The sequence below is a fragment of the Salmo salar genome, chromosome 04 (assembly GCF_965601325.2).
Source record: "Salmo salar chromosome 04, fSalSal1, whole genome shotgun sequence".
In the NCBI taxonomy this organism is placed as follows: Eukaryota; Metazoa; Chordata; class Actinopteri; order Salmoniformes; family Salmonidae; genus Salmo; species Salmo salar.
The window spans coordinates 71,004,755-71,531,606 of record NC_138294.1 but is presented as its reverse complement, the minus strand read 5'-3'; the positions used below and the strand labels follow the sequence as shown (position 1 = coordinate 71,531,606).

Genomic DNA, 526,852 nt, shown 5'->3' with positions numbered 1-526,852 from the left:
AGTGACATCTGATGAAGAGAATCAAAGGTAATGGATTATTTACATAGTATTTTCGATTTTAGATCTCCCCAACATGACGTCTAGTCTGTATCGCAACGCGTATTTTTCTGGGCGCAGTGCTCAGATTATTGCAAAGTGTGATTTCCCAGTAAGGTTATTTTTAAATCTGGCAAGTTGATTGCGTTCAAGAGATGTAAATCTATAATTCTTTAAATGACAATATAATATTTTACCAATGTTTTCTAATTTTAATTATTTAATTTCTGACGCTGACTTGACTGCCGGTTATTGGAGGGAAACGATTTCCTCAACATCAATGCCATAGTAAAACGCTGTTTTTGTATATAAATATGAACTTGATAGAACTAAAAATGCATGCATTGTCTAACATAATGTCCTAGGAGTGTCATCTGATGGAGATTGTAAAAGGTTAGTGCATCATTTTAGCTGGTTTTATGGTTTTGGTGACCCTGTCTTTGACTTGACAAAACATTACACACAACTCTTGTAAATGTACTGTCCTAACATACTCTAAATTTATGCTTTCGCCGTAAAACCTTTTTGAAATCGTAAAACGTGGTTAGATTAAGGAGATGTTTATCTTTCAAATGGTGTAACATAGTTGTATTTTTGAAAAATTTGAATTTTGACATTTATTTGGATTCAAATTTGCCGCTCTTGAAATGCACCTGCTGTTGATGGAGTGCACCACGGGTGGCACGCTAGCGTCCCACCTAGCCCCAAGAGGTTTTTAAGGACTATAATTTCCTTCTCATATTGTAAAATATGTGTCTCCACATCCCTGGGCCTAGGCTATTGATGGATTCAAGATTAGGTCATTTTTATTGATCTCAGTTTATTAGTGTCAAAGTAGCCTGTATTTTGATAATTTATGCGGTATTAAAAAATATTCTCCCAAAGTCTCCAGTCATATAAAATTATGTAGAATTGCATGAAATTTGTTTGTAAAATGGCAAAAACAAATCAGACCCTAGGCTACTAAAAATGGTCCCATGTGTGCAACTTCTGTAAGTGCCTATATTATACTGTTCTATGCCACTAAACAAATGTGATGATATGCATGCAATGCTTCATTAAAACGTTTTTCTTTTCTTAATCTCATGTGTTCCGGTACCCAAGAGCTCCCAATTTCACCTCTCACTCTCACTCACTTTTGGTTGGCATCTCCCAATTTACAAATGAAGCACTGAACACAGAAATACAGTAGTCTAGACCCCTCAAACTCAACTCTGGACCTCATAGCCAGTTCCACTGCGTTTTTTGTTTATTGTTCCCCTCTAATCAGGGACTTATTTAGCCGTGGGACACCAGGTGGGATCAATTAATTATCAGGTAGAACAGAAAACCAGCAGGCTCCAGACCTCGTAGGGTAGGAGGTGAATACCACTGGTCTAGACTCTAGCTAACCGCCATAATACGAAAATATCCACACAAGCCACTAGCCAGCCATATGAGTTGGAAGATTATGAATATTAGGCTATATTATGAAGTTATTATTAAAGAGCATTGAAGATGAACCACATTCAGTAAAAAAATATACAGTATATATTGAGCTAGCCAACTAGTAGATTTACATCAATAATCAGCTGATAGCCTACCCTCTTTTCCCGATGTCATGCATGTCTTTAGGGGCTTTTTTCATTTTGAGCACCTGCCCCTTGAAAGGTCTGTGCACAGCCCTGGTTGGCACTAAGGTGAACTTTGCCCCTGTAGTTTCAGAGGCAGATAAGGGAAAAACGCAAAGTAAAATATTGCCAATGGCACAATACTTTGAAGTCACACTCTGTGAAGCTCACGTATATACCCCAAGGAAGTGTATGTCTGCACATGCCTTTGTAGCCTAGTCCCATATTATATGTACTGTAGCCAACTCTTCCATGGTTGTCAACCCTTACGTATGTTAAATATAGAAGAGATGGCAACAGCACACACATGGGTCTGAGTTAATTATTATGCACTTATGAACCTGTCTTTTCATTTCAAGATACAATATTTGAATAATTTAGAAGATACTCTCATTGGGATCCAATGAAAAGAAAGTGTGCAGTGGCTCAATGACAAACGACCAAACAGACGGAAATTACTGCGGATATGTTAAGTAGGTTACTGAAGGACAGAAATACCCGCCCGCACTAAACAATACCAGACAAAAACAGATTGTGCTTATTACAAGATAATTAAACCAAATCACGTGATGCCAGTTTACGCAAATCAATTTCCATTCCAAATTGATATTTACCGCATTAAAAGTTTACGGGGGTGATCATGACGTGTGCATTTATTTTTCAAATGGTTAAATAATTAGGGCGATTGAATAGGTCCACAGCTGGATGTTGAAAACCTGTCTCCTATTTACATGTGGGGAGTTTGGCATTCCAGCTGGGAATAGAAGAAGATAACATTCTCGCTAATTAGGAAAAGCTGCTTATTCAGTTATTCTCTTGAACAGTCCAATCACTAGCCTATGAAAGCAACAGAGGGAGTATTATGTTTATAACAAGAACATACTGTATTCTGCATTAAAATCCCATTCAGTATGAGCTGGAGCAGCTCTCAAACAAGTGCGTCCATTGCTGGAGAATGTCATTAATGGAGTGTGCCGATGGTTGGACTCCTCAGCTGAGCTAACTTTGTAATTGAATGTTAGAGAGAGCTCCTTGGAGTCTTCTGCTAGATTACGCCCTCATTTGCCAAGCTCAGGACTTTTATAGATTCAATTCGTCAAAATTGCCTATACGAGGGGAATCAGTTTTAAATGTTTTTGTGTGTGTGTGTGTGTGTGCTGATTCATGTAAAATATCTTCAAGCAGTTGCATAATGGGGAATTATGACTGAAAACACTATATATAATGTATACTGTATGTGTTTAAGTACTATCTATCCAGATGTAATGTACAGTGTATTCGGAAAGTATTCAGACCTCTTGACTTTTTCCACATTTTGTTACGTTACTGCCTTATTCTAAAATGTATAAAATTCGTTTTTTTCCCTCATCAATCTACACACGATACCCCACAATGACAAAGCAAAAGCAGGTTTGTAGAAATTATTGCAAATGTATTAAAAATAAAAAAAAAACAATATTACATTTACATAAGTATTCAGACCCTTTACTCAGTACTTTCTTGAAGCACCTTTGGCAGCGATTACAGCCTCGATTCTTTTTGCGTATGACTAGGGCTGTGGTGGTCACGAAATGTTGTCAACTGGTGATCGTCAGACAAATAACTGTCGGTCTCGCGGTAGTTGACCGTTAATTAACATAAACACATTTAGCATCTCCTGGCTTCCACATTAATTAAAAAGTATAATAAATCCATGTAATATAGCCTACACCTTCACAATAAATCAATTTATTTTAGACAGGTCTGAAGAAACTGGATATGAAGAAAATGTAGTCTATTTAAGAAGAAAAGAATAGCATACTCTGAGTTGTCCTGATGTGGCTCTGCCAAATGGCTGTGGGTAACATTAGTTCATTTAGCAGACAAGATTTGCTTATAATTCCATGGCATTATTTTGTTGTATGAAGAATACAATTGCTCAAAGCTGAATAAAATATTATTTTCTCCAAACAATTTGAGGGAGTGCGCACGTGTTGAGCAGTTAACAAAGAAATAAGGATTCCTATATGCTTAATTTAGAGTTATTTGTGTAACTTCAGTTGTTCTATAAATGTTGGGCTATATGTTTTGATTTTTAATACATTGTAAGGCTGCATGACGAGACTAATGATTTTGAAAAAAGTTGCTTGAAAGACATGAGCTCTGCTTTGTTTTTTTTGCGCTGTACACACTCCAATAATCTCTCATTTACAATTTGACAAGCACTTGATAATGCCTCGAATTTCACGGCCGCATCCCCTTTGTGGCCGTAATGCACCCTTTAAAAAAGCCATGCCTTTTGCCGCCTAGAGTGCTGCGTTGTGCCCTTCTCCCTGAGTGTGCTGCTCAATCCGAAGCGTCTTTCACTCACACGGCACTCCGTCACATGATCAGATGTTTCTCACAGGCTACAAGTTAAGACCGACATCGCATCCTTATCCAATTCCGAGGTGCATATTGATGATATTGACGATATTGGATGAACTGTCCACATTTACTTTTCGTCAGCCAACAATATGAGTAGGCCTAACGAACAGCAAAAGCCTTAGGCTATGTCAATCTACTATCTGCCATAGTAAAAAAGTTAACCTATTCTGTTCTATAAATAAATATTCCAAACAGTCTGTGACAGTTGTGGCATGCGATAGATCCCAAATTAATACAATCACTAGCATAAAAAAACTGCAATGTGGCTGACGCAACAGATCAGCTTAGTGTTGATAAACTATTAGGCTATTTCTTCACATTATAAGTGCAGCTATGCACGCATGGTAATAGGCTATAAGCGCAAATGTTCCATAAGCGGAAAACACCATTATCAAAAGTGAGCGCAAATGCAATCATGCATGTAATGCTTTTATTATAAAGGTGCATTTTTATGGTGAAAAGGATCTTCCCCAAACTTGAAACTCACCCGCTGCTTATATATGCCAGTTAGGCATATAGCTATTTTCAGGTCTCCAGAGATGTTCAATTGGGTTCGAGTCCAGGCTCTGGCTGGGTCACTGAAGGACATTCAGAGACTGGTCCCGAAGCCACTCCTGCATTGTCTTGGTCGTGTACTTAGGGTCGTTGTCCTGTTGGAAGGTGAACCTTTGCCCCAGTCTGACGTCCTGAGCGCTCTGGAGCAGGTTTTCATCAAGGATCTCTCTGTACTTTGCTCTGTTCATCTTTCCCTCGATCCTGACTAGTCTCCCAGTCTCTGCCGCTGAAAAACATCCCCACAGCATGATGCTGCCACCACCATGCTTCACCGTAGGGATGGTGTCAGGTTTCCTCCAGATGTGACACTTGGAATTCAGGCCAAAGAGTTCAGTCTTGGTTTCATCAGACCAGAGAATCTTGTTTCTCATGGTCTTAGAGTCTTTAGGTGCATTTTGGCAAACTCTAAGCGGTTTATGTGCCTTTTATTGAGGAGTGGCTTCTGTCTGGGCACTCTACCATAAAGGCCTGATTGGTCTACGGAGCAATTCCTTGGTTTTTGCTCTGACATGCACTATCAACTGTGGGACCTTATATCGACAGGTATGTGTCTTTCCAAATCACGTCCAATCAATTGAATTTACCACAGGTAAACTCCAATCAAGTTGTAGAAACATCTGAAGGATGGTTAATGGAAACAGGATGCACCTGAGCTCAATTTCGAGTCTGATGAAACTAAGATTCAACTATTTGTCCTGAATGCCAAGCCTCACGTCTGGAGGAAACCTGGCACCATCCCTACGGTAAAGCATGGTGTTGGCAGCATCATGCTGTAGCGAAGGTTCACCTTCCAACAGGACAACGACCCTAAGCACACAGCCAAGACAACGCAGGAGTGGCTTCGGGACAAGTCTCTGAATATCCTTGAGTGGCCCAGCCAGAACCCGATCAAACATCTCTGAACGCTCCCCATCCACTCCGACAGAGCTTGAGAGGTTCTGCAGAGAAGAATGGGAGAAATAGGGAGAAATACAGGTGTGCCAAGCTTGTAGCGTCATACCCAAGAAAACTCAAGGCTGTAATTGCTGACAAAGGTGATTCAACAAAGTTCAACAGAGTAAAGGGTCTGAATACTTATATAAATGTGATATTTTAGTTTATTTTACATTTTTAATTAGCAACAATTTCTAAAAAAAAAAGAGCTTTTGCTTTGCCATTATGGGGTATTGCATGTAGATTGATGAAGGGGAAAAAAACTATTTAATCAATTTTACAATAAAGCTGTAACGTAACAAAATGTGCAATGTACACAAAAAAAGAAAGAGCTGTAAAAACAAAGTAATTTTTGTCCTCCGAAAATGCAGTTAAAGCAATAACCCAATGTCATCCCTGCCACTGTTTTGATAAAAAGCTGGGGGATAGGGCTGGAGAAATGTAACCACCGCCAAATTCATAGACAGAGCTATGGATGAAAGAAATGACCATCCATGACATCAAAACTATAGTATTAACCATGTTTTGATGATATGAAGTGTTTGTTTACATTAATATTGTTTACAAACATTGGGTTAAAATAAGCTTTTATTTTGGGCTCTGACGACAGTTCAACTAAGCTTATGAGGCAAGTTATATTCTTCATGTATCATTGGATATATATAATTAATTTACAAGTCCAGAAATTGATGTACTAGTCACAGATTGCCCCTTTACTAAAACATAAAAAGAGTTATTAAAGTATATCAGGATGAACTGGCCATTAATATATGCCATTTAGCAGATGTTTTTATCCAAAACGACTTACTGTCATGCATGCATACATTTTCCATACAGGTGGTCCTGGGAATGAGGACTTTGCTTTGCAAGCGCCATGCTCAAATCTTTGCTTTGCAAGCGCCATGGGTTAGTTAAGAATGGTGTTATACCTTATTAATTAGTGGTAGGGTTGCACATTTTTGGTAACTTTCCCAAAATTCCCCAGTTTTACAGAAATACTGGTTGGAAAAGACCTGGAATTACGAGGGAATAAGCAGGATTTTCAGGAATACTCCAACCAGGGTTGCTGGAAAAACAGGGAATTTTGGGAAAGTTACCGGAATTGTGCAACCCTAATTAGTATACCCTTATGTACAGTTGTGGCCAAAAGTTTTGAGAATGACACAAATATTAATTTTCACAGTCTGCTACTTCAGTGTCTTTAGATATTTTTGTCAGATGTTACTATGGAATACTGAAGTATAATTACAAGCATTTCAGAAGTGTCAAAGGCATTTATTGACAATTACATGAAGTTGATGCAAAGAGTCAATATTTGCAGTGTTGACCCTTCTTTTTCAAGACCTCTGCAATCTGCCCTGGCATGCTGTCAATTAACTTCTGGGCCATATGCTGACTGATGGCAGCCCATTCTTGCATAATCAATGCTTGGAGTTTGTCAGAATTTGTGGGTTTTTGTTTGTGTACCCACCTCTTGAGGATTGACCACAAGTTCGCAATGGGATTAAGGTCTGGGGAGTTTCCTTGCCATGGGCCCAAAATGTTGATGTTTTGTTCCCCAAGCCACTTAGTTATCACTTTTGCCTTATGGCAAGGTGCTCCATCATGCTAGAAAGGGCATTGTTCATCACCAAACTGTTCCTGGATGGTTGGGAGAAGTTGCTCTTGGAGGATGTGTTGGTACCATTCTTTATTCATGGCTGTATTCTTAGGCAAAATTGTGAGTGAGCCCACTCCCTTGGTTGAGAAGCAACCCCACACATGAATGGTCTCGGGATGCTTTACTGTTGGCATGACACAGGACTGATGGTAGCGCTCACCTTGTCTTCTCCGGACAAGCTTTTTTCCGGATGACCCAAACAATCGGAAAGGGGATTCATCAGAGAAAATGATTTTACCCCAGTCCTCAGCAGTCCAATCCCTGTACCTTCTGCAGAATATCAGTCTGTCCCTGATGTTTTTCCTGGAGAGTTGTGGCTTCTTTGCTGCCCTTCTTGACACCAGACCATCCTCCAAAAGTCGTTGCCTCACTGTGCGTGCAGATGCACTCACACCTGCCTGCAGATGCACTCACTCCTGCTCCTGAGCAAGCTCTGTACTGGTGGTGCCCCGATCCCGCAGCTGAATCAACTTTAGGAGACGTCCTGGCGCTTGCTGGACTTTCTTGGGCGCCCTGAAGCCTTCACAACAATTGAACCGCTCTCCTTGAAGTTCTCGATGATCCGATAAATGGTTGATTTAGGCGCAATCTTACTGGCAGCAATATCCTTGCCTGTGAAGCCCTTTTTGTGCAAAGCAATGATGACGGCACATGTTTCCTTCCAGGTAACCATGGTTGACAGAGGAAGAACAATGATTCCAAGCACCACCCTCCTTTTGAAGCTTCCAGTCTGTTATTCGAACTCAATCAGCATGACAGAGTGATCTCCAGCCTTGTCCTCGTCAACACTCACACCTGTGTTAACGAGAGAATCACTGACATGATGTCAGCTGGTCCTTTTGTGGCAGGGCTGAAATGCAGTGGAAATGTTTTTGGGGGGATGGAGTTCATTTGCATGGCAAAGAGGGACTTTGCAATTAATTGCAATTCATCAGATCACTCTTTATAACATTCTGGAGTATATGCAAATTGCCATCATACAAACTGAGGCAGCAGACTTTGTGAAAATTAATATTTGTGTCATTCTCAAAACTTTTGGCCACGACTGTACAACCTACTACTAAATACTGTGTACTATATATTGTATTACGCTTTAGTTGGAATTTGTTGGCTTGCTAATTGAAACAGATCGTAACTGTCATGAATCCCTCCGGAACTTTCATTATGCACACCTGGCCCCTATTCCCACTGATTGTATTTGTGTTTATGTGCCCTTTGGTTTCCATTGGGCTGTCGATTATTGTTACAATGTCCATTGGTGCGTGTCAGTACCTGTGCTGTGTGTTTTGGCCTTTCGTGCCCTTGTGGATTGGGCAGATGATTACGGGTCTTGTCCCGTGTGTTAATCATTGTGCACTTGTGTTATTTATTCGAGGTACTCCTCGCTCTTTTGTTTAGGTTTCTGCCCTGTGTTTTTTTTGTGTTTGTTTGGTCTTCATCCCTGTGCCTTTTACACGGCACGCCGTAATTTTGAGTATAATAAAAATAAATGATTACGCATTCCTGCGTCTGTCTCCCGATCCTTTATGCCAATGTGACATTAACAGAATCTGTCATGGAACAGAGAATGAATACTATTAGAACCACATTTTGCTTTAGTATGATAGGGAGTTTGACCCAATATTGGATTCAGGATATTATCTCACTGCAGAACATACAGAATACAGAAGTCCACCAAAACTTGTTTAATTTGAAACTGCAATAAGCTTGGGAAATAAAATGTATTAAATTGTTTGTTTTTGTTTTCATTCAGTTGAAATCAATGGTCATTATTTGAGATGTGCTATGCCCAGAAGGTTAGCACAGAAAGTTAATGCATTGTTATTAATTGTTAGCAGTTTGTGTACTGTCAATACTTACAGTATCTACTTTTAATTCCTGAGAAATGCAAGAACAAGGGATGCTAGTGCAATACAAACGTCCTAATAGAGACCAATCTCCAGATGAAACAAGCCATAAAATGTTGTGTCCCTTGGACATCACAAGGACGCCAGGGTTACTGGCTCTTGGCAAGTGTTTTTGGCACTATTTGAGTTTGTGGTACTATATTGTAACAGTTTTCATCCTAAATTGGTGTTATCCAAAGTATTTTGCTATCCAGGTGGGAGTGTTTACTGTAGTTCAATGGCAACGCCAAAATTTGAGCAATTGAATGATACAGGAGAATTTAGACTATTCCAATACTCCGATATGATCATTTAACCGCTCGCTGTTAGACAGACAGTATGCAGACAGTATACACTACTGGACTGTTGCTGCTGCAGCCGAACACAGCCAAGCGGAGAAAGTAAAGCCAATGCTCATTCTCATTGCAGTCGCAGCGCGAGGTTCAATCTCTCAGCCCCACAATCACCATCACACACTGTTCCAGTGCACTGCGCTATCCTCTTGCCTCGGGACATTCAGTGTGGGCCCAGTTATTACAAGGCTTTTCCAGGGTGACAGAAATAAAGAATTAAATAGGTATCCATCAACAAGGGGGGAGGATGGAGGAGGGGAGGGAGGGAGGACTGAGGAGGAGAGGGGAGGGAGGACGGACGAGGGGAGGGAGGACGGTGGATTGATGATATTCTGGCCCTGTCTGGAGCTCTCGTTGTAGTCCTGACATCGCTCTGCAGCCACCCGCCGCTTTGCAGAGCTTCATGATAGATAGATGAATCAGGGGCTTCTGCCGGATAAGGAGGGATCCCTGGTATCTCACACCACCACAGTAACTGACTGGCAATGTTTGTTCACTCGACCAGAGCTGTATCCCAAATGGCACCCTTTACCTATTTAGTGCACTACTTTGGACCAGGACCCATAGAGAATAGGGAGCCATTTGGGACGCTGACCAGGAACTAACGGTAGCTGCCCCGGATGCATTAATACAATTTGGATTGTTGGGAATCAACGCAGTAACCAAGAATGAAGTCTGTTTCGAAATTGCTTTGTACTAGAGCTACATGGAAGTGTATTGATTTTTCTGGAGGTTTATTTGCATGTCTTGGTACTTAGACTGCTGTTGCCTTGATGCTGTTGCCTGGCAGGAAAGGAGTAAAAAAAAGGGTGTTTGACAGCTTGATGATTTAAGACGGTACAATTCAGCAGATATAACAATGAATTCCTCTCCAATGAAGTAGAGACTAAGGGGAAATTTCTGATCAGCATCCCATTGACAGCCCGACTAGCACAAATCTATAACTGACCCTGACCTTAACCCTCAACTTAACCACACCCCTAACCATCAAATGTTATTTGTCACAAGCACCGAAAATACAACAGGTGTAGACCTTACAGTGAAATGCTTACTTACAAGCTCTTAACCAACAATAGTTTTAAGAAAATACCACAAAAAAAGAGATAAGAATAACAAATAATTTAAGAGCAGCAGTAAATAACAACAGCGGGGCTATATACAGGGCTACCGGTACAGAGTCAATGTACGTGGGCACCGGTGTCGAGGTAATTTAGGTAATATGTACATGTAGGTAGAGTTATTAAAGTGACTATGCATAGATAATAACAGAGTAGCAGCAGAGTAGAAGAGGGGGGCGGGGGGCAATGCAAATAGTCTGGGTAGCCATTTGATTCGCTGTTAAGGAGTCTTATGGTTTGGGGGTAGAAGCTGTTTGAAAGCCACTTGGACCTAGACTTGGAGCTCCAATACCGCTTGCCGTGCGTTAGCAGAGAGAACAGTCTATGACTAGGGTGGCTGGAATCTTTGACAATTTTTAGGACCTTCCTCTGACACCGCCTAGTATAGAGGTCCTGGATGGCAGGAAGCTTGGCCCCGGTGATGTACTGCACCGTACGCACTACCCTCTGTAGTACCTTATGGTCGGAGGCCGTGCAGTTGCCATACCAGGCAGTGATGCAACCCGTCAGGATGCTCTCGATGTTGCAGCTGTAGAACCTTTTGAGGATCTGAGGACCCATGCCAAATCTTTTCAGTGTCCTGAGTGGGAATAGGTTTTGTCGTGCCCTCTTCGACTGTCTTGGTGTGCTTGGACCATGTTATTGTTGGTGATGTGGACGCCAAGGAACTTGAAGCTCTCAACCTGCTCCACTACAGCCCCATTGATGAGAATGGGGGCATGTTCAGTCCTCCTTTTCCTGTAGTCCACAATCATCTCCTTTGTCTTGATCACGTTGAGGGAGAGGTTCTTGTCCTTGCACCACACGGTCAGGTCTCTGACCTCCCTATGGGCTGTCTCCTAACCTTAACCGTAAGCTAAGTTTAACCAATTCTAAAATGTTATATTGTTTTGCATGTCAGACATGTACCCTTAGTTTTCCCCCTAAAAAGACTCACTTCAACATTGTGCCTTGGTGTACGTTATTTTGTTATGGACGTATATTTTGTTTTAATTGTATTCAGCTAATCAAATCTCCCAAATCAAAAATAATTTTACTCAGTGGTGTTTTAAAATACTTTTTACTCCCAAACGTGCTTTTGCCAAATTGCCACGCTGCCATGGATTCATTGAAATAAAATAATGTCAACATCAATATTCACCCCTGTTAAATCTTTGAAAGCTTAAACCCAATACGTTAATCTCAAAATGCTCATTGTTCATGGCATCTATGATAATGCTTAAAGGCAAAGGGACACATGCTCCGGCATTAGTGCCTGGTGTGGTTTTCATAGCTCATTGTGAGTTCAAACGAAAGCCGATTCTGATGGGTTGAATCAAAGTGAGACTGTCAAAATGCATTATCTTCGCTGCTAAGTCTTTTAATAGAAGTAAGGCAGTGTCATGGTATCTAATAGAACCCCCAGCTATACGTAAGGTTTATCCCTCTCTTGTGTTTGTTTTTCATCAAAGAGGATAATACATCAAAGCTGGCACATATGATACATTCTATATTTTGGTTTGGAGTCAGTGAAAAATCTAATACAGGGAAAAGTGAGTGCTCCTGACGTGCAACAGTTATACTGTACACTCCCACTGAAAGCAAATACATCCATTTGTCCTTTACCTGTGCTCCCCTCTCTCTCGTAATAATAAGGTAAGTAACCGTACCACAACACTGTCACCTTGGAGAAATTGGATTCAGAGGGTGGCCGCTCAATCTCATACTGTATGAACTGACATTGGCTGCAACCCAACTTGGATTGATACACATCCTTCCCACTTCCTTCCTACCCTTTCTATCTCCCTCTCTCTCCCTTGCCCTCTATCTTGAGTTTTTTCTCTCTCTTTCTCTCTTTCTGTCTCCCTCCCCTCTCTCTCTTGCTCGATCAGTCTCTCCCCCCTCTCCCTCTGTATTGAGTTCTCTCCTCTCTCTCTTTATCTACAACCAGAATCTGCCTGCGGCATAAGTGTGGTGCTCCTTCGGTTTTCAAAGACACTGTGAGTGTATGGGAGCCTCGGGAACAGGCCCCTCCTGAGATATGCCAGCCCCCTCCCACCCCCACCTCTGTGCTCTGTGTGGTCTCCTGAGGGTCCTCTATTTCTATGTCTGTGTCAGTGACTGGGGATACGGTGTGCAGGCGGCTGTTATCTTTGTGGCATCTCGTCTCTCACTTACAGCTTGTCCTCTGCTCCTTCAGTATCAAGTACTTGAGTACTGCAGTATTGAGTATTCAGGATTTTCAAGCAGCGGATTGCATTTGAACACAGTGTTTATTTGTTTGATTTCCCCGAAGGTACAATCTATGTTATATTTGATACAAACACAGTTCATTTCAGTATTTCTGACACAAGCTTTCTGTGTTCATAGTTGCACAGTAACACCTGCAGTCGATAGGCAACTCTGCCTCAGCTGAGCCAACATGTCCCTCACGGCTTTCCTTTCATTTTTCTCCACACAGGAAGCAGAAGTCCTGCTGGTGCCCTCTGCCGTACGTCGCTGTGTTTTCACTGGCTTTACCGACGCAGTGGGTGACAGGCACACAGGCCCGTATCGGTAATGAGTGAGGCCACGGCCTAGGGCCCCCAGCCGAGGTGGGATTTGCTAGCTACTTTCCCCCAACGACACACATATTTTACGGCAGCCATAAAATGAGCTGGGAACTATTGATTTTATATAAACACCTCCATCTTGGCAATCATGGGTCCTACAAACGGCCTGGGTTGTACTGTAAAAAGCCATACTTAACCTAGACACTTTAAAGCGTGTTAGATTTACTCACGCTAGTCTTTTCTCTGCAAATCGCTTTGTTGGTTATGGTAACTCCTTGTTGACCCTTTTTATATATAGAGACTATATAGAGACTGTTGCAGTTTGTGTATTTAGTGTTGCCTGTACAGTGTGTACAAGAGTTGAACACCAGGTCAGTTGGTCGATTTGTGTCCTCTCCGACCCCTCAGTTAAAGGTCAGCCAGGTGCACCGTCTTGATAATCTGCCATAACTCTGTTGACAGATACCCAGACTGCTAGAGGGCATATTGTGTATGGTATGGATTCAGATTGCTTTATAAACAGCGTGGTACACATATACAGACATGCAAGTTAGTTTGACATTTCTGAACAGAAAGATAAAAGGGAAAGCCGCAGTCAAGACTTAAACCGCTAATTGCTAGGCAGGCTACATAATATTCCTAAGAACATTTGTTGAGTTTTAGCGTCAATAAAACAATCAACTTTTTTCAAACGACTGCACATATGAGCTCTAGTGCTCCAAATGCGTTTTTTTTTTTTTTTATGAAACAGATACTTAGTTCCCTGATGCAGTCTGAATTTGACGTTGCAGTAGTGGTGAAAGAGTTAACAGAGCGAGAGGCTAACGAGAATGACGAAAGGCAGCGAGAGAAAGCGGACGAGGTAGAGAGACACTAGAGAGTGAGCGGGGCACAAGAGAAACAAGAAAGACTAGAAAAAAGGGAGAGAAGGACGAGGCTTTCTGGGCACCTGTGCGTTGTGGGGTCTGTCTGACACCTGTGCGTTCCGAGGGTTCTCCTGACACCCTCGTCAGGTGATCCGAGATCATCCATGACTGCTTTTGTTAATGGCTTCTACCAGGTGGGAGTCACATGTCTGTTCAAACTCAGCAAAGTGAATACATGTGCATGCCATTACTGTCACCCACAATACCTGGGGAGATTTTTCTTGGTGTTATTTTTTTTTGAAGATCCATTTCGAAATCAAGTACATCCTTTGTACTTGACGTTAAGTTCTGTGCATGAAGGAATAAGCATTCTCCCTCAAGCTTAACTGAAACATTGTATGATTTGCTTTATTGATGTGACAGTGAGGTGAACAGAAACGTGAATACTGAGAGCAGAGCAGTGATGGCTAAAGTGGAACTACAAAGGCAGCTACGCTAATCAATTAGTCATGTTTTCCACGACAAAATGTCAGTTTACAGAATGGTGACGAGTGTGGAGGCAGTTTTAAGATTTGGGTCAATGTGTTTAAGGAAAGGATAGAGTGAGAAATACAACAGAAATATTCACTCCTTGACTTTTTCCACATTTTGTTACAGCCTTATGCTAAAATGTATTCAATTGTTGTTTTTTCTCATTAATCTACACACAATATCACATAATGACAAAGCAAAAACAGGTTTTTAGAATTATTTTTTACATTTTATAAAATAAAAATAAAAACTGAAATATAACAAGTATTCGGACCCTTTACTCAGCAATTACAGCCTATAGTCTTCTTGGCTATGACGCTACAAGCTTAGCACAACTGTATTTGTGGAGTGTCTCCCTTTCTTCTCTGCATATCCTCTCAAGCTTTGTCAGGTTGGATGGGGAGCGTTGCTGCACAGCTATTTTCAGGCCTCTCCAAAGATGTTCGATCGGGCTCTGGCTGGGCCACTCAAGGACATTCAGAGACTTGTCTGGAACCACTCCTGCATTGTCTTGGCTGTGTGCTTAGGGTCGTTGTCTTGTTGGAAGGTAAACCTTTGCCCCAGTCTGAGATCCTAAATACTCTGGAGTAGGTTTTCATCCAGGATCTCTCTGTACATTGCTTCGTTTATCTTTCCCTCGATCCTGACTAGTCTCCCAGTCCATGCCGCTGAAAAACATCCCCACAGCATGATGTTGCCACCACCATGTATGGATGGTGCCAGGTTTCCTCCAGATGTGACACTTGGCATTCAGGCCAAAGAGTCTTGTTTCTCATGGTCAGAGTCCTTTAGGTGCCTTTTGGCAAACCAAGCAGGCTGTCATGTGACTTTTACTGAGGAGTGGCTTCTGTCTGGCCACTCTACCATAAAGGCCTGATTGGTGGAGTGCTGCAGAGATGGTTGTCCTTCTGGAAGGTTCTCCCATCTCCACAGAGGAATTCTAGAGCTCTGTCAGAGTGACCATCGGGTTCTTGGTCACATCCCTGACCAAGACCCTTCTCCCCCGATTGCTCAGTTTGGTCGGGTGGCCAGCTCTAGGAAGAGTCTTGGTGGTTCGAAACTTCTTCCATTTAAGAATGATGGAGGCCATTGTGTTCTTGGGGACCTTCAATGCTGTAGAAACTTTTTGGTAACCTTCCCCAGATCAGTACCTCTACACAATCGTGTTTCGGAGCTCTACGGACGATTCCTTCGACCACATGGCTTTGTTTTTGCTCAGACATGCACTGTCAATGTTTATATAGACAGGTGTGTTCCTTTCCAAATCAAGTCCAATCAATTGGACTCCAATTGTTGTAGACACATCTCAAGGATGTAAAACATCTCAAGGATGATCTGTAAGGATTGACGCCGGGGAGGAGAAGCAGGTATGGGGAGTTGAACATTTAATGAGGAACAGACAGGTAACAGGACAGGAACAGCGTCAGCACACGGGTTAACAAGGACAATCAATGCAGAAGCAGGGAACGGAGCGGGAAACCAGACGGATATAGGGAAGGTAATGACAGAGGTGATTGAGTCCAGGTGAGTCCAATAATCACTGATGCGTGTGATGGGGGAAGGCAGGTGTGCGTAATGATGATAGCAGGAGTGCGCAATGCTGGGGAGCCTGGCGCCCTTGAGCGTCAGGGGGGAAGAGCGGGAGCAGGCGTGACATGATCAATGGAAACAGGATGCACCTGAGCTCAATTTCAAGTCTCATACCAAAGGGTCTGAATACTTATGTAAATAAGGTATTTCATTTTTTTTTATACATTTGCAAAACAACAGTTTTTGCATCGTTATTATGGGGTATTGTATGTAGATGTTTTATTTAATCCATTTTAGAATAAGGCTGTAACGTAACAATGTGGAAAAAGTCAAGGGGTCTGAATACTTTCCAAAGACACTGTATATATAATATATGATTTTTTTATTTATACATTTTCAGTTTTCCAAAAGAAAGTATTTATTGTTTCTAACATATGATGTACTTATGACCCAAGCATGTCAGTTTATTAAATGATTGATCTTGATTTTTTTTTAAATCTTTGCTGTACACTGCTGATTTGTGCATGTTCTGGGTTCGTCTCCAATTGATTCAGACTTAAACCTTTCCTTCGGTCAGAATCCCGAAACAAAAGGTTTTATTGGCAGCTGGCTAGTAAATCAGTTCATCATTGTTGAATCATTGTTGCTTGCAGTTGAGCTTGACTTAGAATAACATCACTTCTTTCTGATGTAGCCAATACCTAGGTTTCCATCCAATTGGCGACAGATTTTCATGCAAATATTCTAAAATCCGCATAAAGTAAATATGTAAATGTTCCCACCAGTGGTGTTTCCATTAAACTGACTTGTTACAGATAGAAATCAGTGTGATGACGTAGTGTACACAAAATTTTGCTTAAGTTATTATGTACCGAATAAAAATAAAAAGTTCAATGTGTTTCCATCGCATTTTCAACAAAACTGTTGCGTTAAATGTGCCTACTCTGGTCTTGGCACGGGCACTCTAGGCAACAGCTTGCAGATACAGTGCAGATAGGTTGTGTGGGTAGGCAAGTCTACATTATGAAATTATTATGGACAAGATCAACAATATTTTTATTTGTCAAATTCCAGCCAAGGATCAATCATCATGTCACCAGAATAAGACCCTCAATATTTATTGGATAGGAGCATCAAGATCACCATGCACTTTCACCGCCCTGTGAAGTTCATTATAACTTATTTAGTCTGTAGCCTAATAAACTGCATGATTTCCCAAGTCGTAGTTGGAGGACCACACACCATGTCATCGTGTGACTCCCAAGTTTACTTCAATTTGATGGTTGTTAAAGTGTATCAATATTTGCGCATAAAGTGTTTCCACCGCTATTTCTCGCATAATACATTTTACCGACACAAAAAGATCTCACCATGTCGAACGAACAAATGATCTGTCGGCATTTATAAAATTGTACCAAAACTTAGTTTTTATCACAGCTGTTGTGATTTCTTTTTTATGGTATGACTTTACTCTCATAAAACCTGTGGATGGAAACGTGGTTAATTAGGCAATTATATTTCTGAGTGTAGTTACAGATGTAGGATCTTAATTTGATTACCCTTTTGTTGCAGGAAATGCAAACTTTAAGTGTTTAAGGTTTAAAAAGGCTTCTAAAGTTTGGAATTTCCACTTTAAAATGTCAGACTTGATTTTTCCTAACTAAAAATGTATCAACCCCTAAAAAATGTCCATTCATTATTATCCACATAATAATTCACATTCTCCAAACAATATTAATACTGAACCATTTAGCATTTTACATATTTCATCCCCACCTGGATCAGAAACTCACACAATCTGAATTATTTCATTCCTGCTTCATGTGAAGGTGAGGCTGCAGTGTCCTTGAGCTTGACATGACTACAGTTGTACTTTGACCATTTCAACCATCCTGCCTCTTGATAAGTTGGTCGATAAGGTCGGTCTAAAAATCGGTGGCTGACCCGTTTTTCCAATGTGAAAACATGTACGATAAGTCTTGTTGAGACCAGTGGAGTGAGGAATTATTCCATAATTTGATACAGGATAGCTGTGGCGCTCACCTCACCTCTTTGTTGTTATTGTATACCTCACATGTTGTGGCTGTTGTTATTGCTTAACTCACTTATAATTGTTGTTATTGTTGTTTACCTGACACATTGTTGTTGACCTCACCTTTTGTTGTTTCCAAGATGGTGTAGCAGTCAGACGACTTTGTCCTTCGTCTTGTCGTGTCCCATGTATATATATTTTTATATATTTTTCTTCGCATATCATTTTAAAATATTTTTCTAAACCTCAACTTCAAAATACTCCCCTGCAACCCGCCTCACCCAATGTGGTGTGGATCTGTTTTTTTGTAAAGTATTTTTATTTACCTCGGAACCGGAATCCCCCAACAGAAGCTAGCCAGCTCACTAGCTACGAGCTAGTAGTCAGCTAACCATTGCTAGTGGTCATCAGCTAACCGTTAGCTCGGAAAGCTTTTGCCAGATTGTACAAAGCGATTCAAACCAGAGCATACCGGACCTATTTTCTCTCCATATCCTTGGATTCCTACCGCAAGCTCTGAACCTTTTCACCTGGATCATCGCAGCTAGCTAACTGCAATCCGAGTGACTACTCCTGGCTAACGTCTCTGCCCCGAAGCAAGCACCAATTAGCCTGGAGCTAGCCCATGCTAGGCCCATCTCCTGGCTAGCTGAAGAGGCCCATCAGCCACTCCTGGGCTACATTACCCGGACCCCTTCTACTGCCGGTACGGGGCACGGAACCCCGCCGATCCTTCACGACTGGACGACCGACGTAATCTGCTCGAGGGGGTACTCAACTGGCTCCTACGTCGCGACGTCCCCTGAATGCCCATCTGCTAGCCGCGGCCCGCTTGCTGTCTAGAGCATATCGGACTGTTAGCTAATAGGCCCAACAGCCAATTTCTTGCGCCACTATACCTATTTTGCCAATTGGCCTGGGCCCCTTTTACTCAACGAAGCCCTGCTTATCCATCACGACTGGACTACCGACGTAATCTGCCCGAGGGTTTTTTTCCAACAGGCACTTCCGTCGCAACGTCCCCTGAATGCCCATATGCTAGCCTGCTAGCCGCGGCCCGCTAGCTGTCTAGAGCATATTGGATTGCTAGCTGAATAGATCCATCTGCCAATTTCTTGGGCCACTTATTTTTATTTTGCCAATTGGACTTGGACCCCTCTGCTACTCGGAACCCTACTAATCCATCACGACTGGTCTATCGACGTCACCGCACAAGGAGGCTAAAACAGACTTTCCTCCGTTGCTACGTCCCTCTAAGGCCCTTCTGCTAGCTTGCTAGCCCCGGCCTGCTAGCTGTCTGAATCGCCGTGTCTCCAGCCAGCCCAACCCCTCACTGGACCCCTATGATCACTCGGCTACGCATGCCTCTCCCTAATATCAATATGCCTTGTCCATTACTGTTCTAGTTAGTGATTATTGTCTTATTTCACAGTAGAGCCTCTAGCCCTGCTCAATATGCCTTAACCAACCATTTAGTTCCACGTCCCACAGATGCGGTGACATCACCTGGTTTAAACGTCTCTAGAGACAATATCTCTCATTACTCAATGCCTAGGTTTGTAATTGAGAATTTCAATAAGCATTTTTCTACGGCTGGCCATGCTTTCCACCTGGCTACCCCTACCCCGGTCAACAGCTCCGCACCCCCCACAGCAACTTGCCCAAGCCTCCCCATTTCTCCTTCACCCAAATCCAGATAGCTTATGTTCTGAAAGAGCTGCAAAATATGGACCTCTACAAATCAGCCGGGCTAGACAATCTGGACCCTCTCTTTCTAAAATGATCTGCCGAAATTGTTGCAACCCCTATTACTAGCCTGTTCAACCTCTCTTTCGTATCGTCTGAGATTCCCAAAGATTAGAAAGCTGCCGCGGTCATCCCCCTCTTCAAAGGGGGAGACAATCTAGACCCGAACTGCTACAGACCTATTTCTATCCTACCCTGCCTTTCTAAGGTCTTCGAAAGCCAAGTTAACAAACCGATTACCGACCATTTCGAAACCCACCGTACCTTCTCCGCTGTGCAGTCTGGTGTGGTTCAATTGGTAGAGCATGGTGTTTGCAACGCCAGGGTTGTGGGTTCGATTCCCATGAGGGACCAGTATGGGAAAAAATGTATGAAATGTATGCATTCACTACTGTAAGTCCCTCTGGATAAGAGTGTCTGCTAAATGACTAAAATGTAAATGTAATAAAATGGTTTCAGAGCTGGTCATGGGTGTACCTCAGCCATGCTCAAGGTCCTAAACGATATCATAACTGCCATCGATAAGAGACATTACTGTGCAGCCGTATTCATCGACCTGACCAAGGCTTTCGACTGTCAATTACCAGATTCTTATCAGCAGACTCAACAGCCTTGGTTTCTCAAATGATTGCCTTGCCTGGTTCAACAACTACTTCTCTGATAGAGTTCAGTGTGTCAAATCGGAGAGCCTCTTGTCCAGACCTCTGGCAGTCTCTATGGGGGTGCCACAGGGTTCAATTCTCGGGCCGACTCTCTTCTCTGTATATATCAATGATGTCGCTCTTGCTGCTGGTGATTCTCTGATCCGCCTTTACGCAGACGACACCATTCTGTATTCTTCTGGCCCTTCTTTGGACACTGTGTTAACTAACCTCCAGACGAGATTCAATGCCATACAACTTTCCTTCCGTGGCCTCCAACTGCTCTTAAATGCAAGTAAAACTAAATGCATGCTCTTCAACCGATCGCTGCCCGCACCTTCATGCCCGTCCAGCATCACTACTCTGGACAGTTCTGACTTAGAATATGTGGACAACTACAAATATCTAGGTGTCTGGTTAGACTGTAAACTCTCCTTCCAGACTCACATTAAGCATCTCCAATCCAAAATTAAATCTAGAATCGGCTTCCTATTTCGCAACAAAGCATCCTTCACTCATGCTGCCAAACATACCCTGGTAAAACTGACCATCCTACCGATCCTCGACTTCGGCGACGTCATTTACAAAATAGCCTCCAACACTCTACTCAAAAAATTGGATGTAGTCTATCACAGTGCCATCCATTTTGTCACCAAAACCCCATATACTACCCACCACTGCGACCTGTACACTCTCGTTGGCTGGCCCTCGCTTCATACTCGTCACCAAACCCACTGGCTCCAGGTCATCTACAAGTCTCTGCTAGGTAAAGGCCCCGCCTTATATCAGCTCACTGGTCACCATAGCAGCACCCACCCGTAGTACGCGCTCCAGCAGGTATATCTCACTGGTCATCCCCCAAAGCCAATTCTGCCTTTGGCCGCCTTTCCTTCCAGTTCTCTGCTGCCAATGACTGGAACCATCTGCAAAAATCACTGAAGCTGGAGACTCATATCTCCCTCACTAGCTTTAAGCACCAGCTGTCAGAGCAGCTCACAGATCACTGCACCTATACATAGCCCATCTGTAAATTGCCCATCCAACTACCTCATCCCCATACTGTATTTATTTATTTATCTTGCTCCTTTGCACCCCAGTATCTCTACTTGCACACTCATCTTCTGCACATCTTCCATTCCATTGTTTAATTGCTATATTGTAATTACTTTGCCACCATGGCCTATTTATTGCCTTACCTCCCTTATCCTACCTCATTTGCACACACTGTATATAGACTTTTTCTACTGTATTATTGACTGTATGTTTGTTTATTCCATGTGTAACTCTGTGTTGTTGTATGTGTCAAACTGCTTTGCTTTATCCTGGCCAGGTCGCAGTTGTAAATAAGAATTTGTTCTCAACTAGCCTACCTGGTTAAATAAAGGTGAAATAAAAAAAATAAAAAATGAAACCTCCACAGGTGACCTGGCATCGGAGGACGAGTACCTGGACATCCCCAGTATCTCCAGACAGAGAGCGGGGACCTACGAGTGCACCGCCGTCAACGACATCGCCACAGACGTCCAGACCGTGGAGATCACAGTCAACTGTGAGTTCAATGTCAACCCAGTCCTGGCGTGTATTTTACTAGGAACGAAACGGAAGCAAATGGGACAAATTGGGGAGGGACTAGCAGTCGACCTTGTCCAATAAGAGTGACTTGTTTTTTGTTGCAAAACGTTTTCCGTTTGCTACAGTGTGAAATAGGCATTCCATTCCCTTGCAGACAGTTTCACTGAGTCAATGGTCTCATGACCAAGAATTTAATATAGATGAATGGATGAAGCTCAGTTTAGGTTAATCTTAACTTTGTTCCAGTTCTCCAGAAAAACTTGTAGGGTTCCATTCACGTGAAATCAGTTTTGATTTGGGTTTAGCTTTATTGTTGTTACACTTCACCAGAAAAACAGTTGCAAAATAATTTGTGCATGCTATACATCATGCCTTATTGGCTGTCTATGGGTAAAGGAAATTTTGATGCATGTTGCCATAAATTGGGCATTTTAATGTATTTTTAAAAGACAGGTATTGTTGATCTTATTCTACTCCCCTTGTAATCATTACAACATTAACTGCGCTCTGAAGTACCAGTTCAATTAAACCCCTCTGCATTTACAAATTGGTTCTCCAAAGAAGAATGGCTTTAAACTAGATTACAGCTGTTCAGATAGAGGAACGTCCTCTATGGATGGACCAAATCCTCACTCTGCTATTTACACGTGACCCCTGCGTGATACTTTGACCCTGTCTCTGGCACACTGATCCCATGAGTGCCCTTGTGTGCCCGTAGATGCCCCCAGTGTGTCAGAGGGCAGAGACGTTGGCGTGACCCTTGGCCAGAGAGGGCTGCTGGAGTGCGAGGCAGATGCAGTACCCGAGGCAGACTTCGAGTGGTACCGAGATGACAGAAGGTAACCCGTTGTGCATGTTTGCAAACATGTTGAATTGCTGCTTTTTCCAGGCTTTTTGATTTTTCTGGAAGTAGATTTTCAAGGAAGGTCATTAGATCATCAGCATTTTCAAAGGTGAGAGAGCGAGAGAGTACAATTGTAGAGTGTCCCTATGGTTAGAGACCCAAAGCCTAACGGCCGTATCGTTTTGTGTAAAACATCTTACCATTGCACATGGTCAAGACACTGTCATTTCCCCTGCCTTTGAACCTGCTTGGAAATTGCAATACATTAAAACATATATTTAAGATAACAATAACAGGCGTCATGGCGGTCATCTCAGACTTCCCTGAACTTCAGGCTGCAGTAAGTTTCCCTACAAGGAGGTTGTGAGTAACACAAGAGTTGTGTGCATTGTTGTACTCACATGGCTGAAGCAGCTCTACACTGAGTGTACAAAACATTAGGAACACCTTCCTAACATTGAGTTGTACCCCTTTTGCCCTCAGAACAGCCTCAATTCATCAGGGCATTGAGTCAACAAGGTGTCAAAAGTGTTCCACAGGGATGCTGGCCCATGTTGACTGCAATGCTTCCCACAGTTTTGTCAAGTTGGCTAGATGTTGTTTGTGTAGTGGACCATTCTTGATACACTTGGGAAACTTTTGAGCATGAAAAACCCAGCAGCATTGCAGTTCTTGACACTCCCGGCACCTACTATCATACACCGTTCAAAGGCACTGTCATGCCCATTCAACGTCTTACTGCCACACATACACAATCCATGTCTCAATTGTTTCAAGGCTTAAAAATCCTTCATTAACCTGTCTCTTTGCCTTCATCTACGCTGATTGAAGTAGGTATAACAAGTGACATCTATAAGCGATTATAGCTTTCACCTGGATTCACCTGGTCAGTCTATTTCATGGAAAGAGCAGGTGTTCCAAATGTTTTGTAGACTCAGTGTATACAGTGCCTTCAAAGTATTCAGACTGGTTAATTTTTCCCACATTTTGTTACGTTACAGCCTTATTCTAAAATGGATTAAATGAAACAAAATCATCAGCAAACTACGCACAATACCCCATAATGACAAAGCAAAAACAGGTTTAAAAAAACAAAACAAAACCCTAAGTATTCAGACCCTTTGATATGAGACTCGAAATTGAGACTTTCCATTGATCATCCTTGAGATGTTTATCCAACTTGATTGGAGTCCACCTGTGGTAAATTCAATTGAATTGATATGATTTGGAAAGGCACACACCTGTCTATATAACGTCCCACAGTTGACAGTGCGTATCAGAGAAAAAACCAAGCCATGAGGTCGAAGCAATTGTCAGTAGAGCCCTGAGACAGAATTGTGTCGACATACAGATCTGGGGAAGGGTACCAACAAAATTCTGCAATATTGAATGTCCCCAAGAACACAGTGGCCTCCATCATTCTTAAATGGAAGAAGTTTTGAACCACCAAGACTCTTCCTAGAGCTGGCAGCCCAACCAAACTGAGCAATCGGGGGAGAAGGGCCTTGGTCAGGACCAGGACCAAGAACCCGATGGTTACTCAGACTGAGCTATAGAGTTCCTCTGCGGAGATAGAAGAACCTTCCAGAAGGACAACCATCTCTGCAGCACTGCACTAATCAGGCGTTTATGGTAGAGTGGCCAGACGGAAGCCACTCAGTAAAAAGGACATGACAGCCCGCTTGGAGTTTGCCAAAAGGCACCTCAAGACTCTCAGACCATGAGAAACCAGATTCTCTGGTCTCATGAAACCAAGATTGAACTCTTTGACCTGAATGCCAAGCGTCACGTCTGGAGGAAACCTGGGACCATCCCTACGGTGAAGCATAGTGGTGGCAGCATCATGATGTAGGGATGTTTATCAGCAGCAGGGACTGGGAGACTAGTCAGGATCGAGGCAAAGATGAACAGAGCAAAGTACAGAGAGATCCTTGATGAAAACCTGCGCTAGAGCGCTCAGAACCTCAGACTGGGGAGAAGGTTCACCTACCAACAGGACAACGATCCTAAGCTCACAGCTAAGACAACGCAGGAGTGGCTTTGGGACAAGTCTCTGAATGTCCTTGAGTGGCCCAGCCAGAGCCCGGACTTGAACCTGATTGAACATCTCTGGAGAGACCTGAAAATAACTGCGCAGCAACGCTCCCCATCCAACCTGACAGAGCTTGAGAGGATCTGCAGAGAAGAATGGGAGAAACTCCCCAAATACAGGTGTGCCAAGCTTGTAGCGGCATATCCAAGAAGAACCGAAGCTGTAATCGCTGCCAAAGGTGCTTCAACAAAGTACTGAGTAAAAGGTCTGAATATTTATGTAAATTTGACATTTTATAAATTAGCAAAAATTCTAATAACCTGTTTTCGCTTTGTCATTATGGGGTACTGTGTCTAGATCGAGGACATTTAAAAATATATATATATTTTAGAATAAGGCTGTAACCTAACAAAATGTGGTTAAAGTCAAGGGGTCTGAATACTTTCCGAAGACACTATGTATTTTACATTCTTAAATAAATTCCTTTATTCATTCATTGACTACAAAGGTGTCCATTCTCTCTTTTCAAGGATCTTCAATGGTTTTGACGGCATGGAGATCGAAGATGCCGGGCAGCTCTCCAAGTTGACCTTCTTCAATGTCTCTGAGGCCGACTACGGCAACTACACTTGCATCGCCATTAACAAACTGGGCAGCTCCAACACAAGCTTTGTCCTGTATGGTGAGTACATAATTACCATGTCTTCCAGGTGCAACAAAATGAACATGTTGTGTGTTGGTAACACTTTATAATAACTTTCAGGAAAAAGCCACTATATGTCCCTAAATGCTTCAAAGTATTTTACCTGTTGTAAAGGCTTACTATGAATGTTTACAAATAATGAAATACTTATTTATTAATAGTTTAGAAATACTGTATTAATGCCTGTTATCATAAAGTGTACTGAAAATGTTGTGTTATTTCGACATGATTCTCATTTCACATTGAATGGACTTTTACTCCTCTTTATGTGATTTATTTGATATAAATAACTGAGGACATTTCCATGCTTATCAGAGTCTCAAGCTGATTTAATGTAAGAATAACTGCATATACTCAATCTGTGCCTTAATCTAATGCAACATCATAATGAATTACGTTAACAGCAACATCTTCCACCTCACTCTATGCCTTTTAACACTGCACCCACGAAGCTAAAAAGTCATTCACCAGCTTTACTTTCACGTTGTTCACATTAAGGCAGCATTGTCTATGATTGTTTGCTTTTGTTGGTTTTTCTATATTTTGCTATGTTCCGTTTTTCTGGTGTAGAGGTTATTGAACCCACTAGCTCAACACTACTGCAAGGTTAGTACCGGTATTCGGCATGAGCATGCGTTTCCACCCACTCTCTGATGGCTAACAGCATTCTAACAATGCATGATAAACATTGCCATTTTCACATCGACAACAAACTGATTATATGCCAATATCACTGGAGTATCATACAATGCTAATACTGAGGTGACAGAAGGACTATGTTTCTGCCACTGAAAGGGGCCATATAGTGTTTAAGGTCAGCCTGATGAAATGAGATTGTCACATAGTTACTGGGCTGTTCTGACTTCTTATGATAACGTTATTAGCTTTCAATTCCATTTATTAATATTGATAAGAAGTTAAAAGGTATATCTGACAGGTGACATTTCCTGGGAGAATTCTCCCAGGCTGATAAGGAGAAAGTATGTCACTGGAATCGTTGTGGAAATGGTAAATGAAGAGCTCTGAGCTTTTAAACGTTTTGCTAACCGTTTTTTGTTCTTCTTTTTTCAACCACCTAACCGGCTCGCCATGTGGCATGGCTTCATTTTGATTTTGCATGTGCTTCATCTGCTGTGTAAGTATCTATCTGTCCTACAACTATCATTTGTGATGGATAATGTGTGTGTTTTAACGGTTGTGACAATTTGTTATGCAATTTGTCCATCTAGTTGTTGATTTGTGTCTATATAGGAGTCTCTAATGTCTAATTCTTCCTTCCCTCTAGTTTGTTATTCATGAATACTTGTAATAAAGGTTACTACTATAGTGTAGCGCTATGACTGACCTCTTAGCAATGTGTTAGCAATGAATATTGACATTATTGATTTGATGTGTGCTCAGCGTCATCCTTGTTTGTATTAATTAGACATGATTGGAATGTAAGTGAAACGGGATCCATTAACTGTGGGGCTCCTCTTCAGAGATGTATTAATTGCTTTGATTTGGATTGTGGGGGGAAAGCAGAACTATTATTGTAATTATCCACATGCAGGTTTAGGAATAATCTACAGTGGCAGCATAATTGGATAGATGTCCCAAAAGAAAGCCTGGTGAACTCCAAGAAAATCCAAGGGAAATTAGAAGTCATTGTATTAACGGTACTCGGCTTCAAAGTAAAAAAATATATAATATCGTCCCTCTCTCTCGCTCAATAATGCCCCTTGTGGTCCAATATTTATTTACAGTAGGGTGAGGAATTATTGGATCCTTTGATAAAAATGAGCAAAGAAGACTATAAAATAAGTAATACAAATACTGAGCTATTTTTTTTGTTATTATATGATTTTATACTAATACAGTTGCTCAGATAGAGGTTTTGTTTATTAACAAGTAGTAAAAAAAATATCTAAAGAAGAAAGGTGTCTTGCTGGAAGATCTACTTGCAGCCAAGTTTCAGCCTCCTAGCAGAGGCAACCAATTTTCAGCCTCCTAGCAGAGGCAACCAAGTTTCAGCCTCCTAGCAGAGGCAACCAAGTTGTTGGCTAAAATATACTTGTAATGGTAAAGTTAATGATGCTGTTGACCTTAACAAGGGTCCCAGGACAAGTGGAAGCAAAATGGCCCCATAAGATCAAAGATCCACCACCATGTTTTACAGTAAAGATGAGGTATTTTCTGCATATGTGTTGTTCTTTTGAAAGCCAAATCATTGGTGTGCATGGCCAAACAGCTCTATTTTCATGTCGTCTGGGCATAGCACCGCCTAATCTTTGCTAAACGGCATTGGCGCTTGGATTGGAACCGGTGCTACGGTCATATGACATGAACATTGATCTCCTTGGCCACGCTCACTAGTGGTGGGTTTGGCCTTCAAAAGAGCAATGCATATGTAGAAATACATCATCCCTACAGTAAAATATGGTGGTGGATCTAATACCGCCATCACAACCATTTTTGAACTGCTATTGTGGTAAACATGTACTGTAATTAGCAGGAATACATTATATGCTATAGGATATTTTGAAACTCACAAGATTGTCTTAGTGAGTAAGTAAGTGGTTTGACATTTTAATTGGACCAGCCTACTGGTATTCCTGCTTATTGCTCCAGGCCCCACACCGTTAGCCCAGCCTCTGCCATTATGCTTTAATTTAGATTAAAAACTCACAGACCTCCTACCAACCAAGATAAAAAAGGCCCGGGTCCTGCTCTTTCCTCCACTGTCTATCAATGGTTATTGCTTGTCTCCCTTCCCTCAGTTGATTAGCTTGTTTACAACCAGCCGCAATTAAGGCTGAACCGGGCAGCCGGCTTGGCTGGTCAAGGTTTCATAATATCATACAGTAAGATGATAACGGCAGTGAGAAGGGGGGCTCAAGTCAACAGGGCTTGCTGGTGATGAGAGGAAGAGAACAGATGCTTTAGCAATGCTTATATGGCCACCAAAGTGCCCCCACTTAAATGTTCCATCAGCAGAAATCGGAGTATTCTGTAGTCTGGGAATGACCTGATTAGCATAGCTAGCTTAGGTACCCTAGCTGTGCCAGGGATAACTTGGACATCTCTATGCTGAATAATAAGTAAACAGAACTGGGATGAATAACAATGTTCTCTTTTGAGGTGGGTACCTAATGGCACTAGCAGGCGTTTGGCCCGGGGCGTAGTTGATTATGTGCCTCGTGTCAATTACTGCAATCCATTTGTTGCTTTTCTGTGGAGTGCCGGGGAGAAGGTATTAGAGCAGTGAATCACTTGTTATCTGCAGATCAGAAGGTTCAAATCAGCAAAACCAATCTTGAAGACCACACTCATCCAAATGTTTTGTTCCCTCTCCTCTGCCATCCCCCTTTGCCACAAAGAACCCGGAGCAGTGCAGGACGGGAACAGCGGCTCGATGGGGACGCATGTACACACCTACACCTGTCTACTTCTGGCCATCCTTCAGTTTCTGCTCAGGTTTTGATGCAGTAGGCTTTCTGGCTTCCGAGGGGCAAGGTTGCGTGGTTTGTGTGTTTTCTCTCACCCGGAACCACAAACGTGATGCACATGAGTGCATGGGCTACCCTATTACATAATGTCAAACCGCTAAAAAGTATTATGTAACATACACATTTTTCTTTGTTAATTTTAGGAGTTTTAAGGACATAACAGCATTGTCGATTTTTGGGATTTGATTTGTTTTCGTTTCCCCTCCCATTATGGTATGATTCTCAAATGTTTATTTTTGGGTGTGGTTTGTCTGTTATTTACATTTTATTTATTTCAGTTTCTACCGAGTGACATAGTCATCTTAGCCCCAAGAGTCTTAAGCGTAAATCATAGTCCATTGACGTTAAGACGCGATAGTCCGGCATCCCATTGTGACATAGCTACGCGGCTCTGAGACCACCATCCGTGGGGGACGCACAGCCCGAAAGCACACCTCCCAACAATTCCCAACCAATGCAGCTCCGGTACGCGTCCTTTATTCATTTGAATGTGGTGACGGTTGGAGAAAAAGCTTGAGAATTTGAAAAGTATGAATGCCAATATTCCAGAACACTGCTGTGCGTATGCGTACACATTTTGGACTATGATAGATGCTTTAGCGCCAAGATTCTTATCCTCAAGAGTTAAGTTTATGAGGTGAATGAAACAAACATCTCAAACAGGCAGTGAAGCAGACGGACTGAAATCACTCTAGGACCTAAAAACATGTTATCATGTTTTTTTGTTTGGTTATAATTATTTCAATTATAATTTAAACCTATTTCTGATTCTGACACATTGACAAACCACAACAATGGTTAAGAAGAAATTGTATTTTCTCAGCATTGTCAATTGTGATATTTTCAGTTGTTTGTGCTATTCTATCTATTTTTGGGATTTTAACACATATTTTGAAAGGGGTAAATACAATATCAAAGCTGTAATTGTGATTATTTAGGCAAAGAGCTTGTTTTTCCTCCGTTTTAGCTGGCACAAGTCTACACAAGGTGGTGTAAAGAATTACTTAACTAGTTATGAATGGAAAGGAAGAATTTCCATTTGTGTGGACATCTAACTTCAAGTAATGTAATCTCTCTCAAATGTTATTAATGTCACTACAACTGGTTTTACCTTAAGGTACTTTAAGTTATAATGTATTTACATGGGTCATTTGCACACTAGGGTCAATTCTGAAGTATTCCCGTCTCAACAGTGTTGGTAACAAAGAGGCTAAGGAATAAGACTGTGTCCAATAGCAACTCTATGGATCACTCTAAGGGCAAATCCTAACTTGCACTTGAAAGGATACTTCGGGATTTTGGCAATGAAACCCATTATCTACTTGAGATGAACTCACGGATACCATTTTTATGTATCTGCATCCAGTATGAAGGAAGTTAGAGGTAGTTTCACGATCCAACGCTAACTAGCTTAGCTCAATGACTAGAAGTGTATGGGATCTACTAGCATGCTAGCAGTTACCATGGACTTCCAGTCCATGCACTAACACTAGTTAGCAATTGTGCTAACTATAGTTAACAACTTCCTTTAAACTGCTCACAGAGAAAATGGTATCCACAAGTTTATCTGACTCTGGGGAAGTAGATAAAGGGCTTCATTGCCAAAATCCTGCAGTATCCCTTTAAGTAACATTTTCACTTTGTGATGCATTGATGTCAATGGGAGACTAAGTGGAAATTGGACTGAAGTGGAGGTTAGGATTTGCCCGTAAAAGAGCCCAAAGTCTTCTCAGCCATTAGTTTCAGTAATTTTTTTTGTTACTACAAAATACTCTATCATAACCAATAAGTATTAATTGTTTGGTTGTGTTGAACTGGTACATGCAAATGTACTGGAATGTACATGCAAATGTACTGGAATGTACATGCAAATGTACTGGAATGTACATGCAAATGTACTTTGACTGGAAATGCAATTGTTTTACATATTGTCTCCCAATAGAGCACATACACATACAGTCCATTAATATATTATAATTTAGTGTTGTATACCTAGTCAAATAATCAGGGCTGAGTTTGGATTGATTTGAAATCAGGCATATATTTGTCTCCTATATTTGTCTCCTTGTCACCAAGGACACACTCAGGAGCTACAACAATACTTCCTGTAACCATTCTATGTAACACAACATCCACCTAATCTGACTCTATAGAGAAAACATCTACTACAGACGTTTGCTCAATGCTCAATTTGTTTTTGTATAACAGGAAAGCACACAATGCTCTGTTAAATCAATATGCAAGAATTTTGCAGCTTTCTTCTGTGCAATGCATCAACCCTTTGGCCCAGTTTATAAACTGCACAGCAGTTGCTCTTCCTTGTGATCATTTTTTAAACTTTATTAAAATATCTGGACCCATATTCACAAAGCGTCTCAGAGTAGGAGTGCTGATCTGGGATAGTTTTTGTATTTTAGATCATAATGAATACAATGGCATGGACAGGGGGGGTCTGATCCGAAATGATTCATTTCTGTGTTGGTTTTAACATTACCTATATCAGGCAGTGCACTTGTGGAGCTCATGAACAACAAATCATTTACGATGAGAAACCCCAGTCGAGTGGTTCACTGTGGTTAAAGGGATGATTGTAAGGGACTGATGTATAAAAAAAATCCTAATTTAGAGGTCTTAAAGGTAGACTCAACGTTGTGAAATCATCATACACAGCGGGACAATTTATTGCTTGCTCCCAGAAATCAACATCTAATCTGCCAGGACTGTGACTATTGGTTCTTCCTGAAGTGGGCATGCCTCAGGGGAGGGCACAGATTAAGAGTCAGTTTTGGCAGTTTTCTGTTGTTGATGTCTGGAAGCAGGAGGTCACCATGCCATGTACGATGATATCATATAGTGAAGTCTGCCTTCAATATTTTATTCGCAAATGGGGAGAAAGGGACACATTTTGATGTTAAGAAATATTTCACATGTTAATGGTTCAAACCTGTGGTGCTGCCATCAGAATAGGCCATATTACAGCAGATAATTGGGTGCATTTATCACACATTTCAAATGGGTTATGTCTGTGTGAGGATTTTAGGAATATCACTTTAATGCATGTCATGCATGGTGCAAAATTCATCAGCGTAATGGTTTGCACCCCAAAACCATTTTGAAATAAATACCACATAATTAATACCCTTGTAAAATAGGTCTTCAGACCTCCATGGGAAAAATAAAGGTTAAGTAAGTTTTCTACTGTGGTGATGGCATCACACATTTTTACTGACAAAACGGATCCCAATGCCTGTTGAAAGATATGGAAATCTGGGGTTAACCTCGGTCTAGTGACGGAAACTATATCATTATGTGGACTCAATGAATTAAAGGCCATGCTAAGGGTAGATTCAATAAAAGTTTTACATTTTCTTTTTGTTGCAGTTGTTTCAAAACATATGTACAGAAAGCAACAGCTGGGGCTTCTGAGAAGTCCACGGTATAACCATCACAGAAACCTATTTCCAACTATTATTTTTGACTGAGCTTATATTGCACCTACCCTTTAGTATAGTGCTCTTTGTGACGTGACGTGACATTTGTTGAGTATACATTGCAGTTTGGAATAATTCGTTTTGGAATAGGGACTTTGGAAATAGCAGTGACAAAGTTGTAGACATTGGCGGCATACGGATGTGCTTGTCTCAGTTATAAAAGGACATTTCTGTGTTGGTGCATGACCAAATCTCATTATCAAATGAATTTGAATTTCTGATGACACACACATTCCCTCTACTCCAACACAGTACAGTCAAGTCATTCACACGGCATAGGTCACAGTGATCCCTTAATTCTGGTTGATTCCAAAGTGAAGACAATATGACATTCTATTTGACTCCCTGTAATGTAAGATTGTTGATTCATATGTATTTTCTTTATGAAGATTGTGTGTTCATATTTAAGACTGACAATAATAAAAAAAAGTATTGTAAATGCCCCATGATTTGACCATCTTTGTTTGAGTATGCTCAATGCCATGGTTTGGAATTGCAAGTCAGCTTATTCGTGTGTTTGCTTCATTGGGTAATTTAACTCACATGGTGTCCCAGGCTCTGTGTCCCACCACCTTGTCAGCCATACCTCTCTAGGACTCACATGACAGACCTGCCTATTGGATTTTTCCATGTGGGAGACATTTCCAATCTGCTAAACTGTGTTAAGCGAATCAAATCCCCATATCATACCAGTGGTCTGCCATAAGGTGGAGAGAGTAAGTGCACTCTGTGGAGTGGTGAGTGTGGTGACTGTCACAATGACCGGAGAGCGCCATTGATTTTTCACTGACCCTGGCCTTGACTGACTGTGGCCCTTTCCAAACACTGTGCCAGCTCCCGCTAATGGCCATGTCCCAATGACTAGACTCTTACTTCTGAGTGCATACTGTAGTACAAGTGCTCTCCTCTCACCTATCAATTATGTACCACTTCAGCATGGGGGCTTCCTTAATAGGTTAAATCTTGTTTCTCTGCCCTGCTATACCAACACGACACTGGATGTTAATTGCACGGCGCACAGAGTGAAACTTTCTAATTCTCATTCCCATAGATCATACATGCAACAAGAGGTGCTGAGTCTTCTACAAAACATCACCTAGAGAATAGGTGAGGGGTAGATGACCCTGGTCCTGGAGTGCTGCAGGTACTGGAGGATTCTGTTCCAACCAGGCAGCACACTGAGCTAATTGATCAGTTCAGTGATTTGCCTAAATTCAACACACCTGGTCTTCCAGGTCTGTTAAACCAAAAACATTCAGTTCCTGTGCACTCCAGGACCAGGGTTACCTACCCATGCAATAGGTCATTACCAGAGGATTGCTTTGCAGACAAATTATTATATAAAACTGTGTACTGTTAAGTGTGTAGTGCATCTTCAGGTTGTCGTTGTTTATTGCCGTTTTTCCCCCAAAAAAATGATTCCAAATTGGGCTCCTCTGCTGCGCTGCACTCGCTACCATGCTGTTCTACTTCATCCTCAACAATATTTAATTCATGCAAACATCTGCTCCCTGCAATTAACAGAAAGTACAGAATGGGACTGTTAAAAAGAAAACGGCCCTGTCGATAAGATGACATCTTTACCTGTACTGTATTTTGATCACATTTCTTTAACAGGCACTTTCCTAAGAAATGTACAAATGGGGATACATTGGGGAGAAGTTCAGTTAATACAATAGAAGCGGATGCATGTTTGTCTGCAACCTTGTTGACTGATAATACAAGGAGTCTCCGCTGTTACTTACTTCATGATCAATGCAAACCGTCTATCCTCAGTTGGCAGTCGGCACAGCTGGTGGCCATCAATAGCAGCTAGCTAGGCAGCCACTCCCCAGCTTTTAAAGGCATTGAAGCACTTGTTGGTTCTACATTTAAGGAGTACATAAATAAGTCCACATTCTGAAAGCCTAATGACTGAATGTTTGTTGTTAATTTGACCAGTTTTTGAAAGATAAATGTACATCATGTCAAATTTGTAACTTAACATGCTAACTTCAAAAGGGCTCTACCTAATTCCGAATATTTTTCCTTGTCCATAATATGTTAGTGTAATTGCATACATACTGCATACTGGCAAGCTAAAATCAAGTGGCGTGATATTCAGGCTAACATGTTTAATGTGCATTGGGTCTTGTAAATAACAACACATGTATAGTCAAGTGTTTAACACTACATTTAGCTGGAAATGGGTTTTCTTACAGCTTTCGTCAGTAGTTGGCTCTTCAGAAGCAGAGTATAGATTTTAATAGTAAGAGACTGGACAGGCAGATTGGTTGTGCTTGACCTAGAACCCAAGTCCATGATAGACATTTAAACATGGGAGACAAGTCATAGCTGTCTGTCTTGCCACGTAAACCATATCTCCCCTCACTTTCTCAGTGTTATATCCCCTTCTAATTAGTGTCAAAATTGAGTCACAAAGTTAATGATCCTTCCTCACCAATTGTTTATTTCTCCCACCACCAATTTTATCACTCATCAAGGCAGCAGTTGATCTTAATGGCGGGTAAATACTTTTGATTGGCACAATAAATATATCCTCACAGGCCCGTGCGGAGCTGACTGAAGAACATAGGATTGTTTGTGGTGCTTATGAGAACCAAAGTGAATACCATCTGTTCTGAAAGGAACCAGGGTCGGCTCGTTCCACGTAATTACAAGAGTGGGAACTCAATCCGGAAACAGGATTTTTTTATACTCGCACTTTCATGTTTCTTTCTCTGATCATTTTCTTATTTTTTCTCACAAAAAAAGGCCTGTTAGCCTGCTTGACTGTGAAGCAGTAATGATGGTTGGAAATCTTGGAGAGCTCCCTCCATGTGTTGCAACATGAAAAAAGGCCCTTTTCAAAGACCCGTCTGGACTAGAATGCATTGGTCAAATCAATGCTATGTTTAACTAGGTTAGCCCTGTGAAATGTCTTATTTTGTCTGCATGCTGAATGCTCATTCGTACAACTAATTTACTGGCATGCAGCAAATCTCGTTAGTGAGTCTCGTCCATTCAAATTATTTGATTGTTCATTGTGTGGCCTTAATACATTCAATACACACTTATTTTATTAATGCCCTCACATTATGAATTATGAGGGTTATGGATTAATGTATGCTATTAAGATAACTCCTGTCTATCTGTATGGCCTTTATTAGAGCACGTGTGGAGTTCCCTTGAGGCCATACACCATCTGGGATGACACACACACATGCAACAACACTGAATAAGCCATGATTTACATGTTGGAGTCATCTATGTAGGTGCAATATTCAGCCCTGAAATGTGCATGTTCAACCGGACCTTTCATGTCTACAAATATTTATCTTCAATAGGTCTGGATCTAAAACCAGCTGTGGGGAATTTCCTGACCTCTATTGTCCATGGTGCAGCCATTTGTTTGTACAATTCCACTCGTTTGATTGTCTACTAATATATATCCACAATATTTAATAGCTATCTGGAATAGGATTCAATAACTCATAAGCCACATTTTGGAAAGCCTCCTATCTGCATGGAGTGCAGATCTAAAAAACAACTGTGGTGAGTTCCCTGACCACTCTTGTCCATGCTACAGCAATTTGTTTTTCAAATGTTCAATTGTTTGATTGTCTACGTGAACCATGTGTACATACCAAAGGAATAACTACTCAAACGTCTGAATAACTTCTACTATTCTCTAGCCAGGATTTAACTGTTCAAACGTCTGAATCACTTCTACTATTACCTAGCCAGGATTTAACTGTTCAAACATCTGAATAACTTCTACTATTACCTAGCCATGATTTAACTGCTCAAACGTCTGAATAACGTCTACTATTACCTAGCCAGGATTTAACTACTCAAAAGTCTGAATCACTTCTACTATTCCCTAGCCAGGATTTAACTACTCAAACGTCTGAATAACTTCTACTATTACCTAGCCAGGATTTAACTGTTCAAACATCTGAATAACTTCTACTATTACCTAGCCAGGATTTAACTACTCAAACGTCTGAATAACGTCTACTATTACCTAGCCAGGATTTAACTACTCAAAAGTCTGAATCACTTCTACTATTCCCTAGCCAGGATTTAACTACTCAAACGTCTGAATAACTTCTACTATTACCAAGCCAGGATTTAACTACTCAAAAGTCTGAATCACTTCTATTATTACCTAGCCAGGATTTAACTACTCAAACGTCTGAATAACTTCTACTATTACCAAGCCAGGATTTAACTACTCAAAAGTCTGAATCACTTCTACTATTACCTAGCCAGGATTTAACTACACAAACGTCTGAATAACTTCTACTATTCCCTAGCCAGGATTTAACTACTCAAAAGTCTGAATCACTTCTACTATTACCTAGCCAGGATTGACACTTTACTACTGCCATAGACATATACCCACCTACCATCACAGTAGATAAGGCACATCCATTTCTATATTTAATCTATTTCAGGAGTAAAATGGGCATACTGTGTAGGTGGTGTATTGGACTTGTGAAGTTCTCTTGATATTTTGTGTGATTCAGGAGTGTTGTCAAACGGTAACATAATTAGCAGGCATGGCTAGGAATAATTAACTAGAACAGATCAAATGACAACTCATACAGACAAGAAAATACATTTTGTAGAGGTGAATTCATTATTAACTCTTTCAATCAAGATAAATTGTACAAATGAACATTGAAATTATACAGATGACTAGATTGTAAGAAAATCCCTTTGCTGTTCATGCGCTCATACAAATAACATGAAAGAAAATGTTTTTATTGAACGAGTTAGACTAATATTATGAATATATGAATCTATCACATCAAAAAAGGATGGATACTGAACATACTGATACTAAATTAAAATAGATATCAAGTTAATTAAATGATCAAGCTACTTAAACGGCTATGGGAAGACATTCATTGTGTTCTCATACTCGTTTATTTCTACAGTACTACCAAGTCATGGTAATCAAGTATCAATACAATTAAAACTCATTCAAGGTGATTTGTTGCGAGGGTGTTTTGTGGTTGGAGTAGCAGAAGTGGTTAATGTACTTTGGTGTTCATCCTTGGGCTTGAAATATGGCACATCTTCTGTGTTGCAAGTCAAGGAGCAAATGCATTACAGTGAAGGCTGGGCTTAATTTGGTTTTGCACGATTCATTGGCTACATAGGCCAACACTGTTTCAAAACTAAAGGTGGTATCAGCAAAGAAATACATCAGTGCCGAGGCATCCGGAAAACATTACCTCTTTGGGGAGTAAACCAAAACGTGATTAATGAGGTGACAGTCATCTACCTTCATCCGCATCCTCATCCCTTTTGTCTAGGGCCAATGAATGTGCTGTCTGACCACAAAAGATGGAATCCAGGGAATGATCACCCTTTGTCCTCCCTATGTATTCCACATTTTAACTGTCTGTTTTACCTACACTTCCCGGACGATATTCCATATGGAGTTCTTTATCTACAAATGCCTGGTGGTGAGATAGACAAAGCCAAATGCATGCAGAAATCCAGATAAACAAACAAGCATTTAATGATCTGTATAGTACATGACATTTATTTGTTTGGTGGTGGCGCATTCTGAATACCATTTACTTGCTTGCTGATTATTGGCATTGGTTTCATATGATAATTGTAAGTGGCCAGAGAAGTCATAAATACTGTGGACAAAAAAACAAAACAGTGTTGCAGTGTATTTAATGTTTTTATGTTATTTGACAGTCAATTCAACCTTTTTATTTGATCAACAAGTTCCTACAAATGTATGTATTTTTGAAGTCTGTGTTGATCCATGATAATCTCATTAGTTGTATTGTAGAATGTTTGTTCTGTTGGATGTAGGCATGATGTTTTAGTTACACTTTATTTCAACATTAACACTTAGTACTTAATGCCAACCGGTACAGAATAAGGCTGTTTTATTTACTTGTTATAAGCATGTATGAACCCTTATAATGGCTTATACTATGTTATATTGTTCCTAGGCCGTCATTGAAAATAAGAATTTGTTCTTAACTGACTTGCCTAGTTAAATAAAGGTAAAATAAAGAAAAATATTTATATGCAACAATAATTCAACAACCCAAAAAATTGCTGTTAGACTTTACACAATAAGATGTATCAACAACTAACATCTGATTAATTGAATATACAACTAATTGAATTGATTATTTCAACACAGCCATTGCTTTTTGTTAGTTGGCTAGATTCATTTAACATATCCCTATAACGTGTACACATTCTTTCTCATGTAAGGAGTTGGATGAAAAACATTGTTTACATCTGTCCATTTAATTAGGCTTCTGCTTGTTGCTGTAAATACACAACGGGTCTGTCTTTGATGACATTGCCGTTTGAGATGTTCTGCTTTGTGACAGCTGTCATCAGGCCCGTGGTGGATGGAGACGGTGCTGTGATACCATTGTCTTCTAAAAGTTCTTAATTAAAATACTCTAGAGTCATTTGAGTGTTTACAAAGGAAGCACATCGAAAATGACAAACAAGGTTCAATATTATGTTGAAGTCAGTTCCCTAACTCGGAAGCCAGTTTCTATTTGATGAATGCAATAAACACATTTAGATGGAAACCTGATAGATGGGCCCAACAGATGGATTATCAAACATGTTTGACAGGTATCTTGCAACAGACTATCTACAGTACAATGTACATTTTAGAACACCCTCATACCTAACTATCAGCCAACACTGAAGGTTAGCGGTGAAGAATAGCATCTGTTCATTCTTCATTTCTTAGTAAAAGCCCAAAGCAAGTTCCTATAAGAGTGCACATTCCTATATATATATTCATATATATATATATAATTGTGCCAAGGGATAAAACACATTTAGAGGAAAATATCATGAAGCTTTATTACACTACACAGATACAACCATCTCTTACTCTTTCTCAAATAGAAAAGACAACTATGCCTTAACATGCACAATAGTTCAATACTGGTAAGTTCATTTAGTTTCTTGACAAAAGTCATTGACATAGTTTTTGTTAATACTTTTGACAGAATAGAAAGGAAACCAAAAGCTGAAAAAAAGAAAATCTACAATACCATTTCATTTACAGATAGTGAATACCTTGACAAGTTGCACTGAAAAACAAATGTGCAGCATAGTATATCCTGTAGTCAATAAACAAGGCAACAAGGCAACAGTATCTGCACATTTGAATGCCAATAAAGTCGCTTACTAATAAATTCCTGTTTCCAGTTTGATTGAATGGGATGAAGATCATCATTTAGGGTGGAACACTATATTGAGATTACTGCACATGCCTCATACTTTGGTGCAAATCTTTCGTTGACGTCATTGCATGGTTTACGTAAAAGTTTGAGTAATGTGCATATCTCAAGCTATGATTTGTCCTATGTGTTTCTGCCAAATAGCTATTTGAATTCTGCTCCAAAACCCCTCACTCTCGTCATTGGTTTGGGGCAGTTACAATACAAATGAAATGACTATATGGCAGTTACAATACAAATGAAATGACTATATGGCAGTTACAATACAAATGAAATGACTATATGGCAGTTACAATACAAATGAAATGACTATATGGCAGTTACAATACAAATGAAATGACTATATGGCAGTTACAATACAAATGAAATGACTATATGGCAGGTACGTTTGCCAAGACCCACACATGTTTACAAACAGACGTTAGGGGCTCACTGTGGGTGGAAACTGAGTTTGAGTAGTGCTCCTTTTAAAGTGCATGTACAGTAATAATGTGTCAGATGTTTTCTTGTTCTAGCATGACATTTGCACGTGGTTGAGTTACTGTATGTCATTCAGATGTGTAATGATTGGAGCAGAATGTATGTACAGTATGTATACATGTATTACGCCCTGAAGCTGGTTAACGTTGTATTTTATTTATCCTAGAGTGCCAGTGCCAGCGATGCAGTCAAGGGCATCATGTGCGGACACTGATAGCATATAGTTCTTCTTTACAGATTGATACATTGCTGTACTTTATATTTTGTGAGGCTACAAACGTATGAACCCCCTTAATTTGTAATTTGCCATTAAGTGCAATTGACATTAGTTGTTTTCTACGAATTGTAAAATAATTGTGGAAGTTGCCATGTTTATCGTAAGGCTATTGTAACCTGAAATTGAAAAAGAGACTTCGAGACAATTCATATTGGAATTAAATTGAAACATTCACAATATGCATATCTGATGGAATTGCATTGCTGTTTCCAGATAATACTGTTGCTGTTGAGTGTGATATACTTGACCTGGACTACAGTGTGGTACCAACTACATAAATATATATACTTTTTTTAAAGCACACAAGGCACACTGCTCGCATGATATAGGTAGTTGTATAGTCTATATACCCTCTCTTTCAGTTATACTGCATACCTCACAACGTACTGGGATTGTTCCCAGATTTCATCATGTTTTATGATAAACTACCTTGAAAGTTTCACTTCCATGTGTTGAGACACTGCAACCCATTATTTTTATCTTTATTTAGCTAGAGAACAAATTGCTTTTGGGACTTTGCTGAATTATCCGTTTATAATAATGGTGCAGGAAAAAAACAGTGGACTTTTTCAGATTGCGTATTAGTTGTGTTATATTATGTTGGTTTTGATTGGCGTTATGTTCATACCGTTAGCTAGCTGGACATAATTTTTTGCACCCAGACATACTACTTGGTAACACTTCCTTTCTGTGTGCTATTTGCTAAAGGAAATCATAATTAACAAACATGAACGAAGTAATGTAAAACAATGACAAAACATACGTATTACTTGCCAAACACAGGGCCTTGTTACAAAGGGCTTATCATTTGACAATAATAATTAGTGAAAGGTTTCCTATGCAATTTCTGTCTGTTTATAGTTTTGTAGAGAATAAATAAACAAAATAATGAATATGGTTCATTAATTATTAATAGACAATTACAAGCTGTTATTGACAGCATATGTACAGTGTTACCCAGTACACAGTATGGTTAATGCTTTGACTGATTTTACTGTATAGTGGATGGGGTTTGATCCAAGAGAGAAACAACAACAGCTCTCTATCTATGAGCTTAGTCTAGTCATGTATGTTGACTCCAGGCATGGAACATTTAAAGTAGATATTGTTTCCCCAGGATCGAAATCTATCTTTTGATCCTCTCTTTGTCACAACTGCAAGATTACAGTTATGACTAATACGCTGTTCATGATGATTTATACACAGATTCACATTGAACTTTGTTTATGACGGCGTGACTGCACTTGTGTAGGCTACAAAAGCTTTCCTTTCACTTTCAATTGATCATTTTTTCGTGGATGAGTTACAACAGTCAGCAGTTCTTCATAAATAAAAGTGCAGACATTGGAAAACTTTGAAGAAATACTAATTTCTGTTTTTAACTGTGGATCAAAGGTTTCAAGCCACTTTGCCGCTTAGGGCCACTGTACATGGGTGGGGGAGTGGAAAGAAAAACAAAAGTGTTTAGCCTTCTGACCTAGGGGACAACAGTCTTTATAATAGTCACTTTTTACATATAAACAGCACGTTCAAAACCACACCGCAGACTGATGTTTGTGTATTGACAACATTTCATTTGATCTGTATTCATCCAGTAACAGTCAATCATTGAATATTCTCTTTTTTCAAATGCAATGCACTACATAACCTTGGTTTGTCTTCTCTTAATTTGTATGGTTATTGTGGGGATAACACTGACTATTTACATTTAGAGCAAAGTGCCTTTAAGTCAACCACGTTTTGCTATGATATTAGCATTGTGATTTCCTGATTTATTGAGCTTTAACAGCCTAACCCAGTTCACCAGTCTTCACTATGGGCCCGATTCCGACCTGAGTTAAGCAAGTGTAAATGGAATGTAATTCCCTTTTTATGCACTTCTCTCTATGCGTACTCTGACGAACTTAAGCATGAGAATAAAGTGCTATTTACCTGCTATTTGTTTTGGTTGGAGTTGGAATAAATGAAGGTGTGGTGGAGCTGTGTCTACAGATACTCCGTATTCTGACCTTGCCTTAATTCCACCACCTTTACCTACAGGTTCCAAGTGGAAAAAGCATCTACTTTATTTTTTTGATAGAAATACCACCATTCTCCATGCACTGTAATCACTTGACAAGAGCTATGTAAATGAGTAATCCTTTTGGATAAGGGAAATAACATTTGTTTTAGATCTATTTTACCTTACAATCACAAATGTGAAACCAGACAAATGTGAAACCAGTAATATGGCAGCAAACCGAAGAATATCAACATAGTAACACAGTAAAGTTTAAGAAATGCCGTGCCATTATGCAGAATTTTAATTGTAAGGCCTTTTAGTAGGGATGGGCACTCTCAAATGTCTTAATTATAGGCTACCCTGACATTCTCTGTTTCCATTTCTATCATGTTAAATATTAGCCATTATCAGTATTGACCGTCAGTAGGTCTAATAACCACACATATTTAACTGCCAATTTACTGTTAGATCCCTTCAGTTGGTATAGCCTACATTATCATTCCATTTAGTTCCAATGTTTCATTTACCTTCATTTGCTTCCTCTGTAAACGCCATCACGGCCATGTGGTTGTTGCTGAGGATCATTAGTAACAGTTAATAGTATAAAAAAAGACATATAGGCTAATTAAATCGTTATGGAGCAGAGTGCTGACCAAGCCATAACAGTTTGAACCCGACGCATGGCTCAATACTTGGCAGTGTCATCACATAGTTCCATGGTTAGTACAGGCAATAGACGAGGGTATAGACTACTATTGTACACTATTCTCCCTATTATAATGATATGTACACTATTCTTCCAACATTACCAGATCTTAAAGAACTGAATGTGGCAATTTTTCAGAATGAATCAAACCACGGTTTTCTTTCTTCCGTGCAGATATTTAGATGGCTTTCTTTCATTGATCTAACTAAAAGCTACACCGTATTTAAAAGGGATGGCTTAAGATAAATGTACTGAAAACTCCACCCCAAAAAATCTGTTGGACAGCAAGTAGGAGGGTTTTCAACGATTGAATTACATTTATTCAGCGCGCGCAAGGGAACCACGCCTGCAAAGCCCGTTATGCACCTTCATAAAGTGCGTAGGAAAGGCGTAATTTCCTAAGTCGGAATTTGGCCCTAGAAAGGGGGCCTAACTTTAGCCATTATGGTCTCCAAAATGGTGTGTGTGTGTGTGTGTGTGTGTACACACACACACTCCTCTCTGCTGCTGCCTGATAACCATGCAGTTTTGGGACGAACCCAACATGCAACAAACCAGGTGTTGATGGCATTGTGGGGCAGCTGTGCGAAGGCTGATCAGAAGTGACAGCTGTGACATTGAATGGTTCTTATTCATCTGAAAGAAAAGGGGAAGATGTAACAGCTTGAGCCTCCCCATATAGATAGTTGATAGAGATACAGGGGACAGAGATATCCTCAGCCTTTATTATTCCACCCTCTGATTGAGAGAACACTGGGGGCAGGGCTTCTGTCAAAGATTAAAAGGTGAGGCATTCAAAATGACTCTCTTTGTAGCACAATGAATACTTAATTTTACATTGTAGTGCTATATGGCGTTTTAACAGCTTTTACAGTGTAGTGCTATATGGTGTTTTAACAGGTTTTACAGTGTAGTGCTATATGGTGTTTTAACAGCTTTTACAGTGTAGTGCTATATGGTGTTTTAACAGGTTTTACAGTGTAGTGCTATATGGTGTTTTAACAGCTTTTACAGTGTAGTGCTATATGGTGTTTTAACAGGTTTTACAGTGTAGTGCTATATGGTGTTTTAACAGCTTTTACAGTGTAGTGCTATATGGTGTTTTAACAGGTTTTACAGTGTAGTGCTATATGGCGATTTAACAGCTTTTACAGTGTAGTGCTATATGGTGTTTTAACAGCTTTTACAGTGTAGTGCTATATGGTGTTTTAACAGCTTTTACAGTGTAGTGCTATATGGTGTTTTAACAGGTTTTACAGTGTAGTGCTATATGGCGATTTAACAGCTTTTACAGTGTAGTGCTATATGGTGTGTTAACAGATGTGTGTGTCAATTTGTGGCGTTAGATGTGTTACCATGTAACAATACATTCAATAATTGCGCAGTCTTATCTGTTCCAGTTCAGGTTATTTTGATAAAATTCACTTACAGTAGCTTTCTCAATGATATTTACTTGGGGGTGGGGGCAACTCTAGTGAGATCAAATGGCAAGCTATGTTTGTTAAAACAAATTCATAGTTTTTCACTGGACATTTTATAATGAAAACTTCAGAGCCTTAATTGGATACAAAGCATATTCCTACACTTCACTGCATACAGCCTCAATCTAGACATGACTTGCGTTGTTTCATTTTGTGTGTACCATGCTATCATGGTATTGATACCACATACTCAAAAGGACTGAGGACTTCTTTGTTTTAACAGTTCATAATTTATGGACAATGTAAAACCTTATCTCCAGCTGACATGTTGATTACTCACCATAACGGGAATATCATTGCGATTCATGGACTCACTTGATCAAAACAATTGCTCAAAACAAATTGTTGGCACTATATGTTATGACATTGGGGATCGGCAATGCTATAGCAAACAGTAAACCATGCAGGTAAAGTACATGAGAAACACACATTCTAAACTGGAGGAGACACATAATGTGGTTCTGTGAATCTCTGCTAGGCCCTTTGCAGAATTATAATTGATTGTGACGGTAATTTAGGTAATCAGGCAACGTAATTAGGAAACCTTTGTCTGTTCAAAAGATATGCAGCTATGAACATCCAATATACACACCAGCATCATTGTTTATTTGAAAATGTCCTGAAACAGTGAAAAGACACAAACCTACTGACATTGACAGCGGTTCAATCCATCTCTGGTCAATGCAGAGGGCTGACTTCTGGGTTTATAGTCTCTCATGTCTTACCATTTAAAGAGAGAGATCACTCATTTCTCTTCACTTCATGTAGTGGGGAGTGCAGTACACATTTCTACATAAACTCAGCAAAAAAAGAAATGTCCCTTTTTCAGGACCCTGTCTTTCAAAGATAATTCGTAAAAATCCAAATAATTTCACAGATCTTCATTGTAAAGGGTTTAAACACTGTTTCCCATGCTTGTTCAATGAACCATAAACACTTAATGAACATGCACCTGTGGAACGGTTGTTAAGACACAACAGCATACAGACGGTAGGCAATTAAGGTCACAGTTATGAAAACTTAGGACAGTAAAGAGGCCTTTACTGACTTTGAAAAACATCAAAAGAAAGATGCCCAGGGTCCCTGCTCATCTGCGTGAACGTGCCTTAGGCATGCTGCAAGGAGGCATGAGGACTGCAGATGTGGCCAGGGCAATAAATTGCAATGTCCGTACTGTGAGACGCCTAAGACAGCGCTACAGGGAGACAGGACGGACAGCTGATCGTCCTCGCAATGGCAGACCACGTAACAACACCTGCACAGGATCGGTACATCCGAACATCACACCTGCAGGACAGGTACAGGATGGCAACAACAACTGCCTGAGTTACAACAGGAATGCACAATCCCTCCATCAGTGCTCAGACTGTCCGCAATAGGCTAAGACAGGCTGGACTGAGGGTTTGTAGGCCTGTTGTAAGGCAGGTCCTCACCAGACATCACCGGCAACAACGTGGGCACAAACCCACCATCGCTGGACCAGACAGGACTGGCAAAAAGTGCTGTTTTGTCACGGTTTTGTCTCACCAGGAGTGATGGTCGGATTCGTGTTTATCATCAAAGGAATGAGCATTACACCGAGGCCTGTACTCTGGAGTGGGATCGATTTGGAGGTGGAGGGTCCGTCATGGCCTGGGGCGGTGTGTCACAGCATCATCAGACTGAGCTTGTTGTCATTGCAGGCAATCTCAACGCTGTGCGTTACAGGGAAGACATCCTCCTCGCTCATGTGGTACCCTTCCTGCAGGCTCATCCTGACATGACCCTCCAGCATGACAATGCCACCAGACATACTGCTTGTTCTGTGCGTGATTTCCTGCAAGACAGGAATGTCAGTGTTCTGCCATGGCCAGCGAAGAGCCCGGATCTCAATCCCAATGAGCACGTCTGGGACCTGTTGGATCGTAGGGTGAGGGCTAGGTGCCATTCTCCCCAGAAATATCTGGGAACTTGCAGGTGCCTTGGTGGAAGAGTGGGGTAACATCTCACAGCAAGAACTGGCAAATTTGGTGCAGTCCATGAGGAGGAGATGCACTGCAGTACTTAATGCAGCTGGTGGCCACACCAGATACTGACTGTTACTTTTGATTTTGACCCCTCCTTTGTTCAGGGACAAATTATTCAATTTCTGTTTGTCACGTCTGTGGAACTTGTTCAGTTCATGTCACAGTTTTTGAATCTTGTTATGTTCATATACATATTTACACATGTTAAGTTTGCTAAAAATAAACGTAGTTGACAGTGAGATGACATTTCTTTTTTTGCTGAGTTTATATCCTGTTGGCATCATGTTGTTTTTATTTATCCACTTGTGTTTTGTTTGTAGACACCAACATGAGCTAAATTGTATATTGTGGGATGACACTACAGTATATAGCCAGCGGGAGATCGAATTGTTTGTGCAATGAATAGCCTGTTTTCATTGGACATTTCTGCCTGTGTATATCAGCCTTGTCGGTCTCAACTTCCTTTCAAAAAGGTGTAAGCCAATTTCAGACAACGTACAGTCATAATCTGTGTTGGACTATGCAGTTCTTCTTAATGACCCCCCCCCCAAAAAAAAATGTCAGTACTGTTTATGTTTTAACCATGTTTGTTTTGTGGTGCATGGACATCATTTGTGACAAACATTCCTTAAATATTTGATATTGTATGGTTCTGCCTCAGAAATGATAGCACACTATGTTACACTGAAGTTGACATTGTTTATATTGAATGGTCTGTTTTTGTTATTATTCTGTTGCATACAACTGTAAAAATACAGTAAATTCAACAATCACAATGTATGTTTTAATTTTTTTGTTGTTTACTTAAGAAAAGCTTATGTTATTGTACATAGATCAAACAGGACATGACACACCAGTAATCTGAATGTACACCTCAATATTTGGGTAAAACCAGTCAACTATCAACACATACATGAACTTTTTGTTTCCCTTTTTTACATATAAAAGTTTAGATTGACACAACTGTAGTACTACCATCACCTCAGATCAGCATCCATGTCGACCCTCTCCCTCCCCACCACCCTAGACGTGTCCCGTCTTCTGGTTTTTGTCCAAATGAAGACATACCGCCAATGCACACCAAAAAAAAAGAAGAGTGAACCAACGATGTTATTGGTAGTTCCTTTTGTTCCTTTTCTTCTTCTGGGACCAAGAGTCTTGTTGTTGTTCAGTGCTAGGTAAAGCTGAGGATGAACCGTGTTGCATCAAAACTTGAGCAGGAACAACAAGAAAACAGTCAGCAGGAGGCAGAAGGAGCAGTGGGGCGACAGGGCAGCCCTGTTCACATCATGCATCATAGTCCCGGGGCCTGTTGGGAAAAATAGTTTGATATTAACGTCACTAAGGCATCTCAAGAGGCAGTGCTTCCTCTTACCTATCTTCCCCTCCACAACTAAACCATTGCGGGTTCTATTGGCTTTAACTGACAACTTTAGATGCCTTATCAAAAAAAGTGATTGTTGGCTTTAGAGCCCTCTCCTGAAATGTAATTTAGGGGATGGACTGCAAAGAGGTCATCATCAGCAGTAACGCTAGGCATAGAACCAACAAGATGGATTCCTCCTGCACATTGAATAGGACGGGTTCCTTTGAAAACTGAACACAGGCTCCATCAGACACTGGTCATCTTAACAAAGCATACCAAGGATCTCAAATAGCTTTTTCCACGCAAACACATCATTCATATCAGAGATGACATGGCATTCTATCCCCTTTGATGATCAAAAGAAAACAAGCAGTACAAAACAAACATTCCCCCAAATCCCTTGGCATGTGAACTGAGGAGCACGACTGAGGCTAGATTTTAGTTTTCAGGATTGGGCCTTTATAACGTTGAGAATAGAATAGTGTAGGATGACTAAAATGGCTTCTTAATGTGTTTTTCTGGCAGTTTGTTAGTCTTTGTAAACTGCTGGAACTGCAGTCAGAGAAAAAGTTGACCAAACATTGTGGATGACCTGTAATGCTACCCTAAGACTCAACAAATTTGTATACTGAGCTATTGTATTCGCTCAATAGCTATTGTATCCAACGAGGCTCAGCTCTTTCACATTATATGCCCCTAGAGATAATCAAAATAAGTTGCTGCTTTTTGTCCTATTCATAGTAACAATGTTAATTTATTTAAATGTATAGCTTTACTCTACATTACATTACTGCAAGTTTGGTTCACTGTGGAGTATTCTCCCACAGATGAATAAGCACTGACAAACAAATGTATCTATTTGCATTACACCCCACCCCACAGATAGACACATCTACATTTAGGCCAGGATTGAGTCAGATCAGCGTTAATCCGCAGTTACCGACAACTGCACAGCATATCATTGCTTTTGTTTAGGCGATGTTGGAGGTTTAACTGCAGCCGCAGCTGCTCTTGTGGTCATTGTCACAAAACCACACTATACAGTTGAAGTCGGAAGTTTACATACACTTAGGTTGGAGTCATTAAAACTCATTTTTCAACCACTCCACAAATGTCTTGTTAACAAACTATAGTTTTGACAAGTCAGTTAGGACATCTACTTTGTGCATGACACACGTAATTTTTCCAACAATTGTTTACAGATTATTTCACTTATAATTTACTGTATCACAATTCCAGTGGGTCAGAAGTTTACATACACTAAGTTAACTGTGCCTTTAAACAGCTTGGAAAACTACAGAAAATGTCATGGCTTTAGAAGCTTCTGATAGGCTAATTGACATCATTTGAGTCAATTGGAGGTGTACCTGTGGATGTATTTCAAGGCCTACCTTCAAACTTAGTGCCTCTTTGCATGACATTATGGGAAAATTAGAAGAAATCAGCCAAGACCTCAGAAAAAATTTGTTGTAGACCTCCACAAGTCTGGTTCATCCTTGGGAGCAATTTCCAAATGCCTGAAGGTACCACGTTCATCTGTACAAACAATAGTACGCAAGTATAAACATCATGGGACCACACAGCTGTCATACTGCTCAGGAAGGAGACACGTTCAGTCTCCTAGAGAAAAGTGCAAATCAATCCCAGAACAACAGCAAAGGACCTTGTGAAGATGTTGGAGGAAACAGGTACAAGAGTAACTATATCCACAGTAAAACGAGTCCTATATCACATTACCTGAAAGGCCGCTCAGCAAGGAAGAAGCCACTGCTCCAAAACCGCCATAAAAAAGCCAGACTATGGTTTGCAACTGCACATGGGGACAAAGATCGTACTTTTTGGAGAAATGTCCTCTGTTCTGATGAAACAAAAATATAACGTTTTGGCCATAATGACCATCGTTATGTTTGGAGGAAAAAGGGGGAAGCTTGCAAGCCGAAGAACACCATCCCAACCGTGAAGCACGGGGTGGCAGCATCATGTTGTGGGGGTGCTTTGTGGCAGGAGGGACTGGTGCACTTCACAAAATAGATGGCATCATGAGGCAGGAAAATGATGTGGATATATTGAAGCAAAATCTCAAGACATCAGTCAGGAAGTTAAAGCTTGATCACTAATGGGTATTCCAAAGGAAAAGTGACCCCAAAAATACTTCCAAAGTTGTGGAAAAATGGCTTAAGGACAACAAAGTCAAGGTATTGGAATGGCCATCACAAAGCTCTGACCTCAATCCTATAGAAAATTTGTGAGCAGAACTGAAAAAGCATGTGCGAGCAAGGAGGCCTAAAAACCTGACTCAGTTACACCAGCTCTGTCAGGAGGAATGGGCCAAAATTCACCCAACTTATTGTGGGAAGCTTGTGGAAGGCTACCCAAAACGTTTGACCCAAGTTAAACAATTTAAAGGCAATGCTACCAAATACTAATTGCATATATGTAAACTTCTGACCCACTGGGAATGTGATGAAAGAAATAAAAGCGGAAATAAATCATACTATTATTCTGACATTTCACATTCTTACAATAAAGTGGTGATCCTAACTGACCTAAGACAGGGCATTTTTACATGGATTAAATGTCAGGAATTGTGAATAACTGAGTTCAAATGTATTTGGCTAAGGTGTATGTAAACTTCTGACTTCAACTGTATATATAGATATTTTTAACTAGGGAAGTCAGCTAAGAACAAATTCTTATTTACAATGACGGCCTACCGCCAGTAACCGAAAGGCTACCTGCTGCCCCAATAATATATGTATATTATTGCATCTATAATTGCATCCCAGTGCACACAATAACGTATATTATAGCGATATTGTACTACAACTGTAACAGTAGGCAATCTTACCGTAGAGGATTATGCTTGCATTGGTGATCCCCATGGTGTTCATGGCCACACACGTGTAGTTTCCGTAGTCCTCTTCAGAAACATTCAAAAACATAAGCATGGATTGTTTACCTTGGTTCTCTATCTTAACCCCATTCAGTCCATTTAGGAGTCTGTAAAGAAGAAAATACATTCTTAAAATATTAATTCTGGAATCCCATATCTAAAAGGTTATCAATAATAAATCCCCATACCCATGAAATTGAAGGGTATATCTTATATCAATCATATTTGGCCCGTTAGGCCAGCGAATCTCAACTGATGGGGGAGGTTTTGAATGGGTTGTGAGTGTCTGAGTAAAAGAAAAGAGAAATAATAATAAAAAAAGTGAATGAAAAATACTCCTGTCTGAACTTAAATGACTAAAACCAGTTAGAAAGTGTTTAGAAATGATAATGAACCAATATATTTTTTTATAATTTTACCTCTGAACTATTTTTCTTCAATCACAATATTTTCTATATACTGTACAGTTGTTAGCAGCTCTATTTAGAGGATTTGTTAGATTTTATGGTCTCAAGCCAGTGATCTTAACATTCATATGGGCAAAATGGAATTATTGAAAATGAAAACGGTGGGACCGTTGTTCCCTTGTCATATAATTCTGACATGTTCTATCAATATACCATAACAAATAGTTTTCCAGATTGCATTTTGGCCGCAGAAAATGGGATGCGAATATTGGATCGCGACTGAGACAAACTGGTTACATTTTGGTCATGAGGCCAAACCAGTTGAGAACCACTGCATTAGGGGATACGATTTGAAGGTGTAGTCTGTAAACAATGTCAGTATAATCCAGTCAAGTTTGACTGAACAAGCCCCATTGAGGTCATTGCTGTGTTGGCATTTGTAGATGTCCTTGAAGGGTTCAGCACAAGTATGAATGCTACAGTTGGTAAAGACTATTAGTCTCGGGAACTTATGGACAAAAATACTTTTCAAATAAGTCTCTAGAGCCCTAATACCGAACACAGCTCATTAGGTCGTGCTGAGACGACTGCTCTGCATCGCTGTACAACAACCTGCGTTGTGTAACATTTTCTCTTTGGCTGCACTGCTAATATTCCCCACGCTTCACTGGCTTGTGCCAGTTCTTTGGGAAACAAGATTTATTTGAAGCGTAGTCATTCATTATAAAACCCCCTGTACTTTCTCAGAGGTTGTCCAAGCAACGCAGCCCATTGACAGAAACGAATTATGCAAAGAAATACAACTCGCCTTTGGTGGCCATGATGGTTTAGATTAGAAATTGTTCTCCAAAGAAATGTTCTTAATGTGACAAAATTACATTTTGCCAGTGGAGAATAAAAACAACTGGGGGATTTACATCTCCTTATAACCAACAAAGGCCAAAACTGAGACCCTTAAAACCTAGACTCTTTTCTAAAAGATCTATTAGGACTTACCTGCGGTCCTCTTTGTACCACTCAAAATCTGCACCAGGAACAGCAGAGGCCTCACATTGGAGCACCCCTTTTTGGCCCACTGGGGTACCTGTACTCCCGGCCTTCGAAATGAAGGGAGCATCTGTAAGATGTATGAAATTGAGGTTATTTAATGAATTTTATAGCAGTGCATATACATTTATTAAAAGTAGACTCAGCAACATGACATCATCACATGCAGCGGGGCAACTTCCTGCTTACAGAAATCAACAACAACAAAAATCTGCCACTATTGGGTCTTCCTTAATGTGGGTATTCCTCACAGGAGGGCGCACATTGGAAATAGCCTGTTTTGGCAGTCTTGACAGATTGAAATTATGCTTTTGATTTCTGCAGGCAAGAATTCTTCCTGCTGTGTATGATGTCATATTGCTGTGTCTACCTACCTGATAACCATTACTTTGATGTCCTTTAAAGTGAACTGTTTCAAACAGGTGAAGTATCTACTATCCTGAATAATCTGTAAGGTATATTTTCTGTTGATAACAATGTACACTCGAGCTAGTATGCTAAACTAACAAGAGGCTTCTAAAATGATCTTAATAACCATAATTTAAAAAATGGGCTCCTGAGTGGTGCAGAGGTCTAAGGCACTGCATCTCAGTGCAAGAGGTGTCACTACAGTCCCTGGTTCGAATCCAGGCTGTATCACATCCGGCCGTGATTGGAAGTCCCATAGGGCGGCGCTTGTCGGCCCGGTGTTGTCTGGGTTTGGCTGGGGTAGGCAGTCATTGTAAATAAGAATTTGTTTTTAACTGACTTGCCTAGTTAAATATTTGTTTTTATTATAAGCTCTTAAAACAAGCTTGTATCAACAACAGCCTGGGAAAACCATGTGGCTGATAAAATAGCAACAAATAAGATGACCATTTAGCTTTGTTTGAGTGTTGTGGTGTTTGGCGTCATTGTTGGTTTTCATGCTTACAATTGACTGTGACTTTCACTGTCTTCACATCTGGGGCTGAGATGTCATTGGAGGAGATGCATTCGTACGATCCCGACTGTTCTTTAGTGATTGCTGTCATATCAACATATTCCCCTTCAGTGACAAATTTGTGTCCTGAAAAATAACACAATAACATCTGTTTTTAAAACTAGAAAGCATACAGCGGTGCATAAAGTATTACCAAACCCCCCATGATTGAAGTGCTGTTTCTATATTTTTTATCTAAAATATCTCCCAAAAAGCCACATAACAACTCAAACGTTTATTTCATAAAAATACACAGTTAGAAAGAAGTGGAGGGCGCTCAACTAACGTGAGTCGAGGTGCAACTCAAAAATATAATCATAATTGAAAAGGAAAAGGCGCAACACTCGCTCACCATTAAACATTATTTGTTTTATTTAACGTTTCGCCTTCCTTCTGATGAAGGCCGAAATGTTCATCTTTTAACCTTGCCTAAATAAAACAAAGAATTTGTAATGGTGAGCGAGTGTTGTGCTTTTTATATTTAAAAAAAGAACCATAATAAATTCATAGCAGCAGCAGCCCTTGAACACATATGCAAACATACTTCTGTTTTCGAATGGTCTAGCGAGCATGAAACATTACTTGTAACCAGGTTAAACAGGTGTGAGATCCAAGATGCATAGAAATCACCCTTTCAAATGGTCTGCAGCATTGATCAAGGTAGCGTGTAGGCTATACATCAGACACTACAACGTGACATTTCTACACCTGTTGGTTGAACATTTGAAAGCAGGAGCCACTCAAGGTGGAAATTCTCAAGAGTTACAGTAGCTGTGTCTTGTACACAACAGCAGCAGGTAGCACATTACAGAAACACTGGCCCTCAATATGTTATCAAATGTCAACACACATCACATAAAATAACATTTCCTCAGACATCAGCAGTACTGTGGTATAATCTCTACCCACTGCTTCCGCGACGGACATCATAAAGTCTCTAAGGTCTTGCTATTCAAAGAAATGTGCCGGTATCAGTTATTTCTCCGTGTGTGTGTGTGTGTGTGTGTGTGTGTGTGTGTGTGTGTGTGTGTGTGTGTGTGTGTGTGTGTGTGTGTGTGTGTGTGTGTGTGTGTGTGTGTGTGTGTGTGTGTGTGTGTGTGTGTGTGTGTGTGTGTGTGTGTGTGAGCAGGAGGCAATGGGGCTGAGACTGAAATGGAGCGGCACCTTTACTTGGAGATAACCCATTCCCAATCAGCTGAAATGTCACATACAGCAATATCTCGACATTAGCATGATCTCATTACTTTCCCCAAGCCCTGGTCCCACCAACAGCTACTGCTGCTTCTGCTGCAACTGACAAGGGACTGACTGGAAAGGTTGTCCTGGCTGGGTTGTTGCTTTTAACTTTAATGTGCTGGGCCATGGGAAATGGAAGTACAGATAATTTAACATTTTATAATGTGTTTCTATCTACATTATGCAGATTGAGGCGAAGAAGTGGAAATTGAGTTATTGGCCATTACTGTGTTATTTTATGGTTGCAGGCGGTGATCGGGTGAGTGATGGCAAGGTTAACCTATGATAATTCAGGCTTCAGCGACTCCATGTGCAAAAGATGGCAGAATCGGTTATGCCTGTATCTTCAGTCAAGTCGCTAAAATAATTATGCTAGGTTTTTAACTAAAGTGAAAAAGTTTGGGTAATGTCTTAAGATTCGTGATTCAGTCACTCCTTTGTATCTGCAAACCCAAGGGAACATGGCACCATATACATGGTGCAGTGCCTTCAGAAATTATTCACACCCCTTAACTTTTCCAAATAGTGTTGTGTTACAGCCTGAACTGCGCAACTTAATAACACATTTAAAGCTGAAATGTCTTAAGTAAATAAGTATTCAACCCCTTTGCTACGTCAAGCCTAAGTATGTTCAGGAGTAAAATGTGCTTAACAAGTCACATAATGAGTAGCATGGACTCATTCTGTGTGCATTAATAGTGGTTAATATGATTTTAGAATGATTATCCCATCTCTGTACCACACACATACAATTATCTGTAAGGTCCCTCAGTCGTGTAGTGAATTTCAAGCACAGATTCAACCACGAAGACCAGAGAGGTTTTCCAATGCCTCGCAAAGAAGGACAAAGATGGCGCCAGAGGAGATGGATGACGTTTTACGGACTCCTAACCAATTGTGCTATTGTGTGTTTTTTCGCGTTATTTATAACTTATTTTGTACATAATGTTTCTGCCACCATCTCTTATGACTGAAAAGAGCTTCTGGATATCAGGACAGTGTTTACTCACCTTGTACTAGACAACAATTTTTTCTTTAAAGAGTCGGACACGAAGGATTTACTTCAGACACCCGACAAGGCCGAAATCCCCATGATTCGCATGAAGAAGAGACAGAGATATTGGGGATGTAGGTCGGGGTGCCTTGTAAGGATCCGACGGCGAGTGAGTAATCCCCCTCTACCATCAGTCCTATTAGCCAATGTGCAATCATTGGATAACAAAATGGATGAGCTCCAATCATGACTATCCTACCAAGGAGACATTAAAAACTGTAATATCATGTGTTTCACAGAGTTGTGGCTGAACAATGACAAGGATAACATACAGCTGGCGGGTTTTTCGGTCCATCAGCAAGATAGAACAGCTGCCTCCGGTAAGACAAGCGGTGGTGGTCTGTGTCTATTTGTAAATAACAGGTGGTGCACGAAATCTAATATTAAGGAAGTCTCAAGGTTTTGCTCACCTGAGGTAGAGTATCTCATGATAATCTGTAGACCACACTATTTACCAAGAGAGTTTTCATATATATTTTTCAGAGCTCTCTATTTACCTCCACAAACCGATGCTGGCATTAAGACGGCACTCAACAAGCTGTATAAGGCCATAAGCAAACAAGAAAATGCTCATCCAGAGGCGGCGCTCCTATTGGCCGGGACCTTTAACCTAATTTCTACCAGCATGCTAAATGTGAAACCAGAGGAGAAAAAAACTCTAGACCACCTTTACTCCACACACAGAGACGCGTACAAAGCTCTCCCTCGCCCTCCATTTGGCAAATCTGACCATAACTCTATCCTCCTTACAAGCAAAAACAAAGCAGGAAGAACCAGTGACTCACTCGATAAGGAAGTGGTCAGATGATGCAGATGCTAAGCTACAGGACTGTTTTGATAGAACAGACTGGAATATGTTCTGGGATTCTTCCAATGACATTGAGGAGTACACCACATCAGTCACTGGCTTCATCAATCAATGACGTAGTTCCCACAGTCACCGAACGTACAGTACATACCCCAACCAGAAGCTAAAGCTAAAAGCTAGAGCTGCCGCTTTCAAGAAGCGGGACTCTAACCCGGACGCTTATAAGAAATTGCGCTAAGCTTTCCGACAAACCATCAAACAGGCAAAGCGTCAATACAGGACTAAGATTGAATCGTACTACACCGGCTCCAACGCTCGGATGTGGCCGGGCTTGCAAACTAGTATGGACTACAAAGGGAAGCACAGCCACGAGCAGTGACACAAGCCTACCATATGTGACACAAGCCTACCATATGAATGAAATAACTTCTATGCTCGCTTCAAGGCAAGCAACAGCGAAGCATGAACGAGAGGATCAACTGTTCCAGATGACTGTGTGATCACGCTCTCAGTAGCCGATGTGAGTAAGACCTTTAAACAGGTCAACATTCACAAGTCCGCAGGGCCAGACGGATTACCAGGACGTGTATTCCGAGCATGCACTGACCAACTGGCAAGTGTCTTCACTGACATTTTCAAAACGTCTGTAATACCAACATGTTTCAAGCAGACCACCAGAGTCCCTGTGCCTAAGAACATCAAGGTAATCTGCCTAAATGACTACCGACCCGTAGGACTCACATCTGTAGCCATGAAGTGCTTTAAAGGTTGGTCATGGCTCACATCAACACCATTATCCCAGAAACCCTAGACCCACTCCAATTTGCATATCGCCCCAACAGATCCACAAATGATGCAATCTCTATTGCACTCCACAATGCCCTTTCCCACCTGGACAAAAGGAACACCTATGTGAGAATGCTATTCATTGACTACAGCTCAGCGTTTAACACGATAGTGCCCTCAAAGCTCATCACTAAGTTAATTACCCTGAGACTAAACACCTCCCTCTGCAACTGGAACCTGGACTTCCTGGCGGGCCTCCCCAGGTTGTAAGGGTACGCAACAACACATCTGTCACACTGATCCTCAACACAGGGGCCCCTCAGGAGTGCGTGCTCAGTCCCCTCCTGTACTCCCTGTTCACCCATGACTGAATGACCAAGCACAACTCCAACCCCATCAAGTTTGCAGACGACAACAGTGGTAAACCTGATCATGACAACGATGAGACAGCCTATAGGGAGGAGGTCAGAGACCCGGCCATGTGGTGCCAGGATAACAACCTCTCCCTCAACGTGATCAAGACAGAGGAGATGATTGTGGACTACAGAAAAAGGAGGACCGAGCACGCCCCCATTCTCATCGACGGGCCTGTAGTGGAGAAGGTTGAGAGCTTCAAGTTCCTTGGTGTCCACATCACCAACAAACTATCATGGTCCAAACACACCAAGACAGTCGTGAAGAGGGCACGACAACGCCTATTCCCCCCCACGACACTGAAAAGATTTGGCAAAAGATCCTCAAAAAGTTATACAGCTGCACCTTTGAGAGCATCCTGACTGGTTGCATAACCACATGGTATATGGCAACGTGGCAACGGCTCGGCCTCCGACCACAAGGCAATACAGAGGGTCGTGCGTACAGCGGTACCGGAGTGCCAAGTCTAGGTCAAAAAGGCTTCTTAACAGCTTCTACCCCCAAGCCATCAGACTCCTGAACAGCTAATCAAATGGCTACACATACTATTTGCATTGTCCCCACCCCCCATTTTTACACTACTGCTACTCTCTATATATTATCCATGCATAGTCACTTTACCTCTACCTACATGTACAGTACTAGTCAAAAGTAAACAAGAGGCAGAGAGAAAGGAATTATGATCCTGACCACAATTGTACTGTCTCCTTTTCGTTCCCATCTCTTTCGCTCTCTCTCTCCCTCTGTTACTCTGTTCGTCTAGATCATTGAAAGCAAGGAAAGTAATGTGGAGAGTCAGGGCTCAGCAGCAAAAGGCAGGGAGGAAGAGGAGTTAGAGACGATTGGCGGAATAGAGATGTGGAGGGAGGAGTGGAGCAAGAGGAGAGTGGAGGGAGATAGTGAAGAGGAGAGGAACATGGAGGGGAAGAGGAACATGGAGAGGAGGAGGAAGAGGGAGAGGAGGAGGAAGAGGGAGAGCACGCCAAAGCGGGGAGCCTACGTTTCCATGGAGTGCGTCTCTGTATCTGTCTGCATTTACTGAATAGCTGTCAAAGTAGGCTAATATTTCTACATTTTGTGTCAGGCCTAGTCTGCACTAAATCTTATTGAGAGACGTTATCACATTTTTGTAATAGTTTCTGAATAGTTGTTTTGCATTTTTACTGATGTAAGAATCTTTGACAATCCAACAGCCTACTTTGTGTGGGTGCATTTGGCAGCTTATGTTATATTTTTCTGAAATCATAAGTTTTGTTGTCTGCTGTTTTTGGTTGGAAAATCTAGCACTAGCAGTTAAGATCAGTGCATTAGGCTCCATCACATTAGTACAGTTAGCTAACAACTTACAGTACTGACAGTACCAGTAGCTAGCTGTGTGTGTTGACAGGTTGTGAAAATAGTTTGTCTAGAGGCACTAGAACAGTTTAAGAACATTTTGAAGATTGTTCCACTAATAAGGTGCAAGAACATTTTAACTGATTTACCTAACTCAGTATAGACCAAAGGAATTTCCAGAGTTAGCCATCCCTGAGACTGGGTGTGGTAACATAATAACCCCTTATTTCCACAGCAGACATGGAGTGACCAATCTTCAAAAAGTTGCCAGATGGGAGCCTTGTCCTGAAAGACACCAGCATCTACAGTGCATCCTGTCTGGCTTGAAAAGGCAGCTGCACTGTCCCCTGGAAGATCACCAAGGACTTCAGCCAAAGCATGTTCTCTCTGCTTCCGTCTGGCAGACGGTACCTGAGCATCCACCACAAGGCTATTACTGTTGAAAAGCCTAGCTGTCCACTTGCACAACCTGCTGTTCACCTGCACCTGAAACTACTATTTCCACTGACTCTCTGTAACAGTATTGATTCTGTCCCTCTCCTTGCCCCAACCTGGGCTCAAACCAGGGACACTCTCAACACATCGACAACTTGTCACCCACAAACCGCCGTTATATATCACTCCACAAAAGCCATGGCTCTTCCACACACACACACTATCACTGACAAAACACATTTCATAGTACATACCGTTACTACTAGTTTTACTACTACTTTTATAAATTGTAATATTTGTTTACTAATTGCCTTATTGTGGTAGTTACTTTTATTTAGGATATGTTGATATTTCACTGCACTGTTGAAAGGTCGCTTGCAAGTAAGCATTTAATTGCACCATTTACAACCCGCTGTATCCTGTGTATACGACAAATAAAGTTGTATTTTATATATATTTTTTTTTAAGGATGCATGCCATTTCAGGAGACATAGTTCTAAAATAAAGTGCACCAGAGCTATGTCTCCAGATACATTCAGCCAGGAGGGCTATACTGCTCAGAGGTGGCAACCCAACAATAAGGCCCACTTGCTGGGTCAACACAAGATGCAGTTCAGCCTGTGGTATGCTGGGTATTTGGTGGCATCGATTCAGAGAGAATCTGCTGCCAATCAGATCACCTTCATAGTGTACCTGGAGATGCCAGCATCAGTGCACTGCTATGTGCACTGATTTCAAACAATTAAGAGTATATTTGTCATTCTCACGTCTTCCTCCAATTCTGTCTTTAATTACAATCAGAACAACTTACCTAACATTAAGTTTTCAATTCAAACATGATCTTACATGTATAGATCAAGCCCTTTCTCTCCTGTGGTGTTTAGGCTTAACACTTTTACCTTTTGAATCCTGAAGCGGTTGAGTGGTTTGACAATATTAAAAAGTTATGGATGATAATGACACATTTACGGGATAAGAGAAGCAAGTATTGTCAGAAGAAGCCTAATGGTTTTCTACTGTCAGATTTTCACAGTAAGGAAAAGAAAGCCTAAAAAACAAAGATTCTATGCTAAATACAACAGCCGTGCCGGGATTTGATATAAGGTCGCCGTCTGCGATTATGTTCATATTTTGTTACGACTGATGAGTGATATCCAGGGGCTTGCAAACTATTACGGACTACAAAGGGGAACCCAGCCGCGAGCTTCCCAGTTACGCGAGCCTACCAGACGGGCTAAATGCCTTTTATGCTCGCTTTGAGACAAGCAACACTGAAGCATGCATGAGAACACCAGCTGTTCCGGACGACTGTCTGATCACACTCTCTGTAGCTGATGTGAGTAAAACCTTTAAACAAGTCAACATTCACAAGGCCACGGTGCCAGACGGATTACCATGACGTGTACTCAGAGCATGCTCGGACCAACTGGCAAGTGTCTTCACTGACATTTTCAACCTCTCCCTGACTGAGTCTGTAATACCTACAAATTTCAAGCAGACCACCATAGTCCCTGTGCCCAAGAACGCCAAGGTAATCTGCCTAAATGACTACCGCCCCGTAGCACTCACGTCTGTAGCCATGAAGTGCTTTGAAAGGCTGGTTTTGGCTGACATCAACACCATCATCCCTAGAAAATGCAGAAACTCCTTCACGAGAAACCTTCATGTGAAATATTCACATGGGTTTGTGTAGCGGCTCAAAACACTTCTTTTTTTTCTTCGCCAGCCGTCTTAATAAGGGGGAATGATTTGTTATCTTGTATTTATCCAAGAAGTTTGTTTTTCCTTGTCGCTGTTCAAACAAGTATTCCTGAAGTGAGACAGTACTGGAGCAATCAAAATTGTTCACATCTGTGCAGCTGAACAGATATCCTCTGCGATAAAACTGTTTGCTAGGGATCAGAAAAACCTCTGATACAGGCAAAATTACATACACAGCAGCTTTCTCAAAGGATAACTGAGAGGGCAACTTGTGCCTGTTTGCTGACACATAGTACCATGGCTAACTATACATGTGAAGAAGGCTATTTAAGTGGCTACATGTAGGTTATCTAGCCCTTCACGTTACTCCTAAAATGATATGATGGAATAGAAATCCTAGCCAATACTACAAAAATATATTAAACATCTTATAACATATTTCACCAAAAATGTATCACTGAATCATATATCAGTGATTGATATCAACACATTCATACACTATATTTAAAAGTATGTGGACACCCCTTCAAATGAATGGATTTGGCTATTTCAGCCACACCCGTTGCTGACCAGTGTATAAAATCAAGCACACAGCCATGCAATCTACAGAGACAAACAATGGCAGTAGAATGGCCTTACTGAAGAGCTCAATGTCTTTCAACGTGGCACTGTCATAGGATGCCACCTTTCCACCATTCGCCAAATTTCTGCCCTGCTAGAGCTGCCTGGGTCAACTGTAAGTGATGTTTTTGTGAAGTAGAAATGTCTAGGAGCAACAACGGCTCAGCCGTAAAGATCACAATGCGCAATGCCAAGCACCGGCTGGAGTGATATAAAGCTCGCCGCCATTGGAATCTGGAGCAGTGGAAACGTATTCTCTGGAGTGACAAATCAGGCTTCATCATCTGGCAGTCCGACGGACAAATCTGGGTTTGGCGGATGCCAGGCAACGCTACCTGCCCGAATGCATAGTACCAACTGTAAAGTTTGGTAGAGGAGGAATAATGGCCTGGGGCTGTTTTTCATGGTTCAGGCAAGGCTCCTTAGTTCCAGTGAAGGGAAATCTTAACACTACAGAATACAATGAGATTCTAGACTCTTCTGTGCTTCCAACTTTGTGGCAACAGTTTTGGGAAGGCCCTTTCCTGTTTCAGCATGACAATGCCCCTTTGCACAAAGCGAGGTCCGTACAGAAATGGTTTGTCGAGATCAGTGTGGAAGAACTTGACTGGCCTACACAGAGCCATGACCTTAACCCCACCGAACACCTTTGGGATGAATTGGAACACAGACTGCGAGCCAGGCCTATTCGCCCAACATCAGTGGCTGACCTCACTAATGCTCTTGTGGCTGAATGGAAGCAAGTCCCCGCAGCAATGTTCCAACATCTATTGGAAAACCTCCATATTAATGCCCATGATTTTGGAATGAGATGTTCGACGAGAAGGTGTCCACATACTTTTTGTCATGTAGTGTAGCATACACACAATATTCAACCAGAATGTAAAATTGCTAAATTAATCACACAAATAAAATAATCCCACTGGGGGTTGATAAGCATACATATTTAATCAAGTTTAATTTCAGTAACACATTCTTGATTTACTTCAGAAGACAGCACTAAAACAGCATTGTGACTCAAACAATGACAACATTTCTTAAATGAAAAACAGATTTGCCTTGAATTCTCCGTCAACAATAGAACTGGAAATGACTGGAAATTGTCAACAGCTGCACAATTTCTTTAAAGTCCCTGCAAAAATGCACGACAACAAAACAAAACCACAAAGCCGCAATCTGTATAGATCAAATCTACTATTTTCACTTCAACATACATTGATAATCCTTCCTATTCTAATGTGCATGGTTCTATGTAGAACAAACTGATTGCATTAACAGGGGAGATAGATCATCTGTACATTGTAAAAGTAAACAAAAAACCTATAAATAAACACCTAACAGGATAATGCAGCTTTTCATTGACTCCGATGCGTGACCGATCGCTGATTTGAGTTTGGGAGATGGAAGTGCAAACAAAGCCGGAGGCCCATTGCAATTACAGCCAACAGCCTCCCTTATAATCCTGAGGCCATTATGGAACTGTCTGTCCACAGTGAGAGAAGGCTTATTAGATTGTTAAAGAGGGGGAGCGACTAGGAGAGCATGGGGAAAAATTAATAATAGAGCCATCTCATCCCTCCCCCCTCTGGTTTAAAGCCCCAGAGATAAGCTAGGCCCTAGCAACATTATTGAGATTAGCATCGACAACAAAAGGCTCTCCACATTACACTTCACATGGACTTCTTTGCATCAATCAACGAGTTCTCAGAGGGGGATGGAATAGGTTGACGAGAGTGGAGAGTGAGTGCACGTTTGCTGTTGTAACAAAGCACACCTTGGGGGAAAACATCAACACCCACCCACCCAGAGATAGCATCAACATACACAGAAACTGATCTGTGGCAATTTCACTGGGGCTGGGACAATACCAGTATCGCAATATTTTTCCATGACAAAAAAAGAAAACATGAAGCAGACCATACTCGTTGGTAATTTAAAAACAAGCTGTATGTAAAATATTGTGTGATATAGCTTGGAAAATAAACAAATGTGACTGGATGACAACATAATGATGTTTGTTTCCAACATTAGGACTGTTTTCCTAAAGAAGTTAAGTTGTCAAGAAATATGTTTTGTTTCCTTGTCATGATAATAATGAGCAGTGGCATAAAGTACTTATGTAAAAACAACTTTTAAGTACTACTTAAGTAGTTTTTTTTGGTATCTGTACTTGACTTTACTATTGATATTTTTACAACTTTTACTCCACTACATTCCTAAAGAAAATAATGTACATTTTACTCCTTACATTTTACCTGGCACCCAAAAGTACTCATTACATTTTGAATGCTTAGCAGGACAGGAAAATGATCTAATTCACGCACTTATCAAGAGAACATCCTTGGACATCCCTACTGACTCTGATCTGGCAGACTCACTAAACACAAATGCTTTGTTTCTAAATTGTGTCTGAGTGTTGAACTGTGCCCCTGACTATCCGTACATTTAAAAAACAAGGAAATTGTGTCGTCTGGTTTGCTAAAAATAAGACATTTTAAATGATTTATACTTTTTCCATTTGATACTTAAGTACATTTAAAACCAAATACTTTTAGACTTTTACTCAAGTAGTAATTTACTGGGTGACTTTCACTTTTACTTGAGTCATTTTCTTTTAAGGTATCTTTACTTTTACTCAAGCATGAAAATTGGGTACTTTTTCCACCACTGCTAATGAGTATCGTGATACTGGTATTGTCCCGGCCCCAAATTTAACCCCTTCTTCAACCAAATAACCATATACAGTGGGGTCTGAAATTATTGGATCCCTTGATAAAGATTAAGCAAAAAAGACTGTATAAAATAAATACAAATACTGAGCTTTTTAAAATTGCTCAGCGAAAGAGATTTTGTTTAACAAGTAATGATATTAATTTTTTTAGATAGGGTTAAAAAATTATTGAATCCCCTGTTTTCAATACTCCAGCACACTCCCCTTGCAAGGATAACAACACTGAGCCTTTTTCTAAAATGTTTTATGAGATTAGAAAACACATTGGGAGGGATCTTAGACCATTCCTCCATACAGAATCTTTCCAGATCCTTGATATGGTCAGATGACATGAAAATAGAGCTTTTTGGCCACACCCTCCAATGGTGGGTTTGGCCTTTCAAAGAACAATGCATATGCAAAATATGCATAATTAACTTTTTAGCTTTAAACCTGGTTGCCTCTAGCAGGAGGTTGAAACGTGGACGCAAGTGGATCTTCCAGCAAGACAATAACTTCAAGCACGCCAAGCAATAACCCCCGACCACAAAAGCAACATTTTGCAATAGCCATCTCAGTCTCCGGTCTTGAACCCTATGGAAACCCTGTGGTTTGAATTGAAGAGGGCAGTTCACAAGTGCTGACAAAGGATATCAAGGATCTGGAAAGATTCTGTATGGAGGAATGGTCTAAGATCCCTCCCAATGTGTTCTCCAATCTTATTTTTCTTTTTAAAGGTACAGTGTAGTTATTCTCGCGAGGGGAGGATGCTGGTGTATTAAAAACGGGATCCAATAATTTTGAACAATATGTTTTTAACTGATATAACAATTCCATATGCTATTTGAATTCTCGGTGGAAATGGAACACCACTCTATTTAAGCATTTAAAGTCAATTACTCTCAATTCATCCAATTTCTGCCAGTATTCATTTCCAAAGATAACAGATCCACCTATGTGAATAACTGCAGTTGATTTGAACTTAATAGACAAGCCTCAAAGAACGCTAATCCTTTATCATACAATATATCAGGGATGGACATCATTTGGTTTTGCACCAGCAGTTTTTCTCTTGTTATGCCACTCACTGATAGTTAGTCAATTAGCCCATGTCAGCAAAAAATGTTTTTGATTGGTAAGTTAGTTTTGCGGTCAGCTCTCTAAACTTTTATCATGGTCGAATTACCGGCTGGGAGGCCTCCATTGATTCTGTTTGTCAGTCTCACTTTTCTCACTTAGTCATTCTCACTCATATTAAAAACGGCAAACATTTCTCTCCTCCCTATTGCAAATGTGTAGAATTGTTTGTGGCCACCACCCCCATCAAAGTTGCCCTACCTGTCATATATTATATACAGTAAATCACAACACTTAACAATGTTTTATTGTTACACTTTTTAAGCTATACTGTTTAATGAGTACTTGACATTCTACTGTATGTGTTTTAATGAGTTGGTGTGAATTCAAAACAGCAAGCATCACTTCATCTTCTGCTCCATCTTGAATCAACAGTCAAAGCAGTTCCCATATGACCAAAAAAATAAATCACCCAAAAACGACATAATATCCTCAAGTCAGTCTTGAACGGCCATCTATTATGCAAGGGTGTCTGTTTTATCAAGCTAAAAGTTGAGGTGGACATTGCCCTTCTGTTCCAAACTGCCATTGAATTCCTATATGAGTTCTGCCATATGCCCTTTAAAGCTCAAGTGGCCGTTTATTATGCACCCTAAATATTAACAACCATAGCCTCACCCAATTACCATCTGTCCCCAGAATTAAAGTGACAGAACACACTTTCACTTCAGTTTTTGGGAAACAGAGAGGTTGTCTTTGATGTCTTATAGACGTGCCCTTTTCTCTAGAAACACATTATGAGAAATATCTCAACAATTTATGTCAATAGATCACTAGCTAAAGCTACAATGCAGATTCCACCCTTCTCTCCGTATAGGGGCATCATAGCTTTGTTTGTGCTGACAATGTCAAGTTCAGTGTTTTCTTTTGTTATGTCCTTGCAAAGCAACTACAGTATGTCATTTTAAATCAGATAGACTGTACTGTACTCTGTCCTTAATAATGACCACAAGGTTGCCATGGAAATCTCTGAAGATAAACAGAGCAAGTAGAGTGTAGAAATGGAAATGCACACATAGTATAAAATAACAGCGATGAGGAGGCTTGTTCAGGCATGGAAGCTGTCCAAGGATGTGTCTCAAATGACTATTGCCTGTATAGTGCACTACATTTGTTATCTATGTGGCTCTGATGAAAAATTGTGAACTTTAAAGGGAATAGTAGTGTTTCTTTATAATACATCATCCCTTAGCAATGGGGTGAAATAAAGTATGGCTAGCTGTATGTATAAGACATGATGAATAATAGATCACTAAAGTGAAAGCATAATATGTTTATGATATTCCTAAACCAAACATGGTCCTGCTAAACGCTAAACTGCGTCAACAATATCTTAGTCAGTTGAAATGGTCCTTCAGATACTATTACACAAATCTGATCTGAAGTCTGTCCTATGATTAATGCCATAGTTTGCCTTGTTGTATGCTCTGTATTTCCCTAGTCCATTCTGCTTGAGCTGGCTAAGGGGAACTGGGTTGTCTGTAGCTTTAGCTCATTTCTGGCCCTGTGGTTCGCAGTAAATTAATATCAACGCATTATAGGATGACATTCCACTTATAATGAGATTTCCGAGTGCTAATGATTTCATAATAAACCATTGACCATTATTCATGTTTGTCAACACATCTAATTGTGATATGCAATCATTGCCAGATGGAATGGCCCCTAATAGGTTTCAAAGCGTTGATTATGACTTTTGTCTGCATAAACCAATTAGGAGCCTGCTGACACACTTGATAAGGAGTGGTTATATTGAAAATAATGAGAGTGCACTGGGGACTTAGCTACTACTGTATAGCAGAGAGAAGAAGACAAAACATTATCCTAGCAGGATAGAGGCACATTCACACACAGGCACACAGTAAACTCACTTCAAGTGATTTATACCCTGGTTCTTTCATAACCTCACTATTTAGATGTCATATTTTTGCAGGGCAGACTAGGACACTGGAAAATTGTGCAGTTAAGAGTTAGGTACAACATTACCTGGAAATGAAACCAGTAACTCTGAAGCAGTTTGACATTTATTGATATGACTCATATACTGGAGGTAGCTCTGCACTAGTGGTCACTAGCTGGTCATAAAATCTGATTTTAAACCTAACCTTAACCAAACTGCTAACCCTAATGCCTACACCTAACCTTAAATAAAAACCAAAAAGCACAATTTCTTTTCATACATTTTTACGATAATAGACCATTTTTACTTTGCAGCTAGCCCATCTAGCGGAAACCGCTCAATTCTTCCCCCAGGGCAAGACTCATGACAATAAACGTCAGCTTGTAACTCTGAATCCACTTTGTAGCACTATTACATCACAAGTTGCTGTTTCACATAACCTCTGATGAACCATGTCAAAAATGTGAGCCAAACAGTTTAGTTATTTAATAACCAATGTACGTACAATAAAATCCAAAGTTTCCTCTCATTGAGAAGTCTGGCCTCGACTCAATGCTCTGGGCATCAAAAACAATAGCACATGCAAGTGTACAGAAAATGTGATTCCTAGACAAGAAATCAACTGTCTGCAAGGGAGCCTTGTTAATCATACTGTACATCTCACCATGTTAATTGGAAACGTACACACGCAGCTGTATGCTGTCAAAGCCTGTCAACGCAGTTATCAATATTTGTTGGCTTAATATTGGCTAATATAAGGCTTAATGATGTAAGTACTGTGTGTAGTATAGATTAAGATAATCATGAATTGTGAATCAATTATGTCTATCACAGCTTTTCATCAAGAGCTATTGTATGGATCTCTGTTGTCATTCTATTGTATGGATCTCTGTTGTCATTCTATTGTATGGATCTCTGTTGTCATTCTATTGTATGGATCACTGTTGTCATTGGTAGAAGCATTCCCAATTATTATACCTCACTACGCACTATTCTGTCACTCCATTACCATGCCATGACTAAACAAGTCAAATCTGGGATCTGTTGTCATAAATAAAAATCCTAAGACTTTTTTCAAATGACAGAAAAATACCTACAAGCTATATATTTGTCAGCTCTTGTTTAATGAATTTTACTACACTCATCCTAATGCATTAGATTGACTTGTAATTTCCCCACCTGTCCAATTTGTGTGATATTTTCAAAAGCCTTGTAAAGCGAAATTGCTCTCTCAATTATCCTCCTCCTTATTTCATTAATAATAGGCCTACATTATGAGAACTGGTCACCAGTTCAATGACTTTTATTATATCCTAATGGACAAACCTTTTCCATAGAGGTCAGAGGCACATATTGTGAGGGAAATGATATTGTTACAGCTAGTGGATAATTGGAGACCTGAGTTGTATTCAGTAGGCACTAGACAGGAGAAAACATTTTGAAACGGGGAGTGAAATGGGGATATATTACCTGAACGTGTCCAGTAACAAAACAGGCATTGGATAGTGCACATAAATGGTGAGCCCTACTGAACACCAGATGGTTACTGAATTGGTTTAGCTACACACTTTAGCCTACTACTTCACTGTATCTGTGAAGCTGTGCCAGTTGATAACCGAACCAATTAAAACAATCTCGGAGCAGAAACCAATCTGTACCACGTCATACAATAAGACTGCAGTAAAAACAGTGTAATTGGTCAATGATTTCAGGGGTCATATGGTTCGGTACCACTTACTAATTGAGCTTCCCTCTTGAATATTACAGTATATTGAATTATGAATGAGGCAATAAAGCTTAATACTATTTTTTTGAACTACCAATGCATTAAGTAGGCCATTACTCTTCAAAATATTTCTTCCTAGCAGCGTTAACTACGGAATCAGAGCATATTCTGATACATCTTTGAACAGCGATATGACAGGGAAATTCACAGAACATTGTTTTTGCCTTTCAGAAGAAGGAAATTATTTATCAAGAGCCAATTTAGGGAATGACATCCGGATATTAAGGGACATTACTGCGCATAGAGAGAAAACTGAATGATTTTGATTGTGTATCGAGCAACCATTATAAAATGCCAATATAAAGCAGCTATGCTCTAGTCTTGCTCGCTCAATGTCATCTCGCACTGGGATGGGGGGGAATCCACCCCAATCAGCTTGCGGATAAGTAACGGGTCACCATGGTTACGCGGTTCTGCCTGACTTATCATCACATGCCTCCCTGAACTGCCTTCTGCATCCTGATCTTTAACAAGGATCTGGGAGATGAATCGCCTCAGCTCTTTACAGTACAAATATATCTTCATTAGGACAGTCATCGCCCAGACAGGGTCTAATTACTGAGAGGTTTTGATTACTGACTGCCAATCAATTACTCTGATATAATTCCTCACCCCTGAGATGGGCTGGAGTGATTACTGCTTCATTGGGTATCGGTCTTTCTGTCTGTCTGAAGTTGTTGTCTAGGGGTTTTGAGACAAAGATACATACCTGTCAGAGCTAAAGACTAGTGGCAGAGCCGATCCATTCCCTGGCTGGCTTTTCGTTCTCTTCCATATCTGATCAGAGCATTTGAAATCATCCTTTGTACCAGAACTAAGAGACGTCGATAAAATTTACACACATTTACACAGAGAGTGGCTGGCTTGACTTTGTGAATTGTGGGCAGTTAGTTAAGCATGGAGTGTCAGCACTGAGGAATAATGCCTCTGAGGTATATTGCTATACCTGGCACAAGCAATAGCTACATATAATAGGTAATATTACTTGAACAGCTTGTTCAATTTAAAAGTTGTTGATTACAATCAATAGGTCTCCAGGCAATGTCTTTTCATATGCATTATCAAATCACACAACTGCCAAACATTTAGAATAATCTGATAATAAAGCCATTAGCCTATAGAAAAAGAAATGCATGAAAAAACCTACCTCTATAAAAACCGATAACTATTGTGCATATCATTGTGAATATCAAGATGTATTATTTCACTACAGTCTACCTTTCCTAAAATCAAGGTGGAAAACCCTTTTTGAATTGACCTAGTTTTGGCACCCATCACGTAACAAGGCACACTCGATTTCATCACTTGTGGCAATAGCATGTTATTCTTGTCAAGAACATGCCCACCCTTATCAACTATAGAGTTGAGCCACAGACATCATAGACGAGAGCTACACGGCAGGATGTGAAATTCCTGGGGTGGTGTTGCATCAGCCCGCTAATTGTACCTGATGATAATTAATAATGATCCTACCGGGAAGGCGTTCCTCAGCTCCCTCTCGACAGGAACGGTCGTGGAGTGTGACAATGCTCCATGTTGAGATAAGAAATCACACATCCAAGTTTGGAAATGAGAAGATGAGAGGGAACAGGGAAGTGATACAAACTGGGAATACATGTCCCGTTCAGGCTTCATCAGGTATGCGACTGGTTTAATAATGTGAGGATAGAGTGATTGTGCATGAAACACAGTGTAGCATGGCTAGTGTAGCATGGCTCGCTAATGATGTGGGAGGCTGATGTGAGATGGGAGAGGTAGGTAATGTGGGAGAAGTTTGGCGGGTATAGTGCTCTGGAGAGAGACACAAGCCATTAGCCGTGGCATAGGGGACCAAAGAGAGACAGTGTATTGAACTGTTCATTAGTGTTTTTTTCTCAGGAAACATACAGGGTTGGCGCCCCCCCCCCCTTGGGTTGTGCCATGGCGGAGATCGTTGTGGGCTATACTCGGCCTTATCTTAGGACAGTAAGTTGGTGGTTGGAGACATCCCTCTAGTGGTGTGGGGGCTGTGCTTTGGCAAAGTGGGTGGGGTTATATCCTGCCTGTTTGGCCCTGTCCGGGGGTATCATCGGATGGGGCCACAGTGTCTTCTGATCCCTCCTGTCTCAGCCTCCAGTATTTATGCTGCAGTAGTTTATGTGTCGGGGGGCTAGGGTCAGTCTGTTACATCTGGAGTATTTCTCTTGTCTTATCCGGTGTCCTGTGTGTATTTAAATATGCTCTCTCTAATTCTCTCTTTCTCTCTTTCTGTCTTTCTCTCGGAGGACCTGAGCCCTAGGACCATGCCTCAGGACTACCTGGTATGATGACTCCTTGCTGTCCCCAGTCCACCTGGCCGTGCTGCTGCTCCAGTTTCAACTGTTCTGCCTGCGGCTATGGAACCCTGACCTGTTCACCGGACGTGCTTGTTGCACCCTCGACAACTACTATGATTATTATTATTTGACCATGCTGGTCATTTATGAACATTTTAACATTTTAACATCTTGACTATGTTCTGTTATAATATCCACCCTGCACAGCCAGACTGGCCACCCCTCATAGCCTGGTTCCTCTCTAGGTTTCTTCCTAGGTTTTTGGCCTTTCTAGGGAGTTTTTCCTAGGGAGTTTTTCCTAGCCACCGTGCTTCTTTCACATGCTTTGCTTGCTGTTTGGGGTTTTAGGCTGGGTTTCTGTACAGCACTTTGAGAATATCAGCTGATGTACGAAGGGCTATATAAAAATAAATTTGATTTGAAATTTGATTTGATACAGGAATAGGATCTTTCGACTCTCCTGAGGGTGGCTAACAGCCAAGTAACGCAGGACACTTATTTTTATTGTATTTTTATTTAACCTTTATTTTATCACAGAGTCGTACTGAGACCAAGGTCTCTTTTACAGATGAGCCCTGAATATTGAACAAAACTACAGTGAGGGAGTCAGGTTGATGGTGAAAACACAGTACTTGCTTCCATTACAAAAGGTGTAAAACCCACGCACAAATATTTAGGCCTACTCTTCCAACGACTGATTCACATTGTAGGGCTGACCTGAACCGTTCTGCATGGCACAGATATTTTCTTTTCACATTGTTCTTTATAGCAGCCAATACAGCTCTGCTTGGCTTGGCTCGATTTGGCCTTAGAGTGAATCGGACATACATCATAGTCATTTAGCAGACACTCTTATCCAGAGCGACTTACAGTAGTGAATGCATACATTTCATAATTTTTTTTTTTCTTTTTTCGTACTGGTCCCCCGTGGGAGTCGAACCCACAACCCTGGCGTTGCAAACACCATGCTCTACCAACTGAGCCACACGGGACATAATAGTGATGTTCTCAAAACATGTCAGTATGATGTTTACTCTAAGTGAGAGATTAAGCCAAACAGATCATTGATGTCAGGATCTATAACGGATGCTAGATGACTAAATCTTTTTAAAGCTAATATCTCAATGACACATTTGGGGCACTTGATTTGCCTGGTGCTTAAATGCACTGGTACACTCAAACACATGATTGAAGTGAGGATCCCTGAAAAAACTAATAGGCATAACAAAAAGAGACATATGATATTTCTGAAGCCAGCTGACAGACGAAATTTATCGACGTCCTGATTTGCTGCTTTGAATCACAATTTCCCTATTTAGCGCCAGCCTTGACGGAATGAAACATTTAAACATTCAACTGGCAGCAATTCCCCCAGCGTGGTAGACTGCAGCATCCCACCTAAGTGACTGTATCCTTGGCATTTTACAAAAGTATGACAACCACTCAGCGTGTTCCCTTTTCACCTGTCTCTCTGGCGGCCTTGGGAAGCCCTGTCATCCACAGAGGGGTACGAGGACACCTGTCAGAAGGGCCACAGCCATAAAGAAAGCCTTTACTTAGCGGGGACATGGCAAAATGTAAATACCACGGTGGCTGACGAACACCTCCACCTGACGCCACCCAACGCGGCACATCACACCGTCCTATCTGTAATCACAGCATGTTGTCGCCACTGAAATACTGAAATTCACAGGCCTATCAAGTCCAAGGGTGTAAATCAACAGACTTGTTGCTAAAAGTAGTGGAGGAGTGCATTTTCCACTTCCCTGTAGCCTAATCTATGGTGATAGGGAACATCTTATGAATGTCGACAGGAATATGTGTTAGTTTCATCACTTGTGAGGTTGGATGAAGTTTGAAACCGGCAGCCCCACCACTGCCAATGCTGGGGAAGGGGACGCAACACGTGATCAAACCTCTTATCTATTTCCTCCTATTCCTCAAAAACAGAACCTTTTCAATAAAAGGGTTGTTTTAAATGTAATTGAATACTTTAAAAACCCTTCTTCCCTCCGCCGTTCCTTGTGGTAATTACTCATCTGTATGTAAGTGGATAACTGAAAACAAAACATCCATCATATTACTTTCACTAATCAAACCTTGTCAGATCTGTAACATTCAAAGAGAGAAGGCTTCCTTCATACTGAGCCCCACATCTTCAACTACCGTGCTACAGCTGTTCCTGTAGCCTATGAGTTTTTGCTATTTATAGATAAAGGCCCAGCCATCATTGTTAAACACATTCTGAGCAGGAAACTATTGCGGATGACCGGAGGCTACACGTTTCACAGTGGCAGTGCTCTTAGTCATGAGCTGGAGGATTAATCATTGTCTGCTGACAACCCTGCATTGAGCTCTACAACCCATCTGACACAGTTCTGACACACAGACTTCCCTTAACTCTCTGGGTCACTCTGCTACATAGATAGGGTTAGTGAACACACAAAGACACGCAAGCATGCGCACACACACAAAATCAGGCACACACGTATGCACGCATACAAACACACATACACATGATAAGACACACACTCTACACACACGTACACATGGGTTTTGTATTGTAAATATGTGATAGTGGAGTAGTGGCCTGAGGAAACACAATGTATTGGGTAAAGTGTTTTGAAATGTAATGTCCTGTAATATTTTGAACTGTATATAACTTTCTTAATGTTGCTGGACCCCAGGAGGAGTAGCTGCTGCCTTGGCAGCATCTAATGGGGATCCTTGATAAATACAAATACACACACAAACACACACACTCAACAGCCCCCCACTGTGCGATTACATCTCTAAAGATACATAGGCAGTGTTCACTGTAGATAACACAGACAGTAACATGAAGATCATATATTTTTGACATACAGTACCAGTCAGAAGTTAGAACACACCTACTCTTTACTTTGACTATTTTCTACATTGTAGAATAATAGTGAAGACATCAAAACTATGAAATAACACATATGGAATCATGTAGTAACCAAAAAAGTGTTAAATAAATCAAAATATATTTAATATTTGAGATTCAAGTAGCCACCCTTTGCCTTGATGACAGCTCTGCACACTCTTGGCATTATCTCAACCAGCTTCACCTGGAATGCTTTTCCAACAGTCTTGAAGGAGTTCCCACACATGATGAGCAATTGTTGGCTGCTTTTCCTTCACTCTGCGGTTGAACTCATCCCAATCTATCTCAGTTGGGTTGAGTTCGGGTGATTGTGGAGGCCAGGTCATCTGATGCAGCACTCCATCAATCTCCTTCTTGGTCAAATAGCCCTTACACAGCTTGAGGGTGGGTTTTGGGTCATTGTCCTGTTGAAAAACAAATTATAGTCCTACTAAGCGCAAACCAGATGGGATGGTGTATCACTGTAGAATGCTGTGGTAGCCATGCTGGTCAAGTGTGCCTTGAATTCTAAATAAATTACAGACAGTGTCACCAGCAAAGCACCCCCACACATCCTTCTCCATTCTTCACAGTGGGAACCACACATTCGGAGATCATCCGTTCACCTAGTCTGCATCTCACAAAGACACAGCGGTTGGAAACAAAAATCTCAAATTTGGACTCATCAGACCAAATGACAGATTTTCAATGGTCTAATTTCCATTGCTCGTGTTTCTTGGTCCAAGCAAGTATATTCTTCTTATTTGTGCCCTTTACTAGTGGTTTCTGTACAGCAATTTTACCATGAAGGCCTGATTCACGCAGTCTCCTCTGAAAAGTTGATGTTGAGATGTGTCTGTTACTTGAACTCTGTGAAGCATTTATTTGGGCTGAAATTTCTGAGGCTGGTAACTCTAATGAACTTATCCTCTGCAGCAGAGGTAACTCTGGGTCTTCCATTCCTGTGGCAGTCCTCATGAGAGCCAGTTTCACCATAGTGCTTTATGGTTTTTGTAACTACACTTGAAGAAATGTTCAAGTTCTTGAAATTTTCCAGATTTACTGACCTTCATGTCTTAAAGTAATGATGGACTGTTGTTTCTCTTTGCTTATTTGAGCTGTTCTTGCCATAACATGGACTTGGTATTTTACCAAATAGGGCTATCTTCTGTATACCACCCCAACCTTGTCACAACACAACTGATTGGCTCAAACATGATAAGAAGGAAAGGTATTCCACAAATTCACTTTTAACAAGGCACACCTGTTAAAAAAAATGCATTCCAGGTGACTACCACATGAAGCTGGTTGAGAGAATGCCAAGACTGTGCAAAGCTGTCATCAAGGTAAAGGGTGGCTACTTTGAAGAATCTCAAAAATAAAATATATTTTGATTTGTTTAACACTTTTTTGGTTGATTCCATGTGTTATTTCATAGTTTTGATATCTTCACTATTATTCTACAATGTAGGTGTGTCCAAACTTTTGACTGGTACTGTATGTGCATAATGTTGATCTACATGAACCTGCTCCCTAGTATTAAATATCTTTGCAGGAAGAGATAGTGTGTGCTAAGTCCTAGCGGTGGTTATTGGATAGGAACAACTTAATAAAACTACATTTTACAAGCTAAGCATTTCTTCACAAAGGAATGTATGTGTGAATATTTGTTATTGTACAGTCCTGGCCAAAAGTTTGGAGAATGACACAAATATTAATTTCCACAATGTTTGCTGCTTCGGTGTGTTTAGATATTTTCGTCAGATGTTACTATGGCATACTGAGGTATAATTACAAGCATTTCATAAGTGTCAAAGGCTTTTATTGACAATTACATGAAGTTGATGCAAAGAGTCAATATTTGCAGTGTTGACCCTTCTTTTTCAAGACCTCTGCAATCCGCCCTGGCATGCTGTCAATTAACTTCTGGGCCACATCCTGACTGATGGCAGCACATTCTTGCATAATCAATGCTTGGAGTTTGTCAGAATTTGTGGGTTTATGTTTGTTCACCTGCCTCTTGAGGATTGACCACAAGTTCTCAATTGGATTAAGGTCTGGGGAGTTTCCTGGCCATGGACCCAAAATATCGATGTTTTGTTCCCCGAGTTACTTAGTTATCACTTTTGCCTTATGGCAAGGTGCTCCATCATGATGGAAAAGGCATTGTTCGTCACCAAACTGTTCCTGGATGGTTGGGAGAAGTTGCTCTCGGAGGATGTGTTGGTACCATTCTTTATTCATGGCTGTGTTCTTAGGCAAAATTGTAAGTGAGCCCAGTCCCTTGGCTGAGAAGCAACCCCAAACATGAATGGCCTCGGGATGCTTTACTGTTGGCATGACACAGGACTGATGGTAGCGCTCACCTTGTCTTCTCTGGACAAGCTTTTTTCTGGATGCCCCAAACAATCGGAAAGGGGATTCATCAGAGAAAATGACTTTACCCCAGTCCTCAGCAGTCCAATCCCTGTACCTTTTGCAGAATATCAGTTTGTCCCTGATGTTTTTTCCTGGAGAGTTGTGGCTTCTTTGCTGTCCTTCTTGACACCAGGCCATCCTCCAAAAGTCTTTGCCTCACTGTGCATGTAGATGCCCTCACACCTGCCTGCTGCCATTCCTGTGCAAGGTCTGTCCTGGTGGTGCCCCGATCCCGCAGCTGAATCAACTTTAGGAGACCTGGCACCCTGAAGCCTTCTTCACAACAATTGAACCGCTCTCTTTGAAGTTCTTGATGATCCGATAAATGGTTGATTTAGGTGCAATCTTACTGGCAACAATATCCTTGCCTGTGAAGACCTTTTTGTACAAAGCAATGATGACGGCACGTGTTTCCTTCCAGGTAACCATGGTTGACAGAGGAAGAACAATGATTCCAAGCACCACCCTCCTTTTGAATCTTCCAGTCTGTTATTTGAACTCAATCAGCATGACAGAGTGATCTCCAGCCTTGTCGTCGTCAACACTCACGCTTGTGTTAACGAGAGAATCACTGACATGATGTCAGCTGGTCCTTTTGTGGCAGGGCTGAAATTCAGTGGAAATGTTTTTTTGGGGATTCAGTTTATTTGCATGGCAAAGAGGGACTTATCAATAAATTGCAATTCATCTGATCACTCTTCATAACATTCTGGAGTATATGCAAATTGCCATCATACAAACTGAGGCAGCAGACTTTGTGAAAATTAATATTTGTGTCATTCTCAAAACTTTTGGCCACGACTGTACATACAGTTGAAGTCGTAAGTTTACATACACTTAGGTTGGAGTCATTAAAACTCGTTTTTCAACCACTCCACAAATTTCTTGTTAACAAACTATAGTTTTGGCAAGTCAATTAGGACATCTACTTTGTGCATGACACAAGTAATTTTTCCAACGATTGTTTACAGACAGATTATTTCACTAATAATTCACTGTATCACATTTCCAGCGGGTCAGAAGATTACATACACTAAGTTGACTGTGCCTTAAACAGCTTGGAAAATTCCAGAAAATGATGTCATGGCTTTAGAGGCTTCTGATAGGCTAATTGACATCATTTGAGTCAATTAGAAGTGTACCTGTGGATGTATGTCAAGGCCTACATTCGAACTCAGTGCCTCTTTGCTTGACATAATGGGAAAATCAGAAGAAATCAGCCAAGACCTCAGAAATAAATTGTAGACCTCCACAAGTCTGGTTCATAGAATTTCCAAATGCCTGAAGGTAACACGTTCATCTGGAAAAACAATAGTTTGTAAGTATAAACACCATTGGACCACGCAGCCATCATACCGCTCAGGAAGGAGACGCGTTCTGTCTCCTAGAGATGAACGTACTTTGGTGCAAAAAGTGCAAATCAATCCCAGAACAACAGCACAGGACCTTGTGAAGATGCTGGAGGAAACAGGTACAAAAGTATCTATATCCACAGTAAAACGAGTCCTCTATCGAAATAACCTGACAGGCCGCTCAGCAAGGAAGATGCCACTGCTCCAAAACCGCCATAAAAAAGAGAGACTATGGTTTGCAACTGCGCATGGGGACAAAGATCATACTTTTTGGAGAAATGTCTTCTGGTCTGATGAAACAAAAATAGAACTGTTTGGCCATAATGACCATCGTTATGTTTGGAGGAAAAAGGGGGAGGCTTGCAAGCCGAACAACACCATCCAAACCGTGAAGCACGGGGGTGGCAGCATCATGTTGTGGGGGTGCTTTGCTGTAGGAGGGACTGGTGCACTTCACAAAATAGATGACATCATGAGGCAGGAAAATGATGTGGATATATTGAAGCAACATCTCAAGACATCAGTCAGGAAGTTAAAGCTTGGTCGCAAATGGGTCTTCCAAATGGACAATACCTCAAGCATGCTTCCAAAGTTGTGGCAAAATGGCTTAAGGACAACAAAGTCAAGGTATTGGAGTGGCCATCACAAAGCCCTGACCTCAATCCTATAGAAGATTTTCTGGCAGAACTGAAAAAGCATGTGCGAGCAAGGAGGCCTACAAACTTGACTCAATTACACCAGCTCTGTCAGGACGAACGGGCCAAAGTTCACCCAACTTATTGTGGGAAGCTTGTGGAAGGGTACCCGAAACGTTTGACCCAAGTTAAACAATTAAAAGGCAATGCTACCAAATACTAATTGAGTGTATGTAAACTTCTGACCCACTGGGAATGTGATGAAAGAAATAAAAGCTGAAATAAATCATTCTCTCTACTATTATTCTGACATTTCACATTCTTAAAATAAACTGGTGATCCTAACTGACCTAAAACAGGGATTTTTACTAGGATTAAATGTCAGAAATTGTGAAAAACTGAGTTTAAATGTATTTGGCTAAGGTGTATGTAAACTTCTGACTTCAACTGTATTTAGGCTTCATCAGTAGGCAATATTCCATGTCATGTTATGGTTAGTTTACATACCAGAGCAAACTACAGACAGTGCATCACTTGATTCAATGTTTTGTAAACTGCTTGGTAAAGAAATGGAACTGGATGAATATTCCGATGTTCTCGGACTAATTCCACAACTAATGCTAATATGGATTTCCATAACAGACATACTTGCCAGAGCAAGTATCAGCATCCAGGCATTGAGGCATAAAGAATTGAAACAACCTCAGTACTCTTGTATAAAGTATCTACACTGAAAACAAAAATACTGCAAATGCTTTTTATGGCTGGTCTCCTTAATGACAACATTTAACAGAATGTCTCCTGAAGGGGAGAAATGCAGACGTATAAAGAACGTAGATTAAGCCATTTATTCGGTGGTTATATAATAATCCCAAGGTGATATATTTATTAATTATAAACTGGCAGTAAGGCACCTCAGGTGTTTGTGGTATATGGCCAATATACCACGGTTAAATCCAGGCACTCCGCGTGGCGTCGTGCTTAGAAGAGCCCTTAGCTCTGGTATATTGGCCATATACCACACCCCCTCGTGCCTTATTGCTTAATTAGGCAATAGGAACAATAAAGACCAAAAAAACTGTCATACTGAACACAACTTAAACCTTCTCAGAAGAAAATGATTTCCACCTCCCGATATACACACACAACCCCCAAAAAACAACCTCCTTGCAGACACAGAAAAAGGTAGAGGAAGGAGAAAGAGAGATAAACAAATATTGTCTGTTCTTTTGGATGCGTCTAGTTTAAAGAGTACATCTGCTTGGTCCTGCACTTGCTTTTGACCCACATCCTCCCTGAGAAAAAAAAAGCAAAGAAAAATAAATTTGCAGCCAAGAAAGTACTTCTTGGCTTGGCTTTCAAAGACATTGACAGAATGGGGACAGTTTAAATGTGATATATGGTGATAAAAATCTTGCCTTGTCAGCAGAGCATAACTAAATGATATAAAGAAATGGTCACACTTCTATTTCCACAATGCCCTAATTACAGGGAAATAAAAGCACAATTAGGTGGAAACCATGTGTCACTTTGCAGCTAAGTAGGTTGCTTTAACGTTTGATGAATAACACAAGGATAAACAAAAGCAGTCAGAAGGTGGCAAGTCGTGGATGCCCCAGAAAACAGTCTTGTAAAGCAAAAAATGAAGAAGAAAAAGCTTTTACTTTCCTATTTGCTTTCTGAGAGAGCTGAATACACTATAACCATCACCTTGTAGAACAGGAGGACAGAAAAAAAAGATTTTCACACCTGACTCAGCAAAACTATTTGGTTCCGCAGAATTTTTGTGACTAAAATACACATACAGTCGAAGAGATGATAAATTGAGATACCGCAGTCTCACTCCTGTGCACATTGTAAAAGCAATATCATCATCGTATAACTTTCTGATTGCTCCTGATGTGTACAAAGACAAAAAATCACGTCCCTCCCCTATAAGTCTCCCTCTCGAGAACATGAGTTACAAGGCGGATTTACATTCACAAACATCATCACTAATACCATTTGAATGATCTACTCATTCTACTGTACCTGAGAATCAATACCGGCCTCGCATAATGCCACTTTATAAGTACTGAGAATACCATATTCATGAGTGACCACAGACGACTTCTAATAAAACAGTAAATGTCACATTTCAATAAAGATCCGTCTGGCAATCAGAACCATTGGTGAACAGACTCTGATACCATTAAGAGATTCTCTATAAGCAAAATGAATAAAATGTGTATAGGAAGCTCACATTTTGGTTCTAGGCTGCTATAATGTCTGCCACAATCTAACATATTCTCATCTCACCGCTCCTCAAAATTTGACTTACCTGACACTTCCAATATAAGCTGGCTTTAGAATTCTCAGTGCACACACACTGGCCACACAACACAATACGCATTGTATAAGGCAGACCAGGCATATATCTTTTCACATCTTCAATTCAGGGCTAGATTATAATCTGGACCGCGGAAGATCTGTGTTGAAATGTGCCTATGTGGCTTCGATATTGGTCGTAAACAATTGCACTAGTTGCAAAATTGACTAAGACGTGTAAGTGGTAGAAATTTAGTCAAATAGTATCTTCCAAAAAGGAGATTTGCAAGATTTATGGAATCTAAGGTATGAAACTATTTTCCTTGGGATGTGTTAAGATTTCAATCCTGTCCACATGCCCACTTCTGGAAGTACCCAAACAATAATTGATTCGGAGCACAGCTGCAGAATCAACCTACAGCCAGCCCTTTTCTGGACAGAACGCGGAGCTAACCAATTGGGGCATTAGTACACAGCATCTTGGGACTACTTTGATTGACATAACATGAGACAACGCACGAAACATACATTGGCACCAATGTTATGTTGAAAGAACGAGAACTGTTACTTATAAACAGCTTCTTTTTTTGTCTAAGACCCTCGTGGTCTTATCATATAGCCGTAATTTACCCCTTACTGACTAGTGGTGTAAGCCTGGAGATGGCGAGATACAACAGCTGTGAGTTCGAAACCCACAAGGTTTTTTTTTTAGGAAAAAGGCTCCACTGCTTTGATTATCAGAACGTGCCGTTGGATGCCTTCATGGAAACGTTTTGGATGACGTCCAACTACGTCAATGATTTTAATTGGCTTATATGGAATTTGTTACCGGACATAAACATAATCATGCTTCTCACCTGGTCGTGTTAGCACAGACAGACACACAGACAGACAGACAGACAGACAGACAGACAGACAGACAGACAGACAGACAGACAGACAGACAGACAGACAGACAGACAGACAGACAGACAGACAGACAGACAGACAGACAGACAGACAGACAGACAGACAGACAGACAGACAGACAGACAGGGGATCCTCTAAGGAGAGATGCATTAATAATCAGCGACGTTAAAAACACAGCTGTGTCTGCACCTGGGCCCAGTTGAGAAGATTCCTAGAGGTCTGTAGATAGTGCCACCTTGCCTTCTGTGTCTGCGGATGAGGCATCTGCAAGCTGCACCACAGGTAAAGCTTTATCACTGCAGTGCTATCTGGGAGACTCATAAGGAAGAAGGATTGTTTTCTTTTATAAAGTTTCCAATCTTCATGACACCATATTCCACTTATTTTGTGTCACTCTTTCATCCGTAGCACTCAAGTTTGCATGAAAATTGTTAATATTCCTTATTGGAGGAAACAGGGTGGTTTTTGGTTTACTATTAAATCATAATTTAAGTCTGAAAATATTGATGGGTATTGGGTGGGGTAATTGGACCATGTAGTACTGTATCTTCGCCCTAACAATTTTAAAGAAGAAATTAGTATGATCTGTGCAGCAAGCCTCATTCCTAACCATTCAACTAGTGCAATACTTTTAACAAACAGCTGTTATTGTGGAATGTCTCACCTCTCAATCCAGAAAAGCTATTGCTATAACCTATTCATTGAAAGTGATATTATCTTACAAATGCATTATCTTAAAAAGTATTTCCTTACTGCTCAAGGTTAAACAATATATATAAAATGAATAGCGTCGCCATTCAATTTGTTCACAGGAAATGTTTCCCCATGTTCTTTACTGGTTCTGTTCCCATAAAAATTCAGCTGTGAAGTGTTTAGGGCTGAAGTACTTGACTGATGTAATATTGCCAGAACAACAAGAGCCTCATAGGGTTAAAACCTCAGAACAATTCCGTAACCCAACACAAAATGCAACAAAAGCAACTACGTGAAATAAAGCCAAACAACGCAGACATACGCCATGAAAAGAAAATCATTCTTGATTTGTTTACGCTTCTCTGTAAAAAGTCAAAGCCTTCACACAAAACATTGATGCTTTAGGAGTGAGACGGCAGGAGAGAAATTCAAGACTACCTGTTGAATCCTAATGATAGAACAGCTATTTCCATGTTAAAATGTTATGGGATGTATGTTCTCCATTGTTTTTAATGGTAGGCCACTCGGGTAGGCCTACATTATGATCAATTAGCCACAGTAGCCTACTTGGCCACTGTTAAAACTGTAACTAAAAGTGGGTACAGCCTCAGAGCTCACAGTAAATGCACGCTGGAAGTTGCACAGAATTTGCGCTCAGCAGAGGGAACATTGGATGGGAACTAGAGGGAACATTGGATGTGATGCTTGTAAGGGAAGTGAACTGTACAGACAAAACTACAGCACTTGTGGCTTCTGTAGGTAAACCATCACACATTGTTTTGAGGTCGGGCCTACGTAAGGCTGCAATCCATCCTACATCTCCCATGGTCCCCGGAGTGAGCTGAGTAACACGGTCTATGCTCTAACGTGGGGTGTGAATCCATTAAGGCTTCCCTTTATCTAGTTGCATGTCGATATTTTAATCCAACACTGGCCATTTTCCCAGCACTGAGAACCACTGAAGGTTCGAACGACTGGATATACTCCCTCACACCCTACCGTTAGGTTGTGGGTGTCTCTCAGAAGGCGCTTGCTCTGAAAGATTAGAAATAACTTAGGTGAGAAAAGACATTTAAAATGAAACCTAAACCTGATACAATGTTGCCCGTGGTATAAAGGCTTGTTACTCGGTGTACACAGATGATTAGAGTTCTGTTTAAGCCTACAGTAGCAGCCAATGTGTGGTGTTCAATGTAGACCAAAATACTTTTTTTTAAAACATGCAGGGCTTGACATTAACCTGTTTATCCAACTGTCCTTCAGACAAGGAAGTGACTGAAAATGGTGTTGTGTTGTTTGATGCAAGAAAGCACTTTACAAAATATACTGCTCAAAAAATAAAGGGAACACTAAAATAACACATCCTAGATCTGAATGAATGAAATAATCTTATTAAATACTTTTTTCTTTACATAGTTGAATGTGCTGACAACAAAATCACACAAAAATAATCAATGGAAATCCAATTTATCAACCCATGGAGGTCTAGATTTGGAGTCACACTCAAAATTAAAGTGGAAAACCACACTACAGGCTGATCCAACTTTGATGTAATGTCCTTAAAACAAGTCAAAATGAGGCTCAGTAGTGTGTGTGTGGCCTCCACGTGCCTGTATGACCTCCCTACAACGCCTGGGCATGCTCCTGATGAGGTGGCGGATGGTCTCCTGAGGGATCTCCTCCCAGACCTGGACTAAAGCATCCGCCAACTCCTGGACAGTCTGTGGTGCAACGTGGCGTTGGTGGATGGAACGAGACATGATGTCCCAGATGTGCTCAATTGGATTCAGGTCTGGGGAACGGGCGGGCCAGTCCATAGCATCAATGCCTTCCTCTTGCAGGAACTGCTGACACACTCCAGCCACATGAGGTCTAGCATTGTCTTGCATTAGGAGGAACCCAGGGCCAACCGCACCAGCATATGGTCTCACAAGGGGTCTGAGGATCTCATCTCGGTACCTAATGGCAGTCAGACTACCTCTGGCGAGCACATGGAGGGCTGTGCGGCCCCCCAAAGAAATGCCACCCCACACTATGACTGACCCACCGCCAAACCGGTCATGCTGGAGGATATTGCAGGCAGCAGAACATTCTCCATGGCATCTCCAGACTCTGTCACATGTGCTCAGTGTGAACCTGCTTTCATCTGTGAAGAGTACAGGGCGCCAGTGCCGATTTTGCTAATCTTGGTGTTCTCTGGCAAATGCCAAACGTCCTGCACGGTGTTGGGCTGTAAGCACAAACCCCACCTGTGGACGCCGGGCCCTCATACCACCCTCATGGAGTCTGTTTCTGACCGTTTGAGCAGACACATGCACATTTGTGGCCTGCTGGAGGTCATTTTGCAGGGCTCTGGCAGTGCTCCTCCTCCTCCTCGTTGCACAGTCCTGCTGCTGGGTTGTTGCCCTCCTACGGCCTCCTCCACGTCTCCTGATGTACTGGCCTGTCTCCTGGTAGCACCTCCATGCTCTGGACACTACGCTGACAGACACAGCAAACCTTCTTGCCACAGCTCGCATTGATGTGCCATCCTGGATGAGCTGCACTACCTGAGCCACTTGCGTGGGTTGTAGACTCCGTCTCATGCTACCACTAGAGTGAAAGCACCGCCAGCATTCAAAAGTGACCAAAACATCAGCCAGGAAGCATAGGAACTGAGAAGTGGTCTGTGGTCCACCTGCAGAACCACTCCTTTATTGGGGGTGTCTTGCTAATTGCCTATAATTTCCACCTGTTGGCTATTCCATTTGCACAACAGCATGTGAAATGTATTGTCAATCAGTGTTGCTTCCTAAGTGGACAGTTTGATGTCACAGAAGTGTGATTGACTTGGAGTTACATTGTGTTGTTTAAGTGTTCCCTTTATTTTTTGGAGCAGTATAATGCATTATACATTTCCATACCATTATTACAGAGAATCAAACAAATTATGCTACCCTCTGCCTATTGGCTAATTAGCTTATTCAACATTGATAGTGTTAACTAACAGGGAAAACTCTGGAAAGTTGAGTGATCTTTTCTCTGTGGGCTGATATAGTATTTATTCTACATGGCAGTCTACGTAGTTAGTATTGTTTCTCTTCCATGGTGTTATGACCATTATGAGTCTAGGGTGTTCATATCCGTGATTCTTACAAGTAGAGTGCACTAAATAAAGGTGTGTTTAAGACAAAGGACTTTACTTTTCCTACAAAAATGTCTTCCTCATTCCCCACATATCTAATAACAGTGGAAGTAACTTAATTGATTTTAAAGTAATTGAGAAATAAAATGAAATAAAAATGTTTCAAAATGTATCCTTATCTAAGACACAAAGAACAGTTCTTCAGATGTATAACGTGTGCATCTTATCTTCCTCAAGGAACTCCTTAATTGTATTTCAGTGTCTTTAAAATCAAAGGGGGGTTGGCTGGCCTGGCTCTGAGCGCTGTCGAGGACGGACACACAGTGATGAATTAGCCACGTTTAAAGATTAGCTTGAGCTTCACTCGGAGGAATAACGTTAGATGACATGTTATTAAGCTGTAATGAAGAGCCTCTTGAAGCCTTGAGATGCCTGGGTGCTCTGGGGGGAGGGGGTTTTGCCTACACAGTGGATGGGAGGGTGGGTGTGGTTGGAGTGGTGGGGGGAGGTGGGGGTAGCTACCACCGCCACATGGAAACCCCCCAGTGAACTAATCATGTCAAGAGATGAAATGATGAACCCCATCTCCTCATCCCCCCACCCTCACCTCCCTCCCTCGCTCCTCGAACGAAAGAGAGGAAAAAAACGAACAGATGCAGACTGCGGTCTCCTCTTGTCCTCTCTCCATTATTAATGATTAAAGTTCATATAGAATTAGCCGAGTTTGTCGATGATTTACAGTACCAGTCAAAAGTTTGGACACACCTACTCATTCAAGGGTTTTTCTTTATTTTGGCTATTTTCTACATTGTAGAATAATAGTGAAGACATCAAAACTATTAAATATAAAATAACACATATGGAATAATGTAGTAACCAAAAAAGTGGTAAACAAATCAAAATATATTTTATATTTGAGATTCTTCAAAGTAGCCACCCTTTGCCTTGATGACAGCTTTGCACACTCTTGGCATTCTCTCAACCAGCTTCATGAGTCACCTGGAAGTTTCTTCAAGTGAGGTCGCAAAAACCATCAAGCGCTATGATGAAACTGGCTCTTATGAGGACCGCCACAGGAAAGGAAGGCCCAGAGTTACCTCTGCTGCAGAGGATATGTTCATTAGAGTTACCAGCCTCAGAAATTGCAGGCTAAATAAATGCTTCACAGAGTTGAAGTTAACGACACATCTCAACATCAACTGTTCAGAGGAGACTACGTGAATCAGGCCTTCATGGTTGAATTGCTGCAAAGAAACCACTACTAAAGGACCAATAAGAAGAGACTTGCTTGGGCCAAGAAACACGAGCAATGGACATTAGAGCGGTGGAAACCTGTACTTTGGTCTGATGAGTCCAAATTTGAGATTTTTGGTTCCAACCATCGTGTCTTTGTGAGACGCAGAGTAGGTGAACGGATGATCTCTGCATGTGTGGTTCCCACCGTGAAGCATGGAGGAGGAGGTGTGATGGTGTGGGGGTGCTTTGCTGGTGACACTGTCAGTGATTTATTTAGAATTCATGGCACACTTAACCTCTCTTGGGTAGGGGGCAGTATTTTGACGTCTGGATGAAAAGCGTGCCCGTAGTAAACTGCCTGCTACTCAGGCCCAGAAGGTAGGATATGCATATTATTAGTAGATTTGTATAGAAAACACTGAAGTTTCTAAAACTGTTTGGATGATGTCTGTGAGTATACCAGAACTCATATGGCAGGCAAAAACCTGAGAAAAAATCCAACCAGGAAGTGTGGAAATCTGAGGTTTGTAGTTTTTCAAGTGATTCCCTATCCAATATAGAGTGTCTGTGGGGTCATTTTGCACTTCCTAAGGCTTCCACTAGATGTCAACAGTCTTTAGAATGTTGTTTCATGCTTCTACTGTGAATGGGGAGAGAATAAGAGCGCTTGGAATCAGATGACTGAGAAAATGACATGAGCTCAATCGCGCGCACTCACGTGAGAGTTAGGTGTGTTCCTTTTCATTTCTGAAGACAAAGGAAACATCCGGTTGGAATATTATGGAAGATTTATGATAAAAACATCCTAAAGATTGATTCTATACATTGTTTGACATGTTTCTACGAACTGTAATATACATTTTGGACTTTCCGTCTGAACTTACTGCGCGAGCACAGTGCATTTGGATTACTCGACTGAACGCGCGAACAAAATGGAGGTATTTGGACATAAAGATGAAGTTTACCGAACAAAACTAACATTTATTGTGGAACTGGGATTCCTGGGAGTGCATTCCGATGAAGATCATCAAAGGTAAGTGAATATTTATAATGTTATTTGTGACTTCTGTTGACTCCAAAATGGTGGGTATCTGTATGGCTTGTTTTGATGTCTGAGCGCTGTACTCAGATTATTGCAATGTTTGCTTTCGCCGTAAAGCTTTTCTGAAATCTGACACAGTGGTTGCATTAAGGAGAAGTGTATCTATAATTCTTTGAATAACAGTTGTATATTTTATCAACGTTTATGATGAGTATTTCTGTAAATTGATGTGCTCATTCACCGGAAGTCTTGGCAGGCAAAACATTTTTGAACATTACACGCCAATGTAAAATGGGGTTTTTGGATATAAATATGAACTTTATCGAGCAAAACATACATGTATTGTGTAACATGAAGTCCTATGAGTGCCATCTGATGAAGATCATCAAAGGTTGGTGATTCATTTTAGCTGTATTTCTGTTTTTTGTGACTCCTCTCCTTGCTTGGAAAATGGCTGTGTGGTTTTTCTTGTCTAGCCGCTGTCCTAACATAATCTACTGTTATGCTTTCGCCGTAAAGCCTTTCTGAAATCGGACACTGTGGTTGGATTAACGAGAAGTGTATCTTTAAAATGGGATATAATAGTTGTATGTTTGAGAAATTTGAATTATGAGATTTTTGTTGTTTTGAATTTGGCGCCATGCTATTTCACTGGCTGTTGGCAAGTGTGTCCCGCAGGTGGGATACTTCATCACATCTGGTTTGCGCTTAGTGTGGGACTATCATTTGTTTTTCAACAGGACAATGACCCAACACTCCTTCAAGACTGTTGGAAAAGCATTCCAGGTGAAGCTGGTTGAGAGCATGCCAAGAGTGTGCAAAGCTGTCATCAAGGCAAAGCGTGGCTCCTTTGAAGAATCTCAAATATATTTTGATTTGTTTAACACTTTTTTGGTTACTACATGATTCCATATGTGTTATTTCATAGTTTTGTGTAGAAAATAGTAAAAATAAAGAAAAATGCTTGAATGAGAAGGTGTGTCCACACTGACGGGTACTGTATGTCGAGGAGTGCGAAACTCGTCCAGTAGAACACTGGTTGCACCTGTCTTCCTGCTTTGCACTCCTCACCTGAAGAAGGGTTTGCCGTCGACACTGTTGAAAGGGAACGCCAGTTCTACTAGTACGCTAATTTCTCCTTTTAACCCCCACAAAACCTTACCCATAGGTGTGTTCCCTCTCTCAGAGTCCAATTTCTCACTGCCTTAAGGTGCATGCTTCAGTTCGGCAGGAGGCTAGCCGAAGTCGGCTAGGCGAGCCAAACGAGTGTGCTCACATACTCCCTTAAAAGACCTTTGCTCGAAAAATGAAAAACAAAAGGCGGCAATAGTAATGTTTGTTCATTTTGAGACACCCGTAGCCAGTATACACTTTCTCACTCAAATAGTGTGAATTAATCTAAGATAACTCAAGAAATCTGTCATATATTTTTTTTAAGATCTTAGTCGCACAATTTTATATCTAACTAAGATGTTTGGTGCAGATTTCTCAAAGAAAACGAGACTACTACTAAAGAATCCCTACTGTTGACCAATCACTGACAAAGGGGCGTAGACTTTGGCTACCGACATTGGCTTGCCTCAAGAAAGAATGTTGTGTGCCCAAACAACCGAAAAACCCTTTCCAAAGTCCAAAACTAACAAACACGTCACAAAATGTCATCAAAATATATACACAAACTCAATGTCACTCCAGTAGACCATTCACAACTACTGTCACAACATTCCCTCTGAAAATTATTCAGGAAATAATGTGTAAGCTATTGTACCAGCACCATTCTACTATACTGAACAGCTACTACTAAAAGTTAGCTAGTAGACTTTATAGGCAATTGATTTATCTTGTTTCTTCAAGATCAAAGTTCTAAGTTTTAGAGGCATTTGCAAGAATATGTTTTGGATAGTGCCCAAAGAAACTTCACATTTATTAAACTTTTCAAGGCAGAAGGTTTTCTCCAATCCCCTTGGCTTTTTTTAAGGCACGGTCAAGCAGATATTAATGCTTGGGATATTGTCCGCCACAAAGCCACTCTTTTCAAACCATAATTGAAAAAGGTTCTGTCTGAAGCAGCTTTCACTGGCCTTTCCAATAGCAAGCTAATAATTTCTTACCTTGTGTGTGTGTGTAGTGGAAGAATGAGATAAGGTGATATTCGCAACTGGTGAAACTAGCAACTGGCGACACTCGCAACTGGGGACTGGCTGGCATGGGAGCACAGCATGATGGCATTTTCGGTAGCCTAGCGGTTAAGGGTGTTAGGCCAGTAATCGAAAGATTGCTGGTTCGAGTCCATGAGCCGACAAGGTGAAAAATCTGTTGATGTGCCCTTGAGAAAGGCCCTAGTTGAACCCTAGTTGAACTGGATAAGAGCATCAGATAAAAAAAATTATAATCAAGATTTATGACCTTGTTTTGATGACTGACCATTTGTGGGCTTTCACAAGGGTCAAACACATCTTATCTGTGGTTTTCTCAGTTAAGGGACGTTCCCGCAGAACCTTGGGAGCATGGACAGCGTTGGAGATGTGAAATCTACGAAATGAATGTTACTGTTTGATTTAAATTGTCAGGTTTCAAGAGTTCATAAAGAGCTACAGTATGAATTTGGATACATTTTATTGTACTGTAAGTGCTATGGATTTATTGTTACAGGGAAATTGTGTTTTTTGTTGGTTGGACGGAGGATAGTTCAAAGAGGAGTGACACTGGTGTGCTCCCATCATTTAAATTGAGTTGATTAGGTTAGAATCTGTGTGGGTTGTTCTTGCCTTTTGTTTTTACTAGTAAAGTGCAAAGAAATGTTAATTCAGATTGGGGGTGAGTTCTTGCTTGAATTTGGTTAAAAGGACAGTGAATTCATTTATACTTTCAGGACTTGTTACCAAGCTCTTGTGTGTATCACACAGATCGTTTTTTATGTTTGAGATGATTCTGAACTGAAGACACATGTAACCACGTTAAGTCTTAGCCTATTGGTGATAGTAATTTACTTGGAGTAGTCTGTAATGTATCATGTATTTCATGTACACTGTAGTTGTTTGAGTGTTAATTATTTTGTGACTAATAAATTATATTAGTTGAAGTGGGTAAATGCATTCCTCGTTTTACAGAGTAATTATTTGATTGACTATAGGCTTATAATTGATTAAGTCTATTTCTATAGTTGTTATATAAACTATACATAGCACATGCTTGGGTACAACCTTGACATCTTTGATCCGTTTGCCTCAATAAATTAATGCTAGAATATTGGTCGCCAGATTAGCTATTTGTAACTAGTCTCTTAATAATTGCATAACAGTGCAAGTAAGATACATGTTCATTATAGTCATACTGAGAGGTGATGTAAGGCGCGCTACCTTGACTAGATTCCTCCAGAGATGTACAAGGCTTGTTGCATTTATTCACATAATATTGGAGTCAGATTGATTAATGTAGTTAATTATTATATTCAACATAATTTCTACATAATGGTTGTATAATTTCCATCCACTACATGTGACCACCTAATCCGATAACAGTAGTTGATATTTGTGCTAAAGGGTTGGAACACATATTCTGATTCCATTGGAGAGCAAAATATAGATTGTGTATGGTGTCCATATTAGGATGCATGTCAATGGAAGTTGGAATTGGATGTGTGACTGTCCTAACATGGAAACTGTATAGGTGTCCTAGATTGATGACATCATACCTGTCCTGATGTCAGCCTCTGACGAAAACCGTGAACAAGTTTACATGAAGAAATAGAGATGGTGTCACAACTGGGTGAGGTTGTCACAAGTTGTAATAATGGCATAAAATGTCTGTCACAGACATTGAAAATAGTTGGAGAGAATGGTTATGACTGTATATACTTACTTACTTCGAGCAATATGCAAATCTCATTTTGAGAATGAACAAATACACACTCTTATTTCCTCCCAGCATAGTTCAAAATCATTAGAGGGAAATTTGAAACTGGGGAAGGATTCTCTATATTTAGCACATAAACAGTATAATTGATACATGGTAATCCTATGAACACTTCCTGATTACAACACAGTCACACTACTGTGATTTTCATTGAAAACTGTGCTTCGTAGACCTATGGTTATACTGCCAATAACAACCAGAAAATGAGATTAAGGAGGAATATTGTCAATGAAGGATTTACTGAAATACTAGAAATAAAACCTTTTTTTGATGGCTGTTACCTATCTTATCATTTGATCTTGATATTTCAGTGTATTCTATTTTTCCCTTCTCAGAGTGTTGCCAATATTCATATTTCATTTTACAATGGATAACATTACTGCAGAGAGAACAAGCAGAGAGGACCCAGTAAATTAAATCCTACAACAGCATGAGCTCCAGAATATGATTTCACGCAGCACTGCAAGTTCAATTCATCAGAGATGAATATGTCGCTCTGCTTATGTATCCTGTGGGCAATCACAAATTGCATATGAATTGTTGAGTGCCATTTTGTAAAGTGCCAAATGCTTCAATGTCAAAGGAAAAGGGACAAATCACATCCTGAGCCATATGCTGTGAATGAGGAGGTCTGCAAACAAATTACAACAGCTGGTTTCTTGAAAAATTGGGTTTTCACTGAGGCTTTGGATAACTTTGGCTCTGCCTAATTCAATGGTCATTACGGAATATGAGCTTACTTTAATGCCTATGAACAAATACACACGCACATGGGCACAGGCACATACGGACACACGCATGCACCTAGAGGACACCGATTTGGCCGATTGTGTATTTTGATTTTTTTTTACCTTTATTTAACTAGGCAAGTCAGTTAAGAACACATTCTTATTTTCAATGACGGCCTAGGAACGGTGGGTTAACTGCCTTGTTCAGGGGCAGAACGACAGATTTTTACCTTGTCAGCTCGGGGATTCAATCTTGCAACCTTACGGTTAACTAGTCCAACGCTCTAACCACCTGCTTTACATTGCACTCCACGAGGAGCCTGCCTGTTACGCGAATGCAGTAAGAAGCCAAGGTAAGTTGCTAGCTAGCATTAAACTTATCTTATAAAAAACAATCAATCAATCATAATCACTAGATAACTAAACATGGTTGATGATATTACTAGTTTATCTAGCCTGTTCTGCACTGCATATAATCGCTTAGGTACACGTTACTCCAACCATAAACATCAATGCCTTTCTTAAAATCAATACACAAGTATATATTTTTAAACCTGCACATTTAGTTAATATTGCCTGCTAACATGAATTTCTTTTAACTAGGGAAAATGTGCCACTTCTCTTGCAACAGAGTCAGGGTACATGCAGCAGTTTGGGCCGCCTGGCTCGTTGCGAACTGTGAAGACTATTTCTTCCTAACAAAGACAGGTGACTTCGCCAAACCGGGGATGATTTAACAAAAGCGCATTTGCGAAAAAAGCACAATCGTTGTACGACTGTACCTAACCATAAACATCAATGCCTTTCTTAAAATCAATACACAGAAGTCTATATTTTTAAACCTGCATATTTAGCTAAAAGAAATCCAGGTTAGCAGGCAATATTATTAACCAGGTGAAATTGTGTCATTTTGTGTTCATTGCACGCAGTCAGGGTATATGCAACAGTTTGGGCCGCCTGGCTTGTTGCGAACTAATTTGCCAGAATCTTACGTAATTATGACATAACATTGAAGGCTGTGCAATGTAACAGGAATATTTAGACTTAGGGATGCCACCCGTTAGATAAAATACGTAACGGTTCCGTATTTCACTGACAGGAAAAACGTTTTGTTTTCGAGATGATAGTTTCCGGATTCGACCATATTAATGACCTAAGGTTCATATTTCTGTGTGTTATTATGTTATAATTAAGTCTATGATTTGACAGAGCAGTCTGACTGAGCGATGGTAGGCAGCAGCAGGCTCGTAAGCGTTCATTCAAACAGCACTTTCGTGCGTTTGCCAGCAGCCCTTCGCAATGCATTGCGCTGGTTATGACTTCAAGCCTGTCAACTCCCAAGATTAGGCTGGTGTAACCGATGTGAAATGGCTAGCTAGTTAGCGGGTGCACGCTAATAGCGTTTCAAACGTCACTCGCTCTTAGACTTGGAGTAGTTTTCCCCCTTGCTCTACATGGGTAACGCTGCTTCGAGGGTGGCTGTTGTCGATGTGTTCCTGGTTCGAGCCCAGGTAGGAGCGAGGAGAGGGACGGAAGCTATACTGTTACACTGGCAATGCTAAAGTGCCTATAAGAACATACAATAGTCAAAGGTATATGAAATACAAATCGAATAGAGAGAAATAGTCCTATAATTCCTATAATAACTACAACCTAAATCTTCTTACCTGGGAATATTGAAGACTCATGTTAAAAGGAACCACGAGCTTTCATATGTTCTCATGTTCTGAGCAAGGAACTTAAACGTTAGCTTTTTTACATGGCACATATTGCACTTTTACTTTCTTCTCCAACACTTTGTTTTTGCATTATTTAAACCAAATTGAACATGTTTCATTATTTATTTGAGGCTAAATTGATTTTATTTATGTATTATATTAAGTTAAAATAAGTGTTCATTCAGTATTGTTGTAATTGTCATTATTACAAATAAATAAATAAATAAAAATTGGCCGATTAATCGGTAGCGGCTTTTTTGGTCCTCCAATAATTGGCATCGGCGTTGAAAAATCATAATCGGTCGACCTCTAATGCACACACACGCACACACACACACACACACACACACACACACACACACACACACACACACACACACACACACACACACACACACACACACACACACACACACCCACACACACACACACACACACACACACACAGTGTTAGTAAGTGTTGGACAAATATATCAAAAGCCTTTTCTGTGATTCTGGCAAGCAACTGTATCAACATGGACAATATTGCTTTTCAATTCTTGTTTGCAAAGGAGAACGAGGCCATATGAAACATTGGTGTCATCTCTGACCAAATGACCTTTAGCAGAGAGAATTGATTGAATTGTTTCACAACAAACAGAGTTACAGGAAAGTGATCATAAAGAAAGCGACCAGTGGGACTGCATGGAAGCAAAGGCACCTTGCTTGCCAACCTCATTTGTCTTTTCAGAGAGATCAGATTTCAATGTTAGATGCTCTTGAACAAACCCCCAGATACATTGAGGGTATTCGATTAAACTGGTCCGGGTTGCACCGGGTAAAGCCCTGCTCAAATGGAACAGTAATCTGCACTGCTCGGTCATATTGTCAACAATGCAGCATGATGCATCGTTCAGAAACGTACATCATCCTTTTTCTATAAAATACTGTATATGTTTGAATTTTCAAACTAGTTTTTATTGGGAAGGCAGATAATGCATTTGTATGAAAATCAATGAATTTGTGAAAACACAGAATCCTACTCATTCCTCCATGTGCTTAACCTTCGCAGAGATAAAGAGGCAAAGCGAGAGGATTACTTCTGCCCAAAATCTGTCCAGGTGAGATAAGCAGACCAAGTTATTTTTTGTACGGAGGTCTATGGGAGTGTTAAATACGTCAGGCTTATTTGATCTTATAGAAGTTACGTAATGTTTAGGCTGTTACAAATGTACTGATGTAAGTGGATGCACGTGGCAACTGAGAAAAACAACTTAGTAGTGCCTGTTGTTCACACGTGTATCTGCCCTCTCATATCATGCCTGCCTACCATTTTTGCGGACATGTATTTCCATTGTTGGAGCAGTCACTCGACTCTCTTGTCAATATATTTGATCATATTTGGCCTTGCTTTCCACCTGCCAACCCCTACCGCGGTCAACAGCACTGCACCCCCCACAGCTACTCGCCCAAGCCTCCCCATTTCTCCTTCTCCCAAATCCAGTCAGCTGATGTTCTGAAAGAGCTGCAAAATCTGGACCCCTACAAATCAGCCGGGCTAGACAATCTGGACCCTTTCTTTCTAAAACTATCTGCCGAAATTGTTGCAACCCCTATTACTAGCCTGTTCAACCTCTCTTTCGTGTCATCTGAGATTCCCAAAGATTAGAAAGCAGCTGCAGTCATCCCCCTCTTCAAAGGGGGGACACTCTTGACCTAAACTGCTACAGACCTATATCTATCCTACCCTGCCTTTCTAAGGTCTTCGAAAGCCAAGTCAACAAACAGATTACCGACCATTTCGAATCCCACCGCACCTTCTCCGCTATGCAATCTGGTTTCAGAGCTGGTCATGGGTGCACCTCAGCCACGCTCAAGGTCCCAAACGATATCGTAATCGCCATCGATAAGAAACAATACTGTGCTGCCGTATTCATTGACCTGGCCAAGGCTTTTGACTCTGTTAATCACCACATTCTCATCGGCAGACTCAATAGCCTTGGTTTCTCAAATGATTGCCTCGCCTGGTTCACCAACTACTTCTCTGACAGAGTTCAATGTGTCAAATTGGATGGCCTGTTGTCCGGGCCTCTGGCAGTCTCTATGGGGGTGCCACAGGGTTCAATTCTTGGGCCAACTCTTTTCTCTGTATACATTAATGATGTCGCTCTTGCTGCTGGTGATCCACTTCTACGCAGACGACACCATTCTGTATACCTCTGGCCCTTCTTTGGACACTGTGTTAACAACCCTCCAGACGAGCTACAATGCCATACAACTCTCCTTCCGTGGCCTCCAACTGGTCATGCTCATCCAAGACAGCACCAATAACTACACCAGGTCAAACCGTTTAGCCAGTGGCAGACAGGACGTTGGCCAAACATCTTAACCCAAACCTTACAAGAAACCAATGCCCATCCCTACATGTACGCTTTGAACTGTATACAATCCAGTGCTGTTTCCAGAACTTTCCTACACCACTGGGTAAGGTCTCCAGTGATTTTGCCATCACTCCACTGACAGTGCTAACAGAACATTATTCCCATTGATAGACGTATCACAGCAAATGGCATGCCATACGTTTCCCCTGTATAATAGTCTGATTGCCACTCATCACGAGAGCTGCCACCAGTCTACAACATCAGTCCACAATGCCATAGAGCTGTCAATCATCTGCTGACACTGCCAAATTAGAGTGCACAGACCTTCAAGTCTCCAACAGGAACTTTCCTAACTAGCAATTTTTCTCCCCCAAGACACAAATTACAACGCAATTTGAAAACAAAAGTGGATCGGCTCAACTGAGCTAGACAGCATGATTGATGGCCGCTGTCACATCTGTGTTGTCCGTGATGTTTTGCCGTGTAAGAGTAAGAATCTTACAACAACATTGGATGGGAGAGTGGATGAGAGGGCAAAAAAAGTATAATTTCAAGACAGAAGGGAGCAAAAAAATTATCACGCTGTTGATAAGATTGTGACAGTGCTGCAAGCACGGTGTAGGCCGCACATTCATTTACAAACTGCAAAGTCTTTATTATTTACCATCGTTTTAAATGAGAAATACCCAGTATGATGTTTCTGACAGTTCGACAAATGGACACTCGTAACATCCTCCATATAATGTGTCTTTAATGGTCCACATTGATCCATTTGGCCCGGCAGTGCATTGTCCTCGCCATGCACTGTTTTCTTCATGCATACTTCTTCTAATCCTTTTAGAGAGCCTGGCAGCCAAGAATGAAGTGGAAAGCGTTGAATAATTCATTCACAGTTGTCCCCAAATGAATTGAATTGGAGACAGGCTTTTGGTGCACTAAATCAAGCTGAATCTTCAATTGATTGCATCCATATATTAAGGTAACCAGTGATGTAGTAGTAAAGAAATAGGTGGGTACACTTCCTATACTTTCAATGCTTTTTTTTGCAAAACATTTCCTCATGTTCCTGCCTGACACTGAGTGTGAAACACTAGATAGAATAATACCCATCTGATGCCTTGGCGGTTTTCTCATAGATTTTTAGCTCAGTTCGTAATGTATAATTTGGTTTATTGGATTTATTTTCAAATATGTTGTCTAAATATAGCCCAATCCCTTAGCAGTCACTTTAATACAATTCTTACAGGCATAAATGCTTCATTTTTGGGAGTGGTTCATAATCAGGAGCGACAGAGATGGAGACAAACTGTGGGAAAACAGTGAAGAAATGTCACTCCAGAACACATTTAAGTTTTTACACACTCCGGTGAGAATGTCTTTCCGAGCAGCCAAACATCCCTCACATCTTCCTCCTTTCTTCCTTTCATTAGAGCTTGCACATAAATGCCAAGTAAGATAACCCGCCATCTTCGCATCTCCCTGACATTAACAGACACTCTCAGCCACAGACATCGCTTATTGCTTTTCACAGAAGTGATTTCATCCCTTCATATTGGCTGCTTTTGTTGCCGTTTAATGTCAGTCTATGGTGTCTGTTATGACAACTAAATGAATATACATTTCCTTTCTCTGTTATTCCCCGATTCAATAGAGTAGAGTTGGTAGATCAACATTGCCATCATAATGCATGCATTGCATTAGAATAGAGTGTGGTTTTAATTACACTCAATTCCAATCATGGATAATGACACCATCTGGTTTATGCATACAGGCATTTCATTAAACAGTTACCCTTTGACTATAATTGTAACGTGCACTTCATATAAAAGTTAGCAGGAAACAGATGATATTCAATGTAAATATTGGAAAATCAGGGCAGTTGTTTTAGGGCGGTTGTTAAAGAGTGGCTCCAGTACTTTGGTATACTTTTTAACCAGTAGTTCTGAAAGTTTTATTTTATTTTTAAAATAGTGCTCACGGTCCCCGAAAATTGCATACTACGTCACATATGTGCAGATATGTGCACCACATCATTGCTCACCCTCTCACTCTGTGTGTGCATGATGTGCCTCATGCTAACTGTCACTCACATGGCAAGGGGCTGAAGCTCATTGGTTGAACTCGAATTGCTAGGGTAGGCTGGTCCACGTGGGGGAACATGTAGGGAAAATGGCACAGCACAGCTTCCAGAAAAACAGTTACTTTCAAACTAAGGATTTCGTGGCTAATTGAGGTAATATAGTAATTCTGCTCATAGATTATGCATGTATGAACTACACATTGACACATCCAGCCCCAAGCGCAAGGTTTAAAAAATACTTAGTAGTCGCCAAAGTTCCAGAGCATGTCTTAAAAAGGGGATATTGAAAATCCTGTACTGTGAAGAAGAATTGGCTCAGCCGATTACATGTAAATGAGAGACAAACATCTGGACTGCATGCATTCATGTTGAGTGTTCCAGGCAGAACGTGTGTGATCGTATTGAAGCAAGCAGCCCATGACTCTTGGAGCATGTTCACTGGAAACCGAAGGGCTGCTTCTACACGTAATTAGAAGACAAAACACGTTTACACACACACACACACACACACACACACACACACACACACACACACACACACACACACACACACACACGGCTATCTCGTGGCTTGTGGTTGTCAGCACAAACAGAAAAATAACAAAACTTATCCAACATTGAATGGCCTATGGCCAAGCTATTAGTATATTTGGCTGCAGGTTGGACCTACCAGCATTGAGGTTGTAGGTTTGTCTCCCGTGGGCATCATATTCAAAATGCACTGTCTATACAATGCTTTCGATCTACTAAATTGGGACCTACTAAATTGAGTAAAATCAAGCGTTGTATCACTCAAACTCCAGTTTGATGTTAAAATACTAGGTACAGATGGGACAACCATTTCAAAACATCAATAAATTGCCCTTTTAATGTAAATTCATCAATATGGCTGACAGTACAACTGTTCTGCTAGCCTGAAACACCTAGTTAGCCTATATACTGCAGGCAATATTCATGTGAATCAAGTGATGTAGGTGTTCTTTTAGAAGGAAGGTTGACACAAGACACTACATTTTAGATGGATAAATTAGGTCAGGCTGTTCGTCAGCTTTGTTCGTCAGCCAAGGACTCCATACTTATTACACGGTCATGGAGCATTACATACAGTATGGGCGGGTGGGTCAATAACCGAAAGGTGGCTGGTTTGACTACCCGAGCCGACAAAGTGGAAATCTGTCGATGTGCCCTTGAGCAAGGCACTTAACTCTAATTTGTTATACACCAACCTCTTAAAACATCAGCAACACAGCTAATTAGAATTTTGATGACTAGAGACGATACGCTTTTAGAATAGATACACTGCTCTATTATACTCATTGATTGATTCTATGTTTTGACCTCAAAGGTTTGCAGAGTTTTACCTTTTGCAGAGCGATGTTTCCATATGATGTTAGGCTCTGGTCGTCCAATGGCCAGACACATGAGAGTTACATTACTGCCCTCATTCACTGTGATGTCCGTCGATATGTTTGTGATCTTCGCAGGTACTAAGAAAAGAGGAAACATAAACAAAGCACATTTAAGCAATAAGGCCCGATAGGGTGTGTTATATGGCAAATATACGTTGTATAAGTTTTAATGTCACATTCACAAGTACAGTGAAATTCCTTTCTTGCTAGCTCTAACCACAACAATGCAGTAATCAATAACAATGTAATACTAAAAATAACAAGGTAGAACAAAAAAAGTAAAAAAAGTACTTGATCCCCTGCTGATTTTGTACGTTTGCCCACTGACAAAGAAATTATCAGGCTATAATTTTAATACAAGGTTTATTTGAACAGTGAGAGACAGAATAACAACAAAAATATCCAGAAAAACGCATGTCAAAAATGTTATAAATTGATTTGCATTTTAATGAGGGAAATAAGTACTTGACCCCCTCTCAATCAGAAAGATTTCTGGCTCCCAGGTGTCTTTTATACAGGTAACGAGCTGAGATTAGGAGCACACTCTTAAAGGGAGTGCTCCTAACCGCAGCTTGTTACCTGTAAAAAAGACACCTGTCCACAGAAGCAATCAATCAATCAGATTCCAAACTCTCCACCATGGCCAAGACCAAAGAGCTCTCCAAGGATGTCAGGGACAAGATTGTAGACCTACACAAGGCTGGAATGGGCTACAAGACCATCGCCAAGCAGCTTGGTGAGAAGGTGATGACATTTGGTGCGATTATTCGCAAAGAAACACAAAAGACCTGTCAATATCCCTCGGCCTGGGGCTCCATGCAAGATCTCACCTCGTGGAGTTGCAATGATCATGAGAACGGTGAGGATCAGCCCAGAACTACACGGGAGGATCTTGTCAATGATCTCAAGGCAGCTGGGACCATAGTCACCAAGAAAACAATTGATAACATCTGAATGACTCAGAGGACAACTGGTGAAAGTGTTGTGGTCAGATGAGACCAAAATGGAGCTCTTTGACATCAACTCAACTCGCCGTGTTTGGAGGAGGAGGAATGCTGCCTATGACCACAAGAACACCATCTCCACCGTCAAACGTGGAGGTGGAAACATTATGCTTTGGGGGTGTTTTTCTGCTAAGGGGACAGGACAACTTCACCGCCTCAAAGGGACGATGGACGGGTACCGTCAAATCTTAGGTGAGAACCTCCTTCCCTCAGCCAAGGCTTTGAAAATGGGTCGTGGATGGGTATTCCAGCATGACAATGACCCAAAACACACAGCCAAGGCAACAAAGGAGTGGCTCAAGAAGAAGCACATTAAGGTCCTAGAGTGGCCTAGCTAGTCTCCAGACCTTAATCCCATAGAAAATCTGTGGAGGGAGCTGAAGGTTCGAGTTGCCAAACGTCAGCCTCGAAACCTTAATGACTTGGAGAAAATCTGCAAAGAGGAGTGGGACAAAATCCCTCCTGAGATGTGTGCAAACCTGGTGGCCAACTACAACAAACGTCTGACCTCTGTGATTGCCAACAAGGGTTTTGCCACCAAGTACCAAGTCATGTTTTGCAGAGGGATCAAATACTTATTTCCCTCATTAAAATGCAAATCATTTTATAACATTTTTGACATGCGTTTTTCTGGATTTCTTGTTGTTGTTATTCTGTCTCTCACTGTTCAAATAAACCTACCATTAAAATTATAGACTGATAATTTCTTTGTAAGTGGGCAAACGTACAAAATCAGCAGGGGATCAAATACTTCCCCCCCCCACTGTATAGGGGTAAGGTGACTAGGAATCAGGATATATGATAAACAGAGTAGTACCAGCGTATATGATGATTGTATGTGAGTGGGTGTGTAGAGACAGTATAAATGTATGTGCATATTATGCGTGTGTGAGTGTAACAGTTTAGCTTCCGTCCCTCTCTTCGCCCCTACCTGGGCTCGAACCAGGGACCCTCTGCACACATAGACAACAGCCACCATCGAAGCATCGTTACCCATCGCTCCATAAAAGCCGCGGCCCTTGCAGAGCAAGGGAAACAAGTACTTCAAGATCTCAGAGTGAGTGACGTCACCGATTGAAATGCTATTAGCGCGCACCCCGCTAACTAGCTAGCCATTTCACATCGGTTACATGAGCAAATGGTGGAGTGAGTGTTTGCATGTGTGTTGGAGTATCAGTGTGCTTAGTGTGTAGGGCCTTGTTCTTAGCCCTTAGTCGTGTTATATTGTGCATATAGCACATATCCTGTGGGACCTTATTGCTTTTACAAAGCAGTTACCAACATATTAAAACAATAAATTACATTGTTCGCCTAAATACTCACTACTGATTTTTCAGAGGGTGTTGATTATTTCTCAGCAAATGCAGAGCAAAACAATTTATTTAACGGGTAAAAAGTAGTTCTAACATAAAATTGTAAAAATCTAAAAAAAGATTTGCCCACCTAGGAAAAGAAAGGATGCGAATTTAGCTTGTGAGCCAGTATTCATTTAGCAAACTTTTATCCAGCGTTGTTGCATGTCATTTCCGGCACATTTAGTGACCACTAGCTAGTAAAATGTTCCCAAGAGGCGAAACCAAAACTGTTGTAAAACAGTGTTACATCTTTGAAGTGATCTTTCAAAAGTCAAATTTATTTGATTGTCATAAGTAGTTAGCTAACATTTAATAGCGATGCTTAGCTAGCTAGTATTTTCCCAAGAAAATGTGTTACCAAGGCAACAAGCTAGAGCTATGTGAATTTTTGTTTATACGTTAGACTGCTATGTGAATTTGAACTTACATGTAACAATTGTCACATCCATTATTATAGCTAATCATGATTATTAGAATGGATAGGGCAGACAGATACAGTGACTTCAGAAAGTGTTCACACCCCTTTTTCCACATTTTAATGTGTTACGTCCAAAATAATCCATCGTTATATCCGAATAGCGGCGTTTTGTTCGTGCGTCCCAGACACTATCCGAATGGTAAAGAAGGGTCGTGCGCATGGCGCAATTCGTGACAAAAAAAATCTAAATATTCCATTACCGTACTTCGAAGCATGTCAACCGCTGTTTAAAATCCATTTTTATGCAATTTTTCTCGTAAAAAAGCGATAATATTCCGACCGGGAATGTCCATTTAGCTAAACAGAGGAATGAAAACAAACCTTTCGGACGACGCGGGCACGAGCCTGAGTCTCACAGTACTGTAACCAGCCACTACCCAAACGCGCTACTTTGTTTCAGCCAGAGCCTGCAAAGCCACGATTCCGCTTTTTGCCGCCTTCTGAGAACCTATGGCAGCCGTAGGAAGTGTCACGGGACAGCTAAGATCCTCACTCTTCAATAAACAGAGACAAGAAGAACGACACCTTGTCAGACAGGCCACTTCCTGAATGAAACCTTCTCAGATTTTGGCCTGCCATATGAGTTCTGTTATACTCACAGACACTATTCAAACAGTTTTAGAAACTTTAGGGTGTTTTCTATCCAAAGCCAATAATTATATGCATATTCTAGTTACTGGGCAGGAGTAGTAACCAGATTAAATCGGGTACGTTTTTTTATCCAGCCGTGAAAATACTGCCCCCTAGCCATAGGGACAGGTAAAGAAGGAAAGATATTCCACAAATTAACTTTTAACAAGGCATAACTGTTAATTGAAATGCATTCCAGGTGACTACCTCTTGAAGCTGGTTGACAAAATGCCAAGAGTGTGAAAAGATGTCATCAAGGCAAAGGGTGGCTCCTTAGAAGAACCTCAAATATATTTTGATTGTTTAACACTTTTTTGGTTACTACATGATTCCATGTGTAATACCTGTTTGATGTCTTCACTATTATTCTACAATGCAGAAAATAGTCAAAATTAAGAAAAACCCTTGAATGAGTAGGTGGGTCGAACTTTCGACTGGTACTGTATATATACACTACCTTACAAAAGTTTGGGGTCACTTAGAAATAACCTTATTTTTGAAAGAAAAACACATTTCATTTCCATTAAAATAACATCAAATTGATCAGAAATACAGTGTAGACATTGTTAATGTTGTAAATGACTATTGTAGCTGGAAACTGCAGATTTTTTAAGCCCATTATCAGCAACCATCACTCCTGTGTTCCAATGGCACGTTGTGCTAGCAAATCCAAGTTTATCATTTTAAAAGGCTAATTGATCATTAGAAAACCATTTTGCAATTATTTCAGCACAGCTGAAAACTGTTGTTCTGATTAAAGAAGCAATAAAACTGGCCTTCTTTAGACTAGTTAAGTATCTGGAGCATCAGCATTTGTGGGTTCGATTACAGGCTCAAAATGGCCAGAAACAAAGATCTTTCTTCTGAAACTTGTCAGTCTATTCTTGTTCTGAGAAATGAAGGCTATTCAATGTGAGAAATTGCCAAGAAACTGAAGATCTCGTACAACACTGCTCACGATGGTGCAGCTGAATAACTTGTTGAGGATCTGGGGACCCATGCCCCATACAACTCTCCTTCCGTGGCCTCCAACTGCTCTTAAATACAAGTAAAACTAAATGCATGCTCTTCAACCGATCGCTGCCTGCACCTGCCCGCCTGTCCAACATCACTACTCTGGACGGTTCTGACTTAGAATATGTGGACAGCTACAAATACCTAGGTGTCTGGTTAGACTGTAAACTCTCCTTCCAGACTCATATCAAACATCTCCAATCCAAAGTTAAATCTAGAATTGGCTTCCTATTTCGCAACAAAGCATCCTTCACTCATGCTGCCAAACATACCCTTGTAAAACTGACCATCCTACCGATCCTCGACTTCGGCGATGTCATTTACAAAATAGCCTCCAATACCCTACTCAACAAACTGGATGCAGTCTATCACAGTGCCATCCGTTTTGTCACCAAAGCCCCATATACGACCCACCACTGCGACCTGTACGCTCTCGTTGGCTGGCCCTCGCTTCATACTCGTCGCCAAACCCACTGGCTCCAGGTCATCTACAAGACCCTGCTAGGTAAAGTCCCCCCTTATCTTCGCTCACTGGTCACCATAGCAGCACCCACCTGTAGCACACGCTCCAGCAGGTATATCTCTCTGGTCATCCCCAAAGCCAATTCCTCCTTTGGCCGTCTCTCCTTCCAGTTCTCTGCTGCCAATGACTGGAACGAACTACAAAAATCTCTGAAACTGGAAACACTTATCTCCCTCACTAGCTTTAAGCACCAGCTGTCAGAGCAGCTCACAGATCACTGCACCTGTATGTAGCCCATCTATAATTTAGCCCAAACAACTACCTCTTCCCCTACTGTATTTATTTATTTATTTTGCTCCTTTGCACCCCATTATTTCTATTTCTACTTTGCACTTTCTTCTACTACAAATCTACCATTCCAGTGTTTTACTTGCTATATTGTATTTACTTTGCCACCATGGCCTTTTTGCCTTTACCTCCCTTATCTCACCTCATTTGCTCACATTGTATATAGACTTATTTTTCTACTGTATTATTGACTGTATGTTTGTTTTTACTCCATGTGTAACTCTGTGTTGTTGTATGTTGTCGAACTGCTTTGCTTTATCTTGGCCAGGTCGCAATTGTAAATGAGAACTTGTTCTCAACTTGCCTACCTGGTTAAATAAAGGTGAAATAAAAAATAAATAAAAAATGCCAAATCTTTTCAGTCTTCTGAGGTGGAAAAGGTGTTGTTGGGCCCTCTTCATGGCTGTCTTAGTGTGTTTAGACCATGATAGTTTGTAAGTGAAGTGGACACCAAGGAACTTGAAGTTTTTGACCTGCTCCACTACAGCTGCGTCGATGCTAATGGGGGCCTGTTTGGCCCTGCTTTTCCTGTAGACAACGATCAGCTCCTTTGTCTTGCTCACATTGGTGGAGAGGTTGTTGTCCTGGCACCACACTGCCTTAATGATGGTGTTGGAGTCGTGCTTGGCCACGCAGTCGTGGGTGAAAAGGGAGTACAGGAGGAGACTAATCACGAACCCGAGGGGCCCCAGAGTTGAGGATCAGCGAGGCAGATGTGTTGTTGCCTACCCTTACCACCTGGGGCGGCCTGTCAGGAAGTCCATGATCCATTTGCAGAGGGAGGTGTTTATAAAATAGAAACATTTCCTCATCAATCACACACAATGCCACATAATGACAAAGCAAAAACAGGTTTTTAGAAATGTTTGCAATATATATATATATATATATATATATATGAAATACCTTATTTACATAAGTATACAGACCCTTTGCTATGAGACTCAAAATTGAGCAAGTTCTACAACTTGATTGGAGTCCACCTGTGGTAAATTCAATTTATTGGACATGATTTGCTTTGTCATTATGGGGTATTGTGTGTAGATTGATGAGGAAAAAACAAAATGTTTATTGATTTTAGAACAAGGCTGTAACGAATCAAATTGTAGAAAAAGTCAAGGGGCCCGAATGCACTGTATATATTTGATGGGATGTATAGACAATATAAACAGTATATGGATAGAATATGTAGCATGTACTGTATATAGGGGAAAGGGGAAACGGGGATACCTAGTCAGTTGTACAACTGAATGCATTCAACTGAAATGTGTCTTCTGCATTTAACCCAACCCCTCTGAATCAGAGAGGTGCGGGGGACTGCAATAATCGACATCCATGTCTTCGGCTTTACGGTGAAAGCATAAAGTTAGATTATGTTAGGACAGGTACAACACAAGAAAAACCACACAGCCATTTTCCAAGCAGGAGAGGGGTCACAAATACCAGAAATTCAGCTAAAGTTAAGCACTAACCTTTGACGATCTTCATCAGATGACACTCCTAGGACTCAATGTTAGACAATACATGTATGTTTTGTTCGATAAAGTTCATATTTATATCCAAAAACAGCATTTTACATTGGCGCGTGATGTTCAGAAAATATTTTGCCTCCAATACTCCGGTGAATCAGCACAACAATTTACAAAAAATACTCATCATAAACGTTGATAAAATATTAAACTGTTATTCAAAGAATTTTAGATAACCATCTCCTTAATGCAACCACTGTGACAGATTTCAAAAAAGCTTCACGGGGAAAGCACACTTTGCAATAATCTGAGTACGGCGCTCAGAAACATACACTAGGCAATACAGATACCCGCCATTTTGGAGTCATCTAAAATCATAAATAGCATTATAAATATTCACTTACCTTTGATGATCTTCATCAGAAGGCACTTCCAGCAATCCCAGGTCCACAATAAATGTTGTTTTGTTCGATAAAGTCCATAATTTATGTCCAAATACCTCCTTGTTGTTTGCGCGTTCAGTAAGCTACTCCAAATGTAGGAAGCGCGCCCAAAATTTCACGACGAAAAGTTTTTAAAAAAAAGTTATATTTACGTTCATTGAAACATATCAAACATTGTATAGCATCAATCTTTAGGGCCTTTTTAACATAGAACTTCAATAATATTCCAACCGGACGATTCCAATGTCTTGAAAAACGTTTTGGAACACAGCTACCTCATCACGTGAACGTGGGCCAATGAACTCATGTCCTTCCCTGAGTCACCAACTCCCCGGCCTTCATGTTCGCTCTCTGTTCACTGCAAAAGCCTGAAACTAGGTTCTAAAGACTGTTGACATCTAGTGGAAGCCTTAGGAAGTGCAAAATGAACCCTAAGTCACTGTGTGTTGGATAGGCAATGACTTAAAAAGACTACAAGCTCCAGATTTCCCACTTCCTGGTTAGATTTTTCTCAGGTTTTTGCCTGCCGTATGAGTTCTGTTATACTCACAGATATCATTCAAACAGTTTTAAAACTTCAGAGTGTTTTCTATTCAAATCTACTAATAATATGCATATTCTAGTTCCTGGGCCCGAGTAGTAGGCCGTTTAATTTGGGTACGTTTTTCATCCGGCCGTGAAAATACTGCCCCCTACCCAAGAGAGGTTAATGCCAAGATAATGGAATTCATTGCCCTTGACAATCAACCGTTCTCTGTCATGGGTGATGTTGGCTTTCGCCGACTGGTCGAGCACCGGTTAACATTACCATTAACATTAAGTGCGCTATTTTTCGATGTTGCCCTACCGGAGTTACACAGTAATAGCTTCACGACATACATACTATGGAACGCCATTTGAGTCTTTGCGTGTCAAAAAAGATACAGTAGCACTGTCAAAGCTGTACAAAAAAGCCAGCAAACAAGCAAACACCGGCCACAAACGATGTGTTTACAATACCGCATTGGTAATAAAGCATCATTTGTTCGACCGCAACTTCTGGGGTACCTACAGTAGCAAGCACCAATACAACCAGCCTGAAAACAATGACCAGTAAAAACTGCAGTCATTTTCATTATTCTTAGCAATGATTTAGGAATCCTTGTGAGTAAGTATTAGCTAGGTTGACACTTGTTGTTTGCCTATTGAAATTTAACTTCAGTTCATGAAAATAAATAGCTAGCCAGCTACTTAACCCTGTTGCCCAAAGCTAACGTTATAAGCAGCCAGCTGGCTTCATCTGGCTAGTGACGCTCGACAGGACCGGATTATGTGTTGTGAAGCTAGCCACAATAAGGATTAGGCACAATAGTGGAATTTGCGGTTTGCCTTCAAAATAAAAATGTAATTGACAGTGATGCAAATGAATACAAATAGTAGAATTATGCCATACTTTTATTTTGAAGGCTAACCCCAAAGTCCACTATTGTGGCTAATCCTTATTGTGGCTAGCTTCACATAGATAGGTCCCGACCACCATTAATCAAATAAGAACTGTTTTATAAATTAGTTTTTTTAGATGATGACAGCTAGCTATATAGTTAGCTAGCTAACTATAGCTACTGAAACAGATTATGTCGTGTTATTTGACACGTCAAATAGTGTTATTTGACTTGTATCGTTTTTGACACGCAAAGACCCAAACGGCGTTCCATAGAAATCCTGGTTGAGAATGAAACGACTGAACAAATGAACAACAAAACAGCACAGAAAGTAAGTGAAAGAAATATGTTTCGATTATGTTTTATTGGTAATGGGGACATATGTAAATGCCAACAAAATAACTTTTTGGTCAGTGTGGTGCGTGTGTAACCTTTAGTTAACTAGGCAAGTCAGTTCAAATTCTTATTTACAATGACGGCTCGGACAACGCTGGGCCATTTGTGCACCGCCCTATGGGACTCACGGCCGGATGTGATACAGCCTGGATTCGAACCAGGGTCTGTAGTGACGCCACTTACACTGAGATGCAGTGCTTTACACCGCTGCGTCCATGTGTGTGTGTTAAGTATTTAACTGTACTAGAATACTTAAAAGGCTGCTAAAACTTTTAATATCGGTTATCGGTATCGTTTTTTTGACAAGGAAAATATTGGATATTGGTATCGGCCAAAAATGTAATATCGGTGCATCACTAGTAAAAATAAAAAAAGCAGACACTGAATATCCCTTTGAGCATGGTGAAGTTATTAATTGCACTTTGGATGATGTATCAATAGACTCTGTCACTACAAAGATACAGGCGTCTTTCCTAACTCAGTTGCCAGAGAGGAAAGAAACCGCTCAGGGATTTCACGATGGAGCCAATGGTGACTTTAAAACAGTTAGAGTTTGATGGCTGTGATAGGAGAAAACTGAGGATGGATCAATAACATTTTAGTTACTCCACAATACTAACCTAATTGACAGAAGGAAAATAATAAAACTATTCCAAAACATGCATCCTGTTTGCAATAATACTGCAAAACATTTTTTGTCCTGAATACAAAGTGTAATATTTGAGGCAAATCCAATACAACACATTACTGAGTACCACTCATCATATTTTCAAGCATAGTGGTGGCTGCATCGTGTTATGTGCATGCTTGTAATCGTTAAGGACTGGAGAGTTTTTCAGGATAAAATAGAAACTGAATGGAGCTAAGCACAGGCAAAATCCTAGAGGAAAACCTGGTTCAGTCTGCTTTCCACCAGACATTGGGATATGAATTCACCTTTCAGCAAGACAATAACCTGCAAATCTACATTGGAATTGCTTACCAAGAAGACTATGAATTACTTAAATCTACTTGACAATCTATGGCAAGGCTTAAAAATGGTTGTCTAGCAATGACCAACAACCAATTTGACAGGAGCTTGAAGAATTTTGAAAAGAATAATGGGCAAATGCTGCAAATCAAGGTGTGTAAAGCTCTTAGAGACTTACATAGAAAGACATAGCTGTAATCTCTGCCAAATGTGTTTCTACAAAGTACTGACTCAGGGGTGTGAATACTTATGCAAATTAGATATTTCTGTATTTAATTTTCAATAAATGTGAAAACATTTTTAAAAACTGTTATTATGGGTTATTTTGTGAAAAATCTATTTAATCCATTTTTAATTCAGGCTGTAACACAACAAAATGTGGAATAAGTAAAGGGTTATGAATACTTTTTGAAGGCACTGTAAGCACTGTAGGTGGCCAGTGGCCAGTGACTGGTAACCTTACTGCTCTAATTATTAAGCATTTCTCGTGCCCATTTCTGTTTAATGCAGGGGAAAATGTCCAACCTACTTTTAAATGCCACAGCATAACTTTCTCCAAACTTCACTTATGATATACCATTACAAATCAAATGAAATGTTATTTGTCACATACACATGGTTAGCAGATGTTAATGCGAGTGTAGCGAAATGCTTGTGCTTCTAGTTCCAACAGTGCAGTAATATCTAACAATAATATCTAACAGTAATATCTAACAAGTAATCTAACAATTCCCCAACAACTACCTAATACACACAAATCTAAAGGGGTGAATGAGAATATGTACATGTAAGTATATGGATGAGCGATGGCGAAGGTGCAATAGATGGTATAAAATGCAGTATATACATGTGATATGAGTAATATAAGATATGCAAATATTAAAGTGGCATTATTTAGAGTGCATTGTATGAAGTGACTAGGGATCCATTTATTAAGGTGGCCAGTGATTGGGTCTCAATGCAGGCAGCAGCCTTTCTGAGTTAGTGAGTTTTAAGTTCCTCGGCTTACACATCACTGACAATCTGAAATGATCCACCCACACAGACAGTGTTGTGAAGAAGGCACAATAGCACCTCTTCAACTTCAGGAGGCTGAAGAAATTTGGCATGGCCCCTAAGACCCTCACAAACTTTTACAGATGCACAACTGAGAGCACCCTGTTGGGCTGTATCACCGCCTGGTATGGCAACTGCACCGCCCGCAAACACAGGGCTCTCCAGAGGGTGGTGCGTTCTGCCCAACACATCACCTGGGGCACACTGCCTGCCCTCCAGGACACCTACAGCACCCGATGTCACAGGAAGTCCAAAAAGATCATCAAGGACATTAACCACCCAAGCCACGGCCTGTTCACCCCGCTATCATCCAGAAGGCAAGGTCAGTACAGGTGCATCAAAGCTGGGACCGAGGGACAGAAAAACAGCTTCTATCTCAAGGCCATCAGACTGTTCAATAGACATCATTAGCCGACTATCACCCGGTTACTCAACCCTGCACCTTAGAGGCTGCTGCCTTATATACATGGAATCACTGGCCACTTTAATAACGGAACACTAGTCACTTTAATAAATGTTTACATACTGCTTTACTCATCTCATATGTATATACTGTATTCTATTCTACTGTATTTTAGTCAATTCCACTCTGACATTGCTCGTCCTAATATTTTTATATTTCTGAATTCCATTCTGTTACTTTTAGATTTGTGTGTATTGTGAATTGTTAGATACTACTGCACTGTTGGAGCTAGGAGCACAAGCATTTTGCTACACCTGCAATAACATCTTCTAAAAACGTGTATGTGACCAATACAATCTGATTTCATAAGTAGTTTCATTGTAACGTTACATCTTTGAAAACTGATCTGCAACCTGCAACCTGCCGTGCCTTTAGCAACTATGTGCTTTTAGTAGGACTAGAGGTTGTAACTGTTTGAACAGTAACAATGGTTACTTGCTTGCTGTTGAGGGACAACTTCATATTTATCCTTAGCCTAGTTAGCTAGCTAGCTACTTGCTGTAACCAGGGCTTGTGTTCAAAATGTTTCAGGGTCTGATAACAATACCAGACATTTAATTCAGTGTCGAACAATTCAGTGCAGTAAAAAAAGGTTTTGAATACTGCTTTATTTTCAGAATCTATGTGAAGGAGTGAGAGCCGGAGGGGCAGCTGCCACCTGCATGGCTGAAGAAGAAAATACACGCTATGCTACTATATGTTGTTCAGCCGTCTCTCCTTCCAGTTCTCTGCTGCCAATGACTGGAACGAACTACAAAAATCTCTAAAACTGGAAACACTTATCTCCCTCACTAGCTTTAAGCACCAGCTGTCAGAGCAGCTCACAGATTACTGCACCTGTACATAGCCCATCTATAATTTAGGCCAAACAACTACCTCTTCCCATACTGTATTTATTTATTTTGCTCCTTTGCACCCCATTATTTCTATTTCTACTTTCCACTGCAAATCTACCATTCCAGTGTTTTACTTGCTATATTGTATTTACCTCGCCACCATGGCCTTTTTTGCCTTTACCTCACCTCATTTGCTCACTTTGTATATAGACTTATTTTTCTACTATATTATGTTTGTTTTACTCCATGTGTAACTCTGTGTTGTTGTATGCGTCAAACTGTTTTGCTTTATCTTGGCCAGTTCGCAATTGTAAATGAGAACTTGTTCTCAACCTGCCTACCTGGTTAAATAAAGGTGAAATAAATAAAATAAATAAAAAATGTTATCTTGACATTTATTTCTGTGCTGTACTTAGCTAATAAAGTTTCCCCTTTCTCTGAGTTCACCAACACTTTCCCATCTATTTCCTATGCTTCACCAGCAAATGCATGTAAGTGTGAAGATATACTGTACATGTTAGAAAGGAGCAAGTATTCCAGAGAAATGTACTGCAATTGGCATAATACCTATTAATAATTAATAATACATATTGATGTTGAAAGCTATCCTATACAAGGAGTACCGGTACCGAGTCAATGTGCAGGGGTACGAGGTAGTTAAGGTAATTTAGGTAATATGTAGGTAGTGGTAAAAGTGACTAGGCAATCAGGTTAGATAATAAACAGAGTAGCAACAGCAGCATATGTAAAGAGTGTGAACATGTCTATGTGTGAGTGTTTGTGTGTGTGTGGCATCAATATGCATGTTTGTGTTTTTTTGTTATTGTGTGTGAGAGTACTGTATGTATTGTGTGTGTGTGTGTGTGTAGAGCCCAGTGAGTGTGCATAGAGCCGGTGCAGGAGAGTCAGTGCAAATAAAAAGGTGGTCAATGGAAATAGTCAGGGAAGCCATTTGATTAACTGTTCAGCAGTATTATGGCTTGGGGGTAGAAGCTGTTCAGGAGCCTTTTGGTCCCAGACTTGGCGATCCGGTGCCGCTTGCCATGAGGTAGCAGAGAGTACAGTCGATGACTTGGGTGTCTGGAGTCTGACAATTTTTAGGGCCTTTCTCTGACAGTGCCTGGTATAGAGGTCCTAGATGGCAGAGAGCTTGGCCCAAGTTACTACCCCCTGTAGCGCCTTACGGTTGGATGCCAAGCAGTTGCAATACCAAGCGGTAATGCAGCCAGTCAAGATGCTCTCAATGGTGCAGCTATATCACTTTTTGAGGATCTGAGGGCCCATGCCAAATCTTTTCAGCCCCCTAAGGGGGAAGAGGCATTGTTGTGCCCTCTTCGCGACTGTGTTGGTGTGTTTGGACCATGATAGGTCCTTAGTGACGTGGACACCGTGGAACATGAAGCTCTCGCTGGTTCCAAACTTATTCCATTTAAGAATGATGGAGGCCACTGTGTTGTTGGGGGCCTTCAATGCTGCAGAATTTTTTTGGTACCCATCCCCAGATCTGTACCTCGACACAATCCTGTCTCGGAGCTCTTAGGACAATTTCTTCAACCTTATGGCTTGGTTTTTGCTCTGACATGCACACATTCATTCCAATTAGACTGGTTTGGATTTCTCCCTGACCTATTTGGCTGCCATATTCACCCCATTCTGGAACTTTGAGGTTCTATGACAACCCCTCTAGTAATTGAATATGATTTCCATGGTCTATCTATACCCTGATGTGAAAGTGTATTTCTTTCTCATAAAACACATCTCTAATTTAGTTGTGCGTAAAATCATTTAATTAGGATTGTGTTTTTTATATCAAATTGCCATGGAAACGTGAAAAAGCAGGGAGCTATTGAAGTAGTGATCGACAGCATCCACTTGAAAGCAAACAATTCTCTGAGACGCAAGCTAGTGAATTTCACTTCAATCCCTGTCTGCCCCTGAGAGATGCCACCAGAAACCCAGAGAATGAAAACTAACTAGACCCCTCAACATTGATATTAAATCTGCGCATAGGCGATAGATGTATTTGTGGACTTTATTATAATTACTTGCCTATTACTACCTCCGGGGGATCATGGAAGCTAAGCTGTTTGTGCAGAACATGCTGAGTGAACATAACATTGGGTTTGTGTGGCAATTGCCACTTCCCTTACACTCTTATACTGTTATTAATGGGGCTGCGTTTATGGCAGTGGAATGGGCTGCTGCTTCATCACCCCCGTTAAAGTGGGTCATTTGGGCTGCTCTCACTTTATTAGAGGTTCAGGGAAAAGCCATCAGCATGGACTAGTTAATTGCATTTGCTGTCTTTGCTGTTGTAAACAGCACGTCACCAGTCTGTTGTAGATGTGCAGGCATTTGTCTGTAAAAAAATGCAGACATTTTACAGAAATTTATGATTTGTCGAAGTCAACACAAAAACTGTTTTAATCTGTGCTAGACTTCTTTGAGTTGATTTTGCTTGGGGAAAATCTTTGGCTGTGTGACATCCATATGTATACGTGCAAGGTACAATCCCCTTGGATTTCTTCACATTTTATTGTTACAAATTTGAATTAAAATTGAATGTCATTTATTCATGTCAACCAGGAAGAAAAATTGGAAATATTTATTTTTAAAGATTAACAAAAATGTAATAACAAAAAAATAGTCATTGAATAACTATGCAGTTCCCTGAGTCAATAGATGTTAGAAACACCTTTGGGATCAATTATAGCTGTGAGTCTTTGGAAAGTCTATAAGAGATTTGCACACATGGATTGTGCAACATTTGCCCATTATTCTTTTCAAAATTCTTGAAACTCTGTCAAGATGTTGGGGATCATGGCTAGACTGCCAAGTCTTGCCATAGATCTTCAAGTGGGTTTATGTCCAAAAAGTAACTTGGCCACTCAGGAACATTCACTGTCTTCTTGGTAAGCAACTCCAGTGTAGATTTGGCCTTGTAGGTGTTGTAGGTTATCCTGTGGAAAGGTGAATTCCTTTCCCAGTTTCCGGTGTAAAGGAGACTTTTCCTATAGGATTGTGCCTGTGCTTAGCGCCTCCCGTTAATTTTTATCCTGAAAAACTCCTCAGTATTTGCCGATGTCAAGCATACCCATACCATGATGCAGCCACCACTATGCTTGAAAATAAGGAGGCAGTTGTGTCGGATTTGCCCCAAACATAAGGCTTTGCATTTAGGCCAAAAAGTGTATTCCTTTCCATTTTTATTGCAGTATTACTTTAGGGCCTTGTTGCATACAAGAATATTTGGAATATTTCTGTATATTGTCCTCATAGTAACATCCCTGAACAGTTGTATTCCTGTCCTGCAGCTCAGTTCAGAAGGACGAATGTATCTTTGATGTGTCTGGGTGCTTTAATATATAATAAAAAGCATCTGCCAATCAGTGACCTTCTTAGTGAGGATTTTTAAAATCTCCCTGGTCTTTGTAGTTGAATCTGTGCTTGAAATTCAATACTTGACTGAGGGACCTTACAGATTTACGTGTGGGGGACAGAGGAAGGGTCAGTCATTAGAAAATAATGTCAAGCCTTATTATTTCACACAAAATATAATGTAATTTGTAAAGCCACATTTTACTCCTGAACTAATTTATGCTTGCCTAAACAAAGGGGCTGAATACTTACACAACAACTACATTTTAGTTATATTATTTTTGATCTTCTGTGAATGAAATTCGAAGCAATGCTAGATAAAAAGCTCTTAGGTTTTTAAAAAGTGTATTATCTTAATTTAAAATGTTTCCAACACGCAATGTAATTGTTCTGAACAGCAAGCCGACCCACGGGTTGAAAGAATGTTTTCATTCAGACCACCAGCTGATTTTTATGCAGCTCACCAGCTGGGAACCATTGGTATTCTACCCCAAGCAGGACCCTACTAATGATTAGCAGATAGGCAATCCCATGCTTCAGCCTATTTACAGTGCATTCAGAAAGTATACACACCCCTTGACTTTTTCCACATTTTGTTGTGTTACAGCATGAATTGCAAATGGTTTACATTTAGATTTTGTGTCACTGATCTACACAATACCCCATTATTTCAAAGTGGAATTATGTTTTTAGAAATGTTCACAAATTAATAAAAAAGGAAAAGCTGAAATGTCTTAAGTATTCAACCCCTTTGTTATGGCAAGCTTAAACTTCAGGACTAAATTGTGCTTAACAATACGTTTCATGGACTAACTATGTTCAATAATGGTGTTTAACATGATTTTTTAATGACTATCCCATCTCTGCACCCCACACATACAATTACAGTGCATTCAGAAACTATTCATACCTGTCACGTTGGCATGACGGATCAGGAGACAGACGCAGGAATGTGTAATAAGGGTTTTTATTAAGCCCAAATTACGGCGTGCCGTGTAAAGGCACAGGGACGAAGACCAAACAAACACGCAACAAAACACAGGGTTGAACCCCAAACAAAAGAGCGAGGAGTGTAATGAATACTCAGGGAGAAAAATGTGTAGATTCACACGTAGAGCGCGGCAGATGTTTATTAAGCCTTCGCAGAAGGCAGGAATTGTGGTCACAGGCAGGGGACAGGTGTGCGTAATGAATGTTCCGGAGGGATCCGGAATTCTTTGCAATATTACTTTAGTGCCATGTTGCCAACAGGATGCATGCTTTGGAATATTTTTATTCTGTACAGTTGTCCTTCTTTTCACTGTCAATTAGGTTAGTATTGTGGAGAAACTACAATATTGTTGATCCATCCTCAGTTTCCACCTATCACAGCCATTCAATTCTGCAACTGTTTTAAAGACGCCATTGACCTCATGGTTAAATCCCTGAGCGGTTTCCTGCCTCTCCGGGCAACTGAGTTAGGAAGGATGCCTGTATCTTTGTATTGACTGGGTGTATTGATAAACCATCCAAAGTGTAGTTAATAATTTCACCCTGTTCAAAGGGATTTTTACCCATCTACGAATAGGGGCCTTTCTTTGCGAGGCATTGGAAAACTTCCCTGGTCCTTGAGGTGGAATCTGTGTTGGAAATGTACTGCTCGACTGAGGGACCTTACAGATAATTGTGTGGGGTACAGAGTTGAGGTAGTCATTCAAAAATCATGTTAAACACTATTATGTTTAACATTGCACACAGAGTAAGTCCATGCAACTGATTATTCGAATTGTTAAGCACATTTTTATTGTTGAACTTATTTAGGCTTGCTATAACAAAGGGGTTGAATACTAAATGTAATACATTTTAAATTCAGGCTGTAAAACAACAAAATGTGGAAAAAGTTCAGGGTTGTGAATACTTTCTGAATGTACTGTATCAGTAAGGTCCCTCAGTCAAGCAGTGAATTTCAAGCACAGATTCAATGACAAAGATCAGGGAGGTTTTCCGATGCCTCGCAAAGAAGGGCACCTATTGTTAGATGGGTGAAAAAAAAGCAGATATTGAATATCCCTTTGAGCACGGTGAAGTTATTATTCACACTTTGGATGGTGTATCAATACACCCAGTCACTACAAAGATACAGGCACCCTTCCTAACTTAGTTGACCTGAGAGGAAGCAAACCGCTCAGGGATTTCACCAGGATGCCAATGGTGATTTTAAACCAGTTACAGAGTTTAAATGGTTGTAATAGGATAAAACTGAGGATGGATCAACAACATTGTAGTTACTCCACAATACTAACCTAAAACACAGAGTGAAAAAAAGGAAGCTTGTATAGACTAAAAATGTTCCAAAACATGCAATAAGGCACTAAAGTGATATTGCAAAAAAATGTGGCAACATCCAACATAGAGTATCACATCACCACTCTTCATATTTTCAAGCATGGTGGTGGCTGCATCATGTTATGGATATGCTTGTCATCGGCAAGGACTTTTTTGTAGGATAAAAAGAAAAGGAATAGAGCTAATCACTGGCAATGTCCTAGAGGAAAATCTGGTTCAGTCTGCTGGGAGACAAATCCACTTTTCAGCAGGACAATAACCTAAAACAGAAGGCCAATTATATATTGGAATTACTTACCAAGACAATATTGAATGTTCCTGAGTGGCTTAGTTACAGTTTTGACTTAAATCGGCTTAAAAATCTATGGCAAGACTTGAAAATGGCTGTCTAGCAATTATCAACAACCAACTTGACAGAGCTTGAAGAAAGACTCAGTTGTAATATATATATATATATAAAAAATAAAATAAATCACTAATATATTTTGATCAAATAAGTATTCAACCTTAGGTTAGTATTGTGAAGTAACTACAATGTCGTTGATCCATCCTCAGTTTTATCCTATTACAGCCATTGGTTTGGTAACCAGTTACAGCCATTGGTAACTGGTTTAAAATCCCCATTGGCATCATTGTGAAATCCCTGAGCGGTTTCCTTCCTCTCCGTCAACTAAGTTAGGAAGGGCGCCTGTATCTTTGTAGTGACTGGGTGTATTGATACACCATCCAAAGTGTAAATAATAACTTCTCCATGCTCAAAGGGATATTCAATGTCTGCTCCCCCCCCCCCCCCCCCCCAATCTAACAATAGGTGCCCTTCTTTGCGAGAGACAGTCATGTCATATCTTTGCGAGAAACAGTCATATCAAACCACACTCCGAAAGCAACTCACATTTAAATTCTGTCAAGGCCGCTACCATTTCTTAATGAACCAAATCTAAAACGAGGCCAAATCAGGAAGTGCAGTCGCCCTTTAACCTTTACATAGGTGCTTTGCCTTCGGAAAAAAGCCAAAAAGAAAGCTTGGCAAAATAGCCTTGAATGTGCTCCTGGTGCACGCCCACTCTAATACAGTCTTACTATGTAAATGTTAACGGGAAAGCAGTGAAAAGCAGACCATATAGCCGTAGAACTCAGTAGGTGAGAAATTGATGAAGAGAGCACCTCTTAATGTGTTACACAAGCAAAAGCTTAGAAGCTGGCTCCAATTTCTATTCTCCTAATGTTGCCTGAATATTTCGAATGCCTCATTACTTGCTTTGATGGACTAGAGAAGAGGCTCCTCTCCATCCAATAATGAGTCCTAAAGCTTATTACGCCAATGTGCATTAAATTGAGAGGCCAATCCTTTTTCTTTTAGACACCCCTTATGCTAGAGAGGACTCAAGACTAATCTAAAAACACAGTCACATCATTACATTTGAGGAAACCATAGAGGATCCAGTAGTCTGTTTAGAGGGCTTTAACATTGAATTGATTTACACCTGCCCTTTGACACATCATATTGTGCGTGACATTTTTCTCTGGAGAAAGCATACGTTTCGAGGCCACCCCGGAATGGCCATCAGAATTAAAGGCCTCTTCACTATGTCTAATATGAGTGGCCAGTGCCATACCAAGCACCCCACGATCAGGGTCCATGCACATTCGCCACGTGGGCCACCACTGTTGGGAAGGCTTAACGGATTAGCGTTGTCTCGAAGCACTCACCGAATCCCATTTACAGGCAATTGAATCCACATGTAATTTCTGTCAGATACGACCCATCCTTATGCTACATACTCTTATCTAAGTTATAAATCTACTAAAATGTAAAATTAGAGAACAAAGCGGTAGTTGGTGCCAGTTACATGGTTTTAACTAGACAGCACATGTTAATATAGTATCTATGAAAAAATTATTTGAGATCAAACAACAACCTCATAGATAAACATTCCAAAATGCACTTGCTCTGTATCACTTATTAATAACTCATATTTAACAAAACAACGTAAATCATTCACGTTAAACCAACAGATTTAAATGGCAGTCCCATTTGATTTGTATGGATTGTAGGGGTGTAACGGTTCCCCAAACCCATTTGAGTTCAGGGTTTGGTTTCAGTACAGCAGGAAAATTAAATGCCATTCACAATGTTCAGCATTCACAATGTTCCTGGAATTGTCTGTTGTGACCAGATTGTTATGTTGGGCCTCTCAAGTTTCCACTCTGATGCTGCCTTTGTAACCATGTGGGAGGTTGGAATTTACCAGTTGTTAAGTTGCAAATATCAGTTGGATGCAGTCATGTGATTTGAACTTGTTGAGAAATGGCAATTTGCTAATGGCCAACAAGCTGTGTCAACCATAAACTAAAAGTATAGCTGTCATGCTTGCATACAAATTATAGAAACAACTTTTGTAGATTGCGATTTATAATTATACATTTTTTTGCATTCAATTGCCGAAAATGCTGTTATAGAGTCCATTTCCTTAGTAGGTGATGTCAGAGGTCACCATGTGGGAGAAGTGGGTGCTCAGGTTGATAGACAAGTTTCCCATTAGTAATTACCAGTTTGAGGGCCGTTTAAGGGGATTTTTCCCAGTCGTATGTGGTAAATCCCTATATCCCACTTGGTTACGAACACACCATGACACTGCCTCCTTCAGTGCCAGATGTACACTTATGACTCTCATAAAGGAGTTGTGACTCTCATAAAGGAGTCGTGTCTCTCCCACTGCGGGGTAATGTGATGGGCACTGTTAAGTAAGCGAAACACAGGGTGCATTGGCCAGTTCATTGAAAACTTGGTTTGCTTGCATTATATACGGGTACTACCTGTTTGCTGAAATAAGTGCAAGAGGGAAGTTTGTAACGTGGCCCGAGCACTTTCACGAGGTGCTGAAACCCCATATTTGCAGCTATAAACTAAAGACTGTAAAAAATATAAACATAGCCTATCTATCGCTCGTGTAATTTCTTTGGCCCGGTCAGAGTCAGCTACCAAGGGCTGCTTGAATACAGAGGGGAGACATGTTGTGATGCTCCAGTATACTGGGGTGATGTCAACGTAAATGTGTCGACATATTTGAGGTGTTGGCAGTTGCATAGGCTATTCCCGTTGAGCATGACATACCGTTAACGTTTTATCCACAACTCTCTGTCCATCGCCGTTGTAATCTACTGGGGAGCCAACATTTTCCAAACTGGAGTTAAACGAAGATGCAGGATCCTCCAATTCTGGATTATCAACCCCACCACTCACCATCGTACAGAACTAGTTCCGGCTGCGTCTTACAAAATGACAGTTTGCTGCGTCAATTCATTTTATATATTTTTGTTATGTATTCATTCGGGTTCACAGCATGGACCAAACCGAGGTTCCCATACACCCCTAATGGATTGTGATGTCAAGTAGATTTTGAGATGTGGTGTAAATATGCCTTTCTCTCGTAGCGTAGATGCTTTAAAAAGCAAAAATGACAGGTATTCCAGTGTGTTAGAGGAGGCTATGCTGGTGTAATCTATTAGTTGTGTGACCCATTCTAAATGATTCGATGTGTGACCCATTCTAAATGATTCCCATGGGCACTGTATTGAGTATAGTATTGAGTATATGATCAGCAAACCTAATTCCCTTTTACTTCTGAGTCACTGTCTGCACTGGTGTGATGGCAGTACATCCCATGGTACCAAAAGGGAGTTAAACATTGCAAAACACACCTGGCCCATCTCTGCACCACAACTCAGCCTCATTTTCTAGCTGCTATTACCATGAGTTTAACAAATCTGAGAATCAGAATGCACTCAAATTTATAGGGGTATCGGTTGAGCTCTTTTCCACTCCTCACATCCCCGCTCTTTTCCACTTCCATCAACTCTAGTACTGGAAGTAAACTTAATAAGGTATGCAGCAAAGAGCTTTACTTTAGATAACATATTCCTTTTGGTAGTGTGTCTTGAATGCAGTTGGCTCAGGTTTAGCTTCTCCGTACAGTCACCATGGAAGCAGGTGCCTTATTCCTGGTGGTATCAGTGGACAAGGTCACTTGGCTGATTGACGTTTCCCTCTGGACTGGAGGCCTTCCCTCTGTGCAGGTTAACATGGAACTCCATTTCAGTGGCGGTGGTAGACGGGAAGGCCTGCGGGGGCCAGAAGGACCACTAAGGCAGTACTGTCCTTATAGACTTCCCAATCTCTCTCTCTCCTGCCGTAAAGCTGGGTTCCTACTTGGTTGGCTGACTACAGTTTTTATTACTACTAATCCTATTACGCTGGCTCTGACGCTTGACTGATGTGGCAGGGCTTGCAAACTAAGGGAAACCCAGCTGCCCAGCTGCAAGCATACCAGACGAGCTAAATGCCTTCTATGCTCGCTTCGAGGCAAGCAACACTGGACGATGCATGACGGCACCAGCTGTTCCGGACGACTGTCTGAGCTTGCTCTCCATAGCCGATGTGAGTAAGACCTTTAAACAGGTTAACATTCCCAATGCCGTGGGGCCAGACGGAATACCAAGTGTCTTCAATGACATTTTCAACCTATCCGTGACCTGGTCTGTAATACCAACTTGTTTCAAGCAGACCACCATAGTCCCTGTGCCCAAGAATGCCAAAGTAACCTGCCTAAATGACTAATCGCACCGTAGCACTCACATCTATAGCCATGCAATGCTTTGAAAGGCTGGTCATAGCTGACATCAACACCATCATCCCAGTCACCCTGGACCCATTCCAATTCGTATATCACTTTAACAGATCCACAGATGACGCAATTTCTATTGCGCTCCATACTGCCCTCGCCCACCTGGACAAAAGGAATATCTTTGTAAGAATGCTGTTTATTGACAACAGCTCAGCATCTAACACCATAGTGTTACCAAGCTCATCACCAAGATCAGGACCCTGGGACTGAACACTTCCCTCTGCAAATGTGTCTGGGACTTCCTGACGGGCCGCCCCTAGGTGGTGAGGGTAGGCAACAACCCATCCGCCAAGCTGACCATCAACGCGTGGCCTCCTCACGGGTGTGTGCTTAGTCCCCTTTTGTACTACCTGTTTACCCATGACTGCGCCGCCACACACGACTCCAACAACATCATCAAGTTTGCTGACGACACGACGGTGGTTAGACTGATCTACGGCGACGATGAGGCAGCCTATAGGGAGCAAGTCAGAGACTTGGCAGTGTGGTACCAGGACAACAACCTCTCCCTCACGGCTCATTCCATCTAATTTCAGCAAGCCATGTCAACCAACATTTCAGATCGTTCTGAAAGCGTTTCTGTAATTAGAAACAGATAAGATTAGCATTCCTGAAACATTATTTTGTTGAATTTATAATTTGATCTCTGAGAAATTAAGCTAAATTAATTGCACCCAAAATTACAATTTTAATTTATAGGATTCATATAATCTTCAATAAATATAGTACATAACATCTTATTTGGACCATCATTCGTCCTAACGATGAGTAAGACATGAGGAATCCAATAAAATTATCAATAGCCACCCACAGACCCCCCACGCCAATTCCACCCCAACAACCAGTATAAAGTATCAGTTCTCTATGTCTGACAAGTACTATGAAGCTGCTGCTTGGAGTATTGCCTATTCAAACTTTGTAATGTATTGCTGGTGATGTTTTATTCCCCTGTTCAGAGAAATCAGCCATTGAAGTCACTTGCATTCTTTACCATAAATTAGTGTGAAAGTACCAAGCTTTGCCTACTAGATGCTGCAGTTCTGTCTATTCCCTTATATCCATTTTGCTGGTCTCTTTATGTTTATTAAATAGATCACAACATTTTCTTTGCAACTTTGGGTAGAAAACCAATTGCTTTTGCTCATGATGAAAATAAATTGTGTGGTCAAGCCAGTTGTTGGGGTGGGAATGGTGTGGGGGTCTTTGGGTGGCTGATAATAATTTATTGGATTCCTCGTGTCTTACTCATTGTTAGAAAGAATGATAGTCCAAATCGAATGTTAGGTACTATTTTTATTGAAGATTATATGAATCTTATAAATTAAAATGGCCAATTTGGGTGCAATCAATTATCTTAATTTCCAGTGCTGTAGTGGAGCGGGTCGAGAGCTTCAAGTTTCTCGGTGTCCACATGGTCCACACAAACCATCACAGTTGTGAAGAGAGCATGACAGCGCCTCTTCCCCCTTAGGAGGCTAAAAAGATTTGTCATGGGCCCTCAGATCCTCAAGAAATGTGTGGTACGTCACTGGGACCCTAGCTCCCTGCCATCCGAGGACCTCTATACAATGCGGTGACAGAGGAAGGCCCAAAAAATTGGCTCCATCCTCTCAAGCCATAGACTGTTCTCTCTGCTACCGCACGTCAAGCAGTACCAGCGCACCAAGTCTGGAACCAATAGATGGCTACCCGGACTACCTGCATACTTACCATGACACCCCAACACACACGCACACACACGAATACACTACATACGCCCACAAACATATAACATGTGCACCCATACATAATTATGCCACACACACACACACACACGCTGCTGCTCCACTTACGCTGCTGCTACAGCTCAGTCTATTATCTATCCCTGTTGCCTAGTCACTTTACTCCTACCTACAGTATATTTACATGGCTACCTCAATTACCTCATACCCCTGCACATTAACTAGGTACTGGTACTCTTGTTATATACCCATTTTTATTTTTACTCGTTATTGGTTATTTACTGTGTATTTATTCCTCGGGTCACTATTTATATATATATTTTTACTTTATCTTTAACTCTGTATTGTTGGAAAGGAACACGTAAGTAAGCATTTCACTGTTAGTCTACACCTGTTGTTACGAAGAATTTGACAAATACAATTGATTTAGAAGTGTTTAGTTAGGTAAGGGAGATGATGGACTTTTGGCTTTTAAGTGAAATAGACCATGTTGGTATAGCCCTCCATCTATTGTTTTTCTTCATGTAATTAATTAGACTACATTTTCACATTTCTGAAACATCTAGAAGCACACTTTCACTTGTTAGTAAGAGTTCATTGGGTTTTCTTATAAAGAGACTTACAGACAAGTTGATCAGGTATGGAGTGTATCTCAGTATGAAATGCCAATGAAATAGGTTCAGCATCTTTCAATGTAAGGGTCACATGAAAGACCTTTTAATGTTATAAAATGTCTATACAATACAATGCTTATTGTAGTAGAGATAAATGCCTTTGTAGAATGGCTTTTTGTTGATGATATTCCAGAGGTGAGCTATTTGGTAATCGTTCTATTCTGCCTTCTGTGGTTTTATGTTAAAAATCCATATCAATGTTATAACTCACAATAGATACACATGGTGAGGCTTAACATGACCACGCCGCCGAGCAGTGTACAGCCGCAGGGTACTCCCGTTTCTCCTATGTTAAATTGCCTACTTTACTCATAACCCGACAATGGCTGTATTCTTTTTTTTTTATCATTCTATAAACATTTTGTATATGCTTGGTTGGTCGTTTTTAACATACTTCCATGTCGTCTTAACCTGTTATGGCTAGGGGGCAGTATTTTCACGGCCGGATAAAAAACGTACCCGATTTAATCTGATTATTACTCCTGCCCAGAAACTAGAATATTCATATAATTATTAGCTTTGGATAGAAAACACTCCAAAGTTTCTAAAACTGTTTGAATGGTGTCTGTGAGTATAACAGAACTCATTTGGCAGGCCAAAACCTGAGAAGATTCTGTACAGGAAGTACCCTGTCTGACCATTTCTTGGCCTTCTTGATTATCTCTATCCAAAACAGGGGATCTCTGCTGTTACGTGACACTTCCTACGGCTCCCATGGGCTCTCAGAAGGCGGCAAAAAGCTGAATGATATCGAGGCAGCCCCTGGCTGAAAAACATTAGCGTGTTTGGATAGTGGCCGGTCACAGTACTATGAGACTCAGGCTCGTGCACGAGGGGATCCCATGCTTTTATTTTCTTTCTCTTTGTATGTAAACACGCTTTCCCGGTCGGAATATTATCGCTTTTATACGAGAAAAATGGCATAAAAATGTATTTTAAACAGCGGTTGACATGCTTCGAAGTACAAGTACGGTAATGGAATATTTAGATTTTTTTGGTCACAAAATGCGTCGTGCTCGTGACCCTTATTTACACTTCGGATAGTGTCTTGAACGCACGAACAAAACACCGCTATTTGGATATAACTGGATTATTTTGAACCAAACCAACATTTTTTATTGAAGTAGCAGTCCTGGGAGTGCATTCTGACGAAGAACACCTGACCAAACTCTAGTAAATCGGAGTTTGGTCAGGGCTAAACTTGGTGGGTGTCAAAATAGCTAGCCGTGATGGCTGGGCTATCTACTGAGAATATTGCAAAATGTGCTTTCACCGAAAAGCTATTTTAAAATCGGACATATCGAGTGCATAGAGGAGTTCTGTATCTATAATTCTTAAAATAATTGTTATGTTTTTTGTGAACGTTTATCATGAGTAATTTAGTAAATTCACGGGAAGTTTGCGGGGGGTATGCTAGTTCTGAACGTCACATGCTAATGTAAAAAGCTGGTTTTTGATATAAATATGAACTTGATTGAACAAAACATGCATGTATTGTATAACATAATGTCCTAGGCGTGTCATCTGATGAAGATCATCAAAGGTTAGTGCTGCATTTAGCTGTGGTTTTGTTTTTTGTGACATTATATGCTAGCTTGAAAAATGGGTGTCTGATTATTTCTGTCTGGGTACTCTGCTGACATAATCTAATGTTTTGCTTTCGCTGTAAAGCCTTTTTGAAATCGGACAGTGTGGTTAGATAAAGGAGAGTCTTGTCTTTAAAATGCTGTAAAATAGTAATATGTTTGAAAAATGGAAGTTTTTGTATTTTTGAGGAATTTGTAATTTGCGCCACGCCTATCATTGGATATTGGAGCAGGTGTTCCGCTAGCGGAACGTCTAGATGTAAGAGGTTTTAACACACTACATCATGCTTAAAAACACTTTGAACAGATATACCTTTGCATGGAATATAGGCCACAATTACCAGCCAAAGAGCAGATTCTGACTGACTTACTTCAACGAGCTAGCTAACCCTGCCTTTAAGATGCCGAAAAGCTATTGCGTACCATTTTGTCTGAACAATACTGGGAGAAAACACCACCAAATTAAGTTTAATCAACTGCCCAAGGACCAGGTTAGACGAACCTCATGGTTTCCGCAATGATGATGATGATGATGGGCTGTGGGCTCCGGTTACTCGATACATTTATGTGTGTTCGAAGCACTTCATCACCGGTAAGTCGCTAACACTTGTTTGTATCTAACTAGCTATGTGTATTGCATAAAGTTTGCTAGTTAGCTTGTGAAAGATTATTGGAATCTGTGTGGGTAGATGTACAGGTTGGATGACTGACAATAGTGAAGGTGAACAGGTGGTCACGGGTCAGGTGACAGAGGAATGGATGAGACTGAGGCAGGAATTCCTTTAACCACAAAGTGGTATATTTACTTGGTAGTTTGTGTTGATTCATGGACGCACAGAATGTGTGGGTTAGACGGAGTTGAGGAAGAGAAGGCAGCGTGGTCGGGCGGTGGTGATTTCCTCCATTTAATGAGTTGAGATCTGTCCGACATTTCCACCTGACCTAATTAAAGCACCCCTGGCCCAGCTGAGCAAGTGGCCATGAATTAAAGGATGATTCCACCAACTCCATGGGCCTTTCTACAGCTTGTATAAAGGACTAGTGAGATGAATTTGTCCAAATAACAGCTATAATATTCTTCAACACTTGTATATTTATGCAAACCTGGAGATTCCACCAAATAGGTATAGATATTTCCTTAGTCTACTTTGGGCCATTTGGTAGGGTTGTCTCCCCAGCTGGTCTCCGGCAAGTTGAATGGACATATAGACAAGCCAACAAGAATCAACTTTTCTAAATACCTTGTCTGTTCAAGGGCAGGCAAAGACCGGAAGTAGTTACGCAACATTTCTAAGACTAGCAAATTAGATTGAGATTAACGTCAGCTAACCGGTGAAACAGCCGGTTGGTGTTGGTGTGACAGCCAAGTATGTTAATAAAAGACGTGCCTCTGCTGAAAACGTTTATAGAAACGACAAAAAAGTGTCCGTTTGCTTAGGATGGGCGTAACGGGAGTACCCTACGGCTGTACCCTACTTGGGGGCGTGTTCACGTTATGCCACAACTCGCCTTGTGTATCTATGTGAGATCAGGTTTGAGAAACAAGTTAGAATGACTAAGAATTTTTCATGACATAATAACTAATAGAGATTCCAGGTTGAGAAGCATGGATGAAGGTTACAGCTATAAAATCTTACTAAGAAACAGAAGTGAATGTTATGAATTTCTGACAAAACATGGCTTCCAATAAAGTCTGGCTTTTCTGTGAAAGTGGCATTGATGTCTTGTGAATACAAACTGTGATTCACTCACTTATCTCAGTTTTAAATAGTTGAGAGATAATTGTAGTCAAATGCTGCTTCTGCAACAATCAAATGACCTTTGTCCCCTTATAAAGCCCTATTACAATGCTTCTTTGTGTTCTCTACAAAATGAAAAGCTCAAAGTTTGAGGCAAAATCCAAGTTTAAGGTTTCTGTCTGGCGCTCCTGTACATTCTCCTTCGTTACTTGTCCCCTATTGAATTACTTCTAATCAATATCACAGATTGATGTTTTGGAAGTGCATGCAGTTTTCGCAAAGATATGGTTTTCCAGTTGGCTTCATTCTAAACCAAAATAGACGCAGTTTTGACATTACAGCAATATCCAAGCAGATCATAATCCAAAACATCCATTTGCAGAAATACATGTGTTTTACTGTAACTCTGCATAAGGTATACTGTAATTGTAGAGAGACAAGAACAATTCTACTCCTACCTCTTCCTTGTGTTGTATAAATAGGCAGGAAGGCCGAGAAAGCAGTGCGGTACCGTTTAGAGCTTGCAGGAGAGAAATGTGATAGCATTTTTTTGTGAAGCATTTCATGGCTAAACACAGCATGAAATATTAAAAGCTGAGGTGCAGTGAAGGGCTGCCGTGCTGTGTTGGTTTCCGTGAACCAACGGCCTGGCGCCCATGAGTCACCTTCACTCTCACACAGCAATTCTCAAGAGTGCTGCTCTCCAGGAGAAGTCTCTTTGGATCTAACAATAAAAGCACCCGACAAGTTCAGCCATGTTGTACACACCAACTTAAGAGTTGTGCAGTATCTTAGAGGGTAACATTTAGGAAAATTAAAAGTAAAGGAAAAAGTCTGCCATCATAAAACATGAAGTATTGTTTTTTTTTAATCTGATTTCTTGTGTGAGTTTTTTTTCTATATCCTAGACCAAACACCTTTACAATCTAATAGTGAAGTGTGCGAAAATATTATGAGGTAGAATTAAAATCAATCCGTGCCAAAAGCTTCCACTACTAAACCACAATAAATCTAATCAAATTTGATTTGTCACATGCGCCAAATACAACAGGTGTAGAATTAACCGTGAAATGCTTCCTTACGAGCCTTTCACAACGATGCAGAGTAAAAAATATATATACGCTACCGTTCAAATGTTGGGGTCACTAAGAAATCTCCTTGTTTTTGAAAGAAAGAAATACAGTATAGACATTGATAATGTTATAAATGACTACTGTAGCTGGAAATGGCAGATTTTTATGGAATATTTACATAGGCGTACAGAGGCCCACTATCAGCAATCATGACTCCTGTGTTCCAATGGCACGTTGTGTTAGCTAATCCAAGTTTGTCATTTTAAATGGCTAATTGATCATTAGAAAACCCTTTGGCAATTATGTTAGCACAGCTGAACACTGTTGTCCTGATAAAAGAAGCAATAAAACTGGCCTTCTTTAGACAGTGAAGAGGCGACTCCGGGATGCTGGCCTTCTAGGCAGAGTTGCAAAGAAAAAGCCATATCTCAGACTGGCCAATAAAAATAAAAGATTGGCCCCAGTGATGTACTGGGCCGTACACACTACCCTCTGCAGCGCCTTATGGTCGGATGCCGAGCAGTTGCCAAAAAAAAGAAGAACACAGACACTGGACAGAGGACCTCTGCCTAGAAGGCCAGCATCCCAGAGTCACCTCTTCACTGTTGACGTTGAGACTGGTGTTTTGCGGGTACTATTTAATGAAGCTGCCAGTTGAGGACTTGTGAGAAGTCTGTTTCTCAAACTAGACACTCAAATGTACTTGACCTCTTGCTCAGTTGTGCACCGGGGCCTCCCACTCCTCTTCTGGTTAGAGACAGTTTTTGCTGTTCTGTGAAGGGAGTAGTACCCAGTGTTGTACGAGATCTTCAGTTTCTTGGCAATTTCTCGCAAGGAATAGCCTGCATTTCTCAGAAAAAGAATAGACTGACGAGTTTCAGAAGAAAGTCTTTGTTTCTGGCCATTTTGAGCCTGTAATCAAACCCACAAATGCTGATTCTCCAGATACTCAACTAGTCTAAAGAAGGCCAGTTGTATTGCTTCTTTAATCAGAACAACAGTTTCCAGCTGTGCTAACATAATTGCAAACGGGTTTTCTAACGGGTTTTCAATTACCCATTTAAAATGATAAACTTGGATTAGCTAACACAACGTGGCTTTGGAACACACGAGTGATGGTTGCTGATAATGGGCCTCTGTACGCCTATGTAGATATTCCATTAAATATCAGCCATTTCCAGCTACAATAGTCATTTACAACATTAACAATGTCTACACTGTATTTCTGATCAATTTGATGTTATTTTAATGGACAAAACAAACCTTTGAACAGTAGTGTATATATTAACACAAGGAATAAAATACACAAGAATGAAGCTATATACAAGGAGTACCCGATCAATGTGCAGGGGTATAAGGTATTTGAGGTAGATATGCACATGAAGGCAAGGTAAAGTGACTAGGCATCAGGATAGATAATAATAAGAGTAAAATGAAGTACAGAGTAGCAGCAGCATATAATAAATTCATAACATATTATGAAGAGTAATTATACAGAGTAGCCGGAATTCCTTCCAATGATCTGTTAATTACAGTTTGGAATAATGATTTAAGTACAGTCATTTGTTCTGTGTTCAAGCCGCTGCTAATCTTTTAAGTAAATAACTGGCAATTATTTTATTTATTTTCCCAGTAATTAGTGTCAGGGCTAAATTCAATAGGTTAATGAGTAACAGATAATACATTGTTTTCTTAGAAAAAAGTTGCATTTTCAAATATGACAATAAAGAACCCTTGGGGACTCTGTTGAGCAAGAAATAGACATTGCCAAATAATGTCTAATGTCAATTATTTTATGATTCCATGCATACTGTTGTTTGTTGTGGCATTAGTCCCTTTCTAAATGCAAAGATCTTACATGTTTTAATAAAACGTCAAATGAGTGTGTCTACATGATCTGTACCACTAAAGCCGACAAAGGGCAGTGGTGCTAATTGTTTTTGGAAACTGAGTGAGAAGAAAATTGAGTTCACTGTAAATGATAACAAAAGTCCAGGTATCGACAGCTGATTTAGTAAGCCCTTGCACTGAAACGGGGCCACGGTATTCTCCAACTTGCTGTGTCCACCAAATCAATATCTATCAACGATCTGAAATTAAACCTAGATTAAATCCCAATTTCATCTCAGGGAGTCACGTTTGGCAAGTTTCAGATAATTAGATCATCCTGGCGAAGGCGACTAAGAAGTTTTCCTTCTCTTTATCTCTCATGCCTTCCCACCGGTTAAGTCAAAACAATCACAGTCCCGAGTTTGAAATATAGCATCTGCAAACTTAACACTAAAGTCAGTCAGACTACCAAGCAAAGACAGTGATATCTATTCAGCCCTATGCGTCTAGAAGGAAAATTGACAAAACTCTCATCACAAACCACAAGTGAACTATGTAAACGGACAGAATCTGAGAGAAGAAGAAGTGCAGTACCTTGAACGATGAGATGCACTTTGGATGATTTGGGTTTGTTGCTTGTGAGGATGGAGCACACGTAGGGCCCCTCGTCGTGTACATTCACATTCTGGATCTTTATGCTGTACTCTGTCACGGGTGTGTTGTCCATTCGGACCACTCGAGGGTCCAGAGACCACTTGTCAGCCCCCGCGTAGAGAATGGTGGTGCGGTTGAGCCAAGCCACCCGCGATACCTTGCTATCCACAGTACATCTGTGAGGAAAACAGAGAAAACAGAGAGAGGATGAGTGTTATGCATTCCAGCATATTTTTACAGTGTTCTATTGTGTCCATTCTGTTGTGAAGCACAATCGAGTGGTGTTCATCGAGTGATGTCTGACTGACCAAATCAAATCAAATGTTATTTGTCACATGCGCCGAATACAACACCTTACAGTGAAATGCTTACTTACAAGCCCTTAACCAACAATGCAGTTTTAAGAAAATACCTAAAAAAAGTAAGAGATAAGAATAACAAATAATTAAAGAGCAGGAGTAAATAACAATAGTGGGGCTTTATACAGGGGGTACTGGTACAGAGTCAATGTGTCAATGTGCGGGGCCCCTGGTGGAGAGGTAATTTAGGTAATTATGTACATGTAGGTAGAGTTATTAAAGTGGCTATGCATAGATAATAACAGAGAGTAGCAGCAGTGTGGGGGGGACAAAGCAAATAGTCTGGGTGGACATTTGATTAATTGTTCAGCAGTCTTATAGCTTGGGGGTAGAAGCTTTTAATTCTTATGGCTTGAATCTCGACAGCCAGTGAAAGTGCACGGCGGCAAATTCAAAACAACAAAAATCTCATAATTAAAATTTCTCAAACATACAAGTATTATACACCATTTTAAAGATAAGATTCTCCTTAATCCAACCACAGTGTCCGATTTCAAAAAGGCTTTACGGCGAAAGCAAAACATTTGATTATGTTAGGACAGCACCTAAACATGAAAAACCACACAGCCATTTTCCAAGCAAGGAGAGGTGTCACAAAAAACAGAAATACAGCTAAAATAAATCACTAACCTTTGATGATCTTCATCAAATGACACTCTCAGGACTCAATGTTACAAAATACATGTATGTTTTGTTTGATAAAGTTCATATTTATATCCATAACCCCATTTTACATTGGCGCGTGATGGTCAAGAAAATGTATTCCAACCTAAACATCCGGTGAATGAGCACATCAATTTACAAAAATACTCATCATAAACGTTGATAAAATTTACAACAGTTATTGAAAGAATTATAAATACACTTCTCCTTAATGCAACCGCTGTGTCAGATTTTAAAATAGCTTTACGGCGAAAGCACATTTTTCAATATTCTGAGTACAGAGCTCAGCCATCAAAGCAAGCTATACAGTTATCCGCCAAGTTCTGGAGTCAACTACAATCAGAATTAGTATTATAAATCTTCCCTTACCTTTGCTGATCTTCGTCGGAATGCACTCCCAGCACCCCCACTTCCACAAGAAATTTTATTTTTGTTCGAAATACTCCGTTTTGTTCGCGCGTTCAGATCACTATCCAAAGGCATAACGCGTGAGCGTAGAACCAGAGCCAAAAAGTCAAATAGTTCCATTACCGTTCGTAGAAACATGTCAAACGATGTTTACAATCAATCCTTAGGGTCTTTTTAACATAAAACTTCGATAATATTCCAACCGGACAATATCGTATTCATTACAGAAGAAAAAGAAGGAGCGACGAGCAAGCGTGCCCGCAGAGTAAACAACTCACTGCTCTCAGGCAGTCCACTGATTGACTGAGCTCCTATTCTCTGCCCAGTAACAGTTGACGGATGAAACAAGTTTCTAAAGGCTGTTGACAGCCAATGGAAGCCTTAGGAAGTGCAAAATGACCCCACAGACACTGTAGTTTGAACAGGGATTAGATAGAAAAACTACAAGTCACTTCCTGGTTGGATTTATTCTCAGGTTTTTGCCTGCCATATGAGTTCTGTTATACTCACAGACATCATTCAAACAGTTTTAGAAACGACAGAGTGTTTTCTATCCAAATCTACTAATAATATGCATATCTTAGTTTCTGGGAGTGAGTAGCAGGCAGTTTACTCTGGGCACGTCAGTCATCCAAGCGACTCAATACTGCCACCATCCATAAGAAGTTAAGGAGCCTTTTGGACCTAGACTTGGAGCTCCGGTACTGCTTACCGTGTGGTAGCAGAGAGAACAGAGATGCACTTTGGATGATTTGGGTTTGTTGCTTGTGAGGATGGAGCACACGTAGGACCCCTCATCGTGTACATTCACATTCTGGATCTTTATGCTGTACTCTGTCACGGGTGTGTTGTCCAAATATGTATAGATGTTTATATAAATATATATATATTTACCCCAAAAATATATGGTGGATTGGAAATGATGCAGACAATTAAATTGATGGAATCAACAATTTATCCGTAATATTAACCTGTTATGGCTAGGGGGCAGTATTTTCACGGTTGGATAAAAAACGTACCCGATTTAATCTGGTTACTACTCCTGCCCAGTAACTAGAATATGCATATAATTATTGGCTTTGGACAGAAAACACTCCAAAGTTTCTAAAACTGTTTGAATGGTGTCTGTGAGTATAACAGAACTCAAATGGCAGGTCAAAACCTGAGCGATTCCTTTACAGGAAGTGGCCTGTCTGACCATTTCTTGAACTTCTTTGCCATCTCTATCTTTTACAAAGGATCTCTGCTCTAACGTGACACTTCCTACGTCTTCCATGGGCGCTCAGAGCCCGGGAAAAACCTGAATGTCGTCATCCCAGCCCCAGGCTGAAACACATTATCGCCTTTCTCAAGTGGCCGATCAAGGGACTGTGGGCTTAGGCGCGTGCCCTGGCCGCCCCCGTCTTTGTGATTTTTCTGTTTGCCGAAAAGGAGATACCCGGTCGGAATATTATCGCTTTTTTACGAGATAAATTGCATAAAAATTGATTTTAAACAGCGGTTGACATGCTTCGAAGTACGGTAATGGAATATTTAGAAATGTTTTGTCACGAATTGCGCCATGCGCGCGACCCTGATTTACCATTTCGGATAGTGTCTGGGACGCACGAACAAAACGCCGCTATTCGGATATAACGATGGATTATTTTGGACCAAACCAACATTTGTTATTGAAGTAGCAGTCCTGGGAGTGCATTCTGATGAAGACAACAAAAGGTAATCAAACTTTTATAATAGTAAATCTGATTTTGGTGAAGGCTAAACTTGCCGGGTGTTTAAATAGCTAGCCCGTGATGGCTGGGGTTTGTACTTAGAATATTGCAAAATGTGCTTTCACCAAAAAGCTATTTTAAAATCGGACATATCGAGTGCATAGAGGAGTTCTGTATCTATAATTCTTAAAATAATTGTTATGCTTTTTGTGAACGTTTATCGTGAGTAATTTAGTAAATTGTTAGCAAATTCCCCGGAAGTTTGCTAGTTCTGAACGTCACATGCTAATGTAAAAAGCTGTTTTTTGATATAAATATGAACTTGATTGAACAAAACATGCATGTATTGTATAACATAATGTCCTAGGTGTGTCATCTGATGAAGATCATCAAAGGTTAGTGCTGCATTTAGCTGTCTTCTGGGTTTTTGTGACATTATATGCTAGCTTGAAAAATGGGTGTCTGATTATTTCTGGCTTGGTACTCTGCTGACATAATCTAATGTTTTGCTTTCGCTGTAAAGCCTTTTTGAAATTGGACAGTGTGGTTAGATAAAGGAGAGTCTTGTCTTTAAAATGCTGTGAAATAGTCATATGTTTGAAAAATTGAAGTTTTTGTATTTTTGAGGAATTTGTAATTCGCGCCACGCCTATCATTGGATATTGGAGCAGGTGTTCCGCTAGCGGAACGTCTAGATGTAAGAGGTTTTAACACACTACATCATGCTTAAAAACACTTTGAACAGATATACCTTTGCATGGTATATCTGATGTAAGAGGTTAAAGCTGATCCACTCCCTAATATTTTTTTTTTAACTATCATGGTCCAAACACTCCAAGACAGTCAAGAAGAGGGCACGATAACAACTTTTCCCCCTCAGGAGACTGAAAAGATTTGGCCAAATCTTTTCAGTCTCCTGAGGGGGAAAAGGTGTTATCGTGCCCTCTTATATATGTATTATACATATATATGCATGTATTATACATATATATATATATATATATACACATATATATATATATATATATATGTGTATATATATATGTGTATATATATATGTGTATATATATATGTGTATATATATATATACACACATATATATATATATATACATATATACATAATATATATATATATACACACACACACACACACACACACACACACACACACACACTACATACATACATACATGATAGTTTGTTGGTGATATGGACACCAAGGAACTTGACACTCTTGACACGCTCCACTACAGCCCCGTCGATGTTAATGGGGGCCTGTTCGGCTCTCCTTTTCCTGTAGTCCACGATCATGTCATTTGTCTTGCTCACATTGAGGTAGAGGTTGTTGTCCTGGCACCACACTGCAAGGTCTCTGACCTCCTCCTTATAGGCTGTCTCATCGTTGTCAGTGATCAGGCCTACCAATGTTGTGTCGTCAGCAAACTTAATGATGGTGTTGGAGTCGTTTTTGGCAATGCAGTCGTGGGTGAACACGGAGTACAGGAAAGGACTAAGCACACACCCCTGAGGTGCCCCAGTGTTGACAATCAGCGTGGCAGATGTGTTATTGCCTACCATTACCACCTGGGGGCGGCCCGTCAGGAAGTCCAGGATCCAGTTGCAGAGGGAGGTGTTTAGTCCCAGGGTCCTTAGCTTAGTGTTGAACTTTGTGGGCACTATGGTGTTGAACGCTAGGCTGTAGTCAATGAATAGCATTCTCACATAGAATGTGTCCAGGTGGGAAAGGGCAGTGTGGAGTGCGATTGAGGTTGCGTCATTTGTGGATCTCTTGGGGCGGTATGAGAATTGGAGTGGGTCTAGTTTTCTTGCTCTATCATACTGGGCACATAGCATGCGAGATACACAGATTAAATAAAAACACTAGCACTGCAAACACTCAGAACAAAGATAGCATTAGTGCCTGGACTTTTCAGTCTCCCTCTTCAAGTTCCCCTTCCGAGACTGGCTGCCTGTTGAGAACAAGTGACAGGCTGAACCTCCCACCCACACAGCAACCACATCCTCAATATTCCACACACCAGAATTCAGTATTTTAGTCTATGATTGCCATGTGAGTGTACAAAAAAATCTGTGAAAATAAAATAATGATTAACTGGACCAAAAAAACATAAACGTTTATGTTTTAAAAATCTTAAATATTGCCAGGTTGGTTTTCACAGCTGTTTCACAAGGTGTTCATTAATGTACATTTTAAGGTATCCTTTGATTGTATTTATTTGTTCCACATTATTCATTGTTGTATCCTAGGACCTACAATAGATACATATATATTCAACCACAAGGGTGTACTAATAAGCTATGCGAGATAGAATAAAATGAATCATAATAGAGGACTACTGAAATTATATGATTATTCTTTTCACTCTGTCAATTAGGTTAGTATTGTGGAGTAACTACAATGTTGATACATCCTCAGTTTTCTCCTATCACAGCCATTAAACTCTAACTGTTTTAAAGTCACCATTGGCCTCATAGGGAAATCCCTGAGTGGTTTCCTTCCTCCCCGGCAACTAAGTTAGGAAGGACGCCTGTATCTTTGTAGTGACTGCATGTATTGATACACCATCCAAAATGTAATTAGTAACATCACCATGCTCAAAGGGATATTCAATGACCCCTTTTCGTTTTACCCATCAACCAATAGGTGCCCTTCTTTGCCAGGCATTGGAAAACCTCCCTGGTCTTTGTGGTTGAATCTGTGTTTGAAATTCACTGTTCGACTGAGGGACCATACAGATAATTGTATATGTGGAGTACAGAGATGAGGTAGTCATTGAAAAATTATGCTAAACACTATTATTGCAAACAGAGTGAGTCTATGCAACTTATTATGTGTCTTGTTTAGCACATTTTTACTCCTGAACTTATTTAGGCTTGCCATAACAAAGAGTTAAATACTTATTGACTCAAGACATTTCAGCTTTTAGTTTTTAATTAATTTGTAAACATTTAGAAAACATAATTCCACTTTGATATTATGAGGTATTGTATGTAGGCCAGCGACAATACATCTCAATTTAATCAATTTCAAATTCAGGCTGTAACACAACAAAATGTTGAGGTGTGTGAATACTTTCTGAAGGCACTGTACATTAGCGTCTATTTTCATACATCCAGTGTGTCTATTGATTGGTGGTAATTTTTGGCTCATAAATTGTTTTTATGCACACTCAACACCAAATTACATACATGAGGCTCATTAGAAATGATTCAAACATTCTATGGAAACAAAACGTATGCTTAGTATTTTGCAAATTAATTCTGTCACAATTATCATGATACATTGATTTAAATGTCAGCACCTGTGCTAAATTTCAATTTACAATGAGAACGTACGCCAAGTCCGATTTGCATATCCTTGGCATTCTCCAGTAGGCATGCTTTGTGGAAAAGCCCAGTCGAACCATTTATTTGAATAAGAGAGAAGCCTAAACTGATTTCTCTCTGAGTCCCCAAGAGAACTGGTGGTAACAAACAACATGTGATTTATATTCAGGACAGATTATTGGATCCTAACCTCTTTGCCTAACCTTCAATCCAATGAACTTCAGTGGAGGAATATCATAATGCTCATAATACCAATTCGACTTCCAGCGCATACCAAACGGGGACAAGGAAGAGCGAGTCTCCGTGGGCATATATCAAAACTATTAGAGAACTGTACAATTTGTGATGCAAATCTAAGGCTAAAGGTTAACGACTGATTTCTTCAAAAAGTATTACCTAAGGAAAAGTGAAATAACAATATTCAACAGTAAAACAAAAAAAGTTATATTCATGACAAAAGGCCAATAACCTTTGCTCTGTCCAGCAATACAGCCTATTGGAGTGTTTTAGTTCAGTGACCCTTTGTTCGCTTTGCAACAAAGAGGAAAGATTGCCTTAAAGGTTGTTTTGAAAGATTGGTTGTGCTTTTATTTATCTGACATGATAAATAACTTACTATGGATTGCCTTATGATCTCTAAATGGTCATACCATCCACACTACCAACTACATTCAATTAGTCATCTGCCTCTCCTTGGCATGCAGTTACTAAGTTGTCTTAGTAATCAATGTTCACATGTATTACATTAAGTTAAAGAAGACCGATTAGATGGACAGAGAGAACAGTATAAATCCTCCCGCTTCCCTTAAACCAGTTACTACTACGCTTGCTGTAAAAGTTTGTTTCATGTTGCAGTTGACAACAAATGAAACTGGCAGTAAGTTGAATATCTACAGAGCAGAGATGTCCAACACTGGTCCTGGAGAGCTTCTGACACCTTCAGTCTGGACCATGGACCATGATGAGTTTAATCCCTCTTCTTGTAATTGAAATACTATAACCACTAATAAAATGTTTTGACTGAAATACTTACAGGAACATCACATATTTGTTCTTAATCTAAATAACGTAAATAATGTTAAATCACATACAGCACTGTGACCACTTTTGTCATGAAAATAGTGCTCTATTAATATTCATCATTGTTCCATGAGAAGGTCACGCGTGGTTGTGGCATGTGTATTACTTTTACTCCAAAAACAAGGCAGAAAAATAATACAACAAATAATGATGATGAATTATTCATTAGGTATTCATTTATTCAAGAGAAAGGTCAGCAGTGTTGAACGTGTACACAGTCTCGCTGCATGTTACTGTATTATCACAATTAATGATAGGGAATCTATGATAGTTGTCAGAGCCACTTGTAACCCGGTGTCAAGGCTTTTGCTTCACAGTACAATGGTGGGTGTCAATGTGAATCGCTGATAGCACAAACCGTCAGTTTAACTGTGTTCACCACATTCAATCATTATTCCAAGAGGATTAAATGGCTGTTACCAGGGTAAAACATGGAGATGTGAAAAGTGTATGGAATGTTTGAAACACAACAAATAACCCATAGTTTGGGAGTATTCTGAGCTTTAAACACAGAAATAAATGTTGCAAAAATATGCAAATATCACTTAGTTCAGATCACATGATTCCAGTATAGGCCAGGTAGTACAATGCCTAGTTGAATTATGTTTCTGATGAACTACAGTATGAGGGCACACCCAAGCAAACCCCTCCTTCACAGAAAAATTCAGACACATCACAAGGTCAAAAGAGGAAAGCTTGCCTTAAAAGAGTAGTTCACTATTTTACAACTTGATGTTAGATGGTTCCTCACCCTGAAAGTAGTCTATGGGCCTGGAGAAACTGTAATCCATGGTTCGGTTTTCTTTGAACAGCCACTACCAACTTCAGCTAACTTTAGCCACCACAACCTAACAATCAATGGAAGTGATGGGGGCATGTGAGCATTAGAATTAGAAACAGTTTGACAACAACACAGCTAGTGAGGACAATGTTTCCTCGGGACATTCTCTAAAGAAGCAGCTAATTCACCACCACCAGTTAGTAATCTGGTCTGAGTGGTAATGTGCAGCAGAAGTGTAGGCAATGTATTGGAACCATTGACAACCACAAGATTAAGCAGTTCTCAATGATACCAAACACTCTGATGTCGCTTGGCAATGACTGCATTCACAAACAAAAGTCTTCCCTCCCTTTTTCCCTCTGCTTTCCTCAGCTCACACTCTCTTGTTTCTAAAATAATTATGTCATTTTGAGATTGTGTTTCGACTGCTGCAGGGAGGACAGCCATGTCTGTACGCCATCCAGTGTTGCTGCCTCTCCATTCGTCCCTAATGACTACAGTATGAGCTCTTACACCATAAATCCTTTTAACTGGAGCGGACATCCAGCAGGTTTTTACTGAACCTATCAATTCTGTATCCAGAGGCCTCCATCAAAAATATGGTGGTGAACTCGAGCATACCTCCATGTGTCCCTTGATAATAAGTGTTACTTATTGTGCCCTCAACTCTTCATTCAGGAATCAGGGCTGAGACAGATACTTATACAGAGCAACGCCTTCCGCCAGAGACCAAGCCGAACTTGGACACACACAGTTAAATAAACAGCCAACAAAATCATCTGTTCCAGGGGGACATTGAAAGGCGATAGATACCGCAGAATAACGAGTTGATAAAAAGTATGGGAGTGATGTCTGTGCTTCAAGGGTGTTTGCAGAAACCAGAAGGCCACTGTTTTGCACCCCAAGCAACATTCTCATTATTGACTACGTGGGCTGGGCTCTTGCCTTGGCCTCTAATTGTGAGGCCACATTGCCATCGTATACCTTGAGCTAACAAAGTGTCAGCCACCTGAGTGGAGGGATATTTAATAGAATAACAACTATTCTGCTCGAGATTCCATATCACCATCCAACAGACAGACGCCATATTTACAGTATACAAAATCATCCTTAACTCTTCTGTTCACCTAATAATCATATAAGTTATATTAGACACCATATAGTATTTACTTGAATTCATACGTTATGCATTAAACAGTAAAACCCAGTAAGTTATGCAGTAGAGAACATTAAACTACAATTGAGCAAAGCTCCATGGGAGTACTTTGGTCTTGTACATCACTTAATGATGTCTTTCATGGTTTAATGATAGCGAGTTGAATTAAATACAATAACATTCATGTACTGTGTTTTTCCTTGAGAGAGCTGCAGGGAGAGAAATATTTAGAAATATTAACAATTAACATTCTATGAACCAGGATATGTAAATGTACTGTTTGTTGGCATGGCCACTCATTGATTCAACAGACAACAAATAGCCTAAATTGACACCCTTATTCATTACGGGAACACAGCTTGTGGTCTTGAGTTGCCAGTTGCTACAATAGTAGAAGCAATTGTTCAAAAATGCATGTCTTACTTGTATAAATATTACAAGCAAATACTATCCAAATTGGTTTTGTGCTGCAATCACCTAAGTCTTAAAATGACCTAAATTGAACTCCAATGGCAATATATGGCAATAGAACTCCAATAGAAATAGTTAGTTAAATAGTTAACCAATTTCTGTATTTAACCTTTATGCACTAATCTCTTTTGACATATCACATACAGTGCCTTCAGAATGTATTCATACCCCTTGACTTTTGTCGAGTTATAGCCTGAATAGAAAGCAACTCAAGTGTAGATTTGGCCTTGTGTTTTAGGTTATTGTCCTGCTGAAAGGTGAATTTATCTCCCAGTGTCTAGTCGAAAGCAGACTGAACCAGTTATTCCTCTAGGATTTTGCCTGGGCTTAGCTCCATTTCATGAATTCTTTATCCTGAAAAAGTCCCCAGTCCTTATCGATATACTCATAACGTGATGCAGCCACATGCTTGAAAATATGGAGAGTGGTAATCAGTAATATTTGTATTGGATTTGCCTCAAATATAACACTTTGTATTCAGGTCAAAAAGTAAATTGCTTTGCCATATTTTTTGCATTATTACTTCAATGCCTTGTTGCAAACAGGATGCATGTTTTGGAATATGTTTTATTCTGTACAGGCTTCCTTCTTTTCACTCTGTCAATTAGGTTAGTATTGTGGAGTAACTACAATGTTGCTGAGCCATCCTCAGTTTCTCCTATCATAGCCATTAAAATCGGTAACTGTTTTAAAGTCACCACACCCTCGGTGAAATCCCTGAGCGGTTTCCTTCCTCTCTGGCAACTGAGTTAGGAAGGACGCCTGTATCTTCTGTAATGACTGGGTGTACTGATCCAAAGTGTAATCAGTACCCGCAAAACACCAGTCTCAACGTCAACAGTGAAGAGGCGACTCCGGGATGCTGGCCTTCTAAGCAGAGTTGCGAAGAAAAAGCATATCTCAGACTGGCTTCATTAAATAGTACCCGCAAAACACCAGTCTCAATGTCAACAGTGAAGAGGTGACTCCGGGATGCTGGCCTTCTAGGCAGAGTTGCAAAGAAAAAGCGATATCTCAGACTGGCCAAAAAAATAAAAGATTAAGATGGGCAAAAGAACACAGACACTGGACAGAGGAACTCTGCCTAGAAGGCCAGCATCCCAGAGTCATCTCTTCACTGTTGATGTTGAGACTGGTGTTTTGCGGGTACTATTTAATGAAGCTGCCAGTTGAGGACTTGTGAGAAGTCTGTTTCTCAAACTAGACACTCTAATGTACTTGTCCACTTGCTCAGTTGTGCACCAGGGTCTCCCACTCCTCTTCTATTCTGGTTCGAGCCAGTTTTTGCTGTTCTGTGAAGGGAGTAGTACACGGTGGTGTACGAGATCTTTAGTTTCTTGGCAATTTTTCGCAACGAATAGCCATATACTGCGTTCCTCACTGAGTTCCCTGAATTCCTATCGGACATTGTAGTCACAGCAGATAATACTCTAATTTTTGGTGACTTTAATATTCACATGGAAAAGTCCACAGATCCACTCCAAAAGGCTTTCGGAGCCATCATCGACTCAGTGGGTTTTGTCCAACATGTCTCTGGACCTACTCACTGCCACAGTCATACTCTGGACCTAGTTTTGTTCCGTGGAATAAATGTTGTGGATTTTAATGTTTTTCCTCATAATCCTGGACTATCGGACCACCATTTTATTACGTTTGCAATCGCAACATCTGCTCAGACTCCAACCAAGGAGCATCAAAAGTCGTGCTATAAATTCTCAGACAACCCAAAGATTCCTTGATGCCCTTCCAGACTCCCTCTGCCTACCCAAGGACATCAGAGGACAAAAATCAGTTAACCACCTAACTGAGAAACTCAATTTAACTTTGCGCAATACCCTAGATGCAGTTGCACCCCTAAAAACTAAAAACATTTGTCATAAGAAACTAGCTCCCTGGTATACAGAAAATACACAAGCTCTGAAGCAAGCTTCCAGAAAATTGGAACGGAAATGGCGCCACACCAAACTGGAAGTCTTCCGACTAGCTTGGAAAGACAGTACCGTGCAGTATCGAAGAGCCCTCACTGCTGCTCGATCATCCTATTTTTCCAACTTAATTGAGGAAAATAAGAACAATCCTAAATTTATTTTTGATACTGTCGCAAAGCTAACTAAAAAGCAGCATTCCCCAAGAGAGGATGGCTTTCACTTCAGCAGTAATAAATTCATGAACTTCTTTGAGGAAATGATCATGATCATTAGAAAGCAAATTACGGACTCCTCTTTAAATCTGCATATTCCACCAAAGCGTCGTTGTCCTGAGTCTGCACAACTCTGCCAGGACCTAGGATCAAGGGAGACACTAAAGTGTTTTAGTACTATATCTCTTGACACAATGATGAAAATAATCATGGCCTCTAAACCTTCAAGCTGCATACTGGACCCTATTCCAACTAGAGGTCGACCAATTAATCGGAATGGCCAATTAATTGGGCCGATTTCAAGTTTTCATAACAATCGGTAATCGGTATTTTTGGCCACCGATTTGGCCGATTTTTTGTTTGTTTGTTTTTTTAACCTTTATTTCACTGACTTGCCAGTTAAAGGACACATTCTTATTTTCAATGACGGCCTAGGAACGGTGGGTTAACTGCCTTGTTCAGGGGCAGAACGACCGATTGTTACCTTGTCAGCTTGGGGATGCAACCTTACGTTAACTAGCCCAACACTCTAACCACCTGCTTTACATTGCCAAGGTAAGTTGCTAGCTAGCATTAAACTTATCTTATAAAAAAACAATCAATCAGTCATAAACACTAGTTAACTACACATGGTTGATGATATTACTAGTTTATCTAGCCTGTCCTGCTTTGCATATAATCGATGTGGTGCGCATTCGCGAAAAAGGACTGTCTTTGCTCCGATGTGTACCTAACCATAAACATCAATGTGTTTCTTAAAACCAATACACAAGTATATATTTTGAAACCTGCATATTTAGTTAATATTGCCTGCTAACATGAATTTCTTTTAACTAGGGAAAATGTGTCACTTCTCTTGCAAACAGAGTTAGGGTATATGCTGCAGTTTGGGCCGCCTGGCTTGTTGCGAACTGTGAAGACTATTTCTTCCTAACAAAGACAGCAGACTTCGCCAAACGGGGATGATTTAACAAAAGCGCATTTGCGAAAAAAAGCACAATCGTTGCACGACTGTACCTAACCATAAACATCAATGCCTTTCTTAAAATCAATACACAGAAGTGTATATATTTTTAAACCTGCATATTTAGCTAAAAGAAATCCAGGTTAGCAGGCAATATTATTAACCAGGTGAAATTGTGTCAGTTCTCTTGCGTTCGTTGCACGCAGAATCAGGGTATACAGAATCTGGCTCGTTGCGAACTAATTTGCCTGAATTTTACGGAACTATGAAATAACATTGTAGGTTGTGCGATGTAACAAGAATATTTAGACTTATGGATGCCACCTGTTAGATAAAATACGGAACGGTTCCGTATGTCACTGAAAGAATAATGTTTTCGAGATGATAGTTTCTGGATTTGACCATATTAATGACCTAAGTTTTATTATATTACAGTTAAGTCTATGATTTGATTTTTGATAGAGCAGTCTGACTGAGCGGTGGTAGGCAGAAGCAGGCTCGTAATAGTCAAAGGTATATGGTTTAGAGAGAAATAGTCGACGCATCATAATTCCTGTAATAGCTTGCGGCTGAACTTGAAAGGGGTTCCTTCGTTATTTTACCGTTCATGTCTTCCATAGAGAATGTCTTGATCTACTTCAAATAAGGTCTGTGTTTTGTGCTTAAACCGCCTCGGCGTTTTGATACCCGTGTAAATCTCACTAGGTAACGTTTGTCAACATATTTTCATAAATCCACTCTACAAAAAAATGTATCTTCGCTATTGATCAGAGTTATATCCTATGGATATCTACACAGTTATAAAATTGGCAAGATGGTGTAAGCCTAAACCAAACACAGACCTTATTTTAAGTTAATCTAAAAATATCCTATGGAATAAATGAAGGAACCGCTTTTCAGATTTTGCTAGAAGGTGTCATGGGAATTATGACTCGCACTTTGGTAGTCAATTCTTACCATGCCCATTATTAAAATACGATTTCCTGCATATAGAAATGACAGTTTTTGTTTTCAGCATTCATCACAGGTAACTTAAACTCTATTTGTATTATTCAAACAGTTGAGAGTATTTGTCTCCTAAGCAGACTCTTCAGTATCGTTGTCACTTCAGAGCTGTGTGTGTGTGTGTGTATATATATAAAATAATCGCAATAATAATCGGCCGATTAATCGGTATCGCCCTTTTTGGCCATCCAACAACCGGTATCGGTATCGGTGTTGAAAAAGCATAATCGGTCGACCTCTAATTCCAACTAAACTATTGAACGAGCTGCTTCCTGTGCTTGGCCTTCCTATGTTGAATATAATAAACGGCTCTCTATCCACCGGATGTGTACCAAACTCACTAAAAGTGGCAGTAATAAAGCCTCTCTTGAAAAAGCCAAACCTTGACCCAGAAAATATAAAAAACAAATCGGCCTATATATCGAATCTTCCATTCCTCTCAAAAAAAAATGAAAAAGCTGTTGCGCAGCAACTCACTGCCTTCCTGAAGACAAACAATGTATATGAAACACTTCAGTCTGGTTTTAGACCCCATCATAGCACTGAGACTGCACTTGTGAAGGTGGTAAATTACCTTTTAATGGTGCCAGACCGAGGCTCTGCATCTGTCCTCGTGCTCCTAGATCTTAGTGCTGCTTTTGATACCATCGATCATCACATTCTTTTGGAGAGATTGGAAACCCAAATTGGTCTACACGGACAAGTTCTGGCCTGGTTTAGATATTATCTGTCGGAAAGATATCAGTTTGTCTCTGTGAATGGTTTGTCCTCTGACAAATCAACTGTACATTTCGGTGTTCCTCAAGGTTCCGTTTTAGGACCACTATTGTTTTCACTATATATTTTACCTCTTGGGGATGTCATTCGAAAACATAATGTTAAATTTCACTGCTATGCGGATGACACACAGCTGTACATTTCAATGAAACATGGTGAAGCCCCAAAATTGCCATCGCTAGAAGCCTGTGTTTCAGACATAAGGAAGTGGATGGCTGCAAACTTTCTACTTTTAAACTCGGACAAAACAGAGATGCTTGTTCTAGGTCCCAAGAAACAAAGAGATCTTCTGTTAAATCTGACAATTAATCTTGATGGTTGTACCAGGGGCGAAAATCTGATATCAACTTTACATTTTCTCAAGAGCAATTCCTGAGGGGGACACCAAAAGTAGTGCTGTAACACATAGCCTACATTGTAATATGGTAAATGTATATTGAGGAACCAAAGAAATAAGGTGTTTGCCGTACTCCTAACTACCGGTACCCAAAACTACACAACGAATCACAACAGCAATACCATTGCCTTTAACAAATCTTAGTTCAGTCACCAGTTTAAGTTGAGAGTGGGGGTATCCATGGCATTTTCCAATTATGTTCCTATTTTACAAGTAAAAAAAATTGAGAACCTTTCATAATGTTGCCAAACAAAGACTCAACAAACTTACCTGAGACTCCCTGTCTCTGCCAGTCTGTCCCTGCATATCTGTCCCCAACTCTGCTGTCTGTGTGCCATCTGTTGCCTGCTCTGCCTAATGACATCATTGTGAAACATTTCCATTAGAATTTCATTTCTTTCTTATGAACATTTTATCAACTAGTCTTTGAGATATTAGGCTACTAGGGTTCTTACTTTGCGTTTTGGTGTACTGAAAAATACTCTGATGTCCGTCTTTTATTTTTCTGCCATTTTTCTACCTGGCTGGCTGGCTGGCTACACACACACACACAGTGTGTAGGTTATTTACAGTAGGAGATGGGCTTCTATCATCTTATCTTTTATCATTCTATTTGGGCTTCGATCTAAAAGGTAGCTAGCAAATGTGAAACGGATTAAAATGACAAGAGTTGACAGCTGTATGAGTTCACCATTTACACAACATATGCTGCAACCTTTTGTAATTTTAATAGTTTGTTTCATATTGGCTGGCTTCCAACAATAGCTGAATTTGCAAAGCTAGCGAGCACCAATTCCGTTTCAGTGGTGTTTGCTATAATCTTTGCTAGCCGGGTTAAATAAAGGTGAAATAAAATAAATAAATAAAAGTTCCCTTGCGACAATTTAGCTTTTGCAACGAGACCATTAAATATATTTAAGACAATGGTAGAAGAGAGTGTAGTTCTGTTCAGTTTGGACTTCAGTTTATCGCTAACCTTATCACAGGGACTTTGAAGCACTAACTTACATCATCTGCATGCTGATCTTGGAATAAATTGACGATAGAAAAGATTCCATCTTTGACGAGGCCACATAAATGGAATAGGTACTAGCTAGCTTAATAGTTAATATTTGCGTGCTAGCTCTGCATATTCATCTAGTGTGTGTGTGCGATTGACTGGATTAACCTCACTTCAGTTACGTTCATTGAGTGCCTTTCAGACAGTAGATACGACCCCTCTGTTACCTTGCCAACTAAGGAACTGGCAGTGGATCAAAACATTGTGAGGCAAAGGGTGGGGGGGTCGCAATCTTTTGAAACTTAAAAACGCGCAATTAAGTGTCTATAATCAGCACAATTGCTTTCATTGCGTATTATTAATATTATTTAAATTACATAGTTATGTTTCAGTGATATATTGGGGGGGACAAATCATATTTTTCCAAGGATGGAGGGGTCCTGTCCCCCCCGTCCCCCCCGGGATTTCCGCCCCTGGGTTGTACAGTCGTCTCAAATAAAACTGTGAAGGACCTCGGCGTTACTCTGGACCCTGATCTCTCTTTTGAAGAACATATCAAGACTGTTTCAAGGACAGCTTTTTTCCATCTATGTAACATTGCAAAAATCAGAAACTTTCTGTCCAAAAATGATGCAGAAAAATGTTTCCATGCTTTTGTTACTTCTAAGTTGGACTACTGCAATGCTCTACTTTCCGGCTACCCAGATAAAGCACTAAATAAACTTAAATTAGTGATAAATACGGCTGCTAGAATCCTGACTAGAACCAAAAAATTTGATCATATTACTCCAGTGCTAGCCTCCCTACACTGGCTTCCTGTTAAGGCAAGGGCTGATTTCAAGGTTTTACTGCTAACCTACAAAGCATTACATGGGCTTGCTCGTACCTATCTTTCCGATTTGGTCCTGCCGTACCTACCTACACGTACGCTACGGTCACAAGACACAGGCCTCCTAATTGTCCCTAGAATTTCTAAGCAAACAGCTGGAGGCATGGCTTTCTCCTATAGAGCTCAATTTTTATGGAATGGTCTGCCTACCCATGTAAGAGATGCAGACTCGGTCTCAACCTTTAAGTCTTTACTGAAGACTCATCTCTTCAGTGGGTCCTATGATTGAGCGTAGTCTGGCCCAGGAGTGTGAAGGTAAACGGAAAGGCTCTGGAGCAACGAACCGCCCTTGCTGTCTCTGCCTGGCCGGTTCCCCTCTCTCCACTGGGATTCTCTGCCTCTAACCCTATTACAGGGGCTGAGTCACTGGCTTATTGGTGTTCTTCCATGCCGTCCCTAGGAGGGGTGCGTCACTAGAGTGGGTTGAGTCACTGACGTGGTCTTCCTGTCTGGGTTGGCGCCCCCCCTTTGGTTGTGCCGTGGCGGAGATCTTTGTGGGCTATACTCAGCCTTGTCTCAGGATAGTAAGTTAGTGGTTGAAATTATCCCTCTAGTGGTGTGGGGGCTGTGCTTTGGCAAAGTGGGTGGGGTTATATCCTTCCTGTTTGGCCCTGTCCGGGGGTATCCTCGGATGGGGCCACAGTGTCTCCTGACCCCTCCTGTCTCAGCCTCCAGTATTTATGCTGCAGTAGTTTATGTGTCGGGGGGCTAGGGTCAGTCTGTTATATCTGGAGTATTTCTCCTGTCTTATCCGGTGTCCTGTGTGAATTTAAGTATGCTCACTCTAATTCTCAATTTCTCTCTTTCTTTCTTTCTCTCTTTCGGAGGACCTGAGCCCTAGGACCATAACTCAGGACTACCTGACATGATGACTCCTTGCTGTCCCCAGTCCACCTGGCCGTGCTGCTGCTCCAGTTTCGACTGTTCTGCCTGCCACTATGGAACCCTGACCTGTTCACCGGATGTGCTACCTGTCCCAGACCTGCTGTTTTCAACTCTCTAGAGACAGCAGGAGCGGTAGAGATACTCTCAATGATCAGCTATGAAAAGCCAACTGACATTTACTCTTGAGGTGCTGACTTGTTGCACCCTCGACAACTACTGTGATTATTATTATTTGACCATGCTGGTCATTTATGAACATTTGAACATCTTGGCCATGTTCTGTTATAATCTCCACCCGGCACAGCCAGAAGAGGACTGGCCACCCCTCATAGCCTGGTTCCTCTCTAGGTTTCTTCCTAGGTTTTGGCATTTCTAGGGAGGTTTTCCTAGCCACCGTGCTTCTACATCTGCATTGCTTGCTGTTTGGGGTTTTAGGCTGGGTTTCTGTACAGCACTTTGAGATATCAGCTGATGTAAGAAGGGCTATATAAATACATTTGAATTTGATTTGATTTGATTCATTTCTCAGAACAAGAATAGACTGATGAGTTTTTAGAAGGTCTTTGTTTCTGGCCATTTTGAGCCTGTAATCGAACCCACAAATGCTGATGCTCCAGATACTCAACTAGTCTAAAGAAGGCCAGTTTTATTGCTTCTTTAATCAGAACAACAGTTCTCAGTTGTGCTAACATAATTGCAAAAGGGTTTTCTAATGATCAATTAGCCTTTTAAAATTATAAACTTGGATTAGCTAACACAACGTGCCATTGGAACACAGGAGTGATGGTTGCTGATAATGGGCCTCTGTTTGCCTATGTAGATATTCCATTAAATATCAGCCATTTCCAGCTACAATAGTAATTTACAACATTAACAATGTCTACACTGTATTTCTGATCAATTTTATGTTATTTTAATGGACAAAAAAAAAATGCTTTTCGTTCAAAAACAAGGACATTTATATATACACTGCTCAAAAAAATAAAGGGAACACTTAAACAACACAATGTAACTCCAAGTCAATCACACTTCTGTGAAATCAAACTGTCCACTTAGGAAGCAACACTGATTGACAATACATTTCACATGCTGTTGTGCAAATGGAATAGACAACAGGTGGAAATAATAGGCAATTAGCAAGACACCCCCAATATAGGAGTGGTTCTGCAGGTTTGGACCACAGACCACTTCTCAGTTCCTATGCTTCCTGGCTGATGTTTTGGTCACTTTTGAATGCTGGCGGTGCTTTCACTCTAGTGGTAGCATGAGACGGAGTCTACAACCCACACAAGTGGCTCAGGTAGTGCAGCTCATCCAGGATGGCACATCAATGCGAGCTGTGGATAGAAGGTTTGCTGTGTCTGTCAGCGTAGTGTCCAGAGCATGGAGGCGCTACCAGGAGACAGGCCAGTACATCAGGAGATGTGGAGGAGGCCGTAGGAGGGCAACAACCCAGCAGCAGGACCGCTACCTCCGCCTTTGTGCAAGGAGGAGCAGGAGAAGCACTGCCAGAGCCCTGCAAAATGACCTCCAGCAGGCCACAAATGTGCATGTGTCTGCTCAAACGGTCAGAAACAGACTCCATGAGGGTGGTATGAGGGCCCGACGTCCACAGGTGGGGGTTGTGCTTACAGCCCAACACCGTGCAGGACGTTTGGCATTTGCCAGAGAACACCAAGATTGGCAAATTCGCCACTGGCGCCCTGTGCTCTTCACAGATGAAAGCAGGTTCACACTGAGCACGTGACAGACGTGACAGAGTCTGGAGACGCCGTGGAGAACGTCCTGCTGCCTGCAACATCGTCCAGCATGACCGGTTTGGAGGTGGGTCAGTCATGGTGTGGGGTGGCATTTCCTTGGGGGGCCGCACAGCCCTCCATGGGCTCACCAGAGGTAGCCTGACTGCCATTAGGTACCGAGATGAGATCCTCAGACCCCTTGTGAGACCATATGCTGGTGCGGTTGGCCCTGGGTTCCTCCTAATGCAAGACAATGCTAGACCTCATGTGGCTGGAGTGTGTCAGCAGTTCCTGCAAGAGGAAGGCATTGATGCTATGGACTGGCCCGCCCGTTCCCCAGACCTGAATCCAATTGAGCACATCTGGGACATCATGTCTTGCTCCATCCACCAACGCCACGTTGCACCACAGACTGTCCAGGAGTTGGCGGATGCTTTAGTCCAGGTCTGGGAGGAGATCCCTCAGGAGACCATCCGCCACCTCATCAGGAGCATGCCCAGGCGTTGTAGGGAGGTCATACAGGCACGTGGAGGCCACACACACTACTGAGCCTCATTTTGACTTGTTTTAAGGACATTACATCAAAGTTGGATCAGCCTGTAGTGTGGTTTTCCACTTTAATTTTGAGTGTGACTCCAAATCCAGACCTCCATGGGTTGATAAATTGGATTTCCATTGATTATTTTTGTGTTATTTTGTTGTCAGCACATTCAACTATGTAAAGAAAAAAGTATTTAATAAGATTATTTCTTTCATTCAGATCTAGGATGTGTTGTTTAAGTGTTCCCTTTATTTTTTTGAGCAGTATATATATAACAAAAAAAAAAAAAAAAAAATAAATAAATATATATATATATATATATCACCTTTGTCATATATATCTTTGAAATGCTGTATATACAAGTACCATGTATGTAGTACGCAAAATGTAATATTTAAAATGTATGTATGTATACGTAACAAAAAATACTTTTTTTTCTCTGCATCGTTGGGAAGTAAGCATTTCACTGTTAGTCTACACCAGTTGTTTATGAAGCATGTGACAAAAACTTTTGATTCGATTTGAAATAGAACTCCAATGGCAACCCAACACTGTAGTGTAAAAAGACCTGTCAAACTGTCCATTTACATTTCCTTATGTTACATGGTTTTAGTACGTTATAAAGTCATATTACACTTCAATGTTGTTTACTATGGAATTCTAAGCTGTAATTCAGTGTCTCTCACTCCAGAATATTGTTCCATCCTGATTTGAAAATCCGACTAGACAGCAGCATCAATTTGTGGTAATTTGCTTGCTAATAGACAGCATAAACTGATTTTCACAAAATGTTTAGACTGATTTCGGTGTCCTCACATTTTCATTTCCCTTGTGCCACTTTAATGTCAGGTTGCGGAACCTCCTTGCAGTTAAACTTCCCAAACTGATTGACTTCAGCATGCTTCAGTAGGTTAATAGCACTACTGGGAAATCTAAATTGTTGAACATTATTAATGGCCAAATGCAGATCCAATTTGGAGAGGTCTTGAATAGATAACAAATAAAATAGAGAACCAACCTGGCACAGCAGTGGCATAAAATGTTAGGGTGCAAGCAAACATATTTGGTTGATAAAGATAGAAATACCTTGTTGTTAGAATTATTATTATTTTTGATGGGATATTGCGTCATAGCAACATCTTATGTGAAACCCAATGTAAAGAAGAGATATCTGGTCATTGAGAGTTACACATCTAGAAAACAACTCCAGACCTTAACATTTAAAAATAACAACATCACTATCAGGGATAATAACGAGAGTTATCCCAATGATATGTATCTGCAGGACATGGATACTGACAGCTGGAAATATGGTAATATTAGGAACAGGATGCATTAGAAAGATCTCCATTTACCTGCAAAAAAAGACGCAGTCAGACAAACAATGTCTTCCAGAGCCTCAGATCCTCTCTCACTAAATATCCTTGTACAACAAATGTTTTCACTCCTGTACAATGAGTGTCCCTTTAATTGTTAATCATTAACATGACGTTGGAGAAATCTTTAAGCATAAGTCTCCGTCCCTCTGTCGGGCATGTTAAAAAGCTCCATGTTTTCTCAAAATGATGTGTACTAGCCTTCTTCTTATTTATATGTGGACTACGGCTCTAAGATATGGATAGGTCACCAAGTCGCAGCAGAAGACTTTTAGTGATTGCAGATCATTGTCAGGAGCCCGGGCTGCTCCCAGAGCCCCAGCAAAGAGATAAATGATAGCCTGGCTCTAGTTCCTAGGTGGATTGATGACCGTCATTACATTGGCTGCAACGTACGGTAGCAACTTTGTTGGGCTCCCTCAGACAAGAGAGACATATAAATGATCTCACAACTATCTGGCGAGACAAACATGATGGAGCCTGGGCTGTGTCTGAAAACATTACTAACCATCAAATCCTTTCTTCCTACATCCTTGTTTCCTTAAGTCCTCTCAAAAGTCATTGGAGGAAAGTATCGAAAGTCCCTCCCTGGGACCCCCTCTTCCAATGAGCTTTGAGAGGAATTAAGGAAACAAGGACAGAGGAAACAAGGATAATGTTTTCAGACACAGCCTGTCGGTCTACGTGAGGGGAAGTTATAACATAGCCAGACAAAACAATGACAAAATACAATCAGGTTAAATTAAATAGCAGTTTGCTAATCGAGAGCCTTGAATTCTGTTTAAAATAATTAGCTAATGTCAGAGTGGCTAATTACCAGCCCTGTCTATTGTAATATGTATTGAGGAGGAGGCCATGACAAGAGGTGCTTTAAACATCAATACTCATTGTGAGCTTGATTTGGGCATTAGTTTGAACAGTAATTATAGTGTACCTGTGATTATCTCTGAACTCCCTGTGTTGGTCTATAGCAGGTATTCCCAAACTGGGGGGTACGCGCAATGCCGTCGGGGGTACGCCAAATCAAAATGTTATTCACATTTATAAAAATAAATAAATATAATAATCTTCACATTTTCAAACAATCCATTTATATTTTCCAACGGGGCTATACATTTGGGATAGGTTTTTTCCTTGTCTGAGCAGCCTCGTTTCACTGCCAAAAATAAAATTAAACCATCTAGCGTTCAGCGAAATAACAACACAATGTCAAATACAGGTAGCCTAGTCAAATAATTAACATCCAATCACATTAACCGTTACTCTCTCATGGGATTTCCACTAACGGTCCGTTTGTAGTAGAGGTCGACCGATTATGATTTTTCAACACCGATACCGATTATTGGAGGGCCAAAACCCCGATACCGATTAATCGGACAATTTTTATTTCTTTATTTGTAATTGTCACGGGCGTCGTAAGGATTGGACCAAAATGCAGCGGGAATGTGAATGCTCATTTTCTCTTTATTAAATAAAATGAACACTGAACAAAAAGAACGACGAAAACAGTCTTGTCAGGTGCAACAAACACTAAACAGGAAACAACTACCCACTAAAACCCATAGGAAAAACACCCCTACTAAATAGGACCTTCAATTAGAGGCAACGAGGAACAGCTGCCTCCAATTGAAGGTCAAAACAATAAACTAGACATAGAAATATATATTTTTTTAAATAGAACATAGAAATACAAAACATAGAACACAACCAAAAAAACACCGACAACACAAAACAAACACACCCCTGCCACGTCCTGACCAAACTACAATAACAAATAACCCCTTATACTGGTCAGGACGTGACAGTAATAATGGCAATTACAACAATACTGAATGAACACTTATCTTAACTTAATATAATACATCAATAAAATCAATTTAGCCTCAAATAAATAATGAAACATGTTCAATTTTGTTTAAATAATGCAAAACAAAGTGTTGGAGAAGAAAGTAAAAGTGCAATATGTGCCATGTAAGAAAGCTAACATTTAAGTGTCTTGCTCAGAACATGGTAACATATGAAAGTTGGTGGTTCCAACATGAGTCTTCAATATTCCCAAGTAAGAAGTTTTAGGTTGTAGTTATTATAGGAATTATAGGACTATTTCTCTCTATACGATTTGTATTTCATATACCTTTGACTATTGGATGTTCTTGTAGACACTTGAGCATTGCCAGTGTAACAGTATAGCTTCCATCCCTCTCCTCGCTCCTACCTGGGCTTGAACCAGGAACATATTGACAACAACCACCCTCGAAGCAGGGTTACCCATGCAGAGCAAGGGGAACAACTACTCCAAGTCTCAGAGCGAGTGACGTTTGAAACGCTATTAGCGCGCACCCCGCTAACTAGCTAGCCATTTCACATCGGTTACACCAGCCTAATCTTGGGAGTTGATAAGCTTGAAGGGGTGGGTATAATTTATACCCACCCGGCTTGAAGTCATAAACAGCTTGAAGCACAGCGAAGCGCTGCTGGCAAACGCACGAAAGTGCTGTTTGAATGAATGCTTACGAGCCTGCTGGTGCCTACCATCGCTCAGTCAGACTGCTCTATCAAATCATAGACTTAATTATAATATAATAAACACACAGAAATACGAGCCTTAGGTCATTAATATGGTCGAATCTGTATACTATCATCTCGAAAAAAGAAAAAAAAATATTTCAGTGAAATACGGAACCGTTCCGTATTTTATGTAACGGGTGGCATCCCTAAGTCTAAATACTGTTACATTGCACAACCTTCAATGTTATGTCATAATTACGTAAAATTCTGGCAAATTAGTTCGCAACGAGCAAGGCGGACAAAACTGTTGCATATACCCTGACTCTGCATGCAATGAACGCTAGAGATGTGACACAATTTCATGTTAGCAGGCAATATTAACTAAATATGCAGGTTTAAAAATATATACTTTTGTATTGATTTTAAAGAAAGGCATTGATGTTTATGGTTAGGTACATTGGTGCAACGACAGTGCTTTTTTCGCAAATGCGCTTGTTAAATCAACACCCGTTTGTCGAAGTAGGCTGTGATTCAATGATAAATTAACAGGCACCGCTTCGATTATATGCAACACAGGACACGTTAGATAAACTAGTAATATCATCAACCATGTGTAGTTAACTAGTGATTATGTTAAGATTGATAGTTTTTTATAATATAAGTTTAATGCTAGCTAGCAACTTACCTTGGCTTCTTGCTGCCCTCGCGTAACAGGTAGTCAGCCTGCCATGCAGGCTCCTCATGGAGTGCAATGTAAGGCAGGTGGTTAGAGCGTTGGACTAGTAACCGGAAGGTTGCAAAAACGAATCCCCCCTGAACAAGGCAGTTAACCCCCGTTCCTAGGCCGTCATTGAAAATAAGAATGTGTTCTTAATCTGACTTGCCTAGGTAAATAAAGGTGTAAAAAAAATATATATACAAATAAATACAAATATATACAAATAAAAGATATCGGCAAATTGGTGGCCAAAAATACCGATTACCGATTGTTATGAAAACTTGAAATCGGTCCTAATTAATCGGCCATTCTGATTAATCGGTCGACCTCTAGTATGTAGCCAAACGTAGCTGCAGCTCATGTTGGTATCTGTACTGATGGCGCAAAAGCCATGATAGGGAGACATTGTGGAGTGGTAACGTTTGTGCAAGCAGTTGCTCCCGACGCCACTTGGGTACACTGCAGCATCCACCGAGAGGTTCTTGCTGCCAAGGGAAAGCCTGATAGCTTGAAAGATGTTTTGGTCACTACAGTGAAAATGGTTAACTTTGTTAAAACAAGGCCCCTGAACTCTCGTGTATTTTCTGCACTATGCAATGATATGGGCAGCGTCCATGTAACGCTTTACAACATACAGAACTGTGCTGGTTATCAAAGGGCAAAGTATTGACACGTTTTTTTTTTTAAATTGAGAGACGATCTTAAAGTGTTATTTACTGACCATAATTTTCAGTTGTCTGACCGCTTGCATGATGACGACTTTCTCACACAACTGGCCTATCTGGGTGATGTTTTTTCTCGCCTGAATGACCTGAATCTAGGATTACAGGGACTCTCCGCAACTATATCCAATGTGCGGGACAAACACACAGGTCTTTCCATCATTGTATGATTTTTTGTGTGCAAATGAACTCAAGCTTACGGACAATGTCAAATGTGATATAGCGAAGCACCTGAGTGAGTTAGGTGCGCAATTATGCAGGTACTTTCCCAAAACAGAAGACACAAACAACTGGATTCGTTATCCCTTTCATGCCTTGCCTCCAGTCCACTTACAGATATCTGAACAAGAGAGCCTCATCGAAATTGTAACAAGCGGTTCTGTGAAAATTGAATTCAATCAGAAGCCACTAGCAGATTTCTGGATTGGGCTGCGCTCAGAGTATCCTGCCTTGGCAAATCTTGCTGTTAAAACACTGATGCCCTTTGCAACCACGTACCTATGGGAAAGTGGATTCTCGGCCCTCACTAGCATGAAAACTAAATACAGGCACAGACTGTGTGTGGAAAATGATTTAAGACTGAGACTCAGTTATGTGCATCCTTTCAAGCACACCCTTCTCATTAACCCGTGGTGAGTTATTCACAATTTCGATGAACAAATAAGGTTTTATATGTAAGATGGTTAAATAAAGAGCAAAATGATTGATTATTATTATATTATTATTTGTGCCCTGGTCCTATAAGAGCTCTTTGTCACTTCCCACGAGCCGGATTGTGATAAAAACTCACACTCATTCTTATGTTTAATAAATGTATCATATGTGTGGCAGGCTTACAATTATGGCAACAACAAAAAAAACATTTGAGAGTGTGCTGACCCTGGTGCTAGAGGGGGTACGCAGCTGGAGGTTGAATGTTTGAAGGGGTACGGACTATAAAAAGTTTGGGAACCACTGTTTTAGAGCATGACCCCAGAGTGTAGGGAACAGTGATTCTGTTTTCCATTACCAAACACAAGACAACACACTAGACGAAAGCACACTGTTTCAATATTAAACAGCCACTTTAGTTTAAGGGTGGTCAAACCATCCATTACTGCTTCAGGGCAAATGCCTTCTGAAGGTGAAGGTAACTGGCTTGTGGACTCTGAAAACAGGGCATTGTTTTTAGTCCAAAGCAATGGTTCATTTTAAAAGGTCTGTTTATAACTTCATCTGTGTACTATTTATGACAGAAGTAGGATTATTATATTCACTATACTGTATTTTCTATAATAATAAAATATTAAGTTGAAATTAAACAGAGTTGTGATTTTATTACAGAACCCTTCTTTCTCAAGGATGAATTATGGAGTGCCCTTTCCTATTTATGTAGAGTGAACACAGGACACTGAGCATAACGACAGTGTCATTTGTCAAGTCCCGGACAAATCTAGTCCAATGGAAAATACTAGATATGTGCTCCACTGGTGGGCTGTCTGTAGGGAATACAGCTAAATGAGGAATTTTACAAGTGAAGCAAGAAAACCATCAAATCTTCAATACCCCTTTACACAGAATGATTGGCTTTTCTTGAAATGTGAAAATGGCAGTTCAATCCTAGTTCCCTCTAGATCTGTCAACAAAAGAACGGGGTTTGAATTATCTTGTAATATATATCAAGCTATGAGGCCTTGTGGGGGCTTTGCGTCTGTTTTGCTATACATGATGGCTAACTAAAACCTATTTATGTTGAAGTGCTGGTCGAAGAAGTAGAATAAATATTTGTATATGTTATAATATTTATATAGGTCAGGATTCAAACCTGCTACTTCACTATGGACAAAATCCTTAATTAGGATTTGGCTCTTATATGTGCACCCTCTAGTTCAGGGGTATTCAACTCTTACACTGAAAAGTCTGGAGCCTGCTGTTTTTCTGTTCTATCTGATAATTCATTGCACACACCTGGTGTCAAAGGTCTAAATCAGTCCCTGTTTAGAGGGGAACAATGAAAAAAATGCAGTGGAACTGGCTTTGAGGTCCAGAGTTGAGTGTAAGGGCTCTAGTTGCTAGCTTAGTGGCTTGCTAGCCTAGGTACTTGCTAGCTCTGTTACTTACTAGTTGCGATCTGATTTACTTGCTAGTTCCTAGCTTAAAGGCTAGCAGATGGACCAGCCAGCTAACATCTGTTTTCAGGGTTCAGCTAGTTCAGCTATTGCATTATCATCACAATAGACCAATGACAATCAAACCTCACAACCTTCACTTCTGCTGCTCCTATTCTTTAGCATTCTTCTGAACTCCTTTCTGTATTCTTACATAATGTGACAATCCATATATCTTGTCCTCAAACAGATGAAAATGTATTCAGGTATTTGTTAGGATAGGAATTTGACAAAGAGAGATTAATTTTGTCACAAACATCTATAAACAGTCTATATTGGGTTTTGAAATTAGCCATCCTGGCAAAGCATGGAACACAATGGCTCTCCAGAATAAGCAGATAGTAAGTAGCTTTGGGATTTTCATGGCTCATGTGCATAATGGCTGCGTTCACACAGGCAGCCCAATTCTGATCTTTTTTTCCCAAATTGGTATTTTGACCAATCAGATCAGCTCTGAAAAAGATCTGAAGTGATTGGTCAAAAGACCAATTAGGGAAAAAATATCAGAATTGGGCTGCCTGTGCAAACGCAGCCATAGGGGCTCACAATATCCCAGTCTTTGAGCATCATAAGAATATGCTTTGATGCACGCCTGAAAAAGCAGCAGAAAAAAAGCATCTTAAGCATCCAAAAATGATTAGCTACATGTAATGATAAAACATCTATTCAGCTGTGCCTTAAATTCAATTTAATTGCTTTTCACTGTTCAGCTATTGTAATTAACCAATTCCAGTTACATTGTGTACTGGAATCCCCCACACTGCTCCAAAGCAAACTGTGAGTTTCAAGTGTAACCATTTTGTTTTTCCTTTCTCGCTGCTAGAAAATGGGGTCTCTGTTGTGTTTCACCAACATTGCTTAATGATTCTTAACTAATTCAGAAAGTTACAATGTCTGGAATTAAGGAGAAGCCGAACCAAGATTCAATGTGATTTAGATTATACATACACTGCTGGTGCTTGATTCTAATCTGCTTACATGTCATTGGCTGTCTGGGAGTACTGATGCAGTAAATCTTCAAATAGCCTTGAAGAGTCATTGAATGTGTACTTAAACAAACCAATTGTATTTTTAGTTCCATGTGTACAGTTTTCAAGTCAAAATCTGTACCTAGTGTCAAGGTATAAGAATAAACTTTAAGGCTCATATCAATGCAGGCTTTCTATCTAATAGAGCAAAAGCGGGATGTCTACTAGTAATTCTAACCCATGCTATTGTGACTGCAATGTTGTGCAAAACATGTAATCCAACTTGCTCTTCATGTGACCTTAGGACCCATAGGTTCCTCCTTCAGAACCACTAATTGCATTGCTGTTACACCGCCAACAGTATACAGTGCATTTGGAAAGTATTCAGACCCCTTCCCTTTTTCCACATTTTGTTACGTTACAGCCTTATTCTAAAATGGATTAATTAAAAATAAAAAATCCTCTACACATGAATCTACACATGATATCCCATAATGACAAAGCGAAAAACAGAAATACCATATTTACATAAGTTGGTTAAATATTTTTTTTCCCTCATCAATCTACACATAATGCCCAATAATGACAAAGCAAAAACAGCTTTTTAGAAATGTTTGCAAATGTATTAAAAATAAAACAAACTGAAAAAGATTATTTACATAAGTATTCAGGCTCTTTGCTATGAGACTCAAAATTGAGCTCAGATGCATCCTGTTTCCATTGAAACTTGATTGGAGTTCACCTGTGGTAAATTCAATGAATTGGACATGAATGGAAAGACACACACCTGTAAATATAAGGTACCACAGTTGACAGTGCATGTCAGAGCAAAATCCAAGACATGAGGTCAAAGGAATTGTCCTTAGCGCTCCAAGATAGGATTGTGTCGATGCACAGATCTGGGAAAAGGTACCAAAACATTTCTACAGCATTGAAGGTCCCCAAGAACACAGTGGCCTCAATCATTCTTAAATGGAAGAAGTTTGGAACCACCAAGACTCTTCCTATTGCTGGCAGCCTGGCCAAACTGAGCAATCGGGGGAAAAGGGCCTTGGTCAGGGACGTGACCAAGAACCCGTTTGGTCACTCTGACAGACCTCAAGAGATCCTCTGTGGAGATAGGAGAACCTTTCAGAAGGACAACCAAATCTTGTTGCACTCCACCAATCAGGCCTTTATGGTAGAGTGGCCAGACGGAAGCCGCTCCTCAGTTAATCGCACATGACTGCTTGCTTTGAGTTTGCCAAAAGGCACCAAAAGGACTCTCAGACCATGAGAAACAAGATTCGGTATACCTCTGGCCCTTCTTTGGACACTGTGTTAACGAACCTCCAGACAAGCCTTAGTGCCATACAACTCACCTTGCGTGGCCTCCAACTGCTCTTAAATGCAAGTAAAACTAAATGCATGCTCTTCAACTGATCGCTGCCCGCACCCGCCCGGCCGTCCAGGATCACTACTCTGGACGGTTCTGACTTTGAATATTATATCCGTTTTGTCACCAAAGCCCCATATACTACCCACCACTGCGACCTGTACACTCTCGTTGGCTGGCCCTCGCTTCATACTCGTCGCCAAACCCACTGGCTTCAGATCATCTACAAGTCTCTGCTAGGTAAAGCCCCGCATTATCTCAGCTCACTGTTCACCATAGCAGCACCCACCCGTAGCACGCGCTCCAGCAGGTATATCTCACTGGTCACCCCCAAAGCCAATTCTTCCTTTGGCCGCCTTTCCTTCCAGTCGTCTGCTGCCAATGACTAGAACGAACTGCAAAAATCACTGAAGCTGGAGACTCATATCTCCCTCACTAGCTTTAAGCACCAGCTGTCAGAGCAGCTCACAGATCACTGCACCTGTACATAGCCCATCTGTGAATAGCCCATCCAACTACCTCATCCCCATACTGTATTTATCTTTCTCCTTTGCATCCCAGTATCTCTACTTGCACATTCATCTTCTGCACATCTACCATTCCAATGTTTAATTGCTATAATGTAATGGCCGATATCCTTTTTATAATAATAATCCATTGGATTTGATTAGCATTTTTTCTTGGTGCTCCAAGTACTTTAAATTGAACGGCGAAAATCACCTCATCCACTAACAATATGTAACACCCACCAGCCATGGCATCCATTTTGAGCAATCACATTGGAGGTGCAAAACAGTGTGGTTACTGCTGCCACTGATAGTTAAAATGAGATACATAATTGGCAACCACAATGGTATAACAGTTCACAAAACAAAGCTGTCAAAGCTGTGGCATTGCTGTCAAAACAGCTGGGATGGTGGACACAGAGCTATGACTTTCTACTGAGTCAATATTTTGCTGGCTTGCCACCATTGCTGAATGCTGCCTATTGTTTGTTATTGCTCTGGGGTCTCATCTGTGCTTCATTCAGATTGGTATCATGCAACTGCATGGCCACACCAATATATGCACAATACATTTGCATACTGTATACAGTATCTAATCCTGACTGTAAAACAGTAGAAGCATAATTATTATTATATATACACAGTACCGTTCAAAAGTTTGGGGTCACAGGGAAATGTCCTTGTTTTTTAAAGGAAATCAATTTTTTGTCCATTAAAATAAAATTGATCAGATATACAGTTTAGACATTGTTAATGTTGTAAATGACTATTGTAGCTGGAAACGGCTGATATTTTATGGAATATCTACATAGGCGTACAGAGGCCCATTATCAGCAACCATCACTCCTGTGTTCCAATGGCACATTGTTGTTAGCTAATCCAAGTTGATGTTCTATCTCCAGTATGCAACAATAAAAAAATGCACCACAACATGAAATGTCATGTACCCAGTACTTCCAATTGCAACGTCATTACTTTGTTTTTACCACACAACCAGTGATCTAAAGTTTAAATATTTTACACATTGTATTCAAAATTATATTAACGATGTCACAATATTCTCCTTCGTCTGAAGATATCTCAAAATCACTGTCAGAAAATGTGGACCAATACGCAGCGGATTGCGTGCTCAACCTCATTTTTATTAACTATGATGTACACGGAAAACAATAAACACGAAATGACAGCGTGACAGTTTCACAGGCTATACCAATACTTACAGCAGTGCGAAATAAAACAACCCACAACCAAGAGAAAAACACACACCTAATATATGACTCCCAATCAGGAACAACGATATCCAGCTGTTCCTGACCGGGAGTCACAAGACTAACACAGAAACAGAACAACTAGAAACTACATACAACACACAACTTATGCCACGTCCTGACCAAATACTAAACAACTACTCCCTCTGCTGGTCAGGATGTGACAAATGAGATAGCAACAAAAAGCAAGCTGTAGTTTAAGTTAAAAAGTCCACTTACCATTATGATTATCCTTTAAAAACGAAGTCCATTCTATTGTCCTTCTTTATGAAATGGGCAATGGCAGGTTCATATAGCTTGTCTTTTGATTTTAAATCCAAAATAAAGCCAAAGCCATGGCTGACAGTTGGGCCTGTCCAGTGGTGTTCCTGGAATATGTCTTGATCCTTTTTAGTGGAGAAAATGTTCTTTCTACTGATGTAGTGGACACTGGAATGGTAAAAACTAGACAGGTAAGCAGATACAATTGGTGCATACTATCAATTAGTCTCTTCTGCTGGAGAAAGTGGAGCAGATCAGCCGGGCTCTTACCCTCGAAGTCAGACATTGAGTACATAACGTGAGTTTGATCTGCCGAGGCAAATCAAAATTAGGGCCATAGATTTCCTCGAGACCTGAGAATGCAGCGTTTGGAAAGTTTGGCGTTTCCCTATATATTGGGAACTTTTGTGGGTCAAGGAAGGCAAGGAACATAAGCCTTTCATGGTCATTGAACCTGTTTCTTAGCTGAGTGACAATGTTGTCGATGATCGCACTGTGTAGTTGTTGGTACTGCCCGCGAACGTCTCCTTGCATATGTGTTCTGCGCCCCCTTGGAACTCCGGTCTCACTCACAGTGTCCTCGTAGATGGAATCGAATGTTCCTTTTTTCCCCCTCTCTGTGGTGTTGCAGAAGTTGTCCACCATGGACAAGCAGAACTGTATGTCAAACTCCCTGTTCTGCAATATTCCAAACAGAGCATTGGTGTATGCAAATATGGAGTAGAATGTGGATAGCAGGAAGCAGAACTCGAAGCTTGTCAGTTGCATCATGTATCCATCTGTGCTGTGAACGGTGTCTTCATCAGTCATCGTGATGGCCCATTATGTATTCAAAGAGTTCAATGAGTTCCGCCTTTTTTTCATACACAGTGCAAACTAAGCGTGAGGAGAAGTTCCATCGTGGTGGCGCCACTCTGGGTAGTCTTTGCTGGCATATTTCATCCAGTAGTTTTGTTCGTTTGACAGATCTTGACAAAAACGCTGCTAGGCCACAAAGATGAGAAAAAAAATCTTGCATTCTTTTAGTTTACCAGTACCTTGTGACATCACCAGATTAAGAATGTGCGCATAGCAATGAATGAACAGAGTTTGCGGGATAGTTTTTTTTCACCTTGGCTATTACTCTGTTTATACCAGAGGCCATGACTGCGGCCCAATCATAACACTGTGCCACAACTTTGGCCGTGCATTCACACTCCTCTAAAAAGCTGATAATTCGGCCAGCAAACGCTTCTGCCCGTTTATCCTCAGTTACATCCTCACATTTGAAAAAAACTTTCCTTCACACCACCATCGGTAACATTAGTGTAACGCAACACATAAGACATTTGGGCTACATTGCTGATGTCTGTGCTCTCGTCAACCATGATGGTTACAAAGGGTGTTTTCTTCAATTCTTCCTTCATGACATCTGCCATTACATTCGCAACTGCGTGTATCAGGTCATTTTGGATTTTGCTGGAAGTGCCTGTGAACACGGTAGCCGTAGCTAAATGGCAGTTTAACGTGCTGTCATACTCAGCCAAGAAATTCAGTGTTTCCAAGTAGTTTCCCTTATTAGCTGATTTTTTACCCTCATCATGTCCTCTGAATGCAAATGATTGCTTTCCTAAAAACACAACTGTATGAATAAGGCGCTTTAGAATCTCCCTGTTGTTCCTGACTTTATTATTGTGAGCAAGTGTCTCATTGCGCCGCTGCTCGTTAAGGAGGTCTACTCTTGTTTCCCCAAATGTTTTTAAACTCACTGTAGGTCGCAGGTGTGAAGTTGAGTTTTGGTGTCAAAGTGCTGACTTTGTCAAACAGGCAAAATCTTTGAAACCAGTTGTCCAGGTTGAGCTATTATCGGTGCTGAAGAGTAGGCAATTCCAACAGTAAAGCTTTTTTTGTCAGCTCACAGCCGGTTATCCACGGACAGTGCTCATAATTATTAACTTGAAAATGCCTTTCAAAACACATTCCTCGTTGCACCAAATCAGTCAGTTCAGGAGTTGGTCTCCCGGTCTGTACAAGATTTAACCTTTCATTAAAAGTTAGTCTTGAAAAGGGTGATGCTAACAATTTAGCCACCACACCGTCCTCGATTACTCTCTTTACAGTTGCCATCGTTACATACACTCACTCATGTTACACTGAGCGTTGAGCCCAGCTAGATTATTTCTACCAAGAGACGACCAAAGAAAAATTCTGATTAGATATTTTTTCTCTTGGATATTAACCCTACTTTTTCTAAAATAAACTGATGAAATTCAATAGGAAGATCATTACAAGCCCCTGACTGTAGTGTGCAGTTCATGGCCGGGCTCAATGTTGGCGGAGTCAAACACGTTTAACCCAAACCCTTCCCTTCTCCATCAAGGTCACCCAAGTTGAGGTAAACATTGAAGGTATCAACGTCAACGAAAGCAAATCTTTATCAAACCTAATCTACATGGATAAAAATATAAACCATGGAAGTAAGTGAGACTGTCATTATACATAATGTACTTTGTAATACTCATGTTATACTAGTGCAGTGGTATATTTTTATGACCAACTACCGCACCGATGTTAGCATAACGTTAATTAGCACCCATTTGCACGTGAGCGAGCTAATTGCTCACAATAGGGAATCTTATTTGGACAAAGTTTTCTACTTGAGCAGTAAGCCTAGGTTTACATGTACAGTTATGTAATCGATTTGATCGTTGATTTTCTGCGTTTCTTCAATGTATGCCTTGTTGTGTTTGGCTGGCTCTAAATGTGTATCGTTGATGCCATTCCCTTAGTTATACATAGCGAGTCTACACAACCTACACATATTATATACAATAATGAAATCACCTGGTCCCAACATACATGGCAAGTCAAGAAAAGTCATTGTAACTTGTCCACACTGCAAACTGTTAAATAAGAAAAACTTCAAAACACATTTACGAAGAAAGCATACACATTGCTTTGAAACAGTGTCCAAGGAAAGATATATGGCATGTGAGTGCATTGATGTGAGAAATGGTGTGTTTGCAGTCGAAAATACATTTTCTGGTCCAGCAAAACCCATACATGTTGTGAAAAATACTTGGGCTAATTCAGTTCCAACTGTGTTCAAAACTGTTATTGCTCATACTTTTTCTTGTTTATTATTCTTGACACTTTTTGGGACCTATTTCCTACAGTTTTTACACTACATACACAATTCATAGATCAGACTCCTGCAGAGCTGGATGCTGATGTGACATGCTGTGACTTCTATTGGTGTTATTTACTATTATTATTGTTGTTATCATAACTATCAAACTTAACAACCTAATCTTTCTTAACTTACAGTACGCTCTGTACATTGCAACGGAAGCACATTGTGTAGAAGACGCCCCCCCTCCCCCAAGAAGTCACAGCATGTCACATCAGCTTCCAGCTCTGCAGGATCAGGTACTGTATAGGCTATTAGCTAAAGTAAGGTGCATTCAGGTACACACATCCCTAGAGGTTCCCTTACATCACTTAATGACCACAATCTGTTTTCTTTCTAGGCGATACGGAAACAAAATGCACGGCCAACTGGGAGCTGTGAACTGGGTATGTAGTCTACTGTGTGTAATACTGAAGGCTTGATGCATGGCAAGATATAATAGTTGTGATTACTTGTTGAGTAATTATAGATATCACTGAAAACCCCTTTAGTAATGCTGGCTTTTGTTTGCATGGTGGTATTGTGAAAGTAGGGTGTAATTTGACTTGATCACCCAATGAGGCACTACTCTTAATATTTATTATTCTTTTTTCTTCAAGGAAGCAGATGTTCTTCTAAGGGACACCCGAGAGGCAGCAAGGTGATGTGAACTCTAAGCAGATGTTCTTCTAAGGGACACCCGAGAGGCAGCAAGGTGGTGTGAACTTCAAACATTTAAAAGCACTGTTTCCCTCCCTAGTGTAATTGGAATGGACGGGAAAGACCGCATTACAACCCTTAAAGAACTACAGTTGTATGATGGCCTGGATGAAGAGGAAAATATTCTCCTCAAGGAACCATTCATGTTCCAGTTACAGAGAGATTATGAGATGTTCTATGTGGAGGCAGTTGACAACAAGAAAATTACTGTCTTTGCCTCTTCTGAGGAGCAGGTGTGAAGCCATTTTTGAGTAGTGGTCAAAACTTGTTTTTGTCTACTGTGTTAATTGTTTCAAGTGTTAATTGTATTATGTTGTTTAGTAAAGATGACGTAAAGATGACGTAGAAGTCACCCGAGGATAGGTACTAACTGTGTGTGTGTGACTCTTATTTCCCTCACCAACTTTAAACATCAGCTACCTGAGCTGCTAACTGATCACTGCAGCTGTACATAGTCCATCTGTAATTTGTCCACCCAATCTCCAATCCCACCTCATCCCCATACTGTTTTTATTTTATTTACTTTTCTGCTCTTTTGCACACCAGTATTTCTACTTGCACATCATCATATGCTCATTTATCACTCCAGTGTTGATCTGCTAAATTGTAATTATTCGCTCCTATGGCCTATTTATTGCCTACCTCTTCATGCCTTTTGCACACACTGTATATAGACTTTCTTTTTTTCTACTGTGTCATTGACTTGTTTATTGTGTTATTGGCTTGTTTATTGTTTACTCCATGTGTAACTCTGTGTTGTTGTCTGTGTCACACTGCTTTGCTTTATCTTGGCCAGGTCGCAGTTGTAAATGAGAACTTGTTCTCAACTAGACTACCTGGATAAATAAAGGTGAAATAAAAATGTTAAAAAATATATATATATATAGATATGCTCAATGAAATAATATAATTAAAGTTATAACATTTATCAACACAATTTTAAGAGTACATGACATACATAACAAGTCTGTTGTTCACTGCAACAATATCAGTAGCTTGTCTCAAAAATAGCATGAAGCAAAAAGTGTCACAACACATCTGCTGGTACTTTATATAATATTTCTTACAATCTTAAAAATAAAATACGTTTGTATTCAACGTGTGCCTTGCGCAAACGTGTGTTTGTATTCAGTGTGTGACTGTCAACCCTCAGATGGACAAAAAAAAAGGTGGGTGGGGTCAAATGTGGGCAGATTCAAAAGGTTGACTCCGCCCACATTGAGCCCTGCCCCGAATTGCACACTGCAGTCAGGATTTCTTGTTACAATTAAGACCAAAAAAATATTAAATCAATAAAAACAAAATTACAAATTATATTAATATACAAAAATATATACAGATTGGTATCTATCCTTAGGCCCTCTCTGAGGGCGTAGAGGGCCCTGATTGTTCCCCACTGATGGTTAGCTGTTCCCTCACACACATTAAATATGGTAAAGAGGATTTCAAAATGGGTTGAGCATGGCTTTTACCGATAGGGTAACAGTTAGGGAGGTACATTACATCTGGAGTGTATTTGTATAATTACAGATAGAGTGATCACACTTTATGCTAAATGTCTCTAATACCTATAATGTGTTGTATTAAAACTGGCTATCTACTATAGTGTTATCTATAACACAAATCCCCCCCAAAAACAATAAGAAATGTTGCATTGAACTGCAATGTTAAAAAGGCATCTGACAACTGTCTCTGTGCCTCATCATTTGGCAGCTTTGTACAAATTAGACAAATGATTAACAAAATATCTGTAATTACGCCTTAATGACAGAATGATAAGGTCAAAACTGTATTCTCGAAAAATTTGCTCTAACCCAGCAGCTTTCATTGCTGGAACGCATTCTTCATGAAGTTAACAATTATCTTTTTCTCAGGCAGGTGATAGAAGCCAGATGGCTTGCTTTGGCTCTGATGCATATTTAATAAGTTGCATCTTTCCTGAATTCCTTCAAAGCTCTATTGTATTCTCTGGGACCTATTTTCCCACCCAGCAGGAAAAAAATCTTTAACACAAAATTCAGAACTATATATTGAGAAATAGAATGGAAACAAAACAATGGTAATTCATGCCTCAAGAAGTGGTTTACACTACAAATATGTGCACAGATGGACCAGAAGATCTCCTTTGCAAACAAACGTATACCAGAGTTATATCTTGGAGTCTGGGTTTTACAATTCTTGGATCCCTTTTCTATCTACCTGCCCAATGATTATTGGCACTATGACATATTGTTATGGACAAAAAAAGTTGACGTAAAATAATATTATAACTACGGTAGCCTAAAATGAGATAAAGGTATAATTCTGATTGGGAGTTTACCACGACAATGTTTTTGATGTTTGTTTTGTATAAACATGTCAAACAAAGGACATTTGCTTTTCAGAACAAAGCCAAAAACCACAATGAACAGAGGAACTAATTAGAGCTAATTAATCTATCTGATAAAGAAACAAATAATAATATGACGGTGTATAATACCACAAAGGTTTAGTTTGTCCTTGGACTTGATAAGGAAGTCTGATTGGTGCACATTTGCATAGCAAAATGACCCAAAAAGTGTTTAGCAGACCATGAAATGGCAACGGTCTCAGATTACAAATAGAGGTATAACTACCACGGCAGATGGACATGATTATAGATAGCTAAACAATATTCTGCAAAGTTCAATATCCCCCATAACTGCCAACGGTGACATTTAAAAAGATTGTCAGTTATGTCAGTGCTTTCATATCATTGTTAGGTGCTTTACACAAATTGTAATCATCCAATCATCCACTCGTCCGAATATCATCATAATAAGGAACAAATGCTGACAGACGAGCAATATCATCTGTGGTTTGTCTGTTTGCAAATATGCATCCATGAGTCGTCACATCTGCTATTCCCATTGTGAATCTCTCAGCAACGCGTCCATTTATCAGTCCATTGCCATAGCAAATCAAATCAATCAGCCAGGAGAAGGCCTTCACTTCAAAAAATACATTTACATAATTGGAATGGTGAAGCCCTTAAATTCAGCCCGACCAAATGTTTCCCTCAGATATATAGTATGAATATAAAGGCCATGGAAAAAGACTAAAAAGCCATAAAATGACCTCAATTAGTTAAATATTCTATGATTGAATATTGATTATTTAGATTTGTCATAATGTAGATGATTATATCCATTAGTGCCAGTTGATTGACATTTGGTTCCCATTGACATGTTTTTGCATTGACATGTTTTTGCATTGACATGTTTTGCCATGACATGACACACATGATTGCAAACCGATGTCACTTCCGTCCATATGGAACAGAATATTAGCATGATTGAAGTCATGCATATGGCCATCTTTCATTGAAGTGCATTGGATACAGCAAGTAGTCGTTACCATTATGAACTACAAAGACCACCGTAAGTGAAGTGTGCCATTATAGCCCCAAAGGCAATTTGTCACGATACACACTTATCTCTAGTTCCTGGTTCAGTAAAATATTTTTAACTGCTCAACCTAATATCCATACTTGCATATTATATTTGAGCACAAGTCCATACGAATACAGCACAAACATTTGCTCTTCAGCACAGTTTCTTGGGTATTTTTCTCACATTTTGGCACCGATGAGCCCTAACCCTACATATTGTAGCACGTACACTACTTTCTGTAGTGAATAACGATGCATAATAAGAGGGGATGCATTCTCCCTTTCAAAAAACATGCATAGCACCAGACAATCAGTATGAATCACCAGAGCTTTTCACAAACGGTTTTATGTTGATCAGCCCCTTTAATTTGCCTTACACACAATTAGCCATTATAAACTTTTTTCACCATTCATTTTCTTACCATGAACTCACGGTTTTTCCCCTCTCAAAGTAGCAATAGTAATTTGGGAGTAACAAGCTCCACACTGTGCACATCAGGACAAAATCCAACTGGAATTCAGATTCTGAGCTATTATTCGAACAGAACTAACCGCACAGCATACACAACATGACCAAAAGTATGTGGAGACCTGCTGGTTGAAAATCTCATTCCAAAATCATGGACATTAATATGGAGTTGGTCCCCCCTTTGCTGCTATAATAGCCTCAACTCTTCTGGGAAGGCTTTCCACTAGATGTTGGAACATTGCTGCAGGGACTTGTTTCCATTCAGCCACAAGAGCATTAGTGAGGTCGTGCAGTGATGTTGAGCGATAAGGCCTGGCTCGCAGTTGGCGTTCCAATTTATCCCAAAGGTGTTCGATGGGGTTGAGGTCAGGGCTCTGTGCAGGCCAGTCAAGTCCTTCTCGACAAACCATTTCTATATGGACCTCACTTTGCGCACGGGGGCATCGTCATAATGAAACAGGAAAGGGTCTTCCCCAAACTGTTGCCACAAAATCGTCTAGAATGTCATTGTATGCTGTATCGTTAAAATGTCCCATCACTGGAACTAAGGGGCTACTCGGCCATGGAAACTCATTTCATGAAGCTCCCAACGAACAGTTATTGTGCTGACGTTGCTTCCAGAGGCAATTTGGAACTCGGTAGTGAGTTTGTGTGCTTGGCGATCCCGTTTTGCGAGCTTGTGTGGCCTACCACTTCGCGGCTGAGCCGTTGTTGCTCCTAGACATTTCTGCTTCACAATAACAGCACTTACAGTTGACCGGGGCAACTCTAGCTGGGCAGAAATTTGACAAACTGACGTGTTGGAAAGGTGGCATCCTATGACAGTGCCTCGTTGAAAGTCACAGAGCTATTCTGTAAGGCCATTCTACTGGCAATGTTTTTCTATGGAGATTGCATGGCTGTGTGCTCAATTTTATACACCTGTCAGCAACGGTGTGGCTGAAATAGCCGAATCCACTAATTTGAAGGGGTGTCCACATACTTTTGTATATATAGTATACATTGGTGTGCCTGAGCATTTCTCTGCTGCATTTTTGGTGTCAACACAGTCAGGCTGAGTTCAACAGCATTCTATTTGTGTCAGCCTACAAAAGATGATGGCTACCTCGTCAAGTGGATGATTGACCCGCAAGAGAATGTGGCGATACGCCCCTCTTCTTCTGAAGCCAGTCCGTCAATTATAACAAGGAATGGGAAATGGCCTGCCAATGAATGGGTATGTGTCCACAAACTCTAAACCACTCTGCTCACCAAATGGGGATGTTTCATCGCACCATAGACCAAAAGCATTCTTGGCAATAGAGCTTGATGCTGTACAGCTATCACCACACAAAATGGGTTGATAATATTCCTTTACAATAACCTAACAATCAGAACCTAACAATATGCAATGTTAAAACACTGCTATAGCACAGATTGGAAATAACACTCAATAACCCTATTGCTGGTTGTGCAGATTGGAAATAACCCTTAAATAGCTTAAGTCTGATTCCATTCTACAAAGGTACAGTTGATTACAGTTGGTGAAGGATTGTAAGGATGGGAACATCGTGTCTCCACTTCATGACCTCAAAATAGCAGCTTGATATGCAGATGACAGTGATACAGATTCCTACACAGTGTTCTATGGGATTACATTGCATTTGAGAAACACATTCCAAAACATCCAGAAAGAGTGACTTAACTGTGCACAGAATAGTATGTTATATGCCAGATTTTAATTGAATGCATACACATAGAGTTGAAGTCGGAAGTTTACATACACCTTAGCCAAATACATTTAAACTCAGTTTTTCACAATTCCTGACATTTGATCTGAGTAAAAATTCCCTGTCTTAGGTCAGTTAGGATCACCACTTTATTTTAAGAATGTGAAATGTCAGAATAATAGTAGAGAGAATTATTTCTTTCAGCTTTTATTTCTTTCATCACATTCCCAATGGGTCAGAAGTTTACATACACTCAATTAGTATTTGGTAGCTTTGCCTTTAAATTGTTTAACTTGGGTCAAACGTTTTGGGTAGCCTTCCACAAGCTTCCCACAATAAGGTGGGTGAATTTTGGCCCATTCCTCCTGACAGAGCTGGTGTAACTGAGTCAGGTTTGTAGGCCTCCTTGCTCACACACGCTTTTTTTAGTTCTGCCCACACATTTTCTATAGAATTGAGGATATGTCTTTGTGATGGCGACTCCAATACCTTGACTTTGTTGTCCTTAAGCCATTTTGCCAAAACTTGGGAAGTATGCTTGGGGTAATTATCCATTTGCGAATAAGCTTTAACTTACATTTTTAGTCATTTAGCAGCTACTCTTATCCAGAGCAACTTACAGTAGTGAATGCATTCATTTCATAGATTTTTTCTCCATACCGGTCCCCCGTGGGAATCGAACCCACAACGCTGGCATTGCAAACACCATGCTCTACCAACTGAGCCACACGGGACCTTCCTGACTGATGTCTAGAGATGCTGCTTCAATATATCCACATAATTTTCCTCCTCATGATGCCATCTATTTTGAGAAGTGCACCAGTCCCTCCTGCAGCAAAGCACCCCCACAACATGATGCTGCCACACCCGTGCTTCACGGTTGGGTTGGTGTTCTTCGGCTAGCAAGCCTCCCCCTTTTTCCTCCAAACATAACGATGGTCATTACGGCCAAACAGTTCTATTTTTGTTTCATCAGACCAGAGGATATTTCTCCAAAAAGTACAATCTTTGTCCCCATGTGCAGTTGCAAACCGTAGTCTGGCATTTTTATGGCGGTTTTGGAGCAGTGGCTTCTTCCTTGTTGAGCGGCCTTTCAGGTTATGACGATATAGGACTCATTTTACTGTGGATATAGATACTTTTGTACCTGTTTCCTCCAGCATCTTCACAATGTCCTTTTCTGTTGTTCTGGGATTGATTTGCACTTTTCGCACCAAAGTACATTCATCTCTAGGAGACAGAACGTGTCTCCTTCCTGAGCGTTATGATGGCTGCGTGGTCCCATGGTGTTTATACTTGTGTACTATTGTTTGTACAGATGAACTTGGTACCTTCAGGCGTTTGGAAATTGCTCCCAAGGATGAACCAGACATGTGGAGGTCTATAATTTTTTTTCTGAGATCTTGGCTGATTTCTTTAGATTTTCCCATGATGTCAAGCAAAGAGGCACTGAGTTTGACATAATTTGACCCAAATGATGTCAATTAGCCTATCAGAAGCTTCTAAAGCCATGACATCAAATTCTGGTATTTTCCAAGCTGTTTAAAGGCACTGTCAACTTAGTGTATGTAAACTTCTGACCCACTGGAATTGTGATACAGTGAATTATAAGTGAAATAATCTGTCTGTAAACAATTGTTGGAAAAATGACTTGTGTCATGCACAAAGTAGATGTCCTAACTGACTTGCCAAAACTATAGTTTGTCAACAAGAAATTTGTGGAGTGGTTGAAAAACGAGTTTTAATGACTCCAACCTAAGTGTATGTAAACTTCCGTCTTCAACTGTACACTATAAACTTTACAATCAGTAAGTGGGGATTGACGGCACTTGCTCTGTGCATCAAGGCAGCGTGTTTGAATATGCAAATGTATACATTCTTGTTTTGAACTTTGTTGAATATAATAACCCAAACGTACTACCATAAATACTCCCTCAGTTGACCCCCTCTGTGTACAACAGGTTTTTAAGTAGTAGCTTAACATAAAATAATTCTTTATCAACAGTCTACTATGACACAAAGGGTTGACAACTTAAAGGAAAAATCCACCCAAAACCTTTAATTCCTATCATTTATAGTGTTAAATATCACTAATATGTGAGAACAATATTCTGTCAACAAATGTTTCATTTTGTCGTTAAAATATTGTTGCAACATGTGAAAATCGTTGTGGAAATCTATATGTGCTCAAGTCGACTACAAAACCCACAGCTAGGTAGCTAGCTAGCAAACGTAGCTTCACACAATAATACCAAAGTCAATATCAGCATGTGTAGTAGCTAGTTAGCTATAAAATCTAAAGAAACTGCACTGTCATTTTAGTCTACAATCTCACCATTTTCAACCTGCAGATCGATTCTGACATTCGCATCGGCGATGCAATGGGACAATGCAATGCACCCTGGACCAAAGAGGCAGACAAATAGGAGAAATATGGTGGCCCTCTGTTAAAATGACAAATTTCTTGCAAAAATATGATCAATGGTTCATTTGAGAAAAGACATCCTCCTGCGTTATGACATTGACCAGTATTGAAATCTGACATGTATGTAAACGTTTTCACGATCGAAAAGTCGTATTCCTAATAACTTCAAGTGTAGTGCGAGCGGCTTATCACAATGCTCCGTCACACCAGACGAAATTTCTGCCTGCTTGAACGGCAATAGCTGAAATACATATGAAAACATGACATAAACCCTGGAATCGATAGAAAATTGCTCAGATGCACAAAAACAATATGGGTGAATCTTTCCTTTAAGATCTGACGGTGTCCAAATAAAAGCAAACAATAAATTCAAAGCACACATGCAGTTAGTAATACAGTGGCGTTCAGAATCATGCCCTGAGCAAGTATCACTCGGTTATTGGAAATCCTTGTCATTGGAATTGAACTACTATCAGTCCATTCCGATATGGGAGCATTGAGGTGGAAAACAGCCTTCCTTATCCTGGTTGCGGTAAAGTTGATGTTTTGGGGATTTCCAATACAGATAAAATAGGATGTAGTGTCTCCTGCATATATGGTGCAGCTAAATACAGTGCCTTGCAAAAGTATTCAGACCCCTTGGATTTCTTCTCATTTTATTGTGTTACAAATTGGGATTCAAATGGATTTAATTGTAAATTTTTTGTTAACAATTATGTAATTTATATATTTTTTAAGATACATTAAAAATGCATAACTGAAATATAATTTTTGCGTAAGTATTCAGCCCCTTTGTTTAGGCAAGCATAAAATGTGGCTTACCAAATCACTCACTTTGTGTGAAATAATTTGTTGAATGACTAACCTTTCTTCTGTCCCCCATACAAACAACATCTGTAAGGTTCCTCAGTCAAGTGTTGAATTTCAAGCAGAGATTCACCTACAATGTCCAGGGAGCTTTTCGAAAGCCTCATAAAGAAGGGCAGTGATTGGTAGATGGGTAATAATAACAAATCAGACATTATATATCTCTTTATGCATGGTCCAGTTAATAATGATGCAGTGGATTATATATTAAACCACCCAGGCACATCAAAGATACAGTTGTCCTTCTGAACTGAGCTGCAGGACAGGAATATAACTGCTCAGGGATGGTACCATGATGCCATTGCTGATTTTAAAACAGTTACAGAGTTCAATGCCTGTGATCGTAGAAAACTGAGGATGGATCAAAAACATTGTACTGACTCCACAATAATGACCTAAATGAGTGAAAAGAAGAATACAAATATATAGAAAAAAAAATATTCCCAAACACGAAAGAAATACTGCAAAAAAACACAGCAAAGGAATACACTTTTGGGAATAAATGCAAAGCCTTATGTTTAGGGCATATCCAACACAACACATATTTTCAAGCATGGTGGTGGCTGCATTATGGTAAGGGTATGCTTGACATCGTCAAACACTGGGGAGTTTACAGGATAAAAAGAAACAGGATGGAGCTAAGCACAGGCAAAATCCTAGTGGAAAAACTGGGAGAGGAATGCACCTTTCAGCAAGACTATAACGTACAACCAAAATATACACTGGAGTTGCTTAGCAAGAAGACAGTGAATGTTCCTGAGTGGCAAAGTTTTTACTTAAATCTGTTTGAAAATGTATGGCAAGACTTGAAAATTGCTGTCTAGCCATTATCACCAACATCTTGACAGAGCTTGAAGAATTTTGAAAAGAATAATGACCAAGAAGACACAGCTGTAATCGATGCCAAATGTGTTTCTAACATGTATTGACTCAGGGAGCTGAATACTTATGCAACTAATATATTATAGTTATTTAATTTATATGAATCTTTAAAAAAATGGCAAACATTTTCACTCTAATTATGTTACGTTTAGTTTGGTTACTTAATAAGACAGATGGTTGTTGATGGCAAAAATGAAAGTAAGGTTGGCCGAAAGTAAGGTTGGCCGTATAACGCAAACGTCTAGCAACCCAAAGGTTGCGTGTTCAAATCTCTTTACAGACAACATTAGCATTTTGCCTAATTAGCAACTTTGCAACTGCTTTGTGGCTACTTAGCATGCTAGCTAACCCTTCCCCTAAACTTAATCATAACTTTAACCCTAACCTTAACACCTAACCCCTAGCCTAGCCTCTTGACGTTACCCTAGGATAGGGGGCGCCACAGCGCATTTTGGGAAAAATTCGTGCCCATTTTCAACGGCCCACTAATCAAACTCAGAAGCTAGGATATGCATATAATTAATACCTGTGGATAGAAAACACCCTAAAGTTTCTAAAACTGTTTGAATGGTGTCTGTGAGTATAACAGAACTCATATGGCAGTCAAAACCCCGAGACCGATTGAAACAGGAAGTGGAATTCTGCATTGTGGACTCAACTTCACGTCGTTGCCTATTATTCACACCGTGAGCTATCGTTATTTGAGCACTTCCTATTGCTTCCACAAGATGTCCCCAGTCTTTACAAAGTGTTTTGAGCCTTCTACTGTCGAAACTCAGTGAATGAGACGCGTTGGAAATTGGTCACAGTGGGAGGGCCATCACCATTATGACGCCGGCGGCCCTGTCTACCCCCACCTTTGGAAACGTTTTGAAACACAATACAATCGTCCCCCTCGATTCTTATTGGCTCTCTTGTTGAAACAGGCCCTGAAGATTTATGTTATACAACGTTAGACATGTTTGAACGAACCTAAATGGGAAAAAAAAGAAATATTTCGAAACGGCTGTGCGCGCCCGGCAGAGTATTTGGATACAGCATTCAGACGCGCTAACAACAGAAAGCTAATGGAACATAAAGGATGGACTTTTTCGAACGAAAATACATCTGTTGTGGACCTGGGATTCCTGGAAGTGCTTTCTGATGAAGACAACTAAAGGTAAGGGATTATTGACAATATTATACAACATTAGATGTGATATGCGATTGTTCCAAGATGGCGCCGAGCTGTATTTATTAGCTCATTTTCTGAGTATCGCATCCCCTTTTATCGCTAAGTGTGATTACCCAGTAAAGTTATTTTTAAATCTGGTATGACAGGTGCTTTCAAGAGATATTCATCTATAAATCTTAGAATGACAATATTACATTTTAAAAATGTTTTCGAATAGTAATTCAGTAAATTGTAGCACTGTTTCCCTGGATGCATTTGACGGGAAAATAGTTAGTCAACGTCAGACGCCGATGTAAAATGCTGTTTTCATATATAAATATGAACTTTATTGAACAAAAGAATGCATGCATTGTGTAACATGATGTCCTAGGTGTGTCATCTGATGAAGTTTGTAAAAGGTTAGTGCTGCATTTAGCTGTTTTTTGGTTATTTGTGATGCATGTGGTTGGTCGGAAAATGGCTATGTTGCTGCTTTTACGATGGACTCCTCTAACATAATCTAATGATTTGCTTTTCCTGTAAAACCTTTTTGAAATCGGACGACGTGGGTCGATTCAGGAGAGGTGAATCTATAAAACGATATGAGACAGTCCTATATTTGAATTTTTTTTTAAATAAAATTACGTTATGCTAATGTCGCTAGGAGTTTTCCCTGGATTTTGATCCCGCATACGGGACGAGACGCTGAAGAGGCTAACGTTAGTCACCTAGCTAACTTTAGCCACAACAAATTGGAATTGGTGACATATCATACATTTTGCAAATTCGTAACATATCATTCAAATTCTAATTCGTAACATATCATACGAAATGGATGATGACATTCACGAATTAACGCATATTTTACGAAACGTAACATATACATACTAATTGGAGTGTCCCGGCTTTACATTTACTGTCACGTCTACCCCTGAATCCAGGTTGCAATACAATGCAGCAATGCTGCTCTTGTGTTATTCATGCTAAATATACTAGATGACATCACAGGCGGTGGCTACTGTGTGAGAGAAAGCGGACAGCTGTTTGTTGTGGAAGTTTCTTGTATTACAAGTCACAGTGTAATTTGCATACACATGCTCTAGATTAATTCCATTCCATTGATACAAACATGCATTACAAATGACAAAAAGTCCAATAGCAATAGCATAACCACGCAAATTCATTTGGCAATAACAGCACCTCACATTCTGTGTATGGATGCCATATCAGATTGCTTAATAATGACTGTTTATAGGGCCTCCTGAGTGACGCAGTGGTCTAAGGCACTGCATCGCAGTGCTAAAGGCATTACTACAGACCCAGGTTTGATCCCAGGCTGTGTCGCAGCTGGCCACGACTGTGAGACACATGAGGCTGTGTGTAATTGGCCCAGCGTCATCTGGGTTAGGGGAGCGTTTGGCTGGTCGGGATGTCCTTTTCCCATTGCGCTCTAGCAACTCCTTTTGGTGGGCCGAGCGCATGCACGCTGACTCGTGTTGTATGGTGCTTCCTCCGACACATTGGTGTGGCTGGCTTCGGGGTAGGCGGGCAGGTGTTAAGGAGTGTGAGTCATGTTTTGGAGAACGCATGACTCAACCATTGTTGGGGAGTTGCAACGATGAGACGAGATTGCAATAGAATATCACAAAATTGGGGAGAAAAGAGGTAAAAAAATATATATATACATAAAAATAATGACTGTTTATTGCAGTGATACAGTATACATCACAGGAAATCGGTATCGACTCTGTACATTGATTATACAGTGCATTCAGAAAGTATTCAGACCCCTGCTTTTTTCACATTTTTCTACGTTACAACCTTATTCTAAAATTGATTCAATATTTTTTTTCCCTCATCAATCTACACACAATACACCATAATGACAAAGCAAAAACAGCTTTTTAGAAATGTTTGCAAATGTATTAAAAAATAAAACAAACTGAAAAAGATGATTTACATAAGTATTCAGACCCTTTGCAATGAGACTCGTATTTAACACCAAATTGAGCTCAGGTGCATCCTGTTTCCATTGATCATCCTTGAGACGTTTCTACAACTTGATTGGAGTCCACCTGTGGCAAATTCAATTGATTGGAGATGATTTGGTCTCACAGTTGACAGTGCATGTCAGTGCAAAACCCAAGCCATGAGGTCTGTAGAGCTCCAAGACAGGATTGTGTCGAGGCACAGATCTGGGGATGGGAACCAATACAATTCTGCAGCATTGAAGGTCCAAGAACACAGTGGCCTCCATCATTCTTAAATTGAAGTTTGGAACCACCGAGACTCTTCCTAGAGCTGACCACCCGGCCAAACCGAGCAATCGGGGAGAAGGGCCCAGGTCAAGGAGGTGACCAAGAACCCAATGGTCACTCTGACAGAGCTCCAGAGTGTCTCTGTGGAGATAGGAGAAACTTCCAGAAGGACAACCATCTCTGCAGCACTCCACCAATCAGGCCTTTATGGTAGAGTGGCCAGACGGAAGCCACTCCTCAGTAAAAGGGACATGCCAGCCCGCTTGGAGTTTACCAAAAGGCACCTGAAGGACTCTCAGACCATGAGAAACAAGATTCTCTGGTCTGATGAATCCAGGATGAATCTTTTTGGCCTGAATGCCAAGCGTCACGACCGGAGGAAACCTGGCACCATCCCTACGGTGAAGCATGGTGGTGGCAGGGAGACTAGTCAGGATTGAGGGAAAGATGAACAGAGCAAAGTACAGAGAGATCCTTGATGAAAACCTACTCCAAAGCGCTCAGCACCTCAGACTTGGGCGAAGGTTCACCTCCTAACAGGACAACAACCACACAGCTAAGACAACACAGGAGTGGCTTCGGGATAAATCTCTGAATGTCCTTGAGTGGCCCAGCCAGAGCCCGGACTTGAACCCGATTGAACATCTCTGGAAAGACCTGAAAATAGCTGTGCACCGACACTCCCCATTAAACCTGACAGAGCTTGAGAGGCTCTGCAGAGAAGAATGGGAGAAACTCCCCAAGCTTGTAGTTTCATTCCCAAGAAGACTCGAGGCTGTAATCGCTGCCAAAGGTGCTTCAACAAAGCACTGAGTAAAGGGTCTGAATACTTATATAAATGTCATATTTCAATTTTGTATTTTTAATACATTTTCAAAAACTTCTACAAACCTGTTTTTTCTTCATCATTATGAGGTATTGTGTGTAGATTGATGAGGGGAAAAAACAATTTAATACATTTTAGAATAAGGCTGTAACGTATCAAAATGTGGAAAAAGTCATGGGGTCTGAATACTTTCCGAATGCACTGTATTCCATCACACCCAACAACAATTCCATATCCAAGGGTTAATCAAATATACAAATAGATACAGTAAAGAAAGACTAAATTAGGGTAAATACCAGAAGAAATAAACTGAATAAATCCAGTGATTTCAAATGAAATTAAACTGTATTACATCATAACACACTTTTACATACAGAACAGTGCATTAACACTGTATACACATGTGGTGACCTGCATAGCCTTTACCCCTTAGGTATGCTTATACATTTAATTTGCTTTTCCATAGGCCTTGAAACCTTTGTTGTTCTCGGTTTCAAGAATTTACATTATTTAACACGCATTCCGCCGGAGCGCGGGGACTTTGCTGCTTTCAATCAAGTACAGAAAACATGTCGCTAACATGCGTAACGAGGCAGTATTTTTTGCAGCGTCTGCCTTGAATAGAAACTAATAGAAGCCAGACGGTGTCCCTGTGGTGAATGTGTGGCCCATTGGAGATAACCTGATCGACTTCTGATTCATAGCTGTCCATCATCCAGATGATACCATCGCCTTTTCTTTATCTTTAATAAATCTGAATTAATACGGATGGAGAGAAGGGCTGATAACTAGCAGCCAAGCCTAGCCTCAGGACATTGAGGCTATGGCCTCTCATTCCATGAGGGTTCTCATTTCCACAATGGATGTAGTTAAAACTGATTTCTAGTCTGATAAGTGTCAAAATGAGAGCTTTATTAACCGGACCACCTATCATCAATCATGTGATTCTAAATGACTTATGGAATCTAAATGTATAATGTTTTATCAAAAATCTAAATGTATAATCCACACTTGTCAAGAAATGTTATCTATGGATCATCTACATACCATGGGCCACCATGCAACTAAACATTATTTCATAACCATATAGTCCTAAACAGGAGTTTATCCTCTGAGGTTATATCTGAAGAAGAGGGCAAGCGAATACCAAAATGTTTTGTACACACACAACACAACATTGTTGTCATTCTTTAATTAATCAAATTCACCCACTGCTGAACTATAATCATATCTCAATCACACCAGACACTCACAGGTACTCTGCGAAGAACACCCTGAACACGTGATAATGAGTTATGAGGTAGACAATTAGCTCTAGATACATAGCACAATGACTGGTGAGGGAGCAAATGAGGATGCAGACTGTACATAGCAATATACAGTGATAAACTGTCTGAGACATCTTCAAAATGGTGAGAGACAGAAAGTGTCTGCACATCTCTGGCAGCCTCCCTCTTCCATCTAAGCTGTATGATACTTGTTAGTATTGCTGATTAATCTTCATTCTTTCCAATGTCATCTCCCACTTTCATCGGAAGCCAGTTGCTCTAAGAAACACTGTCTGTGAAGCATCTGTGAAGCAAATCATGAACAAAGCAGCAGCGAAACAACCAAACTATTACTGTCAGAGCACATGAGTTGGAGCTGAGGAAACAGAAGACATCACAGTAACTGGACAGCCTCCTTCCTGATGAGAGAATACCAAGTGGCCTCCCTTTAAAATAAAATCAATCGTTGCGCGACTCAAAACCCACAGCACAAGCAATTAACTTCACCATTCACCCCAACACAGATAGATGAATGACAAGCTAACAAACAAAGTGGAACAAGCTAAATCATCGGTACGGCCTGACAGTGTAGCTTATTGTGAAGGTGTATTATCATGTTTAGAATATGTACAACCTTCAAACATATGTATTACTTCCCATTCAATATTAATTCATTAAACCTGAATTAATTTCAATTCAAAGTTTGTCTAGTCATGATCATTAATTCAATTTCTAGAGATAACTATTTAATGGAGCAGGACAGAAACAAACAAACAAGTAATATACCTTTTCATGTGATTAACTACTTCTACTCCCACTACTAACATATCAGCATCTATTACTTCAACGATCATTATGAACTTCAAGGCAAGTCAAAGCAATATAGTGGAGAGTTCCGACAACCTTCCTTTCAACATCACTTAAAACATAACAAACATGCTTCTTTCTCTGAGTCACAGGGATCTTTTGTGCAACTCCTAAAAGTCCTTTTAGCTATCAAAGTGCTATAGGGTTTGAAGGGGAATTTCATTGAAGCAGTGTCAATATGTTACCTCAATTGCTGAAGAAATTCTATAGAGAGTGATTGCTGATGTAGGAGTGAAAACAGAGAAAGAGAGCACTGTAGGGTTACGAAAGTGCAAGATGAAATGTTGACTTCAAAGAGAAAGAAGGTCATAATTTTCTATGACATACTGTACCTGAGCATGAAAAGCTTTCATTTTGACTTCCTTAATTAGGTTGTGAATCGTGCCGCATAGAGAACCTTGACAGCAGCATTCACATTCAATGCCGATTCCTGATTGCTTGGTTACAAAAATATTTCATTTATATTTTCTCCTAAATAATGTAAGAGACTTTCTTAGCAATGCTTTTGCTGTGGGGTCCAATTCATTGGAAGACACTGTGGTACTGTAGGTCAAATAACACTTTTCAAAAAATTGTTCTCATGTTTGTTTGGTCTTTATTCATGTATTTAACACCAGTTAGAAAATGGGAAAACTGCTTGCGACTTTCAGACATTAAAATGCAATTAACCTACAAATGACCAATGTTTGATGATTTTGGCTTTTTTCAATAGGTACAAAATTAATGTTTTCCAGTATCAAACAAAATTAACTAATTAATTTAAATAATATTATCTCGTTGGGCAGGAGAAACAAGGTAATTTTTTTTCTCATATCCCGGAAAAACTAGTTGTGTTTGAATAAGGCCCCCAGACTCAAGTACAGTGCATTCGAAAAGTATTCAGACCACTTGACTTTTTCCACATTTTGTTACGTTATAGCCTTATTCTAAAATTGATTAAATAGTTTTTTTTCTCATCAATCTACACACAATAGCCCATAATGACAAGCAAAAACTGTTTTTTAGAAATGTTTGCAAATGTATATAAAAAAAACTGAAATATTACATTTACAGAAGTATTCAGGGGGCGGCAGGTAGCCTAGTGGTCTCAGAACCCCTGAGCTGACAAGGTAAAAATCTGTCGTTCTGCCCCTGAACAAGGCAGTTAACCCACTGTTCCCTGGTAGGCCATCATTGTAAATAAGAATTTGTTCTTAACTGACTTGTCTAGTTAAATAAAGATAAAATAAATTCAGACCCTTTACTCAGTACTTTGCTGAAGTACCTTTGGCAGTGATTACAGCCTCAGGTCTTCTTGGGTATGACGCTACAAGCTTGGCACACCTGTATTTGGAGAGTTTCTCCCATTCTTCTCTGAAGATACTCTCAAGCTCTGTCAGGTTGGATGTGGAGCGTCGCTGCACAACTATTTTCAGGTCTCTCCAGAGATGTTTGATTGGGTTCAAATCCAGGCTCTGGTTGGGCCACTCAAGGACATTCAGAGACTTGTCCCGAAGCCACTCCAGTGTTGTCTTGGCTGTGTGCTTAGGGTCATTGTCCTGTTGAAACCTTCACCCCAGTCTGAGGTCCTGAGTGCTCTGGAGCAGGTTTTCATCAAGGATCTCTCTGTACTTTACTCCGTTCATCTTTCCCTCGATCCTGACTAGTCTCCCAATCCCTGCCGCTGAAAAACATCCCCACAGCACGATGCTGACACCACCATGCTTCACCATAGGGATGGTGCCAGGTTTCCTCCAGACGTGACGGTTAGCATTCAGGCCAAAGATTTCAATCTTGGTTTCATCAGACCAGAGAATCTTGTTTCTCATGGTCTGAGAGTCCTTTAGGTGCCTTTTTGGCAAACTCCAAGCAGACTGTCATGTGCCTTTTTTACTGAGGAGTGGCTTCCGTCTTGCCAGTCTACCATAAAGGCCTGATTGTAGAGTTCTGCAGAGATGGTTGTCCTTCTGGAAGGTTCCCCCATCTCCACAGAGGAACTTCGGAGCTCTGTCAGTGTGTGACCATTAGGTTCTTGGTCACCTCCCTAAACAAGGCCCTTCTCCCCCAATTGCTCGGTTTGGCCAGGTGGTCAGCTCTAGGAAGAGCCTAGGTGGTACCAAACTTCTTCCATTTAAGAACGATGGAGGCCACTAAATTCTTGGGGATCTTCAGTGCTGCAGAAATGTTTTGGTACCCTTCCCAAGATCTGTTCCTCAACACAATCCTGTCTCGGAGCTCTACGGACAATTCCTTCGACCTCATGGCATGGTTTTTCTCTGACATGCACTGTCAACTGTGGGACCTTTATATAGACAGGTGTGTGCCTTTCCAAATCATGTCCAATCAATTGAATTTACCACAGATGGACTCCAATGACGTTGTAGATGCATCTTTAGGATGATCAATGGAAACAGGATGCACCTGAGCTCAATTTCGGCCGCTCGGGATAAATACTGATGTAAATAAGGTGTTTTTTTTTATAAATTTGCAAACATTTCTAAAAACCTGTTTTCTCTTTGTCATTATGGGGTATTGTGTATAGATTGATGAGGAAAATGTATTTAATACATTTTAGAATAAGGGTGTAACGTAACAAACTGTGAAAAAAGGGAAGGGGTCTGAATACACTGTACATGCCCAAATACAGCAAATCTCTCGCTCACAAACAGACACACACACATGCATACACCTGCAAGTAATCATGAGTCCGTTTTTAAATGCCTGTGGACTTGCTGTCAGTCAAACCAATCCTTGATTGGGGACAATGGTGTGCCAACCAGGCCCTTTCAAGCAGTGAAACAGCAAGTGTGACTCCCGGAAAACAAGCCCACACTGATAAGAATCAACAATGCCTGGCCTTCTTCCCTACACCAGGTCCGATTTGCATGTTAATGTGGGGAGTCGGTCTTCTGTAGACAAAAAAAGCTTCCACGGCTCAGCAACCATCCTCCCAAACAACTGGTTAAATGGACCTATTTTTTTTTCTTAATGCCCCATTCTGCAAAATGGGAAGCCAGCGATACTGTAATTCAAGCTTAATCAACGCAGCATCATACACAGCCCTTCTAACACACAGGTGTAAGAGGATCGCTGGCGCCCTGCTGTGCTGCGAATCATATTGAAATAATACCGCCTTCCCTTCCCAGGGACCCCCTGGCTTCACAAGCTGCCAATTTTTTTCTGAGATGTTTCACATGAAATCCGCAGGTAAATCTCTTGTAAGTTATTGTAAGGAGGGGGAATTTGTAACAGCGCTCCCTGTCCACTCAACCGCCATAACCCAGAATGTTGAACACGGAGTGAAATCCTTTCTAGTGTAATGAACACGATGGGAGACAGAGAGCTGGTTTCAAGCGCAGGGTGCAGCAGGTGTTTATTTGTAAAGGACCACAGGAGGAGGCAGGTAGCTGGGTCCAGGGGCAGGCAGAAGGTCATACACAGGGGTTACAAAAGGCAACAGTACAGGCAGGGGAAAGGCTAGTAACGTCGTCTGGGAGATCAGGCAATAGGTTGATAACAGAAAATCTGATAGGCTAAAGTACAGGCAGGGAATAGGTAAAAGGCGCCGTTAGTGAGGCAGGCCAAAACTATCATACACGGGAGGATTCAATCACAGAAAAAACAGAGCTCCGAATAGAAGTGTGTCACAAAACAAACAATACCTCACAATGATGGGGGGCAAAGAACTGAACTAAATAGTGTGTGATAATGACATACAGGATTGTGAACAGGTGATCAGAATTCAAGTGATTGGGATCTGGAGAGTGAGCTGCGTTCAGGGGATCTATGTGTTTGAGAGTGTGAGCTGGAAAGTGGGCTGGAAAGTGAGCTGCGTTCAGGGATTTACGTGTTTGAGAGTGTGAGTTGCAAGCAGATGTTACAGTACCCCCCCCCCCCCACCCACCGGCAGCTCTTGATGGCCTAGGAAGCTGAGCAGCTCACCGTTCTTTGGGTCCGTACCCCTCCCAATCCACCAGGTAGTGGATTCAACCACCCAGGCGCTTGGAGTCAAGGAGGGCTTGGACGGAATAAGCCGGTGCACCGCCGTCGTCAAACGGAGGGGGTGCACCGAGGTGCGCTACTGGAGGATGGAGAGGGCTGTACCTCACAAGCTTGAGAAGGGACACATGGAAGGATGAGGAGATCCGTTAATGGCGGGGTAACTGGAGACGGTAGGTGACATGATTGATGCGGTGTGTTATTTTGAAGGGACCAATGAACCGGGGACTGAACTTTTTGCAGGGGTCACGAAGCCGGATGTCCCGGGTAGACAGCCAAACACGTTGCCCAGGGTGGAAGAGTGGAGTAGGTCGGCGATGCCGGTCAGCAAGCCGTTTCTGGGTCAGGGAAGCTTGATGTAGGTGCCGATGTGCGGTCTCCCAAACCTGCTCACTTCGTTGAAACCACTCATTGGCGGCAGGCACAGTTCCGGGCTCTGTCTCCCATGGTAACATGGGTGGATGGTATCCGAGGACACACTGTAAAGGAGTGAGATGGAGTGAGGAATGCACCAGGGAGTTCTGTGTTTATTTGGCCCAGGCTAGATAGCGACTCCACTCATGAGGTTGGTGGGTGCAGTGTTGGCGAAGGTACTTCCCTATTTCCTGATTCAGGTGTACTGTCTGCCCGTTGATTTGGGGATGGTCTCAGGAGGATAGGCTGATGGAGACCCCCAGTCGGTCGAGAAGGCTCACCACACCCTGGAGACAAACTAGGGTCCCTGATCCGAAACGATGTCTTCCGGGATCCCATACAGACGAAACACCTGTTGGAACATGCACTCGGCCATTTCCATGGCATTAGGTAGATGCGGAAAGGGCATGAGTCGGCACATTACATTTACATTTACGTCATTTAGCAGACGCTCTTATCCAGAGCGACTTACAAATTGGACATCTTGGAGAACCGGTCCACTACAACTAAAATTGTAGTGAAACCTGAAGTGTCTGGCAGATCAGTGAGGAATTCCATGGCGATGTGGGACCATGGTCTGTGTGGCATAGGTAAAGGCTCGAGCTTTCCGGTAGGTAGTTGCCGAGGGCTCTTTGCCCATGCACAGACGGGAGAGGAAATAACGTAATCTCGGACGTCTGCTGCTAGGGATGACCACCAGAACTTGCGTGTCAGTAGCTCCGTGGTTTGGGTGATCCCGGGATGGCAAGAACTCAGCGAGGTATGGCACCACTGCATTAGTTGGGGTCTGACAGACGCCGGAACGTAGGTCTTGCCTGCAGGGGTGTCGGGAGGTGCTTGGTCGTTGCGTAGGGCCTCTTGGACGGCTGATTTGATTTTCCACTGTATGGGTCCCACGACACAAGACAGAGGCAGGATGGGCTCGGGAGCTGGGTTAGAGGAAGGGGAGTCAAATAGACGGGATAAGGTACCAGCCTTCACATTTTTTCTTGCCAGGCCGATAGGTGACGGTGAAGTTGAAGTTGAATCGGGTGAAGAAGAGTGCCCAGCGAGCATGTCTGGGGTTGAGCCTCTTAGCACTTCTTAAGTACTCCAAATTGCGGTGGTCGGTAAGGACAAGGAATGGGTGATGAGCTCCCTCTAACCAGTGGTGCCACTCTTCAATAGCCAGCTTAATGGCGAGGAGCTCTTGGTTCCCGACATCATAGTTCCTCTCAGCGGGTGACAGTTTCTTGGAAAAGAAGCCACATGGGTGTAATTTGGGAGGTGTCCCTACCCGCTGAGAGAGAACATCTCCTACGCCGACCTCGGATACATCAACCTCCAGAACAAAAGGAAGGGTAGGATCTGGCTGCCTAAGGATGGATGCAGAGGTGAAGAGGCGTTTCAAGGTCACAAATGCAGTAAGGACAGTGTCGGTCCATTGGAGGGTACGGGTTTTTTGAGTGGTGAGAGCTGAGAGGAGAGCGGTTGAGCTCCTGCAGTTTCGGATGAACCGGAGGTAGTAGTTGGAGAATCCTAGGAAACATTGTATTTCCTTTACAGTGGTAGATTTGGGCCAGTTAAGCACGGCCGTGACTTTGCCTTTGTCCATGTTGACCCCTCCTGGTGTCAACACGAAACCTAGGAAGGTTACCGTAGTAACGTGAAAGGCGCTCTTCTCAGCCTTGACATAAAGATGGTGGTCCTGTAGCCGTTGGAGGACATGTTGCACATTCTGTACGTGTTCTGCAATGGAGTGAGAGTAGATCAAGATATCGTCAACATACACGATGAGGAACTGGTTGATCATGTCCTGAAAAACGTAATTCATGAAGGACTGGAAGACTGCAGGAGCATTAGTGAGACCGTAGGGCATAACCAGGTATTCCTAGTGACCCCTAGCTGTGATCAATGCCGTCTTCCATTCATCCCCACTTCAGAGACGGACCAGGTTGTAAGCACTACGTGGGTCCAGTTTGGAGTAGATGGTAGATTGTCCAACTTGTTCTAGTGCGGCCGGAATTGTCACGCCGTGACCATAGAGAGCCCTTGGTTCTCTATGGTGTAGTAGGTCAGGGCGTGACTAGGGGGTGTTGTAGTTCAATATTTCTATGTTGGTGTTTTGTATGGTTCCCAATTAGAGGCAGCTGGTAATCGTTGCCTCTAATTGGGGATCATATTTATGTAGCCATTTTTCCCACCTGTGTTTGTGGGATATTGTTTGTGTTGGTGCTTGTGTCACCACGTAGTCACGTTGTGTTGCTTGTTTATTGTTTTGGTTAAAGAAGTTTCACTTTAAATAAATATGTGGAACTCAACAAACGCTGCGCCTTGGTCCGTCTCTTACAACAAACGTGACAGAATATCCCACCAAAAGAGGACCAAGCAGCATGTTCATGAGGTGAAGGGGTTTTAGACATTACATTTACATTTTAGTAATTTAGCAGATGCTCTTATCCAGAGCGACTTACAGTAGTGAGTGCATACATTTCATACATTTTTTTCCATACTGGTCCCCCGTGGGAATCAACCCACAACCCTGGTGTTGCAAACACCATGCTCTACCAACTGAGCCACACGGGACATGGGAGGAGGTCTTGAGTGGACACAAAACCCTTTCTTGGCGGGAGTCGCAGAGGACGCAGGAAGGACAGCGATGACGCCGGGGACCGCGGCCACAGAAACCCCAAGATTATTTTTTGGGGGGCACGAGGGGTGGTCGACTGAGCAGCGGGGAGTGCCAGAGCCCGCCTGGGAGTCGATGGAACAGTGTGAGGAAGGATACCGGAGAGAGGGGTTAGCTAGGAGTATGAGGCAACGCAGGCGTTTGGAGGTGCGTGTCATCAGTACGGTGAAACCTGTGCCGGCTCCACGCACCAGGCCTCCAGTGCGCCTCCCCAGTCCGTTACATCCTGTGCCAGATCCCCACACTCGTCCTGAAGAGCCAGAGACTGTCAGGGAGGCAATGGAGAAGTTGGGAGAGAGAGAGATGAGAGAGATGTTGGTCAGGTGTGTTCTGCACAACATTCGACCTGAAGATCCTATCAGCAGTCTGGTGCGTCATGGGCCAGCTTCCCGCACCCTCCCGGAAGTGCGTGTCACCAGTCCGGTGACACCTGTGCCGGATCCACACACCAGGCCTCCAGTGCGCCTCCCCAGTCCGGTACGTCCTGTGCCAGCTCCCCGCACCCTTCCTGAAGTGCGTGTCAACAGTCCGGTGCCACCTGTGCTGGCCCCACGCACCAGGCCTCCAGTGCGCCACCCCAGTCCGGTACATCCTGTGCCAGCTCCCCGCACCCTTCCTGAAGTGCGTGTCAACAGTCCGGTGCCACCTGTGCCGGCTCCACACACTAGGCCTCCAGTGCGCCTTCACAACCCAGAACTTCCAGCGACGGTTCACAGTCCGGAGCTTCCAGCGACGGTTCACAGTCCGGAGCTTCCAGTGACGGTCAACGGTCCGGAGCTTTAAATGACGGTCAACGGCCCGGAGCCTCCAGTGACGGTCAACAGCCCAGAGCTTCCAGTGATGGTCAACGGCCCGGAGCTTCAAGTGACGGTCAACGGTCCGGAGAGTCCAGGCACGGTGTCCAGTCCCGCTCCAAGGTCGGAGCCTTCCTCTGCGCCGGTGCCCAGTCCGAGCACGGCGCCCAGTCCAGCTCCATGGCAGGAGCTCCGGTGCAGGCTACGACCTCCACCGACACTAGTCACCCCCCCAGTTGGTTTCAGGTTTTGCGGCCGGAGTCCGCACCTTTGGGGGGGGGGGGGGGGTACTGCCACGCCCTGACCATAGAGAGCCCTTGGTTCTCTATGGTGTAGTAGGTCAGGGTGTGACTAGGGGGTGTTCTAGTTCAATATTTCTATGTTGGTGTTTTGTATGGTTCCCAATTAGAGGCAGCTGGTAATCATTGCCTCTAATTGGGGATCATATTTAGGTAGCTATTTTACCCACCTGTGTTTGTGGGATATTGTTTGTGTTGGTGCTTGTGTCACCACGTAGTCACGTTGTCTTGCTTGTTTATTGTTTTGTTAAAGAAGTTTCACTTTAAATAAATATGTGGAACTCAACAAACGCTGCGCCTTGGTCCGTCTCTTACAACAAACGTGACAGGAATCAGAGGAAGAGGGAAGCGATTCTTGATGGTAAGGTCATTGAGAGGTCGGTAATCTATGTAGGAACAGAGACTACCATCCTTATTTTTCACAAAAAAGAAACTGGATACAGCCAGAGATGTGGATGGACGGATGAATCCCATGTTGAGGGCCTTCTATATAGGTGTCCATAGCCTCATTCTCTGGGATGGACAAGGGGTAGATCCGACCCTTAGGGGGCGATGCCCCAGGAAGGAGGTCGATCGTGCAGTCCCCCGGGCAATGAGGGAGCAGAATGGACGCCTTTTTATTGCTGAAGACACTCTGGAACTGGGCATATACAGGTGGGATATGGGTTGGAATGGCCGACTCCGATCCTTCTGTAGAGGTGGCTCGACAGGATAAATTGAAGCAGTTCTTAAAACAGGCGGTCACCCCTTCGTGTGGGGCGGATCGGACAGCTATTGAGTAGGTGGTCACTCTCTTCACAATAGAGGCGCAGGTTTTCACGTAACTTCCGATGTCTCTCGGCAGGCGTGAGAGGGGCGTGGCCGAGTTGCAAGGATTCGGGCTATTAGACCATGGTGGACGAGAGAAGGGCGTGGAAGATTCGCACGCCATGGGCAACTATATAGGTCTGCAGTCCACCAGTAGGTTGCCAATGGATATGGACATCCGGATGTATTGGTTTAGGTCCGTTAAATCTCCTCTGCAGGCCAGTTCGGTCTGTAACTCCCGATTAAGACACCTCCTGTAGACTGTAAGGAGAGCTGGTTCACTCCATCCACTGCCGGCAGCCATGGTGCGGAAGTCAAGGGCATACTCAGTGGTGGAGCGACGGCCCTGTCGCAGCTCACATAACAGGTCCCCGGTGTGACGACCTGAAACTGAATGGTCGAACACCTCCTTGAACAGGGCGTGGAAACGTGATTCAGAGGACAGATCAGAACTTTGAGCGGCCAACAGGGCTTTGACCCAATCCAGAGCTTTCCCTGTGAGTGGGGAGATGACGAAGTCCATCCTGTCTTTGTCAGAAGTGAAGTCAGCGGTGTGATGTTTTATGTACAGGTTACATTGCATGAGAAATCCTTGACATTTCCCTGGGGAGCCGTTGTATTTATTAGGCATGGATATGGGGGACATGAACAAGAAGAGGCTGTGGCACCTGATATCGGTGAAGCAGGAATGGACTGGCGAAGGAGGTCGCAGAGTTCATCAATTCGTTCCTCCTGTCAGGCTAGACGTAGCTGCAGCTCCGCTGAATCCATCTGTCGTTTTAGGTGACGTATTCTGTAATGAACACGGTGGGAGACAGAGAGCTGGTTTCATGCGCAGGGCGCAGCAGGTGTTTATTTGTAAAGGGCCACAGGAGGAAGCAGGTAGCTGGGTCCAGGGGCAGGCAGAAGGTCATACACAGGGGGTACAAAAGGCAACAGTACAGGCAGGGAAAAGGCTAGTAACGTCATCCGGGAGATCAGGCAATAGGTTGATAACAGGAAATCCGATAGGCTAAAGTACAGACAGGGAATAGGCAAAAGGTGTCGTTAGTGAGGCAGACCAAAACTATCATACACGGAAGGATTCAATCACAGGAAAAACAGAGCTCCGAATAGAAGTGTGTCACAAAACAAACAATACCTCACAATGATGGGGGCAAAGAACTGAACTAAATAGTGTGTGATAATGACATACAGGTGTGTGAACAGGTGATCCGAATTGAGGTGGGATCTGGAGAGTGAGCTGCGTTTAGGGGATCTATGTGTTTGAGAGTGGGAGTTTGAAAGTGGGCTGGAAAGTGAGCTGCGTTCAGGGATCTATGTGTTTGAGAGTGTGAGTTGGAAACAGACGTTACATCGAGCGCATTGTGGTGACATTATGAAAAAAAAAATATTACTTGTGATTATGGGAAGTGCAACGCCAAACTTATGTACAGTCTCCATGCAAATGTGATGTAAAACTACAACAGTAAGAATAGTGACAGAGAGGAGTTATCACTGTAATTGTTTTAATCAGTCAATCAATCAATCAAATATATTTTCTAAGGCCCTTTTTACATCAGCAGTTATCACAAAGTGCTTTACAGATACCCAGCCTAAAACCCCAAACAGCAAGCAATTCAGAGGCAGAAGCATAGCGGCTAGGAAAAACTCCCTACAAGGCAGGAACCTACGAAGAAACCTAAAGAGGAACAAGGCTCCGAGGGGTGGCCCGTCCTCTTCCGGCTGTACCGGTTGGAGATTTAAAAGTACATGTGGCCATGTACTCTTACATGGTCACAGACTGACTGCAAGCATCTTCACTTGTCAAATAACTATTAAGAGTGTCTGTTGTGAAAGAAAGGGTTTAATTCAAGTCATTCCAACTTTATTTATTAATTCCCTCAGGGGCAATCAGATCATAAATAATCACATGTAATCATATCCTCCACATGTAATACAAGTACTTCAGACATCTCATTACCCGAATACATACATGTATATATATTGATAATCCTAAATGGATGCTACACATCCTGGTGACATAACAGATTGAAAGGGATACCTGCCAAAAATTATCTTAACAAAGATAACCACCTCAGTATTCAAAATCAGATATCATAATTTATGCATATCCTGATAAACATTCTGCACCATTCCCCTGTATCTACATCTGTTACCTGCCCAGATGTCAGACTCAGAGAGATTACCAGGTTAGTTCTCCGATTCATTTTGATGTTGTGACCTCATAGCTACCTGTCCAATAAAATGTTTATATGTTATTGCTTTCCATGATATACTAAGGTCTTGGAAAAAATATGTAGTAATCTCAACATGACCTCCTAAATAAAATAATAATAATAACTACAGTATAACTTTTGAAAACAGGTAGTGCTGTGAATTCAGCCCAAAAACATTGATTTATATTCAATGCTCGTTTGACAGTTTTCTATTCAACACTTCATATAAAGGCAAAAATGTCCAATATCGTTCAGAAAAACATTGTGTGAAAAGGTGTGTATGTTCTTGTGATGCTTTCTGACAACAGAAAAGGTCTCTCCCTCAGAAGGCTGTAATAATAAAACTGGCTACTTCTCTGCTCTCTCAAAAATGAATGCATTGGGTTTCTACTAGAATTCTTTCCAAAGCAGAATGAGTATGTGATTGTCATCCGTATAGACAGCCCAAAACATAATCAACTTTTGAACACAATTTCTCCTTCCACCTCGCTCTTTTTTCTTTCACACACACACACACACACACACACACACACACACACACACACACACACACACACACACACACACACACACACACACACACTTTTCTTAATTAAAGGCCATGCCATTGTCGGGGACAGAACAACAGCTTTTCCTGTACCCTGCAGACAACCTGGGAGGCTCAAATGTAAGATGATTTTACACTGAGCTAGGATTCCTCTAGCAGTCAAATGTCTGGTGCCCCAGTAATAGCTTGTCATTGTGCAATAATAATGTCAGAGAAAATAGAGCACCTGAAGACTTTATTGCAACCATCTTATGGAGCCTTATTGTTTATCATTGTGTTGAGCTCTATCGGGAGAAAACGCAGGCAATCGGATATGAATCTGTATGATATGAACCTCAAATTACAAAGCCTATTGCGTTTACAGAGACGTTGCAATTTGGTTTCTAGCTAACAGCTCTATGGCATATTGAGCTGTAGCAGTACGACACGTTACAGGTCAAGAAAGCCAGCCTTGATCACTCTCATACAGTCAGCAACTTATGAGGGTTAGCGGCTTATCAGCAGTGTCTAAGACAGTGGTCTCCAATTCCGGTCCTGGAGAGCTAGTTGTGCAGGCTTTTGTTCCAGCCCAGGACCGATACACTTGATTCACTTAACCAAAGTCCACAATGAATTGCTTGAACCAGAGTTGGAGAAACATAGTTTAAAGATTGGAGTCAGAAAATTACCAGTTACCAGGTAGATACTAGTGACTGTAAAATACAATACTATTTTACCATTCCTGTCTATCACCAAAATTGTGTGTGATGGTCAGTGTGACACAATATGATGGTATGTGATGTACTGTATGTTGGCTAATTGAATGAGTCTGGTTGTGCGGATAGTCCTTGAACACACCCTCCTACTTATCATTGGCCCAGGCAGATGGCTCAACTGGCTGGTGAAGGGGCCCCAGCTGCACCCAATAGACTAATCAAGGCAGATTGAATTAGGAGAATTAGCCACTACATCTTGAACTAAAAGGTGCTGCTTCTAGTCACTGAGGGGAGGATGGCTCATAATAATTAGAGGTCGACCGATTAATTAGGGCCGATTTCAAGTTTTCATAACAATCGGTAATCGGCCTTTTTGGACTCCGATTATATTGCAATCCATGAGGAAACTGCGTGGCAGGCTGACCACCTGTTACACGAGTGAAGCGTCAAAATGACCTTGTGGCTGCAATGAGCCAAGGTAAGTTGCTAGCTAGCATTAAACGTATCTTATAAAAAACAATCAATCTTCACATAATCACTAGTTAACTACACATGGTTGATGGTATTTCTAGGTTAACTAGCTTGTCCTGCATTGCATATAATCAAGGCAGGGCCTGTTCATTTATCATCGAATCACAGCCTACTTCAACTTTGCCAAACCAATGATTATTTAACAAAAGCACATCGCGAAAAAAGCACATTCGTTGAACAAATGTACCTAACCATAAAGATCAATGCCTTTCTCGAAATCAATACACAGAAGTGTGTTTTTTTTTTTTTATCTGCATATTTAGTTAAAATAAATGCATGTTAGCAGGCAATGTTAACTAGGGAAATTGTGTCACTTCTCTTGCGTTCAGTGCAAGCAGAGTCAGGGTATATGCAACAGTTTGGGCCTTCTGGCTCGTTTCTTCGTAACAAAGACTAATTAATTTGCCAGAATTTTACATAATTATGACATAACATTGAAGGTTGTACAGTGCAACAGCAATATTTAGACTTAGGGTTGCCACCCGTTCGACAATGGTTCCGTATTTCACTAAAAGAATAAACGTTTTGTTTTCAAAATGATAGTTTCCGGATTTGACCACATTAATGACCAAAGGCTCATATTTCTGTGTGTTTATTATAATTAAGTCTATAATTTTATATTTGATAGAGCAGTCTGACTGAGCGGTGGTAGGCAGCAGCACGCTCGTAAGCATTCATTCAAACAGCGTTTGCGAGCAGCTCTTAGCAATGCTTGAAGCACAGCGCTGTTTATGACTTCAAGCCTATCAACTCTCAAGATTAGGCTGGCAATACTAAAGTGCCTATAAGAACATCCAATAGTCAAAGGTATATGAAATACAAATGGTATAGAGAAATAGTCGATGCGTCATAATTCCTATAATAACTACAACTTAAAACTTCTTAACTGGGAATATTGAAGAACTGGGAATATTGAACCACCAGCCTTCATGTTCTAAGCAAGGAACTTTAATGTAAGCTTTTTTACATGTCACATATTCCACTTTTACTTTCTTCTCCAATACTGTGTTTTTGCATTATTTAAACTAAATTGAAAATGTTTAATTATTTATTTGAGACTAATTAGATTTTATTGATGTATTATATTAAGTTAAAATAAAAGTATTCATTCATTATTGTTGTAATTGTCATTATTACAAATATATATACAGTTGAAGTCGGAAGTTTACATACACCTTGGCCAAATACATTTAAACTCAGTTTTTCACAATTCCTGACATTTAATCCCTAGTAACAATTCCCTGTTTTAAGATCAGTTAGGATCACCACTTTATTTTAAGAATGTGAAATGTCAGAATAATAGTAGAGAGAATGATTTATTTCAGCTTTTATTTCTTTCATCACATTCCCAGTGGGTCAGAAGTTTACATACACTCAATAAGTATTTGGTTGCATTGCCGTTAAATTGTTTAACTTGGGTCAAACGTTTAGGGTAGCCTTCCACAAGCTTCCTACAATAAGTTGAGTGAATTTTGGCCCATTCCTCCTGACAGAGCTGGTGTAACTGAGTCAGGTTTGTAGGGCTTCTTGCTAGCACAAGCTTTTTCAGTTCTGCTCACAAATGTTCTATAGGATTGAGGTCAGGGCTTTGTGATGGACACTCCAATACCTTGACTTTGTTGTCCTTAAGCCATTTTGCCACAACTTGGGAAGTATGCTTGGGGTCATTGTCTATTTGGAAGACCCATTTGCGACCAAGTTTTAACTTCCTGACTGATGTCTTGAGATGTTGCTTCAATATATTCACACCATTTCCCGCCTCATGATGTCATCTATTATGTGAAGTGCACCAGTCACTCCTGCAGCAAAGCACCCTCACAACATGATGCTGCCACCCCCTTGCTTCACGGTTGGGATGGTGTTCTTCGGCTTGCAAGCCTCCCCCTTTTTCCTCCAAACATAACGATGGTCATTACAGCCAAACAATTCAATTTTTTTTCAGACCAGAGGACATTTCTCCAAAAAGTACGATCTTTGTCCCCAAGTGCAGTTGTAAACCGTAGTCTGGCTTTTTTATGGTGGTTTTGGAGAAGTCGCTTCTTCCTTGCTGAGCGGCATTTGAGGTTATATTGATGTAGGACTCATTTTACTGTGGATATAGATACTTTTGTACCTGTTTCCTCCAGCATCTTCACAAGGTCCTTTGCTGTTCTGGGATTGATTTGCACTTTTCGCACCAAAGTACGTTCATCTCTAGGAGACAGAACACGTCTCCTTCCTGAGCGGTATGAATGGTGTTTATACTTGCATACTATTGTTTATACAGATGAACGTGATACCTTCAGGCGTTTGGAATTTGCTCCGAAGGATGAACCAGACTTGTGGAGGTCTACAATTTTTTTCTGAGGTCTTGGCTGATTTCTTCTGATTTTCACATGATGTCAAGCAAAGAGACACTGAGTTTGAAGGTAGGCCTTGAAATACATCCACAGGTACACCTGCAATTGACTCAAATTATGTCAATTAGCCTATCAGAAGCTTCTAAAGCCATGCCATCATTTTCTGGAATTTTCCTAGCTGTTTAAAGGCACTGTCAATTTAGTGTATGTAAACTTCTGACCCACTGGAATTGTGATACAGTGAATTATATGTGAAATAATCTGTCTGTAAGCAATTGTTGGAAAAATAACTTGTGTCACGCACAAAGTAGATGTCCTAACCGTCTTGCCAAAACTTTAGTCTGTTTACAAGAAATGTGTGGAGTGGTTGAAAAACGAGTTTTAATGACTCCAACCTAAGTGGATGTAAACTTCCGACTTCAACTGTGTATATATATATATATATATATATATATATATATATATATATATATATATATATATATATATAAAATGTCAGATTAATCGATATCGGCTTTTTTTGGTCCTCCAATTATAGATATCAGCGTTGAAAAATCATAATCGGTCGACCTTTAATAATAATGGCTGGAATGGAGTCCAATAGAATAGTATCAACCAAATGGAAACCTTGTCTTTGATGTGTTTAATAACATTCCATTGACTCCATTCCAGCCATTATTATGAGCTGTTCTCCCCTCAGCAGCCACCACTGCTACGTACCATACATAAGGTATCTGCTTGTCTGGTGTTTCATTTTTGGCTGAAACAAATAGCTGGTTCCTAAAAGTCAGCACTACTCCAGACCTCTATCGGATCTCACTCTTTGCCTACTGAGGCTCCATACCTCAAGACCCTTCCTAGCTCTGGTCCATGTCAATGGCCCTCACAAGAAGATCCATGGGCATCCAAGCAGGACCAAATGTCTCCAAATGTGATCGTTCTAAAATCTATCAACAAACCCCACAAAATGTATCTTTCTTTCTCTCTGCAAAAAAAGCTGAAAAAACTCCAACAAGCAACCCAGTGAGGCCGAGGTAAAAGGCTGCCACTCAACGGGTTGCCTCTCCGAGAACTTCTTCTGTGGTCAATCAGAGATCCGCTCAACCTTAGAGTATAAGTTAATACCATGCCCGGCACTTCTGTTGTGCGGCTTCAGGTAAGACTGACAGGGGTCCCTTCAATGAGCCTGTACACCCCCCCCCCCCAAACATTCTCTCGCTGAGTGACCATCATGCTCTCTGCCTCTATTTAAGCTGTCAGCGTTGACAGTACAAAATGGCCCCAAAGGATTCGCACAACATTTGCATAGCAAGATTGATGACGGCGAGCACGGCCAATGGAGTGAAAAGGTATGCAGCGTGGGCCTTTGTGTATGTCTGTGTGTACACATAATTTTCGTCAATTCCACTGGAGGCTTTACGACGGCAGATTAAATGACAGAATTAATTTGCCGTCAACCCCGGTGGTGGGTACAAGTTAAAATTGAATTTGTTCATGTGGATTTGTCAAATTATTCAATATTCCCTAGTACTAATCATGCACGCTTTTATTGGTGAAATATAGTGGCATTCAGGTAGACAAGAAAATATAACTGACATCTTCATACAGACACAGCGGTATTGTCAGGGGTGGATTTAGAGGATAGCTTGAAGGATATTTTCCAACCTCACTCAGTTTTAGTCCCTCCCTGTTCCATGACCAGAGGGGTTGCCTTGAGAGTTAGACTACCTAAGTTTCATACATTATTCTATCAAATAAACTTTCCAGTTCCCATCACTACCAACCTGATGTTGTGATGACAGGTGGTTAGCATTAGCTACAGCAGTCCCTTCTCACTAATCTAGTCTACATTAATCCAAACAGACTTTTCTGTCGTTTCAGTTTAGAGTACAAATACAATGCTGGCAAAATGTCCACTGAAGTCATCTATTGACGCTATAAAACAAAACATGACTACCACTCCTTAGCAATCCCTTTTCATGACTCAGAGAGAGAGGTGCTATAGCCATTTGAATCATCCTCATTGCACTTCAGAATAGTTTTCAGAGTGGAGAGCCATGTAAAAAATACATAATTTCCTTTCCACTGTAATGCTAGACATGGCACACTGGGAAAAGTGCTCTTACTTGTACGAGTGGGCCATTGAATAGAGCTAACTGCTGTCATAGTCTCATTGAGATTCTTTCTCCTCACTCTGAGATGACGATGAACCGATTAAGGACAAGAAAATCCCTTGGCGATGGGAATACAGTTAAATCTCTCTCTGCTCAGAACTTTTCCCATCATGCTTAATTATCCGCTTCCTAATGCTTGCAGTCCATTAGACTGGCTCACATATTCTGAAGGGGATGCCAGGGAAACATTAATAGTTACATTGATAGTCTGAATGGAGTCACACGTGCGCATGCAAAAGCAAAGCACTCATACAGCATGCAGAACACCCATCGTAACAGGCTTCGTTTAGGCGGGGGAAAGGGAGAGTTGCACAGAGAGTGGACTGCGTTGTGAACATCTACACAAACACTTATTTGAGAAATGTTCTAAACTTCATTGTACCTGGCTGCACTTACTGTACACTCTTAGAAAAAAGGGTGACAAAAAGGTTATTTGGCTGTCCCCATAGGAGAACCCCTTTTGGTTCCAGGTAGAACCCTTATGGTGGGCTCCATGAAGAACCTCCTGTGGAAAGGCTGTGGTGGCTAATATCTGCATTACCAAATGAGGAGAGATACAAACTTCACACACCAGTCAGAGTTATACTTAAAACTACATCTTTAATAATTAAGATGCTTTTGCAAAAGCACTTGACCTTCAGTGATGTGCTATCTCTAATGAACCATTGAAAAGTGATTACACAAAAGTACAAAGATCTGTTATACCCAAGATCCACCCCTCTCAACGTACATGACAAACAACAGATCTTAGGAACAGTTCACAAAGGTTAAGTTTTGTATGAAAGATATCTATAAAACATAGCAGACAGCAACTGCTGTATCAACAGTGTTCATTGTATAGACCAGTATCTGGTCCTCCTACCCCAAACTGGAACCGTCTCTCCCTGGTACGGTATAGAACAGAACCATTAGCTCATCCAATGGCATAAATCAATTGACAACTCTAGATACTCTCATCTCAAGTAAACCCCCTCTTGACTCCACTCCTGGACAAGCTCACTGAGGGGAGTGACTTGCGCACAGACATTGTGGAGACAAATAATTGGTTCCCCATTAATCACACCATCCCTTCACATGGTTTAACAGATACATTCACAAATGAAGACAATGTTCAATTTTGTCCTCCCTGTCTGATATTCTGCATAGCAACAGAGCTATGTCAAAGACAAGTCTGACCTCTCCCCTCTCTGGGCCCCAAGTGACTGAGCCCCAGCTAAGGGAAAAGTGCAACTAAAAGACACCTGAGTACAAAGGGATACTTTCTAATGACAAGTATCTCACATAAACATATTATGCTAATAAAACATCTTAATTATCTATGTTACCCAACTAATTCTGATTCATCCGCCACAAGGGTTCTACATGTAACCCAAAATGTTTTTTACCTGGAACCAAAAGGGTTCTACCTGGCACCACTAACGGTTCTTCAAAGGGTTCTCCTATGGGGTCAACCGAATAACCTTTTTTAGGTTCTACACTGAACAAAAATATAAACGCAACATGTAAAGTGTTGATCCCATGTTTCATGAGCTGAAAGAAAATATCCCAGAAATGTTCCATTTGCACAAAAAGCTTATTACTCTCAAATTTTGTACACAAATTAGTTTACATCCCTGTTAGTGAGCATTTCTCCTTTTCCAAGATAATCCATCTACCTGACAGGTGGGGCATATCAAGAAGCTGATTAAACAGTATGATCATTACATAGGTGCACCTTGTGCGGGGGACAATAAAAGACACCCTAAAATGTGCAGTTTTATCACACAACATATTGCCACAGATGTCTTAAGTTTTGAGGGAGCGTGCAATTGGCATGCTGAATGCAGGAATATCCACCAAAACTGCTGCCAGAGAATTTTGTTAATTTCTCTACCATAACCCACCTCCAACGTCGTTTTGGAGAATTTGGCAGTACGTCCAACCAGCCTCACAACCGCAGACCATGTGTATGGCGTTGTGTGGGCGAGTGGTTTGCTGAAGCCAATGTTGTGAACCGAGCGCCCCATGGTGGCGGTGGGGTTACGGGATGGGCAGGCATAAGCTACAACTAACGAACACTCATTGCATTTTATTGCGATACTATAACGAGATCCTGAGGCCCATTGGCGTGCCAGTCATCTGCCGCCATCACCTCATGTTTTAGCATGATAATGCATGGCCCCATGTCGCAAGCACCTGTACACAATTCCTGGAAGCTGAAAATGTCCCTGTCCCAGAAAATGGTCACACCAGATACTGACTGGTTTTCTGATTCACGCCCCTACCTTTTTTTAAGGTATCTGTGACCAACAAATACAGTTGAAGTCAGAAGTTTACATACACCTTAGCCAAATAAATTTAAAATCAGTTTTTCACCATTTCTGACATTCAATCCTTGTAAAAATTCCCTGTCTTAGGTCAGTTAGGATCACCAGTTTATTTTAAGAACGTGAAATGTCAGAATAATAGTATAGAAAATGATTTATTTCAGCTTTTATTTCTTTCATCACATTCCCAGTGGGCCAGAAGTTTACATACACTCAGTTAGTATTTGGTAGCATTGCCGTTAAATTGTTTAACTTCGGTCAAACGTTTTGGATAGCCTTCCACAAGCTTCCCACAATAAGTTGAGTGAATTTTGGCCCATTCCTCCTGACAGAGCTGGTGTAACTGAGTCAGGTTTGTAGGCCTCCTTGCTCGCACACGCTTTTTCAGTTCTGCCCACAAATGTTCTATAGGATTGAGGTCAGGGCTTTGTGATGGACACTTCAATACCTTGACTTTGTTGTCCTTAAGCCATTTTGCCACAACTTTGGAAGTATGCTTGGGGTCATTGTCCATTTGAAAGATCCATTTGTGACCAAGCTTTAACTTCCTGACTGATGTCTTGAGATGTTGCTTCAATATATCCACGTAATTTTCCTGCCTCATGATGCCATCTATTTTGTGAAGTGCACCAGTCCTTCCTGCAGAAAAGCACCCCAACAACATGATGCTGCCACCCCCGTGCTTCACGGTTGGGATGGTGTTCTTCAGCTTGCAAGCCTCCCCCTTTTTCCTCCAAACACAACGATGGTCATTATGGCCAAACAGTGGTATTTTTGTTTCATCAGACCACAGGACATTTCTCCAAAAAGTACGATCTTTGTCCCCATGTGCAGTTGCAAACCGTGGTCTGGCTTTTTATTGTGGTTTTGGAGCAGTGGCTTCTTCCATGCTGAGCGGCCTTTCAGGTTAGGTCGATATAGGACTCGGTTTACTGTGGATATAGATACTTTTGTACCTGTTTCCTCCAGCATCTTCACAAGGTCTTTTGCTGTTGTTCTGGAATTGATTTTGCACCATAGTACGTTCATCTCTAGGAGACAGAACGTGTCTCCTTCCTGAGCGGTATGACAGCTGCGTGGTCCCATGGTGTTTATACTTGCGTACTATTGTTTGTACAGATGAACGTGGTACCTTCAGGCATTTGGAAATTGCTCCCAAGGATGAACCAGACTTGTGGAGGTCTACAATTTATTTCTGAGGTCTTGCCTGATTTCTTTAGATTTTCCCATGATGTCAAGCAAAGAGGCACTGTGTTTGAAGGTAGGCCTTGAAATACATCCACAGGTATACCTCCAATTGACTCAAATTATGTCAATTAGCCTATCAGAAGCTTCTAAAGCCGTGACATAATTTTCAGGAATTTTCCTAGCTGTTTAAAGGCACAGTCAACTTAGTGTATGTAAACTTCTGACCCACTGGAATTGTGATAAGTGAAATAATCTGTCTGTAAACAATTGTTGGAAAAATGACTTCTGTCATGCATAAAGTAGATGTCCTAAGCAACTTGCCAAATATATAGTTTGTTAACAAGAAATATGTGGAGTGGTTGATAAACGAGTTTTAATGACTCCAACCTAAGTGTATGTAAACCTCCGACTTCAACTGTACATATCTGTATTCCCAGTCATGTGAAATCCCTAGATTAGAGCCGAATGAATTTATTTCAATTGACTGATTTCCTTATATGAACTGTAACTCAGTAAAATCTTTGAAATTGTTACATGTTGAATTATATATTTTTGTTCAGTATAGATAGTACCTTTTTTCTAAGTGTAGTAACCTTCACAGTTTTGGGCACAAAAACAAAAAAGCCATTAACTAAAAGTGTAAAAGTATATACATATCAAGGGAGTGAGTGGGTGTTTTTGAAGCACTGTTAAAAGTCTCTGGGGGTCAGAATGAGCAGATGAGCACCTTTTTGTGAATAACTGATGATAATGTAGGCTGATATTTGGCCAGACCCATCCAGCCGAGTGGAGAGTGATGGTGGTTTGCGATGTGGGGAGGTGTTGAGGATAGATTAGACAGACCTCTCTCCATGAAACAGGTCCTTCCAATCGATAAGACAACTTTAACACAGCCCCAACAGATATTTTATTTACAAAGTAAGAGCTCCTCTATACAAGCTGTAGGAAGGACTTTCCAGACTTAATGTAATGACCGCGAGATGTGCCAAGCAATGAGAACTTGGGCCAATACCATCTCTTATGTCCTCCATCTGTTCACATTAAGTTTGCAGATGCTAAGCAATGTACATCTGCATTTTTATGTTGCCCACTTTCCAAAACGCTGTAGCCAATTTGGCTAACCACTCAACAGCACAAGAGTTTTTACCTGGAATCTGACCTTTAAGTGCCATATTTTACTTTGTAAACCGTTAATAATATAGTTTATTATAGGCTGGATAACACTTCTGTGATTTTTATCCTCCATTTTTTCAAGTTGTAAAGTAAGCACATTTCTCACTGATGACATTGTTACTGCAAAGCATTACTGCATGAGAGACAGCAGATGTTGATGAGATTTGTAGACACCTGCTTGTCGAACATCTCATTCCAAAATCATGAGCATTAATATGGAGTTGGTCACCCCTTTGCAGCTAAAACAGCCTCCACTCTTCTGGGAAGGCTTTCCACTAGATGTTGAAACATTGGTGTGGGGACTTGCTTCCAATCAGCCACAAGAGCATTAGTGAGGTCGAGCACTGATGTTGGGCGATAAGGCCTGGATCGCAGTCGGCTTTACAATTAATCCCAAAGGTGTTCGTGGGGTTGAGGTCAGGGCTCTGTGCAGGCCAGTCAAGCACTTCCACACCGATCTCGCCAAACCATTTCTGTATGGACTTCGCTTTGTGCACGAGGGCTGAAACAGGAAAGGGCCTTCCCCAAACTGTTGCCACAAAGTTGGAAGCACAGAATCGTCTAGAATGTCATTGTATGCTGTAGCGTTAAGATTTTCCTTCACTGGATCTAAGGGGGCTAGCCCGAACAATGAAAAACAGCCCCAGACCATTATTTCTCCCCCACCAAACTTTACAGTTGGCACTATGCATTTGGGCAGGTAATGTTCTACTGGCATCCGTCAAACCCAGATTAGTCCGTCGGACTGCCAGATGGTGAAGCATGATTCATCACACCAGAGAAGGCGTTTCCACTGCTCCAGAGTCCAATAGCGGCGAGCTTTACACCCCTCCAGCCGACGCTTGGCATTGTGCATGGTGATCTTAGGCTTGTGTGTGGCACTTGGCCATGGAAAGCCATTTCATGAAGCTCCTGACGAATAGTTCTTGTGCTGACGTTGCTTTCAGAGGCAGTGAGTGTTGCAACAGAGGACAGACGATTTTTACACAGTACGTGCTTCAGCACTCACCGGTCCCATTTTGTGAGCTTGTGTGGCCTACCACTTCGCAGCTGAGCCGTTGTTGCTCCTAGATGTTTCCACTTCACAATAATGGCACTTACAGTTGAACGGGCAGATCTAGCAGGGCAGAAATGTGATGAACTGACTTGTTGGAAAGGTGGCATCCTATGACGGTGCCACGTTGAAATTCACTACGGGCCATTCTACTGCTAATGTAAGTCTATGAAGATCGCAAGGCTGTGTGCTCAATGTTATACACCTGTCAGCAATGGGTGTGGCTGAAATAGACAAATCCACTAATTTGAAGGTGTGTCCACATACTTATGGCCAGGTAGTATACCTAATGAGAACATTTCAATATCCTCAAAATGTAGCTACTTCAGTTACCACAACTTTACCGTTTTTAAATAACCATTGAGAATTATTCTTACATACACTCCATTTTGACATTGACATCCTTGATAAGATCTCAAGTTAATACATGAGAGCCACATTTATTTTGTCTGCTCTGTTTTACTCTCACTGTGGGTCAAATGGACTAAATGGTGCTCCCGAACAGCAATACAATCCAGAACCATTTCAATCTGAGTCTAGTATTAACAAAATGTAATTCGCCATATAATTGCATTAGCAGAACCAATTCAACCACTTATTCTCTTTCGAGAGTTTTGAGATTAAAAAAAGGATATATGATGATTTGAAAGTTTCCACTTGTCTAAAAAGACACTCCAGGAATATTCCGTGAAGCGTTACCTGTCGAGGCTCCAAAAATAAACCCACATTTGAACACATTTCATCCCACTACTGACACCAATTGACTACTAAAAGATGAGGTGATTCGGTGATTATGGGGGGGTTCATCTTTCAGTTTAAGACTTTCTGCTGCTGAACAATTTCTTGTTAAGTTGAAAAAATGCCCTTCTACTGAAGCCAATGTCCTCATGACCCACTTACTCATGCAAGTTTTTAATTTACAAACGGTTCCAAGAGGCTTAACCATTGAGGCATCCTCATAAATTAGTGACACCGAGCAATGACAACTGCATTTGAACAGCACTGCAAGGTGTGGTCATAAACGGAAGCATAAAATTAAAGTGTCAGACTCTACCATCGAGCATCAGTCACCGAAGCACCGATTCAATAGCCGTGGAGTTCATATTTCAAATGGCAGCGCATAATGTTTATACTGAAATTCAGAGCAGGTTGAAGTAGTATAATTTCAGATTTTTATTTTTTTACAAGCATGAAGTATAACTTGAGATTTACAGTTGCGTATGACCGATCTAGGTAGGACCATGTTGGTAGGACCAGGTTGGTACTTGGATGGGAGACCACTCTGTAAAATCTGGTTATTAATGGATCTAGTGTTGATGAGCAACTAGGGCAATCTTCCCTGTGCTTGAAGGAGACACAAATCCCCTCAGGCAGGGATGGAAACACAACTCTGTAATGCAGTAGTGGTGTTCCAGATCGCCTATGTTCAGTCGTGCTGCACATCTCAGAAGATGTCCATAGCAATTTAATGTGGCGAATGAGACGTTCCACACTGATAATCTGTACAACATGACCACCAAAAAGACAACCTGGAACACCATCAGTGTCTACCTATCCATTCCTGGGGAACCACAAGGGGTGCACTTTTCTGTTATCGTGCAGATTCAACTACTCAACTAATCACCACACCGTTGAACTTGGAGTTAGAGAAAAACACTACTATGCCTACTAAAGACTCAGGGGAAGTGACGTCACTTGCATGATGGTGTTTCCATAGCAGCTGCACACACCCTGTGGATCTCCCCACTAATGTAATGGTGTCATCCTTAGGATGAGGTATTAAACCAGTCCTGACTCTGTAGTCCCGAGTAGGAGTCTTATCCCAGATCGATTATAGCTGAATTCCCAAACCTTCCCCTCTAACTAGCATGTCTTTCCATATAATTCGCCAGCTTAAAAAATTAACACAATAACACCAACTCTCCACTGAAACAGCTGCTGTGTAGCAGCCAGCCAGCTAGCCATTCTGGGGGCAAATGACAGCAGCAGTGGGTGAGGTGAGTCACCATTGAACAGTGTGAGATACAGCGAATAAGCTCTATGCAAATGCAATCTGTTAAAGATTGAAATCTGGAACTAAAACATAAAAATCCAAGTGGCTAAACGCGCCAACGTATGTTTAATTCGACCTTCTTGGGTACTGCTCGTTGATGTGGAATATAAATGGGCATGTGTGACAATGTATTTCCCTGATTTGGGGTTTCGCTCTCATACCACATTCAACTAAGTTTAAAGTCTCCCTAAACAGCAGGAGAAATGTGGCTTGCCACTTAGAGTTACTGTCCCCGGAAGATAAGGGGCACAAATTAGGCTCTGCACATGAGACTCGCATGTCAAGAGCCTGGCTTGTGCACTTTACAAAGTGTTTTATTAATAATCAAATATTTATGATTATTATGTAAATGTGTAAAAGATGATCGCACACGTAGGTTATTATAAAAACAGCATGGGAAATGAATACAAAGCTTTAAAGCATGCACAAGTCATGTAATGAACAATCTACTCATTTGGTTTTCTTTCCCTCACAGTATGAGATGTAAGTGTTCTGTATGATTTTATGGATATGCATAACATTTTCTAAAACTATCAATTAGCATACCAAAAAGGCAGTAATTACTCATTTGGTCTAAAATGAGTTAATGTAATTTTTGCGACATTAAATACATGCTTAATCATGTGGACAAGTATCCTGCCTCTACTGTATTGTGTTTTGGAGAAAATGAGGGTCATGTTAGCAGTAACTGCATAAAGTTACTGTGAAACCAAGATAAATAAAAGCAATTTTTCTCAGTTCCACACTATGAGCAATTACTGCCTTTTTGCTTGGTGGGGCAGTATAGTACATGCAACTTTGGGCAATTCTTTCTAGTGAAAGTCTTAAGTCTTAACTTCCTAATACAACATTATTTAGTATATATTTGAATCTTACCAGGTAATACAAAAATTGTAATGTGCAGTTCAAAGTAATTGAAGAGTTTCTTTCCAAAACGCTATATCCACCAATCTTTCACATGTTTTTTCACCAGAAATTATTGCTTATGGGTACCTTCATGTGTGTGTAAAATACTACTTTTCTGAGATTCGTAGATTTTAAGTGTGTATTAAAATATTTTGAGGGGGGGCAAAATTCTCTAATATCCACTGTTTAGCTGGAATGTAATGTTTGTATACAGTATATTTGACTGTTATATGTGGTTGTCTCACCTAACTATCTTCAAAGGATACTTTTGGATAAAAGCATCTGCTAAATAACTAAAATGTAAATGTTTTACATACAGATCTCATAATTGTATTGATAACTGTATCAATGTCACAAACGTATCATTTGAATAGTTCTTTATTAAAAATGTAGTTATTTTTTTTTTACATTTGCCTGTGCAAAACATAGCAGTACTACTTATTTCTCTGATAGTGAAGTGGATATGTAGTGTTTTGCAAAAAAACTATAATTTGTCTCTCTGAAATTAAACCATCAAGTGATAGATTTCAAACAAATACATGTCTGTCATTAAAGAAGCACATGCCATGATCACACACATCCCTTTCATAAGTTCTTTAAATTAAAAATTAAAGCTAATTTACCAACATTTCTGCAAATGCTTATATAGCGGTTTGGAAAGAAACTCTTCAATTGCAGATTTAGTTCAGTCCAATCATCACGTACCTTTAACCTAAAAACACTATAATTCTGTAGTACTATGTTTTGTAATACAAGAGAACCACTACCACTTGCTATATCTGAAATTATTTAAAGTCGAAGGGGTCTGGAAAATGTTTCTGTAATATGTTTTATACATTGAAGTGGATTACTGAGATGACATGAGATCAAAACAATCACGTACTAATGTCAATATTTCTAAAGCTATGTTTTATTACATGAGGGGTAGAACTAGCACATCAAGGAAGGAATAGGACGTTTTGCATCTTAGGCTACTACTACAAAGACTAATAAAATAATTAATTCTACAGTATGTTTTAAGATGCCAATGAACCTTCTGCCAGTTGCCAACTAATGTATTTATAAGGCCACATTAGACTAAACTTCACTTCAATGAAAGTGTTTCCATAATAACAATAATAATGTATTCTGTTGATAAATCTAATCCAAGGACCACAGCTGAACTTTGGCTGTGTTGACAACAATATTTGCATAGCTTGCTCACCACATATCATAACATAATGTGTGATAATGATTTGGCATATATGGTCAAACATTAGTCATTGTTAACCACAATCCACAAAAAATCCCTGATCTGAAAACATTTGCCAGACTGTATATGTCACGCCCTGACCAGGTGAACTCTTCTATTTTGGTCAGGGTGTGGCATTTCTATAGTTTATTTTCTATGTTTTTGGTATAGCCTTGCTTTGGGGCGTATTTCTATGTTGGGTGCTGTCGATTCCCAATCAGAGACAGCTGTCGCTAGTTGCCTCTGATTGGGGAATCATATTTAAGTTCCTTTCCCCCCCACGCTGTTTGTGGGTTGTTGTCTCTTTCGTTGGAGCAGTAGCGATACGTGTATTCTCTGTTTTGACCGTGTTATTTCAATCTGTAATAAATAACATGTGTTCGCTCCCAGCTGCGCCTTGGTCCACTTCTTCCTTCCTGCACGACGATCGTTACAGAACAACCCACCAAACCAGGACCAAGCAGCGGGAGGAAAAGGAGAGCGAGAGATGGGCTCGCGAGGGAAAGGAGTTCTGGACCTGGGAGGAGATCATGTCGGGGAAAGGACCCTGGCGGAAGGATTCCCAGGTCGAGGAGGTGAGGCCAGCCGGTGGAAGGAGTCGCAGGCGGCGGTCGAGGAGGCCCGGAAGACACAGCGTGGAGGAAGAGCCTTGGGTAGCAGAGGTGCGCACGGTATCGCCAGTGCGCCTGCACAGCCCAGTGCGCTCTGTGCCAGCGCCCCACATTTGCCGGGCTAGGGGGAGTGTTCAGCGAGGACGTGTTGTGCCGGCTCAGCGCTCCTGGCCTCCGGTGCCCCTTCTCGGTCCGATGTATCCTGCGCCGAGGACGCGCACTGTGTCTCCGGTACGGCTGCACAGCCCAGTGCGTTCTGTGCCAGCGCTCCACACTTGCCAGGCTAAGGTGGGTGTTGAGCCAGAACGGGTGATGTCAGCTGTGCACTCCAGACCTCCAGTGCGCCTCCTCGGTCCAGGATATCCGGCGCCGCTTATGCGCACTGTGTCGCCGGTGTGCGGTCACAGTCCAGTCCGGCCCGTCCCTGCTCCCTGCACCAGGTTAGTGGTGCGTGTCCCCAGTCCTGTCCGGCCCATCCCTGCTCCCCGCACCAGGTTAGTGGTGCGCGTCCCCAGTCCAGTCCGGCCCGTCCCTGCTCCCCGCACCAGGTTAGTGGTGCGTGTCCCCAGTCCTGTCCGGCCCATCCCTGCTCCCCGCACCAAGCCAGTGGTGTGTGCCCCCAGTCCAGTCCGGCCCGTCCCTGCTCCCCGCACCAGGTTAGTGGTGCGTGTCCCCAGTCCTGTCCGGCCCGTCCCTGCTCCCCGCACCAGGTTAGTGGTGCGTGTCCCCAGTCCTGTCCGGCCCATCCCTGCTCCCCGCACCAAGCCAGTGGTGCGTGTCCCCAGTCCTGTCCGGCCCATCCCTGCTCCCCGCACCAGGTTAGTGGTGCGCGTCCCCAGTCCAGTCCGGCCCGTCCCTGCTCCCCGCACCAAGCCAGTGGTGTGTGCCCCCAGTCCTGTCCGGCCCATCCCTGCTCCCCGCACCAGGTTAGTGGTGCGCGTCCCCAGTCCAGTCCGGCCCGTCCCTGCTCCCCGCACCAGGTTGGTGGTGCGTGTCCCCGGTCCTGGCCGGCCCGTCCCTGTTCCCCGCACCAGGCCCACGGCGCGTGTCCACAGTCCGGCACGGCCTGTGTCCGGTCCACCGGTGACCAGTCCTGTTCCGGTCGGCGGCTCCGCTCCGGAGCCTGAGCATGCCGCTCCACCGTGGTCCAGTCCGGGCCAGAGGGGTAGGGCTAGGGTGGAGGCAGGGGGAGAAACACGCCCGGGGCCAGAGCCTCCACCGAGGGTGAGGCGCCCACCCGGGTCCCCCCCCTAATAGACTTTAGGTTGGTGCGCCGGGAGTACGCACCGTTGGAGGGGGGGTACTGTCACGCCCTGACCAGGTGAACTCTTCTATTTTGGTCAGGGTGTGGCATTTCTATAGTTTATTTTCTATGTTTTTGGTATAGCCTTGCTTTGGGGCGTATTTCTATGTTGGGTGCTGTCGATTCCCAATCAGAGACGGCTGTCGCTAGTTGCCTCTGATTGGGGAATCATATTTAAGTTCCTTTTCCCCCCCGCGATGTTTGTGGGTTGTTGTCTCTTTTTGTTGGAGCAGTAGCGATACGTGTATTCTCTGTTTTGACCGTGTTATTTCAATCTGTAATAAATAACATGTGTTCGCTCCCAGCTGCGCCTTGGTCCACTTCTTCCTTCCTGCACGACGATCGTTACAGTATAGTATCAGTGCTCCCATCACATCTGGCCAAATGGACTGTTTGTTCACTATTGTTTGCGCTATTTATGATCCCAACATCTGACGGTATTAATTATTAACGGATATTTGAGATACATCTCTGGACATGACATTGGCTTGTTTGTGCAGACTACATAAGGTCACCTTAAAGGGACAATCCGCATTTGAAACAATAACAAAGTGACACACCGCCACTCTTTCAGTAAAAAACTGTGGGACGGGGCAACAGAAATGTAAACATTCTCAAATTCATAGACACAGCCATGGATGAAAGGACTGACCATTCATGATACAGTATCAACATTATAGTTTTAACCATTTTCTTTGGGCATTTTTTTGTTTACATTTACGTTTTTTACAAACATTGAAGTAAAACAAGCTTATATTTTGGGTGCCGATGGGGTACGACAGTTGAACTAAGGTTATGAGGCATTTATAAGTTATATTCTTCAAGAATCAATGGGTACATATAATTAATTTAAGTTAAAAAAAAATTATTTAGCAACTGCAGATTGACTTTAAGCAAACCTATACATTAGATTTTTCCCTTAGATACCATCACAACCCAAACCCTTATATTTAGCTTGCACCTGCTGTAGCCAATATTTCATCAAAAACGAACTACTCCAACAGTCCATTGCATGGGTTGGCTATTGACAAACGCACAAACTACAGTTTTTTTTTTTTTTTATCTACCCAGGATGTCTGTGAAGATTACCTGGGCTAGGGATGCAACCTACTAACTTGAAGTTTTAATCCAAAACTATGGATATCAGCACGCAGTTACACATGACATTTATTTGATGTGACATCAGAGCTCCAGTCCGCCCACACTAGTCGCCACTCAACTGCATCGTAAATCGTGGAGTTGAGTTGTTGGCTAGGCATGATGCAGAGCATATATGAGTTAGCGTCTATTTTTGACAAATGACATTACAATCATTTAAATATTTCGATCGGCTAAAAGACTAATTTGATTATGTTAATAGTTGGTATTTACACTAAATCAAATCAGATGAGAAAGGTCTACAAAGGACACTTAAGTCTGCACATTAGTCCCTAAATGCAATGAATACCATTATACATGGTATTTCGGACATCGAATCTGAATTGATTCAAGGCTAGGGAACATCTACCACCTTTTGAATGCTGTACAAAGAGATTGATGATGTTTATCATGAATCCTATAAAGCTCCAGAGGTGCCTTCACAGCTTATTCATACTGGCCCTCTAAATCGATAGCTGTAAGACAGACTAGTCAAAGCTGATAGAAGCATAATTTGAGTCCAATGTGTTCGCTTTTTATACATCTGGAATTGAAGCATCTGGTATGCCCTCCGCATCTATCCTGTGTGGAAATGAGTTTGAAACAAACCAATAGGTTGGCTGTAAATGGACTAGCCAAACCGTAGCTGGATGCATTTGTACTGTTATCTCCGTTATAGCTCGAAGAGAAAAAAGGGATGTGAAATCATTCTGTGGATTTGGACCCGGGGCCCCATCTGGCCCTGTGTTTCCCATCTCAAATAAAAATGGGAGAGAAAAAAATACACAACAAGGAAATACAGAATATACCACACCAGGAGTGTAGCCTATATTCAAATAATAAGAACCTACCTACCTTCAATTGATCTGACACGCTCACAAATCCCATTTCCTCCTGGAGAATGATGGGGCCGTGACACATATGTTGTCGGGTAAACATAGCCTGGGTGTTTACATGCTTTTTGAGATAGAGAGCATGAACCTTAAATGAAGATTCCACTTAAAAACGATATTTGGTATTTGTTTCATTAGTCAACTGTTGATACAGTCCCAAAATGTTTTGCATGTCAGCAATCAAGTTTTCAAGATCTATAACTTTTAAAATACAGAAAATGTCACAGTATAATGTGTTTTTCATCATATGATATGTTTATGAAACAAATTCTTTAGCAAAATCAATAATTCTCCGCATATTATGCACAGACTTGAAATTTGACCAGTCACCCACAATTTCCCATAAAACAGTCAAATCATCACAAAATGATCAGGTAACACTGACCCATCACCGCAGAACAAAAAGAGGCTAGCATTTTCAACCAACTACCGCACAATTACAGCATAATATGGTGATTCTTCCCTCGTCCGTGCATTTCTTCAACACATTTGACAAAATCATTGCATAATGCCATACAAAATGATTGAATTGCCTCAGCAAAATCAACTATTTTTGCCTGCAAATGTCACCAAAAATCCCCCCAAAATCATAGAGGGACTGATATTTACTGAGTGTGAGTCTGTACATGAACAGTAACAACTGCCAGGAAAAGCATGGTGCCCCAGTAATATGCATCAGGTCATGTAGATGAAGATAAGGTTGACTCATTCCTTAAATGTCATATTTACTGCACTTCATGGTTGTTTACTGTAAATCTAGCCTACTTCAGATAAGAGCCACTTATTGTTTTGGAATCTAAGTAGATTTGATCCTTAACATGGCTTTCATATAATTGTTCGGCATTAATATACATTTTCCGTGCCGCTTTAAAGCTGAGAAAAAAATGACAAAGCCTGGAGATACAGACTGCTGACGACAGTGAAACCGAGCAGACTATTGACAGCATGGTTATCTTTACCCCATCGCCGATGGTATCTTGAAGGATTTTGATATGCATCACTCTTCAAGAAACCTTGGAGGCCTCCCTGCCTTTAGAAAGAATGACCTTTACAACTTCAGACGAGTACAGTTTGAAGTCATTTGCAAGGGATAATAAATGTCATTTTGCACTTCTCCTTACCCCTTGTGCCTCCCAGTCTGTCACAGAGCGTGGGAAGTAAGATAAGGCTCTTCAGTGATGGATCTAAATGAACACTCATTCGCACATTCATTTCCCAAGTGCTGTATGGCAATGGAAGAAAAGGGCACTATCTTCAAATTGCAATCTGTACATAATGTGTGTACGTTTGGACCTCTAGAGAGCAAAGCTTCACTGGAACATAAGTTTCCTGCGTAAATAAGGCAAGGCTTTGCTTTCTGACTCTCCAGTTTGTAATGTGTGGAAAATACACAGCCTAGAACTTAGGAAGAATTCTAGGCAACATGGATAGAGTTTCAAATATCAGGGAAAGTACTGTACATTTTATTTTTGCTATTCTTTAAATGCAATATTGTGTAGCTCTGGTAAAGTAGTTCTTTCAAATGAAACACATTGACTTGCTCTTTGCGAAGCCTTAGTGTGCAGTAAAGATTAAAGTGTATAGTAAAGTAGAAAGCCCAGTTGTTTTTCCCCTTTTGACAAAACGCCTGCGAGAGGCACTGACATGCTCTATTTCACCAGAGACCGGGCTGTGGGATTGAGAGAGGGTGGGAGAGTTGGGGAAAAGTTAAAAGTGCATCTGTAAGACAGTACGCTACTGAGGTTTATGAAGGTGGAATTGCTCGCCCTTGCTCCTGAGCTAATTTTATCAGATGTACCGACACGGTCTGGAAGCATTCTATTATTTGCAGGACAAATGTGCCACCCCCTAGGCAGACAAATGAGTGCAACACACTCTACTGAGAACAACACCATTGACCCATGCACCCTCGCAGCCATAGATTCTCCTCCAATGCGAGCTCTTACATCCAACAGGCCACAAACACCAGCCCATCCAAACGATTAATTAAACTGCTATCAGTGCTTATTCAGATATTAATCTATCGGAGGGCACCTTCCCAAAGCATTTCACATGTCAGCAAATTACCATGTTATTTATCGCGTTATCCTTCCAAAATGAGACGCTTATCATTTATTATTTTATATCTTCCCTGCGCCACGGTGTCCAAAAAGTTGAGTACTGAAATATTTCCCTTTTTGTTCTTTCTTCTTGAACATCTGCAAGATAGGAACACCATCCAGGGGAGAAGTAAAAGCTCTGTCACACGGCTGTTGATGTAGAGAGATCACACTTGTGGGGAGGCTTTGGCAATCCTTCACACTGACACACAGGGCAGGGGTGGCCACTTAAAAGTACATCATCCTGGCTGGCTGCTGCAAAAAAAGGACCTTGAGTTGTTCCTGTTATTTTTCCGCCTTCACGAAACTGGTTCTGAAACGGACATCATAGGCTACAGTAGAGATACTCAAGTACTTTTTGAGAAGGTCCGGTCACACAAATTTAATAGGTGGCAAATTGCCCAGATGGATAATGTAATTTATCGGCGTAGTAACAAACCCCCACCTCGCAACCCATGCAACCCCAAACTGTTCACACCCCTCTTGTTGACAGAGAGAAAATGTATGTATCCATGCAAGGTAAAATCATTTACATTAGAGAATGACTTCTGCAAGAAGGAATCAATATGAAATCGTTAGAGTGTAAAGTAACACAGACAAAAAAAATCATTAAATAAACGCTTTGTTTATAAATTAAGAATCTGCTCACAGAAAGCACAAAAAGTGCATGATAGGACAGCACATACTTGTTGGTAGTCCATAGCCTGCCCTGCAAACAGGCAATGTAATTTACGTCCAGACAAATCCTTCCACCACTCTGTGTATAACATCCCTCAAAGAGAGAGAATATGTTGAGGATGTTATGATTTATCTTGTGGGTAAATTAACAGAATCACTTGGCTTCTTCTTCTGGCTAGCAACTCACTTAACGGCACTGCCCTTGTCCATACAACACTCGCTTTCCCTCCCAATTATACCCCATTCATGTTTATTTTAAAACATAAAACAGATATTAAAAATAACCAGATGGGCTTGACTGTAGATTTCGGGTGATCATTTTGGTGTGCCGTCGCTATCGCGGACTAAACAGACACCTCCGGGCTAATTAAACAGTGATGGACACAGTTCCTTCGACCTCAGAGGAAGGTCACGTCTCACCTCCGTGTGAGTGCTGTAAATGTAATATAGGAGTCGGAGGTGTCGCTGTAAACAACCTGCCTTTTATTGCTCTCATTATTTCCAATGGCAAGTGAGGGACAATGGATTCTACAGTCGAGGAGGTAGACTAGAGGAGAGAGCAAAAACAAAGTCAATATTTGTACGTTATGCTATATGCGCATATTGCTATTGCCAAATGACTCTCCTATGGGCTGCGTTGTTGTTAGGTTGTCACAGTTACAGTGTCGTCTCTTCAATTTAGAGGGAACAGTTTGCATGTACAAGTGTGGATTCATTAAAGGGTGCAATACAATGCGGTCTCGGATAAGATTCGCAGTGTGTCATAATTATGCACTACTCCCAGTCAATATGTTGATGAAAAGGCATATGCACTCTTTTTCGTCCCCCCAAGACCAAAGTGAAGGCAAATGTATAATAATGATATTGAAGTTCAATGGCTTAATTTCCTCCGATAGTCTTTAGTGCTATTAATTGTCCTTTATTTTGAGATAAGAGGTTTGGGTGTGTGGTAGATTCTGATAAAAGAGGTTAAAAGCGAGGCCGGCTCGGGTTTGTTTATACTTTTGTTATGTAGCTTGTCCAAGACACCCTTTTCATTTAATGTATTCATTTCTTGTGAAAAGATGATGTTTTCTCACCTCTGAAAGGGTGATATGACAGATGGAAATGGCTAATTACTTTCATTGGTAGCTCTGTTGTACTATATTTCAAAAGCCTTTGAAAACGACTGCACACACACACGCACCAATTGGAGTTGTCCAACAAACATTAAGTATCTAGCAATTCATCACACTCCCAGGAAGACTCTTCATCGACTCCCAATGCTTTAGCACTCTCACAATGACACTGTGAGGGCTCTTGCGCTTCGTCAAGGCTCTGTAAATGCAGCCAGCACTGTTGTCAGAAAGAAACCTCTTATGTTGAACAAGTCAAGCACACAAAGTCATACAGCTTTTAATTAATTTTAATCACGCACAAAAACATTATCACAATTTTTCTATTTCTATCTGGAATTTTCCATCCAGCCAATGACTCATGACAATATAGCAGCTAGCAGAGAATTAAAGTCATAATTCTATTGGATTTGATTTAAGGTTCTACTATGACAACCATATTGGAAGATGGGGATGAAAAATACAATATTTAGTTTGTCTTGAAACCTCTTGCTATTTCGAGCAGAACAAGTGGCTTGGCGAAAATCTGCTACACCTCATTTGCTTTGACAGGATTGAAATGGCTTTTCTTCAGGGAATGTATAAATCACAACAGCATCTCCAGGTCTACAAACGTACCAGTGAAAATGACATACTCATGCTGCTGATTGAACTCACCATTGCTCATGAATGAATGTATGCATCTGCCTCTATTCACCTCATATGTTCTACACTGAAGCACATATACACTGTAGTGGTTCAGCTAGGCTAAAATATAGAGCATTTCTATGAATTATTGAATCCATACATGGTTATCAAATAGTGTACACCCTGGTTAAACTGATTTTAAAATGGAATACAGAGATGGGTCCAATTTTGGAATAGATGCATCTGATTTATTTTCTCATTCTATATCATAAACTCTGGCTGTAGCTCATAGCATGACTAAGCATAATCAATTCAAAAAATGGATGTTAACAGCCACTGGGTCAAAACGTGTCTTAATGCTTCGTAAAAAGGGGTTAGCAAAATAGATCAAAGAACCTGTAAAATAAGGCAAAACATGGTGCAGTGGTTAGTCGGATTGGAAAATACAAGGGAAAATACATGTGTAATTTCATTATCTTTAACAGCAATGGTTTGACCAACTTTAGTGTATTAGATCTAGTCTAAATGCTATTCAAAATTTGCGGGATATTCAGGATTTATTTTTTTTAACACGATTTCCAAATGAGAGCGGTGATAAAAAAAAATGTTGATTCATAAAAGGCAAATAAATTAAATTTAACCGTTGGCTCAGTCACTTACTTGTCCGACGTGGCTTGAAATCCTTCCCAGATAATTGACTTCCACATCCATTTCTATACATATTATTGAGCAACATCAGCTGATACTTGTTTGAAATAATTTGCAAAGGCAACACATCAGTTCAATGCGCCCATGCCAGTAATGCCTAACTACGTGTATTCGCATGTGGTATTTATTATACAAAGTGAGTTTCTAAAGGCAGTGGTGACGCCTCATTCAAGGCTGGTGCCCCACCTGTTTTGAGACCGCATTTGTGTCACATATTAATTTGTGAACAATGTTTTTTCCTTGTGTTAATAAAGCCGCAAACAAACACGGTCACTTTCTTGAGTAAAGCAGTTCCAAAATACAGGTGTTTCAGTCTAGCTCGGTGCTTTTGTGGTGGAGGGGCAGCCAGAGCGTAGGCGTTGGTGATCATCTCTATTTGCACCATGATTGGATCTGTGTTCTGTCACTCATGGGGACACTACATTACTGCAGAATGTACAGTTCAAGCCCCCATGCTGCCATAGATTTACAGTAGATTTACAGTAGAAGTGCCCGTCCAAAAAGGCTGAAGGTCATTGGCTACAGATAAAAATCACATTATATCTACCTTAGCTTTGATTGGACTGTTCCTGTCAACATCATACTTTCAAAATCTTAGCTACCAAGCTAGCTAGCTAGACAAGCAGTCATCATCATGAATCACGTCGACAATCTACTGGCAAATCCTTTTCAATCCTTGTCATATGAAGATAAATTCGAAATAAAATGTTTCTGTCCTCATTGGCAATTGGACATAAACATTACACAGCAAGTCGTACTAAGTGTATGTTATGTAGTAAGCTGTTAGAAGCCCATGTCTCGACCCTCAGAATTTAGCTTACTGTTCTGACTTGCACATGTAGCCTAAAGCCTGTTTTAGAGAAATGTCATCATCAAATATTGTAAGAGCTTTCATTGTCTGCTTATATGCCCCCGTTATTTATCCTACGGTGTACAGGGAGAACACTGCAAGAACGGCCCATCACTCGCTGTCCATTTCAAAAGTGCTGAACAAATAGGAATATCGACTTCATCCGTCTTAGCTCACTCAATGTCTTAATCGAAATGATGACTTGCCTCTTATCCGCTAATTGTTCCCTAATGCCATAGTTTGTACATCTCAATTGTTATATTGCTTATATAGGTGTATCTTATTAGTATCTTATTCATCAATTTAACCAATGTTATAATGATGCATGTCATTGTTTTGCATACTGTGTATTATAATTATCTCATGTGCTTTTCTCCACAAGGAGGGGATACTATATAATGTTGTTGGCTCTGTAACCATGTTTGCCAGTCACAGTCTCTTCCCATTTAAAAAATAAATTCAACAAAAGGTTCAGTATGCTAATAGACCCACGTAGAGTAATTTCAGTTGATATTGCGTGGGTCTGTGCATCAGTATATTGTCTATAAAAGCAGATCCTTGTGATTGTATTTTCCTTCCTTTTTAGACCACATAGGCCTAATAAAATACTTCAAATGGTAGTCTCTCTATCTCTCTGAACGAATAGGCCTACCTCGTCGCAGCTCGTTTGTTTGCAGTGTTAATGATATAACAAATATTATGAATTTACTGAACATAAATGTAATATGGTTCAATAGTTGAATATGGTTCAATAGTCAAAAATCATAAGCATTGGTTATTATTGAAGGAGAATGTGGTTCTCATCGAGTTAATCAAATCCACAAGGAGTCAGTAGAAACCATATTTATTGAAGCAAGTCAGCCATATCACCTATGGTTTTTAAAAAGGCAGTAACTGAGGCTGAATGAACTGTTTGGCTGCCAGACAAGGCTCCGCTGATAGCCAGGTGTAACAGTGGTAAGGTGTAGGGACTGCTGTTGGGACACTTTATGTAGGTCCTAACAATTTGTGGGCACCTTTTGTCACCGTTATAGTGCAGTTAATGTATTGTTTACTGTTGGGTTGTGTCTTTGCTGGCAAGCATCTAAAACTTTTTGGGAGTTTGCACCACCAAGATTTACATGCTAAAATAGCCACTGTACTGGGATATTATATTCTTATATTTGGATGACATGCCACCTTGGACTATTTCCAACAAAAACAGTCAGGTGTCCCAGTGTTCATTTTACAGTGTCAGAGACTGTTAAAGGCGCCAACAGAGAGCTATGATGTGACAGTTCAAATGTTTTCTTTAGTTGAAGATTTGTCTTTTCCATAGTGTAATTTTTCCTATTGTTTTTATTTTTTTCATTTTAGGATGGCAAGCTTTTTTGACATTCAAACACTTATTCTCTTGACATACTCTCTTTTTCATAAAGTCCTTGGCTTTAGAAATAGTTCTTATTTGTTGAAGTAGACTATGTAGTCTTTCTAGTTAGGCAACCAATGGAAAATAACTGATTGTATCCACAACAAAAATGTCAATTTTACTTACATTATTTAGAATTGTTGGCAGTCTACAAGTTTTGGGTGTGTCAGAGAATCTACACTATGTGCAGTGAGACACTCAACAAAGACAAATGTATGCTAAATGAGGACATTCCGATACTGATTGGAGAACCAGATACTGTAACATACAGTATCTAGCATACAAAAGTTCCTCTGTTGCATTGTTTTGAAATGACAGCTGCACCACCAGTGATGGGTAAAATGGGTAATTCACATATCCCATGGGGGAATACTTGTCAGTTCTCTTATGTTTGATTGAGTGTCTATTTCATCCAGTATCAATATGATTGTGCTCCTTGTTGTATCATATCACAATTACGTGTTGCTAATAAAGCATAAGGTTATCTGTGGATGACATGACACATTTAATTGGATAATATGTATGTCTATGTTTAGCTACTCATTTGTCAAACTAATACTTGGCTATATAAAATATTAGAGGAATAGAAGTTTGCTGTAAATTGCTTCACATATGAAACATTCTCAGAACATCTGAATTTAATTGAATACATGCTGTTGATGCATGTGACAGCTAAGAGTAAATGAGGATGGTGTGAGATAGACAGTGTGCATCCAGATTCTTATTAGCACACCTGACTTTTGAAATAAAAAAAATCTCTCTGCATTCTCACACACAGCTAGGCCTAATGTACATAATGCGTGACCAAATTTTTTACTTGCTGGTTAGCAAAATGCATAGAATATAATAGAACATTTTTGTAATTAGCAACAGAAGTGTAATTTGTAATTTCCCTCATCGAACACATACAGTAACATCATACCAATAAATGTACAGTAAAGGAAACAGAAGTGAAATAATGCACAGGAACGGTTAGAAGATCAATAGATTCATTACTGCGGAGGGAGTTAATTGCAATCATGATTAATGATCCCATTGTCTTGACTTCCTGATTCTAACTACATGTACTAATTGTTATCATTACACGGCATGATAGGGGACTGAATTAAATGTGCCTGTAATCATTCCTCTGGTAAGTCAACATCCTCCCTCCATCCTGTCTCTCGGTCTATAAGTGAACACAGGACCGAAGTGTAACTGTATAAGGTAAAAATGTTTTATCTTTGGGCCTTTGGTCAATACATTTGCTGAGGGTATGTGTCATTATCATATAACCTTCTAATATAGTTTTTTGGTCCTTTGGTCAATAAGTTAAATTTGCTGTGGATACAGTATGTGTCAATGTCATAACTGTCTAATATTGCAGTTTTGGCCTTTGGTCACTATGTTTGCTGTGGATGTGTCAATGTCATGTGCAGGGTTTAGGTGTCACGTGTGCTCCCTCTCCGGCCTCTAGGTCACCAGGCTGCTCGTTATGGCGCACACCTGTCACCATTGTTACGCGCGTTATGACACTCAGCTGGACTCCATCACCTCCTTGATTACCTGCCCTTAATATGTCACTCCTTTTGGTTCCTTCCCCAGGTGTTATTATTTCTGTTTCATGTCTGTGCGTTGTTCGTGTTTCTTATTTTGTAGTATGTTCTGTTTATTTATTAAAAACACTCACTCCCTGAACTTGCTTCCTGACTCTCAGCGCACATTGTTACAGAATAACGCCTCACCAAAGGGAAGCATCAGGGAGTGTTTTTTTTTGTTTTGGAGTTGATGTCGGGTCCGGGTGTCAGAACCGGAACTACCTGGGAGGCCTCAGCCGGTTTGTCGAATTCCCACGCCTTGGCGGGTTCAACGGGTTTCCATACCTCAGCGGGCTCGACAGGCTCCCGTGCCTCAGCTGGCTCGTCAGGCTCCCGTGCCTCAGCTGGCTCGTCAGGCTCCCGTGCCTCAGCTGGCTCGACAGGCTCCCATGCCTCAGCTGGGTGAACAGGTTCCCGTGCCTCAGCTGGGTGAACAGGTTCCCGTGCCTCAGCTGGGTGAACAGGTTCCCGTGCCTCAGCTGGGTGAACAGGTTCCCGTGCCTCAGCTGGGTGAACAGGCTCCCGTGCCTCAGCGGGCTCGACAGGCTCCCGTGCCTCAGCGGGCTCGACAGGCTCCCGTGCCTCAGCGGGCTCGACAGGCTCCCGTGCCTCAGCGGGCTCGACAGGCTCCCGTGCCTCAGCGGGCTCGACAGGCTCCCGTGCCTCAGCGGGCTCGACAGGCTCCCGTGCCTCAGCTGGGTGAATAGGTTCCCGTGCCTCAGCTGGGTGAACAGGTTCCCGTGCCTCAGCTGGGTGAACAGGTTCCCGTGCCTCGACTTAGGCAACCGGGGAGGTCTCAGCCAGCTCATCAGGCTCTCACGCCCCAGCCGGTTCATCAGGTTTCTGCGCCTCAGCGGAGGCGACCGGTCCGCTCCTGATCCCCGGGATCGTCCCTGTGGTTGGCGTCCTGCGGCTGGAGCCGAACACGCCCAGGGAGGGGGTACTGTCACGTATGCTCTCTCTTCAGCGCTCTAGGTCGCCATGCTCCCGCGCCTCAGCTGGATCGACAGGTTCCTGCGCCTTAGCAGAGGTGACCAGTCTGCTCCTGATCCCCGGGATCATCATCTTGGTCAGCGTCCTGTGGCTGGAGCCATGTGTCGGGGAGGGGGGTACTGTCACGTGTGCTCCCTCTCCGGCCTCTAGGTCACCAGGCTGCTCGTTATGGCGCACACCTGTCACTATCGTTATACGCATTATGACACTCACCTGGACTCCATCACCTCCTTGATTACCTGCCCTATATATGTCACTCCCTTTGGTTCCTTCCCCAGGTGTCATTGTTTCTTGTTTTGTATTATGTTTCATTTATTTATTACAACACTCACTCCCTGAAAATGCTTCCTAACTCTCAGCGCACATCGTTAAATTAGGAGTGTATTTTGATTGTTTCCGGATAATTAATTCATGAAAAGACATTCAAAGCATTGTTTCAATAAAGTTATTATGGTAATTTGATAACAGGGTTATATACTGCCCATGATTAAATAAATTATGATTCAATAAAATACTATTGATTGAAAACACAAATATACTGTACGGTGAAAAGGTATTTTTCTGGGTGAATCTAACAAATAAAACATGCTTTAGAGTTTTTGGCGGATCACGGCAAAGGAGGGGGTTGTACAGCGCAAAGGTGTAATGGTGTTACATTGGATTCTTACTGACACCTACTCAAACTTAAATTCCCCCTCACTTCAACTCGCCCAGGGCCATATCTCTATCGAACTCATCTGAGTTGCAAAGATATGGTTAAACATTTTGCATTGTACTGTACCTATTGAATTGAGGTTATCACATATAATGAATTCAGTCAACAGCCAGTATTTGGTAACACTGCCGCTGCACAGATAACAAGTTGTATACTGTTAGCAGACATCCTTGTTTAACCACAATAGGCCTCTGTTCGACCATGAAAATTGGTCTCGGTACGTATAAAAGGTCAATAAAAGTCAGAAGAAAAAAAGTTGGGCAGAAAGTAAGTAAAAAAGTGCAGTGAGCCAACTAGGAGGAGAGTGCAGGTGGCGAAGAGAGACAATTAGCCGGGGGAAAGTGACATGAAGGTGTTGCCACTAATGAGAATTAATTATGTTGGAAAGGTGCAACTAAACATGCAGTAGGAATGGGAAGCGAGGACAGGACATAATGGATGCGGGCTGGCATCAGAAGAGGAGCAGCTAGGATTGCATTGTAGTGCATAGGTGGCCTGATATAAAAAATGTATGACTCGATCTCCGTGATTTACGACAACACGAAAAAGCTGAAACCTAACTTGTGTAAGATGGATGTCACAGTAGGCACCAACAGAAGACTGATGTGTGCTCAGATTACTTGATGCTCTTTCAGAGATGTAAACCCCATAAAAAAAGGCACTCATGGATAATATCTAATAACTGCTTGTACAGCATCTCCCTATAAAGTTGATTTACCTTCCTTTGAACAAAACAGTTGAAGGTTGTTGGTTTCATTGATGCAAAACCCTTCCAAAATGCAAAGAATGACGAAGGTAAGATATCACCACCACTTTATTAACTTGGTGATGCTGAGGCACCAGTAATGCACCATCAGTTCTGAGTACCTTACAAACTGCTGCAAAACACTGACTCCAACATATTTAGATGCAACTTTGGGTCCTACTATTTCACTATAATTGAAATATTTTGGTCCAGATAATGTCAAATAAGACTTAGAGCCAAAAACACTATTGTCACTCTTCGTCAATGTAGAATTTAGCTTGATCGTGACATGATTTTGCCTAACAACATTTATGGGTAAGATAAATGGTGACTCAAAGCTCTGTATAATATCTTTACAAATGTTTAATGCGCATTTTCCATTCAATGTTCCTCACATATTTTCAACTTTTTGTTTATTATGGTGCAAATGTTATCCTTAAAAAACGGTTTGATTGCTGACTGCTCGGCAACCAACATTAAAATCAAGCCTTTAGAGCCCAGCAGCTTAAGCTAATGACACCCTCATTTAAGCATCAGGGGGTGTGTGGCGCCTCTGCATGTTCAACACTTTATTTTTTTTAATACTCTGAGTAATTTGGCCTCATAAAAATGATAACTCATATCCAGCCAAGCTAATAATGGCAACCGGAGCCCGGTGACCATCTGCTCGTTCCTTGGATCCAATGGACAGTGTGACCAAATTGAAGAGGATGTACCTGGCCTGCATGTGTAAATGCCTCCAGCTGCCAATTCTCATTGGTCGATATTATCAAAAGGGACATTTTCTATTTTGTGCTCTGACATTCACAACACACAGACAGAGATAATAAGGGAATTCAGTAAGATATGTGATTCTACAAATATAGTGTAATCTGGGTAGTGTAATTTATTTCACCTAATTGTAACATTGTCACAAAAAAACTGTTTTCCCATCTTAAGAGGTTAAATTAAGAAAAGTGACTATAAACGTAACTATTAAAGTGACAGGGTTGACTGTAACAGGGTTGACAATTTCAAGCCATAACTCCCCTTGTGACAGCCTACAAGACCAACTAATCAGACATTGAGAATGCTAATGAATCTGATCAGCCTGCCAGGAATAGAGCTCTCCCACTGGATCATATGCATCAGCCTATAAGGCACTTTAACAGCTAATATGCCTGCAAGGAGCTTTGTTAATGAAACATCCTACAAGGCAGCATCCTGATTTATCCGTCTCTGAATTTGCTATTGAATCTCATCAAGCTCTGAGGCTGAAAGGGAATATGATCAGCCTGTAAGGAGTGGAGCTCACCCCTCTTTAAATGTAAATATTGTCCACAAAACATGAAGTCTCCCTTATAAATATACTCTATACACATATAAATTATGCAGGCTAACAACCAGCATTGATAACTCACAAGACTACCTAGCTAGATCACAAGACTAGATAGCCGAGTTAGCATGCTAAGCAGCCCTGCTGTGATTGGCTCAGGTCTTGGGGGCGGCACGGAGCCTGGCAGACCAACTGTCTGTCAGGCGTTGTTCAGGGCTTAAATGCCCCGCTAGTCAAAAGCCTGGCTTTGGCAATGGCTGCTGCCACATGTTGTTGGGCAGCCATTTTGATTCTTCACACATTGGTAGTTCTCGTTTGGGCAAAAGTCCATCCTCTCTCCTCTGTCCTCTCTCCTCCGTGACCCGGAAACCGATAAGTGCTCGCGGATTGTGTCAATTCGTTAATAGGCAAATGGAAGATGGTCCTCCCCTCCTTGATAGCCTCCATTTGGCAAAGATGCACGAGCGTATCCTACTGCAGAAGTTTTGATATAATATGTTTAAAAACAATATGCTACTTATTGCTTTATCTATAAAATGTATTGCACAACTAACTTAATTTATTTTTGTTACTTTACACATTTATTTTGTGATCCACCTCTGTAAACATCATTGTCCTGATGACACGTGAGTAGAGGACCATGTCATTTCAAACAAGCACATTTCCGTCCATGATCCTTCTCCTCGTCACCACTCCTCAATTACCTTTTACCTCTTTCAAAAGGAGGCAAGAAGAGGACGGCGGATGGTGGACTTTGAGAAAAGGTAATTGAGAAAAGGTCATTGTCTGCTGCTGGTCTGACTGGAATGCTTTTTCAAACTATTGCTTTTGTGGGATTGTAAAGGAGCAAGAGTCAGTTAGGTTGAAATTATTATTTTCTGTCTTAACAATTGTACCAACCCAACCAGGTGAACTTGTGAGTACCAAACACTGCAGAATGAAAATGCTAGGAGGCCATATTGTTACATGTGATTTATCTTTCTGGAGAGGGAAATTCAAAGTTTATTGTAAAGTTTTTTTTTTTTATTCCTTCAAAACAATTTAAAAAGTAATTCCCTACAGTTTATATTGAAATCCCTATGCTGGTTGTAAAAACAACAAAATGTCTAATGTTCCACTTGATGTAATTTCTGGGATCGTCTCTAATGAGTGTCGTATTAATCTTGCACAATACAACAGGCCCCTCTTGGTAATTCCCTCGTATTTCTTCCAAAGGTTAATAGATTTCTTTATATCATGAATATGAAGGCATAATGTTGGATTCTGCCATGGGCTTTACACCTCTGCAGGGAATTGGGCATCGGTGTTCCAGATGCATGTTTGTGTGAGGGCATACTTGTCGTACGAGGCCTTCAATGTATGTCCGTTACCTAACAAGTTTGACATGATGATCTGTACCAATTGTTTTAATCTGACTCCAATGCTGATTAACTTTTCTTACGGTTACAAGTCAATTATGGCCCAAAGTTAGGCCTGTGATATTGATTCTCACTCTTGGCCTTGAACAATTATTTAATGTACTAAGGGTGTACTAAGGGTGTACCCCCCCCCCCCCCCCCCATTGCAATGTTGAGGCTCAAAGGGTTTCAAAGCATAGAATGGTTGTTCATTTGGGTGAATTATATTCATAATACTGATTTCCAGTAACCTTTCTATCCTGTGTTCTCAACAGCAAGCATAACCCACTTACCCAGAATATGATTCCATAATACAGCCTATGTGTTGTGATAATTTTGTTGTTTGCTCTTTAACCTGTTGCCAATGTGATATATAGACCTAAGGCTCAGACAATAAGAAGACACAGTGGAAGAATAAATTCAACCACACCTTTGTTTCATCACAACACCAAAGAGCAGTCCACAAAGCATATTGCATGTAACAAACAGTTAGATGACTTACATCATGGTTAAGCAAGTACATTTTTCACACATTTTCGGACTACTAAACAACTATTGATTTAGAACCTGTAACGCCCTGGCCATAGAGAGGTTTTTTTTTTGTTATCTATTTTGGTTAGGCCAGGGTGTTACATGGGTGGGCATTCTATGTTTATTTTTCTATGTTGGTTTGTTTCTTTGGTTGGCCGTGTGTGGCTCCCAATCAGGAACATCTGTAGTTCGTTGTTGCTGATTGGGAGTCATACATAGGCAGCCTGTTTTTCCTTTGGGGTTTGTGGGTGATTGTTTTCTGTTTAGAGTTTATTCCTGACAGGACTGTTTGGCTGTCGTCTTTTGTTTATTTTTGTAAAGTGTTCTCTTTTTACATTACATTTCAAAGATGAATACACATCCTCCGCTGCACCTTGGTCTCATTCTGAAGACGGCCATTACAGAACCACTGAGAGTTAACGCAAGTCGCAAAGAAAATAGGAGCTGCCTTCACTATTCCTGCACCATTTCAACATCATAAAATCACCAATGCTTTGTCTAATACAGTGACACCTATCAACGTAAGCTAAATATGATGTGGCTGTCCATGGTTCTGATTTGTGTATGCGTGCGTGCAAGTAGAAAAAACATGTTGACTCACCCTACTTGTAGAGAAACGCTAATGCCATCCTCCTCTCTTTCATGTTGTCATACAGTACAGGTTTTTCATTTATGTTGTCCTAGGCTACATGGCTAAAATGCTTGCTCGCTAGCCTAACTTCTGTGAAGGAAAATGTTATGTTTGTGCTTTTCTAATAACCAATTCGACTGGGTTCATGCAAGTGACTGACTGTACTTGGGAGGAATCCTCACCATCAGTATAAGAAATTTGGCAGTTTGCCCAGAACCTTGCTTTGAGAATGGAAAGGGATATCTCAGTTTCAATGTCTCAGCTTGGAGAGCAGAAGCCTCGTGAGCTATTGGTCGGTTACATACATGAACCAAACATTAATTATGAATTAATTATCAATAATGCAAATCATGCAAATATAACTTGTCTGTGTAAGCAGCATATAAGGGAATTAACGGGACTGCCCCGACGGAGCTCCTGACAGACGTGTACGGCTTGGTGCATTAAGTTTGTTGGAACCTCTCCAGCTTGCTGATAATAAAGAATTATTAATTTAAGATTGACCTCCGGTGTCCCTGGTGGTAATTTCCTCAACACTTCCTTTCATGGGCAACGATGAGCCAGCTAGTTAACATTAGCCTACTAAATCTAGCTACATATTGAACTTCCATCCTGTTAGGCCAGGGTCACAATATATGAATTTATGGTAGAATCCGAATCGCCGTTTATAATCATTGGCCAGTATGGAAAATGAAGAAAAACCAGAAGTACAAATCCCTATCTTCATCCATGGTTAATTTAGGAGGGCCAATTTTAGCTAGATAGCCACTAGAGAACAATGACACAACAAGATGCAACAATTTAAATTTTTTATGTCAATTGCGTTTTGCTTTAGATGTGATGTGATCAAGGGAGGCCAAATGATCGCTGGCTTCCCTTGCATTCAATGCTACGGGCGGCAACAATGTCATAGTCTTTTTTACCAGACAACATCAGATAGATGGGCAAGACATAGAGACAGAGGGGCGCTGTTTTGCTCACTCGTATGCTTTCTCCGGTGAGATACATTTAGCCTCTTTGAATTGAAGAAAAATTATTTAACACAGAGACGAAATACACATTGTTTTTATATATTTTTTTGTACATTTTTTTGGGCTTCCCTTGGCACCCATGAATACACGCCACTAATCATTGCATATTGCAGGAGTCTAGGATAATATGGTTATTGTCCCACACAGTGTTCACATCCATCTCAAAGGGTTTTCTCATCCATTGAATTGCTATGCATTTGGTTCATAATCGATTTTCTGCTGTGCTTCCAGTTGTCTTATTGAATGGTCCTTTCCAATTCCCAATGTCTTGTTGAATGTTTGATATAACAAAGCATTGATTCTCTGGTTGTCTTTTTGTTCTTCGAGGAATGGTCGAATGAATGGTCCTTTGTTTCTAAACCATGACGAGATCATCAATGTCATGTGGAGAAAAAATTTTCCGATGTGATTGAAATGTGAGCTTTTAATTTCTGAATTGTGCAAGATGAATTCTACTGACCATTTGATTCCATTTTATTACTATCTAAGATTTCAACTACTGGTATATATTATTGCCGCTGGACAGTGATTACAATTACCTGCAGCAGTTGCCTACTTTACTTTTTGCTGCAGCAATATCCTGGTTAGCCCAGAATACAGACCTAGAATAAAACATAAGTCTGAACCTGTGCATGTACCAGTTAAGCAACACTTTTTCCACGCCAGAAGGTATGTCTAATCGGTAGACAGTTCTTACTAAATCGCCATCCTTTTACACCAAGCAGTGCAAAAGAAAGTAATGAATCCAGTTAGATGCTACCCGCCTCCCCAGAACAAAATCAGACAAGGATTACAAACACCTGTTTGTCCTAGCTAATCAGCCTCGCAATACGGGCGCCATGCTGCCACAGACAGGAAGTCGAACAAGGCGTATTAGCACAAACATTGAAATCAAATACTATTTTCTTGTGCACTCCTTGGTTTTGTTGGTAATTCCAATACATGTATCACCGATACCGCAGGAGGTTGGTGGCACCTTAATTGGGAGAATGGTATCAAATACATCAAACACATGGTTTCCATGTGTTTGATGCCATACCATTTACTCCGTTCCAGATATTATTATTAGCCGTCCTCCCCTCAGCAGCCTCCACTGATTGATACTTGTGATTTTTCTGTGCAGTTTAGCTAAAAATAAAACTTTTTTTGTGTGTCTCTTTGCTTTTGTGTTCATGCAGGTCTTTGCCACTGGTTATGGGTGACAGAGGACACCAGCAACAGCAAAGACACTTGTTGTGAGTATGGCTGACAAATTTCTAAAAGGCCACATTTCCTCAAGGTTGCAATTTTCTTTGCTGGTGACAGTGGTTAAAGTGCACTCTTATCGGAAGCTGAGCCTCTGTACTATTTCCTGAAACATGTGGTAGCCAAAGTTAGAATATACATATATTGCTAGCATTACTTTGCCCTTTTCCTAGGCAGACACATTTGACTTCATGTCTTCAGCCTTTTCAAATGGCTATTATGTTTTAGATCTTTAAGTAATGGCAATCTGAGTATGACTCTAGGGCAGTGGTCACCAACCTTTTCAAGCATAAGATCACATCTCAAGTCCAAATGTAAACCAAGATCTACCACTTGCAAAAATTGACAAAAAAACAAGGCCACAATATAGTTCCACTTTGACATTCTTTATTTTGTTACCTGTCAGTCACACGATAAGTATTAATTTAATCTTACAAATAGTATAATCAGAAGTGCAACTATCATTCAACATTTTATAACAGTCATATTACATTTCTCAATATTTCCACAGGCCTATTAGTCATTCACCATTTATATATTACCTCAAATCAGTCAATTACAGGCCTAAGCCAATCATGTACAGAACTGATTCACTTTCCCTTTTTGAACAACATAAACTCAGCAAAAAAAGAAAAGTCCTCTCACTGTCAACTGCGTTTATTTTCAGAAAACTCAACATGTGCAAATATTTGTATGAACATAACAAGATTCAACAACTGAGACATAAACTGAACAAGTTCCACAGACATGTGACTAACATAAATGGAATAACGTGTCCCTGAACAAAGGTGGTTAAAATCAAAAGTAACAATCAGTATCTGGCGTGGCCACCAGCTGCATTAAGTACTACACTGCATCTCCACCTCACGGACTGCACCAGATTTGCCAGTTCTTGCTGTGAGATGTTACCCCACTTTTCCACCAAGGCACCTGCAAGTTCCCGGACATTTCTGGGGTGAATGGCCCTAGCCCTCACCCTCCGATCCAACAGGTCCCAGACGTGCTCAATGGGATTGAGATCTGGGCTCTTCGCTGGCCATGGCAGAACACTGACATTCCTGTCTTGCAGGAAATCACGCACAGAACGACCAGTATGGCTGGTGGCATTGTCATGCTGGAGCGTCATGTCAGGATGAGCCTGCAGGAATGGTACCACATGAGGCAGGAGGATGTCTTCCCTGTAATGCACAGCGTTGAGATTGCCTGCAATGACAACAAGCTCAGTCCGATGATGCTGTAACACATCGCCCCAGACCATGATAGACCCTCAATCTCCGAAGTATAGGCCTCGGTGTAACGCTCATTCCTTTGACGATAAACGCAAATCCGACCATCACCCCTGGTGAGACAAAACCGTGACTCGTCAGTGAAGAGCACTTTTTGCCAGTCCTGTCTGGTCCAGCGACGGTGGGTTTGTGCCCATAGGCGACGTTGTTGCCGGTGATGTCTGGTGAGTACCTGCATTACAACAGGCCTACAAGCCCCCAGTCCAGCCTCTCTCAGCCTATTGTGGACAGTCTGAGCACTGATGGAGGGATTGTGCATTCCTGGTGTAACTCGGGCAGTTGTTGTTGCCATCCTGTACCTGTCCCGCAGGTGTGATATTCGGATGTACCAATCCTGTGCAGGTGTTGTTACACGTGGTCTGCCACTGCGAGGACGATCAGCTGTCCGTTGTGTCTCCCTGTAGCGCTGTCTTAGGTGTATCACAGTACTGACATTGCAATTTATTGCCCTGGCCACATCTGCAGTCCTCATGCTTCCTTGCAGCATGCCTAAGGCACGTTCACGCAGATGAGCAGGGACCCTGGGCATCTTTCTTTTGGTGTTTTTCAGAGTCAGTAGAAAGGCCTCTTTAGTGTCCTAAGTTTTCACAACTGTGACCTTAATTGCCTACCGTCTGTAAGCTGTTAGTGTCTTAACAACCATTCCACTGGTGCATGTTCATTAATTATTTAAGGTTCATTGAACAAGCATAGGAAACAGTATTAAAACCCTTTACAATGAAGATCTGTGAAGTTATTTGGATTTTTACGAATTATCTTTAAAAGACAGGGTCCTGAAAAAGGGACGTTTCTTTTTTTGCTGAGTTTACAACACATATCATATCCTTTTGTAAACAATGAAGCCTACAACAGATTTCAAACTGGCAATACTCACTCACTCTGAGGATGAGATGAGATCCCCTCCCCACACACATTCAATGTGACGGCTGTGATTGCACACCATCAGCAAGCGCTCTGTAGTCTGGCTCATAGTTTGATACAGCAAGTCTGACACTGTCTGTGAGATGTCTTGTCTAACTAATAGACTTGTTCTTTGACTTGATTATTTTCATCTGTGAAAAGGCAATCTCACAGAGATATGTTGATCCAAAGTAGGCCTTCACCTTAAGTGCGCAGGATGAAAGGAGGGGAAACTTTTCAGTGCTTACCCCAAAAGTCACTTTCTCTTGATCTTGCTTTCAACTCGATGTCATTTTGCATTTCAATTATGTCCATGTCAACTCTGATTGGTAAAGCAAATACTTGCTGGAATCTGGCGGACACATCAATCTCAATGGGGAGGAAAGGGTTTGAGATAAATGCAACAACCTCCCCTATGTCATTTAACTCCTGAAAGCGCCTGTTGAATTTGGATGCCAGTTTCTCCAGGTGGGCACAGAATTCTTGTGGGAGAAAAGCATCTTTGTTTCCAATGTTTTGCGACATTTTCTCCAGGTTTGGAAAGTACACCAGCCTTCCATTCCTCAGCTGAGGCCCACACATCCACCTTGGCCTTAAAGGCATTGACAGCGCTGGTCATGTGTGCCACGTCTTTGTCTTTTCCCTGAAGCTCATAGTTGAGCTCGTTCAGTTTTGCTGTTATGTCCGTGAGGAAACCTGCAGTTGAAGTCGGAAGTTCACATACACTTAGGTTGGAGTCATTAAAACTCATTTTTCAACCACTCCACAAATTTCTTGTTAACAAACTATAGTTTTGGCAAGTCGGTTAGGACATCTACTTTGTGCATGACAGAAGTAATTTTTACAACGATTGTTTACAGAATGATTATTTCACTGATAATTCACTGTATCACAATTCCAGTGGGTCAGAAGATTACATACACTAAGTTGACAGTGCCTTAAACAGCTTGGAAAAGTCCTGAAAATTATGTCATGGCTTTAGAAGCTTCTGATAGTCTAATTGACATAGTTTGAGTCAATTGGAGGAGTACCCGTGGATGTACATAAAGGCCTACCTTCAAACTCAGTGCCTCTTTGCTTGACATCATGCGAAAATCAAAAGAAATCAGGCAAGACCTCAACTAAAAAAAATTGTAGACCTCCACAAGTCTGGTTCATCCTTGGGAAAAATTTACAAACGCCTGAAGGTACCACATTCATCTGTACAAACAATAGTACGCAAGTATAAACACCATGGGACCACGCAGCTCTCATACCGCTCAGGAAGGAGACGTGTTCTGTCTCCTAGAGATGAATGTACTTTGGTGCGAAAAGTGCAAATCAATCCCACAACAACAGCAAAGGACCTTGTGAAGATGCTGGAGGAAACAGGTATAAAAATATCTATATCCACAGTAAAACGAGTCCTATTTCCAAATAACTTGAAAGGCCTCTCAGCAAGGAAGAAGCCACTGCTCCAAAACCGCCATAAAAAAGACAGACTACGGTTTGCAACTGCACATGGGGACAAAGATTGTACTTTCTGGAGAAATGGCCTCTGGTCTGATGAAACAAAAATAGAACTGCTTGGCCATAATGACCATTGTTATGTTTGGAGGGAGAAAGGGGGAGGCTTGCAAGCCGAAGAACACCATCCCAACGGTGAAGCACGGGGGTGGCAGCATCATGTTGTGGGGGTGCTTTGCTGCAGGAGGGACTGGTGCACTTCACAAAATAGATAGCATCATGAGGTAGGAAAATTATGTGGATATATTGAAGCAACATCTCAAGACATCAGTCAGGAAGTTAAAGCTTGGTCATTAAAATGGGTCTTTCAAATAGACAATGACCCCAAGCATACTTCCAAATTTGTGGCAAAATGGCTTAAGGACAACAAAGTCAAGGTATTGGAGTGGCCATCACAAAACCCTGACCTCAATCCTATAGAAAATGTGTGGGTAGAACTGAAAAAGCGTGTGCGAGCAAGTAGACATATACAAACCTGACTCAGTTACACCAGCTCTGTCAGGAGGAATGGGCCAAAATTCACCCAACTTATTGTGGGAAGCTTGTGGAAGGCTACCAGAAACGTTTGACCCAAATTAAACAATTTAAAGGCAGTGCTACCAAGTACTAATTGAGTGTATGTAAAATTCTGACCCACTGGGAATGTGATGAAAGAAATAAAAGCTGAAATAAATCGTTCTCTCTTCTATTATTCTGACAATTCACATTCTTAAAATAAAGTGGTGATCCTAACTGACCTACCACAGGGAATTTTTACTAGGATTAAAAGTCAGGAATTGTGAAATTTAGTTTAAATGTATTTGGCTAAGGTGTATGTTAACTTCCGACTTCAACTGTGTGTGTGTGTGTGTGTGTGTGTGTGTATATACACACACACACAGTATATACACTGAACAAAAATATACACGCAACATGCAACAATTTCAACGATTTTATTCAGTTACAGTTCATATAAGGAAATCAGTCAATTGAAATACATTAACTAGGCCCTAATCTATGGATTTCACATGACTGGGAATACAGATATGCTTCTGTTGGTCACAGATATCTTAAAAAAAGAAAGTAGCTGTGTGGATCAGAAATCCATTCAGTCCCTGGTGTGACCACCATTTTCCCCATGCAGCACGACACATCTCCTTCACATAGAGTTGATCAGGCTGTTGATTGTGGCCTGTGGAATGTTGTTCCATTCCTCTTCAATGGCTGAGCGAAGTTGCTGGATATTGGTAGGAACTTGAACACGCTGTCGTACACGTCGATCCAGAGCATCCCAAAAAAGCTCAACGGGTGACATGTCTGGTGAGTATGCAGGCCACGGAAGAACGAACATTTTCAGCTCCAGGAATTGTGTAAAGATCCTTGCTACATGGGGCCATGCATTATTATGCTGAAACATGAGGTGATGGTGGCGGATGAATGGCACGACAATGGGCCTCAAGATCTCATCACTGTATCTCTGTGCATTCAAAGTGCAATCGATAAAATGCAATTGTGTTAGTTGTCCGTAGCTTATGCCTGCCCATACCATAACCCTACCACCACCATGGGGCACTCTGTTCACAACATTGACATCAGAAAACTGCTCGCCCACACAATGCCATACAGTACAGTTGAAATCGGATTCATCCGTGAAGAGCACAATTCTCCAGCATGCCAATGGCCATTGAAGGTGAGCATTTGCCCACTGAAGTCGGTTACGACACCCAACTGTGGTCAGGTCAAGACCCTGGTGAGGATGACGAGCATGCAGATGAGCTTCCCTGAGACGGTTTCTGACAGTTTGTGCAGATATTCTTCGGGTCTCAGACGATCCTGCAGGTGCAGAAGCCGGATGTGGATATCCTGGGCAGGCATGGTTACATGTGGTCTGCGGTTGTGAGGCCGGTTGGACGTAGTGCCAAATTCTCTAAAACGATGTTTGAGACGGCTTATGGTAGAGAAATTAACATTAAATTCTCTGATAATAGCTCTGGTGGACTTTCCTGCAGTCAGCATGCCAACTGCACATCTGTGGCATTGTGTTGTGTGACAAAACTGAACATTTTAGAGTGGCATTTCATTGTCCCCAGCACAAGGTGCACCTGCGCAATGATCATGTTGTTTAATCATCTTCTTGATATGTCACACCTGTCAGGTAGATGGATTGTCTTGGAAAAGGAGAAATGCTCACTAACAGGGATGTAAACAAATTTGTGCACAACATTTTACAGAAATAAGATTTTTGTGTGTATTGAAAATATCTGGGATGTTTTATTTCAGCTCATGAAACATGGGACTAACACTGTCCATGTTGCGTTTAGATTTTTGTTCAGTGTATATCATAGCCGACAGTAGGGTACTAAATACAATTTCCAGTGGCACACTGACTCATTTAATGAAGAAGTTGAAGCCATAGTTTACTCACGGTGATGACCGGTGCGCTCGTCATGGGAATAGATAAGTTACTTTGAAATACAGTGCTGCTGTTAGCAAAAAATGTTGGTTCTACAGACAGATTAGTCTTCTCCTTTCAGCAGAAGACATTTGCTTTCCAAAACGTTCGTTTTTCCAGCAATTATATTTTGAAATCTGCAAAAGGCAAAACGACAGCCGCAACCAAACATAGAAATATAATCCATAGATGGCACTTCCCATTCAGATCAGGACTGACATCCATTGCTAGTGTACCCATGAGTACAACAGTCAATTTGCCAGCCGTGTAGCCACCGCTCCACGCTGTCTGGTCTAATGTACATTTCGTTAGGAGTCCTTTTATAAACACTCTGGGAAAAAGTGGTGTTTCATCCTTTTGGCATAATGTCTGTGCTCACGTGGGCGTGGTTACTGACTGGGTAAAACTTTACATGAAAAACAATTGCATTTAGAATGCTAAAATCACATTTAATCTTCTCACAAATAGTTGTATATTTAATCATATACATTTTACAACACTTAGATGTAACTGACAAATATTGTGAAAGCTCTTAAAGTTCCAATGTTTCCGTTATGTCTTTAATGATATTTTTTCATTTTAACATTTATTTAACTTGGCAAGTCAGTTAAGAACAAATTATAACTTACAATAACGGCCTACCAGGGAGCAGTGGGTTAACTGCCTTGTTCAGGGGCAGAATTACATATTTTTACCTTGTCAGCTCGGGGATTCAATCCAGCAACCTTTCGGTTACTGGCCCAATGCACTAGGCTACCTGCCGCCCCCTAGGCTACCTGCCGATATCACCAAACAATAAATTATCTGACATAATAGTTCTTTAAGTCCCTCCCGACCATTTCCCACATTCTTTGTGTTGGAAATATTGTTCCATTATCCTTTTTAGGATGTTGTAGTTTTGGCAGGAGGAATCTCCTTGTAACAAAAGGGTTCTTTCCCCTCAATACTGCATGGTCAAGGAGAGATAGTTCCTGCAAGGTATTTACGACCGTCATAAAACTGGCCAACTCCCCCAGGAGAGGGCGTCTTGAAACCTTTGGTTAGCCGGCACCTTTGATCTCCATCCAGGATGGCAAGTCATGACAATTGTATGTTGTGGTGTGGGTGCATTTTCCTGGCATGGTTTGGGTACACTTGTAGAATCTATGCCAAGGTGCATTGAAGCTGATCTTGCAGCTCATGGTGGCCCAACACCTTTTTAAAATACTTTATGTTGGTGTTTCCTTTATTTTGGCAGATACCTGTATATGCTTGTGATAAAACCTAATCCACAGTTATTTTTTTATATTGATTCTCTGTGGCTAAATTATGCTGCCTGGTGTATTTTGAACATTGAGAGCCTGCTCCTGTGATTGGATAAAAAATTATAATAATACAAATATGTATATAATTTCTATATTTATGTTTTTTGCCTCATGGGCCCTCTACGGGCTTGGGGCCAGCCCCTGACTCACATAGTTGACCAGTCACATGTATTTATTATGCAATTTATTTTATTAACCAGCTACCCAATTAAGCCAGGGCCCCTCAGTTACTTCCTCTCCTCATCTGATGATTAGCAGAGTGGCAACAGGCAGCAGCAGGCTGTCTACACTCATTGAGAGCAGGCTCCTGAGTCCTACTGTGGTTGGCGGTTGCAGTAAAGAATATTTAAAATATATACTCTACATACTCTACATGACCAAAAGTATGTGGACATCTGCTCTTGAAACATCTCCTTCCAAAATCATTTGTTCCATGTTATTGATTCAGTTAATGTAATTGTAATCTTTTTAAGAATGCTGTGGGCTTAGATACTGATATCGATGTGTGGGTAGGGGGTGGGATGGGGTCGTCATCTGATCATAATGCAATATTATATTAACTGTTGTGGTATTGTGGTGCAAACATTTTCATTATCCAGTAACAGAATAGAAGACATTAGATTATTCCATTATTTGTAACCAATCATGTCTGGAACCCATACAAAATGTATACAGCTCTCTCTGTCAGTGAGTGAGAGCAATAGAGATGTGATCAAATCCTATCTGAATCTCCCAATTCATGAAAGACATAAGCGAAGGGGGCAGAGCTGACAAAGTGTGTATTCATGCCTTGGGTGACTGAAGGAAAAGTGGATCTTATGTCACATTCCAGCCTGGTTTTGCTAAGAGCCTGGCACCATACAAAGTAGGAGCCATTCTGGAGAAAGAGAGCGTTGCCTGTGGTGGCCACTCCTGGACACATACTGGAGTCTTGGAGAGCCATCCTTGAGAGAACTTCATTTTGACCATAAAACAAAGCTGGCAACCTAAAATGATTGGCACCCTTGATAAAGACTGTATAACATAAATAATACAAATACTGCGCTAGCTATATTGAATGCTTCAAAAATGGGAAAATTATATTTTTGTATAGGCGACTAATACAATTGCTCAGAAAAATATTTTGGTCAACAATAATAATCTAAAAAAGATAGTGGTGAACATGATTGGCACCCCTGTTTTCAATACTCACCCCTTGTGAGGATAACATCACTTAACTAACCTCTTGTGAGGATAACAGCACTTAGCCTTTTTCAATAATATTTTCTCATAAAACATTTTCTATAATGTTTTATGAGATTGGAAAACACATTGGGAGGGATCTGATATTCTTGATATCCTTAGGTATGTGCTTATGTACTGCCTTCTTCAATTCAAACCACAGGTTTTCAATGGGGTCCGGGGACTGAGATGGCCATCACAAAATGTTGATTTTGCTGCTAATTAACCATTTATTTGTGGATTTTGTTGTATGCTTGGGGTCATTGTCTTGCTGGAAGATCCACTTGTGGCCAAGTTTCAGCCTCCTGGCAGAGGCAACCAGGTTTTTAGCTAAAATATCCTGGTACTTGGTAGAGTTCATGATGATGTTGACCTTAACAAGGGCCCCAGGATAAGTGGAAGCAAAACAGCCCCATAACATCAAAGATCCACCACCACCATATTTTACAGTAGGTATGAGGTTCTTTTCTGCATATGCATCCTTCTTTCAAGGCCGAACACATCACTGGTGTGCGTGGCCAAAGAGCTCTATTTTCATCTCATCTGACCATATCACCCGGTTCCAATACAAGTGTCAATGGCATTTAACAAACTCAAAGAGTAGCATTTTAATGCAGATGTAATCAATCTGTGGTTACTCATGGTACCTCTCAAGAGTACAGGTCTTAACCCCAGTTCCCAACCTGGCCCTCATACCCTACTGGCCAGCTAATCATCCCTGGCCTGCCGATTAACACCATTTAAGGTTGCCAGCTTTGTTTTATGGTCAAAATGAAGTTCTCTCAAGGATGGCTCTCCAAGACTCCAGTATGTGTCCAGGAGTGGCCACCACAGGCAACGCTCTCTTTCTCCAGAATGGCTCCTACTTTGTATGGTGCCAGGCTCTTAGCAAAACCAGGCTGGAATGTGACATAAGATCCACTTTTCCTTCAGTCACCCAAGGCATGAATACACACTTTGTCAGCTCTGCCCCCTTCGCTTATGTCTTTCATGAATTGGGAGATTCAGATAGGATTTGATCACATCTCTATCGCTCTCACTCACTGACAGAGAGAGCTGTATACATTTTGTATGGGTTGCAGACATGATTGGTTACAAATAATGGAATAATCTAATGTCTTCTATTCTGTTACTGGATAATCAAAATGTTTGCACAACAATTCCACAACAGTTAATATATTATAATATTGCATTATGATCAGCTGACGACCCCATCCCACCCCCTACCCACACATCGATATCAGTATCTATGCCCACAGCACAGCATCCTTAAAAATATTAAAATGACATTAACCTTATCTATAACATGGAACGACAAAAATAGAGGTAAATCCGCGTGTTGCATGCTATAGTGCTTGCTTGAGATTATGAAAGAATGACGCAGTTAGAGTTAATTATATATTATAAATAATAACATATTGCACATCATGCTTGCGAAGGATATTTGTGGATATTAAGAACACATGTAATGAATTCCCCCCCAAAATTGGCACGTGTTTTCGACTATTATAGTCCTCCAGCACGCAATATGGCATGATTCGCCGAACCAATGACTTTGAAAGCATTGAAATAAGGTACAAATTAAATGACTTACTTTAAGACGGCACTGTCCCCTTGTCTGACAGTGATGTTGTCCTTAGAAAAAGAATCCCCGCTCCTCGCTGGCACTCCTGCAGGTACAAGGAATAACAGTCTTACACCGATGACAACAAGGCATTTCCAAGGCGCCACAAAATAACCACAAATGCCCATTTTTCCGTCAGTGCGCAACTTCCACGGAAACTTGAATGTCAAATACTCCTTGCTCCGTGCGAAATTGTGATGCCCACAGAAATTCAACTCCACTCGAAATGCTGTTGTGGTTGGAGGTCGACCTCTATTTGCTTGTCTCAACTATAAGGTGAGAATATCAAAAAGTAAGCTATATCTGTGCCTCTAGTAGCCTATCTCCAAGAGATTTCCAGCTACAACAAGCTTCAGAGGAAAAAAGCGATGTGTGTTTTCTGAAAGCTGATGTAGACCGTATCCCCAGCTTTGTGTATGTTATTTGTAATCGCCAAGAGATGGATGCTCGCACAAAGATGCATCAGCAAAGTCTCCACTTGGGTAGTTCTCCCGATACAGCACAACACTGCAGTGACTCTAGAAACAAGTATGCTCTGAAATCAGTTTTGTATCCTTATTTATCAAGTACATAAACTAAATCCACCAACCAGCCAGCACCGCGGAATCAGGTGAAATCACTCCTTGATTCGAGTGTGTGCCTCGCGTACAGCCAAGTCTGCAGTTCTCCCCTGCGCAGGTTATTAAACCATGTGAGCCATCCGCGCAGCATCCCTACTCCCGCTATTTTTAATACCCCAGTGGATGATCAAGCAAGTGATTTGTAGAGATACATCTATAGGCTAGGCTGTATATGTCCTTTAAACTATATCTTAGTCTGCGTTATAATGACAATAACCACCACAATGAATAGGTCAATCGGGTTGCCTAAGGGAGTAAACGTTATTTATTGTAAGGTTTACATGGAGAAAATCGGACCTCTCAGAAATGAAAATGGATTACACTACCTCCAGCAAAATATATTTTTGCTAAACTCTCCATGAAAGCTTGAAAAAAAGTGACCCTCCTATATACCCCAAATAACAATTTAAACAAAGTGGATAGCAGAGAACATGTCTACCATTTACTCTCACGTCTTGGACCGACAAGAGCCTTCTGCAGTGTTAGAAACGATTCCTGGTGTTGGAAGCATGACATGGTAATGCGGGTAATTTGATAGCGCACAGGGCTGCGGGCCAGAAGGTTGTGGGTTCGCAGACCACCTTGAACAAGAGTAGGAGTGGAAAGATTTCCTTTATAGTGAAAGCATTACATTAATCTATCACATTTTCAGATTCGAGTAAATAAAAAGCATTTTATAAACATTTCATGCCATTCTACGTCATTTTACATATAAGCTGGAATCTTTTTTAAATTCCACACAAATGCCCGACATTTCAGGCTAAGAATGGACAGAGAGATGTGTTCATCTTTGCAACTAAACTGTCCCCTTTGCATATAATAGGAATCTGAGCATAGTACTTTCAAAAGTTATGCCTACCATTCTACACCAGACAAAGTACCAATGCAGAAAGAAATTAAGCTTTAACTGCTGGCTACACTTCTTCCGTGGGTTAACCCAACGAGAGGTCACAGGTGTTTCCCTAAAAGCTGTCTGGGTTTAAACATTTTTAAATATATACACTACCGTTCAAAAGTTTGGGGTCACTTAGAAATGTCCTTGTTTTTGAAGAAAATAACATTTTTTGTCCATTAAAATAACTTCAAATTGATCAGAAATACAGTGAAGGGAGTAGTACACAGCATTGTACGTGATCTTTGGTTCCTTGGCAATTTCTCGCATGGAATAGCCATCATTAGCTGTGCTAACATAATTGAAAAAGGGTTTTCTAATGATCAATTAGCCTTTTAAAATTATAAACTTGGATTAGCTAACACAACGTCCCATTAGAACACAGGAGTGATGGTTGCTGATAATGGGCCTCTGTAGCCAGGGGCGAAAATCTGATATCAACTTTGGAGGGGACAATTACATTAAATTTTCTCAAGAGCAATTCCTGAGGGGGACACCAAAAGTAGTGCTGTAACACATAGCCTACGTTTAATAGGGTAAATATATATGCCGTACTCCTAACTACCGGTACCCAAAACTACACAACGAATCACAACAGCAATACCATTGCCTTTAACAAATCTTAGTTCAGTCACCAGTTTAAGTTGAGAGTGGGGGTATCCATGGCATTTTCCAATTCTGTTCCTATTTTACAAGTAAAAAAAATTGAGAACCTTTCATAATGTTGCCAAACAAAGACTCAACAAACTTACCTGAGACTCCCTGTCTCTGCCAGTCTGTCCCTGCATATCTGTCCCCAACTCTGCTGTCTGTGTGCCATCTGTTGCCTGCTCTGCCTAATGACATCATTGTGAAACATTTCCATTAGAATTTCATTTCTTTCTTATGAACATTTTATCAACTAGTCTTTGAGATATTAGGCTACTAGGGTTCTTACTTTGCGTTTTGGTGTACTGAAAAATACTCTGATGTCCGTCTTTTTTCTGCCATTTTTCTGCCATTTTTCTACCTAGTTGGCTACACACACACAGTATGTAGGTTATTTACAGTAGGAGATGGGCTTCTATCATCTTATCTTCTATCATTCTATATGGGCTTCGATCTAAAAGGTAGCTAGCAAATGTGAAACGGATTGCAGTGACAAGAGTTGACAGCTGTATGAGTTCACCATTTACACAACATATGCTGCAACCTTTTGTAATTTTAATCGTTTGTTTCATATTGGCTGGCTTCTAACAATAGCTGAATTTGCAAAGCTTGCGAGCACCAATTCAGTGGTGTTTGCTATAATCTTTGCTACCCGGGTTAAATAAAGGTGAAATAAAATATATAAATAAAAGTTCCCTTGCGACAATTTAGCTTTTGCAACGAGACCATTAAATATATTTAAGACAATGGTAGAAGAGAGTGTAGTTCTGTTCAGTTTATCGCTAACCTTATCACAGGGACTTTGAAGCACTAACTTACATGCATGCTGATCTTGGAATAAATTGACGATAGCAAAGATTCCATCTTTGACGACGCCACATAAATGGAATAGGTACTAGCTAGCTTAATAGTTAATATTTGCGCGCTAGCTCTGCATATTCAGCTAGCGTGTGTGCGCGATTGACTGGATTAACCTCACGTCAGTTACGTGCATTGAGTGCCTTTCAGACAGTAGATACGACCTCTACGTTACCTAGCAAGCTAAGGAACTGGCAGTGGATCAAACCATTGTGAGGCAAAGGGTGGGGGGGTCGCAATCTTTTGAAACTTAAAAACGCACTATTAAGTGTCTATAATCAGCACAATTGCTTTCATTGCGTATTATTGATATTATTTAAATTACATAGTTATGTTTCAGTGATATATTGGGGGGGACAAATCATATTTTTCCCAGGATGGGGGGGTCGTGTCCCCCCCGTCCTCCCCGGGATTTCCGCCCCTGTCTGTAGCCAATGTAGATATTCCATCAAAAATCATAAATTTCCAGCTACAATAGTAATTTACAACATTAACAATGTCTACACTGCATTTCTGATCAATTTGATGTTATTTTAATGGACAAAAAATGTGCTTTTCTTTCATAAACAAGGAAGTCTCTAAGTGACCCCAAACTTTTGAACGGTAGTGTGTACAGTTGAAGTCGGAAGTTTACATACACATTAGCCAAATACATTTAAACTCAGTTTTTCACAATTCCTGACATTTAATCCCAGTAAAAATTTCCTGTCTTTGGTCTGTTAGGATCACCACTTTATTTTAAGAATGTGAAATGTCAGAATAATAGTAGAGAGAACGATTTATTTCAGCTTTTATTTTTTTCATCACATTCCCAGTGAGTCAGAGGTTTACATACACTCAATTAGTATTTGGTAGCATTGCCTTTAAATTGTTTAACTTGGGTCAAACGTTTAGGGTAGCCTTCCACAAGCTTCCCACAAGAAGTTGGGTGAATTTTGGCCCATTCCTCCTGACAGAGCTGGTGTAACTGAGTCAGGTTTGTAAGCCTCCTTGCTCGCACACACTTTTTCAGTTCTGCCCACACATTTTCTATAGGATTGAGGTCAGGGCTTTGTGATGGACACTCCAATACCTTGACTTTGTTGTCCTTAAGCTATTTCCCCACAACTTTGGAAGTATACTTGGGGTCATTGTCCATTTGGAAGACCCATTTGCGACCAAGCTTTAACTTCCTGACTGATGTCTTGAGATGTTTCTTCAGTATATCCACATCATATTCTTGCCTCATGATGCCATCTATTTTGTGAAGTGCACCAGTCCCTCCTGCAGCAAAACACCCCTACAACATGATGCTGCCACCCCATGTGCTTCACGGTTGGGATGGTGTTCTTCGGCTTGCAAGACTCCCCCTTTTTTCTCCAAACATAATGATGGTCATTATGGCCAAGCAGTTCTATTTTTGTTTCATCAGACCAGACATTTCTCCAAAAAGTACGATCTTTGTCCCCATGTGTAGTCTGTCTTTTTTATGGTGGTTTTGGAGCAGTGGCTTCCTTGCTGAGCGGCCTTTCAGGTTATGTCGATATAGGACTCGTTTTACTGTGGATATAGATACTTTTGTACCTGTTTCCTCCAGCATCTTCACAAGGTCCTTTGCTGTTGTTGTGGGACTGATTTGCACTTTTCGCACCAAAGTACGTTCATCTCTAGGAGTCAGAACACGTCTCCTTCCTGAGCAGTATGATGGCTGCGTGGTCCCATGCTGTTTAAACAGACCACGTGTAACCACCCAGCCCACGACCTCCACATCCGGCTTCTTCACCTGCGGGCTTCTTCACCTGAGACCAGCCACCCATTTATTCTGATTGGCTGGGCCTGGCTCCCCAGTGGGTGGGCCTATGGCCTCCCAGGCCCACGCATGGCTGCGCCCCTGCCCACTCATGTGAAATCCATTGATTAGGGCCTAATTCATTTATTTTAATTGACTGATTTCCTTATATGAACTGTAACTCTGTAAAACCGTTGGAATTGTTGGATGTTGCATTTATATTATTGTTCAGTATATTTATATATATATATTTTTAAAATATATATTAAACATCTTCTATTGTGCAGAAAGTGAATAGCTTAATCAATTGATTGTGACAGAATTAGATTAGTTCCCAAGCAAAGTCAGCCTCTGAATGTCAAGGAAACAAAACAAGGATATCCCCATATGCATCAGAGTCACGTCTTTCCTGGGTACTTGACAGCTTGTTTCTAGCATAAAGCATTGTGGACCAAAGCGCTGTTATAGATCACTTAATATAATCAGATCCATTTTATTTTCTTCAAAATCTTAAGATAAAAGGGGTAGGCCTCTCCTTTTTGCTATTTTCTTAAATAAAACGTAGGCCTATGGCATAGCCTCTCATACCCCCTCAATTCGATTATTGGCTTTAACAGCTCTTCACTGACACAGAGGTAGTCTATTTAAAGAGTGCATGTTGGGTGGAGGAATTGACCATCAAATAGCCAAATTTTGTCTGTCAAACAGGTAGGCCTACCTCTTATTGTATTTCTTAAATAGCAAGAAATAGGCTCCAACACAAAGCCCTCTTTGTTGTTAGTAAAGTCTAATTAAAATGAAAATGATTGAATTATGCCTACTCGAATTTGCCTACTTTCAGCACCATGAGCTGTCCGTTTCCAATGGATTGTGCCGCGGCTGCTGTTTCAAGTTTCAGCACCACAATGTAAGTAACTACAATCTGGCTTATTGTGAGGTCAATAAACCTTTGACTCTCCGCCTGTTTTGCCACCGTAGAGCAGAGCAGGTTAGTGCTCAGTGTTGGAATTTTCATTGCAGTGTGTAGTTTAGCTAATCATCTGAAACGTACGTTCCTGAACATATCAAGGTGGATCTATGCTCTGCTCAATAGTATAAGTGGTAGGCTATACTATTGTATATCAGAACTGTAGCCTAGTGTGTGTGTGTGTGTGTGCATGTGAGAGAGATGTTTTTTAATTGACCCCCCATAAACGTAACGGACATATACCGGGAGCTGTGCCAGGCTCGCCACGTCTGTTGGCTCATCCAGCTGTAACGCATAGAATTCACTGACTTGTATGTGAAGCAGTAAATGTTTCAAAACATCTCCTGCCATGTCACTGATGTGTTGTGAAACAGTGTTGTTTGATGAAGTCATTGTCTGTATAGTTTTTTTGGCCTTTTCCCCCAGCATTGTCCCAGCCATATCCGCAGCAGCAGGAAGAATTAAGTCCTCCACAATAGTATGGGGCTTGCTGTCCTAGCCACTCGGTAGATCACCATATATGGGTTGGCGCCCCCCCCCTTGGGTTGTGCCATGGCGGAGATCGTTGTGGGCTATACTCGGCCTTATCTTAGGATGGTAAGTTGGTGGTTGGAGACATCCCTCTAGTGGTGTGGGGGCTGTGCTTTGGCAAAGTGGGTGGGGTTATATCCTGCCTGTTTGGCCCTGTCCGGGGGTATCATCGGATGGGGCCACAGTGTCTTCTGATCCCTCCTGTCTCAGCCTCCAGTATTTATGCTGCAGTAGTTTATGTGTCGGGGGGCTAGGGTCAGTCTGTTACATCTGGAGTATTTCTCTTGTCTTATCCGGTGTCCTGTGTGTATTTAAATATGCTCTCTCTAATTCTCTCTTTCTCTCTTTCTGTCTTTCTCTCGGAGGACCTGAGCCCTAGGACAATGCCTCAGGACTACCTGGTATGATGACTCCTTGCTGTCCCCAGTCCACCTGGCCGTGCTGCTGCTCCAGTTTCAACTGTTCTGCCTGCGGCTATGGAACCCTGACCTGTTCACCGGACGTGCTTGTTGCACCCTCGACAACTACTATGATTATTATTATTTGACCATGCTGGTCATTTATGAACATTTTAACATTTTAACATCTTGACTATGTTCTGTTATAATATCCACCCTGCACAGCCAGACTGGCCACCCCTCATAGCCTGGTTCCTCTCTAGGTTTCTTCCTAGGTTTTTGGCCTTTCTATGGAGTTTTTCCTAGGGAGTTTTTCCTAGCCACCGTGCTTCTTTCACATGCTTTGCTTGCTGTTTGGGGTTTTAGGCTGGGTTTCTGTACAGCACTTTGAGAATATCAGCTGATGTACGAAGGGCTATATAAAAATAAATTTGATTTGATTTGATATAAGACGCTTCTAGCCCCTTCTTATTAATGGTATCTATTGCTTGACGAAAGTCATCTTAATTCTCGCTCAAAAAACTCCCGTGGTTTATTTTTCAAATTGCCATGTTTTGTTTCTAAATGTCTGCACAAGAGTGAAGGTTTCATTGAGTTGTGAGAGAACTTTTGCACATATAACACACTGTGGCTGAAGAAAGGCACTACTCCCAATATAAGTGAACCCCAAATCTCATCAAATTTGCACCTCTTCGATGGTCCAACATCCCTGTCTGTTGTTCGGTGCTTTCCCGGGTAAGGGGGCAGTAGCTCTTCGGCTGCATCAGATTCACAACTGTCATTGTCCATGCTAGCTGGGCTAACAACAATTGTAGAATTACTGATGCTAGCATTGGATGTGCTCGTGGAAGCAGAACAACTTGTGTCGTCAGCAGGTGCAGGTGCAATACTGCTGGTAGTAGCAGTACTGCCAGTAGAGCTGGTGTCTCTATGGAAGCGGGCCTTGCTTTTTTTAACCAATGAGCAGCAGCTATACGTTTGGATACATACGGACCGTTAGTGGAATTCCCGTAAGAGAGCAACAGTTAATATGATTGGATGTTAATTATTTGACTAGGCTACATGTATTTGACATTGTGTTGTTATTTCGCTGAACACTAGATGGTTGAATTTTATTTTTGGCAGTGAAATGAGGCTAGTCAGGCGAAAAAAAAACCTCACCCAAATGTATAGCCCCGCAGGAAAATATATATGGACTGTTTGAAAAGGTGAAGATTTTTATATATATATATATATATATATATATATATATATATATATATATATATTTAAAAAATACATATTTTTTAAATGTGAATCACATTTTTATTTGGCGTACCGCCGACGGCATTGCGCGTACCCCTGGGTGTATGCGTACCCCAGTTTGGGAATACCTGGTCTAAAGGATCAAATACTGATTCTAGTGTAGACCTGATAAAATGCTAAATGAGTGTAATTCGGGAAAACATTACCAAGTACTGAGAAACAATCTAGCAGTCCAGCCTCAGTACTTAATTTCAATTGACTCAATGTATTTTGATGTTTCCCTTAGATACTGTACATGTCCAAATGCACTTCTAAAGACATCATCCAAATCATTCCACGACATAATGGCAAATGCGGAAAAACAACACTTACTGTTGCACTAATAAGAACCGTTTGCAGGCCCTTTCAGGGTGAGAGAACACCACCATTATCGCTGTCCCCGGATTTCTTAGGAATAAAGGGATACTTTGATTTACCATAGTGCCCACCAGGCCGTGTACCACTGGGGTGCTTGCTGATGTATTTCTTGCTTTACCTGCTGTCAGAATAAATGTAGACCGCATGGCTTCGAAGATAAGCTAGAGCCTTCAAAAACCTTTTAATGTCCAGAAAAAGTACATCTTTATTACTAAGCCTTCAAAAGTTACATATGCAGACAAATGTTGTTAATTTTCAGAGAGTTGCCATAAAGCATGCTTTTTGCATGTTTCGTCTAAATGAGAGGAAATTCTTAATTTATACAGTAGGGTGGCCGTTAGCCTAGTGGTTAGAGCATTGGGCCAATAACCAAAATGTTGCTGGTTTGAATAACTGAGCCTACAAAATGAAAAATGTGTCTGTGCCCTTGAGCAAGGCACTTAACCTTAATTTGCTCCAGGGGTGCCATACTACTACAGTATGGCTGTAAAACAACACATTTCACTGCGTCTATCCACTGTAAAGTATGTGACAAACAAATTTGTGTATTTTATTCAGAGTTGAGCTCAAGGTCAAGACCTTCATTGAATGGCCTTAGTATCAATGATACTGTAATTAGCATGCATTTAATTTCCTCCTGGGAAAGTCATGTAAAAGTCACCAACGCCTGATACAGGGTACTGTATCAGCATATCTATGTTGAGTATCTCTCCAGGGAACTGAGTAAATATCAGAGCTATTGATAATTCAGATAGAAGATGTCTGCACATTCAATTCATTTAAGGGCACCAGATGTCTAAATAATCCATGTATTCATGCCAGGATTACATTGAAGGATTTCGTCATGTAGTGTAACACTTTAAAGCAGAAAGAGAACAGTGAGAGGTCAATCCAGTGTCATGCCCATTGTTCTAACGTGTCAAGGTGTATTGTGCTGGATTGTGATGAGTATGAATGACTAGTGCGAGCCCCTGTCTAATGTTCAGTGTCAGCCTGAATGTCAGTGCATGCATAAATACATTCAATGTAAAGGCATCAATAGAAGAAAGGCATTTCAATAATTTCTATGAAACATAGTTATCTTCCTTTCTTAGAATTGTTATATCTATATCATAAACTGTTGATATAGATACAGTATAGCCTACTATAGAATTTCATGAATCTACAGTATAAACTGTCTTCCTTGATGTGTTAGAATAAAGCAACACCCAACTCAACAGATACTAATGTAAGTGTGCTCTTATTCAATGCAAATGTTACTTCTTTGGGCACCAGACTAAGTGTCTAAGGTCCCTTCCTACTCTTGTTTGTAGTACACAGTGGGGAAATGATCCATGCATGGAGTCCAGCACACAATGCCAGTCTAATTTGTCATTTCACAGAGCGCAGCACCCTTTCTCATAAACACATCGCTGGCTAGCAAAGCAAGGTCATCCACTGCATCTGACCCTCTCATGACAAAACAATGAAGGTTGGCTCGATTATGTATATTACACGGTTTCCAGTCTCGCTGTGACTAAAGACTCTTTCAAAGTACTGTGAATTCCCTAGATACACTTGTGAATTTACTCCTAATCCCCAGGTAATTGAAATGGTTGACTCAGCCATACAGTGAAAATTGCAATGTTCCACAGCCCTATGTATTGTAGCTTAAAGGCCAACTCCTTAATTTGAAATCAATAAAACAGCAACATTTCCACTTGGGTTCCTATAAAAGTGAGGGATGTAAAACGTCCTTATATTTTGGGTTATGGTGGGGTTTGACAGTTGATCAAAGCTCATGACGTGGGGCATTTATGAGTTATATTTGTATATATCATTAATTTACATTAATTAAAATGTCTGTAAATATCAGAGTAGGCCTTTAAATAAGATGAGGTCGTTCAAGCTGATAGACAGGTCTGATGTTATAGGCAGTCTATAGTCAACAACATGTTGTCATCCTAATCTGCTGGGGGTGTTTCAGAAACAAGTGTTTCACCAAGACATCCCCCCCCACCTAGCAACCAATGCTAATTAAGACCACATATCTTAGATTTGCTGAGGTCAGAACGAGGGGTTTTAATTAAAATGCCATTGAGTTCGATTTGCACGTCGTGCACGAAGACCTACTCAGGTTGCACCACAGGCTAGATAGAGTTTTAATTAACTCTTATCTTAGCCCAATTTTTCCAGCTCGGGTCATCATCATAATTCCCCCACTATCGCCCTAATAATAAATTGAACAACGCCTCTGTAAATCCAAGAGGCTGCGTGCATGTCAAAACAAACAGTGACCCCTATATCCCCAGTTCAGTCCACACCCAATCAATCCTCATGCATACAAATATGCATATTTCAGTGGATGCAATTAGGAGGACAATGCATTGGATGTGTTATGTCATATATGTGCAGTACGTCATTGCTCTGTCTCTCTCTCTCTTCTGTGTCACTGAGCCATTGGGCCCGCCCTGCAACCTCATTGGATAACGCTGGGCAGGCCTGGGCCAGCTCTCTTTTTTCACTGTGAGACTCGTCAATGTGCATTTTGCTAGCTGTCATTCAAATGGCGATGGACTGGAACTCAAATTGGCTGGAACTCAAATTGCTAGGGGGCTGGCTCAAGTGGGCCAAGCTTGCAGTACTCAAAATGGTGCTGCATTGCTTCTAGAAAAGTGTAGCTTTCAAACTAGGGATTTAATGGCTAATTGAGGTAAGACAGTAATTCTGCTTATAGATTATGCATGTATGAACTACACATTGACACATCCAGCCCAAAGCGGGAGGTTAAAAAGATACTACAGTACGTAGTCGCCAGAGTTATGGAACGTGTCTTTTAATATGTGGTCTGGAAGCCCTTGGATGTAGGTCTATGCAGGACAGAATTAAATAACATGCTTACAATAACAATGCTCAGTTGTCCTAGCACAGTAATGTGCACTGCATGCCGTGAAGACCCTGAGGACACATAAGTGCTTATGATAATGCCATGGAAAGATGTCTCGGCAGAGCTACTCAACAACCAGCTTCTATTGTTTGCACTATATACTCTACTAATTTTGTACATTGCAAAACAATGATGTATGGTAGCTACTGTAGGTATAGGTAAAATGTATTTACAGGGTTCTCAGGCTCCCAAGTGGCGCAGCGGTCTAAGGCACTGCATCTCAGTGCAAGAGGTGTCACTACAGTCCCTGGTTTAAATCCAGGCTGTATCACATCTGACTGTGATTGGGAGTCCCATAGGGTGGCACACAATTGGCCCAGTGTCATCCGGGGTAGGCTGTCATTATAAATAAGAAGTTGTTCTTAACTGACTTGCCTCGGTAAATAAAGGTAAAAAATATAATCATAATTACAATAAAAAAAAAAAAAACATGTACTAAACATTGTTACACAATACATACTCACAAACTTTAGTGGGACCAAATATCTTGTCATTTACACATTGACATTGAGGCCTACAATGAGCTGAACACACAAAACAAAAGATATTATATCACTATTAGCCTGTTGGGGATAGGGGGCAGTATTTGCACGGCCGGATAAAAAACGTACCCGATTTAATCTGGTTACTACTCCTGCCCAGTAACTAGAATATGCATATAATTATTGGCTTTTGTCACGTCCTGGCCAGTAGAAGGTTAATTGTTTTTGTAGTTTGGTCAGGACGTGGCAGAGGGTATTTGTTTTATGTGGTTCGGGGTGGTGTGTTTGTGTAAAGGGTGTTTGATTTAGTATTTCCGGGTTTTTGGTTGATGGTCTATGTGTTTGTATTCTATGGTTAGTCTGGTGTGTGTGTTTCTATGTTTGGTTAATTGGGGTTGGGACTCTCAGTTGAAGGCAGGTGTTGTCTATCTGCCTTTGATTGAGAGTCCCATATATTAGGGTGTGTTTGTGTGTGTGATTTGTGGGTGATTGTTCTGTGTTGAGCCTATGCTTTGCAGACTATCAGTTTATCGTTCGTTTTCTTGTTTGTTGTTTTTGTATTCGTGTTGATTTAATTAAATGTTCAAAATGAACAACTGCACACCTGCTGCGTATTGGTCTACCTTTTCTGATGACGATTTCGCATTATCGTCAGAAGACGAAGATACTTGTGACAGCTTTGGATAGAAAACACACTAAAGTTTCTAAAACTGTTTGAATGGTGTCTGTGAGTATAAAAGAACTCATATGGCAGGCAAAAACCTGAGAAGATTCCTTACAGGAAGTGGCCTGTCTGACAAGTTCTTGTTCTTCTTGGCTCTGTTTATTGAAAACTGAGGATCTTTGCTGTAACGTGACACTTCCTACGGCTCCCATAGGCTCTCAGAACCCGGGAAAAAGCTGAATGATGTAATTCCAGCCTCTGGCTGAAAAACATTAGCGCGTTTGGATAGTGGCCGGTCAGAGTACCATCAGACTGAGGCTCGTGCACGAGTCGACCCCATGTTTTATTTTCTTTCGTCTTTGAACGTAAACATGCTTTCCCGGTCGGAATATTATCGCTTTTTTATGAGAAAAATGGCATAAAAATTGATTTTAAACAGCGGTTGACATGCTTCGAAGTACGGTAATTGTCACGTCCTGGCCAGTATAAGGGTTAATTGGTATTGTAGTTTGGTCAGGACGTGGCAGAGGGTATTTGTTTTATGTGGTTCAGGGTGGTGTTTTTGTAATAAGGGCATTTGATTTAGTATTCCGGGGTTTTGGGGCACTGTTTGAAATTCACGTATTTCTATGTTGATCTAGTTAGTTGTATGTCTATGTTTGGTTAATTGGGGTGGACTTCCAATTGAAGGCAGCTGTGTGGTGTTGCCTTTGATTGGAAGTCCTATATTAGTTGGGTGTGTTTGTCTGTTTAATTGTGGGAGATTGTTCTGAGTTTAGCCTTGTGCCTTGCCAGACTGTGTGTTGATCGTTCGTTCTCTTTTGTTATTTTGGTGTTCATTTTGGAGTTAATAAACCTCAAGATGAGCTTACATATACCTGCTGCGTTTTGGTCCTCCTTAACCAACGACAATCGTGACAGAATCTCCCACCAAACCAGGACCAAGCAGCAGAGGAAGGAGCAGAGGGAATTTGGATTGGATACATGGAAGAAATGGAGCAAAGACCGGGAATGCTACCGAGGAACACGACTGGCGATTAAACCCGAGAGGCAACCCCAATAATTTTTTTTGGGGGGGCATATGGGTAGTTTGGCGGGGCAAGTTTGGAGCCCCAGGCCAAATCCCCGGACTGTTTCTCGGAGGCCAGTTAATGGACAGGTATTATGCTTAGGGGTAATGGGTGTTATGGCGAGGCCAAGTGTTTTTAGGCCAGTACGCGCTATACCAGCGCCCCGCAGTTACCAGGGGGTAGTAGGCATTCAGCCAGAAAGGGCGATGCCAGGTTTAAGCTCGAGACCGCCAGTAAGCCTCCATGCTCCTATATATCCTGTTCCCGCTCCACGCACTAGCCTAGAGGTGCGTGTTCACAAGCTGGCATATCCGGTACCAGCACCACGCACCAGGATTATAGTGCGTCAGCCCAGTCCAGTACGTCCTGTTCCCGCTCCACGCACTAGCCTAGAGGTGCGTGTTCACAAGCTGGCATATTCGGTACCAGCACCACGCACCAGGATTATAGTGCGTCAGCCCAGTCCAGTACGTCCTGTTCCCGCTCCACGCACTAGCCCTAAGGTGTGTGTTTCACAGCTGACATATCCAGTACCAGCACCACGCATCAGGCATCTAGTGCGTAAACCCAGCTTCGCCAGTCTAAAGTCGCCAGAGCTGCCCGCCAGTCAACAGTCACCAGAGCTGCCCGCCAGTCAACAGTCACCAGAGCTGCCCGCCAGTCAACAGTCACCAGAGCTGCCCGCCAGTCAACAGTCACCAGAGCTGCCCGCCAGTCAAGTCACCAGAGCTGCCCGCCAGTCAACAGTCGCCAGAGCTGCCCGCCAGTCAACATTCGCCAGATCTGCCCGCTAGTCAGGAGCCGCCAGAGCTGCCCGCTAGTCAGGAGCCGCCAGAGCAGCCCGCTAGTCAGAAGCCGCCAGAGTGGTCAGACTGCCCGGAACTGCCAGAGTGGTCAGACTGCCCGGAACTGCCAGAGTGGCCAGACTGCCCGGAACTGCCAGAGTGGCCAGACTGCCCGGAACTGCCGGAGTGGCCAGACTGCCCGGAACTGCCGGAGTGGCCAGACTGCCCGGAACTGCCGGAGTGGCCAGACTGCCCGGAACTGCCGGAGTGGCCAGACTGCCCGGAACTGCCGGGGTGGCCAGACTGCCCGTAACTGCCGGAGTGGCCAGACTGCCCGGGACTGCCGGAGTGGCCAGACTGCCCGGGACTGCCGGAGTGGCCAGACTGCCCGGGACTGCCGGAGTGGCCAGACTGCCCGGGACTGCCGGAGTGGCCAGACTGCCCGGGACTGCCGGAGTGGCCAGACTGCCCGGGACTGCCGGAGTGGCCAGACTGCTGGAGTGGCCAGACTGCCCGGGACTGCCGGAGTGGCCAGACTGCCCGGGACTGCCGGAGTGGCCAGACTGCCGGAGTGGCCAGACTGCCCGGGACTGCCGGAGTGGCCAGACTGCCCGGGACTGCCGGAGTGGCCAGACTGCCCGGGACTGCCAGAGTGGCCAGACTGCCCGGGACTGCCGGAGTGGCCAAACTGCCCGGGACTGCCGGAGTGGCCAGACTGCCCGGGACTGCCGGAGTGGCCAGACTGCCCGGGACTGCCGGAGTGGCCAGACTGCCCGGGACTGCCGGAGTGGCCAGACTGCCGGAGTGGCCAGACTGCCCGGGACTGCCGGAGTGGCCAGACTGCCCGGGACTGCCGGAGTGGCCAGACTGCCCGGGACTGCCGGAGTGGCCAGACTGCCCGGAGCTGCCGGAGTGGCCAGACTGCCCGGAGCTGCCGGAGTGGCCAGACTGCCCGGAGCTGCCGGAGTGGCCAGACTGCCCGGAGCTGCCAGACTGCCCGGAGCTGCCAGACTGCCCGAGCTGCCAGAATGTCCCCGAGCTGCCAGAGTGCCCCGAGCTGCCAGAGTGCCCCGAGCTGCCAGAGTGCCCCGAGCTGCCAGAGTGCCCCGACCCTAGAGAGGGACATAAACTCAGTACCTTGGTCTGTTTGGATCTCGTTCGGGGCAGTCCCGCCGACCCTAGAGAGGTTAACCTGTTGGGGCTAGGGGGCAGTATTTGCACAGCCGGATAAAAAACGTACCCGATTTAAACTGGTTACTACTCTTGCCCAGAAACGAGAATATGCATATAATTAGTAGATTTGGATAGAAAACACTCTAAAGTTTCTAAAACTGTTTGAATGGTGTCTGTGAGTATAACAGAACTCATATCGCAGGCCAAAACCTGCGATATGTCTGACAATTTGTTCTCCTTCTGTGGCATCTCTATTGAAAATACAGCATCTCTGCTGTAACGTGACATTTTCTAAGGCTTCCATTGGCTCTCAGAAGGCGCCAGAAAGTGGAATGACGTCTCTCCTGTCTCTGGGCGAAAAACAGCAGGAGATTTTGTGAGTGGTCAGGCTGGGAACAGTGACACTGGAGATGTGAATTCTCAATTTTTATCTTTCAGCCTTTGAATGAATACAACGTCGCCCGGTTGGAATATTATCGCTATTTTACGAGAAAAATAGCATAAAAATTGATTTTAAGCAGCGTTTGACATGCTTCGAAGTACGGTAATGGAATATTTTTACATTTTTTTGTCACGAAATGTGCTCGCGCGTCACCCTTCGGATACTGACCTGAACGCACGAACAAAACGGAGGTATTTGAATATAACTATGGATTATTTGGAACAAAACAACATTTGTTGTTGAAGTAGAAGTCCTGGGAGTGCATTCTGATGAAGAACAGCAAAGGTAATCCAATTTTTCTTATAGTAAATCTGAGTTTGGTGAGGGCCAAACTTGGTGGGTGTCAAATTAGCTAGCCGTGATGGCCGGGCTATGTACTCAGAATATTGCAAAATGTGCTTTCACTGAAAAGCTATTTTAAAATCTGACACCGCGATTGCATAAAGGAGTTCTGTATCTATAATTCTTAAAATAATTGTTATGTATTTTGTGAACGTTAATCGTTTGTAATTTAGTAAATTCACCGGAAGTTTGCGGTGGGTATGCTAGTTCTGAACATCACATGCTAATGTAAAAAGCTGGTTTTTGATATAAATATGAACTTGTTTGAACAAACCATGCATGTATTGTATAACATAATGTCCTAGGAGTGTCATCTGATGAAGATCATCAAAGGTTAGTGCTGCATTTAGCTGTGGTTTTGGTTTTTGTGACATATATGCTTGCTTTGAAAATGGCTGTGTGATTATTTTTGGCAGGGTACTCTCCTGACATAATCTAATGTTTTGTTTTCGCTGTAAAGCCTTTTTGAAATTGGACAATGTGGTTAGATAAAGGAGAGTCTTGTCTTTAAAATGGTGTAAAATAGTCATATGTTTGAGAAATTGAAGTTATAGCATTTTTGAGGTATTTGTATTTCGCGCCACGCGATTCCACTGGCTGTTGAGTAGGTGGGACGCAAACGTCACTTCCCACGAGCTGTGGGAAATGTATCGTATAGTGTGTGTGTGTCAGGCTTACAATGATGGCAAAAAACAACATTTGAGAGTGCGCTGATCCTGATGCTAGAGGGGTACGCAGCTGGAGGTTGAATGTTTGAAGGGGTACGGGACTATAAAAAATTTGGGAACCACTGCTTTAGACAAACGTATCACAAACTTACCTTTTACATTAGATAATAAAGCCTTTGAAACAGAGATGAAACTTAATCAGCCGGAAATCACATGTTAACTGTGCCATCACAGAGAGACATGAAGTCTGAAATAGATATAGAAAGAAAGCTATGAACTCATTGCCTCTGTTTTGCCAGATTGTTTATAATAATATATATATGTTTATAGGGCTTTCATAGAATCTCAAAGTGCTTCACGAGCAAAAAACAAACAAGCATTACATCATGACAGGTTAGTTGACCAAGTTTTTTGTAAACTGCATCCTCCAAAGATGGAGCGGGTCAGTTCATGGCTTGAGCGGAGAGAGCTGGTCAGAGGATGGGAGATGATAGTGATGGAGTCGGTTGGTGGTCTTGTAGAGGGCAAGTGTGGGAACCAGCCTGAGTCTTATAGCTAGCCACTGGACTTCTCCCCTTCCACTCTGTGTAGCACCCACTTGGTTGATGCCTCAGCAGTTCTTGGCGCTAGAAAGCTTACCACACAAAGTTCAGAATAGTAGCCAGTCATCCTCACTACGAGCCTTCTGCCTCAGCACTGCTGCATTCCTCTCTCTCCCATTCCTCTCACGCTTCAGGAAACTCCTCCAATAATGTTCTCAGAAGATCAGGAGTTGGCAGCCAGGTGAAACAGAAAAGCTGGTACTGTCCAGATGCATTTATCAAACACATTTTTTTGCCATGTATCACTAACCAGACAAGCCAAAAAGTGTTAACCTGTCAGTCAATCTGTAAATTCCTGGCAAAAAAACACAGATATATGCAATTAAAACTCAATGTTATCAAAAACAAAAGAGCTGATTAAAAATCAACAATAAAAAACACTGAAAAAAGTAACTAAATATGTATTAATTTATGTGGCGTACAGCAGGTCAGCCACCAGGGGGAGACTTGTCGAGGCCTGGTGACAGACGGAGTATACATCACGAGGCGATGGCTCCATCTACTGGACGTGCCAGGTCTCGACGGGCTCTCCGGCCAGGACTAATTGGGGCGGATTGGGGATTGGTGAGTAATCAAGGGCTGATTGCTCACCATCTGTACAATTCCCATAAAGCTGCTAGAAGGGCTGCACACAGGGGAGAGACTGGGGGAGGAAAGTACTCCCGTATAGTTGGGGAAGGTACCAGAGGTAACAGGAGGGAGTTCAGTTTTTGATCCCCATAGGATACAGCAAGACCCGAAGCCCAGAAGACGGTATCCCGGAGAGGGTCTCTTGGGGGAGACCTATTCTTTTCTTTTGGACTACGTACGTTTGAACAGACAGCACTACGGGAAAGATGGCCAAGGCAGAAGTGGGCCAGTCTTCTGGCCGCATTCTTCTCTGGGAATGCCCAAAAGGCGTATTGGGACCTGAACGATGAACAGGCTGCTAACTATGACGGACTCAAATGAGAGATACTCAGCCGCTACTGGTATAGCCTGGCCCATCGGGCTCAACTATTCCACAACTGGAGGTTCGTAGCCGACGAATCCCCCCCGAGCCCAGATGAGCGACCTACTCCGCGTCACCAGGGGATAGCTCCTAACCGACGTATCCACTCTCTCCATCCTAGACAAAGTGGTCCTGGATCGCTTCCTACGGGCACTACCCCACGACATGAAGAGGGCAGCGAGTCTATGCGCGGGCCAGACCTTGGAGGGCCTCCTGGAAGCAGTGGAGACACATCAGAACACTCAGGCCCTGCTGAGTGGGAGCCGGGCCGAGTCGGCACCCGTTCGAGAAGTCGGAAGGACAGCCCCACTGCTGTGTACCCCGAACCGACAATCGGCAGGGCCAAAGGACTGCAAACCCATGGAGAGACGACTGGGGTAGGGCCGACCCGCCACCGACAGGTAGATGGAGACCAAAGGAGGTGTTTGAGTGTGGTACCCGGGGGCACATTGCCTGGAATTGCCCGGCTCGAGAGGAGTCGATGCCATCAGCTAGCCCCGGAGGCGAGGTAGGTCACGCAGTGAACTACGTCACCTCCTGTTGGGCACCCATGGTCCCGGTGAAGGTTGACGGACACGACACGGAAGCTCTATTACACTCCGGAAGTATGGTTACCCTCGTAACCACGAGCTTGCTGAACCAGGATACCAAACGTAGTAGGGAGATGTCCATTTCCTGTGTTCATGGGGACACAAAGTGGTATCCAACCGTATGGGCCAACATCGTGATGCCACAAGGGAGCTGCCAGATGATGGTGGGTGCAGTACCAGAGTTGCCGGTACCTCTCCTACTGGGATGAGATTGTCCGCTGTTCGCGGCCCTGTGGAGGCACGAGCTGAGGAAGAAGGTACGAGCCGGCCGAAGACGAGTGCGAGGACGACCCATCGCCTGTGCGGCCTGGAAGCAAACGGTTGATCAACCTGTATCTACAGGTCCGGAGTCGGAGGGGGTGCCGGAACCCGACCCCCCTGCGGAACCACGGGAGGAAGAGCCCAGCCTCCCCCTCCTCGATTTCGAGGGGCCAGTCGAGACACCCCCTGGGGGCCAACTGAGGGGACAATTCGAGACGGCCTAGTGGGAGGATCCTAACATGAAAGCCGCCGCAGCCCAAGTGATAGCGGTGGATGGACAGCTACTTCCGGGGATGAGTGACTGGCGATACCCCCATTTCCAAATCAAGAATAACCTTTTGTATCAGGTGTCGTGCCAACAGGGGGAACTTCGAGAGGTATTGTTGCTGTCCCGACGGTACGTGGGAACCGTTTTTCAGCTGGCCTACACCCACCTGTTGGGGGCGCACCTGGGAATGGAGAAGACCCGGGAACGGATCGCCGCCCGCTTCCACTGACCCGGGATGAGGAGAGCCGTTGAAGATTACTGTAACAGCTGCCCGGAGTGTCAAATGACCGCCCCATAGGCACACTTCTGAAATCCACTGGTCCCCCTACCAATCATCGGGGTGCCCTTTGAATGCATCGCCATGGACTTAGTGGGACCCCTGGTAAAAACAGCACAAGGATACCGGTAGATCCTGGTCATAGTGGACTATACCACCCGGTATCCCGAGGCCATTCCCCTACTGTCGGCGGTATCCAAGGGAATCGTCCGGGAGCTGTTCCACCTCTTTAGCCGGGTGGGTATCCCGAACGAGATCCTAACAGACCAAGGTACTGAGTTTATGTCCCACCTAATGAAAGATATGTGTGCTCTCCTGCAGATCAAGCAGATCCGGACCTCTGTCTTCCACCCGCAAATGGATGGGCTCGTCGAGCGGTTCAATAAAACGCTCAAACAAATGCTGCGGAAGGTCATCAACCAGGACGGGAAGAACTGGGACCAGCTACTACCCCACCTAATGTTCTCAATCCGAGAAGTACCCCAGTCCTCCACTGGGTTTTCCCCTTTCGAACTCCTCTACGGGAGGAGGCCACGAGGCCTACTGGACCTCGCCAAGGAGGTGTGGGAAGCCCAACCAACGTGTTCCTGGCAACATGGCATGGGCCATACGAGGTGATCGAGAAGCTGGGACCTGTCAATTACCGTGTACGGCAGCCGAGGAGACGGAAACCCCAACAGATTTACCATGTGAACCTGTTGAAGAAGTGGCACGAGAGGACAGTCTTGGCTGTGTTGTGGTCGGGACCCAGGACGCCAACGGTACCAGTGGTGGTCCCGAGCAATGAGGACCCAGAAGCAAGAGCTCAGGGAGCTCGTCGATCGGAACATGGCGGTGTTCTCTGAGAAGCAGTACGAGGAAACAGTACGTGGAAACAGTACGAAAGAGGCCATATCGGATTCCGGAGGCCCGAAGGAAGGCCGTGGAGGCTATGCTGAGGATGGGGGGGTCGTTGAAGAGTCTCACAGTGCATGGTACAGTGCATGGTGCAGCCCCATCGTGTTGGTGCCCAAACCGGACGGTAGCCAGTGCTTCTGTAATGATTTCTGGGGTGTGAACAACATAAGCTTGTTCGACACCTACCCCATGCCGAGTACATCAGCACCCTTGACGTGACCAAAGGATATTGGCAGGTACCGTTGGCAGCCTCTTCCCGGAAGAAGACGACATTTTCGACACCAGACGGATTGTATCAGTATCATCATCCACAGCCAAGGTTGGGAAGAGCACCTCACATGCCTCCAGGCGGTGCTGGTAATGCTCAGACAAGCTGGGTTGACCGCGAACCCCAAGAAATGCAAACTAGGGTTTCGAGGAGGTGGAGTACCTGGGGTATTTGATTGGATGGGGGAACGTCAAGCCCCAGGAGAGGAAGGTTCACGTGGTATGTGACTGGCCCGTTCCACGCACCAAGACACAGGTCAAGTCCTTCCTGGGACTTGCAGGATACTATAGCCGGTTAATCCCCAACTTTGCGGCTATAGCTTCACCGATCTAACCAGGGCCCGCCTCCCGAAAACAGTGAAATGGACGGACGAGACAGAAGCGGCGTTCAGCCGCCTGAAGGAAACGCTGTGCTCCCATCCCATTCTCGTAACGCCCGATTTCCAGGTGCCGATGTTGGTCCAGACGGATGCATGTGATACGGGACTAGAGGCCGTTCTGTCCCAGATACACGATGGTGAGGAGCACCAAATCATGTACATCAGCCGAAAGCTGTTACCTAGAGAAAAAATTGTTGAGAAAGAGTGTCTAGTGGAGAAGTGGACGCTAGACACTCTCAAGTATTACTTGTTAGGTACCCACTTCACCCTGGTCATGGACCATGCTGCCCTGGTCAAGAATGGCAGACACAAACGATCGGGTCACCAGGTGGTTCTTGTCCCTTCAACGCTTCTCTTTTTCTGTTGTTCACAGGTCAGGGGCGAAGCATAGAAACGCCGATGCCCTATCGATTTGGGAGACATACGTCGCTCTGATGACAGTCCCCTCCCCGAAAGAGCTGGGGGGGGGGGGGGGGGGTGGCGTACAGCAGGTCAGCCACCAGGGGGAGACTCGTCGAGGCCAGGTGACAGACGGAGTATACATCACAAGGCGATGGCTCCATCTGCTGGACGTGCCAGGTCTCGATGGGCTCTCCAGGACTATTTGGGGCAGATTGGGGATTGGTGAGTTATCAAAGGCTGATTGCTCACCAGCTGTACAACTCCCATAAAGCTGCCAGAAGGGCAGCACACAGGGGAGAGATTGGGGGAGGAAAGGACTCCCGTATAGTTGAAGGTAGCAGAGGTAACAGGAGGGAGTTCAGTTTTTGATCCCCACAGGATACAGCAAGACCCGGAGCCCAGAAGACGGTATCCCGGAGAGGGTCTCATGGGGGAGACCTATTCTTTTCTTTTGGACTATTATTTTAATAAACACCTTTGAAACTAAGCTAATCCTACTCTGTCCGTGTCTGATCTGTGTAAACGTTTTGACCCAACCCCCTGGTCTGTCACATTTACAAGAGCTCTGTGCTTAGGCTGCTACAAGTCTGCCATGGTAACTACAGAACTATTATATATGTAAAGGATAAACGCTGAGGTCCTGTACATTACCTTGGAAATAATGGACAACGCAGTGGGACGAGTCCCTTTGCGGAGTTCATTTTTCCAAGGTAATGTACAGAACAGAGGGGTTTATCCCGTTTATACCACAGTTGCCAAAGAAAACAATATAAAAGAGCACATTTAGCGAAATAAACTTTTTTTCTTTATTTTAATTTTTATAAGCAAATTCATACTTTCTCATCTTTTGGATGCTAGAGATGCGTCATTCTTTCGATTAGTTTGATATTTATGGGGCAACCCAGTTGTTTGCCAAATAAAATAATACTATAAGCACACATTTACCTTTAGAACAAAAACATTTCCATTTGATTTTTTCATTTACAGTATATAAGCAAATTCATACTTTCTCATCTTTTGGTTGCTAGAGATGCAACCCAGTCGCAACCCATTTGATTAGTTAGATATTTATGGACGCGACCAAGTCGTTCGTTCTTTATGTTCTATTGCCATGCTCACTGGCAACGTTCTAGCTACTGCCTAACACAGTCACGACCTCTGCAGCCTGAATGACTGCAAAGTAGCTGCTTTCTATTGACATTCATTTGGATACATCCATAACAATCAGCTGATAATGCCCGATTTCCATTCTTAAAGGGGACATCAGTAATTAACAGAACATAAATTCCTTCTCTTATACAATCAGAGTTACCTTTACCAAACCACAACTGAAACATTGCCCAGAACTTGTTGTAGTTATTTAGCATCTTTTGATTTGAACTTGAACAGTTCGTTTTTGTTTGTTTGTTTATAAGTCCAGTCTGTCTGGTGGATGGTGCCTTCGTTCTGGGTAGCCTTGGATTGTCTGGAGGCTCCTGAACATCCTCAGTGTGTGTTTGCTCCATTATAGCTTCTGCTATAGCAGCACCTTCATCAACACGTTCCCTTCTTTCAGCCTGGGGTCTCTTTACTGCCCCACCGTCCTCTACAGTTCCCTGTGTGTCACTCTCAGGAGCTCTCTGTGCCTGTCTTCTCTCGATTGTTGTGCTGTTTTCCATGGAATGCATTTGGTTAATGTGACACCACCACATTATGTCTGGGCTCACTTAAACCTGGTAAGTTCTGGGTCCCGTTTGTGTATGTACGGTCCCTCTTGTCCATTTCCCTCCCGTTCTGTAGTCTCGCACCATCACTTCCTGTCCTGTTTGGAGATTGCGCTCCCGGCCACCGGAGAGCATCTTGGCTTGTTTGTTCAGCACTTAATTTTTCCTGTTTGGCTTCATGATGTCCAGCTGTGTGCGGAGAGGCCTCCCGAACATCAGTGCGGCTGGGCTTTCATTTGTCGTGGCATGTGGGGTGTTTCGGTAGGAGGCCAGGAACTTGGCCAGTTTTATTTGCAAAGTCCCTTCGTCTCCTTTTGCTGCACGGAGTCCTTGCTTTTGGGTTTGCACAAAGCGTTCTGCCAGCCGATTGGTGGCAGGGTGGTACGGAGCTGAGGTTGATTGTTTGATTCCATTTACTGACATAAATCTTGTAAACTTGTCACTTACAAAAGCTTGCGCGTTGTCACTTACCAGCTGCAGCGGCAATCCGAAGCATGCAAACGTTGTTCTGAGACACTCTTTTGTCTGAGCTGAGGTGGAGGAGTCAGTGCAAAACACCTCTGGCCATTTGGAATGGGCATCAACTATAACCAGAAACATGTGCTTTTCAAAGGGAACAGCTTAGTCCACATGAATTCTCTGCCATGGCTCTGTGGGCCATTCCCATGGGTAGACTGGGACATGAGCAGGCATGTGAACATCCGCTACAGTTCTTCTCCATGTTTTCTATCTGTTGATCTAGACCGGACACCAGAAGTGGCTCCTTGCGAGCAGCTTCATTTTGACAATTCCAACATGACCTTCATGTAGTTGCTGCAAAACCTGATGTTGGCATTTCTGGGGTATCATGACTCTCATTCCCCACATCAAACATCCTTGATACGTTGTAATTCCGTTTCTCCACTGGAAATACGGAGTCAACTCCTTTCTGCCTGTAGCTGGCCATCCTGACATGGTGTAGGTGTATATTTTTGAAAAGGTCACATCTTTCCTTGTCTCCCGTTTGATAACTGTGCTTGTGACACGTAGTGCCTCGAGCTGAGTGGTATGGAAAATGTCCACTGCATCCACACTACTTTGACATTCTCTTGTACACGGCAGTCTGGATAATCCATCTGCATTTGTGTGGAGGGACGACGGCTTAAACTGAATGTCATACATATGACTGGCAAGGAACAAGGCATATCGCTGTAAACTGGCCACTGTCATTGCCGAATGCCTTTCTTTGGACTTAAAATAGAAAGCAACGGCTGGTGATCCATAACCAGTGTGAAACGCTTGCCATATAGGTATGCGTGGAATTTCTTGACACCCCACGGTAGCGCCAGTGCTTCTATGTCGATTTGTGAGTAGTTTTTCTCTGCATCATTCAATGTTCGTGATGCAAATGCAACTGGCCTCTCTGACCCATCTTTCAGTGTGTGTGAAAGGACGGCCCCTAAGCCATAAGGGGACGCATCACAAGCCAACTTCACTGGCAGTTCAGGGTCTTAATGCATCAGGACCTGTTCAGATGTGATGAGCCGTTTTGCTTCAAGAAACGCATTTTCACACTGTTCTGTCCACTGCCATGTCCCATTCTTTTCCAGGAGCTGATTTTAGAGGCTGGAGTACTGCTGAAAGGTTTGGGAGGAATCTTCTGTAGTAATTGATCAGTCCCGTGAAAGATCTCACTTCTGTGATATTTTGTGGTCATGGTGCCTGTACCACTGCATTGATTTTGTCCTGTGTAATGTGTAATCCATTGCGGTCGATTTCATGTCTACAGAAGACAATCTTGTTTTTGAAGAACTCACACTTCTGTAAGTTTGCCTGTAGACCATACTCTTTCAGTCTTTTCAGGACCTCTTCCAGGTTAGCCAGGTGCTCTTTGTAGGTGAGTCCTGTTATGATCATGTCATCCAGGATACACTGGATTTCTGGGATTCCTTGCAAAATCTGGTCAATAGTTTGTTGCCAAATGGCTGGGGCCAATGCAATGCCAAAAACCAGGCAGTTATACCTGTATAGACCTTTGTGTGTGTTTATTGTCAGGTACTGTTTGGAGCTCTCTTCAACCGGTAGCTGCAGGTAAGCCTGTTTCAGATCGATTTTACTGAAGTGTTTCCCACCAGCTAGTGCAGCAAAGATGTCATCCAGACGTGGCAGGGGTTATTGGTCCACTCGCAACATTGATCTGTCTTTGTTTACAATAGGAACTATGAGTGTGGCCCATTCGCTTCGGTCCACTTTCGTCAGGATCCCTGTATCCTGCAAGCGATCGATTTCCACTTCCACCTTTGGTCTCAGGGAGTATGGAACAGATCTGGCTTTGCAGAATTTGGGGTTTGCGTCATCTCTCAGTACAAGTTTGGCTGTGAAGCCTTTTACTGTTCCCATCTGATCACTGAAAACTGTGTTGTATTTCTTCCGCAAGTGTTCCAGTGTTTGGTCTGTGCCTTTCTCTTTGGACTGGAACGTGTGGAGCATTTTCAAGTCACACCAGTTCAGCTTTATTTTTGAAAGCCATTCCCTGCCAAATAATGGGGGACCAGTTCCAGGCACCACATACAGCTGTAACTGTGTTTTCTCCCCATAACTCACTCTGACCTGCAACACCTTTATTGGGCTTAATCTCTCTCCTGAGTAGGTCTTCAGAAACACATTTGTGTTCTTCAGCTTGATAGCCTTGAAGTGCTCATTGTAAACAGTTGTGGAAATTATAGACACTGCAGATCCTGTGTCAAGCTCCATTGTGAGGGGTTTGCCTTCGATTTCTGTTGTCACCCATATTATGCTACTGCTGTGAGAAGTCACTGTGTTTAACTCCATTGTACCAATTAATCGTTCATCTGAATCACTGCCACTGTTCTCTGCTAGTGCATTCACAGACCCTTTAATTTTCTCAGTTTTCCTGTTGTAACTGAATTTTGCTCTGCATGCTCTTTGAATGTGCCCCCTTCTATTGCATTTGTGACACATTTCGTCTTTGAAATGACAGTCCTCTGCTCTGTGACCATCTCTGTCACACCTGTTGCATTTTTCGGCTGTCGGCTGCATAAAAACTTGTGCAGGGAAGTTTGTGATAGGTCAGTATTTCTTTTACTTTGCAACTCTAATGCATCTTTAGTCGCGATTTCCATAGCCACAGCAATTTCAACAGCCTTTGCAAACGTGAGATCTGGTTCTGTGAGCAAACGTTTTTGAATGTGTTCATGTTTCAGTCCACAAACAAATCTATCCCTTAATGTGTCCTTTAGGTTCTCTCCAAACTGGCAATGTTCAGACAGTTTCTTCAACTCTGCTACATATGTACTAACACCCTCCCCCTCATTCCGATCTCTCTTGTGGAAATGAAAATGTTCCGCGATGAGGAGTGGTTTAGGTGATTGGTGATTTTGCAATATCTCCACAATCTCTGTGAATGTTTTATTGGAGGGCTTCAGAGGGGCAGTCAGATCTCTTAGCAAACTGTACGTTTTTTGGCCAATTAAACTCAACAACGCTGGTACTCGCTTGTTATCAGCAATGTCGTTTGCAATGAAGTACTGTTCCAGCCGTTCAATGTAAGTTGCCCAGTTTTCTTGCGTGTCATCAAACACATCTATTTTCCCGATTCTAGCCATTCTCTTTACCTCCGGCTCCACGGGTCTTTGATCTGCCGCCTTGTTCTCGTCAGCTCTCCCCTCGTCGTCACTGCTTGCTAGCTGTTGTGCTACAGGGTCAAAATCTTCCTCTCTTCCTACGAGCTCCATCTGCATTCGTGATGCACACTGCAGGTAATCATTCTCATCGCCATTGTAGTGTCTTAGCTGTTATTGCTTATTTATATAATAAGAAAGACTTTGAATACAAGGAATTGAACTGGAGCTTCACATTTACTAAAACGAGTTAGTACCAGATTAACATAGAACAACACTGCGCATGGGTGCTCCATTCTTAAAGGGGACATCAGCAATTAACAGAATATAACAATAATGTATCCAATTTCAGTTTGTGTGGTTGTTGGTTTAGGATTCTGTAACTTTGTAGCAAGTACAGTCTGCATGTGTAGGCGCTTATTGAGACATGATTGCAAGCTGTCCAGATATTTTTTCGAACTGTCCCGTTATCTGGTTTTAATGTCCATTCTAAAATGCCCTTCTAGCCAATCAGAAACGATTATTCAACAATGCTGTGGTATAATTCGTTTTTACTTATCAATTTCATCAGCATTAGCCAGTTCATATATATGTATGTGAATAAGTAAATCTGTCTTTAACCCAAGGTCAAATGCAATTTGGAGAAGGCTACAATGGCAACAATGTGCAATCTAAAAAGGAGTGTACCAGCTTGTGGTTATACTTAGTTAGGTGTAAACTCAACTGTCATCCTAAGATGAATTCCACTAACTTCAAGGAGAATGATTCTTAGTTCTGAATTTCCATCAGAATGTTACTCAAATGGAACTAATACCTCAGGATGGATGGAATCAACCATTCTGATCAAATTTAGAGCTGGCATATGGCAAAGTTTGCAAAAATATGCGTAAGGTATCAAATATTTCAAAAGAGGTCAGGAATAATTTTAGATGCATAATCGTCCAATTTCAAGAGAGGACACCATTGCAGTTTTGCTAGCGGCTCAGCCAATTGGCACAGACGTTCAATAATGAATGACCATTCTAGGCCAATATAATGGCCCTATACTGGACCACGCTCAGGGTCGTCTCTAGCCTTTTGGGGACCCTAAGCGAGATTTGGTTTGGTGGGCCCCCCACCTCAAGGTAAAACATTTTAGTGGTCCCCTTCTTGACAACGGAGAGCAACATTTTAGTTTTAAAGTTAATTTCCTGCAATTCTACCCATTTTGCAATCGAGTGGAGAGAAACTTTTGCAATTTTAAATATAATTTCCTACAATTCTACACATTTTGTCATGACTTATGTCATGTTAATATGATATCTGAGAGAGAATGACTAACACAATCAATGGGGGCCCCCTGGAGTTCAGGGTCCCTGGGCACATGCCCTGCATGCCCAGTCGGTTTTCGGCCATGATTAATATAAGTTCAGATCGCTGGCAAGACTAATAACCAATCTACAAATGTACATGGCTGATTGCCAGCTAATTGAGGGACTGACATAACAAGAGAAACTCTTGATGCACATCCAAATTTCGAAATTGCACCGTGTATTCTACTATTTTTACTCTCAGTAGTAAGTTGAGACCCTGACAGTTCCTAAAAAAACGCTTATGTCGCTTATGCTTGGAGCTGGCCCTGACCAAACTGACAACCACAGTCCACACTTACCTTCGCTGTTGCTGGTGTTGCCTTTAGTGACTTAGTAGTTCATATTTTTTCTCATATTCAGCAGAAACCTACTGCCATGGTAACCGTATGTAGCACGCCATGCTAGACCCGAAGGCACTGTAAAAATGTTGACGATGAATGAGTAAGACTACACAATGTTATTTACTATACACTTGCTGTGGCCATGCTAAGCTTGCAACAGAACATCAGATTGTGTATAAAGGAACATTTGCATACCTGGCCCATGTGTGAAGGTAGTGTCTATTGAGAAGGGATTTCTTATTAGGAAGTGTGAAATTAGATGATTGCCAGGTTGGCCTCCAATGCTTCCTGTAGAAGACGTTTCCATGTAAGATTTTTTTCTTTTTGTAGCACTTTAGTACAGGTTTAAGAACAGGTTTGAAAACACGACTTTTGGAAATAAAAAGATGGAAAGGTGACAGTCTTGGCAGTACTGGCCAACATTAATTGCTGTTCTTTGCAGTTGACCAAAATGTAAAAAGAAAACTAAGGCCGAGTACCTCTAAGTGCCCTCAATGGAACACTATTCTAACTGTGCTATACAAACACACATCACACACTTTTTGTGTGGTATCAAAGCTGCCATGCTCCGAAGATATAATCACCATGTAGGCAGACTATTTCCCTTTTAGTTCAGTAATTGACCTTTTCTAGTGAAATGGGTAGATCACGCGTGAGGAGGCTCATCTATGCCTATCAGACACACACTACTGACTACTCTGGCATTTCCACAGGTGACAGTCTGACATGTTTCATCCCTCAACCACTCTCTCTGCCACTCTCACTGAGACAATAACAAAATCCTAGCCAAAATACAATGACGTACAAAGCCAAGAGAGCCCACAATGACATGCCATTTGTTTCACTATTCTTCCAGACAGATATCCTTTTTGAAGAATGGCTAGTAATCAGGTAATGAAATTAGATCTTATTTGCATTTTTCATGTTAAGTGTAAGGGGATAAAGTTATTTTCCAAAGTTTTACGTTACTTGCCTATTAAGCCAAAACTACCTTTATCTCCTAGAGTCCCTAACATTTCCATATTTGATTATATTAACTCAATAAAATAAGATTGCTTTCTAGCATATTTCACGGTATCACTATAACAAGAGCCACTAGAACTATAACTATTTTGCCAATTGGATTGGTCCCCTCTACCACACGGAACCCCACTAATCTACCAACGGAATCGCACGAGGTGGCTAATAGCAGAAAATCTTCTGCCAACTTGCTACCCATTGCCCGGCTAGCTGTCTGAATCGCCGTGACCGCAACCGACCTAACTACTCACTGGACCCTTTTGATCACTTGGCTAAGCATGCCTCTCCTTAATGTCAATATGCCTTGTCCATTGCTGTTCTGGTTAGTGTTTATTGGCTTATTTCACTGTAGAGCCTCTAGCCCTGCTCATTATACCTTATCCAGCCTCTCAGTTCCACCACCCACACATGCGATGACATCACCTGGTTTCAATGATGTTTCTAGAGACAATATCTCTCTCATCATCACTCAATGCCTAGGTTTACCTCCACTGTATTCACATCCTACCATACCTTTGTCTGTACATTATACCTTGAAGCTATTTTAACGCCCCCAGAAACCTGCTCCTTTTACTCCCTGTTCCGGACGTCCTAGACGACCAATTCTCATAGCTTTTAGCCGTACCCTTATCCTACTCCTCCTCTGTTCCTCTGGCGATGTAGAGGTGAATCCATGCCCTGCAGTGCCTAGCTCCACTCCTATTCCCCAGGCGCTCTCTTTTGATGACTTCTGTAACCATAATAGCCTTGGTTTCATGCATGTTAACATTAGAAGCCTCCTCCCTAAGTTTGTTTTATTCACTGCTTTAGCACACTCTGCCAACCTGGATGTCCTAGCCGTGTCTGAATCCTGGCTTAGGAAGACCACCAAAAACTCTGAAATCTCCATCCATAACTACAACATTTTCAGACAAGATAGAACGGCCAAAGGGGGCGGTGTTGCAATCTACTGCAGAGATAGCCTGCAGAGTTCTGTCCTACTATCCAGGTCTGTACCCAAACAATTTGAACTTCTTCTTTTAAAAATCCACCTCTCTAAAAACAAGTTTCTCACCGTTGCCGACTGCTATAGACCACCCTCTGCCCCCAGCTGTGCTCTGGACACCATATGTGAACTGATTGCCCCCCATCTATCTTCAGAGCTCGTGCTGCTAGGTGACCTAAACTGGGACATGCTTAACACCCCAGCCATCCTACAATCTAAGCTTGATGCCCTCAATCTCACACAAATTATCAATGAACCTACCAGGTACCACCCCAAAGCCGTAAACACGGGCACCCTCATAGATATCATCCTAACCAACTTGCCCTCTAAATACACCTCTGTTGTTTTCAACCAAGATCTCAGTGATCACTGCCTCATTGCCTGCATCCGTAATAGGTCAGCGGTCAAACAACCTCCACTCATCACTGTCAAACGCTCCCTGAAACACTTCAGCGAGCAGGCCTTTCTAATCGACCTGGCCCGGGTATCCTGGAATGATATTGACCTCATCCCTTCACTAGAGGATGCCTGGTTATTTAAAAAAAATGCTTTCCTCAACATCTTACATAAGCATGCCCCATTCAAGAAATTTAGAACCAGGAACAGATATAGCCCTTGGTTCTCTCCAGACCTGACTGCCCTTAACCAACACAAAAACATCCTGTGGCGTTCTGCATTTAGCATCGAACAGCCCCCGTGATATGCAACTTTTCAGGGAAGTTAGAAACCAATATACACAGGCAGTTAGAAATGCCAAGGCTAGCTTTTTCAAACAGAAATTTGCTTCCAGCAACACAAACTCAAAAAAGTTCTGTGACACTGTAAAGTCCATGGAGAATAAGAGCACCTCCTCCCAGCTGCCCACTGCACTGAGGATAGGAAATTCTGTCACCACCAATAAATCCACTATAATTGAGAATTTCAATAAGCATTTTTCTACGGCTGGCCATGCTTTCCACCTGGCAACCACTACCCCGGTCAACAGCACTGCACACCCCACAGCAACTCGCCCAAGCCTTCCCCATTTCTCCTTCTCCCAAATCCAGTCAGCTGATGTTCTGAAAGAGCTGCAAAATCTGGACCCCTACAAATCAGCCGGGCTAGACAATCTGGACCCTTTCTTTCTAAAAATGATCTGCCGAAATTGTTGCAACACCTACTACTAGCCTGTTCAAACTCTCGTTCGTGTCATCTCAGATTCCCAAAGATTGGAAAGCAGCTGCGGTCATCCCCCTCTTCAAAGGGGGGGACACTCTTGACCGAAACTGCGACAGACATATATCTATCCTACCCTGCCTCTCTAAAGTCTTTGAAAGCCAAGTCAACAAACAGATTACCGACCATTTCGAATCCCACCGCACCTTCTCCACTATGCAATCTGGTTTCAGAGCTGGTCATGGGTGCACCTCAGCCACGCTCAAGGTCCTAAACGATATCTTAACCGCCATCGATATGAAACAATACTGTGCAGCCGTATTCATTGACCTGGCCAAGGCTTTTCGACTCTGTCAATCACCACATCCTCATCGGCAGACTCAACAGCCTTGGTTTCTCAAATGATTGCCTCGCCTGGTTCACCAATTACTTCTCTGATAGAGTTCAGTGTGTCAAATCGGAGGGCCTGTTGTCCGGGCCTCTGGCAGTCTCTATGGGGTGCCACAGGGTTCAATTCTTGGGCCGACTCTTTTCTCTGTATACATCAATGATGTCGCTCTTGCTGCTGGTGAGTCTCTGATCCACCTCTACGCAGACGACACCATTCTGTATTCTTCTGGCCCTTCTTTGGACACTGTGTTAACTACCCTCCAGACGAGCTTCAATGCCATCTCCTTCCGTGGCCTCCAACTGCTCTTAAATACAAGTAAAACTAAATGCATGCTCTTCAACTGATTGCTGCCTGCACCTGCCCGCCCGTCCAGCATCACTACTCTGGACGGTTCTGACTTAGAATATGTGGACAACTACAAATACCTAGGTGTCTGGTTAGACTGTAAACTCTCCTTCCAGACTCACATCAAACATCTCCAATCCAAAATTAAATCTAGAAATCGGCTTCCTATTTTGCAACAAAGCATCTTTCACTCATGCTGCCAAACATACCCTCGTAAAACTGACCATCCTACCGATCCTCGACTTCGGCGATGTCATTTACAAAATAGCCTCCAATACACTACTCAATAAATTGGATGCAGTCTATCACAGTGCCATCCGTTTAGTCACCAAAGCCCCATATACTACCCACCACTGCGACCTGTACGCTCTCATTGGCTGGCCCTCGCTTCATACTCGTCGCCAAACCCACTGGCTCCAGGTCATCTACAAGACCCTGCTAGGTAAAGTTCCCCCTTATCTCAGCTCGCTGGTTACCATAGCAGCACCCACCTGTAGCACGCGCTCCAGCAGGTATATCACTCTGGTCACCCCCAAAGCCAATTCCTCCTTCCAGTTCTCTGCTGCCAATGACTGGAACGAACTACAAAAATCTCTAAAACTGGAAACACTTATCTCCCTCACTAGCTTTAAGCACCAGCTGTCATAGCAGCTCACAGATTACTGCACCTGTACATATCCCATCTATAATTTAGCCGAAACAACTACTACTTCCCCTACGGTATTTATTTATTTTGCTCCTTTGCATCCAATTATTTATATTTCTACTTTGCACTTTCTTCCACTGCAAATCTGCCATTCCAGTGTTTTACTTGCTATATTGTATTTACTTCGCCACCATGGCCTTTACCTCCCTTATCTCACCTCATTTGCTCACTTTGTATATAGACTTATTTTTCTACTATATTATTGACTGTATGTTTGTTTTACTCCATGTGTAACTCTGTGTTGTTGTATGTGTCAAACTGCTTGCTTTATCTTGGCCAGGTCGCAATTGTAAATGACAACTTGTTCTAAACTTGCCTACCTGGTTAAATAAAGGTGAAATAAAATAAATCACAGTCAAAATGGTCCACTGGGGCATTGTGATTTCCTCCCATGTTATTTTCTTAGACCAACCAACTGCAGAGCACTGTTATATGAAAGACTTGGAGGCATAATTACAATTGGCAATGGAAAGGAAAATGTTGGTGTTGAGAAGAAAAATGGGTTTAAACCTCTCTCATTTTTCTTATCTCTGGACTAGTCCAAGAGGCCTGAGATAGTATATTGCATGACCTACCCTGATGGTATCATGTTCTACTTCTATAAACACCATAGTACTGTATTTTTTTATTTTTCACTAGCCAATATTGTTATTTGTTAACACATTTTTCTGGTGAAAGAAAGTGCATTTTAGAAACACGACAAGAAATGTATTCATAAAACTCTGTTCAAAGGAGCTGTGGGCTGGAATCTTTATAGGTCTTCTGATGCACTATGGGGTGATAGAAGGCACTATAAATGTACTTCAGAATACATTATACACAGTGGCTCATAGAGAGTGTTACTGAAAAGTGTTACTGAAACACAGAAGTGTTACCGAAAGTGTTTCTGGATCCATTATGAAGTGGTGCTGAAATTCCAAACAATCTTTATGTTGAAGAATGGTTGGAGAATGGTGACAGATAAGATCAATGAAGTTTACTAAAAATGTACTTCAGTCAAACCCTCTCATTTAGCTTAGCATGGCCATGTAGATTGCAGGAATGGTTTATTATCCTTATGAAAAGCAAAACTGCAAGTTAACCATTTTTCTTTTCGCTGGCTCTCTTTCAGCAGAAATGCCAGAAGGAAGCAGTGAAGTGGCAAGAAGCAGATATCTGAGAGAGTATATTGGAGAAAAGGCAATAACATGGTTGCACTATCATGATATAGTATATAAAAGATTGCACTGTAGCAGTCATATTATAGTCTTTCATCAAAGGCAATCACTGTTTAAGTGTCTAATAACCTTTCGGTTACAAGTCCAACACTCTAACCCTTGGCTACGTGCTGCCAAGGGACCTTACATTTAAGTTGTATGTATGGTGGACAGAGGGTTTGTCATTTAAAAATCATGTCAACCCCTATTATTTCACACAGACTAAGTCCATGTAACTTTTTATGTTATTTGTTAAGCCACATTTTACTCCTGAACTTATTTAGGCTTGCCTAAACAAAGGGGCTGAACACTTACAGTATGCAACATAGTATTTTTGTTATACTTTTTTGTATTCATCTTTGACAGAGTATTTTGTGTATATTATTGACAAAAAAATGACTATTAAATCAATTTTAATCCCACTTTATAACACAGCACAATTTGAAGAAATCCAAGGGGTCTGAATACATTTATAAGGCACTGTATGCTACAATATAGCCGCAGTTGTGTTTAAACTGATTATAAAGTATGACAACTCAGTGCTAAACTCAATCAGTGTTCTTGTGAAAACCTAAAAGACCTACTCCAAATTGAACTTGATAGATGTTCATCATTCCTTCTAACATCAGCTCTACTCACTTCAAGATCAGCTCTGCTCTTTATAAAAATACAAGACTACACTGCCCTTTCATCGAAAAACGTTTTCTGTAATCTTGAACTTATTGCAGGGGTATGGCATTAGCCAAGCATTTTCACCTCTTAATCAACAAATTACTGTTCCAGTGATAAACAGTAGAATCAGAGAGGCTGCTCCATCGAAGGTGCAAAATAATTATGCTATGGACATGAAAGGTGACCTAATAAAGATGGCTGCCACACAGATTGAAGCAAATCGCTTCAGGTGTGGAAGAGAATTTCAGCTCTCTCACATTAATACGACAAGACATTCCCTTTTTTTCCATTTCATTTTTCCATTTCATTGGAAGGTCTGCTGTATTGTTAACCTACAGTTCTCCATCTTGAGAGCTAGAATCAAGAACTATCTTCACTGGGACCTTTTGACCTAAGCCAAAGGTTGTACTTAGAGGAGTATGAAGAGCATGTATTATTGACTATCGAACAAATTTGGCTGTTTAGTGAACAATTTGAAAAATACAGTACAATTTGGGAAGGTAAAAGACTCTAACCTTGCCACAGACTGAGAAATGTTCCGGCTTCAACCAAGATCAGAGTTGGTAGGAAAATATGTACTTGTCAATGTCTCTTACATAGGAGTATTGAATACCTCTGTTCAATATGAATTAACTATTTAATTCCCATATCAAATGTTGATTAGGTGTTCAAATGTAGTTATAATGTCATGACAACAAACCATTTTTGTTCTGGTGTATATTTTGCAGGTCGTTCCTATGACAACATGTTTCTTCTTAGAACAGGAAAGAAATGAATGCTTCACTTCGTTCCCAATGGTTTGCTCTTTAACAGTATTAGGCACAGTATAGTTCAACCCCATCTTAAATTAAGCTTTAAATTGGGCCTCTGCTAAATTGGGAAAGTAGACCAAGGAAATGGGATATGACTCTTAAACATCTTACTTAAAACTGCCCTCATAGCCAAAATCAGGCAAACCCTATCCGATATGGTTTGGGTTTGGGATTAAATACATCTCAAATTACCTTTCTTCATGTAAGTGCCTCTGAGGTTTAGGCAATGTGGGAAGTGTTAAGTGCATTGTGGAAATTAGGTTGCTCTGTTGTCCATCTTCTGCCTGCAAGCATGAATATTTGAAACAAATACAGGTGAAGAAAATTAGAATGTCTTGAACAGAACAACATTTGTCTTGGAGAAAAGTGGTAATATTATTTTGGTGCAAAATGCTGTGACATTGTTCCCAGAAGCTACCAGAAACCACATTTCCATCCACAGTTTTTAATATGTGAGTAAAGTCATACCTTATAAAAAAAATCATGAAATCTGTGATGGAAATAGGACGTTTCGGTATAACATGGGAGGCAGTCAGTGGCGGTGATCTTTGATGGTGGTCGTATGCATTTTTGCAAACAAGCTGGGGATGTTGTGTAAAGATTTTTATGACAAGTTTTGTTGACACCATATAGTAAATTAAGATACTTGAAGTTTTATAACAGAGACATGACTGGTTTATTAAATGTTATAGCACAGCAGGGAGTTGTAGAGATGCCTGCCCCTCTCTCATGTGGGGGAATTGAAGAATTCTCTCTGAAGAAGATGCTCCACACTCTGCTTTCATTGGAGCATCTTATACATAGTTGTAATTATTGATTCTCATCTCTGACATAACTACGTCACAAATACAATTAATTGGGTACTGGTTGCAAAATAGTGTTTAGAGAGGGGAAAAATACATGTCCAATTTAAATTACAAACTATGAACCTATATTTCATTATGTACGCTTCAGATGAATAATTACTGAAATAATGCTGTCATGACGACTTGTCAAATTAGCCCTTGTTGGCATTCATTGGATACATTACCCAGCAGTAATTTCAATTTAAACTTCTTGCTTCTTGCTATGTCCAAAGGTGTCTGAGGATGCAGGTTAATATTATTTACTCCCAAGATATGGTATTGATTTCAGTTGTCCCTATAGAAAGTTTCAATTGAATATGATAAATTAGGTTTTCACAATAGTTAAGCAGAGTAAAATAAATGTAACAGACTCTTATGTCATGAGTATGCGTTATATGGCATTGTGTTTCTCACTTCTCATTTCAAAGTCACATCATAACACACGTTTCATATACAGTACAGTGCATTCGGCAAGTATTCAGACCCTTTCAACTTTTTCACAAAGGACAGAGAGATCCTTGATGAAAACCTGCTCCAGAGCGCTCAGGACAGACTGGGGTAAAGGTTCACCTTCCAACAGGACAACGACCCTAAGCACACAGCCAAGACAACGCAGGAGTGTCCTCGGGACAAGTCTCTGAATGTACTTGAGTGGCCAAGCCAGAGCACGGACTTGAACCCGAACAAACATCTCTGGAGAAACCTGAAAAAAGCTGTGCAGCGGCGCTCCCCATCCAACCGGACATAGCTTGAGAGGATCTGCAGAGAAGAATGGGAGAAACTCCCCAAATACAGGTGTGCCAAGCTTGTAGCGTCATACCCAAGAAGACTTGAGGCTGTAATCGCTGCCAAAGGTTCTTCAACAACAACACATTATGTAAATGTGATACTTCAGTTTGTTATTGTTAATACATTTGCAAAAATGTTTAAAAAAAACTGTTTTCGCTTTGTCATTATGGGGCATTGTGTGTAGATTGATGAGGGGAAAAAACATTTTAGAATAAGGCTGTAACGTAGCAAAATGTGGAAAATGTGAAGGGGTCTGAATACCTTCTTAATGCACTGTTTATAAGCCAAGGCTATTATGGGTGGGCCATGATGCTACATAACTTTGAGCAAAATGCTAGCCAACCTGCGATGAGAATAGGGTCGTGAGTGAAGGATGTTTAACTATATACAGAGTTCTTGCGGTTGCAGTATCACCGATTTCGCCCTCGCAAAATGGACTGAAGTCTGGTCGGATAAGCAGCTGTCATTTAAAGTGGTGCTATCTACTGACAGTTTGCAAGGCTCAGCAAAAATAGGATGGGATGTTTGTGTTATTAGAGAGGAGTGATCTACTCCCTGCTATCAATGTCTGTAGAGATGGACAACTTTGCTGTGTTCAGATTAAGGGCCACAGTCAATCATTGAATCAGGAGAGGGAGAGAACAACTTCAGAGTCCATAGTCACAGACTTGCTTTATTTGAGATTAGAAACAAAACACATATCCACATTCAGCATATCAACTATATTATCTATTAACCATGTCAGACAAATGTTCTTCAAAGGCTACCATATAATTTTGATCACCACAATTGAAAAGCATTTATAAGAAAACATACAATGCAGTGTAGACCGGTCCTCAGACAGAACCACAGATGTCTCAAGTGCAATGACCTTGGAGATACAATCAAGGGTAAACTGGTTGGCAGATTCTGTCTAATTCAATCAGCATCTTACAAGAAATCAAGGGCTCGCATTTCACTCGCTGTTCAAGCAACCGCCGTTCCCTCTGAAACCAACAAGCTGAAGGGAAATATAAATAATACCAATAGTTGTATACACACTTGCGATTGTTGCATGTGATTTCTGTGATTGAATCCAGCTGTCACGTTGACATGCAGAGATTTGGGAGACAGGCGCAGGAATGCGTAATAGTTTTTTTTAATAAGCCCCAAATTACGGCGTGTCATGTAAAGGCACGGGGACGAAGATCAAACAATCACGTACACAAAACACAGGGTTGAAACCCAAACAAAAGAGCGAGGAGTACCTCAAATAAATACACACATGCACAATGATTAATACATCGGACGAGACCCGTAATCATCTGCGCAATCCACAATGGCACGAAAGCCCAAAACACACAGCACAGGTACTCACACGCACCAACGGACATTGTAACAATAATCGGCAGCCCAATGGAAACTAAAGGGCACACATATACAAGTAGTAATCAGTGGGAATAGAGGACAGGTGTGCGTAATGAAAGTTCCGGAGGGATCCGTGACACCAGCCAAATTTTACCCATTAAAATAACCAGATTGGACATGTACGGAAATTGTGTAGTGTTTAGAGTTGTTGGACAATCTGTTTGAAGCATTCACCGTTCTCAAAAAACATAACCTATATGATATGTTAAAATGGTGCCCGCAAGCTAAAATACTGCTGATTCAATAATTGTCATTTGTTGGGGTTTATATAAATACATCAGACATGTATCTTACAGGAAAACTGAAAGTACAACAGGTTATTAATGCAGGTTAATATCTTGATCTCTATTTCAAAAAAAGGAACAAAACAAATAAGGGCATGTGTACAGTGCATTCAGAAAGTATTCAGACCCCTTGACTTTTTCCACATTTTGTTACGTTACAGCCTTATTCTAAAATGTATTAAATTCATTGTTTTCCTCATCAATCTCCACACAATACCCTATAATGACAAAGCCAAAACAAGTTTTTAGAAATGCTTGATCAAAGCAGAAATACCTTATTTACATAAGTATTCATACCCTTTGCTATGAGACTCGAAAGTGGGCTCAGGTACATCCTGTTTCCATTGATCATCTTACAACTTCATTGGAGTCCACCTGTGATAAATTCAATTAATTGGACATGATTTGGAAAGGCACACACCTGTCTATATAAGGTCCCGCAGTTGACAGTGCATGTCAGAGCAAAAACCAAGCCATGAGGTCGAAGGAATTGTCCGTAGAGCTCAGAGAGAGGATTTTTGCAGCATTAAAGGTCCAAGAACACAGTGGCCTCCATCATTCTTAAATGGAAGAAGTTTGGAACCACCAAGACTATTCCTAGAGCTGGCTTCCCGGCCAAACTGAGCAATCGGGGAGAAGGGCCTTGGTTAGGGAGGTGACCAAGAACCCGATGGTCACTCTGACAGAGCTCCAGAGTGCCTCTGTGGAGATGGGCAACCATCTCTGCAGCACTCCACCAATCAGGCCTTTATGGTAGAGTGGCCAGACGAAAGCCTCTCTTCGAAAAGGCACCTAAAGTACTCTCAGACCATGAGAAACAAGATTCTCTGGTCTGATGAAACCAAGATTGAAGTCATTGGCCTGAATGCCAAGCGTTACGTCTGGAGGAAACCTAGCACGATCCCTACGGTGAAGCATCGTGGTGGCAGCATCATGTTGTTTGGATGTTTTTCAGCAGCAGGGACTGAGAGACTAGTCAGGATATAGAGAAAGATGAACGGAGCAAAGTACAGAGAGGTCCTTGATGAAAAACTGCTCCAGAGCGCTCAGGACCTCAGACAGGCGAAGCTTACCTTCCAACAGGACAACGACCGTAAGCACACAGCCAAGACAACGCAGGAGTGACTTCTGTAATATTTCTGTTTTGCATTTTTTATACATTTTGCAAAACATTCTAAAAACCTGTTTTTGCTTTGGGGTATTGTGTGTAGATTGATGTGGGTAAAAATCTATTTAGTTTATTTTAGAATAAGGCTATAATGTAAAAAAGTGTGGATAAAGTCAAGGGCTCTGAATGCTTTTTGAATGCACTGTATGTAAAAATGTTGTACCATTTTGAGGTGTTTCTGCACTACTACTGTTACCTAATAATCTGAATTCCGCAATTGTTACGGTTTAACCAAATTAAGTGAATAACTCCATGTCTTTTCTTTCATCATCCAACAGCTGTGGCTGCTTGTGTACCATACACCCATATTATTATGCAGGCTGACAAGTGACCTTACATTTTTTTATCTGGAGAGGCCACCACCCCACCCCTCTGCCTACTAGAAGTCATCCACCTGCCAATTACATTAAGTTTACCTAATGCGATTCACAGGAAGACACAGACTGCACCACAGCCTGAAGGGAATCTATAGGTCCCTGGTGGATATCTCTGTAAGGTTATTGGTAGTGGAAGGTGTATTGCACGGTTTGATTACAACTACCATGATTCTGTAATGTAAAGGAAGAAGTATGCTGCAGTTAGATTTGGTGCTCATTTGTGTTAAGTGTATGGTGTATGTATAGGTCTATCTTATATTGCATCTACTTTCTTACCATTCAAAAGTGGGAGAGAAAGATATTGACAAAGCACTTCATAACCTTGGGAAGGGGTTGACTTGATGTTGTATATGCACAGTACCTTAGAGTAGAGAAATACAGATCGAGGATTCTGTCATGTATCAAGTCATTGCATGATTGTTTAGTGACAATTATGTTAAAATAGATGTGATGCACTGTGATTTAAAGATGCACTATGTAGAAATCGCTCAGCCATTTCCTGGTTGCTATGTGTCAAAACAAATAAGTATATTGTAGAGAATCATTCTACCATCTAAACCGCTGTGAAATATATTTTTCAAAACCAAATATACTGTATTTTTAGCTGTTTGAAGCTGTTGTACAAAATCGAAAGTAAAAGAAGCAAAAACAAAACTTGAAAGAAAACCGTTCTTAAAAGAAAAACATATTTTGGTATGTGTTTCGTTAGTCCATTGTTGATATAGTCCCAAAATGTTTTGCATGTCAGCAATCAATGCATCATACGCACCATTATCTGTATTTTTAAAGTTACATAACTTGAAAACTTGATTGCTGACATGCAAAAGATTTTGAAATTATTTCAACAATGGACTAATGAAACAAATTCCAAAATATGTTTTTCCTTTAAGAACGGGAAGCATATAAATAGTGCACATAAAACAGATCTACCACTTCTTAGACTTGCTTTCAATGAGAATGACAGATCTACAACACACATTTTTATGTGAATTTGGTCGGGTCGCCCAAAAAGTTACATATTGCAGCTTTAATTTTATGATTTTATTCACGCTTGGATATTTTTTTTATCTACTGAGCCAAACATACCCTACATAAATCAAACAATAATGAGGTTATATAAAGTGGGTACCGGTACAGAGTCAATGTGTGGGGGTACAGGTTAGTCAAGGTAATTTGTACATGTAGGTAGTGGTAAAGTGACTATGCACAGATAATAAACCGTGATTCACAGCAGTGTAAAAACAAAGGTGGGGGGTGTCAATATGAATAGTCCGGGTGACTAAAAGTATGTGGACACTTGCTCATCCAACATTTCATTCCAAAATCATGGGCATTAATATGGAGTTGTTCCCCCCTTTGCTGCTATAACAACCTCCACTCTTCTGGGAAGGCTTTCCACAAGATGTTGGAACATTGCTGCAGGGACTTGCTTCCATTCAGCCACAAGAGCATTAGTAAGATCGGCCACTGATGTTGGGCGATTAGGTCTGGCTCGCAGTCGGCGTTCCAATTCATCCCAAAGGTGTTCGGTGGGGTTGAGGTCAGGGCTCTGCGCAGGCCAGGCAAGTTCTTCCACACCGATCTTTGACAAACCATTTCTGTATGGACTTCTCTTTGTGCACGGTGGCATTGTCATGCTGAGACAGGAAAGGGCCTTCCCCAAGCTGTTGACACAAAATCGTCTAGAATGTCATTGTATGCTGTAGCGTTAAGATTTCCCTTCACTGGAACTAAGGGGCCTAGCCTGAACCATAAAAAACAGCCCCAGACCATTATTCCTCCTCCACCAAACTTTAAAGTTGGCACTATGTATTCAGGCAGGTAGCGTTCTTCTGGCATCCATCAAACCCAGATTAGTCCGTCGGACTGCCTGATGGTGATGCGTGACTCCAGAGAAGGCGTTTCCACTGCTCCAGAGTCCAATGCCGGTGAGCTTTACACCCCTCCAGCCGACGCTTGGCATTGCGCATGGTGATCTTAGGCTTGTGTGCGGCTGCTTGGCCATGGAAACCCATTTCATGAAGCTCCCGATGAACAGTTATTGTGCTGACGTTGCTTCCAGAGGCAGTTTGGAACTTGGTAGTGAGTGTTGCAACTGAAGACAGATAATTTCTACCTACTAAGCGCTTCAGCACTCGGCGGTCCCGTTCTGTGAACTTGTATGGCCTACCACTGTGCGGTTGAGCCGTTGTTGCTCCTAGACTTTTCCACTTCACAATAACAGCACTTACAGTTGACCGGGGCAGCTCTAACAGGGCAGAAATTTGATGAACTGACTTGTTTGAAAGGTTGCATCCTATGACAGCGCCACGTTGGAAGTCACTGAGCTCTTCATTTACAGGCCATTCTACTGCCAATGTTGGTCTATGAAGATTGCATCGCTGTGTGCTCGATTTTATACACCTGCCAGAAACGGGTGTGGCTGAAATAGCCGAATCCACTCATTTGAAGGGATGTCCACATACTTTTGTATATATATATAGTGTAATTCCTCAATGTCATCACAGTGTCTGGTGTTAATGTCAAAAGGTTTTTATGAATGTAGGGGGGAGCGTTAGTGGAGAATGAGGGTTGTCACTACCTCCCTTGAGACCACACTTTGGACTCTAGTGTCTCATTCCCTACTGTGCTTGTCCTACATGAATAGGGAACAAGATCAATACAATTCACTGCTTAGATGCTCTGAAAGTTTCTTTCATCAATATTTTGACCACCATGACTCTTCATTGTCCTTTTTGTACCATCATATTTTGCATACCAGTGTAATATCATATCAGTGTAATTCATATGGCTAAGTTCGTTGGAACATGGTGCATGCAAGACCAATTCATATGGGTTGATATACTAAACTCAGCAAAAAAAGAACGGTCCTCTCACTGTCAACTGCGTTTATTTTCAGCGAACTTAAATATTTGTATGAACATAACAAGATTCAACAACTGAGACATAAACTGAACAAGGTCCACAGATATGTGACTAACATAAATTGAATAATGTGACAGTCAGTAACAGTCAGTATCAGTATAAAGTAACAGTCAGTATCTGGTGTGGCCACCAGCTGCATTAAGTACTGCAGTGCATCTCCTCCTCATGGACTGCACCAGATTTGCCAGTTCTTGCTGTGAGATGTTACCCCACTCTTCCACCAAGGCACCTGCAAGTTCCCGGATATTTCTGGGGTGAATGGCCCTAGCCCTCACCCTCCGATCCAACAGGTCCCAGACGTGCTCAATGGGATTGAGATCTGGGCTCTTCGCTGGCCATGGCAGAACACTGACATTCCTGTCTTGCAGGAAATCACGCACAGAACGAGCAGTATGGCTGGTGGCATTGTCATGCTGGGAGGGTCATGTCAGGATGAGCCTGCAGGAAGGGTACCACATGAGGGAGTAGGATGTCTTCCCTGTAATGCACAGCGTTGAGATTGCCTGCAATGACAACAAGCTCAGTCCGATGATGCTGTGACACACCGCCCCAGGCCATGACGGACCCTCCACCTCCAAATCGATCCCACTCCAGAGTACAGGCCTCGGTGTAATTCTCATTCCTTTGATGATAAACACGAATCCGACCATCACTCCTGGTGAGACAAAACCGCGACAAAACCACTTTTTGCCAGTCCTGTCTGGTCCAGCGATGGTGGGTTTGTGCCCACGTTGTTGCCGGTGATGTCTGGTGAGGACCTGCCTTACAACAGGCCTACAAGCCCTCAGTCCAGCCTTTTGCGGACAGTTTGAGTGCTGATGGAGGGATTGTGCGTTCCTGGTGTAACTCGGGCAGTTGTTGTTGCCATCCTGTACCTGTCCCACAGGTGTGATGTTCGGATGTACCGATCCTGTGCAGGTGTTGTTACACGTGGTCTGCCACTGCGAGCATGATCAGCTGTCCATCCTGTCTCCCTGTATTGTTGTCTTAGGCGTCTCACGGTACGGACATTGCAATTTATTGCCCTGGCCACATCTGCAGTCCTCATGCCTCTTTGCAGCATGTCTAAGGGACGTTCACGCAGATGAGCAGGTCCTCTGGGCATCTTTCTTTTGATGTTTTTCAGAGTCAGTAGAAAGGCCTCTTTAGTGTCCTACGTTTTCATAACTGTGACCTTACCGTCTGTAAGCTGTTAGTGTCTTAATGACTATTCCACTGGTGCATGTTCATTAATTTACAATGAAGATCTGTGAAGAATTATCTTTGAAAGACAGGGTCCTGAAAAAGGGACGTTTCTTTTTTTTGCTTAGATTATATATTGACTAAGTGGCTTTGAATTCAATAAAATGTTTGCTGAATGTGTGAACACTACCTTGGAGCGGTTAGACCATGATGAGGAGTATTGAAGGGTAAAAATGTGCATCCTGTAGCTCTAACTCCCAAAAAATTTGGGACATGGTAAAGTCCATGGAGAACAAGAGCACCTCCTCCCAGCTGCCCACTGAGGCTAGGTAACACGGTCACCACCAATAAATCCATGATAATCGAAAATTTCAATAAGCATTTCTCTACTGCTGGCCTTGCTTTCCTCCTGGCTACCCCAACACCGGCCAACAGCTCCGCACCCCCCGCAGATACTTGCCCGAGCCTCCCCAGCTTCTCCTTCACCCAAATCCAGATAGCTGATGTTCTGAAATAGCTGCAAAACCTGGAACCATACAAATCAGCTGGGCTAGACAATCTGGACCCTCTGTTTATAAAATTATCCGCCGCCATTGTTGCAACCCCTATTACCAGTCTGTTCAAACTCTCTTTCATATTGTCCGAGATCCCCAAAGATTGGGAAGCTACCGCGGTCATCCCCCTCTTCAAAGGGGTTTACACTCTAGACCCAAACTGTTATAGACCTATATCCATCCTGCCCTACCTTTCTAAAGTCTTCGAAAGCCAAGTTAATAAACAAATCACTGACCATTTCAAATCCCACCGAACCTTCTCCGCTGTGCAATCCGGTTTCCGAGCTGGTCATGGGTGCACCTCAGCCACGCTCAAGGTACTAAACGATATCATAACTGCCATCGATAAAACACAGTACTGTGCAGCCGTTTTCATCGACCTGGCCAAGGCTTTCAACTCTGTCAATCACCGTATTCTTATCGTCAGACTCAATAGCCTTGGTTTCTCAAATGACTGCCTTGCCTGGTTCACCAACTACTTCGCAGACAGAGTTCAGTGTGTCAAATCGGAGGGCCTGTTGTCCAGACCTCTGGCAGTCTCTATGGGGGTGCCACAGGGTTCAATTCTCGGGCCAACTCTTTTCTCTGTATATATCAATAATGTTGCTCTTGCTGCGGGTGATTCCCTAAACCACCTCTACGCAGATGACACCATTCTGTATACATCTGGCTCTTTTTTGGACACTGTGTTAACTAACATCCAAACAAGCTTCAATGCCATACAACACTCCTTCCGTGGCCTCCAACTGCTCTTAAATTCTAGTAAAACCAAATGCATGCTTTTCAACCGTTCGCTGCCCGCACCCGTCCGCCCGACTAGCATCACTACTCTGGACGGTTCTGACCTAGAATACATGGACAACTAGGAATACCTAGGTGTCTGGTTAGACTGTACACTATCCTTCCAGACTCATATCAAACATTTCCAATCCAAAATCAAATCTAGAATTGGCTTTCTATTTCGCAACAAAGCTTCCTTCGCTCACGCCGCCAAACTTACCCTAGTAAAACTGACTATCCTACCGATCCTCGACTTCGGCGATGTCATCTACAAAGTAGCTTCCAATACTCTACTCAGCAAATTGGATGCAGTCTATCACAGTGCCATCCGTTTTGTTACCAAAGCGCCTTTTACCACCCACCACTGCGACCTGTATGCTCTAGTCGGCTGGCCCTCGCTACATATTCGTCGCCAGACCCACTGGCTCCAGGTCATCTATAAGTCTATGCTAGGTAAAGCTTCGCCTTATCTCAGCTCACTGGTCACGATAACAACACCCACCCGTAGCACGCGCTCCAGCAGGTATATCTCACTGGTCATCCCCAAAGCCAACACCCCCTTTGGCCGCCTTTCCTTCCAGTTCTCTGCTGCCAGTGACTGGAACGAATTGCAAAAATTGCTGAAGCTGGAGACTTACATTTCCCTCACTAACTTTAAACATCAGCTATCTGAGCAGCTAACCAATCGCTGCAGCTGTACATAGTCCATCTGAAAAAATAGCCCACCCAATTTACCTACCTCATCCCCCATATTGTTTTTATTTACTTTGCTGCTCTTTTGCACACCAGTATCACTACTTACACACCATCATCTGCTCATCATCATCTGCTCATCTATCACTCCAGTGTTAATCTGCTAAATTGTAATTACTTTGCTACTATGGCCTATTTATTGCCTTACCTCCTCATGCCATTTGCACACACTGTATATAGACTTTTTTTCTATTGTGTTAATGACTGTACGTTTGTTTATTCCATGTGTAACTCTGTGTTGTTGTTTGTGTCGCACTGCTTTGCTTTATCTTGGCCAGGTCGCAGTTGTAAATGAGAACTTGTTCTCAACTAGCTTACCTGGTTAAATAAAGGTGAAATAAAAAAACCTGGCAGAACAGGAAAGACACAGTGTAGAGCTTGACCAGTGTGACATATGCCCATCTGACAAGACATTTAGCCATTTCATGTAGGGGAAGGTAACACATGCTAAGAGCAGATATTGGCTCAGGTCTATGTTTGGTTTATGAGGTTGGCTTTATGATACAATCATTCCATGTTTTACAATTTCTGCAAGGGTTTTACCACTGAGGCAGTGCTGAAATAAAATCTTTATTTTACCTTCAACTCAGGCACTGGTAATGGCATAGGTCGATCAACGGTGATAGTGAGCGAGCGAGCGAGCGAGTGAGTGAGCGAGGGGCGTTTACTGAATCGGTCCCATTAAGTACCTGGTGGTATTATCAACAAACTTGTGTCTATCAATCTATATTTTCAGATTAGCAAGAAGATTTTGGTAAAAGTTAGAGGGATATTAGGACTCAAGGTTAAGGCGGTAGGGGACCTCAGACGTGGCTTAGGAACTTGCGCTGAATTCGTGATAGCAGTAGCTACTGAGTGGAAGTAAGGACACAGATAATCATGCTTAGGCTTTCCATGCCCCTCACTTGAAAAATCTGTATTAGCTTTGCCCATGGGAGAATTTCCAAACTAAAATTCCTCTGGGTTGGCAGGGAATATCTTAAAATTCAGCATTTTATGTATAAGTTAATCTAACCATGAAGCTGTCTCCCGCGCCTTTCAATTAAATTGGGAAACGTTTCCCGCCCTCCTGAAAAATGAATTTTCAACAGAAGCCCAAATCTAATGGGGCACACAATAAACCCCCCTGCCATATGGCAGAACTGAGTAGCTGTGGATGTGGACCTGTTGAGCAGGAACTTGTGAGCCGAGCAGTGATGCAAGGCTCCTTTGAAGGATGACTGTCTGTTATATTAGGTTTGGGAAATTGTAAAGCACTTGACAGATCCCCTTGATCTTCATTGACTTTCATCAAAGGTTGTGGACTGCATAGGAAGATTGGAGGGATTACTTCAGAGTGTGTGTAGGCTTTGGTGTTAAATTAGACATGGCTTAGAACACAGAGAGCCTTCCTGCCATTTAAAGCTACACTTGTTTGGATATTTAGGAGGCAGGCTGCTGCTGCTGCTGGGGCAAGGGCTCTGTGAATGAACTTTCCTGTGAACGCATGAACTGAGATCATTATGGTTCCCTATAGAGCATGCACTTCTCTCCTCATACACACAACCGAAAGACGATCAGTATATTCAGATGGAGGCTTAAGAAGTCCATTTGGGATTGAATTTGACAGAGTATTGAATTACAAAACACCTTCCAAATATCGAGTTGCACCCCCCCCCCCCCCCCCCCCCCCCCCAGTTGTCTGGATGTCCTTTGGGTGGTGGACCATTCTTGATACACACGGGAAGCTGTTGAGTGTGAAAAACCCAGCAACATTGCAGTTCTTGACACAAACCAGTGCGCCTGGCACCTAGTACTATACACCCCATTCAAAGGCACTTAAATCTTTTGTCTTGCCCATTCACCCTCTGAATGGCACACATACACAATCCATGTCTCAATTGTCTCAAGGCTTAAAAATCCTTCTTTAACCTGTCTCTTCCCCTGCATCTACATTGATTTTGAAATGGATTTAACAAGTGACATCAATAAGAGATCATGGCTTTCAACTGGATTCACCTCGTCAGTCTACGTCATGGAAAGAGCAGAACAATGGACTATTACATTTTGTTTCTTGCCATTATGATCTTTAAGCCTTGTTTACAATTTGACAAAATGATGCACTGATGAGTTCTGTTTTGGTCTAGAGACACACTTAACTTTTTTCGGAACGTGCAAAAGGACATTAAAGCATTGAACACTGGATCTGAGGACAGGGTTGTCCTAAAAGCATATTTATTTTAAAGGCATACTGCATTTCTTACTACACCCCCGGAACTATTGACAGGTGTGTTGTTTTGATGCTCTAAATAAATAAATGTTCATTATCTTTCCTCAGAAAATTCTATCAGAGTCGTATCGATAAAAGTGCTGTTGTGCTCAAGAATGAGTAATGTTGTTTCCTCACAAAGCATAAATACAGTATTGATTACCCATCTCCAGAGCTTTGGCTGTCATTTTTCTCTCCGGACACATTGGGACTACTGCTGGACAGTAATCACTCGGCACTCCGCTGGCACTAATGTCAGTCATTAAGGCTATACCGAAATAACGAACAAAATATGCTACTCCATAAATCACACGCAGTCACTTCCAGCCGTCTCGCCGAAAAGATTTACCAAGTAGTGCATGGAATGGTTGACTTCACTCTCATTTGCTGGCCTGAGGACGAGGTCAGAGGATAGTTTTATGATGTATCAACTTTTGGGATGCCGCGTGTCACATTTCTACTAAGTCCTGTCTGGTTTGGAGTGGTAATTCACTAATTTGCCACAAACCAAAAGTGCCCTCGTCACACAGACAACAGGATTATACAAATAAAGGCCCACGAGTTCGATCACTGTTAATAGGGTCTTGAGGCTCTCTTTGAGTGGGTGATTTAAAAGGGGGCTTAGTCCTTTAATGACTCCTGCATTTCCCAAAAAGAAACAAATGTGTAAATAGAAAGTATAAATTGGGTCAGGCTGTGTCATTGTTCAAGCCAACTGGGAGCAGCCTCGCTCTGTTGGGGAACCTAGTCTGAGGAAGAATGAGATGCAAGCTTAACATGAATAACTAATGTAGCCTACATTGGGGCTGAGGAACTGCAGTTACGCAGACATTGAGGTTCTGATTATATAAATAGAACTACTGAATTCTGAGCTGCCTGCTTTTACTTCCTGGTATGGGACATTCAGTATGGTCGCTGGTCCACCCTTCATGGAGCATGGACTTGAATGTATTTTCATTCTATCTTTATGGTTTTGATTAGTAACCAGACAGACCAGTAGAGAGAGGGAAAAGTAGAGGGTAAAACAATGGTTAGTCATCCTGTACCTATCCAGGGAGTTGTATCCAATACAGATCTGTGCTGCTCTGACTGACTCTGGCAGCCACCATGACAGAACGGCACAAACATCTCACATTTAATGATGTCATATCTGCCATCTGGTGGCGCGTACGAAGTGTCATGGTCCCGCATACTGTAAACACTGATGTTGTTAAATCCATTATTACTGGAGGCCTACAGTACACGACACCATTTCAGTTCTTCATGACTGTAAAAAACTGTTGTGATGGTGGCGGGGGTGGTGATGCAATGTGATGAAATCTCATAAACTGTGTTTTCGATGTGGTATCAGCTAGCTGGACAGCTTGTGAGTCAAATGACTATGAACATCATTCCCCCTGGCTAAATGGGCATGTGGTCCATTTGTGCCCACTTAGCCTTTCTGCATATCTTTTTGTTACTTTACTCACTGATGCAATTTTCGGTTTCCAAACTAAAATAGATTACAGAAGATTAAAGAATCAATCCCAAATTTTACTGGGGGTAATCACAAGGATTTTGTCCTTGGAAGACTAGAGTAGACTTGGACGAATATGACACTTGGAGTACAAGCTCTTCTGTGGGTTAAAAGAGAACTTAATAACCATTACATAACAATGTTAATTGAAAATCCAAATGACCAGCTATATATAGGACTTTGTCAAAGACATGCATCATTCAGTATCAATTACATGATTTTAGTTCTTACTAATTAATCTTAAATCAGAAGTATGACATTTGCATACATTTTTATTCATATTACTGCCATTCAGGCTTTCCTATTTTACAATACATAATTGATCTTATCATAGGGAATTTTTGCATTCCTTTGTTACAGCCTTCAGTATAGGTTTTGCTTTTAAAGGATATTGTTGGCCTCTTATGTGCATATCTGGAGTGAGGCACTCTTTGCTGCTCTATGTGAAAGCTATTTGAAACAGTAAAAAATACATGTATCTGGCCAGGAAAGTGGGGATTACCATATATCTATTCAATTAATCATGCCCATGATACTGTATGTGTTATGATCTGATGTCATTATGACATGTTATTTTATTAAATCCCTTTGTATAGCTCTCTGAATACATTTTTGATACGTGGGAATAAGAGCTGCGAGGGGAGAATAAAAGAAGCAGAGAATGATGAGAATAATAGCCTTTATAGAGAAGAGTAAACCAGAAAGAACCTAATTACTCGTTGTTCTCACTGCACCTGTATCCAATTCTCCCCGACAGAAGTGAATTCATCTCTCTTCTCTTTGCCTACTTCAAAAGACTTTACACTTTATTCTAACCAACTGAAATCACATTGTTTGTGTGCTACAGTTTTGAGTTGTAAGATAGTATCTGCAGGGTTTTGTCATTCCCGACAGACAGAATTGCCTTCACAATAAACTAAATGGATGATTCAATGTATACAATACCCCAACTGAAGCATTCCCAGAGCCAGGCGCTCCATCTTCCATGGAAGGAGAATAACATGGCGTCCATAGTGAGTGAGTGACGTGCAGACTTGACATCGTTTTTTGGTAAGTTGTAATTTCATTGCACTCGTTAGATATACAGATACAGTAGTATATATTATGTGAGAGCTATCAACTGGTTTGTCATATCCAGTGGTGCATTTGAATTCCTTTATATTGGTTCTATTCCATGTGTGGTATCTACAGTGCCTTCAGAACACAACTTGAATTTAAAATGGATTACATTTAGATGTGTCACTGACCTATACACAATACCCCATAATGTGAAAGTGGAATTATATTTTCAGCATTTTTTTTTACAAATTAATTAATTGAAAAGCTGAAATGTCTTGAGTCAATAAGTATTCAAACCCTTTGTTATGGCAAACCTAAATAAGTTCAGGAGTAAAAATGTGCTTAAGAAGTCACATAATAAGTTGCATGGGCTCATTCTGTGTGCAATAATAATGTTTAACATGATTTTTGAATGACTACCTCATCTCTGTACCTCACTCATACAATTATCTATCTCAGTCTGCTGTTCCCACTTGCATCAAGATGGCCACTATTGTTCTTGTACCCAAGAAGGTAAAGGTAACTGAACTAAATGACTATTGCCCGTAGCACTCACTTCTGTCATCATGAAGTGCTTTGAGAGGCTAGTTAAGGATCATAATATCACCTCCACCTTACCTGACACCCTAGACCCACTTCAATTTGCATAACGCCCCAATAGATCAACAGACAATGCAATCGCCATTGCACTGCACACTGCCCTATCCCAACTGGGTCCTGGACTTCCTGACGGGCTGCCCCCAGGTGACCAAGGTAAGAAACAACATCTCCACTTCACTGATCCTCAACACAGGGGCACCACAAGGGTGCATGCTCAGCCCCCTTCCTGTACTCCCTCTTCACCCATGACTGCATGGCCACGCACGCCTCCAACTCAATCATCAAGTTTGCAGATGACACAACAGTAGCAGGCCTGATTACCAACAATGACGAGACAGCCTACAGAGAAGAGGTGAGGGCTCCGGTGGAGTGGTGCCAGGAAAATAACATCTCCCTCAATGTCAACAAAACGAAGGAGCTGATTGTGGACTTCAGGAGACAGCAGAGGGAGCACGCCGCAATCCACATCGACGGGACCGCAGTGGAGAAGGTGGAAAGCTTCAAGTCCCTCGGCATACACATCACTGACAATCTGAAATGGTCCACCCGCACAGACAGTGTGGTGAAGAAAGCGCAACAGCGCCTCTTCAATGTCAGTAGGCTAAAGAAATTTGGATCGGCCCCTAAGACCCTCACAAACTTTTACAGATGCACCATTGAGAGCATCCTGTCGGGCTGTGTCATCGCCTTGTAAAGCAACTGCACCGCCTGCAACTACAGGGCTCTCCAGAGGGTTGTGCGGTCTGCCCATCGCATAAGCGGGTGCACACTACCTGCTCTCCAGGATACCTACATCATCTGATGTCACAGGAAGGCCAAAAAGATCATCAACCACCTGAGCCACGGCCTGTTCACCCTGCTATCATCCAGAAGACGAGGTCAGTACAAGTGCATCAAAGCTGGGACCGAGAGACTGAAAAACGTATTCTGTCTCAAGGCCATCAGACTGTTAAATAGCCGGCCTCCAGCCAGTATCCTCCCCTAGACTTAGTCACTGTCACTAGCCAGCTACCACCTGGTTACTCAACCCTTAGAGGCTGCTGCCCTATGTACATAGACATGGAACACTGGCCACTTTAATACTGTTTACATACTGTTTAACTCATTTCATATGTATATACTGTATTCTTCTGTATTCTAGTCAATGCCACTCCGACATTGTTCATCCTAATATTGATCTATTTCTTAATTCCATTCTTTTACTTTGAGATTTGTATATATTGTTGTGAATTGTTAGATACTACTGCACTGATGGAGCTAAGAACACAAGCATTTTGCTACACCCACAATAACATCTGCTAACTATGTATGTGACCAATAAAACTTGATTTTATTTAGATTTTATTTCTGTAAGGTTGAGCAGTGAATTTCAAACACAGATTAAACCACAAAGACTAGGGAGGTTTTCCAATGCCTTGCAAAGAAGCGCACCTATTGGTAAAAAAAAGAAGCAGACATTGAATATCCCTTTGAGCATGGTGAAGTTATTAACTATACTTTGGATGGTGTATCAATACACCCAGTCACTACAAAACTACAGGTGTCCTTCCTCACTCAGTTGCTGGAGAGGAAGGAAACCGATCAGGGATTTCACCACGAGGCCAATGGGGACTTTAAAACAGTTACAGAGTTTAATGGCTGTGATAGGAGTAAACTGAGGATGGCTCAACAACATTGTAGTTATTCCACAATACTAACCTAAATGACAGATTGAGAAGACGGAAGCCAGTACAGAATAAAAATATCCTAAAACATGCATCCGGTTTGCAATGAGGCTCTAAAGTAAAACTGTCAAAAGTGTGGCAAAAATTTACTTTTTGTCCTGAATGCAAAACGTTATGTTTTGGGCAAATCCAACAACACATCTCTGAGTACCATTCTTCATATTTTTAAGCAGGATGGTGGCTGCATCATGTTATGGATATGCTTGTCATCGATAAGGACAAGGGAGTTTTTTGGGATAAAAATAAATGGAATTGAGGGAAACCTGGTTCAGTCTGTTTTCTAACAGACGCTGGGAGATAAATTCACCTGTCAGCAGGACAGTAACCTAAAACACAAGGCTAAATATACACTGGAGTTGCTTACCAAGATGACATTGAATGTTCCTGAGTGGCCTAGTTACAGTTTTTACTTAAATCGGCTTGAAAATCTATGGCAAGACATCAAAATCGCTGTCTAGCAATGATCAACAACCAACTTGACAGAGCTTGAAGATTTTTTAAAATAATAATGAGCAAATATTGTACAATCCAGGTGTGCCAAGCTCTTCGAGACTTATTCAGAAAGACTCACACCTGTAATTTCTGCCAAAGGTGATTCTAACATGTATTGACTCAGGGGGGTGAATACTTATGTGAATATGATATTTATGTATTTAATTTTCAATAAATTTGCAAACATTTCTAAAAATCAGTTTTCAGTTTGTCATAAAGGTGTATTTTGAATTGTGGAATAGGAGTATAAATACTTTCTGAAGGCACATGCTGTTTATATTACTGTTTTGCTATACATAGAAATATGCGCTGCAACTTGTTTTTTCTATCCTACACTGTTTTAGTGATCAACACACTATGTCTCTGTACTTTTGCTGTCAAAGTACAGCATACTCTGAGGATGGAGCTATGGGGGGTGCAGGAAGAACAGCTGCAATGGGCTGCACTATAAGGGGTTTAGATGTTATTTGAGAAACCTAAAAAGTTATCCATCATTCCTACTGATCAAGCACCTTCATTAGGACACCCTGGCCCTGTGTGGCTTAGTTGTGATGATTGTGGATTGAATTCTTGAAGGGATCACATACACAAAAAACATTTATGCTCTCACTGTAAGTCACTTTGGATAAAAGTGTTTGCTTTAGTAGTAGACTCTATTACATTCTATTGAATGGGAGAAGTGGCCAAGGCGAAGACAGACCCATGATTTGCAACCAGGCAGACTGAGTGTTAGTGCTGCTGCCACAAATGTTTAATTAAACCCATTTTACAGTGAAGGGAGAAAGGGATGGAAATTTCACTAAAAGCCACTTGCGATGTAGGGCAAATCCAGAATAGATCAGCACAATACAGGATGTCCTTGTGACATATTTCAAGGCCACTTGATTGCAGGGTTGCATCTCTCTTCAATGCACCAAAGCATATGAGCCAATTTGGGAAGTGCCATGCAGAGCACAAGCCCTTCAAAATATAAACACCATGATATGATGTGTTTTCTATGGCATAACACTTTGCTCCTGTCGTAAAATCCCCTGCTTTGCGTTAAGGCTGGTTAGTTTGAGTGGTGATTCAGCAAGCCTCTTGCCATTTTGGAGGCAGCCCCACACCACCCTTTCCCTAAACCATGACAGTTTGTTCTCTAAGGAAAGAGGGATGGATGAAGGGAGAGAGGGGAGGGCAAACCTCTGTCTGCTGAAGTGACACATACCTAGCTCACTGAGGGCTGTAAGCCTCTTTCAGGTTCTCTGGCATATCAAATCAAATTCCAATTTTATTCGTCACTTGCTTCATGAACAGGTGTAGACTAACAGTGAAATGCTTACTTACTTTCCAGCAATGCAGAGAAAAAGAAAATAGAGAAATAATAGAAAAGTAAAACACAAAATAATAAAAGTAATAATAAATACACAATGAGTAATGATAACTTGGCTGTATACACGGGGTACCAGTACAGAGCCGATGTGCATGGGTACGAGGTAATTGAGGTAGATATGTACATATAATGAAGAATAAGTGACTGACAAAAACAGTAGCGGCAGTGTACGTGTCAAAAAAGTTAGTGCAAAAAGGGTCAATGCAAATATTCCATGTAATGATTTGGTTAACTATTTAACTAACTATTTAGCAGTCTTATGGCTTGGGGGTGAAAGATGTTCAGGGTGCTGTTGGTTCCAGACTTGGTGCATTGGTAGCACTTGCCTTATGGTAGCAGAGAGAACAGTCTATGACTTGGGTAGCTGGAGTCTTTGACAATTTTTAGGTTCTCCCTCTGACACTGCCTAGTATAGAGGTCCTGGAAGCTCGGTCTCAGAGATGTACTGGGCCGTACGCACTGCCCTCTGCAGCGCCTTTCGGTTGGATGCAAAGCAGTTGCGATACCAAGCGGTGATGCAGCCAGTCAAGATGCTGTCAATGGTGAAGTTGTAAAACTTTTTGAGGATCTGATGCCCATGCTAAATATTTTTAGCCTCCTGAGTGAGGGAGGTATTGTTGTGCCCTCTTCACGACTGTGTATGTTGTGTGTGGACCATGTTAAGTCCTTAGTGATGTGGACACAGAGGAACTTGAAGCTCTCGACCCACTCCACTACAGCCCATCCGTTTCCTGTAGTCCAAGATCAGCTTTTTTGTCTTGCTGACGTTGAGGGAGAGGTTGTTGTCCTGGCACCACACTGCCAGGTCTCTGACCTCCTCCCTATAGGCTGTCTCATCGGCTGCCCACTGGCTGCCTGATCGCAAACATGAGCGTGTGTGTGAGATAAGTCATGCTCCTCAGTGATTATGTCACAACCATTGCCTCTTTCCCTGCTGCTTTTGGATGCCTCTTTCCCTGCTGCTTTTGGATGCCTCTTTCCCTGCTGCTTTTGGATGCCTCTTTCCCTGCTGCTTTTGGATGCCTCTTTCCCTGCTGCTTTTGGATGCCTCTTTTCCTGCTGCTTTTGGATGCCTCTTTCCCTGCTGCTTTTGGATGCCGCTGCCTCTCTATTTTGTGCCAGCAACAGCTTTCTCCTCTTTTTTAGGAGAGTTAATTGCCAGACAATAAAAGAAGGGGCACAGAGACCATCACGACAGCTCCAATGCCAGTACAGCACATCTCACCATCACAATATGCCCACTGTCATGACTTCTGCCAAAGTCGGTCCCTCTCCTTGTTCGGGCGGCGTTCGGCGGTCTACGTCACTGGCTTTCTAGCCGCCACCGATCCATTTTTCATTTTCCATTTGTTCTGTCTTTGTCTTACACACCTGGCTTCACTCAACCAATTACTTGTTTATTATTTAACCCTCTGTTCCCCATGTTGTGTATGTGAGTGATTGTTTGTTTGTTGTAATTCGGTCCGTCTTTGTGGGCTCTTGATTTACTTTGTATATTTGTGTTTTTGAGTAAAGAACTTTGATTACGCATATCTGCTGTCCTGCGCCTGACTCTCTACACCAGCTACACATAGGACCGTTACACCCACATTGAATTGAAATGCTGTGAGAAAGCCTCAGCACTAGAGCTCACATTGTCAGGCCTCACAATGCTTTATCTGCAGTCGACTTGGAATGCTTCTCCACCTGCCCGTGTTTAGAAAGCCCATCGTTTAGACAGATAGCTCATTTATGAGTCACTCAGAGGGTGTTAATAGTTTAAGTACATCCAACCCACACTTTTCTCTCTCTCCACTTCTCAGCCAGCCAGCCTGTTTCTCTGGCCAGTCAATTAACCCCATGCTACAAGTGGAAGTGGGTTCTATGCGTTCCTTTATTTACGAGCGAACTCCGAGTGGCTCTCCATCTCCTACTGCAGTGGCTGGAAGGACACTGAGGTCAGGCACGCCCAACCGTGTGGCTTGCAGTGCTCCCCAGCGCCCCAATCTTTATTCACAGCTAAAGCTAAGCACATTACTCACCAAGATAACACTCCTGTACTCTATCAGTGGGGGGCACCGGAAGTGCTCGCTGGATAATCACCTTCATTTTAACACCATCCAAGTGAAATACGTTTTTAAAAAAGCTCATTAATAAGACACAACAAATACATCACAATTGCCAAATGCAGTTGCTTCAGAACTGGTTGGCAGCCTATTACAGATCCTTAGGATACATTTGGTTTGATATGTACTGTCTTACAGTAACATATATGCTACACTGATGGCGTGAAAAAAGTAGTAGATTTTTGTGTTGTTACACTGGAAGCATAATTTTTTTTGGGTGTGAGCAGAGCACCAGCCACTTCATCATGTGTTCTCAGACATGCGCCACAAGTTGAATTCTTGATAATAGAACTAGAGCTACAATTTTAAGCGTAGCTCCGTGACCCTCTTGCAGGGCTGCACTGTTTACGGACAGTTTTGGGAGCATCTCACGCCTGGCAAAAGTTACATGTCCAGTGTAGCAGGCCTGTAAGCAATGAAGCTAGTTGGAGGCCCTACATTGTCACTGGTGAGCTTGCATTATAGCAATGACAGTTAAAGCTGCAACATGACTGAATTTGCTTATTTATCTAAGATAATAAATACCAAGCTAGAGGAGAAGTTACTGAGAGATGAGATTATTATTGTTCATATATTGTCTAAGCCTCAAAATATCCGCCAGTACAGCCAACAGAACATCTCAGGTCAAATGCATATTTAAAATATACTACAGAAACCGAAGAAAAAAAATGTGCTCATTATAATCAAAGGGAACATTTTGCTGATTGTGACATGTGCCATAGATATTGTAGCGACTGCCATGTTTAATCTTGTCTGGAGTCTGGGGCTATTACACAAAGAAAATCAACCAAAATATTGATTATCTCGACACAATTTCCTAGACAGAGAGCCAAAGAGTTAAGTGGAAGAGCATCCAGTGTGAAATACTTTGCTAATTAGCCCACTGCGGTGCTATTGGGTTCCCATTCTCTATGGCACCAATCTGCCAGAACTGAGCTGATTCAATGCCCGCAGGACTGTAGATGAATGGTGGGCATTGTCCCTGCACGCTATACTGTAGCTAGCTACTTCTGTCTTTGACAATCACTCTCTCTCACACTCTCTCTTTCTTCTCGCTGTCTGTCTCAGTCTCTCTCTCTCCCTCCCCGCTTCTCTTTCTCTCCTTCTGTGTCTCTCCCTATCTCTCTCTTACCCTGCCTCCTCTCTCTCTCGCTCAGTCTCTCTCTCTCCAACGCCGACATCCTCTCCCATTAGATTAGCGGCAGCTGGATCTGCCTCTCTCGTCCTCTCCCACCTTATAATTGCCCAGCGGGAGGTGATTGACATATGAATCGAGCGTGTCAGAGAAATCAGAATATTAATCTGGGGTGTAGGTGAGTGCTTGTAGGTGTCTTCTCATGTCACCTGCTCACTTTCATTACGCAAAATCATTCCAGAACCCTACCCTTTTGATCTCTCCAGGAATTATAAACAGCCTGTCATGTTTCATGAGATATCTTGCGAATATTCCTCTCTTGCTCCAGTCGTTTGAGGGATGTTTGAGAACCAAAGAAGCAATTTGGTGAAACTATAAACTACATTTTGCTCCTGTCTACTGGAGATGTCAGCTGCTCAAAAGGCCTGGTTTCAATATTTCAAATATTTAGTACTAATGCGATGTAAGCTGACCATTTTGGATAGACTTCACTTGTTTATGTCGAGACTATTACTTTGACATGACTCATTAAGACTCACTGAACATTTTCTAAATAATGAAATATCCATACTCAATAAATTATAACGGTCAAACTCTATACTGGAACTCTACTGGTCTAGCTGGTTGCCAGTTTGTTTTGGTTTCAGCCAACTCCTCACCATGTTGTTGTCTTGCAAAACAATCTGGCTACAGCAGAAACAACCAGGCTACTGCAGTAGCCATGTAAAGAAGTATGGAGGGACTGCTATATTAAGTCTATAGTCTAGTAGCTTAGTATACATGCAATCATCCACTTCAGACAGGAAGACCTGAAAAGTGGAAGATATTACATGAGATGTGGGCAGCGGTTATGTTGATATGACGTGTGCATTGAGTATTCCACACATAACAACCGTGCTGAATAGAAGTGCCAATATAGAGTAAAGCTAAGGAGGTCTGAGTCCTATGGATTGAACCTTAATGACACCAGCACACAGTACGAAATATTAGACATGTTCACACTATAATATGTGCCACGGCCTTCAGATAGAAACAAGGATGAAGGTAAAAGTGATTTTGTTTGTCTCTATTGTAAAAATATACCCAATGGGACTTTCCTCTTGTCTTGTCTGTTTGTGAGAAGGCGTTTTCCCAAGCTGTGAGTAAGTGAACTAAGTGTTTTGTTTAACGCTCAAACCTATCTCAATGGGTTTATCAATATTGAACTGTCTAATTGTTCTCAGTGGCTCTAAAAAACACACAACGGAATGCTGTTGACTAGACGTCGAATAAAAGCGTAGGCCTATAAACCGCCAATGCCCGTGTATTTTCTTTTGTAAATTAATCTCTGGAACTGCAAAATGAGTTTTGGGGTTAAACAGCCAACAGGCAGAGGCTATGATGATCTAATGCACCCTAAATCAGAGGTTGACATTTGTCCGTGAAGTCGACAGGCTGCTGACTGTGGGGCTGAGCGCCGCTGCAGCAAAGATGACAGTTGGCGAAGCTAATCCTCTGAAAAAATTTGGTCGATTGCTTTTTTTTTACTTTAGCATTATCTTCTTCCTCCTTCCGCGTGCCCCCAACGACTTAAACACCTAGGCCCGCTTTGACAGGTACATTTCAAGTCTAGAACATTCCCAATAAAAATGCTGTCGGACATTAAGGAATAGCCCTGTTTTTTGGCCCCGAGTTAAAATTTCTGTGATATGCCAGATGTGAGACGAGAATTATTCTTTGAGATCACGGAATTGTTTGGACAGGCTGAGGGAGCTAACGGGAGCTGAGCCACCGAGCCAGAATATGCTTGCAGAGCTACTTCTTTGGTTTCGAGGCATCAACTGGTGACGGCGGATGGCATTATTTACTGGTTACCCGTCAGTACACAAACATGACAACATCTTTATTTATTATGTTCCCTCAACACCTGCAAGGCTAGGGAGGGGAATTGTTGTTTGTCTAGTCAGGTGAGTAAATAAACACAGAATTTAAAGGAAGTGAGGATTTAATCTTGATTGTATATCTTTATTGCAATTCATTTCACATGGATATAAATAAATGGATATAGTATTGTGTTGGAGAGGAGATGTGGCTGTGCTGCTATAGTAGAGAAGAAGTATAAAATACAAAGACATTGCAGTTCTGTAATTTTGTTCATAATGTCTGTACATTATATTCTTCGGGAAGGGTAAGTATCACCTCTTTCCCCTTGTTGTGGGTCATCAGTATGTTTGCAGTATCTGTTAGAGCACAAGGACAAACCAAGTAGATTTTTTTATTTTTTTTAAATCTAAAAATCAAGGAAATATGAATGTATACAACATACAATATGTTTGGGGGACAAATTCAAAGGATGAATTAGTGTACAACCTAGCTAATGAATAGATGGATTAGTCAGTGAACCCGATGTACAACCGTCTCATTATATTTGATAAAGCTAGGGAACTGTACACAACATCTGCAATCATATTCTATTATAGCACTTTTCCAAATAGTTGGTTTGATCTCCTGCTCTATGGTATCCAGCTAGTATTTCCTGCACTATGAATGCTGTCTTCTGCCAATGCCATTTATCTGTTTGGCTGAATTGCACTCCTATATACGGATGTGAATTCTCTTCTGTATCCACAGAAGCAGAAGTGGATTTCTTTTGACGTCTAGCTTTTCTGCTGGAGTGCATTATTTCCCTGCACCAGACAACTGACTGTAAACAAGAGAGCTCAACTGCAAAGCTTGTCTTTAAAGTGAAGTAGTAAAGATCTAGCCTGTTTTATTTAACTAGGCAAGTCAGTTAAGAGCAAGTTCTTATTTACAATGACAGCCTACCCCTGGCAAACCTGGATGATGCTGGGCCAATTGTGCGCTGCCCTATGGGACTCCCAATCACAGCCGGATGTGATACAGCCTTGATTTTTTAAAGTGAAGTAGCCTGCCTTTTTTTACCTAGGCAAGTCAGATTTAAGAAGAAATTCTTATTTACAATGATGTCCTAGGAACAGTGCCTTGTTCAGGTGCAGAACAACAGATTTTTTACCTTGCCAGCTCAGGGATTTGATCTAGCAACCTTGCAGTTACTGGCCCAATGCTCTAACCACTAGGCTACCTGCCGGCCCACTTCTTTAAAATGAAGTGGGCCTGTCTTTAAAGTGAAGTAGCAAAGATCTAGCCCGTCTTTAAAGCGAAGCAGAAAATATCTTGCATGTCTTTAAAGCAACGCAGCAAAGCACCAGTGCTTTGAGTCGGCTGTCTCGCACTGTAGCACTGCATCACACGTCACATGCAGTCTGCCGCACTGTGTTTTCCCTTCACAAACACCAAGAAGTAGGCTAAGGCCTTGAGAAGTCCCCCAAGTTACTTATCTTAGCAGTATAGCTGAGGATAAGCCTCCCCTTCCTGGGATGACTAAAGTTTTAATGTCACACTGCTGTCTTGCAACCTGAGAATAGCTGCACAGCTATTGTTTTTCTACAAAGCAGCACCACATCCTACAGAGTACATGTAGCAGAGAAACTAGATTATAAATCACTTGAGTCTTTGGGAATACATTATTTAAAAGCACATTACTCTCACGGGTTTGCTCATTAACAAGGGTTCTAGTTCTTAAAAAAAAGATTGAATACTCATGTTCATTTGTAATATATTCAATGTGTATTATTAATAAACTAACTAGTCTCTTTATTTGCATAGAAGAGACTATTATCTGCATAAAAAAAATAGTTGGCGAATCAGCTCCATTGGAACACTATGTTCTTTCAATAGACTGAACAGACCCCTCGTGTCCTAGAGTGACCCCCAGCGCCACCCCGACTTCCATCCAACAACCAGCTAATTTTCCACACGCCCCAGGCACCTTCCATCTTCTCTGTCTAATCTGGACTGCCCCTGGGTGGTCTTTTCTTGCCCCAGTTAATGCTCACACGTCCTCCTCTCCCCTCCGTCTGGGCTGCAGTAGAGCACAGCAGAGCAGGCTGCCTCTGAAGATTTCAGACACAGTCAGTAGCCCCATTTAGGTGCTCGCTAGCTGGAACACATTTCAATTTGCCTGCTTCCGGGTGCTCATGTTCATCAAGATTTCATGGAGGACGCAAACAATTAGCCGCAAACAAGCCTAGGGGACAACCTAGCACCCCACTGATAGTAAGCAAACATTAAGAGTGGAATAAACTTACAGTCATATTAATAACCAAAGGATGACTCTCTCTACCAAACTATTTATAGTCCTTTCCCCCCTCATTGAAAGCAAAAATGCTCATCTTGAGCCTGCAACTCTTTGAAGTGTAAGAGGTGGATCCACTTGAGGTGGATTATTTACAGCCATGTAGTTTAAATCTAGTTAAGTATCCATAAATGATCTCCCAAGTACCCAACCAACTGGACATTATTAGAAAAAAAATAAACCATCGGCATCCATTTTGATGTTATGGCATATATGCGTGTTAGTTACTGCAAATTCAGTAATCCGGTGCATAGACTTCTGAAAGCCTCTGCCCTCTCCTTCCCCCTGATGTTGGCTCTGTCTGTCCCCTCTATTGACGGCTCATCATGGAGTCTGTTTGTTCCTCAGCAGTGTTTGATGCAGGGGCATTGTTAATGACATGCTTGGCCTTTCTGCTATGACACAGCAGCATTCGTGCTTGCACAGAGGATATGGTAATGAAATTGTATGTTTATGTGCACATACATATTTTTGTTCAAAGAAAGACAAATGCCTGAGCTCTGAGCACAAAAGCGTATGAAAAATAGGTCATTTCCACAACTTCTCGAAGCGTCCGTGGCGCTACTTTGCCCTCCAGTGGCGCAAAAGCAAGCTGCAAGTACAGATTTAATTTTAATATCCTGCAGGCTGTTGAGATTTTCTGTCTAAGACCCTATGTAGTGAAATAATACATTGTCTTGATTTCAGTGGTCAAATAGGATGTGTCGGCACTCATATTGAAATTGAACTGGTGTGTGTATTAATGTATGGTGGGCCTACTTGGCAAAGTATTCGTAGTAATGAAATTCCGAAAAACATAATGTACAGGTTTCCCAAGATAAAAGTTACTGTTGTTGCAACTATTTTGACCCCTATCTAGCTCACATTCTATGCAGGTGGTGGTAAAACAACTGGTCCCTTTAGGATGACCACAGAATTTGTAGATAAGCAAATGTCAAAGAATTGGGAGAATTGAGATTTACCTTATTTTATGTTTCACAACTCAAATAGTCAAGAGCAGATTGTTTTATGGAATACTTTCCACTTCACAAAAGAACACCCTAAGATAGCACAAACACATGCAAAGCTAAAGATAAATAATAACAATAAAAAATTGGGTTTTAATGACAGATGCTGTCTACTCCATTATGACAAAATGTATTGCTTATTGTCCATCTAACTAAGATGAGTTTATTTTCGCCTGATGGAATTGAAATTATGTCCGAAGCTTGAGGTCCCGACCAGTGGCAATATTAGCATGTAAATCTTGATGGGTCCAAAAAATAAAAATAAATGATAAGCATGCCAGCAAAGCCACTACACAACACAACACAACACTAAATAATACATGAATTGGACTATAACCGTGACAAACGGTGCCCACAAACTGTTAGGGCCTACATAAAGCTGTCCCAACAGCAGAGTCCCAACAGCAGTCCCAACACCTTACCACTGCTACACCTGGCTATCAGCGGAGTTTTGTCTGGCAGCGAAACAGTTAATTCAGCCTCATTTACTGCCTTTGAAAAAAACATAGCCGATACGGCTGACTTGCTTAAACAAATGTGGTTTCTACTGACCAGTGAGATATACACACTATGGCATAAGGGGACGACGAGCGGTTAAGAGGCAATCCATAATTTCGATTAAGACATTCATGAGTTAGCCAGCACGGACGTAGTCAGTATAACTATTTGCTCAGCACTTTTGAAATGTACTGCGACAGAATTCAGAACATGGGCCGTTCTTACAGTATTCTCCCTGTACACCAAGTCAGAACTGTAGGATAAATAAAGGGGGAATATAAGCAGACAATTAAAGCTTTTCCAATATTCAATGATTACACTTCTCTAAAACAGGCTATAGGCTATTTGTGCACCACCAAGTCAGAACAGTAGGCTAAGTTATAAGGGGGAAACTGCACGGCATCTGACCGTAAGGCTCTACAAAGGGTAGTGCGTACGGCCAAGTACATCACTGGGGTCAAGCTTCCTGATATCAAGGACCTATATACTAGGGGGTGTCAGAGGAAGGCCCAAAAAATTGTCAAAGACTCCAGTCACCCAAGTCATAAACTGTTCTTTCTGCTATGGCACTGCAAGCGGTACTGGAGCCCAAGTCTAGGACCAAAAGGCTCCTTAACAACTTCTACCCCAAGCCATAAGACTGCTAAACAATAATCAAATGGCCACCCGAACTATTTACATTGACCCCCCCTCGTTTTTACACTCTGCTACTCGCTGTTTATGTCACTTTACAAATTACCTCGACTACCCCCGCACATTAACTCTGTAATATAGCCTCGTTATATAGCCTCGTTATTGTTATGTACTTTTCTTTTGTTACTTTTTGATTTGATTAGATTTTTTTACTTTAGTTTATTTAGGAAATATTTTCTTAACTCTACTTCTTGAACTGCATTGTTGGTTAAGGGCTTGTAAGTAAGCATTTCATGGCGCATGTGACAAATACAATTTCATTTTATTTGAAAGGGAACAAATTATTAGAGTGAGGCACATGGGCTACTAACAGCTTACTACACAACATACACTTAGTATTATTTTCTTAGCTACAGTATACATTTCTCCCTGGCATATTACATAATTTATGCAGCAGCATATAAGATATATTTGGACTCACCTTGTTGTGCTGTGCTCACTTGAACATGAAGGTGGTGCAGTGGTACTTGTGGGCAAATTTTGTCATCAAAGTCTGGCATTCTCTGGATTTATGGTGCTTTCAAGACAACTGGGAACTCTGAAAACAAGGTCGAATCATGACGTCAGTGATCTTCTGGTCGGAGCTCTAGAAAGAGGCCGAGTTCCCGACTTGGAATTCCGAGTTGGATGACCGTTCGAACGTATTTTCCCAGTCGGCGCTCATTTTTTCCCCGAGTTCCCAGTCGTCTTGAAAGTGGCAGAAGTCATGCTGGATTGACAGCATGGCCAATGTTGAATGTTTATCCTTTTAAGTTTGGAAAAGAGACCCTTAAGCCCAGACTTGGACCACACATCCACTCCACTGAATAGCAGACTAGTGATTGCTTTGCGATGCTTGCAGTTAGCCACTGCTTCCTCCAAACCACTCATTGTTGAATTTGCAATTTCCAACTTGTTGTGTAATGTTTATGTCCAATGGCCGATGAGCATCGATACGTTTTATCTATAATTTCTCTTCATATGACAAGGATTGAAAAGGATTTGCCAGTAGATTGCCAACTTCATTCATGATGATGACTGCTAGCTTGCTAGCTAAGATTTTGAAAGTATGATGTTGACATGATCAGTCCAGTCAAAGCTACTGTAGATATAATGTAATTTTATCTGTGGCCAATGACCTCGAGCCTTCTTGAATGGGCACTTCTAATGTAATTCTATGGCAGCACCTAAGGGGCTTGAACTTTCAAGCTCTCCCCATAGATTTTGCGGTGACGTAGTGTCCCCTTTCGTGACAGAACACTGAGACAATCCCGGCGCAACTAGAGAACATTACCAACCCCTACGGTCCGTATTTTCCGCTGGCTGTCCCACCACCACAGAAAGCACTGACCTAGGCTGAAACACCTGCATTTTGGAGCTGCCTTACTCAAGAAAACAAAAAAGAGACCATATTTGTATGCGGCTTTATTAACTCAATTGTTTGTTTTTTTTTACATTGTTTGCAAACTGATATGTGACATATGTGTTCTACATGTTATTTTGGCATTAATACGTGTCACATATCAGTTTGCAAACAATGTAAAAAAAAAATACATAATTGAGTTAATAAAGCCGCATACAAATATGGTCTCTTTTTTTGCTATATATATATATATATATATATATATATATATATATATATATATATATAATATAAATATATATATATATATATATAAATAAATAAATAAATAAATAATAATAAATAAATAAAAAAATAATAATAATTAAAAAAAAATACGGAATTCCATTCATAGCTATTTAAGTGCCATGCTCCCTTTAGGGGCGATGCCAGCCTTCAAGAAGCATGCCATTGCCATCCCTTATCTTTCCAATCCCTTCAAAAACAAAGGATTCCCTCATATTCCAGCAACAAGTGAGATATTCACATATTCATTCCAAACCACATCATCTTAATTTCCATTCTACTCTCCTAGAACCATTTGAGATTCACAATATGATTGTGTTGTTTAGTTTTAGTAACTCGATGAGGATGGCTTTGGTGTTGGGTCTTGAGTACTGAATCTAATCCGTGCTCAGTTTGAGACAATTAGGCTGTTCCAGACTGCCGTTACCCACTGATGAAAGAGAGGGTTGAAATGATAGGTATGAAATTCAAATAAGATGGGGTCCTCGTTAGAGGGGGAAGAAAGCAATCTTGTGCTCTGTGATTTACATAACATTACTCCACAGCTGCTTGATCAGACATGGAGACAGACTAGGGTGGGATGTAAGATCTTCCTGTGAAACACAGTAATAACATTCACAAGATTGCCTAAAATGTAAGCAATGCAGGATGGGGTTTGTAAAGCATAGGCATGTCATAAAAATGCAGACATGATGGTATTTAATATTGTAAATACCGGTTGTACTTTCTACTAACAAAAATATTAACTAAAAAACATGAACAATATGAATGTTGTGTTTTTTTGCATTCTAATTTTATCAATGCCATACAGGTTAGCAGTTAGCATTGTGTGGGATTATCATGTTCAAATACTAGCAACAGCACAACAACCGAACGGAGATTACAAAACCGGAAGCCCTGAGTGGAGACTTTCTGAAAGGACAGCTAGATAGTGACTGCTGCACCTGGAGAATGCTTAGATTCCTAAACAGTAAACACTGTGTGTTTCACTGTGTGTATCCATCTGTAAGTACTGTGTCTGTTGGACAACATTTCATACTGATAATAGCATGGCAGCTAGCAGCAAAGCAAATGGAGTTGGTTACTGTGGGTGACGACATGAGGTGACCTTATCAGACAGTGATAAACTGGAAATGGGAAACAGAAATCAAAATACCTTCCCATACAGACAGGCTACCTCAGTTGCTGGATGGGTTTTTTGCCATGGAAAAATGAATTGCCTTGTAGAAAAATAGACTATAGGACAATAGGACAGACTACACCGCTAATACTCTCTGTTGTTATCATCTATGCATAGGCACTTTAATAACTCTATCTACAGTACATATACATATTACCTCAATTACCTCGACTAACCAGTGCCCCCGCACATTGACTCTGTACTGGTACCCCCCTGTATATAGTCTCGCTATTGTTATTTTACTGCTGCTCTTTAATTACTTGTTACTTTTATTTCTTATTCGTATATATTTTTTAAACTACATTGTTGGTTAAGGGCTTGTAAGTAAGCATTTCACTGTAAGGTCTACACCTGTTGTATTCGGCGTATGTGACTAATAACATTTTATTTGAGTTCATACAATTTGATTTGATTCGATTTTTTTTATTACATTGCCTACACCAACACTCTATAGACAACTTGATTAAATCTGTATTTTGCTGTAGTATGTAACATGCTGCCAGTATATAACATTCAGATACCTCAACTATTTCAAAATCAGAAAATAACACATGTTGTAACATTTTAAACAGTGTAAAAAAGCTTAATGGACATTACACTCCAAAACCAAAGTTTGTTATATGTTGTTGCAATGCTAGGGTGACTAATAAGCACCCTAGCATTAAAGACACTGCTGAGACTGAGGCTGTCCTAATATGGACACTATACATTTGACTGGTAATAACCAATCTCAGGAGTTCTACACATTTTTAATGACACCCCTCAAGACTGCAGAAGTTAAAGTCACTTGATTGATGTGCTTGTTTTGCCTTGTTGGATTGATGTCCTTGTTGACAGCCAATATGTCATATCTCCAATTCTTTTCTCCAGTCTAGCTGACAGATTTCAACAATCTGAGATATTATTGATTTATTTGTTGTCCTCCTTGAGACTGAATGACTGATCCAAACAGCAAATATCAGCTCTGACACTTTGATATAAAAATCTCAGCTCAAACACTTTACTATAAGTTATTAATTTGGTCGTTCTTGAATTGCGGTGGCATTTCCTTTGCAACCATGAAAAACATGTAAAAATTACAAATAGTTACACATCAATCAGGGCTGGGTATGTTACTTTCTAAATGTAATCTGTTACAGTTCCTAGTTACCTGTCCGAAATTGTAATCACTAAAGTAACTTTTGGATTGCACAAACTCAGTAACATAATCTGATTACATTCAGTTACTTTTAGATTACTTTCCCCTTAAGAAGCGTTAGAAGAAGACAAAAATGTATGTTACCAAATGAACCACGTCTATTGCAAGATAAATCCATGTTAAAGTTTACATAGCTGGCCATATACGGATGTCACATTTTACTTTATGGGTTGGTTAGGTAGGCTTCTTCTAACCCATCGCTTTCTACTACATATAATAATATGATTAAATTATATCTTTACATTAAAAACCAAAGTCTATCAGAATTCCAGTCATTCCAATAAAATGTTATACCCCTTGATCTTCAAGAATAGGACTTGGAAATATGGAATATAGATTAGACAAATTGTTTTATCTGAGCATAACCCAAAAACTAAGGACTTATTAGCCAGCCCTATTCTGTTGTTTATGATTTTGTTGTCATGGAGGACTGATTGAGCTCACCGCTAGCAAAGGCTAGCTTTTTCAAACAGAAATGTTCATCCTGTAGCACAAACTCCAAAAGGTTCTGGGACACTGTAAAGTCCATGGAGAATAAGAGCACCTCCTCCTAGCTGCCCACTGCACTAAGGCTAGGAAACACTGTCACCACTGATAAATCCACTATAATTGAGAATTTCAATAAGCATTTTTCTACGGCTGGCCGTGCTTTCCACCTGGCTACCCCAACCCCGGTCAACAGCCCTGCACCCCCCACAGCAACTTGCCCAAGCCTCCCCCATTTCTCCTTCACCCAAATTCAGATAGCTGATGTTCTGAAAGAGCTGCAAAATCTGGACCCCTACAAATCAGCTGGGCTAGACAATCTGGACACTCTCTTTCTAAAATTGTTGCAACCCCTATTACTAACCTGTTCAACCTCTCTTTCTTATCGTCTGAGATCCCCAATGATTGGAAAGCTGCTGCACACTAGACCCAAACTGCTACAGACCTATATCTACCCTACCCTGCCTTTCCAAGTTCTTCGAAAACCAAGTTAACTTCTTTGGGATAGGGGGCAGTATTTTCACGGCCGGATAAAAAAACGTACCCGATTTAATCTGGTTACTACTCCTGCCCAGAAACTAGAATATGCATATAATTAGTGGATTTGTATAGAAAACACTCTAAAGTTTCTAAAACTGTTTGAATGGTGTCTGTGAGTATAACAGAACTCATATGGCAGGCCAAAACCTGAGAAGATTCCATGCAGCAAGTGCTCTGTCTGACAATTTGTTGTCCTTCTGTTGCATCTCTATCAAAATTACAGCATCTGTGCTGTAACGTGACATTTTGGGCTGTCTGCTGTCTCTGGGCAAAGTATAGGAGCAGAGTTTGTAAGTGGTCAGCCTGGGGACAGTGAGACTGGAGATGCGCGTTCACGACACTTCTCCATTTTTTTCTTTCAGTCTTTGAATGAATACAACGTTGCCCGATTGGAATATTATCGCTATTTTACGAGAAAAATAGCATAAAAATTGATTTTGAACCGCATTTGACATGCTTCTAAGTACGGTAATGGAATATTTTGAAATTGTTTTTCACGAAATGCGCTCGCGCGTTACCCTTCGGATAGTGACCTGAACGCACGAACAAAACGGAGGTATTTGGATATAACTATGGATTATTTGGAACCAAAACAACATTTGTTGTTGAAGTAGAAGTCCTGGGAGTGCATTCTGATGAAGAACAGCAAAGGTAATCCAATTTTTCTAATAATAATTCTGAGTTTAGGTGACCCCGAAGTTGGCGGATGTCAAAATAGCTAGCCGTGATGGCCGAGCTATGTACTCAGAATATTGCAAAATGTGCTTTCGCCGAAAAGCTATTTTAAAATCGGACATAGCGATTGCATAAAGGAGTTCTGTATCTATAATTCTTAAAATAATTGTTTTGTATTTTGTCAACGTTTATCGTGAGTAATTTTGTAAATTCACCGGAAGTTTTCGGTGGGTATGCTAGTTCTGAACATCACATGCTAATGTAAAAAGCTGTTTTTTTATATAAATATGAACTTGATTGAACAAAACATGCATGTATTGTATAACATAATGTCCTAGGAGTGTCATCTGATGAAGATCATCATAGGTTAGTGCTGCATTTAGCTGTGTTTTGGGTATTTGTGATGCATGCTAGTTGCTTGGAAATGGCTGTGTGGTTTTTTGTGTCTATGTACTCTCCTAACATAATCTAATGTTTTGCTTTCGCTTTAAAGCCTTTTTTAAATCAGACAACGTGGTTCGATTCAGGAGAAGTGTATCTATAAAATGGTGTAAAATAGTCCTATGTTTGAGAACTTTGAATTATGACATTTTGTGGTTTTAAATTTGGTGCTCTGATTTTTCACTGGCTGTTGAATAGTGTGGGACGATTTCGTCCCACCTCCCCTAGAGAGGTTAACAAACAGATCACTGACCATTTAGAATCCCATTGTACCTTCTCCGCTATGCAATCTGGTTTCTGAGCTGGTCGCGGGTGCACCTCAGCCACGCTCAATTTCCTAAACGATATCATAACCGCCATCGATAAGAGACAATACAGTGCAGCTGTATTCATCAACCTGGCCAAGGCTTTCGACTCTGTCAATCACCACATTCTTATCGGCAGACTCAACAGCCTTGGTTTCTCTAATGACTGCCTCGCCTGGTTCACCAAATACTTCTCAGACAGAGTTCAGTGTGTCAAATCGGAGGGCCTGTTGTCCGGACCTCTGGCAGTCTCTATGGGGGTGCCACAGGGTTCAATTCTCGGGCCAACTCTTTTCTCTGTATACATCAATGATGTCGCTCTTGCTGCTGGTGACTCTCTGATCCACCTCTACGCAGACGACACCATTCTGTATACTTCTGGCCCTTCTTTAGTCACTGTGTTAACTTCTTATGGATGGTGGCAGTATTGAGTCGCTTGGATGACTGATGTGGCCAGAGTAAACTGCCTCCTATTCACTCCCAGAAACTAAGATATGCATATTACTAGTAGATTTGGATAGAAAACACTCTGACATTTCTAAAACTGTTTGAATGATGTCTGTGAATATAACAGAACTCATATGGCAGACAAAACCTGAGAAAAAATCCAACCAGGAAGTGATTTGTAGTTCTTCTATCTAATCCCTTTTCAAACTACAGTGTTTGTGGGGTCATTTTGCACTTCCTAAGGCTTCCATTGGCTGTCAACAGCCTTTAGAAACTTGTTTCATGCGTCTCCTGTTACTGGGCAGAGAATAGGAGCTTAGTCTATCAGTGGACTGCCTGGGACCAGTGAGTTGTTTACTGCGCAGGCACGTTTGGCGCGCCGCTCATTCTTTTTCTTCTGTAATGAATACTCTATTGTCCGGTTGGAATATTATCAACGTTTTATATTTAAAAGACCCTAAGGATTGATTGTAAACATCGTTTGACATGTTTCTACGAACGGTAATGGAACTACTTGACTTTTTGTCTCTTATTTTATGCTCACGCGTTATGCCTTTGGATAGTGATCTTTACGCACGAACAAAACTGAGATATTTGGACATAAATATGGAGTATTTCGAACAAAAATAACATTTCTTGTGGAAGTAGGAGTCCTGGGAGTGCATTCCGACCAAGATCAGCAAAGGTAAGGGAATATTTATAATATTAATTCTGAGTTTAGTTGAATCCAGAACTTTGCTGGTATCTGTATAGTTTGCTTTGATGGTTGAGCTCTGCACTCAGAATATTGACAAATGTGCTTTCGCTGAAAAGCTATTTTAAATCTGACACAGTGGTTGCATTAAGGAGTAGTATATCTATAATTCTTTAAATAACTGTTGTAAATTTTATCAACGTTTATGATGAGTATTTTTGTAAATTAATGTGCTCATTCACCGGATGTTTTGGTGGGAATACATTTTCTGAACATCACGCGCCAATGTAAAATGGTGTTTATGGATATAAATATGAACTTTATCGAACAAAACATACATGTATTTTGTAACATTGAGTCCTGGGAGTGTCATCTGATGAAGATAATCAAAGGATAGTAATTCATTTTAGCTGACTTTCTGTTTTTTGTGATGCCTCTGCTTGCTTGGAAAATGGCTGTGTGGTTTTTCTTGTTTAGGTGCTGTCCTAACAAAATCGAATGTTTTGCTTTTGCCGTAAAGCCTTTTTGAAATCGGACACTGTGGTTAGATTAAGGAGAATCTTATCTTTAAAATGGTGTATAATACTTGTATGTTTGAGACATTTTAATTTTTGTTCTTTTGAATTTGCCGCCGTGCACTTTCACTGGCTGTCGTCATATCGATCCCGCTAACGGGATTCAAGCCATAAGAAGTTTTAACTAACCTTCAATGCCATACAACAGTCATTCCGTGGCCTCCAACTGCTCTTAAATGCAAGTAAAACTAAACGCATGCTCTTCAACCGATTGCTGCCCGCACGCCCAGCATCACTACCCTGGACGGTTCTGACTTAGAATATGTGGACAACTACAAATACCTAGGTGTCTGGTTAGACTGTAAACTCTCCTTCTAGACTCACATTAAGCATCTCCAGTCCAAAATCAAATCTAGAATCAGCTTCCTATTTCGCAACAAAGCATCCTTCACTCATGCTGCCAAACATACCCTTGTAAAACTGACTATCCTACCGATCCTCGACTTCGGCGATGTAATTTACAAAATTGCCTCCAACACTCTACTCAGCGAGTCTAATGCAGTCTATCACAGTGCCATCCGTTTTGTCACCAAAGCCCCATATGCTACCCATCATTACGACCTGTATGCTCTCGTTGGCTGGCCCTCGCTTCATATTCGTCACCAAACCCACTGGCGCCAGGTCATCTATAAGTCTGTGCTTGGTAAAGCCCCACCTTATCTCAGCTCACTGGTCACCATAGCACCACCCACCCGTAGCACGCGCTCCAGCAGGTATATTTCACTGGTCACCCCCAAAGCCAATTACTCCTTCGGCTGCCTCTCCTTCCAGTTCTCTGCTGCCAATGACTGGAACAAACTGCAAAAATCACTGAAGCTGGAGACTCATATCTCCCTCACTAACTTTAAGCACCAGCTGTCAGAGCAGCTCATAGATCACTGCACCTGTACATAGCCCATCTGTAATTAGCCCATCCAACTACCTCATCCCCATACTGTTATATATTTTATTTATTTTGCTCCTTTGCACACCAATATCTCTACTTGTACACTCATCTTCTGCACATCTATCACTCCAGTGTTTAATTTGCTATATTGTAATTATTTCACCACTATGGCCCATTTATTGCCTTACCTCAGTTATCCTACCTCATTTGCACACACTGTATATAGACTTTTTCTATTGTATTATTGACTGTATGTTTGTATATTCCATGTGTAACTCTGTGCAGTGGCGGTTCTAGACCATTTCAACTGGGGGGTCCAAGCTGGGACCAGTTGCACTGTTAGAGGGGCCAGTTACATTAGACGTTATTGTTGTCATATCGTTTTCTTCACTGCATTGCAGGCAAAAGACCATGTTCGTAATCATCATCGTTGCCACTGTCTAACAACGGATGGAAAAAAAAAGCAATAGCAAAAATTTGTTATGTAAAAATTATATCATACTCCACATTTAGGGGGGCCACAAGGGGGTCCAAAATTGTTGTCACAGGGGCACTGCTCCCCCCCCCCCCCAGAACCGCCAGTGTTGTTGTTTGTGTTGCACTGCTTTGCTTTATCTTGGCCAGGTCACAGTTGTAAATGAGAACTTGTTCTCAACTAGCCTACCTGGTTAAATAAAGGTTAAATAAAGGTATAATTTGTGGAACATTGATAATTTGTGGAATTTCTTCCCTTGTTGAGTTTCAGCTAATCAGTTGTGTTGTGACAAGGTAGCGGTGGCATACAGAAGATAGCCCTATTTGGTAAAATACCAAGTCCATAATATGGCAAGAACAGCTCACATAAGCAAAGATAAACTACAGTCCATCATTACTTTAATGGTCAGTCAAGACTGGAAAATTGAAAATGTATCAGTAAAAAAATTGATGTAGCAACTACAGATTGCCCCTTTAAGTGTATCAAAAGTGTGTGAGTTTGAACATGTGTCCATTAGGTCTATATCAGCATGAATTAGATTGAGCAATAAAAGCCCCACTTTGGGATCCACACTGTGCAGCTGTTGCATGAGCGCATTTATCACTGGCTGTCCACTGGTTTCAAAAACAATGATTGATAGGCAGCTTAAACTTCTTGAATTCAGCCATTATTGGTTTGAAATACACATTTAGATTTGTGAACAGCCATCCACAACATCCACAATCCGTAAGGCGCAAATAGCTAAATGAGAGAGCAACAGTGAGAGCAACATTCACATCAATGCGCTATGTAAATGACAATAATAAGTGATATCCATATCACCGTAGACTACACCACTGCTGTCATCCTTACCTCCAGGCGTTTATTCAAGTTGAATAATCTTTGGATACAGACAGCAGTCGTACCATTGGAAGACATAGTTTTGACTGTAACCTACAAAAGCCTATTCCTGCTGTTTTCCCGCGATCCATCAAACCCATTTGGTGTGTCATCATAGTGGACAAGGTCACACTATATGAGCACCAGAGATATGTTTTAGCCCCAATACTTTGGCACCCGTATTAGTATTCGGAATGGTAATGAACAGCAGGAAAACAATTTAGATCTAATTGGGTCTTAATGGCACTTGATAAAACACACACACACACACACACACTCACACACTCTCAGGGAACCAAAGCAGTAATAAACTCATTCAATTATCATCTTTCAGGCCAACAACTAAGGTCAGAGATGACAGTCTCAGTAGTTCAGAATGAATTCTAAATTGCAGCGATGCAAATCAACACAGACATGAAATAAGCTTTAGGGAGTAATCTAAGAGCTTGTCAACCTCTCCCACTCCACCAAGAGGGAGATGTGGAATAATTCACCTTAATAATGATTTCTATGTTTAAATATCAGCAGCTCCATCTTATTGTACAATACCGTTCTTGGTTGATAACAGTTCCACTGCTGATATGGAGAAAGCTTTCTTACCTAAAAGCATGAAAAATTGCAATCGGAGCTGGGAAGTTTGAACACATAAGTAGTGGAATTTGAATGAATTGATTTGTTTTGTATGGAACATTTACTATCAATCCTCACAAACTAATCATTGTAAACATGAAGATCATTACTATCTAAATGAAGTTGTTTTCCTTTTTTTGTTTCCATATTGTCCCAGCAGATGTCAGTATTACTCAAGGTAAGTACAACTTGAGTGGATTAAACTACATCTGCATTGGTCAGAAAACAATAATACCCTTCTTATAATACCCTTCTGGTTCAATTTCCTATCCAATTTATGCAACAAGAATGGCTCCAACATTCTAACCAATTTCACCAGCATTAATATGGAAAGTAAGTAAGTCACCATAATCTTTAATTCATTAATGATAAGATACACCAGCAGATTTTTGCAGTTAGATGTCAACATAAGGGGACATTATATTTCAGTCAACTACAGCTTGTACTGCCCTTTTAAAGGACTAAGTCGGAATGAAAAATGTGATTTAATGGGTCTCATCATTGAAATCCTTGTCACATTTTAATGAATGAAGCTGTGATTAACTGGTCCTGGAACTTTTCAGTAGCCAAGAGGTCATCATTTGATTAAAGATAAAGGACACAAGACAGAGAAGGAAAATGGCTAGACTGTTACATTTCTATCATCGTGGTTATAGGTCTTCCTGTCTCCATCTCAACATAAAGGGTAGTTACTGTGCCAGACAGCCACAACAACGAACCAGAAATATCCTCCACCCCTACTACAGTCGTTCATTGTTAGAGGGAAATGTTTTACTCTATTAAAGTCCTGCTGTTCAGGGGTCGTTTCAATTAATGACATAAAAATATTGATTATTGAGGAATCCAACTTATTAAAACCATAAAAGTTAAGCTTTGTACAAGTGTCTTATATTAAACAAAGTGGCAGGGCAAGGCTGTTGAAATCACAATTGTGCCTTTAAATGCTATTTATTTTTCACAAGTGAATGATTTTACAGCTATTATTTGGTGGGTAGAATAATGAAGTCCCCGTAGGAAGTTGCCTTGACCAAGGTCTATGACCGTCACATTAGTTATTGAATGTTTCTTCCACAACAACAGTGTAAGAGTCTACTCTGCATTCTCTCTAAGGAAAGTATGGCTATAAAGTCAAGAGAAAAATACTTTCACTCGTACAGTGTTCAAGCTTTTCTTTCTTTCATACCTTGTAATCACATGTCAGTCATAAGCACTTCAACAACAATACATCTCAAGTGTGTGCTCCGTGGTCTGTGTATTTGGGCATTCTCTGCATACTGTTTAATTTATCTTTCGTCTCTCTGTGTTTCAGAAATGTCCTTCAAAGCGAGCGAAACAGTGCCCCACTGTCTCTGTATGTGTAGCTTATCTATCGGATGCTGTCTGGTCAAAAATGACATTGTTGCCGCAAGTAGCGTTGCATGCAAGGGAAGCCAGTGAGCATTTGGCGTCCCTTGACAAAAAAAAAATTAAGAAAATAATAGCCAATCAGCATTGAGCTAAACTGAGTGATCTCAGCTTTGAAGGGTTCTGGTGCACCCCAAAAAAGTGTAATGGGAAGCCAGACTTGAATTGTTGCATCTTGTTGTGTCGTTGTCCTCCGGTGGCTAGCTAGCTATTTAAAATCATCCCTTTCCTAAATTCTGCCATGATGGAGATTTCTTTAAAAAAAGTAATTTTTATTTTTACTTTATTTAACTAGGCAAGTCAGGGATTTGATAGGGATTTGAACTTGTTGTTTTCTTCATTCTCTGTACTGGCCAATGATTCTAAAAGCGATTCTGAATCCAACCATGCATTGTGCCCCTGGCCTGAGAGGACGGAAGTTCAACATGTAGCTAGATGTAGTATGCTAATGTTAACGTGCTAGCCTGGCGCATTGTTGACCGTGAAAGGAAGTTAGGCTAGAGAGCAGGCATTTTAGCCATGTAGCCTAGGACAGCAAAAACTAAAAGCGTGTACTGTATGACAGAGTCAGAGACCGCTTAGGCAACATGAGGATGGCATTGGCGTTTCTCTACAAGTAGGGTGAGTCACTGTTTGTTACATGCATGTAACTGTTTGTTACATGCAATATGCTTTGTGGACTAAACAAAGATGATGTTGATTGTATTCTTCCACTGTGTCTTCTTATTGTCTCGGCCTTAGGCCTATATATCACAGTGTCTTCTTATTGTCTAGGTCTTAGGCCTATATATCACAGAGTCTTCTTATTGTCTAGGTCTTAGGCCTATATATCACAGTGTCTTCTTATTGTCTAGGTCTTAGGCCTATATATCACAGTGTCTTCTTATTGTCTAGGTCTTAGGCCTATATATCACAGTGTCTTCTTATTGTCTCGGCCTTAGGCCTATATATCACAGTGTCTTCTTATTGTCTCAGCCTTTAGGCCTATATATCACAGTGTCTTCTTATTGTCTCAGCCTTTAGGCCTATATATCACAGTGTCTTCTTATTGTCTCAGCGTTTAGGCCTATATATCACAGTGTCTTCTTATTGTCTCAGCCTTTAGGCCTATATATCACAGAGTCTTCTTATTGTCTCAGCCTTTAGGCCTATATATCACAGAGTCTTCTTATTGTCTCAGCCTTTAGGCCTATATATCACCGTTTCTTCTTATTGTCTCAGCCTTTAGGCCTATATATCACAGAGTCTTCTTATTGTCTCGGCCTTAGGCCTATATATCACAGTTTCTTCTTATTGTCTCAGCCTTAGGCCTATATATCACAGAGTCTTCTTATTGTCTCAGCCTTAGGCCTATATATCACAGAGTCTTCTTATTGTTTAGGTCTTAGGCCTATATATCACAGAGTCTTCTTATTGTTTAGGTCTTAGGCCTAAATATCACAGTGTCTTCTTATTGTCTCAGCCTTTAGGCCTAAATATCACAGTGTCTTCTTATTGTCTCAGCCTTAGGCCTAAATATCACGGTGACAAGGCATATGAACTAACAGGTTATAGAGCAAACAACGCAATTATCACAAGTCATAGGTTGTAATATGGCTTTTTTGGGGGGCCTTGATTCCCCAGTTATTTTACCCACGCACTGCTACTGCATGATACATAATTTAGGGATCACAGTCTTGTTGCTCACACCAAATAACTTCTCAGCTAGGTCTACTGTCAGTACTGAACCAAACACGCCACAGGTCTGCCGATTTCTACATCACGTCACTTCCCTTCCTCAGGGACATGCGGTTGTGCAAATCAAACACACTTCTGGAAGTGCAGTGGAGAAAATCCACAATCTGCTAAGAGTGAGTTAAAGCCTTAGTCTCTGCACAGCAAAGTCAGTGTATGCCCAGTGTATGCCCAGTGTATCCCATTAGGGTGGCACTCTCCACTGCTTTTGCCATTTCACCCCTCAATAAACAATTGATTTAGGCCAGGGGAAAACCAGGTCAGGGGATTCTTTAACAATCAATTATTTTAATTAAATCAAAGTGCTGAAACACAGAAAATCAAGATCCACTAATGCCAGGACCAAGAAGGACATTTATTCACTTCAAGTCTCTTTGTGGTGAATCATCAAGTATCTATGTACATATTTAAATGTACAAAATATTAGGAACTCTATCCATGACATAGACTGACCAGGTGAATCCAGGTAAAAGCTATGATCCCTTATTGATGTGACTTGTAAAATCCACTTCAATCAGTGTAAATGAAGGGGAGGAGACAGCCTCTTAAAGAAGGATTTTTAAGCCTTGAGACATGGATTGTATATGTGTGCCATTCAGAAGTTGAATGGGCAAGACAAAAGATTTAAGTGGTATAGGGGTATAGTAGTAGGTCTAGGGGTATAGTAGTAGGTGCCAGGCACACCAGTTTGAGTGTGTCAAGAACTGCAACGCTGTTGGGTTTTTCACGCTCAACAGTTTCCTGTGTGTATCAAGAATGGTCCATCATTCAACATGGTCCAGCATCCCTGTGTAGGAAGGTGTTCCTAATGTTTTGTACACTCGATCTATACGAGACTGAATGGCAAATCCACCTAGACTACATCAATACGCATATATTTACAAAAGACACACACTGCAGTTTGTAGTCTCTCAAGTATATTCAATGGCCCTGACATTCTAACATTCCTTTACAAAGAAATAACCCCAAGGCTGTCATTTCTACAAACTAAGCCCAGCTTTACAAACTGACAATATTTCTAAGTCCGGTACAGGCCAATTGTTGGCCAGAGTAGTTAGAGCTCTAACAACACCACAATCTCCTGACCCAGCATCACTGTTTGCTCTCTGTCTGACCCAGTCACAGTATCTGTGACACTGGTACGAATGAGTACTGGTGGTCACTTCATGCTGCCAGGCTTTGGACCCCGGCCAGGTTGGGACGCATGCCGCAGCATGAATCACTTGGCAGTTGCATAACAAAAATAGCACCCATTGTCTATGACTAGTGGGAGACGGTCTAATATGGTACAGTTTTTTTATGCATTGACAGGCAAATACCGGTACAGTCGTGGGAATAAGGACTAATGTTGCACTTCAGAAAGTATTCACACCCACTGACTTCTTCCACATTTTGTTATGTTACAAAGTGGGATTAAAATGGATTTATTTGTCATTTTTGGTCAACGATCTACACAAAGTACTCTGTAATGTCAAAGTGGATTAATAATTCTAGCATTTGTAAAACATTCATGAAAGGTAAAACACAAAAATATCTTGATTAGACAAGTACTCAACCCCCTGAGGCAATACACGTTAGAATCACCTTTGGCAGAGATTACAGCTGTGAGTCTTTCTGGGTACGTCTCTAAAAGCTTTGCACGCCTGGATTGTACAATATTAGCAAATTATATGTTTTAATTTTTCAAGCTCTGTCAAGTTGGTTGTTGATCATTGCTAGACAGCCATTTTAAAGTCTTGACATAGATTTTTAAGATGATTCAAATCAAAACTGTAACTAGGCCACTCAGGAACATTCAATGTCGTCTTGGTAAGCAACTCTAGTGTATATTTTGCCATGTGTTTTAGATTATTGTTTTGCTGAAAGCGGAATTTGTCTCCCAGTGTTTGTTGGAAAGCAGACTGAACCAGGTTTTCCACTAGGATTATGTCTGTGCCTGGCTCTATTCCATTTCTTTTTATCCTAAAAGCCTCCCTAGACCTTGCCGATGACAAGCATACCCATAACATGATGCAGCCACCACCATGCTTGAAAATATGAAGAGTGGTAATCAGTAATGTGTTGTGTTGGATTTGCCACAAACATAATGCTTTGTATTCATGACAAAAGTTAATTGTCACATTTTTTGCAGTTTTACTTTAGTGCCTTATTGCAAGCAGGATGCATGTTTTAGAATATTTGTATTCTGTACAGGCTTCCTTCTTTTCACTATGTCATTTAGGTTAGTATTGTGGAGTAACTTCAATGTTGTTGATCCGTCCTCAGTTTTCTCCTATCACAGCCATTAAACTCTATAACTGTTTTAAAGTCACCATTGTCCTCATGGTGAAATCCCTGAGCGGTTTCCTTCCCCTCCGGCAACTGAGCTAGGAAGGACACTTGTATCTTTGTAGAGACTGGGTTTATTGATACACCATCCAAATGTAATTAATAACTTCACCATGCTCAAAGGGATATTCATTATCTGCTTATTATATTTTTACCCATCTACCAATAGGTGTCCTTCTTTGTGAGGCATTGGAAAACATCCCTGGTCTTTGTGGTTGAATGTGTGTTTGAAATTCACAGATAATAATTTTTTTGTGCAGTACAGAGTTGATGTAGTCATTCAAAAATCATGTTAAACACTATTATTGCACACCGAGTGAGTCCATGCAACTTATGTGACTTGTTAAGCACATTTTTACTCCTGAACTTACTTAGGCTTCAGCTTTTAAATTTTATTTAATTTGTAAAAAAAAAATCAAAAAACATAGTTCCACCTTGACATTATGGGGTATTGTGTGTAGGCCAGTGACACAACAAAATGTGGAAAAAGTCAAGGGTTATGAATACTTTCTGAAGGCACTGTATGTGCAGTATAATGATCAAACATGTCAATAAACATAACAACCATTTGGTTGAAATCTGGTTGAAATGACGTCGTTGCAACGAGTTTTGACAGCTGGGAAAAGTCTATCATGTTGAATGCGACAACACATGGTTATTTTTGCATTATGCTCACTCAGTAGGATGTGTGCCTTGTGTACTTGTGGATGATTCCCAGTGCTGCATATTTTAGCTGATCATAGCAGGATATGGCCACCTGTACCAACACAGCTGTGTAGCGCTGCCAGAGAGAGTCTGATTAGATTTTCAGTTTTTCTTCCCAAATGGAATTATCAAAGGCTGCAATCTTCATATTCTCCCAAAAGTACATTTCAAGAAGTCTGTATTCCCCTTTTCTTCTCTAAGGGGCAGCAATTGGAGGCAAGTTGCAATCTATACCACAATTACTGCTGATTGCAGTCTGGTCTTTGATTTATTTATAATTACAAAGGCATTCACTGCTACTAGTCAAGAGTTACCATTTTTCATAGGAAAGTCAGTGTTACTTTGAAAGCAACTATTTGATCAAAGCAATTGCATTTACAACATTGTTAGACATGCAGTAAACTCTTACAACCCAGTCTAATTGTTACTACAAAACAGTTCAATAGATACTACATTTCTGTGCGGGCTTTTTGCGTTTACTTGTCAAAACACTAACTTAAAGACAGATGTATTTTCACCAAATTCATTCATACTCACAGCACTGCTTCTGTGACACATTACTTTTGTACTCGTTATCAACAGTACATTTTCAATCCCATTTTTCTAAGTCAGTCATCAAAATCCTAAATGAAATAGTCAAGCTGTTTAAAATTCTGATAAGACAACCGTAATATAATTGTTTCAGTCCCTGCTTCACTATTATGCAAAACCATGTCCTTCACTCCAGGCAATGTTGCAATGATATTCCCCCAACAATATCGCCAAGCTGGAGTATATTTGACAGACAAGCTGAGCCTTGGACTGACTGAGAGACAATAGACCTAGGAGAGAGAAAGTGCAACAAACCAGACTGGCCATTGGAATGAAGCAGCCTTCATCCACCCCACATTTCCTCTAACTGGCACCCAGTCATATCTCACAAATGGATAAAAGCATCGTGAACTCCCCTGCCATCGAATGATACAGGCCCAAAATTCAATAACAAAAAGGCCAACGGACTATGTAAACAGAAGCCAGAAGCCCAAATGTTGTATTTTCTTGCTATTTGACAATCAGACATTTCAAAAAACCTAATGATCAACTCCATTATACTCCACTCTGTCTATGTGACATCCCTTTTTCTTCCCTAAAGCCAAATTAATGCTAAGACTGGTTAATACACTGGACTAGACAGAGGCTGGAGCCAGCCCTTTGAATCAGCGCTGACATACACAGACAGCAAATATAATGACGTTTGCAATAGAGTGAGCAATTGATGTGTTGCTAAGTGATTCCACTTGGACGTCTCTGATTGGATGCACATTATCATCCCATCATACAGGTACAGGTTAAATGTCACCTGGGGCCTACTTGTGTGTCTAATGTGTCTTTCTTGATTTGTCAGTCTAGAAGACTTTTCCTGAAGGAAGCCTCCCTTCCGACTTGTTCCTGAAAAGTATGCATTTCATAAGCGGGGGGCCAGCACAGGAAAAAAAAAAAAATGTATGAAATGTATGCATTCACTACTGTAAGTCGCTCTGGATAAGAGCGTCTGCTAAATGACTAAAATGTAAAATGTAAATAAGCCATAATTACATAATGTACATGCAAATCATTTCAAATGCTACTTTTGAAGTAATTTCACCTATATAACTGGAGCAGGTCATTGAAAAGTAAGGTACCCTCTCCTACTATTGCACCTCTTTTTAAAGCCCATGTTACACATTAAACCCTACCAACAATAATGAGTAGTGCATGCTTTCATCCACCTCTGGCCTGCTGGCCCCCCTACCTCTGCGGAAGCACAGTTCCCACTCAGCTGCTCTGGTACCCCAATGGTGGAACAAGCTCCTTCACGACGCCAGGACAGCGGAGTCAATCACCACCTTCCGTAGACACCTGAAACCCCACCTCTTTAAGGAATACCTGGGATAGGATATAGTAATCCTTCTAACCCCCCCCCCCTACCCTCCCCCCAAAAAATATATAGATGTACTATTGTAAGGTGGTTGTTCCACTGGATATCATAAGGTGAATGCACCAATTTGTAAGTCGCTCTGGATAAGAGCGTCTGCTAAATGACGTAAATGTAAATGTAAATATGTATGAATCTGATATGTAACTTTTTTTTTCATTCCAACATTGTATATTGGAGATATAATCGATTATATACTTCTGGGCTGCATGCTAAAAATACTAAATAGAACGTTGTCCAGGCTTGAAGTAGACTCAAGTGAATACTTTTGGAACACTGAGCCATTAGCTGCACCAGATGGTAGTGTGCGAGTGTTTCTTTTGAAAATGAAGCACCGGACTACAGCCATATTATTTTGAACCTAGAAAAAGACCTATAGACGGGAGTAGGCAAGAAGGAGTCGTAATGTCTAGTTGGTCAGAAAAATATGGTAAATTACCAAGTGAGTGTCTTTGATAACTGCCTAGTTGTTTAGCTAGCTATTTAGCTGCATTTTACACTTAGCCGGCTCATTAGCTAGCTAGATAATGAACTAACTGCAATTATCAATAACCATTGTTATCTAACTATCTACAGTAGCAGCTAAATATCTGTTAGATGTAAAGCAAGCAGGATTGTGGCATATCAGAAACAATGCATGTTGGTTAGCTGGCTCATATTTTGGGTTCCTGAGTGGTGCAGCGGTCTAAGGCACTGCAGCTCAGTGCAAGAGGTGTCACTACATACCCTGGTTCAATTCCAGGCTTGTGTTGATTCCAGTGAGAGTTATCTGGCCCAAATGTATTACTTGGGGCTCGGGCCGATTCCGGTGTGAGTTATCTCGCCCAAATGTATTCTAACCATAAGTAATACTGACTAATGTGGCCCAGACTCGGGCCACATGACGTCGGCCGAGTCTGACTCTCAGCCGGATTTGGCCCAGATCCACTGTGCTAGCTAGAACTAGTTTGACAAAAAGTGTTCACAACAGTCAGTATTATAGCTAGCAAATGTATTGTTTTAATTTTCTAGAAACCTATCTACGTTTCACTTCACTAGCTAAGGTGGTAAAATCACACTGATGTTAGGTAACGTACCTAATTTTCTTCCAGCAGTTTTTATTTAACTAGGCAAGTCAGTTAAGAACAAATTCTTATTTACAATGACTGCCTAGAAACAGTGGGTTACCTACCTTGGTCAGGGCAGAACAACAGATTTCTACCTTGTCAGCTCAGGGATTTGAACTAGCAACCTTTCATTTACTGGCCCAACACTCTAACCACTAGGCTATCTAGCTAGCTGGGTAATGGCATTTTATCAACTTTATCAATCAGATGGATAGCTTAGAAAATATACACTGAACAAAAACATAAACTCAACATGTAAAGTGTTGGTCCCATGTTTCATGAGCTGAAATAAAATATTCCATACGCCAAAAAATATTATTTCTCTAAAATGTGCATACATTTGTTTTTCATTGCTGTTAATGAACATTTCTCTTTTGCCAAGATTATCCATCCCCCTGACAGGTGTGGCATATCAAGAAGCTGATTAAACAGCATGATCATTAAAACAGGTGTAACTTGCGCTGGGGACAATAAAAGGCCATTCTAAAATGTGCAGTTTTGTCACACCACAGTGCCACAGAGTGTGCAATTGTAATGCTGACTGCAGGAATTCCACCAGAGCTGTTGCCAGAGAATTTTATGTCAATTTCTCTACCATAAGCCGCCTCCAATGTCATTTTAGAGAATTTGGCAGCACATCCAACTGGCCTCACAACTCGGAGACCATGTGTATGGCGTCGTGTGGGTGAGCAGTTGGCGGTGGGGTTATGGTATGGGCAGGCATTAGCTATGGACAACGAACACAATTGCATTTTATCAGTAGCAATTTGAATGCATCGTGATACCGTGAAGAAATCCTGAGGCCCTTTGTCGTGCCATTTATCCACTGCCATCATCTCATATTTCTGCAATATAATACACCCCATGTTGCAAGGATCTGTACACAATTCCTGGAAGCTGAAAGTGTCCCAGTTCTTCCATGGCATGCATACTCACCAGACATGTCACACATTGAGCTTGTTTGGGATGCTCTGGATCGACGTGTACGACAGAGTGTTCCAGTTCCCGCCAATATCCAGCAGCCATTGGATAGGACTGGAACAGCATTCCACAGGCCACAATCAACAGCCTGATCAACTCTATACGAAGGACATGTGTCACGCTGCATAAGGCAAATGGTGGTCACACCAGATACTGAATGGTTTACTGATTCACACCACTACCATTTATTTTAAGGTATCTATGACCAACAGATGCATGTCTGTATTCCCAGTCATGTGAAATCCATAGATTAAGGCCTAATGAATTTATTTAAATTGTCTGATTTTCTTATATGAACTGTAACTCAGTAAAATCTTTGGAATTGTTGCATTTAGCGTTTATATTTTTGTTCAATATAGCTATTAGTTTTCCTCTTGGATGAAATGCCACCTGATACAGCTTGCCAGTTGCTAGTAAAGTAGCATGAATAAGTCAGCTAGCAACACCAAGTTTATGCCTTTTACCAACAAAAATCATACACGTATAAAAGAGACAATTGCCTTCAAGCAGATAATTTTTGTTTTATTCTGGGACTTCAGGCAGAGGAGTAATAGCTACTTGTTTGTAGAACCAGTGTCTTCACCAGATGTTGTTCCCAGTCAGCTCCAGCGTCTTTACGTGAACGAACGTCAGAGGCAAAATCACAGACTGCGTCATCGCTTACTAGCGCACGTGCTTAATGTTTTTTTTAATTTAGCAGCCTGAAAAATGAAAAAAAAAAAACATGCACGTTTTTGGATTGACATCTACAAGGGGTGTATATTCTATTTATATTGGCAAATTAACATAGCAACATGGCCTGTAAGTATAAATTATTGGGCACTACTCCCATGCATGTGTACCGATTTCCATTGTTTTAATCGGTTCTCCATACATCCACTTTGTGATACCACTCTAATGCATTTTGTGGAAACGCAGAGAGCAGATGTTGAATACGAAAATAGATGCCAAAATACTGTGTAGCAGGATTACTCTTCATACTCTATTCTACATGCCAATCAACTCCCTACATTTTAGTCATTTTAGTCATTTAGCAGACACGCTTATCCAGAGTGACTTACAGAAGCAATTAGGGTTTAGTGCCTTGCTCAAGGGCACATCACCAGATATTTTAACTAGTCGTCGTAGTCGGCCAGTAACCTTTAACCGCTAGGCTACTTGCCAATCTACTAAAATGTGTCATACGTGTAAAGGTCAAAGGCCCTCAGATGTCTATGTTATAAGATGGACTGAATGTTTTCTCCCATAAACAGAGGGCTGACTACAGGCCTTACATTTATAAACATTGCAGAGCCTCGCTTAAAGGACGACCCCTCCCCGTAATTTAAAAGGCCTCTTGAGATTCCAGTACACCCTGGGAATATGAATAATTTATATATAGTCCAACCCTAAACATGAGATCGAGTTTTATGCTGCACTTCTTCAGCCCATGGTTGTAGAGTCGACATTTATTCATATTCTTTTACAGTTCACCAGTCATGGTTAAATTTTCATTTATCGTCCCTGGAAGAAATGGATTGTCAGTTGAGAGAGGAATTTGTAAGTGACAGGGCTAGTTCACCGGTTCACTGGTTCAACCCACTTAAGCTGATTGTGGCCCAACACCTGTGATCCCTATTTCCATCATAGAAAGATCCAGCAAGGGGGCTTTTAGAACGTGATTACTGTACTGGTATGAATAATGTAACTGATGATGCCATGAGATCGGAAAAACATATTAGACTTAGACGTGACACCAATATGTCCAAGAAACAGAAAGTCAACCAATCTTGACAATACTGCTGGCAGAATACAGGTGATATTGGATATCAAACAATAAGTTCTTAAAAAAAAGGAACCCTGAACTCCTGCTTTGAACTGCCCATTTAATTCTGTCTTTTTTATTTGTGTGTCTTGTTGTGTGCAAGCGACAGAACCTACCGGTGCCTCAAAAAGTCAGATAAACAACACTTTTCTGTGGATACCTTATCTCTACTTCTTACTGTCAAAAGGACCAACAGCACCGGTAAAGTACGTTTAAATATCATTTTCTTCAACATTTTGGCTTGTAGAGACTCTTGGGTCTTTTTTTTTAAAACCATGGTAACAGTATGATGTTTGGGTGAACTAGATAAGTATTATTGTTGTAATTTAGAGCACTTCATAAGAAACTGTTCATGTTCATGCATGTTTTTGAAATACTTTTTTAATATTTATAAATAGAGTACTACGTGATGCATTTTAAAAGATCAAACATAGGGAAATTTCACTTCCTTTTGTTTTAAAATACATTTTACCAAGCAAAATAAGATTTGTCATGTTCTGAATCTTTCAGTGGGGTCCTTCTCTAACATATCATTAACATTATATCAAAAAGTCAGATTTCGTAACCTAATACATCCGCAAATGAGCACCGAACTCTGTTGACAGAGTGGTTCCACTTTCTCACAATGACTTTTGAGGATTTTACATGTTGTGGTAGCTGTCTGCAAATTTGTTTCCGCGGGTCGCAAATAGAGCTGGTCGCACGAGCTGAATTAAATGTAAAATGCTTTGAAAATAAAAAGCTTGTGGTACGCACAGAGCTCCATTGACTTTGCACAGAGATATGCTTATTTTTATGAGATATCTTCAAAAAATAACATTAATTTTGCAAGTGTACTGTGATCCTGTGGCTACTGTTTCTCAGTAAAGTATTGCAGATGCAAGAAAAAGTATGTGAACCCTTTGGAAATACCTGGATTTCTGCATATATTGGTCATCAAATTTGATCTTCATCTAGGTCACAACAATAGACAAACACAGTCTGCTTAAACTAATAACACACAAACAATTATACGTTTTCATGTCTTTATTGAACACACCGTGTAAACATTCAGAGTGCAGGGTGGAAAAAGTATGTGAACCCCTGGTTGACCCTACTTTGGCAGCAATAACCTCAACCAAACATTTTCTGTAGTTGGGGATCAGACCTGCACAACGATCAGGAGGAATTTTGGACCATTCCTCTTCACAAAACTGTTTCAGTTCAGAAATATTCTTGGGATGTCTGGTGTGAACTGCTCTCTTGAGGTCATGCCACATCATCTCAATCAGGTTGAGGTCAGGACTCTGACTGGGCCACTCCAGAAGGCGTATTTTCTTCTGTTGAAGCCATTTGGTTGTTGATTTACTTCTGTGTTTTTGGGTCGTTGTTCTGTTGCATCACCCAACTTCTGTTGAGCTTGTATTGGCGGACATATTCTCCTGCAAAATGTTTTGATAAACTTGGGAATTCAAATCAACGTTTATTTGTCATGTGCGCCGAATACAACAGGTACCTTAAAGTGGAATGCTCTACTTACAGGGTCTAACCAATAGTGCAAAAAAAGTATTAGGTGAACAATAGGTAGTAAAGAAATAAAACAACAGTAAAAAGACAGGCTATATACAGTAGCGAGGCTATAAAAGTAGTGAGGCTACATACAGACCCCGGTTAGTCAGGTTGATTGAAGAGGTATGTACATCTACAGTCGTGGCCAAAAGTTTTGAGAATGACACAAATATTAATTGTCACAAAGTCTGCTGCCTCAGTTTGTATGATGACAATTTGCATATACTCCAGAATGTTACGAAGAGTGATCAGATGAATTGCAATTAATTGCAAAAGTTCCTCTTTGCCATGCAAATGAACTGAATCCCCCAAAAACATTTCCACTGCATTTCAGCACTGCCACAAAAGGACCAGCTGACATCATGTCAGTAATTCTCTCGTTAACTCAGGTGTGAGTGTTGACGAGGACAAGGCTGGAGATCACTCTGTCATGCTGATTGAGTTCGAATAACAGACTGGAAGCTTCAAAAGGAGGGTGGTGCTTGGAATCATTATTCTTCCTCTGTCAGCCATGGTTTCCTGCAAGGAAACACGTGCCGTCATCATTGCTTTGCACAAAAAGGACATCACAGGCAAGGATATTGCTGCCAGTTAGATTGCAGCTAAATCAACCATTTATCGGATCATCAAGAACTTCAAGGAGAGCGGTTCAATTGAAGGCTTCAGGGCGCCCAAGAAAGTCCAGCAAGCGCCAGGACCGCCTCCTAAAGTTGATTCAGCTGCGGGATCGGGGCACCACCTGTACAGAGCTTGCTCAGGAATGGCAGCAGACAGGTGTGAGTGCATCTGCATGCACAGTGAGGCGAAGACTTTTGGAGGATGGCCTGGTGTCAAGAAGGGCAGCAAAGAAGCCACTTCTCTCCAGGAAAAACCTCAGGGACAGACTGATATTCTGCAAAAGGTACAGGGATTGGACTGCTGAGGACTGGGGTAAAGTCATTTTCTCTGATGAATCCCCTTTCCAATTGTTTGGGGCATCCGGAAAAAAGCTTGTCCGGAGAAGACAAGGTGAGCGCAACCATCAGTCCTGTGTCATGCCAACAGTAAAGCATCCTGAGACCATTCATGTGTGGGGTTGCTTCTCAGCCAAGGGAGTGGGCTCACTCACAATTTTGCCTAAGAACACAGCCATGAATAAAGAATGGTACCAACACATCCTCTGAGAGCAACTTCTCCCAACCATCCAGGAACAGTTTGGTGACGAACAATGCCTTTTCCAGCATGATGGAGCACCTTGCCATAAGGCAAAAGTGATAACTAAGTGGCTCGGGGAACAAAACATCGATATTTTGGGTCCATGGCCAGGAAACTCCCCAGACCTTAATCCCATTGAGCACTTGTGGTCAATCCTCAAGAGGCGGATGAAAAAACAAAAACTCACAAATTTTGACAAACTCCAAGCATTGTTTATGCAAACTCCAAGCATTGTTTATGGGCTGCCGTCAGTCAGGATGTGGCCCAGAAGTTAATTGACAGCATGCCAAGGTGGATTGCAGAGGTCTTGAAAAAGAAGGGTCAACACTGCAAATATTGACTCTTTGCATCAACTTCATGTAATTGTCAATACAAGCCTTTGACACTTATGAAATGCTTGTAATAGTACTTCAGTATTCCATAGTAACATCCAACAAAAATATCTAAAGACACAGAAGCAGCAAACTTTGTGGAAATTAATATTTGTGCCATTCTCAAAAGTTTTGGCCACGACTGTAGATGTGGTTAAAGTGACTATGCATATATGATGAACAGAGAGTAGCAGTAGCGTAAAAGAGGGGTTGGCAGGTGGTGGGTGACGGGGGACAATGCAGATAGCCCGGTTAGCCAATGTGCGGGAGCACTGGTTGGTTGGCCCAATTGAGGTAGTATGTATAGTTAAAGTAACTATGCTTATATGATAAACAGAGAGTAGCAGCAGCGTAAAAGAGGGGTGCAAATAGTCCGGGTAGCCATTTGATGACCTGTTCAGGAGTCTTATGGCTTGGGGGTAAAAACTGTTGAGAAGCCTTTTTGTCCTAGACTTGGCACTCCGGTACCGCTTGCCATGCGGTAGTAAAGAGAACAGTCTATGATTGGGGTGGCTGGGGTCTTTGACAATTTTTAGGGCCTTCCTCTGACACTGTCTGGTGTAGAGGTCCTGGACGGCAGGCAGCTTAGCCCCAGTGATGTACTGGGCCGGACGCACTACCCTCTGTAATGCCTTGCGGTCAGAGGCTGAGCAATTGCCGTACCAGGCAGTGATGCAACCAGTCAGGATGCTCTCGATGTTGCAGCTGTCAAACCTTTGAGGATCTCAGGACCCATGCCAAATCTTTTTTGTTTCCTGAGGGAGAATAGGCTTTGTCATGCCCTCTTCACGACTGTCTTGGTGTGTTTAGACCATTCTAGTGGCATGGAATTCATTTTTCTGTTGATGATAGCAAGCTGTCCAGGCCCTGAGGCAGCAAAGCAGCCCCAAACCATGATGCTTCCTCCACCATACTTTACAGTTGGGATGAGGTTTTGATGTTGGTGTGCTCTGCCATTTTTTCTCCACACAGTGTTGTGTGTTCCTTCCAAACAACTCAACTATAGTTTCATCTGTCCACAGAATATTTTGCCAGTAGCGCTGTGGAACATCCAGGTGCACTTTTGCAAACTTCAGACGTGCAGCAATGTTTTTGTTGGACAGCAGTGGCTTCTTCCGTGGTGTCCTCCCATGTGCTGTGCTCTTGCAGTCATATTTGCAGGACGGCCACTCCCAGAGAGAGTAGCTACGGTGCTGAACTTTCTCCATTCATAGACAATTTGTCTTACCATGGACTGATGAACATCAAGGCTTTTAGAGATACTTTTGTAACCCTTTCTAGCTTTATGCAAGTCAACAATTCTTAATCTTGGGTCTTCTGAGATGTCTTTTGTTCGAGGCATGTTTCACATCAGGCAATCCTTCTCGTGAATAGCAAACTCAAATTTTGGGGGGGTTTTAATAGGGCAAGGCAGCTCTAACCAACATCTCCAATCTCGTCTCATTGATTGGACTCCAAGTTTAACTGACTCCTGACTCCAATTAGATTTTGGAGAAGTCATTAGCCTTGGGGTTCACATACTTTTTCCAACCGACACTGTGAATGTTTAAATGATGTATTCAATATAGACAAGAAAAATACAATCATTTGTGTGTCATTGGTTTAAGCACACTATGTTTGTATATTGTTGTGACTTAGATGAAGAGCAGATCAAATTTGATGACCAATTTATGCAGAAATCCAGGTAATTCCAAAGAGTTAACATACTTTTTCTTGCCACTGTATGTTTATTCTTAACCACTGATTCCTCATCTGGTCTCTTCTCTGCACCAGGGTCCAACCTTACCAAGTCACAACTTCTTAGTGTGAATCCTTTCTATAGGGGTATAACGTTCTCACAATCTGACTCAATCTGAATCCATTACCATCCAGACTCACAGATGTAGAATTACCTTTAACATATTCTTCGATCCTCTTTGAACATCATGAAGGAAGACACCAGCATGATGTGATAAATACTCTTTAAACAATGACATCATACAAAATATTTTCTAAAACTAAAACTAAACCCTTGCTATGGAGAAAAGAAGTCATAGGCAGATCTAAGGGAAATAGTCTCACCTTTCTGCAGACTGTCAGGATGTCTGAGTGAGCTTCATAAAACAATTCAGCAATCTCTTAGCATCCTGTTATCTCTGTCTGTCGCTATGGGGAGCAGAAGCCTTTAGATTGGAGTGCGCTAATTAAGACAGGATAATTCACACAAGGCTATAACAATCACCTACTGCACTATATGATAGTTGACCCATCAGAAAGTAAAGCCTGTCTGCACACTGCGATTTATGCTCCCATGTGGTGTATAGGAAAACAACATTTCAACCGTTGTCTTTATCAAATCAAATCAAATTGTATTAATCACATGCGCCGAATATAACAGGTGTAGACCTTACAGTGAAATGCTTACTTACAAGCCCCTAACCAACAATCCAGCTTAAAAAATACGCATAAGAATAAGAAATAAAAGGAACAAGTAAAAAAAGAGCAGCAGTAAAATAACAATAGCAGAAGTCTTCGGGGTAGAAGCTGTTTAGAAGCCTCTTGAACCTAGACTTGGCGCTCCGGTACCGCTTGCCGTGTGGTAGCAGAGAGAACAGTCTATGACTAGGGTGGCTGGAGTCTCTGACTATTTTTAGGGCCTTCCTCTGACACCGCCTGGTATAGAGGTCTTGGATGGCAGAAAGCTTGGCCCAAGTGATGCACTTGGCCATACGCACTACCCTCTGTAGTGCCTTGCGGTCGGAGGCCAAGCAGTTGCCATACCAGGCAGTGATGCAACCAGTCAGGATGCTCTCAATGGTGTAGCTGTTGAACCATTTGAGAATCTGAGGACCCATGCCAAACCTTTTCAGTCTCCTGAGGGGGAATAGGTTTTGTCGTGCCCTCTTCACGACTGCCTTGGTGTGCTTGGACCATGTTAGTTTGTTGGTGATGTGGACGCCAAGGAACTTGAAGCTGTCAACCTGCTCCACTACAGCCCCGTCGATGAGAATGGGGGCGTGCTCAGTCCTCCTTTTCCTGTAGTCCACAATCATCTCCTTTGTCTTGATCATGTTGAGGGAGAGGTTGTTGTCCTGGCACCACACGGCCAAGTTTCTGACCTCCTCCCTATAGGCGGTCTCGTCGTTGTTGGTGATCAAGCCTACTACTGTTGTGTCATCGGCAAACTTAATGATGGTGTTGGAGCCTGGCCGTGCAGTCATGAGTGAACAGGGTTTACAGGAGGGGCTGAGCACACACCCCTGAGGGGCCCCTGTATTGAGGATCAGCGTGGGGGATGTGTTGTTACCTACCCTTACCACCTGGGGGCGGCCCGTCAGGAAGTCCAGGATCAAGTTGCAGAGGGAGGTGTTTAGTCCCTGATGAGCTTTAAGGGCACTATGGTGTTGAACGCTGAGCTGTAGTCAATGAATAGCATTCTCACATAGGTGTTCCTTTTGTCCAGGTGGGAAAGGGCAGTGTGGAGTGCAATAGAGATTGCATCATCTCTCGTTCTGTTAGGACGGTATGTGAATTGGAGTGGGTCTAGGGTTTCTGGGATAATGGTGTTGATGTGAGCCATGACCAGCCTTTCAAAGCATTTCATGGCCTCAGACGTGAGTGCTACGGGTCGGTACTCTTTTAGGCAGGTTACCTTAGTGATCTTGGGCACAGGGACTATGGCGGTCTGCTTAAAACATGTTGGTATTACAGATTCGGACAGGGAGAGGTTGAAAATGTCAGTGAAGACCCTTGTCAGTTGGTCAGCGCATGCTCGCAGTACACGTCCTGGTAATCCGTCTTGTGAATGTTGACCTGTTTAAAGGTCTTACTCACATCGGCTGCAGAGAGCTCGTCCGGAACAGCTGGTGCTCTCATGCATGTTATCAAGTCCTAAGGGTCGAAATGTTGTTTGGTAAACCACATGAGAGCAATAGATCACAGTGAGCTTAGTCTTCTTTTAATTTTTGCCTAACATTATTCTTCAACACCAACTAAACTACTCAATGTGTGTATATAATCCTTTCCTATACTACTGTGTCACTTCAAAAAACACATTTGCATGTAATTCAACACAGAAATAGTCAAATATAGCACTGTAAAATGTCATGCTTTCATATAGTACCAAGATCCATGGTAAGGATAACTGGATTCCTGGTCTACAATAGCTGACACTGTAATGGCTACTGTTAAGCTTTTAAACATGACAGCCCTTTTGCCTGCCTGTTCAACTAACGGTGCTGGCCATGAAAAGCCTACAGCAGACACTGATAGCCCTGTCAAGCGTCTCTGCAGCAAAAACGGTGTATTTTTCCCTGTACAATAAGTGCACATCCGAAGGCTGAATGGGGTTATGTGGTGCGTGTTTGGTGTGAGTCCTTTACATTCTACTCTCAAATAATGTATACAGTCATTTAACTGACTCAATGAACCGATTCTGTTTGCACAAAGAGACTCTTCTGTTCCATGTTGGCAGTGTATAGGCTACAGTACTTGTTCATATAAATGTAATGTGTCACCATAAATGGGAGATGGTTCTCACTTGTGGATGACATTCCTAAGCAAAAAACTGTATTTACGAAATACTTAACTCTCCATGTGAAGCATGTCTGTGTCGGTGTCTGTGTTAGATGTCTTTGTGAGATCTATGATCCATTTTAAGCCAAGTCCACATTTGGCATATTAGAACACGATTCATACCCTCATTATAATCCGTTAGCCGTAACCAAACACCTTAAGTGGGAATATGATTGGCATATAAGAGAGCTGTTAGCTTGTTAGTGCTAAAATCACCTTTAGATTGCACTATGAACACTACAGAGGCTGCATGGGAGTCTATTGGGCCTGTGTGGGAAACTATGAGCAGTGTGAGGAGTCTCACCACTTTTAGCATGACAGCCTTCCTGCTGTCTGCAGGCTGTTCAGAGAATAATAATGCTCCCCTGTCGGAGGAGCATTATTATATGACACAACCATCTGCCGTGTCATATGAGATTTTGACTGAGAAAAGGTTGAGTTGTCTTTTCCGTCGCTGCATGTGTATTATATAATAGTGGGCTGCCATGTTTTCTGTCTCAGGGTTCAGGGGATTTGAGTCATTGACTGTAAGGTTTCGACCCCGTAGGGTGATATTCAATAGGCCGTAGTAATGATTCTCGATCATCCACGAGCAACTATTGAAGATCATATTGTAGATTAGTTGTCCTGGAGTAGTCTTGAGTACAGCTTTTTTTGTCGTAGCCCTGTTTCAACGAGTAGACTAATCACCAAGCCCTTGACTAGTTGAATCAGGTGTGTTTCTCCAGGGCTATAACAAAATATTACTTTTGGGGCTACTGCAGATGACAACTACCATAGAGCAAGAGATTAACCAGTCACACCAGAAGCTAAAGTTGACCCATTTAGCAAAGGGACTCAAACATGAGAGAACCAATTAGCAATCTGCTTGAGTCCACCACATCTGATTGACAGTGTATAGAATACTGTAAGCAAAGACATTCTGGTAACATAGAACTATGCCCATGCTGGCCAGGAGAAGATCACCCGTCAAAACATCCAGATTTTCCTCTTCAAACACACACTACTTTTTTGGAGATAGTTTCTGATTTTAAACCATTGTAGAGGAAGCCTTCAACGGAACCACATAAAACATGTAAGAATGATGCTGAAAAATACCAAAACAGACAGACTACTACTATACTTTTGGACCAGAGAACTCAGTTCCGGTCCTCAAGGGCAGCAGTAGCCTGAAAGCTCGGGTCTTTTTCAGCAGAATTCTTAAATGTTTCATGTCTTGATTTCCTCCCAAAAACAATCTAAAAAAAATTAGCAATATGTGTTTCAATTATCAGTCTCATTTCAGGTTAAACCCACCGCAATCATGTTATGTGAGAAAGTGAGACATTCGCTGATAGTGTTTTGTGCTAAGATTGTTTTGTGCATTTGTTTTATAAGGACATCTAGCTGTTCTCCTTCTGGGAAAGCTGTGGGGAGGTGTTATCTCTCAGTGGCACGCTGTTCCAAGCTCCTGGAGAGCTTCCTCACTTTTCTATCAAATAATGAATTACTGATTGTGAAACAGAGAAGCTCAGCAGGACTTACGCCGAGGCTGAGAGAGTGATAGTCATAAATCAATGGATGACGACCATAAGATGTTTACTCAGAGGTAAAATGGAATCACATTCTTTGCCTTTTGAGCCATAAACACTTAAATACCCTAATTATGTGATGTTTATTTACAAGAGCATTATACATTATTACATTTTACTCCATAGAGAACTGAATATAAGACAGTAATTCTTGATAAATCCTTGTTGACGCTACAGTATTAGTTGATAATGTCATCACAACATTCAATAATGATTGGTTGATATAAAATTCATAAAAGATCTATGATCCAACAGTTCTACGATAGATTAGTCAATGTATGATGAGCTAACACTTTGTTTCCTTTTCAAAATGCATGTTACACAGAATCCTTGCATGAGACATTCAAAGTTATCTGAACACCTTTTAAAAGCGTTATGAAACTGCGAGGAAGCTGCAGGGCGAGATATTATTTCCTCAATGAACATTAAATTCAATCACAATGAGGACAATGATGCCTGATTGGGCTCTCTGACTCCAAATTGCATGTAATTGCTGTGTGTTACCGCATTAGGTCTAGCCACTGGTCACAGGCATAAAGGTAGACTATAATTTTTCGACCCAGGAAACATCAATACAAAAACCTGGCCATTTGAATCAAACCTCTTTCAGGCCACTTGGTCACAAATTATGATGATCTATAGAGGGAAACTCATTTTTTTGTGCATATAAAGTTGGCTCTATTGGTTTTAATGTAAGGTGACATCAAACCTAGTCATTATTTGAATTTAGAAAGTTTAGTCATAAAGCCTTGCAGATTAGTCTTCCAATTTGAACCCCAAATCTTTTAGTTTGCAACTTCAAATACCCCCAAATTAGTAGTCACTATAATTACCTCCATAAGCACGCCTGTGTCAATCCCACTCCCATCCTATCCTCTGGCAGGCACCTCTGCTGTCACGTCACGCAGGTGCACCTGAGATTAAATTAGCTGATTTTTACTGCTGAATTGCAAGTGCATATGTTCTACTGGCACATTGCCAACAAGCAGTGCAACCTATATAGGAGGCTTATATGTATTGCATAGAACTTCTCTAATCATGCAACACAATTATATGCATTTTCAGCAAACAATAAGAAGCATTCATTCCCAAATATCACATGTAGACATTTTACAAATGGTTAAATCAACTATGGGCACCCTCAGTGAGCTACTGCTACTGCACTCTACCATTCCAGCGACTCTGGGATGCATTCAGTAGTTTAAACTGTTTTCCTCTCTGTGACTCCTCATCTGCACTGATGTAAAAAGACAGGATGAAAGCATTGGTCACCCACTAATGGATTTGCTTTTACCTGTCCAGTTCTTTTAGATGAGTTTATATTAAATTAAGCCACAAAGAAATAAAGCCATTTTGGACTATGGAGAAACCCACATGGGAAGGCGGTAATAGATCATATCTAGAGAATATTGATTGAGCTACTCAATGATGGCTGTACTGTAGGTCAGTAGCTCTTGGGCTGTGGCCTCTCAACACCGCGCCCATCAACACTGGCCCTAATAGATAATGGAAGCGATTCATAAAAGGTGTCCCATGACTTTTAGCAGAGGCATCTAAAACGGTTATAATCAATCAACTTGTACAGTATGTCTCCTTGACATCTCATTACGCCCAGCATAAATTGAAACCTTGATGATCATCCAATGACAAATTGCGTCCCTAGCTGGCACACCCTTGAGTGTGTCATCACTGAAGACTGACAAAGGCTGCTTTTTGGATCTTTTCTCTGAGTATTCTTTAAAGTTTCACTTGGAAGGTGTTCTCTCTTTTCAGTGTCTGTCTTTCCTTTCCATTCGCTCACTAATGAGGTACGGGTCTCAAAATGCTGAGAAAGGTTTTGTATTATTATCTTTGTTTAAGCAGACAATTGTCTCCAAGAGGATAAAATAATGCTTGACAAAAATGAACTTAAATATGGCATATTTCTATAGTCTCTTCATTGTGTTTGGGCTGATTCAGGTGAATCAATGGGCAGCTATGGACACAGGTCTGTGTTTTGAACTTCACCTGTACAGTCTGTTAAGGAGGCAATTGCTAGGGAGGGATGGCATGCCTGTAGCCCTTTCCTGCAGTCGAATGACCTAGTGGCCTCATATGTTGAAAGTTATTAATATTTTTCATGATTTCATAATTAATGAACACCGCAAATCAGATTTTTTTCTCATCCTTATTTTACCAGGTAAGTTGACTGTGAACAGATTGGGGAATAGTTACAGAGGAGTGGAGATGAATTAGCGAATTGGAAGCTGGGGATGATTAGGTGGCCATGATGGTATGAGGGCCAGATTGGGAATTTAGCCAGGACACCGGGGTTAACACCCCTACTCGTATGATAAGTGCCATGGGATCTTTAGTGACCACAGAGTCAGGACACCTGTTTAACATCCCACCCGAAAGACAGCACCCTAGACAGGGTAATGTCCCCAATCACTTCCCTGGGGAATTGGGATATATATATTCTTTTTTTTTTGACTAGAGGAAACAGTGCCTCCAACACCACTTCCAGCAGCATCTGGTCTCCCATCCAGAGACCAACCAGGATTAACCCTGTTTAGCTTCAGAGGCAAGCCAGCAGTGGGATGCAGGGTGGTATCTGAAAATCCAGTGTTTTTATGTCAAACTGTTTTGTCATATTTCAGTCTTCTGTGATGTATATAAAGTGTAACATTAGGATTCAAACTCAAAATTGAATACATTTCAACTCTATATCTGACATGGTACAGGTGTCTGTTTTTAAGCCCACAGCCATGTGTGTGAGGTGTAAACTTTTGTTTCTAAGTAGATTTATTTAAGACTACCAAGAAACACTGCGTGACCCTGATTTAGCCCACTGTAGTAAAAGGTTAAGTAAAGGGTTTACCGGGTTAATACATTAAACCTGTTGGTAACACTTCCTATGAATACCCTCTTCTTATTACCTTAGTAGGTAGCACTTTACAATAACTCCATGTAAAAGTATTTATAATGAATTAGTAAATAGTTGTTTATTCCTCATTTATTAATCATTACACCCACATTTGTAAAGGTCAGTAGCCTAGTTTTTCACACTTTATAAACAACCTTTAAATGATTTAATAATGACTCATAAGATCATTCATAAGATGTTTAATATAGGTCCTTATAAACCATTTACTAATCATTAGTTAAGTCTTTTTGCGTGCCCTCATCTAAAGTGTGGGCTATTTATACTATAAATATTTGATACATGTTTTGAGTGACCAGTGTAATATCTCACAAAAAGATGGACATGCCATTGGTTGATATAAGCTGGTTTTATGCCAATGTTTGTAAACAAAGTAAATGTTATACAAACTCTACACCCTCAAAACAATCATTTTCATATCATGGATGGTCAGTCCTTGCATCCATAGTTCTATTCATGATTTTGAGAGTGGTTACATTTCTCCAGCCCATAACTCCACATAATAAAGCATTTCTAATGGATTAGTAAATATTTATGAATTACTCCATTCATAAGGTGTTTAAAGCGGTAATCAACAGTAAAAACAATAACAAAGCATTCTCCACACCACTGTTTCGCTAGAAAGCTGAGGGAGGATTATAAAGTGCTACTCATTAGGAAGCTATTATAATGCATAATGAAGAGGGCATTCATAGGAAGTTTTACTGACCTGTTGTCATAAATGAATAGTTAATGAATATTTCTTGGCACAAAATGATGAACAATATTGCTCCTGGTGAGGACAGGAGTGACAACACAGTTTCCTCAGAAAGGTATAGAGGCTGCACTGCACACATCTTTAGCAGAAAATAAATTGTTCCATAAAATAAACAGACATGTTTAATATGAGGTTGTATATCTACTGCTGTCATTTATGAGCTCGTAAATCCTCAAAATGAAAATGTAATTTAGATTTCATTACGTTCTCATGAGAAGAATGAGATTGCAAAATGTGCTTATAAGGGTTAAATTTGGTTGATAGGAGTAGGCTACTATAGTACAATATCATTCATTTGAATCGTTGTCAATATGAAATATACTTATTTACTCATTTACTTATCATTTGAATATATTTTTCACCTGAATTCCCATTCCCAAATAATAGTATACCATAACAGTTCACAAATAAAACAAAACTTTCTTTAACAGCTTTAAGATCATTACAATAGTCAGGAATCAATTCAGTAAACTCTCTAGCAATGTAACATTCACATGACACCTTCCAGGTTCTAAAATTGGGATGAAAGTTTCAGGCCTTCACCCAGACTCGGACCGTGGATTAAATTCACGGGTGGCACCACCATTTCCTGGTTGGGAGCCAGACTCTCGCTGCTAGATTTATTCATTCTGTATCACCGAGGCATTGGGGCTTGTTTGATTGCTCAAACATGGGCTTGATTTTTTCTGTGAATTTCAAGTAACCCAGTAGCCTCTTTTCATAAACATTGTGATGTTCTTTTTTAGCATTCGATAAAGATCAAAGTCGATGTTTTCTTCTCAGTTGTCTGTCGGTACGTTTCTCCTAAGGTGTACGTTATAGTTGAGTAGATGATTCAAAATAAATGTTATTTAACCCGGAGATGGATTTATTATGCATCTTCATGATAATTTGCCGAAAATAGCCACTAAGTAAGGCATGAAGTAGCACTTACACTCTGAAATGACATGCTTTCTTTGATTACAGAGGTGTAATTATGACCAATTACACAATGTCTGAGTTCCTTGAGAGGCACCTTGTGTTTTCAAGGGCTTTCAGGTCAAAGCATGCTGCCTGGCATTAGGGGATATGTTATTTCCCAACAAGCCTCTGGCTCTTAGTTACAAAGCTGTAGCCTCTCTGAAAGTACTCAAATCCTGTCAGTTTCGGTCTGAAAGATTTGCCGATGTTGTTACAGTACTTCTTTAAACTTGTCCACACAGTTAATAATAATGTTCAGAGCTCTATACTACGAATCAGGGTTGAGAAGTTACCAAGGTAACTTTGGTCAACTTTGAGTTCAACTTGGGATAACCGGTACCATGAAAGCTGATCTTCTTTTAGCCAGGCACCTTTCTGTGGCAACAAATCCTTTAGATGAATCTGCTCCGGGGCAGGCTAACACAGGGCTAACTCCATTTATCCTGAATGAAGTGTCTGAGCCTCGAGTTGAGGACCAATTAAATCAGATTCACTCCCTCTCGCAAAGATTGAGGAAGACAACTGATTAATTAATATATTTATTCAATGTGTTTTTTTTGTGTTAAAAAAGAGTCATGTTAAAATACCTATCATATTACACGTTTGGTAATGACAGAATGCAATTGAAACTTCACTCAGAGTAAAAGTTTTGCATGACTTAATAGAAGTATTTTATCAATAGGAGTGGGAAAAAGGTGCTTGTGCTTTGACAACACCAAAGAAGGCATTAACGATAAGTAATAAAATAAAGACGGGACTTCTAAAAGCCTATTTCACACCATAGCCAGCTGAATTGGGTAAGATAATATTTCTTTCATTTTGATTTCAGCACAAATGAAAATGTGGCAGTGACTCGCCCATGGGTTGATGTTTCAGCATTGTCTCAATGAAGAGTTCGGCATTTGACTAGCTATGTATGACATGCACGCACAGTTACAAGCCTGCTAGAGTTAGCGGCAGGTGGACGAGCAATATGCACCCTCGTAGTACGGATAAAGTCTGAGATAGAATGTGAAGCCAACTGAAGCTGGCTAGCTTTAGAAAACCATAGAGTAGATCTAGCTCCCTTCATAGCATTCCCCTCAGGTCTCTTTCCCTTTCCCTTTTTCATACCAGAATCTCCTCAGCCGCTCAGAATAACATTGACAGTACCCTACTGTTACATTTGTGACATTTTATCTAGTTTGTGCCTTTTTCTACCTCTTCTATCAACAAGTGCATTACCCAGACTGCTAAACAGAACATGAAGACAATACTAGCGATCTCTTTGCTTACCAACCAGAACTGACAACCCCTCCAAACACCTTTCCCCTCTGATCAAAGTGGCTGTACAGGCGCTTATACACAAGACTATTTTGGCATTTCTGTAATTCTGTAGATCAAAGTGTATATTCTTGTATTTGAAATTTACTGCAGCTGACAGCTATACTGAAAACTGCAAGCACGGGGTAGAATGGAACATTTTTCGGATGGCTCTTATACTAGTAGTTTGTCTCCGCAAACATCAACTTCAGTTACTGTATACATTGTTTGGCAGTGTAGTGGTTTCTCTGGAACAGCAAATAAGGATTTGTTTTCATACAATAGGCAGGGTACTGACAAATTGGTAATTACCTAGGAAAGAAACTGAAGGCCACCCTATTCTAAAGCTCTGTAGTATACAGACAGCAAGACAGACTGAAAAATCTACTGACTGACTTAGTGACTGACTGACAGAGTACGAGAGAGAGAATAGGAATTTAAAAGACAAGAATTGTCAACATCTAGTTTTAATTGAACTACCCAGATTGCTTTTTGGATCACTGACACAAAATCCCTTTTTGGCAGTAATATTGCCCCTAGGACTGTAAAACTGGATGTTGTCCCAAGCAATTGGATTAGCTATGGGGACATTCATAAATGCACCCTTGAATCTATAAAATATGCTTATTTAACAGTCAGTTGACTATTCCTTTATTGGTACATTTTCCCAATAGAACAATTTCCCCAGATTACAGTTTGGAATATTAATTCAAATTTCTCTTGAGGACAGATCCAACACTCACAGAGAATTCAGTTACTTTTTTCAAAAAGTTACAATCTATTCTACAATCTAGCTGTTCATTGAATAATTAAGTATACTATAAGAATAATTCAATTAGGACTCACTTCAGGCAACACCAGTTACTCCCCAATCAAAATAGATGGCAGTGTGAAAATCTATTGAGGAAAATCAAGCAAACATTCAAAGCAAAGTATTCAGCATTGCTTTCTCATTTGCATATGAGCACAAGCAGAAGATAGCCTCTAAGCTCATCCCTCAACCAACAAGAGATCTTTAAATGTCAGTATTCTGACACAGCCCCTGACACAGCCCTTTGTGTGTATGTGTGTGTGATTTTGTCAAGTTGTCCATGCTGCCTCTAGCCCTGCAGTGTGTGTGTGCGTGTGTGTCCGTTCATCCGCCCATACTGCTTCTTACCCTGAAGTTTGTGTCTGCCTGTGTGTATATAGCAGTGCTACCTTTAGCCCTGTGGTGTGTGAGCTTCAGCACAGGGTGTGTGTGCTGAGGCCTGCAGGAACGGCCTGCACTCTTAGCTTTTGGACACAATCTTGAGGGGTGAATGAGCAAAGGCCATTCTCAAGCCTCTATAGTCTCCGCCTCTTGGCCTTCTGGGAAATGTGGTCCATCTCTGGGAAACAGGTTACTCGTCATGCCTCTAGCACATCCACATTGCGAAGGGATTTTCCATTTCATTAAAGAAACGAAGAACTTCACACTAGGACACACAATTCTTTCTCGTCCACCTCCAGGGGTGGTCAGCTGCATTCCTCCATAATCGGATTATAGGTCTGTCTCATACCTAGCCTGTATGATCAAATGTTGATGTAATCGGATCAAAGAACACATGTTAATGCAGGGTGTAGATGTGGCATGAATCCATCTAGATTACAGAGCCTAGCAAAGCCTTTATTTTTACAATTGTGATCAGTACTCCAGACACTCTTCTAGCGCATGTCAAAGTTTGCATATGGCTGCATGAGGCTTGAGTTGACTGCTGTATGTTTTGGCCTTTCATCACTCCAGCAAATGTCTGCCACAGTGTCAAAAACATTTCCCAGTTTGCTAATTGTGGCTCTGATTGAGATAACTTGTGTGAATGTTTGATGCCAAATGCCAATCTTTGTTGTCATCCTCTTCCAAAAAGCCCATTAATTCTATGTGCACACGCATACACACGCATACACACGGACACACACACACACACACACACACACACACACATACACACACACACACACACACACACACCGACACGCACACACACGCACACACGCACACGCACACGCACGCACACACACACACACACACACACACACACACACACACGCACACACACACACACATACAATTTGAAATTACCTTCTGCTACTCCTAAAAGCTCTTCTTTCTTCAACAAAGCTACAGTTGGTGGTTTATATCACTCTGACTGCAAAGTAGGGACCCAACTACTGTCCCCAAAGTGAAGTTGGAAATTTCACTTGTACATAAAGATCACAGCAGTCAATATTGAGTGGCCTAACTATTAAGGCTTCTACCGTCTTGGGAGAGTCATATTGTATATTTATTGGATTGGGAAAAGGGGACAGTTTACAGCTTAATCTAATTACAGTTTACACTTATAGACATTTTATTTAATTTTTGACAGCGCTCCCCAGATGGAGATTGCCACTGCCAACAGGGCAGGAATTGCCACATGGTCTACAGGCTTGGTTCTATTTTCTCCCACTTGCAAAATGTATCCAGCCTGATGTATTTTACTTAAACACTGTCTGAAAGAGCTGATTTCCCCCGAGTCATATTACAGAATCTGTTGAATTGTTTTGCAGCCCCTTTAGTAATAAACTACCTCTCCGTGCTATCTAAAGTCCGACCTAGTGCTTCCTCCCCCTGACTTCTCCCCATCAGCATGCGGTCTTTCCAAACGTTAGCACACCACCGGGACACCTCTCTTTCTCACCAGTGCCAACACAAGGGCATTTCAAGCGCCAACAACTAGTGAGCAGGTGCTGTCGTGCGACTTCTATGATAGTATTGCCGGTGCCTTTTATTTGTTTGATGACAGAGACATTTGAGCTTTGTTTTCATAGTGAGATTTTTGCAATATCAAGTGCAACTGAATCTCTGGCATAGGTTTAATTTAATCCACTCCACTACTTTCCAATTAGATAATTTCCCAATCTCAATGAATACTACCACATTCGGGTCCATCCGGGTAAGCTATACTGTATGTACATACAGTGCCTATAGAAAGTCTACATCCACCTTGGATTTAGTCACATTTTGTGTTACAAATTAGATTAAAATGTATTTAATTGTATTTTCCTGTCAACAATCTACACAAAACTCTAATGTCAAAGTGGAGGATTTTTTTTTTTTTAAGATAAATGAAAAATGAATCACTAATATACCTTGATTAGATAAGTATTCACCCCAAGTCAATGTTAGAAACACCTTTTCAAGCGATTACAGCTGTGAGTCTTCTTGGGTAAGTCTCATAAGAGCTTTGCACATCTGTATTGTGCAATATTTGCCCAATATTATTTTCAAAAATGATCATGGCTAGACAGCAATTCAAGTCTTGCCATATATTTTCAAACAGATTTAAGACAAAACTGTAACTTGGCCACTCAGGATCATTCACTGTCTTCTTGGTAAGCAACTCCAGTGTAGATTTGGCTTCGTGCTGTAGGTTATTGTCCTGCTGAAAGGTTCATTCCTCTCCCAGTGTCTGGTGTAAAGCAAGTTTTTCTCTAGGATTTGCCTGTGCTTAGCACCATCCTGTTTCTTTTCATCCTGAAAAACTTCCCAGTCTTTGCTGAGGTCAAGCATACCCATACCCATACCATGATGCAGCCACCACCATGCTTGAAAATAAGAAACCTAACGATTTGTATTTAGGCCAAAAAGTGTATTCCTTTCCTTTGTTTTTTAGTGCCTTGTTGCATATGTAAAGGATGTCACGCTGCTTGCTAAGCGAGTACAAGTTTCTTCCAATTCAGCTCATACCTGGCACAAACTTGGGACCTCTGCCTCGCAAACATACGTGACCATCCTCCCTCAAGCGTCTTAGCCAATCAAGCCACCTCAAAGCTAGCTAAGGAAGCGACGCAAGCGGGACACTTCAGGCTGACGAGTAAGTTTTACACATCCCTATGTGCTACAAAACCTTATGCATGTTTTGGAATATTTTTATTCTTCTTTTCACTGTCATTTAGGTCATTATTGTGGAGTCACTACGATGTTGTTCTCAATTCTTTCCTATAACTGTCACGTTCTTGAAAATTATCGGACCAAGGCGCAGCATGAGTATAGCTCCACATATTTATTTAAGTGAAACTAACAAAACAAAACTTACAAAGACCGTGAGGACATAGTGCCCAAACACACTAACAATCAATATCCCACAAAACACAGGTGGGGAAATAGCTACCTAAATATGATTCCCAATCAGAGGCAACGCTAAACAGCTGCCTCTAATTGGGAACCATATTAGGACCAACATAGAAATAGACATAATAGATCACCCCCTAGTCACGCCCTGACCTACAACACCATAGAGAACCAAGGGCTCTCTATGGTCAGCACGTGACAATAACAGCCATTGAATTCTTACTGTAGCTGTTTTAAAATCATGGTGACATCCCTTAGTAGTTTCCTTCCTATCCTGCAGCTTGATTCAGAGGGAAAACTGCATCTTTGATGTGTCTGGGTGGTTTAATACATCATCCACAGCATACAGTGAGGGAAAAAAGTATTTGATCCCCTGCTGATTTTGTACGTTTGCCCACTGACAAAGAAATGATCAGTCTATAATTTTAATGGTAGGTTTATTTGAATAGTGAGAGACAGAATAACAACAAAAAAATCCAGAAAAACGCATGTCAAAAATGTTAGAAATTGATTTGCATTTTAATGAGGGAAATAAGTATTTGACCCCCTCTCAGTCAGAAAGATTTCTGGCTCCCAGGTGTCTTTTATACAGGTAACGAGCTGAGATTAGGAGCACACTCTTAAAGGGAGTGCTCCTAATCTCAGTTTGTTACCTGTATAAAAGACACCTGTCCACAGAAGCAATCAATCAATCAGATTCCAAACTCTCCACCATGGCCAAGACCAAAGAGCTCTCCAAGGATGTCAGGGACAAGATTGTAGACCTACACAAGGCTGGAATGGGCTACAAGACCATCGTCAAGCAGCTTGGTGAGAAGGTGACAACAGTTGGTGCGATTATTCGCAAATGGAAGAAACACAAAAGAACTGTCAATCTCCCTCGGCCTGGGTCTCCATGCAAGATCTCACCTCGTGGAGTTGCAATGATCATGAGAACGGTGAGGAATCAGCCCAGAACTGCACGGGAGGATCTTGTCAATGATCTCAAGGTAGCTGGGACCATAGTCACCAAGAAAACAATTGGTAACACACTACGCCGTGAAGGACTGAAATCCTGCAGCGCCCGCAAGGTCCCCCTGCTCAAGAAAGCACATATACATGCCCGTCTGAAGTTTGCCGAAGGTTCGAGTTGCCAAACATCAGCCTCGAAACCTTAATGACTTGGAGAAGATCTGCAAAGAGGAGTGGGACAAAATCCCTCCTGAGATGTGTGCAAACCTGGTGGCCAACTACAAGAAACGTCTGACCTCTGTGATTGCCAACAAGGGTTTTGCCACCAAGTACTAAGTAATGTTTTGCAGAGGGGTCAAATACTTATTTCCCTCATTAAAATGCAAATCAATTTATAACATTTTTGACATGCGTTTTTCTGGATTTTTTTGTTGTTAATCTGTCTCTCACTGTTCAAATAAACCTACCATTAAAATTATAGACTGATCATTTCTTTGTCAGTGGGCAAACGTACAAAATCAGCAGGGGATCAAATACTTTTCCCCCTCACTGTAATTATTAACTTGACCATGCTTAAAGAGATATTCAATGTCTGATTTGTTATTGTTACCCATCTACCAATCACTGCACTTTTCTATGAGGCTTAAGAAAATCTCCCTGGTCTTTGTAGTTGAATCCATGCTTGAAATTCAATACTTGACAAAAGGACCTAACACATCTTGTATGTATGTGGGACAGAGGAAGAGTTAGTCATAAAAATGTCATGTCAACCCCTATTATTTTACACAGAGTGAGTCCATGTAACTATGTGAGTCCATGTAACTATGAATTTTTTTTTTTTTTTAGGGGTAGATCAGCTTTAATATTGCGGATAGATTGTAACTTCCATCAATGTAATTGTCTGCATAATTTCCAATCCCCCATATATTTTTGGGGTAAATATATATTTATATATACATACATGCATACATACACATACCCACATATATATATACATATACATACATACAAATACACATACATGTATACATATATAAAAAATATATATTTTCCTTTATTATAACCCTACTACCCCTCCACTCATTGGAGTAAACTAATAAGCAACAACACTTAGGCTTCTACTTCCAGCTTATACATACTATATACATTTTACAGACACAATCTATTTTACAATAGTAATATATTATATCCTGGCCTTCCTCTAACCTCTCCCATCTACTTCTGATGTCCATCCAGTTTGATTTCTATTTGCCATATATTTTTAACTGTGCTATTTCACAAAGGTTCTGAACCTATATACATTTTACAGACACAGTATATTTTACATTAGTTGTAACGCCCTGGCCATAGAGAGGGTTTTTTTGTTCTTTATTTTGGTTAGGCCAGGGTGTTACATTGGCTGGGTGTTCTATGTTCTTTTTCTAGGTTTTTTGTATTTCTTTGTTTTGGGCCGTGTGTGACTCCCAATCAGGCACAGCTGGGAGTCACACATAAGGAGCATGTTTTTCCTTTGGGTTTTGTGGGTAATTGTTTCTGTTAGTGTTTTGTACCTGACAGGACTGTTTGGCTGTCGGTTTTCTTATTTTTGTGTAGTGTTCTCTTTTGTTCTAATTAAAAATTATGATGAACACTAACTCCGCTGCACCTTGGTCTACTCTCTCTCCCGACGGCCGTTACATTAGTTATCTTGTTGTTATTATTCCCACCCTTCAGCTCCATTCAAACCCTCCCCTCTATCTCTTAACACCATCCATATTGGATTTCTATTTACCATACATTTTTCAACTGAGCTGTGATGCTTCACAACAGCTCTGAACCTTTCTATTCTCATAGTTTCTACTGATTGCAAATTAAAGATTTTTTTTTTCGAAAAGTATTATTATATTATTGATCGATTGACTATGACTTTTCAAATCACCCAGTATTGCTGTCTACAGCGTTAGCTCCAGGTAAAAGTTGCAATTCTTCAGCCATTCCTGGACCTGTGACCAAAAACGAGCTACATATGGACAGTACCAAAATAAATGATCTAATGACTCTGCCTCTTCGCAGTAAAATCTGCAGAGCTGGGAATGTTGTATCCCCCCATATCTATAACATTCTATTGGTTGCAAGAATTCTGTATAATAATTTCAATTGAAAAATTATAAGTTTTGAATCTGGCGTCGTTTTGCGTGTCAATACATAAACCATGTGCCATGGAATCGGTACATCAAATCTCTTCCCAACTATTTTGCAATGTATATGGCACAGCTGTCAATTTATTGGTCCTAAAATTAAATTGGTATACTTTTTTATTTAGCACAATTTTCTTTAACCAATTATGGCCTTTAATGCAGGGCCGACAGACAAGTTCCCTACTTTTTCCCCCTTCCACTTTCCTCTTCCATTTTTGCGGCAATGCTGCTATTTGTAACGATCGTCCAAAGGATTAGACCAAGGTGCAGTGTGGTGAGTGTTCATCTTTATATTTATTTTAAATCAGAACACTTAAACAAAATAATAAACAAATACAAACGACCGTCACGTCTTGGAGGCTATAACGAGCAGTACAAAAATAAGATCCCACACTCAAGGAGGGAAAAAGGGCTGCCTAAGTATGGTTCCCAATCAGAGACAATGATAGGCAGCTGCCTCTGATTGGAAACCATACCTGGCCAAAACATAGAAAAACAACAAAGAATGCCCACCCCACACTCTGACCTAACATAGAGAAATAAACCGTCTCTCTCAGGTCAGGGCGTGACACTATTAAATGGTTATTTTGCGTAGAGAAAACATTTCCATATATTTTTGTTAGCTACATGTGTGACATAACTTGACCAGTCCTATTTATGATATAATTTAAAGATTATACTTTTTTATGTTATCAATTAGTATGTTTGAGTTTAACCACAATATTTGTTGTATTATTTGTTCTGTCTTTTCTGGTGGATTAAACTGAAATTGCAACCAGCTTTCTATGGCTTGTTTAAAAAAATAACGATATTATGGAGATGATTTCATTTTCAAATAACCGAAAGTGAGTGGTTGTAATCTGAATAAAGGGAAAAAGGCCATTCTTGAACATGGGGTGAGACATTCTTATTTATTTGCAAGAAAACCAGTTCGGATTTAAGTATAACTTTTATATGAAGTGAGTGAGAGGCCTAATGCTTTAATATCTAATCATTTCTGCCCTCCAAATTCAAATTCATATTCATTGTATAAATACAGTCGTGGCCAAAGGTTTTGAGAATGACACAAATATTAATTTTCACAAAGTCTGCTGCCTCGGTGTCTTTAGATATTTTTGTCAGATGTTAATATGAAAAACTGAAGTATATTTACAAGCATTTCATAAGTGTCAAAGGCTTTTATTGACAATTGCATGAAGTTGATGCAAAGAGTCAATATTTGCAGTGTTGACCCTTCTTTTTCAAGACCTCTGCAATCCGCCCTGGCATTCTGTCAATTAACTTCTGTGCCACATCCTGACTGATGGCAGCCCATTCTTGCATAATCAATGCTTGGAGTTTGTCAGAATTTGTGGGTTTTTGTTTTTACACCCGCTTCTTGAGGATTGACCACAAGTTCTCAATAGGATTAAGGTCTGGGGAGTTTCCTGGCCATGGACCCAAAATATCAATGTTTTGTTCCCCGAGCCACTTAGTTATCACTTTTGCCTTATGTCAAGGTGCTCCATCATGCTGGAAGAGGCATTGTTCATCACCAAATTGTTCCTGGATGGTTGGGAGAAGTTGCCCTCGGAGGATGTGTTGGTACCATTCTTTATTCATGGCTGTGTTCTTAGGCAATATTGTGAGTGAGCCCACTCCCTTGGCTGAGAAGCAACCCCACACATGAATGGTCTCAGGATGCTTTACTGTTGGCATAACACAGGACTGATGGTAGCGCTCACCTTGTCTTCTTCGGACAAGCTTTTTTCCGGATGCCCCAAACAATCGGAAAGGGGATTCATCAGAGAAAATGACTTTACCCCAGTCCTCAGCAGTCCAATCCCTGTACCTTTTGCAGAATATCAGTCTGTCCCTGAGGTTTTTCCTGGAGAGAAGTGGCTTCTTTGCTGCCCTTCTTGACACCAGGCCATCCTCCAAAAGTCTTTGCCTCACTGTGTGTGCAGATGCACTCACACCTGCCTGCTGCCCTTCCTGAGCAAGGTCTGTCCTGGTGGTGCCCCGATCCCATAGCTGAATCAACTTTAGGAGGCGGTCCTGGCCCTTGCTGGACTTTCTTGGGCTCCCTGAAGCATTCTTCACAACAATTGAACTGCTCTCCTTGAAGTTCTTGATGATCCGATAAATGATTGATTTAGGTGCAATCTAACTGGCAGCAATATCCTTGCATGTGAAGCCTTTTTTTGTGCAAAACAATGATGACGGCATGAGTTTCCTTGCAGGAAACTATGGCTGACAGAGGAAGAACAATGATTCCAAGCACCACCCTCCTTTTGAAGCTTCCAGTCTGTTATTCAAACTCAATCAGCATGACAGAGTGATCTCCAGCCTTGTCATTGTCAACACTCACACCTGTGTTAACGAGAGAATCACTGATATGATGTCAGCTGGTCCTTTTGTGGCAGGGCTGAAATGCAGTGGAAATGTTTTGGGGGGATTTAGTTCATTTGCATGGCAAAGAGGGACTTTGCAATTAATTGCAATTCATCTGTCGCTCTTCATTACATTCTGGAGTATATGCAAATTGTCATCATACAAACTGAGGCAGCAGACTTTGTGAAAATGTATATTTGTGTCATTCTCAGAAATTTTGGCCACGACTGTAGACCCTTTTAATTGTATCTGGATTGCCATTCCAAATAAAATGTAATATTCTTTCCTCATATATTTTAAAAAACAGGTCGCTAGGTGTAGGCAAAACCATAAGCAAATAAGTCAACTGTGATATGACTAAAGAGTTAATTAGGGTGATTTTTTTCACAAATAGACAGTTATTTTCCTTTCCATGGAAGCGACATCTTTTCTATTTTTGCTAACTTTCTATTAAAATGTATTAGAATGAGATAATTTATTTATTTCGGGATACGTATACCGAGTATATCCACATCCCCGTCAAACCATTTTATTGGTAAACTACACGGTAATGTAAAAGTTGTATTTTTTTGTGATCCAATACGTAATATCGTACACTTATCATAATTTGGTTTCAATACAGAGAGGTTAGGAAAAGTATCTAGATTGTCTATGAGGCTGTGGAGGGATTCTAATCTTGGATTTAAAAGAAAACGTGAGTCATCAGCGTAGAGCCTTTGTTTTTAAGCCCTGGATTTCTTATCGCTTAATATTATTGTTGGATCTGATTTTAACAGCCAACATTTTGATGGCAATAATAAATAGATATGCCGATAGTGGACAGCCTTGTTTTACTCCTCTTGACAGTTAAAAACTCTGAGATGTAGCCTTTATTTACTATTTCACACCTAGGGTTACTATACATCATTTTAACCTATTTTTTAAGAGATTTTCCAAAATGGAAATATTCCAGGAATTTAAATGTAAACTCCAGTCATACTTTATCAAAGGCCTTTTCAAAGTCAGCTATGAATACCAGGTCTGGTTTCCCAGATATTTTATGTGATTTGTTAAGCCAAGTTTTACTCCTAAACTAATTTAGGCTTGCCTTAACAAAGGGTCTGAAAATGTTTGCAATGTCCAATTTGTTATTGTTATCCATCTGCCAATCACTTCCCTTCTTTATGAAGGTTAACATGGCGCTGTAAGGCAGCCAAAACAGAAAGGTCTGTAAATGTTGTAGCTACATATTTTTTTTATTTTTTTGTGTCATCCTGATTTTAAATACATTATCCAGATACATGGTTGTATTGTGTTTGACATTTTCAAATAAATCTATCTATCTTTCGAGAAGCTCCCTGGTATTTTTAGTTGAATCTGCGCTTGAATTCAATAATTGACTGAGTGATCTTACAGATGTATGGGGGACAGAGGAAGGGGTAGTCACAAAAAGATAATGTCAACCCCTATTCTTTCACACATAGTGATTACATGTAACATATTATGTGATTTGTTAAGTCACATTTTATTTCTGAACTACACTGAACAAAAATATGAATGCAACATGCAACAATTGAAAATATTTTACTGTGTTTTAGTTCAGATAAGGGTATCAGTCAATTGAAACAAATGTATTAGGCCCTAATCTATGGATTTTGCATGACTGGGAATACAGATATGCATCTGTTGGTCACAGAGTAGGGTAGGGGCGTGGATCAGAAAACCAGTCAGTATCTGGTGTGACCACCATTTGCCTCATGCAGCGCAACAAATCTCCTTCACACAAATTTGATTAGGCTGTGCGAAGTTGCTGGATATTGGCGGGAACTGGAGCACGCTGTCTTGCACGTCGATCCAGAGCATCCCAAACTTGCTCAATGGCTGAAATGTCTGGTGAGTATGCAGGCCATGGAAGAACTGGGACATTTTCAGCTTCCAGGAATTGTGTACAGATCCTTGTGACAAGGGGCTATGCATTATCATGCTGAACCATGAGGTAATGGCGGCGGATGAATGGCATGACAATGGAACTCAGCATCTCGTCATGGTATCTCTGTGCATTCAAATTGTCATCAATAAAATGCAATTGTGTTCATTGTGCAAGACAGCGTGCTCCAGCTTATGCCTGGCCATACCATAACCCCACCGCCACAATTGGGCACATACAGCTGTCTGCCATTTTATAGATTTTTTATTTTTATTTTTATTTCATCTTTATTTAACCAGGTAGGCCAGTTGAGAACAAGTTCTCATTTACAACTGCGACCTGGCCAAGATAAAGCAAAGCAGTGCGACAAAAACAACAACGCAGAGTTACACATGGATAAACAAACGTACAGTCAATATCACAATAGAAAAATGTGTATACAGTGTGTCATGACGTTGGCCTGTGGGTAAAGTTTATGACTCCGCCATAAATGCCTTTCTCCCTTCCTTCTCTCTCTTGACTCTACTGAAGGACTCTTGAATAACCTTTGTTAAACATAGAGAGTCTGGAAACATCAAACTGCGGGGGGAAAGGAACCATATTTCGGTAATCCAACCAGTGGAGAATATGCGTTGGTACTTAATGAATATGATGTCAGTTCAGTTGTCACCTGAGACATTATGACTGATGACAGGACGACATACACTGTATCTGGGAAAGTCTACACATTCTAGTTATCAGATTCACATGGAATTGTTGTGCAATTTGTGAAAAGATTAAATGTAATCTTAGCTTCCAAATGAGAGAATTGGGTTTTCATAAGGTTAGAGCTCTGCTCAATCAGTGGCCCGCCCCTGTGAAGAGACATTAGTTATAAACTACGAAACACACCCTTCTCTCCCTCCATATAAGCCCTTTACGAAAATGTAACATTCGGTTCCGAGTATGCGAGGCCTGCAGCCTCTGTGTTAAAAGGGTGAATTACTTGCTGTTCTGGGTACATTAGGGTGACGGTCCGATGTCAGAAGGATTCAGATAATAACTACAGAACTAAGCTAACCTCAGCGTGAGCTTTGGTTGCAAATGATATGAACTTTGAACTCTTATTCACTACAGAAGTGATACCTCCTAGACGTTGAGCAGTGGCCGCTGTAAACGTGGGCTAGGAAAGGACGGACAACGTATTCAGTCTAACACACAATGATGATACTACAACATATCCCTTTTACCACCACGCTATTGATGTAAAATATTACTAGGTCTTTAAGAGTTTATTCGGAAGATAACAGCTCTATAAACACTCTTTCGTGGTGCCCCGACTTTCTAGTTAATTACATTTACATGATGAGTTCAATCAGGTAATATTAATTACAGAAAAAGGATTTTATAGAATAGCATGTCATATTACTTAATCCTGCATAGCCAAAGACACGACAAGTGTGTGCAAAGGAAGTAAGGAGGTAAGGCAATAAATAGGCCAGTAGTGGTGAAGTAATTACAATTTAGCAATTTACGCTGGAGTGATATATGTGCAGATGAGGATGTGCAAGCAGAAATACCGGTGTGCAAAAGAGCAGAAAAACAGAAACAAATATGGGGATGAGGTAGGTAGTTGGTTGGATGGGCTATTTACAGATGGGCTGTGTTCAGCTGCAGCGATCGGTAAGCTGCTCTGACAGCTGACGCTTAAAGATAGTGAGGAAGATATAAGTCTCCAACTTCAGTGATTTTTGCAATTCGTTCCAGTCATTGGCAGCAGAGAACTGGAAGGAAAGGCGGCCAAAGGAGGTGTTGGATTTGGGGATGACCAGTGAAATATACCTGCTGGAGCGCGTGCTACGGGTGGGTGTTGCTATGGTGACCAGTGAGCTGAGATAAGGCGGGGCTTTACCTAGCAAAGACTTATAGATGACTTGGAGCCAGTGGGTTTGGCGACGAATATGTAGCGAGGACCAGCCAACGAGAGCATACAGGTCGCAGTGGTGGGTAGTATATGGGGCTTTGGTGACAAAACAGATGGCACTGTGATAGACTGCATCCAATTTGCTAAGTAAAGTGTTGGAGGCTATTTTGTAAATGACATCGCCAAAGTCAAGGATCGGTAGGATAGTCAGTTTTATGAGGGTATATTTGGCAGCATGAGTGAAGGAGGCTTTGTTGCGAAATAGGAAGCCAATTCTAGATTTAACTTTGGTTGTCCGCATTAACTTATAGTTGTCCGCATATTCTAAGTCAGAACTGTCCAGAGGAGTGAGGCTAGTCGGGCGGGCGGGTGCGAGCAGCGATCGGTTGAAGAGCATGCATTTCATTTTACTAGCATTTAAGAGCAGTTGGAGGCCATGGAACGAGTGTTGTATGACATTGAAGCTCGTTTAGAGGTTTGTTAAGACAGTGTCCAAAGAAGGGTCAGATGTATACAGAATGGTGTTGTCTGCATAGAGGTGGATCAAAGAATCACCCGCAGCAAGAGCGACACCATTGATGCATACAGAGAAAAGAGTCCAGAATGGCTACCACAGCATTCTGCAGCAATACGCCATCCCATCTGGTTGCACTTAGTGTGACTATAATTTGTATACCGAGAAAAGAGTCGGCCCGAGAATTGAACCCTGTGGCACCCCCATAGAGACTGCCAGAGGTCCGGACAATAGGCCCTCTGATTTGACACACTGAACTCTATCTGAGAAGAAGTTAGTCAACCAGGTGAGGCAGTCATTATTGAAACCAAGGCTGTTGAGTCTGCCGATAAGAATACGATGATTGACAGAGTCAAAAGCCTTGGCCAGGTTGATGAAGATGGCTGCACAGTACAGTTTTTTTTAATCTATGGCGGTTATGATATCGTTTAGGACCTTGAGCATAGCTGAGGTGCACCCGTCACCAGCTCGGAAACCGGATTGCATAGCGGAGAAGGTACGGTGGGATTCGAAATGGTCGGTGATCTATTTGTTCACTTGGCTTTCGAAGACTTTAGAAAGGCAGGGCAGGATGGATATAGGTCTGTAACAGTTTGGGTCTAGAGTGTCTCCATCTTTGAAGAGGGGGATGACCATGGCCGCTTTCCAATCTTTAGGAATCTCAGACGATATGAAAGAGAGGTTGAACAGACTAATAATAGGGGTTTCAACAAAGGCGGCGGATCATTTTAGGAAGAGAGGGTCCAGATTGTCTAGCCCAGCTGATTTGTAGGGATCCAGATTTTGCATCTCTTTCAGAACATCAGCTGTCTGGATTTGGATGAAGGAGAAGTGGGGAGGGGGGGCGGGGCTTGGGCCAATTGCTGTGGGAGGTACAGATCTGTTGGCTGGGGTGGGGAGCCAGGTATATTTGAAACCTGGATCCATCTGTGAAGAGCACACTTCTGCAGCGTGCCAGTGGCCATCAAAGCTGAGCATTTGCCCACTTTAGTTGATTACGACGCCAAACTGCAGTCAGGTCAAGACCCTGGTGAGGACGACGAGCACGCAGAAGAGCTTCCCTGAGACAGTTTGTGCTGAAATTCTTTGGTTGTGTAAACTCAGTCTCATCAGCTGTCTGGTCTCAGATGATCCCGCAGGTGAAGAAGCCGGATGTGGAGATCCTGGGTGGGTGTGTTATATGTGGTCTGCGGTTGTGAGGCCGGTTGGATGTACTGCGAAATTCTCTAAAACAACATTGGAGGCGGTTTACAGTACAGAAATTAACATAAAATTATCTGGCAACAGCTCTGGTGGACATTCCTGCAGTCAGGGTGCCAATAGCACGCTCCCTCAAAACTTGAGACATCTGTGGCATTTTGTTGTGTGACAAAACTGCACATTTTAGAGTAGTCTTTTATTGTCCCCAGCACAAGGTGCACCTGTGTAATGATTATTCTGTTTAATCAGCTTCTTGATATACCACACCTATCAGGTGGATGGCTTATCTTGGCAAAGGACAAATGCTCACTAACAGGGATGTAATCACATTTCTCAGGAGGATGAAGAAATTGAGCTTGGCACCTAAAACCCTCACAGAATTTTACAGATGCGCAATTGAGAGCATCCTGTCGGGCTGTATCACCACAATCGCAGGGCTCTCCAGAGGTTGGTGTAGTCAGGGAAAACTGCCTGCCCTCCAGGACACCTACTGCACCCGATGTCACAGGAAGACCAAAAAGATAATCACGGACAACAACCACCTAAGCCACTGTCTGTTTACCCCGCTATCATCCAGAAGGCAAGGTCAGTACAGGTATATCAAAGCTGGGACCGAGAGACTGAAAAACAGCTTCTATCTCAAGTCCATCAGCCTGTTAAATAGCCATCACTAGCACTATTGAGGCTGCTGCCCTGTATACATAGACTTGAAATCACTGGCCACTTTAATAAATGGAACACTAGTCACTTTAATAATGTTTATATATTTTGCATTACTCATCTCATATGTATATACTGTATTCTATTCTTTTCTACTGTATTTTAGTCTATGCCGCTCTGACATTGCTCCTCCAAATATTTATATATTCTTAATTCCATTTCTTTACTTTAGATTTGTGTGTATTGTGTGTATTGTTGTGAAATTGTTAAATATTACTTGTTAGACATTACTGCACTGTTGGAGCTAGAAACACAAGCATTTCGCTCCACCAAAAATAACATCTGCTAAACATGTGTATGTGACCAATACGATTTGATTTGATTTGTGCACAACATTTGAGAGACATAAGCTTTTTGTGTGTCTGGAAAATTTCGCGGCTCTATTTTAATTTTGCGTTTTATAATTTTGTTCAGTATAATTTAGGCTTGCCTAAACAAAAGGGGTGAATACATATGCAATGACTATATTTGAGTTATTACATTTTTATTAATAATATAAAAGAAGAATACAAAAAATATGTTTTCACTGACACTAGGGAGTATTTTGTGTAGAGCAATGATCCCAAAAAATGTTGGGACCAGGATCTTAATTCTGCAAGAATTGTTGGGGTATTGTTGTCTATAATTACTACCTCAACTGGCCAGTGTGATTTTTTTAGAGAGGGCGGGAACACCGTGACCTTGACCAAATTTATACGCTTTAGTTGTCAGGATTCGTTTATACTTCAAGACTATCCATACAAGATGCGTCTTCAACTACCTCCGGAGGTGGTCAGGAAGAGCTAATAACAATCAGATCACAATGCGTCTTTTGATTGTCTACATCTGTTGACAAATGTGGGCACAATCAGAATGTAGACAAGATCAGGAAAACAGACGTATGTTAGAACCAGGTATAAACAAGGCTTTAGTCGATTCTTTGTCCTGATTTTGATATTGTGTTAAATAGAGACTCCAATAGAGTATATTTTGAACTCCTACGTTTTGCCTATTCTTCTTGACATGTCAAACCTCACAATAATTTGAGTGACGCATGTGGCAACCTTCAACTCAATAAACATATGTCCATTTTAAGTCAACAAAGACTTATTTTTTTCATTTTACAAGTAATTTGTATAGTTATACTGCGGGGACACAATACATTCCAGAGGAGTCTGGATCTCTATGAAGACAAGGAGAAATGAAGGACAGAAAGCAATTATGGAGTTAGGTGTTTGGCTTGTCTTTCAGTGTCATATAGTGTAGTGACCTTGAATAAACCCTTGACTAACTGACACAGCTCTCTTTCCCAAGAGCAAAAACACACACTTTACTTTTTGAATAGCACTTCTGCACTGTCTTCCTGCAGTTTGAGCCCAGCCACTCTCCTCTCTCCTGAGATAGTGATGGGATGGCAAAAACTCCTGCTGTTTCTGCCAAGGTTACATGGCTTAAGCATGAAACTAATGTCAAGGGAGCCACATCCAATCAAAAATTGAAATCTTACCATTCTTGAAGCTGTCATACCAATGTTCACACAATATCTTTGTTTTCTACTGCACACACTGACACATACTATCACCTTTCAATGTAAGACCCAAATGCAGACTGTGTCGAAGTAACAATGTTTAATACAGCAACAGGGTCAGGCAAATGACAAGTCAAGCCAGGCCGGGGTCGGTAATCCAGAGTAGTGGGGCAAAGCTACAGGACGTCAGGCAGGCTCAGGGTCAGGGTAGGCAGAAACGGTAAACACCGGGAAAAACGGGAACAGTCAAGAGACAGAAACAGAGGGAAGAACGCTGGTAGGCTTGACAAAACAAAACAAACTGGCAACAGACAAACAGAGAACACAGGTATAAATACACAGGGGATAATGGGGAAGATGGGCGACACCTGGAGGGGGGTGGAGACAAGCACAAATACAGGTGAAACATATCAGGGCGTGACACATACTGTAATTCTGAAAGATGGACATCTACCTGTGTGGGAAGTCCAACTGGTAGTCGAAATATACACGTTTTACTGTACAAGATAAAACTTAAAAAACTATAAACAAAAACTCAAAGACTAAAACAGTATTCTATTAGACCATGGAGAAAATAGCTACAGTGTACATATACTGTAGCTATGTGGGTTCAATTGAATAGAGACCATGGTTAAAGAAAACCATGGTTAAAGAAAACGTAAAGTCATAATATATGTAATATATCTATTCTCAAACCATCAAACTTTGAATGGCCAAGGTTACAGACATCTCACCCCCTAATGTGCCATGTTAAAACTAAGTTCTCGACACAATAAACCACATTCCGGTGCATCTGTAACTTCCAGTGAGTACTTGGCCGGGTGCCACTGGTGCTTCAGACCTCCACCAATCACGACCCCCTCCAGTGTAGATGTCTCCAATCAAACATGATTAATTAATCCACTTTTGACAACCATGACAGGTCTCAGTAACAAGTGATGTCTCCAAACGTTCTAAGCGGTCACCTTCAGGAGAAAGCTTGTCTTTGACAAGGTCATGTGCCGATATCATCTAAGGACTATTTTGGGAAGAACAGTAGAGTTTAAAGAAATACTGCTAAAAAAATAAAGGGAACACTAAAATAACACATCCTAGATCTGAATAAATGAAATAATCTTATTAAATACTTTTTTCTTTACATAGTTGAATATGCTGACAACAAAATCACATATATATTATAATACTGCTCAAAAAATAAAGGGAACACTTAAACAACACATCCTATATCTGAATGAAATAAATAATCTTATTAAATACTTTTTTCTTTACATAGTTGAATGTGCTGACAACAAAATCACACAAAAATAATCAATGGAAATCCAATTTATCAACCCATGGAGGTCTGGATTTGGAGTCACACTCAAAATGAAAGTGGAAAACTACAGGCTGATCCAACTTTGATGTAATGTCCTTAATTAGGGCTAGGGGGCAGTATTGACACGGCTGGATAAAAAAACATACCCGATTTAATCTGGTTACCACTCCTACCCAGTAACTAGAATATGCATATACTTATTACATATGGATAGAAAACACCCTAAATTTTCTAAAACTGTTTGAATGGTGTCTGTGAGTATAACAGAACTCATTTGGCAGGCAAAACCCTGAGACATTTTCTGACAGGAAGTGGATACCTGATGTGTTGTATTGACTTTAAACCTATCCCATTGAAAAACACAGGGGCTGAGGAATATTTTGGCACTTCCTATTGCTTCCACTAGATGTCACCAGCCTTTACAAAGTGTTTTGAGTCTTCTGGAGGGAGATCTGACCGAACAAGAGCCATGGAACGATGATGTCCCATTAGACACCTGGCGCGCGAGTTCATGTTGGGTACCCTCGTTCCAATACGTTATAAAAGAGTATGCATTCGTCCACCTTGAATATTATTCATGTTCTGGTTAAAAAAGGCCCTAATGATTTATGCTATACAACGTTTGACATGTTTGAACGAACGTAAATATATTTTTTCCCCTCGTTCATGACGAGAAGTCCGGCTGGCTTAGATCATGTGCTAACAAGACGGAGATTTTTGGACATAAATGATGAGCTTTTTTGAACAAAACTACATTCGTTATGGACCTGTGATACCTGGAAGTGACATCTGATGAAGAGAATCAAAGGTAATGGATTATTTACATAGTATTTTCGATTTTAGATCTCCCCAACATGACGTCTAGTCTGTATCGCAACGCGTATTTTTCTGGGCGCAGTGCTCAGATTATTGCAAAGTGTGATTTCCCAGTAAGGTTATTTTTAAATCTGGCAAGTTGATTGCGTTCAAGAGATGTAAATCTATAATTCTTTAAATTATAATATTTTACCAATGTTTTCTAATTTTAATTATTTAATTTGTGACGCTGACTTGACTGCCGGTTATTGGAGGGAAACGATTTCCTCAACATCAATGCCATAGTAAAATGCGTTTTTGGATATAAATATGAACTTGATAGAACTAAAAATGCATGCATTGTCTAACATAATGTCCTAGGAGTGTCATCTGATGGAGATTGTAAAAGGTTAGTGCATCATTTTAGCTGGTTTTATGGTTTTGGTGACCCAGTCTTTGAATTGACAAAACATTACACACAACTCTTGTAAATGTACTGTCCTAACATACTCTAAATTTATGCTTTCGCCGTAAAACCTTTTTGAAATCGTAAAACGTGGTTAGATTAAGGAGATGTTTTTCTTTCAAAGGGTGTAAAATAGTTGTATGTTTGAAAAATTTGAATTTTGACATTTATTTGGATTCCAATTTGCCGCTCTTGAAATGCACCTGCTGTTGATGGAGTGCACCACGGGTGGCACGCTAGCGTCCCACCTAGCCCATAGAGGTTAAAACAAGTCCAAATGAGGCTCAGTAGTGTGTGTGGCCTCCACGTGCCTGTATGACCTCCCTACAATGCCTGGGCATGCTCCTGATGAGGTGGCGGATGGTCTCCTGAGGGATCTCCTCCCAGACCTGGACTAAAGCATCCGCCAACTCCTGGACAGTCTGAGGTGCAACGTGGCGTTGGTGGATGGAGCGAGACATGATGTCCCAGATGTGCTCAATTGGATTCAGGTCTGGGGAACGGGTGGGCCAGTCCATAGCATCAATGCCTTCCTCTTGCAGGAACTGCTGACACACTCCAGCCACATGAGGTCTAGCATTGTCTTGCATTAGGAGGAACCCAGGGCCAACCGCACCAGCATATGGTCTCACAGGGGGTCTGAGGATCTCATCTCGATACCTAATGGCAGTCAGGCTACCTCTGGCGAGCACATGGAGGGCTGTGCGGCCCGCCAAAGAAATGCCACCCCACACCATGACTGACCCACCGCCAAACCGGTCATGCTGGAGGATGTTGCAGGCAGCAGAACATTCTCCACGGCGTCTCCAGACTCTGTCACGTCTGTCACATGTGCTCAGTGTGAACCTGCTTTCATCTGTGAAGAGCACAGGGCGCCAGTGGCGAATTTGCCAATCTTGGTGTTCTCTGGCAAATGCCAAACGTCCTGCACGGTGTTGGGCTGTAAGCACAACCCCCACCTGTGGGCGTCGGGCCCTCATACCACCCTCATGGAGTCTGTTTCTGATCGTTTGAGCAGACACATGCACATTTGTGGCCTGCTGGAGGTCATTTTGCAGGGCTCTGGCAGTGCTCCTCCTGCTCCTCCTTGCACAAAGGCGGAGGTAGCGGTCCTGCTGCTGGGTTGTTGCCCTCCTACGGCCTCCTCCACATCTCCTGATGTACTGGCCTGTCTCCTGGTAGCGCCTCCATGCTCTGGACACTACGCTGACAGACACAGCAAACCTTCTTGCCACAGCTCGCATTGATGTGCCATCCTGGATGAGCTGCACTACCTGAGCCACTTGTGTGGGTTGTAGACTCCGTCTCATGCTACCACTAGAGTGAAAGCACCGCCAGCATTGAAAAGTGACCAAAACATCAGCCAGGAAGCATAAGAACCTAGAAGTGGTCTGTGGGCACCACCTGCCGAACCACTCCTTTACTGGGGGTGTCTTGCTCATTGCCTATAATTTCCACCTGTTGCCTATTCCATTTGCACAACAGCATGTGAAATTTATTGTCAGTCAGTGTTGCTTCCTAAGTGGACAGTATGATTTCACAGAAGTGTGATTGACTTGGAGTTACATTGTGTTGTTTAAGTGTTCCCTTTATTTTTTTGAGCAGGGTACATAGTCTGGCGCGCTTGATGCGTTCCAGACTGAAGGGTGTTAGATGTCAGCTTTTATTAGACTTTGAGATGCATTTGGTCATTGGCGTAGTCAAGATCTAATACCTAATTGGTTTTCCCTTACCTATGAGGTTGGCTAAAATACATTTTCTGAACAGTTTAGACTTAACAACTTTATATAGGAATGCTGGGTAGAGTTCGTTCCAAAACCTCAGACATAAAGAGAGTGTATTCAGTTCATTAGCTACTGTATAAAGCATTGGAATGAAAGTCTTTTTTCCAAGCAAAATACTTACAAATTCTGAATACTTTTGAGTTTTGAAAAGCTCCTTCCAACTTTGATATACTGTACTTCTGTGAACAACTACCCTCACTTCAGGACAAAGCCATGTCATTTGAAATACAACAACATAAGTATACTGTATAGCATTACTGAACAACAATACATCATGACAGCCTTGACATAGAGGATAATGACACAGGCCCATGTAAATGAATGGCCACAAATCCACCATCCACCTTCTGTGAAAACCATCAACCATCCAACTTATGCTGTGTATGTCTAGGCCTCACAGTACACTTGTCTGCTACTCCACAGCGGTCTATTGTCATTGGAGAAAACTCTGTTGCATCGGTCTACCCCTCTCCAAGCTCTCCTCCACCTCTGTCTGTGGTGTTATGATTAATTAATGGGTTCATGCTCAAAAGGAATCTTAAACTGAGAGGAGGACCCCAGACGATCCCTTGAAGAAGGAAAGCTGATAACAAGGGGATAGGAGATGATGTGGAAAAGACTAGTTGATTGAAAGCTAACGCTTTGCGGGAGTCTGCATGAGGCTTTCATTGACATCGTCGGGATTTGATATTAGCAGGTTATGCTAGACTTTGTTCACAGCAGTTATTTAGTACCTACTTACTTACTTAAAAGGCTAACTTCCACTTAAGTCAAATTTCATTAAGTCATACATTGATGTCAATGGGAACCTAAGTGAAAATGTTACTTAAGCGGAAGTTAAGATTCACCTTAGTTAGATCTTACATCTCCTACATTCACCTGTAATAGTAGTTTCTAGAAAAAGCAGGGTAAGGAATTCATCCCCGGCATTACTTTGTGTAACTGCATTGTATGCAAAGACACTACCAATGCAACCGAGTGTATGTGGGCATCAGAAACAGGTAATGCTCCATTAATAATCTACTGCACTGTTTCATTACCATGGTCTTTCCCTCTTTCAACAAATCTCGGATTAATATCAATTTTAATTTGTTTTCAGCACATACCAGCATGCAACTGAGTAAGCAGGCAGCAGCTAGTAGCCATTTATGTAAATGATCCACAATCCAGGATCATTGCATTGCTTGACTCTTAAAACTGTACACTACCGTTCAAAAGTTTAGGGTCACTTAGAAATGTCCTTGTTTTTTAAATAAAAGCAAATTTTTTGTCCATTAAAATAACATCAAATTGATCAGAAATACAGTGTAGACACTTTTAATGTTGTAAATGACTATTGTAGCTAGAAACGGCAGATTATTTTATGTAATATCTACATAGGCGTACAGAGGCCCATTATCAGCAACCATCACTCCTGTGTTCCAATGGCATGTTGTATTAGCTAATCAAAGTTTATAATTTTAAAAGGCTAATATATCATTAGAAAACCCTTTTGAAATTATATTAGCACAGCTGAGAACTGTGGTTCTGATTAAAGAAGCAATAAAACTGGCCATTTTAAGACTAGCTGAGAATCTGGAGCATCAGCATTTGTGGGTTCGATTACAGGCTCAAAATGGCCAGAAACAAAGAGCTTTCTTCTGAAACTCGTCAGTCTATTCTTGTTCTGAAAAATAAAGGTTATTCCACGTGAGAAATTGCCAAGAAACTGAAGATCTCGTACAATGCTGTGCACTACTCCCTTCACAGATCAGCGCAAACAGGCTCTAACCAGAATAGAAAGAGGAGTGGGAGGCCCCGGTGCACAACTGAGCAAGAGGACAAGTACATTAGTGTGTAGTTTGAGAAACAGATGCCTCACAAGTCCTCAACTGGCCGCTTCATTAAATAGTACCCGCAAAACACCAGTCTCAACGTCAACAGTGAAGAGGCGACTCCGGATGCTGGCCTTCTAGGCAGAGTTGCAAAGAAAAAGCCATATCTCAGACTGGCCAATAAAAAGAAAAGATTAAGATGGGCAAAAGAACACATACACTGGAAAGAGGAACTCTGCCTAGAAGGCCAGCATCCCGAAGTCGCCTCTTCACTGTTGACATTGAGACTCCAGATACTAAACTAGTCTAAAGAAGGCCAGATGTATTGCTTCTTTAATTAATCAGAACAACAGTTTTAAGCTGTGCTAACATAATTGCAAAAGGGTTTTCTAATGATAAATTAGCCTTTTAAAATGATAAACTTGGATTAGCTAACACAACATTCCATTGGAACACTGAAGTGATGATTGCTGAAAATGGGCATCTGTATGCCTATGTAGATACAGTTGAAGTCGGAAGATTACATACACTTAGGTTGTAGTCATTAAAACTCGTTTTTCAACCACAGACAGATTATTTCACTTATAATTCACTGTATCATAATTCCAGTGGGTCAGAAGTTAACTTACACTAAGTTGACTGTGCATTTAAACAGCTTGGAAAATTCCAGAAAATGATGTCATGGCTTTAGAAGCTTCTGATAGGCTAATTGACATCATTTGAGTCAATTGGAGGTGTACTTCTGGATGTACTTCACGGCCTACCTTCAAACTCAGTGCCTCTTTGCTTGACATCATGGGAAAATCAAAAGAAATCAGCCAAGACCTCAGAAAACAAATTGTAGACCTCCACAAGTCTGGTTCCTCCTTGGAGGCAATTTCCAAACGCCTGAAGGGACCATGTTCATCTGTTCAAACAATTGTACACAGGTATAAATACCATGGGACCACGCAGCCGTCATACCGCTCAGGAATGAGACTCATTCTGTCTCCTAGAGATTAACTTGGTTGCAAAAAGTGCAAATCAATCCCAGAACAACAGCAAAGGACCTTGTGAAGATGCTGGAGGAAACAGGTACAAAAGTATTTATATCCTCAGTAAAACGAGTCCTATATCGACATAACCTGAAAGGCCGCTCAGCAAGGAAGAAGCCACTGCTCCAAAACCCCCATAAAAAAAGCCAGACTACTTTTTGCAACTGCACATGGGGACAAAGATCATACTTTTTGGAGAAATGTCCTCTGGTCTGATGAAAGAAAAATACCACTGTTTGGCCATAATGACCATCGTTATGTTTGGAGGAAAAAGGGGGACGCTTGCAAGCCGAAGAACACCATGACAACCGGGAAGCATGGGGGTGGCAGCACCATGCTGTGGGGGTGCTTTGCTGCAGGAGGGAGTGGTGCACTTCACAAAATAGATGGCATCATGAGGAGGAAAATTATGTGGATATTTTGAAGCAACATCTCAAGACATCAGTCAGGTAGTTAAAGCTTGGTTGCAAATGGGTCCTCCAAATGGACAATGACCCCAAGCATACTTCCAAAGTTGTGGCAAAATGGCTTAAGGACAACAAAGTCAAGGTAATGGACTGGCCATCACAAAGCCCTGACCTCAATCCTGTAGAACATTTGTGGGCAGAACTGAAAAAGTGTGTGCGAGCAAGGAGGCCTACAAACCTGACTCAGTTACACCAGTTCTGTCAGGAGGAATGGCCCAAAATTCACCCAACTTATTGTGGGAAGCTTGAGGAAGGCTACCCGAAATGTTTGACCCAAATTAAACCATTAAAAGGCAATGCTACCAAATACTAATTGAGTGTATGTAAACTTCTGACCCACTGGGGGGTCAGGGAATTTTTACTAGGATTAAATGTCAGGAATTGTGAAAAACTGAGTTTAAATGTGTTTGGCTAAGGTGTATGTATTCTTCTGACTTCAACTGTATTCCATAAAAAATCTGCCTTTTCCAGCTTCCATAATAATTTACAACATTAACAATGTCAACAATGTATTTATGATCAATTTGATGTTATTTATATGAACAAAAAATGTTATTTTCTTTAAAAAATAAGGACAATTCTAAGTGACGCCAAACTTTTGAACGGTAGGGTATGTATATATATAACTCAGCAAAAAAAGAAACGTCATCTCACTGTCAACTGCATTTATTTTCAGCAAACTTAACATGTGTAAATATTTGTATGAACATAACAAGATTCAACAACTGAGACATAAACTGAACATTTTCCACAGAAATTGAATAATGTGTAGCTGAACAAAGGGGGGGGGGGGGGTCAAAATAAAAAGTAACAGTCAGTATCTGGTGTGGCCACCAGCTGCATTAAGTACTGCAGTGCATCTCCTCCTCAAGGACTGTACCAGATTTGCCAGTTCTTGCTGTGAGATGTTACCCCACTCTTCCAGCAAGGCACCTGCAAGTTCCCTTACATTTCTGCGGTGAATGGCCCTAGCCCTCACCCTCTGATCCAACAGGTCCCAGACGTGCTAAATTGGATTAAGATCTTTTCTGGCCATTGCTGAACACTGACATTCCTGTCTTGCACTAGGTGTAACGCAAATTTTTTTTGACGATGAACGCAAATCCGACCATCACCCCTGGTGAGCCAAAACTGCGACTCATCAGTGAAGAGCACTTTTTGCCAGTCCTGTCTGGTCCAGCGACAGTGGGTTTGTGCCCGACGTTGTTGCTGGTGATGTCTGGTGAGGACCTGCCTTACAACAGGCATACAAGCCCTCAGTCCAGCCTCTCTCAGCCTATTGTGGATAGTATGAGCACTGATGGAGGGATTGTGCGTTCCAGGTGTTGTTACACGTGGTCTGCCACTGTGAGGACGATCAGCTGTCTGTCCTGTCTCCCTGTAGCGCTGTCTTAGGCGTATCACAGTACGAACATTGCAATTTATTGCCCTGGCCACATCTGCAGTCCTCATGCCTCCTTGCAGCATGCCTAAGGCACATTCACGCAGATGAGCAGGGACCCTGGGCATCTTTCTTTTGGTGTTTTTCAGAGTCAGTAGAAAGGCCTCTTTAGTGTCCTAAGTTTTCATAACTGTGACCTTAATTGCCTACCGTCTGTAAGATGTTAGTGTCTTAAAGACAGTTCCACAAAAGCATGTTCATTAATTGTTTATGGTTCATTAAACAAACATTGGAAACAGTGTATAAACCCTTTACAATGTAGATCTGTGAAGTTATTTGGATTTTTACAAATTATCTTTGAAAGACAGGGTCCTGAAAAAGGAACGTTTCTTTTTTTGCTGCGTTTTATATATATATATATATATATATATATATATATATATATATATATACTTTCTATTCTACTGGATTTTAGTCAATGCCACTCTGACATTGCTCGATTTAATATTCATATATTTCATTTACTTTAACATTTGTGTGTATCATTGTGAATTTTTAAATTCTACTGCCCTGTTGGAGCTAGGAACACAAACCTATCTCTACACCCATAATAACATCTCCTAAATATGTGTATGTGACTAATTCAATTTGATTTGATTATACATTTAAAGAAATGCATAAAATATATCACTGCAAGTCATTCAGATTTTGTCAAAGGTGGGCACAGATTGAAGACTATATCCACTATGGTGCTTAAGGCCTAATACCCATTTAGTTGTAACGTTAGCTTTATTACTAATTCAACTAATGGAACAAAGACTATAACAATGTTCTGAAGATGATATTCAACCTACCAGCCCACAGTACGCTTGATAGAGGACAATGAGACATAAACAAAGGCTGACTGCAGACTAGAGAACAAAGTAGTCTTTCTGAGCAGTAGAAAATACCCCAAAGCATTCCCACCTATGCATGTCACTGTTTCACTGGTTGAGCATGATCCGGTCGGACAGCAAAGGAGAAATGGACGTGCCAATGTCCTTCTTTCTATAAGCACCATTGGCAGGGGACCTGGACTCTCTCTACAACAGCTTCCCTGATGTAGAGTACAAGTTTACTCCACTCACTGCCATTGCTCTCTCTAGTGAGTTGTGACGAGGAACACAATAATACATGATACACACATCTGTTCCATAGTGCTAACGGGCTCCTGCTCATTTACGAGCTTCAATGCCATACAACTCTCCTTCCTTGGCCTCCAACTGCTCTTAAATACAAGTAAAACTAAATGCATGCTCTTCAACCAATCGCTGCCCGCACCTGCCCGCCCATCCAGCATCACTACTCTGGACGGTTCTGACTTAGAATATGTGGACAACTACAAATACCTAGGTGTCTGGTTAGACTGTAAGCTCTCCTACCAGACTCACATCAAACATCTCCAATCCAAAGTTAAATCTAGCATTGTCTTCCTATTTCGCAACAAAGCATCCTTCACTCATGCTGCCAAACATACCATCGTAAAACTGACCATCCTACCGATCCTCGACTTTGGCGATGTCATTCACAAAATAGCCTCCAATACCCTACTCAATAAACTGGATGCAGTCTATCACAGTGCCATCCGTTTTGTCACCAAAGCCCCATATACTACCCACCACTGCGACCTGTACGCTCTCGTTGGCTGGCCCTCACTTCATACTCGTTGCCAAATCCACTGGCTCCAGGTCATCTACAAGACCCTGCTAGGTAAAGTTCCCCCTTATCTCAGCTCACTGGTCACCATAGCAGCACCCACCTGTAGCACGCGCTCTAGCAGGTATATCTCTCTGGTCACCCCCAAAGCCAATTCCTCCTTTGGCCGTCTCTCCTTCCAGTTCTCGGCTGCCAATGACTGGAACTAACTACAAAAATCTCTGAAACTGGAAACAGTTATCTCCCTCACTAGCTTTAAGCACCAGCTGTCAGAGCAGCTCACAGATCACTGCACCTGTACATAGCTCATCTATAATTTAGCCCAAACAACTACCGCTTCCCCTACTGTATTTATTTATTTATTTATTTTGCTCCTTTGCACCCCATTATTTCTATTTCTACTTTGCACTTTCTTCCACTACAAATCTACCATTCCAGTGTTTTACTTGCTATATTGTATTTACTTTGCCACCATGGCCTTTTTTGCCTTTACCTCCCTTATCTTCTTATGGCTGGAATCCCGTTAGCGGGATCGATATGACAACAGCCAGTGAAAGTGTAGGGCGCCATATTCAAAACAACAAAAAATCTCATAATTAAAATTCCTCAAACATACAAGTATTATAAACCATTTTAAAGCTTTACTTCTTATTAATCCAGCCACAGTGTCTGATTTCAAAAAGGCTTCACGGCAAAAGCAAACCATATGATTATGTTAGGTCAGCCCCTATACACAAAAAAACCCAGCCATTTTCCAGCCAAAGAGAGGAGTCACAAAAAGCAGAAATAGAGATAAAATTAATCATTAACCTTTGATGATCTTCATCAGATGACACTCATAGGACTTCATGTTACACAATACATGTATGTTTTGTTCGATAAAGTTCATATTTATATCCAAAAATCGCAGTTTACATTGGCGCATTATGTTCAGTAATGTTTTACCTCCAAAACACCCGGTGATTTTGCAGAGAGCCACATCAATTTACAGAAATACCATACAATATATCCGTCATGTTTGAGTCAGAAATAGCATTATAAATATTCACTTACCTTTGATGATCTTCATCAGAATGCAATCCCAGGAATCCCAGTTCCACAATAAATGTTTGTTTTGTTCGATAAAGTCCATCCTTTATGTCAAAATACCTCCTTTTTGTTCGCGCCTTCAGTTCACAAATCCAAATTCACGATGCGCAGGTCAGACGAAAACTCAAAAAATTCCATTACAGTTCGTAGAAACATGTCAAACAATGTATAGAATCAATCTTTAAGATGTTTTTATCATAAATCTGCAATAAAGTTTCAACCGGAGAAATCCTTTGTCTTCAGAAATGCAATGGAACTGAGCTACCTCTCACGTGAGCACGCATGGCTGAGGCTCATGCCCTGCTGGCAGTCCTCTCACTCAATGAGCTCTTATTCTCCCCCACTTCACAGTAGTAGCCTCAAACAAGGTTCTAAAGACTGTTGACATCTAGTGGAAGCCTTAGGAAGTGCAAAATGACCCCACAGACACTTCCTGTTTGGATATTTTCACAGGTTTTTGCCTGCCATATGAGTTCTGTTATACTCACAGACATCATTCAAACAGTTTTAGAAACTTCATAGTGTTTTCTATCCAAATCTACTAATAGTATGCATATCTTAGCTTCTGGGCGTGAGTAGCAGGCAGTTTACTCTGGGCACATCAGTCATCCAAGCTACTCAATACTGCCACCATCCATAAGAAGTTATCTCACCTCATTTGCTCACATTGTATATAGACTTATTTTTCTACTGTATTATTGACTGTATGTTTGTTTTACTCCATGTGTAACTCTGTGTTGTTGTATGTGTCGAACTGCTTTGCTTTATCTTGGCCAGGTCGCAATTGTAAATGAGAACTTGTTCTCAACTTGCCTACCTTGTTCAATAAAGGTGAAATAAAATAAAAAATAAACATTTACTGGGACTACTTGCTTGTAAATGTCCTTTGCTATTTATTATACATTTTTATATGTGATATGTTTTATGACTGCTGCAAAATGAATTAACTTGAATGTCCTTAGAGAGTCTTCTGAATCTGAATATCAGTCTGCCACAAGCAAAATGATTGGCACCCTTAATAAAGATGAGCAAAAAAGTATGTATAAAATAAATAATACTGAGTTATCATAAAAAAAGGGAAATTATATTACTTTATACTTCTACAATGTCTCAGAGAGCAAAAAGATATGGGTCAAAATTATTGGCAGTCCTGTTGTCAATACTCTGGCACCCTCCCCTTGCGAGGATAATGGCGCTGAGCCTTTTTCTAAAATACTTCATGAGATTGGAGAACACACTGAGAGGGAGTTTAGACCATTCTTCCGTACAGAATCTTTCCAGATTGATGCAGATTGACAAGGTGGGATATTCCTTTGGTCTGTAAAATAGATTGCGGTGGAAACGGTTTTATGCACAAATTTTGATTGAAAAAACATAATGTTGCAGCAAACTTGGAGTCATGCGATGATGTTATAGCCTACTATCTCCACCACGACATGGAAAAGCATGCAGAGTTTATAGTAGCCCAATGGTTCGCCAAAGTATATGTTATCTGGTCTTTGGCATCCCAACGCTATTAGCACAGCCGGCAATACACTCCTAAACCCCCGTGACCAGTAAGTACATAAAACATCCTCCATTCAGGCTGCAAAAGCATGGAGGTGGTCCTTTACTAGCTGTGCCTCTGAATTTTTTTTAGGTGGAAAAATATGTGTACTGTCTTAATAAATACAATTTCCACCACCATGCTAAGCTGGCTAATGCGTTGTGTACAGCATTCAACCAATCAGGTTGCGCCCGTCTGTTATTTACCCCTGCTGTACACAATGTCCAGAAGTAGCTAGCCTTCTGGACATTGTGTACAGAAGGAAAATTGTGATTTATTAAGACAGTATGCATATTTTCCCTTGTTTTTATGCAATGGCCCTCCATTAAATCGAGTTCAGAAGGAAACCGATGCCTTTGTAGCCTGATAGAAGGATCATTTATGTACCAACTGGTCGCTGCGGGACATGAGTGTATTACCGGCTGGGCTGATTGCGTCGACACCTAGAGGTAATACACACCGTCAGGAAGAACTATGCCCTCTAGGGGTCTCGGCGCTAAGTTTATAGGCAGATGGAATAAGTTACTTATTTCATAGCGAACTGTGGTTAAGTGCTCAGTGATGAGTTTCATGCAAATTTACAATAAATATCAAGGGTACGTTATAATTTGAATGATGCTGGTGACATGATGAACGCTGCTTGGCTGCCAATTATAAAAAAGGATCTTGCGTTTAAGATAAAAGCAAGGTAAAAAGCTGTGTAGTGTAATGGGAAAAGTGTTTGACTTCTCAGTTTTTCAAGTAGTGACGCACCATTTCCAATTATATTACAGGTGACAAAGCACTCTGAGCAGGTTGTGAAAATGAAGTTTGGGGGTAATTTGATGGCCCTTATCCAGATGGAGAAAAATGTGTCCCTCCGGGAGAGTATCGTCAGCAGACGAGACCGGTTTGCTGAACAACCGCTTCCTGATGGGAAAAAACAGTGCATGTACACACTTCAATTTGAAAACCCCAATTGCTGCTGTCTGTATAGGTGAGCGATTCATAAGGATCGGTTAGCTGAATGCCAATTGTTTAGATGGAAATACTCGACTCATTATCATATCACTGATATAAGTTATGCGAGGATCATCAATTTCCGCTATACGTTTTCTGGACAGTTTGGGATCCACTTCACAATACACAAAAGTATGCAGCTATACCGAACAAAAATATAAACGCAACATGCAACAATTTCAAAGATTTTACAGAGTTACAGTTCATATAAGGAAATCAGTCATTTGAAATAAATAAATTAGGCCCTAATCTATGGATTTCACATGACTGGGAATACAGATATGTATCTCTTGGTCACAGACCCCTTAAAAAAAGGTAGGGTTGTGGAACAGAAAACCAGTCAGTATCTGGTGTGGCCACCATTTGCCTCATGCAGCGCGTCACATCTCTTTCACATAGAGTTGATCAGGCTGTTGATTGTGACCTGTGGAATGTTGTCCCACTCTTCAATGGCTGTGTGAAGTTGCTGAATATTGGCGGGAACTGAAACGCTCTGTCGTTCACGTCGATCCAGAGCATCCCAAACATGCTCAATGGGTGACATGTCTGGTGAGAATGCAGGCCATGAAAGAACAGGGAAACGTTCAACTTTGTTTCAGTACATCCATTCTCTGGCAATAGCTCTAGTGAAGGTGCACCTGTGTAATGATCAAGCTGTTAAATCAGCTTCTTGATATGCCACACCTGTCAGGTGGATGGATTATTTTGGAAAAAGAGAAATGCTCACTAACAGAGATGTAATCAAATTTGAGAGAAATATGTTTCTTGTGTGTGTGGAACATTCGAGATCTTTTATTTCACCTAATGAAACATGTGACAAACACTTTATATGTTGCATTTTATTTTTGTTCAGTGTTTCCTTACGAAAAAAGATTACAGTCAGAGTGCAGTACACTGCAGTATAACAGTAGTTAGAGTGCAGTATCCAGCAAATACTGCATCTAAAATAACACCGTTCTTTTTTACTACAGTAATTTTGCAGTCTGTACTGGGTTTACCAGTACAGTGTTTTATTTCACTAAATGGAAAAGTTGTTGCGGGTTTAAAATGTGTTTTTTTTTCCCGGCATTAGCCCAAGTTATAGCTCAATAGCTTTTCACAATGTCTTCAACCACAATGCTTCCCCAAAAAGCGGAAAAACAGCGTAAATAACTTAATCATTAATACCACTGACCATAAACAATATGCCCTATGGCCTATGCCCTGGCGATTTTAACGTGTAAATCTTAGTGGGACAAAACCCCAAAAAGGTTGAGGCATGCCAGCAAAGCCTCAACACAACACAATACATGAATTGCACTAGAACGGTGCCAAACGGTGCCCACAAACTGTTAGGGCCTACATAAAGCTGTCCCTACAGCAGAGTCCCAAACAGCAGTCCCAACACCTTACCACTGCTACACCTGGCTATCAGCGGTGCCTTGTCTGGCAGCGAAACAGTTAATTCAGCCTAATTTACTGCCTTTAAAAAAAACTAGTTGATATGGCTGACTTGCTTAAACAAATGTGGTTTCTACTGACAAATGAGATGTACAAGCTATGGCATAAGTGGACGACGAGAGGATAAGAGGCAAGATGTAATTTCGACTATGTCACGGCTGTCGAAAGGATCGGACCAAAGTGCAGCGTGGTTGTAGTTCCACATTTTATTAAATCCGTGAAACTTTGCAAAACATAAATAACTGAATTACAAAACAAACCGTGACGCAGAGAGAAACAAACACTACTCAAAAGATAATCACCCACAAAACCCAGGAAGAAAAACCCCTACTTAAATATGATCTCCAATCACAGGTAATGAGGACCAGCTGCCTCCAATTGGAGATCAACCCAAAAAACCCTAACATAGAAATAGAAAAAATACACCTTAAACATAGAAATAGAAAACATAGAAAAACACAAAACACCCCCTGTCATGCCCTAACCTACTCTACCATAGAAAATCACATCTTACTATGGTCAGGACGTGACAGATTAAGACATTACTGAGTGAGCTAGGACAGACATAGTCGATATAACTATTTGTTCAGCACTTTTGAAACGTACACCGACAGAATTCAGAACACGGGCCGATCTTACAGTATTCTCCCTGTACACCAAGTCAGAACCATATGATAAATAAAGGGGCATATAAGCAGACAATGAAAGCTCTTACAATATTTGATGATGACATTTCTCTAAAACAGGCTATAGGCTACATGTGCACCACCAAGTCAGAACAGTAGGCTAAGTTATGAGGGAAAAAGGGACCAAATGATTCTGGTGAGGCACATGGCCTATTAACAGCTTACTACACAACTTTCTTAGCTACAGTATACATATCTCCCTGGCACATCACGTAATTTACGCAGCAGCATACACCTTTTTTTTACCTACCTTGTTGTGCTGTGCTCACTTAAACAGGAAGTTTGCGCGGCGGTCCTTCGTGGGCAAATTTTGTCATCAAAGTCTGGCATTCTCTGGATTTATGGTGCTTTCAACACAACTTCGAACTCAGAAAAAAAACAAGATTGAATCATGAATGCAGTGATCTTCAGGTCAGAACTCCCAACTTGGATATCCGAGTTGGATGACCGTTCAAAGCATATTTTGCCAGTCGGAACTTATTTTTTTTCAGAGTTCCTAGTTGTCTTGACCTCACTGAAGTCTGTGATTTCCCAGTTCTGTGTTTCCAGTTGTTTTGAACACGGCAGAAGTCATGCTGGATTGACAGCATGGCCAATATTGAATGTTTATCCTTTTAAGCTTGCAAAAAAAAATTAAACCCAGACTTGGACCACACACCCACTCCACTGAATAGCAGACTAGTGATTGCTTTGCAAAAACGGATTCCTTCCAAACCACTCATTGTGGAATTTGCGATTTCCAACTTGTTGTATAATGTTTATGTCCAATGGCCGATGAGCACCGATACATTTTATCTATAATTTCTCATAATTTCTCTTCATATGACAAGGATTGAAAATGATTTCCAGTAGATTGTCGACTTGATTCATGATGATGACTGCTAACTAGCTAGCTAAGATTTTGAAAGTATAATGTTGACATGGTCAGTCCAATCAAAGCTGCGGTAGATATGACATGATTTGGCATCATTTTATCTGACTTTGAGCCTTCTTGGATGAGCACATGTAATGTAATTCTATGGCAGCACCCAAGGGACTTGAATCTTTGAGTTCTCCCCATAGATTTTGCGGTGACGTAGTGTCCCCATGAGTGACAAAACACTGAGCCAATCACGGCGTAACTAGAGAACATTACCAAACTCCTACGCTCCGTATTTTCCGCTGGCTGTCCCACCACCACAGAAAGCACTGAGCTAGGCTGAAACACCTGCATTTTGGAGCTGCCTTACTCAAGAAAGCAAATGTATGCAGCTTTATTAACTCAACATTTTACTTTGTTTGCCAACTGATGATATCTGACATGTATTAATGTCAAAATAACATGCGAAACAGGCAGGTGTGGTTCAAAATGACAAATGTGCCACAAATTGATACTTAATATATTTTGTGAAGAGCCACAACATAGCGTGAATGCCATATCCATGGCAAATTCAATCTAGTTAATGGTGCATGTCCATACATAATGGTGTAACACTTGTTAGTGCAACAATGTGAGTCGGCGGTGTCGTGGAGGCAGGACACACCATGACAACAACCCAGAAAGGTCTCATAGACCCAACCCCCAACTATGACATTGCCCAATGGAAAATGTTCCTTTTAACAGGGATGACATAACCGCCCTGGAGAACAGCCGGCTCCACCAATCACAGAGCCTCTTTGTGCACTGTGTGTGAAAGCAACCCCAGAAGTTACACCACACCAAATGCAATCTGACAGCTGAAAACGCAAACAGCCAGCTGATTTGGCCAAAAATGGGACTTCTCCCAATGCTAGAACATTGAGTACAATGCCAAAAAAAAGTCATTTTTTTGTGTTTGAAATACACAAAAGGGCAAATAATGTTTGTGTTTCGGTAGTTCAGAGACTAAATCAACCATGACTGGAATAGTGATACAAGAACACTTGATTAAATAAAATCCCATTGAATATGCTGCTAATTGAGATTATTTTAGGCCCACCTACAGGGCTGTTCTGTTCGTTAGTTGATGCATTGTGTAATAGTCCTTATAGCCCAGTCCAGATAGTGTCGTTGAATAACCTTGCTTGTGTGATGCCTTGTACAACAGGCAGGTTTCATATTCCTAACAGGATTGTCTGTCATCAAGGTGGGAGCGTTCTCCTTGATGTAAGGGGTGGCTCTCCATGAAATTGTTGTTTCATCAATAAATAGTAAGAGGCGGAGCACTGCTGTCCTGTTTTCAGACTGTTATATCCATACTGCCGTTATGTTCCCAGTTGTTGGTATTTTATAGATGTGAAGAGAAGTTTGTTTGGTACGGAATATGCCACAAGTTCAGGGGGAATTCTGACCCGAGTTAAGCGCGCGTAAATGGAACATAATTCCTTTTTTATTCACTTTTCTCTCTATGCGTATTCTCTCTATGTGTATTCTGACCTTGAATTTAAGCATGAGAATAGCATGTTATTCACCCTCTATTTTTTGGGGGTGGAGATCTAATAAATTAAGTTATACAATTGGTGGTTCAAATCCTGAATGCTGATTGGTTGAAACTGCATTCCAGCAGGTGTCTATTCCACAAGTTACCACCAGCACAATCTATGACATTAAAATGCCTATTTACTCTGTTCCATCTGGCTGCTCAATCCACTGTCTCATCAGCCCAGCCAGGTAATTTATAAACTTTATCTCCACTAGACATTATCTCATATTTGTTTTAGTCTAACTTTTAGCTTTTAACAGCTGAGATTTGTATAAACCTTGCGGTCTGTCTCTCCGACATTCATTTGATCTGTATTCATCCAGTAACAGTCAATCATTGAATATTCTCTTTTTTCAAATGCAATGCACTACATAACCTTGGTTTGTCTTCTCTTAATTTGTATGGTTATTGTGGGGATAACACTGACTATTTACATTTAGAGCAAAGTGCCTTTAAGTCAACCACGTTTTGCTATGATATTAGCATTGTGATTTCCTGATTTATTGAGCTTTAACAGCCTAACCCAGTTCACCAGTCTTCACTATGGGCCCGATTCCGACCTGAGTTAAGCAAGTGTAAATGGAATGTAATTCCCTTTTTATGTACTTTTCTCTCTATGCGTATTCTGATGAATTTAAGCATGAGAATAGAGTGCTATTCACCTGCTATTCCTTTTGGTTGGAGGTGGAATAAATGAAGGTGTGGTGGAGGTGAGTGTACAGATACGCCATATTCTGACCTTGCCTTAGTTCCCTAATAATTCTACCACTTTACGCGCAAGGAAACCATGAATAAGGTCTAGCAAACATACCGAATACAACTGGAAAAATCATCTACTTAACTTTTTTCCACAGAAATATCACCATTCTCCATGCACTGTAATTTACAACTTGATAAGAACTACTGATAAGAGCTAGGTAAATGAGTCATAAGTTGGGATAAGGGAATTGTAAATCTAAATGACACTTTTTTAGGTTTATTTTACCATATAATCACTGCAGACAAATGGGAAACCAGTCATATGGCAGCAAACTGAAGCATATCAACATATCAACTTTCCCACAGTAAAGTATAAGAAATGCGGTCCCATTATGCAGAATTTAAATTATACGGCCTTTTAACTTGCAGGAATGGGCACTCTCGAATGTCTTAATTATAGGCTACCCCGATTTTCTGTGTTTCATCTTTCTATCATGTTAAATATTAGCCACTATCAGTATCGATAGTGGCTAATACTTGGCCGTGTCATCACATAGTTCCATGGTTAGTACAGGCAATAGACGAGGGCATAGCCTACTATTGTACACTATTCTCCCTATTATAATTCTATGTAAACTAATCTTCCAAATTACCATGGGTTAAAGAACTGAATGTGGCAATTTTCAGAAAGAATCAAACCAAAGTTATTTCATTAGTGCGTAAAGGCTCACCAAACCTTTTTTTTAATGATTCATAATTACTTTCCTAAACTTAAATAATCTACAAGATGATAATATTTTTTAAATATACCATTTGGTGCTGAAATGGAGATGAATATGTATATATTAGATGGCTTTCTTTCACGGATCCCTAATATTTTGAACCCGTTCTCTCGATATATTCTATTGAGTCTATCGACACAATTCTAACTAAAATGTTACACTGTATTTAAAGGGATGGCTAGAGATAAATGTACTGAAAACCCTATTGAATGAAGACTCCACAAGAAAATCTGTAGGCCAGCAAGTGGGAGGCTTTCAGCAGTTGAATGAAATGTATTCAGAGTGCGCATGGTAGCAACACCTGCAGAGAGCTTTACACTGAATAAGCTAAGTCTCAATACCAAATATTGAGAAGTGCATAGGCGTAAATTCCTAAGTTAGAATCGGCCCCATGTGAATATTGGTATATCTTTATGAAGCCAAGCAATAATGTTTAGATATTTGGAATGTCAAACTATCACATCACTGTATCCACATGCCACCATCGTACTACAATTACAATGGCATCTGTTAGTGACTTGATTGGTACACGGAATGAAGAAAAAAATATATGTTTATTTTTACAGATCACTCCAAACACTTTGATTACACACTGAAAGTCCTGATGAAGCAAATGTAAAATATGCATGAATAAAATATAATAGCTGAATATCTTTCAAAGCACGCCATGTTTCTGGAGGCTTAACTGTTGTTAGTGCATGATGTTTTGGTCAATTATCACCTACTACTTTACTATAGTTTATGAACAACAATTGCTTTCTTATTGTGTTCTTACAATTATTATGTATTATTTCTCACACACTTGAACAGAACATTAGGTGGCTGTCACGTCCTGACCATAGTAAGTTGTTATTTTCTATGGTAGAGTAGGTCAGGGTGTGACAGAGGGTGTTTGTCTGTTTTTGTATTTCTATGTTCAGTTTCTAGTTTTGTATTTCTATGTTGGTGTTTGGGTTGATTTCCAATTGGAGCCAGCTGATCCTCGTTACCTCTAATTGGAGGTCATATTTATGTTGATGTTTGTCCCACCTGTGTTTGTGGGTGATTATTGTTTGAGTAGTGTGTTTTCCTCGCTGCGTCATGGTTTGTTGTTTTTGTTAGTTCAAGTATTTAATGTATTGCATTACGTTTCACGAATAAATAAAGATGTGGAACTACAAACACGCAGCGCCTTGGTCCGATCCTTCAGACAGCCGTGACAGTGGCAACTGATAATTTGTACGATGAGGGGACAATGTCTAGAATTCAAATCTTAGTAAAAGAAAGCTATATCAGCTTTCATCTCATTTTTATCATACAAAGGTAGAAGTCAACTGACAGCCATAAGGATGATAGTGTAATGTGTGATGCCTTTTAGTTTCCTTACACTCCACTGAATCTCTTTCTCATTTCTCTCCTTTTCTCTCACCCCCGCCCTCTCTGCATGAGGCAAGTTCTAAAACAAAGTTATTTTCCTTCACATTTCTCTTCAACCCAGCAAGCGATGACATCTCTGACCTTTCTATCTTTTCATACACTACACCACCATAAGGTCATTCATGCATGAACAAAATTCACCCACAGGGAGCTCGCTATATTGCTCTTTTCTCATATCTATGCCTTGGTGCATTTAATTGTGATTCATATAATAAAAATGATACTATTCTTAAGGCTCCAGGTAAAGATGATGGATCATCCCATAACGACCTTTATCCAACCTTGAATAATAGTCTTCTACAACTGTAAGGACGATTTAGAACATCCACTGGTTGTGTAGAATATCAAAGCACTTGGTAACAAGGAGGTTTATTTAGTATGATTGTGAAGACAGGTTGCATTATGTTTCGTTTTTAAGTACTGTAATTCAGCATTTTGTACTATGCTGGAAGACTACAGTGGTAAACAGAGCATTTCAGTCATCTAACTTATACTGAACAAAAATATAAAGGCGACATGTAAAGTGTTGATCCCATGTTTCATGAGCTGAAATAATATAATACATCCACCTGACAGGTTTGGCATATCAAGAACCTGATTAAACAGCATGATCATTACACAGGTGCACCTTGTGCTTGGGGCAATAAAAGGCCACTCTAAAATGTGCAGTTCTGTCACACAACACAATGCAACGGATGTCTCAAGTTCTGAGGGAGGGTGTAATTTGCATGGTGACTGCAGGATTGTCCACCAGAGTTGTTGGCAGAGAATTGAATGTTAATTTCTTGACAATTGGCCACCTCCAACGTTGTTTTAGAGAATTTGGAAGTACGTCCAACCGGCCTCACAACCGCAGACCACGTGTAACCACGCCAGCCCAAGATCTCCACATCCAGCTTCTTCACCTGCGGGATCGTCTGAGACTGTCTGAGACAGTTGATGATTCTGTGGGTTTGCAAAGCCGAAGAATTTCTGCTGTCAGAAGCCGTCTCAGGGAAGCTGCTCTGAGTGCTCGTCATCCTCACCAGGGTCTTGACCAAAGTGCGGAATCGTAACCGACTTCAGTGGGAAAATGCTCACCTTCGATGGCCACTGGCATGCTGGAGAAGTGTGCTCTTCACAGATGCATCCCGCTTTCAACTGTACCGGGCAGATGGCAGACAACCTGTGTGGCATCGATCGAGCAAGCGGTTTGCTGATGTCAATGTTGTGAACAGAGTGCCCCATGGTGGCGGTGGGGTTATGGTACAGTATGGGCAGGCATAAGCTACAGACAACGAACACAATTACATTTTATTGATGGCAATTTGATTGCACAAAGATACCGTGACGAGATCCTGAGGCCCATTGTCGTGCCATTCATCCACCGCCATCACTTGTTTCAGCATGATAATGCACAGCCCCATGTCGCAAGGATCTGTCCACAATTCCTGGAAGCTGAAAATGTTACAGTTCTTCCATGGCCTGTATATTCACCAGACATGTCACCCATTGAGCCGGCTTGGGATGCTCTGGACCGATGTGTATGACAGTGTGTTGCAGATCCTGCCAGTATCCAGCAACTTTGCACAGCCATTGAAGAGTGGGACAACATTCCACAGGCCACAATCAACAGCCTGATCAACTCTATGCGAAGGAGATGTGTCACGCTGCATGAGGCAAATGGTGGTCACACCAGATACTGATCCACGCCTTTTTAAAAAAAGGTATCTGTGACCAACAGATGCATATCTGTATTCCCAGTCATGTGAACACCATAGATTAGGGCCTAATTTATTTCAATTGACTGATTTCCTTATATGAACTTTAACTTAGTAAAATCTTGAAATTGGTGCATGTTGCGTTCAATTATATATGTTTTCAGTGTAAATGAATATGTTAACCTGAGAGTAAACCTTGCTGTCAAATAGATATAAATGTAAAGTGAGTGTGGTGACCTTTAAATGATGCCTCTAGGGCTGTTCTCTGTAACTAACTTCCTCTCTTATGAACTGTAATCACAGACACAGATGGTGGGGCACTCATACCAGGTCTGACCTAATAGGCATCATTACACTTGTGTTGACTTGACTTCCTGAATCAGGTTGAATGTAAACACTTGACTTGTACTGAGAAAAGGGTGTCTACTAGTGATGTACAGGTTATATCTGCGGGCAGGCACTTTTAGGCTCATAAAATATTGTCTGGATGAAGGCTGGTTGAATAAAGAGGAAACAATATACCTTAAAAAAAATCCATAAATGTATAATTCTTGTGCACTTTACAGTATATATCTACAGGCTACATTTAGGTTTTTATTTTACTATGACTAAGCTTTAGAGCCTAACTGTATGTGCGGCAAATAGCCAACACGCTAATCGCCAAATGCTTTTGGGACTGGGCAGAAAAATGTAACTGTGATCCACAGAGGCAAAAAGGGCAATGTCTGAGTTTAATTCAATAAGAGAAAAGCTGCAAAATGGAGAGTTGAAATTAAATACAATTGAGGCCCCAGAAAAGTAATGTTTGGGAAAGATTTGGTGAAGCACTAAAAGAGGATGATAGCAGTGATTGTGGGGCGCTATACAAATTCGACAGTCACAAGAAGGGGACTTCAAAATGGCCTATGGCACGTCAAAAAGGCCTATGGCACGTCAAAAAGGCCTATGGCACGTATAGCCTACTGACACTAACTGTAGGTCTATAAACTCTTACATAGCCTTAATATTAACTCTTGTAGAATTGCATTTCTTGCAGTAAAATGATACACCAAATTTAGGCCAAATTTTGACTTGGGAACAGGAGTGGAGAAATATGATTTCAGAATGCGAATGCGCATTTAGACAACCTGTCTGTAGAGGTGCTATCTTTATCAGCATCATCAAAGCTGACAGCATTTCAACCACATAAAATATTAATTAATTCACAGCTTTCTATTTCATTTCAAACGGAAATTTGCACAGATAAAAAAATAAATACAAAAATGTGGATTGCATTTTCTCCCTAGGTCCCAAACGTCTTTGCTCTGCAAAAGAAGCAGAGATCACAGAGAACTTTACCAATGTCAACTAGATTAAACTATTTATTCTATCGATTTATGACATTATTCTGGTGAGCAAGGGTTTATTTAGTATTCTAAGGCAACATATAATGACAGAAGAGAAGCTGCATGTTTCTAATTATAGATAAGTTGATTTACAAATAGCTTACCAAATGTTGGAAATTATAGGCACAAACATTTCTAAATGAGGCAACAACAAAACATCTGTAGCCTACATCGTTTTTCTATATTAGCGTTAGTGTCGGAAGTGGTCCTCAGATTTTCACTTTATCACATGTAGTTGGATGGTTGCCAATTGGTTATTAGAAATTGAGAGCCGATGCAGGTGAACAAACAGCTGGCCCGCGCACCACTAGTGTCTACAATGTAGGCCACTAGTGTCTACAATGTAAGCTTTCTGTCTACAATGTAACCTTTCTGCCCTCATCTGGGAAAGAGACTGGCACCCAGTCTCTGGTATTAGCATGTTAGTCTAGTCTTATTATCAGCACTCTCAAGTCAATTTTGAGTCCTGGGTCTGATAGTGAAGCTAGCTCTAGAACCATAAACATATAGTATGCAAAGGTCTAAGATAAAACGTCCTACAACTTCTCAATATCAATGCATTTCCAGTCAAAGAGAGCATATTGGGTAGCCATTTAACACTAACAAGTATGACCCATTATGATCAGGGATGTAGCTCTGATCGATCACTATCATGAGAGAGCATGATAATGCCTTGGTAATGGTTTACTAATGAGTTAATCATGGATTTCATCATAGCTGAACTAAATCATAACTTCGAAATGGATGTATTTGTCTCTGCCATATTTAGAACCCCAAATAAGACCTAGTGAAATAACAGTATTCAACTTCTATTCAGGACTTGTTCATTTAAATCCTAATTCAAATCAGCGTTCAAGAAATGATCTATGTACCGTTGACAGATTTGTTCCCATCTAATTGCCAGTTGTTTGCACGTCTAACCTGGAAACTGTTGTTCTGTTTATTCCAATGGCAAATCTTTCACTTCTTCTTGCGCTGGCCTCGTTCCCACTGCCCTTGAATAATGCTACAGGCAGCAGATGTCAAGATTGCTGTTTGAACAAAACGAAAAATGCCTATTCCTCCACTTTAAATAATGACATTTTCTACAGCGGGATTGCTTTCTTATGAGCTCCCCACTGCATGTCATTCTAACTGGAAACAATGTCAACTGTAGGACATTAGTCTGAGCATATAATCAACAGAATTACACACACACAAAGAGAAGCATTTCAAATGCTTCATCTCTTGAAGGTACTGATTTTCTCCAGTTAGATACATAACATGTGGTAAATAAAATTCAGATGCAATTATGTCTGGATGTCATGGAAGATAATTACATTCCTCATTTTTGCTGGTTGTGATAATTGATTTTCAACATGCATTTGCAAGTGTGTGAAAAAACAAAACCCCTTTTATGATATGAAGTCATCTTTAGATTGACTGGTAGTTGCTTTAATACGAGAGAGCATATTGATTATGCACTCATATCTAAAATGTATGTTTTCAACCATTTACTAACATCTAAGGACATTGAACAACATAAGGCAGATAACATAAGTAATGCTTGGCAATGATGAAGAATTATTTTCCAAAGGAAAAGGAACATTAAGCTATCACAACTGCAGAAATATTCCCATTTGCTTTTGGCAGGTGGGTTGATAAGATTTTTCTTGAGAAGCAAAGCAAGAGAGAGAGGGAGGGGGTAAAAAAGAGTGAGAGAGAGAGGGAGGAAGAGAGAGAGACTACTGAGGACCTGAAGTGGCTCCACTGGGCCCCGTGAGGCAGAATGATAGCGTGTCTGAGTGGAGCTCTTGAATGCTCCTCCATCCTTTCAGGCATATTGCCTTCTCAGTCTGTACCTCCATCACATCATCACCTCCCCATTCATCCAGCTACAGTTACCAGCAATATGGACCTGTAACTAAGCTTATGAGATGTATTAGTGCCTATGTTGTGCATGTAATGCAAAGCTCATAAGGTATTAGAATGTTATTACGATTGTAAAGAGGGTGTTCAAATGAAGTGTGACCAAATATAGACTAGTGATAAAAAACAATACATTTTGGGGGCTTGAATAGCAGAACATTTGCATGCACTAAGAGTGTGCATACTGTACATACTCTAGTTATGCTTACTTCCATATGCATCCCTGGTCAGGGATGAAAGCCCTGCATCCTCCTTACCTTTCCTCCAACCAGCAGCAAACGGCCGTTGCTCAACAAAGTGAGGTCCTTTTGAAGGGCACAGGGTGTACACAGTGGCATATGGGGCTTGGCATTGAGCTAGTGTGCCTGGCACTCACTCCAGCATTTCTGACCCAGCCCTCTATAAGCCTTGGACCTTGCAAGGATGAGTGGACAAATGTGTGTAATTGTTTTAATCCTGTTTGGACCCTAGGAAGAGTAGATTCTGCCTTGGCAGCAGCTAATAGGGATCCTAATAAATACTAAATATTAAATGTGAGTAATTGTAGATGTATTTTGTCAGGGGCGCTTGACACTTGAGGCAAGGTCAGGCAACATCAGGGCATGTGACATGTTGGACTTAGCCATTTCACCACTTCTCTTTGAGGAGAGATTCAAAACAAGAAAAGGCTGCTTTCACTAGCATTTCCAGCATTGCATAATTCCAATGCCATTTGTCATACAATGGATGACTGGAGAAAATAATAACCCAGGCATAATACCATTATCTCATAGCCTGCTAAGCAAGATGAGTGTTTCACTTCATCACAACACACACTCAAAGTAGTACAAAATAATACAGTGCATTAACATGTGCATGATAAACCTTGTGTTCACTCTGGATTGAAACTGGATACAGTGTGAAAAGGACTGATATGTCATTGAAGTCATCGAAACAGAACTGAAGTATATGCTTTATACTTTGGGAAAAAACCTTTGGCACTGCATAAGCCAAAGTCAATATTTTTTTCAAGAGAAAGTGGTGTGTGTGTGTGTGTGTGTGTGTGTGTGTGTGTGTGTGTGTGTGTGTGTGTGTGTGTGTGTGTGTGTGTGCCTGCACGTGTGTGTGTGTGTGTGTGTGCCTGCACATGTGTGTGTTTGTCTGTGTCTGTGTGATTTTGCTATACACATTGTCTGGTATTCCAGTATTATATTAAATACGGTCTCTCTGGCATTATCGCTTCAATATTCAAGTTCATGCTGTGATCCCACTACATTTTTCCGATGGTGGCTTTGTTCAACTTTTGTGGACAGAAGTATTGTATCTGTCTATTGGGCCTACAGCAGTAGCACATCAGTGAGCTACACCTATTCTCTCCCTGCCTTTCCTCTCAGTTGGTCGGTTGATAGAACAACAGTCGAGTTTTATCTCACTCTGACTCACATGATCAATTCTCCATTGAATGACGATGCATGATCACATTCATTCTGATAGTTGGTACCACTTTACATTATTGTCAAGCACTAAGCCAGAAATCTATACTGTAACACTCATCGAGCTATGATGCAATAGGACATTGCCTTTTCTCTAGTCTGAAACACAAATAAATAAAAGAACGGACTGTACTCTCTAAGAATGTTAGTCAATGGTGGACAATGTCCTTACAGTATCAACATCACCATTAGTGCTGAATGATGTGTCCCTCCTCTTTGTCGATATTGCCATCCAAGTGTGTGTGCAGAGTTTGGAGTGTGTGTAAAGTCTTATACAGTAACCCATTGAGATGAACACATCTCTTAGCTGGCCAGCCCTTCCCAGTAGAGCTGAGACATTACAGCATTCCCAGAGGAAAGGCAAGCATGCATCACAGCATCTTAACCACATAGCTAGTTCACACGCTGGCCATATTAGGACAGCCTCGTGAGACTGACACTGTCCTGCTTAGACTAATGTTGACTGTCCTGCTGAGAGAACATTTTATTTAGTAATCAGCGATAGCAAGACTACCCACTGAGACAGGCTAATGCCTTATAAAGAATATGAGATTATATGTTTACTTCCAACCTATTGTAATACAAGGTGTTGGATCTGTGCTGACAGAGTTGAGTTGTCTGTCTCATTAAACTGCCTCTGTAACAATTCGTAGCTGTCAATTCTACCATTCAAATCTAAAAAAAAACTTTATTACAAGTGCATCTAAACATCTCGATACGCTTCACAGAACACATCATTTCCAGTTCTCTCTAATGTTGTGGGTATTTTCATCTGTAATGTGGATGGATTTTACTTGATTTAAAGCTGTGTACTATAGAGAGGATATGATATTTTGACAGACTATATCAATACTGAATAGAACAGGATGCATTCACATAATCAACAGCTAATAAACTGAAGCCTCATTTTCACAGCCAATTTGATCCCCTGATCATAGCAATCCATCATGTCGAACCTATCTGATCAGTGAGTAGAAACAACCTGTACTGTGTGTTAAGAGTAACAGGCTCTGAGCGTGACTTTTTGATTAATGATTCTCTCAATTTAAGCTTAGAAAGCTGGGTGGTTTGTGGTTAGACCGAAAAAAAGACTTTGAAAAGTTTTTTGCAACTATGTCACTTAAATCAGCAATGACCATCTGATTCAACAAACAAGAATGCATAGATAGATTGATAGATTCGGTTTGATAGATTAGATCTAGGTTTCTAGATCGAATCCCCGAGCTGACAAGGTAAAAATCTGTTGTTCTGCCCCTGAACAAGGCAGTTAACCCACTGTTCCTAGGCCGTCATTGTAAATAAGAATTTGTCCTTAACTGACTTGCCTAGTTAAATAAATAAAAATAAATGGTGGTTGAGGAATCATTGCACATACAACAACTACTTTACGTCATAGAGGTGAAATTGCTCCATTGACTACATCATTTTTCAGTTAATGACAACCCACCTGACAATTATGTAAATAAATATAATGATTTGTTGCTGGAAATAAAGGCAGATAAATGGCTGTTTTGTTAGTCACAACAGTCACTATAACTTTCAGTATTTTTTTTATTTCACCTTTATTTAACCAGGTAGGCCAATTGAGAACAAGTTCTCATTTACAACTGTGACCTGGCCAAGATAAAGCAAAGCAGTGTGACAAAAAACAACAACACAGAGTTACGCATGTGATAAACAAAAGTATAGTCAATAACAATAGAAAAATCTATATACAGTGTGTGCAAATGGAGTAAGGAGGTAAGGCAATAAATAGGCCATAGTAGCAAAGTAATTACAATTTAGCAAATTAACACTGAAGGGATAGATGTGCTGATGTGCAAGTAGAAATACTGGTGTGCAAAAGAGCAAAAAAAAGTAAATATAAACAATATGGGGATGAGGTAGGTAGCAAGCCTTGTGACAAGGACAAACTCAAAACGACAGTTTAACCTGTTTTTTGCAATAATCACTGATCTGTCTTTCAAGTCTGTCTATGAAAATTATATTTTTGTTACAAATTTAACCAGAACCATGCACAATGCACATCAACGAATAATGATCAACTTCTTGTAGCAGGCATTATAGAAAATGAACACAGGTCTCATAAACAATCTCTCAAATACAAGCCCAAGTGCTAGTGAGTAGCCAACTTGGATCTATTTGTTTGATAACAAGGTAGAACAGTTGAACTGTTATGAATAAACCTTCTTGTCCAAATCAAATCAAAATCTGTCTACAACTGTTTGAACAACATAGCCTGTTCACTTTGTTAAGATACTGAAATCAAGTGGCCTACGTGGATAAGACGATCCATTATTCTGAGAATGAGAATGAGTTACCAATTCCTTATATACAGTAAATGCTTATTTTTATGCTCATTGCACATTTATAAAACACAGACTAGACAGCTAGCACAACAGTCTGTGGCTAAAATGCTGCTAGATGTCCTGTATGTGGTACAGAAATGTAGCATTCATTTTCCACAAGGTTAATTGATACTCTCGTTTTAGTAGGGTCTGCTCTGTTCTACATTTTGGGAGTTGAGACATAAAAGGGGGATCATTAGATGTTCTAGTCTATTACAGGAAAATAATGTCTCTAAGTCTTTCTGTGTCAGTATGACAGATTCTGTAATTTAAACTCACAAATAGCGAGTTTAAACTGCTTGTCAGAGAGGAAGTTATCTTCAGTGTTGCCAACTAGTTTAAGGAAAGTAGTTGTTGGTTGCTCCATTTATGCTAGAAGTCGAGATGACATATGACTTAATAGTGACTTCATAACATTCATTTGAGCATAAGCATTAAAACAATTTGTTTTGTGCTTATGCTGTCCCTCAGTCTCTCATGCAATGATAAATTCTCCAAAGCAAAACTAAATAGAATGTTTGATGGAGAACAACAAGGAACCAATTAAATAATGAGACAGCACAGAAAAAAAAACAGAGTATGGTAGATCACTTTTAGAGAAAATATATGTTTTGTACTTTTTAAAAAGTACTATTATTAATTATGCTTTGGAGAGCTGTGGTATCGTTTAACAACAAGGAACCAATTTAATAAATCCACTTTGCTCACTGCAGCAGTGGGGAGAGGACCTAGAGGCTAGAGCGGAGAGAAGCTGGGGAGGGAGCGATAACAGGCGGAAGGGGCGCAAGTGATGGGTGCACACACCAGAATGTGTGAGCGGAGTTGAGCCCACTCATTACTCAAGGAGCGGTCATTGCGCATAACTCCAGCGACGTCCCCCCCCCCCCAATGCTGCTCCAAATTCATAGGCTATAGTAGGAAGCTTCAACATTTCAACAACATGTGGTATTAAACAAGGACCTACTTGATGATAGGCCTATGCAACCAACTTTTTCTCTAATCTATTGAAGATCAGATACTCAAGTTGTAACTGTGAGCCCATTTTTTACAGTTGTTAAACAAATTCAGCGCTTTACAAACAAGCATTTTTTTTAAACAATAGCCTAGGCCTATATAAAAACCTAAACTTCTCCAGTGCTGCTGCATGGGCATATTTGTTATCTTGCTATCAATTACACAGGCTGTGTGACATATTTCTTGGTTGACTCATATCTCTGCACAGTAGTGGTGGGGTTGGCTAAATAAATACAAGAGAATTAGCCTAATTAAAATAACAGTGATGAAGGAAATGAAAAATGCTGGGCAGCTTGTGGCTGAGTGGTACCAGAGCGAAATTGGAGTGAGAGACGAGGCCAACATTTTTAAATCCGCTCCATGCTCCAGCCAAATTACACTCTCCTATCTTCACTACAACTCCACTCCGCAAACATCCTCTGACACATGCAGCAGCCGGCGGAGGAGGAGCCATGGAGAGGGAGCAGACTAGTGGTGCTCCAGTCAGCTGTTTGTTCACCATCACCCACCTACAATTGCTAATAATACATCAGCAACCGCCCAACTACATGTGATCAAGTAAAAAAGTTAAAAAAGGACGGCACCAGACTCTAACCCGCTAATATAGAAAATGCGCTGTAGGCTACAGTCATAGACAGCAGAAATATTTTTTGTCAAGTGTTTGTGCTTACAATTTTCGACATATTGGTAGGCTATTCGTTAGTCAACTTGTCTCTACTAAGAAAAATGCAGCTTCTATTCTGTAATTATATGTTGCCTTAGAATACCATAGAATGGGATGCTTTAATCTAGTTTACATCGGTAAAGTTCTCTGGGATCTCTCCTTCTTTCAAGAAGCAAAGTTTAGGGACCTGGGAAGAAAATGCAATAGGCTAACCCCCCCGAAATTGGAAAGATATTTCACTGGAAGATTTTGGATCAGTTGGACCAGTTGTAACCAAATAGAATGCTGTGAAAAACACGTTGCTGATAAGATTTCAGTTAGGCTTGGATGCATATTTTATATGGTTGAAATACTAAATCAGCTTTTAGGATGCTGATTAACATAGCACCTCTATAGACAATATCTAACTGCGCATTCGCATTGTGTCAAGATGCTGAAAGAAATAAATCGTATTTCTCCACTTTTGTTTGGAGTCACAATTTTGCATACGTTTGTTGTATCATTTTCCTGCTAGAAATGCTTAATTCTGCAGGAGTAAGAGTTTACAGTTGAAGTCGGAAGTTAACATACACCTTAGCCAAATACATTTAAACTCAGTTTTTCACAATTCCTGACATTTAATCCTAGTAAAAATTCCCTGTCTTAGGTCAGTTAGGATCATCACTTTATTTTAAGAATGTGAAATGTCAGAATAATAGTAGAGAGAATGATTTATTTCAGCTTTTATTTCTCACATCACATTCCCAGTGGGTTAGAAGTTTACATACACAATTAGTATTTGGTAGCATTGTATTTGGCTCTCTGTTCCCTCAATATACCCTCACACCGAGTTGCGCAAGGCAGATCGGGTTTCAAGCATCTGGTCAGCACTTCCTGGCTTTGAGTCAACAGATTCTGACAATTATGACGAACAATGTCTTAGGCCAACAAGAACACAGGCTGTTAAAGGGAGTAAAGACCAACCTCCAGTGACAGTAATCACACATAAATCAGCATCTCCAAAACAGTTGGATGAATGGTCAAAGACTTTGAAGCATCCACGAGACTGGGTATGAAGACGTGGGACCATTTAAAGCGATGTAAGAAACTACACATTCTACATCCTTATGATGGGTTACAGTTAGTAGCCTTTGTTTTGAACAACCTTAAACATAGCGTACTTGAAGAAAAGGTTTATAGAGCTGTGAGATGTGAAGAGCAAGATGTAGCCGATGGATGGAGAGCCATACCTGTTTTTCTTAAGGGTTGGACCAATGCAACCACCAATTGGGGAGAGATAACCAAATATGTCCAGAAACTGAAAGAGCCGTTTGTTGAATTTGAAGAAAGGTTCAGAGCAGAGGTGGTTAGACACAGTGGGTTACCCAACTTGAAGATGAAGATGCACTCAACTCCTCCAAAAATGGGGCAATCACACCAGCTGATGCAATCCATACACAAATGATTTGCGCAAAACTTTTGTTTCCACAACTACTGATTGGGAGAGACAAAACTACAGTGACATCATTGACAGGCTTTTACGTCTGGACAGAGACATCAATCAACCTAATAAACCGGCTGTCATCAGAGTTGGGCAGATTCCGTGTGAACAGTTTGTCATAATTGCGGAATTTCTGGTCACTGGCAACGAGAATGTGGGGAAAGAAAACCTGTCTTCATGAGAAGTGGCCAGGACAGGCAGGGTCCGTCTAAAGGAAAATGGAAACAGGACAACAGCCCCAACGACACAATGCTGATGTAGAAATTGAAGAAGCTTTGCTGGATGCCGTGGCGGTAAACTAAGAGACCCCCTCTTACGTCCCATCTCATCTGGTATACATATGAAATCGGATGGAAAATATGTGAACATGATGATTAACAACATTGCAGTAGATTGTTTAGTAGATATGGGTGCTGAAGTCACTGTATTGCCCATTTCTTATGAAAAACATAAAAACTCAGCAAAAAATGAAACATCCTCTCACTGTCAACTGCGTTTATTTTCAGCAAACTTAACATATGTAAATATTTGTATGAACATAACAAGATTCAACAACTGAGAAGTTCCACAGACATGTGACTAACAGAAATGGTATAATGTGTCCCTGAACAAAGGATGGGGTCAAAATCAAAAGTAACAGTCAGTATCTGGTGTGGCCACCAGCTGCATTAAGTACTGCAGTGCATCTCCTCCTCATGGACTGCATCAGATTTGCCAGTTCTTGCTGTGAGATGTTACCCCACTCTTCCACCAAGGCACCTGCAAGTTCCCGGACATTTCTGGGGTGAATGGCCCTAGCCCTCACCCTCCGATCCAACAGGTCCCAGACGTGCTCAATGGGATTGAAATCTGGGCTCTTCGCTGGCCATGGCAGAACACTGCCATTCCTGTCTTGCAGGAAATCACGCACAGAACGACCAGTATGGCTGGTGGCATTGTCATGCTGGGAGGGTCATGTCAGGATGAGCCTGCAGGAAGGGTACCACATGAGGGAGGAGGATGTCTTCCCTGTAACGCACAGCGTTGAGATTGCCTGCAATGACAATATGCTCAGTCCGATGATACTGTGACACACCGCTCCTAGACCATGACAGACCCTCCATCTCCAAATCGATCCCGCTCCAGAGTACAGGCCTCGGTGTAACGCTCATTCCTTCGACGATAAACACGAATCCGACCATCACCCCTGGTGAGACAAAACCGCAACTCGTCAGTGAAGAGCACTTTTTGCCAGTCCTGTCTGGTCCTGCGACAGTGGGTTTGTGCCCATAGGCGACGTTGTTGCCGGTGATGTCTGGTGAGGACCTGCCTTACAACAGACCTGCAAGCCCTCAGTCCAGCCTCTCTCAGCCTATTGCAGATAGTATGAGCACTGATGGAGGGATTGTACGTTCCTGGTGTAACTCGGGCAGTTGTTGTTGCCATCCTGTACCTGTCCCGCAGGTGTGATGTTTGGATGTACCGATCCTGTGCAGGTGTTGTTACACGTGGTCTACCACTGCGAGGACGATCAGCTGTCCATCCTGTCTCCCTGTAGCGCTGTCTTAGGCGTCTCACAGTACGGACATTGCAATTTATTGCCCTGGCCACATCTGCAGTCCTCATGCCTACTTGCAGCATGCCTAAGGCACATTCACGCAGATGAGCAGGGACCCTGGGCATCTTTCTTTTGGTGTTTTTCAGAATCAGTAGAAAGGCCTCTTTAGTATCCTACGTTTTCTTAACAAAACAGTGTTTAAACCCTTTACAATGAAGATCTGTGAAGTTATTTGGATTTTTACAAATTATCTTTGAAAAACAGGGTCCTGAAAAAGGGCCGTTTCTTTTTTTGCTGAGTTTATGTCCTCAGTACACGGACAAGAAGATAAGAGCAACAGGAATGGTGGGTGGAAGACGGATATGAAGCAGACCAAACAATTTTGAATTTATATTTGTCCAATGAAGATTGATGCAGGAGTGTGGATAGGCTCATTTGAACAATTTATTTTAGGCCTTGACGTTATTATGCAAATTGACTCTACACTGAACATCTCTGAAGGAAAGGTGACGGGGCAAATTAGACAACTGCAGGGATCTACATTTCAGAACCATCCTATTTAGATTCCAAAGAAAAATGAGTGTAGAACTTTGGACATGGAACCACAGGGTTGAGTCTGTTTGAGGTCGTCACAGGTCGACCCATGTCACTACCAGGCACGTTCGATTTGAGAAAGGCAGATGTAAACTTTATGAGTGACACAATGCTTAACTGTTGCCTACAACTTTCTAATGCAGTAGGGGAAGCAGACAGACAAGTAAAAGAGGCATGGGGAATAAATCCCGAGGGGGGACATGACGTAGTGCCAGGACAGTGGGTGATGGTAAAAAAAATATGTAAGAGACACATTAGAGCCAAAATGGGAAGGTCCTTATCAAGTTTTGCTCATAACGAGGTCAGCAGTGAAAGTCCAGGGCAAATCATGATGGATACATGTCACTCATTGCAAGGTTGTCCATTTTGATGACAAAGCAGAGCCTGGAGAATAAATAACTTATTGATTAGCAGTCGGGAGTCAATCTCGGGTGAAGAAGCATAGTAAAATAATCAGAACCTGATAAGCTTCTATGTTGTACACCGTAGTCATCATATTAGGAATATCTAGGTGAAATGTCCAGCTTTTCCTGAAAAATCGGGACATGCTTACTTAGGGAAATCTATGTGAAATATACATTTCTCTTGAAACCAGGACATGTTACTTTCACTTTTTGTTTCCTTCATTACAGGATATGAGAATCTACCTTCTGAAGCTGCAGCAATACCCCTTGACCCAAGACCTGTACCTGAAACGATATACAAGATCACCGGAGAAGTGTTCATTAGAGACTTCCTTATCAACCAGTGGAACGGAAGAAGAATTCCTCACTACCAGCAGACTGTCAGAACATAATCTCTAGTAGTTATCTTTGTAGGACTGCTGGTCATACTTACAGGACTCTGTGAATGATTACCTTGCCAATTGGACGATTTAATATTATTGTCTTGCAGACAATCAATTTTTTTAGGAGTTTCCTCCTTGTACAGGATGTGGTAGGAATCGTTAGGGACATCATCATCACACCTATTAATACTTATTTTCTATAACTTTGTGGGAATCTTCTTCTTACTGCAACGGCAAGTAAAAAATGCCCTTTGTGTTTTATTGAAATTGTGAGTGCGAAATTACAAGATTATGTTAAAATACTGTTATTGCATCAAATGGTTGTTATATGGAGTAGAATATCGTTTTTAGATCACTCTCATCTGTGCGTGGTCTTCTGAGTTGGGCCTCTGGGGGCTTAATGCTGACAGTAGATTTAAGATGCCTTTGGCGATAAAAACCTAAAAGCCGCATTCCATAGCATGAGTTGGTGTTTGTGTGCTGGAAAGTACCAGGGAGAGATGGCTCGGGTATGGGTTTCTACACAATGAGAACAGTCTTCACAGCAGATACTGTGCTGTGAATTATTAGTATCTTTCATATGAATCCTAACCTTGTGATCCATTCCATACATATATTGTTTGTCATGAACATTCAGGAGGATGTACTTTGCTATAAAATATTGTGGCTCCAATCCGTTCGTTGGGCTCTCAACGAATCACCTAGGGGTGGTTTGTTGACAAGCTTCATTACTGCAATAATTAATCAATGTTATTAATACGTCTAGAATAAAGTAATATCCTGATTATCTCTCCTCATTATTGATTAGTATTTCCACGACAAGATCTGGGTAAACTGTGCACAAGGGTTCAGAAATTGGGATCTCAGGAAAAACCACACTCATTATTGAGCAGCTGGATCCGCCTATGATCTGAGAGGTAGCTGGCATGGGTGGATACCAGATCTCGGACATCGTACTGAGAGAGGTGAGCTTGGACAATCTATCAATAAGTGATGAAAAGATAAGAAAACATTTAAATAATAAAAACATAAAAGCCCCTGTTGAGGGTACACTCAGAACGAGGTCTTCCTTAAGAGGGTCACAGCTGGGGTGACTAGCAGGACTGAATTGAGTTGATAAGAGTGTTCTTAAGTGAGGTATCCTTGGATGAAATCGTTAATTGGCCAGTTGCGGGCCACCAAAAGTCCAGATCTGTAGTACTAGGTTGATCACAGTAGAACTGGTGAGGTTAATGTATTGAACGAGGAATTAGAGTGCAGGTGGCGCCTTGCGAGGGCATCTGGCTTGGCGAAGTTCAAATTATAACGTGTAATGTGTTGATGAAATGTTTTGATAAATGAGGTAAACAGGTATGCCCTGGGTTACTATTGTTAGAGGTTATTGTGAGTGTTTTGTTTTGGGACCACTAATTAGGCAATATTTTGATAATGGTATGGGTTTCCCTGTTCATATAGACAAGGTTTGAAATCTAAAAACAGCGCTAAACGGTTTTCCTCGTCTGTCTCATTCCCCTCTGTGTCATTTGTTTGTGTTTTCTGTGAATGTGATATGAGAGTATGTGAGGGTAGAAATAAGTGTTCATCTTAAATTTGGATAATCAGATATAGAAATTTACTAAATAAGATGATTGAAATTTAGATAATACATTTTGATATAACGTTATCTTGGGGCTCCGTACATCACTGCCCATCATAGAATATCACGGGGTGGTATTGAGAGCGGGATGTTATTTTAGATAGTAGCAGCAAGTCTATAGTTTCTGGGAGGCTAGACTTTGCCGTGGTTTCTGGGAGGATAGAGAACCATCTAGGATACCATGAAGGGCGGGGCAGTGTCCCGGAAATGTCATTTTGTTTTCTGCTGGGAGAATGTTTGCTGAGCCAATGGATTGGTTGATGTGAGTTCCTAAGAATTTCTAACGTTCTATATGGATTCTGTGAAGATATGAAAATATGATGAATTTTATGTGTGTGTAATCGATTACTAGAGATTTTATGAAATAATAAATGGACTAATATTCATGTACTAACTTGTGCACCAAGACGTTTTCTGAGTTGGTCCCTTTTATGGCTCATTTGATAAAGATGAGGTTTAGACATTATTAAAACTGTCTACAAAGTCTGGGCAATCGTCTCAGAAACTGATTGGAGTGTGTCCCCTTTTAGCCTAAGGATGTAACTATAAAATGCCTTTGGGATTTTTTCCGTCCGGGTACTACATTCAGCATGAAACTGCCCATAAGGCAGTATGAGAGGAGTTGCTATATTCATTGAATAAACCTTTTTTCCATACAGTTAAGATGGCATCTCAACGTAACATATAACGTCGTACAAAGCTTAACTTAGGGTTTTTCATCAAACTCATTTTAATTACGGAGCGAATGTGATGTAATAAAGTAATTTAAATATGTCACATGAGAAAAGATAATCCGTTATTATTAAAAGGCGCAAGACCTGGTTTTACATTAATGGACTGCTATGATTGCGAATAAATCCCCTTTTGCGCATGTGAAAATCTCTGTGGCGAAACTCTTGGAGGAACTTTAAGGCAATTTTCTGGGAATTGTGTCGTTATTATGTGCCAGATGTTAAGACTACAGACCATTGTAACTAGGTTATTTGTGGAATTTCTTTGTCATTTCAATAGCATTTGGTGTATGGTTTTGACTAAAATCTGGGTTTCTAATTGTAATTCAACTGTGGATATGAATTGCATATATGCTTGTCAACAACAGCAAGTGTTTGTCTTATTACCTGTAGCCTAGTCAGAAGGGATAGTTACCTAAATCGAATGCATTTTAATAATAGAGGATAGGCAATTATGATAGTGCTGTGACCATGATCATAATTGATAACTAAACATGGGTATCAATTTTTGCATGATAATACAAGACTACAACAGCGATTGACTATAACAGCGATGAACTGAAGTTGTGGGCAGGAAGAGGCTCTTGTATTGTGAATTATTTTCGCTCCCTGTGAAATGTGTCTTTTCTTTGAGAATTGGCTGATGTATTTTATACATTTGGTGCATTACATGTTAATCTTAAAATAATAGACGTTTGTGAAGTGTGAAGCAGAGGTTGGTATTAAACATATAGAGTAATATTGTTAGGGTAGACTACAATGTAAACTTTGCCTTCTAGTAAGGAGTGTGTTCTCTTCATTGGTTCTTCTACAGATAGCTTCATAGTTGAAAGTGGATGGCCCATGATAATGTCCCTATTTCAGTTTCTCACCTGGGCTGCCACCACCTTTACCACCCCATTATATCTTGACCATTTGCCAACCAGCATACCAGCAACATGAGAGAAGTTTGGAACAGATCTCTCTCCGTGCTCACAACACGTGGACTCCTGTCACACTCCTGAGAGAAAAGACATGAGAGAAAAAACAGTTGACAGCTTCGATTGGATGCTGTACACTGGTTGATGGCTCGGACTCAGGTCTCTCGGTAGAAGTGGTGCAGACAAGTGGCCAAAATTGATTTTGACTTGTCTAAAATTGTCTATTGTATCAGGTTGATTGAGGAGGTGCTAAATTTATAGTAATTTAGATGAAGAATGCATTGAGATACTGATCTGTAATTATAATCGTGATTAAAAAGTTGATTCTAGAATTATGGACAATTATACTGTATGTTAATATAAATGTACATTCTGCTAGTGTTGATGTGTGTTAAGTTGAGGGTTTTAACTTTGAGTCATAGAACCAATGTGAATCACTGAAGAATGTCATTCCACATTTTTAATTGGGTTTTGATTATGGTTTGGAAACAACTGACTAATTGATTTGAGTAAGTTTTTAGTATGTTAATAACTATATGAGTGAAGCAATTCATGTTTTAGGTATTGATTGTTTTGATTGTTGTTGTACTAATTGTGACATGGGTAAAGAAGTTGTGTGAACTAAAGATTTTGACACTATTCTCAGCATGCCCTGGTGAATGGAGAGGGTGAACTTTGATCCCGAGAATGAAACTGATCCGAATCTATTTGACTTATATCCATTACCAAAGTACATTTTTGATGATAGTGATAATACTCAGGAACTATAGCAGGTATGGTGCTAATGGCACATAGAGACTATAGGAGTTGCCTTATAAATAGTGGAATCATAACGCTTGTCCTGGGTCATGTTGATTAGGCACCAACACAATATATTTGACTTAAACCGGGATTCTCTACCTGGATTTGTCCAACAAGATATTCTAATTCTAATATGCCCACTTGACCCTATCCCCTCCTCTCTTCTCCAGACCATTTCCGGAGACCTTCTCCCCTACCTCACCTCGCTCATCAACTCATCCTTGACCGCTGGCTACGTCCCTTCCGTCTTCAAGAGAGCGAGAGTTGCACCCCTTCTGAAAAAACCTACACTCGATCCCTCCGATGTCAACAACTACAGACCAGTATCCCTTCTTTCTTTTCTCTCCAAAACTCTTGAACGTGCCGTCCTTGGCCAGCTCTCCTGCTATCTCTCTCAGAATGACCTTCTTGATCCTAATCAGTCAGGTTTCAAGACTGGGCATTCAACTGAGACTGCTCTTCTCTGTGTCACGGAGGCTCTCCGCACTGCTAAAGCTAACTCTCTGTCCTCTGCTCTCATCCTTCTAGACCTATCTGCTGCCTTTGATACTGTGAACCATCAGATCCTCCTCTCCACCCTCTCCGAGTTGGGCATCTCCGGCGCGGCCCACGCTTGGATTGCTTCCTACCTGACAGATCGCTCCTACCAGGTGGCGTGGCGAGAATCTGTCTCCGCACCATGCGCTCTCACCACTGGTGTCCCCCAGGGCTCTGTTCTAGGCCCTCTCCTATTCTCGCTATACACCAAGTCACTTGGCTCTGTCATATCCTCACATGGTCTGTCCTATCATTGCTATGCAGACGACACACAATTAATCTTCTCCTTTCCCCCTTCTGATAACCAGGCGGCGAATCGCATCTCTGCATGTCTGTCAGACATATCAGTGTGGATGACGGATCACCACCTCAAGCTGAACCTCGGCAAGACGGAGCTGCTCTTCCTCCCGGGGAAGGACTGCCCGTTCCATGATCTCGCCATCACGGTTGACAACTCCCTTGTGTCCTCCTCCCAGAGTGCTAAGAACCTTGGCGTGATCCTGGACAACACCCTGTCGTTCTCCACTAACATCAAGGCGGTGACCCGATCCTGTAGGTTCATGCTCTACAACATTCGCAGAGTACGACCCTGCCTCACACAGGAAGCAGCGCAGGTCCTAATCCAGGCACTTGTCATCTCCCGTCTGGATTACTGCAACTCGCTGTTGGCTGGGCTCCCTGCCTGTGCCATTAAACCCCTACAACTCATCCAGAACGCTGCAGCCCGTCTGGTGTTAAACCTTCCCAAGTTCTCTCACGTCACCCCGCTCCTCCGCTCTCTCCACTGGCTTCCAGTTGAAGCTCGCATCCGCTACAAGACCATGGTGATTGCCTACGGAGCTGTGAAGGGAACGGCACCTCCATACCTTCAGGCTCTGATCAGGCCCTACACCCAAACAAGGGCACTGCGTTCATCCACCTCTGGCCTGCTGGCCCCCCTACCTCTGAGGAAGCACAGTTCCCGCTCAGCCCAGTCAAAACTGTTCGCTGCTCTGGCACCCCAATGGTGGAACAAGCTCCCTCACGATGCCAGGACAGCGGAGTCAATCACCACCTTCCGGAGACACCTGAAACCCCACCTCTTTAAGGAATACCTAGGATAGGATAAAGTAATCCTTCTAACCCCCCCCCCCCCCCCCCCCCCCTTAAAAGATTTAGATGCACTATTGTAAAGTGGTTGTTCCACTGGATATCATAAGGTGAATGCACCAATTTGTAAGTCGCTCTGGATAAGAGCGTCTGCTAAATGACTTAAATGTAAATGTAAATGTAATTTTAGTTTCTGGGATGGAAATTGTTATTTCCACTATGCTGACCAAGGGGAGTATGCTCAGTATCAACATTATGTTTTGTTTCATACTGATGAAAAAACTCTGATTTAGATTGCTGATCATTTCTTAACGATATTTTTATGTTTATATTCCCAATGAAGGTTAATTTTACGTTAACGAGAGTCTTGTCTTTAAAATGGTGTAAAATAGTCATATGTTTGAGAAATTGAAGTTATAGCATTTTTAAGGCATTTGTATTTCGCGCCACGCTCTACCATTGGATATTGGTGAGGCGTTCCGCTAGCGGAACGTCTGTTTAAAGGCTCAATGAACCAACGGATGGATGGTAATTTACAATGGTAGTATACTAGTGCAAGGAAGTATTTTTTTTCCTATCTGTTTGAGTTAAAAGTTGTTTGATGCCTTATTTGTTTTAAATTTTGTAATTTTCTTTTAAGTTGAGAGAATTCTCAAAATGGGGGAATGTGAGTGCGAAATTACAAGATTATGTTAACATACTGTTATTGCATCAAATGGTTGTTTTATGGAGTAGAATATGGTTTTTAGAACACTCTCATCTGTGTGTGGTCTTCTGAGTTGGGCCTCTGGGGGCTTAACCTCTTTGGGCTAGGTAGTCAACAGCCAGTGGAATCGCATGGCGTGAAATACAAATACCTCAAAAATGCTATAACTTCAATTTCTCAAACATATGACTATTTTACACCATTTTAAAGACAAGACTCTCGTTAATCTAACCACATTGTCCGATTTCAAAAAGGCTTTACAGTGAAAGCAAAACATTAGATTATGTCAGGAGAGTACCCTGGCAAAAATAATCACACAGCCATTTTCAAAGCAAGCATATATGTCACAAAAACCAAAACCACAGCTAAATGCAGCACTAACCTTTGATGATCTTCATCAGATGATACTCCTAGGACATTATGTTATACAATACATGCATGTTTTGTTCAATCAAGTTCATATTTATATCAAAAACCAGCTTTTTACATTAGCATGTGATGTTCAGAACTAGCATACCCACCAAAAACTTCCGGTGAATTTACTAAATTACTCATGATAAACGCTCACAAAATACATAACAATTATTTTAAGAATTATAGATACAGATCTCCTTTATGCAAACACTATGTCAGATTTTAAAATAGCTTTTCGCCGAAAGCACATTTTGCAATATTCTGAGTACATAGCTCGGCCATCACAGGCTAGCTATTTTGACACCCACCAAGTTTGGGGCTCACTAAACTCAGAATTACTATTAGAAAAATTGGATTACCTTTGCTGTTCTTCATCAGAATGCACTCCCAGGACTTTTACTTCAACAACAAATGTTGTTTTGGTTCCAAATAATCCATAGTTATATCCAAATACCTCCGTTTTGTTCGTGCGTTCAGGTCACTATCCGAAGGGTGACGCGCGAGCGCATTTCATGACCAAAAAATTCAACATTTTCCATTACCGTACTTAGAAACATGTCAAACGCTGTTTAAAATAAATTTATATGCAATTTCTCTCGTAAATAGCGATAATATTCCAACCGGGCAACGTTGTATTCATTCAAAGGCTGAAAGAAAAAAATGGAGAAGTCTCGTGAACGCGCATCTCAGTCTCACTGTCCCCAGGCTGACCACTTACAAACTCTGCTGCTGTACTTTGCCCAGAGACAGCAGACACCCCATTCCACTTTCTGGCGGCTTTAGAGAGCCAATGGAAGCCTTAGAAAATGTCACGTTACAGCACAGATGCTGTATTTTTGATAGAGATGCAACAGAAGGACAACAAATTGTCAGACAGGGCACTTCCTGTATGGAATCTTCTCAGGTTTTGGCCTGCCATATGAGTTCTGTTATACTCACAGACACCATTCAAACAGTTTTAGAAACTTTAGAGTGTTTTCTATCCAAATCTACTAATTATATGCATATTCTCGGTTTCTGGGCAAGAATAGTAACCAGTTTAAATCGGGTACATTTTTTATCCGGCCGTGAAAATACTGCCCCCTATCCCAGACAGGTTAATGCTGACAGTGGATTTACGATGCCTTTGGTGATAAAAACCTAAAGACCGCATTCCATAGCATGAGTTGGTGTTTGTGTGCTGGAAGGTACTAGGGAGAGATGGCTTGGGTATGTTTTTCTCCACAATGAGAACAGTCTTTACAGCAGATACTGTCTGCTGTGAATTATTAGTATCTTTCATATGAATCCTAACCTTGTGATCCATTCCATACATCTATTGTTTGTCATGAACATTCAGGAGGATATACTTTATCATCTTGGGGTGGTTCGTCGACCAGCTTCATTACTGCTATAATTAATCAATGTTATTAATAAGTTTTGAATAAAGTAATATCCTGACTGGTGATTGACCTTGTCTCTCCTCATTATTGATTAGTATTTCCACGACAAAATGCAAGGTGTTTGATGTGAATGATTTAATGCTTACAGCTAATGTTTTTCATACTGTCTATTTTTTTATGTTTTCTATTCTGTTTTCTAAAAATACATTTGAAGTATATTTCTTTTTAAATGGTCTAAGGGGAGTGTAAGAATATTTGATGATAAATACACAACGCAGAGGACTAAAGGTCTAGAGGGAATTCATGATCAATGGAATTAGTTGTTTTTCTGTAATGGGGAACTGAAGATAAATGGGTCAGGGACACGGGCGGTTCATAGCTACATGTGGCAAGTTCTCATTGGTCCAAATTGTCTATACATTGAGCCTGAAACGGGATACTTGTTATTTGGCCATGTTCCCAATTTTACTGTAAGGAATTCTAATTGGTCAACCACAAGCTAGGGTTGGGATATAAACTACATTCTGTCTCTTTGTTCAGGGGATAAACCATTGAGGACAGGGAAGAATGAACATCTGCCATCTACTTTCCAGCATAACAACTATGATTTGTTCTCTTTGAATAAATATATTTTCTCTCCCTGATTTGCTTTGGGGTCTGTGTTATTGAAGAATAACATCAACTGCTAACAGTAGCCTACTTCAAGTACTACTTGACTTGTAGGTACCCTAGGTAGCTGTATTATTTTGGTTTGGCTTTTTGATATGTTTCAGAGATGGACTGATTAGCATCCTCTTGAACAAACAGTGTGCTTACTTCACTGCGGGAAGACATTGATCTGTTTGTTGCTACCCTCTGGACAGCAAACCATTAGAATAGCTAGTAGGCAAGGTTTTGTAACCTTATTTAGTCCTACCTGCTACGGTTGGTTTTAAATGAATTGGTATGCACACGTTTTGTGGTAGAATTACTGTGTTCAGGGAAAGGGGCGATACCTAGTCTGTTGTCCAAATGAATGTACTCAACTGAAATGTGTCTTCTGCATTCAACCCAGCCCCTCTAAATCAGAGAAGTGCAGGGGTCTGCCTTAGTCGACATCCACATCTTCGGTGAACAGTGAGTTAACTGCCTTGCTCAGGGGCAGAACAACACATTTTTATCTTGTCAGCTCGGGATTCAATCAAGCAACCTTCCCGTTACTGGCCCAATGCTCTAACCACTAGGCTACTTGCCACCCAATTGGGGGTAATAATATATAACGCATGCTCCACTCTTAAGTTCAAGTTGATCTTGTTGACTGATGCCAAGGTGGCGGCTGCTATTGGAGCAGCTGCTGACCAGAACACTGCAGCCAAGGCAGCACTGGTACCACACCTGTCTGTCAAGTGAGTACTATTGGTTGGTACTGTATGCGCCTTTAGGTTCCTCTTGCTGTGTAGGGTATTGTACTGGCCTGTGTGTTACAGTCTTTCACATGTGCAGTAGTGTTTTGCATTGTATTGCTTAATTTATCATTTGTGTCAACTTTGAATTCATTCTAAGCCACAGATTGATAACTTCCTCCATTTTGTACTTTACCTTTATAGACGCAGACTCCAAGATGTTCAAGGAACAATTTGAGAGCAAATATCCCACATTTCCAATGATCCCAGTACTGGTTGATGTTCATCTTTAGGTGACCGCACACTCTCTATTGGACCTACTGTACAGCTGGGGTAAGATTCTTCCATCATTCACACACAGTAGACTTTGTGTAAACCACCATGTTGTCAACAAAATGCTGTCCTCAATGCTTAAGTTGTATTGTTTATGGCTCAATTTTTGGAAATTCTGCGATCACTCATCGTTTTAATTGTTGTGATTCCCAGATACACGATGACCACGATTTGAATGCTGCAACTGAGATGGAATGTGACCCCCGAGTATGCGACCCCGCTGTGACCCCGAGAATGACTGGACATGACATTTGTGACAATGACTGACCTTAAAAGGGGTGCAGAAGCACACCAGCACCACATTTTATGTTTATCCATCATCTCTATCAACCCACCCTACCTTGTTTATTTTCCCTATTCTGCTTCTTTCACTTGTTCTTCTCCTGATTTGATAACATCTTGTTACGTCCTGACCAGTATAGGGGTTATTTGTATTTGTAGGTTGGTCAGGACGTGGCAGAGGGTATTTGTTTTATGTGGTTCGGGGGTTATGAGTATTGTAGAGGGGTGTTTTATTTATGTATTACGGGGTTTTGGTGTATGTTCTGGGTTTCGTATTCTAGGTTGGTTTTCTAGTTTGTTTATTTCTGTGTGGTCTGTGTGGCTCCCGATCAGGAACAGCTGTTCGTCGTTGTTCCTGATTGGGAGTCATATATTAGTTGCGTGTTTTCACCTGGGGATTTGTGGGTAGTTGATTTTGCACTGCTTGTTATTATAGCATGTAAAACTGTTCCTGTCGTTTCTTTGTTTATTGTTTTTCCGTGTTCACATTTTAATAAATAATAATGATGAGCACGCAACCCGCTGCGCCTTGGTCCTCTCTCTCCTACGACAGCCGTGACACATCTAGACCCAGTAACACATTTAAAAGTGTTATGGTGTAGTTTTTACCTTTTTCCCCCAGTGTAACTCTGTCATCCTCCTGCTTTTTCTGAGGTTCAGACAATGTATGGTAAATGTGCTGCTCACAATAGACAGCAGAAACATAGATCTGTTTAATAGACAAGAAGGGTGTTGATGTAGCTGCATTTAGGCATGGCTTCCTTGTTTTGAGTCTGTTAACCTCTTGGGGCTAGGTGGGACGCTAGCGTGCCACCTGTGGTGCACTCCATCAACAGCAGGTGCATTTCAAGAGCGGCAAATTTGAATCCAAATAAATGTCAAAATTCAAATTTTTCAAAAATACAACTATGTTACACCATTTGAAAGATAAACATCTCCTTAATCTAACCACGTTTTACGATTTCAAAAAGGTTTTACGGCGAAAGCATAAATTTAGAGTATGTTAGGACAGTACATTTACAAGAGTTGTGTGTAATGTTTTGTCAAGTCAAAGACAGGGTCACCAAAACCATAAAACCAGCTAAAATGATACACTAACCTTTTACAATCTCCATCAGATGACACTCCTAGGACATTATGTTAGACAATGCATGCATTTTTAGTTCTATCAAGTTCATATTTATATACAAAAACAGCGTTTTACTATGGCATTGATGTTGAGGAAATCGTTTCCCTCCAATAACCGGCAGTCAAGTCAGCGTCACAAATTAAATAATTAAAATTAGAAAACATTGGTAAAATATTATATTGTCATTTAAAGAATTATAGATTTACATCTTTTGAACGCAATCAACTTGCCAGATTTAAAAATAACCTTACTGGGAAATCACACTTTGCAATAATCTGAGCACTGTGCCCAGAAAAATACGCGTTGCGATACAGACTAGACGTCATGTTGGGGAGATCTAAAATCGAAAATACTATGTAAATAATCCATTACCTTTGATTCTCTTCATCAGATGTCACTTCCAGGTATCACAGGTCCATAACGAATGTAGTTTTGTTCAAAAAAGCTCATCATTTATGTCCAAAAATCTCCGTCTCGTTAGCACATGATGTAAGCCAGCCGGACTTCTCGTCATGAACGAGGGGAAAAAATATATTTCCGTTCGTTCAAACATGTCAAACGTTGTATAGCATAAATCATTAGGGCCTTTTTTAACCAGAACATGAATAATATTCAAGGTGGACGAATGCATAGCCTTTTATAACGTATTGGAACGAGGGTACCCAACATGAAGTAGCGCGCCAGGTGTCTAATGGGACATCACCGTTCCATGGCTCTTGTTCGGTCAGATCTCCCTCCAGAAGACTCAAAACACTTTGTAAAGGCTGGTGACATCTAGTGGAAGCAATAGGAAGTGCCAAAATATTCCTAAACCCCTGTGTTTTTCAATGGGATAGGTTTAAAGTCAATACAACACATCAGGTATCCACTTCCTGTCAGAAAATGTCTCAGGGTTTTGCCTGCCAAATGAGTTCTGTTATACTCACAGACACCATTCAAACAGTTTTGGAAACTTTAGAGTGTTTTCTATCCATATATAATAAGTATATGCATATTCTAGTTACTGGGTAGGATTAGTAACCAGATTAAATCGGGTACATTTTTTTTATCCAGACGTGCAAATGCTGCCCCCTAGACCCAACAGGTTAAGTGTGTTTCTCAATCTGCTGGAGTTTACCTAGTATTTTATATTAAACCTACCTAAAACATCCAGTTGTTTCTCCATTTGTAACTCACCCACCGAAAATCACAATATGCTGTTTTATATTTTTTGTTATTTGAGCTGTTCTAATTCCTAAAATGGAAAAGCAAAATAATCTGTGCACTCTTGGATCATAGTAATAGTTCATATGGTGTTCTTTGATGTCCCAGGTTTGTGGCATGAATAAATTAATAAATAATTGTATCTTTACTTCAAGTCAGATGTTTATATGTTATTTATAAAAGGCTGAAGGAGAAATGGATCTGGTAAAATAAGGGTATATTGCTAATATCATCTAGGTAGACAGCTAGCTATTTTCTTGGCAAAGATTTAGGATAGTATTCTATACAAGACAAGACCAAATGCATAATATAAGCCAACAATTATTATTAAAAAAAAATAATTGAAACAGTAAATGAAAATGTTCAATATATACACTGCTCAAAAAAATAAAGGGAACACTTAAACAACTCAATTTAACTCCAAGTCAATCACACTTCTGTGAAATCAAACTGTCCACTTAGGAAGCAACACTGATTGACAATACATTTCACATGCTGTTGTGCAAATGGAATAGACAACAGGTGGAAATTATAGGCAATTAGCAAGACACCCCCAATAAAGGAGTGGTTCTGCAGGTGGGGACCACAGACCACTTCTCAGTTCCTATGCTTCCTGGCTGATGTTTTGGTCACTTTTGAATGTTGGTGGTGCTTTCACTCTAGTGGTAGCATGAGACGGAGTCTACAACCCACACAAGTGGCTCAGGTAGTGCAGCTCATCCAGGATGGCACATCAATGCGAGCTGTGGATAGAAGGTTTGCTGTGTCTGTCAGCGTAGTGTCCAGAGCATGGAGGCGCTACCAGGAGACAGGCCAGTACATCAGGAGACGTGGAGGAGGCCGTAGGAGGGCAACAACCCAGCAGCAGGACCGCTACCTCCACCTTTGTGCAAGGAGGAGCAGGAGGAGCACTGCCAGAGCCATGCAAAATGACCTCCAGCAGGCCACAAATGTGCATGTGTCTGCTCAAACGGTCAGAAACAGACTCCATGAGGGTGGTATGAGGGCCCGACGTCCACAGGTGGGGGTTGTGCTTACAGCCCAACACCGTGCAGGACGTTTGGCATTTGCCAGAGAACACCAAGATTGGCAAACTTGCCACTGGCGCCCTGTGCTCTTCACAGATGAAAGCAGGTTCACACTGAGCACATGTGACAGACGTGACAGAGTCTGGAGACGCCATGGAGAACGTTCTGCTGCCTGCAACATCCTCCAGCATGACCAGTTTGGCGGTGGGTCAGTCATGGTGTGGGGTGTCATTTCTTTGGGGGGCCGCACAGCCCTCCATGTGCTCGCCAGAGGTAGCCTGACTGCCATTAGGTACCGAGATGAGATCCTCAGACCCCTTGGGAGACCATATGCTGGTGCGGTTGACCCTGGGTTCCTCCTAATGCAAGACAATGCTAGACCTCATGTGGCTGGAGTGTGTCAGCATTTCCTGCAAGAGGAAGGCATTGATGCTATGGACTGGCCCGCCCGTTCCCCAGACCTGAATCCAATTGAGCACATCTGGGACGTCATGTCTCGCTCCATCCACCAACGCCCCGTTGCACCACAGACTGTCCAGGAGTTGGCGGATGCTTTAGTCCAGGTCTGGGAGGAGATCCCTCAGGAGACCATCCGCCACCTCATCAGGAGCATGCCCAGGCGTTGTAGGGAGGTCATACAGGCACGTGGAGGCCACACACACTACTGAGCCTCATTTTGACTTGTTTTAAGGACATTACATCAAAGTTGGATCAGCCTGTAGTGTGGTTTTCCACTTTAATTTTGAGTGTGACTCCAAATCCAGACCTCCATGGGTTGATAAATTGGATTTCCATTGATTATTTTTGTGTGATTTTGTTGTCAGCACATTCAACTATGTAAAGAAAAAAGTATTTAATAAGATTATTTCATTCATTCAGATCTAGGATGTGTAATTTTAGTGTTCCCTTTATTTTTTTGAGCAGTATTCTTTGTTTTGGATCAGCAGGAGCTTTCAGGGATTTGTAGCCTTGCATGATGTCAACTTTCATGCTAATTCACATGTTCAAATCTAAAGGTAAATATAGATTAATATATTGATTAAAAGTCACCTTGTCCAAGAGAGATTTGCATGGTTATCAAAACGTTACACCAGGGAAAGCATATATGTGTCACGTCCTGACCATAGAAAGCTTTTATTTTTCTATGGTAGAGTAGGTCAGGGCATGACAGAGGGTTTTGTCTAGGGTATTTATGTCTATGTTGGTTCTAGTTTCTTTTTTCTATGTTGGGGGTTTTGTCTAGTTTATGTATTTCTATGTTGGGTTCTAGTTGTTTATTTCTATGTTGTTGTTTTTTGGGATGATCTCCAATTAGAGGGAGCTGGTCATCGTTGTCTCTAATTGGGGATCATATGGTGGTTGTTTTTCCCACCTGGGTTTGTGGGAGATTATTTTGAGTAAGTGTATGTTGCACCTCTTTGTCACGGTTTGTTGTTTTGTTCATTAGTTTATTTGTATGTCTTGCATAGTTTCACAGTTATAATAAAATGTGAAACGATACACACGCTGCGCTTTGGTCCCATTCTTCAGACAGCCGTGACAGAATCTCCCACCACCAAAGGACCAAGCAGCATGGTCAGGACAAATGGACATGGGGGGAAATCCTGGACGGGAAAGGACCCTGGAGGCAGGCCAGGGAGTATCGCCGTCCAAAGGAGGAGATTAAAGCAGCTAGAGCAGAGCGGCGACGATACGAGGAAATAGCACGGCAACGACGGAAGCACGAGAGGCAGCCCCAAGAAATGTTTTGGGGGGGGCACACGGGTTGGTCGACGAAGCGAGGGGTGAGTCTGAGAGCGAAGAGGAATATTGGGAGAGACTGAGCGAGGTGTACTGTGAGATAGTGGAGGGGGTGATGAGAGAGAGCTGTTGGTTTGGTGTAGTATGCACGGCATTTTCCCTGAGGAGCATGTTAGCCGTCAGATGCCACCTGAGTCAGCTCCCCGTACTCATCCCAAAAAGTGTGTTAAAGTTCCGGTACAAATGAGGCCGGATATACGCACCATGTCTCCAGTGCGCATTCACAGCCCAGTAAGTCCTGTGCCAACTCTCCGTACTCACCGTGGGGAGCGTGTGACCTGTCAGGCACCGTGTTTTGCGGTAATACGTACGGTGTCTCCAGTGCGCATTCACAGCCCAGTGCGTCCTGTGCCAGCGCCCCGCATTTGCCGGGCTAAAGTGAGCATCCAGCCAGGACGGATTGTGCCAGCCCTACGCTCCAGACTTCCAGTGCGCCTCCACAGCCCAGTACGCCCTGTTACTGCTCCTCGCACTCGCCCTGAAGTGCGTGTCACCAGTCTGGGGCCACCTGTCCCGGCTCCACGCACTAGGCGTTCAGTGAGTCTCTCCAGTCCAGTGTGTCCTGTTCCTGCTCCCCGCACTCGCCCTGAGGTGCGTGTTACCAGTCTGGCGCCACCTGTGCCAGCCCCACGCATCAGGCCTCCAGTGCGCATATCCAGTCCAGAGCTTCCGGCGACAGTTCCCTGTCCGGAGCTTCCGGCGACAGTTCCCAGTCCGGAGCTTACGGCGACAGTTCCCAGTCCGGAGCTTCTGGCGACGGCCTACAGTCCGGAGCCTCCTGAGACGGCCCACAGTCCGGAGCCTTCTGAGACGTTCCCCAGTCCGGAGTCTCCAGCGACGTCCCCCAGTCCGGAGTCTCAAAGCGGAGGTCCCGCAGTCCGGAGTCTCCGGCGGAGATCCCGCAGTCCGGAGTCTCCGGCGGCGGTCCCGCAGTCCGGAGTCTCCGGCGGTGGTCCGCAGTCCAGAGCCTCCAGCGATGATCCACAGTCCGGTGACACGAAAGCGGAGGGATCAGCTAGCGGAGCGTGGGCTACGCTCCAAAACGAAGCCGCCTCCTATGCTGGCGGATAAGCAGGATGTGAGGGTTCTTCGTCCCGCACCAGAACCGCCTCCGATGCAGGAGGATCCGTGGGATGTGAAGGTTCTTCGTCCTGCACCAGAGCCGCCACCGACATTAGACACCCACCCTAACCCTCCCTGTTTTTTTGTTGTTGTTTGGGGTTGTGCATTTGGAATCCGCACCTTTGGGGGGGTCCTGTCACGTCCTGACCATAGAAAGCATTAATTATTCTATGGTAGAGTAGGTCAGGGCGTGACAGAGGGTTTTGTCTAGTGTATTTATGTCTATGTTGGTTCTAGTTTCTTTTTCCTATGTTGGGGGTTTTGTCTAGTTTATGTATTTCTATGTGGGGTTCTAGTTGTTGTATTTCTATGTTTTTTTGGGGGGGATGATCCCCAATTAGCGGCAGCTGGTCATCGTTGTCTCTAATTGGGGATCATATTTAAGTGGTTGTTTTTCCCACCTGGGTTTGTGGGAGATTATTTTCAGTAAGTGTATGTTGCACCTCTTCGTCACGGTTTGTTGTTTTGTTCATTAGTTTATTTGTATGTCTTGCATAGTTTCACAGTTAGAATAAAATGTGGAACGATATACACGCTGCGCTTTGGTCCCATTCTTCAGACAGCCGTGACAACATGAAACACAGACCTTATACATGTTGAAAAAACGATTGGAATCATTTCCGTGTTTGCCTGCTAGGTTTTATGGGAATAATGATGCTTCCACTGTTGGGCTCTACACATCACTCTGTAATTGAGGTAAGGATGAATACGATAAACATATCTCTTAGTGTGCTCAAAATAATCAGTCAGACACATTTCTGAGTTAATGCGCACCGGAGAATTCCACACGTGCCCTTTTGAAAGTCTTCACTAGATGTGTTTGTACATTTGAGACGCTGTTATTTCAAGGCTCATTATCTTACAAATAGCTGAGAGAACAAAACATTGTGCTCCAGTCGCACAGAGCTGTCGAAGATAATGAATTGCATCAAGTGTGCACAATTGATAAGAACGCTTTGTAAATCAGCCGGCAAGTCTATAGCATTACTGTATGAAAATTAACAAGAGAACCCCGAGCTTTAATGGGATCATATTAATCTTCCCACTCATACATATTATGAAAGCTTCATGCAAGGACCATATAGACAGGTGGTTTGTGAAACACTTACGAATGCATTGCATGGCACCTTATAGTCTGTAGTAATTTACTTAAGGCTGGGCGGTATAATGTATATTACTATATACACCGGTATTGATCTACACACCGGTGTGGATTTTAATATGGGACCCCTTCCCGTTCTAATCCCGGTAACGGGATTGCTTGACAAGATAGCAAAAATCTAATAATTTACATTTCTCAAACAACCAACTATTTTAGACCATTTGAAAGATAAACACCTCCTTAATCCAACCACGTTGTCCCATTTCAATGAGGCTTTACGGCAAAAGCATAAAGTTAGATTATGTTAGGACAGTACATTGACAAAACATTACACACAGCTATTTTCAATGCAAAGACAGGCGTCACCAAAAGCAGAAAACCAGCAAAAATTATGCTCTAACCTTTGACAATCTTCATCAGATGACACTCCTAGGACATCATGTTACACAATACATGCATTCTTTTGTTTGATAAAGTTTATATTTATATATAAAAACAGCATTTTACATCAGCGCGTGATGTTTGGAAAATATTTTCCCTCAAATGCTTCCGGTGAATCAGCGCTACAATTTACAAAATTACTATTCGAAAACATTGGTCAAATCTAATATTGTCATTCAAAGAATTATAGATTAACCTGTTAGGGCTAGGGGGCAGTATTTGCACGGCTGGATAAAAAAATGTACCCGATTTAATCTGGTTACTAATCCTACCCAGTAACTAGAATATGCATATACTTATTATATATGGATAGAAAACACCCTAAAGTTTCTAAAACTGTTTGAATGGTGTCTGTGAGTATAACAGAACTCATTTGGCAGGCAAAACCCTGAGACATTTTCTGACAGGAAGTGGATACCTGATGTGTTGTATTACCTTTAAACCTATGCCATTGAAAAACACAGGGGCTGAGGAATATTTTGGCACTTCCTATTGCTTCCACTAGATGTCACCAGCCTTTACAAAGTGTTTTGAGTCTTCTGGAGGGAGATCTGACCGAACAAGAGCCATGGAACGATGATGGCCCATTAGACACCTGGCGCGCGAGTTCATGTTGGGTACCCTCGTTCCAATACGTTATAAAAGAGAATGCATTCGTCCACCTTGAATATTATTCATGTTCTGGTTAAAAAAGGCCCTAATGATTTATGCTATACAACGTTTGACATGTTTGAACGAACGTAAATATCTTTTTTCCCCTCGTTCATGAAGTGAAGTCCGGCGGGCTTAGATCATGTGCTAACAAGACGGAGATTTTTGGACATAAATGATGAGCTTTTTTGAACAAAACTACATTCGTTATGGACCTGTGATACCTGGAAGTGACATCTGATGAAGAGAATCAAAGGTAATGGATTATTTACATAGTATTTTCGATTTTAGATCTCCCCAACATGGCGGCTAGTCTGTATCGCAACGCGTATTTTTCTGGGCGCAGTGCTCAGATTATTGCAAAGTGTGATTTCCCAGTAAGGTTATTTTTAAATCTGGCAAGTTGATTGCGTTCAAGAGATGTAAATCTATAATTCCTTAAATGACAATATAATATTTTACCAATGTTTTCTAATTTTAATTATTTAATTTGTGGTGCTGACTTGAATGCCGGTTATTGGAGGGAAACGATTTCCTGAACATCAACGCCACAGTAAAACGCTGTTTTTGGATATAAATATGAACTTGATAGAACTAAAAATGCATGTATTGTCTAACACAATGTCCTAGGAGTGTCATCTGTTGGAGATTGTAAAAGGTTAGTGCATAATTTTAGCTGATTTTATGGTTTTGGTGACGCCTGTCTTTGAATTGGCACAACATTACACACAACTCTTGTAAATGTACTGTCCTAACATACTCTAAATTTATGCTTTCGCCGTAAAACCTTTTTGAAATCGTAAAACGTGGTTAGATTAAGGAGATGTTTATCTTTCAAAATTTGAATTTTGACATTTATTTGGATTCAAATTTGCCGCTCTTGAAATGCACCTGCTGTTGATGGAGTGCACCACGGGTGGGACGCTTGCGTCCCACCTAGCCCATAGAGGTTAACATCTCGTGAATGCAACCGCATTGCCAGATTTAAAAATAACTTTACTGGGAAATCACACTTTGCAATAAACGAGGTGCTATGCTCAGAAAAATAGGCTAGGCGATACAGGTAAGCGCCATCTTGGAACCATCTAAAATCAAATATACTATTGTAAATATTCCCTTACCTTTGATTATCTTCATCAGAAGGCACTTCCAGGAATTCCCAGGTCCACAACAAATGTAGTTTTGTTCGAAAAAGTTAATAATTTATGTCCCAATAGCTCCTTCTTGTTAGCGCGTTCCGAAGGCTACTCGTAGTGTACGAGACGCGCGGGACTTGTCGTCACGAATGTGCAAAAAATATATATTTACGTTCGTTCAAACATGTCAAACGTTGTATAACATAAATCTTTAGGGCCTTTTTCAATCAGAGCTTCAATAATATTTAAGGTGGACGATTGCATTGTCTTAGTAAACGTTTTGGAACGAGAGGGTACCCACGGGCGCCCGCATCATAGTAGTAATGGCCCTCCACCTATGACCAACTTTCCAGGCCTCTCGTTCGGTCAGTTTCTACCGGAGAAGACTCAAACCACTTTGTAAAGACTGTTGACATCTAGTGGAAGCCTTAGGAAGTGCTAAATGAATCCTAACTCACGGTGTGTTTCATAGGCAAAGTGTTGAAGGTGATTCCACAAATCAGATTTCCACTTCCTGCATGGAATCTTATCAGGTTTTGGCCTGCCATATGAGTTCTGTTATACTCACAGACACCATTCAAACAGTTTTAGAAACGTTAGAGTGTTTTCTATCCAAATCTACTAATTATATGCATATTCTAGTTACTGGGCAGGAGACGTTTTTTATCCGGCCATGCAAATACTGCCCCTAGCCCCAACAGGTTTTAACATACCTTCTATAAAGTTCTTTTAATGTTTGAATTGTTATATGCAACAATTGAGTAATGAATCAACAAAACGTCAATCATCCATTTTTACCAGTGGTAAGAGACTGCCTACAGCTGAGCACTGCTAGATTGTGGAGGATTCTCCACTTTATCTGCTGCTAGCACAACAAGTAATAAAACAAAAGGCTAAAAAATTGTGACACTGTATGTAAATTATAACAAATGAGTGCAGGAAATGAACACATTTATGAAAATGCTGGAAATTAAGGAATACAAGTGAATTCTGGAATTGAAACAATAACTATGCAAATGTCAACCATTGGGAAGTACCAGAGTTTGAGGCTACAAAATATACTTCGATTCCTATGAAATGCTATACTACTTAATTGTCAGGTTTGCACTCCTATTGTTTTTGGTTAAAGTTTGGATGACCACTAGAATTGAAAAAGCCCATTAAAACCACTTACAATTCATTTGTTGCCATCCTAGGGTTATGCACTACCCATAATGTATATTTAGAACTTTTTCTATTCAGAAACATAAAATACCATCTAATACCGTTATACTGTCAGAAATGAGAAAAATACTGTAATATGATATTTTGGTCAGATTCTCCAGCCCTAATTTAGATAATGTAGTCTCTTGTGTCTAATCAAAGTTACTCGATATGACAGGTCCTGGATTCTACAGGAAATCACATCCATTTTCTTCAATCATTCTCATCTTGAGGGAAGTGACCGGTGTTTCCCACTAAGGTCTTCCAGGCAATACCCAATGCAACCAACATCAACATTATCAACATTATCAGCAGGATGGGGAGTGGGGAAAAGGTACATGGAGAACTTCTAAAATGTCTAACTAGGGTCAGTTTCATACATTGAGGGAGTATAGACTACATTTCAGTGTATTTCGGCTGAGATGTAGTATAAAACAAGTAGACACAGAGAAGCAATAGAAATCTATGTCAAATTATATACAGTACACAATACTATCGATTGAGTGCAAAAAGACAAAATGGATGCCACATCGACCTTAGCAGACAGAGTCATTCATACATCTGCAAATGGCCGTTGCGCTTGTACTGTTTATGAAGCTGGTTGATTTGAGGAACTTTGACAAGGATGTAACCTGCTCTGGGCCGTGACGGAGAGAGTACAATAGTAATGGTACTGTAGGGACAGAGCCACAGATTTATCTTATTCAGTGTTTCTACCAAAGTACCATACACATTTTTGACTACATCTCGTTCAAAAAAGGGTCCTAGTTGAGAAGTTGAATTCATGTTAATCACAGTGTATTGACATTAAAATATATAATTTCTATAATACATGAGGGGCTATGGCTAGGTGTGCCGGCATTTGAAAGACAGGGACACTGTAGATTTTCCATAAGATTATGTCAGTAGCTTGTTGTTAGCCAGGAGTATAAAATATCCTGCTATTTCTGTAGGAGTCTTGGGGTTCATGGAGGAGTCTTGGGGTCCATGGAGGAGTTTGAGGGTCCATGGAGGAGTCATAGGGTCCATGGAGGAGTCATAGGGTCCATGGAGAAGTCTTACAGTCCATGGAGTAGTCTTAGGGGTCCATGGAGGAGTCTTAGGGGTCCATGGAGGAGTCTTAGGGTCCATGGAGGAGTCTTAGGGTCCATGGAGGAGTCTTAAGGTCCATGCCTTAGTGTATCATTCAACATCCAAAATCAATAGCTATAGTTGCAGTGGCATATGAATAATCCACCCATTTAGCTAGAAGAGTATCAAAAAGGACCCTTCAATATTGTACAACACCATACCCACATTGATTGACTGCACTGCCTAGACAGCAGTGTTCTCCTGATGTCATTGCCCCAGTGGCGGGCGGTGCCCCTACTATAGGCCCTATGATGTCACAGTGGAACAGATGGAGTCTGTTAGTTATGGCGGATTGCTATTGACCCCAAAGCTCTTGGTGAGTCGGGCCACCACATGCCATCTGCATTGCTAACTGTCCTGGCTACGCTGCGTCTTCATCCAGTGCAAGCTCGGACACACCCCTGCAATGTAACTGTTTCAGTTTGCGCATGACTTTTAGAAGTGTGTATGTATGTGTGTGTGAGTGCGTGCGTGCGTGTGTGCTTGCCTGAGGAAGTAGGTACAATGTGGTATATGAGGATAGTTTTGATAATGTACTATTACATTCGGCTAATCCTGAAAAATATGACCTACACAATTTTCAGAAATGTAGAATTTTACTCCAGTAATATATTCAATACCAGAAGTATATCAATTCAAATAGAAATGTGCCTCAAGCCCTTTCCAATTGTAATCATAGACTCTCTTTCCCTGCACATCAATTATGAAAGACACACACACCTCTCTGTTCATTAACATGTCAAAGTCACTCACAAACGCTGCACGTCTAGCTGCGACCGACACAAATTATCCAGACCTTGAAGTCATGTCGTGAAAAAAGTGGTGCCGTTACCCTGGAGAATATAGGCTTCTCCTTAGACATGGCCCCAGAATGATCAATATTAATTTCTATGGCTAGGATCAAAACGGGACAAAACTGGTATTCTGCACTGTATGCTGTTGCCAATGCAAGCTTTTCTTTACGTTAGTTTCTGTCTACATCAAAACCCAATGGAAGCAAGTTTTGGGAACGCTGTGGTAGCTTGGGAGGACACAAAATTGAGCAAGGATCTCCTTGAGCTAACACCAAAGCTTTTTAGTAGAATCAACAATGCCTGGACCACTTTCCTCCACAGTGTTTCATCTGAATATTTTACAACAGACCAATTCTTGGGAGAGAGAGAGAGGAGAGTAAGGCAGAGTGTGTGATTGTCAAATGTAGCTCCCCCGTAGAACTCTGTTGCTACGGTTTATCACTTTGCAACATTAGTACCAATACAAGAGCCAGAGAGCGGTAGATGGTGAGAAAGAAAAAGAGAGGGAGAGTAGTCTTACCTGGGAACACGAGCAGAGCGAACACCCACGACAGGATGAGAAAACACATAGAATTATACATTCTTCCAATTTAATCTGTTGACACCGTTGAACACTTGTGCTTCTTCTTCGCCGTCTTCTTGTATTATAGTAGTGTTTTTTTCAAACAGGAACACAGACAAGACAGTGATGTTTTGCTCTCCTTCGTAAATCTACAATTTTGGAGTTTTTCCTTCGACTCTGGTGTTCTCTGTGCTGAAGGTTATTTAAATCCACTGCAAATTGTGGCAGCATGCAGCGACCGAGTCCTCATTCAGTATTCTCACTCACACATACACAGGGACCAAGCCGAGGGAGAGGGGTGGTCTGTCTCTGCTCTCTCTCTCTCAATTGGCCGAGGCTTTTGACTGTCAGTGCCGTCTGGTTTGCTTAATCTAAGGAATGTGAAAAGATTTATACTTTTGATACTTAAGTATATTTTAGCAATTACATTTACTTTTGATACTTAAGTATATTTAAAACCAAATACTTTCAGAATTTTACTCAAGTAGTATTTTACTGGGTGAGTCATTTTCTATTAAAGTATCTTTAATTTTACTAGACGACATGTGTACATCTTGTTGTTATGAATTGATGCTGTAAAACAATGTAACATTGTTAAAACTGGGTCAGCATTCCTTGCCCAGACTGACCAGTTTGTGTAACCAATTACATTGTGTAGCCTATTAATACATTTACAGGTCTCATCTGCCTTTAATTTAACTGGGTATTCGAAATTAGCCATTCAATGTTGTGTGAGTGAAAGTCCCTGTTAGACCCCAAATTGATAATTCTATCCCTTTTCATTATATTCTGAGAATCTCTGTTTATTGCAATTGAAGAACATGGTCATAAGCATACACTACAGAAAATGTATTTGATTTTGATCATGTTTCATTTCAAGCTATCCAATTACAGTGTAGTATGGACAGGGATTGAACCTGAGGATTTTAAGCACTGGCAAGCTGCAATTTTTACTAGCCCAGGTCCAAAATCTGTGCCGTCCAAAATCTGTGCCATGCGATATTTGAAAAGACAACATTTCTCTAGCTGGTGGGCTGCTGAGGCACTTTCTAGCGCGGTCTGAAAAGTACTAGCAACGGGCTAGCTAGCTTAATTTCCATCCCTGAGTTTGGAGCCATCGCCCATCACCATCTCATGTCACCTCAAGTCTAGAATAACAGTACACCTTCACCCAGATATAATTTCCTCCTGTGTGCTAATATCCCGGTCGTTTGTTCTCTCTGTTTTCCCAAGAACAAATCCCTGAGCACTTTGTAGTGTGCCTTCAAAAAGAGCTTCCACAGATAGTCTGTCCTCGCTAACAACACAGACCTGATTCCCCAGACATCCATACATTCTTAGAGCAGTACTTGAACAAGCAGGGACTTCCTTGTGAGTTTCACAGTACAGTACATAACGCCCCTTGGATGACTGCATTTGGGCCTTGTATAACTGATTCCTTTATGAGGGCTCTCCCATGTTGCCGCAGGGCTAGACTCAGGCCAGGCTTTGGGATGAAAATACAGAGTGGCAGGTTACCATGGGGAGCGTCGTCTGTAACATTTCAGAATCCAGTCCCTCAAGATTACTCTTCTGTCGCCTTTCTGATGTGTGCAGTAAAAGATGCAAGTCAAGGAAAGGTTTCTGTAAAAACCTACACAAACTCATCGGTTGTGCTCTGTGCAGCCTAGGTGTCTTTGCAGTAACTAAACTAGGTCACGGTTGGTTATTCAACAATGTTTGAGAGGATCTTATTATAGCAGATACAACTACAAAGCTTGTTTTCCTTTTTTCTTTTCTGTAAAAACAGGCACAAAGGCTTATGAGAATATAGACCTTTTTAAACAACATTATGAAAGCCAATCAGTTAGGTAAGGGTTTCTGGTAGACTGAGATTTTCCAATTAATGGGCATCAATTGTTCATGAGTCCTCTCTGACAGGAGGATTCTTTCCTGGTCAGAATTTAAAGCAAGACATATTTAACTCCTGAAATGTAGTACTTTCATGGCAGCAGATACAGTGAGGGAAAAAAGTATTTGATCCCCTGCTGATTTTGTACATTTGCCCACTGACAAAGAAATGATCAGTCTATAATTTTAATGGTAGGTTTATCTGAACACTGAGAGATATAAGAACAAAACAATCCAGAAAAACGCATGTCAAAAATGTTATAAATTGATTTGCCTTTTAATGAGGGAAATAAGTATTTGACCCCTCTGCAAAACATGACTTAGTACTTGGTGGCAAAACCCTTGTTGGCAATCACAGAGGTCAGACGTGTGATCAAATACTTTTTTCCCTCACTGTATGTTATCAGATGTTTTTGAACCCCTAACAATGGTCCTCAGTGTATTGTTTCACTACTGTATATCGTGAAAAAGCTATTGTTACAATAAACGTAAAACTATTTCCTTGGGGGTGGAAAAATAGTAAGGCACACAGTTGCTAGTAAGGCCTAAAGTTGGAGAATAGTTTTAAGTTCCCAAACCCACGTAGTTCCTCTAAGTAAACTGTAATTACTGACCTGTTCTTGGTAGCAGCAGATAAGATACAAAAAAAAGATTCATTGCATTCTAATGAAAGAAAACTTCCCTTAGAAAATGCAGATTAAGCAACTCAAAGAGTACAATTTTAGATAGATTAAAGCAATTGATAATCATAAGAACAATGTAATAAAATATGTTTATGTTTAAGCTATTTGCTCTTAAATTCCAAAAAGAAGAGGGTACTGAAATAAATTATATGATTATTACACATTAGTGAACAGAGGTTGAATGAGGACATGTGGGGTTGAGAGAGACCAATTTAAGAGTTTCTCAGAATAACATTTGTCTTCTGGTCAATTTGATCATAACGTCAATCAAGACTACATTGATGTATATATATTTGGAGATTTCTGTTGATTCTAACGACTCTAACTATTGTATAAGGCAGAACAATGAATTTGATTATAGATCCAAATGTTGTAGATATCTATATACCATACTATAATTGGTATGGTCTGATCAGGGCTGCCTCTAGCATTTTGGGGGGCCTCAGCGAGATTTGTTTGCCTTTCGTGCCTGGTCAGTAATCCAGCCATGATTTCTACAAGGTTTAGATAGCTGGCTAGACTAACTTACCTAGTAATCTATAAAATGTTAGCTAACATGGGCTAATTGATTGACTGTCAGTGACTGACATAATAAGAGGAAAACTGCTGATGCACTACTAAATTATAAAATTGCATGTTGCATATTCTACTATGATATCTCTCAACAGTAAGTTGAGGAAATACAAGTCCCGGCTGTCTTCCTAACTCCAACTAATGGGCACAGAAAATACCCAGCTGAAAATGAATGGCATTTTTTTACCTGCAAGATCAGACCCAGGGCCTCCTAGTGGTTGAGAGCCATACGCTCAGCACATAGTCTGCGTATAGGCACTGGGTTTAATCTTACAGGTTAAAAAATGCCCATTCATTTTCTGGGGGGTACATTCTGTGCCCATTAGTTGGAGTTAGGAAGTCAGTCGGGGACTCGTATTTCCTTTGTAATTAATCAGTGAATATCAGAGATTCATAATTAGGAGTAACACAATTTGTTCTACCGTTTGGAAATGACAGATGTTTTTATTTTATTTTTACAAATGTGCATAATGATGAAATCAGATGTTTCCTGTTTTGTTCCCTGTCCAAATTGGATAAATAGATTTGAGGGGGATGATGTAAACTGTAGGTTTGAACCGAGGAGTCGACATGATTTTTTACCCTTAATTAACTTGCTTTTGTTTTTAATACTATCAAAAAAGAGGCATGGGAAATCTAACAGTAAGCCATTCTAGCTGATTGCAGGACTGTGTTTAGAGAAATTGATAATTACTAATCACAGGGGACAATCGGCTTGCACCTTAACTAGATTAGAGAATATGGGCTGCTTACAAATTGTTAGATGGGCAGAACTCCTATCTAATTCATCGCTAAACAAGTTTGCATAACATATTTATCATCTGATTGCTTTTCTGGGTCAGACGAACCAGAATGCGACTGAACTGTAGGGAATTTAATCAGCAAAGCACTCGTCGTTTCTCATTGAATTTGTGCGAAGATGGTGTTTGTTTTTGCTCAAATTGTCAAGATGTCTTGGATGTGACATTACACGCAGTCCAACAGTTTTCACAAATTGCAGAACGATTAGAGAGGGGAATAATCTAATATGTAAGAAACAGAGGATCCTTGTTACACATCTGTGATCGTTTGCCAATTCTTTCCCTCTTGTCACTCAGCATTCTTTCATTATGGGCATTCTCTGCCTGTCTTGTCTGGTCTGTTCAATTTTGCCGGTACTATTCTGTCTCCTTATTATCTCTCAGATAGAAGAGAAAATATACCATGTCTGCTCCCCATTATTGAGTTCAGGGAGGTTTTGTATGAAGTGGAAGTTGATCCAAGGTGATTGTTGAAGAGTCAGACCTTATGAATTATTAAAGATAATTAAAGTGCATGCGCTCATAATGCAGAGATGTGGGAAATCAAGTTGTCATCATTTTGACAGATGGGGTTTGCATATCAAATATCACACAATATGTTAATGCAGACAATACTCTAACCTCTTGTCTGATGAATATAGTTTTCTAATATTTCAGTAACTTGGCTCATAGCAGTAATGATCATGACAGAGGCAGTCACCTATGGCCTTCACATAGGTGGCAATACATCTGTCAATACCAGTGGTGGAAAAAGTACCCAATTGTCATGTTTGAGTAGAAGTAAAGATACCTTAATAGAAAATGACTCAAGTAAAAGTGAAAGTCACACAGTAAAATACTTGAGTAAAAGTCTAAAAGTATTTGGTTATAAATATAATTAAGTATCAAAAGTAAATTTAATTGCGAAAATATGCTTAAGTATCAAAAGTAAAAGAAAAAGTATAAAAAATGTCAAATTGCTTATATTAAGCAAACCAGACGGCACAATTCTTTTCTATTTTTTACTTGTGTATTTTTTACTTAACACTTATTTTTCTTAAAACTTATTAAAGCATTTTTGGTTAAGGGCTTGTAAGTAAGCATTTCAAGTAGGTTATAAGGTCTACACCTGTTGTATTCGGCTTATGTGACAAATACAATTTGATTTTGATTTTAATTGTATTGTTGTAAATTGCTTACGGATAGCCAGGGGCACACTCCAATACTCAGACATAATTTACAAACAAAGATTTTGTGTTTACTGTGTCCGCCAGATCAGAGGCAGTGGGGATGACAAGGGATGTGCTCTTGATAATTGCGTGAATTGGACCATTTTCCTGACCTGCTAAGCGTTCAAACTGTAACGAGTACTTTTGGGTGTTAAAGGAAATGTATGGAGTAAAAAGTACATCGTTTTCTTTAGGAATGTAGTAAAGTAAAAGTAAAAGTTGGCAAAAATATAAATAGTAAAGTAAAGTACAGATACCCCCAAAAATTACTTAGGTAGTATTTTAAAGTATTTTTACTTAAGTACTTTGCACCACTGGTCAATACACATGCATCCAAATGGCAGAGGAACCGAAGTGACAATTTGAAACTGTGCCATTTGAAACGTGCTACAGGGCCTTGGCTCACCGAATACGAACATGATTACATAGTCCAAGACAAGCTGGGTTAGCATAATTACAAATACAAACATTGTTTTGAGACACTTTCAGCATTGGGTTTTGTCAAGGGCTAGCACAGGAAGTGGTGCACCTTGGGAGAATGGTTTTCCTTTGGGAAGGTGAGAGCTTTCCTCAGAGAGATACGACACAATGGGAAGTATTTAGACAAGGCTGTAGCGAGTGAAGCCTAAAGCAGAAGATTTTTCATCTGCAATGAATATTACTCAACCAAAATAAATATTTATGCAAGGAGGGTGTAACATTGAGGATCAAATTAATGTCCTGGGTATATGTGAGAATTTGCATGATGCACAAACAGTCCTACCATATTGCACTGGGAGTGATCGTTGTATTCCCACACCATAGTCCGAAAAATAATTACATAATTCAAACTTGCCTCAAGTAGTCTAGATCTTGTCATGCCACCATGTAAATAGTGTGTTATGTGGAGGATTTATTTTAATTTAACTTTTATTAAAACAGAAGCTCATTGATGTTTTTGTAATTTTATTTGACGTTCACCACACATTGTTTGTGACATTGGGATAATTAACCCATATAGAAGAAAGTAGCTCCAGTCTGGTCTGCTCAAAACTTGAGAAATTAGATTGTTGCAAATACGTGGTCTCATTGCACATGCCAGAAAAAGTTATTTCGGGATCCAAGTGTAGCCGGCTACTGGTGACTTGATGTGCCTTACTCTGTGTCAGCACAGCAACATCTATTAGCAAGCCCTGGGGGAGGCGGTCCACTAGCAGTTTGAAAAGCTTGTGTAACAGTGTAATGATGTAATTGTATTACATGATTCTTCTGCAGGAACAAGTAGGTTATACATTCTCAACAGAATGTTTTGGTATGCAATAAAGACCATTATACAACGGGTGGGTCTATCCCTGAATGCTGATTGGTTAAAACCGCATTCCAGTCTGTGCCTATTCCACAAATTACCACCGGCTAAATCTATGACGTTAAAATGCCTATTTACTCTTCCATTTGACTGTGCAATCCACTTTCTCATCAACCCAGCCAGGCACTTTAGAAACTTTATCTCCACTATAAAAAACATGTAGACATTATCTCACCTTTATTTTAGACTAACATTTCGTTTTCAGCAGCAGAGATTTGTATTATCATTGCGGTCTGTCTCTCCGACATTTGCAACATTGTTTCAATATTCAAATTCGATCTCCTGCTGTCCCATCGTGGAACATTTAGAACAAACAACTAGGTTGCGTCCATAGATACAGAACACAAAGACTGAAAGGACTGGGTCGCGTCTCTAGCAACCCTAGATTTGTGTCGGGACTATATCTTGTGGAAGGATGAAATAGTATGAATAAATTCATCAAAATAAAGTTAATGAAAATATGTGAATTATTATTTGAATACGTTGATAACCCGTTGAATAAAAGTTATTATGCCCTCGAAGCCAGTAAAACAAAACCCATACCAATATATCCTCCAAACACCGGAATGTCAGGCATTAATCCAAGATGGTGTAGCAGTCAGAATTATCTTATATATCTTTTGTATCTTTTTCTTCGCATTCTTTTTAATATTTTTCCTAAGCCTCAACTTCAAAATACTCTCCTGCAACCCACCTCACCCAGTGTGGTGTGGATCTGTTTTTTTTTACTAAAGTATTTCTATTTACCTCCGAACTGGAATACCTCAACTGAAGCTAGCTAGCTATCAGCTATCAGTCAGCTAACCACTGCTAGCTGTCATCAGCTAACCTTTAGCTCGGAAAGCTCTCGCCAGTTCGTACAATGCGTTTCAAACCAGAGCCCACGGACCTTTTTTCTCTCCGTATCCCCGGATTCCTACAGCAAACTCCGAACCTTTTCATCTGGATCATCGCAGCTAGCTAACGCTATCGCAACCCGGGTTGACTACTCCTGGCTAACGTTTCCGTCCCGGAGCTAGCACCAACTAGCCTGGACCTAGCCCATGCTAGACCCATCTCCCGGCTAGGGCTCCTGGGCTACTCCTGAAGTCCACTCCTCGGCTACAATATCCGGACCCCTTCTACTGCCGGTACGGGGCACGGAACCCCGCCGATCCTTCACAACTGGACTACCGACATAATCTGCCCGAGGATCCCAACAGGCCCCTCAGACGCGACGTCCCCTGAAGGCCCATTCTGCTAACCGCAGCCTGCTAGCTATCTAGAGTATATTGGACTGTTAGCTGATCCATCGGCCAGTTTCCTGGACCACTATACCCATTTTGCCAATTGGAATTGGACCCCTCTGCTACTTGGAACCCTACTAATTCCACGACTGGTCTATCGACGTCACCGCACGAGGAGGCAAAAACAGACTTTCCCCCATCGCGACGTCCCTCTAAGGCCCTTATGCTAGCTTGCTATCCCCGGCCTGCTAACTGCTAGCTTGCTAGCCCCGGCCTGCTAACTGTCTGAATCGCCGTGTCCCCAGCCAGCCCAACCACTCACTGGACTCATACGATCACTTGGCTATGCATGCCTCTCCCTAATATCAATATGCCATATCCGTTACTGTCCTGGTTAGTGATTACTGTCTTATTTCACTGTAGAGCCTCTAGCCCCGCTCAATATGCCTTAACCAACGATATTGTTCCACCTCCCACATATGCGATGACATCACCTGGTATAAACGTCTCTAGAGACATTATCTCTCTCATCATTACTCAATGCCTAGGTTTACCTCCAATGTACTCTCTTCTTACCATACCTTTGTCTGTACATTATGCCTTGAATATATGCTATCGTGCCCAGAAACCTGCTCCCTTTACTCTCTGTTGCGAACATCCCTAAGTTTGCTTTATTCACTGCTTTAGCACATTCTGTCAACCCGGATGTCTTAGCCATGTCTGAATCCTGGCTTAGGATAACCACGAAAACGCTGAAATTTCCATCCCTAACTATAACATTTTCCGCCAAGATAGAACTGCCAAAGGGGGCGGTGTTGCAATCTACTGCAGAGATAGCCTGCAGAGTTCTATCTTACTATCCAGGTCTGTACCAAAACAATTCGAGCTTCTACTTCTAAAAATGCACCTTTCCAGAAACAAGTCTCTCAACGTTGTTGCTTGCTATAGACCACCCTCTGCCCCCAGCTGTGCCCTGGAAACCATATGTGAATTGATTGCCCCCCTCTATCTTCTGAGCTCGTACTGCTAGATTACCTAAACTGGGACATGCTTAAAACCTGTTGGGGCTAGGGGGCAGTATTTGCACGGCCGGATAAAAAACATACCCGATTTAAACTGGTTACTACTCTTGCCCAGAAACGAGAATATGCATATAATTAGTAGATTTGGATAGAAAACACTCTAAAGTTTCTAAAACTGTTTGAATGGTGTCTGTGAGTATAACAGAACTCATATGGCAGGCCAAAACCTGAGAAGATTCCATACAGGAAGTGCCCTGTCTGACAATTTGTTCTCCTTCTGTGGCATCTCTATCAAAAATACAGCATCTCTGCTGTAACGTGACATTTTCTAAGGCTTCCATTGGCTCTCAGAAGGCGCCAGAAAGTGTAATGGGGTGTCTGCAGTCTCTGGGCGAAGTACAGCAGCTCTGTTTGTGAGTAGTCAGGCTGGGAACATTGACACTGGAGATGCGCGTTCATGAGAATTCTCAATTTTTTCTTTCAGCCTTTGAATGAATACAACGTCGCCCGGTTGGAATATTATCGCTATTTTACGAGAAAAATCGCATAAAAATTGATTTTAAACAGCGTTTGACATGCTTCGAAGTACTTTGATGGAATATTTTGCAATTTTTTGTCACGAAATGCGCTCGCGCGTCACCCTTCGGATACTGACCTGAACGCACAAACAAAATGGAGGTATTTCAATATAACTATGGATTATTTGGAACCAAAACAACAATTGTTGTTGAAGTAGAAGTCCTGGGAGTGCATTCTGACAAAGAACAGCAAAGGTAATCCAATTTTTCTTATAGTAAATCTGAGTTTGGTGAGGGCCAAACTTGGTGGGTGTCAAATTAGCTAGCCGTGATGGCCGGGATATCTACTCAGAATATCTATCTTAAAATCTGACACCGCGATTGCATAAAGGAGTTCTGTATCTATAATTCTTAAATTAATTGTTATGTATTTTGTGAACGTTAATCGTGGGTAATTTAGTAAATTCACCGGAAGTTTACGGTGGGTATGCTAGTTCTGAACATCACATGCTAATGTAAAAAGCTGGTTTTTGATATAAATATGAACTTGATTGAACAAAACATGCATGTATTGTATAACATAATGTCCTAGGACTGTCATCTGATGAAGATCATCAAAGGTTAGTGCTGAATTTAGCTGTGGTTTTGGTTTTTGTGACATATATGCTTGCTTTGAAAATGGCTGTGTGATTATTTTTGGCAGGGTACTCTCCTGACATAATCTAATGTTTTGCTTTCGCTGTAAAGCCTTTTTGAAATCGGACAATGTGGTTAGATTAACGAGAGTCTTGTCTTTAAAATGGTGTAAAATAGTCATATGTTTGAGAAATTGAAGTTATAGCATTTTTGTGGTATTTGTATTTCGCAAACGTCCCACCTTGCCCAGGGAGGTTAACACCCCGGCCATCCTACAATCTAAGCTTGATGCCCTCAATCACACACAAATTATCTATGAACCTACCAGGTACAACCCCAAATCCGTAAACACAGGCACCCTCATAGATATCATCCTAACTAACTCACCCTCCAAATACACCTCTGCTGTTTTAAACCAAGATCTCAGCGTTCACTGCCTCATTGCCTGCATCCGTAATGGGTTAGCGGTCAAACGACCATTACTGTCAAACGCTCCCTAAAACACTTCAGCGAACAGGTCTTTCTAATCGACCTGGCCCGGGTATCCTGGAATGACATTGACCTCATCCCGTCAGTAGAGGATGCCTGGTTATTCTTTAAAAGTGCCTTCCTCACCATCTTAAATAAGCTTGCTCTGTTCAAAAAATTTAGAACCAGGAATATATATAGCCCTTGGTTCACTCCAGACCTGTCTGCCCTTGACCAGCAAAAAAACATCCTGTGGCGTTCTGCATTAGCATCGAATAGCCCCTGTGATATGCAACTTTTCATGGAAGTTAGGAACCAATATACACAGGCAGTTAGGAAAGCTAAGGCTAGCTTTTTCAAACAGAAATTTGCATCCTGTAGTACAAACTCCAAAAGGTTCTGGGACACTGTAAAGTCCATGGAGAATAAGAACACCTCCTCCCTGCTGCCCACTGCACTCAGGCTAGGAAACACTGTCACTACCGATAAATCCACAATAATTGAGAATTTCAATAAGCATTTTTCTACGGCTGGCCATGCTTTCCACCTGGTTACCCCTACCCCGGTCAACAGCCCTGCGCTCCCCACAGCAACTCGCCCAAACCTCCCCCACTTCTCCTTCAGCCAAATCCAGATAGCTGATGTTCTGAAAGAGCTGCAAAATCTGGACCCCGACAAATCAGCCGGGCCAGACAATCTGGACACTCTCTTTCTAAAATGATCTGCCGAAATTCTTGCAACCCCTATTACTAGCCTGTTCAACCTCTCTTCGTATCATCTGAGATTCTCATAGATTGGAAAGCTGCCGCGGTAATCCCTCTCTTCAAAGGGGAAGACACTCTAGACCCAAACTGCTACAGACCTATATCTATTTTACCCTGCCTTTCTAAGGTCTTTGAAGTTAACAAACAGATTACCGACGATTTCGAATCTCACCGAACCTTCTCCGTTATGCAATCTGGTTTCAGAGTTGGTCATGGGTGCACCTCAGCCATGCTCAAGGTCTTAACCGCCATCGATAAGAGACATTACTGTGCAGCCGTATTCATCGACCTGGCTAAGGCTTTCGACTCTGTCAATCACAACATTCTTATTGTCAACCTCAACAGCCTTGGTTTCTCAAATGATTGCCTCGCTTGGTTCACTAACTACTTCTCCGATAGAGTTCAGTATGTCAAATCGAAGGGCCTGTTGTCCGGACCTCTGGCAGTCTCTATGGGGGTGCCAAAGGGTTCAATTCGCTGGCTGACTCTCTTCACTGTATACATCAATGATGTTGCTCTCGCTGCTGGTGATTCTTTGATCCACCTCTACGCAAACGACACCATTCTGTATACCTCTGGCCCTTCTTTGGACACTGTGTTAACTAACCTCCAGATGAGCTTCAATGCCTTACAACTCTCCTTCCGTGGCCTCCAATTGCTCTTAAATGCAAGTAAAACTAAATGCATGCACTTCAACCGATCGCTGCCCGCACCTGCCCGTCTGTCCAGCATCACTACTCTGGACGGTTCTGACTTAGAATATGTGGACAACTACAAATACCTAGGTGTCTGGTTAGACTGTAAACTCTCCTTCCAGACTCACATTAAACATCTCCAATCCAAAATTAAATCTAGAAATCGGCTTCCTATTTCGCAACTAAGCATCCTTCACTCATGCTGCCAAACATACCCTCGCAAAACTGACCATCCTACCGATACTCGACTTCGGTGATGTCATTTACAAAATAGCCTCCAACACTCTACTCAACAAATTGGATGCAGTCTATCACAGTGCCATCTGTTTTGTCACCAAAGCCCCATATACTACCCACCACTGTGACCTGTATGCTCTCATTGGCTGGCCCTCGCTTCATACTCGTCGCCAAACCCACTGGCTCCAGGTCATCTACAAGTCTCTGCTAGGTAAAGCCCCGCCTTATCTCAGCTCACTGGTCACCATAGCAGCACCAACCCGTAGCACGCGCTCCAGCAGGTATATCTCACTGGTCACCCCCAAAGCCAATTCTTCCTTTGGCCGCCTTTCCTTCCAGTTCTCTGCTGCCAATGACTGTAACGAACTGCAAAAATCTCTGAAGCTGGAGACTCTTACCTCCCTCACTAGCTTTAAGCACCAGCTGTCAGAGCAGCTCACAGATCACTGCACCTGTACATAGCTCATCTGTAAATAGCCCGTCCAATCTACCTCATCCCCATCCTGTATTTATTTATTTATTTGTCTTTGTCCTTTGCACCCCAGTATCTCAACTTGCACATTCATCCTCTGCACATCCTACCATTCCAGTGTTTAATTGCTATTTTGTAATTACTCAATAGGCATCTCTTATCCTACCTCATTTGCACATGCTGTATATAGATTTTCCCACTGTATTATTGATTGTATGTTTGTTTATTCCGTGTGTAACTCTATGTTGTTGTATGTGTCAAACTGCTTTGCTTTATCTTGGCCAGGTCGCAGTTGCAAATGAGAACTTGTTCTCAACTAGCCTACCTGGTTAAATAAAGGTGAAATAAATAAAAATAAATCATTTAAATAGATCCCCACTTTGGTTTATTCTATCTTATTATCCAGGTATCCCTTGGGAAAGAGGTGTTATGACCTTAATAGGACTTCCTGGTTAAAATAAGGTTTAATCATGATTTCTATATTGTACTCATATACTGTAGTCATTGAGGCAATGAACATCTTTTACTCTTGCTATGAGGTCATCAATCTATTTCTACATGCTTTTCCAATTATGTTCCTTGTAGAAGTTGTGTTTATAGTATTTGACTACATGCTTTTTCTTTCAACGTATTCCATAAAATGTCAATATAAACTACATGCCAATCAGACCATGATAAATAATTCAATTAGATATGGCTATGAAATGGCAATGATCAATGTGAAGGATAGCATGTAAAAACAGAAAATTGAAGCGTAGGCTATTCATGATATACACTGCTCAAAAAAATATAGGGAACACTTAAACAACACAATGTAACTCCAAGTCAATCACACTTCTGTGAAATTAAACTGTCCACTTAGGAAGCAACACTGATTGACAATAAATTTCACCTGCTGTTGTGCAAATGGAATAGACAACAGGTGGAAATTATAGGCAATTAGCAAGACACCCCCAATAAAGGAGTGGTTCTGCAGGTGGGGACCACAGACCACTTCTCAGTTCCTATGCTTCCTGGCTGATGTTTTGGTCACTTTTGAATGCTGGCGGTGCTTTCACTCTAGTGGTAGCATGAGACGGAGTCTACAACCCACACAAGTGGCTCAGGTAGTGCAGCTCATCCAGGATGGCACATCAATGCGAGCTGTGGCAAGAAGGTTTGCTGTGTCTGTCAGCGTAGTGTCCAGAGCATGGAGGCGCTACCAGGAGACAAGCCAGTACATCAGGAGACGTGGAGGAGGCCGTAGGAGGGCAACAACCCAGCAGCAGGACCGCTACCTCCGCCTTTGTGCAAGGAGGAGCAGGTGGAGCACTGCCAGAGCCCTGCAAAATGACCTCCAGCAGGCCACAAATGTGCATGTGTCTGCTCAAACGGTCAGAAACAGACTCCATGAGGGTGGTATGAGGGCCCGACGTCCCCAGGTGGGGGTTGTGCTTACAGCCCAACACCGTGCAGGATGTTTGGCATTTGCCAGAGAACACCAAGATTGGCAAATTCGCCACTGGCGCCCTGTGCTCTTCACAGATGAAAGCAGGTTCACACTGAGCACGTGACAGACATGACAGAGTCTGGAGACGCCGTGGAGAATGTTCTGCTGCCTGCAACATCCTCCAGCATGACCGGTTTGGCGGTGGGTCAGTCATGGTGTGGGGTGGCATTTTTTGGGGGGCCGCACAGCCCTCCATGTGCTCGCCAGAGATAGCCTGACTGCCATTAGGTACCGAGATGAGATCCTCAGACCCCTTGTGAGACCATATGCTGGTGCGGTAGGCCCTGGGTTCCTCCTAATGCAAGACAATGCTAGACCTCATGTGGCTGGAGTGTGTCAGCAGTTCCTGCAAGAGGAAGGCATTGATGCTATGGACTGGCCCACCCGTTGCCCAGACCTGAATCCAATTGAGCACATCTGGGACATCATGTCTCGCTCCATCCACCAACGCCACGTTGCACCACAGACTGTCCAGGAGTTGGCGGATGCTTTAGTCCAGGTCTGGGAGGAGATCCCTCAGGAGACCATCCGCCACCTCATCAGGAGCATGCCCAGGCATTGTAGGGAGGTCATACAGGCACGTGGAGGCCACACACACTACTGAGCCTCATTTTGACTTGTTTTAAGGACATTACATCAAAGTTGGATCAGCCTGTAGTGTGGTTTTCCACTTTAATTTTGAGTGTGACTCCAAATCCAGACCTCCATGGGTTGATAAATTGGATTTCCATTGATTCTTTTTGCGTGATTTTGTTGTCAGCACATTCAACTATGTAAAGAAAAAAGTATTTAATAAGATTATTTATTTCATTCAGATCTAGGATGTGTTGTTTAAGTGTTCCCTTTATTTTTTTGAGCAGTATACAATTCATTCGATTTTTAATGCAGTCTCAGCTATTTCTGTCAGCTCATGTCAACAATCATCAGATGTGTATATACACAATAGGTCTCACAACAGAGATACCAAAGTGTAGTGCTTATATGAGGGGCACTGTAATGTCATGTCAAAATGTTTTGATTGAAACACTTGCCCGTCAGCAGACCTGGAGATATGGCCGTGTCCAGCAAATCGTCACAGGAGCTCCAATCACATGACATCTGACCTTTCCGTTAACCTTGGAGTGGACATGTCTGGTCCTCTTGATGTCGGCAGTTATTTTTTCCAGGCAGACAGGAGAGGTGGTGGTGGTGGGAGATGACTTCTGTCGAGTTGTTTTGTTTCCCTGAGGGAGGGATGGGGGGATGGAGGGATGAAGAGGGGAGGGTTTATAAATGGACTTGCTGCATCAGTTATGGCTGTGGGCAGGTTACTGTGAACAGCAGAGGGGACAGTTCAGTTCTTCTGCGTTTCACTTTAATGTTCACACACTGAGATAATTAATGTTCCACCCTTTTGTTGCCCTCTCCATCCTCCGTTTGTTGTTCTCCAACATTAATAATCTTTGAACCGACAGAGAGGGAGTAAGGTGCCAAATGTGTTTATGTCGTGCTTTGTCTTAATCCTTTGTTGTTCTCGTTTTGAGAACAATGCCTCTGTGTAGGTTGGGCATGAGCTGTACCACACAGATTTGTATCATGGTTGTAGATGTAATCTTGCATTGTCTAATAGTACAAGTACAGAATTTAATAAAAGTGCTATTGTACGTGTATTAACCCTACGGCCTCTCCGTTTTGCTCTTTTTATCGTCAACATCTTACTTCTCCTCCTTCAAGTAATAGAGACCCACAATGGATTTCAAGAAAACTACAGTTGTCAGAGGAAGTCCTTTCTCTACGCAGGGAGTGCCGGGTGGAAATTAGACCACCACAACTACAGGGGAGAAAAATGAAAGGGGGTCTTCTCTGCCCTTAAAATAATTGCAAGCTCAACTGCAAATTGAAGGCTCTGATCTGTCTGGGCTGGTGAATAGGTCCTATTATTTTGTGTTCACACACACATACACACTGACAATGATCGCCCGTCACATCAAAATAATTATTGTTGTTGTGGATGGCTCTATTTAGACTCCAATCAGCCCCATAGGGGACATGAAAGCACCAGTGTTGAAAATAACATCAGATTATGTAATTGGTTCAGAAATATGTAAAGTATGGTCAATACAAACAGGCCATCATGTGGGAGATCTAAGGTAAGTCCCACATTGCATCCTATTCCCTACATAGTGCACTACTTTTGACCATAGCCTAGGGTGCCATTTGAGATGCAACCCAAGTATAAACAGCTATTGTTGGGGTCTGCAACAGGTCTACCAGTAGCTCGCAGCCCACCTATGAGTATCTTGGCAAACAATTCTGAAAGGAAATACATGTTTTACGTGTTCCACCGCAAACTTTCTTAAACAAATATCAGACACCACAAACTCCCGGCTACTAGCCAATCAAAGCCAAATTTACCTTTTCCCATCCCTGATTAGCCACACTTGGCTTATAAAGCCAAAAGTAACACAATATACACAATTAATTTACAGCAATATTGCCCCGTCTGTCTGTGTGGTACATGCGATTATTTATCACTTTGTTAAGCCAGCTAGCGATGCTAATGATAACCGTAATTGTTGGTAGACAGAAGGCATTTGCCAAAACTCTATTGAATATTAAGTAGAAAATATAGGTTTACCTGACTATATTATCATGATTCTTTTTATTAATCGGGTGGGCATTTGTTTTGCAAACTCTGCCATCACATGTGCAGTAGCAGTACAGAAACATTGCTAGCCAAACACATTCCTCTCTTGCTAGTTGAATTACAAATGTCTTCATTTTCTGATGTGATTTAAGCATTGACGTGGACTCAAAGCATCGAATTTGGTTGTTTCTCTGTCAGAGGTGAAAATTTGGTTTTAGAGGTGGGGGGGAATAACTTTTTATTTGTATGCATTTTTTTTGTCGGATAAACACTCCAAAACAGCCTAATACACAATTGAATTTGATAAAAAATGAAATAAAAAAAAAATGATTTTAAAAAAACCTGTTATTTTGTTATTTATTAGTTTAATGACAGAAAACATGGACAGTTGAAGTCAGAAGAATACATACACCTTAGCCAAACACATTTAAACTCAGTTTTTCACAATTTCTGACATTTAATCCTAGTAAAAATTCCCTGTTTTAGGTCAGTTAGGATCACCACTTTATTTTAAGAATGTGAAATGTCAGAATAATAGTAGAGAGATGTCACGTCCTGACCAGTAAAAGAGGTTGTTTGTTATTGTAGTTTGGTCAGGGCGTGGCAGGGGGTGTTTGTTTAGAGTGTTTCGGGGTTTGTTGGGCTATGTTCTTGTTAGTCTATTTCTATGTTAGTTCTAGTATGTCTATTTCTATGTGGTGTTTATTGCGTTGACCTTCAATTGGAAGCAGCTGCTCCTCGTTGCTTCTAATTGAAGGTCCTATTTAAGAGGGGTGTTGTTTCTATGGGATTTGTGGGCAGTTGTTTCCTGTTTTGTGTTCGTGCACCTGACAGGACTGTTTAGTGTCGTTTGTTGTTTTTGTATACATGTTTCTTTCTTATTTCCTTCTTTAATAAAATAAGAAGATGAGTTTACACATCCGCTGCGTTTTGGTCAAGTCCCTACGACACCCATGAAAACAGAATTATTTATTTCAGCTTTTCTTTCTTTCATCACATTCCCAGTGGGTCAGAAGTTTACATACACTCAATTAGTATTTGGCAGCATTGCCTTTAAATTGTTTAACTTGGGTGAAACATTTAGGGTAGCCTTCCACAAGCTTCCCACAATAAGTTGAATTTCGGCCCATTCGTCCTGACAGAGCTGGTGGAGTCAGGTTTGTAGGCCTCCTTGCTCGCACATACTTTTTCAGTTCTGATCACAAGTTTTCTATAGGATTGAGGTCAGGGCTTTATGATGGCCACACCAATCCCTTGACTTTGTTGTCCTTAAGCTATTTTGCTGCAACTTTGGAAGTATGCTTGGGGTCATTGTCCATTTGGAAGACCCAGTTGCGACCAAGCTTTAACTACCTGACTGATGTCTTGAGATGTTGCTTCAATATATCCACATAATTTTCCTTCTCATGTTGCCATCTATTTTGTGAAGTGCACCAGTCCCTCCTGCAGCAAAGCACCCCCACAACATGATGCTGCCACCCCTGTGCATCACGGTTGGGATGGTGTTTTTGGGCTTGCAAGCCGCCCCCTTTTTCCTCCAAACATAACGATGGTCATTATGGCCAAACAGTTCTATTTTTGTTTCATCAGACCAGAGGACATTTCTCCAAAAAGTACGATCTTTGTCCGCATGTGCAGTTGCAAACCGTAGTCTGACTTTTTTATGGCTGTTTTGGAGCAGTGGATTCTTCCTTGCTGAGCGGCCTTTCAGGTTATGTCGATATAGGACTCATTTTACTGTGGATACATACTGCTCAAAAAAATAAAGGGAACACTTAACCTGTTATGGCTAGGGGGCAGTATTTTCACGGACGGATAAAAAAACGTACCCGATTTAATCTGATTAGTACTCCTGCCCAGAAACTAGAATATGCATATAATTATTAGCTTTGGATAGAAAACACTCCAAAGTTTCTAAAACTGTTTGAATGGTGTCTGTGAGTATAACAGAACTCATTTGGCAGGCCAAAACCTGAGAAGATTCTGTACAGGAAGTACCCTGTCTGACCATTTCTTGGCCTTGTTGATTATCTCTATCAATTACAGGGGATCTCTGCAGTTACGTGACACTTTCTACGGCTCACATGGACTCTCAGAAGGCGGCAAAATGCTGAATCGTGGCTTTGCAGGCTCTGGCTGAAACAAAGTAGCGCGTTTGGATAGTGGCTGGTTACAGTACTGTGAGACTCAGGCTCGTGCCCGCGTCGACCGAAAGCTTTGTTTTCTTTCCTCTGTTTAGCTAAATGGAGATTCCCGGTCGGAATATTATCGCTTTTTTACGAGAAAAATGGCATAAAAATGGATTTTAAACAGCGGTTGACATGCTTCGAAGTACGGTAATGGAATATTTAGAAATCTTTTGTCACGAAGTGCGCCATGCTCGCGACCCTGATTTACCATTCGGATAGTGTCTGGAACGCACGAACAAAACGCCGCTATTTGGATATAACGATGGATTATTTTGGACCAAACCAACATTTGTTATTGAAGTAGCAGTCCTGGGAGTGCATTCTGACGAAGACAACAAAGGTAATCAAACTTTTGTAATAGTAAATCGGAGTTTGATCAGGGCTAAACTTGGTCGGTGTCTAAATGGCTAATCGTGATGGCTGGGCTATCTACTGAGAATATTGCAAAATGTGCTTTCACCGAAAAGCTATTTTAAAATCGGACATATCGAGTGTATAGAGGAGTTCTGTATCTATAATTCTTAAAATAATTGTTATGTTTTTTGTGAACGTTTATCATGAGTAATTTAGTAAATTCACCGGATGTTTGCGGGGGGTATGCTAGTTCTGAACGTCACATGCGAATGTAAAAAAGCTGGTTTTTGATATAAATATGAACTTGATTGAACAAAACATGCATGCATTGTATAACATAATGTCCTAGGGTTGTCATCTGATGAAGATCATCAAAGGTTAGTGCTGCATTTAGCTTTGGTTTTGTTTTTTGTGACATTATATGCTAGCTTGAAAAATGGGTGTCTGATTATTTCTGGCTGGGTACTCTGCTGACATAATCTAATGTTTTGCTTTCGCTGTAAAGCCTTTTTGAAATCGGACAGTGTGGTTAGATTAACGAGAGTCTTGTCTTTAAAATGCTGTAAAATAGTCATATGTTTGAAAAATGGAAGTTTTCGGATTTTAGAGGAATTTGTATTTCGTGCCACGCCCATCATTGGATATTGGAGCAGGTGTTCCGCTAGCGGAACGTCTAGATGTAAGAGGTTAAACAAAACATCCTAGATCTGAATGAAAGAGATAATCTTATTAAATACTTTTTTCTTTACATAGTTGAATGTGCTGACAACAAAATCACACAAAAATAATCAATGGAAATCCAATTTATTTACCCATGGAGGTCTGGATTTGAAGTCACACTCAAAATTAAAGTGGAAAACCACACTACAGGCTGATCCAACTTTGATGTAATGTCCTTAAAACAAGTCAAAATGAGGCTCAGTAGTGTGTGTGACCTCCACGTGCCTGTATGACCTCCCTGGGCATGCTCCTGATGAGGTGGCGGATGGTCTCCTGAGGGATCTCCTCCCAGACCTGGAATAAAGCATCCGCCAATTCCTGGACAGTCTGTGGTGCAACGTGGCGTTGGTGGATGGAGCGAGACATGATGTCCCAGATGTGCTCAATTGGATTCAGGTCTGGGGAACGGGCGGGCCAGTCCATAGCATCAATGCCTTCCTCTTGCAGGAACTGCTGACACTCCAGCCACATGAGGTCTAGCATTGTCTTGCATTTGGAGGAACCCAGGGCCAACCACACCAGCATATGGTCTCACAAGGGGTCTGAGGATCTCATCTCGGTACCTAATGGCAGTCAGGCTACCTCTGGCGAGCACATGAAGGTCTGTGCGGCCCCCCAAAAAATGCCACCCCACACCATGACTGACCCACTGCCAAACCGGTCATGCTGGAGGATGTTGCATCCAGCAGAACGTTCTCCACGGTGTCTCCAGACTCTATCACGTCTGTCACATGTGCTCAGTGTGAACCTGCTTTCATCTGTGAAGAGCACAGGGCCAGTGGCGAATTTGCCAATCTTGGTGTTCTCTGGCAAATGCCAAACATCCTGCACGGTGTTGGCCTGTAAGCACAAACACCACCTGTGGACGTCGGGCCCTCATACCACCCTCATGGAGTCTGTTTCTGACCGTTTGAGCAGACACATGCACATTTGTGGCCTGCTGGAGGTCATTTTGCAGGGCTCTGGCAGTGCTTCTCCTGCTCCTCCTTGCACAAAGGCGGAGGTAGCGGTCCTGCTGCTGGGTTGTTGCCCTCCTACGGCCTCCTCCACGTCTCCTGATGTACTGGCCTGTCTCCTGGTAGCGCCTCCATGCTCTGGACACTACGCTGACAGACACAGCAAACCTTGCCACAGCTCGCATTGATGTGCCATCCTGGATGAGCTGCACTACCTGAGCCACTTGTGTGGGTTGTAGACTCCGTCTCATGCTACCACTAGACTGAAAGCACCGGCAGCATTCAAAAGTGACCAAAACATCAGCCAGGAAGCATAGGAACTGAGAAGTGGTCTCTGGTCACCACCTGCAGAACCACTCCTTTATTGGGGGTGTCTTGCTAATTGCCTATAATTTCCATCTGTTGTCTATTCCATTTGCACAACAGCATGTGAAATTTATTGTCAATCAGTGTTGCTTCCTAAGTGGACAGTTTGATTTCACAGAAGTGTGATTGACTTGGAGTTACAATGTGTTGTTTAACCCCTGGTCGGGCTCCGTCCCGTAAAATCCTATCACCATTAGCATAACGAAATTTAATATATATATTTTTTCAAATATAGGACTATGTTATATCGTTTTATAGATACACCTCTCCTGAATCGAACCACGTTGTCCGATTTCAAAAAAGGCTTTACAGCAAAAGCAAAACATTAGATTATGTTAGAGGAGTATATCGTAAAAGTAGCCACATAGCCATTTTCCGACCAACCACATGCATCACAAATAACCAAAAAACAGCTAAATGCAGCACTAACCTTTGACAATCTTCATCAGATGACACCCCTAGGACATCATGTTACACAATACATGCATTCTTTTGTTCGATAAAGTTCATATTTATATATAAAAACAGCATTTTACATCGGCGCGTAACGTTGACTAACTATTTTCCCTCAAATGCATCCGGTGAAACAGCGCTACAATTTACTAAATTACTATTCAAAAACATTTTTAAAATGTAATATTGTCATTCTCAGATTTATAGATGAATCTCTTGTAATGCTAGATTTAAAAATAACTTTACTGGGTAATCACACTTTGCGATAAAAGGGGATGCGATACTCACAAAAATAGGCTACCGTTACAGGTCAGCGCCATCTTAGAACAATCGCATATCAAATCTAGTCTTGTATACTATTGTCAATAATCCCTTACCTTTGGTTGTCTTCATCAGAAAGCACTTCCAGGAATCCCAGGTCCACAACAAATGTATTTTCGTTCGAAAAAATTTATCCTTTATGTCTTCATATTTTTTTTATTTAGGTTCGTTCAAACATGTCAAACGTTGTATAACATAAATCTTTAGGGCCTTTTTCAACCAGAGCTCCAATAAGATTCAAGGGGTATGATTGCATTGTCTTTCAAAACGTAGCCAGGGGCGCCGGCGTCATAATGGTGATGGCCCTCCTCATGTGACCAATTTCCACAGCGTCTCATTCATTCAGTTTTCACAGTAGAAGGCTCAAATCACTTTGTAAAGACTGGGGACATCTAGTGGAAGCAATAGGAAGTGCTCAATGAACCATTGCTCACTGTGTGAATTACAGGCAAAGTTGTGAAGTTGAGTCCGCAATTCAGAATTCCACATCATGTTAAGATCGGTCTCGGGGTTTTGACTGCCATATGAGTTCTGTTATACTCACAGACACCATTCAAACAGTTTTAGAAACGTTAGGGTGTTTTCTATCCACAAGTATTAATTATATGCATATCCTAGCTTCTGAGTTTGAGTAGGAGGCCATTTAAAATGGGCACGAATTTTTTTCAAAAATCGCTGTAGCGCTCCCTATCCTAGGCGAACGTCAAGAGGTTAAGTGTTCCCTTTATTTTTTTGAGCAGTGTAGATACTTCTGAACCTGTTTCCTCCAGCATGTTCACAAGCTGCTTTGCTGTTGTTCTGGGATTGATTTTGTCACGCCCTGACCTGAAAGAGACGTTTTTCTCTGTTTGGTTAGGTCAGAGTGTGACATGGGGTGGGCATTCTATGTTTTCTATTTCTTTGTGTTTAGCCGAGTCCTCCAGTCCGGAGCCTCCGGTGACGGTCCCCCAGTCCGGAGCCTCCGGCGACGGTCCCCCAGTCCGGAGCCTCCGGCGGGGGTCTGCAGTCCAGAGCCTCTGGCGATGATCCGTGGTCCAGTTCCTCCGACGACGATCCATGCTCCGGTAATACAAAAGGGGAGGGATCAGCTGGCGGAGCGGGGCCTACGCCCCGAACCGGAGCCGCCACCATGGGTAGATGCCCACACGGACCCTCCCCTATAGGTTCAGGTTTGCGGAGTCCGCACCTTTGGGGGGGGTACTGTCACGCCCTGACCTGAGAGAGCCATTTCTCTCTGTTTGGTTAGGTCAGGGTGTGACATGGGGAGGGCATTCTGTTTTCTATTTCTTTGCGTTTAGCCAAGTATGGTTCCTAATCAGAGGCAGCTGTCTATCGTTGTCTCTGATTGGGAATCATACTTAGGCAGCCTTTTCCCCACCTGTGTTTGTGGGTAATTATTATTTCTGTGAGTGTTTTGGTGTGTGCCACAGTTGCGTCACGTTTATTTATTTTTACCTGTTTATTGTTTTGTTCAGTTATCTTCAAATAAAGAATGTGGAATTACCGGCACGCTGCGCCTTGGCTGATTTATGACAGGGAGTTCGAGGACAGTGAACGTGACAGATTTGCACTTTTCGCACCAAAGTACGTTCATCTCTAAGAGACAGAACGCGTCTCCTTCCTGAGTGGTATGATGGCTGCCTGTTCCCATGGTGTTAATACTTGCGTACTATTGTTTGTACAGATGAACGTGGTACCTTCAGGCGTTTGGAAAATTGCTCCCAAGGATGAACCAGACTTGTGCAGGTCTACAATTATTTTTATGAAGTCTTGGCTGATTTCTTTTGATTTTCCCATGATGTCAAGCAAAGAGGCACTGAGTTTGAAGGTAGGCCTTGAAATACATCCACAGGTACACCTCCAATTGACTCAAATGATGTCAATTAGCCTATCAGAAGCTTCTAAAGCCACGACATCATTTTCAGGAATTTCCCTAGCTGTTTAAAGTCACAGTCAACTTAGTGTATGTAAACTTCTGACCCACTGGAATTCTGATACAGTGAATTATAAGTGAAATAATCTGTCTGTAAACAATTGTTGGAAAAATTACTTGTCATGCACAAAGTAGATGTCCTAACCGCCTTGACAAAACTATAGTTCGTTAACAAGAAATTTGTGGAGTGGTTGAAAACAAGTTTTAATGACTCCAACCTAAGTGTATTGTAAACTTCCGACTTCAATGGTATCTTGTGTAGCAAGGAGTTGGCTTTTCATAGCCGAGCCTTCAGAGTTAGAGACAGCAGGTGCCGTAGAGAGAGAGAGTCAAAAACAGCAGATCCTGGAAAAGGTAGCATGTCCGGTGAACAGGTCAGGCTTCCATAGCCGCAGACAGAACAGTTGAAACTGGAGCAGCAGCATGACCAGGTGGACTGTTGACAGCAAGGAGTTATCAGGCCAGATTGTCCTGAGGCATGGTCCTAGGGCTCAGCTCCTCGAAGAGGGAACGGGGAGGAGAGAGAGAATTAGAGGGAGCATACTTAAATTCACACAGGACACCGAATAAGACAGGAGAAATACTACAGACATAAGACTGACCCTAGCCCCCCGACACAAACTATTGCAGCATAAATATTGGAGGCTGAGACAGGAGGAGTCGGGAGACACCGTGGCCCCGTCCGACAATACCTCCAGACAGGGCCACCCAGGCAGGATATAACCCCACCCACTTGGCCAAAGCAGAGCCTCCACACCACTAGAGGGATATCTTCAAACCACCAACTTACTACCCTGTGACAAGGCTGAGGATAGCCCACGAAGATCTCCCCCACGACACGAACCCGGGGGGGATGCCAAACCCAGACAGGAGTCAGTGACTCAACCCACTCAAGTGATGCACCCTTACTAGGGACGGGATGGAAGAGCACCAGTGTGGTGGCTAATTTCCGCATTACCAAATGAGGAGTTACAAAACACACCAGTCCGAGTTAAACTACATCTTTAATACTTAAGATACTTTTGCAAAAGTTCTTGACCCCCAATAATGCATTCTCTCGAATGAATCATTTAATGAGGTGCTTACAGAATGGCTCAGGGATCTTTTATAGCAACGATACAGCCCCTTCAACGTACATTGACAAACCACAGATACTTAGTAACAGTTCACAAAGGATAAGTTTTGTATGACAGATATCAATAAAACACATCAGACAGTAACTGCTATGTCAACAGGATTAATGGTATAGCCCAGTATCTGGTCTCCTTAGAACTGTCCCTCCCTGGTACGGTATTGAACAGAACTATTTCATCCAATGGCATATATCAATTGTCAACTCTAGATACTCCCATCTCAAGCAAACCCCCTCTTGACCCCACTCCTGGACAGGCTCACTGGAGGGAGTGAGCCTCTAGGCCATATATTATCACAGGATAAGTGTGAGATCTAAGAGACCATGGTCCCAGACACTGCCATAAACCTCCCCACAATAAGGAAAAGGAGGGTGTGACTTGCTCACAGACATTGTGGAGACAAGTTATTGGTTCCCCAGTAATCACGCCATCCCTTCACATGGTTTAAGCATAGGTAAAGACACATTCCCATGACGACAAGTCTGACCTCTCCTCTCTCTGGGCCCCAAGTGTCTGAGCCCCAGCTAAGGTAGACATGCAACTGAAAAGACACCAGAGTCCAATGGACACTTTCTAATGACAAGTACCTCAAATAAGCATATTATACTAATAAAACATCTTAATTATCTATATGTTACCCAACTAATTCTGATTCGTCCACGACACCAGTAAGCCAGTGACTCAGCCCCATAATACGGTTAGAGGCAGAGAATCCCAGTGGAGAGAGGGGAACCGGCCAGGCAGAGACAGCAAGGGCGGTTCGTTGCTCCAGTGCCTTTTCCGTTCACCTTCACACCCCTGGCCAGACTACACTCAATCATAAGACCTACTGAAGAGATGAGTCTTCAATAAAGACTTAAACGTTGAGACCGAGTCTGCGTCTCTCACATGGATAGGCAGACCATTGCATAAAAATTGAGCTCTATAGGAGAAAGCCTTAGCTTAGAAATTCTAGGGACAATAAAGAGGCCTGCGTCTTGTGACCGAAGTGTACCTGTAGGTATTTATGGCAGGACCAAATTGGAGAGATAGGTAGGAGCAAGCCCATGTAATGCTTTGTAGGTTAGCAGTAAAACCTTGGAAATCAGCCCTAGCCTTAACAGGAAGCCAGTGTAGAGAGGCTAGCACTGGAGTAATATGATCAAATGTTTTGGTTCTAGTCAAGATTCTAGCAGCCATGTTTAGCGCAAACTGGAGTATATTTAGTGCTTTATCCGGGTAGCCAGAAAGTAGAGCACTGCAGTAGTCTAATCTAGAAGTGACAAAAGCACGGATGAACTTTTCTGCATCATTTTTTTACAGAAAGTTTCTGATTTTTGCAATGTTACGAAGATGGAAAAAAAGCTGTCCTTGAAATAGTCTTGATCTGTTCGTCAAAAGAGAGATCAGGGTCCAGAGTAATGCCGAGGTCCACAGTTTTATTTGAGACGACTGTACAACCATCAAGATTAATTGTCAGATCCAACAGAAGATCTCTTTGTTTCTTGGGACCTAGAACTAGGATCTCTGTTTTGTCCACTTCCTTATGTCTGAAACACAGGCTTCCAGGGAGGGCAATTTTGGGGCTTCACCATGTTTCATCAAAATGTACAGCTGTGTATCATCCGCATTGCAGTGAAAATTAACATTGTTTCTGAATGACATATATAGTGAAAATAATAGTGGTCCTAAAACGGAACCTTGACGAACACCAAAACGTACAGTTGATTTGTCAGAGGACAAACCATCCACAGAGACAAACTGATATCTTTCCGACAGATAAGATCTAAACCAGGCCAGAACTTGTAGACCAATTTGGATTTCCAATCTCTCCAAAAGAATGTCATGATCGATGGTGTCAGAAGCAGCACTAAGGTCTTTGGAGCACGAGGACAGATGCAGAGCCTTGGTCTGACGCCATTAAAAGGTAATTTACCACCTTCACGAGTGCAGACTCAATGCTACAGTATGATGGTGTCTAAAACCAGACTGAAGCGTTTCGTATACATTGTTTGTCTTCAGGAAGGCAGTGAGTTGCTGTGCAACAGCTTTTTCAAAATGGGAGATTCGATGTAAGCTGATGGTTTTTTATATTTTCTGGTTCGAGGTTTGGCTTTTTCAAGAGAGGCTTTATTACTGCCACTTTTAGTGAGTTTGGTACACATCCGGTGGATAGGGAGCCGTTAATTATGTTCAACATAGGAGGGCCAAGCACAGGAAGCAGCTCTTTCAGTAATCTGTGTTTGCATGATGCCTTTCTATGGCATGGTACCCATTTCAAGTCTACATTGGCTCCTCCCTATCCTTGCAACCTGTGAGTGTTACATCTGGCATAGCTGGCAGGATAGGGAACTGGGTACAGCAGCAGCAGGAGGAGCCACCCTCAGTTTGGTGCAATTTGCTTGTTTTTTTATTCAGACAACATTATTGCATGGTTTGTATGGTGTTTGGATACAGAATTGTATGAACTGTTTGTGTTGTATGCCTAATCTGTTGCCCCTCTCTCCCTGTATGAATGTGTATGAGTGAGTGAGTGAGTGAGTGAGTGAGTGAGTGAGTGAGTGAGTGAGTGAGTGAGTGAGTGAGTGAGTGAGTGAGTAAGTCAGTAAAAGACATCATGGGTCTGCAGCACTATGGGATCCATGGCTTTCCGTGAAGGAAACAGACATGTGAGGGAGGCTTGGGAAGCTCATTATGTGGGTCTACCGCCCCTGGTTAGACTCTCCTTTCCACTGGCCTCTGGAAATGGGTTGAGAGGGAGAGAGGTCTTGGTGCAAGTTGGTGTTGGCCACACCTGCGAGGGCACAAAAGTCGCTCCCGCCCATGCGTGCCCCAAGGTATGCTGCCACCTCTGAAGGAGGGGACCCACGGTGACCAGGCAGTTGGTTGTCATTCCTTGCCTGTGTGTTTGTGAGTGTGTTTGGGGATAGTGTGGACAAAGTTATAGGCGATATGGGCGCTGGTGCTATAGGCTATCAACTCCGTTCCAATTACATCTGAAATATTTAGTCTGTTTTTGTTATAGTGGCTGCCATGCCCCCCAGGGGCCAAATCTGGGGTGGCTCCATATCCATATCTTTTCGGGGTACATACACCTCGGTGCCAAAATTTGTGCTTTTATCACAAAGTGCACTACTGAGTCAACATTTTCATCTTAGTCTCTCACCACTAGTATTCCTCTATATTAACACAGAAATCATAGTAAATTGTGATTTTTAGTTGGTAACTAGTTGCTGGACAAAGTCCTAAAATGTCAGGATAAAAACCCCTGTTGGTTCTTTTAGGGTTAAATATGAGGACATGTTGTATTCAAAGGTGGGGGAAGTTGTCACAAGGTCAGGATAGTCATTTGAGTATTTCTATTCTATGTTTGCCTGATGTGTTTCCATGGCCTTATCCTTAGTTCAAGTCGACATAGGTTGCAAGGATCGGGAAGAGCCAATGGGATTACCAGAAAGTGGGTAGTCTGTCTGACCTGAACGGACAAGTGGTGAGGAAGGCAGAATCCATCCTGTCTCACTGTTCCCACCCCCTACACCATGAATTCCAGGAGCAACCCTCTGGCTCCTGGTATGGATTCCTCACTGTCAAGACTAACAAGTACAAGCACTCCTTTACCCCTACGACCATTGCCCTTTTGAATAAAGTTCAGAGGAGGTCGGCTAGTCTGGCCGAACTGGTTTCACTGTCATTGTGTTTTTGTTTTTTTGCATACATGGGGATTACGATGATGATTATGATGATTATAATGATGATGGTGGTGGTAATGTGATGATGATAATGATGGTGACATTACTGATTATGATTGTCATTTTCTCGATGATGTTGACGCGATGATTTGAGAATGTGCACCGCGCACTTTACTAATTATGTAACCTGTACTAATGTTGATCATTAGTATTGTATATATTTGTATTGATGGCTGTCACCCCATGACTGACGTACTAGCCCATTGTTATTAAGAATAGTTTGTGTTCCATGTGTTTTTTATTTTTATGTCTAATGTGCTCACCTGCTGCAAAACCAATTGATATTACAAGGAGCTATAGTGTTAACAGCTGATATTGAATAAGGTCCTTGTTTTTAATCTCTGAGAAATATCTCACGGCAACAAGAAAATACGATCCAGCTCAGTGACACAATTGATTACTATGATTAATTGCATCATCAGTTAATGATGCATGTGAGTATAATACATATTTCATCTCCTGTAAGGTACCACCACACTGTTTGCTCTAATAATGTATATTTGGCAGCTGTTTGTATTCTAAATTATTTTGTTTAAAGATTATTAAGATTATTATCCATAACGTCAAGGAAGTGTATATTCAACTGGCAGAAAAATGTTACATTAGGTTTAGGGGAAAAAAATCAATTAATGGGTTAAAGTTAGGTTCAGGAATGAGGGTTAGGTTAAGATTAGGTATAATTTCAGTGTTACAGCTATTTCTTAGTGTGGTTGGATTATCTGAGACGATGATGAATTTAAATGAAATACTCCACGTCATTCATCAGATGGCAACTCAAATGATGTCAGACTTTCCCTTGGCAGAAATGTAATAATATTCAGTTTGCAAATCTATGACAAGCACATGCTCAGTTGGGACATTCGGTGAGCCTTTATGCATTATTAATGCTAATTCATAAGAGCCAAAGCCTTTCAATGGAATCAGAATATATTAAATACATGTTATTAAGCCTAGAATTGATTTATCTCGGCCCATGGTAACATTAATCGTTGACTTGCCCTTAAAACATCTCGAGATGCATACTTGTCCTCCATTTAAGTATGCATCAGTTATACTACTGTAGGTATTTTAAAACTTTATCTGTTCATGAGGGAGCTCTTGCTCTCGTTTTATGATACATTCATGTGACTACAAGCATTTTCTGCATGTGCTTTAAATGTCAAAGTTAAAATATATACTGTCTTGCATATTACAAGCCGTGGAAAGGGGAAAAAACATTAGTATTAACTACATAACCAAAGGTAAACAAAAAATGTCAACACCACACCAAATTGCTCTCGCACTTAACTTAGTCTGGCTTGACACATCGTTGCCTCATCACTCGCCTCCCCTGGATAATTTGCTCAGTGATTTGGCAGCGGCCCCTTAAGCGGTGTGGCTTAGATGAGGGGCCTCGCAATCTCTCCCCGCCTGCTCCCCGTAAGAGGCTTGTCTGATGTTGACTCCTGGGGGGAGAGGCTGGCCTGATTTCCACAGCACTAGTCCACTCTGTAGTTTATCCAGGGGGCAGACTTCACCTGAGCTCTAATCCCCACTCCCCATCCTACTCTGCAGTCTTCAGATATATTCCTTGTACACAGAGTCGTTGACCAGGTGGTGGAGGGCCTGTTGCTATGCTGATGATGACACCTTGGCTGTGTCTGGATTCTCTTCTAGTGTACTTCTTACTAAAAGTATTTCAAATTACAAGTTATCGAACCCGTTCACAGGGTTGGTTAATTCTGGAGACTCCTTTGGTGACTTCAGAGTCAGGTTTTTCTACTCCATATGTAGAAAAGCAGTACACATACTGAAGAGGCCTTAGTGAACCTTGGGCAGTTTAGAGAGTGGACACAATTTTATAATGAAGAATGTGTTTGTTTTAGTTGATTGTGTTTTGTGTATATTTGTTTGTGTGTGCAATTTGGGTCCTGCTGTACTTTACTTGTTTTATATTGTATTCGATTATGTTGTACTATGAACTTGTATACGCAGGGCTCCCTTGAAAAAGAGACACTGGTCTCAATGGTGTCTCCCCGCTAAAATAAAGAAAAACAAAATATAATGGTGTTAATCTCTGCCATTTGTTCATTTTTGCACAGCCCATCCCTTTATCTGATTATCAGCTGTTGTCAAACACATGTGGGTCTGAAAAGACAATTCATTAATGTGCTGCAAATTCATATCAAACTGTACTCAATTTGTGAATTTTACATACTATAACATTTTCTATTTTTGCATACCCAAAAAGTCGACTATTTAGGATACTGGTATGGGTATTCAGTCACAGCCCATTAACAATGGGGGTATTCCATTTGGGACCTTCAAACCCTCCCTTAAATAGACCATTTGGTACATTCCAGGCTCACCTTCCAGCCCTCCCTGAAATAGACAATTTGGAGCCTTCCAGCCCTACCTTCCAGCTCCCTGAAATACAGTGCCTTTGGAAAGTTTTCAGACACCTTGACTTTTTTCACATTTTGTTACATTACAACTTCATTCTAAAATGGATTAAACATTTTTAACTCAACACCCCATAATGAGAAAGAGAAAAAAAATATAGAATTTTTTGCAAATTTATTAGAAATAAAAACAGAAATACCTTCATTACATAAGTATTCAGACCCTTTGCTATGAGACTCGAAATTGAGCTCAGACGCATCCTGTTTCAACAACTTGATTGGAGTCCACCTGTGGTAAATTCCATTGATTGGATACAATTTGGAAAGGTACCCACCTTTCTATATAAGGTCCCACAGATGACAGTGCATGGCAGAGTAAAAACCAAGACATTCGTTAGAAACAATTGTCCGTAGAGCTCCGAGACAGGATTGTGTCGAGGGACAGATCTGGGGAAGGGTACCAAAAACCTTCTGCAGCATTGAAGGTCCCCAAAAAAACAGTGGCCTCCATCATTCTTAAATGGAAGAAGTTTGAAACGACCAAGACTCTTCCTAGAGCTGGCCCACCCGGCCAAACTGAGCAATCGGGGGAGATGGGCATTAGTCATGGAGGTGACCAAGAACCCGATAGTCACTCTGATAGAGGTCTAGAATTCCTCTGTGGAGATGGGAGAACCTTCCAAAAGGACAACCATCACTGCAACACTGCACCAATCAGGCCTTTTCGGTAGAGCGGCCAGACGAAAGCCACACCTCATTAAAAGGCACATGACAGCCCTCTTGGAGTTTGCCAAAAGGCACCTAAAGACTCTCAGACCATGAGAAACAAGATTCTCTGGTCTGATGAAACCAAGATTGAATGCCAAACGTCACATCTGGAGGAAACCTGGCACCATCCCTATGGTGATGCATGATGATGTCAAAATCATGCTGTGGGGATGTTTTTCAGTGGCACGCACTGGGAGACTAGTCAGGATTGAGACAAAGATGAATGGAGCAAAGTACAGAGATCCTTGACGAAAACCTGCTCCAAAGTGCTCAGGACCTCAGACTGGGGCGAAGGTTCCCCTTCCAACAGGACAATGACCCTAAGTACACAGCCAAGACAATGCAGGAGAGGCTTCGGGACAAGTCTCTGAACGTCCTTAAGTGGCCCAGCCAGAGGCCGGACTTAAACCCGATCGAAGATCTCTGGAGAAACCTGAAAATACCTGTGCAGCAACGCTTTCCATCCAACCTGACAGAGCTTGAGAGGATCTGCAGAGAAGAATGGGAGAAACTCCCCAAATACAGGTGTGCCAAGCTTGTAGCGTCATACCCAAGAAGACTCAAGGCTGTAATCACAGCGAAAAGGTGCTTCAACAAAGTACTGAGTAAAGGGTCGGAATACATACACTTACAAGAAAAAGTTTGTGAACCCTTTGCAATTACCTGGATTTCTGCATTGATTACTCATAAAATGTGGTCTGATCTTCATCTAAGTCACAATAATAGACAAACATAATCTGACTAAACTAACACACAAACAGTTTAACTTTTCACATTTTTATTGAAGACATTGCGAAATCATTCACAGTGCAGGCTGGAAAAGGTAAGTGAACCCTTGAATTTAGTAACTTGTAAATCTTCTAGCAGCAACAACCTCCACCAAACATTTCCTGTAGCTGCTTATAAGACATGCACAATGTTGAGGAGGAATTTTGAACCATTCCTCCCTACAAATCTGTTTCAGTTCATCAATATTTCTGGGTTGTCTTGATTGCACAGCGCTCCTCAGGTCATGCCACATGTCGTGTCTTTGGGTACCATTACACTGAAGATATGTTTATCAATTAGCTCTCTGTAATTATTATCACGCGATTAAACTGATTAATCGTTTAACCTGTTAGGGCTAGGGGGCAGTATTGACACGGCTGGATAAAAAACATACCCGATTTAATCTGGTTACCACTCCTACCCAGTAACGAGAATATGCATATACTTATTACATATGGATAGAAAACACCCTACATTTTCTAAAACTGTTTGAATGGTGTCTGTGAGTATAACAGAACTCAAATGGCAGGTCAAAACCTGAGAGATTCCTTTACAGGAAGTGGCCTGTCTGACCATTTCTTGAACTTCTTTTCCATCTCTATCATTTACTAAGGATCTCTGCTCTAACGTGACACTTCCCACGTCGTCCATAGGCGCTCAGAGCCCGGGAAAAAACTGAATGTCGTCATTCCAGCCCCAGGCTGAAACACATTATCGCCTTTCTCAAGTGGCCGATCAAGGGACACTGGGCTTAGGCGCGTGACCCGACCGCCCCCGCCTTTGGGATTTTTTCCTCTGTTTGCCGAAAAGGAGATTCCCTGTCGGACTATTATCGCTTTTCTACGAGAAAAATGGCGTAAAAATTGATTTTAAACAGCGGTTGACATGCTTCGAAGTACGGTAATGGAATATTTAGAATTTTATTGTCACGAATTGCGCCATGCGCGCGACACTTCTTTACTATTTCGGATAGTGTCTTGAACGCACAAACAAAACGCCGCTATTCGGATATAACGATGGATTATTTTGGACCAAACCAACATTTGTTATTGAAGTAGCAGTCCTGGGTGTGCATTCTGACGAAGACAACAAAAGGTCTACCGGGTCCCTATGACTGAGTTAGAATTGTATTTCTGTAACCAAATCTATCACATTACATCAGTACAATAGCATCTCATGTGTATTATAAAAGCTTTATCCTTATTAATACATTCTATACAACCATTAAGTTGCAAGTCTCAAGCTGATGCTATTATATAAACAGTTTTATGGTAATATGGCTATATTGTCTCTTCTGAGTATCACAAAATTGTACCAAGCGGATCAGTTCGTAGCTGGATTCTTCACCAATCTTCCATACCTTCTCCAGAACACAAAATGTCGATTGGCTCTCCAATTCTATGAGTTGGAAGAATTTCCTGTGTCTCTCTATGGGCCATGTGGCCAGAGACTCTCCTGGAATTTTAGAGTTTTTACAACCCTTTACACACAGGGTGGATTGGGGGGAAGGTGGGGGGGGGGGGTGCACTATGGAGGGGGTCAACTGTCCTCCCTGTACCAAAAGAGGCCAACGTCATGACATACCCCCCCTGGTGGTTTGGATCTTGTTTATCCTGCAAGTTACAAATCAACATAAAATCATGACCACGTGATGTCCCATTGGTAGATCATCATTGCAGTCCTCTCTGGTGGTTGAACTTGGTAGGCTCTCTGAAAGCGGAGCCGTCCACCACAAGGATGGGCAGTTGATGTCCGGTTGGTGATCGCCGTTGCGGTCTCCTCAATTGGTGTACCTTGGTAGGTTCCCTGGAAGCTGTAAAGTACCCCAGGAAGGGCCAGGGGATGTCCTGGTTGGTGATCGCCGTTGCGGTCCCCCCCCTCTGGTGGTTTACCTTGGTAGTCTCTCTGACAGCGGGCATGCCGCCACAAGGATAGGCTGTGGGTGTCCGGATTTGGGGTCGCCGTTCCGGACACGTCGTCCAGACTGGAAGATCTGGGCAGTAACTTAGGCAGATGTTAACAACGCACACACACTCATGAAATATATATAATTACATTCATTCCCCAATGAGCGGCGTTGTGGCACTAAGTGATGGTTGTATGGGGACTTTGTTTATGGCTCTATCACTTCCTAAGTGTCAAAGGAACTGAACCGAAAAGGAATGAAAGCATAAACAAAACAAAAAAATATACAAAATATAGTTCACACAAAAAATCATCTAATTGGACTGTATTCTATATACGTCCAATGTTCTGGCAAAATGATTATCATGGCATTGTCTCTAATGCCATATCTAGGGTTTTTCCTACTTGGTGTGTTGCTTAGGCGCTATCCTAAGTTGATAACTATATGATAAGTCTACAGCTGTAATGCACCAGTTTTGGGCAGTCTACAGGTATGACCTTCGAACTTCTGGGAAGAAAACTGGTGAGTGCTGTAGAGTCAAAGGCCTAGAAGTAAATGTTCAACTTTACTAAGGCTGGTATATTGCTTGGGCCCTTAAGTGGTCCTAGCATAAATCCTAATTGGATGTTCCGTTGTGCATGTGCGCTTATGCTTACACAAGCGCGCATGTCAAGGGAAGAAAACCAAGTATCCGGGCAGATTACAACTTGTTCAGAATGAGTCTGACGTAGTCAGATAATTTTCAGGTCAATGCCTGGAGGTCAGTCAGAATTGGTGTCAAGGGAGTCTGTAGTAGTTTTTCTACAAGTCACTGTCTTCCACTATTGTAGTGGCGATAGGTATGAAGTCAATTTCATAGCTATGTTATCCACGGAGGAGCTAACCTCACGACGGAAGTACTCTTTAAGTATTGGACCAGTCATACGTGGTGTGATCATGGTTTATGACTTCTAATAATTTTACTCCTGAATGGAGGGTCCTATTTATTAGTGACATGTGTGTTAACCATTGGAAGAGTGCACTGGAGATTCCGCTCCACGTGTTGCACTCTGAGTGACTCCTATGTCGCTGTTGTCAATGGTAATTTGATTGGTTAAATCTCTAACCTTCTTACTGATTGTAGCTGGACTGACTGTTGCTAGTATTGGTAGTGGTACTCAAGGGGACCAGTTATCCTACCGATTTATTCTGAAATATTATCTACCGGAACACATGATTGGAGCATTTTACTAGTTGTATTGTAGTTGAACCTACACATGGCAAAGAATGATTATTGTTGCCATTTGTTTTGGAGGTGGACAAGTCCACTGGACTTCCTTTACGACCAGTGTGGTACACCTCAGTACTATCTTAGATGTCTTCTAAGATAATCCCCGTCTAGGGGCCTGTCTGCTCCTCACTGTTCTCATAGGAGAGTTTACAACTAGATTTGATTTATGCTCTGGCGGCCTCGTACGGTGTTGTCCGTAGTCTTGACCCCCCCCCCCACCGGCCTCGATGAGGCTCATCATGGGTCTGGGCTACTATTCCCCCCCTTTGTGCCTCGGGACCCCCCCACCAGCGGGTGGTGTTGGTGTCCGATGCGCAAACGAGAAGATCGGACCCTACGTACGAGTTTTCAGCGGCCGCGTTGTTATGAGAATGGCTGTAACCTTTCAACCAAATCTCCTGGTGTTTGTGCTTCAAAACGCTCAGTGGCTGTCGAGGCATGTCAGTCACCACCGCGTCCGCGTGTGGCAACCTCTTCAGTACCTGCGAACTGAGACGAGGATATCGGTCTGTGATATCGCAAAGTATTTCACCAGTGGGAGTCATCGGGTCAGTTGCTGGACTGACGCCATTAGTGTCATTGTAAGGGGTGACAGTCCCCAACAAAGCGGAAGGTGTATCATCGGAAGCAGAGTATACTCTGCGCATCAATGTTTTTCTTGCTGGGACGGCCGCAGTGCTTGCGGAAGTGTCCAAAGGGAAAGAAAAGTTCATTTCAACTATCGTATTGCACGACTGCAAGGAGGAGGGAAGTTGCTTATTCACAGAGACAGCTGGCTCAAAATCATGAAAAGAATGGTCAATCAGGTTGGCTGATGGAATGTGTCGAGATATCGTACTATCTCCGTGGATCGAATTCTGTACCAAGATGTTTCTAAACGTCTTTTTCCCAAGGGGTGCTTTCGACAGATACCCCTCGTGAAGGACTGCGTTGCAGCTAGCGTTAGGGTAAGACAGTGTGGTCAGTGGAGAAGGCACTGTGGCCTGTGACCATACCTGGTTGGTTTTCCAATCCATCAATGGGAGTAACCGATCCATCAAGTCTGCTCCAAGTAGCAGGGTTACAGTTTCGAGGCTGGTAACATACACAGGGTGAACGAGCGATACGTCCTGGAAGTGTAGTTTCAGCATGACTCTCAATGTGAGAGGCGAGGTAGTCTGAGTGACCCCTCGAAGTTTAGTGTCGCATCGTTCCACTTTTAACCAACGTTTAGTTGGCTTCAAAGCCCTTTTGAGATCATCAAACAATGTTTGAGAGATGAGTGATATTGTCGCACCCGAATCAATTAGCGCATGACAAGCTAAGCAGTCCTCCAGGACTGTTTCCAGGTATGGCCGTTTAGATTCGTGGTTAGTGGACATATTCCCCACAAAGTGGAGTGGTCGTTCGCAACGACGTGATGTGCCATGTCTGTTCAAGATGGAAGCAGATTGACTTTTCTGATTTTGAGTGGGCTTGGCTTTAACGAAGCGTTTGACCTTTTTCTTCGCAACTTTTGTATCAGAGTCTATAGACAGAGCCCGGGGGCTTGTTTCTTGATCAAGCGGGCCCTGGATAGGGTCTTGAATGAGAGCGGGAGAAATTTGAACTTTAACGTCCTTGCTATGGGTGTTAATTCCTGCGGACCTGGTGTCCGGTAATTCCCCGTCTAGTCCTTGTGACTTATCTTTTACCCTTTTATCAAATTGTTCTCGCTTAAGTTCTTCCTGTAGTGGGACTTCTGGAGAACATTGGTCTACGTTTTGATCGTCCTTCAACCCTTTGTTAACCTTGTGCTCTGACACTTTTTGTGGGTTGGGTGCAGGAACGTAGCGAACGGGTCGATTGTAGCGGTAGTCATGTTGATGGCTACGTACTTTACAGTTATTTCGACCGCGGAGGTTATTGGAATCATGGTTTCGTGGTAGAAACTGTTGTTGTGCGTCATCTCTCGACGCTCCAATACCTGATAATGCACCCTCTAACTGGAGTGAGTGCTCCTGGTTAAACTTCAAAACTGAGTGGTCAGGGCTCTTAGCGTTGTGAACTTTTGATGCCTCAAAAGCTGTGCTTGCAAGCTCTCTGAGTTGTAAGATAGGCAAGCCAACGTGGGCTGCAGGGCCCAAGTAGGTAATGAAGGTGGGATACATGTTTGACAGAAACATTTGTTTGAATGGTAACAGCTCTTCCATTCCTGTTTCAGTGAGTAGGCCAAAGTAAGCTGAACGAAGCCTATGATAGTAAGCTTGTGGGTGTTCGTTCCGAGCTTGTTTGACGGTGTTAGCCAGTGAGCTATCGTGTTTGCGAGTCGCAGAACCACTGAATTCTAATTTCAAAGCTGAGGCTTTGGTCGTTTAAGGTCAGGATTCTGACTTGGCCTTTCCAAAACACTAATCTTCTTTCTTTTCAGCCATTCTTTAGTTGATTTACTTGTGTGCTTTGGGTCATCGTCTTGTGGCATCACTCAACCTCTCTTAAGCATGATGTCTTGTACTGCTGCCTTGACATCCTCCTGTAAAATGTCTTGATACACTTTTGAATTCATTGTTCCCTCAATGATTGCAAGGTGTCCAGGCCCTGAAGCAGCAGACCAGCCCCAAACCATAATGCTCCCTCCACAATGCTTCACAGCTTGGATGAGGTTTTGGTGTGCAGTGCCATTTTTCCTCCACACATAGCGTTGTGCCTTTTTCCCAAAAAGTTCAACTTCTGTCTCGTCTGTCCACAGCACATTTTCCCAGAAGCGTTGTGGAACATCCAGGCGGTCTCGTGCAAACTTGAGACGTCCCACAATGTTTTTTAGACATCACTGGTTTCCTTCGTGGTGTCCTTCCATGAACATCATTGTTGTTCAGTGTTTTTCTGATAGTGGACACATGAACACAGACTTTTGTTGTTTGTAGAGTTTTCTGGAGGTCTTTGCTGTTACCCTTGGGTTCTTTGTCACCTCTTTCAGGATTGCCCTTTGTGCTCTTGGAGTGATCTTCGCAGTACAACTGTTTGTGTGTTATTAGTTTAGTCAGATCTTGTTTGTCTATTATTGTGACTTAGATGATGTTCAGACCTCATTTTATGAATAATCAATGCAGAAATCCAGGTAATTGCAAAGGGTTCACAAACTTTCTTGCAACTGTATGCAAATGTGATATTTCATTATTAAAAAAAAAATGTTTTTGCTTAGTCATTGTGGGAAAATAACAATTTAATACATTTTAGAATAAGGCTGTAACCTAACAAATGTGGAAAAAGGTCAAGGGGTCTGAATACCTTCCAAAGGCACTGTAGACAATTGTGGCACTGGTTTCTACACTAAATGTGTTGGGTGTTAAAAAAATACACATTTCATGGTATAAAGGAAATAGAGCCGGGAATCGCTTTTGAACCTTTTCTTTTTAATTTTGTCTCACTTGCAGGTCCAAGGTTGTTAGCTCCTTTGACAATAGCATGGTCTGCACAGGAGCTGCACTCAAGCAAGCAGCTACTTCATAACAATTTGGGGTGCCCCCGTTAAGCTTGCATTCACATTTAAGCACATTCACATTGCTTTTTTGACTCCTCGGGGGACACATTAACAGTAAACGCCATGGCCAAGGTAAAAGGCAATGCAGGCAGGTCCGTCAGTATCATCTCCTCAAGGGGTTAAGTGTGATGATCTTTTGATCTGTTGTGGAACTATTAGCCTTCCTCTCCTCCAGCTTCTCTAGTTGCACAGATGGCACTGTGCACTTAATTCTCATTCTGCCCCTGAGATGCAGGCGGGCAGGTGGGCAGGCGGGCGGGTGAGCAGACAAGGCAGGGACTTAGAGACATGAAAGGAGAGGAGGCGGTGGAGTGAGCTATGCCCTGGCTGTGTGTGCTTAACAAGTGATTCCTCCTCTGCTCTAATAAGAGAGAGACTCCAACTGGAGGCAGTTGTGTGTCATTTACAGGTGGGTTCGAAGAGTACTTCAACCTCCCGATGTCTGCATTCAATTAATTTCTTTCCAACTCTCTTTCCCCACTTTGCCTCTTTTGACCTCACCCTTTCCCAATCCCCTCCAACTCACAAGGCAGGCAATACGCTTGACCTCATCTTTACTACTTTGTTTCCTTTTCTGTCTCCCTTTCCTCCAACCCTAACCACTCAGCCCCTACCCAAATGGTCATGCACAATCACAATCTTTGCTCTCTCTCCCAGTACTCCCTTCTCTTGAGGAAAACTAAACTTCCGGAGGACCTATCATCCTTTCACTCCCTCCTCTCTACCTTCTCTTCCTCTGTATCCGCTGCTAAGCCACTTTCTACCACACATTTTCACGCTTCTGCCTCTAACCCTAGGAAACTTTTCCATCTTCTCTTCCCTGCTAAAAACTTCTTACGACACCAATCCCGTTAGCGGGATTGATTTTGACAATAGCCAGTGAAAAATCAGAGCGCCAAATTCAAAACCACAAATCTAATAATTTCAATTTCTCAAACATGCGACTATTTTACACCATTTTAAAGATTCACTTCTCCTGAATCCAACCACGTTGTCTGATTTCAAAAACGCTTTACAGCGAAAGCAAAACATTAGATTATGTTAGGACAGTACATATACAAAAATAACCACACAGCCATTTTCCAAGCAAGGAGATGTGTCACAAAAAACAGAAACCCAGCTAAAATTATGCACTAACCTTTGACGATCTTCATCAGATGACACTCCTAGGACATCATGTTACACAATACATGCATTTTTTGTTCGATTATGTTGATATTTATATCCAAAAACAACATTTTACATTGGCGCGTGATGTTCAGAAAACATTTTGCCTCCAATACTGCTGGTGAATCAGCACAACAATTTATAAAAATACTCATCATAAACGTTGATAAAATATTAAAAACTGTTATTCAAAGAATTATAGATGAACATCTCCTTTATGCAACCGCTGTGACAGATTTCAAAAAAGCTTCACGGGGAAAGCACACTTTGCAATAATCTGAGTACTGCGCTCAGAAAAATACACCAGATACCCGCCATTTTGGAGTCATCTAAAATCATAAATAGCATTAGAAATATTCACTTACCTTTGATGATCTTCATCAGAAGGCACTTCCGGGGATCCCAGGTCCACAATAAATGTTGCTTTGTTCGATAAAGTCCATAATTTATGTCCAAATACCTCCTTGTTGTTTGCGCGTTCAGTAAGCTACTCCAAATGTAGGAAGCGCACGGAAAATGTCACGACGAAAAGTCAAAAAAAGTTATATTTATGTTCGTTGAAACATGTCAAATGTTGTAAAGCATCAATCTTTAGGGCCTTTTTAACGTAAAACTTCAATAATATTCCAACCGGACGATTCCAATGTCTTGAAAAACGTTATGGAACACAGCTACCTCCTCACATGAATGCGCACCAATGAACTCATGTCATTTTCTGGGTCACCAACTTCCCAGCCTTCTTGTTCGCTCTCTGTTCACTGCAAAAGGCTGAAAGAAGGTTCTAAAGACGGTTGACATCTAGTGGAAGCCTTAGGTTTCATTTTGCACTTCTTAAGTCACTGTGTGTTAGATAGGCAATGACTTGGAAAGATTCCAAGCATCAGATTTCCACTTCCTGGTTGGATTTCTCTCAGGTTTTTGCCTGCCATATGAGTTCTGTTATACTCACAGACATAATTCAAACAGTTTTAAAAACTTCAGAGTGTTTTCTATCCTAGCTTCTGAGTTTGAGTAGGAGGCAGTTTAGTATGGACACGTATTTCATCCGAAAGTGAAAATACTGCCCCCTACACGTAAGAAGTTAATCCTCCACCCCCTCCCTCGCTGCGGACAACTTTGTCAACCACTTTGAAAAAAAGGTTGACGACATCCGCTACTCATTCACTCAGCCTATTGAGTCCACTGGTCTCAATCACACAGAACTACCCTACGCCTTGACCTCTTTTTCCCCTCTCTCTCCAGATAACATCCTGCGACAACCTGTCCACTTGACCCCATCCCCTCATCCCTTATCCAGACCCTCACTAGAAACCTCCCATTCCTCACTTCCCTCATCAACTCATCCCTGACCACTGGCTGCATGGCCCGAGTTGCTCCGCTCCTCAAGAAACCAACACTTGACTCATCGGATGTCAAAAACTATAGACCTGTATCCCTTCTTTCTTTTCTTTCCAAAACACTTGAGCATGCTCTCTCTGATCAACTTTCTCGTTGTCTCTCGCCGAGTGATCTTCTTGATCCTAACCAGTCAGGCTTCAAGATGGGTCATTCAAACGAGACTGCTCTTCTCTGTGTCACAGAGGCTCTCCGCACAGCCAAAGCTGACTCTCTCTCCTCTGTTCTCATCCTCCTAGATCTATCTGTGCCTTCAACACTGCGAATCATCAGATCCTCCTCTCCACCCTCTCAGGGCTGGGCATCTCAGGCTCTGAACACTCTTGTATTGCATCCTACCTGGCAGGCCACCAGGTGACGTGGAGAGGATCTGTGTTTGCACCACGTACTCTCACTAATGGTGTCCCTCACATGGTCTCTCCTATTATAGTTATGTGGATGACACTCAACTACTTTTCTCCTTACCCCCTTCTGACACCCAGGTGGCAACACGCATCTCTGCATGCCTGGCAGATATCTCAACCTGGATGCCGGCCCACCACCTCAAGCTCAACATCGACAAGACGGAATTGCTCTACCTCCCAGGGAAGGCCTGCCCAATCAAAGACCTCTCCATCACGGTTGGCAACTCCACAGTGTCGTCCTCCCAGAGTGCAAAGAACCTTGGCGTGACCCTGCACAACAACACTGTTGTTTTCTGCAAACATCAAAGCAGTGACCCGTAGAGTACGGCCCTAACTAAGACAGGAAGCTGCACAGGTCCTAATCCAGGAACTTGTCCTCTCTCGTCTGGACTACTGCAACTCGCTGTTGGCTGGGCTCCCAGCTTGTGCCATCAAACCTATGCAACTTAACCAGAACGCTGCAGCCCACCTGGTTTTCAACCTTCCCAAGTTCTTTCATGTCACCCAGCTCCTCTACACACTCCACTGGCTTCCAGTCGAAGCTTGCATCCACAACAAGACTGTGGTGCTTACTTACGGAACAACAAGAGGAACTTCCCATCCCTACCTTCAGGTTATGCTCAAACCAAACATACCAACCCAGGCACTCCGTTCTGCCAAATCAGGTCTCTTGGAAACCCCACCACTTCTAGCTCAGACTCTACTGATAGCTACGTTATATGTGGTTGTCCCACCTAGCTATTTTAAGATTAACTGTCAGTCGCTCTGGACTAAAATGTAAAAATGTAAAATATACTGCTCTAAAGAGGCTCTCTAAACAAGCTGCCCAGGACATGGTGCTTCTAGCTTTTTGGCCAAGTCCACATTCTGTGGAGGGTTTTTAACTGGGTTGTCAGTTAGCTTGGTTTTACATTTAGTGACTTGAATAATCCACATTCTACTTTGTGTTGAATTGACAAGCTATATGTTGATGTAATGAGATAGTGTCTTCGGAAAGTATTCAGACCCCTTGACTTTTTCCACATTTTGTTAGGTTACAGCCTTATTCCAAAATATATATATTTTTTAATCCCCTCATTAATCTACACACAATACCCGTTAATGACAAAGCATTTTAGCAAATTATTAAAAAAATTAAAAATTAAATATCACATTTACATATGTATTCAGAAACTTTACTCAGTACTTTCTTGAAGCACCTTTTGGCAGCGAATACAGCCATGAGTTTTATTGGGTATGACGCTACAAGCTTAGCACACCTGCATTTGGGGAGTTTCTCCCATTCTTCACTGCAGATCCTCTCAAACTTTGTCAGGTTGGATGGGGAGCATTGCTGCACAGCTATTTTCAGGTCTCTCTAGAGATTTTACATGTACATTTTTTTACATTTTAGTCATTTAGCAGATGTTCTTATCCAGAGCGACTTACTGTAGTGAATGCATTTCATGCATTTTTTTTGTTTTTGTACTGGCCCCCCATGGGAATCGAACCCACAACTCTGGCGTTGCACACACCATGCTGGCATTGCAAACATCATGCTCTACCAACAGAGCCACAGGGAAGGCTATAGATGTTCAATTGGGTTCAAGTCTGGGCTCTGGCTGGGCCCCTCAAGGACATTCAGAGACTTATCCCGCAGCCACTTCTGGTTTGTCTTGGCTGTGTGCTTAGGGTCGTTGTCCTGTTGGAAGGTGAACCTTCACCCCAGTCTGAGGTCCTGAGTGCTCTGGAGCAGGTTTTCATCAAGGATCTCTTTGTACTTTGCTCCGTTCATCTTTGCCTCAATCCTGACTAGTCTCCTAGTCCCTGTAGCTGAAAAACATCCCCACAGCATGATGCTGCCACCATCATGCTTCACCGTAGGGATGGTGCCAGGTTTCCTCCAAACGTGACACTTGGCATTCAGGCCAAAGAGTTCAATCTTTGTTTCATCAGACCAGATAACCTTGTTTCTCATGGTCTGAGAGTTCTTTAGTTGCCTTTTGGCAAACTCCAAGCAGGCTGTTGTATCTTTTACTGAGGAATGGCTTCCATCTGGCCACTCTACCATAAAGGCCTATTTGGTGGAGTGCTGCAGAGATGATTGTCCTTCTGGAAGGTTCTCCCATCGCCACAGAAAAACTCTGGACCTCTGTCAGAGTTCCCATCGGGTTCTTGGTCACCTGCCTGGCAAAGACCCTTCTCCCCCGATTGCTCAGTTTGGCCGGGCGGCCAGCTCTAGGAAGAGTCTTGGGGGTTTCAAACTTCTTCCATTTAACAATGATGGAGTCCACTGTATTCCTGGGGACCTTCAATGCTGCAGAAATGTTTTGGTACCCTTAACCAGATCTGTCCCTCGACACAATCCTGTCTCGGAGCTCTACTGTCAATTGTTTCGACCTCATGGCTTGGTTTTTGCTCTGACATGCACAGTCAACTATGGGACCTTATATAGACAGGTGTGTGCCTTTCCAAATCATGTCCAATCAATGGAATTTACCACAGGTGGACTCCAATCAAGTTGTAGAAATATCTCAAGGATGATCAATGGAAACAGGATGTGCCGGAGCTCAATTTCGAGTCTCACAGCAAAGGGTCTGAATACGTATGTAAATAAGGTAATGTTTTTTATTCATAATAAATTTGCAAACATTTCTAAAAACCTGTTTCCATTTTGTCATTATGGGGTATGAACTTTGACCTTCTATAAGTTTCAGGATTATTTATTCAGGATTATCCGTAATCATGTTAGCATCCACATTATTGTAGAAGTGTTTAGAAACATATAGTATTCTTTTCTGATTTAAAATAAATGTCACTCCAAAATGACAATACATTATTACCATTCATTTCTGTTTGGCGCAATATAATATGCAACACAACCAAAAACCAAAAGTTTATAGAGTCACAAGCTTGATGTAGTCTTTGCATGCTAGAAATATGGAACCAAATACTAAACTTTTGACTACTTAATTTATAAGAATCTTTGAGGGGTCAATAATTTTGACCTTTTTGAAGAAAAAAAAATATTTCTTGTTAAACAAAATCTGTTACTCTGAGCAATTGAATACTATTAGTATAAAATCATTTACCCCAAAAATGTAATAGCTTAGTATTTGAATTATTTTATACAATCATTATTACTCATCTTTATCAAGGGTGTCAATAATTTTAGACCCCACTGTATCTAGTGATTGGATAGTTCCATCTGAGCCACTGGATTAATCCCATTCTTTAACTTGTATTTTTAGTTGGATTGGAGACTTGAATTGAACAAATAATTTGTAGACAAACTGGAATTAAAGACAGACTAAGTCAGTGGCACAGACGTGTCTTTGTTGACATTTTGTTACCATGATGACATAATACTGGGGTCGAAATTTCACCCTCCAAACAACATTTTACGGTTGATGACTTTTTTCAAATCCAGTGTATTTTCCACATAGATTCCACGTGACAATACATTGGCAAATTATGTTGAAACAATGTTGATTCAACTAGTGTGTGTCCAGTGGGAACTCCAAGATGATAAGGAATCAAATGTAGTGTGTTATCACTTTAACACTTCAAATACCATGGAACTGTTTCCTTTGTTGATGACTGGAAAGGGAAAGGGGGATATCTAGTCAGTTGTACAGCTCTCTCTAATTCTCTCTTTCTCTCTTTCTTTCTTTCTCTCGGAGGACCTGAGCCCTAGGACCATGCCTCAGGACTACCTGGCATGATGACTCCTTGCTGTCCCCAGTCCACCTGGCCGTGCTGCTGCTCCAGTTTCAACTGTTCTGCCTGCGGCTATGGAACCCTGACCTGTTCACCGGACGTGCTTGTTGCACCCTCGACAACTACTATGATTATTATTATTTGACCATGCTGGTCATTTATGAACATTTTAACATCTTGACCATGTTCTGTTATAATATCCACCTGGCACAGCCAGAAGAGGACTGGCCACCCCTCATAGCCTGTTTCCTCTCTAGGTTTCTTCCTAGGTTTTTGGCCTTTCTAGGGAGTTTTTCCTAGGGAGTTTTTCCTAGCCACCGTGCTTTTTTCACATGTTTGGGGTTTTAGGCTGGGTTTCTGTACAGCACTTTGAGATATCAGCTGATGTACGAAGGGCTATATAAATACATTTGATTTGATTTGAATGCCTTCAACTGAAATGTGTCTTCCACATTAAACCCAACCCCTCTGAATCAGAGGTGCAGGGGGCTGCCTTAATCGACATTCACGTCATCGGCACCCTGGGAACAGTGAAGTTGCATGTGCCATGACAGTGGTTATTGTGTAATGTTGCATAGTTGTCACCACCTATAACAGGAATATTCACACTCTATTGCAGTTTTTTTTATTGTTTAATGTCACCAATTGGCCATGGATTCCTCTGACCTGGTGTCCCAGGTCTGACTCCCTGACTAGATGGTAATCAAAGCACTAAGATGACAAACAAGCAACGTTTCACTTCCACAGAGAGAGCCTTATACCTTTTAGTTTTGGCAGGAGAGCAACAACCCCATTGTTAGCGGACTGGTCTCAGCTGGGGCTTGTTTTCCAGTGAGAGGTCCTCAGGCAGGCTAAGTCTGTAATAGTGGAGTGGCATAGAGGTCACTGCACCACACCACCACCCGTTACAGATTTGCTTGATAAAAATAATCTTGTCAGAAGTAAAACCACTCAGATGAAAACCCTGCCTTACTCAAGTTTACCCAATCTTTAGAGACTTCGTAGGTCTTTTCATTGAATGAAATATAAAATGGCTGCCTTCCAGCACTGCATGAAAAAGAGAATCGATAAACCAAAAAGTTAACTAAACTATTTTATACCAAGTCTCCTCCCTTTGTACATCAAGATCTATATCAATGCTCTAAGGGTGAATATCAAAATATTATTGACCAGCATAATGCCTAATCATGTTTTCCATTTTATGCAGTCGCACCAAAGGTATTACTCTTTAGCAGAAACATCAATACTATGATATTCCTTTAGGTGCTCAGTGTTTTTACTGCTACTTCAACACAAATCCCTTTGAAAATCTTAAACTGAATGAAGTAACACCACAGTACTAATACAGGGTTTGCAAAAACACCTCAATTTTCAACAGTTTGTGACACCTGGAGCACTTGCATGAGATAACAGACATACTTGCATCGATCTCACAGAAAGTTATGAATGTGTTTTGTATCAGCCACAAAAATGTCAAAGCGTAACTTTACCACCATTCATTACTATAGCCTTGAAGTCATTACAACACGTAAATGGAACATACTATAAAATCCACTAATAAATCTAAATCTTTATGGGGAATATGCAGAAAATACGGCATTACATATACTGGAGTGCGTCCGAGACGGTCCTTACATAATTTGCTCGAGCTAGTTTGGCCAATGAATGGTTTATGCAAAACCACAACTAGCCATTATTAATTAGGCCTCAGAAAGGGAGGCAGATGGAGCGAGAAATTGTAAAGTCAGTGACTTGGAAGGCTCAATAGAATGTTTAAGGATTTAAAATTTGATTTATTCCCATTGCCAATTAATCTTATTTGGACACCCCATAATATCCCTTTCTTCCTTAATTCTCATTGTTGTCAGTTTGCTAGTTCCAGAATGATTACAGGGATGCATACAGTACATACAGGTAACGGCCAAAATAATGGAAACACTTGAATAAATAAGGGATACAAAGTATATTGAAAGCAGGTGCGGTTCCTGAGTTAATTAAGCAAGTATCATCCCATCATGCTTTGGGGCATGTATAAAATGCTGGTCAGGCCATTATTTTCTAAAGAACGGGAAAGCCTGCACAGTGTTTATACTCCCAATTCACCTTTTTATTGATAATAATGTTTAGATCCAAAACTGATCTTCATCAGGTCAAACAGACTGAGTGGTCATGTAAAGGACGTCACGCTGCTTGCTTAGCGAGTACCACTTCCTCCCAATTCGGCCCAAAGGCGCGCGGTCACCCTTTTCAAAAACAACTTGTGTACCTATAATAAAGGGATATCAATGAGATGGGCATATGTAGAACTTACAGAAAATGTAATACATACATATCCTCTATGGGCTAGCGTCCCACCTACTCAACAGCCAGTTGAATCCTGTGGCGCGTTATTCAAATCCTTAGATATGCTATTACTTCAATTTTTTAAAAATATGACTATTTTACACCATTTTAAAGATAAGACTCTCGTTAATCTAACCACACTGTCCGATTTCAAAAAGGCTTTACAACGAATGCAAAACATTAGATTATGTCAGCAGAGTACCCAGCCAGAAATGATCAGACACCCATTTTTCAAGCTAGCATATAATGTCACATAAACCCAAACCACAGCTAAATGTAGCACTAACCTTTGATGATCTTCATCAGATGACAACCCTAGGACATTATGTTATACAATACATGCATGTTTTGTTCAATCAAGTTCATATTTATATCAAAAACCAGCTTTTTACATTAGCATGTGACTAGCATGTGACTAGCATTCCCACCAAACACTGCCGGTGAATTTACTAAATTACTCACGATAAACGTTCACAAAAAGCATAACAATTATTTGAAGAATTTCAGATGCAGAACTCCTCTATGCACTCGATATGTCCGATTTTAAAATAGCTTTTCGGTGAAAGCACATTTTGCAATATTCTCAGTATAGCCCGGCATCACAGGGCTAGCTATTTAGACACCCAGCAGGTTTAGCACTCATCAAAGTCAGATTTACTATAAGAAAAATGTTCTTACCTTTGTTGTCTTCGTCAGAATGCACTCCCAGGACTTCTACTTCAATAACAAATGTTGGTTTGGATCCCAAATAATCCATCGTTATATCCAAACAGCGGCGTTTTGTTCGTGCGTTCTAGACACTATCCTAAAGGCTAAATAAGGGTGACGAGCATGGCGCAATTCGTGACAAAAGAATTCTAAATATTCCATTACCGTACTTCGAAGCATGTCAACCGCTGTTTAAAATCAATTTTTATGCCATTTTTCTCATAAAAAAGCGATAATATTCCGACCGGGAATCTGCGTTTAGATAAACAGACAAAGGAAAAGAAAGCATTCGGTCGAAGCGGGCACGCGCCTAAGCCCATAGTACTCTGAGTGGCCACTTGCCAAAAGCGATAAAGTGTTTCAGCCAGAGCCTGCCTCGATATCGTTCAACTTTTTCCCGGGCTCTGAGACCCTATGGAAGACGTAGGAAGTGTCACGTTATTGCACAGATCCTGAGTCTTCAATAAAAAGAGCCAAGATGAAACACTACTTCTCAGACAGGCCACTTCCTGCTTGAAATCTTCTCAGGTTTTGGTCTGCCATAGGAGTTCTGTTATACTCACAGACACCATTCAAACAGTTTTAGAAACTTTAGGGTGTTTTCTATCCAAAGCCAATAATTATATGCATATTCTAGTTACTGGGCAGGAGTAGTAACCAGATTAAATCGGGTACGTTTTTATCCAGCCGTGTCAATACTGCCCCCTAGCCCTAACAGGATATGTACAAAATGACCAAGTGCAGACCTGGATGGCAAGACAAATCAATGTAATGTATTCATGTAAAAAATTGTCTGATATCAAACTCTTGGTTCAGACCTTTAGAAGACATGGTGGACAAACGGTGAATCCAATACAATTATCTCCTCAGTAATAGATTATCAGTATCTGTTCAATACCAATGTATCTCAGAGAGCTGATGTTGTTCCACCCCCCTGCCAACCCCCCCGCATCTCCACCAACCACAAGGATGTATTCCCGTGGTTGGCAGATAGCAGGTTGACTGGCATGTCAGACCCCGTGAACACCGGATACTGGTAAGTACAACACAACAAACAAACAGTATAACTCATAACACACAGCTGTCTGAGCGGGTTGCTACACAGCCCCCCCACCACAAAGTCCCTCGTCCCCGAGGGAACAAAAAAAGTCTCTGAAGCGACCCGGATGTCTCCTTTGTCTGTGTCGGCGTGATGGGTGCAGAGTGTCCAGATGTGGAACAGGGGGCTTAGTCCGTGGTAGCAGGCTGCCCCTCTGGGGCCCAGCGGATGAAGGCAGAGACATGGGGGGACAAGGATGAGGGGATACAGTCCGTGGCTCCGGGGAACCACTCGGTGACACGGAGGAAAACTGGGTGAGTGGGCTGTCTGGAGCCTTGGGGAATGTTATTGCCAGAGGGGGGGATTGTGGGGGTCCCTGGGATTTGGGGAGAAGAGGCCCCTCTGTATGGGGCTAACCTGTCCCGGTGCAGTGCCACCTTTCTCCCCCTGGGAGGAAGCTGCACCCGGTACGCAACCTCCCCTACTCTCTCCAGGATGCTGCAGGGCCCCACCCAGTGGCTGTCCAACTTGGGGCATCTGCCCTTCTTTCTCAGGGGGCTGTAGACCCAGACCAGTTCCCCAGCCACAAAGCGCCTTCCCCGGATGTGCACGTCATAGTTCCTCTTCTGCCTCAGACCTGCATTCACCAGCTGCTCTCTGGTGAAGGTGTGGACTGTCTCCAGATGGTCCTGGAGTCTCCGGGCATACTCCAGTCCCAGGGAAACAGGAGGGCTATCCAGGGGCCGACCAAACGCCATCTCTGCAGGGGTGCGGATCTCTTTCCCCAGCATGAGGGCAGGCATGTAGGTGGTGTAGTCTTGGACAGTGAAGCAGCATCCCATGAGGACCATGGGCAGGTGCTTGTCCCAGTCACGCTGGTGTTTGGCTTGGACAATGGCCATCCTCTGTCCAAGCGTTTTGTTGAAGCACTCCAAAAGGCAATCACTTTGAGGATGGAGAGGAGTAGTGCGGGTCTTGTGCATACCCAGCCTCTCACACATGGTGGCGAACACACAGGACTCAAAGTTTCTGCCTTGGTCACCGTGGATGGACTCTGCAGCTCCAAACCTGCTGAACATCCCCACTGTCAGGGCATCGATGATGGTCTCTGCCTCCTGGTCAGGCAGAGCATAGGCCTTGGGCCATTTTGTGAAATAGTCCATGGCCGCGAGCACCCAGCGGTTTCAACCTGGCACAATATCTGGGCTCACCAGGATTACTGTGGACAGTGTCCACCAGGGCAGAGCAGGGCACCCCCTCCACAGTGACGTGACAAAAGTGCCCAACATAGGTCCGGTCCACCACAACAACAGGCTCCATCTGCTTGCACTCATCTGCTTCCAGGGGAAGTGGAGCCTTGCACCCCGTCCGTGCCGGTGGGCTCCACCTGGCGATGGTGATCGTTGGGAAAGAGACGAATCCCTGAGCTCTGGGGGACATGGGGTAATTCTAGCGCAGATGGCCTGGCTGGCAACACCCCCAGCAGACCATGGGACCAGGGTGTGTTGTGTGCCACCTGTAGAGACACAGCACAAATTAGTTCAGTCATTTTAGCCACCCATGCAGGTTTTACCGGCTCTGGGCTGCTCTGCACCACAGCCCGCACAGTGGGTGTGTCTCCATGCACCCCCACCAAAGCCCCTGCTGAAGCCCCAGCCCACACAATCTCCCTCTCCAAAGCCATCTCCAAGGCTTTCTGCAATGACTCAGGATGAGCCAGCTGGGTCTGTATGCACAGCTCCGTAAGAGCGAGCACCTTCCTGAACTGGTCCCGTGCTAGCTCGCTCTGAACGGAGGGTGGCATGTGAGCATACATTATCTCACAAAAGTGAGTACACCCCTCACATTTTTGTAAATATTTGAGTATATCTTTTCATGTGACAACACTGAAGAAATGACACTTTGCTACAATGTAAAGTAGTGAGTGTACAGCTTGTATAACAGTGTAACTTTGCTGTCCCCTCAAAATAACACAACACACAGCCATTAGTGTCTAAACCGCTGGCAACAAAAGTGAGTACACCCCTAAGTGAAAATATCCAAATTGGGCCCAAAGTGTCAATATTTTGTGTGGCCACCATCATTTTCCAGCACTGCCTTAACCCTCTTGGGCATGGAGTTCACCAGAGCTTCACAGGTTGCCACTGGAGTCCTCTTCCACTCCTCCATGACAACATCACGGAGCTGGTGGATGTTAGAGTCCTTCCACATTTTCACTTAGGGGTGTACTCACTTTTGTTGCCAGGCTGACTGTGTCTATTACTCAGTTCGGAACGCAGCTGCCTGGGCCATACACACTGTCCAAAGCACCTCCTCAGTGCTCCAACTAAAGCCCCATAATCTATCCTCGGGGCTAATCAATATCAAACAGGACAGAGTATCATCCGTGAGGCACAAAGCTAGCTGCAGTGGCCTGTCTTCATTCGACCAACTAACAGTTCAAACTGAGCATGAAAAGCTTCCCAATCCACCTTACTGGAGTACTTCGGGATGATAACAGATACGAATGCAATTGGGGTCTGGGCGCTGCCACGTACATCCTGAGTTCCAGCCTCCTTGTCACGCACCGTCGATGTCACCCCCTCGGTCCGCCCCCCAGAATCCACGAAGCCCAGTCGGAGAAGCACCCATGCCCGCTTCAGCTTTCCTTCTAGCGGTCACCCTCAAGTGGGATCTGTGCTTTGTTGCCCTGCCAGATCCTCCGACGTCCATGCACATGCACCTCCCTGGCCATAATCATCTCCTGCCTCCTCCTTCACTTTCGGATTCCCTCTAAGTATTTTCAACCCCCGTTCTCCACGTAACGTTTGCTAGCCACAGCAGTCAGCTAGCTAGCTGGCTTACTTTTATCTAAGTTTTTAATTCTGACACCAATGTAATGACCTGGCTAGATCATAAATGAACAAATGTCCAGACAGAGGATTAAGTTTACGAATACTCAGTTTATTAACCCAACTCAACACAGGTTACTGTTTGGCCGTAGCCCACGTCAAATAAATCAAGGATCCCAGTATAAAACAACAGTGACCATTTCTTGTTAAGACAAAACTTGAGAGAACAATGGCTAAGCATGGTCTTAAACTTGTGGTGCTACACCCCCCTGCCAAACCCCACTGCTGCTCCACCAACCACGAGGATGCTCGGTACCAGAACATTCCAGGCATTCCAGTGGTTGGTAGATAGCAGTTTGGCTGGTATGTCAGACCCGCGAACACTGGGTACTGTAAGTACAACACAACAAAGGAACAGCATAACTCATAACACACTGCTGTCTGTGCAGGTCACTACAGAACTCTGCACATCTGTTCGTAAAGTTACATTGGGTACGTCAGCAACATCTGTAATTACTGTTTGGCATATTATCTAGGAAAGTGCTACGTGGCACAGGTGTAAGATCTCACTAGCATTTCACTGATGTTGGGTTCGCGGGAGTTCTGTTAAAGTTTTTTCCCAGTTGTTTTAGTCACTGCTCAAGATGTGCCAGTGTTTTTTAATGATATTGTCGAACTGTTTGCCAAGTGGTGGAGTATTGAAGGAAGCATTGGACTTGTTGGTGAAGGGGCGGGGTGGTTTGGGAGTGAGGCTGTCATCCTGGGTCTTATTTTTGTCATGCAGCTGTTCCTCTGGGTAACCCCATTGTCTAAAGCACTCATCGAGACAATGCGCTTGTTTGTCTTATTCACTCTGTGTGGTTCATCGATGTTGCATGAGCTAGTTTGTTAGCTAAGCTAGCCAATTGTAGCTAGCATGTAAGTCCTCCAGTACGTGTTGACGTCATTTCAAAGGATTTGTTTTTGGGCAGAAACTGTAGAGATCAGTAAGACATTTCTGTGCATTTCTGTAGCCAAATATCTTATTCATGAAAAAAAGGTACCTTAAAATGACATGGTATGATGGTGCATTGATCCGCTATACAGTTTAAAGCCACATTTAAAGTAATTGTCCAGTGTTTCCAGATTTCTATTTCATTTGACCTAGAATGGTTTAACTACAATATGAATAAAATAGTTTTCCTTCCAAAAAATGGTAATTAAGCATGTTAAAAAGCAGCTTTTCTGTGTGAGAATGGCGTGGGCTTATCCCAACAGAATGGTGTGGGCGTATACCGGTCATAAAAAATAAATGTCATATGAGTAGACCGCTGATTGGCCAGCACATCCTCCTCAGGAGGACGACATCTTTATAAAGAAATAGCAAGCATTTTTTTAAACGGTCTGTTTGAGATGCAAGTTTGAGGTGTTTTTTTAAAGTGTTTTATGCTTTGGCAACATATACAAGTATAGGATGAGTCAACAACTTTATTTGGGTATGAGTGAACTGAACATGAACTTTTAAAGTGAGAGTTTCACTGGACAGTTACTTTAAAACTGCAACATTTTCTCTCAGCCTCATGGCAAAATGTGTAGAGAAGCAGGAAATTAGCATTAAAACTGAAAAAAACATCATCCTCATGGCAAAAATGTGAAGAATAGCATGAGATGAGCTATAAAACATACATTCTTCTCTCTGCCACATCGCAAAATGTGTAGAATTGCAGGAATTTAGCTTTAAAACTGCAAAATGGTCTCAGACTCATCACAAAATGTTGAAAAGCATTATAAAACTAAACATGTCTCTCAAGCCCATGGCTAAATTTGTTGAAATGCAGGAAGTTAGCCCCACCCAAAAAATGTGTTTCTCCTAAATTTGTATTTTTGTGGGGGTTGGAAGGCTGTCATTGTAAATAAGAATTTGTTCTTAATTGACTTGCCTAGTTAAATAAAAAAAGTATAGGTCCGTGCTAAAGCCACCTCCTTCCTCTTTATCAAAATGTCCAGAAAACTTGTTTCATGTGCATCAAAGGTGAGTGGGAATTTCAAATGTTCACTGCTTGTATTGATGAAGTCGAATTGATTAAGTTATTTCGCTGTGTCCTGGAATAGAAGGAATATGTAATCAATGAAGCGTTTCCAGAGCTTGATATGGAGAAAAAAATGTATTGTAGGGCTGAAAATCACATTCTTCTTATACAACCTTACGTGGCTCCCGAGTGGTGTAGGGGTCTAAGGCACTGCATCTCAGTGCAAGAAGTGTCACTACAGTTCCTGGTTCAAATTCAGGCTGTATCACATCCGGCTGTGATTGGGAGTCCGATAGGGCGGCGCACAATTGGCCCAGTGTCGTCGCACAATTGGCCCAGTGTCGTCCGGGTTTGGTCGTAATTGTAAATAACAATTTGTTCTTAACTGACTTTCCTAGTTAAATAAAGGTTACATACAGATTGGCATAATCCAGTGCCATTTTACTACCCATAGCAGTTCCCTTCTGTTTGAATGAACATGTAATTTCTATACTCCCCACTTCACAAACAGTTCGACCATATCATTGAAAAACACTGGCACATCTTGAGCACTGGCTCACAACTGGAAAAGATCTTTAAAGAACTCCCACTGGTAGTCTTCAGACGCACCCCCAACATCAGTCAAAATGTGGGGTGGTCTGATTTCCCACCGATGCCATGTAGCACCTTCCTGAACAATGTGCCGGACTGTAATTATAGATCTGGCCGATGTACCCAGTGTAACTTTACGAACAAATGCTCAATCACCCCATCACGGGCAAGTCCATTAAGATTAAGGATATAATTAAGTGTTCTGCAAAAGAAATGTGGTACACCTGATTGAGTGTATTTGCGGTCTATGTAGGAAAAACTAAACGAGCTCTGAAAATAAGGTTAGCAAAACACAGTAATAATAACAGGACTCTTGATCAGAGAAACCCTGTTTTCTTTGGTCGCTCGTCACAACATCAGCTCTCTGAGATACATTGGTACTGAACATGTTAATGCTCCTAGGAGGTGGGGAGATACTGAGAATATATTACTGAGAAGAGAATTGTATTAGATTCAACATGGGTCCACCATGTCTCCTAAAGGTCTGAACCAAGAGTTTGATATGAGACCGCATCTTACATGAATATGTTACATTCATTAGTCTTGCCATCCAGGTCTCCACTTGGTCATTTTGTACATACTGTACAGTCGTGGCCAAAAGTTGAGAATGACACAAATATTAATTTCCACAAAGTTTGCTGCTTCAGTGTCTTTAGATATTTTTGTCAGATGTTACTATGGAAAACTGAAGTATAATTACAAGCATTTCATAAGTGTCAAAAGGCTTTTATTGACAATTACATGAAGTTGATGCAAAGAGTCAATATTTGCAGTGTTGACCCTTCTTTTTCAAGACCTCTGCAATCTGCCCTGGCATGCTGTCAATTAACTTCTGGGCCACATCCTGACTGATGGCAGCACATTCTTGCATAATCAATGCTTGGAGTTTGTCAGAATATGTGGGTTTTTGTTTGTCCACCTGCCTCTTGAGGATTGACCACAAGTTCTCAATGGGATTAAGGTCTGGGGAGTTTCCTGGCCATGGACCCAAAATATCGATGTTTTGTTCCCCGAGTTACTTAGTTATCACTTTTGCCTTATGGCAAGGTTTTCCATCATGCTGGAAAAGGCATTGTTTGTCATCAAACTGTTCCTGGATGGTTGGGAGAAGTTGCTCTCAGAGGATGTGTTGGTACCATTCTTTATTCATGGCTGTGTTCTTAGGCAAAATTGTGAATGAGCCCACTCCCTTGGCTGAGAAGCAACCCCACACATGAATGGTTTCAGGATGCTTTACTGTTGGCATGACACAGGACTGATGGTAGCGCTCACGTTGTCTTCTCCGGACAAGCTTTTTTCCGGATGCCCCAAACAATCGGAAAGGGGATTCATCAGAGAAAATGACTTTACCCCAGTCCTCAGCAGTCCAATCCCTGTACCTTTTGCAGAATATCAGTCTGTCCCTAATGTTTTTCCTGGAGAGAAGTGCCTTCTTTGCTGCCCTTCTTGACACCAGGCCATCCTCCAAAAGTCTTCGCCTCACTGTGCGTGCAGATGCACTCACACCTGCCTGCTGCCATTCCTGAGCAAGCTCTGTACTGGTGGTGCCCCGATCCCGCAGCTGAATCAAGTTTAGGAGATGGTCCTGGTGCTTGCTGGACTTTCTTGGGTGCCCTGAAGGCTTCTTCACAACAATTGAACCGCTCTCCTTGAAGTTCTTGATGATCCGATGGTTGATTTAGGTGCAATCGTACTGGCAGCAATATCCTTGCCTGTGAAGCCCTTTTTGTGCAAAGCAATGATGGCACGTGTTTCCTTGCAGGTAACCATGATTGACAGAGGAAGAACAATGATTCCAAGCACCACCCTCCTTTTGAAGCTTAGAGTCTGTTATTCAATCTCAATCAGCATGACAGAGTGATCTCCAGCCTTGTCCTCATCAACACTCACACCTGTGTTAACGAAAGAATCACTGACATGATGTCAGCTGGTCCTTTTGTGGCAGGGCTGAAATGCAGTGGTAATGTTTTTGGGGGATTCAGTTCATTTGCATGGCAAAGAGGGACTTTGTAATTAATCATCTTTTCACTCTTCATAACATTCTGGAGTAAATGCAAATTGCCATCATACAAACTGAGGCAGCAGACTGAAAATTAATATTTGTGTCATTCTCAAAACTTTTGGCCACGACTGTACAGTAAGTATACATTTTCTGTAACTACTACATGTGCTCATCTTATTGATATCAAATTATTAGAGGTAAGCAAGTTGTTTTTTAAAAATAGGTCACTAATTATATCTATGGCAAGCGCGCGTCCTGAGCGTAACGGTGATATGGGCGGGTATTCCAACCGTTTCCAATTTACAGTAATCCTTTTCTACTGTTGCCTACCGATTTGTATGTATATAATCCTTTATGATCATATGTACCTCTGATGAATTATTATTGACTATGCGCAAAAGTGAATTGAATTGTTTCCACACCCACCATGTGTCATGTGCGTAATGGTCATGTGAGGTGAAATGTGTATATTTTGGGATGTGTGTGTAGCACCTACAGAGTGTGAAACTTACTCCTCAGCCTGAAGTGTCCCCACCTGCGCCAGCGAATTGGATCGAAATGTCAATAAAGATGTGAATTGGCAGCATAAACAGTGTGCAGTCCTTCCTGTTCTTCACAAGTAATCTTTATTAGCCCAGCACCTATACAACCGGTCAAAAGTGTTAGAACACCTACTCATTCAAGGGTTTTAATTTTTTTTTTAAATATTTTCGACATTGTAGAATAATAGTGAATACATCAAAACTATGAAATAACACATAGATTCATGTAGTAACCATTTAAAAAAAAAATCTAAATGTCAAGGGTACTCAAGGAAGCAGGAGGGGTGAAGTCAGGCGCAGGAGACAAATGTCCGTGAACACACGTTTAATAGGCACAATCCACAACTGCCAAAAAACAGGTAAGGCAGGGCAACAATACAAAACAACGGAATGAGCCCGAAAACAGAGTAGGGGCGCAGCCCAAAACTCGCAGCCTTACTAACACACAGGCAGAGGGAAAAACACCTAACCCAGCCTAACAAACCTGACGAAAACAATCACGCACAAGCCCAAACCTAAACAGAAAGACTAAATAACCCCCCCACTAATGAACTAACACAATACAGGTGCAAACCTAAACAAGACCTAACCAAAAGAAAATGAACAGATGATCGGTGGCAGCTAGTAGGCCGGCGACGACGACCACCGCCCGAACGGGGGGAGGCGCCACCTTCAGTCGACGTTGTGACACTAAATATATTTTTATTTTAGATTCTTCAAATAGCCACCCTTTGCCTTGATGACAGGTTTGCAAACTCTTGGCATTCTCTCAACCAGCTCACCTGGAATGCTTTTCCAACAGTCTTGAAGGAGTTTCCACATAAGCTGAGCACTTGTTGGCTGCTTTTCCTTCACTCTGCGGTCCAACTCATCCCAAACCATCTCCACATGGTTGAGGTCGGGGGATTGTGGAGACCAGGTCATCTGATGCAGCACTCCATCACTCTCCTTGGTAAAATAGCCCTTACACAGCTATGGAGGTGTGTTGGGTAATAGTCCTGTTGAAAAACAAAATGATAGTCCCACTAAGCCCCAACCAGATGTGTTGGTGTATCGCTGCAGAATGCTGTGATAGTCATGCTGGTTAAGTGTGCCATGAATTCGAAATAAATCACAGACAGTGTCACTTGCAAAGCACCCCCACACCATAACACCTCGTCCTTGCTTTATGGTTGGAAAGACACATCATCCGTTCACCCACACCGCGTCTTTCAAAGACACGGCGGTTGGAACCAAAAATCTCAAATTTGGACTCAGAACAAAGGACAGATTTCCACTGGTCTAATGTCCATTGTTTGTGTTTCTTGGCCCAAGCAAGTCTCTTCTTATAATTGGTGTCCTTTAGTTGTGGTTTCTTAGAGAAATTTGACCAAGAAGGCCTGATTCAAGCAGTCTCCTCAAAACAATTTCTAAGGTTGGTACCACTAATGAACTTCTCTCCAGCAGAGGTAACTCTGGGTCTTCCTTTCCTGTGGAGGTCCTCATGAGAGCCAGTTTCATCATAGCGCTTGATTGTTTTTGCGACTGCACTTGAAGAAACTTTCAAAGTTCTTGAAATTGACTGACCATGTCTTAAAGAAATGATGGACTGTCATTTCTCTTTGCTTATTTGAGCTGTTCTTGCCATAATATGGACTTGGCCTATTACCAAATAGGGTTATCTTCTGTATACCACCCCTACCTTGTCACAACACAACTGATTGGCTCAAACACAATAAGGGAAGAAATTCCACTATTTAACAAGGCACACCTGTTAATCGAAATGCATTTTGGCACTGTATAACATACATACAGTACCAGTCAAAGTGTATACACACATACTGAGTACATCTATTTTGTGTGTGGTAAACTACTGACTGAGATATACTGTACATTGATTTATGTTTTTCAACACTTGATGTATTTCGGAAATAAATAGCCTTGACTGGCACTTAGTGGAGCAGTCAATGGAGTGGCAGGTTATTGACTAGTCATTTCAGCACTCGACACACGAGTCAATGATGCGCAGACTCATGAGTCCAAACGTATCTGCTGCCGATGGATAAACAGCGTGTCCAAGTTCTGAAAGGATTTATTCTGTTGTTTTATAAATTGGTGATATCCTTTAGCTGGTTGAGAATATTCCGTTTTTTGTAGCACACTATCTATTGCAAAAATAAAAGTAGGGAGATTTCTATGGAGATGTGCAAAACATATGGCATACATTTTAGAGTGCTATGGAAGTCAACAAAGCAATACTCTTCAAGGCAATCACTCAGACTCATCATCAACAACCTGCCCATACAAAACTCATTATTATAATAATTTGGAGATAACTTTGCTACTTTGTAATATAGCTCTACTTTCACTTTAGCACTTACAGGAGGGATGCTATGACAAAGCGATGTCAGCTCAAGTGTGATTAAATGAGCATTGCAGATTTTTCAGCTGTGCAGTTCTTAAATCGTCTCTTTTAGAGAATAATGAATTAAGGGGATTTGCCAGCTAGGAATGGTACAGACTTCTACCCAACACATTTCAAGTTTGCAGACGACACTACAGTGGTATACTTGATTACCAACAACGATGAGACAGCTTACAGGGAGGAGGTGAGGGCCCCCAGAGTGTGGTGTCAGGAAAATAACCTCACACTCAATGTCAACAAAACAAAGGAGATGATTGTGGACTTCAGGAAACAGCAGAGGGAGCAGCCCCCTATCCACATTGACGGGACAGTAGTGGAGAAGGTGGAAAGTTTTAAGTTCCTCAGCGTACACATCACGGACAAACTGAAATGGTCCACCCACACAGACAGCATGGTGAAGAAGGCGCAGTAGCACCTCTTCAACCTCAGGAGGCTGAAGAAATTTGGCTTGTCACCAAAAATACTCAAACTTTTACAGATGCACCATCGAGAGCATCCTGTAGGGCTGTATCGCCGCCTGGTACGGCAACTGCTCCACCCAGAACAGTAAGGCTCTCCAGAGGGTAGTGAGGTCTGCACAACGCATCACTGGGGGCAAACTACCTGCCCTCCAGGACACCTACACCACCCGATGTCACAGGAAGGCCAAAAAGATCATCAAGGACAACAACCACCCGAGCCACTACCTGTTCACCCCGCCATCATCCAGAAGACGAAGTCAGTACAAGTGCATCAAAGCTGGGACCGAGAGACTGAAAAACAGCTTCTATCTCAAGGCCATCAGACTGTTAAACAGCCATCACTAACATTGAGTGGCTGCTGCCAACTTTACTGACTCATCTCTAGCCACTTTAATAATGAAAAAATGTATATGTAATAAATGTATCACTAGCCACTTTAAAACAATGCCACTATATAATGTTTACATACCCTACATTACTCATCTCATATGTATATACTGTACTCTATACCATCTACTGCAACTTGCCTATGCCGTTCGGCCATCGCTCATTCATATATTTTATGTACATATTCTTATTCATTCCTTTACACTTGTGTGTGCATATAAGGTAGTTGTTGTGAAATTGTTAGGTTAGATATTACTGCATGGTCAGAACTAGAAGCACAAGCATTTCGCTACACTCGCATTAGCATCTGCATGTGACAAATAAAATTTGATTTGATTTCACATGGCCCTAAAGCAATGTCAGCCCAAGTGTGATTGAATGAGCATTGCAGATGTAATTATTTTTCAGCTGTGCAGTTCATAAGTCGTGTCTTTTAGAGAATAATGAATTAAGAGGATTTGCCAGCTAGGAATGGTACAGACTTCTACCTACCACATTTCACATGGCCCTAAGGTAGACATTGTGCAATTGAAATGTGACAGGAGCAGGAAAATAAACATTCAACGTTTTCTTTTTTAAATGGGGTTCCTTTTTTCCATGAACTTCCCACAACAGGTGCCAAATCTCTCAAAACGGTTGGATTGGGATTGAGGCTAGACTAGTTCTGATGTTTTTTAAAAACCAAGACAGTCAGTGATCACAGCAGTCCCAAAATAAGTATTTTAGTCTAAGCAGCCTAAACCATCTCCAGTCGCACTTCTGAATTAAAGGTTCTCAACTGATTGTGATTGTCGGTCACAGGAGTGCCAATCTGAAAGTTGGATTCATCTCAACACAACAAATGCTGAACGACATTGACATACTGTAATGCGATAATAAACTATTTTCACTTTGAAGAGGGGAAAATAATGATGGTTCCAGGCCAGCCATTGGATAAACAAAAGGCAAACAAATCCAATTATGTGGGCCTTTTATGAAAGATGAAAGGCACTCAATGAAATGATTTGTTAATTACTCACAGAACAGCCTCTCACACAACAAACCCTAATTAAGGCAGACAGTTGGGATATGACCCATTTATCTTAAACATCTGCAACCGCTCGGAATCGCTCCTATTCAACTGCCATTTGAAAGCCCAAATTGTGACAGACAAGAAGATAGAATAAGCGAGGCGGTTAGATTACTGAGTGCTTGGCTTTGTGGAGGAAGGAACTGTTGGTAGCTACAGTGTGGGTGGACACGAGCGCCTGGATTCCTGTCTGCCTGCCAGGGTCATGCTCATGAAGATTCTTTTTTTTAAATGCTCTCCCTCGCAAACACATGTCAGCTGCCCATTAAAATGAAGATTGTAATTAGTAGGCGTATGGAATGACAGACTGCCTATAATCACAAACATTCCCTGGCAAGGCCCTCTGGGGAAACGGCAGGGCAGGCAATCCAGTAAAAGAAAGAGGGTTTGGGAAACTAAACTCATCTTTGAAATGGTGCCCTCATAGTCTGAATCGATATTTCTCGCAGACATTTGCATAATTTGGTCGAACTTCGTATTCCCGCCTCTTAATACAAAATGTGTTATGATTGTGTCGGCTGCAGTCTGGGATGGTGATGATGCACACTGAAGCATTACTCAAACACTGTCAGTATTACTAATAGCATAAGAGACTAGACTAGAGATGTAGTACGTTAATTTGATCACCCTGTTGCAGGATAACTTTTCTGCAGGACATTTTTTACTTGTAGTATATTTTGAGGTTTAAAAAGACTTTTGAACTTCCACTTTGACAATTCAGACTTGATTTTCCCTGAAGAAAAATATATCAACCCTATCAAAAATGCCACCTGATCTTTCCATGACAGACTGACCAGGAAAATCCAGGTGAAAGCTATGCTCACGTATTGTCTGATCGACCCACAGCATTGGGTTTTTAAAGCCATAACAATTTACGTAAAAATACTTAGATGTTGACTTATATCAATTACAAGCAATATAACCAGCATACATGGTTAATATTTGCCATTTACCTCTGCAAGATCACATTTATCAATAAAAGCGCTATTCGTTTTGTTGTAAACAAAAATCAATTATAATCAAGATATGGGTGGAATAAATAATGTTTATCTTGAACAAATATAAATGTAACAAGGTTATCACTTTTGATGTTCATTGCTTTGAAATGAACAAATTGGAAGGACACATTTTACATACAGTATTTTATGTAAATGATAAATGAACACAAATGAAGGCCTGTCTACACACCACATGAAGAACAGAGTTTTACTGTGTGTGCATTGCAAATGTATTTCTTGCACTTGATGCATGTGTACTGTATCTTCCTGTCCTTCTTGTGTCCACACACACACACACCGCAGCGCTTCTTCTGATTGCTACCAGCTGCAATCTAGAATGATGAAAACATTTAGTTCAGGAATTTTAACATCTGACACACACACAAACACTACCGTTCAAAAGTTTGGGGTCACTTCGAAATGTCCTTGTTTTTTAAAGAAAAGCACATTTTTGGGCCATTAACATAACATCAAATTGATCAGAAATACAGTGTAGACATTGTTAATGTTGTAAGTTACTATTGTAGCTGGAAACAGCAGATTTTTTTATGGAATATCTATGCGTACAGAGGACATTATCAGCAACCATCATTCCTGTGTTTCAATGGCACGTTGTGTTAGCAATCCAAGTTTATCATTTTAAAAAGGGGAATTGATCATTAGAAAACCCTTTTGCAATTACGTTAGCACAGCTGAAAACTGTTGTGCTGATTTAAAGAAGCAATTAAACTGGCTTTCTTTAGACTAGTTACATATCTGGAGCATCAGCATTTTTGGGTTCGATTACAGGCTCAAAATGGCCAGAAACAAAGACCTTTCTTCTGAAACTCGTCAGTCTATTCATGTTCTGAGAAATTAAGGCTATTCCATGCAAGAAAATGCCAAGAAACCAAAGATCTCGTACAACACTGTGTGCTACTCCCTTCACAGAACAGCGCAAACTGGCTCTAACAGAATGGAGTGGGAGGCCAAAGAGTGGGAGGCCCTGGTGCACAACTGAGCAAGAGGACAAGTACATTAGTGTCTAGTTTGAGAAACAAATGCCTCACAAATCCTCAACTGGCAGCTTCATTAAATAGTACCTGCAAAACACCAGTCTCAACATCAGTGAAGAGGTGACTCCAGGATGCTGGTCTTCTAGGTAGAGTTGCAAAGAAAAAGCCATATCTCAGACTGGCCAATAAAAATAAAATATTAAGATGGGCAAAAGAACACACACTGGACAGAGGAACTCTGCCTGGAAGGCCGGCATCCCGGAATCGCCTATTCACTGTTGACATTCAGACTGGTGTTTTGCAGGTGCACTCAATGAAAATGTGTTATTTTACATGTTCTTCACAGAAAATTAGCCTCAGGTTGAAAAAATTATTCATTGTATCATTTTGCTTTTAGTAAACATTGAAAATGTGTCCCACAGTCCCGAACACCACACAAGGGTTAAACTAGTGATATCTGCATGGGCTGCGTCTCAATCCACCACACCCGCCTACGTCGGCCTTCCGCATCTGCGGTGGAAGGTGGCCGAGCTACAGCGGTGTTTGTCAGACCATGAGACATCCCGAAAATCGGTCTTCTCACGAAAACATCTGAAGCGTCCGAACAGTTTGGCCTTCCAACTAATATGACCACTCTGGGAAGATGAGTCCCACAAATACGATGGTGTTCTCCACAAGTGTCACTGGACTGTGTCATGGGACTCATCTGAAAGTAACTCATAAGTGAATGGAAGTTGTGCCAACAAAAATAAGGGTTAAATGTGTGTCAAAAAAAATGTATAATCCTGAGCCGTCCTAGATATAGGACAGACACTTAATCTTATTCCTGATTATTTATATTCCAAATCAAATGATCCATGGTGTGACCATCTTAAAACAATTCCATATGCTTTGTAGAACCCTCAACTTTTTCCTCAACTTCAGACAAAGGAGTGAGTGCTTAGGGTTATCAAGATGGTGAGTATACGACAGTCGACAGAAAGGTGGTTGGTGGCAGGAAGGTGTAGAACACTCTGAACCCTCCTGTCAGTTGATGTAAAATGGACCCCCCTGTTCCAGAGGACATTTAATAAAGGAACAGTCCAGAAGCAATATGTTTGATGTCTTTAAGTGTCCACTGTGACAGCTTAATTCAGGAAATGGAGAGCGGCCTCAGGTTCCTCACTTATCCTGTGGCAAGGTCAGGATATTGAATGGTCATGCAATGAGAGGATATGTATCACCAGGTGCTTCATTTGAATAGCATAATATGCTTACATTGCATGGATGCAAAATTAGGTAATATGACAATGTACAAATTAGATTGGTAAATGTTCGGAGGACCTAGTGTTGGCTCATGGAAGATGAATGGTTAGACTTTCTAGAGGTGTATAAATACTTACAAATGAAATACTGTGATTTATCGATAGTACATTCCAGAAAGTTATTATAAAGTGTTACCAGATTAAGTATCAAAACAGATGCTGTGGCAGGATTAGATTCCCTGGCTTGAAATCAACAGTTCCCCACAATCACAAAGAATTTTGTGTTACATCACTTACACTGTCACCATTTGGCAAAGAGACCAAACGGGGAAAATGACAAAGTAAACAGAGCAGAACCACAGAATTTTTTTTTTGAGGATGCTAGCAAGGAGGCAAGGTTGTTTTAAGCAGGTTTGAATAACCCACTAGACATTGAATCTACCTTGTCAGCCCAGACCGTGGACTTAAACCAAGGGATTTGCTCTAGCTGAGAGGCAACAGCTGTCCTCGGGTGTTGAATATGGTGATGGGAATGCAACAGCTAACATCAACGTTGTCAGGTCCTGACCAGTAAAGGGGTTATTTGTTATTGTAGTTTGGTCAGGACTTGGCAGGGGGTGTTTGTTTTATGTGTTTCAGGGTTTTTGGTTAATGTTCTATGTTAGTTCTAGTCTTTCTATTTCTATGTTTAGTTTATTGGGTTGACCTTCAATTGGAGGCAGCTGTTCCTCGTTGCCTCTAATTGAAGGTCCTATTTAGTAGGGGTGTTTTTTCATGGGTTTTTGTGGGTAGTTGTTCCATGTGAAGCTGTTCTCCTTACAGGACTGTTTCTCGTCGTTGTTTTGTATTCAGTGTTTATTTTGGTTTTCATCTCAATAAAGAAGATGAGCATACACATTCCCGCTGCGCCTTGGTCCCATCTTGACGACGAGCGTGACAAACGTAGCAATAGGTTTTTTTTCCTTAAAACTCCTAGAGGTGTACTTTAATAGGACATCTACAGTAGTCTTAGTTAATGGATTAGTGAGATGCTTTCTACCAGCTGCTGACCTTTTCCATGTATCCTAAAATAGATTCCACTGTAACTCACATTAGGGACATTCCATATTAAAATCAATCAGCCCTTTTTTGATTGATTTCATATGGAAAGACCCATTAGTCGTTGCCAAGAGTGTAATTGGAAAAAATATAATCACTGTGAATTGATCAAAACAAGGTGTCTAACAAATGGACTGTATGTTATACCCTGTCCTCCTCCCTTCAGGTTCATACCGATTAATCTAAATGAGAGAACGATATGGCTGCTTAAATCTGCATGAATCGGACTGTCGTGGTGGAATTGCTGCAAAGAAACCACTACTAAAAAGGACAGCAATACGAAGAAGAGACTTGCTTGGGACAAGGAACACAAGCAATGGACAGTAGACCGGTGGAAATCTGTCCTTTGGTCTGATGAGTCCAAATTTGAGATTTGGACTTGGTGAAACGCAGAGTAGGTGAACAAATGATCTCTGCATATGTGGTTCCCACTGTGAAGCATGGAGGTGGTGTGATGATGCTTTGCTGGTGACACTGTCAGTAATTTATTTAGAATTCAAGGCACACTTAACCAGCATGGCTACCACAACATTCTGCAGCGATTCATCAAACCAGATGGGATGGCGTATCATTCATATTTTATTTTCTTAGTGCTTTGAATCACACCTACAGTACCATTCAATGTGGACACCTACTCATTCAAGGATCTCTTTATTTGGACTCTTTTGTACATTGTAGAATAATAGTGAAGACATCAAAACTATGAAATAACACATATGGAATCAGGTAGTAACCAAATCAGAATATTTTTTATATTTGAGTTTCTTCAAATAGCCATCCTTTGCATTCTCTCAACCAGCTTCACCTGCAATGCGTTTTCCAACAGTCTTGAAGGAGTTCCCACATATGCTGAGCACTTGGTGGCTGCTTTTTCTTCACTCTGCGGTCCAACTCATCCCAAACCATCTCAATTGGGTTGAGGTCAGGTGATTGTGGAGGCCAGCTGATCTGATGCAGCACTCCATCACTCTCCTTCTTGGTAAAATAGCCCTGACACAGCCTGGAGGTGTGTTGGGTCATTGTCCTGTTGAAAAAAAAAATAATGATAGTCCCACTAAGCGCAAACCAGTTGGGATGGCGTATCACTGCAGAATGCTGTGGCAGCTAAGCTGGTTAAGTGTGCCTTGAAATCTAAATAAAATCACTGACAGTGTCACCAGTAAATCACCCCCACACCATAACACCTCCTTGCTTTACAGTGGGAAATACGCATGCAGAGATCATCCATTCACCCACACCGCGTCTCACAAAACAATTCGAAACGAAAATGTCAGAAATGTCAGAACAGAAGGATAGATTTCCACCGGTCCAATGTCCATTGCCCATGTTTCTTGGCCCAAGCAAGTCTGATCTTAGTGTCCTTCAGTAGTGGTATCTTTACAGCAATTCGACCATGAAGACCTGATTCACGCAGTCTCCTCTGAACAGTTGATGTTGAGATGGGTCTGTTGCTTGAACTCTGAAGCATTTATTTGAGCTGTAATTTCTGAGGCTGGTAACTCTCTAATGAACTTATCCTCTGCAGCAGAGGTAACTCTGGGTCTTCAATTCCTGTGGCGGGCCTCATGAGACAGTTTCATCATATCGCCCCTATGGTTTTTGTGACTGCCCCTGAAGAAACTTTCAAAGTTCTTAAAATTCTCCGTAATGACTGACCTTCAGGTCTAAAAGTAATGATGGACCGTCGTTTCCCTTTGCTTATTTGATCTGTTCTTGACATAATATGGACTTGGTATTTTACCAAATAGGGCATTCTTCTGTGTACCCCCCACCTTGTCACAAATCAAATGAAACATATTCATACAGTCCTTCTTCGAAATCAGCTGATATCTCAAAGGGCTGTACAGAAACACAGCATAAAACCCCAAACAGCAAGCAATGCAGGTGTAGAAGCATGGTGGCTAGAAACAACTCCCTAGAAAGGCCAGAACCTAGGAAAAAACCTAGAGAGTAACCAGGCTATGAGGGGTGGCCAGTCCTCTTCTGGCTGTGCCGGGTGGAGATTATAACAGAACATGGCCAAGATGTTCAAATGTTCATAGATGACCGGCAGGGTCAAATAATAAGTGGTTGTCTAGGGTGCAACAGGTCAGCACCTCAGAAGTAAATGTCAGTTGGCTTTTCATAGCCGATCATTCAGAGTATCTCTACCGATCCTGCTGTCTCTAGAGATTTGAAAACAGCAGGTCTGGGACAGGTAGCACGTCCGGTGAACAAGTCAGTGTTCCATGGCCGCAGGCAGAACAGTTGAAACTGGAGCAGCAGCACAGCCAGGTGGACTGGGGACAGCAAGGAGTCATCAGGCCAGGTAGTCTTGAGGCATGGCCCACAAAGATCGCATTTATTATGTTATGTTCAACATAGGAGGGCCAAGCACAGGAAGCAACTCTTCAGTAGTTTAGTTGGAATAGGGTCCAGTATGCATCTTGAAGGTTTAAAGGCCATGATTATTTTCATCATTGTGTCAAGAGATATAGTACTAAAACACTTGTGTCTCCCTTGATCCTAGGACTTGGCAGAGTTGTGCAGACTCAGGACAACTGAGCTTTGGAGGAATACGCAGATTTAAAGAGGAGTCCATAATTTGCTTTCTAATGATCATGATCTTTTCCTCAAAGAAGTTCATGAATTTATCACTGCTGAAGTGAAAGCCATCTTCTCTTGGGGAATGCTGCTTTTTAGTTAGCTTTGCGACAGTATCAAAAATACATTTTGGATTGTTCTTATTTTCCTTAATTAAGGTGGAAAAATAGGATGATCGAGCAGCAGTGAGGGCTCTTCGATATTGCACGGTACTGTCTTTCCAAGCTAGTCGTAAAACTTCCAGTTTGATGTGGCGCCATTTCCGTTCCAATTTACTGGAAGCTTGCTTCAGAGCTCGGGTATTTTCTGTATACCAGGGAGCTAGTTTCTTATGAATAATGATTTTTTGTTTTTAGGGTACGACTGCATCTAGGGTATTGTGCAAGGTTATATTGATTTCCTCAGTTAGGTGGTTAACCGATGTTTGTACTCTGACGTCCTTGGGTTGGCGGAGGGAGTCTGGAAGGGAATCTAGGAATCTTTGGGTTGTCTGAGAATTTATAGCATGACTTCTGATGATTCTTGGTTGGAGTCTGAGCAGATTATTTGTTGCGATTGGAAACGTAATAAAATGGTGGTCCGATAGTCCAGGATTATGAGGAAAAACACTAAGATCCACAACATTTATTCCACAGGACAAAACTAGGTCCAGAGTATGACTGTGGCAGTGAGTAGGTCCAGAGACATGTTGGACAAAACCCACTGAATCGGATGATTGCGCCGAAAGCCTTTTGGAGTGGGCCTGTTTACTTTTCCATGTGAATATTAAAGTCACCAAAAATGTGAATATTATCTGCCACGACTACAATGTCTGATAGGAATTCAGGGAACTCGGTGAGGAATGCTGTATATGGCCCAGGAGGCCTGTAAACAGTAGCTATAAAAAGTGATTGAGTGGGCTGCATAGATTTCATGACTAGAAGCTCAAAAGACAAAAATGTAATTTGCTATCATAAATTTTAGCAACACCTCCACTTTTGTGGGATGCGCGGGGGATACGGTCACTATGTAACCAGGAGGTGAGGCCTCATTTAACAGCAAATTCATCAGGCTTAAGCCATGTTTCAGTCAGGCCAATCACATCAAGATTATGATCAGTGATTAGTTCATTGACTATAACTGCCTTGGAAGTGAGGGATCTAACAATAAGTAGCCCTATTTGGAGATGTGAGGTATCACAATCTTTCAATAATGGTAGGAATGGAGGAGGTCTTTATTCCAGTGAGATTGCTAAGGCAAACACCGCCATGTTTAGTTTTACCCAACACTTCTGATTGGCTCAAATGCATTAAGCAAAGAAATTCCACAACTTAAGACACACCTGTTAATTGAAATTCATTCCAGGTGACTACCTCATGAAGCTGGTTGAGAGAATGCCAAGTGTGCAAAGCTGTCATCAAGGCTAAGGGTGGCTATTTGAAGAATCTCAAATATATTTTGATTTGTTTTACAACTTTTTTGGTTACTACATGATTGCATGTGTTATTTCATCATTTTGATGTCATCAATATTATACAATGTAGAAAATAGTAAAAATACAGAAAAACCCTAGAATGAATAGATGTTTTAAAATGTTTGACCGGTAGCGTATGGTTGGAACAGAATCACTGTTATAGTCATAGGCCAGTATGGAAAATTAAGTAAAGCCATATGTCCAAATCCCTATCTCCATCCATGGCTTATTTAGGAACGGGACAATTTTAGCTATCTAGCCAGCCACCAGAGGACAATCACACAATGAGCAGCAACAAGTCAAGTTTTTTCTATAAATGAGGTTGCTTTTGATGTGCTGTGCTTGGGATAAAGCCAAATCCAAACTGGCTTCCCATGACACTTTTTTGGTGTGACAGGATCATTCACAGTTTAGCTCAATGCTGACTGGCTATTATTTTTACATATTTTTGTGTCATCAAGGCAGGCCAAATGCTCACTGACTTCCTTTGCATTCAATGCTAAAGGCAGCAACAATGTCATACTCTTTTTGACCAGACAGCATCAGATAGATGGGCTACAAATGAACGGCCCTAGTCCTCACCCTCCAATCCAACAGGTCCCAGATGTGAGATCCAGGTTCTTCGCTGGCCATGGCAGAACACTGACATTACTGTCTTGCAGGAAATCACACACAGAACGAGCAGTATGGCTGGTGGCATTGTCATGCTGGAGGGTCATGTCAGGACGAGCCTGCAGGAAGGGTACCACGAGGGAGGAGGTCTTCCCTGTAATGCACAGCGTTGAGATTGCCTGCCTGCAATGACAACAAGTGCAGTCCGATGATGCTGTGACACACCGCCCCAGACCATGACAGACCCTCCACCTCCAAATCAATCCTGCTCCAGAGTACAAAGTAACGCTCATTCCTTTGACGATAAACGTGAATCCGACCATCACCCCTGGTGAGACAAAACCACGACTCATGAGTGAAGAACACTTTTTGCCAGTCCTGTCTGGTCCAGCGACGGTGGGTTTGTGCCCATAGGCGACATTGTTGCCGGTGAGGACCTGCCTTACAACAGGCCTACAAGCATTCAGTCCAGCCTCTCTCAGCCTATTGCGGACAGCTGAGCACTGATTGAGGGATTGTGCATTCCTGGTGTAACTCGGGCAGTTGTTGTCATCCTGTACCTGTCCCGCAGGTGATGTTTGTATGTACCGATCCTGTGCAGGTGTTGTTACGTGGTCTGCCACTGCGAGGACGATCAGCTGTCCATCCTGTAGCGCTGTCTTAGGTGTCTCACAGTACGAACTTATTGCCCTGGCCACATCTGCAGTCCTCATGCCTCCTTGCAGCATGCCCATGGCACATTCACGCAGATGAGCGTGGACCCTGGGCATCTTTCTTTTGGTGTTTCTCAGAGTCAGTAGAAAGGCCTCTTTAGTGTCCTAAGTTTTCATAACTGTGACCTTAAGAAGACACTAACAGCTTACAGATGGTAGGAAATTAACAACTGTTCCACAGGTGCATGTTCATTCATTGTTTATGGTTCATTGAACAAGCATGGGAAACAGAGTTTAAACCCTTTACAATGAAGATCTGTGAAGTTATTTGGATTTTTATGGTCCCGTGTGGCTCAGTTGGTAGAGCATGGTGTTTGCAACGCCAGGGTTGTGGGTTCGATTCCCACGGGGGACCAGTACAGAGAAAAAAAAATGTATGAAATGTATGCCTTCACTGCTGTAAGTTGCTCTGGATAAGAGTGTCTGCTAAATGACTAAAATGTAGAAATGTTATGAATCATCTTTGAAAGACAGGGTCCTGAGTTTTTTTGCTGAGTTTACTAAGAAGGAGGGGATGCTTGTTTCACTCGGTCAGATGCTTTTTCTGGTGAGATACGTACAGCCTTTTATGAATTGAATGAAAATTATGAAACAGAGACTAAAGATATATATTTTTTTCCTTAATATCTTTTTTGGGGAAGCCTGGCTTACGTAGGCATCCACTGTAATGAGGACATTTATAATTATTCAAGTTGATTATTTAGATTGTATATTTTCTGCAAGCATTATCAAATGGTTTCTCATTGCATTCCTAGTTGAATTCAGCTTATTTTTGTTAAAACACCTAGGGCATGTTCTGTAGTAAAATTACTTCAGGTGTGTTTGAACTGCTTGCAGCGCTATAACTGGTTGGTTGATGTCTGTATTAGTCCCTGAATACTTTTAAGAAGTTGTCTCCCACGCGCTAACAGAATAACTTAAGTCTACAGCTACAAACAAACCTAGCCTGTCCATTCAATATCTGCAGACACAGGAAAATGGACATGCCATCAGTTTATGGCATTAATGTTAAATGAGTGTTGATGACCTCTTGAAGGACTACATTGAGAGCTATTACAATGAGCCTAAAGATACATTTGGAGGGAAGGCAGATTAAAATAAGGGTAGAACACGGACAGCTGATGCATAAGGACAAATGAAGCCTCCTCCCTCAGTCGTAATGGAATTTTCCGCTTACTCCTTTGGCAACATCAAGCTTTCTTCATCCGCCGGGATATTTTCTGCTGTATAATTTAGTGAGAGTAAGCAAAGTAGATGGGTCAATGTGCATAATTCTCAGCTACAGTACACATCAAAACTTAATGGGTTGTGTTTTGCAAGTAGTTATTTTTACTCTTGTGTAGCTATGTAAACATTGTTGAGTGATGGGGGCATATGTAAATATTACTTTAAGAATGAAAGGTGTTAAATGTCACAGGTGCTTCACAGTCTTGAAACAGAATGTTAAATAACATTTTTTAACAAACATATTACAGCACGTCTTAAGATAATCTATTTGTAACTATTGAACATAGCAAATCACCAATTTCACCCATTTACCAATATGAACAACTAGCCTCATGAATAGTTTGTCTTAATAGTTAAGCCTTGTGTTTTCTTAGTAAGGGTCAAAAATGACCCACCACTATGTTTAACAGCAGAGAAAACCCCCTAAAATGATATTTTTTTAAACTTGAAATTTGATGACTTTTCCTAGAGTGACATAGACTTTTCCTAGAGTGACAACATTAGAAAAAGTGAAACGTCGCCTTTGTTCATATTTCAATGAAAGCTGTACACCACCAGTGTACAAAGATTGCCTTAGGTTCATTTTTGACCTGGCAATTACTCATTTACACACCACAACAACAAAAAAACACGGAGATAATGTGTGCTACGGATTGAACTCTTTGGTTGGCACAGTTCGAACAAGCCTGAGCTCCCCCCTGCACTCCTCGCAACAAGGGGGAGAGAGGCCTTCAAAGTTTGCCTTCACCCTCACTCTAGTTTCTTACCTCCCAAAGAGGAACAAGAATGTGGTCCTCCTGAGCACACTGCACAAAACGGCTGAGATCAGTGATCGTGAGGACAGGAAGCCAGTCATCATCCTGGACTACATCGGAGGCGTGGGCAACCTGGACAAGGTGATTGGAACTTACAGCTGCAGGAGGATGACTGCCCACTGGCCCCTGGTCATCTTCCATAACATCATTGATGTGTCCTCATACAATGCCTTCATGATGTGGAACAAGATCAACCCTACCTAAATGCTTGATAAGTGGAACAAGAGGAGGGTGTTCCAAGAGCAGCTGGGAAAGGCACTTGTAACCCCACACATGCAAAGAAGGGAGCACCTCCTCCACACAGCAGCCTCTGCAGCACTTGTGAAAGCTGTTGAGGGGGCAGAATCTTGTCCTGATCCACCTGTGGCTGCAGCAGGCAAGAGGAGGAGATGGCAATTCTGCCCCCAAAGGACTGTAAAACAAATACTATGTGCTGCACATGTGAGAAATACATCTGCAAAGTCCATGCACACACACACTTGCATACTGTCCTACATGTGCCAATTAGAGTTGATTGATTTATGTTTTTCACATTTTTGTTTTGTATCTATTTTCTTATTGTTGTAGTTTATAAATCTTGTGGCTGGGGACATTGATTACAAAAAAATGGGAGAAGACTAGTATTTTGTAGTGGAATTCTTCATTGTACATTATATAAGAATATATCACTATGTTGCCAAAAAGAGTTTGACTTGTTTCCCTTCAATAAAATGCATTCAAAACTACTTTCTGCACATTTCTGCTACTTTCTTATGCTCTCCTGCTAAAATAATGAATGTTTACACCTATACAGTACCTTCAGCAATAATAATAATAAACCTCTACTTTAGTCAAGAAAACAATTATGACAGGTGAGTTGTAATAAAAACGAGTGGTGTCCACTGATTAAATGCAGTCTTTTTTTGTGGGTGTTAAGGAATACGTTAGCAACAAATATTCTAAAACTAAAAGCATTGTATTTGGGACAAAACATTCACCTAAACCTACAAAAAAAAAAATGAAAATTGAGATGACTAAACTGCTCGGAGTGACCCTAGATTGTAAACTGTCATGGTCAAAACATATTGATACTGTAGTAGCTAAGATGGGGAGAAGACTGTCCATAATAAAGCAATACTCTGCCTTAACAACACTATCAACAAGGCAGGTCCTACAGGCCCTAGTTTTGTCGCACCCTGACTACTATTCAGTCGTGTGGTCAAGTGCCACAAAAAAAGGACTTAGGAAAATTGCAATTGGCTCAGAACGTCTGGCCCTTGGATGTACACAGAGAGCTAATATGAATGTCAATCTCTCCTGGCTCAAAGTGGAGAGATTGACTTCATCACTACTTGTTTTTATGAGAGGTATTGACATGTTGAATGCACCGAGCTGTCTGTCTAAACTACTGGCACACAGCTTAGAGACCCATGCATACCCCACAAGAGGTCTCTTCACAGTCCCCAAGTCCAGAACAGACTATGGGAGGCGCACTGTACTACAAAGAGCCATGACTACATGGAACTCTATTCCACATCAAGTAACTGATGCAAGCAGTGAAATTATTTTTTTAAACACCTTATGAAACAGCGGGTACTTTGAAGTAACAAACATTGGCACAGACACATGCACACACGATTTAGTATTAAAGATGTGGTAGCGGTGGAGTAAGGGCCTGAGGGCACACCGTGTGTCTGTGAATGTATTGTAATGTTTTTAAAAATGGTATAAACTGCCTTGGCAGCAGCTAATGGGGTTCCATAATAAGTACAAGCCACAACTAAAATTGCATTACAGCTGCTTTGTGTTACCCAAGCCTAAGACCAACACCATCATAGAGAATATTGAAACCATAACAGCTTCAGATACAGGTATAAAGCAACCCAAAAGGTGTTCTGCTTGAGTGTGTGGTTTGCAGTAATGCTGAATTAGACTTGTATTATTATAATAATAAACAACCGACCTCATCGGTCTGATGTGACAAGCACACTCAGAAATAGAGGAGCACTTCCCTTGTGCTGTACCATCCACAGACTAGATTTAATTTCACCCTGACCAGTAAGGGATGTTTTGCTGGGATGGGAATACATGTGTTCATTACACATGCAATCATTTTCATTAAATTCAAGGCCTGAATTATCTGTGATTAGATATGCTAATTAAGTATGTTTAGGGAGACAATTAAAAATGTATATAATAAAAGGTGGACTTACTGAGTTGTATGGGTGCTTTGAAGCAACCATTCATATAATGTTTTCGATCTTTGAACAAATAAACCATACAGGAAATTGTCATAGAAAAAATAAAATAAAGTCTCAAGTTGACTTTGTCCAAAATAATTTTATGTCTACAAGTTACTGTACAAAACATTTGATCATACTGTATTTTATGGTCCTGTTTTCTGATTACCTGGTCTTTACTAGGAAATAGAATGGCAGCAATGATTTAATTCAGCATTCTGTTACTTACATCAAAGAGCTCAACACAAAGGTGCTTGTTTCAATTAATCCTAAAGCAACAAAACAAGTAATCTATACATTATTACTATGTAAATACCATGTTACCAACTAAATACCAGGTGAATGGACCCTAACATAAAGTGAAACCAAATTATTTCCCCTCTCATTTCTTAGAAAGCTTTCAAATCACACCAGCTACACACTTGTGTTCACTATAACATCACTAAAAGATGGTAATGGCAGTGATAGTGTTATCTGATTACATTGCAGTGGGGAGCTGCTACAAAGAAGTGCCTGGGAAGTCCAGGCTCCAGCCTAGTACAGCACTCTATAGCTGGCTCGGTCCAGGGAAGCTCTGACACTCTCACTACTAAAACGGATGTGTGTCCCCCAGCGATGTGAAATTCAACAATAATCCCTCAATAGGGACATCTGACCTTCAGCGGAGGAACAAACATTATTACAAGGTCTACTCCGGAGACTGCACAGAGGCTTCTCACTCTCAGAATAATAGAAAGTGTAGCTCTACTATATATCAATTACCCTCTCCACGCTTTTTCATTTAAATGTGGGGGAGTTGGAGAAGAAACTGTACAAAGAGATGGTACAATGGAGCTGCGAATTTCTTTGGTCGAGCTAATGTCAATGATTCATGCTTGTTGATAGTTGAATAGACAAAACTATTTACAACAGGTCAGGGGAAAGCAGAGGACCAAGTAAAAATATACTGTAATGTATACAGTGCTGAACAACTGTTGTTTGAATATAACAGAGCGACCTTCTCCCCCCTAAAAAAATATTAATTCTGCCCTCAGAGAAAAATAGATTTGTGCAGACTAACTAATTATTTAAAAACTTTTTTTTAAACTAATTTTGTGAAATTCCAAGGACTGAACTTGACAATAGCTGAATGACACTAAACACATACAATTCCATGTCAGTTAATGTGAAAATGTATGATTTCTAAGAGGATCCTATTATAGAAAAATAGCTGGAGTATAATTCCTCAGCTGGTACAGAAAATATGAATATTATAGGAAACAATACAAGTGCCAGCTTTCAAAGTAAGCTTCTTAGCTAACACACTCAATTAGGATGGCAAAGGGATTAAATTGCCTTTGTGTTCTTCTTATGCATAGGGATCGTGCCCATAAGGGACACGTGCCCCCTCACATTTGTCCTGTAAAAAAGAAAATATTGAACAAAAAGAAAGTTGTTTCTCTGTAATACTACTACTTTATGAAGTTGGCTTTAGCTAGCCCAGATACCAGTTTCCCAACCTCATAAGTACCTACCAAGAAAACATCAGGCTAGCAAGTTAGAGTAGGTAGCTTGTCTAACTGCAGGTAACTGCCAAAATAAAAGGAAACTCGAAGAAAGTGTCTTAATAGTGCATTGGGCCACCACGAGCCCCCAGAGCAGATTCAGTGCACCTTGACAGAGTTCCAGACACTTGCAGAATCTATTGGAGGGATGTGACCACCATTCTTTCATGAGAAATACAATAATTTGGCATTTTGATGGTGGAGGAAAACAATGTCTCGAGTACTGCATAATTCTGCAACTTACCACCCACCGGACCACACCCCAGCCATCCTCATGAACATTGTGCCACCTCAGATTTTTGGGTTGCATGATGCCCCTATTCTTACAGTATGTAATGGCTGTAAATTAGCTTACGTCAGGTCTCCTTGCCAGGGAATTAATTCATTAGGCCCTAGTCTATGGATTTCACATATGCATCTGTTGGTCACAGATACACACACGAAAGTATATGGACACCCCTTCAAATTAGTGGATTTGGCTATTTCAGCCAAACCCATTGCTGACAGGTGTATAAAAATTGAGCACACAGCCATGCAATCTCCAGAGATGAACATTGGCAGTAGAATGGCCTTACTGAAGAGTTCAGTGACTTTCAACTTGACACTGTCATAGGATGCCACCTTTCCAACAAGTCAGTGCGTCAAATGTCTGCCATGCTAGAGCTGCCCCGGTCAACTGTAAATGCTGTTATTGTGAAGTGGAAAAGTCAAGGAGCATCAATGACTTGGACGAAGTGGTAGGCCACACAAGCTCACAGAATGGGACCAAATAGTCTGGAGCTGTTTTTCATGGTTTGGGCTAGGCCCCTTAGTTCCAGTGAAGGGAAATCTTAACGCTAGAGCATACAATGACATTCCACACGATTCTGTGCTTCCAACTTTGTGGCAACAGTTTTGGGAAGGCGCTTTCCTGTTTCAGCATGACAATGCCTCCATGCACAAAGCGAGGTCCATTCACAAATGGTTTGTTGAGATCAGTGTGGAAGAACTTGACTGGCCTACACAGAGCCCTGACGAACACCTTTGGGATGAATTGGAACTGACTGCGAGCCAGGCCTAATCGCCACAACATCAGTGGCTGAACTCACTAATACTCGTGGCTGAAAGACCCCGCAGCAATGTTCCAACATCGAGTGGAAAGCCTTCCCAGAAGAGAGGAAGCTGTTACAGCATCAAAAGGGGGACCAACTCCATATTAATGCCTATGATTTTGGAATGAGATGTCCACATACTTTTGGTCATGTAGTGTACCTTAAAGTATGGGCATGGATAAGAAAACCAGTCACTATCTGATGTGACCACCATTTGCCTCAAGTAGCACGACATCTCCTTTGCATAGAGTTGATCAGGCTGTTGAATGTGGTCTGTGGAATGTTGTCTCACTCCTCGTCAATGAATGTGCAAAGGTGCTGGATCTTGGCTGGAACTGGAACACGCTGTCGTACACGTCGATCCAGAGCATCCAAAACATGCTCAATGAGTGACATGTCTGGGGAGTATGCAGGTCCTGGAAGAACTGGGACATGCTTCGCTTCCAGGGATTGTGTACAGAACCTTGTGTCATGGGTCCGTGCATGATCATGCTGAAACTTGACTAGGCAAGTCAGTTGAGAACAAATTCTTATTTACAATGACGGCCTACCCCTGCCAAACCCAGACGACGCTTGGGCAATTGTGCGCAGCCGTATGGGACTCCCAATCACGGCCGGATATGATACAACCTGGATTCAAAGTGCTAGCACTGAGATGCAGTGCCTTAGACCGCTGCGCCACTCGGGAGCCCATGAGGTGATGGCAGCGTATGAATGGCACGACAATGGGCTTCAGGATCTGGCTGCGGTATATCTGTATATTCAAATTGCCATCGATAAAATGCAATTGTGTTCGTTGTCCATAGCTTATACCGGCCCATACCATAACCCCACCATAGGGCACTCTTCACAACAATGACATCAGCAAACTGCTCGCCCACACAAGCCATCTACCCGGGACAGTTGAAACTGGGATCAATCCGTGAAGAGCACACTTCTCCAGCATGCCAGTTGCCATTGAAGGTGAGCATTTGCACACTGAAGTCAGTTATGATGCCAAAATGCAGTCAGGTCAAGACCCTTGTGAGGATAACGAGCATGCAGAAGAGCTTCCTTGAGACAGAATTTCTGCACAAACTGTCAGAAACTACGGTTGTGCAAACCCACAGTTTCATCAGCTCTCCGGGTGGCTGGTCTCAGACGATCCCGCAGGTGAAGAAACCGGATGTGGAGGTCCTTTGCATGTGTGGTTACACATGGTCTGCGGTTGTGAGGCCAGTTGGACATACTGCCAAATTCTCTAAAATGACATTGGTAGAGAAATTAACATTCAAGTCTCTGGCAAAAGCCCTGGTGGACATTCCTGCAGTCAGCATAACATTTGCACACTCTCAAAACTTAAGAAATCTGTGGCATTGTGTTGTGTGACAAAACTACACATTTTAGCGTGGCCTTTTGTCCCCAGCACAAGGTGCACCTGTGTAATGATTGTGCTGTTTAATCATCTCCTTGATATGCCACACCTATCAGGTACATGGATTATCTTGGCAAATGAGAAATACTCACTAACAGGGATGTAAACAAATTTATGCACAAAATGTTAGAAAAATACGCTTTGTGAGTACGGAAAATATCTGGGATCTTTTATTTCAGCTCATGAAACATGGGACAAACCCTTTACATGTTGCATTTATATTTTTGTTCAGTGTAGATTGGCCAATCTTATGAAACTCAGCAGCCTATATTGTTGTGTGTGTCGATGACTTGACACAATCCTTTCCATGTATGCAGTATTGGTGAATCTCTGCTTGGCCAGTAGATCGTTGATAGTAAAAATAAGGAGAGAATTATTTTATATATTTAAAAAAAAAAAAACACAAATCTATTTGGGCTATGCCCTATGAGGCCAAATAGTGGGGTAGATATTTCTCATGACGCTAAAGTTCAGATACAGTATGTATGATCAGTATGACTGAAATGCACTTCCAGGGAAACTGAATCGACTTAATGACATCTTTGATAGTGTCATATTTCATAGCGTTATACCGCTCCCTTGCATCACATTCAAAACATGTATTTGCTCATTCAGGAAACACCATAATTTTTGGTGAGACAAGTAGCCTATAAAGCATTCAGCTCATTTTCCCGAGCTGACCCTTGTGAGCGCTATTGATACCATCAATAGCGCAAATGCCAGAATTCCTCATTCATTCGCAATCCCCCACTCAGTCAAGGCATGTCTCACCCTAGGATTTCCACGTTAGGATCCCCGGCATTGAAGAAGCTTATTGGGATGCAGGTTTTGGATGGTTCAAGTAGAGATGGAGGAGAGGAGAGTTCTTTCAGATTACATGGACGAGATTAGAAGCTCTCATTGCTGATGAGATGAGGCAATTCACAACACCATAGTACATGTTACCACTTGAACACTTGTGTATCGGTTCAATTTCTGTTTCGCCATCTTGTGTTCCACTTAAACACATCAGGCCTGCTCAGAAAAAGCCGGGCTTGCATAAGTCTCAACTCCTTCGCTTGATTAGGACCTCTTATTCAGAGCATAGTGGTATTTTGAAACTTGCGAACTGAAGCAACGCCCGGAAGTTCTTCTTTCACAGAGATTCACGGTTTCAGTATCCTCCATGCTCGAACTTCTGGAGCTGGAAAGCCAACTGTGAAACTAATTGTTGCTCTGACGTGAATTATATGACTAAGACCAACTGATTTCAGATGTACAATGAAGGTGCAACGCTATCATGCCACCACAGAAGAACTCTCTGTGGCGCGACATAAGTGTAATCAATACAGCCATGTTACGGCAGTGGTGCTGTCTTGTAGGGGGATTTCCTCAGAGACTCAAAGAGGACTGGGTAATCGTGCATTCTGTGTCCAATGGCAGGGAAGACCATGAGAGAGAAAATCTGTTATTTGTTCACGCCGGAGCTCCCTCTGTATAAATCAGCATTGCTAATATATTTTTTTTACCCAGTGTTCTGTAGAAATGTCCTGCCATGCAGAGCCTAATGTACCATATCTGACACGGTCTCTGGCTCTCTGCACTCGCACCCCCATATTGCTGCTCGGGAATGGCAAATTGCATTAGTGTTTTTGAAGAGGAGCTTTTGTAAGAAATGCAGTTATGTGCCTGTTGTAGGTACTTCCTGCTTAAAATCTGATTGTATGGCAACATAAGGGAATCGATATTGTACTAATTAGACACAACCAACTCAAGATTGTGTATACAGCATATACAACCTGATCTGAAATCCCTTGTCAAGTGAAATCAATCTGGTGGAAGGCTACACGGATAGGCTGGGTGGAGTTGCCACCATATTGTCTGTTCCTCATCATTTTGTTTTTGAGTTGGAGGAAACCAGTCATTTGAATTGTCCCCAGTTCACGATATCAGTCTGCTCTTGGTGACACTTTAGTCAGTTGTAGTACCTCAGGCATTATCAATCAAACCCTGTTTAGTTCAATGGGTAGGATTTCAAAAGCCATCTGCAGAAGTAATTCATATGTTTAATTATTCCTTCTTGTGTTTTGTTTACATAATCTCCACCTGGCACTATTGGTTCTGTGAACAAAGTTTGGCACAGCCCAAAGTCTCACAATATGTGTGGCCATTTCTTGTCAAGCACGTCGTTGAGGACATCCAACGAGATTGAGAAATAATTTTCTTCAGTACTTTAGATAACCGGCAGCTATTTTAGACAAAGTAAATGAACATACAGTATTTGACTAGAGGAACTGGGTTGAAATGTCAACGAAGTGGTTTGTTAGTTAAATTGGAACACGAGTGAATGGCGGCTCCTCAATATTTGCTCTCTGAAGTGAGTCCATTGTTCCACTAGAGTTATCAAAGCCGAAAGAAGAGGACATTAGCATAGTAGTTAATAAAAGGCACATAATTTATGTAAGTCATGCTGATGGACTATTGATTTAAATTAATGCCCATGCTTTTTGGAATGAGCCATAAAACAACCTATTACGTCGGGTAATTGATCATTTAAAAAAAATCTATTACATTTCTAGGCCAGAATTAATTACTCTAATATTTATCAGGACTCTGGACAATTATTTATTCACTGGTACAGTAGTTGAAGTTCGTCCAGGGCGAAAAGGAAAGTTAGGAGGCTGTGGAGTAAAATTGCCATTTGTTTTTAGTACACATCCACAAGCCCTCCACATTAATTTTGGATGAGTATAATCAACAAGAGCTCTTGAGTTGTTAGGGTTGGAGCATTAGGTTTACATTTACATTTTGGAGGTTAGGTTTAGGAATGCTAGTGAATGGTTAGGGTTGAATTATAGGTTAAGTTGAGGAATACTAGTGAGGTGGTTAAAATTCATCTACTTGGCTTGAAAACTACTTTATTTTTAAAACGACTTTAAATTTGTTGTCCTTCTGTACTCAGACCCCTTAACAAAATGTGGAAAAAGTTACAGCCTTATTCTAAAAGGGATTCAATATATATTTTTTTAAGCAAACATTTATTTAGAAATGTTTGCAAATTAAAACAAACACCTTAGTTACTTAAGTATTCAGACCATTTGCTAGGAGACTCGAAATGTAGCTCAGGGGCATCCTTTTTCCATGGATCATCCTTGAGATGTTTCTACAATTTGATTAGAGTCCACGTGGTAAATTCAATTGATTGGACATGATTTGGAAAGGCACACACCTGTCTATATAAGGTCTCAGTTGACAGTGCATGTCAGAGCAAAATCCAAACCATGAGGTCGAAGCAATTGTACGTAAAGCTCCGATACAGGATTGTTTCGGTGCACCGAGCTGGTGAAGGGTACCAAAAATAAAAAAATTCGGTAGCATTGAAGGTCCAAGAACATCGTGGCCTCCATTCTTAAATGGAATACATTTGGAACCACCAAGACTCTTCCTAGAGCTGGCTGCTCGGCCAAACTGAGCAATCGGTTGAGAAGGTTCTTGGTCAGGGAGGTGAGCAAGAACCTGATGGGAACTCTGACAGAGCTCCAGAGTTCTTCTGTGGAGATGGGAGAACCTTCCAGAAGGACAACCATCTCTGCAGAACTCCACCAAGCAGGCCTTTATAGTAGAGTGGCCGGATGGAAGCCACTCCTCAGTAAAAGGCATAGGACAGCCCGCTTGGAGTTTGCCAAAAGGCACCTAAAGGACTCAGACCATGAGAAACAAGATTCTCTGGTCTGATGAAACCACGATTGAACTCTTTGGCCTGGGGCGAAGGTTCACCGTCCAACGGGATAACGACCCTAGACACACAGCCAAGGCAACGCAGCAGTGGCTTTGGGATAAGTCTCTGAATGTCCTTGAGTGGCCCAGCCAGAGCCTGGACTTGAACCTGATCAAACATCTCTGGAGAGCCATGAAAATAGCTGTGCAGTTAAGTTCAAATCAAATTTTATTTGTCACATGCGCTGAATTCAACAGGTGTACACCTTACAGTGAAAGGCTTACCTACAAGCCCTTAACCAACAACGCTTTAAGAAGTTAAGACGAAAAACATGTTAATAAAACAAAAAAAATGAAAATGACAGTAGCAAATAATTAAACAGCAGCAGCAAAATAAGTATAGCGAGGCTATATACAGAGGGTACCAGTACAGAATGTGCGGGGGCACCGGTTAGTTGAGGTAATATGTACATGTAAGCAGAGTTAAAGTGACCATGCATAGATAAACAGAGAGAAGCAGCAGTGTAAAATAGGGGTCTGGGTAGCCCTTTGATTAGCTGTTCAGAAGACTTATGGCTTGGGGGTAGAAGCTGTTAAGATGACTTTTGGACCTAGACTTGGCACTCCGGTACCGCTTGCCGTGCGGTAGCAGAGACAGTCTATGACTAGGGTGACTGGGGTCTTTGACAATTTTTATGGCCTTCCTTTGACACCGCCTGGTATAAAGGTCCTGGATGGCGGGAAGCTTGGCCCCAGTGATGTACTGGGCCGTACGCACTACCCTCTGTAGTGCCTTGCAGTCGGAGGCCGAGCAGTTGCCATACCAGGCAATGATGCAACCAGTCAGGATGCTCTCGATGGTGCAGCTGTAGAACCTTGAGGATCTGAGGACCCATGCCAAATCTTTTCAGTCTCCTGAGAGAGAAAAGGCTTTGTCATGCCCGCTTTACGACTGTCTTCGTGTGTTGGAAACATGTTTGTTTGTTTGTGATGTGGACACCAAGGAACTTGAAGAGCTCAACCTGCTCCACTGCAGCCCCGTTGATGAGAATGGGGGCATGCTCGGCCCTCCATTTCCTGTCGTCCACAATCATCTCCTTTGTCTCGCTTTGAGGGAGAGGTTGTTGTCCTGGCACCACATGGCCAGATCGCGGACCTCCCTATAATAGGCTGTCTCATCGTTGTTGGTGATCAAGCCTACCACTGTTGTGTCATTGGCAAACTTGGAGTTGCAGTCATGCCTGGCCATGCAGTCATGAGTGAACAGGGAGTACAGGAGGGGACTGAGCACGCACCCCTGAGGGGCACCCCTGTGTTCAGGATCAGCTTGGCGGATGTGTTGTTACCTACCCATCCAACCATGACAGAGCTTGAGAGGATCTGCAGAGAAGAATGGGAGAAACTCCCCAAATACAGGTGGACCAAGCTTGTAGCGTCATACCCAAGAAGACTTGAGGCTGCAATCGCTGCTAAGGCGCTTCAACAAAGTAAAGGCTCTTAAAACATATGTAAACGTGACAATTTTTTGCTTTGTCATTATGGGGTATTGTGTGTAGATTGATGAGGGGGAAAAAATTATTTCATCCATTTTAAAATAAATCTGTAATGTAACAAAATGTGGGAAAAGTGAAGGGGTCTGAATACTTTCCGAACGCACTGTACATGCATATTAAACCATCTGCAGTCTGGTTCCAGCCAAGGAAGTCAGAGAATCCTTACATTCTAACCTGGCATCATTTGGTGCCTTAGACCTGCACGCTCATTCCTGTCATGTAGTGAATGTACTCTGAAGCAAGAGGGATTCCCTGCCTGCATGCACATTCATTATTTTGATAACAACCAAACTATAGGGAATACATTGATCAAATACACACATCTTATGTTAGAAAGCATCCAAAATTGTTTGATCTATTAGACTTCGGTAGTAGTTTAATTTCTCTCAATCAGAAAATTATGCGCACCAAAGATGGCATTGTAGCCATGCGACATATACAGATAACTGCCAAAGGTAACTGGTGTATATTGTTTAAATTTCTGAATAATTTACGCAATAGGCTAAAACGTTTTTACCAGATCCATCCATGTATCCCATTTGTGAATTGTGATATACAATAAATATTACTTTCATGCGCTTGAGAAATTTAGACTGCCAACTATCCTGCCTAGAAGGCCAGCATTCCAGAGTCGCCTCTTCACTGTTGACATTGAGACTGGTGTTTTGCGGGTACTATTTAATGAATCTGCCAGTTGAGGACTTGTTCCTCAAACTAGAGACTAACGGACTTGTCCTCTTGCTCAGTTGTGCACCGGGGCCTCCCACTCTCCATTCTTGTTAGAGCCAGTTTGCAATTTAACCTTTAAAATGAGAGAATTGTCTTACCTGTAAAGTTTAAGTCAGTAGCCACACCCAAGTGAATAGACATTATTTTTTACATTTCTATAAAAGCCCCGTGACCCAAAGTCACCTCAGCTCCAAATATCGGGATAATTTCAACTCTACAGGCCAGGAAATGTGAGAACTTGCTCCACACGTGAAATAGTAGGAACGCTGAACTATTGATCACCTAAAGAAGTAGTGCATACAGTGAGGGAAAAAAGTATTTGATCCCCTGCTGATTATGTACGTTTGCCCACTGACAAAGAAATGATCAGTCTATAATTTTAATGGTAGGTTTATTTGAATAGTGAGACAGAATAACAACAAAAAATCCAGAAAAACGAATGTCAAAAATGTAATAAATTGATTTGCATTTTAATGAGGGAAATAAGTATTTGACCCCTCTGCAAAACATGACTTAGTGGCAAAACCCTTGTTGGCAATCACAGAGGTCAGACTTTTCTTGTAGTTGGCCACCGGTTTGCTCACATCTCAGGAGGGATTTTGTCCCACTCCTCTTTGCAGATCTCCTTCAAGTCATTAAGGTTTCGAGGCTGACATTTGGCAACTCGAACCTTCAGCTCCCTCCACAGATTGTCTATGGGATTAAGGTCTGGAGACTGGCTAGGCCACTCCAGGACCTTAATGTGCTTCTTCTTGAGCCACTCCTTTGTTGCCTTGGCAGTGTGTTTTGGGTCATTGTCATGCTGGAATACCCATTTTCAATGCCCTGACTGAGGGAAGGAGGTTCTCACCCAAGATTTGACGGTGCATGGCTTTGTCCATCGTCCCTTTGATGCGGTGAAGTTGTCCTGTCCCCTTAGCAGAAAAACACCCCCAAAGCATAATGTTTCCACCTCCATGTTTGACGGTGGGGATGGTGTTCTTGGGGTCATAGGCAGCATTCCTCCTCCTCCAAACACGGCGAGTTGAGTTGATGCCAAAGAGCTCCATTTTGGTCTCATCTGACCACAACACTTTCACCCAGTTGTCCTCTGAATCATTCAGATGTTCATTGGCAAACTTCAGACGGGCATGTATATGTGCTTTCTTGAGCAGGGGGACCTTGCGGGCACTGCAGGATTTCTGTCCTTCACGGCGTAGTGTGTTACCAATTGTTTTCTTGGTGACTATGGTCCCAGCTGCCTTGAGATCATTGACAAGATCTTCCTGTGTAGTTCTGGGCTGATTCCTCACCGTTCTCATGATCATTGCAACTCCACGAGGTGAGATCTTGCATGGAGCCCCAGGCCGAGGGAGATTGACAGTTCTTTTGTGTTTCTTCCATTTGCGAATAATCGCACCAACTGTTGTCACCTTCTCACCAAGTTGCTTGGCGGTGGTCTTGTAGCTCATTCCAGCCTTGTGTAGGTCTACAATCTTGTCCCTGACATCCTTGGAGAGCTCTTTGGTCTTGGCGGAGAGTTTGGAATCTGATTGATTGATTTCTTCTGTGGACAGGTGTCTTTTATACAGGTAACAAACTGAGATTAGGAGCACTCCCTTTAAGAGTATGCTCCTAAACTCAGCTCGTTACCTGTATAAAAGACACCTGAGAGCCGGAAATCTTTCTGATTGAGAGGGGGTCAAATACTTATTTCCCCTCATTAAAATGCAAATTTATAACATTTTTGACATGTGTTTTTCTGGATTTGCTTGTGTTTTTCTGGATTTGCTTGTGGTTATTCTGTCTCTCACTGTTCAAATAAACCTACCATTAAAATTATAGACTGATCATTTCTTTGTCAGTGGGCAAACGTACAAAATCAGCAGGGGATCAAATACTTTTTTCCCCCTCACTGTACTAAAGTAGCATATATCAGACTGCAGCTGAACATTTGCGCAAATCAAGTACAAGAACACTGACCAACGAGAAAGCATCTCCAGAGTGAGATGAACCCTTCAAACCACGTGAATCTCACACGATGACCCGGAAGAATATACAAAGGACAATGGCGACCTCAACTGGGCAAGCCAGAGTCTCACAACCAGCTCAACTCTCGAAGCCAGTTTCACGTAAATACAATGCATTGCTTTTCCGAAGAGCGATCGTTAGTGGCATATGTATGCTTGAATAGCTTCCCAGGTCTGATAGAGACCCATGTTCCTTAGTCTTCCTTCCAAAACCCCCTTATCTTCACTCTAAATCTATTGTGTTATAACCAAACTGTTTTATTTAGTCCACTCGGGACTGTATAAAGGTATATTCTGTAATTGTTTAATTAGTTAGTAAGTAAATAATTGAGCCAATTGGTGGATGGATGATTCATAAGTAAAGGCTGGGTTCGTGCAGATAGCCAAGAATTTTACGACATTTGGAATGAGAACCGATGAGGTAATAATTAATTAATAGAAAACTACTCAATAAGACATGAAAATATCTTTAGAGTCGATTCGGGTAATAGACTGAACATTTTTCCGTGGTGCCCCGACTTTAGTTAACTTCACTAGGGTAGGGGGCAGCATTCGGAATTTTGGATGAAAAGCGTGCCCATAGTAAACTGCCTGCTACTCAGGTCCAGAAGCTAGGATATGCATATAATTGGTAGATTTGGATAGAAAACTCTAAAGTTTCCAGAACTGTTAAAATAATGTCTAAGTATAACAGAACTGATAGGGCAGGCAAAAACCTGAGGAAAATCCATCCAGGAAGTACTATTATTTTAAAAGGCTGTTTTTCCATTGAAAGCCTATCCACCATACAAAGACTTAGGACCCAGTTCACGATCTCTATGGCTTCTTCTACATGTGGCCAGTCTTTAGGCATTGTTTCAGGCTTTAACTCTGAAAAAGGAGGGAGATACAGCACTTTCAATGAGTGGACAGTGGAAATTTCCAGACATGAGTCCTGCGCGTGATCAGGAGCGCACCTTTCTTGTTTCTCCTTTTCTATTGACGAAGCTTTTGTCCGGTTGAAATATTATTATTTATGACAAAAACAACCTGAGGATTGATTTTAAACATCGTTTGACATGTTTCTACGAACTTTTATTGTACTTTTTAGATTTTTCGTCTGTCTGTTGTGACCGCACTTTGTTCCAATGGATTGCTGAACAAAACAGAGGTTTTTGGACATAAAGAGGGACATTATCGAACAAAACAAACATTTATTGTGTAACATGGAGTCTTCGGAGTGCAACCATATGAAGATCAAAGTGATACATTTATCGCTATTTCTGACTTTTGTTACTCCTCTTCTTGGCTGCTAACTGTTTGTAATGATTTGTCTGCTGGTCGCTGTTCTCAGATAATCGCATGGTTTGCTTTCGCCGTAAAGCCTTTTTGAAATCTCACACAGCGGTTGGATTAACAAGCATTCCACACCCCCTAGGGAGGTTAATTAAAACGTTTACATGATTAGTTTAATCACATAATAATTACATATAAAGAATTGATTTGATAGTCTTTACATTCAATGACAAGTCAAAGACATGACAGCGGTGTCAGAGTAAGGCCCCAAAATTTGTCAAAGACTAGTCTCCCAAGTCAGCTTCTACCCCAAGCCATAAGACTGCTGAACAATTAATCAAATGGCCACCCGGACTATTTACATTGACGACCCCCCCCTTCCTTTGTTTTTACAGTGCTGCTACTCGCTGTTTATAATCTATGTATAGTCACTTTACCCCTACCTACATGTACAAATTACCTCTACTAACCTGTACCCCACACATTGACTCAGTACCAGTACCCCCTGTGTATAGCCTCGTTATTGTTATTTTACGGTGTTTTTTATTTTATACTTTAGTTTATTTTGTAAATATTTTATTAACCATTTCTTAAACTGCATTGTTGGTTAAGGACGATGCATTTCACGGTAAGGTCTACCCCTGTTGTATTCAGCGCACGTGACAAATACATTTGATTTTCAGGGACCCTTTCAGGCTCGAGCACTACTATTAGAACTACTGGCTTAGAAGTACACAAAACTTCTGTTCAATCTCTGAGGTTAGGGTACATTTTAGAAATCAAAAACAAAACAAATTTTAAAAATGCAGCTTGGATTTAAGTCCTGCATTATTTTCCACCTCTCACATTTAAAATCCCCACGACTATTTCATAGACATGAAGGACTATTTAAAATGTACGTATACTACAGATTACACTTTCAAGTTTCCTTTTTGGCCCATTTCCCTATTCGTTCAACTGTATGCAGGTTTTCTATCGTTTACCTTTAAGTGCCCCACACAAGTACAACAATTCATGTGTCAGTTTAACAAATTACGTGACCTGGCAAGGTCGTGCCTCTGATGCAACATGAACATAATCTTGGGTCACTGTGGCCTGTTTTGCCCTGGCAGTGATGCGGCATTTACATGATGCACTGCCCTTAGATGTTACTAGCTTAAAATATTTCCTCACAATAATATATTGGATAGTGCTTTCCCAGGTGCTCAAAGCACTTTACATTTTCACATTATGGGGAAAAACCTCCTCATCCACTACGAATGTGAATCCTCCATCTCTGGTTTTTCATACAGGTTATGTTGATGCTGGCGATATTATGACACGTCTGTTTGAAGGCCTGCACGTAGGGAGTTCAATATTCATTATGCATAAGTGGAGGGGAAAAATTCCATTCATAGCTTAGTCAGTGATTCATTTAGCTGGCCAGATAAACAGTATAATTGGGCTGGGGAGTCCAAACCAGTGTAATGTGTGTGTGTGTGTGTATATATATATATATATATATATATATATATATATATATATATATATATATATATATATTTTAATTAGACTATCCAGGGGTGAATATTACCTAATTAGGAGTAAACCGAGCTAACACTTAATTTTCCCACGTGAATAGATTAATGGAACATTGTGTGGCTATCAGGGATTGAGCCCAGGTCAATAGCACAACTCAAGACCATGTTAGACACTGAGCTAAAGCCTAAGATTTGGCTCTGGAAGCGAATGTGTCTTTCAGTCGAAGGCTAGGTCACTTATGTGAGGCTGGCTCTGTGAACTACCTCTGCTACACTTGCCTTGGTTCAGTTATTTACTACAGGATCTTTGTTTATTGAATAAAATGTAAAAAGGAGCCTTCATTTACCGTTAAATAAATCACAGCTTTAAACTCCTCTCTGCCTATCATAATGCACTGCAGGAATTATCAGTTTTATACATTATATATAGTTCACAATTGATTTGAAAGTGACTGATGATTCATAATGCGTGGTTGAGATGTATTATACTGAATAAAGTCCTACATTCCCCTTAAAGGCCCAGCAGAGTCAAAAACTTGAATTCCTCTGTTTTAGATCACCTACTACCACAACCTGTTCAAAGGCACTTAAATATTTTGTCTTGACCATTCACCCTCTGAATGGCACACATACACAATCTAGGTCCCAATTGTCTCAAAGCTTAAAAATCATTTTTTAATCTGTCTCCTTTACTTCATTCAACCTGATTTGAAGTGGATTTAACAAGTGACATCAATAAGGGATCATAGCTTTCATTTGGATTAACCTGGTGTCGTGTCTTTGGGGGTACCATTAAACTGAAGATATGTTTATCAATTAGCTCCCTGTAATTATTATCACGCGATTAAACTGATTAATCGTTTAATTGCAATTAACTAGGAGATCGGGGCACCAAGGAGAATATTCAGATTACAAAGCTATAATTTTCCTAATATAACTTTCCTGTACTATAATATTATAGTATAGGCCGATTATCTTCTGGTTTAAATGGTGTATTTTACCTTTAGTCCAGTCTCATTCCAAACGTCGTAAATTGTTGTATCTGCACGAACCCAGTCTTTACTAAAATCATCCATACATCAATTGTCTTAAAATCATTTATTTACTACACTAAGTAATTAACAGAAAACATACAAACAGTAATTATCGTCACAAAGGATTGGCATAGTAATGTGCGCTAATGGCTAACAGGTATGGCTGGTCTGTTAGACAATGGGTCATAAACGGTCAGCTGAGAAGTTACACAGAGTTCATTAATATTAACAATTGAAGGCTCACTCATTCGGGAACAATTGCAATCAATATATATTTACGCTCAGTGTCGTCGTTCTTTGTTGGAGAGTTCGGTTCTGTTGGGAAGTTTTCTCCGCGTTCTCTCTCTCTCTCTCTCTCTCTCTCTCTCTCTCTCTCTCGGTTAGAATGGATCTTTCAGAGCGACATTCATTAATGTCGTCATAGAATGGTTGTTTCGTTGGTCTTCGCGTTCGATTATATAATTTACTTAGCTGCAGACTAATAATTAATATCAAAGACTTGTTCTTATTCTGTCGGTATCAATAGTCTAAAAGTTAACCATGTGGTATGGTTCACTTTCAGTAGAGGAATTGGATGGTAAAACCTATAGGCCACGGAGTGTAGGCCTGGTCTGGGGAAATGTAAATCAAGGGGTGTTTTATAGTGCCCATCGAACAGGCTTGTCAAATGACGCCTGGTCCTGTATGGGTCCCTGGGGGCGTGCCCATGACTGAGCTAGACTTGGTTACAGAAATACAATTCTATCACATTACATCAGTACAATAGCATCTCAATGTCTTACAAAAGCTTTATCCTTATTAATACATTCCATACACCCATATGATGCAAGTCTTAAGCTGAGTCTATTATATAAACAGTTTTATGGTAATATGGCTATATTGTCTCTTCTGAGTATCACAAAATTGTACTAAGCGGATCAGTTCGTAGCTGGATTCTTCACCAATCTTCCATACCATCTCCAGCACACACATGTCGCTCGGTTCTCCAATTCTATGAGTTGGAAGAATTTCCTTTGTCTCTCTATGGGCCATGTGGCCAGAGACTCTCCTGGAATTTTAGAGTTTTTACAACCCTTTACACACAGGGTAGGTTGGGTGGTGGTGCAAAAGGGAGGGGGTCAACTGTCCTCCCTGTACCAAAAGAGGCCAACGTCATGACACTGGTCAGTCCATGTTATGGAAAGAGCAGCTGTTCATAATATTCTGTACACTCAGTGTATCGTTCCACGCTATTAGGTTGAAATACTACTGTGAAAATTATGATAATGTAATTTTAGTGTAAGAGCTGTTGGAAAAGACCACCTGAAATTTCAGCCCGTTTTGTTGGGATGGAGTTTTGGACTTCCATGGTGACCATACCATGAGGTAAATTAGTTAATGGACCAATAGAGTTCCAAACCTTTTATCCTGGTCTGATGGCTCAGTAGCCCACATTTTCATCAGGAAGTAATCCAAAGCATGGAAATCCGCATATGTGCTACCACTCCATAAAGGTCGGGATACAAATAATCTTATCTATTGCCCCATTTCAAGATTACCTTGTTTAGGTAAGATACTTGAATCCTTGGTTAAGGTACAACTTTGTTCCTTTTCTCTGAAAATTGTATTTTTAATTTAAACCAATCAGGGTTTAGGCCTGGGCATAGTACTACCACAGCAACCACGCTAGATGTTAATGCCTAGGATGCCTAAAATACTTGTGCTGCCTTGTTTATACTTGTATTAAAACACTAATTTAACCTGTTGTGGTATAGGGGGCAGTATTTTCACGGCCGGATAAAAAAAACGTACCCGATTTAATCTGGTTACTACTCCTGCCCAGAAACTACAATATGCATATAATTAGTAGATTTGGATAGAAAACACTCTAAAGTTTCTAAAACTGTTTGAATGGTGTCTGAGTATAACAGAACTCATGGCAGGCCAAAACCTGAGAAGATTCCATACAGGAAGTGCCCTGTCTAACAATTTGTTGTCTTTCTGTTGCATCTCTATCAAAAATACAGCATCTGTGCTGTAACGTGACATTTTCTAAGGCTTCCATTGGCTCTCTAAAGCCGCCAGAAAGTGGAATGGGGTGTCTGCTGTCTCTGGGCAAAGTACAACAGCTCTGTTTGTAAGTGGTCAGCCTGGGGACAGTGAGACTGAGATGCGTATTCACGAGACTTCTCAAAATTTTTTTTCAGCCTTTGAATGAATACAACGTTGCCCGGTTGGAATATTATCGCTATTTTACGAGAAAAGTAGCATAAAAATTGATAAAATTAAACAGTGTTTGACATGCTTCTAAGTACGGTAATGGAATATTTTGAAACATTTTTGTCACGAAGTGCGCATCACCGTTTGGATAGTTACCTGAACAAAACGGCAGTATTTGGATATAACTATGGATTATTTGGAACCAAAACAACATTTGTTGTTGAAGTCCTGGGAGTGCATTCTGACGAAGAACAGCAACGGTAATCCAATTTTTCTAATAGTAATTCTGAGTTTAGTGAGCCCCAAACTTGCAGCGTGTCAAATTAGCTAGCCGTGATGGCCGAGCTATGTACTCAGAATATTGCAAAATGTGCTTTCGGCGAAAAGCTATTTTAAAATCTGACATAGCGATTGCATAAAGGAGTTCTGTATCTATAATTCTTAAAATAATTGTTATGTATTCTGTCAACGTTTATCGTGAGTAATTTAGTAAATTCACCGGAAGTTAGCGGTGGGTATGCTAGTTCTGAACATCACATGCTAATGTAAAAAGCTGTTTTTTGATATAAATATGAACTTGATTGAACAAAACATGCATGTATTGTATAACATAATGTCCTAGGAGTGTCATCTGATGAAGATCAAAGGTTAGTGCTGCATTTAGCTGTGGTTTGGGTTTATGTGACATATATGCTTGCTTGGAAAATGGCTATGTGATTATTTGTGTCTATGTACTCTCCTAACATAATCTAATGTTTTGCTTTCACTGTAAAGCCTTTTGGAAATCGAACAACGCGGTTCGATTCAGGAGAAGTGTATCTATAAAATGGTGTAAAATAGTCCTATGTTTGAGAACTTTGAATTATGACATTTTGTGGTTTTAAATTTGGCGCTCTGATTTGTCACTGGCTGTTGAATAGTGTGGGTTTCGTCCCACCTCCCCTAGAGAGGATAAGTGATTTTTGAATTTAATCAGTCATGCTGAAGTTCACGAATGGCCTGCTGCAACAAGGTGGCACAGGAATACAAAACTGTTATCTGCATAGAGATGAATGTTACAAGTATTAACACTGTTGTTTCCTATGTCATTAATTTACAAGGTGAACAATAATGGACCCAAAATCAAACCCTGAGGAACATCTTTTTGAATCTGAAGAAATGTAGAATTAAACTCTGTCAAGATGGCCTGAGTTCTTTCACTAAGATAATTCTAAAACCATAAAACTATATCCCAAGACTAATTCTTGATAACTTCAGCAAAACAAAATGATCAACACTGTCGAACACCTTTGTCAAGGCAATGTGATTGTTTTTAATAAATGTTTATTTTGTTATTGCGTGCTAAATTATATTGTTTTATACACTTACAGTACCAGTCAAGTTTATTTTTACTATTTTCTACATTGTAGAACGATAGTGAAGACCTCAACTATGAAATAACACATGGAATCACGTAGTAACAAAAAAAGTGTTAAAGAATTGAGATTCTTTAAAGTAGCCACCCTTTGCCTTGATGACAGCTTTGCACACTCTTGGCATTCTCTCAACAAGCTTCATGAGGGAGTCACCTGGAATGCATTTCAATTAATCTTACATCTAGACATTCCGCTAGCGGAACACCACTCCAATATCCAATGATAGGGCGTGGCGCGAAATACAAACTCCTCGAAAATCCGAAAACTTCCATTTTTCAAACATATGACTATTTTACACCATTTTAAAGACAAGACTCTCCTTTATCTAACCACACTGTCCGATTTCAAAAAGGCTTTACAACGAAAGCAAAACATTAGATTATGTCAGCAGAGTACCCAGCCAGAAATAAGCAGACACCCATTTTTCAAGCTAGCATATAATGTCACAAAAACCAAAATCACAGCTAAATGCAGCACTAACCTTTGATGATCTTCATCAGATGACACTCCTAGGACATTATGTTATACAATACATGTATGTTTTGTTCAATCAAGTACATATTTATATCAAAAACCAGCTTTTACATTAGCATGTGACGTTCAGAACTAGCATTCCCACCGAACACTTCCGGTGAATTTACTAAATTACTCACGATAAACGTTCACAAAAAACATAACAATTATTTTAAGAATTATAGATACAGAACTCCTTTATGCAATCGCGGTGTCTGATTTTAAAATAGCTTTTCGGTGAAAGCACATTTTGCAATATTCTGAGTAGATAGCTCGCCATCACGGGTACTCACCAAACTCAGATTTACTATAAGAAAAATTGGATTACCTTTGCTGTTCTTCGACAGAATGCACTCCCAGGACTTCTACTTCAATAACAAATGTTGGTTTGGTTCCAAATAATCCATAGTTATATCCAAATAGCGGCGTTTTGTTCGTGCGTTCAAGACACTATCTGAAGGGTAATGAAGGGTGACGCGCAGACACGTATCGTGACAAAAAAATTCTAAATATTCCATTACCGTACTTCGAAGCATGTCAAATGCTGTTTAAAATCAATTATGCGATTTTTCTCGTAAAATAGCGATAATATTCCGACCGGGAGTCGTTGTTTTCGTTCAAAGACTGAAAAAGTAAAATGGACTCTTGACGTGCACGCGTGCACCCGTCTCATTGTTCTCAGATCGACCACTTACCAAATGCGCTACTGTTTTTCAGCCAGTAACTGCAGAGTCATCATTCAACGTTCTGGCGCCTTCTGAGAGCCTATGGGAGCCTTAGAAAGTGTCACGTTACAGCAGAGATCCTCTGTTTTTGGATAGAGTTGACAAAGAAGGCCAAGAAATGGTCAGACAGGGTACTTCCTGTACAGAATCTTCTCAGGTTTTGGCCTGCCATTTGAGTTCTGTTATACTCACAGACACCATTCAAACAGTTTTAGAAACTATGGAGTGTTTTCTATACAAAGCTAATAATTATATGCATATTCTAGTTTCTGGGCAGGAGTAATAACCAGATTAAATCAGGTACGTTTTTTATCCGGCCGTGAAAATACTGCCCCCTATCCATAACAATTTAACAGGTTTGCCTAGTTAAAAGTTAATTTGTGGAATTTATTTCCTTCATAATACGTTTGAGCCAATCAGTTGTGTTGTGACAAGGTAGGGGTGGTATACAGAAGATCACCCTATTTTGTAAAAGACCAAGTCCATATTATGGCAAAAACCAAGCGCTATGATGAAACTGTCTCAGGAAAGGAAGACCCAGAGTATTGCTGCAGAGGATAAATTCATTAGAGTTACCAGCATCAGAAATTGCAGCACAAATAAATGCTTCAGAGTTCAAGTAACAGACATCAACATCAGCTGTTTAGAGGAGACTGCATGAATCAGGCCTTCATGGTCGAATTGCTGCACAGAAACCACTACTAAAGGACACCAATAAGAAGAGACTTGCTTGGGCCAAGAAGCACAAGCAATGGAAATTAAACTGGTGGTAATCTGTCCTTTGGTCTGATGAGTCCAAATTTGAGATTGGTTCCAATCGCTGTGTCTTTGTGAGACGCAAAGCAGGTGAACAGATGATCTCCGCATGTGTGGTTCCCACTGTGAAGCATGGAGGAGGTGGTGTGATGGTGCTTTGCGGGTGACACCGTCAGTGCATTATTTAGAATTCAAGGCACACTTAACCAGCATGGCTACCACAGCCTTCTGCAGTGATACGCAATCCCATCTGGTTTGTGCTTAATGGGACTATTATTTGTTTTTCAACAGGACAATGACCCAACACACCTCCAGGCTGTGTAAGGGCTATTTGACCAATAAGGAGAGTGATTGAGGGCTGCATCAGATGACCTGGCCTCCACAAATCACCCGACCTCAACCCCATTGAGCTGGTTTGGGATGAGTTGGACTGCAGAGTGAAGGAAAAGCAGCCAACAAGTGCTCAGCATGTGGGAACTCCTTCAAGACTGTTGGAAAAGCATTCCAGGTGAAGCTGGTTCAGAGAATGCTAAGAGTGTGCAAAGTTGTCAAGGCAAAGGGTGGTTACTTTGAAGAATCTAAAATATATTTTGATTTGTTTAACTCACTACATGATTTCATGTGATATTTCATAGTTTTGATGTCTTCACTATTATTCTGCAATGTTGAAAACAGTCAAATAAATACAAAACCTTGAATGAGTAGGTGTGTCCAAAGATTTGACTGGTACTGTATATGCGTTTTATTATTCTGTTTTTATTGTAATGTACAGGGCTCTTATAAAATAGTTTAAACTCAATGAGACTCCCTGTTTAAATAAAAGGTTAAAAAAAGTAACAGATAAATGGCTGCATTGGACCTTTAAAAGCAAATTAATTAGCATACACAGTATGACGAGCTGTGTAAATGATACTTAGTTATCTGACAGTTTACAGAGAATCAAAATGATTAATTTCATATACCTTTCATTATGATACTACTTTGACCAACCACAAGCATCTTGTTACCAAGGTGACCACCGTGAGACACCTACACACAGTTCTATTTATGAAGACAATAACTAGGGCAAAACCCATTATTGCTCCATAAACATCAAATCATACTAGTCAGTTAGTATGAAGAATTCAAATGTGCACCAGTGTTGTATTACAACGATCACCAATAGTTTATTGCACCCAGTCTACTTTTCCTCCCTCTCTGTACCTCACCACATCCCCTTCTCTTTAATCTGACTTTCTTGACTTTTTCCAGATTCCTTCTGTCCAGACAAGGTCATAAATACATACATAATAGGACCTGACTGAAGATGAACATTTGAACATCCATCAAGTCCGGATGGTGTCAGCAGACAAATACCTTTTGACAGATTGCACTAAGGACATGCCAGGGTGGTGCTTCGGTAGCACCAACCTGGCATGTCCTTAGTCAACAGTAGTGTAGTGGCATGGCAGTGTGTGCAAAAGTGATCTTTCTCCATGTGAAACACCACTCTCTGGTGGTCAGGAGTAGTAATTAATGCATTATCAAGAGCTGAGCCATACAGTGTTTCCCACAGTTGTTGTAGGGAAAGTGTGAGTGAGTCAATATTATAAAAAGGAACTAAAAGTTACTATAAGACATTAATTGAAAGCAAATATGCTGTAAGGTGATCTGTATCCTAACTTGAGATTGCCACCCCTAACTCAAGTTTCCATCCAACTCTTTTATTGACATCAATACATGATTTACGCAAACATCAAGGTTCAGCATGCACATAATATCAAGTTAAAATTCAGTCCCATAATGAGTGCATGCATTGCCCATTGCTCAAAACAAAAAGAGAACAATCTTAATTAAATTGGATACCCAATTATTTGGCCTTACACTGTGACATTAGTAAACCATTATTGTACATTGGACACACTCGACTTTGACCTTAACACACATCAAAATGACCTGCAGCAACAGTGAGAGATGCAGTGTAGCCAATGTGACCCTCTAGTCTAACGACTTAGGCAAAATCATTTAAGGACAAATGTGTTTTTTGGTGAACCAATGTAATTTAGCTTGAAGAAGACACAGTCCCTGAAGCTCATAGAGTATTTGGTGGACATAGTTCCAATTCTTGTACTAATGCACTATGCCATTGCCTTTGCTTCAGCAATGAGCTAAAATCACTTAAAGGGATAGTTTTCCAAAATGTTAAACCAATCTTAATAGTTTTCTTACCTTGAGAGGTGGTTATTTATTTTCAATTGTAATACAAGCTCCACAGGCCTCAAACTCAACTCTGGACCTCAAAACCAGTTCCACTGCATTTTTTTATTGTTCCCCTCTAATCAGGAACTGATTTAGACCTGGGATACCAGGTGGGTGCAATTCATTATCAGGAACAGGAAACCAGCAGGCTCTGGACCTTGTAGGGCAAGAGTTGAATACCGCAGCTCTAAAGAAAGCCAATGAACAATGAATGGAATGTTTGTAAAAACCCTTGGAATTCATTCATTTGTTTTTAGCCTGAATTTTATCTTTAGCCGGTATTCCAATTCAGACCATTCCAACTCACTACTACTAATAATAATAATAATACATGTAATTTGTTTCGTAGTTTTCATTACAGAGTTATCTCAAAGTTCTACTAAGAAAAACAACATACATTCACAATCAAGGCAGGTAAAATAGCAAAAGTGGGCTAGATGCTAAAAATGTATTTAAGGAATAAGATAGTCTGAAGAAGTGTTTTTTAAGGCCTGTTTGAAAAGTTCTGAGTGATGGCGCTGCTCTCAGATGGTCAGGGAGCAAATTTCATAGGCGAGGGGCAAGGGAGCAGAAAGCTCGTTCCTCCATAGTTCAGAGACATGTCTTGGGGACTTGAAGCAGTAGTAGCAGTAGTGGCTGAAGCGGAGAGTGCGAGGTTGCTCACTGATTGAAATGAGGTCGCTGATGTAGGTGGGGTTTAATCCTTTTAAGGCTTTAAACACGAGCAGGAGGATTTTGAAGTGGTGTAGTTGACCAGTAGCCAGTGGAGTTGGGGTGATGTGGTCTGACTTCTTGGTCCTAGTCAGGACCTTGGGAGCACTATTCTGGATTGGTTGGAACCTCTGTAGTGATTTGGCTTGAAGGCCCCCGAACAGTATTGCCGTTGTCGATCCGAGAGAAGATGAAGGCTTGGATCAGTTTCTCATCGGGCTGGGAGAGTGATTGTACTGTATGCCCTGGGGAAAGTTTTTAGATGGAGAAATAATGGGGGAAAGAATTATGTTTTAAATGTGTTTTTATGTTTCATTAGCCTCTCCACAAACGGAATCAATCTTTACCTTAGTGTTACATCTACTATAAGTCACCAGTGCCTGTTCACAGCCGTTTACCTCATTGTC

At 41.4% G+C, this 526,852-nt stretch overlaps 2 protein-coding genes and 1 non-coding gene across 7 annotated transcripts in view; 2 read left to right on the top strand and 1 right to left on the bottom strand.

Annotated features, from left to right (window-relative positions):
• Window positions 1–33,006, top strand: part of ntm (neurotrimin) — a 467,218-nt gene extending 434,212 nt beyond the window's left edge. For 2 of the 4 annotated variants that reach the window (XM_014197606.3, XM_014197604.3), the window contains 5 exons: window positions 21,855–21,983; window positions 22,725–22,845; window positions 25,413–25,564; window positions 26,156–26,191; window positions 28,945–33,006. In XM_014197606.3, the coding sequence (XP_014053081.1) occupies window positions 21,855–21,983; window positions 22,725–22,845; window positions 25,413–25,564; window positions 26,156–26,191; window positions 28,945–29,048 (542 nt within the window). In that variant the 3' untranslated portion in view covers window positions 29,049–33,006. The remainder of the gene's footprint in view (window positions 1–21,854; window positions 21,984–22,724; window positions 22,846–25,412; window positions 25,565–26,155; window positions 26,192–28,944) is intronic. The other 2 variants (XM_014197609.3, XM_014197608.3) reach the window with 2 other exon arrangements.
• Window positions 33,007–47,430: 14,424 nt separating this feature from the next.
• Window positions 47,431–425,873, bottom strand: LOC106603663 (opioid-binding protein/cell adhesion molecule). Of its 2 annotated transcripts, XM_014197611.2 has the most exons (8): window positions 425,577–425,873; window positions 243,882–243,957; window positions 132,428–132,663; window positions 100,429–100,554; window positions 53,378–53,512; window positions 52,414–52,534; window positions 50,966–51,117; window positions 47,431–48,060 (listed from the first exon to the last, which is right to left on the bottom strand). In XM_014197611.2, the coding sequence occupies exons 1-8, from the start codon at window positions 425,635–425,637 to the stop codon at window positions 47,957–47,959; spliced, it is 1,011 nt and encodes a 336-aa protein (XP_014053086.1). In that variant the 5' UTR covers window positions 425,638–425,873; the 3' UTR covers window positions 47,431–47,956. The 2 variants fall into 2 exon arrangements, with proteins under 2 accessions (XP_014053086.1, XP_014053085.1); XM_014197610.3 differs by lacking the exon at window positions 425,577–425,873 and having other exon boundaries at window positions 243,882–244,582.
• A 72,169-nt stretch (window positions 425,874–498,042) lies between these two features.
• trnaa-ugc (transfer RNA alanine (anticodon UGC)) lies at window positions 498,043–498,118 on the top strand. Its single transcript has one exon. It is a non-coding gene; the product is annotated as a tRNA-Ala (tRNA).
• Window positions 498,119–526,852: the final 28,734 nt, after the last annotated feature.

What these genes read in the sequence shown, in the direction of transcription:
- LOC106603663 (XM_014197610.3), bottom strand. Translation starts at nt 244,039, where the DNA reads ATGGGCATTTGTGGTTATTTTGTGGCGCCTTGGAAATGCCTTGTTGTC. An exon ending in TGGTACAAAGAGGACCGCAG is followed by an intron (nt 51,118 to 52,413) that starts GTAAGTCCTAAT and finishes TCTTCTTTACAG; the next exon opens with ACTCCTAAATGGACTGAATG. An exon ending in TGCAAGCATAATCCTCTACG is followed by an intron (nt 48,061 to 50,965) that starts GTAAGATTGCCT and finishes TTTTCCCAACAG; the next exon opens with GCCCCGGGACTATGATGCAT.